The 576,716-nt window shown below is 40.3% G+C and overlaps 4 protein-coding genes and 3 long non-coding RNA genes across 42 annotated transcripts; 4 read left to right on the top strand and 3 right to left on the bottom strand.

Annotated features, from left to right (window-relative positions):
• Positions 1–155,477: 155,477 nt before the first annotated feature.
• On the top strand, positions 155,478–174,400 carry GIMD1 (GIMAP family P-loop NTPase domain containing 1). 3 transcript variants are annotated; one of them, XM_042859963.2, is made up of 4 exons: positions 155,543–155,619; positions 155,786–155,878; positions 158,662–159,074; positions 172,023–174,400. In XM_042859963.2, the coding sequence occupies exons 3-4, from the start codon at positions 158,685–158,687 to the stop codon at positions 172,281–172,283; spliced, it is 651 nt and encodes a 216-aa protein (XP_042715897.2). In that variant the 5' UTR covers positions 155,543–155,619; positions 155,786–155,878; positions 158,662–158,684; the 3' UTR covers positions 172,284–174,400. The 3 variants fall into 3 exon arrangements, with proteins under 3 accessions (XP_008168347.2, XP_042715897.2, XP_042715898.2); XM_008170125.4 differs by lacking the exon at positions 155,786–155,878 and having other exon boundaries at positions 155,478–155,619; XM_042859964.2 differs by lacking the exons at positions 155,543–155,619; positions 155,786–155,878 and adding an exon at positions 156,650–156,733.
• Positions 174,155–233,491, bottom strand: AIMP1 (aminoacyl tRNA synthetase complex interacting multifunctional protein 1). 5 transcript variants are annotated; one of them, XM_065597668.1, is made up of 7 exons: positions 233,473–233,491; positions 200,552–200,685; positions 196,562–196,675; positions 192,399–192,560; positions 189,424–189,635; positions 185,832–186,000; positions 174,155–174,406 (listed from the first exon to the last, which is right to left on the bottom strand). In XM_065597668.1, the coding sequence occupies exons 2-7, from the start codon at positions 200,658–200,660 to the stop codon at positions 174,240–174,242; spliced, it is 933 nt and encodes a 310-aa protein (XP_065453740.1). In that variant the 5' UTR covers positions 200,661–200,685; positions 233,473–233,491; the 3' UTR covers positions 174,155–174,239. The 5 variants fall into 5 exon arrangements, with proteins under 5 accessions (XP_065453740.1, XP_005287951.1, XP_065453741.1 ...); XM_005287894.4 differs by lacking the exon at positions 233,473–233,491 and adding an exon at positions 233,311–233,442; XM_065597669.1 differs by lacking the exon at positions 233,473–233,491 and adding an exon at positions 233,106–233,300.
• Positions 214,587–224,410, top strand: LOC135983916 (uncharacterized). The gene is made up of 3 exons (XR_010601767.1): positions 214,587–214,840; positions 222,341–222,462; positions 223,148–224,410. It is a non-coding gene; the product is annotated as an uncharacterized LOC135983916 (long non-coding RNA).
• A 4-nt stretch (positions 233,492–233,495) lies between the features above and the next one.
• On the top strand, positions 233,496–474,402 carry TBCK (TBC1 domain containing kinase). Of its 27 annotated transcripts, none has more exons than XR_010601746.1 (37): positions 233,638–233,822; positions 245,715–245,943; positions 250,867–250,939; positions 285,022–285,136; positions 286,898–286,971; positions 289,841–289,982; positions 291,006–291,066; positions 292,941–293,002; positions 293,824–293,885; positions 295,333–295,487; positions 296,681–296,819; positions 299,134–299,233; positions 301,850–301,899; positions 302,316–302,445; positions 303,482–303,580; positions 306,327–306,389; positions 307,282–307,408; positions 308,108–308,158; positions 314,833–314,916; positions 321,250–321,335; positions 332,414–332,450; positions 334,707–334,868; positions 353,103–353,278; positions 381,219–381,394; positions 390,447–390,606; positions 415,879–416,278; positions 418,391–418,516; positions 420,523–421,728; positions 422,319–422,384; positions 435,117–437,384; positions 438,039–438,264; positions 438,853–438,966; positions 454,084–454,133; positions 456,165–456,388; positions 459,054–459,157; positions 462,813–462,871; positions 471,328–474,402. XR_010601746.1 is itself a non-coding variant. In XM_065597661.1 (26 exons), the coding sequence occupies exons 2-26, from the start codon at positions 245,751–245,753 to the stop codon at positions 415,987–415,989; spliced, it is 2,682 nt and encodes an 893-aa protein (XP_065453733.1). In that variant the 5' UTR covers positions 233,638–233,822; positions 245,715–245,750; the 3' UTR covers positions 415,990–417,335. The 27 variants fall into 27 exon arrangements, 3 of the variants coding, with proteins under 3 accessions (XP_065453734.1, XP_065453733.1, XP_008168336.2); XR_010601759.1 differs by lacking the exon at positions 471,328–474,402 and adding an exon at positions 241,575–241,648 and having other exon boundaries at positions 295,333–295,481; positions 462,813–463,747; XR_010601754.1 differs by lacking the exon at positions 471,328–474,402 and adding an exon at positions 241,575–241,648 and having other exon boundaries at positions 462,813–463,747.
• On the bottom strand, positions 379,594–388,112 carry LOC135983918 (uncharacterized). The gene is made up of 2 exons (XR_010601768.1): positions 383,376–388,112; positions 379,594–382,176 (listed from the first exon to the last, which is right to left on the bottom strand). It is a non-coding gene; the product is annotated as an uncharacterized LOC135983918 (long non-coding RNA).
• On the bottom strand, positions 463,509–560,846 carry NPNT (nephronectin). 4 transcript variants are annotated; one of them, XM_008170120.4, is made up of 14 exons: positions 560,216–560,846; positions 557,674–557,774; positions 537,698–537,748; positions 513,454–513,546; positions 506,415–506,507; positions 499,812–499,931; positions 498,845–498,964; positions 497,421–497,555; positions 496,352–496,474; positions 488,839–489,297; positions 470,709–470,804; positions 470,312–470,410; positions 466,695–466,951; positions 463,509–465,155 (listed from the first exon to the last, which is right to left on the bottom strand). In XM_008170120.4, the coding sequence occupies exons 1-14, from the start codon at positions 560,287–560,289 to the stop codon at positions 465,060–465,062; spliced, it is 1,917 nt and encodes a 638-aa protein (XP_008168342.2). In that variant the 5' UTR covers positions 560,290–560,846; the 3' UTR covers positions 463,509–465,059. The 4 variants fall into 4 exon arrangements, with proteins under 4 accessions (XP_008168342.2, XP_008168343.2, XP_008168344.2 ...); XM_008170121.4 differs by lacking the exon at positions 537,698–537,748 and having other exon boundaries at positions 560,216–560,841; XM_008170122.4 differs by lacking the exon at positions 506,415–506,507 and having other exon boundaries at positions 560,216–560,839.
• Positions 498,886–575,811, top strand: LOC122174665 (uncharacterized). The gene is made up of 2 exons (XR_006176771.2): positions 498,886–499,019; positions 573,399–575,811. It is a non-coding gene; the product is annotated as an uncharacterized LOC122174665 (long non-coding RNA).
• Positions 575,812–576,716: the final 905 nt, after the last annotated feature.

The following is a 576,716-nucleotide window of genomic DNA, read 5'->3' as shown; positions in this document are numbered from 1 at the left end:
ACTATTGGTTATTTTTGCATTCCTGGTAATTTAAGAAGCAGCAGACTGGGAAATGTGTACTCGCAGGCCTTATAAAACTGCCTTCCTTATTTTGAATAATAGGCATCTATTGTAAAAGCTGTGCTGGTGGAAAAGCCCCTTTCCATCTTTACATACTCTGGCTGGACAGCCCACTGCCCATGAGGCCTACAATGAAAAATGAGCATTTAAAGGGCAGGGGAGGGGTCGATGAGCTACAGAAAATCCCACCACCCAAGTCTCTGGAAAATTTGAATTGGTCCAAAAGTTAGGACCAAAAAAGCTGCTGACACCATATGGTAACATTCTCAGTGAGATTACTGCACTGTGCGCATGTTCTGAGAATGAGTTTCTCTCAGGAGTCTGAGCCAATGCCTGAGCACTGGGCAGACTGAGGCTGGAAGAGATGAGAAAGGAACACAGCGAACTGAAAGAACTTCTGTTATGGGAGTCTCTCCTGATGTAAACTGGTGCAGCTCCAATGACTCTTATACCAAAAGTGATTTTGTGCATGGACCAGTCAAAAGCTGAGGGCCTGATTCTCCTCAGATTTACCCCAGTTTTACAATAGTCTAATATAATTCTACTGACTTCAGTGGGACTACTTCTGATTTACCCAGGTATAACTGAGTGCAGAATCAGACTCCCATGTGTCTATAAATAAACAAACATGGTTTTTTATGTAATACAGTATCTGCCTAATAGCTGCCATTAGTCCGGGAGAACTAAAGAAACTGAGTTTAAAGAAATGCCCCTTCATTTAAGTAACTTGATTCTTCCATAGCAGCCATTTTAGTTTCTCTGATTGTAAAGAAGAAATCATGGTACCCACCTTCATAAAATCAACTCAAATATTAGACAAGCATATTCACTGTGTTCTGAAAGTCCTTTTTTTTTAAATGTTTAAGGTGTAATTAGGAGGCTGAGGAAAAGGCAAAGCCCCCTGTAAAAATACTTTGCTGCCATCTGAGAAGGGATGCTGCTTCCGGAAGGTTAGACTGTAGCCTGTGAGAAATTTTCAGGCTTTGACTTTTTTCTCTATGCATTTTGGGAATCTTCAGTAACAATTTAATTTCATAATGCCATATTGCTATTTTATTAAATCTTCACTGAAGATGCAGTGTTTTCTTCTTCTGACTTATGGCGCCTAAAGTCCCCTCTTACCAATCCATTACCATAGACTGCAATTCTGGAGCAAAGATCTGGTTCTAGTCTGCCATTAAATATGGACTAGATTGTCACAGCTCTTTTACTGAGTTCCATGGGACCAACCGTAAGGTCTTGCTCCCCCTTCATCCCCTGCTTGTGATTAGCCAGGGGGAGGAAAGCAGGGGTACTTGCCAATACTCCCACCTACAAGCAAGTGGACAGGGAGTGGAGGAACCGTGGCTTCATTTCCCCGTCTCGTTTGTCAGACTAGCAGGTAGAGCATACAGCAAAGAGTCAGCTGCTCTACAAAAAGTGAAATGATTTACTCCCCAACCAAAGTAACTGGGGAGGTATTGTGACTGAGTCACAGTCCATTCTCTGGTCTGCTCTTGGAGTAGTGCAAATGCTAATTACCCCTAACTGAACATAGATTGTAAGGTACAGTCTAGCCCTGTGTGACCTTAGTCAAATCAACTATCTGCAAAATGGAAATAATACCAGTATAGTCACACCTCATGGGACTTTTTGAGGATTCATCTCTTCCTGATACCATAGAATTTCAACATCCTTGGAGAGGAGGTGCTGTACAAGTGCAAAGTATTAATTATTGTTTATCCGGCTAAAAGTTTGTCAAGCTACAGGAGGTTTAAATTATTTTGGTGAGAGCTTGTTTTGAGCTTGTCAGGGTCACAATGTGTTATTTCACTGTGTACTTAGTTGCTAAATATACTAGCTGAAATAATCTCAAAAGTATAACTGTGGTGTGTTGAGGACTATGTTGGAATTGAAAGTTATTGCTTAAGAGTGAGGTGCTTTACTAGTCCTGCTTGCAGGCTAGTGGGCTCTGTAGCAAAGTGTGTGATTGGAGTGCATCCGAAAAGAACCAGCTTAAAGCAAAGTGGGGTGAGTCATGGCTCTCTGTTTTAAGGAGCAGCCTGTTTTGTTTCTCTCTGTTTTGGGATTCTTGTGTTCTGAATTCTAAGTAATAGTGTTACTTTGAAACCTTCCAGCTAGATTATTATTTTATATTTTTATCTAATCTCTTTGTGTGCTGTGAAAAACAATAATTACCTGTTTAGAAGGTATGTTAGCTAGCTCCTCACTTCATTCTCACTACTCTTTCATTCATTGGTTCTTTCATTCTTTTCTTCAAATTGTGCATCCATCATAACTAACTATGCAATTAAATATTTCTACATGGGGGTTAAGAAAAACAAGAAACCTAGTTAGGTTGCATGACACTCCAGTTTGAATGCCCTCTAGTGGAATAGTTTCACTGTCAATAGATTAAATCACAAAAACAGACCAGTTTGTTCTACAATCAAAAAAATTATTGCTTCCTGAAAGGATTCTACACAGTCTTGCCAATTGAGTTTATGCTCCCATCCATCCCCAGGAAACCTCTGTTATCCATTGGAGAACCAGGCAGAATCAGGTGTGTGGGTTTGTTTTTGTTTTTTTAAAATGGTGTCTCACAGCAGTCTAACATCTCCCAAAGCTGTTAATTCCTATATGCTCTCTATATACGATAATTAGATATACAAACAGAGGGTAATGATATCTATTTGATAAATTGCAGAGCTATGTGATAGAGTGCAATTTCATGCACTTTTGATTGACTCACACCTCCATTCTGCCCACTTTTTCATATCCATATCCATTCCACACCTCTGAACAGCTTCAATCAGTTGCTATGTTTAATACCCTACCGGAGAACATTTCTCCTCAAAGGTCACAATTTTCTAAATTGACTTTGGGTGTCCAATCTGAGATACAGTAAAAAGGGCCTAGTTTTCAGACAGCGCTGAGAACTCATGCATTGAATATCAGATCTCTCTAAGATGCACAAACTGAATTACCTAAAATTATTTGTCATTTTTCACATTTTTGGCCCAAATGTGAAATTCCCACCTTTAACCCCACTTTAAAAAAAAACTATACTAAAACTATACTGGTTTAAGGCCAATATTCAGTCCTGCACCAGTGACAGAATAGGTCCCAAAATCTTGAAGGCTCAGAAATAGGGACTCTTTGCCACTGCAAAAGGAGATTCCCAAAAGTACATGCAGACACAGCACTTGCTTCTAGCCCTGGTAGGAAGCAAGGTTTCAGATTGTAAAGCTGTGACATGTTTATGTAGATAAAAATTAACTTACATTTTTAAACATGCTAAAATGACTATTAGTTATATTGTATTTCTTTTATTCCTTGAGAAGTCTATAAAGTTGGATTCATGGTAACTAATCTACCTAGAATTACAGATGGGGATATATAAGGACAAAAGTTGCATATAAATATTATAAACTCTTTAAACCATTTCTACAGTACTTTTTCTGTTACCATATCAGGTATTTCTGTTACCATATCAGGTATTAATGACACTTGTTTGAGAGAAACCTTCGATTGGCAAATCCATGAGTTACAATCATATACTATGGTCATTCCACAGTCAAACTGATACAGATATTTATACCACACCATTGTGTGTTTTGACAGATAACTAATACAGATACACTAAGATAGACTGGAAGGAGCATGGTCTACTTTTTTTTTTTAAGCATAAGATTAAAAACAAAATCCCTAAATTTCAGTTATTTAAGTGACACCTACTTGCTGCATGGCCTTGGACAAACCATTTAATCTCCAAATTTCAGCATAGCCATCTGTGAAATGGGCACAGAACTACCTAGTCATCTGCCTCACAGGGGTTGTTGTGAAGATCACATAGTTAAAGATTGCAAAGATGTAAAGTCCTGAGCATTCCTTCAGTGAGAGAAAAATGAAAATCTGAAAAGTGTAACGTTTTTCAAATCAGTGTTTTCTAAAACATACATAAAGAACATAAGAACATAGGATACTGGGCTAGATGGACCTTTGGTCTGACCCAGTACAGCCTTTCTTGTCTACCGACAGTGGCCAATGCCAGGTGCCCCAGAGGGAGTGAACCTAACAGGCAATGATCAAGTGATCTCTCTCCTGCTATCCATCTCCACCCTCAGAGGCTAGGGACACCATTCCTTACCCGTCCTGGCTCATAGCCATTAATGGACTTAACCACCATGAATTTATCCAGTTCTCTTTTAAACTCTGTTATAGTCCTAGCCTTCACAACCTCCTCAGGTAAGGAGTTTCACAAGTTGACTGTGCGCTGCGTGAAGAAGAACTTCCTTTTATTTGTTTTAAACCTGCTGCCTATTAATTTCATTTGATGACTCCTAGTTCTTGTATTATGGGAATAAGTAAATAACTTTTCCTTATCCACTTTCTCCACATCACTCATGATTTTATATACGTCCATCATATCCCCCCTTAGTCTCCTCTTTTCCAAGCTGAAGAGTCTTAGCCTCTTTAATCTCTCCTCATATGGGACCCGTTCCAAACCCTTAATCATTTTAGTTGCCCTTTTCTGAACCTTTTCTAGTGCCAGTATATCTTTTTAAGATGAGGAGACCACATCTGTACTCAGTATTCGAGATGAGGGTGTACCATCGATTTATATAAGGACAATAATATATTCTCAGTCTTATTCTCTATCCCCTTTTTAATGATTCCTAACATCCTGTTTGCTTTTTTGACCGCCTCTGCACACTGCGTGGACATGTCAGAGAACTATCCACGAGGACTCCAAGATCTTTTTCCATACTTGTTGTAGCTAAATTAGCCCCCATTATATTACACATATCATTTTAACAGAAATTGTCTAAAAGAAGAAATAAGATTTTTAGTTTTGTTTTTTGTATTTTGGGAATATTTATTTTTCATTTTGTCTTTAATACAGATTTGGCAAATATATACTCCCTCTAGCATATGACAGGGAAATTATGAATGGCTGGGTCATATAGTATAATTTATAACTCTGTCAATCAGTACCATGGATATTTTACATGTTCGAGTCTATAGCAGCTTTTTATTGACATGAGAAAAAACAAATGCGAAGGTAAAAGGAATAAACAAGACTAAGAATACCAATTGTCCAAATTATTTTCTCATAGAGTGATCTGGAACTAGGTATTTGATTGTTCTTTGGATGCATTCCAGACACACAACCTGCAGGACCATAAACACGTAATGTTTTATGCAGTGTCTACGATGTCCATTGTTTGTTTAAATTAACCGTCTCAATCCTGACAATGTGGTGGCAGAAGTTTGCAAAACTTTGTCATACTGATGCCTCCACCATTTTTTCACTGAACTAAAAATGCACACATGCAAGTAACCATCAACATTTGCACCCACTTGAAAAATGAGTTTAATCCTGTGCATGAATGCTAGTAGATGCATGTGTGTTTTTTCTTAGCTTTTAGTCATTCAAGTCCTATTCAAAGTTATGAACAAGTGGGCCCCAATTCAGCAAATTTCACAATTGGGCATATTATCCCCTCATTCTTACACTGGACTTGATCTTGCACAACTGAAGTCAATGGGAATTATGCCCATGACTGATGGGAGCAAAATCAATCCATTGGCATTCATGAGATCCATATACAGAGATTGTTCTCTGTACAAAACTGTCCATAACTTATGAGTCACATACTGTTCTTGGATATGCATATGCCTCCCATTGACTTCATCAGAGGGCAGAATTTGGCTTTGTTGTTTTTATGTTTAAGACAATAACTTTTTTAAAGAAACTAAAATATTTTGTTAAACTGTAATTTTTTCAATGATCTGAGCTATCAACTTACCCTCTATTAGTCGATACTCAAAACAATTAGATAATTTTAGAAAGGATACATTATATTTTTCATACATAACAAAGTTGAATTCCTGGTAATAGCAAAGCTCAACTCAAAATTAACTACAGAGTCTGACAACAGCGTCCACTTGTCTGTCCAAAAAACTATATTAAAAGAAAGTACAGCACTTGACTTTGCAACTTTAAAAGTTAGGAAATTAAGGTTGTCCATGCAGCACTTTACAACGCACTGTTTATAAATAAATAAAATTGCCTCAAAGAAATACCTGACTCTCACCAATTTCACCTTCTAACTGGAACAATCAACAAGACTGAATTTTTGATTAGTTGTTTCAGTAAAAAGGGGTAATACAAGCTGGTGCTACAACTCCACCTATTATGAATGTAATAGGGAAAGCTGGTAGTGGCCCATATATTTAGGTCAATTAATGTTTTCCATTATCCTGACATCAATCTGCAATCCTTACTCATACAAAAAAGGAAGTCAGTTTGTTGGGGAGAAAGAATGTCAGTCGTGTACTTGAAAATGTAATAAGCTTAAATTTTTCTCCATTGTTTGCAGAAGGCCTTTGAAATTTGGTAGGGAAAAAGCCTGGTGAAATGACTTTTCTTTGTCCCGTGAAATTCCATACAGGTTTGGCTGAGATATAAACTTTTTAAAATTCCCTTTGCTCTTCTGTTGCTAACGTATCAGCAAAATTTTGGCAGCATGTCAAAATAACAACTGAACGTGAAAATTCTAATCTAAGACCAAGCAGCAGACATTGCACAGGGAATCTCAGGAGGATGCAGTCTTTCTGCAATGTATGGGCAGAGATTTGAGTTGACTGACTATTTACAAATTCTGACAGTTGGGGGGGTAGGGGGGACTCATTTTGATTAGTAGCAGCTGTTTATGTGGCATGGCAACTTGTTTTTCAGGTGTCTCTCTTGGGATGACTGTGTTTAAACCCATAGTCATCCCAAGGGACACACCTGAAAAACATGTTCTCATTGTGTTAAATGAATACTTTAAATTAAATCATTTAGTAGCTTAAACATGACACATACCTGGCGTCACTTTCACACACCTGGAGTACAGAGTTAAGTGTTCATGCAAAATTTCTAATAGCATATAAAGGAATCACTGAAGATATCCCGTATTAATATCCTGGGTCAGGCAATATCACCCATTACCATTGAACTTTTTTCTTCAAGCTACAACATCTAGCGAAGGGCTCCAAACTTCTAAACTATGGGACCTGATCCTGAAATCCTTTTTCGTATGAGTCAGAATTGCAGAATGAAGTCAGTTTGTTGGGGAGAAAGAATGTGTCATACACCTGAAAATGTAATAAGTTTAATTTCAAATTCAGTAAACATGAAACATTTCATAGACTTTTCCATATTGTATTTTATAGCTGCACTTCTCATCCCTATTATAAAAACACTCTCGCTCCACAGTTACTATAAGTGTAGACAGTTTAGCAAAACTGCCGGTGTTTGCCAAAAGAGTTACTTCATTTTGGAATTCAGTTCATAGTTTAAAAATTAATATTTACTTTGGCCTGTATTTCGTTTTTGTTTGTATTTTTCCCTGACAATCTAAGTAAAGCTTCTATGGAGTCACCTCAAGACAGCATAAGATGCTGGCTTTAAACGGCAGTGGAAAAAGAGTGTAACATCAGTGATAATTAGGTGTGTCTTGTCAAGAACTTTCAGTTCTTTCTTTATTTATTTTTAGAATCAATTCCAGGGAGCTTCTATAATATGTTTGGATTTATTGCCCCAGCTACAAATTAAAAAGTTAAGTTAAAAAACTGCCCTTTTTTGATTGACCGTTACAAGGGCGACTCCGCTAAGGTGGGTTTTTTTTTTTTTTTTTTTTAATTTCCATGTTGATATATTGGAAATGATTAAGTACTTAATGAGAGTATAAAAACATTATTAATTTGTTTCTAAAATTTTGAAAAATCATCACAAATTATTAGAAATCTGGATATAATTGTGATTCACAAATCAGTATCCTGAATCTAGTAACGTTATTACAGGTTTCATGAGTTCTCCATGTGATTTTTAATTTTTAAAACACTTCAATCATCAATTTGTCAACCTTAAATATGTTATCAGCCTATTAATCCACAAGTGTAATTCATGTAGCATTAAAACTAATGCATTGCTTTTCATGCAAACTATGTTAAAATAGGGTTAAATCATTTTGATATTCTCACACATAAATTCCATTGAATCAATAAAACAGTAGGCAAACCCAAAGACAGGGCTGGAAAGAGGTAGGTGAAACTCTATATTAAGCATGCAATCTATTTGATTAATTGAAATGAGATCTTCTGGTCACATTACTTGTTCTGTAGTCACACAAAGCAAGCATCTGCTTCTGTATCATCAGAAACACAGGAGAAAGTATTTAGGCATTAACCCTTTGATACCTGTGAGGTGGCATTTCCTGCTGAGAGTGTGAATGCATCTCTCATTAACAAGTACAGTAAAAGCTCCTGACCCACTGGCTATGTGAGGGTTAATGTGTTTCTCATGCATATGATTGCTGTCTCAGTTGTGAGATCAGTTATAGTCCCTGGCCAAAGATAACATCTAAAACATAACAGATGCTGGTTACTCCACAGTTGAGGTGGAGTATTTTCTTTCATCCTCACTAGTCAATGATAATGACCCAATCCTCTGTTCACTGGAAATGTCAAGGGTGTGAGCAGGTGATTACAAACTGAAACGAATCGACTGTTTTAATTGTGTTCATGTCTACAGACACCATGATGTTTAGCATTAGTGTCCAAAATACATACATACATACACACACAGAGTAAATCTAAATAAAATGAATGAAATAATCACTTTTATTTCTCAAATGTACAAATAGCAGTGATGTGCAGTATGTACTATACTAATATTTAGAACATCTTAATACTGCTTAGCACTTAACATCTTCAAAGCCATTTAAATCCACTGGTTTAATATCTTTAGGGTCACATGTTCTCAGGCTAAATTAGAGTGCCCAAGTTTTTGTGTATCTAGGGCAAGTAGTTAGATGTTTTGAGGCCTGGTCTACACTTAAAAGTTTTGCCATGGTGGTTCTACAAGCACAAAAGTCCTTTTGCTGGTAGAGCTTATTTTTTTCAGAGATGGTATAAGATATACTAGCAAAAGAACTTGTATAAGCTGCGTCTCCCCTATAGCTATTCTGGCAAAACCTTTCTAGTATAGATAAGGACAGCTATTCACTTTGAATGCTCACATATGTGAAAATCAGAGTTGCGGGTATTGCCTGATCTTTAAATTATGTATTCATTATATTGATTACTTAAGAATCCCTAGTTATCACTTTGAGGTTTGCCAGGTTCTTTCCCCAAGATCAGGCCCAGTATTATTCAAATTATTATATAATTGGGAATCCTGATGTGCACAGTTGCAACTCTCACACTCGAGGATCTTTTATATTTACAAATATAGTTTATTAATACATTTAGCACAGTCAAAAACACCCCAACTCAGTAAGGTAGATCAAGATACTACAGAATATATGTGTGCACATCCATGGACTCACACCATCTCCTGTAGAACAACCTGAAATGTTAGCTATCATCTTCCTCATCACCATCACCTTCCCCATCTTCACCAGTGGCCATCATTCTGGCACCTCCCAAGGACTTCATCTCTCTCTCTACCGCCCCTAGGCTGGGATCCACTTTTATAATATGTTATGCTGACACTGCCATATTTGATGCATATTCAGTAAGGGATTCTTTCCTCTTTCCCTTATTTGTATTTCCTCACTTTACTAATGTTCGAGTTTCTTTTTCCTGTAGGTTAGTATATCAATGATCTCAACTTATTATCATATATGTCCATTCATTATCATGGCCCTTTTGTGGTTAGGCATCACATTTGTTATTTCTGTCCTAACCGGGTCTTTCCAAGGTGTGGTTAAGTTTTTAAAAGGGTATGAACTTAGGAAAGACCGTAGGCCAACCTGCTTTAACACATCCTCTATGTTAAAGGTCACAGCCATACATGGACCTTATGCTTTAGCTCTTCACCATCTATCTAGGTGAAAGGACCAAAACATATGTTTGCTAACTTTGCCTTAGCTACTCACCAGGATGTGGCCTGCAGGTCTTGTGTTACACTAAAATATACTCTAATATAGACCTATAAACCTATTATAATAAAATAATCAAACCCATAAAAAAGATATATAAGCAAGCAGGCTAGCCTTAAATGTATCTCATGTACCTGTTACATACGTCAGTTTGTTGCCAGGACACTTCTGTGGTTGAATTATTTACCTGTGGTCAGAACTTCCTTTAAACTCTATTTTCAGTTCCCCAAATACTTGGGGGTTTTTGTTGAGCCATTTATCTGTTGAAAGAGCATAAGGCTTGAAAACTTGAAACCTATGAAAACTTGCTGAAGCTAATGTTTTACAGGATGCAGCCCTGTAGGTTTCTTGCATCACCGCTGAATAGAAGGCAAAGCAATAAATATAATAAAGGCACACAAGCCCACTGGGCTGCACACGTCATATGCAAAATCTTGGGTAACAAGGAGTTGTGCAGAGCTACATCTCAACAGGACCACTGGACTGCTCCAACCACTAAGATAAAGCATATAGTTCCTCCACAGTGTGCCCACTCTATGGCTCTGCTTCCTCCCTCCTTTTTCCATCCCGTTTTTGGTTTGGATGGGGTAGGTGAGAGGGAGATGGCAGGAGTGAGCATACTACGCTTCCCAGAGCAAGAGATCACTCAGAATCCAGCCCTCAGAGCCTATTGTTGAAAAGCTGTCCCAGAGCATGTAGCAAGGTACTAGTCTGAAAATATGGTTGGTTAACATATGGATCAGATAGTGGTTTAAAGACACTAGTCACATGGGAAGGCAATGAGGAGGGGCTGCACCGCAATATGAAGCTCTGACTCGGGAAGGATTTCTGCAGGGCTCTGAGGCAGGATATGCTGGAGTGGGAGCTCTGCCATTTTTACATGGGGCAGCATCTCTTCCCAAGAAGTGAGACAACTCTGCCTCCCTGCTTCCTTTGGACAGTCTAGCATTGCTTCTGGAACTACTATGCCAGTGCCTGTATTCCCAAGCATAGCTGCTCAGGATGAGGGAGGATCTTTGTTCCAGATGTCCAAGGGTATTTAGGCACTTAAAGATGCAGATAGGCTCCTTAATGGGACTTTCAGAAATGTCTATGCTGTTTAGGCATCTAAGTAAGTATGATTTCAATGGGAACTAGGTGCTGCTTTTGGAAATCTCACTAGGTGTCTCCCTGCAGTGGTGTGTGCCTTTGAAAGACTGGCCCCTTGTGCCCACTCACCCATCTTCTGCACCCATGCAGAACCAGCTGGCCTCTGGCCCTAGGAATGTCAAGATAATTGCTAACAAAGCTCAGGGTACGTTATAGGGATATACTGGGCTTAATTTGTGCCAGGGTTGAGCCTCGGCTTGGCAGTTCATAGCCCCTGCATCTCTGGACTTGCCATGTCAGTTTTTATAAAAGTAAAAAAATTACTTGAGCCCTGGCACACCTTTCATTACAAATTAAGCACTGAATATATACCACATTTTTAAGGCCTGATTCTCCTCTCATTCATACTGGTAAAAACCAGGAGAAATATCATTGAAGTCAATTGAGTTTTATTGGTATAAAACTGATGAAAATGAGAGAAGAATCAATCCTGTCTATGTCCTTTAAAAGATCTTAACTCCTTTCTCTATACGGCAGGCTAGTGTGCATCCCCAAGAATAGACCACATTGCTATAGATAAAAAATAAAAAATTGTCAAGAACCCTAGACCCTGCACAGCAGTTCAGCATGAAATTAATGGGTATATGTTTCTAATTGTGATACACTGGGAAAACACAGTTTTTAGTAGGGCTGTCAAGCGATGAAAAAATATTATGATTAATCACGCAATTAAAAAAATGTATTGTGTGATTAAGATTAATTGCACCGTTAATAATAGAATAGCATTTATTTAAATATTTTTGGATGTTTTCTACATTTTCAAATATTGATTTAAATTACAACATAGAATACAAAGTGAACAGTGCTCACTTTATATTTTTGATTAAAATATTTCCACTGTAAAAAAACAAAATAGTATTTTTCAATTAACCTAATGCAAGTACTGTAGTGCAATCTCTTTGTTGTGAAAGTGCAATTTACAAATGTCGAATTTTTTTTGTTACATAACTGCACTCAAAAACAAAACAATGTAAAATTTTAGAGCCTGCAAATCCACTCAGTCCTATTTCTTATTCAGCCAATCGCTCAGACAAACAAGTTTGTTTACATTTGCAGGAGATAATGCTGCCCGCTTCTTGTTTACAATGTCACCTGAAAGTGAGAACAGGTGTTCTCGTGGCACTGTAGTAGTGGGCATTGCAAGATATTTACATGCCAGATTCACTAAAGTTTCATATGTCCCTCCATGCTTCAACCACCGTTCCAAGGGACATGTGTCCATGCTGATATCAAGCAGAACTGGTCAACAATCCAAAGTAGTGTGGACTGGCGCATGTTCCTTTTCATTATCTGAATCAGATGCCACCAGCAGAAGGTTAATTTTCTTTTTTGGTGGTTGGGTTCTGTAATTTTTGAATTGGAGTGTTGCTCTTTTAAGACTTCTGAAAGCATGCTTGACATCTCTTCCCTCTCAGATTTTGGATGGCACTTCAGATTCTTAAAGTTTGGGTCGAGTGCTGTAGCTAACTTTAGAAATCTCACATTGGTAGCTTCTTTGTGTTTTGTCAAATTTGCAGTGAAATTGTTCTTAAAATGAACATGTGCTGGGTCATCATCTGAGACTGCTATAACATGAAATATATGGCAGAATTCGGGTAAAACAGAGCAGCGGACATACAATTCTCCCCCAAGGAGTTTAGTCACAAATTTAATTAACACATTATTTTTTTAATGAGCATCATCAGCATGGAAGCATGTCCTCTGGAATGGTGGCCAAAGCATGAAGGGGCATACGAATGTTTAGCGTATCTGGCACATAAATACCTTGCAATGCTGGCTACAAAAGTGCCATGCAAATATCTGTTCTCACTTTTCTGGTGACGTAAATAAGAAGAGGGCAGCATTATTTTTTGTGTAAATGTAAACAAACTTGTTTCTCTTAGCGATTGGCTGAACAAGAAGTAGGACTGAGTGGACTTGTAGGTTCTGAAGTTTTACATTGTTTTGTTTTTGAGTGCAGTTATGTAACAAAAAAAATCTACATTTGTAAGTTGCACTTTCATGACAAAGAGATTGCACTACAGTACTTGTATGAGATTAATTGAAAAATACTATTTCTTTTATTTTATAGTGTAAATATTTGTAATAAAAATGTACACTTTTATTTCAATTACAAAACAGAATACAAGATATATGAAAATGTAGAAAAACATCCAACATATTTAATAAATTTCAATTGGTATTCTATTGTTTAAATGTGATTAAAACTGCGATTAATCGCGATCAATTTTTTTCAGTTAATCACGTGAGTTAACGGTGAGTAATCGACAACCCTAGTTTTCAGTAATCACATAGCCCATACTGCTAACCATGCAATATGATCATTCAGTATTCGCTATCTCAGGCCGCAATATACAGTAGAAAAGAGAGCTGCTGAAAGGAGCTGGGAAGTATTTTTGTTGTTTTCTTTTACTATATTTGTCCATATTCCCAGTTCAGAAATATATAAAGAATAAAGTAGCCTCCCACACTTAAATTAAAACGTCTATTGAAAGGCCATATAATTAGGTACAACTTTTTGTGAAGCCCTGGCTGTCTCAGTATTGTGTGCACACAGATCTCAGGTCTTGTACTTCAGCCTTAATTTCTGTTAAAACATGTATCTTGGTCAGCTAACACAAAATAATGAAAGTGTACATACAAATTAAATAATGTTAAAAGACCATTAAGGTTGTACAGTTAAAATCTGAAAACAGCCAAGAAATCCTAAAGTTAAGAAAAGTTAACTACTATGTTATAGAGCTGTATACTTTACTGTTTGTTGTATAATGAACAACAACTTATTAAGCTACATGTTTAGCCAGAGAAAAAGAAACAGAAAATGTTAAGTATTTTACAAACAAAGTAACAAAATTAATATGAGGCCCTTGAGGCAAGGGCCATCCTTTTAAGTGGAAAGCACCTACCACATCATGGGTATGATCATAAGCAAAATAACAACAAGAACAGTGTTTGGAACCTTAACTTTTGCATTCCCTGACTGCCTTCACATTGCATTACCAAAATGTTTTGATTAAAAGCATTGTAATGTAGCTGACGTATTGTAAACATGGACAACTAATTTCTGTAACAAAAAAGGTCAAATATCATTGCATCTAAAATGTAAACAGATGTGCAGCTGCACTTCGGCTCAAATTTGCAGGAAACATTCTCAAGTCACACTCCCTGCAGTAAAGGAACTTACCCTTGCCTACCATATTCACCTCAGTGATGCATGACAAGCGAGCTCAAGGTTTCATGTGGAGGACTTTTAAAATGCTAATGTTTTGTTCAGCACAGGCAATGTCTTTCTCTTTTTTGATATATATATATAATGTAAAAGTATGGCTATCTATGCTTTACAACCAGAGTCCTTTTTCTTCTTCCACTTCTGTTTCAAACATTAACAACTGCAAACAGATTTACTTTCTGTGTAGGATTATAAAGTAGCAGTACAAATCACTTAAGTCAAGATGTACATATAATTCAGTTATACCATATTTCCAGAAGCTCCTTGTTTTCATCCGAAATGAAAGAGCAAAAGTGTACAGCAGTATAGAGAAAGCAGAGCCATCAGTGTTCAGATGACATTTTTGTCTTTTTCATTCAAAGGAGGCCTGCTTTCGTAGACCCAGCCGAGACAATGTATTGTCCTTGTCCTAGTCTCTGACTGAGATAGGGGTTTGGCTAATGCTCAGGTAGGGTGGGGGCAGACACCATGCCAAATGGCAGCAATAATATCACTTGCTTTTATTGAAGGGGTGTTTCTGCCTTTTGCTAATGAAGTTCACAACTTGAGGACTCTTCTGGATTCCCTAGGCGTAGCAATAGCTGGACATGCTTTTATTCAGCTGCATCTGTCAAGAAGCATTTTTCATAGCTATGAACAATGCTGCAGTCATTGTCTATGCCTTCATTACCTTTACAATGGCTTACAGACTCATGCTCTAACCGAGGCTACCCTTGAATATCACAAAAAAATTAGTGTAAAATGTGGCTACCCACTTAGCTTTGCTTTGCAGGTGCATCATTTTTAGGTTTGATTGAAAAATTTCCATTGAAACTGCTTTTCAGCAACAACATTGGGTTTTCAGTTAAATTGCCTTCTTTGCCAAGTGCTTTTTTTTTTTTTTTTTTTTTTTTGGCTAGATCTGCTTTTGTGTGCAGAAAATGTTGATTGGTATTGGGGGGGCGGGGAATTGCGCATCAGAAAACGAAAAAGATGTAGTCCACCTATTAAGCTCAGCCCATGGAGGGGGAACAGGAGCATGAAACACAAAACTACCGCTCGAAGGCACCAATGCAGCATTTCAGAATACGAATATTTCAGTTTTTGGCCAAAATATTTCATTTTTAATTTTTTTTGCCAAAAGTTGAAACTTTCTGTACAATGTAAACTTCATTTTCTGACCAGCTTGAATTATTTTATACCAGTTTTCCATAGACTTCATTATCTGCCAGTATGTTACTGGTTGTAATTCAAGGTTTTGGTTTAAATCTAGAGCCTTAACATTTCACCATTTCTGAAAGAAGGGGCTGCCACTTTTTTCATAGAAATTCAAAATTACTCAGTGGAATTGAATCTGCTAGAAAGGAAGCCTGCTGCATAATTGGTGTTGGTTTTTTTTTTTTTAATATGTTCAAGTTAAATAAAGAGAAAGTTACATGGGAACGGGGAAGTACCAAATGTTATAACCAATAACAAGTAAGAGAGAAGAACTGCCATCTTCTCCAGTGTTTCCCCTTCTCTCTCCAGCCATTATGGTTGGGGAAGGGGAACCTTAAACCAGGAACTGAGTATAAAATCGTGCATTGATGTCTGCCAGTATTTGTAGAGAGCTTCAAACAACTCTGAGAGGTCTGAACTTTTCCATTCATCTCTCTGCAGACTGAGAGGCCTGTTCTCTCCATGTGCATTGTCCTGATCATCAGCATCCATTGGGATGTTTTGCTAACAGTACTCAGAGATGAACAGTGTGGGACCAGAAGCTAGGCTTGCTCAGTGAAGGAGATGATTTCCAGTGATCCACCAAAGCCCAAGCCTATCAGACATCCTGAAAGACTTTTGCCTAAAGCTAGCATCTTGAATGATGGGATTTTATTTATAGGCTAAAGAGGGCCATTGAACTGACTTTCTGGTATTTCTTTGCTTTAATTGTCATTTTACATTATACACACTCCCCCAAATTATGATGTGAGTATTTTTAATAAATCAGAACCATATATAATCAAATTTGGTTGGATATAGTACTTCATTATTTATGGTAGACAGATATGACAGCAAGATCTTGCAGGTTACACCACCTTTTTTTTTTCTTTCTTTCTTGTCCCCCATGTGTCTCGTTCCTGTTTAAAGTGTCAGCTCACCAACAGTTTGGTTTCACTGAAAGCGAAAATGCTAGGCATTCTGATTATGGAAAAAGTTGTCCTTAAAAGGACTGAATATATTGAAAAGTACTCCTTGCTTTTTAAAATATTCTTTCTCCGTTTAAAAGCAAACTTCATCCAAAACCATCTCCATTCCTAAATGAAGACCATTATTGGTGGTCTTCAAAATCTATTTTTGATAGAGCTCTAGGGTGGCAAACATAGTAGTGAACAGACTTCCCTGGTGGTGGTGGTGGTTTTAATAACATATGTTAAAGGTATTATTTCACAAAACACACATTTATTATGCAGTTATCTCAGCTTGCAGGCATATGGCTCTCCAGTCTGTATAAAACAGTACATAACTATAACCCATAGAGACTCCAGGTTTATTTAGGTCCCCTGCCTCTAAGCAAAAATAACAAAATAGCAAATGTGAATAGAAGGTTGCTTAAATGTAATGGTCTTTAAAAAATCCTATAAGCAAGCACAGCACTTGTCTAATTTTAAATTCCATGGCTTATTATCTTTACTGAGATGCTAGTAAAAGCTATTTAAATACATTTTTTTCAACACACTAGTTTCAACCATGCTCTCTAAATAAATCATGCAACCATATAAAAATGTTTAAATGGCCAGATGTCATCTGATTTAGTAAGAAACATCTGGTAAGGAACCTGTCCAGAGAAGGACAATTTTTTTCCCCATCTCTCGGTCTCTCACACACCACCTAGCCTCAGAAACACAGGCCTGCCCCCTAAGGATCTCAACCAGTCCCATATTTGATGTTTCTGTGTTCGGATATGGTATTGTCCTAGCACTTACTTCCATATACACATGTATCTACTTTTCCACTCGGCAAACTATCTTTAGGAGTTGACTGTATTTGTTTTATTCTTTATCTAAACCGTGCTTGGTCAAGGAACCAAAACAAATGTCAAGCTTCTGAAACTCAAGAGGTGTGTGTAGAGGGAAACTTTTTTTTGTAAAGGCCAAATAGAGTTGCACTCTTAAAACTTGCACATAACTTTCCGTTTTCCCATTGTTGAAGCTGCTTCACACACACTGCTTAGTGCTGTTCTTGGGAGAAAAAACGTGCATCAGCATCCGTTGTTGGTTTTCTGTACAGATCATTAACATTTTTCTATAAAAATGAAAATAAAGTTACTCAAATTTGATTTACTTGGAAAGTTGTAGGAAAGTCTGACATCGTTTCCTTGAAAAGGGATTCAACAACTTGAAATTATTACACTGTACATTCATTCTGGATTAAGAAATAAGGCCCAGATCCTATGGTGCTATAAATCAGGGTAACTCCATTGAAGCTGATGGACCTATGCTAATTTACATCAGCTAAGGAAGAAACAACACAAATGATTCCCAGGCACCATCAAAAATGCTGTGGGAAGCCTGTGGAGGAGGGAGGGGGAACTATTGACATTTTGTGAAATAAAACTCTGTGGAAATGCAGTATCATTAGCAGGATAGTGTAAAGATGTCTACACTGATGGAGATATTCTGTTGTCCTGTTATGCTATATTTTGATATGATGATAGAATATAACCACTACTTTGATGCATAATTTGCATAGAGTCCATTTATTTGTATGAAATCTACTGAGTGAGCCAAAGTGGGACAACCACATCTTTTTGAAAGTAAGTCCCTAAGTGTTCAATGGAGTTCTGGCATTTCTCTTCTTTGGTGTGTAACATGGGTGAAATTGTGTTCAAAACTAAATGAACAAACACACTCCCTAGCCAAGAATATCCATTAAGGTATTTAGTTAGTGTAAGAGTGTACTGTTGAACAAGCGCAACCAACTATAATGGCTAATGCTTTCCTGAAATTATTTCCTCCAATTTTTCCACCTTGATTTCTCTTTCCTATTGGGTTTTTCCCAAATGCAGCCCAACCCATTGAGCAGCAGTAAACTGCACATACTTAAGAGACATAATTCTGTCCCTTGGCAGACACTTTGTATCATCTTGCCGCTTATATCTAATCAATTATATATTGGTACTTGCTTTATACCTTGACTGGATAAGCACACAAATACTCATGCATGATGCTTTGAAATGTCATTTTCACACTCATCCCTGTCAGAAACCTCTATTGTATGTGTGTTTACAGACAGCCAACGTGAAATAGGTGTGAGGAGGGCTGAAGAAAACTCACTAATACACTTCAGTTAATATTTATATACTTTTTCTGCTGTAATTTGCCCAGTTCTAGGTCCTGATCCTGCATCAGAATCTGTGAATTCTCTTGTGCAATTTTGTGGAATATGTCTGCACCCTTGTGGAATCATATTTACTTCAATGCAGCACTGGGGCTTTTAGTAGCACAATGTTCTGGATCTCTCATCCATTTGTATAGCCATCTTTGTTGTACACCTGGAGCCAGAGCCTGCAAACACCTGAGCTAGTGTGTGATTTGAAATCAGTGGGAATACTCAGGGAAGAAAGTTACATAAGGTGTTTGCAGCATCAGGGCCTTAGACCATAAATTCCTTTATTTCTTGCACAGTCCTGAGAATTCTGTTGGTAACAAATAAATAATTACCATGAATACCTTTTGAAAAGCAGAGGAAGGAAATGAGCACCCATTTTTTAACCCCTCTTATTTTGTTTGTTTCCTTTAGGCCAGATTGTACCTGGTGCTGCACAAGTAGGGAAGAGTATAGAACAAGGCTCTCGCTCACCTCCTTCAGACCTTTATGCCACTTTTGGAATGTGTCTAACACAAGCACTCTGCTAGTCTTAGTACTGCCACTGTCTTTGTCCTGGCCAAGGACAGGTGGACTGGTGTGACAGGGAATGTACACCTCACTATGCAAAAGGGTGTTGGAGCTCCAGCTTAGAGGAATGCTGTATGAGTTCTCCTGCTGCAGCATAGCTCCTCTTCCACAGCTTCACTATGCGGCTATCAAGCTGCTTAGAGTAATTCAGGAGCTAGAATGCCAACCTCACAGCAGACTGTCAAGGAACAGGGTGCAAACCCCAAACTGGTTCTCTGTTCTGTAATTAGATTTCACCAACCAAGTAACAGGTGAACTCCTAAAGCATGATGACAGCCTTAACATGGAATCAGAGACAGTCCCCTTGGGCACTCCAGTCTATCTTGCCACCCAGGCAAGCCGGCCTTTGTGATAAATGGCCCCTTGCACCAAAAATCACAATATTCAGATTACTCCCAGTCCCAAAGGACCAGTTACTTAGCCCAGGTCAATTGTACTTCAGCTCTCATACCAGAGAAAATACTTGTAGCCAATCCTATAATACTAAGTAAAAGAGATGAGTCATTTACAAGGTTAATGCGTGTAAACATACACAAATGAGATAGTCTTAGATTCCAAAAGGTAATAGTAGCTGCTATAATATGCAAGCTATGTCTGTCCTTAAGGACTAACCTAAGCTAAGCAGCCTGGGGAATCCCTTGCTTATGCTTAGAAATACAGTATTGCTCTTTCCATATTCCAAGCAGCATAGTGATGATTTTTCGTGACAGGAATTTTTATCCCCTTCCCCCAGAGCACAAGCTCATGGGACAAGAATTTGTTTGTGCACCTCTCCAGTTCATGGGTTTGAGGAGAGCAATCAACAAAGTCTTTTGTCCATTGATGTTCTTCAAAGGCTTGTCTGATGTCTATAGGCCTTCCTCTTGTTGGGGAGGAGATGACACACCTCTTGTGATAAACTAGTATTTCACACTTGGTAATGCTTCTCTTATGACTGTGGGGTTTTACAGTTTTAGGCAACACTTTTATAGTTACAGAGCAAACACTTAAAATATTACCTTTATGATATTGGTATCCCCTGTTATAAGTAAGATTAATGCATGCAGCATCCTATACGGATTTTGTTAAGTCTAAACATGGTCTTATAAGTCTACTTTAACAGTACTAACACACAGTGAGTCCCTAGGGCCTTGGCATGAGCTGGCACCTGGTCAGCCAGCATCAAGGTGGCCAGTAGCATGTATCCACCATTTAGCCATATGTTCAGTGATGTACAGCAGTTCTGGTTTTCTTTTCTCAAAAAAATACCCAAAACCAATAAACAAAAAAACTCACCTGTGTATAAGCCTAGAAAACCTGTGTACGAGCTGTGCCGCTGTACAACTTGCAGCATAAACAAACCCTTAGTCTTGCAGGCTTTTGCAACCCAGATTTTCACTGGAATCTGAATTTCATTGCTCATAAACATTTATGGTACCATGAGACTCACCAAAATAAACTGCCATTGTTCCATGGGTGGAACTTCCACTGGAGTCGATGAGAGTCTTGCATGTTGAACGATAGGACGATATTACCCACTGATATTGTCTTTTCAGTCATTGACATTTTGACATCTTCAAAATTATTAGTGGGCTGGCTCCAGCTTATTGGAATATATAAGATAAGTGGGTTTTAAAATAAAAATTATTCAAGATAATAGTGGCTCCGAGGTGAAAAGATTAAGACTGTGTAATGAAAACTATTATTTATAGACATTTCTACTTCACTGATTAACTGCTTTAGGCAAATTGATTAAAATCTCAAATCAATACCAGAATATATGGGAAGTCTTAGCTTGTGCATATATCTATATAATTAAAACAAAACAATTTAAAATCAGTTCATTTTTTATTTTACTTGCCAAGATCTGAATTCAGTCTTCTCAGCTTCTTCTTCAACAGCTGATATCATCTGTGGGGAAAAAAAAAAAAATTTTTTTAAACCTCCCTACACTGCTTTAGGTGCTAATGATGCTATCAGCTTTTAGATGAAAAGCAGAAAATAATGTGCTTACATCTTGGTAGGTAAAAAGCTATTGTGCTCATTTTTCTGATTTTGGGGTCAGACTCACTAAGTATCCTCTGGCCGCTTTGCAACATTCTGAGACTACAAACTAGCTAGAAACCTGGTTTAACTAGCCAGCTAAGAGCGCATGGTTGTTTTGCATTACCAACTTGGCGCAAAGTAGCTGGAGAATGCTGGTGAATCTGGCCCATCACTGTTTTCTATAACCTCATTATGCTATACTTCCATACGATAAATGTGCCAAGGACAAATAATTTTGCAGTTCTAGGCATTTTTATGTAGCTGTGTAGTGAGGATGATTTATTAAAGGATATCATTCAGAGGTTAGATATGATAGAAGAAGTCAGTGTAAGCATCCTCAGATAACACACAGATTTTACAAACCATTGTGACATTAGGCACATGCTCTATCCATGATGGTTCCAATATGGTGGCTTCTCTTGGGCTAATTGTAGTACCAGCCAGATAACTTCCACAGATTCAGTTTTGTTAAAGCTCCTTTGCCAGATAACACCTATTACAAGCCATACCTAATTTAAAGGCTCAAAATAGTGCACTTACCACCCTTTTCGCCTGTTAGACAGTCTGCACCACTGACAAAACAAACTCTGATAAATGATTTGCTATTTGTACTACTGGAGCCCTTTGAAACCTCGGTCATGGACCAGTACCCCATTGTGGTAGGTGCTGTACAAACACAACAAAAAGATAGTCTCTACCCCAAGGCCCTTACAATCTAAACAAAAGCTGTGGTCTTTATAGCAGAAAAGAATGTAGTTGCACAATTCCAAATTCCGCAAGGCCAAAATAGAACCAAAAGTGGAGAAAGAGTTTTGAGGAGAAGGAAGCTCATAGGCATGTTGGGGAAAGGAGATGGAAGAGGGTGTGGAGGTGGGGAAAAAGCGAGCCTTTTGGCAGCTGAGGATGAGGGGTGAGGAATAAGAGGATGGGAAGCGTAGATATTAGCATCCAAATCCTTGGGGGGTCTTCCAAATATGACCTCCAAACATTGAGCTTTATTAGGGTTACCATACGTCCGGATTTTCCTGGACATATCCGGCTTTTGGGGGCTCAAATCCCCGTCTGGGGGGAAATCCCCAAAAGCCGGGCATGTCCGGGAAAATCGGGAGGGAGGGAGGGAGGGCTCGGCCGGGGCCTCTTTGGCTGGGGTTGGCGGTGCGGGGCCGGGCCGGGGTCGCGGGGCCAGGGGCATGGTGCCGGGCCGGGCGCGCGGTGCCGGGCCGGGGTCCAGGGGCGCAGTGCCGGGCCGGGCTGGGTGCGGGGCCGGGCGGGGAGCCGGGGTCGCGGGGCCGGGAGCCGGTCCGGGGTCGCCAGGCCAGGCCGGGAGCCGGGGTTGCGGGGCCGGGAGCCGGGCCGGGGTCGCGGGACCGGGAGCCGGTGGGTGCGCCGGGCCGCCGGGGGCCGGCAGTGCTGGGCGGGCCGGGGGTGGTCGGCCGGGGCCGGCACCCCAGGGCCCGAGCCGACCCAGGCTGGAGCCGCCGGGGGGCCAGCCTGGGCCTCGCCTCCTCCCCCCACACTCCCCCTTACCTGCTTCAGGCTTCCCGCGAATCAAATGTTCGCGGGAAGCAGGGGAGGGGGCGGAGACTTTGGGGCGGGGGCGGAGTTGGGGCGGGGGCGGGGGTGGGGCCGGGGCCCCGTGGAGTGTCCTCCATTTGGAGGCACAAAATATGGTAACCCTAGCTTTATCCATCACTAGTGGACATGCTGTTGCTGCTACTTTGATTCTCCTACTGCCTCTTTTCTGAGGGTCAAGCCCTGCTGCCTTTATTTAGGGAAGCAGTCCTGTTGACTGCAATGGGACCATATCAATGTATAATTCTGTCCTATTCTATATAAGTTCTTATACCATCCTTATCCTTGTGGCAGGTAATCAGATATACTAGTGCATTAATCAATATGACTCACATCTGTCATGTTTGTTCTTTTGTCCTCACCCCAGGGACAGAATGTTTGCAGTATACTCTTGTTTTAGTAGGGTTTGGGGATTTTTTTTACATGCACATAATGCCATGTTTTTATATGAGGTTGAAGAAGTGTGCTTTACACTTAAAGCCTTTAGTTCTCATGGGAGATTGTTCCACAGCATTAGATTGTTCCAAAGGCACAAGCGCATCAAAACTCCTTTTTTGTAGAATGGTGTGGTTGCTTAGTTACAAAAAAATAATAATGTTCAGCAACATAAAGGATATTACCTTCAACCCCTTCTTTCCCTGAATGACATAGACTTGTAGGGGAAATGGCAAGAACTGGTATTACCTTTTTTTTTTTTTTTTTTTTTTTGTGAGTGACCGGTCATAGCCAAAGGCAGCTGAGTATTATGCATGAAGTCACTAAGGGAAATGACTTCACATGTGAGCAAGCTAGTGCTCCAAGATGAAACTGAAGGTTAGACAGGAATATTGCTGATTGCACACAGAGGACTCACTGCACCACTGCAGCTGATCAGCACTTGCTGTTTACACTGGCATGGTGCAGTACAGAGTGACACAGTGGTGGCTGTATGCTCCTTAGCTTTGCCCACAGCAACTGCAGTCACAATGGTGGTGGGAGTATTTGTGCACAATGGCAAACGATTTTGTGTGTTGGTGCATGGTGTGCTACAGGCATGGTAGCATGCTGCAATGGTGCTGGTCACACCTGTCCTCATGTTTATTAGGTAAACTGCACCAACCCCCTTCTTGTCCCTCTCAAGTGCACCTGCTCAGTTGACAGGCCTGGCTTCCTGTACCGCTTGGTGGTACAACCAGACCCAGACTGGATCTCTGGGCTGCAGCCTCCCTGTTCCCAGCAATGTTATTGTGACAGACCCTAGTGAGTTTGGCACCTGTAAGCCTTTTCCTGCAGGAGCCTCAGACAGTGGCTGATTAGTGACTCAAAACAGTTTTTTCATAACAAATCATTATTTATTATTTCACCCAAAGGTACATAGCACACAGAGGGTTAAGACAACAAAGAGTCTTATATGCATATTTCTCTATTACTTATACATTAATCCTTCCTTGCCAGTATTTGTAAATTCCTCTCAGCTCAGCTAACCCTCATCTCTGGATGGGAGGATCAGACTGTCCTGCTTGCAGCACTTTCTGTCCTTATGTGTCTCAGTCTGGGTGTCAGCCTCAATCTTCTTACAACCCTTTCTCCCCCCTCTCCCCTTCTTCTTTAGCCCAGCATCTTTAAGGCTTTAATATTCCCTTTGATCGTGGATTTTTGGTCTGGGAAGAATGTTTCACCAGACTAACTGGAGCCAGGCAGGGGGTATTCCCCCCCAATTAATGGTTTCCCCATTGTTTCCTCTTGGACTCTTCCTATACCGTATCATAGCACTTTATCTTTGCTGTTGTTTCATTTCCTGTCAGCTTCTCTCTTACAGCTTCCTTTGATTTAGCTCTATGCATTCAGGCAAGAGAATATCACATAGGAAACAACATGGGCGTGTGATATTTATAAAAAATAATTACATAACTCCCTCATTCTCCATAACTGCAGTCTGGACAGAGCTAAGCAGCAGAGGTGGTGTAGCGGAGAAATGGTGAGAGTTACACTAATGATATTACTGAAGCCCGAATTCAGGGGACAAATTATTAGATATCTCACTGGAAAGGGATTTAACCTCCTACCAACCCGTTCCACAGAAGCCAAAAGTTATGTCTTTACCTTTGTGGCAATAGATCAACAATCAAAAGCCACAACCCTAGCATAAGTATCTTGATGGGCTGATTGCCTATGGGCTGCTCAGGGGCATGCTTTCAACTTCAGTATTTGAATGAAGGCTGATGTTGTACCACAAGACAGCTGTGATGAATCTACCCAAGAATGAGGGGTTGCTAGCAGTAATAATACCGCTCTAAACTAATGCAGTTCCCTGCTCCTTGCAGGGTGACTGAGTAGCAGCAGACCACACGAAGCGACAAATTTTTAAAGAATGCTTGAGAGTAAACAAAAATGATGCTGGTTCCAGAAAATAAATAGAAAATAATTATTTTTTATTTTATTTCTTTGGTTCGCAATGCTGGAAAAATAAAATAGGCGGTATAGTTTCCTAAACCACAAATGCTTCACCACAGACCATCTTATTTTTTTGTTGGTATCCAAACATAAGAGGCATGGGATATCCCCCTTCATCTCTTTGGGTGGTAAATTGTCATTCAGTCCATGGAGAATAAAAGAAACAGATGCAAAGAAACAAAATTGTGGTCCTTGATTTTACAGGTTGGATGAGGCTCTCCATCCTCATAGTGCTGCTGCTAGCCCCATGAAGCAGCATGTTGTAATGAGGGTGATGGTGTGAGCGTTTAGCTATGGCACTGTGGTTAGCACACATTAACACTTTGAAGGCACACAGGTTGAGTGTATCTGTAGAGACTGATCAGTCAGCTTTGAAGGGATCCTGAGTACAGCAATGTGGCTGGACTCTTCTTGTCAATGTGTTGGCCACCTGTGGGCAGAAGAAATCCTAGACATGTCCAATTCATCTAAAAAACCATAGCTGTGGCTAGAATGAGTTAGACTGCACATAGCCAGAATATGTGGGATAGCAGAACATCACAGGGTAATTCATAATCCATAAAATATGAAAGTTGTCAGAAGGAATAAATGTCCCTTGAAAGGCACTTAATCAAGCCAACCAATGACTAAAACCAGCAATTACTCTGATTTTAGTTGCTTGTGTTTTAAACAGGTCTTCCAAGAGAAATAGTACTACAGCACTATTGTAAGGTAGAGAAGGGTTGGACCACTGCTGTGAAATGGTGTTGGTGAAGTAGTAAACACTTACTCTTGGTTCACTATCATTTTGTGGCCTGAGGTGCTGGTATTGATGATCATTTGCACAACTTCCAGGTATACATAGAAATATTCCGGAATCTCTAAGCAGCATAAATAATATCACAAATATTTATTTATCTAGAAATTTATCCCATGAGTATGTGACACGTTATTCACTTGTCTCCTGCTGAAAACATTTAAATGATCCTATCAAGGAGCTGAAACAATAACATTTGAGGAAGCACAAATTACAAAGAGCAAACAGGTGAACAGTTCACCAACAAACCTGTATTCTCCCAGCCACGTTTATGCTATTTCAAGCTATGAACTTCCTTCTAGGTCTCACCTCTCAGTTGCCTTCTGACTAGAGACTCTCTGTGGCACTACTTCCAGCATCTTGATATTACTCTGGGGGATGCATGTTCCTTTCTTTCCCTGCCCCTACAGCCCCATCTTCTCTCCACCCATGACCCCAGTTAACCTGTCCTAATTTATACCATGTTTATATTTTTATTAAAGTTGGAGATAGTAGTGCTCCGTATAGTTAGGGTTACCTAACACTTTCCATTGTAAGACCCAGTTTTCAGTTACTTATAACTTTAACCATTCAAGCTGAACTTTTCCATGCCAGTATTGCAAAGAGACTTGGGGCCTGATTCTCATCTTATGTACACTCTGTAATTTCAGAGTAACAACAGTTAAGTCAACAGAATGACACGACTATAAGTGTGATCAAAATCAAGCCATCGGATTGTGGTCTTACTAAATATTTTCAGTGGGTTTAAATATTTTAAGCATTTTTAAACTAATGTATTCTTTCTTGTCTCTTTTTAGAACACAGAAAATGTGCAAATAACACCATTACACTACATGTGGACAGTAAACATTTGTTATTTCAGTCAGATAATCTTTTCCCATAGCTAGCAGGAACAATTTCAAATGACAAAGATACAGTTTATTACTTGTAGGGGATCATCTTATCCCTTGAATAATTAACTCAATCCTTTCCTCTTTTCTCTTTTCACTTTGTATAGGCAAATGACTAGTCCATAAATCACTTGGCCAAACAACCTGTTGGACAACTTCCAGGAAGCATTGAGACATCCACCAAAATATCAAAGAGTATAATTATACTTTCATCATGTGTTCCAGCTCATCTGAGAATAGTCAAGAGACATTAAAGAAGACAATCTCATCTGAATCTAATTATTGCTGACATGATGCTCAATATTGCTTATAGAACTCATCATCTTTGATTTGCTTCATTAAACAATGGCCTAATCAGTTCCCACATTTCTCTAAGTATTTCTTGAGAGGGTCATAATTTAACGGTGATGAATTCCATATCTGGGATTTCGTGATGTATTCTGAACCACATTATCATATTAGGTTCTCCTTTAGCAAGCCAAAGTATTGGTATAACTCAAGCAATATCAAGACTTGATAAAGAGAAAGTTTTACTAGTTGTTGAAAAGTGATATTTTGTCTCAGAAAGGAGAGAGCAACCTACTGATACTGCAGGACTCTTCTGTCCTTGTATTATTCTCATTACCAGAGCACCTGAGTATCTCACTGTCTTTGCTGTATTTATCTATTATGTATGCACAGAATGACTAATTGACTTGTCTAAAGTCACACAGGAAATGGTATAGCAGTGAATTAAACCCAGGTCTCCTAAGTCCCAGGTAGGGCCCTAACCACTGAATCATCCTTGCTGCTGATCTCTTCTCAAATTGTAAACTACCAGCTGCTATAACTCTGGGCCATCCATGTTCTGGCTGAAGTTGTGCTGGAAACCACCTTGTTTAATCAATGGAAACCATAGTTGCTAACATGATTTCCCTGAGCATTATGGACAGGTGTTTTTTTCTGAGAACAATGCAGCTCAGACTATGCATACTGTCATACTACCATATTGTCTATAGCACAGTTTGAGAACATAGTCCTTAAAAAAAAAAAGAGAGAGAGAGAGATTTCAGGATTCAGTGTAATATGCGCTATAACTTATGCCCCTTCTTTGCAATCATTACTCTGTGCCAGCTCAGGATTGACCCTGCAGTCTTTAGGAGATTTTTTTTCTTTGCACTCTCCCCCAAAAGTCCGGTTGTGCACATGTCTTTGCCATTATAGTGGTTCCCTTGGCATCTTCTTCCCAGTTTTCTAGGTAGTTTGAAGGAGGTCCCAGCACACACAAGTGGTTCCTGAGCCCCCCAGGTTTTCTTCAATGAATTATTTCTACCATCTTCATGTATGTCTTTTGCCCCACCCCCTTTGCAATCTTTAGGAGGAAAGGAGTTCTTCAGATACACCCTAACTTGCAAGACCTGCTCAGCAGTGATTCAAAAATCTATCCAATCTTGATTCAGACATGGTTTGGTGCATTCAGTTTCTCATGCTCTCTCTTGTGGCCAGATTCTGCTGATTCAATCAGCAGTTGAAAAACTATGGATCCTCACACTTGCTGTGTAGGCCACTGTTCCTGGGGAAATAGCGGTCGTTAGCGATACTCCCATAAAGTGAGATTTACACCTCTGCCAGATGGTCAGTGCAAAGGTTATGTAGCACGTAAGTTGTACTTAGCCTCTCAAAATAGAACTGAAGTATTGCATAGGCCTTGTAATGTCTCTCTACATAGGACCGAATGCCATTCAGCGTGAAGAAAAGCTTAAAATCTGCATTTTTATTACAGGAAAATAAGGAGACTAATAGGATTCCATCTGTTTTATGGAGTCTGTAATGGAAAAACAAGATGCCTTGTGCCAGCCTCCAAGGCACCAGGAAGATCCTTGACAGTTAAGCTGCATCGTATGCTTTAGTGTACCTGCATCGTATGCTTTAGTGTACCTATTTATTTCATATGCTTCATAATCATGAGTTAGTGTTTGGCAAAGTAAAATTATGTCATCACTGCTGAGCCACATCTCTACTGACTGTTCAGCCAGAAACAACAGCTAGAACCTAGTGTCCTTTGAATCCAAATGAGTGTATTTGTCACTTTCCTACTATAAATGTTAGTGGTTAGGCATGACTTTAAATTGTATCAGTATTGTCTGGTAGAAAATAACAATCTTAAAGAAATAAAAGAGCTGTTACAGTAGCTTTCCAGGATCACAGAGTACTGGTAACATATTTTGCTTAATAAGCATGTTGCTGCCAGCTTAAGTTTTCAGGTTTAGGGGGTAGCGCCCCATGTAAAGAACATTGTCATCCTATCTTGAGGTAAGAGGATCGGGGCAGCAAAAGCTGCATCTGAGAGAGAGACAAAATCTCCTGACCAGTTACAGATTGGAAAAAAATATTCCTGTGCTCTGCTGCAATGTAATCAACTAACAACTAATCACCAACAGCTTGCACACTTACGCTACAAATGACAGTCACAGTTTCAGTCAAAGGGAGAGATCACACTTCATTGTATTTTTTGGTTGCTTCCTACAATTTCCACCATCACCTCTGTCTTATTCAGATTGAGCTTTAGCCAGTTATATTTCATCCATCCCCCCAATTCCCCTAGACAGTGAGTTAGGCATTCAACAGCACTGGCTGCATAAGGATACATACAGCACCCTAGAAATTGTCTGCAACAGATCTTAACAATAACTGAACCCAACCCCCTGGAGTGAAAGCCTGGCCCCATTGAAGTCAATGAGAGTTTTGCAATTGACTTCATTGGGGCCAGGATTTCATTCTTGATCCTTTGGGCACACCAGATTGAAAAGCTTCAAGCTCAGTGGAATGTGTTCTGCTTAGACTTATTTAACAGTCAGGAACAATAAAGAAATTGAACCGATAAATATGGAGATGTTTTTGGGCTCCTCCCCACACACTCTGAAAAATGATATACGATTCCTAGTAAAATCTAGGGCCCATCTCTGCTTCTTCTGAAGTCAAAGGTAATTTGGGCACTGACTTCAATAGTAGCAGCCCAGTGCTCTCCAAAAATGGAAAAATAAATGGATTACTTGATGCTTTTTGCAGAACAAGAGATTTTATCCATTGGAGAAACAATTTTCTAGGAGGCAGTTACATGGTTTTGATCTAATGTCAGTTCGATGGCCTGGGTACTGCAAGTCTGCCAAAGAAAGGCAAGATACTGCATAATGCGGCTTCAATAAAGACACTCAGTGGCAGTATAAATCCCTCCAAAAGAAATGATTTGTGATTTTGCAGAAATATACGTGCAAAGGAAATAGAATTGCTTAGCAGCTGCTGTTTGAACTTTTCTCTCTTGTTTATCTTGTAAACCAAAAGGAACAAAGAACATTTCGATTTCTATGGATTCCCCCCCCTCAGAACTGCTAGAATAAAATTTATGTAGCAGTTGCAAAATACACATTGTTGGGATTATTTTTCATATTAAATTCTATTCAATTGTTTCATTTTTCAGAAATACATGACATTCATATTTTATGCTATAATTCAATAGGGGACTAGACTGCTAAATAGAAGACAAAGACATGGAAACAAAATACTCTACCTTCAAATCTGCATAGGAAAGCCAACAAAATGATTCTCACAAGTTCGCCAGTAACTAAAGAGAAATATCCAAAGTACTTTGTGACAGAATGTACCCCAGTATTCCCACCCTACACACCACTGTAATAAATTTTGTACAAACTATGCCTTGTAAAGTATCATTTGAAAACTCATAATTTGCTGATCAGTATCATTCTGACAAAATGTATGGCAACTTTGTATGTGAAGTTATAAGATTCTACTGTATGTTTCAAACTGAGGTTGGCAAGCAGGTCTGTCTAAAAACAAAGGAATGTGTGCTCTGCTCAATTTGCATTTAAGCGGTAAACAGAATTGTCAAACAGAAAGGGAAACAAAGCAAGCTCAAACAGGTGAGGAAAAAGTAGCAGGGACATCCCTCCATATAGACATTTTGTCTCCTGGACATTTTTTCAAGAGGCGGATTGAAACTTTAAAAAGGAGGGACAAACACCCCAAGGCACCCTCTGTCTCTGTGCCAACACATTAACTGCACCTGAAGCAACAAAGGAAGCCTTTGTTGGACTCTGGGAGAAGGGAGCCTAACCTAAAAAGTTTGGTCAACAAGACTGCTGAGAGCATATGGGGGGAGAACTTTGATTTGACTTTAAAATAGTTGTTAGGCACCAGTTGCATTTTATCTTTATTTTTCTTGTAACCATGTCTGACTTTTATGCCTCATTACTTGTACTCACTTAAAATCTCTCTCTTTGTACTTGGTAAACTTGTTTTATCTAATCCAGTGTTTAAATTGAAGTGTCTGGGAAACTCCATTTGGGGTAACAAGTTGTGTGCATATTATTTCTATTAAAGAAATAATGGACTTTATATAATTTGTACTGTCCAGGAGAGTGCTGGGCAGTACAGACACATTTTGGGGAGAAAATCTAAGACTGGAGGTGTATTGGGGTCATCCTGTTGTATAACCAAGGCTAGTGAGGGTCAGAGTGTAACCCAAATGTGGCTGGCAGGCTGCAGTTATACCCAAACACTCAGGGTATGGCTTGCATGCTGGAAGGCTGTTTGTGAGCAACCAGTTCAGAGCTACTTCAGCAAAGCATTGTAAGGCACCCAAGGTTGCAGGGCCAGAGTGGCACAGCTGCTCATTAGTCTGGACTGTACCCTGGTATGTCACATGCTGATATACTGTATATAAAAGTGTTTGATGAAATAATTACACAGACCAGTATGGTGCGCAAGACAGTTTTGGCAACCTGCTGAGAATTGAGTCCAACAGTGCATTCCTAATATTCTGTCCCCTATCCTAATGGAAACTTTTATTATTATTTTTTTTAAATGAACAAGCTGCTAGCAAGATTGTGCAATACCATGGATTCTTTTCTTAGCATCAAAGACTTTTAAAGTAGACCAAGGAAGTCGCTTTCATTAGATTTCAAACCAGGCCACTTATTGTTTAGGTGCCTAAATATGCATTGGTAAGCTTAACTGTAAGTTCCCATTTCACAAATATCTAGGTATATGACCCTTTGCAACCAACCCATACTGTTATTTAATGGTATTTGTGCTTTTAAAATACATTTCATGATTACTCACTAAACTTATTAGGACTAGTAGCCTTAACTCTTTTTGCTTGCTTCATTTTCTGCATGAATATGTGACAAAGTGTTAGCAGGCTGGTTTGATATCTGAAATAATTTTCATAATGTCTACATGATAGCTGATTTCAGTTTCCCGACAAAGGGCAACTTTTCCTATCCAATTCACACTGCAGAGTTTTCTGCACTAGTGTTGTGCACAGAACATCCCTTCATGGCTGTGGACGTTCTCCTCAGAGTATGAAATAGGCAATAGAGATCGAGGGTGCTGACCGCAGAAGAGAATTTTCTGATTAATGAGCAATGTACATAAAACTTTACATTCTACTTCCTACTGGGCACGTATCCAATCCATGTTCTTAGAAATTATCAATTTATGTGGATGTAGAGGGAAAATATATCTCAGAGTTTCCCAATATGGAGCTTAGCCGAATCTTCCTTAATGTCCATTTGTAAGAAATACTGGTGATTAAGAAGTTGGGGAACATCTTGTAAATAGTTTTAGGATCTGGGAGTTGAGACTTACATATTTTTGTGTACTTGTGGCACCGTAGAGACTAACAAATTTATTAGAGCATAAGCTTTCGTGGGCTACAGCCTACTTCATCGGATGCATGCATCCACGAAAGCTTATGCTCTAATAAATTTGTTAGTCTCTAAGGTGCCACAAGTACTCCTGTTCTTTTTGCAGATTCAGACTAACATGGCTGCTACTCTGAAACATATTTTTGTGTGTGTCGCTCAGATTCTACTTTTTCCATTCCAAAGCCCACACACCAGTCAGCAGAGGTCTAAGTGTATACATTTAAATTGTCTGAATTCTATTATGAGAAATAAGAAGCAGGTAGATTTTTCACAACACACATTTTCAAACATCTGTAAATTCTTTTTACACCAACTTTTTTCCCAGATGTGAATTATCCACCTTTCTCAGGAAATAGGAATAGGATGAAATATAATAGGAAAAGGATTCTATAAAGGAATAGGATTTTGGATCTATTATTTGCACAAACGTCTCCTAACCCTTTTGTAACAACTTGTTGTGACCTTTATTTTAAATCAAACAAAACAGTCTAGTTTGGCAGCCAACTAAAACATCTGTATCGAGGACAAAGAAATTAGTCCATGTTCACATGCAAAGATGATTAAAATCAAATTCAGACATCAATAATTGATCCCGGATGTTCTTCAACTTCTTGACCCATAGCTGTCAGTCGTTGCTGCTGTAGTTAGAGAATCAGAGAGTTCTTTCTTGTTGGTTTTTTTCCAAGGTGATTTGGCAAGTACTTTAAAAGCTTTGAAGAGTCAAATCTAGGAATTCATACAATAAATACGATTTCTGTATTCAATCTAAGGCCAGGCCATAACAATTAAAATTATCATTTTTCCAAGGTACTTTAATCAATTGGTCTGAAGCATTAAGATCAGAAAAAGAACAATTGATAGGTTGGAAAGGAAAGCTGTTGGGTTTTTTTGTTTTGGGATATAAGCAAAAACAAAACAAAAAAACCCAAAGATTCCTATGATAGCTTTGAAATACAAGCGATGTCAATGATACACTTGCTATAGGATCACCATATGGTACAGGTGAGAAAGGGTATTCTTTTGTGTAGAGGCAAATGTTTTAAATTTCCCACATTTTTAGCCTTTATTACAGTAAAAGCCTATTCTCACAGTTATAGGGGGAAAATTGGGCTAGAGTCTCAGCTGGTGAAAATCAGCATAGTTCTACTGACTTCCTTTTGTGGTGTATCTGGTCCATTGTTTTATTTATGTACTTTTATAGTGACTAAGAATGTGCCATCCTCTTACTAAAATAATAATAATTAATAAAGAGAAAACACAACAGCTACCTAGTAGCGGAGCGTGATAAACCTATCAGTTGCAAAATGTCCACTTAAAGATTGTAACTGCTTGGCTCTGCCACATTTAAAGGGTCAGCCACCTGAAAGGCATGTTGCGGGGGAAATGATAACCCTGAAGTACAGAGTATTAGAAAAGACCAGGAAATCACCTATGATGCTGCTATCATTACTTTGGTGGTGTTTTCATCCTAATGGCAATTTATATATTGATTTATAAAAGATCAATAAAAAGAAATATAAGGAAAAAAATCAGTGACTAGTAAGAAAAAATACTATCAGTAGGTAGCTAAATAAGAATAATCTAAGAATTTTCAAAACAATATTTCAGAAGTTCAGAATTGTTGCTCTTTTAATTTTTCCACAGATATGAATAGTGCAGGTGTCTCTGTATAAAGAACTACATTAATTTAATATCAAGATTTTTCAGTTAGTCACTCAAAAGTCAGAAAGAGACAAATCAGTTTAAGTTGTAGTATGTGGTGTAAGTATAGTTTACTATATACTTTTCATATAGATAACTGTCGTGAACTCTCTTTGGTATACACAAAATAGTACATAAAACTATAAGTGGAATATATGTCTATCTAAGGTTGTAGGACAACTCAATTATGTTGAATTATTTGAGAATGTAACATGGTCCTATAATTGAGACTCTATAATGATGAACACAAAAGGGTTGAGTTAAGGGAGCACATTCAACTTTAACTTTTGCATATCTTCCCTTCACAGTTTTTTAACATTATATTAATATAGATGCGTGCATTTAATTTCCTAGGGGGAAAGAAGGATAAAATGGACAAACTCAAAAGAAACAGTTTCATTCCTCATGACTTCCAAGAACTGCTGGTTTTCAAAATAAATAAGTAAATCAAATGAAAAAACTGCAAATACAGTTGCAAAGGCCATAGTGAAATTATTTGGCTAGACATCACCTGAACTCTGCCATCCTAGAACAAGACCTTTGGGACTCATCTGCCCTTAAAAGAGGAGGAACTTTTTAACCAGACCCTGAGTCACACTTCACATTATTTAATGTCATCAGTACCATTTAACTCAAGTTATTTCTGTTTAGAAAAAGGTTTTCTTGCTCACAGGACATCTGCTCGCCACACTCAATTTTGCAGCAAAGTGTTATTGTTGAATTGGTGGTTTCACAGTTACTTCTGTGGCAAGTAGACAGGCAAATTCAGATGCAACACACTGTAAATGGTGGTGGGTGTTGCACATCTGTAAGTATTGGTTTTTTATTTTGGAGGCATATGCTTTACTGAATATGGTCACTGGAGCTAGAGATTTTCCAGGAACCCTGACGAAGTCTTTTGGAAAGGGGAGATCAAAGGAGATGCCTTGTATACATCAAGTAGCCACCCTCAATCCAGAATGTATCCGATTGGTAACATCGCATAAGTTCTTGTGAAATTCTACACAAAGCAGAACTGGAACTCAGTCACTGATTTCCTTGCTGTATAACTAAGCAGGAGCATTCAGTTAAAGAGCAAAAGTGGTGAGGGACTATAGTTGCTATTCTCCGGTAATTATTGCTAAGATTTTTGCATACTGTTTCAAAGCATAAACCATAGGGTTTTCCTATTTGTTTTGTTAACCCAGAGGTGGAGGAAAGAAGAGGGCAATGGGGGCTACCACCCCTGCAATGGAAATATTGTGGGGGGTTGATCTGTGTTTCTGCCTCTACAAGCTGTTCCCTTTAAACTGCATGGACTCTGACCTCAGCCTCTGACATATCGCACAAGGAGACTTGTGGCATCTCTGTTAGGCAAGATACAAACCATTTAGGGTTTTATAAATTAAAACCAGCACCTTAAATTTCATCCAGAAGTGAATTGGCAACCAGCGCAGATCTCAGAGCCAAGGTATAACAGGCACCCTGCTGGAAATTATACTATGCAAGTAGACCAGTAGATGAAGTTTCTGCATAGACTTTGAGGGTGTACCCCATTTAGAGCACATTACGGTCTCCGGTGCTGAGGTGACAAGATTATTATATCCGACATTTTCCTCTCTCTTTTTGGGGGTGGGGATGGTTTTGTTAGCTTGTAAATTAATGTCAGCTGGAAGAGGGAAGAATAAAATCTCAGCTAAAGCTCAGCAGCAGGACAAATAGCTATTTCCTTGAGTTTCACTCAGGCTTAGTGAGAGAGGCAGTAGCAGCTAGCAGAGTTTCTGACTCAGCTGCACACACTCTCTCCTGCCCTGTAACCTCCTCTAAGGAGTTTTCAATTGCAGCCGTCTGACTGTGGATATTTCTTTCAAAAATTGCCATATGTCAACCCCATTTGCTAATGTAGAAAACAGGACGGAAGCAAAAACCGATGATCTGGAGTTTGTGGGTTATATCATTGGAGAATTCTTTACAGAAAAAGCTTCAGTTAGCGAGTGACTCTGATAAAAGGTTAAACTTGGGGGCTAATGGTCTCAAGTTGCAGTGGGGGAGGTTTAGGTTGGATATTAGGAAAAACTTTGTCACTAGGAGGCTGGTGAAGCACTGGAATGGGTTCCTTAGGGAGGTGGTGGAATCTCCTTCCCTAGAGGTTTTTAAGGTCAGGCTTGACAAAGCCCTGCTGGGATGATTTAGTTGGGGATTGGTCCTGATTTGAGCAGGGGACTGGACTAGATGACCTCCTGAGGAACCTTCCAACCCTGATATTCTATGATTCTATGAAACTGATGATTTCCCTAAGAAATTGTCATCTACTGTACTTAGAGTGAAGAAAGTTCTACATTGGTCAGGAAAGCAGAAATCTTGAAGAAACATTCTTACTACTCTGCTGACAGGTTGTTTGCTCCAACTACCCCCCTCACAATTTCCTCACGTCAGCTCACCTCACCTGTCTGCCGTCATCCTTCCCACTATCACAGGGGTGGCCAACCTGAGCCTGAGAAGGAGCCAGAATTTACCAATGTACATTGCCAAAGAGCCACAGTAATATGTCAGCAGCCCCCCATCAGCTCCCCCTCCCTGCTCCCAGCACCTCCCGCCCACTGGCAGCCCTACTGATCAGAGCCTCCCTCTCCCTCCCGATCAGTCGTTTTGTGGTGTACAGGAGGATCTGGGGGAGGGGGGAGGAGTGAGGGCATGGCAGGCTCAGGGGAGGAGGCGGGAAGGGGTGGAGTGGGGGCAGGGCCTATGGCAGAGCCAGGGGTTGAGCAGTGAGCACCCCCCGGCACATTGGAAAGTTGGAGCCTGTAGCTGCAGCCCTTGAGTCGGTGCCTATACAAGGAGCTGCATATTAACTTCTGAAGCGCCGCATGTGGCTCTGGAGCCACAGGTTGGCAACCCCTGCACTATCATCTCCCCTTTCTTGCCTCTCCTAACCCCCAAAAACCCTACCCTTGTTTTCCTTTTGGTTAATTTCCTTCTTTTCTTCCCTCTTCCTCTCCCACTCTTTCCCTAGCATGCATTTTATGTTAATAAAATATAAAATATGACAAATATAATCTCACAACAAAAACGGTGTGTATATATACACGATATGCAAAATTGTGGAACTTCCATGATGCTTTCATACCATCCCTCTGCTTGTACTTACTATCCTTTCCCCTCAGCTTGTGCTTGTTTTGTCTATTTAGATTGTAAGCTCTCAGGACTGTACCCTACGTCTGTACAGTGCCTAGCATAGTGGAGCCATGATTTCAGTATGGAGCTCTCTTAAACCCCATTAACGCATATAATAAATGATAGTAGCAGCCATGTTCTTGGAACCTAAGCAGAGATGATGATTAAAGTAGGGTGAAACCATACTCTTTTTATCCTGTTTAAGCAGATAGTGTTTAGGATGCTGAGCCTCTTCTTGGCACTACGAGTGACACCAGAAGTACTTATGTGGCCTCTCATTGTAACAGCAAGGCATATTTAACACAACAACAAAAAATATCAAAATACAGAAATTACTCAATGCACTCTCAACAAGTGATGGCAATAGAATTGCCACCATCTTATACTTCAATTTTTATATTACTGATTGATGTGACTGCTAGGCTTTTTGTTTTCATAATTGTGCACAGAAAAATTCCCCCCACCCTGACTGTCAATAGCATGCCATGGGCACACAAATTAGCAAAGTACTAATAGCCCAGGATAGCAACCAAACACAATATTTTATCAACAGTCAAACATATGCTGGGCAAGCTAAAAGCACTTACTTAATGTTCTAAGGAAAGCCGAAGTATTGTTGAAAGATAGTGTTATTCCTAATGGTATGCCAATGTTTCCTTTTGCCTCAGATAAAGACCATGTGCTGGGCTGTTATGCACCAAACAGGTCGCATTTCTATGCAAGAAAAGTTTGTCCTGTCTCTTCCTGAACATAACATGAGCAATCCAGGGAAGTGGTCACAGAATGGATTCATGAAAGGAAGAATATTTCTCACATCAGGGGGCCATTAGGGCTAATCTTTATCTGGCTTAGTGATAGTTTTTTCTTGATGAAAATAAATACTGAATTTTTTTTAATCCAACAGTACAAAATAGGTTTTAGTGGATTAAGCTATCCCTGCAGTTATACAATAAGAACAAAGTGTTATAGATTCTTTTAAGGATGACTTGTGTGACAATCCTGCAACTGGAATTGTGCGGGCAGATTTTGGATTCCTCAGTTTATGGATGCCCACTTGAAACACCTAAAAGAGTCCTGATTTTCAGAAGTTGGCTGTTCCATACTTTCAGGAAAACAGGCCATCTTAAAGTATGTCAAATTGGGCAAAAATTGAAGCACTGAAAATTACTGGTCACTTTTGAAAATCTTGGGCAATGTGTACTCTTTATCTCTCCCAGCTCCCCACAGTTGGTGCATACAGAAGTTACTTGTACTTGTCTCATATACTTACCACAAAATCACCGATAGCATGTTTTGTTATAGCCAGTCATCACAAATTATGAGACCGCTAAGCCTATTCTTACTTTAAACCAACAAATCATATAATAGGCACAGTGATTTGTCACGGCAAACAAAGTATTTTTTTATGTGCAGGTTATATGGGCAAGATTGCCAAAAAAAAAAACCTGTGGCTACAGGTAATTATGGTATTTTATGACTTTCAAGTACTGCAGATGTGTTTAAAAACAAAGAATACAACCTGTGATGGAGTAGCCCTCTCTCAGGACAATACCATCAATACAATCAAGCCCACTCTACCAGTGATGGAAATCCTGGCTCTCATAAAAACATTTTTGAAGGGCAACATTTTGCCTTAGAATTAGCCCAGATTGCACCCAGCAGCAGGTATGTTAAAATATATATATCCCATTGAATATCATCTAACCTCTGCAATATCTTCATCTCCACAGCCCTCTGTAAATTAAGTAGTATGCACTCTGTACTGAACTATTGTTTTTTCTCACTATTTTTCAGGAATTAAGAATGAGATTCTGTGTTGCACCTATAGAGTTAGCATTACTGTCCTTTTAAACATGAAGGATCATCACAACACAGCATGGAAGTGCAATAAGATGTGGAAAGATCTGGTAAGATGTGGTAAGAGGAATTACCAAAAAGGTAAGACTCTTTTTTTACCCTTTTTAGTACCTAATTGTTTTCAAATTCCTGTCACAATTAATTAGACAAAAAGGAATTACCAAAGAGATTCCTTCTGTCATTTGACAATCTAAATGTTGTGTGTACATGGCTGGTGTTTTGTTAACATTCTACAAGACCCTGTTCTCAATTTCCTCCATTCTTTCATGTAATAATAGTTTTGGTTAAACCTCCGGACACATGGTAAATTGGACAAAATCTTAAGCTCTGCATCTTTAATAGCTTTTCTTGTAAAAATGTCCAATTTGAATATTAGTTCCTTCGCTGTATAAGATATTAGAGGTTCACAAATTAGAAATTTATTAAACTGTTGAGATAAGACTCATAACATTAAAGGTGGGAAAGAGCTATTGGGTCGCCTGCCAATGAAAGATTGTTCCCGACATTCTGCTGTGTACAGCTTTATCTAGTTCAGTTTGAGATGACTCAACTGATGGAGCTTCCATTACTGCTCTTTGGAGATAATTCCATAGCCTAATGGTAGAATATTTTTACTTGACAGCCTACGTTTTTCTTTATTAATATCAACCTATAGCTCCTTAGCATGTGCTGTCCCTCCTTAATGCTTACACCTTTCAAAATTTTGTATTTAAATGTTTTAGACCCTTTTAGGTTATTCAAAAGCATCAAGTTGTGCACATAGCTAGTAGTCTTGGGGCTACCATAATAATTGTTGTTGTTTGTTGATCATTTCTTTTCCCTTCTTCCCCTTCCTACAACTCTCTCGTTCTTCTCCCCTATCCTGGATGCAGAGGTTTCTCATCTCTCTACTTTTCTAACCCCTCCACTTGCTCCAGTGACCCCATCACATCCCTTTACCCTTCTCCCTAATCACCCATCTCTGGCATTCTCCCCTCACAATACAAGCATTCTTTAGTCTCTCCCATCTTAAAAAAAACACTCCTGACCCCACTTGCCTCTCCAACAACTTCCCCATCTCCCTGTCCTCTCTAAGCTCATATAACACACTGTCTACAATCGCTGCCTAGAGTTCCTCTCCTCCAATTCCATCCTGGACCCTCTCTTATCCAGCTTCCTCCTCTTGCACTCCACTGAAAAGGCTCTGACACCATCCACCTCTAATGACCACTTTCTGCCAAAACTTGGCACCAGTACTGCATCCTCATCCACAACTGACACCATCCACCTTGCTCCTCGTCTTAATATCTTGTACTCCCTTGACTTCTGTGGCTCTGTCCTCTGGTTCTCCCCCTCTAATTGCTTCTTCAGAGTGTCCTTGGGGGAGGATACTCCTCACCCTCACCACCACCCCCTCTTCCAGCTTTCTGTGGGAATTCAACAGAACTCTGCTTTGGTCCCCCTTTCTTCTCCCTCTACACCTGGTCTCTAGGTAATCTGCTCCACAAACACAACTGAACTACCATCTCTATGCAGATGCCTCTGAGACCTCTGTGCTCCAGACCTGTCTCCTGTCCAAACTCAAATCTTGCCCTGTCTCGCTGACAACTCCTCATGGATGTCAGTTTAAACTCAACATGGCCAAAACAGAACTCCTAATCTTTCTCCAAAAGTCCTCCCCATCTCCCTCTCTCTCTATAGACAATACCACCATGCTCCCTGTCACTCAGTCCTGTAACCTGGGCATCATCCTTAACTCAGCCCTCTCCCTAGGTCCTTACATCCAGACTATGTCTAAATTTTGCTGATTCTTTCTACATAACATGTCTAAGATATGGCCTTTCCTATCCAGCCACACAGCTAAAACTCTCATCCGTGCTCTCAGTATCTCACATGTCAACTGCTGCAATATCTTCTTTTCTGGCTTTGACAAGTGGCGTGTTATCCCACTCATTCAAAATGCTGCTGCAAAGATCTTTTCCCTAACCCATCATTTTGATCACAGCACCCCTTCCTGAATTGCCTCAAATTGCAAGTTACCTGTCATCACATTCAAGGCCCTTCATGGCCTATCCCCACCTTACAAATCATCTCTTATTCGCTATCAAGATGTTGCCAGCCATCATAGCCTACTTGTTAAATTTTCAGAGAACACAGGAGAGAGTCTCCCTGCTCTAAGTTCCAGTGCCTGGTGCCACAGTGGCTCACAGCAATGAGAGCGAGAATTACAAGTGAAAGTCCTGCGCAGCTCCTGCAGTCATAGGAATGGAACATATGCTTAGTCCAGTTGGCACATAGCATTTGTGATGCAAGGGATCATGTTCAGTGTAGATGGAATTTTCACAGAATTGAGCTGCTAACCTGTAACTAGTGTTCACTGAATAGGTGCAAACCAAGATTTTTTTTTTTTTTTTTGGAGGCTCATAACTTGGCCAAATTTTCATGCAGACAGGAAAAGGGACCTCCCTGCCACCAGGCTGCCAGCCCTGCCAAATTTGAAACCCCAGCTCCAAAGCATAGAAGCGCGAGGCACTCCATGTAAACATCTCTAAAGCTACTTCATTATCCTCCTTCAAACCTGCCTTAAAACGGTTTTTTTTTGCCATGATTCCTACAAAAAACTTGACAACAGTTAGGCTGCTGGCGTTCTAAGACCGGTACCTACCAGGTTGGCCAATATTGTCTCATTGGTTCCTTGTGTTTCCCTATCTGTCTGTCTGTATCCATCTCTTGTCTTGTACTTAGATTATAAACTCTTGTTATTCTGTGTTTGTACAGTGATGAACACAATGGATCCTGGTCCATGGTGCTATCATAATATGAGTTACTAATAATAATACTAATTATATGTTTAGAAAAACTGATCCAGCAAACAGTCAGCACTGCCCCTGCCTATATTCATATTATTGGGAAGCAATACCCAAATGCCATTAGAGGACTCAGCACTGTAAATTCTTACTCAAATGGATGGTCATCCCACTGGTTTCAACAGGAGTATTTGTGGGAGGGTGTGAAGGATTAGGCCCATATTATCTACTTGTCAAACTCTGCCTATTCAAACAGTTTAAACATATAATTGATATTGATAGTGAATGTTCTATTTTGTTAAGAACAATTATTTGATTTAATTTTTTCTTAGATAGAAAAAAAATAAGTGAGGAAAGACAATTGTCATTTTTTTTAAAGTAAAAAATTAATCCAAATGATAGAAACATGGACATGCTGTGAATGAAAGTCTACAGCAGCTGAAATGAGTTAAGTTCCAACCGTGCGAGCTGCACCATGAAAGCAGACCTTTGAGCCCTCACCCAGCCCTTCTGACTCCGGATTGAGATGAGCTGGAAATATGCAGACATTGAAGTGGTAATAGAGTCCTGTGGTTGATACCAAACCATGTCAATCTAAACATAGGATTTTTGTTTTAAAAGCATCTGAGTGAGAAGTAGTGTGGTCCAGTGGCTCAATAACTGCCTTGAGACTTAGGAGACCTGAGTCCAGTTCCTGGTTTTGCTATTGCCCTTCTTTGGGTAAATCATTTAATCTGATGGTATCTCTCTCCCCCTCACTTCTTTTGTTTGTTTACCCTGCTAGCACTTCAGGACAGGGACTGTCTCTTAGAAAAAGTGTCTGTACAAGGCCTAGTGCAATGGATCCCTGATCTCCACTGGGGCGCCTAGGCGCTACTGAAATACACATGCATAACAATATTTGTGATTATGATAACATGTTCTGTAAATCTTTAGAATTTAAATCTTAAGCCAATTTAGAGTGCTTTTATGCATCTTTAATTAAGTACATTTCATTCTGAATTGCATTGGTAACTGAATTCACTGCACTTTAAAAATATATAATACAATTAAAAAATAAGCCCATATTAAATCCTCAATGAAAATCTTTCCTTCCCCACTCTCACCCCAAATAGTCCCACCAGGGAAGGTGCAGACCCAGCAGTTTTAAAATTTCTCATTCTTTTTGTTGCTTCTTACATTCCTACCCCAAATTCACACAGAAAACATACAGAAATGTCCAGCCTTGCATCTCAAAAGCATTATGATCCAGTGACGTTCAAATCCTGCAAAAGGAATGGTCCAAGAATGTAAATGCTATAATATGACAAAATTATAGCCACCAGGAGGAAAACAAAGACATTTATGTACAGCTTGTGAAAACTATTAGTCACTGAGGGGGAGTCCAGGGTATATGTTGGAAGTAAGAGAGTAAAGTCTCTTGGTTAATATTATAATTGCAACTCAAGCATGTACAAACAAGTTTTAATTCCATCCTGAGGAAGTGACTGTGACCCAGATTCACAAACGTACTTAGGTGCTGTGATGGGTATACCAACCTCACACTGGCCCTGAAGAGGTTAAACAGAACTTGTGGCTGCAATCAGCCTTGCCCTGCTACACCTGAAGTAGGTATCAAGTTTGGAGGGAGGGATGAAAAAGGAAAAGCCTAGCTCCCTGGTGGCTGAGGGAGAGGGAGTAAATCTCTTTAGGTAGCTTTCTGGCTGGGGCTAGAGCCTAGTTACAAACTACCCTGCAAATGCTTTGCAGGAAGGATCAACTGGAGACTCCCAAATGTTAGAGCTGCCTTGGGGAAGGTAAACCTGGTGCAGAGCCTTTTTCTTTCTTTTGGTTCCTCAACTAGTTTGGATCCCATTTGTTTGGGTCCTGAAGAGTCAGGTAGGAAAGACATAGAAGAAAGTTTAGCTGCTGGCTGTGTTAGGAAGCAGAAGACCTGCCCAGCTCATTCTCACAAGAAACACCTTAGGTGCCTAAACTGCCTGACTCCAGGAGAGCAGTTCCTGTTTGTGAATCACTGCTAGAGATCGGTGCCTCCCTGCAGCCTGGTCTTAAGCATCTAACTGTGAGAGGGGTGGAGGGCTGGAGCTTGGGACACAAACCCCTTCTCAGCATTTCCCTTTGGCTACCTTAGGTGACTCCCTGCCTAGAATCACATTCTAAGGTGCCCATCTCTCTGTTCATTGTACAGGGAGCCTAAGTGCCTAACTTAGGCATTGTGGATTGCAGCGTATTCATGTGATTGTCTAGATACCTAAAAGTTAGGCATTGTGACACTCAGTGCCTAAGTACATTTGTGAATCTGGGCCTGTGCCCCTTCAGGTCCCATGACATCACTTCAAAAATCATTATAGCTGTTGAAATTTCCTGTCTGTGCACTGAAAAGGAGTAATCTCCGCGAGATCAGGGTTTTGAAACAGTAGGCCCTGTAGGGTGAGCCTAGAGAGTAGAAGGAAACAGTGCTGAGTGTGTTCTGAAATAACAGTTTCATCAGCTCCTGGTGCTTGGGATTTATTTATTTTAGTGTGACCATGGTGAAAAATAGCTCTTGATACTTCGAAGTGCATGGTCAATTACCTTATGTAAGGCCGCAGCTTAGTCACATACTTAACCATAACCACTTTACTGGATGATGATGAATTTAAGAACGTTTAAGTGCTTTACTGAATAGGACCTAAATATGGTTCCAAAATACAAAGAAGGCTTCAAACTGTATTGTTTTTTCTAAGAAACTCAAATAGAGTATAAAAAGAGTGCTCCTCTCTGTAGGAAAATAAATATAAAACTTTGAACCAGACCAGTTACCATGATTATACCCGAAAAGGAGAACCAATAAAGTCCTCTAAGTAGTTTTTATATTGGAGAAGATTCAAATAAGATGGATGCTAAATAAATTTCCAAAGAAGAGATGGAGGAAGAGGAGTGATTTAAAATGACTGGGTTCAGGTGGCATCCAAATGAAAAGGCAAACGTCTCACACAGCACTTTGTCTATGCCAGGAAAAATCAGGTGTGTAATTCACCACCAGTGCAACTCCATTGGTTGTAGCAATAGTGGAAACTGTAGTGTATACAGGGTGAAGGAAGTGGTAAGAACATCTATGTCCTGTCTACAATACAGATTCCATCAGTGTTGCTGCAACAGGGAACAATTACAGATCCAGAATGCCAGATTGTGTGAGATGCATTCACTGTAGAAAGTGTAGTTCTTGGTTAGCCAGGGGAATTCCTAGTTGTTCACTATATTTTTAATGGTTTTTGTTTTCCTTTTTCTTTCTGTGCCTCTAAACCACCTTTTTTTTCTTTACCCCTCTTTCTTTCAGGGTCTGTCTTTCCTCAGAATAATTCATGTGAAGTATGTTTAAAAATATTTGTTTTCTCAACTCTGTATGCTTACCTTTCCCTCCAGTATTTTCCTCAGTGTGTGAGAGATTTGGTATTCTTTAATCGTCCTTCACTCCTTTTACTTAACTGAAGCTTTGAAGAAAGGATCTTATCTAGAGCTCTGATCAAACCAGGAAAAGCAGATTATCTAGGCTCCCTTTTCTTCAGCTTGACCTGTAATCAATGAAGACATCTTCACATAGCACAATTAGCCTCAGACAAGACAAGATGGAGCACAAGATCAGAGCAGGCCATACATACTTCAGCAGGTCTCAACTGGGAGCAGACATCAATTCCCCTATATACAAGTTCAGACAAGGTTATTGTTTGATGTGGAATAGCTAAGGTGTTATGAGGCAGGAAGGCAAGACATCTTCTGCAAAGGAAAAGCATCTTCCAGTGCAGTAGCTGTTATCACTTGGTAGTGGGGGTTTTCCCATCCCATTTTCTGGTTCATCCCTTAGGGTCATGACTCAAGTGAAGGTGACTTACTTTAAACACCCTAATTGACATTATTTCTAAGAACAATGAGGCAGGAAGTTTGGCATACCCATGAAATTTATTAATCCCTGGAGTAACTATTGCCTTTGATGAAGTTATAACAAAGGTGGATTTGGCCCATTGTTTATACTAAGTAAGTCATTAATTTTACAAATGTAAATAAAGAAAAAGGGTTTACTTAAAAAATAAAAACCTGAAAGACTATCTGTGCCCTTCACTTAATACATATTTTACAATCCAGACCTACTCCTTGATAACCAATTAAAATAAAATAACATTGAAGTGTAATACCATATAAAAACAAGTTTTGGAATTGAGGTACAAGAGAGTGGGTGAAGACCTGCATGTTAATGTTTCTGCAGTGGTTGCGTTGGTGTGAAGAAGCTGCCATCAATGCAATATCAGCATACAGAGACCATCCTGTCTTTCTAATTTATAACCAGGTTCAGGTAGGCGTGTATTAGACGTTGGATTGTCCAGTGTGGAGGCTGCATTTATTTCTCATACATTCAGCTACTGACAAGTGGTGTGATGACCTGGGCATGGCTGCTGGTCAGCAGTGCACAGCATTTTTCAACTACACTTTAAGACAGGAAGTAAAGAAAACTGGGCCAGATCCTCCGCTTGTGTAAACTAGCATAACTCCATTGACTTTAATGGAGCAACATCCTGTTACACCAGCGGAGGATCTGGCTCACTGTTTTCAGCTGAACTGCATGTAGAACGTAGGCAGACAGAACATAGTTGACCAAACTGCACACATGGTCCGGGTCATAGTTATTTCTTAGGCTTGCTGCTTCCTACACAAAAGCTCACTACAAAGAAAATACACAAATACTGTAATGTGGTAAAAAAGATTTTAACAGCAGGAGTTTGGGATGCCTAGATTAGTCCCAGTGAGATAAAGCTTATAAGCCTGATGCACCATTTTGTTACTCCAGTTTTATGGTGGTGTGATTCTAGTGAAACTAATGGAAAAGACACTGGCATAAAACTGGAGTAAGAGAATGGTGAAACAAGCTTCCTGTTTGTAGCCCATCAGGTTTGTAAGATATTGAACCTTCCTTCTTCACTGGGAAGACTGAATATTAGCTATCTATGACAGGGTGCCTTTCAGACCAGTGAGGGCCTGAGTCACCTCTACACTGCAGCCGTAGGTGCCTCCCAATGCTTTGCTGTTGTGGGTCCAAACCTCGACTCCTCCCAAAAATCCAAACAACATGCAGGTCACACCCTGGGTGTCTATGTATAGCCATTGCCCTGGTCCAGAAACTCTCACCCCCAGCAGCCTGTCAGTAACACCCCAGCCACACTTTGGATTCCAGCAGCCTTAACTACCTTACGTGCAAGGTGACCCCAACATGTGCCCAGTCCTGAATTTTCCCCCAAAAATATTAGTTCAGATATTTTAGGTCTGTTAAGGGAACAATATACAGCAACTTGTTCCTTTTTAAATGGAGTTACCACAAAGCTCAGTTTAATAACAACACTGGATTAGTTTTGATTAAAGAATAAAATATGTTTATTTAATAAAAGAAGGTAGGGTTTTGAGTGAGTACAAATATAGGTCTTAAAACCAGAAATGGTTACAAGAGAAATAAAGATAAAATGCTTCCTGATACTAAAACTAGGTTTGGTTCAGGGGAAAATTCTTACCACATGCTCCCAACAGCATCACTGACCAATCTTCAGGTCAGGATCCTTCCCAGAGTCAAAGAACTGATTCTTTTGTTATCTAAGGTTCAAGAGAGATGGCTAGGGAGACATAACTTGGCATTTTTGCCCCTACTTTTATAGTTGTTGCCCTTTAAAATGCATTTTCCTGAGACAGAGTGACCCCTAGATAAAGGGGTCTATCCAGCTGAGAGCAAGGAGACATGGAACCTAGTGGGAAAGAGATGTTATGTTGTTTCTTTTCACCTGTGTATGCTGAAATGCAGATATTCTTTGTCTTCTTTGCTCTCTCTGTCTTAGGAATCTGTCTACAGCTTTTATGGAAATGGAGGCTTCCATGACCAGTTCTACCAAACTGGGGCTGCGTGAGTTTGAACATGTGCCTTTAACACCATAGGGAGAGGGGGGCTCATAACCTTACACACAATGTTGCTACATACCCTTCACTATGATGATATTGACCAGTAAGTTATTAATTTTCAAATGATACCTCACAGGGCATATTTTGTACAATGATTATTACAATAGTGTGTAGGGAGTGAATACAGTGGCGCATTCGGTCACACTATCCTAAGAGATTTGTGAGTTCAAAATGAGCTCAGGGAGTGCCTTACCTCTGAAAATCACGGCACTTTTATTTAGGTGCCTGAACATGCATAAAAGGTATCTAACTTTAGACAGACAGGCTTGAAAATGTTTGTCTACATGTTCTAAAAAGAGATGTGAAAGTTCACAAATAGTAGTTTGAAGTAGAGAGACACAAATGGCCAGAGCTGTAGAGAAGAGAAGTTGGATAATGGTGGTGAATTCTAAGTTCATATTATGATAAAATTAATATGTATATGTTAATAGTAAATTATAAGTAAAGAAAGTATCCTAGATATTAACCACTGATTTGACAACACCAAAAAATCATAAAATATTATGTGTAATCTCTCAAAGAATAGCTTTCTAGCTCTGTCTGATATAGAATCGCTTTATTTTGGCAATATGGGGAAACCATAGGGAGTATGCATCCTGCAGCACTGATGAAATTGCTCAGTGTTGTGAAAAACATAAAATTGTTCCTGACATATATAGCACACTAAATAATAAAGACATTACAATTTTATGGTACTCCTAGGATGAATGAAAATCTGTTTTGATAGCAGATTTAATTCTCTCTAGTTATAAAACACAGAGATTTACACAAAATGTTGGGGAGGGGGGAGATTGGTGATATATGCCAGAAGTGTCACATTGTAGTATCGCATTAATTAATATATTATGAAAATATCCTGAGACTTAAAATATGTGGGCAGAAGTATTAATGGCAATAAGATATTCTTGGAAAGGATACCTATGTGACTTCAGAATTATATATTTCATGCTTCAAAATGAAACTACCACATGTAAACAATAAAAGTGAAAAATAAGAGGTCACTTTAAATTTGCCTTGCTAGGCAAGTGCACGTGTTACAGATATTGGGAAGGGGAGGCAGGAAAGTTCTCCTCTCACACTTGTTACAGATATTGAATAAGTGATTGGAAGACAGCTGTTGAGGATCAAGTACTCCTCAACTGCTGTAAAAAATTATAAAGCCGTTTCAGACGTGAAATCCAAGTTGGCATATGCCTCGTGTTAATCTGTCAGACTCCCTATTCCTGACAGCCCTTCTTTAGGTTCAAGCACTCTTGGCCAGTCAGTTCCTGACACTGAGTCGTAACTTTCCAGATTTCAACTGTTCTGGCATTTGTACATAGAAAACAGGAGAAGAGATCCATGGAATTCCCACTGGTGGGTGGGGGGAGCAGAAACATCTGCCAATGCCTGACTGAGGAGCAGTTTTATTGGCTGTATTTTATAGCAACGCGGAGTCCAAATTGGCTCAGCTATGCTCTGACCAAGAGGTGCCCAGAGCACTGCCGTCAAATAGGATGAAAAAGGTGTGCATGATGAAACAGCCAAATAAAGGCATAAATAACACTATAAACGTTCTATAAGCATGTAGCGCTACATTTGGATGAGCCCCTCTGTATGTATGCAAGCAGGTAGGAGGGGGATGAGGAGAATCAGAGGATGCAGGAGCTAGTCACAATGGTAGACGCTGCATTCCCCTAAATGCTTAACTCTATCACTATTGAGTCATGCAGATGCTAGACACCCCATCCCCCTCTTTGCCAGTTAGGTGCATGCTAACCCAAGTCCTGCTGTCACAGTAGTCACACTTGCCTTCTGCTAGTGCGGGGGTCGGGAGGGAGGTGGCACTGTATCTAGTCTCTCCATGAGAGCTGGAGGGTAGCATGGAGTGTTCCGGACCTCCACAGACTGAAAGAGTACTTACACATCAGTATTACAGTCCCTTCCTATGAAGCACCAGTAGCTGAACCGTAGTTATGGTTATATTACAGAGTTCAGTATTAAAAGGAGCTTTTAAATCTCTCTGTAAAAAATCTCATTGAAATGGCAAAAAAACACACTATAAAACTGAGAGCATGGTGGGCCGTATGAAGATGTAAAGGAATGCACAAATCTTTCCCCTTAACAACTTATTTCCATTGTTTTAAGGTTTTGGGTGTGATGAAGTGTGTCTTGAGGATACCTTAACTGCCACTAAACTTAACTTTCATTTGCTAATATATAATGATAGACAAATGACCAATAGTCACAGCAGAAACACAGCAAATATTAAAGAATACAGAAGTATGGTACTAGTGCAGGTAGTTACACTTTCCATTATAGCAGCCTATTTTCAGTTGGTTATCACTTTGACAAACTTAAACTGTTTGGGCTGGAATTTTCCATGGTGGGTTTCTGCCTAAGACTGACGTGGAGAATGTTTCAGCTAAAATGGTTCAGCCCTTTGCAAGAATGAGATTAGAGAAAAATACTGCCCAAGTTAAAAAAAAAAAAAAAAAAAAAAACCTCTTGCACACATTTTGTTGAGAAGCCCTAGTGCTTCTATGCTTTGTAGCTGGGGTTTCAAATTTGGCAGGGCTGGCAGCCTCGTGCCAGGGAGGTTCCTTTTTGCTGTCTGCATGAAAATTTGGCCAAGTTATGAGCCTCCCAAAAAAAAAAAAAATCTTGGTTTGCACATATTCAGTGAACGCTAGTTACAGGTTAGCAGCTCAATTCTGTGAAAATTCCATCTACACTGAACATGATCCCTTGCATCACAAATGCTGTGTGCCAACTGGACTAAGCATATGTTCCATTCCTATGACTGCAGGAGCTGCCCAGGACTTTCACTTGTAATTCTTGCCCTCATTGCTGTGAGCCACGGTGGCACCAGGCACTGGGACTTAGAGCAGGAAGACTCTCTCCTGTGGTCTCAGTGCTCCCTCCGCTGATGCCAAAGCAGTATGGAACAGAAAGCAGCCCGGCTCTAATGCGAAAGAGTAAGGAATAGCACTGGAATGGGTTACCTAGAGAGGTGGTGGAATCTCCTTCCTTAGAGGTTTTTAAGGTCAGGCTTGACAAACCCCTGGCAGGGATGATTTAGTTGGGGATTGGTCCTGCTTTGAGCAGGGGATTGGACTAGATGACCTCCTGAGGTCCCTTCCAACCCTGATATTCTATGATTCTATGATTGAACAGATGAGGAGTGATGGGAGGGGGAAGAGAGCAAGACCAGGTGGATATGGGAGGGAGCAGAGTGGGACAGGAGATCGGGGCTGAGGAGAGATTAGGAACAAAGGGAAAGAAGGGGAGAGAGGTAGGGGTGTGCAGGGAGAATAGGGACAGGCAGGAAGCAGAGGAGTTAGCAGCAGGGGAGAGCGCAGATAAAACAGGTAAAGCAGGCGCAATAGAAATACAAGCTTCCTATACTACCCTATTCAAGTGCCTCAAGCCTGTTGTGAAGGAGCCACCTGTAGATGTGAGGGGATAGTTCAGGTTCCATTCACATTTAGTCTTCAGCCTCTTTGCTAGAATTTATGGTAATATTCCCAATGTGGACTAATTTGCAACTGTCCTTCTTAAAGGTACCCTAATTCTCTCTTCTCAGATCTCTCATTTATCCAGATCTAACTTTGTCTTCTAAATTACAGTATCATACATTCCTTCCAGTTTTAAATAATGGATGATAGGAGATTGTGTGGGGCAATGTGATATGTTATTCAGCAAATATGGTGCAACTATGTATGGAGAGGTTTTATACAGTATTTGTATTAACCCAGTGTTGTCAGTTTGCATAATTTTATCTTCAGTATTAAAATATTTGGATCTCTTCTTAAAGCCTCAGCTTCTGGATTCATGGAATTAAATGAGTCTTTTTTGTTTGTCTTAAAATAAGTTTCTAGCCCTCAATCTTAAAGGCTCAGAAAACAAGAAGGCAAATAAATAATCCAACAGCTATTTATGATGTGTATGACCTTTGGGGGTTTGACTTTTTTTTAATGCCTTGGGTTGGCAAGAGTGATTAAACTATCAAGAAATACAGGAAAAGTAAAACCAACACTGAGAAGTATAGGACATAATGTTACAAAATAGACTATTCACCACCACCAGAATAAATCTGAAAGTGAGAAAAAGAGAAAATACACTTCTGGTCTAGGCAGGCCAGTGCTTTAAGCTGCTCAGCCCTACCACAGGGAGGCTTGAGAATTGAAAGTTGAGAGCAGTACTGCACAGGCAGCTCTGTTGTTTGGCCTGCAGAGCTGGGGTGAGACGTTATGGGGGAGGCATGGCTTGTGCAGCAGGCTGACCTTTCTTTTTCATAGTTTGTCTGGCCCCGGGGCCAGCATCTGCAGCCTTCAGGGACTTGCGTAGCTCAGAAAGCCATGTAAAACTTTTGCTGGATCAGGCATATGGGGAGCGCCCTTTTCCAGCAACATCAGCCCTCTTTAACTGTTCAACTTTTCAACTGTCCACCTGTTAGCACATTTGAAAGGAAGTGCTAACATTATCTAATACATATCACAATGACAGATACATAGAATAAATGTATCCTGGAAAGAATGCATTAAGTGAGTTAGAATAAATAAGGTTTTGCAGTTCATGATGTAGGAAAGTAACCAAATGATTAATAGTCCAATGAAAGATTATCCTCATTTGATATTTCTACAATAGTAAAAAATCTATCCCAGCTGTAATTTGACACAGGGACCTCTAGAGTTTTTAAATCACCTCTGAGTTCATGTACTGTGCATTGTTGTTCGTGTCTAGCTTTTAATAACTTTTTAACTTGATAAATGGATATTATATTGTAGCAATATGACGACTCTTTTAACCTCAAACTGTTTGGGGGTGATTTTGTGTTTAGTAATACAGATACCATAAAATCTGATGGTGAATTTTCTCTACTTCATGAGAAAATAATATAATGTGACAGATTCTCAACTATAAATACTATCGGTCCTGGGGAAGGGTATTGCCCAAGTGGCATAAATATTCCCAAGTACGTACACATTCAATCACTTAAAAAATCTCAAATATTTGTTTTTGTTGTTTACCCAGTTCTGATTCTGGAAGTTACTATCACCTGAACATTTTAAACCCCAAACCTATAAAGTGTTCTATGCTGGCACCCCTACAAAATAGCTCATAGATTAGGGCATTAGTAAGTAAAGACCAGTTTTGCTCCAAGGCCCGTAGCTGTGGAGCTGAGTGATTAATGGACTCACCAAAGTTTAGGTTTCACTTTGTCACTTTTCAGACTAATTGATTTAAGTAATGTTTCTTCTGTCCTATGTTCTTATAATCTTTGGCCAGTGTAGTCTTCTTCCCTTTGTTGCATGTACTGTCAAAAACAAGGGCACCCTGACCAGAGCGGGCACTCTAAAGAGAAGCTTCTCATTTAATGTAATAACTTTCCATATTAAAAAAGGAGGAGGGAAAATAACAGGGATCAGTGAGGGTTCATAGGTCTCTAGGAAATCCAGTCACTTGGGAACAAAAGGGGTAATATTATGGTGCATGGGGCAGGGAGGAGCTAGGGTTTTAACTTTCTTTCATTTTTTCCTCTATACCAGCTCCTATCCCAGCTTGAGACAACTGGTTGGTTGGTTGATTTGTTTTCAGATCCTAAAAGAGATGAAGGGTCTTTTGTGTGTGGTGGATGCTGAGCTCCTGCTGAAATTCTTTCACCACCGGACGCAGAGAAGTCCATTCTATAGGGAGTCCAACCTCTGGAGAGCAGAAATTGACTGATTGCTCTGTCAGTTATCCACAGTGACAGGTCAAATTCCCTTCCTAGTTCATTTATATAATTTCTGATGTATTGATACTATATATAATAACAGAGGTCCTTCCTTACTGTAACCTTGCTCTGGAAGAACCTAGCAAAATATTTGGAAAGCCTAAGTTTGAGATGTACAGGTTTTTGGACATAGTACCTTTAAGGAAGAGTGTTATGGGGCAATTTTAATCTCTTCCTCCCCACCTCCCACTAGAATGTAAAGTTTCAAGGAGGAAAGAACCTCTGGACTAGGTTCTCCTGGGAGCAGGAGTGCTGCACCTGGAGTGAGTGCAGAGAGAATGCCTCATGTCCACTTAGTTATTCAGACAGTCATGTAACCACAGTCCTGGTATGATTTTAGGATGTGATTAGATTTTTTTTGTTTTTTTGGCATGTCATTTTTCTCTTGAGAGATCCCATTGTGTGGGCTACAAATGCAATAAAAACACACAAGGAAATTTTAAAATAACTCAAAGTGGAGTGTTTTAAGTCTTTCTCTGTTAGTCAATCCTCAGTTAGCGAAACTCCACTGACTTTAGTGGAATTACACTGTCTTACACCAGCTGAGGATCTTGCCCCTGGTATTTAATGTATCCATTACAGTTTGTGTGTCATACAAAGGCAAAAAAATCATGCAACTCCTGTACTGGAGATATCCCATTTAATCATGTTTGTTGTCACCACAAGGTTATCTGCCATAATAAATCAGTAAGGCTATCAGTATTTTGTTGCAGGTATTTCAATGACGTGGCAGATGTCAGACCTGCTTTTCATGTTTATACCTAAATTATGCCATGTTCCTAGTAGCTTGTGGCATAGTACAACCTGTAGCACCCAGCAGACAAAGTAGAGGTGTGACATACTGCAAAAGTCAATTTACTGATATGTATTTAACATGCCACAAAATGTTTATTGAATTTTTAGCTATACCGCCTCTTAGTATGTTCTGTCATTTCACAGAAATTGTTCAAATAATTAGGAGACAGTTATACCCCATTGACTCTGACATTTCAAAAAATAATTTCAAATGGATATTTATGTGCAGTATGTATTCCTGAATTTATTCTTGCCGCTGTGTGCTCATTATCTTTTGAAAATTTAGTGTACCTATCTTAAGAAAAAGGTAGTAAAGGAAATGAAACATAAAATTAGTACAATATCTGTTCCAGCATGCTAATTTTTTTATTAAAAAAAATGTGTTTTCAGAACCAATGTCATATACTAACTTTGGAGCTAATCTTGGCATATAAACCTGTATATATAAATTCATATACATCCTAGAACATTATTAATATACATCTCCTCTAGACAGTCTAAGTTGGAAGAAGTTGCTCCATATCAATTATTCCACCTAAAGGCAAGAATGTGCTGTGATCCAGTGAACCAGTCTGTCTGGTTAAATCTAATGACTGCTTCTTTCAATAATCCTTCTGTGCCAGACCACGTGGAAATCCACTTGCCCCAAAGTGGAAATGATACCGATCTGGAATAAATCCTATTTGGGAGCACAGAAGGATCCTGATGATCACTGATTACACATTGTACCCAGATAAAACATATTACACTCTATCCATGTGGCAGGTAGATGAAAAATTGTGCCCTATGTGTGTGAAAATATTTTCATGATGATTTCTTAATGTTTCATTTTTGGTAGTGTTTTGCATGTATTGCAATAACTAAAAAAAAGGAAACTATAGGTGAGGCACAATTAGCAAATAAACCATAGGTATAGAAGTTTACGGTCAGCTGCGTGGGTGCTTTAAATAATAGGAGTCTGATGCACAAAAATGGTAGTAAGAAACAGGTCTTTATATCCAAGCCCCAGTCAGATTATATGGGTTAGATTCCAGTGGCTATTTTTGCACCTTGATGTTAGAAAATTGAGTAGACTTTTTTATCTTAATTCAAACTTTTCAGCTTTCCTTTTGGTTACAAGAAGAACAGGAGTACTTGTGGCACCTTAGAGACTAACAAATTTATTAGAGCATAAGTTTTCGTGGACTACAGCCCACTTCTTCGAATGCATACAGAGTGGAATAAATATTGAGGAGATCTATATACACACATACAGAGAGCATGAACAGGTGGGAGTTGTCTTACCAACTCTGAGAGGCCAATTAAGTAAGAGAAAAAAAACTTTTGAAGTGATAATCAAGATAGCCCAGTACAGACAGTTTGATAACAAGTGTGAGAATACTTACAAGGGGAGATAGATTCAATGTTTGTAATGGCTCAGCCATTCCCAGTCCTTATTCAATCCTGAGTTGATTGTGTCTAGTTTGCATATCAATTCCAGCTCAGCAGTCTCTCGTTGGAGTCTGTTTTTGAAGTTTTTCTGTTGTAATATAGCCACCTGCAGGTCTGTCATTGAATGACCAGACAGGTTAAAGTGTTCTCCCACTGGTTTTTGAGTATTATGATTCCTGATGTCAGATTTGTGTCCATTAATTCTTTTGCGGAGAGACTGTCCGGTCTGGCCAATGTACATGGCAGAGGGGCATTGCTGGCACATATCACATTGGTAGATGTGCAGGTGAACGAGCCCCTGATGGTATGGCTGATGTGATTAGGTCCTATGATGATGTCACTTGAATAGATATGTGGACAGAGTTGGCATCGGGCTTTGTTACAAGGATAGGTTCTACCTTGTAGGTAGATAGGTAGCAACCACACATCACTGAACAAAACCACCGACCAAGGAACCTATCCTTGTGCATCCGAAGAAGTGGGCTGTAGTCCACGAAAGCTTATGCTCTAATAAATTTGTTAGTCTCTAAGGTGCCACAAGTACTCCTGTTCTTTTTGCGGATACAGACTAACATGGCTGCTACTCTGAAACCTTTTGGTTACAGTTATTAGCCAGCTTTTTGAGTTCAGTTTTCTTTTGGATAAGTGAACATGATACTTCATTTTTCTTTTAGTTCAGCAAAGAACCCCTAGCAGTCTGCACACTTTCCTTCCTCAGTCAACTAAACTATCTAGTCAAGTATCAGAGGGGTAGCCGTGTTAGTCTGGATCTGTAAAAAGCGACAGAGTCTTGTGACACCTTATAGACTAACAGACATTTTGGAGCATAAGCATGCATCTGACAAAGTGAGTATTCACCCACGAAAGCTTATGCTCCAAATCGTCTGTTAGTCTATAAGGTGCCACAGGACTCTTTGTCACTTTAAACCATCTAGGTCTCATGAACTGACTCTTTCTTACTGCAATCTATACCAGCACACCCTGGTTGGATAGTCTCTTAGCAGCGACCTTTAATGGACTGAACACAACTGGAGAAAGGAAATTCTATAGACTAATATTTCCGCTAATACCTTCTTCACAAGGCATTTTGCCAAAACCTTAATCTGCAGAATTTCCTTCCTATAGTTTTATTCAGATTTACCCTTGAGTATTTGCAGTGATGGATATAGCTTTTAATGGACTAGCTGTAACTAAGGATGGTCTCAAAGGTAGATAACAAAAAAGTAGAAACAATGTGCAGTCTGTACCTTGAACATCTGTACCAATGTCTTCATAGATTTTCATCATTGTCCTTGTCTGACTGCTTATCTTCCTGAACTATTTCCATGAAACAGCCACTCCTGTTACAGATTTTCCTCTCTTCCATTCTTTTTGAAGGGCTCAGCAGCAGTTAGAATGACAGAATTTCAGTTGAGAGGGAAGTTTTAGAGGGATTGCTCAACATTTTACCAAGTGCAGGAAGAATTTATTTCAGGCCGTTTTTTGGGGAATCACATCAGCAACATTTCAGCTCTGTAAATATGTATGATCTATACGAGAGCAAGGCCATCATTTCATTTTTGAAAAAATAAAAATAGATTTGAACCTTGCCTCTACTGTGTTGTTTGAAATTAACCTTTTTAAAGCATTTTCTCATTTTGCTTGAATCATTTTGAATTTCATCATCTGCTCTCACATTAGTTTTATATTTGTGCAAATGTCATTAATTCCAATGGAATTACTCCTGCTTTACCAATGTAAGTAAGACTGAATCAAGAACAGAGAGGGGTGAGCTCTCTTTATCAATAGTGAAGACTTGTCTTCATTACCATCCATTCTCCCATAAGGTTTCTTTCATAAAGAAAACAGCAGTGAGGAAATATGGTTCTGTGGTTAGAATGCTAACCTAGGCCTTGGGACATCCTAGTTCTAGTCCCTGATCTGCCCCAGGCTTCCTGTCCAACCTCAGGCAAATCACTTCATTCCTCTGTGCCTCAGTTCCCCAGGTATGATATGATGATATCACTTCCTATCCTGACAGGGATGTTGTGAAGATAAATTAATTAAAAATTGTGAGGTGCTCAGATATACAATATACAAATTCCTAGATAGATTTGCAACTGCAGATGAAGTCTGCTTTTTTTCAAAACTTTATACTATGTACAAATTCCTTTTCTTTTTAAGCAAACATTTTAGAAAGCATCTGATATTATACTATGAGTGAGTAGTATGACATTGGAAACTTTGCTAAATGTAGAGGCCCGATCCTACAAGGAGTTGTTTGGAGGTGCTCACTTATAACTGTTCTGTATTCAGTGTGCATTATAAAGTATGTCTATTTCATTGTAAAAACAACAGGGACCAATTAATTGTACTGCCTCTTTTTCAATTAAACATTTGTATTTGCTGTAGAGGGAGATACTGCTTACTGGAAATGAAAAAAGACTGAAGGTGGGAAAAGAGAAGAAAGGAGGAAGTGAAGGAGAAGACTGGTACTCCAGAGGGTGTTCCATGAATATAGATCATACCATATTTCAGCAAACTACTGTATGTTGTTTGACTCCACTAAGTCTTTTGTATGCAACCATTTTGGGCAATCCCAAGGTCTCTGAATCTTTCAGACTACCAAGGACAGTGACTTTTACATGCTTCCCTTGTGGCTTACAAAACTAGCATGGCAGAGATGGTAGAGGACCTTCTGTTTGCCTGCATAGAGGACTGGACTTACAGATTTCGCAACTAGATGTGCTGCCCGAACTGTTTTTCTCACAATGTGTGGACTGCGTATCCAAGTAAAGGGAGATTGAGTTTATGACGTCTCCATTCTATTACTGAAAGAAACCCAGAAGAGAATTGAAAATGTATCACTATTAAACAGCAGAACCTTTAGAGAAAAAAACCCATACAGAATCCATTGACTGGGCCAAGGAATAGAAACATCCCTCTGTAGCTACTGATTTCTACAGTATGCAAGGCAATTAGGGAATGACTTTTTCTGGCAATGAAGAACGGGGCAAGAAGAAAAGAGTTAATGGTAAGTAGTATTTTGTTATCTATGCCGTCAGATAAATTGCTTTACAAGTCTCTGATACCCAATAAAATGAGCTGTAAATGAATGTTATAAATGTTTAGAGCATTTCTTGGTGTAAATGTAAAAGAACCATAAAGCATTGCCACTTAAGAATACTTCTCATGGAAACTTGTGTAGACTGCCTTATAAGCATATTGTCATGGTGCCTGCTAGTGAAAATAAAATAAAAACAAGTGTTTGTGCACCTCTGCAGGTCTTTGATTTCCTAGAAGTAGAAATATAGATAGATCACAAGAAAGCCTGCCCATTTGGTATTTCTGGCTTGCCAAAACCGAGCAGCACTGGAATTCCAGAATCTCCAGACCACAGAGGCTTGGAAAAGCACCAAACCGTCATGGGCTTATGTGAACAGAGTTTGAATCCACTCAAGCCTTTGCACTTCACTAGCCATTAGTTGTGAAGATCTCCATATTTGTAGTTTGTAAGATTTTACATTAGCTGGAAGTTGGCATATGCCTAAGAGCTAATAATTCTGAAATTTGGAAAAGAAACCGCTCTCATATATTACTGATTTTCTATTACAAATATCTCTGTCTTCCCACAGATGGATTTGTGTAGGAAATTAAATTAAAATCAATAAAAAACTAGCCAAAATTAATCCATATCCACTGTGAATAGGTTTTATGCACGGAAACGATCAAAGGTATTTTCAGTGTCTAGTGTTCATCCAGCTATGGGGAAGGCGGCTGCTTTTCTACAGGTTTATCCTATAATGAAAAAGTTCAGAACTATTTGTACTTAATACTTTTATGAAACCCAGTTGATTTGGATGTATTATTTCCTAAATAGCAACTTCCAAGCTTTTGACAATAAATCTTGGTATCCTATCAATGAATTAGATTATACAGTGTGTTGATTTTTCCCAAATTTTGTTAGTTTATCATGATGTAAACTTCAGTGAAAGATCCTGTAGGGCTACCCTCTACACCAGTTGGGCACCACATTGACTGGGAGGTGGAACAGCTTTGCAATGTAGCTTTGTACTCCTCCTCTGTACTGCAAAGCAAGGCTCCATTCTAGCCATCAATAAACTAGGACAGGTATGTGGGATCTGTAGGCTACTAGATTTTCACTGACATGATGCTAGTAGTTCAAATCCATGGTATGTAGATGAAGAGGTGCTGTGTCTGCTATTCCAGCCCAGAAAGGGTAACAGCTACAGAGGCACTACGTGGCAGCCCTGAAGCACACCTGCCCACAGGTTGGTGGGAAGGTCTTTACCCGCCCAACCCTTGCAAAAAGTCAGATCATGTAGCCTGTATGTGGGAGGAAGTGAATTTCACCCATAGGAAGCTTCATGGTAGTAAATTTCTGCCACAACTTTAGAAATGTGTGGTAAAGAGTTCTCCTGAAGCACCCCTAAAATACTTGATTGAAAATGCCAGTACATGGGGATTTGTTGTTTTCAGTTAATTTGGCAGTTGAATCTCTTTTCTTCCTTCAGGAAAAAGGGGGTGATTAGCATATTGGCTGTTCAGTTGACTGAGCCCTTTGTTTAAAAATAAAAATTAATAATAAGCCAAGAAACTCAGATTTATAATGCAACTTTTAGATAGGAGTATTACTAAGCAGTTAGCATTCTAGAGTAGGGATGGATTTATTGCCATGATCTCAATGGCCTCATTTACTTTTTGTATGCAGAAAAAAAAAAAAAGTCAGATGAGGAATTTGACCAAAACATGACAAAATTAAGGACATTTAGCATTAAGTTAGTGACCATCACAGTGAAAACAGAATGCAGTTTTCAGTTACACTGAGAACACAGATTCCCAATGAAAATCAGTATATTGCCAGTTTACTAAGCTTGTACTGAGAAAAAACAAGTGTATGAGAAGTGCATGTCCATGTCTAAAGGTTCACTGTTGATATATAATTCACAATTTTCTAAAGCACCTTAGTGATGTAAGAGCACAAGTCCAATGGAAAGTCAATGGGATTTGGGATCCTAAGTCCCTTAAGTGCTTTTCCAAATTTTTCCCAGTACATTTAAAATCAGTTCCTAAGAGATCTACCTCCTGCTTAGTGTGGGGCCAGCTCTACTGGAGCTCCATTGTGCTCGGTGCTGAGCACTCTAGCCCTGACCTTGCAAAGTGCTTAAATTTAAGCAGTGTGAGTAGTCCCCCTAGACTTCAACGGAAAATCAAGATTGAAAAATTTCTAGGATCTTTGCGATTTTATTGGTCTGTTCTAAGGTTGCTATTGTATAGATAAACATCTGTATTACTCATGAAGTGTTTTAAAAGGTTTTCAGCTTATGACAGGCAGGGTTACTAAACCTGCAGTATTCTACCTCATCGTATATTTCTGTGCAGGGTCATAGAAGTTGCCAGTTTTGAGTAAAAAATCTTTTTATATCTACTACTTCTGTTTTCCTCCAACCCACTTAAGTACTGGTTAAACAACAACACTATGTAAGTTTCTTTAGCTAGCTGTTCACACCTTTTGCTGGGAATAACCCCCTCTCACCCATGCTTCTGAAACTAGAGGTTGGTCGCTGAGTTAGTATCCAAATTAATCCAGTGTGTCTTAAGTACCTTCCCATTGCTTATTTTTTCATCCATTCTATGTTCTGATCTATTAAACAGATTTTAGTCTCAAAACCACACAACCCTTGACCATAACCATTATTAACCATATTCTCCCATTCCTTCCAGCATGCAAGTCATTCAGCTGACCAATGAAGACCGTCTGGATAAGAGAGTCTGAAGATAACTGAGTCACCACTCGTATTCCTGTAAGTACTCTCTGTTGTGCTGTACTTGGGTGTTCCTAATGCAACCTACAGAGACATGTCCATGTCACTGATTTATGTAAAGAGTAGCGTGTACTTCTCGTGGGTGGCAAGGCCACCAATAAAAGGAGGACTATAAAAATGAAAAAACAGGGATCTGGGTCAGAAACGACAACATTTGAAGTCAAGTGTAGGCCTAAATCTAGGTCCAATCCTGCCTTATGTTTAAGTGCTTCCTGTGAGATGCTGAACGCTTCCAACTACCACTAACCTAGCCAAGGGCACTCAGCACCTTTCCAGAGATGCTCATCGCCTTGCAGGATTGGGTCCTCTCAGAAATGTGATCAGCCCAGTTAATATTTGATCTCAGGTAGTCTACAGGGGATTGGACACCTTATCTGCTGTTATGTTATGTAATCACTCTCAGATAGCTGTGTCAATGAGCACTCATACACAATCCAAAACAAGTTAGCAGAACCCAGCAATTTAAGAGCAGGAGGCCATGAGACAACTAATGGCATTTACAGAAATTGCAAATGTAAGTCAGCTAGTACAACAAATGGCATTTATTTAATGAATTATTTTTACAAACAATTAGTCCATAATCTAGACCAGAAACAAGAGCGGGAAAAAGATATATACTCCAACACATCAGCTGCTTTTTCCAGCAGCCTGATTTATAGAACCCAACTGAGTGAGTGAAATTAGTGAGTGGAATTCATTTACTATTGAGCGGTACATTAAATAAATTATAAATTCTAATACAGGCATTAGAACTATTATAAATGGTTAAACAGAATGTAGTGTGAATGTAGAGGCTTGCCTTAGGTCCACAACATTTGTCAGTGTTCTGCTGGTTCCCAATTCTTACTGAACATTTTCCAGGAATGTACTTAGCATGTGACCTTTACGTGGCTGCACAGTTTCCCCAACTGTTTTCATAGCTCATAAAGTGTTTAGGAAGTGTTTATAAAAATTGCTCAAGGAAACTGTGCCACAAAGAACTTGAGCTTCATGGGTCTCAGTGGTGCAGCTTTGATTTAGTTCTCTAAGAAGGGATTTTGTATTGTAAATGCCCTAGTAACATCTGCATACAGCTCCTCCTGGGATAGCACTGAGACACTCAGGTTTAATGTGTGTTATTTGGCTGAGATTCTTCGACATGTGATGGTTGACTTACCTCCCTCATGAAATCACACATGCAAGTGTTTCTCCTCTTCACTTATTGATGGACACTTTCAGTTATCTGACTGTGATGGGAAGAGATTATGTCATAAATACCATAGCAGAATCCACAAAGAATCCTTTGGAATGCAACATATGAATTATCAAACCCAAAGTGTACTCCTGGATCCAAAGTCCCTGACTTATGGTACTTGACCTATTGTCCTGTGAGTAGTCAGATACCTTCTCACGTATGCTCTAGCAGTTTATTTGGAGAGATGTAGCCAGAGGAGTGTTACAAACAAGTTCTCACTATATAGCTCTCCAGAGAATACTTGGATGGAGTAAGAATGATAATGTTTCTAAGAAACAATGGTTAGCTAAACTTAATTAACCAAGCCAAATTTATCACTAGTGTGGAGGAATTCTTTCGCTTGACCACAGAAATAGAATTGATTTTAACTGTACATTAACTTCCAAATTATCATCACCCAAATCAACTGAGATTCAACAAAATTAATATAAAATAACCAAATTTTCACAATATCTTCCCTTGTTTATAACCTCAGAATATTACTTCTATTGTTAGTTTAACTGTAAGTCCTCAAATGCAGGACTGTCCAAATACCAATCCTTTCTAATTTCTGGTACTGATCAGAGGGGCATAGTAACAGAACGGGATAACTCTTCTCCCAGCCTACATTTGGGCTAAATAGTTTAGTCTCCTGTGAGCTGTAATACTTTGGTCTAATATTGGGCTTAGTGTTCAGGTGCTGGTGTTGGCTTGTGGGATGCAGGAGGTCAGACTAGATGATCTGGCAGTCCCTTCTGGTCTTAACCTCTAGAACAGGGATCGGCAACCTTTGGCATGTGGCTCGCCAGAGTAAGCACCTTGGTGGGACGGGACGGTTTGTTTACCTGCCGTGTCCACAGGTTCGGCCGATTGTGACTCCCACTGTTTGCGGTTCGCCGCTCCAGGCCAATGGGGGCTGCGGGAGGTGGCACAGGCCGAGGGATGTGCCGGTCTGAGAACCCCTGAATTACAGGAACCTGATTGTGTGACTTTGTTAATTAAGTACCTATTATGGAGAAAATAATTGAGTCATTATCCAAAAGGAACAAGTATGCGACACTTCTCAGAATTCATTTCATCATGAACACCAGCTGGAACTGCAGTTACTCATTTTCCAGTTGTAGTTTGGTCATTTCCTTTAAATTTGCTGTGATGCTGGCAGGCCAGGTGTCAGCTCATGCCAATGGCCCAGTGCGTCACTGAATACTGACAAATGCACAGCTGGAAACCAGTCTGGCTTACCTGTAGGGTTTGTATAGTTAAAATAGATATTAGTATTATAACAATATATATAGATATTAAAAATGCTTGTTGGATGCTTCATGTATTAATCCTACTTATAATATCTGTATCCCATGGTATAAAGTTATATTGAATGTTTGCATGTAAATCTCTAATTGTGTGATTACCACATTTAATGCATCTTTTCCTGTTTGGTGAAAGTGCTCATCCTGCAAAAGAGGCATCGTGTAGCATCAAAGGACAGGAACCTTATAGACTGCATTCCTACCTCCCTCAAGGAAGGGGAGACTTGTGCATGAACTCATCCCTTCAGCTTGGATTCTGGGCTGAAGGGGATAAAAATCCCTGACAAGGAGAAACTGGGACCTTTATACTGTCTGGACTCTGAGGGGCAAAGATGCCTAAACATAAGCAAGAGATTCCCATGCTGCTTTGCACAGGTCCGCCTTAAAGGATGTATAGAGTTACTTATTATAGCAGCTTATATTACCTTATAAATCTCTGACTGTAACTCATTTGTGTTTCCTGTTTTAACTTTGTAAATAACATTTATTTTTGTAGTTAAAACTAACTAAAGATTTATTACAGGTATTGTTTGGTTTGATGTGAATACAGTTGACCTGCAGTAAGTGACTGGTTCTTTAGCGGTAAGTTGAGTATTGCAATTTTTTTGGTGTAAGTGACCATCTATTTATATAGTCCAGCTTGCCTGGGTGTCAAGATAAACAGTCCCTTGGGCATTCTAGTCTAACTCCATCGTAAGACAGAGTGCTTTAGGAGTTGTGTTCCAGTAACACAAAATGGGCTCCCTTCTGGTTTGAAAAAGGAAGACGGTTAATGGTCTTTGTTATGTCTTTTGGTATTACCAGCATAGGTGGTGGCCAGCTTTCAGGTCAGTTCTCTAAATTTTCCATTCAGGTGGTGGTGGCTTGAGGAAGTGAACTGCTGAAGCTATCCTAGCATTTTTATCCTGTTTTAGGGAGAAAAAATGTGTATTACGTCTCCTTCCAGGATAAGGTTTCTGATGAATCAGTGGAGGAACTGAGCTTACGCTCTTCAGTCAGAAACAATTATGCCTGCGTGTCATCTGGGAGTCATTTTTTTTTTCATGTCAGTTTGAGTTCATTTTTCAATCTTGTATTTCTGGCCGTCTGCAATATGTTTGTATTGTTTAGCCCAATCACTAGTTTATTTCTTTTTTTACTTTCTCACATTATTTCCCCTCCACCCCAGATCAAGGGTATAACCATGGCTGATCTGATAAATATGATATTGTAATATTCTGCCTTCGCTCCTCTCTTTATTAGACGGACCTGCTCAAACGTTTATCATTTCCTGGTTGTGCCACCCTCTAGTGGCTGGCCAAAAGATATATAAAAGCCCTGCTCTTGTGGAGAGCGAGATTTTCCTTAATCTCAAGTGACCGAGATTTGAATTGAGCTAAAGTTTGAGACTTTTCTATTATGTATGCTGACTGTGGGTCAGTGGTCATGCATTATAATACTGTAACATATCCTGAAAATAAACTTCAAAATCTTTAGCCTAACAGACCAGTTCTTGTGCCCCTAAGGAAAGAATGGCCAACACACCCTTATTTATAGTTGCAGCATTGTAAATTTCAAAACAATTTATACTTTGTTGCTGGAGAGAGATTAGGTATAAAAACATGAGAACACCTATTGTTATGAAAGGGGAAAATATTTTTCCCCTCAGAACACTAAAAAGCTATCAGGATCAGTTCAACTCTTTGAATAAATTACTATCATTTCCTTGTAAATGAAGAGCCAGATTTTGTAAAGCTAGTCTCTATTTTCACACCAGTAAACTGCAAATCACAAATAAGTGCAATTGCAGTTTTGTGCCTGCATCTATTTGATATCAAAGTGATGTTAATTTCAGCCACAAAGTACTTGATTCAAGTGGGCAATAAGAAGCTAGAAATACAAGTGACCTTAACTGAGTGCACAAAGGGTTTCAGATGAAAAGAGGCCCAGTTATGTCTGAGCTAAGAATGTGCACCCTGCTATAATACACAAAGCAGAACATGAGAACCTCAGTTAAAACCAGATAATGCCTGGGGTTCAAGGTGTCCTTAGGCCCCAGCACCAGGTACCCATATTGCATAAGGTTGGAGAGGAGAGCAACCACCATGGAACCTATGTCTCACCTCACACATAGACTGGGTGGAACCTTGGCTCTGCTCCTCAATGGAGAACGTACTCCAAACCAGGTGTAGGGTGGGCACAGGGTTCATCCTGTCTGGAGTAGAAAGGCAGCTGGGAGGTAGATTGACAACAGGGCCTTTAATTTCTGCTAGGTGCAAAGCAAAGCTTGCAACACTGACTTCTTTTGTCCTCTACAGTGACAGTACCTTCACTGTCTTCAAGAGATCATCCTTGGTGGAAGCTCAAGTACATTTATTCAGCATCTTTCTTCTAGTGCCACCTCCTTGCTTTCTTCCTGATTCTGCTTCCAGAATGAACTGTGGTGAAAGGAGGTCTTCTCTTTCCTGCTCTCACCTATATTAAAAGGCAGAGTACCTGTCAGTCACTTTGATAATCAACACAATTATTTTGTGTTCAAAAGCACAAATTAGTATTCAAGAATACTGAAAACAAATAAATACCACAGTTTTAAAACAGAATTCATATAAACTATTTTAGCACCTAAGCCTGAAGTTCTTAGTCAGGAACAACGCCCATTAGAATGATAGAGTAAGTGTATCCTTTGCCCATCTTGGGGGGGGAGGGAAAGCTCTCCTCTCTCCCCCCAATCCTCTCGAGTACTGCCTCAAATGTTCAGCACTCTTATTGAGGTTGACCAAATCTCAGTTGACCATTGCCACCTTATAGCTCCTTGTTCATTTCTTTTTATAATCTGACTAAAAATCTTTACTATAATAAAAATACCACTCTCATATTTCAAATGAAGTTCTTTTAAGGTAGGTTCTCTTGTAGGAGTCAGTTTTGCTACTGCTTACTCAAAGTAGTATTGAGCTCCATCAAAACAGTTAACTCTTCAATTCCAGGCCAACATGAGCATTGGGTGGGTAGGAAATATAAATGTATGTATTCAACTAAATGGGGTTAATTCCTTCTTTGCTAAATTAAGCTTAAGTCCTTCAACTATTGCCAAACAGAAATGAGACTGTGGCAGCTAGCACCAGCCATTATTAGATCCGGAGACAATTCGCCAAGGAAAGGATCCAGGAACGTCCTTTTATCTGTGTCCCCTTTAGTCAGAAGCGGGGGTGAGGGAGGCTCCTCATGTCCATACAGGACATGTGCAGGTAACTTTTCTCCTTACTCCACAGGTCAGCTGTCCATTTGCACAAGCATTTCCTCCAATAAAAATGTATCTGTTCAAACATTTAGATAAGTCTGCCTTCCTTAAAATAGGCATTTAACACACAAACTAATAAAGCAAAAGTGGTAATATGCACTTCCTTCTATTGTCTCAAGTTGCAGTGGGGGAGGTCTAGATTGGATATTAGGAAACACTATTTCACTGAGAGGGTAGTGAAGCACTGGAATGGGTTACCTAGGGAGGTGGTAGAATCTTTTTTGGCCCGGCTTGACAAAGTCCTGGCTGGGATGATTTAGTTGCAGTTGGACTAGATGACCTCCTGAGGTCTCTTCCAACCCTAATCTTCTATGAAACTAATGCAGTGATAAAATGAGAGCAACACTCCAATAGCTTTCTTCTAAAGGTATCAGATGTTCAAATCAGGAAAAGTATTTAAAACAAGTAGACCGATTAGGATTTTTATCTATGGACAATCTAATTCACAGAGGAATTCATAAAGTTAGAGGGAACAGTGCATGCTCTACTCTAATCAAAGTTTGTATAAAATGTCAGTGCCACCACCCAGAAAAGAAAAAATTCTGTAAACACAAGAGAAGCTCTGATGAATTCAGGCTACGATCAGTCTATTTAGTATGAAAAGAGGCCAGATTCTGTAGTGTTTCTTCACTCTATTCTTAAGGCTGCCCTGGTCTTCAGCAAACCCTGAATAGGGGAGGCATAAGCCACTTCCCCTCAGCCCCTGTGCTGGCACCAGCACTGAACACCATGCATCTGCCCCTGAGCCTTTTGAAAGAGTGAACATAAAAAAGCATTGTGAAGGGTGTTGCAAGATCGTAACAAGGTAAAGTATGGAGCACATGAATTCAGGAGGGCTGTTATCAAGACTGCTATTTGTACTGACTTCTGCCATCCCATTTGAACTGTCCTGACAACAATAGTTATTCTGGATTTACACGGGTGTAAATGAGAGCAGAATTTAGCCCAAGATGTTTACCGACATTCTTCTGAGTTTATAGAAACATCCATTTTATTCTTCTCAAACTGAAACAATCAGAGCTGCCAAGCTGATGATTTCAACATTCATCTAACCTTGATATGAAACACAACAGTTACTTCTTCCCTAAGGACTATCAAAAGGCTAATAAAGTAACTACCTAGTATTAGCTTGAAGTCCTTGGACAACAGTAAAAAGTGTAACATTTTGGATGAAAACATCCCAGGATTTTATGATTTGAACACATTTAAAAAAAAAAAAGTGACTCAAAAAAGCTATATAATGGGACTTAATATCAATCCTGCCTAAAAAGCATCAGAACAGATACTGAAAGACAAAAAGCAAAATAAATTGCAAGGAGTTTTCCCAAGAATCTATTTCACTGCTGCAACGGATGGTTATTCTGCTACACAAGTGTTCAGTGCTCTCAACAATCTAACAAAATCATACTTATTATGCCTGTTTAATGATTATACAGGAGAATCTATAGGACTCCCTCCACTCTTATACAACACTGACTCTCAGTCCTATTAGCGAGCATGGTTGGATTATGCCCTTGTGTGCTCTCCAGCTCAGGTGGAGCTAGAGATTTGAAAAAGGCACATTGTGCTCCTGATCTCAGTCTACCCATAAGTTCCCAGGATGACAAGCTAGTGCTCCCTCTATGATCACTCGTGTGCGTGTGATTGTATTACAGATGGGTGCAGTTACTGTAGATATAGATCTCCAGCTGCGTTTTAATAAAAGGCCAGATGATTTTTTTTTTAAAGTTGCCAGTCGCCTTAAGAAATAGTGGCCCCAGGAAATAAAAGAAAGTGGTACACCGTTAAACCCTCCCACATTTCAAATTTAGAAGTAATGTAATGGTGGATCTGATCCCATTGAAGATGACTGCATACTACTCACAGATTTTGAGATGGTGGGGGTCTCCTATCACAGAGATCTGTAAGATTTAAAAAAAAATAAAATAAAATAACCACCTTAAAGCAGCCAGTTTTATGTTCAGAACCGAAACCTAACACTATTATCGACAAGTGGCCATTTTGATTTCTTTAAATGAAGTATGCAGGACTGAATGTACTCAGCCTGATATCCTCTCTAATGCTTGAAGTAACTCCCAGAATACAGTGGCCCCATGAACAGAAGGTCCATCTGCAAAAGTTGCCGGCAAACCCTACTCTGCTAGGGGCTCAGAGAGCCAGTTAGGCCATCCCCGAAAGTCAACAGAGAGGGGCATTGCCAGGGGATGCACTCATTCAGGTATTTTGCTTTGTTTTTTCTGTTGAAGCTATGACTCAGTTTAAAACACTGTCCACCCACTCTCCAGGGAAATTCCTGTCTTGGGCAAAACAGCTTTGTGTGAGGATGAATCAAGACGTGTGTCATTACTTCTGTGTGTGTAGTTGTTTTGGTTTGTTCTTTGCATTTGTCACAAACCTAATTAAATAAGCCTTAAAATATGCCTGCCATGATATACAACAGCCCTGCCTTGAATATCACATGCTCTTCGCTGAACCAGAATGGGGAAAAAATTATAACAAAAAATTGGAATGCAGTACTTTCTGTAGGAAATAAAATTCTCTCTCCCTCCCCACACCCTACCCCTTCCTACACTCGTATGGCATGCAAGAAACCATCAGAACAGCTGCTTAGAGTGGTATTGATGGGGAGAAGATGGGTCTCTGAGGAGTTAGAACTTCATATCCAGTTCCTAGAATGTTGCCAGGCTGTAGAACATGCTGTGACATTTCTGTTTGATTCCATGTTTACATAAAATCCTTTTCTTTCTTGCCTTATAATCAATGAAACCTGACCATCAAGAGGAAAATAAAGTCTCGGAGAAACTAGTTTGTTAGGCTTTTTTTTTGGCACGCCAGCTAACCACTCCATTAAGCTTATGAACTGTACTAGTTTATGACACCTTGCTTGCCCCTACTAAAGGTAAAGGATTGAGTAACTACAGTCACCGTTTTGTGTGCTAATGGCAGTTTAGGGCACTGTTTATTTAAAACAATGCTGAGGGAAGTCACTCTTGTAAGAGGAGAAAACAAAACCATCGTTTAACATCCACAAACAACTGAAAATAGTGCTCCTCAAAATGATAAAAACTATACAAGAGATTATGACATGACTTTAATCTTAAACTCCTGTTTTCACATGTTTAGAAGTTTGTGAAAATTCTCCTTAGAATCTAAAATTGTCCATGCTTCATCTCAGTTGAATTATTTAGGAAAGCTTAAGGAAAATCCCAACCAGACATCTTTGAACTGGTCTAGAGTGAGAGGAAAAAATAAAGAAAACCAAATAAATATTGTTTCAGCACTGAAAGAGGGTTTTGTTTTTGTTTTTGTTTTTTTGCTCAACAGTAACTCAGAAGGACTGGACAAATTTCCTTTGCACGTACATAGTCTGTCAGGCTTCTTCCGCAAACAGCTGAAGCACTAGAACACAAAGGCCACGCAAGTATTGTATATATATTTATAATAGTAAAGATTCCCCCTCTTTTTTAGATAATGGCTGACCCATTTTTTGCAAAAACTTTCAAAAAATTCACCCTGAGGCACAAACCACACCTGAATATTTTCAGCTCAAAAGGGTGGCAGTTTGTCAAAGTTATAGCTAACTGAAAAAAAATGCAACCTACTGTATTTACTTAGGCCTTTAGGATTATGTCAGATATCCTTAATAGGTCCAACCAATGCTCGGATATCTGCCAAAATCCAAAACCAATTCACACAGTTGTTGCCCCTCTGTTTAACCTGTTGTATTTACACATATACATCTGGCTGGGATCTCTTCTGTTCCAGCATGGTACACAGGGAGAATTCTCCTTCCAGGAGTAATGGTTGATTCCCAAGGAGCAACTCTGCCTCAATAATTTATTCTCATTAGGGAGATTAAAGCAGAGACAACTCCCTTACTGCTCGCCAGAGCTTCCCCAAAGAAATTGTAATAGAAAACTAACTCCACAGCATTTTCTTCCAAAAATAAAAACATGCTTGCACAATCAGAAAAAGAACTCGCAAGACTAGGGGGAAACAGCATTATTTGAACATAGCACAGGGCACAGTTTAATTCAACAACAAAGTTCACGAAATGGTGAAACACTTGCTTATGCAGCCCTTAGTAGACATGGAAAACCAAGATGTCACTTTTAAGATTGAACTTCCTTTTATATCATCTGATTATTAAACTGAAAATTTCTCTTGTAGCCCTTACAAATAATGACAACTTATTTGCCACACATACCGGTATGTTTATTATGAATAATCAATCACAGATTCTTTCCCCAAATGGGCTGTACACAAGTTTCCCTTAAACTTCTCTCTTTCTCTCTGAGATTGAAGTGATTGGTGGTAGAGCAGTATAGATTCAACAATAACCTTACAAAGATGTACTACCTATAATCATTAAACAGCGTAAATCTAACCAAATAAGAAACCTATGCACCAAATAGGGCCTGGCTAATAAACACATTTCATACTTACACTCGAATAGACGAGCAAAATACAGGGGTGAAACAGTAGTAAGTGGAGAAACTCCGAAGGCCCCAGATCCAGTTGACATCAGTTCAGAGCCGGAGAGAAAGCAAGAAAAGGGAACTAGGCATGGTGTCTTATACCCCACATTATGCAGATATCACAGATGTATATCCATATTTGTTCTAGTACCGAATCATCATAATGCCTGCCCCTATTCCATCTGTGGCATTCTGTGTCCATAATTAACACTTGTGTCAATCTTTTCTCAATCTTTCCCTAATAATTCCTGTGCATGTCAGTGTAGTCTAACTACTTACCTATTGCCTAGCAACCTAACTGCAACCCCCCACCCTCAAACTCCCCTATTACAGAATTTTACAGTGCATTGTCCCTTCTTTGGTCTCTTATTTACCTTCTCTGAATGAAATTTAAAAATTATGACCTTCTGGACTGTACTAGGTTAGCTAAAACCCAGCCTTTAGCATAAACTCCGATAGGCCTCATACTAATACAACAAATCCTTAACATAGCAAGCCTTATAACCCAATTACTTATGTTCACCAACTTGCCCCCGGTGCTTGTTTCAAACTAATAAGCAAAACATCAAGGTCAGTCATAAACCCCTTATAATATCATTATAGTTACCACAAACAACAAATGCAGGGGAAGCAGGGGAAAGGTCAACACTTGTATGATATAAAAGCTCTGATATTGTCTTGCATGTGCTTTTGCCATTTATAAATTTATGTAGACTGGTGAAAGTCATAGAACACTAATAAAATCAACGATGGCCAGCCTATTGGTATATATTGTATTCTAGGCAATCAAATCAATTTAATTTCCTTCTTTCACAAGAAACCCCAAATAGCTAAACACAGCACACAGGAGACAATTACAAAAGGAGCTCAATGACCTCGGAAATACTTGACTTGTGAGCTTGCTTGTTCTATTTAAAACGAAAAATACTACAGAGGTAGTTTGTTTGGTACCTATGAACCTATCTTAAAGGAGCCAATCCAGCAGTTCCTCACTAGCAAAATTCCCATGGATTTTTACGGGAGTTCCATACATGGAATGACTAACGGATTTGGTGCTCAATCCAAAACCCATTGAAATCCTATTTTACCATTTACTTCCATGATTATTTTACAAAGCTTTCCAGTTCAGCTACTGTTATGATTATGCACCTGAATCTTCTCCTTCAAATCCTACCAGACTCATTTCTTTTTAGTAAGGCTTACAAACCTGGCCTCTCCTCCACTAGCCTAGTCCTACTGCCTGACGCCCCAGCTCACCAAAGTGTGTAAGCAGTCCCATTGACTTTGAAGCACCTTGCTGACTCAGGGCCTTATGTTGTTCCCACAAACCATAAATTCAGTTACAACAAAGAAAAAACCTAAAACACCCACTAAACCATGAACTTCTATTGATAAAAGAAAAAAGGAACCCACAAAACATGTATATAACAAAAGCATACCGTAAGAATTTTTTACTGCAAGTCTCATTCTTCTAATACTCTGCCCTGCTTTTCTTTGATACCCCTTAGGAGTCTTTGTCTAGATTCTTGCACCATGACTGACAATGAATATTAATTACTCACGTAAGTAGGCACTGAATTCCGTGGAACTGCTTACATGAAATACTACTACTCAGTGTTAGTAAGGGTGCCAGAATTTAGTCCTTCGATTGTAAAACCTTTGGGGCAGGAACCTGTCTTTTATAATTTCAAGCACCTAACACACCTGTGGGGATGGATGTATAGATAGATAGATCCTCAGATCAGAAGAATATGAAATATTCAATTATATGTGGTTTTGAGTGTCATTTCTAAATGCATTTTCTTTAAAAGAAATCCACAGCAAGCAGAAGCAGTTTACATTTCCTGCTGGCTTTCTTTACAGAATAAAAATAGGAAAGAGAATGACTGAATACATCTGTATTTGGCTATCCCACACTGATGACATTACAAAATAACAGAGAAGCACAATGTCAATGTTTTTTAAAAGCTGCCAGGCATTTTATGCAAGCCAATTGGTGGTCAGAAAGTATAGCAGACTTGCTCAATTAGTGGGGCACCCCAACCCACACCTGTAGCTAGATTCAATATCTATGCATGCTGTATGCTATTGCAGCCCTTCTTTTCTTTTTACCAGGATCTTCCTGGATTTTATACATCATTTCTACTGTGTGAGGCAAACAGGAGATGACTTCCTCTGGCCAACCCGGTAGGAACTGCTAATCTTGTCTCAGCTGGAAGTGACTTTCTGCATACCTTGCAAGCACAGGACCAAATTCTGCTTAGCTTCTCTGGGGCATTCTTGCTAACTTCAGTGGGCTTGCACTGGAGTAACTGAAAACAGAATTTGGCATGAGAGGTCACTGAAGGATCAATTTTATAGCCTACATAATGTACATACTCTATTCTACTTATGTATAAAAAGCTAGGGTTCTTTGGAAACCACGGTTACTAAAAGACGTAAGATTCCCTTCTAACGAACAACAAAGTCCTTGAGTCTTAACATCTCTGTATTGCAGCATATTTCCTTACCTGAACAGTGAATTCCTTTGAATAATATTGAGCTCTGTTGCAGGTGAAATTATACACTCCGGGGATGGCACCATTAAAGTCAACAAGAATTTTGCCATTGACTTCAATTTTACGCCAAGACTATAGCTACTACTAACAGATCCAAAGAACAAGGGACACTATCAACATGAATTTTTTTAATTGAATGATTTTTTTTTTAATCAGTTTTCTGATGGAGCAAGCTTTACGTAGCAATTGTATTTCTTTTATTTATTTTAATTAGAGGATTTTCTTCTTCCCTCAATGTTTAAAAAGGTCTTTGGGCGGATCAGAGAATGCTACCACTGACATAGGCTTTCTTTCATTCCCACTGTCTTTTCTCTCTGTGCACATTCCCATTGACTGCTTCCTTAGTTTCACCATTGCTGCTGCAGTCATCATTAAACACCTTCTTGCAGAGTCTCAGGAAGGGTGTGCACTACTGGCAAAACAATGAAACCTTCTATAGACTAGGTTAAAAAATGAATATTCTACTTTTCTGTTGGTTACTTAATAATAATAATAGCAAAGACAAAATTTCTAAGTGGAATTGTGATTTTCAATTTAATGGTGTCTCTAATTCAGACGGAAGCAAAATGGTGTGTGCTTAGGGATAGTCAAACGTTTTTTGGCCTAATTTGGGATCCACTGTAAAATCATGGATTTGAAACTTCATATTACACTTAGCACACACCTTCAAGGGAGGCGCAGGGAGGAAATATATTCATATAAAATGTATGGAGTCAAATCCTCAGCTGGTATAAATTGTCATAGCTCCATTGAAGTCAGTGGAGGAGATGCCTCATAATGAAAAATGGAACAGAAAGGGAATAAGAGAAAAATAGGAATGAAGAAACAAACACAATAGATGTATTCTGCAAATGTCACCATTAAACGCTTTACCATTTTGCCTTTGCCAGTATATAATGTTAAAGCAACATGCTCTGTGGTATTGATCCTGCAAGGTGTTGAGCAATAAGCAAAGTGTTTAAGTATGTACTTAACTTTATGCATATGAGTAGTCCCCTTGCCTTACTGGATCATGGCCAAAGAGCTCAATAACTTGCAGGGTTGAGCCCCGTATTTATATAAGAAATATTGTGACTACCGTGGGAAAATTAGTTACTTGCAAAGGCATCTGTAAAGATTTTAATGTACTCAGGACACCCAACTGTACATGAATAGGTTTTATGGGGGGAGGCGTCTACTCCTAAAACATTCAACAGATTTTCTCTTAGTTAGAAAAAAGAAAAAGCAACTCAGTCATTACTCAAGGACAAACCCAACAACATAGGTTTGAATTATAGAAGTGGGGAACAGCAGGGGGGGGGAATATTTACTTCATGAGCTGAAAAATTACTTTGAGAGGTTCATAACACCTTGAATTCCACAAGGTTTGCCCATCCCTAGAACCAAAGGAATTTTTTTTAAAGCCCCACATGATAAAATGATTTGTACCCTGGGGAAAATGAGCAAATCCAGGTACCTTGTTTGTTTTAGTCTCATCTTGAGTTCCAGTTACAAAATATCAGAGCTCCAGATTAATGTTTTTAACCACTTCCTTTGTACTGAGAACTATGAAATAGCAAATCCAAATGTTTGAACTGTGACCCTCACTCCCAACCCTCAAAGTTCCTTTGCTGATTCATAAATATAAAATATAACAAAATAAAACCCATTATGTTGGGAACTAAATAGTTTACAAGAATTTTTTTTTAAAAACTTCACAATCTGGTTTCAGGCCCACCCCAGGGTCTGAAGAGAATTAAACTTGGTGATTTAAGCTCAGCCCCATAGAGGAGGTTATTCTGCATCACCAAACCAGAACACCTTATTTTGCAGAATTCGACACTTCTCTGCTGTCTCTCTGAATAAGCAAAATAGAACTTGACATGCATGGAAATTAAATTATCTCCTACCCCTAGAGTTGGTCATCTTCCCAGGTCAGGGTTACATGAATGAGGGACTCACATTTCACTGCTTGCACCAGCACTATGACTAGACAGAGATCCTGTCTTTCTTGACTTTTTGACAAGGCTTTAAAAAAAATATATAGAGAATAACACAGGTTTAAATCAATCCTTAGCTATGGAAGTGTGTTTAAATTGGAAATTTGGTGGTTTTGTTAAAAGAAGAAAACACTGTCACATGGCCCTTCTGAAACATAAGGTTTGCATTGATTCCCATAAACTATAAATAAACATTAGGAAAAACATTATGAAATTTTGGAACACTGCTGGTGGGGCCTGTGAAAGAAGAGACACTGCAAAAGAAAACAAAGACTATTTGTCAGGCATTGCAATCACAAGCAAGCAGAGGACGGATGGTTTTGCAAGCAATCTTATGTTTCACAAATGTTTAAAATGTATGAAAAGCCTAGAGGCACTTTACAAAAAAAAGCAGGGAAACAACCACAGCTATATCATCAGGACCACCATAAAAAATTCTGGGCCCTCAAGAATTTGGAAGTCCAACATAGGCCCCCTTGATTGAATTAATCAGAATTCATGTTTGGTATTAATATATATATTTATAAAATACATATGAGTTCTGTTATATGTAGTTTATTTGTTGGTTTCACTTTTGGATTGCCAAATGCAATCCAGTTGTTGAAAGTGTGTGAATGACAACTTTCTTCCTTGCTGACCAGTAATTTTTGCTTCAGAAACTATTGCTGTGTTTGGTTTCAAATCCCATAGGTACCCTAAGCATATGCTTACCTTTAAAGACATGAGTAGACTTATTAAACTCATGTGCTTAAACCTGGGCACATGTTTAAGAGGCTTGATGATTTGGGGTCTTATGGACTAAGGCACAATAATGATATTACATATATAAAAGCTTTCTTCACTGAATCCTTTGTATATCATTTTAAATTTGACCAGATACAGGTGGCTGCAGCCAATACTGCATCAGGATCTATAGCAAGTGTCATGGTTTCACGCTTCAGAGTTCCCCAGGGAGGTTTAGAACTCCCCTGAGGACTTGCCCTTTGATAAAACTAATCTCTTCAACAAGAAAATGGATGAGTCTTTGCCCTTGTTAAAAGACTTCAGGACAACCCTCACCTTACCGGACATGTATGCTCTGGCCTTGAAGAGGAAGCACCATAAACAGGTATAAAAGTCACGGCGTCTTCCACAGAGTTTCTACCACCAACCACCATACAGACTGCCACACTAGCATCAAAGGGCACAGAGACCAAAGTATGCAGCCTCATGCACTTCAATCTGAATGTCATACACCTGGGAAAGGTTATGTTTGACAGGACACTTGGAAGTTGTGACCTAATAATTATGCCATCCCCGCCTGTTTCTGAAGTCTGTTTTGGTGGCCATCCAGCATTCTGTGCCCACAAGTGGAGACGTATAACAGATATCATCCACTTTGGCTACACCATCAAGTTTCTCTTTCTCCACTGCCTGGGTCTGGCAACAGCATCCCAGGTCTTTATGAAGGTTTTCTTAGTGATGGCAGCACAGATAAGACAAAATGTTTACACCATCTTCCCCTATGTTAAGATTGGCCTTTAACAGGCAAATACCCATCTAGAAGTTCAGTTGGCAACTGGACCTCTTTGCATTCTTGGGAATCTGTGTAAACATGGAAGACTCTATTCTGACTCCCACACAGATCATAGACTTTATAAGAGTGACCTTGAATTCAACCACAGCAAGGCTTACCTCCCTTTGAACAGATTCCATTCCATGAGCAGTCTGATAAATCAAGTCACTCACAAACTCCAAGCTAACGGAGGACAATGGCAAGACCAGACATCCCAACCTGGGCTCTCTTTACCTCATGGGCTGGTATGTGGGCGTGCATTACGCTTTGGCCGTTAATGTTCTGAGGCCAAACAAACTACTCTTAATCACAGCAGGAAACATTCTACTAGAAAGTGTTATCTAGCCAATGGAAGCATTTCCCTATTTGGGTGCAACAGAACCACTTATCATCAGGGTCAGCAGGTATGCCTGATATCTTAAACTACTTCCTCACTCTCAAGATGTCAGGTCTTTCCATTAGCTTGCTGTGGGTCCACTGAGCAGCAATCAATGCATGCCATCCTTCAATAGATAACCATTATATTTTTACTCATTTGGTATCAACCAGATTCCTAAGGGTTTGACTAAGACCTTTCCACCAGTAATGAAGCCAGTGTCACATTGGGACCTCAGTCTCATACTTTCCACATTTACTTGGTCACCGATCTATGAAGGTCACCTTCCTAGTCATCATTACATCAGCCAGAAGGGTGGGTGAGCTGGGGACCCTCATGACCAACCTGCCATATCCTACATTTCATATTAAAAAAAAAAAAAAAAAAAAAAAGGTATCCTTTCACCTCCATCCAAAATTCATCTCAAAAGGTAATTTCAGAGTTCCACATAAATAAATCAATTCATTTACTGGCATTCTTCCCAAAACCTCATGTCTCCAACAAGGAGAGAAGACTTCTTTCTCTCTACGTCAGACAAACATTGGCATTCTGTCTATCCTAAAACTGTTTAGAAAATCACCTTGAGTATTTGTTGCTATAGCAGAGTGAGCACAGGGACAAGCAATATCTGTTCAGAAACTCTCAACATGGACTTCTGACTGTGCTCTTCTTTGCTGACAGTTGGCACAACTCCCTCCCCTGGTTGGACAGTGAGGACCCATTCCACTAGAGCACAATCTTCGAGAAGGACACATGCAGGACATTTGTAAGGTAGCAACCTAGAGTTCCATCCACACTTTCACAAATCATTACACGTTGGTCCAAGTCTCTTCCGCCAAAGCAGTCTTTGAGTCTGTAGTGTTACAGGCATCTATATCACCTGCATCCTCATGCCCGCCCCTCCTTATCTTTCATCTCATTGTCTAACTTCAAATTTTAAAATAATTCTCTCACCCCAGTCCTGCTCTGATTGAAGTCAGAAGGAAAAAACGCCCTTACATTTGGATTGGATTGGATCTTCTGTTCTACAAAACCCCCACATTATTTCTTCAGATTAGCTATCTGGAACCGAATCACATCCTGAAGAGCCTGTGAACCTGAAGAATCTTTCTATTCACTGAAACAAAACAAAACAAAATACAAATTTAAAAAAAAAATTGTTGCTTGCAATAAACTGGTGATCAACCATCTGTTTCTCATGGAAAAAAATAGAACTGTGCATTGAACTGACACACACAAGCAAAATTACTGCGGTCTGGATAGATTGATTACATAGTAGAAAAGTAAAGATACCATAATGAAAAGTCACTTCAGATTGCTCTGTGTCTTCAATTAAGATTTTTGGCTTAAGCAGGTGTAATATGATGGCAAGAAAATCACCTGGCCATTCTTTATACCGAGTTCTTTGCCAGGAAGAGAGCATTACACACTAAAACTTCAGGCTTTTAAGGTCAGTTGCAGGACAGGATGTTGGAACCACATTACAGAAAGTACAAAAAGCCTACTCCATTTCCTTGTTCATCATAAGTGGGTTTTGTGAGCCAAGTGTTTTCTGTGTTTTATAGCCAAGGGCATGCTAGAAACAGGGGGTGAGGGGGAGTATACTGCACTTCTATGGAGTTGACAGCCAAAGTGCAGTAGCCTGATACCAGCGGGACTCTTATTAAGAGGGAGCATGTTTCTCTCAGTTAGGATGTTAATTCTTTATTCTGTCTGTTTTCTGTCAAATAAAACATCCTTAACTCTTTAGTAATAAATTACACTAAAACATGTCCTATGGTACCTAGAGGGATAACCATCTGTATTTAAGCTGAGTGATTTTCTTTGTTCTTGGAAGTACCTAAAAGGTTGTTTGTTATGATTTAAAAAAAGATATCAGACCAGTACTAGAATCTTTGTGCTGCTGTGATTTTTGTCACTTATCTCCTCCTCTCCATCCCATATTCCTCTTCCTTAGCCATCCTAGGTTTTTCTATAGCTCCCCTCGCTATAGAATCTCAGCTGTTTCCCTTCAGCTAACAGGTCGGGTTACTATTTTCCCATTGGGCAAAACAACTAAAGCTTTGCCTTATTGCCTGTAAATTGTCAAGCACCTTTTAATCCGCTCATCCAGTCCTTCGGTATCCAAACTGTTCTTCCAGTTGTGGGGCCCTCACTAAAGTGATATTATTGGGTGTATTTTTGGGAGTGCTTTGCACTGAATCCAGGATGTTTTTAAGTCATCCAAAATGGTATCTTTGGAAATTGGACTCAGTAGGGCAAATTCTGCACTGAAATACATCTTGTGCAACCCTAATAAAGCCAGGTGGTGTGTACAGTGAGCTCAATTTGGAGCAATTTGTTTTGAAATAACTAAAAAGAAAGTTCTCCCATTCTGATCATCCCAGAAGTCTAGTATTTTTTATAGATTTCATGTATGAAATGTCAGACAGCCCTTCTGTGACACTGGGTGTTTCAGGTCAGCTGGGCTTCTTTCACTGGGATGCAAATGGGTTTTGCCTCTCTGATATTATTTCAGCTGGTAAAGGGCATCCAATGAGCTATATCTCCTCCTGATGCTGGAAGACAACTCCCATCTCTTTCCCACAAAATGCACTTATCAGGACTGTTTGCACATACATAGTTTTCTGGACTTGTGGGTGGCATGTCTGGCTCCTGGCTCAGTAACTCCTCCTCCCCTTCTCTGAGCTGGCCATCTCTAATTCTCTACATTTCAGGCATTCAGGTTACCCAAATTTTTGGGATCTTATGGTGCCTTTCTTCTCTATAGCCTTCTAATAGACTCCTTGTTCAGAATTATCAAACCAACATTTTTATTTCAATTTCCCCAGTTGGTGTTTGTGGGTTTCTGTGGAAACTGCTTCTCTTAAGCCCCAAAACAGCAGGTGTGATCCCTAATGCATAAACTAACTTAGTTGGCTTAGTTACTTGCCTAAGCATGTGTACGGAAAATGAACAATTGCAGACTTTTAACTGCCAAGCTATTAAAAATGTGATTGTAGATAGCTCCAGATTAAGCTAAATTTCAATGCTTCAGATTCATTGCCATTTTATAATCCATCCTGCTCCATCAATTTTCTCAACTAGAATATTTGATACCCCAGATAGGTGCCTAGAATATACTAGCGGTGTATGTCACTGTAAATAATCATTTGAGCATAAACAACTTACCTCTTTGGTAAATTTCCTCTCTAGTAGGAAGGAACAATTTTTTTTAAAGTTTATTAGCCCTCCAAAGATTATCATCTGTGCAAAAGTGAAGCTGCTTCATGCAAATGGGATTACTTTTAATATTTCATTTTAACATTCAATGAATGCCTTAAACTGGCATTTTATATGTATTTTTAAAACCAATAAAACCAAAAGTTGTTGTTTTTTCCCCACTAAGATGCTTTTGGGCCATAATACGCCCTCAATTCACTCCTGAGTTTTGACAGTCAGATCCAGGTCTCTTGGGAAAATCTCACTGTTAGGCACTCCCTTATGGAAATTGGGTTTGGGCATCCAGAGGACATATAAGATACTGATGGGTCCTTATTCAGCCAAGCACTTAGGCATGTAAGTAGTCTACGGGGTCAATGGGACTACTTGCATACTTAAAGTGCTTTGAGGGATCAAGGCCATGGTGCCTAAATGCCATTTTCATACAAGTATCCTATGCTTAAATCTTTGAAAATTCAGACCTGTATATGAAAGACTAGAATGGACATCATTTTTCCAAGATTTAAGAGGAGACTGCAGAATTTTGTGGCATTTGGCTTGCACGTCAGTGAAACAACAAGCATGGTCACACATCTGATATTCAGCTGTTTTCTACCACAAGATAATAGTTATATCACACACTATGTGGTGCACCACAACAGAAAATGACGGGTACCCAGAAATCACCTACTACAGGACAGGCCCAACAAGGACAATAACAGAACACCACTGGCCATCACATACAGCCCCCAGCTAAAAACCTCTCCAGCGCATTATCCACGATCTACAACCTATCCTGGAAAATGATCCTTCACTCTCACAGACCTTGGGAGGCAGGCCAGTCCTCGCTTACAGACAACCCCCCAACCTAAAGCAAATACTCACCAGCAACTACACACCACACCACAGAAACACCAACCCAGGAACCAATCCCTGTAGCAAACCTCGTTGCCTACTCTGTCCCCATATCTACTCTGGCGACACCATCAGAGGACCCAACCACATCAGCCACACCATCAAGGGCTCATTCACCTGCACATCCACTAATGTTATATATGCCATCATGTGCCAGCAATGCCCCTCTGCCATGTACATTGGCCAAACCGGACAGTCCCTCCGCAAAAGAATAAATGGACACAAATCGGGCATCAGGAATGGTAACATACATAAGCCAGTAAGTGAACACTTCAATCTCCCTAGTCATTCTATTACAGATTTAAAAGTCACTATCATTGAACAAAAAAACTTCAGAAACAGACTTCAAAGAGAAACAGCAGAACTAAAATTCATTTGCAAATTTAACACCATTAATCTGGGCTTGAACAGGGAGTGGGAGTGGCGGGCTCATTACAGAAGCAGCTTTTCCTCTCCTGGAATTGACACCTCCTCATCTATTATTGGGAGTGGACTACATCCACCCTGATTGAATTGGCCCTGTCAGCACTGGTTCTCCACTTGCGAAGTAACTCCCTGCTCTCCATGTGTCAGTATATAATGCCTGCATCTGTAACTTTCACTCTATGCATCCGAAGAAGTGAGGGTTTTACCCACGAAAGCTTATGCCCAAATAAATCTGTTAGTCTTTAAGGTGCCACCAGACTCCTTGTTGTTTTTAAACAGAAAATGAGGTGTGCCACATGACTTTCATTTGAGCGAGATGCATAAAACATATGACTGCAAGCTATAACCCCCACTGCTTCCTTCAGCAATCTAACCTTCTGGTGACGGTAAACAGGATTTGAAAGAGAGCCGAGAACAGAAGTCATATGATCTTTGGCCTTTGTATGATACAGAATATTTTCACAAAAATATTTTCTGGGATAAGCCATAGTGCAACAGTTTTTTGGATTATCTGGTTCTTGGCCTTCCAACAATAAGATAAATGTGTTTCAGATAACTTTAGTTCCAGTTGGGCTTACAGTCTGTGTTTGGCAGCTAGAACGAGACACCATGAACCAACAACACAAACTTAAATCTGAGTCCAGATATGGGGTTATTATTTGTTTTCACACTGACAATGGGCCAAAGTTTTTTTTTGCTCATTTACTTATAGGAGTCATCCAGTTGAGATCAGTGTGTTGACTCACATGAGTAAAGTGTGCAGGATTTGGCACAATATATTTGAGCAGTGCAGATGTGGAAACCACTCCACTGCCAGAGACAAACAGCAACATCCATACTACAGGCAAGCAAGGATTTGAATTGATTTCTGCTGACCTGTTCATGCACTGAGACCCATCTAGACAATCAGGAGAACTCCCTAGTGGTAGGGTTTATTGAAAGACCATGCTTGATTTCTTCACATTATAATATAGGGAGTGCCATTAAAAATCAATGCTTCCCTGCATCTGTGTCTGAGATACCACAGCATTTCCTTACATAGAACACAGACTATTTCCCCAAGTATCCGTAAATAAGGTGGTATCTCAGCTATCATTGGGTAATAACGCTGGCTAAATACTGACCTTTAAATTGTGACCACTGCATATTCACAGTTGTATTGTAATTTTGGGTATGGTCTTACAATGTTTTAAAAGAAAAATTATGAGACTATTGGACAACTGTACAAAAAATCCTGTGACCAACAGTTTTTAAAAGTAAATTTACTTTGTGCTTGTGCTTCTTTTACATTCATTTTCTAAGGCAAACAGATTTACTGGCAAGAATGTCCATGAAAGCAGTAACATTTAAATGAGTATTAGAGAATAGAAACAGAAAGAAAAAATCTGAATACAGACTGTGATCCTCCTGTTCATGTTGAATAGTGCTTTAATCCACAAATAGTCCGATTGGTGCCAATGGAACTAAATGTGGAGTGTGGTTTGCTATCATTATCTGGCTCTTGATATCTCTGTGACTCACCTCTAAAATGAGGATAATAGTATTTTCTTTCTTCCACCCTTTGTCTGTCCTGCCTGTTTAAACTCTTCAGGGTAGAGACTGTCTCTTACTTTGCATTTGTACATATATTTTGTACAGTGCCCTGATTTCAGCTAGGACCGCTAGTCGCTATTGAAATGCAAGTAGCAGCAACAACAACTGTTGTTGCTTCTATTACTAAAATGTTCTAAATTAATTTAAGTTCTTAAACAGAGGTCAACTACACATTATGGGCAAATGTTCGTGACAAAATAAATTCTCCATTGTTTATAATACCTCTACAAGCCTAATCCTAAACTCCTGTTAGGATTAGATACGAAAACAATTCCCTACTAGTTTTATCCCTTTTCACTTAACAAGCAATGATATTTTATATTGCTTGAAGAATTTGGAGTGAAGAATTTATCTGGTGAATTTTACCTCTTTTTCTGTCAGCAAATTGTCTACAACGTGTTACATCTTTCTCAGATACATTTGTTATTCAAATGTTATGATGAAGAATTCTGTTGAAAAATTCCTGGTCTGTAGATCATTTGTAAGTAGTACATTATAAGTATTTTATGTTTGAACGTCTAGTTTTCAATCAACATTATTATTGCAGACATTTTGTCACCCAGCACCAATTCATAGGTTACATGGTGTTTCTTTGCTTTCTGACTTGATGAGCATAACACTTAGAATAGGGTGACCAGATGTCCTGATTTTATAGGGACAGTCCTGATTTTTGGGTCTTTTTCTTATATAGGCTCCTGTTACCCCACCCCCACCCCCCGTCCCGATTTTTCACACTTGCTATCTGGTCACCCTAACTTAGGGTCAGGTTTATGGTACAAACAGTGACATTTATTAATTCAAAACTCACTTTTCACTCTCTAATATTTGCTAAAATTACATGGTTTATGCTAACAATTCTGCCATGTAATTTTACTACTTGTCCAACTCTATTAAGAACCAAGGTTCGATTTAGCCCTGCTCGTGTTCTAGTTTTTCTGAATGTTTAAATTTTTTTCCCATTGCAGAATATCTATAGCCAAACAGAGGGACTCTCCCATGACTGGAGCTCAGCTACAAACATGTATCATCTCAACAGTGTATTTTTGAGACAAATAGCGCAGGAATAGCTCTGAGTGCTTCAGGAATCCATCTTTGAGAATACTCCTATCAATGCTCACAGGAAGGCAAAAAGAAGGAAAACTTAGGTCTTTCTAGAAATTGCGCATTCTTCAGACATCTCAGAAAGGAGGGACTGAATAACTCCCGGAACTGGAATTGGCGCACACAGATTTTTACAGAGAGGTTTCCAATTTGAATTCATTCTACCCAAGTCATTAATAAACAACTTTGTTATGATCTGACAGCTGCTTGGTAGGCTATAAGAAACAAGCTGGAGTTTCAGTCCAGTTCCACATCACAGTTGCAAAAACCACCACCACAATTGCAGCAAACAGCTTGCGGCTAACAATGGAGTTTGAGGGAATTTGTAGGTGTGAGTCTGGGGGTGAGGGGATTTTTGTCATCTCTTTTTCTCTAGGAGTAGGAACTAGGAAGAGAAGATGATGGTGGCTGCTGTGGCAGCACTAGAATTGACTCAAAGAGGAGAGGAGACAAAGATGGTTGGAAGCAGAAGTTGTGGGACATATATCACCCTTGAGTGAGTATCTGATGGAAGCTACTTATGCAAGAAATGCCTCCTGATAGATCTTCTCCACCATCACCTCTAATGATTAGAGATAAAGCTGAAGACAGTGATGGAGAGGAGAATTGATGATGCAGACAGAACAATCATTGCAGAGACCTGCCAAACAAAAGGACCTGGAATGCAGACTGCCATAAGAGGAGGTGACCCATGGAAGAATGTGACCACAAGGAGAAGGCAGAGGAGACCAGCTAATGGAGGTAAATTAGGAGTTAAGTAACAGGTTTGCTGCCTTGTGGAACAAGGAAGAAAAACAGGCAGAAGATGGGGTGACAAGGAAATAAAAAAGGAAAGCCAGTCATTGCAGTAGAAAGGGAGAGACAATGGAGACATCCAAGGACAGAGCAGGGAGTTGGACTAGATGACCTCCTGAGGTCCCTTCCAACCCTAATATTCTAGGATTCTATGAGAGCCAAAGGGAGGAGGAGGATGTACGTGGGGGACTGTGAGGGAGAATAAGACAGATTCATAATCAACATCAGAAAAGGACAGGTCTATATGATTGGGGACTGCATACTAAAAAGAATTGTATTCTAAGAATCAAGGCCACGTTTGTCTGACTGTCAGATCTTGAAACTCACAGGCCTGCCTGACTAGCTCTGTAGAATGTTCTGTCTGTTAGGGGTCTGTTGATGCCTCCTCATGCTGTGTTCTCATAAGTGGGAAAAATAACTGCCTTCTTCTGAATTAGGTTGGATGTTCAACAAGGATACATTGCTGCCCCAGAACTCTTCAATGCTGCAAGTTGAGCAATTCTCCCAGTCAGCAATTCTAAACATGCTGCGGGCCCATGCTGTGTGGGGCACTCCAATTGAGATTTCCCCTACCTCAGCTCTGTTGTCAATTACATGGGTAGCGTCAAGAAAGAACTTGACGCTTGAACTGAAAAAGCACAATCAGGAATGGGGCACATCATCAAGAACATCTTTGTCAAACCAAATCCTGTTAATTAAAGATTCAAAGCTGAGGGTACATAATGCTTCAGTGGTTATTGTTCTGACATGTGGGACTGAAACATGGCCTCCCGCTGTCAAGATTGAAAAGAAGTTGGACACCACTCAAATGAAGCATCTCTGAGTGAATAAAATGATCAAATGGTACAAATTCTACTCAAGTGGAGACATCCATTTTCTAACTCAACAGGTACCACTCTCAAATGATTGTTCAATGCTTTCTAAGGGGGTATAGTCATCTGATTTGAATGCCTACCAACTTCCCTGCAAGACTCATCTTTGACTTTGACCCATGAAAGAAGGATGGTAAAGAGCCCCCAGATGGCTGAACAGCATCAACAGATACCTGTCCCTCACAGTCATCCTACCCCAGAACACACCAGATCAGGATAGTGCATAATGCATTTGATGTGCTCTACATTGTCCAAGCCAAAAACATGAAAACTAGTCAATATTAAGAATTGACAGGCCTGTCACCAGACCAAATCCAGAGAACAGACGACTGTGCTGTTTGCCTGGAACAAGGATATGAGATGTGGATGGGAGGCTGAAAAGGATCCTGATCAGAGCAGGGGAAAATCCAGTAATTGTGCTGCACGTCAGGACAAATGAGACTGCTATATTTTCACTGAAATGAATCAAAGACACTCAAAGAAGTGGAAACTCGGATGATCTTCAGCAGAATATTTCCAATTCCTAGAGAAGAAGGGCAAAAGCATGACAAGATAATGAAGATTAACAGACGGCTCAAGGATTGGTGCTAGGAAGAAAGTTGGGATGATCAAGCATTGAGAGGCATTCACAGAAAGAAGATTCTTCTTCACTCCACTTGAGTTCCTGGAGTATTATCTATCTGAGATCAAGGCTGGCATGATTAATAAGAGCAGCTTTAAACTAGTAAATGAGGGGAGAAGATTGAGAGATTTGTGTAATCTTCATGCCCGGCTTCAATACACAGGAGGAGGAAAATCTGCTAAATGAAGATAAAGTAAGGGATAAAGAAACACCAGAAGGTAACAGTATGGACAAGGAGAAAGAAAATATAAATATATATTTTACAGTAGTAGTCAGGTAGGTGATACAGTTAGTGAAAGGACTATGACTAAGCCAGCTAGAAAATGGGGTGAAGTCCAAGAAAAACAGCTAATGCTTGTACATGAATGCAAGAAGACTGGGCAATAAAATGGATGAACTGGAATTACTTGTTCAGGAGGTCAAAATGAATATTATAGAGATTACAGAAACATGGTGGAATAGCACTCATAGTTGTAATACAGGAAGGGATTCCCCCTTCCCCAATGTATCTTTTTTTCCTCTCCTTCCTCTGAAGCATCAGAGTTGGCTGCAGTTGGAGATGGGACCCTGGATGGGGAAGCCAGTGCCCTGAAGTGGTACAGAGCATTCTCTCTCTCTCTCTCAGATTATTGGATCTAACTGATTGCCTTATGTGAGGTCAGACAAGAATTTCCCCTCAGGTCATATTGGTAGTGAATTTGGGAGGTTTTTGCATTCCTCTTCAGCTTAGCAGTATGTGAACATTCCTATGATAACCTATATCCAATAGCTCATAACTTTCCAATATGTCCAACTACCTCTAGCTTAATATTTTGAATGTGTGTAAAATCTGAGCAAAAATGGTTTCAGCTTTTTTTTGATGAGAGGAGATAAACTAAAATAATCTTCCTCGGTCATAAAAATATTTAACCTTTTTTGAACAGTTTTAGTGCCAAAAACAAAGAAATTTGACAGAGACACCTTCAGTGAGAAATAATTTTGAGAGTTTGGATGAAAATTATTTTGATTTGAACAATTTATGAGGGCTTGAAAGAGTTCTTTGTACATATGCAATACTCTGGATATGTTTTTTGTTTGTTTGTTTTTTAGAATTCTCTCTCAGTAAGCTTTGCCAAAGAAACATGGCTAGACTACTTGCATGGTTATCATACACACATCCTAAAGACATGCATCCGATGAAGTGGGTATCACCCACGAAAGCTCATGCTCCAATACGTCTGTTAGTCTATAAGGTGCCGCAGGACTCTGGATCTGTAAAAGCAGCAAAGACTAACACGGCTACCTCTCTGATACTTGACATCCTAAAGTATACATGAGTCCTGCCTCAGTCTCTATATAGTAAGGTGCAAAATACTCTGCTTAATACTGTGCAATCTTCTAAGGGGTACATTGAATAAGGCATGATTCTATACACACTGAACCTGTGTCAATGTGCATTGATTTACTCTAGTTTAATAAAGTACAGAGCCATGACATGGCCTCATAAGATCATTGTTTTGCAATGGCATAATGACCACTGTATACCATTTCGGAATCCTTACAGATCCCCTAACTTGTCACAAGAAGGCTTAGAAAGAGTCTTGGGCTATTCCCGAAGGACAAACTAATAACCTAACCTTGAGTAAAACGTGCTGATCTTTGCACTGCACTCAATCTATGGGCTGGTCTACACTGGGGACGGGGGAGGGGTCGATGTAAGATACGCAAACTTCAGATACGCGAATAGTGTAGCTGAAGTCGAAGTATCCTATTCGACTTAGACGGCAGCAAATTGACTGCTGCGGCTCCCCCGTCAATGGTGCTTACTCCTCCTGACTAGGTGGAGTACATCGTGCGTCGATTCAGGGATCGAGTTATCGTGTCTAGATGAGACGCGATAAATCGATCCCCGGGAGATCGATTTCTACCCGCCAATCCGGGCGGGTAGTGAAGATGTGCCCCTTGTTTACATTTGCAGTGTAGGTGTCTGTCTTCTGTCAACAATAAAAGGCTATGCATCACACAAGGCACTAAAACACACACCATTTTTTTAAGTAAATAATTATCCCATGCACCTCAGGGTGTCACAATTAAAGAGACAGATTGGCTGGAATCATAGCTGGAATGTGTAGGAGTGTGATGGGGTTGATAAACCCCACACTGGAGAGATGGGGAGCAGGAACAACTCTGGGCTCAGGAAGCCCTGCCCACTAGGCCTGCTGGGTATGGTCCAGTGGAGAAGGGATTTAGAAGGCATAGGGTGATCACCTTTTCAAAAGGCAAAAGCAGGACATATGCAGGAGACCTGCCCCCTCCTATCCTCTTCCCCTGAGGCCCCCTGGCCAGGCCAGAAGCCAGAGCTGGGCCATCGTAAGAGCCACCAAGGAGCCTGGGCTGTTGTGGGGAGCCTCAGACCCTCCACCTGTCATGGGCGGGGGTCCCCAAGAGCAGTCTCTGACCCATGTCCCCACCCCCGGGACATGCCGCCCAGGGCAGGTGGAAGGTCTGGGGCTCCCCACAGTAGGCCAGGCTCCCTGGTCAGCTCTGACTATTGCCATGTCCGGCTTCTGACCTGGCCAGGGGGAGAGGCCTCAGGGAGGGAGAGGAGGAGCAGGGATGGGGCCTCATGGCAAGGGGGCCCACCTCAACCCCTCCACCCCCCTACTGGGAAGAGGCTGATGCCGCCCTGAGCCTCAGACAGGCGCAAAGCAGCGCTGCAGGGAATTCAGGACAAATGCGGTCCCGGAGTGATTCAGCCCAGGACCAGCTGTCCGACCCAATTCAGAATGGGTGGTCACTAAGAAGGCAGTCTCTTCAGCATAAGAGGGCAGTGGGCAGTCAGAGACAGAGCTGCACTCACTGCAAGAGACTATGCCAGGAGAATATCCCCAGGTTGCACAAAGCCGGGAATCCAGAGCCCGTAGAGGCCCATGGGCTGAGTTGCAAGGGATAACCACATCTCTAGAAGGGACAGAGCAGTAGGAAGAGACCTGGGGAGGGTGTTAGCTAGACCACAAATAGTGGACACCTTCCCTACAGTGCTCACGAGGGCTCCTGGGTTAGAACCCAGTGGAGTGGGAGGATCCAGGTTGGTTCCCCTATCCCTGGGGGGGGGCTAACTTTTTGGCTTGAGGACCGCATCAGGTTTTGTAAATTGTATGGAGAGCCGGTTAGGGGAGGGGGTCGTGGCCCAGCCCCCACCTCCTATCTGTCCCCATCCCCAGGACTCCTGCCCCAATCAACCCCCACACTGTTCCCTGACAGCCCCTCTGGGTGCCCTGCCCCATCCACACACCCCTGCTCCCTGTCCCCTGACTGCCCCCGGACCCCTACCACCACACCCCCGTCCCCTGCCCCCATCCAACCCTCCTCTCATTCCTGACAGCTCCCCGCCCCATCCAACCACCCCTTCTCCCTGTTCCCTGACTGCCCCTGGAACCCCTGCCCCTGACTGCCCCCTGCCACCCCATCCAGCCCCCCTCCTTCCTGACTGCCCCCCGGGACCCCTGCCCCCATGCAACCCCCTGTTCTGCCCCCCAATCCCTATCCACACCCCCTGACCACCACCCTGAACTCCCCTGCCCTCTATCCAACCCCCCCTTCTCCCTGCCCCCTTACCACGCTGCCTGGAGCACTGGTGGCTGGCAGCCCTACAGCCACGACGCCCGGCTGGAGCCGGGCCACACTGCCGCCACCGCCACCACGCAGCTCAGAGCACCGGGTCAGGCCGGGCTCTGCAGCTGCGCTGCCCCAGCAGCTCACAGCCCCACCGCCCAGAGCATTGCGCCGGCGGCGGAGCAAGTGAGCTGAGGCTGCTGGGAAGGGGGGATAGCAAAAAAAGGGGCCAGAGGCTAGCCTCCCGGGCCAGAAGCTTGGGGGCTGGGCAGGATGGTCCCGCAAGCTGGATGTGACCCGCGGGCCATAGTTTGCCCACCCCTGCCCTATTCCCTAGGTAAGGTTGTGTTCAGAGACTAACCACTTGGCAGGGACTTCTGTCCCTGCTTACAAGCAGTCTCTATCAAAGGCAGTTTAGCTTTTGCTATTACACCTTAGACTTTTTCACCTTAATCCTTTTCTCACCCTCCCACTGCTCATATGCATGCACTTACTTAAAATGGCGACATTGCCATCCATTTCATCACATCTGAATGTTGACAAGCTGTTCAGAAAGAAATAATGGAGCCTACAAGCTTTGGAACATTAACATTTATATGTTAATTTCCTTCACAAAAAAACATTTTTTAAATTGTATCAGCTGGAGATCAGCACTTGCATCTGTTATAAATTATCTTGCCAGCTGCACCCAGTGAGTTTAGAATGACTCCAACCCTCTCAAACTCTCATTACAAGTAAAATAAAATTAAAAAAATAATACTTCCTCAGTTTATCTACAGATAATAAAAAAATGCTCATCTTTTTCAATAAGCTGTTTGACTCAGGAGAACCCATATAAACAATGAAAGACAGATGAAGGGGGGGGGGGACAGTTAAAATAATTTGCAGAGGTTTCAGGCAAAATGTTGTATATAGATGAATACAGTGAAGCCCTTTAAAATAAAGGCCTGATCAAGAAGTAACCTAGTTACAAAAATAAGCTTCCATTGTGCAAAAAGGTAAAAGGCAATAAATAGTAAATTGACTTGATAGAAAAATAGATCTTTTAAATAAATACTTTTCAGTGAGCCATATGCAAGTACAGAATTCAATAAAACAACAAAGACTTCATATAACAATGCTACTTGAAAGATTAAGGGCAAAAGGTTTAAATGTGGGGGCCTAAGATTGGGTTTCTGAAGCCAGGATTTTCAAAAACTTAGATTCTAAATACTATCTATAGGTACCTACTTGATTTTCAGAAGTGCTGAGCACCCAGTAGCTCCATCTGAAGATAAAAAGATTTTTCCCTTGCTTCATATAGGCTAAAATACAAAAATTATTTTAAAAAAATCAAAAGTATTGGCTATATAAGAAGGTAGATTCTTAAGGCATTATAAATTTAAACTTCTGAATCTTTCCCAGACCCAACTTAAAGTATATCGTCTGGAAAATTTAGAAACAGAGTAGAACAAATATGGGACTTTACGTGCATCACTATGAGTATGGCGTCTCTGACCTTTAGGCATGCTGCATGTCATTCTAAACTGTTAGCATACCTGGGGTTGCTGACTGCACAATCTGCTAGTTCTCCCTGAGTCTGTGAATATGTTTCTCTAATATTTTTCACAGTGTAATAGGAGACCATGATTTATTGATAATAATCGGCTGTATTGTACCATTCCTTAAAAATTCTAATATTTTTAACACCACTTTTTCTTGAATTGCTCAGTAACATAATGGTTACTACCATTCATCCACAGCAATACATGGGCAAATGTGTGTGGTTATGGAGATGTCAATGACCAAAAAATCCCCCACAAATGTTTCTTTCCTTTTATGAATAAAATCAGATGTGACTATATATCACACGGCTGGTTTACTACACTGGAGAGATGTAGTAATGACTGGAAGATAGCTAATGTAACACCAATATTTAAAAAGGGCTCTAGAGGTGATCCCGGCAATTACAGACCGGTAAGTCTAATGTCAGTACTGGGCAAAAGTCAAAATGGTTTCTGTAGAGGGAAATCATGCCTTACTGATCTATTAGAGTTCTTTGAAGGGGTCAACAAACATGTGGACAAGGGGGATCCAGTGAACATCGTGTACTTAGATTTCCAGAAAGCCTTTGGTGAGGGGCCTCACCAAAGGCTCCTACGTAAATTAAGTTGTCACAGGATAAGAGGGAAGATCCTTTCATGGATTGGTCATTGGTTAAAAGACAGGGAACAAAGGGTAGGAATAAACGATAAATTTTCAGAACGGAGAGGGCTAACAAGTGGTGTTCCCCAAGGGTCAGTCCTAGGACCAATCCTATTCAACTTATTCATAAATGATCTGGAGAAAGGAGTAAACAGTGAGGTGGCAAAGTTTGCAGATGATACTAAACTGCTCAAGATAGTTAAGACCAAAGCAGACTGTGAAGAACTTCAAAAAGATCTCACAAAACTAAATGATTGGGCAACAAAATGGCGAATGAAATTTAATGTGGATAAATGTAAAGTAATGCACATTGGAAAAAATAACCCCAACTATACATACAATATGATGGGGGGGCTAATTTAGCTACAACTAATCCGGAAAGAGATCTTGGAGTCATCGTGGATAGTTCTCTGAAAACATCCACACAGTGTGCAGCGGCAGTCAAAAAAGCAAACAGGATGTTAGGAATCATTTAAAAAGGGATAGAGAATAAGACAGAGAATATCTTATTGCCCTTATATAAATCCATGGTACGCCCACATCTTGAATACTGAATACAGATGTGGTCTTCTCATCTCAAAAAAGATATACTGGCATTAGAAAAGGTTCAGAGAAGGGCAACTAAAATGATTAGGGGTTTGGAACAGGTCTCATATGAGGAGAGATTAAAGAGGCTAGGACTTCTCAGCTTGGAAGAGAGAGACTAAGGGGGAATATGATAGAGGTATATAAAATCATGAGTGGTGTGGAGAAAGTGAATAAGGAAAAGTTATTTACTTGCTCCCATAATATAAGAACTAGGGGCCACCAAATGAAATTAATGGGCAGCAGGTTTAAAACAAATAAAAGGAAGTTCTTCTTCACACAGCGCACAGTCAACCTGTGGAACTCCTTGCCTGAGGAGGTTGTGAAGGCTAGGACTATACCAGGGTTTAAAAAAGAACTAGATAAATTCATGGAGGTTAAGTTCATTAATGGCTACTAGCCAGGATGTGTAAGGAATGGTGTCCCTGGCCTCTGTTTGTCAGAGGATGGAGATGGATGGCAGGAGAGAGATCACTTGATCATTACTTGTTAGGTTCACTCCCTCTGGGGCATCTGGCATTGGACATGTCGGAAGACAGGATACTGGGCTGGATGGACCTTTGGTGTGACCCAGTATGGCCAATCTTACATTCTTATGAGCACTACGCTGCACTGTCAAAACAGTAAACACTACAACTCATATTGCTTATTCTCACAAAGCACTAGGCATAACATCAGTGGAGGCTTATTCCTTGATGAAGTCAATCATAGTTACTTGTATCCTGCCTTGGGAGAATAGGACCATGGAGAAATACTGAAATCTGCTGCCCTCTCATTCACATTCTTTTGTCATATGGTCTAGACTTCTCTGTCAGAACTAGTCCAGAACTATGCCAAAATATAAGAAGGGGATGGAGCCAGGACTGTTTCTCATTTGGACTTGCACACCAATACCAAGTTTGATGGACTGTGTTCACCAACATCACCTCACCATATATGAAGAGATTTATAATGAGCCGCTCCAATGAAGAGATTACCTATTTCTCGCCTTGCCATCTCTATTCGGTCTGGGGAAAAGAAAAAAGGACATACTTAAAAAACATAGTATTTTCCTGCCTTGGAAAGTGACTATGTTAGCTTCATTTTATAGGTAAATAAAGAAATAGCCATCATTTCATTTTGCTTACTGTTCTGGCACTTTAAAGATTTCTCTCCTCTAACTATCTCAACCCTCCATGAATATTTTACAAGCATAAACAACTTGTATGTGAAAGGTAACATTTACATAGTGTTGTCCTAATTGTCACAAACATGGTCTCCTGCATTCCAAATGGCCTTTAAACCTGGCCCAGCAACCACCTCTTATCAACGATAGAAAAATATTGTTTCCTGCCATGAACTATAGTTACTTATAAATAAAATGCAACAATAAAAAATTCAAGGAAAAATGCAGAATTCTGTATAAACCTTCATGACAAAGGGGTCTAATGAGCTGGAAAGTGCAGATGTTTTTCCACTAGGTTTTTACAGTGTTTATTTTGATTTTTTTAAAAATCACATTGTTTTTCAGTTGTAATTTCTGTAAAGCAGATGTGATATTTTGAGTTTATGGATTTTATTTTGATCTTTAGGGCGCAGTCCTCAAGATGTTGACACAAGCAGAAAAAGCCTAATGCAATGAAAATGATTGATTTCCACTGTGCAGGGACCAGATCAATGAAGAAGCCTCAGCGGGATTTTACAGCCTTTCTGTCAGCAAGGTGGCTTCTTTCTCCATTGAGTTTAGTCAGCAGGTCCAGACACTACATGGCCAAATTCCATTAATGGGAGATGCAGTGGGCCACATCAACTACTCATCTACATACCCAGCAGTAACCTCTACAAGCCAGTCACACACATGCTCTGGCATTAATGTATGTGTTGGGGCTGAAAATTTCTTTCCTCAGCCTTGCTGTGTACTTTGGTATGTGGGAGTGTGCATATGCCTCAGTATTAGCCACTAAATACAGGCTTTTCCTGGTATTGGACTGTTTCCTCATGTAATCCTCATTCTGCCCTCTCTTGAGCAGGGCCGACTCCAGCATTTCTGCCGCCCCAAGCAAAAAAAAAAAAAAAAAAAGAGGGAGCGAGGGACCTGCCGCCCCCAAATTGCCGCAGGTGCCGCCCCTCTCCCTTGGCCGCCCCCAAGCACCTGCTTGTTAAGCTGGTGACTGGAGCCGGCCCTGCTCTTGAGACTGTTTTGTTATAATTCATTGCCTACATGTACAACCACTCATTCAGCATCTTCTTTAATGTCTTCTCAGTCTCCTCCCCGACTCTTTATTGGTATTGCTCTAGGTTCAGTTCTTGGGCTTTTTGTCTTCTCTTTACATTTTTTTTCTCAGTAACATTACCTGTTCAACAGGATTATAAAACCAGTGTGGACATCATCCCACAAAAGAAAGGAGGACCAGATTACAGCAGTGTGATCCAACTGCTTTTGTGCATACAAGGAAATCAATCTGTAAAGTCACCTCTCAATTTATTCTTTTTGAATTGACTACTCTAAGCTTTTTCCCTCCATTTAAAATCAATTTAAGAAACTTTTGCTCTACTTTTTATAATAACCTCTGAAATTAAATCTTTTTTCCTATCAGTTTTGTATTTCACATGGTCAGAATGAATCCTCAGTCCCACCACCTCTACCATGTGGTTCTAAAGGAACAGAAGCTGACAGAGATGGTCTTTTGAGGGTAGCAGAAATATGGACCACTCTAATCATGGTATTTAATAGTTAATTCTTCCTCCTGGTATTCATAAACCCACAGGAGAGTTCTGAATGGGAGAAGGATCAAGTTAGCTCCTGTATTGTCTTCTTTAGCTTGACCATTTAAATGGCTAATCTTTCTCTATTACAGTGCTTATAGAGATATCCTGATTCTCCTTAATCTTATGTGAATCAGGAGTAAATCCACTGAACTCAATCAGAGGTACACCAGAGTGTGGGCAATCAGGCCTTGTTACCCTAATGTGGAAGAACTGTTTTTTCCAATTTTGCTTTTTTTACTCATGACATGGATCACATCAGATTATACATCAGGAGTATAGTATATAAAAATGCCAATTCCCAAAAGAAAACAAACAATCAGTATTGGAGAATTCATTGCTTCTTCTTGTAAACTCTGAGTGATCCACATGCAGTTGACAGCTTAAAACAGAAGCAACTAAAATTGGGAGATATAAAATGATTTGAAAAACAGAAAAATGAAGAACTACTTTTTTTGCTTTTCTTCTTTTGACTTTTGGCAGCTTCATCACAGCTGCCACATGTTCTCTGGGCCTGTCACGCCTCACTAAGAGATTCATTATGACTGACATCTCTATGGTGGATCCATAGGCTTTCCTGACTTATAAGAAAAGATTAAAGGAAGTAAATATGCATAGTTTGGCTAAATGGTCTACAAGTATTTGAAGTGTGCAGACAACAAAGAGGAATTGTGCAAACAACAAAGAGGAATTCTTTCTGGTGGTCCAAGGGGTATAGCTAGAACTAATAGGGATGAAATTGAACAAAGGATAACTTAGATGGTCTACCAAGAAATATTTCTTGAGTGTGATGGCTATTGTACTGTAGAATAATCTGCCAGGGAAAGAGATTAAATCTCATATTTTGAGTGAATTATTTAAAACCAAACTGGTAGAGATTTAGATAATATACTATAGGTAAGGCTAAGATTTTGTCATGGATATTTTTAGTAAAAGTCCTGATAAAATGGAAAGGGACTGGGGAGCTACGGGGTGACTGGGAGCTCTGGGGTCCCCACCACCCGTGGGGACTCAGAGCTCCAGGGACCAGCAGCTCCCCGCAGTGGCGGGCGGGGAGCTGCTGGTGTCCCCCTGCCACCGCCATGGTGGCCGAGGAGCTCCGGGGTACCTTCCCCTGCCTGCAGCAGCTGGGAGCTGTGGGGTAACCCTGCTGCCCATGGCAGCTGGGAACTTGGGGGCCTACTGCCTCAGGCGGTGGGGGGGGTACCTCAGCTCCCTGCCGCTGTGGGAGGTGGCAGGACCCTGCAACTCTCAGCCACCAGGGCTGAAGTCACGGAAGTTTTTGGAAGATATGGATTCTCTAACTGCCGCGACCTCCATGACAAAATTGTAGCCTTAACTTTAGGGGAATGATTGACTCCTGGCAAGGATGAACTAGATGAGAACTATGGACTACATCACACCCTTCTGCACAGATCAGTACAGTTTTGTATTGAGATGTGGCATAAATACACCATGGCAGTAACACACAGATTGCTTCTCACCATGCCTTTCAACCATAGAGTATTATACATTTTGAAAGGAATGAGGCCAGAAAACCCATTACTCTAGTACCAAACTGAGGAGTGTCATTGGGGAGCCTGAAGAAAGATGTCCCTCAACCTGCAGCTGGTTTCAGCAAGATGATGCACTGGCTTCTGCAATTCACATTCTGTATTCCCAGGTCTGTCTCTCTGTACCATACACAAACAGGAATGACTTGGCTACACAAGGAATCCAGCTGAATCTTAAGAATCTTTGAGAAGAAGATGCCCCTTGTAACAGCTATTCACTGATCCCTTCTTCCCTCCTGAAGTTGTCCTCTTCCCAGCCCCCTCCCCTCACACTTTAACATGGTTCTCCCCAGACACACATAAGATGCAGGGGAACTCTGATTGTGGCTGACCTCATAGAATGGTATGAGGTGGTGTCCATCCCACCGTTTGTCTGACTTGTCTCTTCTGATTATAAGCTTCTGGGGGCAGGGACTCTCTTACAATGTGTGTGTACAGTGCCTAGCACAATGGAGCTCTGATCTCAGTTCAGGCCTCTAGGTGCAACCATAATATAAATAACAATAATAGTAATGTCTAGTCACATCTCCTTTCCACATGGCATTCGCTCTTTAAATTGCCCCCCGCTGTTCTCTCTGTGCTGCATAATAGAGAGAGCATATGGACCTCTTTTTCTAAAAAGAGAATCCTCAATGATCCTTATTCGTGGCCATAAAATTCAGTGGCTGTTTACTTCTGCATCTCTCAAACTCTGGGCAATGCCCTGTCACAGTCACTGACCTTCAAGCATCCCCAGTGCTTCTCCAGGGGTGCTGAACAATTTTTATAGTGGAGATGCTGATGATGAAAACCATGCATTTGGTGCTGCTTGTTACTGCTTCAAGCCAGGGGGTGCAGAAACCCCCAGTACCCGTAGTTCCTAGGTCTCTGTAAGGAATGTGCATCACTGACATTACACAAACTATACTGAGTCTTTCTCTCCTGTACCTCCAGAACTAGCCTCAGCTGTCTTAGAAAGTCAGTTTTCCTGGTAAATGATTCTCCACATGCCTGCTTGCCTGAAGAGACAGAGAGCTCCCAAAGGGGAAAACAAAGCTGTGAATTAGGTATTTATGTACTCAGGTTACTATATACAAGTGCCAAGAGGAAGAGAAAACATTTCAGATTTCATGAGTAAATGCTGTGAAATGTTTCAAATGAAAGGAACCTGCCATCCAATGCCAGTTTGATGCTGCTCATAAAGAGGAGTCCGTTTAAAAACACTCATTAATCATTCTCAGCATGATAGGGATCTTCAAACACATGATCAGCACAGGACAGATCATAGGGCTCGAATGTCCCAGGAACAGTCATTTGTCTCAGTCTGTTAAATTACAACTTGCTGTTCTATACCATGAGCAAAGAGGATTCTGGGATACTGGATTTTACCTCATCACATATTAAACACAATTCCAGAAACAGGCTAACGTACTGCACATAGAAAAGTTACACAAATGATAATTCATCTATCTGTCTTAGGTCCTTAAGCATCCATCACTAGGGCCTTTCAATGCAGTTTAGAAAATGAACTACTATTCAATTTTAAGAAGTATTAAGAGCGTTGGATTTTCAAAACTGCCCCAAGTGATTTGGACTCCCTCTCAATTTCCATTAATTTTCAAATCCCATAGACAGCTTCAAAATATCTCAAACCAAATATTTCATTGACATTAATAGGACCCACACAGCAAAAACAGAGCAAAGTAACAGTAAACAGATTACAGACACTTAAGTGTAGAATAGGGAGGCATGACACTTCCTCCATGGTTAAGGTTTGCCTGCTTTTCCAGTATAAACCTATTTTTTATTCTCTCTCTCGCTCTCTCTCACACACACACACACACACATTCTTTTTTAAAAAGCTGCTTTCAGGCTGAAATGGTTCACAGGCTTTCAGCTCTGCAGTTGGTTAAATGCTATTCATCAAATAAATTATTCAACAAAATGGTTGTTTCTGGAGTTCAATCAGCTTTACTTAAGCCATCACTTTGGTTACCAATATACTAATACTTTTCTTTATGTCTCTCCAAGCAACTCATCGTGGGTTAATTTGTACGTTTAGGACTTGATCCTGTAAATTGCTGAATACCTTTTGCAATGTGCTCATCATGGTTAGTTCCCACTAAATTCAATGGCCCTCCGGACCACACAGGAGACACCGAACACTTTGCAGGATCAGGCCCCTGAAGCACAGCTCCATGCTGGTAACACCATTATGGGTGTAATTCCAGAAGGAAAGTTGACTCGGGCAGGTAGAAATCTTCCTTGAGCTCTGTGCATTCAGGGGAGATCTAGACACTGCTTCTACACCTTCTCAGGGGAGTGCAGTATACTGCCCATGACAGGAAGGATGGTCCAGTGCCCAGCAATGATAGCTTAGGACTTGACATGCACATTAATTTCCCTACTCTGGCACAGCCTTCCTGTGTGATCTTTGGCAAATCATTTAGTCTTCATGTGCCTCAGTTCCCCATCTGTAAAATGGGGATAAGAGCACTTCCCTACCACACAGGGGTTGTGACATTAAAGATTGTGAGGTGCTCAGATACTGTGGTAATGGGAGCCAAATAAGAGACCCCAGCCAGCTTTATTGGCAGGGCCATGGGTAACAGAAATAAGCAATCAAAATTAAATCCGTGTTCTATAGACAATTATTGTCCCAAAATTATGAACACTCCCAGAACATGGGTACATAATTGCCATTTGTATTCCATTAGGCACCAGTGTTAGGCCTAATCTGTGCTTGGTACATGGAACCTAATAAAACAATGCAGTAACCTGAATTGGTTAAGTTTTTCCTCCTCCCCATCTCTAGCACTTTTAAAAGTTTCACCCAAAGAAGTGACGGGGCAGAGATTGCATCTGCAATGTTAAAGGCTCTTTCCCAATTATGCTTGGGTGACATGAGAGGCAGTATGGTTTAGTGGGATCTCAGATTCAGGAGATCTGGGTTTTATTCCTGATTTGGCCATTGGTTGGCTGTATGAAGGCAATCACATACCTTGAAGTTCTAGGTATCAGCTTCCTCATCAACAAAGTGGTGATAATATTTACTGAAACTTATTTGCTATGAGATTCTTGAAAGATTCTTAAAGCTTTGCATTTCTGATATTGCTATGAAAAAAGGGAAATTTGGGAAATTTGATACTTTTTTCTCAATGTTAAATATTTTGAACCTGATCAAGTAGGACTCTTGAAACCCTTGCAATGTCTCACTTGCTAGTAATAGAACTTTGATTTATCCAAGTTGTATTATGGCTTTTGTTTTCAATAAAAGGCCAAATCTTAAAGTCTTTTCTAAAGGAAAATTTCCATTGAAGTCACCACCACCACCTTTACTGCAGCTGAAGCTAGTGAATAGCCTTAACTGTTACATCACTGAATAATACATCAAAAGCAATAGATGTTATTTGAACCTGAGAATGTCACTTAGAATTAGAAGCTTTTTCATTTTGAGATAACCATCTAGCATTCTAAAAGATATAAAGTAAGAAAACATTAAATAATCTGTTCAATTTTAAAAAAAATCATGTTTGCTCATATTTACCTTATTGGAAAAGGTTTTAAGACCATATGGGAAACAGCTGATTAATTTAGTAGGATATTTTTAATATGGACCATATTAAAGACTTAAGGTCCTTTTCTTAAAGTTTGTATGCACCCACTAAGCCTAAAATAGGGTATTTCCTGTCTATTTAAGTTTAAATCAGAATCAGGAGTCCAATTTTCCACTATTTGCCATTCTGAAATCCTTCCCCAATGACAGTATGGAAGTACAGGGGAAAGGCAAACTATAAAAAGGTTCTCAATATAAAATGGAGAGGAGCCATAGAGGGGGAAAGGGATAGAACAGTTTAATTTACAGAGAGAGATAGAAATGTCAATCTGCTCAGAGTACAGTATGATGAAGCAGAAACTCCTGATTCTGATCTTTTGCCTTGATTCAGACATTACCACTATCTTTGGGCAAGTAATCTAGGCCCAGTTCCTCAAAGGTATTTAGGTGCCTTACTCCCATTAATTTCAATGGGATTTAGACACTTACATACCTTTAAGGATCTGAGCCTTAGATCCGTGCTTAAGTGCTTTGTTGGATTGGAGCCTTAACCTAATGCATCTAAAAGTGCTTTAAAGGTAGGGGCCAGGATTTTCCAAAATGGACGCCTAAAGTTAACCTCCTATATCCAAAGCTACACACCTGTGGCCTGAATTTCAGAAGTGCTGAGCAACCAGCAATTCCCACTCATCACTTCTGAATCAGCTTACTTAAGCAAATACTTTTTTAAAAGGGACTGTTCTAGTCACAAGAAATGCCATTCATCTCCAGAATTACCTCCTTAGTGTTCCCTTGTTTTGTATCACACTAGAAAAATAATCACTGGCTTTTTGGTGCCCAATATTCCAAAAGTTTATATCTTGGGGTACTTGAACTCTGAGGAAAGTGAGAGAGAAACTGAATGCTAACTTAATTTTTTCTGCTGCCTGCTCAGTCACTTATTTGTAAAAAATGGAAAAATCCTGACTCTCTTTCCATGTTGCAATGGGTACAACATGATTGGAACCTTGCACCTCTATACAAATTTACCCAACTGTAAACTCAGAAGGCATGCAGATTTGTACGCAGATGGTGTTCTTTAGCTAATTATTTTAACAAAAGAACAAAACAAGAGTGTGTAATTTGGAATGCTCACTTAAGAGAAAACCTAGTTCAGCAACTTCCTTCTTTCCTTTCATCTTATTTTTTTTTCTTATTTTCCCATCTGCTTTCTCTTCTGTTTCTTTTTTTCCACCTCCTTAAAAATTAAATTGATTTTTTTTAATCTCTTGTTGGTTTAACGGGCATTTAGTCTCACTGTGCCTCTTGAAGGCACATTAATAAAATATATTTATGGTTGGAAAATCTGTTGGTTCTCAATAGTTGAGAAACAGAAGTTGGTTTGTATTTAAGTGGACTGTTTGTTGTGTGTTCAATATAAAGCCAGGTATTCACACCACTAGGTGTCTGTTAGAGATTACAGGCTGTCTCATAAATGCACGTGTTTAGCAGAGATGGGAGAGAAATCCATGACAGAAAGTATGGTCTCCTCTTACCCTGAAGGAACTAAGTCCAGTGGCAAATTCTTTTTAGTTTTTAAATGTCTGTGGTTCCTTGTTATCCTGAATTTGTGAATCTGTGCTTTTTACGCAGAGTGATCATGATTTTAAACAAGACAAGCAAGTTCCAACATAGCAAAAAATAACAAACATTGCTAAGTGACAACTGCAAACAACATGGGCTAATATGGTTCCACCAAATAAGGGAATGTTTATAAAATATCGGCATTACCTAACAGGAAGTGTTTGAAAATGTTAGTCAGCCTGGTTTAAATATAAACATATTCTGATTGTGAATTATCCAACTTCTACTCTGCAAAGTTTCATTTGATCTTTAGGACAAAAATCCTGGTTTAAACAAAGAAACTAATATTCCAAAACATCTTAGGTTAGAATGTGAAAAATTAGACTGTCAGTAGGTCACCTCTCAATATGCTTACAAATCTATTGTATTGTTCCCTAAAATTACATGTAAGTATTGAAGCCCTGATTCAGGGAGGCGACCCTGAGAAGAAGGATGGTCTAGTATTTAGGGCATCAGCCTGTGACTGGAAACCTGGGTTCAATTCCCTGCTCCACCAAGGATTTCCTATGCGACATTGTATCATTTAATCTCTTTGTGCTTCTGTTCTGCAGCTGTAAATGAGGGATAATAGCATTTCACTCACAAGGGTATTGTGACAATAAAGACATTAAAAGACTGAGGTGCTCTGATATTACAATAATGAGGGCCCTCATAAGTATTTTAAATAGATAGGAAAGTATCCCTAGTCATGTATAAATGCTGTTCTGAATAGGGATACTTTCCTTTTCTGAATTAGGAAATAAGAGGAGACTGGACCCTAAAGACCACAATATTTTCTTGTGGAGGAAAAGCTATCAGTTATATAAAAATATTCCAACAGCTTGGCACACCTGTATTGTAGGTCTTCAGTGAATAGCAACAACACACCGCAAAATGTGTTTTCTATTGTGGTTTACAGTGCCAATATTTAGACTAATTTTTCTTGACATTTTCCACTTCATATCATTACTTTTTTCATCAAAACAGAAAAAAGTCATAATAAAATAAATCCCCATGGGAAACATTTTTCCAGTGTGAAGAATTTGTATCAAGAACCTTGGCCAATGTACAACTACAATATAATACAGTATAATGTGATTTTGTCTGTGTTTTCCCATCCACCCTCTCTTTATTCTGCTAAATGCAGTCTTGCTTAATTTTCCTTTACTTTAAAGCACACCCTACATTAATTTGTACCATGGAAGTAAATTACCAACATTTATCTCACAGAGTTCAATATTCTCTTTTGGTCGGACAGATTTTGCTTCATCTGTCAGTCAGCTCCTGTGAGGTTTTATAAGTCACTCACGCTAGTAGAGAATGTAAATCTCTACCATTGTTACCTTATTAAAGTTTGAAGGTTGAGGTTATAACATGAACTAATCAGGGACCACGGGGGGCGGAACCTAACTGAAAAAATGCAATAAACACAAAGAAAAAAACCCAACAATCTTTCCTCTCGGGACTCTTTGGCCTGAGTATGGCCTCCTCTTCACTCCCTGGCTGACAGTTGCAGCCTCTTAATGGAACTGTCAGTCAGGAGATATTTTTAAAGGAAATGGCCCATTAAGAACCTTCCCCAAAGGCCTGACAATCATCTGAGGAAGAATTGTGCTGGGATGTTTTATTGGCACTAACGTCAATGAGGAGTGAGAGACTCCATCTCTAGGGAGGGGGGTGTGCTGAATGTGTGACACATAGTAGTGCTGGTAAGAGATTGGGCCAGGAAATAAAAACCAAGTCACTTAACCAGGATCAATACAAAAAGGTGTGTGTGTGTGTGTGTGTGTGTAATTTCAAAGATTTAAAAAAAAAAATAGCCTACACAGTATACAAGATCTTTGAGTGTCCAAAGAGGGAAGCTACTGTCTAAAATTTATCCCCACGAGTCACCAATAAATCCTGACCATGAACCAACTCTAGGTTTGGGTAGTCAGGAGTTTTGCTAAATCCATCAGGAATCAGGGCCTGCAGAAGAGCCCATCTCCAGGCAATCTAACAAGTGTAGCTGGCCTGTAGTAGGCTTCCTATTGGCATCACCACCTGACTGGAAGGAAGAGTCAGCAGATCAGGTCTTAAGCCCAGCAGCAGCAGTTTTTTGGCTGCTCAAAGCATTTCCCTGTGGCTGTGATAGCTGCTTTTTTCCAGCCTTGGACCCAGCCCTGGGCCCAGCCTTGCCTCGCTCCAGGTAACCCAGCTCTGACCCTGGGCTCCAATTCATGACTTCGGCTCTGACCCTTGGCTCTGAAATCTGGCTTCTGACTTTGGTTCTGACCCTCAGCACTGACTCTTGCTCCAACTACTAGATATGACAGCTCACATCCCAGTCTCTGCATTTTAGGTGCTCAAATGGTTTTGTTCTGCTTTGACTTTCCTTGCAATTCTTGTAGTGCCTATGAGCGCTGTCTTCTGGAAGTCACTGATCGGGATGTCTTGCCCTCCTAATGTTTTCTTGAGCTGCTCATTGAGCACTCCAAGTGCTCCCATAATCACTGAGATCATCTTTGTTCTAGTTTTCAATAATCGTTCCACTTCATGGCAGAATTCCTCATACTTCACTGTCTTCTCTTATTGTTTCTCTTTTATGTTTGTCTGTTGGTATGGCAAAATCAATTAATATTGTCTTGTCTGTCTTCTTTTCTACAACATCTACATCAGGCCTGTTTGCCTGCATCATTCTGACCATGATAATTGCCAGATCCCATAAACTCTTAGCCTCTTCATGCTCTAGAGCACTTTCAATTTGGTAGTTGTAATACTACATGCCTCGTTTAAATCTATACTTGCCAGAGGCTCCAATGCAGACCTCATTATGAACAGACAGATATTCTCTCCCAGCCAGGCTCCTGCAGATGCTGAACATGTGCTCCATGGTCTCTTCCTTTTTGGAACACATTTTTCAGTTCAGGGAGCAGTTCTGTTAGTCAGTTTTGTTTCTAACATAATTAAGCCATAAGGACTGTTCTCGTGCCCTCAGAACGAGGCGGTCTGTTTCTCTCTTTTGAGATATTCTTCTTCAAGCCATGAGTTTGTTAACCTTTAGTCATTAGTGGAGTCTCTCTCTCTCCACCACTGTTCATGCATTGATTTCTATGTAACCTTTCAGAGTCTCTCTTTGACAATTTGCTTTCTGCTTTTTTTCCATGTTGTTTTCTTGGGTTGGGATACACATTCGGTCCACTGCTTGTTGTCATGGGCAGATGATCTTTTACTCTGGATGACTCCTCATGTAATTTTTATATTAAATTCCTCATTATCTATTGCTTCCTCTACAGATAGCATCTTCCTCCAGTATATCATCAGATGTTCATCCTGTCTACACCTTCGCTGATATTCATTATTCTATCCATCACCAAAATCTTTCTTGTTCAGACATCACATTTTTTCTTCTCCTTTTAATTCCATTTGATCACTCTGGCAGTTCTGTACTACTGGTATCACTGATATTTATTATTAATTAAAATATAAAGTTACTACCTCTTTCATATGCTAATGACTTTTTCTGACTCAGTTGGCACTGTTGCACGGGGCAAAGAGATCTTCAGAATACTATACAGCCTGTGCAGCTGTAGTGACGCAGACTCAGATATTTTGTGGGTTCCACATCTACAAAGAAAATTCTAGCTTACATAGGGCCCCTTACTTCTGCTCATCTAGTAAGGAGCAAAATTGTAATTAGAAGGTTAATACCTTAACTGAAATCTAATATAGCATGCAAAACCCCACCTTAAAGAAATGCAATCTTCAGATTGCTTTGGGAATTGTGTATTTTTTCACTTTTTCCAATTTTTATCTATGCAGTTTTAACAGTCTCAAGACAGGGTGTTTTGAATTTTATTTTCTAGGGTAACTTTTCAAATAAAATGGAGAAACAAGAGGTGGAAAAGGGAAACGGTGGAAGAGGGAAAATCCAAAGAAAACGTTCATTGGCAGAGTTAGGAGTGTCACTGGCCAATTGGCAATTGCTCAGATCCTTAGCAAAGTCCACAGTGGTCTAACTAAGAGGCACCAGCAATTTAGAAAACACAAAGATCTACAATCTGGAATAAATACCCACATGAATAGAATCTCTCTTTAGAAGTGCAGACTCTCAGACAGTGAAAGGTTGTCCTGGACACATTCAGTATATAATTTTCAAATGTCCGTTACTTTTCATATTATCGTAGAATAGGAGGACTGGAAGTGACCTCAAGAGGTCATCTAGTCCAGTATTATCTAGACCATCTCTGAGAGATGTTCATCTAACTTGCTCTTAAAAATCTCCGATGATGGAGATTCCACGACCTCCCTGGACAATTTATTCCAATGCTTAACCTCCCTAACAGCTAGGAAGTTTTTTCTAATGTACAACCTAAACCTCCCTTGCTGCAATTTAAGCCCCTTGCTTCTTGTCCTATCCTCAAAGGTTAAGCAGAACAATTTTTCTCCCTCCTCCTCCCTCCTCCATGTACTTGAAGACTATTATGTCCACCCTCAGTCTTCTCTTCTCCAGACTAAACAAACTCTATATTTTCAATCTTCCCTCATATGTCATGTTTTTTAGACCTTTAATCATTTTTGTTGCTCTTCTCTGGACTTTTTCCAATTTTTCCACATCTCTTGGCCATATCCTTCAAGGTGCTGAGTGCCCTTAGCTCCCACTTGTAACTAGAGTGCTCTGAACCTTGAAGGACTGAACTCTCATTGTCTTTCCAGTTTTCTCTCTGTTTTGGTATTGGATGTATGGTACCCCTTAATGAGGGCTATCTACATCATAAATTAAGCTGCATTTTAATTGTAATGTGATTATATACAGCGATAGTACACACACATCTGAAACACTCTGTGCAATACTGGTCATCCTTTGTCAAAGGGAATATTACAGAATTAGAGTCAATGTAGAGAAGAATGATGAAAATTATTAGGGACGCGGGAAAATTCTTGTATGAAGAGAGACTGAAAAGATTAGAACTGTTTACTTTTATCATAACCTCCCCCTCTTACTCATTTCCTATCTAAGGTAATTAAAATGAATATTAGACACAAAATCATGGGGACATTCAATGTAATTGAAAGGTGGCAAATTCAAAACTGATAAAAAGGAAATATCATACATTATTAGACTGGAAAACTCATTGCTACAGGATGTTGTTGACACCAAGAATTTAGCAAGATTCAAAGAGGGCATGGACACCAATAATAGTTAGAGCCATAATTTTTGTCACTGAGGTCATGATGGTCACAGAAATTGTAAATTTGAATAGTCAATGAAATCTTAGAAACGGCTGTAAAGGCACGTTTGATTAGGCCCCAAACCAAATGGCATTTCCACTTCATGCACAGGGTTACACTACCACTTGGGGTTGGCCTGTCTGCCCTTCTATCTCCATCTACAGAAGGGTGAACGGGCCAAACCTGAGTGGGATTGTGACCACATGTGCCAGATTGCAACACCCAAAGTCGGGAGCTTGGTCCATCCCCCTGGGGACAGGAGCCATCACTGTGTGGTGCGATGGATCTCCAACTCTTCGCCCGTGGCCTAACCTTTCAGTATCCCCACTATATTCTTGTATATGTTGATATAGCAACATAGCATTAACTATTTTTAAGGCTAACAAAAATGTTGGGAAAGTTATAAAATCTCATGCTTCAGAATTTAAGAAAAATCTCTAATTATTTGGGATGAGGATGAGATCTTCATGTACGCAGATTATTCTACGTATGCCTGCAGCAGGGATTTTTGCATCTTCCTCTGAAACGTCAGGTGCTGCCCATTGTTCGAGAGAGAATACCAAAGTAAACAGACCATGAGTCTCATGCAGTGTGGCAATTTCTATGTGCTTATGTAGGGGAAAAAAATGTGACAGTTTTCTACAGTTGGAAGTGCTTAGTCATACACATAAGACATAAACGATCAAAGATTTTCCTTGTACTTTGACACACCAAAGAAACAACCAAAACTAAACCCACATCATATTTAAGCAAAGGCCAATAATAGAAAATTTCAGCTCACAGGTATGTTTTTAAGGTATCTGCAACTCAGCAAGTGCAAACAAGAGGTGATAGTAGCAACTTTTATAGTTAAGATTAGAAAACTAAGTGAATAAGTTAAAAATACTAAACAGATAAAATGAAAGAATGCAAGACAACGTATGTGTAAATAACTGGTGCTTTGAACGATAAACAATAGGGATTATCAGAACTTCCTGTTCCTTCCCTTTCAGTAGTAAAGGATTTTAGTCTACACTACGCTCAATAGTATATTATCTAGTCCAGTACAGACCATCTCTACTATTGAGGCTTTAATAACAATTTCCCACAAATTATTCCATTATCTAATTGACCTTACTGTTATACTACTACTTTTTCCTAAAGTCTACTCTATCTTTCCCCTTTGGGAATTTTTCCGTCTGCCAAACAGCACTCATTACTTTGCAGCACTAGTTACAATTTAGCAATCCAAAAAGTGTTCTTCAAAATATTCCATAAGCAGTTGCAAGTTAATGCCAGAATGAAATTAAATATCTATATTTTTCCAAGTATGACTTCATCTTTTCTCTACTAAAATGTCAGTAGTGACTATTTGATTCACTATACTCCAGGTTTGGTTCACTATACTCCCAATGTGAACTTTCCTAGGTTCAGATTATGAACACCATATTCATACTGAATAGTACTTTGACTCTATGAATGGTCCCGCTCAAGTCATTGGATCTATTCTCAGAGTATAGTGCTACCTACCCAAGATGAGTAAAGCTATCTGAAATTGGCCAAAAAGTTTGAGAGATATATGGATGGGTTATGTTTCAGTCCAATATACAAAAAGGAGCCAATTGTGAAAATCAGATTTGGATTCAGATTCACTTTCCTAAAGTTTGGATGTGTTCAGGCCTATCTCAAATTATACACAGAAAAAAAAAATCTATAAAATAACAGATACATTGCAATTGTTTAGGAAGTTTAGGGTCTGAATCAAAGCCTATTTGGGTAAATGGGAAGATTACCAGGGACTTCAGTAGACTTTAGTTCAGTTTTATTAAATTTTACAAAATATTGTATTAAATGATTTTGTTTTATCTTGTAGAATTCTGTGATTTTTGTTTTAAGCCACATACGGCCAGATCCTCACCTAATGTAAATAAGAGTAACTCTATTCATGTCAGTGTTGTTTCAACAGTTTATACCAGATAAGAATCGAGTTCATGACTTCTAAAAGTTTCAGTCACAAGAAATGGCCTGTATTTTGGTATAAGTTCTGTATTTTTGTTAAAATGGGCTTTTTTGAAGTAAGCAGAAAACCATGATATAAAAATTGTGTTTTATCTCTAGGCTTAATGTTTTGTGAAGCCAAGTGACTTAAATGCAGAAAAAAATAACATTTCGGCAATGTACAATCATTCTACATTTAAACTTTAAACTTTGCAAACTTTATCTTTGTTGTACATGGGCCTCATCCTGCTCCCATTTAAGTCAATGGAAAAAACTCTCATACACATCAGTGGTGCAGGATCGGTCCTGTAACTTGTGACTAGACCATTGTCACAGCACATTGCTGTCAAGATCCTTGTGATCCAAGTCCATACAAGCGGGACTTTAAGCATAAAGTGATATATGCAATACTTGGAACAGAACAGCACCTCTACCATGCAACAGCAAAATTCAACATGGAAGTCAAAAGTCCACTGGCCATAAAGAAACGATATCATCAGTGTAAGATGACTACCATTTTTGTGATTACTTCCATGTGACCGCAGCCAACAGAAGTTTGCAGAAATGTGATCTTTCCAGAGTAATGTATAACTGGGGGAGGGCGGAAGAGAAGGTGAATGAAATTTTAAAGATTATCAGCTGATTGCTCTGATCTTTATGCCTCAATTGTCTAGTATTACACTTTTTCAGTAGGATGAGGAAATACAAATACCACTGGTACAAACTGGAAATTGCCAAAGAAGGGGGAGGGATAGCTCAGTGGTTTGAGCATTGGCCTGCTAAACCCAGGGTTGTAAGTTCAATCCTTGAGGGGGCCTCTTAGGGATCTGGGGCAAAATCAGTACATGGTTCTGCTAGTGAAGGCAGGGGGCTGGACTCGACCTTTCAGGGTCCCTTCCAGTTCTATGAGATAGGTATATCTCCATATATTATAAAATGTGAAACTAAAGTTTCCATTAGCCAAACATTGATTGATCATATATGACCCAAATCTGCCTGCATCAGCAGGCTCTGAGATTTAAGCTCTTTGGGACAGAGAATGTTCATTAACAAAGTAAATTGTAACAGTTCACAGATTACTCTGTTTAAATACCTATTCAGCCCATTTCTTTTTCCTACTATAAGGAGACAGATGGAGAATCTGGCAGAGCAAATGGACACATTGCAAGTAGGAGATACACTGGTTGTGTTAAATCAGACTGTGTAGTTGTGATTATATTGCCTTTATTAGCTGGTGGGACTAACCCAGTAATGTCTTCTCCAATACTGAGATGGCTGTGCACAAACTGCTAATAAGTGGAACTCCTGTTCCACTTGGGTTGGATAAAATCATGATTCTTTTTAATACAAGAAGGGAGAGGTTATCGAATATGGGATATTTGAAACAACATTTTTTAGTTTATTTCTTTATTTACTCATAACCTATTCTACTAGGGAATTGTTAAAAATAGGAAACAGTGTTAATTATATTAAAGAAAAGGAATTTGGTTTTTAGTTTTTTAAACAAAGCTTATTAAGAATACTTCTTGGAAAGGAGGACATCAATACTGATCCTTTACAATACCTCTGCTCAGCGTGGCAACCTCATCACATTGCTTGTAAGAAATAAATGTCTGATTAAAATAAAGAAATACCATCACAACAAACTGTGGTCTGTGCTGAACAAATGACGTGCTACCACCAGCAACATTTTAAAAAGTGTACTCAATCACAAAAACAGATTTCACAAAATGTTGGTGATTTACCTGACATAGCATCTGGTGTCATTTTTAGGATAAACTACACTTCCAACTTGCAGAACAACCTGTACAGCATATAACCCTAAAAATTAATTAATAAATAAATAAATAAATAAATAAAATATTTGTTCAGGTATTGAAAGTGCAAATTCATTATAAAATGATAGCTTTGGGTTAGCATCACTGCTGCTTTGAGCTCTGATTCAGCTTCTTCAAACCCAAAACTTTTGTCTTGGTAAAATAACAATTCAATAAAAATCGTGAGTTATGTTGTTAAATGAAAGCCAACTGCCTGATATAGAGGATTTGGTCTGATAATTCCAACAAACGCTTGTAAATTACCTTTTAGAATTAATAAGATTTTTCTATTTGAAGATCCTCAGTTGAAAGGTAATAGTGGGGACACCATCTTTTTTTTTTCCTCAAAAGAAAACAAAATAGCTTTATAGTAATGTTCTTTCTTCTGGCGGTGGATGTTAAGCCATTTATCAAACCACTGAATATGATCTGTTTCTCCTTTGCGAACCTTTCAACACAAGGAACATTGGCAATGCTCCTCCCTATCCCTCGAGAGTGTCATCTGGATTATAACCACACTAAGTGGGATTAAACCACTTGTAAAGAAATGGATCCTTTTTCTTTTTTTTTTTTTAAACCTTAAGATAGCTCATAAAAACATTAAAAGGAACACTTGTGTGTTTCTCAGGCCCCATATTCAGCTTTACAAGTTCTTTTGGAACAAAGCATGACTGGTTTGAATTTTATATTTTCACTATGTTGCAAGAATCCTAGTTATCTGTGGGTATGATCATGTAACGCCCATTGATGAAGGCAATGAGAATTTTGCCTACATAAGGACTGCAGTACTCGAGCCCAAATTTATAGCTATAAATCTACAACCACCAAAAAAACCCTTCAATCAGAGAAGATTAAGAAAGATTCTTAGTTAAAATTAATACATATACAACCCAAACCTCAAAAGGAAGATCAGCGATAAGTAAAGCAGCAAATAAATTTTCTAACTGTAGATTACTTAGGGCTTGGTCCAAGCCTATTGAAGTCAATGGAAAGAGACACACACACACCCCAGTCCCAGCCCCCTGCTCCAGGTTAAGGCCTGAAATAAGTACCACAACTCATCCACACTTTTTATTCACAGTTTAAAGTATATCCATATAGCAGAGGATCCTATTGCCTCTGCACTGGGCCACCCAAGGATTCAATTGTGGCCTTTAGCATCTGCGAGAGATCCCTCTGCAGAAAGCAGGGTGGGGACTAGGGTGACCACATGCATGACCACTCTGCTAGGGACTCTATTGCTGCATCTCATGTGACTAGGATGTGTCACATGAGATAGCAGGTGTGAAAAATCGGGACCGGGGTTGTGGGGATAATAGGCACCTATATAAGACAAAGCCCCGAATATTGGGACTGTCCCTTTACAATCAGGATATCTGGTAACCCTACATGTGACACCAGACCAGCCTAGTTACCAGCCCATTTCCTGGCATCTTTGGCTTTCTCTCCACCTCAGTTGGACTCCTCTCTAGTCCCCAAGAGGCTACAGCATGGCAGATATGATTTAAAAAAAGGGGGGGGGGGGCTAAAAAGAGTCTTTTCCTTCTTGGTCTGCAAGGGGTTTCCCCATCATCTAGCTCATCTCCCTTGTGCCCTCACTCCGGAATTGGAAGCAGACACACCTTGACAGGTTTGGCTTCACCAGCAGCAAGAGAGAGGCAGGCAGGCCCAGTCAGGGTGCTTCGAATGAGAGATGAACTCATGAAGAGGAGCATAAACGGATACTGGAAGGGAAATTATGGGGAGGGCAGCCAATTAATTTGGTAGGGAGGATAGATTTTTGTGATGCAGAAGACAATTGGGGGGGAGGGAGAAATGTCAACTGAAGGAAAAGGTAAAGACCACCACAAAAAAGGACCTTATAGTAACTTCAATAACTTTTTTAGAAAATGTAACTGTTTGCTAACAAAAGCGGGCATAGTAATATCTGTATGTGTGGAAACACGTTTTTATTATTATGTCTATAGCAAATAGCTTTACAAGACTTGGAAATATAACATTTTAATCTTATGCGAATGAAAATTCTCAGGGAACAGCCTGTTTGTTGTGTACATGGCTTGCCCTGCTATACCAATGTATATAAATATAAGGTTCCTCTTAGTTTAACTGTTAGCATTGCAGTAGAGTGATGGTAATTATGTTCTAGTTCAGCTTATATTTTGAACTCATGTTTTCAAATGCTTGTACCCTAGGCTGAAGTTCACCATGCTTGTTTTCGGCCCAAGTAAAATTCTATTTGAGTTACCAAAGCACAAAAAAAGATGCATTTCATGGCTTAATCTGCTCATTCTAACTCCTTCCCCAATCTCTCTATCATCCATTTCAGATTTTGTACAGGTTTTTTAAATCATGCTGTACCCTGCACATACAAGCTCAGCACATATGAAACTAGATTTTAGCAATCATACAAGGATATACTCAGACAAAGGATATGACTATACTGCAACCAGAAAGGGCAAAAGCAGCAAGATCTAGCTAGATCAAAGCTAACTCACTCAACGATAGCAGTGAAGCTGCGGCAGTACAGGCTGTGGCTGCTTGAGAAATTGCCCAGGATGCTGGGAGCACAGGGCTCAGGTTATGCCAGCACCTTTCCTTTTTCTTTGTATTCCCTTGAATCTCATCATATACATTGAAATACTATGGATATCAGCGTTTCACTGTGAAATCACTCACTTTCCCCTCTCTGTTCCTTGTTTAGTAAAACAAAGAAGGAAATTGAATTTTCAGAAGTCAATTAAACGTAAGAATTTAGTGCAAAGAAAACAGGCAGGAAAAATGAAAGTTATCATTCCAATAGCACCATAGTATGTCCCCAGAGCACTTCTGTTAAATAGCATATGCAACAATAGAAAATATATATGCACAAGTGGTCCTAGTTATAGTTACTGTGGGAATCGTAACCAAGACTCAAAGATTTTCAAGAGAATTCAGCACTCTGTAGATCCCATTGTTCTCAATTGGATTTTTCACATCCCTTCATTCTACATTAGGTACCATTTTTCTGTATCCTCTCTGTGCCATCATGCTGTCAATAGCTACCATTACTATGAAAACAGTGTGCTTTCCCACATTCAGAACATCCATAAAACAACCTCTCTATCTGCGACATGCATAGTAAGCTAGTTTGCGCCAATTGAGCCGTCAAGAGTTCTCTGAAGTCAGTTCAGCTGGTTCTCTATCCATAGAGACCAATTGATTGAGACATTTGTAAATTACATTTGGCACGATTCTATGCATACAGCATTTATCTTCCCAGTTGTTGCAATTATGTCCTGGCATTTGATTAAATTTGTAGCTTACTCTTCTATTTTGTTAATCTCTCCCTCTATCATCTTGCAGTCATCTGGTATCTGCAGTTGTCAGATAATTCATCACTTTTCTATTTCTGTGTTACTTTTGGACTTTTCTCCAAAATCATTTCCTCTCTTTTTGAGTATGACATATTGGTTTGCTTTTAATGGGCCACTGAGCTATTTCACATTAACAGACAAAATGGGGACTTGATCAGCAAGAAATAAATCACATATCTAAAGAACCCAGCTTTTGCTTTAAACTGTCTCTTGACTCCTGGCACAGTTTACAGGATCTCTGATCAATTTAAAATATTCGCTGTAAAAGTTTTCAAATTCAAAAGAGTACAAACCCATAAAACAAGTAAAACATTTAATTCCTGATTTTATGTTAAAAATATAGCAAAGTGCTCTTCAGTGATTTAGTATGATTTTAGTTCATCGAGACATAAAGATTAGTTGTGTGTAGAATATTGAAGTCATTGAGGTAACAGTTTTCTCATCCCATCCACCTTATTGATAGTATGGCAGGGAGAATGAATACTATAAACACATAAAATAAACTACAGATACTATTAAAAACTAGATTGCTGGATCCAATCCTTCAGGCCTTATGTAAACAAAGGACGTTAGGCTTCCAAATCTATATTTAGGCACCTAAATCAGTGACCTTGTTTTCAGAAGTGTGATACCCCTAGCAATTGCCATTATAAAATAAATAAATAAATAAATAAATAATTGAGACATTTTTCAAGCAGCTCTGGATTGGAAATGGAAATAGTCTACACACAGGGCCGGCGCTTCCACTAGGCGACCATAGGCGGTCACCTAGCGTGGCAGGATTTGGGGAGCGGCATTTTGCCGCCCTCGGCGGAAATTCGGCGGGGGGTGGGCGGTCCTTCCGCTCCGGGTCTTCAATGGAAATTTGGCAGCGGGTCCTTCACTTGCTCCAGGACCCGTTGCCCAAAAGACGCGGAGCGGAAGGACCCCCCCTGAATGTTCAGAGGAGTAGCGCTGCCACCTAGGGCAGCAAAAACCCTGCCACCGCTCCTATCTACACAGAAGATGAATGCGTTTTTATTCCAGTGAAAATTAGTTTGGATTTGATGGAGTTGAAAATTGCACGTTGCTCTTGCATTTTGTGTTTTTTTCACTAAACTTTCACACCTAAAGCAAAACTTCACTGCACACTGCAGTGCTTGACTAACTAAGCTGCATGGTGAAAAGGGAATGAGGGCTTGCATGGCCAAAAGAGTCTTGTTTCAGCTCGTGCATGAAGAAAGTTTAGGAGTCTGGGCTGCTGCACATGGTCACGGTCTAAGATTCACAAAAATGGAATGGCCCTTGTGGGGCTTGTACACAGGGTTTAGGGAGGGTTGCTGTGCAATTTGGGAGGGAGTAGGAGGGAACCAAGTTCTGATGCATCTCTGTAGCTGGATGGCTCCTAATGTCCATAGGCTCCCACCTAGAGCCTCCAGGATTTTCAGTGGTGTCCAGTCAATTTTTTTTCCAGGCTATGGAATTTACATGTTACTGATGATGGTTTGCATGCCAGCAGAGTTTTGAAGTCCAGGAGAGCGAAGGCTCCAGTCTTTGAAAAGTAAGTTTTTTTCCCATGGAATTTCCTTTTAACACTCAAAAATTAGGAAATGCCCAGTCAAAGTTGCATATGAAGTCTTAACACTGCTAATTGTGTATTTGCATTGTGATTCAATCTTTATCTGATCACACATTTTCTCAAATAAAACAATAGAGGGCACTATTTTTCCTACAAACTTAAATAAAATACATACCTCAGAGAGAAGATTCCCTATCATATCAAAGTCAGAAATTTTCAGGGCATGAGGTGCAGTTTAATGCCCAATTCCCATTAAAAGTCATGGCTTTCAATATCTCCCCCTAAATTGATCATTATGAATCAGTACAAGTTAAAAATATGAAAAGTTATAAAATGCTACGTATTCTTCTAAGGTTATCAAATGGTGTGTAATACTAATACATATAGCATGTGATCAGGTAATTAAAGACTATCATAATGCACATGCACAAGTAGAGCAACCAGATAGCAAGTGTGAAAAATTGGGACGGAGGTGGGGGGAAATAGGTGCCTTCATAAGATACAGCCCTGAATATCGGACTGTCCCTATAAAATCGGGACATCTGGTCACCCTATGCACAAGGGATAATCTCTACTTTGGCATTTTCTAACTTTTGAGTGCTGAACCAGGTTATGTATGTATGCTACCTTATTTATTTACCGTTTCTTTGGCAGCCATCTTTGATCTTTTGCCTCTTCTCACTCAGGAGTGCTTTCAGAAATAGATACGTGGCTGAAATAACTGAATGAATCTCTCAAGTGCTGACTTTTTAAATGTTAGAGCCCAAAGGACCGAAATCAAATTGTAAGCTCTGCTATAAGAAGCAACAGACGGTATCAATCTTTCACTAGAGGCAGGTTCTAACCTTTTAGACTGCAACTGTGGAGCTCTCGCTCTGACATCATGTCTCAACCTTTGTGTTGGTTACTGCACATTGCTGCTTTCAGGATCCTGTCATTCTCTCTCTGAGCCCAATTCTGTTGGTGTAACTCTGTTGAAGTCAGTAGAGCAACACCAGAGGAGAATGTGGCCCTTTGTCTTTAAGAACAGTAGACATAACTCATCAGAACAGGAGCCATATTTCCCTTAACATTTAAAGGCCACATCTACATAGTGGTTAGGTCACAAACACTTATCATTAAGGTGCAGTTATACTCTGGGAAGTGACTAAAAAATGGCATTGAGGAGGTCCATATTTACTGTCTATTGATGATTTCCAGATCCAATTTGCTCATTTATGAAATAAAAGGTATATTTCCTAACTGCCAAGCCCTGCAACTCAACTTGGAATCAAAAATGGAGCTGAGTTCTTTACTTCTCATGTGCCAATGCTGAAGATTCTGCAGTCAAATTCTGTCCTGTCACACCTCTGCAACTCCATTCTTAACCTGGTTACCCAGACGTAATGGAGGACAGAATGTGGCTTTCCAGCTTCTGCTGCTGATGCACAAGCCAGAATAGACTCTAGCTCTTTCTCTCTTAGTAGTGTTAATATACTTTTTGCCACTGAAGTAATCAGTTCTAAGCAGAGTTTAGATAGGCAAACCTGACACTTCACAGAGACCTATGGAATTTTTTTAACTGAGCAGTTTTGAAAACCTGGCCTTAAATACTTAGAAATATTGTCTGCAATTCTTCTGCATTTCCTCTTACAAACTATGAACAGGGATCAATTCCAATTATTTTTAACCAGATGCTCTTATGCACAGAATAATACTGCAAGACCAAGAGCATTTTATGTTGTTCAACTTTAAATTATGATAATTAAACTAAATATAATCAACTGAACAATGAGAACTATGAATCAATTATTAAAATAATAAAAAAGGACCTTATTCAGATCTGCTGTAAAGGTGATCAATGGGAGTTATGTGAGGACAGAATTCCTAAGGGCCAGTTTGGGTACACAATGGTGAGCACTCACAAGCAGCTGGCTTCAATAGTACTCATGTTGACTTCAACTCATGTTCACCAATGTGAGTGACAGAGTCACAATCTGGCTCAACAAGTGTCCACACTCTGCATCCTGGGTTTAGAAATAAACTGTGCATCTTCCTGTTAATTACCTTAATCCCCCATATCTGTATCATTCTTTTAGTAAAATGATGCAAGTCCCAGTCTAAAAAATCTTAAATTGAATTGCACAGCCACACCTATTTAAAATACATTTCCCATTAACCATCATCTGTCTATGTAGTCTGTGTAGCTTTAGGTCTACACCCCAGCTGGTCACCTCTCTCTGTTTTTTGATATTGCATTATTGCCTGTACTTGTATCTGCTTGCCAAATCAACTCCACATCTCTCCAATTAATCTTGCACCTCTAATGGCATGCTGGATATAAAAGTCCTACATGAAAGCAATGAGGCAATCTAGTGAAGTCTGATAATATGTGAGCTATGTTATTCAGAATCAGGATGCATACAGAAATAACCCATATACACTGTTATTTGAAGTAGGGTATGTAGAATGGCATTTCCCCAAAGAGTAAGTGCTTTAATTTTGGGGAAGTATTTTTCATAGCTATCAAAGTGGCTTAATATCTGCTTTAAAAACACACAATAAACAAAATTCAACTTTAACTGTGGAGCCACTGGCACTTTCAGAAAAACTTAGCTTGAGCTTTTAGTTACTTCTGACATCTTTAATTTCCTTAGTTTTTGTCATGACACATAATACATGGTTCTGTTTCTAGCTGTCACACTTTGTTACCATTTAGTGCATACAGTTTTTAATGTCATGTTAATATTGTGATTAGAGCGGAGAAATTTTTTTCTGCAATACAAATGCAGTGATACCAAAACATTTTGCTAAATTCTGTCAGTTTCTCTGCATTGAAAACCCAAAATTAAAAGCCAAAATGTTTTCTTTCAAAATTTTCCAAAATGAAACATTTTGATGTTATCCATTTTGGTTTTGAAAGTTCCTTCAGTTTTATATAAAACATAAAAATGTAAATAAAGCTGCTCAAAATCAAAACAAATGATTTTTTTCTCCTTTAATTTGCCACAATTTTCAAAAAAAAGTGTCAGTTTTGGGTTGATAAAATGAATTTTTATTTGGTATTTGGGAACTGCAAGCAAACAAAAACAAAAAAAATCAGTTATTTCCACAGATTTAGTTGTGATACAAATCAACAAAAGCAAAGGAATTCAAAGGTGTTTCTGGAACTCTAGTGTCAATTCATCCTCCTATTTCTTTGTTGTAACAGATGCTGTACTAAACTTCAAGCACCAGTCTGAGATCTTTGTAACGCATTGGAAGACTGGAGTATAATCTTTAAGCATCTGTTGTGTAAATACTACTGATGGCTGTACCTTGGATGGTGCAGAGTTTTTGCTGAAAACCCTCAAAGTGGTAAACTAAATCTCCAAAAGCTTTATTTAAACCATTTAAGAATTAATCTGATCAAATAGAGGTCTTCCTTTTTCTGGTTTATAGTAATACAAAATATTCTAAGCACTTGGAGACCAAAACTGTAATCTTTACTCAGACAAACCTCCCGAGACTCACATCTGTTCTGACAGCACTGTGTTTGAGACATGTACACTATGAAGTCCGTCATGTAAGTAAACCAGAAGGTACTAACTATAGCATATAGCCTCCAATGCTGTTGACATCTCAAAGCCTTCTTTCCACCTCACCCACTGCTTGTGAGCTTCTTGTCCTCAAAACATGTGCTATTGCATTTTGAATAACCCAGTGTTTAGGTTTAAGGATCCAGGATGATAAAAGGCACAGGTGCCACCCATATCTTCCAATGGATTGCAATCACTGTCAGTTTCTGCATTCTAATTTTAAACAATCTTTTGTTTATCAGCAATAAGGTTTTTCTTTACATTCCTAGTGCTGTTTCTCTGTGTTATTCAAATAAATAACATTTCAGCCACTGTTAAAGTTGCTTTCAACTCTGATTTTTCATTTCCTCTGGTTAGCCCCTATCAGCAGCTGAAGCAACACAAGAGAGCTCATGGCTCTGGAAGACTGTGTGGAAATTAATCTGGGTACTCTTAGTTACCCACATTTGCAGAATCTATTGGAGTTAGCTTAGTTTTCACTTAGTGTTCCCCTGCCCCACATTTGGTCTCCCTTTCCTCTACTGCTGATTCACAGATCAGCAGGCAACCATGAGAGAGTTGCTGCATTTTTTTCATCTTGGGTTGCAGGTTGTGTGTTTAATTGGGTGGATTTATTCTAGTAACAACACAATAGTCTATTTATAAAAAAAATTTACACTGTGCACATCACTATGGTATCTGATAACACAATGTTAAGAGTGCATGTTTGCGGCACATACAGGCAAAGTATGCATGTGTGTGTAACAGTGGTTGCCATTAAAATATTTACTGTTTTGCCTTTGGTCTAGTAATGTTACAGGTGAAATATTTCTAAGTCACATACTGCAGTAATTCTAATAACTTGCGAATAGCAATTGTAAAGATTTTAATGGTGCCTCTGTATAGTGGCATCTGGAGAACCTAACAGGGTGGGAAATTAAACGTCATCTGAACATTCCAGTACTCCACATTGTACAGTGCAATGGTAGTGGGAGGCTTAATTCATTAGCTGCATTGAGATTCTCAGAGGAAAGTTGCAATAAGAAAAGCAAAGGACTCATTCTCTCTGTTCTTCCTTCTCCTTCCCTATAGGTTGTTAAAAAAAAAAAAAAAGTCAAATGTCAACACAACTGTACTGCAAGGTGTATTTGCTAACTCGGTATATGGACAGCCTCTGCCTACTGGTGGCAGCTCACCCTCACTGGATGCTCTATCAGCCTAACTCACTTAAAAGGCAGGAATGATCAGTAGCTTTCCCCCCCAAAAAGGTAGACCAACATAGTGCGTTGTGAAGCCTGGAGATGACAACGGTCATCCTGTTCCTCTGACATAGCACTTGCAAAGTCTAGTCCCCTCTGGCATGGAGAATAGTGTTGGGGGGGGGGGGGGAAGAGGAAGTGAGAAACGGGCCCTCTTTTCTGGTTGGATTTCCTTCAGTCTCGCTGATGGATGTTCTGATGTTTGGACAATTTTTACTGAACTAGATGCAAAAATCAGCTTGGCCATAAAAAGCCAGTGGAGAGAGCTTAAGTCTATTATTGATTGATGAGTACTATTAATACAACCTTGTGTAGGAGAAAGTTGCCCAACACTATGAGGCAGATGGTAGTTTTGTGCTCTGTCTTAAACTGTCCTTTTTGAGGGACAGTTAGTGAGAAAGTTGTCTGGGTTAGGATGTCAGAGACACTTGTCTGGTTCTAGCAGTTTCCTGGCTAGTCCAGGAGAAATCAGATGTAAGTTTTCTTTTTTTTCTAACTAGAAAAGAGATTAATTTCCACATAATGAACATGCAGCAAGCCCTTGGGTGGCTGCTGCTAATTACTGCCTAGCAAGGCTATGAAAATCCAAGGGGAAAATTAATACCAGCCAAAATATTCCATCTATTTTAATAGGTTGCAGAAACAACTTAAGGAATTTGAAAAATCTTTTGGTGCTGATAAATATCTAAATAAATTGTGTTCGTCAAAGATGGTCAAAACTTAACTAATGACCGTGTTCTAGTGGGAGCAGAAAAGCTGAATGGAGGGAGCCCGAGCACTTCAAATGGCCTGATGCTTCATTCCTAAGGAAATATTCTCTTAATATTCATGAATTGTTTTGAAAGACGTATGGGCTGGTGCCAAAAATATTTCAGGTTAGCAGCTATGTAGTTTGTTGTATTTCTCATGTCTTCAAGGCTCATGTTATATTTTAAAAGTGATCTGTGAGCAAGGAAAGGCACAGTGGTTTGTTAGAGTGCCCAAACTTTCCTCCACCTAAGACTGGCCAGGAACTAGAAGAACTCTAATTTGCATAAAATAGAGCAAGTAGAAACCAACCTTATCTTTAAGAGGGAGATAGAGAATGTTTCCATGAACTGCGCCTTTTTTTTTTAAACCCACAACACTGAAATCATATTGGGAAAATATTAAATTAAGTACTTTTTTTTTTAAACTAGAACCAGTGTCAATTTTAATATGTAGGCACAATTTTTAAGGATTTCACACACACACACACACACACACACACACACACGAGAGCATCGTAAGACATGGGAGATAATTGTTCCACTCTAGTCAGCACTGGTGAGGCCTCTGCTGTAGTAATTTATCCAGTTTTGGGCACCACACTTTACAAAAGTTGTGGACTAACTGGACAGAGTACAGCAACAAAAAGGAAGTGGTTTAGAAAACATGAGCTATGAGGAAAGGTTGAAAGAATTGGGCATGTTTAGTCTAGAGAAGAGGAGGCTAAGTGGGGAAAGAGAAAAACAGTTTTCAAATATGTAAAAGGTTATAAAAAGGACAGTAATCAACTGTTCTCCATATTCACAGAGGGTAGGACAGGAAGAAAGTAGCTTCATCTTCAAGCAAGGGAGATTTCTAACTCGAAAGCTAGTTAAACACTAGAACAGGTTACCTAGGGAGGTTGTGGAATCCCCATCATAGTTCTTAAAAACCTACATGTTAGATGGTCTAGGATGGTACCTAATCCTGCCTCAGTATGGGGGCAATGGACTGGATGGCCTCATAAGGTTACTTCCAGCCCTACAATTCTATTATTTCTACGGTCATCCAAGAGAGTATCACCTACATAGGCAGCATGCAATAGGAGCCAGCTAATGCACATCCTAGGTGTCTAACTGCTACACTGAGAGCTCTTCAAGGAAGGAAATGTGTAGTATTCCATTTGTAAAGCAGAACACAAGTAGTGGTATAGAAATGTAGAATACATGACAGTGTGGCTTATACAGATAATGTTGATACGACAAAGTGTTGCCATATTCATGTTTTGTTGGGGGATTTTTTTTTGTTAAAACCTCAGCTCCTGGAGTCATGTGATTATATGAGAATCTGAGCTTTCATTTTATAAAAGGAAGTCAGTCTCTGGCCCTTACATATGTGTGTGCACGCACGCACACAAGAAGTTTAGAAATGAGAATCCTAATTGCTGAAAAAACAGATGGCTAAAAGAACCCATGATGATGTTTTTAAAATCTCATGGTTCTTAGGATAACTTTATTATTTCTGGGACCTGATTCATGATTTTGGGATGCTTGGAGTTGGCAATGTGGTTGAAGAGAGTTTGGTATTATCCCATTATTCACAAGCGGTGAACCACTTATTAATTTATAGAGCCTTCCCAAACAAGTGTCTTTAAAATATGTATACTTCATCACACCATCATGAGTTTTGTTTATACTCCTTTGTTACTTAATTTATGCATATTTTCATATTGTTGTAATACATACAAATAGAAAGACAGTCCCTCCCCCAAGAGTTTACATTCTAAACAAATAAGACAAATGAAGAGTGGAAGAAAGGAAGTATTACTGTCCCTTTTTACGACACTCCTATTGAAACATCCCAGAATTACATTTGTCTTTTTTGCAGAAGTATTACACTATTATTCATATTCAATTTGTGATCCACTATAACTTCCAGCCCCTTTTCTGCAGTACCGCTGCCTATCCAGTTGTTCTCCATTTTGTATTTATGCAATTAATTTTTTTCTTCCTAAGCTCATTACTTTACATTTCTCTTTAATTTATTGATTTCAGACCAATTCTTAAATTTATCAAGACCACTATGAACTCTAATCTTGTCCTCAAGTACTTGCAACCCCTCCCAGCACGGTGGTGTTCACAGATTTTAAGTGTAATCTTTCAAGTCATTAAATAAAATATTACTATTACCAACCCAGAACAAACTCCTACAGAATCCCACTAGACATCCTCAGTTTGACAGCAAACCATTGATAATTACTCTTTAATTATGGTTTTTCAACCACCTTACAGTTGTTTCATCTAGACTATATTTCCTAGTTTTCTAATGAATATATCATGGGGGACTGTGTCAAAAGCCTTATTAAATTCCAGATACATCACATTTACTTCTTTCCCCTATCCATTAGGCTAGTTATTGTGTCAAGGAAATTCGATTAGTTTGGCTATTACTTGTTACCTTATTATCCTGTAGGTTTGAACAAATTCATCGTTCAATAATTTATTCTAGTATATTTCCAGATATCCAGGTTAGGCTGGTGTTAGCGGTCTTTCAAAGTGTTCTAGATAAAGATTATAATAATAGTCACAGATAAGTATGGTTTTACATTGTACTTGATCTTGGGTGATTAGAGTAATTATGCTGATTTTTTGGGAGTAATTAAAACCTAGAAACAACTACCAGTAATTTACAAGAGACACAGTGGTACTGTGTTTTATGTATCTGTGGCTGTACTGGAAAACAGGTCATTTCTATATGCTTAATAACTGGGTTCAGAACACATAAGGCCATTGGCAGTCAAGCTGTCCAATAAGAAATTTGCACTTAAGGTATAACCTCAGCTTTGCTCACCAAAATAAGATCCTCCTGTATGGAGAAAGAGCTCCATGAAGCCATGCTGCAAGTAACCTATATTCTTTATCAGACCCTTCTGTTTCCTCTCATTTAAGGTGAAAAAAAAATTTTAAATTCCCAGTCTTCAGTTTTTGAATATCATTTGCTACAGCTTGCACTTCAAATATTCATAGGAATCACAGTGGGTGAAGGAGCCAATGCCAGGAACAAAAATATGTATTAAAGAGCAAAGTTTGTTTTTATTCTGATCCGTATGATTCAGGACTTAATAGCTCTTTGATTGGCTAAGGTTGTAGTTTCTCATTCTTTACATTTCCCCCTCACAAGCCAGTATTGTTTTGTTTATTATTGTTATCCATTTCTTGTTAGAAAGAATAGACCAAGATGAAATTAAAGAGCTCTTTCTGACATCTCAGGACATCATTAAGTTCCACATTGCATCAGCTAATGGTGCTTCACAATTCGCTTTCAAAAACCTAAGCATTGATCAAGCTAATGCAAATTGAAACTTGCACTAAAAAGAACTCTGAAGGAGGCAAACACAGGAAATTCTTATTGTAGTTTCCAGATCCCAAATGTGATCCAAAGAGAACATGAAAATGAAATGGAAGGAAGAAAAAAAAAACCATTAGTTTTAACAGCAACATCAACCTATAAGCTATAATAGTTCACTCTTCTTCTCCATGCCTATATGGTATAGGAATGGATGTTGTTTTAGGGCCCAATTCTACTGTTGAAAGTCATGAAAAAAAATCCATAGTCTCTCAGATTTGGAAGTTTATTGGTGATATTTTGTTTCTTATACCCCCCGTAAGGAAAGGGAAGTCCAGGTATTGTACACACCTATATCCCAACCAGGATTCTTATTTTATCTTACATAACTATATTCCATTGCAATTGTTTTCTAATTATCTTGTGTTCCTCCAGTTTAATGCTTGGAAGAGAAACTTTTTATTTATTTTACATTAATACAGCAATACTTACCAGATCACTCTTTTTTTTGCAAAATTCCTATTAGATATCCAGTTTTTAATCCCTCTCACTTCTGCTGACGAGCATCTTGATTTTGTCACCAATACTGTTTTATTCTTTTACTGAATGAGTCAGGTGAGGGACTGCTAGAGAGCTTTACATGCAATGCATTGCTATTATAAATTTGTGCTAAATACTAGGGCCCAGATCTTCAAAGGAACTTTGGCATTCCTCCACTCAGTGTTGCAATGCCTAACCCCTCTGAGTATGTCTACACAGCAATTAAACACTTCCAGCTGACCCAAGACAGGTGACTCAGGTTAGTGGGGCTGTAAAATTGCATTGTAGACATTTGCTGCTGACCTGGTGTATGTGGCTGATGAGTCAGAAATAGGTGCCTCCCTCCACTTGGGATCCTGTGCCCTGAACCATGCCCCGAATTAGTCATGCAAGCCAGGTCAGCCATATAAGTAGCCCATGACCTAGCAACCAACACACAATCTCCCCTCCCCACACATGTTCCTCTCATACTCACCCTTCTTTTCTCTGTGCCCTTTTGTGCAGGTGCTCTGCTGCTCCCCAACGTTGATGGCCTGCATCCAATCCCCCTGCCACAGGGTATGACAGGATTTTAGCACACTCAGAGCAAAGCTGTGGTATTAGGGACAGCTGACAAGATAGGTGTTCCCTTGCCTAATTTCAGAATCCTCCTTTGGGGCCTCTGGAAATGTCAACTTGAGCTAAGGCTCTAAGTAGCTGTGGGTGGCATTAGTGCTTAGGCAGCTTTTCAAATGCTGACCAGCAGAAACTTAGGTGCCTAGAGGGTTATGAGGCAGCTGAATGGCAGTTCTGAAAAGATCAGTGATACTTAAATGGTGAAATTGGGATACTAAAGAGGCAGATAAGCCCATATCCTTCAAGGTATTTAGGAACCTAATAGACTAAGATATTTCAGTGGCAGACATTGCTTTTGTGATTAAAAATATTGTAATATTAACATTATCAACAAAAAACACTGCTTAGGCTGTAGCACTGAGATACAGGTTTCAGAGTAGCAGCCGTGTTAGTCTGTATCCGCAAAAAGAACAGGAGTACCTTATGCGCTAATAAATTTGTTAGTCTCTAAGGTGCCACAAGTACTCCTGTTCTTTTCACTGAGATACAATTACTAGTTTGTCTTCTTTGGGCCACTGTACTCTCACCTCATGATTAGCCAGGTGCCACATCCTGCAGTGTTCTCTGTTCTTCCTAGGACATTGTATGTGTGAAGCAGTTTGTCTTATGGCTACCCATACAGCTATACTATCTCTGCCCTATAACTTTTATTCTACTGTTTATTACCCTCAGTTCACAATGCAAGTTATTACATAGGCTGACCAGACATTTATGCATTCACACTGAATAGTTGCTACAGACATCCTTTTATGTCTGACTTCTAGTGGATCACACTGAATGCCAATGGAAGTCTGAAGTGAATGCCTGTACTAACAGGTTAATCGTTACAGCTTTACAGGAAGAGAAAGTGTTAGCATGAAACCAAATGGAAAGCTAAAGAGCTTTTAAATAAGTCTTAACACTTTATGTTTAGATCTTCTCAAAGCTTCCCTAAGCAGAGTCATGACTGGTCAGTAATTGTAGATAGGAGACCTCCCAGGAAAACCTAGTTGCCACAGAAAATGTTAGTAGTGACTCTGTAAGTAGCACTCTTAATAGCTAATACTTTGTTCTTCTACAGTACCGTTTATTCAATAGGCCACAAAATACTTACACAGATTTTAGCTATAACTTCACACAACTCCTCTGAAGTAAGCGATATATGGAGATCGCTTCAATACTGAAATGCAACCATATCTAGGGTGAAACAAGGCAACCTTTTAACTGTACACAGCAACACTACACAACCATTTAGGATAGGAATATGGAATACTGTATCAATTGAAGTTGAATGGATTTTAGGTAGGGAGAATGTACAGCAATTACTTGAGGTGGAATTTTTGTCAGTCAACTACTCTAGCACTTTTTCTTTTCAGAAAAAGACCACAGGTTGTTAGTGTCCACAAATTGTCAGAACCTTGGTTTTACATCTCTTCTGAAAGAAAACACTTCCAGCAGCACAGCATGCTAGAGACTGCAGGGAAAATGCCAGCTGCTGAAACTCCAACATCCCTCCCTACAGCATCCTGTGTGTTCCATGTTAGGTTTCCTGTTGAAGTACTAATCTGGCCTGGCTATGCTTAGTTTGTGAGATCAGACAGGATCCCCGCATGAGGTAGTAGAATTATTGTTAGGAGTTATTTGTAAAGAATGGAGTCTATGCCACAACAGTCAAATCAGTCAGTCCAACAAAAATCAATACTGCCATATTTAAGAGATTATGTGAATGTGAATCATTCATTTAATACAATTACTGTGATGTTTTTACTGGAAAGTAGTTCCATTCCACAAATTCTCGGTGTTATTTCTGGGAAGAGATCTAGAACATCAATGAAACATCAGGTTTTTTTTGTTTATGTCTGGTGTTTCACACCATCAACTTGAGTCTGATCATCCCTGTAAGAATTCACAATTTTTGTCAGAAGTCAAACAAAAGGCATGTAATAAACTGTTTAGTCAAAGACAACAGTCATCTATGGCTTTTGAAAATTCTGTGGCAGTACTAAATTGCTACCTTAAAACATCCATATTTTGTAGAATATGGATCAGCCAAAAACAAGCTACTATCATCAAACTGATTAAATAAGCCCTCCACTCACTACATTTGCTTCCCTTAGATAATTACATATCATTAGGTAATAGACATGAATTTGATGCAAGTGCCTAATAATCAGGGGGCGCTGGAACAATTTATATAGTGGGGGTGCTGAGACTCATTGAACCCATCTATAAACCCTGTATATAATAGAAACCATTTCAAGCCAGGGGACACAGCAGCCCCAAGACCCCTAGTTCCAGCACCTATGCTAATAATACATCCTACTGGCCAACCGTTTTAAGTGTCTTCCCTATACTGGTGCAATCCCCTTGTGTAACTGAGAACAGAAGTGAGCTCTGTAATTCTGAATTAATAACAGCTCTTGTTAATATGTGAGCAAGTATAAAGTCAAGCTCGCTCCCTCAAATCTGTGTTTGGCTGTTCAGGAGAAACAGTGACATTTCTATATGACAATACAATAAGCCGGTAATTCTTTGTATAATATGCTTCCTGTGTGTGCTAAGTCAATATTCAGAATAGAATCACAATAATTTAATTTCCTGAGTTTTGCAAGGTTACAATCTCACAATTAACATTTTGTTAGCATGTTACTTTGTATGGAATTAAAGTGGTTGTCAACCAATGAACAAAACCCTCAGTGAATGTGAGAATAGTTCTTTACTGTAATGTGTGTGACAACCACTGAACAAGTTAAACTGCTCAGATCAATTTTTAAGAAGGTAAGGCCTTGTCTAAGACCACCACCCTCTACTAGAACCAGATGATGCTTCCTTCCACCATGCGGCCTTGGGGAAACTGCAGACAGGAGTCATCCAGAGACTCCAGCTGGTCAGAGCAAAAATAGCCAAAGCAGCGACCTTTGGACATTCAGAGAACTTTGTACGGTTTTGACTGGACTTTCTCTGCCCTGTGCTGATTGGGCCAAGCCTCCCCATATCCCACCCCCAGTCTCTTCACCTCAGCTTCACTTAGGGTCACCAGATGTCCCAATTTTATAGGAACAATCCCGATTTTTGAGTCTTTTTCTTATATAGACTCCTATTATACCCCACCCCCTTCCCGATTTTTCACACTTGCTGTCTGGTCACCCTAGCTTCACTCCACACCTCCCCCTCTTATCCCCTCATCCTTCCCATCCCATCCTATCCAGCTTATACCCTCCTAACTAAATTCACACACACACACACAAAACACCACACACCAAATTCATGGTACTAACATGATGTTTGCTGCCATCACACTATTCATTCTGCTTGCGCGTTCTAACCCTTTCCTCAGCCTATGTCTGTCTAGTCTGTTTAGATTATAAACTCTTCAGGCAGGGAGTGTCTACTACTCTGATTGTAGAATGCCTAGCACAATGGGGCCCCATTCTTGGTTGGCTCTTAGGTACTATTGTAATAAACATGATTAATTGTAGTCTACAAACAAAAGTTGTGCCACTAATTATACCAGTATAGTTAAAGAAAGCAATATAACCTCCCTAGTATGACTGCAGTGCTTTACACCTGTAATGCTTATTCCTGTACAGAAAGAAGAATAATCTATGCAGCCCTAAAGCACCTTTATACCAGCACAACTGAGTAGTTGCACCAGTATAACTATTTTGGTTTGTTTGTTTTTTAAAGTCATACCTAACATACATTATATTGGTACAAAAGCCAGTCACTACATCTACACAGAAGAAAAAGAAACCCTGCAACAGCAAGTCTCAGAGCTCATGTCAATTGACTCGGACTTGCACGGAGAGGCTAAAAAAGAAAAAACACCACACACAGGGTAGACATCTGGGTTTGAGCTGGAGCTCAAGCTCTGAGGCTCTCCCTCCTCATCAGGTTTCAGATCCTAGGCTCCAGCCTGAGCAGAAATGTCTACACAACTATTTTTAACCCCACAGCACAAGCCCACATCAGCTGATCTGGGCTCTGAGACTCACTGCTGTGGTTTTGGTTTTTTTTTTTTTTTCTTTGTAGACAAACCCTGTGTGCTCTGTAGAACAGGCCTAACCACATTCATGTGTTACCTGAAATTTAAACTTCAAGAATTTCAGGATGTTTAGTGGATCACAATGAGTAGGTATTACTTTAAAGGAGCCAACAGAATAACTTACTATAAAGTAAGGGCCTGACAAACACATGGAAAAGAGAAATGCTTTGGTAATTTGCTGTATGCTTACCTCTAACAATCTGTTTAGTTGCCTGTGTGATTCTGAGTCAAATTGTCTTCTAACGTATTCCTAACCCCCATCTGTCTTCTGTTTTTGCACAGGTGTGTGCCAGGCAGCAATCCAGATAGAGGCATTGATTTTGACTAACTGATACCAGCTGATACCAGCTGATTCTTTGCTTCCCATAATTAGTGTGATCCACTGATCCAAAGAGTTTCAATTTCAAACCCTAAGTTGTAGTTCTTCTGCCTTACACCACTATCAAACAACCACCACCTCTCCCTTATAATTAGTGTGATCCTATTCTGAATACTGACTCTTAATAGCTTGGCTAATTCACTCCAAGCTGAAAGTTTGAATACAATTTATTTTACTGAGTAAAAAATTATAATAATTTCAACCCTTTTTAAAACAATATGGGCAAAACAAAATAGATAGTACATCCAGTTCTGAGGCTGTTGTGTCCAGCTCAAAAATAAAAATCAGGTTGGAAATAAAAAAAAATAAATAAATTGCACAATATTTCCTAAAGGCACAAGGAAAACAGAATTTGTCAAGTAAAAGTCAGAGTGTAATCATACAGAATGAAAAATAATATAAGATGCCACATGGAAAAAAAATGCATGATATTTTATTATTTGGAAATCGTATGTGATTAAAGACTGTATTGTAATGCACTTGGTAGAAACCAAAATGTTGCCTATGTAGTAAAACAAAGAATAAAGACTGCTAGTCTAGGCTGTGACATGGAAATGGGCTTAGGATAATGAAAACTAGATCCAGAAAACTGGCAAGATTACTCACCTGTGCCCCCACAGTTTAATGAATCCTGCCTTGCAAAACTTTCCATGCCTCAAAGAATACATTGCGTGTGGGAGTCCTCCAAAAGGAAATTTATGACTGCAGATCAGTAGCATGTGCATCAAGAGCCTTAAACACTGAATATAAATATGTACAAACTGAGATGGATACTCTTGGAATCACATTTAACTGTGAAGCTTTCATTGTTGTATGGGACCAGATCCTCAGCTTCAATGAAATTATACCAATGTGCACCAGCTGAAAATCTGGCCCCATATGTCTTTAGAATAATTTGTGAAATTTCTTTCCAAATCTATATTAACGTTTTCAAAGAAGGGCCTGCAGTAGGCACCACCTAGAATTCAGTCTTCTCTTAAAACTTCGGCTATATGACTATAGCACTGAGTTCTTTTTAGGAAGTCATTTAATTATAACTGGCACTTTATCTGGAGCAGGGTGAAACCTGATAGGTTTAGCACTTAAATGCTTAAATAATAGAGTTTTACAGAAATATCTAAATGTATTGCTACTGGTTTAATCATTCAGATATTATTTTATTTTGACCACTAAAACATTTCCCTGCAAGTGTAAACACCTAGGAGTGTAAATTTAGCTTCAGCATATAGTTTCAATATTTTGGTGGGAGTGGAGGCTATTATTCTCTTGTTTCTTTTGGATTTGACATTCAGTTTATATTTTCATCTTTCTTTCTATGAACAGATTAAATTACTTTGTAAGACCAATGATCTCTGTACTGCATATCCAAACATGTAATTTCCCTATAGTGGAGGTATATTCTCTCATTCATACATGAAATTTCAGTTTAATACTTGGACAATGCAGACTTAATCTCCATAAAATGTGGGGTTCCGACTGATGCCATCATTTTAATGCATTCGTCCTATACCATGTTAAAAACTAGAAAGCACTGTAAATACATTTAAAGTTCTACAGCTTTTCTTCATAAAAGTGTCTTGATAAAACTGGAAATGAGTTCTAACTAAATAAAACTAGGAGTTTTATGCAAGATTGATGATATCATGGCTGGATTAACCGTTTGACTCACAAAGCTTGTGCCTGGAGCTTCTGCATGGTTTGAGTTCCCAAACGCTTAGAGGCCCTACCCAGAGCTGAGCTGAGTTCTCAACACCACTGGCAATACTCTTCATTGCCTATAATGCATAGAGAGACTTGGAGGAGGTAGCCAGAAGTGAATTGTCCATCTCGAGTAGTTTTTACTGTACTTTAATAAAGTACAGTAATCCTGGAAGCAGGAGAGTCCAGGAAATTAAACTTGACTAAAATTAGATTGCACAATCTACTTCTTGGGTCCCACAAAACAATTCCAGATAACAATTTACATTTGCCTTTTGTCTTCTGTCGCGAGTGCCAGCCAATTCCCAATCTATTTCCACTTGCTCTAACATGTTACCCAGCAGTCTCTTATAGGTCTCATTGAAGAAGTGATCTCTATTTTACAGCTTTTTATTTGTATTACTGTAGCACCTAGGAGTTCTAGTCATGGACCAGGACCCCCTTGTACTGTAGGCCCACCAGTTATTGACAGTGGAATTCCCTAGTTATTTCTCATCTGGCATCCTTTAGTTTCATGACTTTGCCCTTTAAAGAAAATGTATAGTTTCCTAAATTAACGTGTGCATGAACAGCTATGTGAAGTTACTGTAGCTAGAATAGGAGGCATGTTTCCTTGCTAATCAATTCTCGCTACCTGCTGTAGCAGCTCTGTTCCTTTAGGTAGCAAGCAAAGAAATGAGTTTCCTCTGAATCCATTTGCCCTCTCTCAATGTACATATTAATGGACTATCAATATAATGATTAAGGATGAGTGAAAATTTTCCATCAACACACATTTTGGGTTGGAAGTTGGGTTTTCAATGACCACACCTAAAGCGGAGGCGGGGGAGGGAGAATGTTGTCTGGGCTTGCTGAGGGAAGGCAGCTGTGCTTTATGGCCCGGGGGGGGGAAGAAAATGAGGTCAGAAACTGCTGCAAAAGGTGAACAGTGGTCAGCTTTGTGGCACTGACTTATCCCCCAGGAATGTGAGGTCTGAAGGCTATAAAGGTGCAAGCCCTGGGCATTGGAAGCTCCTTTTTTCCACACAGCAGGCAACGCAGCACCTGCCCTCCCTTCCCTAGAGGTGGAAAATATCAGGTTGGGTTAGGGCCTGCTGTGGGCACTGCACTAGTTGCTCCTTTCTAAGGGAGACTGGGAAGGAATTTTCCCCACACCATTAGATTGGCTTCAGTGGAGTGAGGTTTTTTCACCTTCCCCACACCAGGTGTCAGGATGGAGCATTTCTGGTGAGGAGAAAAGGTGGTAGGCTATATGTTGCAACTTATTTCGTAAGTGTGGGGCAGATGTCCAGTGCAGGTACTCCATAGGGAAGACATCCAGTGACCTGATAAATGGCCTGATAAAGGACTTAAAAGGAGGTGCTGGTTAAAGGAATAGAATGGGGGAGGGAGGTTGGGGAGTCCTATGATTGGTACGGCAGGGAGCCAACCCAACCCAACTCCCTCTCGCCCATTTGCCTATGAGGGGGGTGGATGGTAAGGTCCAAGCCATAGGTTGGCTGTCGGGACCTGGATGGAAAATGAAGGAGGGCTGGTGGAAGCCCTGGCTTATGATTTGAATAATCATAGAATATCAAGGTTGGAAGGGACTTCAGCAGGTTATATAGTCCAATCCCCTGCTCAAAGCAGGACCAATCCCCAACTAAAACCCCAAATCCCTAAATGACCCCCTCAAGAATTGAACTCACAACCCTGGGTTTAGCAGGCAAATGCTCAAACCATTGAGCTATCCCTCCCCCCATAGAGTTGCCTGCATTGTACACTATATCTGCCAGATAGTCCCAGACCTCCATATAATAAAGTTGCAGCCTGATTAAAATCCATATCAAGTGTCTCCTGTTCTCCTTTCGGTACACCCAGACAATGAAGTGAAGTGTTTTGTGAAAAGGGTCTGCTTCTTGCAGAAAGTTTTGACTTCTGGGGGGAGGGGGGGAGAGAAGTTTTTTGGATTAGACTAAAATGTTGATTTGGAAATGCTGCTGTGGTTCCTCATTGTAATTTAGGTGCATTGTGCCCCCATTCTCCTTTATAGGACAGGCTCCCTGCCTGGAGTACATCGCTCATGGTGCATCATGGTGCAGCTCAGCAAAAGGTGTCTGTGGTGCATACGAGGAGATGTAGGGTGGCCAGCGATCCCTGCCTATAGAGGAAAATAAGGGCATAATGTACCCAAACTACAACCCTCTAAACAACATTTTTGGGGGGAGGGGGAGAGAAGAGAGCAGGGGATTGGGTAAAAATTTCCAGTACTTGATTTTTTCCTGAAAACTCAACAGGGAACAAATGACTGATTTCTGACCCACTCTAATAATAATAATATAATAGATAAACATTGATATTATGATTTCCATGCTGAATGACCTCAAAGTGCTTTTATCAGCTCCTGGCATATAAAAATTATTTCATCCACTAATAAAATGCAGCCATTTCTGAAGTTGGTGGTTGGTATCCAGGCAGACAACTGACAGTAGTGGGGGAGAAAAAAAAAAGTAGTCAGAGACCAGGGCAAACCCTTTCTCATTTCAGAAGTATACTAATTATTGTGCATGTCTAAGAGCTGGTAAAAAGCACTATGTAGCTTTCATATAGGTCCTTATCAGTTTTATTTGTTGTGTAGCTGCCCAAATACGAGAAAGAATCCATACAGTAAGCCTCTGCACTTCCATTGGTTTGATTTTTCAGCTAATTCCCCTTCACCCTACCACATTTTAGCATCTCTGTTATTGTCTGTAGCAGCACTGAGTCTTGGACTAGAAATGCCACCTCAGTCAACAGAGCCCACAATTTGCTGGTTTCCATCACATCATTCTGTCCCATAGTTCAAGGCTCATCGTAAACTGGGTCAGTCTCCATTAAAAACTCAACATTTACCAACTATACAGTAGTGTGAAATACTGCCGTTTCTTTCTATATTTATAACAGGATTTGGCTGTTAACCATTGTATTTTGTGTTCCCTGCATCAAGTATTAATACAAAGAGAAAGAAAGAGTTTGAGGCCCCGCCTCACCCTTGTAGAGATAAAGAGCCACCTGTACATTCCTGCAGGGCTTTCTATGCTGAGCATTGAGGCAGGAACTTTCATATCCAACCACCAAGGTAAAGGATAATCTGTCAGTAATAGCAAAATTAACATCCTCTTACAGATCTCCACCCATTTAAAGTCAAGCCCATCACATTTTGTGGCTGACAGTTCTCTCTGCACTATGATTGTATTTACTTCACTGGCTTAACAATACATCAGAACAGAATGTCCTATAAGAACTCACAGTGAAACTTGGGAACATAAAAATTCAGTGCTATATTGTGCAAAAACTTTTTTGGACAATGAGTCATAGGATAAATATCTGGTATGCTCGTGACTTCTGACTTTCCCCATCTTTTGTTTCTTCTCCTCTAGTGCTTTGATCTTGTATAGAGGAGCAATGGACGCAAATTGCACAGACAATTATTTCAGTTTCACACAAAACACAAATTTTCTATTTTGACAGTTTAACAAGGTTTCTGCGTCATTGAAGAACTATAAAAAGAGGAATTATGATTATCCAGAGAAAAGACGACACATTATCCAGAAGAGTTGTAAAAGATTTGAGAATATTCCCATTCCAGTCTACAAAAGCAATGCTTCTACCAAGCTTGGGAGTATCTCAAGATGTGTGTTATAAAACGGATATGGTCTTCATACAAAGCAACTATAAGTCTGACACTTAAATCAAGGCATTTATAGAGTCATAAAAAAATAAATACTTGGGGGGAAAAAAGTTCAACAGATGAATACTGAAGGGTGTGTATGTGTGGGCGGGGTGGGGGAGGGGGGGTGATTACCGCTTTTCAACATTAATAGTATCACATGAGCAAAGTGGAATAACTTAATATAAAACAGCAATTAATTTTGCTATTAGAAAAAAATGCAAATTGATATTTCTTATAGGCAGAGGAAATTCATATTGTTCACAAATCCTAAAAAAGTGTATTGTTAAATTTTCCACTTATGGAGCAAAGTTTGTTTTGTTCTTGCTTTTATTTTGCTCTTGCAGAATGTCTTCAGTATTCACTAATTTAAGAGTGCCTAGACTATCAAAGACTGCACTAGCAAACTAACATAAAACTCAACAAAACCTAATTAGATTAAGAGAACAAAAATTAAAAAAAAAAAATTTACAGACATTGTAAATACCAATAAATTTAATTTTTTTGCATATATTCCAAAACATATGACTTATACAAATATATCTAGCCTTTAGCTCATGGAGGACCAGAAAACATATGATAAATAGAGAGTAATCTTTCCTTTAAATTTCCTCAAAATTACTACAATTTATTGTTATACTTTCAAGGGCACATTTTCAAACATAACACTGCCTTTCAAAACTTCACATTCAAATCCCACTTTTGAATGCTCAAATTGGATAGATGTGCAAATTCTCACTTTATACATGCAAATACTCATTTGTGCCCACAAACGATGCACACATAAAATTTGCTTGGGCACTTGCTGAGGCCTTGAAAAGGAAGTTTGGCCTTAAACGTATTTAGTTTTTTAATCATTTCATCATGAAACACTTTTTCAGAGACCATAATAATACACACAGTAACTGTATTAAGCTTATCCCTATTGGAAATGTTTTTAAAAGATTTTTACTGTGGACACCTGTGGATTATCAAAATATTGCGAGTTTTCAGAGTAGTGCTAGTACTAATGGAGAAGTAAAGAAACAACGGGGTGACATTTCATGTGCAGCGACCACTATCTGTCAAGGAACTCGGCAAGCAGTCATCTGTAAAGGCACTTGACCAGGACCTTCTCTAATGTATAACCAACAGAAAACCTCTGTAATATGAGTGATCTCCTCAGGTCTCAGGGTATAGTGTCTAAAGTTGTTCCAATACAACTGTATGACCATTTATAACAAAGGATACTTCAGCCTCATCAGCTACATTAATTATAATGGGACATGAGGTAGAGAACAAAGGAGTAACTAGAAAATAGAGAAGGGGGAAGGGAAAGAGAAGGGGCTTGATTTGAAGCCAGAGATGTGCCAGTACTCATCAGTGCTAGCACAGAGGTCTCATTGAGAATAACAAGGCTTGGTTGGTTAACATCCATTGGGACTCTTAAATAAATACATACATGCATGCATAGGAGTATCCCATTCCACTACATCAACTTAAATTAAACCTTGAATTGGGAGAAATGGAAAGATAACTCAGAGAAATAACAAATATTCCTCCATGAGCCTGCAAAAAGACTTACACATCTCTATCTTGTCTGCCCATTCCTAAAATTTATCATCCATCTTTAGTATCATCTTGTATGCAGTGAATCAAAATGAATTAGTTAAGGTACTAGATTATTTGAGGGAATAAGGCATCCCTGTAAAGAATCGTTTGAGATTGTGTTTCCCCATCGATACAAAATACTGTCCTCAAGAAAAGGACAAGAAGGAATAGGCTGCATTTTATCCCTTTAATAAATATTCATTCTCTCTCACTTCAGGCTATTCAAAATAATAAAAGAAATATAATACAACTTTAAATGAGAATTTATATATCACATTCTTTATGGCAGCTGCTTTTATTTCATTTTAAATTAGCAAAGCCTTTATGTTGAGTCTTTGGAACTGACCTTACAGAGCAGCAATACTGTTAGCCCCAAAGCACATGTTTCCTATTTAGCATTTCTAAGGTAACATACCTCATGAGAGTGGGAGAAATGAGACTGCAACTTGCAAGAAAAATAAAAATCCATATGTCTTTTTTGAATGGTGTTAGTCAGTATGGACACTTGCAAATAAGAAGTGAAAGAATATAGTCTTACAAAGAGCTGCACAATATATTCCCCAATGTTTATCTATTCCATTAGCATGCCCTATCAAGCCAGTCTGTGCCATATGGGAGGTTGATTGTATTTTGTGATCTCAATTTGAAATGAAAGGTCTGATTTACCACCATGTTACTTCAGTTTTACACCAGTGTAACTCCAATGATTTGAAAACAGTCAATAGAGCTATGTGGTAGCTAAAGCTGTTGAAGCCAACAGAGTTACTCTGATTTTACACCAGAGGAGCATTTGGCCTCCTGTGTGCGCAAGGAGGGCCACGTTATGATTTCTGTTGGAAGCATAATTTCCAGATCCCAGAATTTTGTGCATGGAAAAGTCATAGCAATCATAATGTTGCTTTAGCATAGTTATTTTCGATTGCTCAATTCAAGATGCTCACATTATGTGCTCATTCTTCAAGGTTAAGCTTCTCACCTTCAAGGCCCTGCACAACTCCTCCTCCCACTAACTTTCTTTCTACACTTGATGTATTAAAGGCCCATTATCCTTTTTCAGATTCATGCCATGCCTAAAACTCCCTCCTCTTTTACAGGTACAATAATATTCCTGCTGAAGTTAGTGGTAAAACTGCCATCAACTCCAAGGGGAGTAGGATCAGGCTCCTTGTACACCAAATGAGCTCTCACTCTTGAATTAAATCACTCCTTTAAAAACACACTTCTTCCACAAAGCCTTTCAATAAAATGAAATAAATAATAATAATAAAATCTCAGTGATTTAAAGGAACTTCAGCTAGCATATCAGAGAGAATGTGTCTGCACTGTGTTGTCTATGTCCAGTTTAGAATGAGGCCAAGAGGAGCCTAACATTTGGCTTTTAAGTGCTTGCAACCCCTTCCAGCTTATTGCCATTTGCAAATTTTATAAGTGTTCCCTCTACTCTATCATCCAAGTCATTAATGTAAACTTTGACTAGTTGTATACCCAAAACAAATCCCTAGAAGGCCCCCCTAGATTCACTGTCAAACTGGGAGGGTGTAAAATTGGTTGAAAAACCATATTCAAAGAGTAGTTATCAGTCAGTTGTGCAACCACCATATAGCAATACATCATGTTTTTAAAATAACTGTGTGTGCTTGGAATCCCTTGAAGAAAAGGACCATGGTGAAATTCACTGCTGTGCAAAGGGTGGGCATAAGGACCGCGTGCCAGTGAGTTCCATTTAATCCAAAGTTAAGGTGTTGTATAGCCAATGTGCTACACCCCTGCACAATGGTTAATTTCACCCTCTATAAATACAATCTGAATTGCTTCTCATAATTCTTTATTTATGTCAATCAATGAATTATGGGCATTTTTGTCTCTTTTCCCCCCCAATAGCCCTATTATCATCATACCAATTGTACAGGATGTGGTCATCAACAAGATACGATCCATGACCAGCCAGCTAATAGAATGGCAGATTATTAGATTTAAATACAGTTTGAAAGAGTGGGTTTATTTATTGCATTTTGGACATTCAGATTTGTATTCATTCTGTCAACATCTATAAAAATGTTCTGCCATGCCATTTGAATTCAGAAAATAAAAAGATGTTCCTTTTAAGCTAATAGGATTCCTTTGGTGTTCCATGAATAAGCATGGACATGTTGGGTCAGAAAAAGCATACATGCCAGTACAATTAAAAAAACTGATATGCTAGCAGTTGTAATATTCTCCAAACACAGACATTCAAAACACCGTGGATTCATTTGCATAGCCTTTCGCCTCCCTACCAATGCCAAGTCCCACGAGGCCAAGAGTTCTTCATAATAGTGAATTATTGGGGGGGAGTGGAATAGAGTGCCAAATATTATGAAAGGAATACTGACTGACTAACAATTTAATAGTGTTATCTACTGCTTCCTGTAAACAGTCAAGCTCCATTCTGCTAATATGGGTCTTATTTTTTCCTTTCATGTAATGAACTCATTAATTTTCAGTGTATATAGGGAGATTCTTTGCTAATCAGTTGGAGACGGAATGGATTTCCTGACGCATTAATGTATAGTATGTCAATCCTATATACTTTGTTTGGATTCCTGGTCCCAATGGTGGGTTAAGTAGCAATTTCCTGGGCCTGGATGTGTTTGAGACACTGATCATTCTTTCACAATGAGGTTATCGCTTGACAGACAGAGTAGAGGCTGTAGTAACTCTACACTTGCACTCTGCAATCGGTGTGCAGTGGTCAGAATCATTACTATTCTCTGCTAGTTACAATGGACTCTACTTACTATACATCTGCTGGAAGATATTTAGCTTTACACAAGAACTCCAAAATAGCCTAGGTGCTGATTTATACTTTAAGGCCTCAATTCAGGACAGCACCTAAGCATCTGCTTAAGTCCATCCTTGTTAAGAACAGCTCTTTAACATATGTTTATTGGAACTTAAGCATGTGTGTTTGAATGCTATCCTAAATGCTATTCCTGAATCAGGGCCTATTTACTCTATGCGACAATGAGAATCAATTAAAAGAACATGTACATTTTAAGTACAAAAATAGGTTGATTTACAAGAAATAGTAGAACAGACAGAACATGGGCACAGCAGAATATAATTTAGGAGGAAGTCATGTGCCAGTATCTAAACTAGGAAGATGACAGATTTTCTTCACAAGCAGTGAAAATATATTGCTTTGATCATTCAGTTATTCAAATTTGAAACAGAAAAGAAAAAACAAAAACAAAAAAATAAACAAAATTTTTTATCTCCTTACAGCTGGATGACAAATTAAAATGAGTCGTGTGAGGTAATGGAAAATGTTGCTTGTAATAAGTTTGTGTTACCACACTACAGTTTTTTTTTTTTTTCTACCAGTACTTCCATTCAGGACAAATAGGGTTTCCTGAGCAACAGCTATGGGTGTGGCTGCAAACATCAGAATGCTAGGTTTTTTCCCCCCTTCAATGAAAAACACCAAAAACATTCTGGGAAAATTTCACTGACAATATGGAGAAAGCACCACTGAAAACATGAGCTGTAGAGAAATCAGTGCAAAAAAAATAAAGTTCTCTACATAATGAATTTGCTCTCATTGCAAAACTAAACTGCATTTGAAAACATTATATATCCACTGATTGTGTGAAATGAGAGGGGAATTATAGTCTTTTGTTGATTTTTCAGCAGTCATCTTTACTATTATTATTAATCATGTTTATTATGGCGACTGACATCTTCCATGGCTTCCAGTTCTGAGTCACATTGCTCCCCCTTACAACAGGAGGGAGACTGCAGCTAGCAAGTGCTTGAGAAGGTACACCAGCCCAAGCTTGCCCTCGTTCAACAACCTTTTTAGTCCACCAGCTACGCAGCTTCCATCACAACCCATTTTGGTCGAGGCTGCCACGCCAGGATATATGACACTGGAGTCCCTGTGGCAGGAAGACTGGTGCTTAACGTCAACCACCAATCAGTTCCTCGCCACAGACTCTAATGCCAGCTGGCCCACCCATCTTCGGCCTGCCATGTTGTCAGTGGGTCTTTCTTAACCGATTCCAGACTGGGCAAGGCCTCTGTGCAGCCAACCAGCACTGTTGGGGTCTACGAGACGATCCAAGCTGCAGCTGTGGCACAGATCAGAGAGTGATACATGTTGTTGAGGACTGCCTGCTAACCAAATTCAGCGATCTCCAAGAATGCCACTTGGCCACTAAGAACACTATTGCTTGCCTCAGCGAATATGCACCCTTGGGGGGGGGGGGGAGAGGCGGTAGTGGATTCACTCAATGGAAAGAAAAGCAAAGGGAAAGGGGCAAAGGGACAGGGCAGAGCAGAAGAAGGTTAAAAAAAAAAATATTACTGCAGTTTTTCCCCGAAAGCCACGTGGCAAGGGGAGGGGTGGCCCTACAAGGGTTCCAGTGTCTTCAGAGTTGGGGATGCTTGGGAAGGAGTAGTCCTGACTAGGCCCCATTTTACTTACTCCCCCGCCCCAGTCCTGCAGTCCCTGCTTTGGCTGCTTGTGCAGTTAGCTTTCCTGTCACATCAGCATGTGGCCTTCCAGCCATGTGACTGTGTAGGGCTGTCTCCTCTATGTCTGGGTTCTGATAAAAGACCTATTAAATATTGTGTGGCAATAATTTATAGCTAAATTTCCAACAGCAATATTAAATTTACATGCACTAAAATGGAATCCACTCATCTCTCCCACAAAAGCCAGTCTGTATTAAACCATGATTTAAACTCATATGGTTTAATGCTTCTTATTGTTCCGTGTGTACATTGGGGATTTAACTAGGTGGATAAAACCCTTAGTTGCCTACATAAGGAAGGGACAAGAACTGAAGAGAAGTTGTGGCTCAGGGCTTTCCACAGGGCTTGTAATTTAACAGAGCTAATGGAAACATGTAATGCACAGAATTACAAAGTCACATACATCAAAGCCAAACTGAAATAAAAAACAAACTTGTGCATTGATTGATTTCTAAATCTTTGGTAAAAACTAATTAGCATGGAATCAAGTCCCTGGGAGGGAAATTGAGGAGGCTTATTATGAGGGGCAGATGACAATTATGTCCAGCTATACCATAATTACAGCATCTCCATAAAAAATTCTATCAGGATGCACTCTAACCTACCCTCTTCGGCTCTATAGAGTTCACTGCGTGTTGGATCAGGCCCTGAGTAAGGCTCTGTAATAATCAGCCCACATTCATCGCCTACTGTACGGGTCAGCCAGAGCGTGGATCATTTGCACAATGATCCCAGACTGGGATCAGAGCTAAAAGCACTGCCCAGCAGCAAATCACACTAGGATGGTGTGTGTCTGGTGAAGGAAAAGGGAAACACACTGTTGTCAACTGTACAAGTCTTTTTAGTTCACTGCCAGCCCTGCAAACTCAACCTGGAATCTGAGAGTCAAGCTAGACTGTTTCCTTCCCCTTTATGAGCAATATGCAAATCTGCAGCAACTTAACTGTAGATACAGCTGACTGGAACTGTAAACATCAGGTGAATGCACACAAAGTGGAAAGAATTCAGCTCCCTCGTTGTGATGTTCTTCCCCTTTAAATGTTTCAGTGCTTTGTATTCACCCAGTGAAGATGCTTGCTTTTGTTTGTCACCAGAACACTAAAGCCACCATAGCAGATAGCTGTGTTTCTACCTCCTTCTCTATAGCAATGTTGGCTTTGCAGGACTAACAAATAAAAAGTTGTAAACGCTTGTTTTTGTCACAGAAGCAAACAGATCTGCCTCCAATGACACACAGAGCCAACCTGTTGAATAAAAAAGTATTATTTTTACATCGTCCTTTTCAGAGTAGAACTATGGATGTGTCTACACAGGGGTAGCTTACTTCAGCTAGTTTGAATCCAACTACCAAGAGTAACAACAGCAGTGAAGACAGCACAATGCAGCTGACAGCACAGCTAGTACAAGGCCACCATGGACCCTAGGCAGGTACTCAGCTCGCTAGCTTGCTCTGAAGCCTGCGCTGTGCAGTCTTCACTGCTGCTATTCCACATGCTAGCTACATTCAAGCTAGCTACATTAGGCTAGTCTATACATAGCTTTTGGTATGGACGTACCCTACATAGTATCTGAAATAACCTTCATATTGCCACCCTGTGCACCTTCTGATGTGTAAACATCAGACTGAGTTGATCTGTCAAACCCTGCATACCTTGGAAGTTTGGTCAGGAACATCTTAAACCCTGTATTCTTTGGTGTTGTGCCTGTGGCTGCATATGTATCCACTGCCGTTTATGCCTCAGCCACTGCTTAGCCTAGCCACAAGACCTATATTGGGTTTGAGATGTCCACAGTCAGTGCAACCTCTGTGGATAGCAAAGTGTTCAAATGGTTATAAAATGTCCTGATATAATGGAAGTATATTTGGAAAGGAAGATCGAGGTTAGCCAGGGGCTGTTGCTGCGCATGTGAAATATAGCAACACTATGATCTAGCAATAATAATGGCAAGGATATTACCTTCCAATTGAGGGTTCCAACATGTTTCACATCCATCAGTTAATCTAATCTCGCCACACACCTGTGAGCTAGGTAAATCTCCGTTATTCAGAGGAGGAAACTCCTACTCAGAGAAATTATGTGTCATCGCAAGATAAAACAGTAAATCTGTGAAAGAGTTAAGAACCCAAGTTTCTGAACTTAGCTATGTGCCTTAACTATAGGAACCATCTTTCCTCTCCTCAGAAACAAGATGATTGCTGTGGGGCTGAAGTGGAAGCTAGTCTCTAATCAAGGAGACAGAAACATAGGGCTGAGCCTGGAAGGGACTATGAGAAGTCATCAAATCCAGCTGCCCCTTGTGCTGTGGCAGGACTGAGTAAGCCTAGGCTATCCCTTTCAGGGGTTTGTTCAACTTGTTTTTAAAAGCTCCACTGATGGCAACTTCACAACCTTCCTCAAAAGCCTATTCCAGAGTAGTACAGTGGTTCTCATGACCACTTGAAAATTGCTGAGGGTCTCAGCAGACCACTTAATGATCTTTCCAAATGCTGTTTGTGCTGTTAACTAACTATTGTAAAGCGCTTTGGATAAAAGCGCTATATATAAAAAAAAAAGCCCACACACAAACTTTTTTTGTTCTACAAATAAAAGCACACAACTCATATTTTAATATCAGTAGTCTTACATTTCTAATGCGATGGATGTGCCCCCCCCACCGCGAGAGCCCCGGTACTCTTTCCCCTGCCACAGCAGCCACAGAGCTGAGGCTGGGAAGGAGGGCCATCTCTCCCCAGCAGATACAGCCCTGGAGCTGGGGAAACTCGCCTCTTTCACTGGCCGCCGCAGCCCTCCCCCACCCCCACCATCCATCCACTAGGTCAATAATCCTATCAAAGAAGGAAATTAAGTTGGTTTGGCATGATCTGTTCTTGACAAATCCATGCTGACAATTCCTTATAACCCTATTGTCCTCCAGGTGCTTACAAATTGATTATTTAATTATTTCCTCCAGTATCTTTCCAGGTATTGAAGTTAGGCTGACTGGGTCTATAATTCCCCAGGTCCTCCTTTTTAAAGATAGCTACCAAGTTTGCCCTTCTCCAGTGTTCTGGGACCTCTCCAGTCCTCCACGAATTCTCAGAGATAATTGCCAGGTGGCTCCAAGATTGCTTCATCTAGTTTCTTAAGCCCCCTAGGATGAATTTCATCAGGCCCTGCTGACTCAAATACAGGTTAAAGAATCTTTAGATAAGATGTTCTTTCTCTATTTTGGTTTCCATTCCTTTGTCCTGGTTGTCAAATATTAACTGTATTGAGTATCTGGTCATCAACCTTTTTAGTGAAGATTAATGCAAAATAGGCATTAAGCACCTCAGATGAGCAAGTATGATCCAGTACAGGGTGTCATTTGACTCATACAGTCTGTACTGAAGATGTGTGGTGCCCAGACACACCGCTACTCAATGAATGTGGGTGTAGGGTGATCAGGGTTGTTCTTAAAAATCTTCATTTTCCTACTTTCCAATTTTTGTTTAGTTTTAAAAGGCACAGATTTAGGAAAGCCAAAGTGTTTATTATATTAGTTTCCCCTTTAAGTTATGATAGGTATTTATAATCTTAATTTCAGCTTCCCCAAATTGTTTGCCATAGATATTTGCATGCCTCAGCATGGAGCAGCAAAGGCAGCATGGAGCAGGTCATGTATGATGACCAGGAAAAAGGGTGCCTGCCCCCTAACCACAGGCAACCATCTCTTTTGATTCAGATTTGAAGGGAACGAGTAACATGTGAAGTGAGTGAAGGTGACTCCAATTTATATGCTACTGGATATTCTGCTCAAGCGAAAATATAGCCCTCAATCTTGAGTTGGCAACTTTTATATTAAAAAGACCAGAGTTTAGAATTTCAGACTTGATTAAGATCCAGTTAAATACCATTTAACTACTTGGTGTTAGCTAAATCTACCCTCATTGAGTGAAATTTACAGTAATGCAGTCCATCAATAGAAATAAATGTTCATGGGCATTAGACTCAAGTGTTGTGGGAGAAGTCCAAATAAAGTCCTGATTCTGCATGTCTCAGTGAACAGGACTACAGTGTACTAATATTTTACATTCATATAACAATTCACATCCTCAAACAAAACACTTGACAAATTAAATGCATACTACAGCTTTCATACTGAGCAGGCAGGATTTAATTGCTAAGTGCCTTGCCTGAAAGTCCACACAGTAAATTATAGGGAAAAATATGACTGGCCGTGGAACTGGCTTTCACTAGAAGTTGTGGAAGCCCCATTTTTGGGGACATTTAAGACTGGACATACCTAGACAAAAAACAATCGTACAATAGAAAAAGCTCTGTGTAAAATGTAATTATATGCTGGCATGAATTGCTGCAAATTTGTCCCTTTTTAAAAAAAATTAGTGCACTTCTCTTCTCCAGAATCTATACTTTTATTTAAAAAAATTAAGTGTCTAGTTCATTAAGTCTTGAAGAAAGCTGTCAAAATGTGAACTAAATATAAACCAACACAATTATATCTGCATGAGTCTGCAGGCAGCTTGAAACAATATCTTTAAGTGTGAACTGTTCATTCCACAATCCAGTTATGCATTAAAAAAATAGAATGCATTATTTTGAAATATGGGCCGCTGTTTAAATACATTGAATTTACTAGGGACATCACTAAATAAGAAAAAGAGTACTGTACTGATTCAGCTGGACTTCCAGAGGTAAAAGTTTGAGGGTGGGTGCCGAATAATTCTGGCATTCCTGCCACATAATTCAGTCTTTGACAGTAGAGAAATACTTTAGTGGTAGGGAGACTAACTCAGATCAGCATGTCTCAGCCAGCGGGTCATGACCTAGATTGGAAACCACCCATTGAAGGGGGGGGGGGAAAGGAGTGAAGTCCCATGGTCACTACTTGTATGTCTACACTGCAACTTGGAGGTGTGATTTTCAGCCCAGCTAGACAGACATACTAACTCTGCTCGAGCTGGCTACCCAAGCCACTACCTGTTCCACAACATCCACATTGCTATTTTTAGTGTGGTGACTCATATCTGTTAGCAGACAAACAAAGGCAGCATGTCATATATGACTAGCAGACAAAAGGTCGTCCTGCAATCAAACCTGTCCACAACAACCTCTCATATGATGCAGGGTTGAAGGGAACAAGTAACATGGGTGAAGGTGGCTCCAATTTACATACTACTGGGTATTCCAGGCTGGGAATCACAACTTGGCTGCAGTGTAGAAAGGAAAGACAACCAGCAGTTTGTTTTCTCTCCCCCTCTCATACCTCTATTGCTACATCTGCTCTGTCCCCATCTAATCCTGAGGCAGCTCCTCAGCTTGCCTGTTCTCTCTGCAAAGTGCACACCTACCCTGAACCTAGCTCCAGCTACTGAGAACTGCTGCTGCAAGCGGCTGGGGAGTTTGCTCTACTGTGTTTTGAAGTAGCACTTACTCTGGATTAAGTGAGTACTAGCAGCCATCCTCCCTAACTCCAACTCAACAGCACCACACTTACCTAGCTGCAAGGCTTATGAGATATTGTGAGTGATTGCCTCTTTTAAACCACACCCAAAAAATCATCCTAAGAACTGTTGGCCCAGATGAATCAGTTGGTCCTTTCCATCTCTAGAATCCACGCTGTAAATTTACAGACCATTCAGACAGGCACTTTTTCGCAAGAGAAACTATGTTCAGGACCATGTCAGAGGTTTATGATGCTTTGATTCATCTCCGATGGTTGATAGATGTGACTAGACTTAGCAAAAGAAAAAAATTCTGCTGCGATGTATGGTTGGTATATTTGTTTTCCTTTCACATTGGTACAGAACTAGAGTGGTGTATATAATCTAATTATAATATGGTATTCTAGAACAAGGAGTAGCAAGAGACTATTTTATCCCTTACTCACTAAAGTGAGACTTGCCTGGATTTCTTATTGTGTAACAAAATTGAATCTATAATTCTTTCTAGATGGAGTACTTGGATGCCATTCTATTTATATAGGACATTGTACAGCTCCCTGGGTTTCTCGTGATTTCAGGGAAGGGTGGGAGCCTACATCTGTGTGTGGTAATCCATCAAATGGCCTCACTTGGTTTCCCATAAGTGAGAGTTCAATTCACATCTTCAGTTATTTATTGTGGCATTATCTTAAAATAATGAGAGTGCATATATGGAATAAAGTTGTAAGGGATGGGAATGTGTGGGAACTGAAAGTAAAAGAGTGGTGGGAGACACCACCCATCTGGAGAGACCATAGGTTACAAAAATATGGAATATCTCATTTATGTAAAAAATTGCATTGCACTGCACACTATTAAGTTACTTGCAAACTGATCAGATGAACCCAAGGATAACAAAACAGCTGATTACAATTCATTTGTCATGTTACTGTAATACAGTAAGTTAATACTATAGATATAAGAATACTGTTTCCAGTTTCTACCTATAGATTTGCTTGTATATTTTTTGCCTAGGATTTTCAAAGGAACCTGAAGGGTTCAGGCACCCAATCCCCACTGATTTCTTCAATGGGATTTGGAGCTGATGTTCCTTAGGCTCTGTTACAGTTACAGGAGTGAACAGCACAGTTTGCCCTTCAGTTCCTCTAGTGTGTACCCTTTAAGTATCACGCCTGGCTCCCTGCACCTCACTCTGGGTGGAACCACATGGTCTAACCATATCTTGGCAGCAGCCTTCTATTTCCTAACCATGTTAACCTGACAGGCCCAACTGTATATAGTACCTATGAGCCCTTTTTTCACCAGGGACCTGCGAGGTGGTTAAAGTGACTCAAAAACAGCTTCTTCAAAACTAAGCATTAAAGTATCCATTCCCCCCGTCCCCCACAAAAATGGTACAAAAGCACAGAATAGAGAGTAAAAACAACAGGTCTATATGCATGGGCCTTACTTACATTTTAATATCTCCTTGCCAGATTGTGTAAGTTCAACTCAGCCCAGCTAAACCTCATCTCTGGCTAGAATAAACAGAAAGTCCTGCTTGCAGCACGCTCTCTCTGCATCTGCCTTGGTAAAACAGCCTTGTTATGTGGGTGAGGGCCAAGAAGTTGCCTTTTCATGGTTATAAACATGGCTATGAGTGAGTGTTTATTTGGATGCTTATCCAGGCCCTTGTTTTACCTTTCCTGAATGCTTCTTTTAACATCCCCTTTTGATGTAACTCCATGGCACCCATCTTTCACACACACACACACACTGTATTTTATTAATACAGTATTTCCATGCTCTTTTGAAAATACTAGCTTTTATTATTTGGATTTCTCTAATAATAAATAGAAGGGTTCAACCATTCAGAGCTCTACATACCCAACAAGTTACAAAACACAAAACTAAAAAATAGTTTACCCCACTGACAGCCAACAGTACTGAACACTCTGAAAAACAGGAAAGACACCTGTGTTGTACAGGAAACACCTTGGCTCATTCTCTGTAAAATTTGTGCTGTAAGAATGACAATCTTGTCGCGGATCTCAGCTTTGAAGCTCCTCTCTAAATGTAACAAGTAAATAGCTGCTCAGAACAGAGATCTCTACCATGGAATGGGAGCGCATAAGGATTTCTAAAGAAACTTACAAAAGCAGTGAGAGTCAGTAACTATTGCCTTTAAAATAAAATAGAGGTTTGCTTTTCAAAGCTTAACAGAGTGTATATTTTCTTTAAAATTATGTAAAAAAAATAAGAATTATTTCTTGTGAAGGTGAGAGATTTACTTGTAGGTTTCTTTTATTTCAGCAGCCCTTTGAAGATTCTGGTAATAATTATCCTGCATTTTAGTACATTTTTGCACCCTTACATCTGATGTTTTATTTGAAGGATCTTTGGAGAAATGGAAGCCCTGCTTACTTTCACAGTACCTGTGAAACAGGCTGATACTGCCACCTTGGGGAAGATTCTTTCCACATAGTTCAAGGATTCTGAGTGTTTGTCATATAAATCGATTTCATGTTTTCCTGGTCATATACCTGCAGGAAGATGACTACTTAAATCTCTCCACCCATGCAGTCATAAGATCTTTCAGATGGCTCCGAGTTCAGTGAGCATTAGGATACATACTGTAAAGAAATGTCTTTTTTGTGGCAAGAAGTAGAGTTACATTTTAGATTAATTTAGCAGCGTTTCTTTTACTTCCACATTGCTGTTTAGTATTGCCGGCAAAATGACCACAAATGGATTGAGATCCTACTCGGTCTTTGACAGGGTGCCCAGACCCTGAATTAGCATGCAAACTCAGCCTTTTCTTATAGCTTAACTTTATTAGGTCTCGTCCACACTGTATTGTTTTCTTGACAAAACAGTGGAGGTGTACACACAGCAATACTCCTCCTGCCGATTTAACTCTCCTGCTATGCCAATATAATAAAACCACCTGGATGAGATGCAGAGTTATATGCGACACAGTGTCAGTATAGACACTGCATTGCTTATGTCACCTTAATTGGCCTCCAAGAGGTGTCCCACAATGCTCATCATGACTGCTCTGGTCACAATTTTGAACTCCACTGCCCTGCAGCCAGGTACACAGGCACATACCCCTCTCCTTTTAAAGCCCTGGGAATTTTTGAAATTCCTCTTCCTGTTTGCTCAGCATGGACAGCCCAAATAGCATCTTCCCAGCTGACCATGGCAGCGCTCTGCAGCAAATACGCTCCTTCCTGGAGTACACCGGAGTTGTTGGATCTGCGGGGAGAGAAGGCTGAGCAGTCGCAGTTCTGCTCCAGCGGTAGGAACTTTGATACCCACAGGCAGATTGCTCAAGGCATGGCGCTCAAGGGGTACAAGAGGGAGACAGCAGTGCAGTGCCAAGATCTAGGAGCTGAGGCAGGCATATCAGAAGGCAAGGGAGGCCAACTCCACCACCAAGAGCCCTGTGGATACTTCAGGGAGCGGGGGCTGCAGGCAGCAGCCATGGAGTGAACCCTAAGGATGAAGGGATGGACAAGAAAGTGGAGTTGGAGGAGAAAGGAGGACAGGCAATAGGACAGTCCAGCGGCGTGGTGAGCCAGGACCTGTTTTTAACTCTGGAGGGGTCTAGCCAGTCCCAGCACTCCAGCTATGGCACGCTGGATGCAGGAGAGGGGCACTCCGGTAAGTATTTGTTGTGCTTCGATACTGCAGGGAGAAATGAAGTAGAGCTCCCCCCCTCCCCAGAGTAGAAGAGGGATAGGAATAACTAATAGTAGCACTGAATGCATCTGCTTCTCATTCCTCTGTGTTGCTAAACAGAGGGGGCCCTGCAGAAAAGTTTTTTGATGCACACCAAGATATCGCAGGAATCCTTCATAGAGATCTCTAGGAAATGATCATGGAGGTACTCTGCAATCCTCTGCTGAAGTTTCCTTGGGAGGGCTGCCTTGTTCCTTCCCCCACGGAAGGGAACTTTGCTGTGCCAATCAGCAATTATATCTGCAGGCACTAAAACAGCACACGGACCCCATCTGCAGCCACATGCATGCAGGAGCTGTGGTTCTCGCTCCTGAGGGTATCAGCTTCTATCACCCCTGCCTGTGGAAAACTGTGCCAGTATTCAGAATAGTGTCCCAAGGCACTCAATGATCCCCCCCGACACTCCCCCGCCTTTTGTCCCATCTTACCCCCTCCCCCTTGTGCCCAATTTACCATGGTTAGGGCTCTTGGCATGCTGTGTGCCTGCCAAGGGAAAGTTTCCCAATAGTGCCTTGGTCTATTGTTTCTTCAGCTTCTGAGTCTGCTCCTGCACACTAGCCAAGCCTGATAAGGAGATGAACCAGAGGAAAACCTGTTCAGGGAGGTGCTGCAATCATTTGATGCTGCTGATAGTGAGCAGACCTTGGAGAGAGGCTATCAATGAAAAGCGGAGAATGGATAGCCAAGGGAGGAAACAGGCAGGAGTTGATGATACAGCTGGTCGAGGAGCAAACAAACATGAAGTCCCTGACTGCGCTGCAGGTGGAACACATTGATGCTCACCTCCCCTTTATGGAAAGAATGAATCTTTATCGGTCTTCAATCCCCAATGGTTGCTGCTGAAATTCTTACACAGTGGCAATCAAAGCATTTGCCGAATACACTTAATGCATACACAGCAATTACTGGGGCCATACTACAGTGCAAGAAAACAATGCCTGGCTCAATGCATTACAGAAAGACATTACTGGGGCTCACTGTCAAAATGCTCCTTCAAAACACTCCCTCATTGGAATAGCACCCCCATTCAGCCCCACTAACAGCCCTGTATCTGGCTGCTCAAAAGCAGCCACCAGCCAATCCACCTCAAGGCTCCACCCCTGCAGAAGCTTTCCTCCCTTACTTTCACACATGTTATTCAGAGCACAGCAGGCTGCTATCACCATGGGAATATTTTCCTCACTGAGGTCTAGCTTGCCAAAAAGGGAGCACTGCAACCCTTTAATCTGCCAAAGGCACATTCAGGGGTCAGTCTGCACCTGCTCAGCTGTTGAAGCACTCCTTGCTGCTGTCAAGGTTTCCAATGTAAGGCTTCATGAGCCACGGGAGTAAGGTGTAGGCTGGGTCTCCAAGCCCATAGAATGATGGGACAAAAGAACTGCATCATGGGATGCTGAGCCTACCCCCATGTAGTTGTGCCGATGGGCACAAATGGTTTAATTACAGCGGCAGAGGATCATCAACATAACTTACATTGACTTAATTTTGTAGTCAAGACATAGACTTAGCAACTCAAAACCAGTAACATCAACCACAGCCTTCGCCTATGTCCATTAACCCATCCTGGAGGAAACAAGCTGCAGGCTGCCACAATGAGTCAGCTGAATGTCTCAGTTTTAGGCAGAGTACTAACTGGATGGGTCACCAGAAGAGCTCTGACCCCACTGTTACCACGATATTGGCTCAATTGGCCAATACTACTAAAAGTATACTGCATGAGCTACAGCCAATACACAAAACTGATATTAGGTACAGAAGTGGTCTGAGGGTGCAATTCAGACCTGAGCTGTTATAGTTAGGCTAGGGTTGAGGCCAAATTAAGGCTAGGGTTTGGTTTTCACAATGCTATAGTCTCATGAACTTAGTGGAGATTGAACCATTCTTTCACTCCTAGGGATGGTCCCTCCATAGCAAGGATGGAGCATATTGGCAGGATGGGGAAGCTTGGTCCCATACTATGACTACTCTGTCTAAATGGAGGGTTTTAAGTTCAGATCCTCAAACATATTTTAGGCACTTAACTCTAATTGATTTTAGTGAGTCAGGTGGCTAAATATCTTAGAGGATCTGGGCCTTAATCTCAGTGCATTTTTATGGATTGAATGGGTTTCAGGTCATTTATTTTAAATCATGCTGTGAAATATTGGTAGGTACTGCAAAATGGAATTTTAATAAGGTCATCATAAAAATAAAAGAAAATGTTTGCTTTGTACACCCATGTATCTCTGGCATTTTATTATGCATGGTTTAAAAATATGGGGAGGTGAAATTATCACTAAAACCCTCCTCACTACTTCCCAAAAAAGAGTTCTAGTTCAAACAGTTGGTACAAATGAAGGTATATTTATGGAAGCCATTTTCAAGTGGTCCCTAGGGAAACCAGAACTCAAAACTGCAGGCAACTAAAAGGAAGTTAATGGGCGATGCTGATTATTGGACAGACTTATCAGGTATAAATGAGGATTTCTCAGTAATAGATTAACTAGAGTATCAGTGCGTATCAGTCTCTGTGTGGTAGACTGCCGTTGTCAGTTTCAAAGTTCAAACTGAAAACCAGCAGAGTCTGAATGAAGTCTTGGTTGAGGAAGACTTAAGGGAAAGTGAGGTAAGTGACACACTGAAACAGACAAGTTATGAATTTAGGAACAGGGGGAAACAAGCAGCAAAAATCAGTGATAAAAAGCAATACTTAATACTGTAGAGAAGCGTATGCAGCCATCTTGCTGTGATTTTCCTATGCTGATCTGCATCCCTGTGCTTGATTTTCAAAGGTTCCGAGCATGTGCAGCTCCCTTTGACTTCAGTTGGTGGTGGGGATGCTTGGCATTTCCGAAAATCCAGCTCATGGTGACAAACAGTCCCAGGTAATAGGGACAGCAGTTGGAAAGTGTTTAAAAATAAACACCTTCCTAAACAGGTTTAATGAATCTGAAGTGGGTAAGGGGAGATTATTAATTCAATCAACTCTCTCAATTTTCTCAGTTCATTTTCAGTGAAGTTAATAAAGTGCCTGTTTTCCTAGGTTTTTCCATAATGATTAAACAGTTATTTCTAAGACATATTAACGAAGGGTGGGGGGAAAGTTCAATTTCTGTACTTCAATAGTTAGAGGATGGATTCACGAGTTTGTTAAGCACTATTGCTACATGTAAGATCTAGTGTCTCCTGTAACATGAGGGCTAGTTAAAATAACCTCTTTATTTAGGCTCTGTTGTACCTGTTAAATGTGCAATGTTGGGTGACGGCCATTCTAAAATTATTCACTGCATATGAATTCTAGGAATATGCACACTAAATATCACAGTCCTTTAAACAATGTTTGTGAAATTTCTAGTGTCACTGCTTACCTAGACCAACCCTTTATTCCCAAATATGGGCATTGTCTTTTTTGATAGGTCTCTGAAATCCTAATTATTTTTAAACTATAAAATTTATGTAAAGTCCATTTGAGACAATCAATGGTCTGGATCCAGGTAGTAAAGGCTCTTAAGATACTACATTATTTTAAATTAATAGGCACTATAAAGAGGAGCTCTCTTTTTAGTGGTTATATTTGTGTATGTATATATTGAAAACAATTAGTTGACGGTCCTCTCTATCACCATCAATCATCACCTTTCCCTTCCCTAGGTCCTACAGTGATTGGTGCTATACAAATCTAAAATGTATCATCCAGTGTGGTTGTAGCAGTGGTGGTACGAGGATATTAGAGAGGCAAGGTGGGTGAGTTAATATCTTTTACTGGAAACTTCTGTTGGAGAGAGACAAGCTTACACAGAGCTTTTCCTCAGATCTGGAAAATGTACTCAGAGGTTAAGTCTACACAGAAACTAGATATCCTCTGAGTACATTTCCTCTGGCTCACAGTGCTCAGTCTGTGGCGCTATTATATAGCTGTGTAGACTTCCGGGCTCCACAGCCCAAGACAACTGGCCTGTGCCAGCCATGGGTTTCTCTTTGCTGTGTAGACATGCTCAGAGTGTCACAGGTGGAACACATTGTTTACCATAAGTACAGTAACTCCTCACTTTAAGTTGTCCCTGTTAACATTGTTTCGTTATTAGGTTGCTGATCTATTAGAACATACTTGTTTAAAGTCACGCAATGTTCTGTTATAAGGTTGTTTGGCTCACCCCGCTCTGCCTGCCCGGCATTCTGGTCGGGGGCTTACCCCACTCCGCCTGCCCAGCATTCCAGCCGGGGAGTGGGCAAGCCCTCGACCCCGCTCCCAGGCAGGAGCGCCAGGCAGGCGGAGCGAGTCAAGTCTCCATGCCCCAACCCCGCTATGCACTTGCCTCAATCAAGCTTCACAATCATCATTTGTGAGTACAGTATTAAATTGTTTAAAAAACTTATACTGCATATGTATATGATGTCTTTTGTCTAGTGAAAAAAAATTCCCTGGAACCTAACCTCCCCTATTTACATTAATTCTTATGGGAAAATTGATTTTGCTTAACATGGTTTCATTTAAATTGGGTTTTTCAGGAACATAATTACAAAGGTTAACTGAGGAGTTACTGTAGTTAATACATATTTCAAGGGACCATTCAAGATGAAGTAGCCTGTTAACATGAAAAACTTCAACCATCACTACCCATACATTAAAAACTCTCTGGAACATACTGACACCAGCAAAGGGGAAAAAAGAAAAACAAAAAACAAAAAAAAAACCCACAAACCACACACACCAAAAGCTTGTCTCTCTCACCAACAGAAGTTGGTCCAATAAAAGATATTACCTTACCTACTTTGCCTCACTAAACTGGATTACACAAATTTCTAGAGTTACAACCTGAAGAGTCTGGAATGTTGGCAGATGTTGCTATGCCAGCATCACCTTGGAAACGGGTAGAGGGCACCTATTCTGGAGGTGTTTGTTCTGGAACAGGAACTTCTGAATCGCCCTCTATTGACAGCTTTGGGACAACATTGACCTGTGGTACCGCTCAAGTGGGCAACTCTAAACAGCTGTTTGACAGAGGGGAGACCAATTTCTGGGCTCTGTCTTCACCTTAGAGGATGGCTGCTGGAACAGCATCTGAGCTACCCATATGGTGGAGGACAGGCTCCCCAAGCTGTTCCCCATGTTTTGTGGGTTTTGAGCTGCTTCGTCATGCCATCAGATTTCTAGGGCTAGATTAAGGCTTAACTCACAAAACACAGTCATTTGGGAGCTACAGAACTTACTCCTCTCCCTTCTGTTCTCTCCCTGTCACCTTCTCATCTGTAGGGGCTCTCCCACCCCCTCCCCCATTGTTCTCTCCTTAGCTGGATTGTTTCCCCTACATTGGTCAGTTATCCTCCTTAGTTTCTCTCAACTCCCTCCTGGTTCTTCCTGATTCTGAAATCTCCTGATATGGGAGATCTGCTGATGTGGGACAATTGCTATGGCACCTCAAATTGGGGTTCCCTATTTGTGGATAGCAAGGGTGGACAGTGGATACAGAGGAATGCTCCTTGGGGTCAGCCACAGATACTTCTCTGATGGGCAGTGTGCAGAGTCAAGTGCCAAAGTGCTTCAGTCAGAGCAGGTCAAAGTGCTGCAAGATGCAGTTCTTATGGTTTAGTGGTTATTTCTGAAAGTTGCTTAGGTATCACCCAGCTAAAACAGCTGTTAATATTTGTTCTGGATTTGCTGAAACAGGTGTGTGGACAGAGGCAGATACAATGTGCGACACCGACGAGATGACCATCAATCTTCTCTTGGTTGGAAGGACCCAAAGTGGCAAAAGTGCTGCTGGGAATAGCCTTCTGGGCAGCTTTGACTTTGACAGCCATCTATCCCCAAGCTCCGTGACCACATGCTGCCGTCTCGGATGCAGCTGCCGCATCTCAGGCTTCACACGCCGAAATAGCCATGAGCTAGCCCTGCGGGTTCACGTGATGGACACACCAGGGTATCCTCACAGCAGCCTGAGCAAAGAAGAGGTGCAGCAAGCGATGAGGGCAGCTCTGGCTCAGCACTTTGGAGATGAGGGCCTTCACCTAGCACTCTTGGTCCTGAGAGCTGACGTGCCTCTTTGTGAGGAAGAAAGTCACACGATTCAGCTAGTCCAGGTAAAAAATCCTGTACATACTGGCAACTCTATTTTCAGAAGTAGGAACCCTCAAACGGTATCAGCTGAAGGAGACAGGTAGGTGCAGTTTACACACCCACCTCTCCCTCCCACAGTCCAAGCGTGTTCTAGCTAAAACTCAGTGGCATTTCTGTGCTGCAGACAAACTTTTCATGTTAAATTTGATGGAAGAAAGTTAAACACAGAACAGGTGGCCAAGTATTATTCAGGGTTATCAATTATAGGAGAGCAGAAAGGAGCCTGTGAGTCTGGTTTACCCATTAAGAATGTTTTTCTCCCCCCTCCTGCCCCCATAATAGGATTTACATGTATTGCCTTTTGAGGTTTATCATCAAGGACCCAGACCTGTTGAGAAGAAATGCTACTTTAATCATTTGCAGATAGAAGCTAAAACGAACTATGTTAAACACAGAGTGAATTAAGAGGTTTTGAATTGCACAAAACCCAGAGGAACATTAAAAAAAAAAAAAAAACACCACCACCACCTTTCCACCAGAACCTTAACTCCGCCCCCTAAAACACATATGCATTTTCCAAGAATTGTACTTGGTGAATGTTAAGTATTTAAATGTTTATATAATAATTTTTGCTAAAACAAGAGGAACGTTTGATCAAAGCCACTGCTATTATAGTAAGACAGTAGAACCTCAGAGTTATGAACACCAGAGTTACAAACTGACCGGTCAATCACATACCTCATTTGGAACCAGAAGTATGCAATCAAGCAGCAGCAACAAAAAAGCAATACAGTACCATGTTAAGCATAAACTATTAAAAATAAAGGGAAAGTTATAAAAAAAATCTGACAAGGTAAGGAAACTTGGGTTTTGGTTTAAAGTAAAATGTTTAAAAGCAGCATTTTCCTTCTGCATAGTAAAGTTTCAAAGCTGTATTAAGTCAATGTTCAGTTGTAAATGTTTCAAACAAACAACCATGTTCAGAGTTATGAACATTTCAGAGTTATGAATAATCTCTATTCCCGAGATGTTCATAACTCTGAGGTTCTACTGTACTACTATTCTGCTTTTTTATAGCAGTTGTCATTGGATCAGTTCAAAGCACTTTACAAATAAAAAATTTTGTCAAAACTCCCCTGTGAAGTAGAGGTTATTCCCATTTATCAGATATTATCTCCATCTGTGGTTTCCTTAAGTGAATTGCCCATGGCCACATAGGTACCTTTAAGTATAGCTCAGATCATCTACCTCTCGTATAATACCAATAGTGTTCAAAGCTAAGCAGGGAGTAATATACTTTACATTTCTTTAGCAACTTTCTTGTGGTGGGGATTCACTATAATAAATGAGTGTTTCAATCTCCCTCTCCTTGTGCTAGGGTGGAGACTCCTCCCACAGCCTTAGCGGGTAGCTGGAATTCACCCAAAAATTGCTCTGACACTTAGCAACAATAACAAAAACGGTCACTCACCTTCTCATAACTGTTGTTCTTTGAGATGTGTTGTTCGTGTCCATTCCAAACAGGTGCATGCATGGCAGCTGGAAAACTTTTCCCCTAGCAGCATCCATCGGGTTGGCCTGGGCACGCCCTGGAGTCACACCTTCATGGCTCTCAATATAGTGCCCTGCCGACCCACCACCCTCGCAGTTCCTTCTTGCCAGCTACTCTGACAGAGGAGTGGGAGGGTGTGGTGTTCATGTCCATTCCAATACCCATCTCAAAGAACAGTTACAAGAAGGGGAGTAACCGTTGTTTCTTCTTCGAGTGCTTGTTCATGTCAACTCCAAATCAGGCGACTCACAACCCCAAGTTCAGGAGGCAGGGTCTGAGTCATCCACTGATTGGAAGAGCAGTGCTCTTCCAAAGGCCGCATCATCTCTGGCCTGCGGGGCGATTGCATAGTGCAAGATGAAAGTGTGTATGGAGCAGCAAGGATGTCAACCATAGTGTCAGCATCCTCTACCACCTCCTCTGCCTGGATCCCCAAGTTCTGGGCCACCCATCGCAGCAGCTGTTGTAGGACCCTGTTGTCCTCCAGGGCCGGGGCTATCGATGTCCCCGCCATGGTCTGATCTGGGGAGAATGAGGAGGAAAGCCCTGGCAATGGGCCCTGCTCACTCCCCTCAGCACCCAGGGGGGTCACATGGTACCTGGTATTGCTGCGCCGCCACATCAGCAGCCTGCAGTGCCGGGACCACCATAACCAAGATTGTTGGTATTGAGGTCGCCGATGCCAGTGCCACAGGTGAAGGGAAGACTGTCAGTGGCACTGCTGCTGGTGGTGCCAGTGGAGAGATGAAGGACATGGATCTGGACCTTGACCACTGGTTCTGTCCTTGATGATATGCCCAGGGTGTCCAGAAGGGCCAGAGTCGGGAGTTGCCGGGCTTTCAGTCACGCCAGGACTTGGACCTTCTGTTCCTGGTCCTATTGGAGAGGTAGGATTCCGACTCCGAGGTCTCGGAGAAGGAGTGGTGTTCTGTGGTGCCAGCGAGCAGTGCCAGGAACTGGGAGGGACCAGTGCGGCTCCCCCACATGGGTGGACTGTGCCGGGGAACGGTGCGCTGGAGATGAAGATCGGCACGCCATTATAGCCGGCTTGCCCCTTGACGGAATCGGGGGCTGAGCAGTCACGGTCGACTTGTCTTGCCTCTGTGGGGAGGACAGCGCCATGAGGCGCACAAGGTCCTGAGCTGCCTCGAACGCCTCTGGCATAGAGGGGAGCTGGAGCTCTCCGCCATGTCAATCCAGAGTGTGGTGAGGGTTCAGACTTGACTGGACCCCTGAAGAGGTAGGAGTTAATGAGACACGGGGAAGCAGAGGGGCCGAGGTCACATAGCCCAGTTTGGGTCTCCCTGACGCAGGCTCCTTGGGCTTGGAAGGGGGAAAGCAACCTCTCGCTGGCCTTTTCTTTTTCTGGGGCATCAGGGACTGAGACCAGTGCCTCAGAGAAGATTATGTACGGGTGGAGCTGTGGTGGTGCAGCGACTCCTTGGGGTCCTTTGGTGTGTGCTGAAGCACTGAGCACTGATGAGGAGGTGCTGGGTTCTGCCGACCCTGGGTCGGATTGTGGCTGGAGTGCTGCCTTCATGAGAAGCATCTTGAGCCTTTGCTCCCAGTCTTTTAAGGTCCTAGGGCAAAAGCCTTTGCAAATTCTGTACCTCTCCTTCTGGTGGCTCTCCCCGAGACACCACAGACAGGAAGAGTGCGGGTTGCTCTTAGAAATAAATTTTCCACAGTCCTCTCAGAGTTTGAACCCTGGGGACCAGGGCATACCCTGGTGCTGGGGGGAACGTTGGTGGGGGACCCCCAAAAGGAAACTTATGACCTAACTACTAATACTAAACTAACACTAGTAAACTGAGAACTATAAACACGAAGAGCAGACACTGCCTAAACGTGCTTGCAAAGCAAGAGCAATAGGTTGTTCCAGCTAGCCGTCACTGGCAGTAAGAAGGAACTGAGGGGGTGGCGGGTCGACAGGGCTCTATATTGAGCACCATGAAGGCGCGACTCCAGGGGGCGCCCAGGCCGATCTGACGGATGCTGCTAAGTGAAAAGTGTTCTGGCTGCCATGCACGTACCTGATTGGAATAGACATGAACCACCACTCGAAGAACCTCCTATTTTATCAGTGACAGTCACCTTAATCAGCAACATATCATCCCAGAGTCCCTCAGTCAATGATCAAGGGAATCATTTATCATTGAACTCTGGCTGATCCCTATGGACAGTATGACGCAAACTTATGGTTTGACTCAGAATCCTGGTTCCTCTAGCAGTTGCTGGATCTCAGGCTGTGCCACACTACCAGATGCACAGTGCAGCACACATCTGTCACTGTGCTGGCTGCTGCTGGTGTTGGTGCTGCTTCTTGCCAGGAGGGCTTGCAACACGGCAGGATTTCCTGCATTCTCTCTATTCAACTAGTTTCTCCTGCATACTCATTGACTCCGCCAATCAGAGCCACAGGAGCAGATTTTCACAGCACTATTGCTGATTTGGGGCTGGGGTTGACTGTCCCACACACCAACACAGTGGGCTTCAACTTCAAAATGCTCTCATTTTTTAAAATGAGAGCAACAAGGCACAGAATGACTGCCTCAAAAATATATACATCACACAAGATGACCTTGGCAGACTTGGGGCAAGAATTCAAAACACTTGGTTCTCAATTCCATGCTTTAATCTAAATCTAATTTAATTTAATTTAAAATAGACCACATTGGTTTCACAATAGAAAACTGTTACTGTAGTCAAAGCAAATATATGGTGACTAATTCCAGCTCAGGCAGGACTAACTTTTTTGGGGCGGGTAAATCCCTGCTAAAAGCTAAATTCTTTTCTGTTCCTCACAGACAATTGAAAATTATGTTTTTCTAGGGGGCAAGTAGTTTTGGTGGTGTTTTGGGGGACGTACTGGGGGTGGGAGAGGCTGTGGAGAGAGAAGAAATTCCTTTCCCTTGAACTTTTCCATTGGAAATTTCTCAAATACTTCTCATATGAATGAGCTTCTTTGAAAAAGTCAGCCAGCAGGGGGAATGTTGATTATCCTTTTCATAGTGTCTATACTAAGCACTATAGGGATGAACTTTCTAAAGAGCTACATAATGTTACTCTGACCTAGTAGAGAAAAATCAAGCTTCCATTACCAGGTGCTTTTGGGAGAAGGCCCACAGGCAAGGAAAAGGAGAAAATAATCAGAATTCTTTGTCTTAGCCTTTCCATATGTTATTGGCCAACTTTCTCTGTTGGAAAAGAGATGAAAGATGTTATGAAATAAGCAAATGGGAGATGATCCTGTCTCTCCCCCACCCCCATTTGAATGGAAACCTACTACTTTTGTTTCATGTTTCTGTTATAATTATGGTTCACAGTTGATATAATGGTTGCCTATTTATTTCTAAAAGCCCAGATGTTATGATATCATCAATCAACTAGGGCAGGGCAGGGCAGGGCAGCTAGCTGGATCTTGGAAAAGTATGTATATTCTGAACAATAATGTTTATACTTTAACTAACTGTTCTAAAAGGACATTGGAACTATGAAAACCTTTTAGCAATCAGCAACAATTCTTGATAAGTCACAATAATCCTCTCCATATTAGGGGTAGCATATCGATAAGCCACCTAGAATATATTTACACCTTTCTGGATTTTCATTTATTGGTGTGGTCTTGTGAATTGAGCACAGGACACGGGGCGAGAAATCCCCAAATTCTAGTATTGACTTCAATGCTCACTTGCCTGACCCTGAGCAAACCACTTAACTAACAAAATTAATAGGCAGCTGCTTTAAAACAAACAGAAGGAAGTACTTGTTCACACAATGCACAGTCAACCTGTAGAACTCATTGCCAGTGGATGTTGTGAAGGCTAGAAGTATCAATTGGTTCAGAAAAGAATTATATAACCTAATGGAGGACAGGTCCATCAATGGCTACTAGTCAAGATGGTCAGGCATGCAACCCAATGCTTTGGGTGTCCCTAAACTTCCAACTGCCAAAAGCTGGGACTAGATGACAAGGGATGGATCACTCAATAATAGCCCTGTTCTGTTCATTCTCACTCAAACATCTGGCACCAGCCACTGTCGGAAGATAGGATAGTGGGCTAAATGCATAGGCACTGACTCCGTGGGTGCTCCAGGGCTGGAACACACACACGGGGGGGCGGGGGGGGGGGAGAGAATAAAATGGTGGGTGCTGAGCATCCCCCCTCCCTATCAAAACCTCCCCCTCCCCCCAGTGCACCGGTGAGCCCCCTGGATCAGCACCATCTCCTCCCTCCCCATACCTCCCACCCACCATGAAAAGCTGTTTCACTGCATACAGGAGGCTGTGAGGGAGGGGGAAGGAACGAGGATGTGGCATGCACAGGGGAGGGGGCAGAACTGGGCGGGAAGAGGTGGGGTAGGGTGTGGAGCACAGGCAGGAATAGATAGGGCAGGGGTGCAGCCTTGGGGGCAGGGGTGGAGTGGGAGCAGGGCATGATTCAGAGCCAGGAGTCGAGCACCCCCGGCACTTTTGAAATTCGGTGCCTATGGCTAAATGGATCATTGGTCTGACCCTGTTCTTACATTCTTAACCTCCGTAATTCTCTCCCCCACCCCACCCTTTGTAAAACTGGAATGATGCTTATCCACACATTGCCCCAGGTGGAGTGAGGATTCAGGAGTTAATATTTTAAAGTGCTTTGAAAATGCAAAGCACAAGTATATTTCCCTCCATCTCATAGCACAAACATGTTCAGCATGCTATAAATTTTATGCAAAAATGCATTAAGTAACTAATTTGGGAGATTTTCCTCACAATTTATATTTTACATGTAAGAAATGGCAAAACTGACCCATCACGATCAACAGGAAGATGAACAGCCCTAGTACAAGTACAGCAGAATATAAAGGAGGTCACGTTTCAGTAGTTGGACCTACACATAGGCAGCACGTAATGGAGGGCAGGGGAAACTAAGCTTCCCCTCACACTGTGGGGGGGGGTGGGTGGGGGAGAGAAGAAAGAGAGAAGGGGACACATGGGAGATTTGGGGCTCCCTCAAAAGTCTCCCCCTGCCACAGCCCCAGGGTTGGAGGAGCTCTTGCTTAGGGTTGCCAACTTTCTACTTGCACAAAACTGAATACCCTTAACCAAGGCCCCACATGACCACTTCTAAGCCCCCCCCCTCACTTCAGCTCCATCCCCAGTCACTCTCTCTCTCCCACCTTCACTCACTTTCACTGGGCTGGGGTGTGGCAGGGGTGAGGGTCTGAGAGGGAGTTGTGTGCGAAAGAGGGCTAGCCTCCCCAATAGGAAGCTTCAGCCACTACCTATGGATCTACACATTTCTTTTATTTAGGTATTATATTTCCTCTTACCAGAGTAAAGGCCATATGATTGATTACTACTGAAGTAGGAGTGGCACATAGTCACACATACAGCTGCAGTTATTGAAATATAAAAGTCTACTGCTTTAGTCACATTAGTGATGTTCATATATGTTCACAAGACTATATATATATATAAAAAAACCCTTACACTCCCTAGTCCCCCCCATAGCAGAAGAAAGTTGATTTCTGTCCCTCTCCCCTGTCCTTTAGTCAATAGCAGGTGTATATTTGCTTATTCTAAGAGAGAGAGAGGACAGTAAAGCATTTTCCTTAGTTGCTAATAATTATCCAGTTAATAGTTATAGCATAGAGCAATTAATATAATTGCCAGAACTGCACATTAGTGTTGTACCTATGACATTTTTATTTTAAAACATGATTTAAAAAAATTAATTTGAAAGGCAAAAAACTTTGCTCTCTACTACAGCATGCTCCTGCAGCTACCCAATGTACCCTACTACCTAGCCCATTTGCACAGTCTCTTATTCACAATATACAGTCTGCCTCATACCTTTAATCTTTAGATTCCAAGCATTGGGGAGGAGAACTCCGCTATCTAGCAGAAGCTTTCAATCCAGCTTTATTTACCACATCAAACTCCTTCTCTAGGCTCCCTCTCCTTACTGCCTGGTCTTACCAACTTGATATCTTCCCCTTGTTGAGCTAATTACCTCATTAGCACCACCATTGCCCCCAGCTGGCAACAATCCCCACTGTTACTGGTTAATTGATTCCAATTAAGCTCATAATCTTATATGCAATTACCTAAGAGACCAGGGTACTCGATCTTGCACTGTCATACATGCCTTTGTCTGGAATTTGTGCTCCTCACCACAGTATCTCATCATTTAGATCAGCGGTCCCCAAACTTTTCACAGCCCCTCTCTCTGCCGAGCTGGGAGCCCTGCTGGGAGGCAGGGCCGGCTCCAGGCACCAGCTTGCCAAGCAGGTGCTTGGGGCAGCCTCTCAGGAGAGGGGCAGCACGTCCAGCTATTCGGCGGCAATTCGGCAGAGGGTCCCGCTGGGAGCAAAGGACCTCCTGTCGAATTGCCGCCGCAGATTGCGATCGCGGCTTTTTTTTTTTTTTTTTTTTTTTTTTGCGTGCTTGGGGTGGCAAAAATCCTGGAGCCGGTCCTGCTGGGAGGGCACAGATAAGGTAAGGGGGGCCAAAGCTGCGGCTACAGCTGGGGGCAGGTCTGGGGCCGGGAACTGAGCTGCGGCCAAGGACTGAGGCCGAGAGCGGAAGATGTGGTCCGGGGCCAAGAGTGCGGCAGAGCTGGAAGCAGAGCGGGCTGGGTGGTGCCCTCCCCCCCCGGGGGATATGCCCTACAGTTTGGGACCGCTGATTTAGATTATAATTGGAATGGCTTGAAGCTACGTTGATAGTAGTTACCCAACAGCTGCCCAGTCACCTACATCAAAAACTATAGCTCAGTCCAAGTTGCCTGTAGAAAGGTAACCACATCCAGGTTAACATTTATAAGTTCTGGTTCAAGATGTAGAATAGAACAGTGGCTTCCAACATTTGTTAATTTACGGATCCCTAAATAATTTCAAATGGAGGCATGGACCCTTTTCAAATCTACTGTCTGTATACATAGTTGAATTCTGTTCAGTCACTTTTCAGTTTAAGCCTTTCCCAAACCCCTTAGACATAGTCCTGGGACCACAGGTTGAGAACCACTGGAATAGAGGGTCTGGTCTATTGTTTTTCCCAGCTCCTCCCACTTCTGATATTTTTCCTGCAGTCTCCCACCCCTAACTGGTTTCAGTTATGTTCATTATCTTACCTTACGACGTGGCTTAGAAGAAATAACTGGGAGTTAAGGTTTATAGGTTGCAATTTAGGTTCAGACCTGGGTATTGCAGAGACTGCTCTGTAGATTGTCCTTTCTGGGCAACTGATGAATATAGGGCGTCTATATTCAAATTACATCTGACAGCTGCCTTCAAAACAGTTGCCTGTAAATTGGTGTTGGTTTGCCTATGATCATAGGCTCTTGCTGAACATTTCCAGGTGTATTGGAGCAATTGCTCATCAGCACCAAGAGCTGTCATTCATTATACTTTTCAGACATCCATCTTGTTTATCCAGATGCTCAATGAGTGCATAAGACAATGGGAAGGGTTAATAAGGTATGGTCTGAGGTGTAAATTTACTTTAAAAATACAGTATTTGAAATTCATTAATTTTACATTCACATTTCATGTTACCTGTTTTCTGCATACATAATATATCAAAATCCATAAAGTGAATAGTCCAACTGGACTGAAAAGGAATCAGCTCTAAAAAGAGGGAGCGTAGCTGACACAATCAAGTATTTCATACTGACCTAAGATTTTGTACTGCCCCTCCATTTCCCTCCCAACCCAGGCTGTAAGAACCTCCCAGGAAAATTAGATTGGCATTGCATGATCCCTAGGAGATTTCATGAAGTCTTTTGCTCTTTTCCTTTCTCAGGATATAGGAAACTGTTTTCAACAGGTTTTATTTTGCAAGATGGGAGTGGCAACTGTTGTAAATGGTGTTATGGCTGTGGTGGAAAAGCTTTTATCAGAGAGAAAGTTTCTGCAATATGATCTAAAAGGTATCAGTCTCTGGATTAGCTTCAATGCTCCTGAATGCTGAAGAGATATGATGAAATAACTGGCTCTGTGGATATGGGGAAAGCGGTAGACATGATGCATCTTAACTTTAGCAAAGCTTTTGATACAGTTTCCCTCACCATTCATGCCAGCAAGTTAAAAAAAAGGATAGATTGGATAAATGGACTATAAGGTGGATAGAAAGCTGGCTAGATCATTGGGCACAACGGGTAGTGATCAACAGCTCGATGTCTAGTTGGCAGTGGATATCAAGTGGCATGCCCCAGGGTGAGACCTGGGGGCAGTTTTGTTCAACATCTTCATTAATAATCTGGATGATGGGATGGATTGCACCCTCAGCAAGTTTGTGAATGACACTAAGATGGGGGGAGCGGTAGATACGCTGGAGGATACTGATAGGGTCCAGAGTGACCTAGACAAATTGGAGGGTTGGGCCAAAAGAAACCTTATGAGGTTCAGCAAGGACAAGTGCAGAGTCCTGCACTTAGGATGGAAGAATCCCATGCACAGCTATAGGCTGGTGACCGACTGGCTAAGCAGCATTTCTGCAGAAAAGGAGCTGGGGATTACAGTGGATGAGAAGCTGGATATAAATCAGCAGTGTGCTCTTGTTGCCAAGAAGGCTAATGGCATATTGGGCTGCATTAGTAGGAGTGTTGCCAGCAGATCAAGGGAAGTGATTATTCCCCTCTATTTGGCACTGGTGAAGCAACTGGAGTATTGCATCCAGTTTTGGGCCCCCAGTTATAGAAAGGATGCGGACAAATTGGAGTCCAACAGAGGGCAACAAAAATTATTAGTGGGCTGTGGCATATAACTTACGAGGAGAGGTTGAGGGAACTGGGCTTATTTAGTCTGTAGAAGAGTGGGGGAGATTTGATAGCAGCCTTCAAGTACGTGAAGGGGGAATTCCAAAGAGGATGGAGCTCGGCTGTTCTTAGTGGTGGCAGATGACAGAACAAGAAACAATGATCTTGAGTTGTAGCGGGGGAGGTCTAGGTTGGATATTAGGAAAAACTATTTTACTAGGAGGGTGGTGAAGCACTGGAATGGGTTACCTAGGGAGGTGGTGGAATCTCCATCTTTAGGGCTTTGTCAAGCTGGACCTTAGAAACCTCTGGCTGGGATGATTTAGTTGGGGTTGGTTCTGCTTTGAGCAGGGGGTTGGACTAGATGATTTCCTGAGGTCTCTTCCAACCCTAATCTTTCGATTCTAATGCTCTTTCCACAGGCAGATTCCCAAACATTACTTATAATCAACTCTTCTGTGTCTTGTTCTGGGCTTTGCAGTACTTTGTCCCAGAAGAACAGAACTAATTTGACTATCATAAATGGTGATGTGGTCTCTAGCTGTAGATGGTACTTGACACTGTTAATCATACATAAAAGGTACATATTTAAGAAACGTGGGGTAGATAGGAAAGATGTATACAAGAAAGACCTTTATATTTCTAATGACACTAAGAATTCAGACCTCACTGATATTTTGAAACTAAATTGACTAATCAACCTAATTATTACAGCACTTTAATCTGATTTAAAACTGGTAACTTTCAGTATTTACACAATATTAGAACACTTAATACAATTTGGCTGATATAATTCATGTTCTGCATATACCTAAATACTCCCTATTGAATAGGATATTCTTCATTTTGTGCCAATATATCGTACATTGTTGCTGTGTGAAGTTAAACCACCCACGAATATCACATCACCTTGAGAAGTGGCTGCATTTCCATGGTGGGTGAAGAAATTCTTCTATATCAACTGTGTATAACACTGAGTTCCTTTAAGGCACTAATACCAAGATCCAGAGTGATAGTTCTTCTCTGAAGATGTACATACCAATCCCACTTCAAGAACAGGCTGGGTTCTCAAACATATCTTCAAGGAGCAATACTGCATGATGTGGAAGTGTTTTCTATCTCTAATTTCTAAGTTAACCTAAGCTATTAAGTTACTTTATAAAAGCCTATTGGAACATTCAGATTTGGATTTTTAAGAATAAAAACTGTATTAATCTTACCTGTTTCATGATCACAGACTATTTTTAAAATACTAAATAATTAGAGTTCTCAAAATATAAGAAATTAAAGACTGGATTCTGTAAAGCATTGGGCCTTAAATCTTTTAGATTTAAGCTCTTACAGCAGAAATTGATACCTGGGTTCTATGGAAAAATAATGGTGGACTAGAATTCCTTATGTTCTCTCAATTTTGGCTATACATCATATTTTTTTCTTATCTGCAAGCATAGCCCCCAGAGTTTGTACAGAGCACCACGGAGATCAACAGGACTCTGCAATGGCAAAAAGATGTTGATGCAAGATACAGCCTTGCACATCCCCAGTTACAGACACTTTTGCTTAAATTGCGTTTTAGTATCAGATGCTTTTGAAATAAAAATCCAAATGAATAATGTATGCTACAAGCATAAATTTGCTCTTGCATCACCCATTCTGCTTACTTGTTTGAAAGAATATTGTCAAGAGATTTTTTTCAAATTGTCCTTTATTTACTAGTAACTCCTGGAAGATTAAAACTGAATAGTGTTTTCCTTGTAGCGTCACCCATGTTAGCATGCATACAGTAAAAAGGTTGCTAACAGGTGCAGGAGGGGGAGGGACATTTTCTTTTCTTTGATGAAAGAGCAATGAAGCAGCAGAAGCATACAAAGAATTATACTGACACGCTGAACAGATAAGAAAATAAAGGCGTCACACTTTGAGACTGATTCTTGTGTGTACTTTCAAACAAAATGTGCACTGTAAATACAATTTACTGTAAAACAATGCAAGGCAAACCAACAAAAAAGGAATCTTGAAATTAATTTTATAGGCAACAAGCTTTAAAGGCTTACATAAAAACAGACCCAACTGAGCTTCAATTAAAGAGGGAACATAAGCATCAGTTAGCAGCCCTACCAGGGAAACTTGTTTTTTCTCCCCTCATCCATGACTATACATAAAAAAAATAGGAACGCTCTATTTACAGATATCCGAGTCCATCATGCCATATTAACAGTTCTCAACTGTATTTTTAGTATTGCTTGGCATCAGATTATGTTTTCACAAACACAGTATGAATGTCTTACATAATTAACTTTCATATCTTAGTAGGAAAAGATCACTATTCCTGTATTTCAGAAGCCTTTGTGGGACCAAGAGATGAAGTTATTTTGTTCTTTTGGATGGAGTGGGATGCAAATTCCATATGAGAGCTTTATACAATCTGCTTTATAGTGACCAGAAAGAAGTCTCTTGACCACCTATCAATTATAAATGGTATTAACACCTTTGAGGGTCAAGGAATCATAGCCATTTTCTTGCAATTCAAACTGTATGACCTGGCTTTCTGCCAGAAAGAGAACGCTTATTGGTCTGTCAATACATATATACACACACAATCTATTCTGGTGTATGAGGAGGGAGATGGGAACAAGAAATGATAACTATTTGAGATTTGTTTATCATTACAGGAACTTCTGGGTCCCACATGGAAAAACTTCACTGCAATCCTATTTACGCATGCAGACAAGGTAGAAGAGGCAGGATTAACTGGAGACGAATACTTGCATATTGCCTCTGATACCCTGTTAAACCTTTTGAGCTCAATACAACAGAGATATATTTTTGTAGACAACCAGGCAAACACACTCCAACAGGAAAGAAAAACAATCTTAAGAAAAATCATGGAATTTATAAGACAAAATAGTTACCAGGTGCTTCTAGTTAAATAAATTGATGGTGACAAACACAAATTACCTCTCAGGTACTCATTTACTGACAGCCATCTTCTTTTCTACTTTGGGATAAAATGACATGCAGAGATGAGGACTCTAGAAGTCAGCACTAAATGCTTGGGGTATTCATGCCCAAATCAACATTTGCATTTAACGTATCATAAAATAGATGAAAACTGTTTAGACTACAAAATTAGCTACCATAAACATGTATAGTATTCCTATCACCCTACTATCTAACAGCCATTATCACACCAGATCAGATTCAGGTTGAATTCTGGACAGTGTCCTTATTACTGTGTTTACTGATATTACACCACAGATCATCATGTTTTATATTGTAGCTCATGAAGAGCAGATTACTGAGTAGAAAATAAGAATATGTATGTTCTAAACCATTGTAGTGTTGCTGTGCATTATTGAATAGCTACTACATCCTGCCTGAATTGACTGTCCTTCAGATTCTTATTTTTTTGCACTTGATTCTACAGTCTTTACTAAGATAGAAGCACATAGTTTGCAAAGACCTTTCAGATCTTACAGTCTGAAAGTCTCATACTGTAATCTATTTTTCCCACCTTACTTCATAATGAAACCTAATTTGCACAGTTTTAACTTCTTAAAGAATATCAGACCTCCTTGGCTGAGTAGATTATAAGGCAGTTTAAATAGCTCCCATGTTTTGAAGATTATTCAGAGTATTTGGAAGAACTAATTATTGTTGCTAGTTCCCAGATGTATGCAAAATTAGTACTGTGGGGGTATATATACAAAGCACATCTAAAAACATTTGTATTCATCTTTCCTTTGTGCCTGTCTCTTAATTTTATATTATTGTCATTTTGTTGTTTTCCCAGCTTAATGGATGATGTTCAAAATCTGGAAAATTTAAAGACTGAGAAATTTATTTTATTATTTCAGTGGTTAGACAATAGATGGACAGTAAATGAAACACAAACACTTGGAAGTATATTTAAACAGTTATTGGGGGTTTGAAAAGGTTAGTTGTGAATTGACATAGTGCTGCCATTGCCAGCTCATGACTTTATATTAATTGTGGCTACTTCCTTTTAACATGTGATGCAGTAAAATAGCTTATTTTAGAGTGTAAAAATTAAATTAGCTGTTCCTGTCTCAGTAAAGTATGTGATTCTGTATACAATGTATGTCTGAAGAAATTTCATGTAGGAGTTAATACAAAAATGGATTCACTTGATTTTTGTTTCATGCAGCAGTGCAGTATTAAAATTGAATTAAATTAATTTTGTTGGTCAGAATCTATTCTTCAGTGATGATTTACGGGTATGATCCACCACATTCACTTCGGTTAAATTAGAAGTCTCTGCTTAGGAGCAGCCCAAAACTACACGGGCAGAGGACTATGACATATCATGAGTTCCACCTATCCACTGTCAGACCACTAACTCTACACTACCTGAATACCTGGCATTAGAGACCTTTATCCATGAGGGCCCCTGCTTCCTGAGTAACTCCGTGGGTTGCAGTGGTTCTCAAGCTATTTATCATTGTGAGCCGCAACCAATACTACTTGTATGGCCCTGAGGATGTCACATGGGCCGCAGCTCAGTGCTGATTGGGCCGCAGGTTGAGAACCACTGGTTTAGAGTGTAGAGTACTTCTCCATCCCTTTCTAAACTAAGCCCAAATATCCTCAGGATCTGCACCCCTTATTCCATTGAAAAAGGCTCAAACATTTAATCTACCTAGTTAATAACTGTGCACATTATTTAATTAGTCTAATCTGCAAAGTGAACAAGGTAAATGAGTGTATTTTGAAAATGTCAGTCACACATTCATACATTTGGAGAAGAAGAGAAAAGAAAAATAAATCAGTCATGCCTTGGGGGGAGGGGTATATATATTCATGTCTTTATTGTGCTTGCACTGCTTTCCATTTAAGCCTCTGAACAGTTTCTCAGTAATTGGCTTTATTTATTTGATTCCACTGCTTGCCATGGTCTGAGCCCTGCAGACCCCCTTCCCCTTCACTTCAAATGGAACTCCTTTGTATGTAGCAATGCATTGGTCATTAGTATGAAGGTCAGGTTGAATCTGCTCCCAGATCTTCTTCTTGGGATTAAGTTCCTTCTCAGGTTCTCCTGTTTAAATAAATAAATAAAAAACAAGTAGCAGACATGAAACAAAAGGAAGAGTATGGGCTGTATGTACATGTGAGAGAGTGTAGTAACATTTTCCTTTGAGAATTTGTTCCAAGTGATACTGGCTGCCAAAAAATTGTCACTTTATCAAGCCTCAGAGTGAAAATTGTCAAGATCATAAATCTTAATTGTATTTTTTGGGTTGGGTACTTTCTGATCCTTACTTGATAGTACTGTAGGTCCCTAGAGAAGAAAATTTTACATAGCTAGCTATAATACATAATCACAAGGAGGTAACATTGTGTTAGCATTGGGATTACAAAGGAAAAATGGGGAAAAAGTTTTTATTTAATGATTTTGAGATATGTCAGAAACACAAAGTAAATATTGAACATAGGAACATATTGTCCAGGCAGGCTTAGGCTCATCTACAGCACTGGGCAGTGAAGTTTTATATGTTTGTTTTAGACAGTGTAGGCATATGAAATCTGTGCTGAGTAAATGTGAAAGGCGCCCAGCCAATCGACAACTCTGGAGGGTGAGAGAAAGATGGTCCTGTAATTAGAGTGCTACCCTGGGACTTGAGAGACCCATGTTCAATTCACTTCTCTGCTACAGACTTCCTGTGTGTCCTTGGACAAGTCACATCTTTATGCCTCCTCTCTTTTCCCCATCTGTAAAATGGGGAAACAGTACTCTCACATAGGTGTTGTGAGGATAAATAATTAAAGATTGTTTGATAAAGGGGGCCATGGAAGTACCTAACTAGCTTTTTTCACCTACTTTTGTGGAAATGCTGCAAACAGCTAAAGGATGAATAGTGGAACAAAAAAAATAAATGTTATACCTGTTCCAAAATATTCCTCCTGTTTGCATTTCTTGCCTGTCCATTTAAAAAATGACAAGGAAACCAAAAAATTAACCTGAATAAATTCCTCTGTTGCCAGTTTAAAAACGATTTATACTGAATGAACTGCTGCGTGCCAACATCATCTTTCATGATATAAATAAAGCATGACAATCAATTCGTTGTATCATTTATTTTCCTTTGCAAAGACCAAATGGATTTCAGATCTCCTAAAGTAAAACAAGACTCCGTCATTTAGCCACAATGCCTTGGGGTGTTTTTAACCCTTTTTATGAGATTCATGTTAGCAGACTAAAGAGCACAAGGGAAATTATAAACATTTCCACTGGGTTAGGGCCCAGTTTAATAATAAATAGCCTCCAGGGGAATTAATGCCATTTCACTGTCAATATTTCAACTTGCTAAGAGTCTCAATTCAGCCCAATTATTGCACATACAATTAAAATGTTATGTTTCAAAAATCACAGCACATATATACTTTATGGGGAAAAAATTATATCCCCAAAAGGTAGCACAATAGCTAGTGTGCTTGGAAGCAACATGACTCATCAACAAGCTGTGCTCTCCTTAAGGGGAAACTCCTATGTTCTCTGTGGTAGCATACTTTAGTGATAAGCATTTTCATGTTCTCATTCCATCCCTTCTACTCAGTCCTTGCCAGCCCAGGAAGAACACCTTAGTGTGGGAGGTGGGGAATCAGGCTCTTGAGAAAGACTTCAACAAATTCAGTCAGGAAGATGTCCTAAGCAATGAGGTTCTCTTCCTTGACTGGTTAACCAAGAGGTCTATTCTTAACATTAGCCAATAACAGCTACATACTACTTAGTTGTGATGGTGAGATAAAGGCAAACACAATTATCTTGCACGTGAAATAAGGTTCTTACTGGCTTATATGAGGAACAGTCATTAAGCAAGAGAAGAATAAAAGAGGGCCCCAAAATGCATAAGGAAGGGAAAAAACAAGCTATTGTCCTCAAATGGATGAGTGGACAGCTGCCATTCCAACTCTGCCAGCTAATTTTTGTCATTTAGACACTTCAGAAAACTGGGTGCACAGCTTGTGTACCCTTGCTGATAGTTCTAAAGAAAAGTTACTTCAGCCTGGCTCTGACTCTGTAATTTCCATAGCCTTTCCTCCCCCCCCCCCCCCCCCAAATGGGCTTCCACTGCAGGCCAACTTCTCTGTTGAATAGGTTGGCCTGTGACAATGCCAAGATTCAATGCACCAGTAAGAAATTATTTCTCACAAATGGAGCACTTAATTACATCAATGTCTTAACACTTGCAGAACTAATTGTATGCTTAAAAAAAAAAAATCTAGTTCACAAAAAGTCATTCCTTTATACCAAAATGGATATATACCAACTAACAGTTATTAAGCAGAATAGCTACTAAACAATTGTACTGTTCAGAAGGTGAAATCTACCTTGTTGCCCCCTCCCCAAATATTACGAAAAGCAAATGAATTTTTCAAGGATAAACTAAAATCTGACTTTTATTACACAAACACTTTCTGGATCTTATTAAGGGTATCTTTGGAATCCCAAGTTGAGCTCTCGTGGGATCTGTGGTGAGCTTGTATTAGATTAGCACAGGCACCACTTTTAAACATTACCAGAGCCTCTCCCGTACTCTGCCGCTTTGTATCCCTTTCTCTCATAAGACAAATAATCCTCTGAAAGGATATCTAAAAATAAAATGGAGTAAAATTATGGTCACAATGATTTTCCCACCCTCTTCTCATGGATGTGAAACATGCTGAATCTGCCAAAGAACCAAATGAAATGTATCAAACTGTACAAGTACTATCAAAGTATTAAAAACCTAAGATAAAAATAATAATGCCACCTAGTGCTCTTTAGAAAGCAGTCTGTATCATTACCCCCAATTTATGCAGAGATAGGGAAACTGAGGTACATAAAATGAATTTAACTTGCCCAAGATCACCCAGCAGCGAGTGGCAGAGCCGGGAACAAAATCAAGGGCTTCTGATTGCCAGTTGAGTGTTCTGTTTACTAGGCAACACTACCACAAAAGAGAAGCCAGTTGACTATGAACTGTAATTGTGCTGGATAGATCTTTCCATCCCACCACAGTTTAGTGATTTGCATTAGAATCTATCTTAGGATTTTATAATGCTGCCATCATCACAGCACCTAGGTACAAAGAAGGTAAGGAAAATGTGATTCAGTACCTCGAAGCAATTTAACAGAAATATACATTAGTTTACCACTGGGGGAAAAAAAATGTAGGACTGAAGATAGAGCTTAACAGCTGGTGTTAGTTTCTTATCACTGGGAGAGGTAACTGAGCAAAAAGTGGAAAGCATCCATATACCAAAGTTTTGATTAAAGGAAGTTGTTTATACAGACTATCCACTGCACAGCAGGTTTAGAATAATCTGAATTTCTCTTGTAACTGGTTAACCATCAATTGAAACATGAACCATTTTTAGACCAAAATTAGTATTTTAACCATAAATCTCAAGTGACAAATTTGTGGTTGCTGCAGCATTTCTCCATCCCTTTTTTTAAAGCTTCTATTGTACTGTTACAGAGAAGGGAGGATTTTACTGCAAATTGTGTAACTATTAAAAATGACTGTGTCTGTGAAGTGGGGTGGAGGAGAAGGGAGTGTCTGTATGTGTGTGGAATCATTTGCTATGACCTTCATCAAGCAGGTGATTTCACTAAAGTAGAATGTAAACTTTATGAAGTTCTTAATATGAAAAAGACCCCTTTCAAAGTTGCAATTTCTTGTGGTTTTGAGTATGAAAGGTGTAAGACTTCTTTCTCATTTTTGTGAAGTAAAATTTAATTACAGTTGTTAATAGCAACTGCATAGCCCAATGTCCCTTAGGAAGATATTCTCTAAAAATACAGAAAGGGAGGAATTTGAGGAAATTCTCCAGTTTCTGCAGAGGAAAAAAAATTGTAAGTTGTAAACGTTAAATCGGAAATGGCTAATGTTCATGACAACTAAAATGAACATGGAAAGTTACCCAGTGCCCTCCCAAAAAACTCCCCTTCACCATATGCAGTATCAGTCTGTTATTTTTAAACATGAGTCCACTCTGCTTGACTTGGGACAGCTGGGTCTGCTTTGGGGTTGCTTTTCTGTTGTTGCCGCTGCTGCTACACAAGCTTTCAGTCTTCAAATTAAAATCAGACCCAGCTGTCCTTTCTATTTTAATTTCAGTGACTCAAACTGAATGTTCGTGGTTTAAATTACTCACTTAAAATCTATTGGTGTTTAAAATTATTATTACTAGTCTTGGAAATTAAACTGAATTTGAAATAAATAACGTGACTTTCATATTCCTGATACTGCTATTGTTGAACTGCTTGGTTAGCTTTGCTTTTAAGAAAGCAGCAACTAAGCCAACCTTGAGATTTTGGTATACAAAAGCCAAGTAGGAGACACATCTCCCATTAATTTTAATGGGAACTGAGTTTAAATCTTCTAGTCAGCTTTTGAATATCTCAATATACATTTATTTCCAAAATCAAGATATTTCATTTAAAAAACGGTTGAGGTTTGAAAAAAGAGTACAAGAAAATCTGCAAAATCACTTAATTGCTTGGACATAAATTAGGAGATAAATTATATAAACTTGGGGTTTTTGTTTTTTTTTTAATCTGAGTGACTAACAATTGGCAACCTCAGGGCCGCACAAGAATATAGTATTCTATAGTATTGCAACTTTTTTTAATGGAAGGGGCCCACGAAATTGCTTTGCCCCAGGCCCCTGAATCCTCTGGGCAGCCCTGGGCAACCTTCACATTTTAGGTTATAAAGACAGTCTTTAAAATTTAGGTTCAGCACATACATTATGTGTAAATTACAGTTTTGAACAGATGCTAATTATTGCCATTAGACAATGAATTTAAAACAGCAAAGAATTCAGTGCTGATTTTATCAATAATGCAAGATGACACTGGGTTAGGGAACCTTCTTAAAAGTAGTGAAATCCATCAGGAATTAATTGATGTCTGAAACAGCCACACATGTACAAGCAACTATCACGTTGATAAAGACAAAGCAATCAACTGCTGAATAATCCCCAGCACTCATTTAGAATGATCAAAGATTGAACACTGCATAAGAATAACCAAACACAATGTAAGCAATTTTCTAATGACCAGTGAGTGCAGTGGTTCTCAACCACACGTATGTGTACTCCTAGGGATACGCAGAGGTCTTCCAGGGGGTACATCAACTCATCTAGATATTTGCCTAGTTTTATAAACAGGCTACATAAAAAGCACTAGCGAAGTCAGTATAAACTAAAATTTCATATGACTTGTTTATACTGTTCATATACTATGCACTGAAATGTAAGTACAATATTTATATTCCAATTGATTTATTTTATAATTATATGGTAAACATGAGAAAGTAAGCAATTTTTCAGTAATAGTGTGCTGTGACACTTTTGTATTTTTATGCCTGATTTTGTAAGCAAGTAGTTTTTAAGTGAAGTGAAACTTGGGTATGCAAGACAAATCAGACTCCTGTAATGGGTACAGTACTCTGGAAAGGTTGAGAGCCACTGGACTAGAGGACTCAAAGGACCAGCCCTTCACTGCTTGAGAAATTAAAATCTAGTAATGGTTGAACCTGATTGAATTTTTTAGCACAGGGATCGGCAACGTTTGGCACGCGGCACGCCAGGATAAGCCCCCTGGTGGGCTGGGCTGGTTTGTTTACCTGCCACATCCGCAGGTTCAGCCTATCGCGGCTCCCACTGGCCGCGGTTTGCCGTTCCAGGCCAAAGGGGGCTGCGGGAAGCGGCGGCCAGCACATCCCGCGCCGCTCCCGCAGCCCCCATTAGCCTAGAGCGGCGAACAGCGGCCAGTGGGAGCTGCGATCGGTAAACAAACCAGCCCGACCCGCCAGGGGGCTTACCCTGGCGGGCCGCATGCCAAAGGTTGCCGATCCCTGTTTTAGCACAAAAGAGGCAGTTAAAACTGTATACACAAATATATGACAGTCTGAATAATTAGCCTCCAACATCTGGTAATTTGTTTAGCCACTGCTAACAATGTGACCCAAAAGTTAGGACAGTGCCTCAGTCAATGGGCCATTAGAAACAACTCTGATAAGACTGTTCACCAGTCATCAGGGTTCTGGCAGATTAAAACTTTGGTGGCTAAAGACAATGGGGAGAAAAGCTGGTATGATAATGTCAGGCTCTCAGGCCTGGTCTACATTACAGAGTTAAGTCAATGTAAGGCTGCTTACGTCGACCTAACTAACATCTACACTAAAACGTAGCTCCCACCTATGTAACTCACCCACTACACCGACTTAATAACTTCACTTCTGCAAGGGGCGAAGTGATTAGGTGGATGTAGTTAGGCCGACACAGCGTCAGTATAGACACCATGCTGCTTACATCGATTGTTGCTGCCTTTCAGAAGCCATCCTACATTGTCCCACACTGACAGTTGAATCAGAGCAAGCGCTCCTGGGGAGGATGTATACTGACAACACAAGGAGTGTAGTGTGAACATGCAAAAGCGATTTAATTACTGTGGTGGCTGTATGTTGACATAACTTAGGTCGACTTAATTTTGTAGTGCAGACTTGCCCTCACTGAATCAGACTTACCTAATGATTCAGATCAAACCTTTCATCATGGTAGGCAGGATCAGTAATAAAGTAACTTGCCCTGCAGAAGGCTGGGGATAATGTACATGCCTGTCTTTGTGCGTTTCACAGGTATTTTTTTTACTGTGATTAAATCAGCACTCTCTCCCCTGTCCTACTTCCTCATCCCTAAAAATGAATCTAGTGAAATGTACTAAATTACATCTGTTTTGCATTTAAATTTTATATGAAGTCTTGCAAGTTATTTACTCTTAAACAATAAAACGAACCTTCCACGCTATATATTATTTACACTTAGGCTTGGAAGGATTAGACTTTTTAATGATAAATGTCAATTTCACAATACACACAAACTGAGGAAAAATATTTCCATTGATGATATTTGAAATTTATAGGTAGGCAAAGCAAGAAAAATGCTGCTTGAGAACTTGAATTTGATTTGAGGACACAGACTTTGTTGACATGATATGTAGACAATTTATGTTTTAATGGTTATAAAGCTTAAACTTTTTAAATCTTAACATATGCTGTCATTAAATAATTATTGTCTGACCCCTCCCCCCCCTTACAGTCTGATCCCACAATCTCCCACAACTGTGAAAATTTAAATGGACAAAATCTGAAAGCTTAAAAACACCATTTTGCAAAACTGAAAATTTAAAATAAATAAAAATAGAAAAAAGCTTAAAAATAAACATTGATAATATCCATCAAAATTTTAGTCTATTTATACTGTATGAATGCATGATTCCTTTCATCTTGTGTGCTGCTTTATACCAATTACCTTATTGCGATTTATAAATACACTTGATTCCTGCCAAAAACTGACTGTCATGTAGAAGTGTTTCCTTCACAACTATCATAAGAATATCTTTTATATCAAGTTGGCTTGCTCTAGCCTTTCCTCATATTTATTTATCTGTTTTGTATGTTTTCATATGTAATGATTGGTTCTATTCTAGAATGTCTATTTTGTATTGTTAAGAATGAATGGTGTTATCCTCAAAAACAGTTATTGGCTTTGTCTTGTAGCTACCATTTTTTCTGAACATTTTTTTTCCCCCCTCATTGGTGCTTTAGGGAGTAGTTGCCATATTCTTTAGCTAAAATGTATATCTCCAGAAGTCAATTTTTTTTTTTAAATAAAATGGTTGTAAAAAATCTTCATTTGGCATTATCAAAGCTCCCCAGATGTCTCTGGCTTCCTATCAGAAGGAATTAGTTGTAAAGCATACCAAACGCTCTATAATAGACTGCAGGCCATAGGTTTAATTCTAACGTACAACTTTCATACTACATTTAATTTATAATTCAGCTTTTGTGAAACAGAATGGTCAATGGAATATCAATATGCACCAACCACCTGGGAACAATTTTATAACAAAGGCGGACATAGCTGATTCTCACTAGGAAAAGACTTTTGGAAATCTAATGATGGATTGAAGGTTTCCTTAAAAGTAATTCTAACTGTTTTGCTACAGAAGTGCCCCATTAGGCAGGTGGCTTGGTGTGAACGAACAGACAGGATGCAATGTAACAGAGCTCCATAGCTCTGTGATCATTTTCCTCATTTTCAAATGTCAGTTCTGATAAATCATTTTTGATTTACGAGTTTGGACTCGACATAAAATATTACATGACAAAGAGCAAGTCAAGGCTGACCCCTCAAAGCTGTCAGCAGGATTACCACAAGCATAAGGGAATTTGAATTTTTTTGGAAACAATGGGTAATAAAGATAATGCAGCTAATGCAGGAGTCAACCCAAGGGAGACACTTCACCCACCTGATTTAAAAAAATAAAATCACTACTTTAGTAGCTTTAGCAAGAAGCCACAACATGGGACAATTCCAGGTTAAATGTTTACTGTTTTGATCACTGTTCTTAAGAGATAGCTAACAGTCTAATACACAGCTCACAAAGGACATTGGTAGGATCACATTCTCACTAAGGTTAATCTGTAGGAGGGGCAGTTTAGAAAGATATGATTTTAAAATCTCTTTAAAGTTAGAGATAGGCTCCAAGGTAGCCCATGGAAGAAATTACCAGCCATAACATCCATGTATTTCCAACTACAATTCTGATTCATAGTATGTGAACCAGTATTTCTATAATTTAACATTGGGGATGGAAAACATTTACATGCATAGGACTTGGGTGGATTAAGAATGGGGAAAAAAGGTCACATGAATCACACTTCTGTGTGCCCCAGAAATTTTTACTTTTGTATTTTGGTTCAATCTACCATTCTTTTACCAAACAAATGTTGATGATAGCGAAGGACAAAAAAAACTGTTGCAGGATGTAAGGCCAATGAAGGGGCACCATTTACAACTGGGTTGGCAGGGTTCTTCTAACTTTCCGCCTCCCTAGCCCTTACTACCTTTGTAGACACATGGCTTCCTATCAGAAGGAAGCTGTTGTAAAACATATAAAGCTTTCTATCATAGGCTGCAGGCCCGAGGTTTAGAACTATCACATCACATTTAATTTATAATACAGCTTTCCAGAAAGAGACTATGTCAATAGAATATCAATATGCATGAACACCCGATTTTTGGGTTTGGACTCAGCATAAAATATACTTAAGAGAAAGAGCAAGTCAAGGCTGACCCTCATGATGCGGTCACTACGATTTTCACACTAGCAAAGCTTATTCTGCAGCTTGTGCTACCCACTGCATGTCCATTAGAACTGATAGCATAAGGGAGTTTGAACATTTTTTGGAAGCGATGAGTAATAAAGAACACATATATGTTTTCTATTCACAACAATGTGTTTCTCACAGCAGCTTTTTTTTTTTTGTAAAGACAGATAATTTCAGTGTGTTGCACACTTCAAGTCTGCCTATTAAATAGATTGGCATAATTAAATAGCACATTTTCCAATAAAATGAATCAGCAGAGTGCCAGCTACACCACACTGGGAAAATGTCAAAGCAAGAGGTATCCAAGATCTGAAAAAAAGAATGTGACTTAAGATGTTTCATCTGAGGGATTTCCTTGGTTTCACAAAATAACTGGCTGCTTATTTTGTTGATAAAATAAAAAGTGATTAATATATGGCAACTTTGTTTTCTTTCCAGTTTTGGCATTTACTAATGAGTTAATTTGGTTTAAAGTTATGAAGTATTTTTCATGGTACGTAAGCGTGCATCTCTCTTATGATATATTTGTAACGACTAGCTCTGTTTATATTTTGAGACTGCTATGTAACCATTTTCTTTAGAAATTCTTCACCCTTCAAACACAAAACACTTGAACAGCAGATTTGGGGTGCAGCTGATCAATACTATAAGGTAAAGGAAACAGTGAAGACAAAAGTCATTTTTATTATTGGAGATTTCTGGACTTTAATTCACACTGTAGGTAATCTACAGTGCATGTGATATATTTTAAGCAATAAAATGGTATATTTTAAATATATAAAACTAAAAGAAAAAATGCTGCAATACTTATTTCCTCTTTAAACAGGATATTATTTTTAATACATTCTGAATTACAGCAATAAAGCACAGCAGCTAAGTCTTAATGCATTTCATCTATTTGAAAAGCACTAGTGCAGAGACTTGGCTTCCTTAGTGATATGCCATCCAAAATATTTTTTGTAAGTACCAGAAGATTACATTAAGAAGTATGTATATAAAAGGTATGCTGTGGAGATAAGTATTCAAGAAGCAGAGTGTCCTGCCTTTTAAGTAGTGTGTCAAGTATGGCACTGCTGAAAAGTGCCAGAGACATGATAGCTTACATAAAAAAAAAAAAAAAAAAAAAAAAGGCTGCTATGTGCATGGGAGATAAAACACAGTATTTCCCACACACAGCAACCCAATTTTAAGCAACAGTTATTGTAGGAAGGAATCAGACAGTATTGACACACACACACTTCTATCTGGATGATCGTTTTCAGAAGATGACAACTTGTGCTTGACAGTGGATGGCTCTGGGAATCGATAATTAACTGTGGAGCTCATCACTGCCAGTCTGGGATTCAGCTGAACCCATGACATAACCATGCAAGGTTATTACAGGGGGCTTGCGAGCTGTTAGCCTCCATCCCAAACCCCGCTTTGCCTCCCGCATTTATAATGGTGTTAAATATATTAAAAAGCGTTTTTAATTTATAAGGGGGGGGTGGCATTCAGAGGCTTGCTATGTGAAAGGGGTCACCAGTACAAAAGTTTGAGAACCACTGACATAGAGGTTATAAGCTCCACCACCACAAACAATAAATTGGCATTTTGGTTGATAGAGTCAAGAGAGGCCCAGAAAAGAAGTGGAAACGGACTATCCCTCTCATCTTCAGGTGGTGGGTCTGACAGAATTGTGATGAGACATCTGGGTGGAGAAACATTCAGTACCACTACTTGTGTGATTTTTATCTGTGAGCAACTAGAAGATAATAACTACACCATACTGGGCTGTCAGTACAGAAATAGAGGTTTCCCAGAAAACATTGTGCATATATTTATGAGGTGAAGGATGCAGAATTGGGAGTCAGGAAACCTTGGTTCTATTACTAAGTCTGGTGCTGACCTATTATGTGACCTTGGGCAAGTCACTTAGCCTGTCTATGCCTCCACGCTTCCATTTGCAAAATGAAAATATTGAAAATGACCACATTCATAAAGAGAGCTATTGATGAAAATGCACTACGTGTTAGGTATGACAGCTATTATTTCTCCCACAATCCCCAATTTTTGGCTTTCAGTTAGATATTTTAATCCTTCTTTATGCTACGTATTCACAGAATACTAGCGTATTCTTATAAAAATATGAATTCTTCACATAAATATTACAAATGTCTGTAATTTAAATTAGAAATTTAACTCAATTTATAATACTTGTTGTATAATCAGCTCCAACTGAGAGATCACTAGGACACTGATATGCAAGTTCCTGGCTATGCATTTTTCCCCATTTCCCCAATAATACTTATTGCTTACCAGGAAAAACTTCAAAAGTGATTCTTTCTCCAGGAACAGCCCCACTGGGGGGATCAAGGATCTCCACCTTCTCTGGTGAGCTGGCACACATCACCATTGCTTGAGATACCACTCCCCTCATCTTTGCAGGCTTCAGGTTACAGAGTAATACTACCATCCGGTTCTGCATCTGCACAAAAAAGAATAGACATTCATTAAAAAAAAAAAAAATTGTAAGGAAATTGAGTTAGGGTTTTGGGAGTTATTATATTATAGAAAAAAAGAGGATTATGAGGGAGAAAGCTTAATACATGTAATATGCATGTACACAGTAGGCTGCATATTGCTTGTGTACATGTAACTATGCTAACAACAACAACAACAATATACCAGAAATAATTACCATTCTTTAATCCTTTTTAGGCTATTAGTCATTAAAAGCCAGGAAACAGCCAATTAAGGATGAAATGTTCCAGGCTGTCCTCCAGCATCTAAACACAACAAGGTACAATAAGAAAGTCTCTAAGGTTGAGCCTTGATGTGCCAAAATATTAGATAATACATATTTTACTCGTTTGATATGCTTTTGTTGTTTTGGGTCACAACTTTAGGCCATCTTTAGTACAGTGCTCTTAGCAGAGGAATTTCCTTTAAAAAAAAAAAAAAAAAAAAAAAAAAACCGAACAAAAACTACTACAAATTAAAGTTAGTATATAAAAAAGAAAAAATGTATAACAAAAATGTTTAGGTGGTTTAAATTTCAGGATGCAGATTACAGCTGTGCCATACATTCCTATTCAGCCCAAATACCAAAGACAATAGAAATTTTTTGAGCAAATGAAAATGGCAGGATGTACTGCACACAGCAATTTGCTCATTTAAAACAACAAACCCTTGTGTTTTTCTGAACTAATAAATAATAATGAGAATAAGCACTGCAACCAGACCCCATTAGAGAATATTTTGCCCCCCCAAAATGTTTTAAGTTGAATAAAACTGAAGCAGAACATTTTTAAATAAAACCAAAATGTCTTCAAATTTGCCCTATCCCACAAACAATTGTTCTCAGGTTGAGATCTTTGTATATTAACCCATAACTTTTTAAAGCAACAGCACGTGACTACTTTTGAATTTAATAAAAATTTACACATGTGTAACATTCTGAATATTTAGACAGAAAATTTAAAAAAAAGCAATTTTTCTTAGCATAAAGATACAAATCTCTGAAAACAAGAAGGAATAATGGAAAACATACAATTTAAATATATTCTTGATATTCTATATCTACTGGGTACATACAGTACATTAGTTGTATATTTTAAGCCATTGAAAGTAAATCCCCCAAAACATATGAAGATGTAAATGTCAGTGGTTCTATTTTGTTTTAAATTTCTGAAATGCAAATATCTGAGATAGCCTGGTGCTGAATGCTACATAAATCGAGATAGACAGATGTACAGAATAAAAGGGACATTGCAATAGTTTTGTGATCTTTATTCATACTTGGTTTTGACTGATTACAAAAACAATCCTGGAATAGACAGTATAGCTTTAGCACTGAAGGTGACAGTTCAGAAACAAATGGAAATATGTTGTGGATGTGTATAGCCACATTTAGATTGAAACAAAATGGAAATGGGAAGGGTTTTGAATTACCTTCTTCATACACCCTCTCAGTGGCTGTGGTGGGTGATCAGAGAGCTTTAATATTATTTATATTCTGAAGAGTTCATGAATAATGTTTCTAGGTACAACGGTACAGGTTAGAATAGGATGTATGCACTTGTAAACTTTAAATATCCAGATGGTTTTCTTCCATTAATGTTTCCAGTAAAGTCAAACTAGTATCCTTTTCTGACTGGCTAAGTCTCTACTTTTCCAAATGTTTCTCATTATATTATTTTCTTATATTGAACCACATGTGATGATGATTCAGAGGAAACTTTAAAGAATGGGCATGAAGACATTAACAAAACTAAACATTTTCTGGATACACACAAGAAGATGATTGTTTTATGTGCCTCTCATTCCAGTAAACACAGGGGTAGGCAACCTATGGCACGCGTGCTGAAGGCGGCACGCAAGCTGATTTTCAGTGGCATTCACACTGCCTGGGTCCTGGCCACCAGTCAGGGGCGGCTCTGCATTTTAATTTAATTTTAAATGAAGCTTCTTAAACATTTTGAAACCTTATTTACTTTACATACGACAATAGTTTAGTTATATATTATAGACATAGAAAGAGACCTTCTAAAAAGGTTAAAATGTATTACTGGCACGCGAAACCTTAAATTGGAGTGAATAAATGAAGACTCGGCACACCATTTCTGAAAGGCTGCCGACCCCTGAGTTAACATCTCAGGGCTTCAAGATGCCTAACACACATTTTTTAAACATGTACCTGTGTGTTGTTTATGCAGCTTACACTTAAATGAAACATGGAATGTTACAGGTATGACAGAAGAACTTGGAAAATATCTTTGTATAGACTTTTAAAAAACACATTACTTCTTCACTACAACATCAGAAACCGTATTTGAAAGGGAGCATTACCATTATATTTGCTTTTACAGTACTTAAAGGAATATTTTAAAGTTATTTAAAGTGTTTGCTAGATGTTTCCAGTTCCAATATAAAAAGTGAGTTTTGGAAAAAGATCCAATTATTTTAAATGTCAGTGTGTCTGGTATATAGTTTAGATGGCCCAAAACAAAACCTCAGATCCAAATACCCAGGAAATCTTTGAAGATGGGAAATTGGTGACCAATATCTCTATACCAGACAAATCCAGAATCTGGGATTCAAACTATCCCTCTACAATACCTCAAGGTTAAAAAAAGTTCAGATTTGGACACAGGTTTTAAATCTTGGACCTCTCCCTAGTAGGAACTGTATGATAATAATTAAGCAGCTTTAGATCCAAAGACTAAAATAAACAGCAGTATATGACCAAAAGCCTATGTGATCATATAAAAACATCTGAAAAACCAAAAAGGTCAGCATTTTTCTAATAAAACTGCTTATAAACACACAAATTATTTTATGGAGCAAAATAAGACATATGAGACTAGAAATTTTAATCTCATTAACACATTTGTATTTAGGATAAATATGCATTTTAAACACTGATATGATAATTTAAACAAAATAAGGAATAAAAATAAGGGAAAAATATGGAAAACATTAAAAATAATCATCACAGATTCATAAAAGTTAGAATTGGAAGGGATCCATCAATCCTGAACCATTTACTTATGGCATTATGTGCCCATCTATATTATTCCCCTACACTAGCCGCTTGAATGAAATATCAAAATTTCCTTTCAAACATTTTCAATGAGACTGACGTCTTTTAAAAGCGAGAAAGTTTGTAACAGCAAGAGTACTTACAGCTGCACAAGTACAGCTTCTCATCTAGTTTAAAATCTGCCCTTCCATTGTTAAAATATTATTTTAAATAAACAAAATAAAGATTAAGGCTGCTGTGGAAGAACATGTCTTTCCTATGAACCAGGAGTCACTTTAACAGAATTAGCATTAGCCAGGATTCTTTGGGACTAAGACAGTATACATTACGCAGCCAAATACTGTATGAAAGTAATTTCATTTGTACCTGTTCTAGAGGAACATGCTTTACTAAGCCACTGACAACAGTTCTTGGGTTTGCTTCTCCAACATCCACCTCCTCGACATATAGAGAATCCGCATCAGGGTGATTTTTTGCAGTGATGATACAACCGACACGAAGGTCCAGACGAGAAACATCCATAGGTCTGGATTCATCACTCCCAGCTGCTGGCAGCTGCTTCCTCTCCCTCTTCTCTCCTGTAGTAGTGAGTTTAATTAGATGCAGTAATAACTCCCTAAAATGTATACATATATACCAACTTGTATGGACAAGAGAAACTACAATTTCAGTGCGAGGTATATCATCAGTTCATTTAGTATCACCTCTAGATACCTGTGTTCTGAAAGAAGAAAACAAAGGAAAGACGTAACTTCCTACCTGCACCCATTATTTCAAATCATGTCATTCTTAGACCTAAACTACAATCACTGGTTACTATTTCCCATAAAGATTAAAACTTAACATTACAAACAAAACGACTGTATATTTTATTTTTTAAGTTAAAAGTCATCTGGATTTTAACTGTGGCTATTTTGTATGAAAACACAGTGTTATGTATGATCTGCAAGTAGTCATAGCAGCAGCAGCAAACTTAGTACTGGTAATTCACCAGCAAAACGGAAACCAAGTACGATACCTAATAAAAAAAGTGATGCAAGAGCCCTATAGTCTTCTTGGCCTTAAAAAAATAAATGAAGCCTCCAAGAATGTTGCATATTGATAAAATAAATTGATTTTCTCTTGCACCAATACAAAGATATTTTAATCACTTCTCATCAAATTATTGCTGGAAAGCTGGTTTAAGGTATTGCATCTTAAAAAAAAATCTGAATTGCTGACCTGTCCAAATGTTTGCCATATGCAGAAGGAAGAATCAATACATGTGTTTGACAGGAAATTATCAAAAAGGCATCTTAGGTTTCAATTGATTCATAGCTGTTACTCATATTGATTTAAGAATTGGCTCATATTAGGACTCATACAGATATTCTTCTCTTTTTTAAATTAACAGCTCACATTTTGTAAACTCTCAGGGCTGTAATAAATGTGTTTGTACATAAGAACACGTCTGCTGGTTTGAAGATGAGACGTTCACATTTGGTTTACTGAATTACAATCCATGGGAGTAGCATCTTAATTAAGACATGTGTATTCCAGATGCTAGAATTTTCATCTAAAGAAGCTGGATCTTTCTAACATTTCTACCATGATATGTAAAGTCAAAAGATGAAACATCATCTTCAGGAAGGAAAAAAAGGGACAACGAAGCACCTCTCTTTTCACTTGTAATTTAAGTAAATAACTTTCTATACGTTTCTGTTCATAAAATGTTCCAGTACAGGACTGTGCCTGTGCAAAGTGGCAACTTTCAAAGATAACATAGAAAATTCTTTATTAACCCTGTAACCACTAGATCCCACTAAAAGATGCTCTAAATTATGCATCACTTTATTGCTTTAGAGATGCCATCTGGTCTCTACTTCAAACTTTATGAATCCCAATGATATCCTAGTCTGTGTCAAAAGTCTTACATACTGAAGACAAGGAAAATGATTATACCCACCTACAGAACCAAATGCAGTTTCGGTCCCTTTACTGCCATAGGGATGTCAAAATTCTGAAGATGGGCCAGAAATAAATCCATGTCCATCAACGGTGAATTGTACTATTCATAAATTGACCCTTCCTAATCATGCATTGAATTGCCAAACAGACCTTTGTGGAAATGTAATCAGTATTTTATAATTATATTTATTCCTCTTTCTCAAATTATTCTCTTCATTAAATACTCTTACAGGAAGGTTACTAGAGGCAGCTAATAAATATCAAATGGAGTCAAATATATTCGGGTAAAATATTTAAAGTCCCAACACGCAGTGTTAATTTCTACAAATGTTATTTGCCTAGCTGATTTCACTGTACTCCCCCATACCCAAACAATAATACCACTAGTGTTGATATGGATGGATTTAAATAGGTTGCTGAAGCTCAATGGTTGAGAGTGTTTTCCGAAAAGAAGCAGAAGAAACAGTCAAACTACATTGGGTTCTACCCTTTAGTGCTATATTACATTACTACTTCTTACTGAGTACCATATATACTTGTTCACAAGCAGAATATTTTTGGTAAAAAAATGACGCATCAAAGAGTGGGGGTCGGCTTATAAACGGATCTTCATCAAAATTTGATGATTTTAAACTCTGTGGAATCACTGAATTGAATATCTAATACATTGTCATTTTGTTTACCTGGAGCATCTGCAGGCATGGAGCCCCTCGGCTCCACTTCCCGCAGCTCCCTTTGGCTGGGAACGGTGAACTGCAGCCACAGGGCGCTGAGGGGCTCCATGTCTGCATATGCTCCAAGTAAACAAAACGTCCCACCAGCGGCTTACCCTGACAAGCTGGGAACCAAAGTTTGCCAACCCCTGAAATATAGGGTCGGCTTATGAAAGGGTCATACAGTTTTTGTTATTTTTACCTAACCATCTTGGGGGGGTCAATTTATAAACGAACAGGCTAATGAACGAGTAAATACGGTAATTTCTCTAAGCTAGTTCATGGGCTGTTGCTTGCATTGTATAAATGGTAGAAACAAAATTGAACAATAAACCTCAGAGCTGAGAGTTATTTAATTTCATGTGCTGTGGCAGACTCCACCTCAACATTTCAGTATTTTATTTATTATTTTGAAAGGGGAGACAACCTACACTTCAGCCAAACTGACACAAATCTGCCCAATATCCAACTTAAAATTTAAGTGCCCCAAACCTATTTGATTAAACTTTTTCATTAGTTGTAAATACTTCCTTTCTCCAGGAGTTTAAGAGTTAATGTGTATGGATTTTCCTACTGTAGCTCTACTGATTGCTCTTTTCTATCCTCTCCAATAAAAATGTAAACAGCAAGTCTGCAAATTAACTGTTGTAGATGCCTAACAGATTTGAAAAATGGAAATACCTTTTTTTTCTGCTTTCTCCTTTTTTTTCTTTTCTTCACTTCCACCTTTAATTTGGTCTTTGGGACCAGAAGGAGAGGATGTGACAGGTGTAGGCTGTGGTAAGTCTTCCGAAAATGAAGCTGCTGAAATGGTTCCACTGGATGGAATTGGGATATGTTTCACTAAAATTAAAATGATGGAAGTTAAAATGCTATTTAATTTTCTTAAAACTGTAATTGAAATCAAGGCATTTTACCAGAAATATAAAGAAAATGTAAAGTAAAGCAACATAGGAAATTAGTGTTTCAGAAAAAATAAAATAAAAATTATTTCAAATATCCAGCTATGTCACTTTACTAAAAAGACCTCACACACCATACAAGCCTACAACAAAATTTATTCTGATTAAATAACTGTATTATTGTTTTTATATTTGGAAACCTAATATTTTTCCTCAAAGAAAATGGATAACTTTAAAAATACACAAAAATAGAAACAAAGCAAGAGAGGTGCTTTCATCAGTGTTATGCCTGCCTGTTTCTTCCCTCCCCCATTCCCGTTTCATCTGAGGTTTAAGTATATTCTTAAAAGCAAAACACAACTTTGTGTAAACACATACTCACTCAAAGAGAAAATGAGAAGGCCACGGCAAAAATTTATGCCTATGCTCAACTTTATGTATGTGACTACTTCCATTAGCTTTAGTGAGGCTACTCATGTGCATAAAATTAAGCCCAAATGTAAATCTTTAGAGAATCGAGGCTTAAATCACCAGGAGACAAAAATAATTTGAAAAGTAGTTATAGCAGAATTATAATTTTTAAATGGTGTTATGAAGAATATACAAGTTGTAGGAGGCAAAATATAATGGAGACTTTTGCAATCATAGGGGTATCTTGGTTTTTTGTTTTGCTAAAATGATACATGATTGATTGAGATTGCAAAACCACTTTTTTACATACAGAAAAAATGTGAACCCCAAAACCATTTTTGAGGTGGGGGAGAAGTGGAGGGATAAAGACATGATCTTGGGGTTTAAGTGAGCACAGGATTGGGAGCCTGAGAGAGAATTGAAACAATGATTGTTTCAGTCAATAAAATATAAGTCGTTTTGGGGCATCAAAAACATTTCTCCACAGATATGTGGTAAGTACCAACGTGACAATTTAAGACATTCCCAAACGTCATATGGAGACTAACGTGTCCCATCCTCTCCATGTCTGTTTTTTATAAGGTAATTTCTTAGGCAAGAGCTGTCTTTATTTTCTGTCTTGTACAGCACTGGCTGAACTGTGCTTAATAAATAATATATTCGGTAAGTCATATTTTTAATCACATACATTTGTTATAACACTTTGAGGAAAAAGACTAGACGTTTCTATGTACGAAGAGCGCCCAGTGACAGAGGGCTGGAAGAAGAATCTTCTAACAAGCCCCAAAAGATGTTTGCTGGAGACAAAGGAGAGAGTCTGTGAGAAGAAGAAAAAGTTAACTGGGGAGACAGAAAAAATGAAAGAAGATTACATGTAATGTGATATGTAAAGTTACTGTTACCAAATTTTGGCCTTTGCAACTAAGACAAATTGGGCTTCCATGAAATTTTGTTGATTGCCTGTGACCTGTTGCTAACTTTTACTAAAAATACCATGACAGAATCTTAACTTTACTTTTAAGTTATTCTCAGATTGGTTACTTGCAATATTTATTTGGTTGGCAAAGTGAAATATGCTGACAGCCCACAAATTAAAGCAGCTTCCCATCACAGGACCACTACAATCTGTAAGCCTGTTATCCAGACAGTGCAACAGGGCTACTTCATCCTACAAAAATCAATAGTAAATGAGATGTTCTTTTCACAAGTAACAGCAGATAGTCCTGTAAATACTCACTGCACATTCGATAAAAAGGTAATGGCATGAATAGTTCCTGTGCTTTCAAGATGAAAGGAAAGGGTTAAATTTCCCTTGGTCTTTACTTGGAGAAGACATCACAAGCCATTCTGTTGATCACTTCCTTAGATTCATAGACTTTAAGCCAAGAGAGACCATTAGAACATCTAGTCAGATCTCCTGTATATCACAGGAAATTTCACCCAATTACCCATGTACTGAGCCCAATAACTTGTGTTTGGCTAAAGCATAAACTTTAAAAAAGGCATCCAAGTCTTGATCTGAAGACATCAAGAGATGGAGAATTCACCACTTCCCCTGGTATTAGTGCCAGTAGTTAATCATCCACACTTAAAAATGTGTGCCTTATTTTTTTAAATATGTCTGGCTTAAACTTCCAGATATTGGGTCTTGTTATGCCTTCCTCTGTAAAGAGAAAGAGTCCTTTAGTACTCAGTATTTTATCCCCATGAAGGCTCTTATGCAATGTAATCAAGTCATCTCTCAATCTTCTTTTCAATAAAATGAACAGATTGATCTCTTTAAGTCTTTCACTGCAAGGCCTTTTTTCCAGACCTCAAATCATTTTTGTGGCTCTTGTCTGCACTAGCTCCAATTTTTCAACATACAGTTCTGGTGTCCACATTTTGAAAAGCATGTAGTATTCCAATATTGGTCTCACCAATGTCGTATACAGATGTAAAATCATCACCTTAGTCTAACCCACTACTCCCTGTTTATAGATTCAAGCCTAGCATAAATACCCTTGAATTCTTTACCACCTGGATCCCATATCAGCTTTTCCATTATTTTGCTTTGGACTGTTGTCAGGCTAAGTAGCCTACAGTTACAGTTAAACTTGCCCTTTGGTCACCAGTACAGGAAAGGCTTCTTGTTCCTCTCATTCTTAAAAGATACATCATTCCACATGCTGATTTATATGTTCCTTGTAGTGTGAATACATAATAGACTCATAAAACATGTTCTTCTGTTCAGTAGAAAAAGGTCTTACATTTAGTTCTGTTCTCCATCCACATAAATTGCTTAAATGAAGAAGTAAAGTCTATCCAAAACATTTGTCAAACAGGATATTAATTCTCTATCCTTTTTTTATATTACAATTACAACCTGGAAACTTTGTATACATAGAGGCTTGTCCCTCATGTGTAATAGGGATATTTTTCTGTAAAATATTTCTGTGAAATATCAGTAGACACCTCTTACCCATACCTGCCTATCCCACATCTGAAAAGAATACTGAGGTGAACTATTGCAGGTTCTCGGCCATTGGAAAAGAAACAGACTAATGGATAGTCTAGCATATTAAAGGAATTAAGTCATGTGAAAGGAGGAGTGCATTTATGAAGTGGTGGTTCTTTTGAAGACTGCACATGCTGATTTAACAGTGGAACAAGTCAGTAATGGGAAGCAGTAAAATCATGCTTTACTGGATAGTGTCTTATCTGGTTTCCAGTACTAGCACTGTGAAACTAAAAATGTTTTGTTTGTTTGTTTTTTGACATATTCCTCAAGAACATTTCTTTGCAGAAAATGAAACACTCATGCTGGATTTGGAGAACTGCAGCTTCCTCTTTTTGTTCCTTTTCTCTCAAAGTAAAATTTCATAAGGGTGAGGACTATATCAGCCCCGGACTTAAAAAGATAGATCCAGACTGGGACAATAACAGAGGAGGAATGGTGGTACAGCAAAGTCTTTGTTGTTAAGCCATGGGGCTGAAACTCAGAAAAGCTACGTTCTAATCTCAGTTCCGTCACAAAATCCTTGGACAACCTTGGTAAGTCATTTAGGGGCAGCTTTTCCAGAGTGCTCAGTACCCTCAACTGTGGCTAGATCTTCAAAGGAGCTCAGTGCCAGATGAGGTTCCTAAACGAGGTACACAGAGTTTCAAAAGCATTCGTTACCCAACATCTTCCAGTGTATTGTAAGAGCACCCAGAAACCTCAGTCAAATTTAGGTCCCTATCATGCCAGGCGCTGTACAGACATATAGAAAGACATGGTCCCAACCAAGAGTAAACTTTTCATATTTTCATAATTGTCACTTATGCAACTTACAAGAGAACTCATATACTTTAAGTTACAGAGGTGGTTAACCACCAAGAGGTATGGCATTCCAAAGTTTCACCGAAACAGCCAAAAAAGATGCCATGGATGTGACAACAGGGATATGAATCAGGAAGGATTAAACAAGTGATCAAAACAGCAGTCAAAGATGGTGACAGGATCTAAGACCACACATGTGAAGATATAGTTCTCCTTCCTTTCTCTCTCACCTCCATTCCGAATTTCTGCCTGAATCAGCTCCTGTTTCAGTCCCTCAATTTCTTTCTTCAGTTTAGCATTTTCTACACGAAGCTTCTTCTCTTCTCGGAGAGATGCCTGCAGAACTAGAGTTGACACAATTTACATTAGAAACTACAGGCTCCAGTCATTACACATCCATTTGCTAAGTGCTGAATGTCACTTATCTGAAAAAAATTAGTTAAATTAAAAGCAAATAAAGGGAATATTTTTAAAATATTTAAAAATCATCATTAGAAAAGATCTCATACATTTTATTATAGTTACTGACTTTTTATTAATGAACACGGACAGTGGTTTCTCAAATATCGACTTTCATGCCTTCCTCGTGGACTTGCATCTAAATCATAATCAAGCTACTTTTTGTTCCCCTCTCAAATTCCTACAGTGGCACCAATCTGAATCTATAACTTTGTAATCAACTATATGAGGTTCAACAAAATTCTCTTTCTGTATGCATAACCTATATTTGTAAACACCCAGATTTCTGTCCTGATATACAATAAAAAAACCCCACTGAAGTTGGCAGACTAACTATAGAATGTACAATAAGGTTACACTGCCGTGAAAGTAAGGACAGTCTTATTTAGGCAATGGAAAAAAGATTTTATTCCCAGTGCGCTCACAGGCATTCGGGTGACCTTCAGCAAGTCACTCAACTCTGTGCCTCCATCTCTCCATTCTGAAATGGTAATGCTGAGAGGCTTATTCTATTATTCTTAATAATTGTGAGGCATTCAAGATATTACATAAATTAGCATAACAAAAGATAATAAATAAATGCAAATGGACTTGATTCACAGATTAAATTAGGCACTAACATTTAATAATACTTTCTATTTTGTTGAATGGTCGATCTGGGGTAGCCTTGGGATTAAATTTGAGAGTGAATGGTATTTGATTCATTCTTTGTATTTTAAAATGTACCTTGTAACTTTGTTTAACTAACTGAAACAATGCTGATATGGTTATAAATTGTTTTGAGGGGAAAAGGCTGGCAATAATGGCTGAACATTTTAATCTTTAGAGCCCCCTTGATTTTGACTAAAGGAAAAAGCTGGGGGTATAAGAAAGATGACAAAATGTTTCAGTGTAAGATGTGGTGGCATTCCCTTTGGGCTATGCAGAATGTGTGTTGACAAGTGTGATCATTTTAAATTTATAGGCAAAACATTTAGATTACATGCCAAGAGGAACTCTTTAGGCATTTAGAAGGTGTAAGGTCCACATGCATTCATTAAAAATGTTAGCAATCTTCAGTCTATATTCTAAGCTATAATCCAACTATTAAAAATGTGGCAAACACAATATTTCTATTTGGATTGTGGTAGGGCCAAAAGGCCCCAATCAGGATTGGGATCCTGCAAAAATATAGTAAGGAAAAGAAGACTAGAGTAAGCATAACAAACAAGGAAACAATGAGGACATGGTAACAGTAAGTTCATGCAATTAAATTATTCAGAATGTACAGTGTAAGTATTTGATATTTTCTTTTGGGGTTATTGCATTTTTTCCCTACAACCGATCAATCATTATGAATTGTTGTCTGAATTTTGGTAGGTGTCATAGCAGAAGTGAGGAGGATTCTGAAGAGGACAACTAACAAAACAGGCCAGGGAGGCATCCCACACAAAAGGAGTGATAGAAAAAAACATGAACAATATTTTAAGGGTTTTGACTGCCCATTTTTCTCTTTGCTTACAGAGTGGAGACTGGGGGGTGGGGGTTTGGGGGAGAGGAGGAGGGAAGGGAAGAGGACGATGCAATAAGAGACAAGAGTGAATAATTAAACAGACCAAGAAACTTGAACTTAATGCAGTACAGCAGGGAGCCAGTGGAGAGATTCAAAGCAAATGGGGAGGTGACACTGTCAGAGACATGAGTAAGGAAGATGAATTAAGCAGCTGTATTTTGTATGGACTGGAAATAGTATGTGTGAGGGTTGGTGAAGTGGTTATGATAATCAAGATGTGAACTGATAAGAACTTGGAAAAAGTTTTAGTGGCATGGATTTTTGAATTGAAGTGTGCTAGAGGAAAAAGAGGCAGGATTTAACATGGTCTGACCGCAGTACATAGAAGAGGAAAGAAGTCAAAGACAACCCTCACTTTATGGACATGAGTGCTAGGGAGAATTATGCTATTGTCCAGAATGACAGAGAATGGAAGAATAGGCAGGACTTGGGAGGAAAGATAAGAAGTTGAGTTTTGGGCAGGTTACATTTCAGCTGATGGTGAGGCATTCAGGAAGAAATGTCAGTTGATCTCCCAAAGCAGAAATTGTGGAAATTTCATATACAGGATTACAACAGACTAACTTAAACCAATGTGCTGCAATAATGCGTATGCACACATATCTAATTTTTTTTGGTTAACAAAACAGAGTGATGAATGAATGTAAGAGAGAAGGCGGATTCCCATCTATGGAGTGATATTTCTTCTATGATAAGTACCATGACAGTGTACAATGAACTATGAAGGGCAGCACTGAAGTTGATATATCTTAAAAATGTATTTAAAAAAATTATGGAGGCACGTATTAAGACTTTGCTTTGTAAAGATGGCAAGGCAAAAGAGGTCTCTTTGGCCCTCTGATTCTGACTAGACACTAAGTTTTGTGAAAGCTTTACGAGATGAACAAGACTATTTCATTATCAGTAGGATAGAAATAAATTTTTGAGAGCTGTCAAGTGTTCGCTAAATTGAACAAGGCATGAATGAAAATAATGGTTTGGCTCATAAGCAGAAGATGATTATGCAAGACTAATAAACGCGGTTTCCAAATACAGCGTAGAAAGAAGAGAAATGGGGAAAAAAAACGATTAAGAATAAAGTTTAAAAATAGTAGAGCTCAGGGGGGAGGGATAGCTCAGTGGTTTGAGCATTGGCCTGCTAAACCCAGGGTTGTGAGTTCAATCCTTGAGGGGGCCATTTAAGCATCTGGGGCAAAAATCTGTCTGGGGATTGGTCCTGCTTTGAGCAGGGGGTTGGACTAAATGACCTCCTGAGGTCCCTTCCAATCCTGATATTATGTGATTCTATGATATTCATGATAGAGCACCTTCATCCTTCGAAATGTATCGCACTGTTGAGAATGAAAAGCCGTGTAGTAACTATGATTGACTCAAAAATGGAAATGGAGTTGTTTCATGAAAGTACACAGAATATATGGCTAAATATTACACTACTGAGGACACATACCCAGATCATAAAAATCCTGGTTTCTGGAAACAAGCTGGGGCATACATTTACATATATGGAGTGTTTTGTATTCCGTTGTCAGAAAGTGGTGTAACATTTACATCAAAGAGTCAGGCAAAGAATTTGCTGACAGCTTCAGATAATCCTATACAGCAGGGGTGGGCAAACTTTTTGGCCTGAGGGCCACATCTGGGTGAGGAAGTTGAATGTAGGGCTGGAGCAGGGTGTTGGGGTGCAGGAGGGAGTGTCGTGTGTGGGAGAGGGTGCAGTGTGCAGGAAGGGGCTCAGGGCAAGGGGTTGGGGCAGAGGAGGGGTGCAGAATGTACTAGGTGGCTCAGGGAAGGGGGTTGGGATGCAGGAGGGGGTGCACAGTGTGGGAGGGGGCTCAGAGCGATGGTGCAGGGAGGGGGCTCAGGGCAGGGGGTTGGGGTGCAGGAGTGGGTGCAAGGTGCAGCAGGGGGCTCAGGGCAGGGAGTTGGGGTGCAGGAGTGGGTGCAAGGTGCAGCAGGGGGCTCAGGGCAGGGAGTTAGGGTGCAGGAGGGGTGAGGCATGCGGCAGGGGTGCAGGGTGTGGCAGTGGGCTCAGGGCAGGGAGTTGGCATGCAGGAGGGGTTCAGACTCTGGCCCAGCACCGCTTACCTGGAGCGGCTCCAGGGTGGCAGCGGTGCGCACCGGGGCCAGGACAGGCTCCCTGTATATAATATTATAGTATAATATTAACCATCTGATTAGTAAATTTGCTTTAAGACATTGACTTTCTTACTAGCTTTCTCCTTTAGAAGAGCAACTTGCTGTTTGAGATATTCAATGACTTGATCCGCCTCTGCACCCTTTTGCTCCAGTCTGTTCAATACTGCATTATTGGCTGCCATCTTTACCAAGGAACGGGCTAAAAACCTGAAACAGGAAAGCGAGAATAATGTGAACATTGCCTTAATGTAATTAACTGTACATTTTTATGCCACATGAATCAGCACTAAAATCAACTGCTGATGCAGTAGGAACATTTGTTAAATGAGCAAGCTGGGCTCCCTCCCGCTAAATGAAAACCCAAACAAACAAAAAGCAATGTTAACCAAATTCTGATGTTTGCCAGCTGCATTTAAGTCTTTTGGAAGAAAAGCCACCCTACTCCAACCAGCCATCTGTAGAAAACATGTTCCCGCTGCCCAGCAAAGCACCAACCCCCCCTACCTTCCCAGAATGAAAGGCAGATCCAGAGACAGACAATGAATAAATGAGCAATGGGGAACAAATTAAAAACAAAGAGGGGAAAAGATAAGGGAAATAAGTTTAGACTGAAGGACAACATGTCTCATATTTGTATCTGAAACATTTATGAAATTATCAACCAAAAAAAGAGTAAGAATGCATAAGAACAGCCAAACTTGGTTGGACCAATGGTCTTCTGACAGTGGCCAGTGCCAGATCCTTCAGAGGGACTGAACAGACAGGGGAATGTAGAGTGATCCGTCTCCTGTTGTCCAGTTCCAGCTTCTGGCAGTTGGAGGGACACACAGAGCATCTTGACCATCTTGGCTAATAGGCATGGATGGATCTGTCTTCCATGAACTTATCTAACTCTTTTTTGAACCCAGTTTTACGTCACAACATCCAATAAGTTGACTGCATTGTGTGAAGGAGTTAGTTACGTTTGTTTTAAACCTGCTGCCTATTAATTGGGTGACCTCTAGTTTTTAGGTCATATGAAGGGGGAAAATAACACTTCCCTATTCACTCTCTCCACACATTCATGGATTTATGGACTTCTATTATATTCCATTAGTTGTCTCTTTTATAAGCTTAAAAAGACAGACTGTTCATGTCTTCTCAGATGGAAATTGTTCCATACCCTTAATCATTTTTTTGCTTTTCTCTGTACCCTTTCCAGTTTTAATACACCTTTTTTGAGATAGGATGACCAGAACTGCATTCAGTATTCAAGGTGTGGGCATAGCATGGATTTATATAGCGGCATTATATTTTCTGTCATACTATCTATCCCTTTTTCCTAATGGTTCCTAACACTGTTAGCTTTTTGACTGCCGCTGTGTCACAGACCCAAGGACTCCCTCCCTCAGGAGGTCCCATGGGGAGGCAAATTAGCATTGTATGTTGCTAATGCAGTTGCAAACATCGCAAGGCATTTTAGGGGAGGGTCAAAGGTGTGAGTATGGAGTGAAAGATTCCTTTGCAGGTTGCAAGAGGCCAAAGGGGGAAGGAGGAAGAGAGCAGAGAATGGGTTAATTCGACACTTCAGTGAGCTCCATCTGAAGATAAAACGCTGGCCTGGTCCAAGGCCATGGGCTCGACAAAAAAGTTTACAGCTGTATTCACATCTTACCCAGCCCTGGTCAGTCGTAAAAAAAGGAGAGCTGAAGCTGAGCAGGGCTGCAGAGATTGCAAAACGAGTGAGAGGGTGACGGCCAACGGGGGGTGGGGTGGGGGGAAGGAACGACACAAAGTCTCTGAAGCCGGTGTGTTTTGGGAAAGCTGAGGAGGCCACAGCGAGCCGGTTTGGACTGGTAAAAAGAGCACCAGGAACAGAGAGCCCTGAACAAAAACGCCCCCAAAGAACCCGGGACTTAAAAACCCTCCTGAGAGCCAAAGCGAGCCGGAGATCACAGCAGACCCTGGACAACCCGTGCACGGGACAAGAACTCCCATCCACCCCTCCTCCTCTTCTTCTTACGTTACACCCAGGCTTGGCCAGCCTTGGGTCATGCGTGTATGAGTATGAAAGTGGGTTAGGGCTGGGGTACTAATGGTTTCTTGCTTCCTTTGAGTGACGCGGGAGCAGTCCCATCACTCACTGCTGTTATTTTATTAATAAAGCTTTAAAACGTAGACACTTGGTGTGCTCCGTCATCTCCTCTCCTAAAAATCCTGTGGCCTCAGCCTGATCGCCTGATGCCACAGGCAGACTGGTAACATAAATCTGTCACAGCTGCACATTGAGCATGTTTCCAAAGAACTATCCACAATGACTCCAAGATCTCTTTCTTGAGTGGTAACAGCTAATTAGACGCCATCATTTTGTATATGTAGTTGGGATTATTTTTTCCATTGTGCATTACTTTGCACTTATCAACACACTGAATTTCATCTGCCATTTTGTTGCCCCCAGTTTAGTAACTCTTTGCAACTCTTCAGCTTTTGGTCACCTTTGGATTTACCTATCTTGTATCATCTGCAAATTTTACCACATCACTGTTCACCTCCTTTTCAAGATCATTTATGATTATGTTGAACAGCACAGGTTCCAGTACAGATCCTTGGGGACCCCACTATTTACCACTTTCCAGTGTGAAAACTGAATATTTATTCCTACCCTTTGTGTCTAATCTTTTAATTAATCAATTACTGATCCAGGAGAGAACCTTCCCTCTTATCCCATGACTCCTCAGTTTGCATAAGAGCCTTTGGTGAGGTACTGCGTCAAAGGCTTTCTGAAAGGCCAACTAACTATATCATGGGTCATCCTTGTCCACATGCTTGCTGATATCCTCAAAGAATTTTAATAGATTGGTGAGGCATGATTTCCCTTTACAAAAGCCGTGTTGACCCTTCCCCAACATATTGTGTTTATCTATGTGTCTGATAATTTTGTTCTTTATTATAGTTTCAACTAATTTGCATGGCACTGAAGTTAGTCTTACTAGCCTGTAATTGCCAGGATCACCCCTGGAGGCCTTTGGAAAAAAAAAAATCAGAATTACATTCAGCTACTCTCCAGTCATCTAGTACAGAGGCTGATTTAAGCAATAGGTTACGTACTACAGTCAGTAGTTCTGAAATTTCGTATTTGAGTTCCTTCAGAATCCTTGGGACAATACCTTCTAGTCCTGGTGACTTATTACTATTTAATTTACCAATTTATTCCATAATGTCCTCTATTGACACTTCAATCTGGGACAGTTCTTCAGATTTGTCATGTAAAAAGAAGGTCTCAGTTGTGAGGTGAGGCTCCCCTCCCTGCCCCAATCCTCTGCAGTGAAGACTGATGCAAAGAATTCATTTAGCTGTTCACCTTCTTTAGCATCCAGTGCCCTCTTACAAATTCTAAATCCTCCACATAAGTCAAGGAGTTAGAAGGCAGAGGATATATTACATATTTATGGTTATCCATAAACATTAATAGAGAAAATCACTGTTTTGTTTCTCTTAAGGGCAATTCTCAACCCTAACTACACCGTAAAAGGAGGAACCAAATTCCCCCCATATTGATATTTTCTCTCTTTGCTGTTATGCACATCTAAATCTAGTCACCTCTACCTCATCTTTCAGGATCCTCAAGATAATTCCTTCCAAACACAGTACAGAGGATCTGTGAGCCCCTGCTCTGCCTCACTGAGAGCCTTCACTTGGTAAATCCAACGGGGTTTAGTCCTTTCCCTTCTCCTGTTCAATGTTTATGTCTAACAATTAAGCGAGAATAGATGCTACTCAAATGTCAGCTATATATTGGTGACAAACAGCAATATAATCACTCTCCTCTGCAGCAGCCTATGCTTTTCCTATCTACCTGGAAAAAATAAGCACTTCCATGAATTACAGCTAGCTGAACTATAATGAAAGAAATAAGCAGATGATACTGGTGGACAGGGAGAAGTACTCTGAAGATCTCCCAAGACAAAAGAGAGCTCCACCAGCTAAAGGAATCTATCCATCAATCCCACAGGTGTGAAATCTTGGATTCTATGCCTAGACTCCTAGGTTGTAGCAGTGCCCAGAATACCTTTATCATTTCAAATGGCAAGATAACTGAGCCTGCTTCTCTCGGACAATGATTCTGCCACAATAATCTACATCTATTTCTTTGAAAATGAACAACTATAATGCTCTCTATCTGGGGTTGAGAACAGAATCCACACTGCAAGGGTACTTTAAGAATGGAGTTACAATTTAAACTCTGATTCTCCTGCCTGTTTAACAGTAGTGAATTAAATGTCATTTAAAAATGTTGGCAGACATGAATTTCCTTTACATTTTACAAGGCATAAATGTTGAGACAGCATTAAAAGGTAACATCTTAACCTAAATTTATACAAGGTGGCTAGCTAAACTTTAGTGATCCTTGAGAAATATGTAAACTATAATTCTCTCGAGGGAGTGTAATACTAACAGCATAAGCTTAGCCAACAACAATAAAACGCTACTAAAACTTCAAAGTGAATAGAACTAGTACATTTTATAGTTATTAACCAAGTTGGCTAATGAACTGAGGATCGGGAAATGAAGTTACATGATTACACCAGATAGACTTTTCCCACTTGTCAAATAAATTTCCAGAGATCTAATATTATAACAAAGGAGAAACAGGTATTTGAGATATTGTTACCAAGAGCCAATAGAATGAAATGAACTGTAGTACTGGCAATGTAAGAACTTGCCAATATGGAGAGATAAGAAGTTATACATAAAAAACAGAGTTTCTTATAGGTAAAACTTTGTTTAAAATTGTGTACTTAGCGTAAAATATAAAACACTAAAAGCATTAACTGAAGGCTAATAAAATTGTGGTTTAATGTTATGACAATCAATAGCTGGGATTTGTATATTCATGTTTTCCCATCACTTGCTTTTCTGCCCATGTAATTTTTGGATAATATGCTAAGACTATACGAAGAGGAGAAAAAAACTGAATACTGTAACTTGGTAGAAGACAGGGCCTAAAGGAAAACATATCTTCTGACCTTCAACTGAGTCCAAGTTCCAGAAAGTCACTCAGAAAAATCAAGTCATTGGGATTTAAGAAAACTACATTTGAAAGGCTGCTATCCCTTCTTTTATATAAAATGTCGACAGAAAACATGAAAAACATGCTTTGAAGACAGCAGGATTCTCTAATATTACTAAATGATATATTCAGATTACATGAGTTATACACAGAGTTCTATTCAGTGTCAGGAATCAAGGCCTGCAGCTGAACTGCGGACCAGGTATTAGACCTGGAGCTGACCACACTGATTGACCAGACCCCCCATTGGCTGAAAGGCACCACCTACTCCTGGGGGAATTCTGTGCCACTGTCCTGGAGCAGAATTTATGTCCCCTGCAGATTTCTTTGCTTTCCCACAGAAAAATGACTTTCTGATGGGGAAGCAAAGGGAAGCCACAAGAGCGGTCATGCAAACCTCCCCAGTAGTATGTTTCGGGTGCCCAGGACAACCGACACAGAGTTAAATCACTGTGGGACAGGGGACGGGACTGGGGAGGACCCTGCTGGTGGCTCCTACCCTGCACCAGGCTCAGCCCCTAGTTCCGGCTGGGCTGAGGAGGACAGGACTTCCTCTTCCCCTGAATGGCATCTGGGGCCATGTCAGACCCACCACCAGATTCCTCCCCTGGCCGTAAGAAGCTCTGAAAACTACCCTGCCCCGCCCCCCCCCAGCCCTTCCTGCACCCATCACTCTTCAGCTGCAGGGGGAGGGATCACTGTTCAGGGAGCTGCTCCCACATCCGCCCAACTCCCATGCATCCAGACTCCCTTATACCCAGACTCTCCCGCCAAGCCTCACCCCCCCACACAAACACAAAGAACCCCCACAATGAGCCCCACTCCCCATACACCTGGACCACCCCAACGAGCCACCTGCAGCTGGATCCCCACCCTACCGAGCCCCAGCTAGCAGCACTTGGATCCCCATCCCACTGAGCTCCACTCCCCCCAGCATCTGGACTCCACCCCCACTGAGCACCCCACACCCAGTTCCCCCTTCTGAGCTCTATCCCTCAACACCCAGACACCCCCCACCCCCCCGCTGAGCCCCAACCACCTTCACTTGGACCCCTGCAGAGTCCCATTACCGTTGCACCCAGAACCCTCCAACAAGCCCCTGTGCATCCAGATCCCTCCCACACCCGGATCCCCCACTGAGCCACCCACCCCCAGATTGCACCACACAGAACCCTCTCAACCCGAACCTGTATCTCCCCACACTAAGCCCCTCTACACTTGGATCCTGCCTTGCTGAGCCTGCCTGCCCAAACCTGGTACACCTGGCATGGAGTGGCAGGGCCCTGGGTGTTTCTGGGGCAGGCCCGGTCCTTTTGCTGTGTCAGAGTTGGGTGCAGCAACACCGCTTAGTCCGTGTCCCGAGGAGGGGGGCGGGGAGCTGTACAGTGATCTCCCACCTTTGTGAAGCCAGTGGCCTGTGCTCCCCAGTGCCATACTGGAGCCTCTACATTTATTGACAAATAAACTTAGCTGAGTTTTAAAATATTGTGTGGAGAATTTTAATTTTTTTGGCGCAGAATGCCATCAGGAATCACCAGGCCTGCTCTTAAGCCCAGCATCAGCACCAGGCAAAGGGCTGCTCAACATTTATGTCTGCCTTGCTACCAGTCCTGCTTGGTTTCTAACTCTGGCTCTGACAACTAGACCTGACTGTCCCAGGCCTGAAACAGAGCAGTGCAAAGAAATATGCAAGTCTTTACAGTTAGAAAAGTGATCAAGTATGTTTTCTTGATATCTTTTGTCCTGCTTAAATAATTTTGTTGAAGGATTTTCCATTTACAAACTTTATTATGAAGTTTACTCCATTCAAGTTTTAAGGTTGTGAAGATGTATCTTTTGATAAACCCAGTGTTAAAATCACCGTTAAACCTAAATGAATCCTTGCTACGTAAGATTAATGCCTTGTAAGTAAAAGAAGCATAAGGAGATCTACAAATTAACACTTGGACTTCAGACTCATCCTACATTAACAGTAATCAGAAGAACACAAGAACCTGTATTCAAACAAAGGTTCTTGAAAACAGCTATATCACAGAGTTATTAGGCATGTATTTAAATCCCAGTGGGAAGAAATAGTTGTTAGGTCCTAATTTTTTTTTAGTTCTTTTATAATGGATAGTTGAAACTGAGAGCACGAGTTCCTAACCGTATCCATATGGTTCTACTTGTAATTTGAAATGGAACAGGTCAGATAAGCAAAAAGTTATTTTTAGACTGCAACATATCCTAGAAGCAAATAATTCAAATCTATGTTTGTTAAAATATATAAAGCATTTATTTAAATTTATATGGTTGTTGGAAATTTATTTGGTTGTTGAATTCCACCTTAATTCCTCCATTTGACTCAAATGGATATCATTCTCTAAAGACATTTATTACATGTCTGCTTACCTATAGGTGTTTGCATTTCCATAGCGACAGAAGTAGCCTGTGAAGCGATATGGTTCAATGCTACAGTCCAGACGCAAGCCAAATGTTCACGGCCTTGAAAAGGAGTTTGGATTGGGTACACAAATTGTATATCATTTTAAGATTCAAGGTGCTATGTAAATAAGTGTAAGAGTATCCTTATTGGCTGAATTAATTTTCATTAAAAACTACAGATGTCAAACTTTAACTGGGTTGACAACTGGAAGTAATAAGCAGTTTACTCTCCGTGGAAAATGTCACTTATTGATAGAACATAGAAATAAGAGAACCCAAGAGGTCTTGGAATTAATGTTATAGTCAATAGTCTTTATCAAGATTAAGTTAACAGGATTATTATCAATCTATTCAGCAGAAGGAAAATAAGAAGCATGGAAGAAAATACATTAAAGATCCCTTCCTACCTAGAAGTATCTCCTTCTGCTCTAGTTTTTTTTAAAACGAAACAGGTAAATTTTACAGCCAAATTCATTCCTGGTGTAACTCCAGTGTCTTGGGAGGGAAAAACTTCATTTGGAATTTGTGTCTGTAGAAAAAACTCTGGGGCAACTTTATTACTAAATGGAGTATTTTGAACTAGAAGATGCCAAATGAGAGAAAGGAAATCGGATGACTAATCTGAGCAGAGAAAAAAAACTATACTTTAAGTGTATCCAGTGAAGCAGACATTAAAGTCATCTGATTAACTAAAGTTCTTCAGTTAAACGTCTAGTATTCTATCAAATCATTTATATATCAGAGATCTAGAATTGGCTGAAACACTTGTTTTCATTACATGAAGAATGATTGACAGTGCCTGCATAAGACATGTATGTCTTGTAGGTATAATAAAATGCTATACTGATATCCAGAAGCTGCTGGATATTTTGATACCGTTAGAAAACTGATTTAGAGTCAGATGCTAATTCAGTTCTATAAAGACGAGTTTATCTTAAAAAAATTAGAAAAACTAAATCTAAGATTATTCATGTGAAAAATCAAAGATAACTCTGCTTACACACTAATTGAAGAGGGCTAGTAAAGACTTTCACCACTTTCTTACCTGCATTTCTTTCAGTATCATAGGCTTAACTCCAGGGGAAGCACGATTAAGCATTGCCAAAATATAGATGATATAGAATGCAAATGCAAGGTCCAAATGAGAGAAATTTCCAATTTTTGAAAAACTACGGAAGGCAAATAATAAAAAGATCTGGAGGTCTTTACTCCTTTATTTCCTATACGCAGATTTTCTTGACTACTTCTTTTTTAAATAGTTGCCTATATTCTTTAGCAAAAGGTACTATCTCCTGAATGCTTTGGCAGTCCCATATGTCATAAGCAAAGAGAAGGGCTTATTTTATTTACTGGTTTATAAAAGAGAAGAAAATTAGGAAGGGCCCCAAACAAGACAAAATTAAAATAGATATTCCATAAGAAAATAATACTTTGCATTTACACAGAAGGCACTATCAGAAAATTTCAATATGCCTACTAACGTCCTTAAACCAGAACTGACATATAACTCAATAGTTCTGACTTTAAAAAAGGGGAAGAAAAAAAAAAGGGTAAAAAGGAAAACACAATCAAGAAGATGACTCTGTTGTTATAATTCCTTGCTTTAAAAATGTTTTTAAAATGCTTTTCTCCCTTTTTAAAGTGTTGCCAGTTACAAATGTCTTTTGCCATAGTGAAGAGCTAATGCTAAGGTTTTAAAATTGAGAAATAATAAACTGTTTTTGGAACCTATCCACAATCCTGAGATGCATTCAATTAAACTGTTTTTGGGAGAGAGATCATTTCATCAAGAAACAGGCTTTAGAAGCCAACTGGTTTCTCAAAACTTTAAAAAAAACAAACAAACAAAAAGAACACAAAACTTGAATTTCCAATACTGTACGTTTTTTCAAATTTTCCGAGGACTGCTTAGTTCATATAATCAAATATAAACTACAAAAGTAGCATTACTTATTCCACATGACTGTAGGATCATTTCCCATACATAAATATGTTTCTTTTTGTATATTTGCACCGAAGTCTATTCCAATGACTTTACTTTTCTTTTCAGCTGGGTATGGGAAGTACCAAACAAATCCCATCAATTAATAGACAATGTCCCCACCTTCTCTTCCTACAGAACTGTCTCTCCAACCTTTCTACTTATTTCAATACAAATCATAACCTCTTGTGTTTGTCAGCCTGAAGCTTTGCTAAGAGCAAGATTTTTAGATTAATATTTGTTCTCAGAAATCCTTCATTATTACTGCTGCCCCTCTCTGTCTCACACACTTCTCCACAATAAAAGAATCAGGTTGGCACGGTGACTTAGCACACAGATACCATCAGTTAGTGCTTCAACCATATACTTTCAGTGCTCTCATTCTGAGTCAATAGACACAGAAATAAAGTGTCTACATCTATTTTGTTCTAGCCATGGTGAGATTCAAAGTTGTCATGGGGCAGCCAATCCTGTTCACAATCAATAGCCATGTACAAACACTGAATAGACAGCAACCACAAGAGGGATGGTGATTACTACAAAATATATTGCTCCTAGTGCATGCCACTTTCATGGACAGGTAACTCAATAGGCCTAGGATCAGACTAAGAACTATTAGCAGAGAAAAATACAGGCCATACAATAAATTATCATTTTTAGTTTTCCATTTAAAACACTCCATGGATATCCACTGAGTGCATTAAAAGTTGTTATTACAGCACTGTTTCATTACAGACATGGGACTAATTACATTCTGCAGGTAACTCATTGAGAAGAGCATGAGGAAGACAAAATTCCTTCAACACAAATACTAATATAATCACTAATTTAAAATACAGGGAAACCTATAAAACTACTTATATATGGATAATCACGTTTTCTGTCTTTAATTTGTTGTAACAAATAGCTCTCAAACAGTTTCAGATGTCAATATTTTTTCCCCATGAGGGCTTTTTCAACTCTTCATTTTGGCCAAGTTGCACAGTGATGCACTGTTTTACTCTAAGTATTTTAAATTGCTGCATTATCACCAACAATATCATTTTGCTTCTAAAAAGAATATTTTGTTCAAATAAGAGGAAGGAAGGGAACAGCTTTTATTAGGATGGTCGTTCTTCCTATACTCAAGGCTTCTTAGCAGACAAACTTACAGAAGACCATATATATTATAATAAAACATGCCAGCTATTTTCCAGACTCTGCTGCCCTTTACTCTGGAACATGCATGATCTGACAAGCTACTTACTGAACCAAATGTAAGACACGCACATCACCCTGTACTATGGAAAAGGAGGGAAAAAAATGACAAAAATAGAAGAAAGGGTGGGGGAAAGAAAATACTTGTTTTTGACAAAACTACTACTTTCTAAACCATCAGTCCGGTACAAGCAGCTGAATAGGTGGCTAGCACTTGTCCCAACTTCTGTTATGTCAGGGAATGATGATTCATCTTTTGAAATACTTCAAATACGTCGTCTTTAAGGTCTTTTCCTCCTAATTAACAGTTGATGAGATGATTAGTTAGGATCTGATCCTGCAGCCAGTGAGAACTGAACAGCTTCAGGCAGCACTAACCAATGACTAGACTAGCGCTATTATTCATGACCACATTTAGATTTTAAGCCAAAAAGACAATGTGTAATAATATTGAGATACTGAAATTTTTATTTGAAATAAATCATTACTTAGTCTCATTGTGACACCCAGTCTCTGAGTGAGAGTAAGAGTGGCATTGTTAAAGTGAGAGCACAATATTCACAAGCTATCAACTTCTGTGTAGTCAATTATCGGGGGTAGCCGTGTTAGTCTGTACCCACAAAAACAACGAGGAGTCCGGTGGCACCTTAAAGACTAACAGATTTATTTGGGCATAAAAGTTTTCATGGGTAAAAAACCCACTTCTTCAAATAAATCTGTTAGTCTTTAAGGTGCCACCGGACTCCTCGCTGTTTTTGTGTAATCAATGTTCAAACAGCAATAACAAAGAGGGTTAAGGAATGAATTATTAAACAACTATACTTGTACACTTCTCCCACAGGTTAAACTCACATCTTTTGCAATATGAGAGTCACAGTAATTGATTTATAAATTTCCAAATTGTTAATACAACCCAAGAAAGTGTCAGGCCTGAAGAATGACTTCTCCTGATTATCAGGCTGTACCCCAGCTGCAGAACTTGGCTTTCCTAGTCCTAAGAGCCTTGCCCTCCCTATTTCTTAAAGCTGGAAACATTAAAAAACAAACCAACCAACCTCCTCACAAGAAACATCACACAAATAAAGGTGCTTTTCTAGGAACTGTTCAGAATTCACACTAAAGAATGAAGAGTTGACTCCAAAAACTAAGACAGGTTGAAAGTGGCTATAAGGCATTCTAATGTCATTTTATGAGAAGGTCTTCAACACCTAACTTTATGTTTTTACTAATTATTAGTAGCTTTCACCCATTCTATCCCTCCCCCCCCCCGCTCTTTTTCTGCTTATTCTAGAAACCTGATTATCAATGGATCATTTTATCTCTCACAGACCGCAATGGGAACAGCTCTTCTAAGCATCAGGACACCAGCCCCAGAATAATCCTGCTAGATTATCCTTGTCCCTTTCTTTATCTATAAAGTAGGTTTCAGGCTTTAAGTTGCATGACGTAACTTAAAAAAAGGTAAACAAATGCTTTTGTAACACTAAATGCATACAGTAATATTTAGCTAACTGAAGAAATATATGACAAGTCATCCTTGTTTATATAGTCTGTCTGCCACTTCTGGAAAAGTTTTATTTTAGAATATAATTTACTTTGACAGAAGTCTATTCTCCTTCCCAGACACATACTCCTTTGTTTCTCTTAACTGACCCTTTTTCTCACAGAAGTAAACTCCCTTCATCTGGAAAGGTGAAATATGTAGTGTCCTGACATTAAATGATTGAACGTCACCCCCCAACAGCCACTATATTCTCTCACATTAGGGAAAATACGTCAAACATTTTAAATAACAAAAAAGCAAAAAATAGAATCTGGGCTCAATGTTCACATGATAAGTATTAGCTTGATACCAACCTAAAATGAGTTTGAAAACAGACTCTAAAATTATTACTGGTTGTCAGGAACCATCAACAACTTATGTTTTTCTTAGTTTGATTCCCCCCCCCCTAAAATTTTTGACTCGGCAATATTGATTACCCATATAATTCAATCAAATATCATATTCCAGCATGTAGAAATAAATCTCTCTGAAAGGAGAGCTTTCCCAACAAGTTCTAAAGAGGAGACCTGCAACTACAGGGCAAGCCAAGCCAAACCATTAGCTAACAATATCAGAGAAATCACAGAATGAGTTTATATGCAGTACCGTATAGATATATGAATAAATTTTAAAGCCTTATCATGGGCTTAACATGAATGAAAAGTTTCCTTTGAAACTTCTATACAGCAGACATTAAAAACTGAACATCTACCACCTGCAGTAGACAAAATTACTACAAATATTGTGGTATTTCCCATTTTAAGTGTAGGGATTATATGCAAATACTTCAGTGTAGTAATCATTCATAGTTTAATTCCACCTACCATCTGAATAATACTTTAGTCGGTGTACTACGTGGCTCAGATGAAAGGCAGAATATGGCAACCTTCCACACTTCTAGGAGGTTGGTCCAAATACAAGCCAGATTAGTAATGTGTGACCAAAAGCTTCCACTGCCTCACTGCTGTTTGTTGATCTCAGTCCAATTCCCAGTGCACATTTGTCCACCTCACAAAAACCATGACCATAATTTGCACCCTTTTTAGTCTCCTCAGCAGATGTGCCAAGGACTACATAGGGCACTGAGACTTGCGGAAAGCCTACATTACAACATTAAATTGATCTAAATTATATCGACACACAGCACCACAGTAATTGAATCGGTTTTACATGTCCACGCTAGGCTCCTTGTGTCAGCAGTGCACTTCGTCACCAAGAGCGCTTGCACTGATTTAACTGCCCGTGTGGGGCATTATGGGAGTTTCTGAAAGACAGTTACAGTGAGTGTAAGCAACACAGCATCTACACTGACACTGCATCCAACTAACTACATCGACTTGTGTGGAGAAAGTAAATAAGGAACTGTTATTTACTACACCTCTCGTGGAGATGGAGTTATTAAGTCAGGGTAGTGGGCGAGTTATACTGGTGGGAGCAATATTTTAGTGTAGACCAGTGGTCTCCAACCTTTTTATGCCCAAGATCACTTTTTGAAGTTAAGGGCAACCCAGGATCTACCCTGCACCTTCCCCGAGGCCCTGCCCCACTCACTCCATCTCCCCCGTCCCCAGGGGCTCTGGGCTGGGGCAGGGGTTTGGGGGTACAGGAGGGGTTATGGGGTGCTAGCTCTCGGAGGGGTCAGGGCTGGGGTTGGGATGTGGGCTCCCAGCGGGCAGCACTTACTGTGGGCGGCTCCTGGCTGGCAGCACAGCAAGGTTAAGGCAGGCTTCCTGCCTGCCCCGGCCCTACACTGCTCCCGGAAGGGGCCAACGCGCCCCTGTGAAGGGGGGGCAGGGGCACTGCCCGCTCAGATCCCATTGGCTACAGTTCCCTGTTCCTGGCCAATGGGAGCTGCGGGGGCTGTGCTTGCAGGCAGGAGCAATGCAACAAGACCCCTTCCCCTCCACTCCCCCGGGGCCACGCTGGACACTTCCTGGAGTGGTGTGGAGCCGAGGCAAGCAGAGAGCCTGCCTCAGGGGAAGCCCTGCTGCTCCGCCAGAGATCGTGATCGACCAGTTGGTGACCACTGGCGTAGACACGTACAAAGTTATGTCTAGACACGATAAATCGATCCCGGAAGTGCTCGCCATCGACGCCGGTACTCCAGCTCGGCGAGAGGAGCACGTGGCATCAACGGGGGAGCCTGCCTGCCGCGTCTGGACCTGCGGTAAGTTCGAACTAAGGTACTTTGACTTCAGCTACATTATTAACGTAGCTGAAGTTGCGTACCTTAGTTCGAAGTGGGGGGTTAGTGTGGACCAGGCCTTAGAGTTAAAACTTTTTTCTTTATTTCTTGGTCCTTTAAAGCTGGTTTCCATACATAAAATAAGTCTTTGGGAAGAAAAGGCTGCCATGTAAAATTGAGGGTCAAGGATTTTTAAAAAATACAGGTGCCTAAAAGCAGGCTGATTTTTCCAAAGTGGTGAGCTTCCAATAGTTCTCACTGAAGTATGAAATATGAATTTCAGAATATTCCGAAGTGCCTAAACAACATAGGAGCCTAAATCCCATTTTTAGAAGTGATTTATGCCTTTGAAAAATTCCCCCTAAATCTCATTGAAAGTCAATAGAATTTAGGAGGCTACATTACTTTTGAAAATCTTGGTTACTATTTATTTCTCATATTCATTTCTAACTGTGTGTATTCCTGATTTTAAGAGGTCCTACACCTCTTAATTATATACACACACATTTTAACATTGAGAAATCTAACCCTCAAAAGCAAGGGGATCCACTGCAGCCAGTTGCGCCTGCAAGGTCACTGTGCTCCAGTATGATTCACTCCAACAGGAGAGCAGAAAGTGTTTGCACTGCTATCATCTGTTTGGGGATCCTACTGTGGAAAGGCAACTTTAAGCTATGGCTAGGGCTTTTGTAGGAGACCCACTGCCCAGGAAATGTGCTGAACCAGTGTACTTCTGGCCAGGCTTGTCATAGCCTCTCCTCTGTTGCCTACTTTGGGGATGTGGTGGCTGCCTCTGGATGCCCAGTATAGAAATAGCATCTCAGGGCTGAATATAGTCCAGGAAATGTAGCTTTCATGTCTCATTACATCTCAAGAAAACCCCACTGGGTTTTTTCTTGGGCAAGAGATGGGGGGAAAACAACTATGAAAAAGTTGGGATCAAACTTGTATAACCAAATCAAAAGTTGGAGTCCCTAGCCAATTCTCTCGTTCTTGACAGAATGAAAACAAGGAGTAAGTGAATTTTATATACAAACCATCGTTTCTTCTTGTGAGAAGCCATTGGTCACACTCCTACAGAATAAGTACAGATGAGAACTAGAGAGTTTTATTTACTGAAGTTGTTTCTGAATTTAATGAAGTTGTTTCTGTATTTTCATGTATACAGAAAGGGTTTTTCTGTTGTATTATGTACATAGTGCGATTTCTGTTTTAAAATACACTGTTTCTTGAATATACATAGTCCATATTTTTATAGTAGACTGTAAAATAAACATATTTGTTTTTCATAACCTTATTCTACAGAAATTAAACAGGGAGACATTTAATGTGATCATCTGCAAATCTACAACTACAAAATTAAAGTGATCAAAGAGAATTGACTTAGCTATGAAACCTTACACAAACAAGAGTTTGATTACAGAATAATTAATGTTAAAATACCTTCTCTAAACCCTCTAAAACTGTATAAGTTTCCTTTTGGGTCTGCAGGAGCTCTCAATGATAACTATTTTATATTTAAAACATTTAAAAATTCTTTCCAGCAGGTAGGCAACATTTCAAAGACAACCCCCACTTACCTATAAAGAGCTGAATTAGAGATGCAGAAAGGAAGTGTCATTAAAGCATTAAATATAGCTTCAGTAACACAATGATGTCTTTACACTTAATTCAAAAGGTGTATGTTTCAACTAGATCGTACAATACTCCTAGCAAGTTGAAATCTCATCACAAGAGTCATCCTGTGTACTATAATTTTTGGTACCAGTTGCTGGCATTTTTTACTCTTAAATATTAAACACAAATACAGATTTCCAAATTTCTTGACTTTTTAAATTCCCCAAACTAAAATCTGTCAATAAGAAAAATACATTAAGCTGATAATTCAAGGTAAAAAGCAAAAGTAGTTCTTAACCACTGTGGTAAGCCAAATGCAAGGAGCTAAAAATAACCATGATCAGTTCATGAAAGCATGCAGCAAATAATACGCAGCAGTAGAACACCACATCTAAAATGAACAAGTACAACATCAAGACTCAATGTCACTTCCATTATATACTAAAATAACTAATTTGGATGTTTTTCTACATAAAAATCAGTTTATTAAGAACTGTGTGAAATTTAATTGAAAGCAAAAACATCTGTCCAAAAATAATGGCAATAAACATTTTAAAGAGCAGCAATGAGTCTCACTTATAAAAAAAATAATCAATTTTAAATATATGACTTGCAGTTTTATTGTCCCATTCGTAAAATAATTAAAAAATTAAACACTCTGCTTCCCCTTTTCACTAACTTGTCCAAGTAAAATTCAATTTCTCAAATGTTAAACCAGTTCAATATTTTAAAGCAAAACAGAGGGAAAAAAAGTGATCTTCTACATTACCTAATGAAGAACAAATTATTTATTCAGTTTGGGAATGGAGAACCTACACTAGTTTCTAAGTCACACTGATTGCTAATGTGGGCTGCCAGCAACTGGTCCTTGTCAGTCATTTGTAGTCACACTTCACTTCAACAGCATACTACAGTGGTATTTGCAATCTCATATTTTTGGAAGGATACATCAGCTTCAAAACCAGTCTTTTGTAAGAATGTCATCTGCAGGATTAAATCCAAATTTTGTAATGTTTTTGCCTAAAAAGTACATTATCTAAAAATGAATATGTCCACATATAAACTGACTACAGTGCTTCTTGGATCAGTGATTGCTATGGTCCTCAGGCAAAAACAAACAAAAAGCAACCACAAAAAATTCCTCCCCTTAGAAAATCCATCCTGAAATATTTTGTATTTCAGAGATATTTTACATGTTCTCTTTTTCATTCAGATTCCCTGTACACTTTTATAAAAGTTTTTCAGTTTCTTGGGATGGAAACTATTGGTTTCCAGCAGGAAGAGAAAAACAACAGAATTCAGAAGCTGTGACTGTACAAAAGCAACATATCTGTTTGTGAATGTGGTGGATTAAGTATAGATATAAGGATGTTTGAAAACAAAATGCCTGTTTTCATATGGATTGGGTGTAAATAAAAAGCTATGTTGTGGCATGGACATTTCAGAACTATACTGGTTTGAATACAAGACGATTAATGATAGCAAGCTGTCTCTTTACTACACAAAGAACACTCCCCTCTTTTCTATAGTGTGTTACTTAAACTTTCTTTCAGTGAAACTGATATATGCAAGGCAGAGATCAGATACTCAAATTTTTCTGTATTATTTATTATGCCAGAAAGACTTTGTAGTTTTTATTTAGGAGGGGAACTGTTAATACAACAGTTTTAATGAAAATTAACCGATATTGGTACTTTCATTATCTGTTTTTATTTTTAAATTTTTCTCCTTAAAATGTTTGCAACACAAACATTTGACCTTTTGCTAGTACTGATGAGCCAAACAAGGAATGGATGAGAAACAAAAGCGATATTGACTGGCCTATTTAAACTGTCCAAACTGAGTGAAATACACAAATTCCATTATGAAAACAAAGAATATTTTTAAATGTCAGGTTTTATTAGTAATGTTAGAACATTTATCTTTAAAAACATGCTATTTAAGCTTTGCAATGTCCTTCTAAATTGTTCTGTTCCAGTCTTAATTTTTTGGTTGATATGTTCAGAATGACTAGAAGTGACTGATCAGGAACATGTCTTAAAGTGGCCCATCCAAACTACATATTACCACTCCACTATCACATGCCGCATAAACCGGGATTCCACAGCCTGGCCACTCCAGCTGACCCAGAGCTGGCTGAAGCTGCCAGCATCCCTAGCAGTAGAGGCTTGGCTCAGTTTTCTTGGTTCCTGTCCTTAGATGGGTTTCAGACCTGCAAAACTTCTAAATTTTGTAGAAGTAGGGCTGAAGAGTGGACCTCCACTCCTGTAAAACTTAGAAGGGCTGCAATAGACAAGTAACACACTTATAACCACGGGAAACACAGATTTTTGGTTAATCATGGTTCACCTGCACATGAAACATACCACTTAAGTGTAACCTATTAAATCAAACAGTAACCAAATAAAAATTGAAAGCCTTCAATAAAAACTGAATATCTAAAAGAGGGAAGATGCAATTAAAGTTTTAATCATTAAGACAATGGCAAAAGGCAGGCAAATCTTCCCTCACAGGCAAACAGAGGAAGTAAAAAAAATAATATTCCAAACTGCAACAAAGATTACACATATAAAACAACCTTTTCAAGAGTCTGCTTTTAATTTTTGTAATACTCCTGCACACATTACACCATCAAAACATCTGTTAAATGTTTGTAATGTTAGTTGCAAAAAACTGTTACAATTTGATATCATTTCCCCCCATTAAATTAATATTACAGACATTCAATGGATGCCTTAATGAAAAGTCTTCATGTGTGTAAGTCCAAGGAGAACTAAACCAAGAATTTCACTCCACTAACTTCTAAAGATCTGATCCTGTAAACACATACTGCCTGGCTGCAAAAGGGACTATGCAGTATATCCAATAGCAAATGTTTGCAGGATTGGGCCCTAAGGAATTTTATTATTTATTCTGCGGAAGGTGGGCCATCTTAGCTGAATTATTAGCACTTTGTCTGTTAACTACGGGACAGCTACATCTGCTGGAAAACATGAATACATAATCAGAGGAAACAGCAGCATAGTATAAAATAAATCAGCATCTTTTACATCCATTGCACATCAAAAGTTTCTTCTGTTTTGAGTGAGAGTGAGCGTGAGAGAAGGCATTTGGAGGCAAGTGCTTTGAACTAACTCTTTTAAACTGAGCTGATTTCAAATTGACAGGCTTCCTTTACGTGTAGTTTGGGCAGAGCATACGTAAATGTATGTACAAAGGGAAACATTCTCGCCTTAGCCACTGGAGATGGACAGGATGGATGAATGCCATGAACTAGTAATATCTGTCAAAAAGAAAGCAACTTTTTTGAGGACAGTCATTACCTCTTGCACTTTTCATCTGAGAACCCCAAAATGTTTGACAAAAGTAAGTTTAATATCACTGTCCCCTTGCATGAGATCAGACAGCAGGCTAATAGAAGAGCAAGGGATAAACCAGTTCACCAGACTCCCAGTTCACTGCCATTCCCCTCGGTCTATGTTGATTCCCATACTAGCAGCTATAAGACCATTTCAGCCAGAAGTTTTCAAACCTTTTTACAGTAAGCTGAGCAGGGACATGAATTTATGGCCTTCAACTCAAGAGCAGCTGTTGTTAAAAGGAACTATGTTCAGCTATGTGCAAAGAAGTACATTCTTGCTGAACTAGCAATCCCTTGCTGTCTAAGCCAATTGAGATTGCTGGAATGATCCACTCACTTATCTTCTGAGTCTGAAATAAGATGCCACAACAAAGCTATGCACTAAACTGTAATGGAGAAACACTCTGGAATAGAAACTAAACCCAACAGCCAAGGCGTGCTTCTGAGAAGAGGGTCCTGAACTAAAAGACAAAGCTGTAAAAACATCAATTCATGCTCAATCAAGGTTATGTCAGGAAAGCTCCTGGAGAGAAGGAAATGGAAAGAAAAGCCTTCTGTAATCGGAAATTTATGCCAAGAAAACTGTACCAAATATGCTCACAAAGTCTACAGGCTCAATAATTTTTTCAAGATCATCAGTATGTTTTATGCATTGTTGGCACCTTTCACAGTTCCACCCGCCTCAAATTCTTCTCATCTAATTGGGATATATATGCAAAAACACACCAGAGAGTCACTTGTGACATAGATCCAATTTTCTTTAACACAAAGACAAATAATTTCCAATTTGCTAGCTAGTTGAACAAGAAGAACTTTTGTTTGCAAATGTACTTTTCCCACTTGTTTTTATTTAAATGGAAACAAACAGGTTATTATAGAAACATCAGTTTTGACTCCACAATTAAGGCTGCACGTAGACATCCAATATAAGTCCTATTTTCAACCTCCCTCTAAACTTTCGACTGCAGCAACTGATCAACTTGCAAACTGTTATACTATAAAATGGGGTAGAAGAAAAATATTTTTACAGATTGAGAGTTTATCATTAAAAAAAATTAAATGCTAGGTTATCAAGAATGACCTCTGTTTCAAAATTATTCTTGGACTCATATGATTTATCAGCCCTCATGCTCTCTGCACAGAAAAAATTACCTAACTCCAAATTTCAGAAACATTTTTATACAATGAACCATAGACGATTTTCTTTAGAAACTGTAAGCAACAAACATTATTAAACTTGTCTTAGACTGAATAAAAATGTTTTGCACTGAAATATATCAAGTCTCTGCCCCTCCCATCTGATTAATCTGTGTCTTGATCCTGACCTGTTTTGGTGGTTATTTTATTTACAATTTTTAATATATTTAAAATATTAACACTGGAATTTTCTAAGTGAGTTATTTACCCAAGCCAGTGTCTTTCACACAGGAAAACAATCAACACTTCAATCTTCCTGGACATTCTATAACAGATTTAAAAGTAGCCATATTTGAACAAAAAAACTTCAGAAACAGACTTCAATAGCACTTACAACAAATTTCTAATATCCATTTCAAAAGTGATCAGACAATATTTGCCCTCATCTGATTACAAAGTACAAAGCAGCAAACAAAAGACAAATACTTAAGATGGAGAAAATATTTGTCTTTACCTTCTATTTAAAGGAGTAAATTGGGGGGACAAACTCCCAAGTTAGTGCAAAACTGTTCTTCACTAAAAAAAAAAAATCAGGGGCAAAGTGCATTAGTAAAACCATGACTCAGTATATTAGACTGGGACACTGATGAACGTCTCTCTGAGAGACGGAGAAAGAATGTTTTTCTGCACGCATATTTCTTCTAAAAGCCAATCCCCAATACAGATCCTTATCCTGTCCCTTTACCCCCGGACAAACAGTAGATGAGTAACTTTTTTTTTTTTAAACTATGAGTACTTCCAATAATGTTACTGGAGAAAGCAACACACACATTCTGGTTTCCTCTGAAGAAACCAGCTGTTATCTTTATGGCACTTGAATTCTTAGCATGAATTAAGTCAGGAGATGTTACTTGTCCTCATTCAGAGACACTGCAAGAAGTGCCCAGACAATCTTTGGGAAGCACACAATCAGATTAATTCAGATTTACCCAATCTACTAATCAATGTTTTTTTCAGCTAATCACTGTGACTAGTTTGTTATATTCTACGTGGATAGGAAATCAAATATAGGGCTGTCTGGCCATCCTTGGCTTTTGCAGTCAAAAGGGTTGATCTCCCTCTTGGGGAGTTTGAGCATGCGTTTGGAAGATGATATCCATGGTCATCTGGATCCCAGAAACCCATTATCTGTCATTCCGAACATAACCATTATCGGCTGCTTTTAGCAAGTAGTGTGGCTGTACTGCCATTATCACTGTGCCTTGTTTAGAGGGGGAAAGTCAATGATTACCACACACAGAAGCCTAACCTAATGCTATAGTTATGCCAATTTTGCCCAGCTTCAGCCCCTTTCCTCTCCTTTTCAGGAAGCAATGACTATTCACAGGTTCAGATGCCCTTTACACCAATGGCATTCAAGATAATTTCCAGCCTGGGTTCTGGCCTTGCTCTGGAGTGGCGACTGGATGATGAAAGATATACAACTCTTGTAAGACTTTATATATCTTGCCTCTTCAAACCTGCAAATTCAGTAGTGGCCCTGAAGGAATACTGGCAGATGGATAGGCCAGAATGACCTTTTCCATATCCCTGAGAAAATTGAAGTCCTGAACACCCATGTCCATCTACAACGTAAGAGGCTCCCTCTTATGTTATGTCCTTATTTTAAGGTTTCAGCCATGCTCTTTCAATTGAAAGCCCCATGGGCCAGACATGGTACCAAAGTTTTGATGTCTCTCCCCCGACTCCCTCCATTACACAATTTGTACAGGACACACCTTTATGGATTCTGTGACTACTTCATAACACAAGCTGTTATGTGACTGCTACTACATCTCAGGTCAGCAAGCAATTATGCTTTGCTGTCAGCCCTACGGTATAGAACTTTCTTCCTTTTGTCATTGATCTTAATAAATTTCTCCCCACTTTTAAAAAGCATTTTAAAATATGTTTCTACAAGTCTTTTTTGGTGTGACCAATATGTGGAGTCAGTCACATATTACCATCCCTCCAAAAGTGTTCCTCTACAATATCCCTCTTTCTTATTTATTTGAATTTTAAGGTGATGGTTTTAATTAGGTTATTATATTTTAAAATGTTATGCTGCACAGTATTCAGCGTGCCTCATTTGGGAGGATACTTTATAAATAAAATTTGTATTATTGCCATTTTAGAAAGTTTTCCATCCAAGTATTGAACATGAAAGGGAGAACAAGGGAGAGAAGAAAGGGAGAATCAACTACATGATTTGGAAAATATGATCTACCACCATGATGCTGGAAAAACAGAAAGTGAACTCATTCAGAAGCAACATCTTTGCTAATTTTATGGAAGTGAGAAATTACATGTATAGCCAGTGCTATACTACATGTATAGAAATTACATGTATAGCCGGTGCTAATGACACAGATAATTCTGCAGCTCTGACCAAATAGATAACACCTGGATTGAATTGTATTTGTATAATCCTTTCATTGAGACAGCATCTACTTGGTATAATGCTTTGCAGAAACTGAGTGAGACATGAAAACAATTTAAACTGCTAGGTATGGAAAAGTTTACCATTGTAGCACAACATGCTGGCTGAAATTCAGTTTTTATGGAGGTGTAATGTATTAATAAATAACCGTGTTCACTAATAATGTGTTACGTGAAAGGTTGCTGTTTTCCCTCCTCAATATTTCCCAAGTCAGCCTGTTTTGTTATTTAAACACTTCTTTTAGTCTTAGTGCAAACCGTCTTGTCAGGGGAGATATGGAAGCAAGGGTGGTAGGGCCCCGCAGCTTTTATTCCTCTTTCCTACATCTTTGGAATTGCAGAATTGAATGGGGCTAACAATTTAGAAGAGCTTGTTGTGTATACCTGAGATATCCAACTACTTCCAAAGACTGAAAATAACAGTCCATACATAGCCTCATTTAAGATGCTTAAGACAGGTTTTGAAAAACTGCTGTACAAGAAACTGACTAGCCATATTGGGAGGCTAAACATATTTGCCAGATATATATGTGAGTGTGTACTTATTTTTTGTATACAATATAATGTTGGAAAGTGGTTCTATTAGTGAGGCCTGCGGGCAATGCCCTGGTGAGAAGCTCAGTTCTGCCCCACTACTATTTACAGAGGGCAGTAAGGGGAAGAATGTTAGGATCTATACATTGGGGGCTGTGTCGAGACTCTGCTTGGTGCTCCATCTTTTATGTTGGCCTCTGGTTGGATAGTTTCTGATAAGTTTAAAATTCCCTTCTTCCCATCCCCTCTTGCTGGAAGAGGGATATATTTAAATTTCTCCCCCATCCTTAAGAACTTCCTGGTTACTGCTGGGATGAGATGAGGCGGCTGTAGATTCATAGAATTTAAACCCAGAAGAGACTATTAAATTGTTTTCTCAGACATACCGTATATCACAGAACATACTATTTCACCCACTTACCCCAGCATTGAATCCAACAACTTATGTTTGGCTAAAGCATAACTTCTAGAAAAGCATCCAGTCTTGATTTGAAGACAGCAAGAGATGGAGAATCCACCACCTCCTTTAGTAGTTTGTTCAAGTGATTAACCACCCTCCCTGTTAAAAATTTGTGCCTTATTTCTAAATTTAAATATATACAGCTTTAGTTTCCAGCCACTGGTTCTAGTTATGCTTTTCTCTGCTACCTTAAAGAACACTTTAGTACTTAGTATTTTCTCCCCAGGAAGGCATTTTCGCACTGTAATCAAGTCACCTCTCAAATATTTTCATATACTAAACAGATTGAGCTCTTTAAATCTCTCACTGTGACGAATTTTCTCCAGCCATTGAAGTATTTCAGCATCAGTCTAACCAATGCTGTACATCTACTCCTCCTCACTACTTCCATGTTTACGTGTCTAAGAAGCATACTAGCTCTTTTCACCACAGCAATGTATTGGGAGCTCACATTCAGTTTCTCAGAGTAGCAGCCGTGTTAGTCTGTATCCGCAAAAAGAAGAACAGGAGTACTTGTGGCACCTTAGAGACTAACAAATTTATTAGAGCATAAGCTTTCGTGGACTACAGCCCACTTCTTCGGATGCATATAGAATGGAACATATATTGAGGAGATATATATACACACATACAGAGAGCATAAACAGGTGGGAGTTGTCTTACCAACTCTGAGAGGCCAATTAATTAAGAGAAAAAAAACACTTTTGAAGTGATAATCAAGATAGCCCAGTACAGACAGTTTGATAAGAAGTGTGAGCATGCTTACAAGGGGAGATAGATTCAATGTTTGTAATGGCTCAGCCATTCCCAGTCCTTATTCAAACCGGAGTTGATTGTGTCTAGTTTGCATATCAAATCCAGCTCAGCAGTCTCTCGTTGGAGTCTGTTTTTGAAGTTTTTCTGTTGTAATATAGCCACCCGCAGGTCTGTCACTGAATGACCAGACAGGTTAAAGTGTTCTCCCACTGGTTTTTGAGTATTTTGATTCCTGATGTCAGATTTGTGTCCATTAATTCTTTTGCGTAGAGACTGTCCGGTTTGGCCAATGTACATGGCAGAGGGGCATTGCTGGCACATGATGGCATATATCCCATTGGTAGATGTGCAGGTGAACGAGCCCCTGATGGTATGGCTGATGTGATTAGGTCCTATGATGATGTCACTTGAATAGATATGTGGACAGAGTTGGCATCGGGGTTTGTTACAAGGATAGGTTCCTGGGTTAGTGGTTTTGTTCAGTGATGTGTGGTTGCTGGTGAGTATTTGCTTTAGGTTGGGGGGTTGTCTGTAAGCGAGGACAGGTCTGTCTCCCAAGATCTGTGAGAGTAAAGGATCATCTTTCAGGATAGGTTGTAGATCTCTGATGATGCGCTGGAGAGGTTTTAGTTGGGGGCTGAAGGTGACAGCTAGTGGAGTTCTGTTACCATCAGGGGCTCGTTCACCTGCACATCTACCAATGTGATATATGCCATCATGTGCCAGCAATGCCCCTCTGCCATGTACATTGGCCAAACCGGACAGTCTCTACGCAAAAGAATTAATGGACACAAATCTGACATCAGGAATCAAAATACTCAAAAACCAGTGGGAGAACACTTTAACCTGTCTGGTCATTCAGTGACAGACCTGCGGGTGGCTATATTACAACAGAAAAACTTCAAAAACAGACTCCAACGAGAGACTGCTGAGCTGGAATTGATATGCAAACTAGACACAATCAACTCCGGTTTGAATAAGGACTGGGAATGGCTGAGCCATTACAAACATTGAATCTATCTCCCCTTGTAAGCATGCTCACACTTCTTATCAAACTGTCTGTACTGGGCTATCTTGATTATCACTTCAAAAGTTTTTTTTTCTCTTAATGAATTGGCCTCTCAGAGTTGGTAAGACAACTCCCACCTGTTTATGCTCTCTGTATGTGTGTGTATATATATTTCCTCAATATATGTTCCATTCTATATGCATCCGAAGAAGTGGGCTGTAGTCCACGAAAGCTTATGCTCTAATAAATTTGTTAGTCTCTAAGGTGCCACAAGTACTCCTGTTCTTCTTTATTCAGTTTCTTGTCCACTGTGACCCCTACATCCTGTTCAAAGTTACTGCTTTCCAGGATACCGATCTTTCTCTTCCTGTCTTTGTCTCTGACGACTTCCAGTCCCCTGCTTTAAACACCCTTCCTCTCCGGACCAAGTTAACGGTTAACCTCTTCCTTCCTGAATTTTGCCTTGTAACCTCTCCCATTTCTCATTAACTGCTATCACACTTAACCTCCTGTTGCTATTATTCCTTTTAGTGACTACTAAAGCAAAATAAGAGCTTGCTACAGTGCTGAAGTGCTTAGTGAAGATGTTACCTACACTGATGGGACAGCTTCTCCCATCGGCATATGTACTCCACCTCCCTAAGAAGCGGTAGCTATGTCGACAAGAGAAACCCTCCCATCGACATAGCGCTGTCTACACCGGGAGCTCAGTCAATATAACTGTGTCACTCCGAGGTGTGGATTTTCCATAACCCTGAGCAACGTAGCTATACCAATGTAAGTCTATAGGATTTCAGTCCTCTGCTTTCTTTTCCGATGAAATATGGAAGCTACACTTCTCCTTTGCCATTTTCTTGCTTTTAATATACATTAAAAACTTTTTTTCTTGTTCTCTTTTACATCTTTTGCTTACAGTATCTCATTTTAGGTTTTACTCCCATTTCATGCTTCCATCCAGTAATTACAAACTGAACAATTTTCACTAACATATCTTGCTGTTTCGGAGCTGGTAACCTTCCTCCTACGCTAAAGTTAAAGTTTTTAAAAATCCTGTGGTAATCCTGGACATACATGAACACTCTGCTGTTTAAAGTTCAACACGTATTTTATTTGAAGCATTACAACCTAAATCATCTCAACATGGCTCTGGCAGAAACATGACACTTTAGTCCATCACCTGCTTTTTACATTTGAATTCCAGATCAAGGCTGCAACTGGCTCATTATCAACAGCAGACTAACATATAATGCAGTGCTAATCCCTGGCAATAAAGACTTGTAGGTAATGTAAGATACAGAAAAGAGCACTTTAAAGATTGTCTGGATACTGCTGGCAAAGCAAAATGGAAAGTAGTAACACTTTTGGTAAATCGAAAAGTCCATAAAATAGAGAAAACATGCACAGGTGTATTGGAAGAAAATCAATAGAGACATTCTTTTGAAACAAATGAGATGACTAAAATAATAAAATGTATCAATATCCCACTGGTCAGATATTGCAATATATAATTAAACCATAAACAATAATCAGAGCATATAAGACAACTACAAGCCTGAGACATTCGAAGCAATGCCATGGCAAGAAATCCAGAATCCCTTACTATCCACAGATGATGGGAATAGGAAGGGAGATTTCCACCTGAGGGTCCATCCTTTATAATACTCTTTGTCTAGTAGGTCTCTGATAAACCTAAACTCCATCTCCCTCCCTGCCTCCCCACAACTGCTGTGTCTTTTCTCTATACCCAGAGCCTCCTGGCTACTGAAATAGGTACAGGTCTTCATGCTTCTCTTCCCCCAGGTACTCCCCACTGCTGTGAAGAAACGGGATCCCAATAGTATGGCCTTCCCCCTCTATTCATGGCTGCTGTGATGGGTGAACAAATCTCCATTCCTCATCCCCATAACTCAGCATCTGGCTCTGCTGCTCAGAGCTTCCTCAAAGTGCAGTAGCCCAACATGAAATTGACAAGATTTTTGATGCTTTCCATTAGTCTAACATCAGACTAACAGCAAAGAAACTGGTGACTATCTCATTAATTTCACTCCATTACTGACTGGCACAGGAGCAGAAGCCCTAGATCTGTCTGCAGATTAGGGAGAAAACAATGCATCAGTTAATCCACGCGTGTGAGATGCGGTATCTATGTCAACAGGAGAAGCTCTACACCCGTGTTAGGTTAGTATAACTACATCACTAAGGGGATGGATTTATAACTACATCGCTCAGGGGTGTGAAATTGATGTACGTTTGTAGCTGTAGTGGCTCCAATCTCTGTCAGGTAAAATACATAGCAATAACATCAACTAACTAAATAGACTTAAGAAGTCATACAGCTTTTGGAAGAAAAACTATTATGGAGAACATCTGCTAACTTACAAAAATGGACAGACCCTTTATGTCTGGTCCTTTTCCATCCTACAGATTTCTCATCTAATAAAAGATGTCAAATCATAGACTATCACTGTTCAGTCAGATGTTAAAATTATAGTTATAATCATGTCAAATCACCTCAATTAAGGCTCCTATTTTTCCAAGTTTAATTGTTTTCTTGTCCATTTTATGTCCAAATTTATTTCCAGCTCAAATTTTATGATCTGTAACATTGAATCTTGAAATAAAGAATATAAGCAACTATAGAGAAGTCAGAAAAGACTCCAATATTTCCAGCGGCTTCTCTTGCTATTTTCATATATGCAAGACATCTTTATTTTCCTTCTTGAAAAAGCAAAATATTTCATTTCTAATCTGTCCTTCTAAACTCATATCCTGGTCTCAGCATTAGGAGTGAAAATTTGTGTTCCCATTTTATCCTGAATATTTTTTAAAATAGCTTTTACAGAAGGTACTACTAAATGTAAAATAGGGAATAAGCAAAAAAGTTCTTTTCCATGTCTATGAAATATAGCTAGTATGTTGTTTCCTAGCATAGGAACATTTATTCTTTATCAACACATATCAATGTCTGATGCGCAAGACAATTCAAGATCCATGGGGCCCTATTATTCTCTCAAAAGAAAAAAAAATTCCCAATGAAGTAAAGGTAGTAAGACAAAAAGGAAACAATTGAGCCTCTGTTGATTTGCTCTAAGATTTTCATTACTAATTTTCTGAATTACATCTGTTAAAATTAAACGTGTAGCTCCACTCACTCATTCAGAAATGGAGCATTTTATGCTACCAGCCCCTTCACTGGAGTTATACAATATTCCACCTAATATTTTGCTAACAAATTCAAAAGTGTATTTTTAAATCACTTTAAAAAGGCTGCATAACCTTATTACATTTCAATTAAAATACCACCCCCCTCTAAGTTTTTAAAGGAAATCTTGCCATTACCCAACCAATGAAGCATATGACATCTTCAAGTCCTGTATTTCTATATGGAATTAAAGTAATGGAAAGTACTGATACCGTTGGTGGGGATGGATAGAATAGTTACCATAGATATGAAAAATAACTATATATTGAATTAAGATTAGACAGGTCTCTGGAGACATTGGATATAACAGCCGAAGAAGAAAGATTAGCCACATCATGCTTTACTGACTAATGGTTGCCTGATTATACATAAATTGCATCACCTATGAACCTAGGTCTACACTACCGCGCGGGGTCGATCTAAGATATGCAACTTCAAGTACATGAATAGCATAGCTGAAGTCGATGTACTTAGATCCACTTACCGCGGTGTCTTCACTGTGGTAAATTGACAGCTGACGCTCTCCTGTCGACTCCACTTGCACTTCTCGTTCTGGTGGAGCACCGGAGTCTACAGGAGAGTACTCAGTGGTCAATTTATTGCGTCTAGTATAGATCGACCCCCGCTGGATCGATTGCTGCCCGCCGTTCCGGCGGGTAGTATAAACAAGCCCTTTGATTCCTAATGGAGGCTCTGGTAATTCTTTCTTCATAATTTCCAACCTCCTCAAAGCATAATGAAAATTCTGTGTACTGAACTGTGCCAAAAAAACAAGATTAGAAGTGAGAGTAAAGAGCAATAAAACAGAAAATCTGATTATTGGCCATGACCAGGAAGACAGTGAAACGAAATTCTTACAAGGTCATGTTGGAGGGAGAGGGAAAGGTGATCTTGGCAGGTCACAGCAAGGCAGTTGTCATTCTCTACTGAGTATTATAAAACAGGTAGTTTGCCTATAGCAGACACTTAGTAACTTCCCTAATTGGAACCCTGTTTATAAAACTTTCCCATGGTTCATAAAGCTCTCCAAACATAAGAAGCATGGTATAACTGTCAATTAAGGATAATATAATTGTATACTTATGCCCTGTCTTACATCCAAAATATATAAACCACTGAAATGTAACTATCCTTTCAATTAAGGACAGCAGCCAGCAGGTGGAGAACATCAAGAGTGCATAACAAAGACAAGATGATATTTCTGACCAAAGGCACTGGGGATTATTCAAAGTTTTATTAAAAGCATTCATGATATCTGACCATTCATGAAGAACAGAGAGAAATTGGTTTTTATGTTCTCCACTGAAAGAGCCACACACAGTAAACTGCATGGGATGTGGAATGAATCTGAAGGGCCAAAATCCAGGAATGCGTATGTAAGATCTTAACTACAGTTTCTGTTAAGAACTTTTCATATAGGCCCAGAGTCCACAGCTTGGTCTGGGGCATGAGGGCTAGCTAACAAAGAACAATACATGGCTAAGAGAAACCTGGGGGAGACAGACAACTTTGCGTGTTTCAAGTTGATGAGCAGAGTCAGCAGGACTCCAGATGGTGAGCCGTAATTGGGTGTCCTTATCGCAAGTTATACACACACAAAGCACTGAGAAGGGACCCCAAATTAACTCCCTGGTGCAGGAAGGAGATAGTGATACAATATCCCTCAGATGCCAGACAGAGTTCAGGGAGAGGCTTAACATGATTGACACAAGTCATCACACTCTCCCCTCACAACAGATGTATGCCAATCCCAGGCCACAGAAATACAAGGGTAAAACTATAAACCATTGTTATTGTTAAATATTAATTACTGCTTCTTTGCTTTTAATCTACAGGAATATACCTGTTGGTCAACCGGAAGAGCTGCTACCTCATTTCCCCTGGAGCCCAAAATTAGGATTTAACCTATATATTTTAATAGGAATAGTTTCAGGGTAATTACCTGTGTGTTAGCAATATGTTAATTTAAGGCATGGGCAGAGCCATTATGTAATCTTTTAAACCATTAGCTTATTGTGCTTATCTTGTCTTGCTGCTAGAACCTATCCAGGGGCTTGGGACCTCCCACCCCGTCGCTTCTCTCCGCCCTCTGAGCACCCTATATAATCTATTGTAATCAATTATTTTGCAGTGTCTCTGAACCTAATAAGCAAAGTGACACTCCGCCAGCGCTGTGCGTAATAAACCCTTGTGCTTGACTCTACATGGTGTCCATTTCTGTTCCTTCAGAATCCCAACAACACTACTGCAAAATAAGTATTTTACAAACAGGAAAAAATGAGACATAGCTATATTAATTGACTTGCCTAAAGTATGCCCAGTGACAGAGCTAGGAACAGAACCTTAACATCTGACTCTCAGTAAACCATAGTCCCATATCACTTATGTAATCCACAATATACTCTAAGATTTAAATGTGTGTAGGTATTCATATTTTAAATCTTTTCAAATGTCTCTACTGAGGGTGAGTTTAAGGAGCTGTTATGCTACTTCATTCATTCATATTTGTACTATATGAAGCAAAAGAGTGCAAGTGTATAAAATCATAGTTGTAGTCAGAAAAGTTTGTATACAAAATGATGCCTTTGGAGTCAGCAGATCTGTTCTCTGTCTGCATTCTAAATGACAAGGCCCCATGTATTTTGTGGCTATACTCATCCTTTGCCACAGAATTGTCTTCCAGAATTTAAGCTTTCATTTACAAAATAATGCCTCTAATGCAAAAAGAACCTTAAAACTATAACCCAAGCGTTAATCAAAACAGTACTGACTTCCTGAGCCTGCAGACAGTCTGAAACAGTAACTCAGAGGAGCATTAACTGTCATTTGATAGATTTAAGACTAACGGAAGTATTGGGAGCATACGCTTTCGTGGGTAAGAACCTCACTTCTTCAGATGCAAGACATCTTCTTCTTGCATCTGAAGAAGTGAGGTTCTTACCCACGAAAGCGTATGCTCCCAATACTTCTGTTAGTCTGAAAGGTGCCACTGTTGCTTTTTTACAGATTCAGACTAACACGGCTACCCCTCTGATACTTGATAGATTGTTAGCCCTGAAATGTGAAGTTTAATAACATAAACCGTGAGCGTTTAACTATTTCACTACTCATCGTTTAACCTTAAACATACACCTAACGTGTTTATCTCTATAGTTCTCACACAGCCCCAGCTGCTTAAAGCGTCAAAGTCTACAGCTTCCCCAGATAACTCCCATTATGTCGCTGGGCACTGGTGGTACAAAGACATTCTGCTGATCACTGAGTAGCGTGAAACAAACACCACAGCAACACGGGGGCTGCCCTAACGGCGACCGACTTTCACGCTTCATCCGGAGCCTGCGTTGTCTGACGAAAGGGAAGCTGCTGCGGAGCCTGCACGGCAGCACCCAGCTCCCTGCGGCAGGAGGCAGGGCAGACTAGGCGCCGCCTGCCCCGCGAGCACCAGGCTCTGCCAGCAACAATGCCCGCAGCACGCGCCTGCTGCCGTTCCGGGCGGGCCAGCGCAGCGGGGAGGGAGCCGGAGCCCAGGCCCTCTGGCGCAGCATCGGCTGAGCGGAGCGCTCCTAACCGACAGCGCAGCCACCGAGAAAGCGGCCTGCAGGGCCCGGATCACCGGGCAAGGCCAGAGCCTGTCACAAGGCGCAGGGCCGGGCTCGGTAACTACTGGCCCCACGATGCCCACAGTGCAGTCACCTCCGAGGGCAGAGCCGGCCACTACCCTCGCGAAACTGCTCCGGGGGGGGGGGGGGGAAATGTGCGCGGCCCAGGGCGGGGCTGAGCCCGGCTCGCGGCTCCGCGCGCACATACGGGAGGGGGGAAAAGGAACAACGGCGGTCCCGTCGCGTTCTGCCCCGCGCATCAGCACAAGAGAATACGGCCCGACACGAGAAAAACTCACATGAACCGGGGGAAGCCGGAGCCGAGGTCACCGCCTCCGCCGCAGCGCCCAGATTAGGCGCGAGAGAAAGGACCCTTCAGGGCTGCCCTGAAGAACGCCTGCTATTGAAATAGATTGTGCAACCGTAGCTCCCCTAATGAACCATTTACACAAGTTACATACCCTCCGCAAAGAGCCCGCGTCTGTACCCTGAATTCGCACGGGGAGAACCTCACTTTACAAATAATTACAGTTGTTAGGCATCAGCGGTGTTACCCTCTTTCCCGGCAACAGAACACGGGGTCCTTTTCCTAGCGCCGGCGCTTAGTGATGAGGTAAGAGACGCGCGGGGGGGCCAATCAGTTCTGCGGCACCTGTTCGCGCACAGGGGGTGGGCTCTCGCGCTCGGGAGGCGGCGGCGTCCTCGTAAAGGGTCGGGGAGTTTCGGAGGCACACAGCAATGTTTGGAGTAGCAACGGCGGCGCGAGGGCCCCTGTAGGTGGCTCGTGCCTCACGCCCAGCAGCTGTAGCAGGTACCCACCCTTGTGCCCTGCTGCTCCCCGCGCGCCGTACTCCCCGGGGAGGAGGGTCCTTGCAACTACTGCCTTGCTGGGCCCCGCGCGCCGTAACCCTGGGTGGTGTCTTTGCAGCCAGACTCTCATGCGCCCTGTACGCAATATTCTAGTGCCTCTTCACCTAAGCTGTCCACCTTCTGATCCCTTTTTTCCCTTTCCCCAATTAAAATGAATAAAATTATGTTCCTTGGAGAAAGAAAAGCCCATCGTCTTCCTGAGAGCCAGTGCAGGATTCTTCCTTGCAAGATATTGCTGTTTCAGTGCTTTTCAGACTGATGCCTTTAGAGCACTTCTGTATGGCCCCCAAACTGCGAATCTTATCAGTCTTTCAAGAAGTGATTCTTTTTGCTAATTGCTTCAAGGACTGAGAACTCCACCTGCTAGAGGTGAGGGGGAAACCATCGGGTGAGTGTGGAGGCCAATGCATTAATTTTTGCAAAACTAACAAAAAGAAGTTTCCGATCATTATCATTAGGAAGATATTATCACTTCATGGTAAGAAGTTTAAGTGTGTGGTGAGCTGCTTTCCTGAGTCTGCAGATAGAGAGCTACAGAGACTCTATTGCTCTTGGTAGCTTTGCCAAGTAGGCGCAGAGTAAATTTACGTCTCTCTGTCACTTTCTCTTCTGCTTTTCAAAACCCTAGGAAGCATAGTGAAACCGATAAGAGTCAAGTCAATTAATGACAGGTTTCAGAGTAACAGCCGTGTTAGTCTGTATCCGCAAAAAGAAGAACAGGAGTACTTGTGGCACCTTAGAGACTAACAAATTTATTAGAGCATAAGCTTTCGTGGACTACAGCATCCGAAGAAGTGGGCTGTAGTCCACGAAAGCTTATGCTCTAATAAATTTGTTAGTCTCTAAGGTGCCACAAGTAAGTCAATTAATGCGGTTGCATGGTAATCTTTGAGCAAGGGCCGAGATGGAATCCAACTATTTATGGGTGAGGACCCCAAAATGACAGCATGGAGTAGAGGATAGTTTGGGGAGTAGCAGAGTAGTGGATTCTTAGCTGCCAAGGAGGATGAAAGGGCAGAGCGCTTCTTCCTTCCAGCAGTCTATAATAAGGGGAGAGGCATAAAATTTATCACCCAACAGTTACCTAAACAAAGATAGAGCCGCCCCATCAGGGTCTTGGGAAAACAATATTTCCATCGCCCATTTTCTCGGGGTGAGACTACCTTCTCACAATGTGTTGCCTTTGGCTCTTCTGCTGGGCCTACTCTCAAATTTCCTATCTGCTGCTGGCTAGTAGGTAACGGATAAGTGTATCAGGTCCTCGCTCAGTCTGAGACTTGCAAGCTTTCCAGCAGCAGTTCAACAAACTAATTAAAATAAATCTTCACCCTGGGAAGCTGCTTCATGTCTTTTATTCCCTGAATATTTGCGGATGATGTTTAAATTGAAGGGGTAGCAAATATACAGGACAACAGAACTTTTTAAGTGCAAAGTAACCTGGAGATAGTAAAGCATGCCTTGCTGCAATGAGAGTGCCAATTTTGAGCCATGAACCCAGGAGAGAAGAAACAAATATTGTGCATTCAGAATTGAGGGAAGTGATCAAGCAGCTGCATCCAACATATTAAAATTAGATTATTTTTATGTTGTTTTCTTAATAGTGTCCAAATATTACTTTTCTTTTAACAAAATGCCATAGTTGTAACTAAGGAATTGGGACCATGGGTGTCCACAAGAGGATCTTGATGATCTGAAATATGAAAATGTTTGATTTAAAAACAAAACAAAAAACCTCAATCTTCTAGTAGTCTGTTTTAGTTTTAACCTTTATAGAAGAAGGGGCTTTAATTACTTCTTTTAGAAGACTATCTCACTTTCTTCCATGCCTGGATTTTGTTATTAGAAAGAGTGAGGCTAACATGTACATACAGCAAACATATAACAATTTCCGATTAATCTTTTCCCACTTTCGCTTCCTCCTCCCAATAAGTGATGGTGTCTGCATAGTTTCTTGCTTTCACTGTTTTACAAGTTGCATTGTTCTATAATGAAAATAATGGGCACCCTGGGATGTGAATGGGCAGTAGACATGAACATGTTTAGCTCTTCTGTATGATATAAATAAGCCTCTTTCTCAATTCTTTTTCAGTCTGAGCTGAGACCTAGTTGTTGGATTGTCCTCAAGGACTCACCAAATACACAGTCTTTTTACATAATTTTTTCTTTAATGAACAAACCACATCTGAGATTTGTCAACAATTATTTTTGCAAAATCTAATGCACAAAAATTAGAATTGGGGGGAAAAACAAAATTGGAAGTAAAATCAAGAGGAATTCTTGAAAATTACAGGCAGGTGTCTTACTTATTGTAGAGTGAATATAACTGAAATGTGAAATAAACAAAGTACGACTACAGTATTTAAGTGGAGGACTTATAAGATTTATGTCTGCTAAACTTAATGAATTATACAATAAATCTATTACTATCATTGTACAATAAGTTTGACAAATCCAGTATATTTCTGTAAAACTGATTCCACTTTTCTTTTTTCTTAAATCCACCTAAAATATTAAAATATGTAGGTGCTTATATTTGGTTCCTCAACTAGTTTGGATAGCGGTTTTGTACTTGTAGAAGGATTGCTTCTCATTTCAAAGATCATCTGGATAGCCAAGGAACTTTTTAAAAGAGGAAGTAAGCATATTTAAGCATACTTAAATGCTATCACATTTTCATTCTCAAGAAAAATCTTTACAGTGGGAAGTTCTTGGTCAGAATCTCACACTTAATTACATTCAGATTTCTGAAACTTTTGGTAAAAGCGTTTTAATGGAAACAATACTGCTTCACTAAAGTTTACATTGTGTAATTCCATTTAAGTATATCTAACCAGTTTACAAAGAGGTAGAAAAATGTCAAGGTAGTAATTTAAGTGTTTGTATGATACATTTGACCACCAGAGCCCAATTCACTGCCTTTTATGTCCAAAGAGGCTCTTCTGTATCTCTGGTACTTTTAGTACGTTATTGAAACTGAGTTTTGTCCAGCCTGTTAACTATTTTGCATATTTTTATTATGAATACCAATTTTAAATGAGTGGTTCCCAAACTGAGGGTTATGGAGTGCTTGCTCATGGTCATTGATAGCTGATTGATCACATGGTCTGGTTTTCCTTTTTTACTTCCAGCTGCTACATTTTAATAAAGACAGCTAAAAATGCTTTTTTTCTTAATCTTGCTTTTTCTAAACTAGCAGTTGCTGTAGTGGCAGTGGGAATGTTAAGGGATTGGGAACAGAACAGAGGATGGTTCATGAAACAATTTCTATTAGGATATGGATTTGGTTAAAATAATCAACTACATTAGATACATTGTTTAGTTTCTCCTATTTTTTTTAATTATTACTTTAAAGGCAGGATTGTTTTAGTCTATTTTAATTCTGGAAAACTGCATGATTTAAATAAGAAACAAAGTACCTATATTTGCAAAATTTATAAACTTATATTTATATTTCCTTTTTCTATAATTAGAGGTGGACATTCTAGTTCTAATACCTACTACATTTGCTGAGGAAGACCTATTCATTCATGGTTTGTGCACTGAGAGGACTTTCCAGTGTAGGGCTTGAACCTGCAAACATTTATTGCCAGCTCTAATAATCACTAAATGGGACTACCCATGGTAGCGTGTGCTCTACCTGGTAATAAGTATTTGCAGGATTTGGCATTAAAAGAAAAAGGTACAGTGAGACCCATTAGTAGTGTTCACCTCACATATGAACTTCTTAAAAATATTAGGGTTGTAATAGGCTATTACTGGTGTTGGTTAGTGTTTGTGGGTCCTATAATGGAAGTGGGATTTTAAGATTTATTTGAATGGAAATCATGGAATTGGGAGTATGTTCTAGGTATGGGATGCAACATGATTCACTTCTGAGACTAAAGTTTCTGTGCAAGAAACTTTCTTAGCGGGTGTGTTAGCCTATCATGCCTCTTTTCTACCTCAGATACTTAGCATATCATACCTGGAAGCAACTACATGGTCCTGCCATGCGGGCAGGGGACTGGACTCGATGACCTCTCGAGGTCCCTTCCAGTCCTAGAATCTATGAATCTATGAATCTACTTAATTTTTTGCCATTTTGAAAATGCCAAGGTACAAATATAGTCCTCTTCCTCCCCCCTCCCCCCCACTACAGTTGTTTATTTAAAGTTTTATTCATGTCTAGTTGTATTGCAAAAAAAATTGATGCTTTGCTTATCATAATTGGTTCTTATAACTTATAGAATTGTTATATTTCTCCGTAGAAAAAAGGCTTTGTGTACAATCAAAACCAAACAAGCATGTGTGTCTATGGGGTGAATGGGTTGGTTTATATGTTAAGTTTCCAGTTCTGCAAGCACTTAGCACTGTTTAACTGTAAGTGTAAGACTGTGTGTAAGCGTAAGACTGTGTGGGTAAGTATTTGCAGAATCAGGGCCTTAATTTATAGAAGACATACACTTAAGTGTTGATATTGTGACTTGCTCCAAACAGGCAGACCCCTGCACTTTCACCTCTTTGAAGTCAGTGAGGTGCTAATGTCTATCTGTGGAGGATCAGGGCCAAATAAATGTACGCTTAACTGAAGAAATACAAAAAAAGTATATCTTGAAAAAAAAATCAGTTTTGGGTAATAGAAGAAAGCATTACTATAAAAACCTTAGTCTATGCTGTTTCTCATTTATTTTCTTAAGATAGCAACTACATAATGGCACAGAATATCTATCAGATTACTTCTGAACTTAGTATTTTTAATGCATTCATTGGTAGCAGAACAAATGCTTAATTCTGTCATATGTTTGTAGATTATATTTGCTGTGTACAACAACCTTGTTTAAAATTTAAACCAAAATGGCCAAATATCGTCTAATTTTTGTTGTTGCAAATCAGGATTTTCAAAATATGAAGAAACGTCAAATCTGAAACTTTAGTAAGAAGTTCCATTTCTTTTGTCAAACATCAAATTTCAGTGTGTAAAGTTAGGCAGTATTAGCTTAAATACAGCACACATTACCTAAACATTAAATATACAGCCCATATATTTGTTATATTTACACTCTAGTCAGTTATTTCTACATTCAGTGTATGTTTATTTTGATTTTTTGTTTTAGCTCAGAGGGAGAGTGATTCACAAAAGGAAGCTGAGAAGCCCATGCTATGGACAAGGTGGCATTCCTTCAGTAAAGAGTTACTCTTGACTGGCATATTTTTTAGTATTACATGCTTTATTTTTCTTGGATAACTTTCTCAGTGACAAAATGGCCTTAGTGAAATGCTACAGGGCAATATTAAGCTAGAATGGGAAAAAAACTAACTAGTATTCAGATTCCTCAGTACTTTCTAAACAATTTTATTTTACTAAGTGTGTTGTTTCATGTCACTCTTGAGATGATGGAAAACTATGACTGGCATGTAGGGAACACCGGGGACTGGGCTGCTGGGTGCAAGAGACTGGCAAAGTCATCACACACATTGGAACTCGGCTTCTGACTCCCACATGTATCTCATCAGAATAATCCACTGAGCCTGCCTGGCTGGGCTCGTATTCCTATTTTATAGCTTCTCCTTACCTGAGCTCTGATGGCTCAGTTCTCAAATTTTGAATATTTATGACTCCACCTACCAGGGGAATTTGCTCATGGAAAAATACTGATCCACCCAGTGACTGGCAGCCCTTAACTTCTGGATGGTTTTGGACACTTCAGGTAAATAGTCTTACTATGTCTTATTGCATGTGTACACAGACAGAGATATAAACACAATTAATTAATTTCTCAGCGACCTCCCTCTGTCTCTACACAAATAAAATTCTGCAGTGCAAAAGGCATGTGGATTGTTTTTGATTTTTTCGGGGGTGGGGGTGGGAGTTACGTAAAAAGTGAGAAATAGCAGTGTGTGCAGCCAGAAAGGAGCAGTGCTGATGTCAAAGCAGAACACTGGGAAGAAGGGACCACAATCTTCAGAGTACCTGGGAACTGGACAAAAAAACCCCGCTATGGCTGCAGATTGTAAAAAAGACCCTATTTGGGAATATTTTCAAGAAATTCCTGAACCGCTAGATAAAAAAGGAACACATGCCAAATGTAAACAGTGCACAAAGAGATGCAAGGTCTGGCTGTCCGAATGAAACAGCATTATAAAAAATGCTCTTCAGAGGGCAGTGATTTTGAAGATGATTATGTGGACATGCCTGTATAGTCTGGATCAACTAATTAGTAAATTTATTTCTGCACCGTTCTTATGGACTGCCTACCATATTTTATTATGCTAGTAAATGATGATTTCGATTATTGTCATATATTTGTGTTTTGGGTGGATTACTTATGAATTTCAGAATGTTTTCAAAATATAATTGGTATGTTACTTTGTTATGGGAGTATTTATCAGTTATGTTTTTACTATTACTGCTGCACTTCTGAAGTCGACCTATTTTATTTTATTGATAAACATCCTAGGTGAAGATTTCGTGTTAAAAGTAAAGTTTTATTGGGAAGTTATGAATTTTAATGTTTAATTTTTTTTCAAACTGTGCTAGAGATAAGGGTTTAAATAGATTTACATAATCCTTATTCGTTAATTTCCTTTTAAAACTGGTACAAACAGCTGCAGTAGGAGGAATTGATTATTTACAATCTCACTTTTTTTTAAAGCTGTGAACTCAGTAGCACTTAGTGAATGAGTGACTTTTTTTTAGGGCTGTCAAGCGATTAAAAAAATTAATCGTGTGTTTAATCGCGCTCCTGTTAAACAATAATAGAATACCATTTATTTAAATATTTTTGGATATTTTCTACATTTTCAAATATATTGATTTCAATTACAACACAGAATGCAAAGTGTACAGTGCCCACTTTATATTTATTTTTGATTATAAATATTTGTACTGTAAAAAACAAAAGAAATGGTATTTTTCAATTCACTAATACAAGTACTGTAGTGCAATCTCTTTATCATGAAAGTTGAACTTACAAATGTAGAAATACATACAAAAAAACCTGCATTCAAAAGTAAAACAGTGTACAACTTTAGAGCCTACAAGTCCATTCAGTCCTACTTCAGCCAATCGCTCAGACAAACAAGTTTGGTTACAATTTGCAGGAGATGCTGCTGCCTGCTACTTGCTTACAATGTCACCTGAAAGTGAGAACAGGTGTTCGCATGGCACTATTGTAGCTGGCATCACGAGATATTTATGTGCCGGATGTGCTAACGATTCATATGTCCCTTCATACTTCAACCACCATTCCAGAAGACATGCATCCATGCTGATGATGGGTTCTTCTTGATAACGATCTAAAGCAGAGCGGACCGCATGTTCATTTTCATTATGTGAATCAGATGCCACCAGCAGAAGGCTAATTTTCTTTTTTGGTGGTTCGGGTTCTGTAGTTTCCACATCAGAGTGTTGCTGTTTTAAGACTTCTGAAAGCATACTCCACACCTCATCCCACTCAGATTTTGGATGGCCCTTCAGATTCTTAACCCTTGGGTAGAGTGCTATAGCTATTTTTAGAAATTCCACATTGCGTTTTGTCAAATCTGCAGTGACAGTGTTCTTAAAATGGACATGTGCTGGGTCATCATCCAAGACTGTTATAACATGAAATATATGGCAGAATGCAGGTAAAACAGAACAAGAGACATGCAGTTCTCCCCCAAGGAGTTCAGTCACAAATTTAATTAATACTTTTTTTTTTTTTTTTTTTACAAGCATCATCTGCATGGAAACGTCCTCTGGAATGGTGGCTGAATCATGAAGGGGCATGCGAATGTTTAGCATATCTGGTATGTAAATACCTTGCAACGCCAGCTACAAAAGTGCCATGCGACCTCCTATTTTCACTGTTGGGTGAAATAAATAAGAAGCAGGCAGCCTTATCTCCCATAAATGTAAACAAGCTTGTTTGTCTTAGCGATTGGCTGAACAAGAATTAGGACTGAGTGGACTTGTAGGCTCTGAAGTTATACATCGTTGTGTTTTTGAGTGCAGTTATGTAAAAAAAATCTACATTTGTAAGTTGCACTTTCATGATAGAGATTGCACTAGAGTACTTGAGGCGAATTGAAAAATACTATTTATTGGTTTATCATTTTTACAATGCAAATATACCAAAATATCCAAAAATATTTAATCAATTTCAAAATGTCAATTGGTATTCTGTTGTTTAACACTGCGATTAATTGTGATTGATTTATTTAATTGCAATTAAAGTTTTTGAGTTAAACGTGTGAGTTAACTGCAATTAATCGACAGCCCTCCCTTTTTTTTTACTATTTTCTTTAAGCATAAGAGTTTTAACATAAGAGGTTGTGAATCTCCATCTGCAGTGTCTATAGCTTCAGTGTCATCTGTAGGTACAGTAGAACCTCAAAGTTACGAACATCAGAGTTACAAAATAACCAGTCAACCACATAGCTCATTTGGAACCGGAAGTACACAACCGGGGGGGAGGGATAGCTCAGTGGTTTGAGCATTGGCTTGCTAAACCCAGGGTGAGAGTTCAATCCTTGAGGGGGCCACTAAGGGATCTGGGGCAAAATCAGTACTTGGTCCTGCTAGTGAAGGTAGGGGGCTGGACTCGATGACCTTTCAAGGTCTCTTCCAGTTCTAGGAGATAGGATATCTCCATATATTATTGAGGGATAGCTCAGTGGTTTGAGCCTTGACCTGCTAAACTCAGGGTTGTAAATTCAATCCTTGAGGGAGCCATTTAAGGATCTGGGGCAAAAATCTGTCTGGGGATTGGTCCTGCTTTGAGCAGGGGGTTGGACTAGTTGACCTCCTGAGGTCCCTTCCAACCCTGGTATTCTATGAACCAGCTAGTAGCAGAGACCAAAGGAAAAAAAAGCAATTACAGTACAGTATTGTTAAACATAAACTACTAAAAAAATACAGGGAAAGCAGCATTTTTCTTCTGTATAGTAAAATTTCAAAGCTATATTAAATCAATGTTCAGTTGTAAACTTTTGAAAGAACAATCATAATGTATTGTTCAGAGTTACGAACATGTCAGAGTTACAAATGTTCCCGAGAAGTTCGTAACTCTGAGGTTCTACTGTACCACCAGCAGTGCTGCAACTAAACATATGTCAGACAATAAATGACCCGTGTTTGTGTTTAAAAAACCAAAAAGCTTCATCATCCAGTAAAACCACCGATCATAATCAGGACCAGCAAATTCCAGCAAACCTCCATAGATGAAAAGATTGTTCAGTTTGTTTATGCAACAGATTCTTCCTTTTGTCTTTTCAGAACAAACAATTCAGTGACATAGTTCAGTCATTATGACCAAGCTACTCTCCACGTAGCAAACCAGACATTGCTAGAAAGTTGCTGGATATGTGTATGAGAAGCAAATTGAACAGTGTGCAAAAAATACTGATGGGAAATTTGTTAATCTGCTCCATCGATCAAGACTCAGTGTACACAATGACCTAGTATTATGTGCTTCTGTGACAACAGAAGATGGGGTTGTTTATCTCTCAGAAACAATTGATACATCAGGAAAGGCCTATATAGAAGAATATTTAAAACTGAACTAAAATTCAGGTGTCAAGTGTGCAGTTTTCTCACAGATAATGCTGCAAATGTAGTAAAGATGAGAAGAAATCTAGAAAAAAAGAATGAAAGGAACCTGATACTTATAACCTACAGGTGCAGTGTTCATTTGATGCATCTTTTAGACAAAGACTTAAGTATAACTTAACAATAAAGGACAATATTGCTGAAATTATTTCTACAACAACCACTTTGTTTCATTTTCTCTGAAGAGAGCAGGAGGATCCAAATTAATTCTTCCCCGAGATGTGCGATGGAATTCAGTGTTTTGAGCTATTTATTAAGAGCAGGCCTATTCAGATGATACTTTGTGAACAAAACTGTGACAAAATTGATGGAACTATCACAAGCAAAGTAGATAACATGGGACTAAAGAGAAATGTAAAGATACGCTGAATATACTGAAACATATTTCCATAGCCTTGGACAAACTGCAGAAAAATTGCTGCTGTATTGCTGATGCTGCTGAAATTTGGAAAGAACTTAGAGACATGGAAGAAATACCCAACAACAAACTTAAATTGCAGGCAGTAAAGAAGCAGATTTTCTTGCACACACAAGCACATGCTGTCTCTTTCCCACACACTGGCAACAGGGACAGTCATGTCTAATGATTGCCTATGCTGCCAGGCTTCACGGCCAAAACTGATTGGGCAAATGGGTTAAGCAAAGTCATACACTCTGCTACATCAGATTCTGATACTTGGTCCTTCACTTCAAGACATTAGCATGCCAGCTAAAGAGGCATCATGTGCCACTTTTGGGAGAATGTGTGACCTAACCTGTCATACATGTGTTTATTGCGGGGGGTGGGGGGAGAGAAGGGTAGTTTTTTGTTTTTGTTTTATTCTTGGATTGCACAGCTGTTATATAGTTTTCAAAAAAAGTGCTAGTGAAATTTTAACTTTAAATTAATTGAAATGCCATATAATGCTTGCCCCAGACTAGGGAACTTGCTTCCCCAAGAGATAAGAATGATGATGGAACTCACCACTTACGGAACTAAAAACAAAACTCATTTTTAATCAGTTTTTCCAATAACTTTTTCACATACAGACACCTCACTGCCATTCTTACACATGAACATAAACAAGCAAATTAGACGAAGGTTTCTAACCATCAGAGGAGTGAATTTCTGGAACAGCTTTCCAAGGGGAGTAGTGGGGGCAAAAGACACATCTGGCTTCAAGACTAAGCTTGATAAGTTTATGGCGGGGATGGTATGATGGGATAGCCTAATTTTGGCAATTAATTGATCTTTGACTGTTAGCAGGTAAATATGCCCAATGGTCTGTGATGGGATGTTAGATGGGGTGGGATCTGAGTTACTACAGAGAATTCTTTCCTGGGTGCTGGCTGGTGAGTCTTGCTCACATGTTCAGGGTTTAACTGATCGCCATATTTGGGGTCAGGAAGGAATTTTCCTCCAGGGCAGATTGGCAGAGGCCCTGGAGGTTTTTCGCCTTCCTCTGCAGCGTTGAGCACGGGTCACTTGCTGGAGAATTCTCTGCACCTTGAGGTCTTTAAACCACGATTTGAGGACTTCAGTAACTCAGGCATAGGTTAGAGATTTGTTACAGGAATGGGTGGGTGAGATTCTGTGGTCTGCGTTGTGCAGGAGGTCAGACTAGATGATCATTATGGTCCCTTCTGACCTTAAAGTTTATGAGTCTATGAGTAAACAAAACCTACCAACTAATCAAGCTGTTTCTCCTACTTGGCTGGGAAAGAAGTAGGAGGGGAAGAGAAACTGTTATTTTCTATTTTTGAATACTTATGAGATGTTGATATACTCCACTGATGAACGGTTATATGAGATACTAAAGATACCTCAACAAATGGTGTTGAATTTTGAGAAACTTAACGTATGGTCTGCTAGTATGCGATGTGGTTTTAGGAATATATTTTTTTCATTCCATTTAAAATCCATCCTTAACTGTCAAGATAATGCAGACTGTTTTATTTTAAGACTGCTTAGCTTCTTTTGTTGGTTGCTTTATTTAACTTGATATTAACAGTCTTCACTATAAATCTAAAGTTTATTTTAATCCCTGAACATTGCTTAACACTTTCTAGCTGCCCCATTACTTTTGTAATGCAACAGCGCTGCATAATTGTGATACTGATGCACAAGTGTATATTTTTTTTGTTTTACTAAGGATTATGCTTCAGTGGCTTTATTACTTTTAATCTATTCTATCTAATATTTTGGCAATATTAATCATTTGTTAATCACAAAACCCTTTTTGCCATACTTAGAAATTCACCTAAAATCTTTCATTTTCTTTTCAGGAGTGTGCATTGCTTGGAAGGATTAAAGGGGAAAAAATGTTTTCCTTGAAGGATGCTGTGATGGGTGCCTCCACTTTCTTTGCTTCAGCTCTGCCACACGATGTCTGTGGAAGCAATGGTCTTCCTCTGACGCCAAACTCCATTAAAATTTTGGGCCGTTTTCAAATCCTTAAGACAATCACCCATCCCAGACTTTGTCAGTATGTGGACATTTCTAGAGGAAAGCATGGTGAGTGTTTTCTTTCCTAGGGAAATTGCATTTTTATGCGAGAAGGTATTTTACAGTAAAGATTTTGTTGATGCGTGAAGGTAGCTGTTCCAGTAAAAATTTTTCCTTTGTTGCTGTCAAGGCTGTATCCCCACTTTGAACTTTAGGGTACAATGTGGGGGCCTGCATGAAGACTTCTAAGCTTAACTACCAGCTTAGCTCTGGTCCGCTGCCACCATCTCAAGCTAATTCCTTTCCCTGGGAAGCCTTGAGAAACCTTTCACCAATTCCCTGGTGAATACAGATCCAACCCCCTTGGATCTAAAAAACAAGGAAAAATCAATCCGGTTCTTAAAAAGAAGGCTTTTAATTAAAGAAAAAGGTAAAAATCATCTCTGTAAAATCAGTATGGAAAATAACTTTACAGGGTAATCAAACTTAAAGAGCTCAGAGGACTCCCCTCTAGTCTTAGGTTCAAAGTACAGCAAACCAAGATAAACTCTCTAGTAAAAGATACATTTACAAGTTGAGAAAACAAAGTAAAACTAAGACGCCTTGCCTGGCTATTTACTTACAAGTTTGAAATAGGAGAGACTTGTTTAGAAAGATGTGGAGAACCTGGATTGATGTCTGGTCCCTCTCAGTCCCAAGAGCGAACGAACTCCCAAACAAAGAGCACAAACAAAAGCCTTCCCCCCTCCCCAAGATTTGAAAGTATCTTGTCCCCTTATTGGTCCTTTAGGTCAGATGCCAGCCAGGTTACCTGAGCTTCTTAACCCTTTACAAGAAAAGGATTTTGGAGTCTCTGGCCAGGAGGGATTTTATAGTACTGTACACAGGACAGCTGTTACACCCTTCCCTTTATAGTTATGACAGTTGCTTACATTAGAGAAATTGTGCGAGTTTTGTTTTCAAGACAGCAGTGTGCCTCTACCTGGACTGACTCTGTAGCAGTCTTATTGCTCTATCATTACACATAACAAAAGCAGATGTAAGAGATATAAGATGGGTGAGGTAATATCTTTCATTGGACCAGCGTCTGTTGGTGAAAGAGACAAGTGTCACTCTCAGTACCTTTCCCAGACCTGAAGAAGAGCTCTGTGTATCTCGAAAGATTGTCTCTTTCACCAACAGACGTTGGTCCAGTAAAAAGATATTATCTCACTCACCTTATTTCTTTACTGTAGCCATGTCAGTCCCAGAATATTAATGCTCCATAAAAGCAGATATAGGTGGTTTGGCTGAAGGTCTCTGTAATCCAGTTATCCGCATAACATGGGGTGATAACTTTTAGGTATTTCCTTTTTTTTCCCCAGCAAGTTCTCATCTCTCTTTTCTTTCCCTGTCTCTCGCCCCCCCCCCAATCAAAAAAATTTTTTTCATTGAAATCTGCAGATTTTTCCATTCACTTGCCTTGTGGGTTTCTGAAATTCATCAATTTGTCTCAATTTTTTCACATTTTAATTTCTTTAGCCTTTCTTTTAACCTTTAACCTTTGAAAGAAATATGTTCTACAGAAGGAGATCCCAGCAATTCCCTCCCAATCTTTTATTATGTCTTGAATCTTAAAAAGGAGTGTGAATTTTGTAAGGTAAATTGGCTTTAAAGTAGAAACTAGGGCTGTCAAGAGATTAAAAAAATTAATAGTGATTAATCGCACTGTTAAAAATAATAGAGTACCATTTACATATTTTTTGACTTTTTTCTACATTTTCAAATATATCGATTTCAGTTACAACAGAGAACACAAAGTGTACAGTGCTCACATTATATTTATTTCTGATTAAAATATGTGCACTGTAAAAAACAAAAGAAATAGTATTTTCAGTTCACCTAATACAAGTACTGTAGTGCAATTTCTTTATCATGAAAGTTGAACTTACACATGTAGAATTATGTACAAAAAAATAACTGCACTTAAAAACAAAATAATGTAAAACTTTAGAGCCTACACCTCCACTCAGTCCTATTTCTTGTTCAGTCAATCGCACAGACAAACAAGTTTGGTTACAATTTATAAGAGATAATGCTGCCTGCTTCTTGTTTAAGTGTCACCTGAAAGTGAGAACAGGTGTTCGTATGGCACTATTGTACCCAGTGTCGCAAGATATTTATATGCCACCTGCATTAAAGATTCATATGTCCCTTCATGCTTCAACCACCATTCCAGAGGACATGCGTCCATGCTGATGACTGGTTCTGTTTGATAATGATCCAAAGCAGAGCGGACCAACGCATGTTCACTTTCATCATCTGAGTCAAATGTCACCAGCAGAAGGTTGATTTTCTTTTTTGGTGGTTCCGCATCTAAGTGTTGCTCTTTTAAAACTTCCAAAAGCATACGCCTCGTCCTTCTCAGATTTTGGATGGCACTTCAGATTCTTAAACCTTGGGTCGGATGCTGTAGCTATTTTTAGAAATTTCAGATTGGTACCTTCTTTGCGTTTTATCAAATCTGCTGTGAAAGTTTTCTTAAAAAGAACATGTGCTGGGTCATCATCCAAGACTGCTATAATATGAAATATATGGCAGAATGCAGGTAAAACAGAACAGGAGACATACAATTCTCCCCCAAGGAATTCAGTCACAAATTTAATTAACACATTATTTTTTTTAATGAGCATCATCAGCATGGAAGCATGTCCTCTGCAATGGTGGCTGAAGCATGAAGGGGCATAGAAATGTTTAGCATGTCTGGCACGTAAATACCTTGCGACACCGGCTACAAAAGTGCCACGCAAACACCTGTTCTCACTTTCAGGTGACATTGTAAATAAGCAGGCAGCCTTATCTCCTGTAAATGTAAACAAACTTGTTTGTCTTAGCAATAGGCTGAACAAGGAGTAGGACTGCGTGGACTTGTAGGCTCCAAAGTTTTACATTGTTTTGTTGAGTGCAGTTATGTAATAAAAAAAATAAAATTCTACACTTGTAAGTTGCACTTTCACTATAAAGAGATTGTACTACAGTACTTGTATGAGGTGTATTGAAAAATACTATTTATTTTGACATTTTTACAGTGCCAATATTTGTAATAAAAAATAACAATATAAAGTGAGCAGTGTCTACTTTGTATACTGTGTTGTAATTGAAATAAATATATTTGAAAATGTAGAAAAACATCCAAAACTATTTAAATAAATGGTATTCTGTTATTGTTTAACAGTGTGATTAATCGTGTGATTAAGTTTTTTTAATCGTTTGACAGTCCTTTTAAAAACTATTAACTATCAAGGCAGAAACAATGGATGTATTATGCTTGTGCTCTCAGTGATAACTCTATTATAACTATTTAAGGTAATACTTCCAAATAAACTAACACTTTCCTACTAAAATATGGCAACTAGGCAGACACTAATTTTTATATAATATGCCTGGCAGGGGCAGAGCATTCCTCTCGTTTAAAAATAGCAAGATCAATGTTCGGTGAATTTTGATATGTTCTTGGAAAGTATTTTTGTTTTTGAAACTGTTTCATATTACAGAAAGCTATCAGAAAAGTATGTTGTAGTGAAAATTAAACATGGAGGCCTCTCTAATACAGGTAGTCTTCACTATTCACAAAAATGTTTCTTTAGTAACAACTGAAAAGGTGACGGTTTCTTGGTGTTTTGAATTTATCTGGTTTCAGAGTAGCAGTCATGTTAGACTGTATCTGCAAAAAGAACAGAAGTACTTGTGGCACCTTAGAGACTAACACATTTATTTGAGCATAAGCTTTCGTGGGCTACAGCCCACTTCATCAGATGCATAGAATAGAAATTATAGTAAGAACATATATATGAAAAGGTGGAAGTTGCCATACCAACTCTAAGAGGCTAATTAATTAAGATGAGCTATTATCAGCAGGAGAAAAAAAAACTTTTGTAGTGATAATCAAGATGGCCCATTTCAGACAGTTGACAAAAAGGTGTGAGGATACTTAACATGGGGAAATAGATTCAATTTGTGTAATGACCCAGCCACTCCCAGTCTCTATTCAAGCCCAAATTTAATGGTATCAAATTAATACCAAATTAATGGTATCACCCACTATTTCACATTTGGAGACAACATATACCTTCAAGTCAGCGGCACTGCTATGGGTACCCCGATGGCCCCACGGTATGCCAACATTTTTATGGCTGACTTAGAACAATACTTCCATAGCTCTCGTTTTCTAACGCCCCTACTCTACTTGCGCTCCATTATTGACATCTTCATCATCTGGACCCATGGAAAAGAAGCCCTTGAGGAATTCCACCATAATTTCAACAATTTCCATCCCGCCGTCAACCTCAGCCTAGACCAATCCACATAAGCAGTCCATTTCTTGGACACTACTGTGCTAAACGATGGTCACATAAACATCACCCTATACCAGAAACTTACTGACTGCTATACTTACCTACATGCCTCCAGCTTCCATCCAGGGGACACCACACGATCCATTGTCTACAGCCAAGCTCTAAGATACAACCGCATTTTCTCCAATCCCTCAGACAGAGACAAACACCTACAAGATCTCGATCAAGCATTCTTAAAACTTCAGTATCCACCTGGGGAAGTGAAGAAACAGATTGACAGAGCCAGAAGAGTACCCAGAAGTCACCTAGTACAGGACAGGCCCAACAAAGAAAATAACAGAACGCCACTAGCCGTCACCTTCAGCCCCCAACTAAAACCTCTCCAGCACGTCATCCGAGATCTACAGCCTATCCTGAAAGATTATCCCTCACTCTCACAGAACTTGGGAGACAGACCAGTCCTCACTTACAGACAGCCCCCCAACCTGACGCAAATACATTTTGAAGGATGTATAATGCGGCTATATTCAGTATATGCCAAGATATTTACCGTTCTCTACAATAAGTAGGCATTCTCTTTGTCACTAGCTTATGAAATGTTGAGATAATGCTGTGTGTCCAGATTCTAAAATTGCTATTGGTATATTCTTTTAATCAGAGAGGCTGGTGGTGACTGCTGAACACTGTGAAAAGAGTCTGGAAGATTTGCTGCGAGAGAGGAAACCTGTGAGGTACAGTATCAGGGAAAACATAGGGAGAGAACACAGTAACCAAAAGCTTTAGATACTTCGTCATTTAAAGCGCAGACACAAATATTCTTTAACAAAACAAACAAAGTACTTTTATGGATCCATATGAATTTAATGCTTATATTGGCTAATATTTAACCTTTAAAGCACTGTCTTCCAGACTGCAAGACTTAACACTTGCTTAGGAGGCTTTGTGTATATTTCTTCAGACTCTAAAAGGTGAAGAATTTTAAAGAGAAATGTTTAAAATTAAGAAATACTTTTCTGCACACTAAACCTTGTTTTTATTTTAATAAGTGCTCTATTTTGGAATAGAGTGAAAGTTAAGAGAAGCGATTAGCATTTACATAAAAATCAAAATGTAAAAACAGTGTTTACAAAGATTTGGCAGTTGAGGTTCACAGTTCTGACACAAATGCAAAAATTTTCACAATACATTTCTACACAAGTAATACAAATGTAGGTGTGTGAGTTTTTGCATACAACACAGTTCTAATGTGAAGTTCTCCATCAAGTTTGGTCTTTACAGATACTACAGTAATGCATTCTATGGTCACTACTGTGACTCTTATTGCAACTTTAAAGTTGTAATTACTGTAAGGAGAGAAATATTATCGTTAGTGGTTTCAGAAGGGCATATGTGACTTAGCACATAAATCTGTCTTTATCTGTATATGTAGAAGGTTTATACACAACACGAAGAAGACCATGTTAGTAGCTCCCTAACAATTTCCTCTCTGTTTATTATGTGAGTTAAGTAGTTTCTGTGGGCACTGTGTCCATATTATATTTCCATAATAATTCACACTAAGGTTGCACAGTTAACCATGCTGTTCTGTATCTGTGACAGTAAAGAATGAACATGCCATCCTAACTTTTCCCTTTGTGCATACCAATAAGTATTACAATACAGTATTTACATATTAAATACTAATTCTCAACTATATTATAGAGTTTTTGGTACTTTGTAAGGTAACATAACGTGATATCTAAAGATAACCCAATATCTGAAGACTGCATTTTAAGGAGCAAAGTTAAAGGTTGAATGCAGAACCTTAACTTTCATGCTTTCGTACCTGTATATATGCTGTGTATTCATATGGGGCCTGATCCAATGCCCATCAAAGTCAATAGGAAACTTTCCATTAACTTTGGTGGGCTTTGGAGCAGTCCCTTTCATACTCCTATGAAGCTTTAGAAATAATTAAAGTAGGAGAAACCCCCCCTCTTACCTTGCTCTACTATACTACTTTCTCATGGTCCTCCCAAAAATGTATGTTTTAGTGTGGGATGTGAGGGAGCACAGATTGACTACTGCCTCTTGGCTAGTTTTGAGAAAAGTCCACTTAAAATAAAATAGCTATTTGTTTTGGATTAAATAATAAGATGCCTGTACAAAGGCGTAAGTGCCCTGGCAGTTAATTTTACAATAACCCCAGCAACAATAAAACAGTTGTTCAAACAACCCTCAAAAAAAAAAATTCCTGTTTTCCCTCCTTTTAGGGAAATAGCCTCAATCTTCTCTAAAAGTCTTCTTAATTAAATAATATATTTTGCAGTAGTGGCTCCTGGCTCATTTGCTTGTGCAATGCATTTTTCAAGCCCCCTGACTACTGTTCATTTTTATAGCACTTGAAGATGTCTTAGGGAATTTCAAAAATGATGTACTAACTTTGTTCAGTTGTTATGGTTTGTCTTCACAGCAAGCAAAGTTATTCATTCTCGGTAATGACTAACTGCATTAGTATTCAGAATTTCTGCCATTTTTGCTGTGGCTCTGTCCTGAAAGTGGGAGAAGTTTGCGTGGTGGTGTGTTTTTTTGGTTTTTTTTTTTGAGTGGGGAGGAAATATGATGTTGAGGTTTGGATTTTTTTTCCATTTAACACAAAAATTCTGAAAAGCTTCTACTGAGAGGTTAAAATAAATCTGAGTTTAGGTATTGAAACTTATTTCCAAACAGGAATTTTTAAAGAAATAATGAGCATATGAAATGGAAAGTAATTCCTGTATCCTCAGTATAGTAGGTGCTACTGCTGCAGTTGATAGCATATGTAATAGAAGCTAAAAGATAAGTTATGCTTCTCTGCAAGCAATGTTTCCAGTGAGACTAACACAAATATTTCCCCTTTACTTGTCTTTTGTGAGACCCATCAATAGCCAGAAATAATTTGGACAGGAGCAATTCCCAGTTATTTGATCTGTCTGTCTGTTAGTTTTGTAGAGACCTGTTTGGCTTTTTCCACATATTCTGATTGAATTAGTCTATGATAGCAGAGCAGGTTTAATACCCAGAGCTGATGTGTATGGTATTGTAATTAATTTAATAAACTGTTTATGGAATGGAGAAGCTGCTCTTATGGTTTCTAGATTAGTTTTTCCCATGCTTGCCAGAAACTAAGTCCTTTGCACCTGTACCACAGGTTGATGTAAAGTCAGCAGGAAATCTTCTATTAGGTTAGTGTTGAAATTCAAGACGTACCATTGTGGACTGTCCAGCTTTCCATACATATTGCAAAACAACAGGCTGTCCAGCTGTCTGGTAGTTATTTGCAGTTAGTTATCTAAAGTCATGCATCACTTATGGCACACACTACTTGCAGTCTGTTTTATGTTTTTTTTCTTTTAAAAGTGAACAAGAGCATCCTTCATGTTTAAAGTTAACTATCCTCAAAGTTTGACCAGGATCTCTTACCTATGGGTGGGTTCATCAGAATTAAGTTTTTTGGACTCCTGGCCTCTGCTCTGCTGTGGGATAAGCACAATGTGGTAACTACTTGTACTGGGAAATGGGAGTATGGAGCCACCGCTGCTGGCCCTGGGGCTGGCCACACTGCTGGACTCATTCAGTTGTCTCCATTTCACACAGAAAAAGTTATTTCCAGAACCTGGAGTATTCGAAATTTAATTCCCATTTTAAATGAGAGTTTAAATGATGCAGGGCTGCCTGCAAAGTGCTGATACTTACCACCACTGCATAATGGCTCAGACCAGACTCCCTCAGGAGATAGAGACAAAACTATTCCTTCCATGCTCGCTATTTCCTGGGAGACAAATTAAAACCATCTCAGTGATGTTAGTCATGGGGAACAGTGCAGGCAGTGCTAGGAATTGATGCATTCACAAAATAACAATATTAAATTGCATTTATGACAACATTTCCGTAGGATGTGGGCAGCATGGCTACACAGGCCCTTGAGGCACTAGAAAAAGCCAGTCAAATGTTTGCACACGTGTGTGTGTGTGTGTGTGTGTGCGTGCGTACACACACACACACACACACACACACGTTAGGTTCCAGATTCCTCCTAATGAAACAGAGCCAAACTTCCGAGAACTTCCTTCCTACCACATATGAGCAAATGCCTCACATCTTGCGACTTTCAGAATCCCTTTAGCAGAAGAGGAGAATAAATGAATAACTTCCAACAGTGGATTGAGGTGTGAGTGGGGTTAGGAGATGAATCCTGTGCAAGTGGTCAAGAGTCCTCATGGCTAACCAGTGATGGATTCTCCACCACTGACACTTTTTAAATCAAAATTGGATGTTTATGTAAAAGACATGCTCTAGGAATTATTTTGGGGAAGTTCTATGGTCTGTGTTATACAAGAAGTCAGACTGGGTGATCACAATGGTCCCTTTTGGCTTTGGAATCTAGGAATAAACTGATCTCCAAATTTGTGGATGGGAAAGAGTTTCCCTGGGGCACATTGGCAGGAACGTGGCAATATTGTCACCTTTTGAAGCACAGAGTTGGGATTGCATATTAGGCTCCCATGCTTTTATCCTATAGCACTGCAGAACACTGATTGGCTTTGTTCCATCCTGTCTGTCTTTTCTATATTCTCTGCTTTGTCATATGTCTCGGGAGCCTGCTGTATTTTAAATACCACAACAGTTGTTCATCTCTACAAAACAACAATATTAATTCACCAGTATTGTTAACTGCTGAGTCATGAACTAGCCTATTCCAGACTGTTGATTAGCCTTTACCTGGTGTTGCAGAAGGTTGGCCTCCATAGCAATGACTGGAACTCTGGAGATGGGAGTTCAGTTCCTGGCTCAGCCACAGACGCAGTGTGTGCTTAGATCAGTCACTTTCTCTTTCTGGCCTCAGTTCCCCATCTGTAAAATGGGGATGATAATCCTTTCTTCCATTCTTTGTCTTTTCTGTTTGAATCCGTTCTGCAGCATGGGTTGTCTTTTACTATGTGGGTATACAATGGGGCTTCCAGGGATTGTTGTAACATAAATAACAATACGAAAGCTTGATAGAACTTTCACTTATAATTGGAGCTACAAATGAGTATCTTAACTAGTATGAGTGTCCTAACTTCTGTTTAGCTCAAACACTCAGGTTACCTTTCCTAGACCTGAAGAAGAGCTTTGTGAAGCTCAAACTTGCCCCTTCCAACAACAGTATTTGGTCCAATAAAAGATATTACCTCATCCATCTTGCCTCTCTTCTAAACATCTGTAAAATGGGTTATTAGTCCAACTCATACTCTCTCTGAAAATCTAATTAAAATAACCCTTATTTGTGTGATAATAGTCCAGGTCCCTCCACTCTGAGGAGAGGAGGTGAAAAACTGAAAGATCATGCTGCATGGTGGGAGTAGAGACGGGAGAGAGTGCCACCTTCACACATTTGGGAACTCTTAGAATTTCCCTGCCGCTGCTTTGGAGTGGCCAGGCTTATTGGAATTTTTGGGGTGGAGCCAGGTGCAGGAAGGTTTGGAGTTAGACCATTTTCTCTCTTGTATTCTCCCTTGTTTACCATGGAAATATTCATATGGATAGTTCACCTGGAATTAATGCTGTCTGAAGCAGCATTAATTCCTGTGAGTTCTCTTCCTGGCTGCTGTGATGAAGTCACATGGGATTCTGGTAAGAGCAGCACAGCTCCATTTGAAACTGTAGTGCCTTAGGGAAGGTAAGCAATAGCAATGGTGCTAGTAACAGGCATTGATCTGGGAGTCTCTGATGACTTTCTTATCCTGGAGCATTTGGGCAGCCATGTCTCCTTTTTATGCCACACCAATTCTGTCCTCTTGAGAGGACATGTACAAGTAGATTATTCTATGTAACCCCTTCAGTTTCTAGTGACAGTGTCCATGGGAAGGCATGATCTAGATAATAGTTTCTTGTTCACCTAATCATAGTAACTTGAAGTGTAGTTTTCCTCACTGTAGCTTTAATTTTCTTAACAGTTCCCTCAGCCTCTCCTCATAAGTCATATGCTCCAGCCCCCTAATCATTTTTGTTGCCCTCCGCTGGACTCTTTTCAATTTTTCCACATCCTTCTTGCAGCGTGGGGCCTAAACTGGACACAGTACTCCAGATGAGGCCTCACCAATGCCGAATAGAGGGGAATGATCACGTCCCTTGATATGCTGGCAATGCCCCTACTTATACAGCCTAAAATGCCATTAGCCTTCTTGGCAATAACAAGAAGAACAACAAGAAGCTGGATATGTTGACTCATATCCAACTTCTCATCCACTGTAACCCCTAGGTCCTTTTCTGCAGAACTGCTGCCTAGCCACTCAGTCCTTAGTCTGTAGCAGTGCATGGGATTCTTCCGTCCTAAGTGCAGAGATTAGGCCCCGAAAACTTGGCCCTAAGCATCTAGTGAATTGCCTGTAACGATGCCTGTGTATGAAAGGGTTCTTGTGAATATGCTTCTCAGATATCTTCAAAATGATCTAAATGAAAAATCTGAAGTGGGAATGATAAAATTCCAAAGTCCATCAAGTTCAGTAAGATCCGTTCTCACTATTGTTTAAAGCTTTATTATGTTTGTAAAGTTACTGCCTGCTTTCACCACTTTGATACCCAGAGATGACAAGTTAAGATATTAAAAGATGGGAAATTAAAAAAAAATTAAGCTATTTTAGAACTATTTCTTTGGGATCATTTTTCCAGACAATATTAAAGAAACTTTAAGCAACACTTCATTGCTGTTATAATATGAGTTGTGTATTTTTCCTTGCGTGTCATGCTTGAAGTGGTTTTATTTTTCATTCTTTGATGAAGTTGATCTGCACTTGTATTCTTAATAATAAAAATGCCAACAAATGTAGCATTCAGACATTTAGCAGACTTCTGGCACCTCCTATAGTATTTTTGGATTGCTCTTAAATTTGTGACTAGGGCGGTCTACGCATATTTCTTTCTTTAATACAAAATAGTTTTCATATGTTTTGAAAGTTATGGTTTAGAAAAACTACCAGCGAACCATCAGAGATACAGAGGTATAGTATGTTGTACATGGACTCTTTGATAGGAAGCAGGCTATGTCTGCAGCTGCTCACTAGCTTGGTGGAAAATATGATCTGAGTGTCTCGGATGAGTAAGTTTTATTTGCCTTTATGAAACTATTGTCTACTCACTGGATTAGATTTCTTCATTCTATTCTGAAAAGAATGCAGTTCTTGGAGTGAAATTACAGTATGAAAGGTACTGTAGCGAAAAAAAACTTCCATATAGCTATGGATTTAAAAAAACCTAGACTTACAGATGGGTGCAAGTCTTCTAAAGCCTGAACCTTTCCTATGGTTTGAGTTCAAAAGCTGCACATGACAAGGACATCAAGGGGTGCATCTACTCTGCTTTGAATCAAGACAGTGGGCTCAAACTTTCCATGAGAAACTCATGTGCTATAATGAAGGTATACTGAACAAGGGTAGATGATGAAGTAGTAAAATGCACTAGCATTAATAGACAGAATCTTTTAAAAAGTAGTTTCTCTCTTGCCATGTATAAGATACTATACTTCGGGGGCATTTACTATCTTCTGAGTTTTCCTTTTAATTTTCTGCCAGAGGTTTATTTCCAAAACAAAATGTATTTTAGTGAAAACATAATGTAAGAATAACATTAGTCAAGATTGTTTATTCATTATCTAAAGCTAATTTTCTTAATATAGAAATCAAACACTTTTGTAAATAAAGAAATTGGAGTTGGAGCTAGATTGTAAAATATAATCAACTGTAGCATTCCTTCTATACAATAGATATATTTTGCATTTGTTCTTTTATGTGAACAGTTACGAATGTTCAGGATGTTAAACAACGACAACAAAAAATAGTTTATGTGAGGTATTGAATACGTGAGGTATTGAATACATGCCCAATCCTGTCTCATTGAAGTCAATGATGTTTTACCATTTTCTACAATGGGTGCAGTAACAAGCTGTGAGTATGTGTGCGCGCATATACAATATGCCATGTAAGTTACACTTTTCTTACATTCTAAACATGTCCTATGTGTGAACTATAGGGTTTCTCTACACAGACTTATATTCAGGGTATAGTTTTTCTTTCCTCACATGATAGAGGAACTAATACAAATATACTGTTTTTCTTCCACCAAGACATACTACAGTTGTATTTTTGACTTTAAAAAAAGGTCATGGTATGTCTACCTTATCTCTCTAATGTAAAATAATAGTAGGCCTGGGTAGCGCACGTTGCTGAATTCCTGCTTTCATTCTATTTTACCCTGTCCCCGTTACAGCTCCTCATAACTTTTTCTAACAAATTCCTTTTGTGCTGAAACTGTCAATACCCAATTTTTGGGAAAGAAAAGTTGATCAAAATCAGTGGGACAAGTTTTCATTCATTCAAATGGTGGAGGAAGGAAAATATACTTTACGCTCCAGTGAGAAATTTTGAGCGGACAGAGTTTTAAACCAAACCTTCTCCAAAAATCCTAGCAGAGCAGCGCAGCGCCATCCTTCTAAGGGGAGGTATCTTGGTCCTGTTGACACATTTCTGCCACAGACTTTTTGTAAGGGTTACATAGAATCCCATTTAGTATAAGTGCGCGTATTATCCCCAGCAAACGACCAGACCGGACAAATAATCTACCAATGAACATCTGATTTGTGAGTGTTCAAATCTTACTGGTTTACATGAGCTACAGATGTCACAGAAAGCTGTTAGTGTTTTTCATCTTGATTCGTTGAGCTAATGGGTAATATAAATTTCGGATCTCAACTTGAGATCACAAGAAGTGGTTAGTTTTCAATGCTTGTCATTTTTTTTTCCTGTATAGGTTATCTAGCGTGAGGAACTGACCAATCCATTAAACTTAACATGTTGTGTATGTTTTACCTTTGTTTCTGTTTTCTTGAGCAAGTGGCAAGTTGATGATTAGTATTAACTTGCAAGCTGTGGTATCTCCTGAGAAGTGAGATCACAAAACATTACACACCATCAAATTTAGCATCACTCAGTAACTTAATGGACACACATTTTAAAATGTGTCCTCTGATAACTTGAAATTTAACTCTGCCACCACTCTTTTATTTGACTCAGGAACCTGCTTTTGCTATTGTCTTGCTGTTTAAAATTAAATGTGAATAGGTGCACATACATTCCGTTCTCTCACCTCCCTCTAGAAGTGGCCCCAGGGTTTTAAGATTTTAAGTAAAGGGGGCAGTATATCAGTCACCTTCTGCCTCGTCTGTCTGTGCTTTCTGCAGTGTAGCCCCTCATATTGGGAACAGCCTCTCAATTAATGCATATCTAGCCTTCTCCCTCTAACCCCACCCAAAAAAAACCTTCTGAAAACCCATACCGGAGGGAACAGGAGCAGTATGATGGCCTCAGATTACACCTCTAGCCCGATACAATGCTGTCCTCGGGAGCCAAAAAATCTTACCGCGTTATAGGTGAAACCACGTTATATTGAACTTGCTTTGATCCGCCAGAGCGCACAGCCCCGCCCCCCCGGAGCGCTGCTTTACCGTGTTATATCCGAATTCGTGTTATATTGGGTCGCGTTATATCGGGGTAGAGGTGTACTACTTTTGGTCACTGAATTTGTACCCATCCATGACTTCTAATTGTAAATACTTATAGGGAAGTCCTGAACCCATGTGAGTTTACATCAGCTCAGATCTTAAGTCTTCTGTGAATCTCAAAATAGGTCTGTCCCAGTTCTTCTGTAACACATTTTAATTCCCAAAAGTGTTTCTCATGGTATTTCTCCCAGTTCTTTACATATGTTTCTAAAATAGTATTCTGAATGGAGCCCTGAACTGACAAATTAGGGATGAATTTATTTGGATATGTTAGCATACCCATGAGCCTCTCTAATGGTTTCTTGATTTGTGATCTTTTCATTTGTACAATTGCCTCCGCTTTTCTTGGGTGCAGTCAAACTCCTTAGTCACTGTGTATCTGTTTGTATTTTTGGCAAAACACTGGGATCTATATCAATATGATGTATTCTTTAACACATCTTGTCTATTAAACACACCTTATTAAATTCTTTAAGGATACCTTTTAAATCTGAATCAGTAGGTAAGTTATTATGCCACCACTTGATCACCTGCACTTGCAGTCTGTTCTTCAACCAAAGCACATGGGACTTCCTGTTCCACTAGTTCAAACTACTGAGTAGCATCTGTCATGCCTGCATGCCATTTCACATGGGTTCAATTTTGAGCCTGCCAGGTGCACCAAGCTTAGTTTTTAATCTTAATGTTGGGTGGTCAGTGACATTAAAAGAACATTAAGGTTATAAAGCCAAGTTCTCAAAAATTAGGAAATGACAGAGAATTAAGGTTGTGCATTTACCTTTTTTTATTCAAGGTTATACTTGTCTTTTTTATTTTATTTGGTTTTAGCTGCCTTTATTACAATAAAAAATAAAAATCATTCTCTTCTAACGCCTTTGGTCTACAGTGAGTCCACCAGGCCTGTTCTTTATGAACTGGCACTGCTTCACATAATCACAGAAACCAGAGATAGACAACATCTAGTTGATTTTTCCATCTCCCTGCTAATGCAGTATTGTTTTAACATATGATTGATAGGAGATATTGTTTTCAGTGCTATCAGTTTAACTCCCAAAAAGAACACTGCCGTAAATGCAATAAGACCATTTTATTTTTAAATTGGTGACGATTTTTTTTTTTTAAGAAACATTTTAATTAGTGAGCTTTTTAGTTGGGACTCTGCTGACTGCTTAAGGACAAAAGGTGGAAATAAAGTGTGTGTGTGTGTGTGTTTCCTGTGCTGAAATTAGAGGGGGGAAGTTTTCAACATGATTAGAGTTAAACCAAGCTCCTTTCACATCACTCATAGTTTCCTTTGTCATCTTTGCTCACCATCTATCAAAAAGACTTTTATTTTAAGCAAATGTAACTCACTTCTCTCTGTTCTCCTCTTCCTACTTGATCCTTCAGTTAGATGATACTAAACTAGATTCCTAAATATTATTAATATAAAAAAGTAATAAATGCAGGATTTAACCACAGAATTGAACAAAAGAAATTGGACAGTGAAGGAAAAAGTTCTGTTCTTTTCTTTATCCTCCCACACTTCCTGGTGCACAGGGGTCCACCAGTTTCTGCTATTCCTGTCAGTCTTGTGCTCATCTGTTCAGGCTTCTGAGTGTCATGTTGAGGAATATGGCTTTTCTCTATTTTGTGTAATGTTTCTTTAGTTCACCCTCTTTTTCATCCTTCTGGGTTGTGTTCTTATTATCAGGTGCTGTGAAAGCCATGTTGGTGGCATCCTTAAGTCATGCCCTAAATATGACCTCCATACTCTTCTTACCATATTTGATAGTTTAGATTGATTTGCTCTTCTTAGAAATTCTAACATTGCAAGAAACACTTTGCAATCGACTCTGAAGCGCTTCCAAAGGCATTTACATTAGAATGAGGGTCACCAAATGAAATTAATAGGCAACATGTTTAAAACAAACAAAAGGAAGTATTTCTTCACACAGTGCACAGTCAACCAGTGGCACTCTTTGCCGGAGGATATTGTGAAGGCCAAGACTATAACAGGGTTCAAAAAAGAACTAGAGAAATTAATGGAGGAGAGGTTCATCAATGGCTATTAGCCAGGATGGGCAGGGATGGTGTCCCTGGTCTCTGTTTGTTTGCCAGAAGCTGGGAATGAGTGGCAGGGAATGGATCATTTGATGATTACCTGTTCTGTTCATTCGCTCTGGAGCACCTGGCATGGGCCACTGCTGGAAGACAGGATTCTGGGCTAGGTGGATCTTTGGTCTGGCACAGTATGGCTGTTCTTAGGAGTTGATTTTATCAATCTCTGTTGATTTCTGACTCTGCTTCATAAAGGAGGACGGATTTTATGCCAGTGTTAAAAATTGTCTTTGTCAGTGCCAGACTATATTTATTTTTCTAAATCTTTTCAAGTTTATGAACGTTATTTGCTGCTTTTGATATTTGTTGCTTGACTTCTAGCATGGATAACATCTAGCATGACATCATTGCCTATTTCACTCCATAGATAGGCAAAAGGACTTTTTCTTCATTTATTCTAATGGTTCCTTTTGGGACAGTGATAGCCATATGTTTTGTTTTTGCCTTGTTGATGAGTAAACCAACTTGTTTTGCTGGGTTTGTCAAAAGCTGTTTCTTTTCTTCCTTTAAGTGATGTATTGAACTAAGCAGGACAATGAGGTCATCCAATTGTGTGTTTGTTTTTTTTATTTGTCCATAAAATTCCTGTGTTGACTACTGGAGTTACTTTCCTCATAATGTAGTCCATGACCAATGCAGACAACAGTAGAGACATACCCTTGCCTTACTCCAGCTGTCATTGCAAACCATTGGCCGAAGTGGTGTTGTCTACTACTGCACATTTGGCATTATCGTGTAAATCCTTGATTTTTCTAATTATGTTTGCTGGTATTCCATAATACGCCATAATTCTCCAAGGACTGTTGTGCATTTCTTACTTCACTACAAAATACTTTGAATAAAAGTAAAGTAAATACTGAAAACTGGTCAAATAAATTAGTTCTTAATAATTTATTCCAGGAGGGGCGAAAATAAGCATTTTCCTTGTGTGACAGCCCCATTAGTCTGTGCTGTGCCTTTAGATTAATTTGTTCCCACACCTCTATATATTCTCCATTCTTTAAAGATACTGTTGGCATAATTTTCTCACTCTTTAGTCTTGTGGTGCCACTTAGAGTTGAGTGAAAGTTATGGGAGCTTCCAAGTTTGTTTTGCATTTTGTTGGTTTTCTTTTGTATGTTTATTTGTTGTGTGTTTTGGACCATTCAAGGCACTTGCAGTTTTTCTTGTTTCCTTTGACATTAGTTCATTATCTATTGCTGTCATAATAAGTACTGTGTCCTTGTGGTTGTTTGATCTTATTTCTCACTTCTACGATGATATGGCTAGCCTGTGTTTGATTCTGGAGCAAGGAGTCAGTTTTGTTTCTCAGTGCAAAACGACCTGGTTCAAAGTTAAGGAAGCTTCTTAGAGCTTTGCTCCTTTCTTGGAGGTGGAAGGGGGGGAATGATGTCTCTTGGTCAAGCTTTGATAGTTTTATTCTCTTTCACCATTTATTGAATTGGGGAGGAAACTTATCTTCTTTTAAGAAAAACAAAACAAAATCTCCAGATTTATGCTGAAAGTATTGTGAAAATCCTCTGGGAACTTCAAAGAAGCAAAATTACAAATAAGTAATTTTCCCTTTCCCGGTTCCTCAATATATAAAGTTTGGATATATATATGTAGAGTGGCCAAAACAATTTTAATGATCTTGAAATTCAGTTAGGTGCTTAAATGCTGAGCTAGTAACCCTAATTTTATGTGTCTGAATGTAAATATTGGGTTCCTCATATTGAGGAATGAGTTAAGAACATTTTTCCTTCAGCATAATAAAGCGTGGCTTATATTTGGTTGTTTGGAGAAAGTGAAAGATGAGGGGATATACTGGATAGTGTAATGCTTAGTTAGTCTGTGAGTAATTTGGCTTCCAGGCATGATTTAACTTCATAAATGTGGATTATGATGAAAATATGAAGGGCATGCATGTCAATCTTTTTTTCTGGATGACTGAAATCCTATATAATGACTGTCTGCTAGTGGTAATTTTCATAGTTTCCAAAAGAAACTATTCTGGCTTTAAAAAAAGGTAAGTAAAAAATCTACATCCTATAGCTGTTTGCATAAGTACCTGATACAATTGCAAATGATATGCTTTGATCTGTATCAGAGGGGTAGCCGTGTTAGTCTGGATCTGTAAAAAGCAACAAAGAGTCCTGTGGCACCTTATAGACTAACAGACATATTGGAGCATAAGCTTTTGTGCATGCGTCTGACGAAGTGGGTATTTGATGCTTTGATCTGTGATCTTTGGAGATCTACAGGATTAACTTTTAATTCAAATGAGTGGTATAGGCATGCTCTTTTTTGTATCAGGTGATGGGTATTTGATGCCTTTATATGGAAAATTTCCCTCAAATCCATGAGCAGACAACTCTATCATGGTCTTATAGTCTAAACTATATGCTCTAATTCACAAAGCCTCTCTGCTGCATCTACCTTTTTAACTTGGTCAAAAGATGCTAAACAATTAAAGTTAGCCCCAGCCATTCTCAACTATTTCATTAAAGGAGCTGTTCAAAAGCAGTCAAAAGCTGTTTTTATAATGGCAAAAAATGCACAGAGTTAGATTACCATTTTGTCCTTTAAACTTAACTTGCTTTTATGTTATTGCTTCACTAGTAATACAATGTTAAGTGGTTTAAACAGATTTAGAATATAGTTGATATTCTCTAGTAGATTTATTTAATTTATAATGATTGATTTTGAAAAAAAAAACTTCATACCTAGAAATGGTATATTTGGTAGTTTCTTTCGATAGGTTTATTTCTTCCTTAGGATGTTATTTCATTATTGCCACTTCCCTATTCAGGGTTGGCAGTTTTTATAGCCTTCCTCCAAAACTCATCACTGCACACCTGGCTTTCTCTCTAAGGTTCACTGTCTTCTATCCACGATCATTGCAAGGGCCATCTTACCAATATAACCCTCAGGTCTCCACTGGACATGTCCATACCAACATAGCATATCCTTCCTCAACGTGTCTTCAACTGGGGCAACCCGCATTAGGTCCCTCACAGCCTCATTTTTTTTTTCCTAATTCAGTGTATAACAACCATTTGACCATCTCAACATCTTCATTTCTGTTGAAGACAGCATATTGATTTCTTTTCTGGTGGCTGGCCAAATCTGTCTATACAGATGGGTTGACTTACAGTTTTATACACTCTACTTTTTAACTTTATTAGCATCTTTTTGTCACAGAGAACTGGGGTCAGCTCCTGCCATTTGCACTAAGCAGCTTTGGTATAATGCCAGACATCACTCATGAACACACCATTGATTGCAGCCATTGATCCTAGGTATTTAAATTCTTTCACTCTTCTAGATCTGTAATATCCTTTTATGGTGATTTTTCTTCCCTCAGTTATCATAGCCTCAGTCTTACCAATGTTCGCTCTAAGTCCCACGGGTACAGAACTGTATTGCCACTGTTCAAAGCTGGTTTGTAGGGTCTCTCAGTCTTCTGCACATATCACTAAATCTTTTAATAGGCAGCAGGTTGAAAACAAACAAAAGGAAATATTTTTTCACACAGTGCACAGTCAACATGTGGAACTCCTTGCCAGAGGATGTTGTGAAGGCCAAGACTATAACAGGGTTCAAAAAAAGAACTAGATAAATTAATGAAGGAGAGGTCCTTCAATGGCTATTAGCCAGGATGGGCAGGGATGGTGTCCCTAGCCTCTGTTTGCCAGAAGCTGGGAATGAGTGACAGGGAATGGATCACTTGATTACCTGTTCTGTTCATTCGCTCTGGGGCACCTGTCTTCTGACAGTGGCCAGTGTGAGGACACTGGGCTAGATGGCTCTTTTGGTCTGACCCAGTATGGCCATTTTTATGTTCTTAAAGCTGTGCTAATAAGGTATCAGTCTAAATATAAACTCTCCAGAGATCCATGCCCTGTTAACAAAGCCATCAAATAAATACTGTGCCCAGCAAATACAATATGGCATTAAATTCAAGTCTCATTGCCACAGACTGCAGAGTCCTACTGGAAGTTCTATATTCCTTTGCAAATGAAGCATATGAAACATGCTGCCAGACTACAGTATTCAAAATTTTACTTCATTGTTGGTCACATACTATAAAGGATCTCACTATGGCCCCAATCCTGTCTTTAGAGTTCCTTAGGAATAACTACATCCATCATTACATCTCTAAGGCCTAGTTCCTTCTTGTTCATTCCTCACTTTAAGAAAAAAATAATATCCATATACCCTTTTTCTTTATACTTGCATCAAATTAAGCTTGAATGGTATAGTAGTTGTGAAGGCAGTAGGGATTTGAAAGAGAAATTATTGGAATAAGTTTAAACTCAAAATTATATTCAGCTATAAAATGTGTTACATTAAAACAAGACTTCCAGTGCATAACCCTGCCGGCCTTCTATGACAGCACTCTTTCATTTACTTATGGCTTTTCCTTTGATTAAATAAATATAATCCTTCTGGCTTTGGTATAAAGAGAGAAGCTGTGCTAAATTAGCCATGGCACAGTAAAACAGATTTGGTGATTTTTGTCTCGAAGAGGCTGCAGCAAAGGCTGCAACTGGTAACTGTATGCAATAATTTTTCTCTCCCTACCCCCTCTCTCAAGGAAAAAAAAAAAAGAGGTGGCTGTAGGGAAGCAAGAAAAATAGTGATGGAATTAATCAGCAATTTCCTGACAGGAAATCTTTTTGAAAAGTAATAACTTTGGTTGGCTAATACAAGTAATACTAAGGTTTGCTGTTTTAACAGTTTCACAGCTGAATAAGCATATGGTCTCCTCTAGGTAGCATCTTAGTTCTAAAATGTAATATTTAAAACTTTTGAGTGGTTTTTGGGTATTCATTCAGCTGAAGAGTAACCAAGGACAGATAGGTGTGTTTTTTTTATCATTATGGTTTCTGATAACTTTCCTTATTGGTTCACTGTGGCAAACCTGTCTTCATGCTGAGCAGTTACTACTATTCCTGTTCCTTGATGCAGACTTCAGCCAATATTTTATACCATCGTTTGAGCTCAACCATTCATTTGAGGAGAGAGGGAAGGAAGCTGTACCACTTTTTTAACTTGTAACAAAAAATATTGTGATGGTTGTAGGTGACTGGATCATGTTTTATTGCCTTAATTGAGAAATAACATAATAAACCACACTCGATGCTGACACAAGGTATTAGCCAAGCTTGTAGGTAGTGTAAATGTAAGGTATTTCTCCCAATTATAGTTCTCCTCATACCTGGAAGAATGTAGTCGTTTGTGATAATCCTATATGGATGTTTCACCTATTATACATTATATATCAGCTTTACAATGTTGTAAGACTTGACATCCGGTGTGTACTTAATACTCTTGAAGTTTCATCATCAGTGTTGAAATAGGAATAATAGACCAAAACCTCTTCCGTTACATGGATGTGACTTTGGTTGATCTCAGTGAGATTTGCACCCATGTAACTAAGTGCAAGATTTTGGCCCAGAGGGAACTCCTCCTGGGACCCGGACTCTTCCTTCTTTTTCCCTACCCCCTTCTTAAATTCAGCGATCTTGACTTTTTTTCACTGCCTTCTCAAAATGAACTTAATATGCAGAGATGTGAGAGTACCAGCAAAAGTCATCCTCTTCCATATGTAACTTTGGGTCAATCAGAACAGCAGTGAAAATGTCCAAATGCTATGGGTACTTCAGAATCCTGGACCCTTTTATGAAACTGCATAAAAGTCACAAGGACACACTAATTCCAAAGCATGATCTCTATTTTTGTACATATGCAAAATAGTGTCAAAAGAAGGTGAAGATTGCTTATTTTTCATCTTTACTGCTTCTTATAATTGCCTTTGTCTCCTTGCCCCCAAACTTTACCGTTCAAACAGCCAGAAAAAAACCCCCAAAACAAACAAAAAAAACCCCGAATGTCTCAACATTTCATTTGTATCAGCTTAGTCTTTATCTCCTACATTGAGAGCTTTGGGGTTCATATGGGCCATGGGACTTATTTCTACCTTGACTCTCTTTTCTCAATGGTCCTAATATAATGATGCCATTCTTTTCTTGATGGTGAACTTTGTTCTCCTGGTAATGGGGGCATAGTGTGGTGGAGCTCTTGTCAGCAAAATGGGAATAGGCAGTTTTGCACATATTTGGGCTGTGTATTCCGAATACAATACATCAAAACTTCTTATAAACTTGTCATTCCACTTTGGTTTCTGCTGATCTTTTAATTGTTTGGGATTGTTTATTCTTTATGATCTCACTAATGGCTTGAGATGGAATTGCAGATACTTTGTGCACTCTGGAATGCCCAGTATTCCTTTAAGTAATACTTTACTGTATAGTCTGCAGCATTGCCGACTCTTGCAACCTTATTGTGAGTCTCATGATATTTGGTGCTTTTGAAAAGCTTCTAGAGTTATTTGATCATGTGAGAATCTCTGCTTTTATTTTATTTTGTTAGTTTCTAGACCTCTTGGTTGTGGAGAAAAGCTTGAAAATGTGAACCCTAAAAGCCTTGAAACCCAAAGGAGTTTGTTTCTTGCTTAACAACCATAAGATTTTTCATGATTTTGGGGGCCTGATTGATTATTTTTGAATACTTGTGATTGGCAATAGTGATTCTGTTGCTTTGTATGCCAACAGTTCAAAATTATGTGAATGTATTTTTTCACTCATAAGACTTATGATATAAAATCAAAAGCCTTGTTTATTTTTCTAAGACCCCCAAATTAAGTTAATTTAGGCTTAATCTGGGCCAGTTCTTCTTTTAAATGCTTAAATAGGATTTAGGTGTCTAATACACTGCTCTACAGCCAAAATGCTTCTGAAATAAATGTAGTCAAACCTTACGAATTCTAGGTCACTGAGAACGAAAATGATGCTTAAAATTGTTGATTGGCGCTAGTTTTCAAGATATGCTATTGGGTCAGTATATACGACCCTTGACTTGGGAATGGCGGAGGATAAGTGAGTTATACAGGGAAGGGATCTCAATTTAAACCAGAAATGACTAAAATACATCTTTGACTGTATCTATGAATAAATCTATGGCTGGGTTTGGACAGTACTTGCTTTTTAGGCAAAACAATGAATGATGCAATCTGAAGCTGGTCTTGCGTCATACATGTTATGAATTGCATCATGTTATTCCTAGAAGTCATGGATGATGCAATCATAAAGAAGCTTACATCACTCTGCTGAACAAATTGCCCTATATCAGCTCTAGAAATCATACAGTGTCGTGCTCTCTTATTTGTCAGTGTTTGATTTTGCAAAGGGACACATTTCTGTTTAGCCAAAGTGAGCAGAGATGCCTCGTACTTGTGTGAACAGTGCAGATAACTTCTATGTTTGAGGTGAAGTGACTTTTGCATCACAAAAGCGCCGTATAACCACTATTGTTAAGAAAGCCTATCACCTTTATTTTGGCTGCAAAATAGGAGATCAGGACAAGAGGTGGGCCCCACACATATGCTGCAACACTTGTGCAACAAATCTTCGCCAGTGGTTGAACAGGAAAAGGAAATCTATGCCTTTTGCAATGCCAAGAATTTGGAGAGAGCCAACAGATCATACCAGCAATTGTTACTACTGCATGGTGCCTCCAGTTGGGAAAGGTGTGTCAAAGAAGAAAAAGTGGACTGTGCATTATCCAAACATTACATCAGCTATACGCCCAGTACCTCACGGAGAAGGACTGCCAGTTCCTGATGCACCAGAATCATTCTCACTTGAGTCAGATGAGGAAGAGGAAGAGGATGAAACTTCTGGTCCTGAACCATCAATGTCACAGGACCCACATTTTCTCCCATCCTCCTCCTCTGAACCACACCTCATAACACAAGGTGAACTGAATGACCTTGTCAGGGATTTGGAACTACCCAAGAGTAAGGCAGAGCTGTTGGGCTCCAGACTACAGCAGTGGAATCTCCTGGCAGGTGATGTTAGGGTTTCCATTTTCCGTGACCGTCAAAAGGATCTTGTCCCATTCTTCTTCATGGAAGGTGATCTTGTAGCCTGCAACATCATCGATGGTGTGATGGCAGCCCTCAACATCGTTCACGATCCAGATGAGTGGAGACTGTTCGTTGATTCATCGAAGACGAGTCTTAAAGCTGTTTTACTGCATAATGGCAATGTTTTGACATCTATTCCAGTTGGTCATGCAGTCCATATGAAGGAAACCTATGATAACATGAAACAACTTTTGAGGTGCATAAACTATGACCAACATCATTGGCAGCTTTGTGGCGATTTGAAGGTTGTTGCTCTCTTCGTTGGTCTGCAGACTGGATACACAAAGTACTGCTGTTTTCTCTGCGAATGGGATAGTCGTGCAAGAGATTCCCACTACATCAAGAAAGATTGGCCACTCCGACAGTCATTGGAGCCTGGGAGGAAAAGTGTTCAGCATCCACCACTTGTTGAATCAAGGAAGATTTTGTTAGCACCCTTACAAATCAAGCTTGGTCTGATGAAGAACTTTGTCAAGGCCATTGACAAAACATAAGCAGCTTTCAAGTACCTCCGTGGAAAATTTCCAAGGTTAAGTGAAGCTAAGATAAAGGAAGGTGTCTTTGTTGGTCCTCAGATTCGTGAACTTCTTCGAGATGATGCATTTGACCATGCACTGCGTGGCGAGGAAAAGACAGCATGGAAAGCCTTCCAGTTAGTGGCAATAAATTTTCTCGGAAACAGCAAGGCAGACAACTACAGGTTGTTGGTGGAAAACCTCCTCAAGGCATACAAAAGCCTTGGTTGCAACATGTCACTAAAGATACATTTTTTGCACTCTCCTCTAGATTTTTTTCCACCGAACTGCGGAGCAGTGAGCAACGAGCACGGCGAGCGATTTCACCAGGACATTGCAACAATGGAGAAACGCTATCAGGGCAAATGGAGCCCATCAATGCTTGCAGACTATTGCTGGACAGTGACAAGAGATGCTCCATTTAATGAATACAAGAGACAAGCCAAGAAGCGCCGAGTAGACACTGAATAGGACTAAACTATGTACATAATAGTTTTTTGCCTTTTGTTTCATAATAAATTTTATTTATATAACCCTTTTGCTGATTTTTAAAGTGTTACATAAACAGGACAGGTGAAATATTATCATGTAAAGCAACCATAAACACATGAAAAGACCTAGGTTTACAATTTATGATTAAAACTCTACTATCTACACAATATACATAGACATAAAATGTAAAAACTTAAATATCTTAGAAACAGTAGCCAATCAGTTGTTTTAATTGTCATATTTGAATTCAGCACATCAAAATACATAATAAATAGCACATTTTATCTCTAAAGCAGACGACTTCTCAAAAATTGTAGACCAGTGATATTAGGCACTGAAGTTTGAAACTGTGGCAATAGCACGTTATTTTGATAATTGTACTTTTAAGAGCAGGGCTAATATTTATAAAATAACTGAAAATGATTATGACTTGTGACTTTCTCCCTGATGTCATTTGTCAATTTTGTCTTCTGCTGACTTTTTGAAAACTGATCTACAGTCCGAAAGCCCACTAGTGCCACTGGGATTTCTAGGTGCAGATTGGACTTAATTTTCAAATGTATATGTAATTTTAGCATTGAGGAAAAATGAGAGATTAATAGGTGCAGGCAGGCATTGTACAGGCTTCCCTCCCCACAGAACCTGAGGATTGTCCTTCAAAACCTCTGCTATCCCAGTACTAACCTCTCATAAGACTGCTAATTGTACCAAGTTGTGTGGTGGTTTTGTTTTGTGGGCAGATGCCCACTAGGGACTACAAGGGAGATCACAAGTCTTATTTTTACTTATGACCTCAGTTGGAATTCAAAATTCTGAGCTTTATAAGTAAATGACTAGTGCATTACAGCACAGTGTGCCTCATAGCCTTCACACTGGTGAATTGGTCTAGTTGTCAGGGCCAGGACAGACTACAGATGAGACTCCTCAGAGTCTGGGAATCTGTGTGGCGCTTAATTTTTCCGATAAAGTTTTATTTTGAAACAAGAATATCCTTAACCACAGTCGCCCTGGTAAACTTATCCTGGCGATTGAAAGTATTAAGGAGAATTGCTGTGTTTGCTTGTGGGTTATAATCAAATCATGATGGAGACCATGCCAACAACATTAACTCTAAAGTGCGCAGACCTAGGAGATGTACTTATATTTTGATTTAGTTAAAGCCCACAATAAAATAACCTCTACAATGGGGTGAAACCCTGACCCTCTTTGATGTTAGTTCTGCTCTTCTGTCACTAGTTTGCTCTCTTTGGAGGGGCGGAGTGCAGGAGGATGTGAGAGGTCTGTATGGTTCTTGTTTCCGTTAATGAAATGGTGTCCATGTGAAGCGTGAGGTATGTTAATAATCCTACTTAAATTTAGCTTGTTATTGTATGTTCAGGTGTCATTACATGGCTTTTTAGTGAGAAATTTTATTTTAATGTTTTCTCCCTATTGTCACCTTCATGTCACATCCTGTCATATTAGTAATTTTTTTACCTGTGAATGCATAGACCAGCATCTGGTTTTAAGAGAGGTCTGTTCTTACCTATTTTTTCCATCTGGTGATCATTTTGGCCTGAAAGCTTGTCTGTTGCATCATATTTGTTGGTCCAATAAAAAATATCTTATTATTTTACCTTGTACATCTGGGCTGACTCAGACTACGGTGTAGGCGAAGTGGTTTGTCCCTGGTCAGTCGGTGGCAGAGTCAGCATCAGAAACTGGGAACATGGATCACAGGTATTTTTGCTCTAAGCACTAAACCACATGGCTTTGCAGATGTCATTAGGATAATTCTTTATAAGGTGTATCTGTTGTTTTCCAAAGGACTTTATTCATTCACTTCCTCTTTTTATAGGATGAATGCTATAGACCTTAAAGAAACTCAAGGTGTTAAGCTTTAAAACTTCTGCTTTATAAGCAGTCAGGCCCATTAAATCATTCATAATGACAATGCACTGAAAAAGAAAAATAGCACATCTATTAAAACATCCTTAAGTACAGTACGCCATGTATTGGAAACAACTTTTCCTTTTTTAATGATACCTTTGTTCATTTTCCTCATGATTTACATTAGCACTGGAATAATACTGAAGGGTAGGTCTGCCTGCTGAATGCTTCACAGCCTGTGATGTGATTTCACTCATATAGACACTTAAACATTGCCTTCAAAGTCATCCTTATGCTTTTGAAAAGTGTAATAAAACCCAGCAGTATTTTGAATCACACGTGGTGTGTGCCAGATGAAGATGTGGTACACCAAATACCCTTACACATAAGTTAAAGGCTTCCTGAGGAGTTTTATAATAAACTTAATAATTTTTGTATTCTATTCTGTCTGCTACATTCCCTTCCAGTTCATATAATTGATAGTACCTTTCCCAACTAAATTAGCTATGCTTACCATCACAATCTCAGTGCAGCTTTTTTAATCAAATACATAATAAAGTGCTAAATAAAGGCATTCCCACATGCATCAAAATCGTGTTGTTCTATGTAGAGTTTTTTGTAATTTATTTACCCAGGAAGACTCGCGTCAAATGCACATCTGGTTTTCAACCAGGTCCTGCTTTTTATCCAATTTTCCAGCTGGGTTGATGAAGACATAAGGAGGTCAAATGACTTCCTCAAGGTCACATAATGATTCAGCATCTCAGCTGGGATTAGAACCAGGCTGCTGTAACCATTGGACCACACAAACTATGTATTCTAAACTCCTCTACGGGGGGTGAACAAGTTAGTAGTCTATCTGCGTGGTATTCTGTAAGCTAACTGCAAACTTCCCTTCCTATTGCTTGTAGTTTTGCATGTGCTACAGTAATGTCACATTAAGGATTTATTCATATTACAACAGTCACAGACTCGTCCAGTCCTGTTCTCAGAGAAGATTCTAGTCTGTTGTGATCAGATCCCATGTGTTGCTACTGTAGTTAATGTCACTGTTCCTGCTCCAGGTCACTCAGGCACCCTCCCTAGGTGCAGACCCTGTGGAACCCTGCAATTCTGCCACCTAGACCCTGGAACCAGTGTCTCAATCCTCCCAATCCCCAGAGTTTCATAGGCAGGTTTCTTCTATGTTCCTTTTACGTTCCTTCCTTTTATGCCTGACTTAGAACAACACTTCCTTAGCTCTTGACCCCTAGTGCCCCTACTCTACTTGCGCTACATTGATGATATCTTCATCATCTGGACCCATGGGAAGGAGGCCCTTGAGGAATTCCACCAGGATTTCAACAATTTCTGCCTCACCATCAACCTCAGCCTGGACCAGTCCACACAAGAGATCCACTTCCTGGACACTACAGTGCAAATAAGCGATGGTCACACAAACACCACCCTGTACCGGAAACCTACTGACCGCTATACTTACCTGTATGCCTCCAGCTTTCATCCAGACCACATCACACGATCTATTGTCTACAGCCAAGCCCTAAGGTACAACCACATTTGTCTCAGACAGAGACAGACACCTACAGGATCTCTATCAAGCATTCTTAAAACTTCAGTACCCACCTGCGGAAGTGAAGAAACAGATTGACAGAGCTAGAAGGGTACCCAGAAGTCACCTAGTACAGGACAGGCCCAACAAAGAAAGTAACACAATGCCACTAGCCCTCACCTACATCCCTCAATGAAAACCTCTCCTGCGCATTATCAAGGATCTACAACCTGAAGGACGATCCCTCATTCTCACAGACCTTGGGAGACAGACCAGTCCTCGCTTACAGACAGCCTCCCAAACTGAAACAAATACTCACCAGCAACTACACACCACACAACAGAAACACTAACCCAGGAACCAATCCCTGCAACAAACCACATTGCCAACTCTATCCACATATCTATTCAAGAAATACCATCATAGGAGCTAACCACATCAGCCACACCATCAGGGGCTCGTTCACCTGCACATCTACCAATGTGATATATGCCATCACATGCCAGCAATGCCCCTCTTCCATGTACATTGGCCAAACCGGACAGTCTCTACGCAAAAGAATAAATGGACACAAATCAGACATCAAGAATTGTAACATTCAAAAACCAGTAGGAGAGCACTTCAATCTCCCTGGACGCTCAATAACAGATTTAAAAGCAGTAGTTCTTCAACAAAAAACTTCAAAAACAGACTCCAACGAGAAACTGCAGAATTGGAATTAGTTTGCAAATTTGACACCATCAAATTAGGCCTGAATAAAGACTAGGAGTGGCTGGGTCACTACAAAAAATAATTTCCTCTCTGTTGATATTCATCTCTTCTTGCCAACTTTTGGAAATGGGCCACATCCACCCTAATTGAATTGGCCTCATTAGCACTCACTCACTTACCCACTCGGTAAGGCAACACCCATCTTTTCATGTGCTTTGTATTTATACCTGCCTACTGTATTTTCCACTCCGTGCATCTGATGAAGTGGGTTATAGCCCACAAAAGCTTATGCCCAAATAAATTTGTTAGTCTCTAAGGTGCCACAAGGACTCCTTGTTTTTGCGGGTACAGACTAACACAGCTACCCCTCTGAAACCTGTCCTCCTTCTGCGTCTCTTGTTTCAGGTGATGAAATGGTTTCCTTTGGCTTGGAGAAACACACCTTTAAAATCAATCTCTGTGTTTGTCAAGCAGAGAAAGCTGCAGCTCCCCCATCTATGTAAGTGGATCAGAGAGAGTTTCAGCTCCCTTCTCCTAAATGAAGTTTTGGTAAAGAGTCCATTCAAAGGAAAGGCCCAGCTGGCTAAAACCCATTGTTCAAGCCTGTGAGAGCCAGTTAATGCTAATAGCCCTTGATTGCTTTTTCACCACTTTCCAGACAGCTTCCTCAGACTTGCATCTGAAGAAGTGAGCTTATGCTCCCAATACTTCTGTTAGTCTTAAAAGTGCCACAGGACCCTTTGTTGCTTCCTCACTATGTGTCAAGTTCCTGCAACAAAATGGATGATCTAATCCTCAGTGACTGTTATGCTTACAAATAGCATTAATAAAACCATATGTTGTTCATAACTGGACACAGTTATTACCCAAACTGTCACAACAGTCATGACATTGTAACTAGTGAAAGACAGTCATCGTAACCAATTTACAAATAACATGATTTGGTTTGTGTCAACACATCATGTTTTCTGCTGTTTCAACCTTGTATTTGCAGCCACGAGTACTAGACTGCTTCAGTGTGTGTCTGTCAGTGCATTCTGACTAGCTATACCATAGTGCACTAGCCACTGCCAAAGAATATAGATGTGGGTTTTTTTCCAACCAACTCCTAATCCCACTAGGATTATGACAACAGATGTGGCTGTTCTGCAGCATCCAGTATTCATCTATCTTGACAATGGTGTGAATGCTTTGTCTAGGAAAAGGAAGTGCTGCTGAGAATCTTAAACTGGCCTGTGTCTTCTGGTTATTACTGCCCAAAAATCATTGTAGCCCAGCTTGTATGCTGGGGCATCACGTAAGTGTGGGAGCAGACAGCTATGATAGGACTGAAAAAGAAAGGAGGTATATTTTTCAGTTAATGCTCTGAATATGCTTTTGCTTTTGCTAAGTGGTACAATGTACAAGTTTCATATTCAGGCTGCCATTAACTTTCTTTTTAATTGTGCTTGTGTGAACCTACAACCTGCTTATTATCATTCGGGCTTGCAAAAATATTTTCTTTATCTTCCTTTGGCTCTTTATTTTCTTATGTCATTTTCTTTTCAACAACTTCATAGGTCTATCTCTTGAATCCAAGTATCTCAGAACTCCAGTTGTGTGATCACTAGTCCTTGTGGTCTAAGAATTCATAATACATATATTGAGGAATTTTTATTTCAGCCTCTGAGCCATCTATGGTGCTGCCGCCAGCTGTCAAATGTATTTTGAAAAATCCCTTTTCCCACTCCTGGGCAAAGCAATTGTTTTCTTTGTTCAAAAACAGTGGTATTTAAAATAACTTCCTGGAGGCTAGAACAATGGAATGTCACACAATAAAATGGACAGTGTTGGTAATATCAAATTACTGTTGTGAAACTGAATAGTAAAAAATAAATTGTAATAATAATAGCTGACACTTGTACAATATCTTCCTGTAGAAAATAGCTTCAGATAATAGCTAAAGTAATAGGTCATCCTCTCTATAGTCAATTGCCAGAGACATGGAGGACTCAGAATAATGAGTGACCTCTTATAAGGGGTGATTGCTATTAGTTCACACAGGAGTTACTTTCTGCTCTAGCTTAGGGAAAGCAGATGTTGACATGCTGGTCTTTAGGAGAGCCTTTTTTTTTTCTTTTGAAGATGCCTGAAAATGCAGAAAAATTAAAAAGGCCCTTGCTAACATCTTTCTAAAATGGACAGATGCACAATGTTGTTTGTCCTGAAATGTAGAAGGTCAGCTGTCCAGCCCAAGATCCTAACCACGTGTTCAATCTGTAACATCTTCTTCTCTTTTTCCAAGGGGGCAGGCTTCTTGCTAAGATTGATAAGACCTATAGGAAAAGGTAAGCACTCTGTGTCTGCCGCTTCTCATTCTAGTTTTTACTTCAATTTCAGTATTATTATTATTTTTTTTTTATCCTGACACAGCAGAGCTTAGAACTGTGCCTTGGTTCATTCCAAAGAAAAATGTTAGCCTAGATATTAATCAAGCAGTATCTCTGCCTCAACCCAAAATGGTGACAAAAGAAGAATCTTGAATGTGGTCTGTACTCTTAAATGTTATCTGGGAAGGACAAATACTCTGAGAAATGGATTACTTCATCATTTCCTTTGGAGTAGCACAAAAAGGCAAACCACTTCCAAAGCAACTGTTGCTTTTGGTTCAGCATACTTCCAGGAAAGGTTCTCTTATCTCCACTCTGTTTAAAAACCCATCAGATCAGAGGTCAGGCTGACTCCTGGGTAAAAATGGAAATGGCCTCTCTAAATCTATAATTCCATCCATTCGTTTTCTAATCACGAGTGTGGACACATTAATCATTAGGTGTAGTTTTTGGCTGATAAATTCTGAAGGTTGTAATATAGTATTCATCATTTTTTATTTGTCTTAAAAATTCTTCTTTCCCCACTCTAATTCAGCTTATTTATATTGCTTTTAAGAGCTTGCTAGTATGGATTTTTGGAGCTACTTGCTCAAGAATGGGAATTTTTTTCCTCCTTCTAAAAAGGATTTCTGAGAGAGCAGCTCCAGTAATCCCTGTACTCATTCTGCTGATGTTCTGTACCGCTGATGTTACCCAGTTCAGTTTTCTTTATTTTTTGCTGTACTGTTTCATGGTAGGCCAGGGTGTTCAGTAATATCATACTTGTCTCTCTTGTAGTGCGATGCCCAAGTGAAAAAAAGTTTTAAGGCATTCCAAAGACACTTTAGTTGTAGTTTATGTATTGACAATTTATCTAGATTGGTATTAACATCTGTAATGGCCTTCTAAGCAAGAACAATACTTTGGATGAATTCTGAAATATTATTTTTACATGGTTATAGAAGATGGTAAATTCAGAAGCCTCTAAGTGACTTAATATCACTAATCCCATTGAAAGTCTCTTCCTTGCCCCCTTAGGAAAGTGAAACCATGGGTGACCGTCACCGGACACCCTATCACAGGGTGTTTAAGGGCCTACATATCTTGATTTATACATCTTCCATCCCCCTTGCTAGTCCTTTATATATCCTCCCACACGTGCATACACACTTTAAGTCTTACAGCAGTTCTCAAACTATGGGGGTGGGCATCCCAGGGGAGCCACGGTAATGTGTTAAGGAAGGCAGGAGCTATGTGTAGGCTTTTGGGGGTTTTTTGTAAAGAGCTCTGGTTGTCAGTCCCATGTGACTGGGGCTTGTGCAGAAGGGCTGAGAACACCTGGGAGGCAGGGATAAAGGAGACAACCGGAACTCCACCATTCCAGGGCCAACAGCCGGAGCCCCATCAACTGGGCTCGGGCTCTCTTCTCCTCCCCTCCCCACCCCCCAATCCCTCACCGGGAGGGGGTTCAGGCTCTCCTTTCTCTCCTCTCCCCCCCTTCACTCATCTCCAGGTGGCGGGGCTCTGGCTGTCAACCCCAGGGTTGCAGCAGCAGCACAGATGTAAGGGTGGCAATGGGGCATTAAGTCTGCTATGAAAAGCAATATTGATGAATATCACTTTTCACATTGCCACCCTTATGTCTGTGCTGCTGCTGACACGGCGCTGCTTTCAGAGCTGGGTGGCAGTATATGTACTTTGGCAGTATATGTACTTTATGTACATAAATGACTACAGACACAAAGCAGGGGGGCCCAATCAAATATATTTGAGAACCTCTGCTTTTAAGAGATACTGTTCTAGATCTTCATACTATGGTACTTCTTATTTCTTACCTGCTTTGATGAGCAATGAAGTGGTTGATGATATTAAAGTATCTCACTTGCTAAGTGAGCATCCATTAAAATGCATGGGGCAGTTTACACCATGGAGCTATTGTTTCAAACTCTCTGCAAATTTGGGCACACCTCTCTTTATAAATGACACTTGTTTCCTGTTTTGAAGCTTTCTCTATGTCTGTAATAGCTAAAGACTTTAGAACGGTGGTACTCTGGATAAGTCAGAGATTTGTCAGGCCCTTCTCCATCCTGAGAAACACTGATGTAGCCTAAGTCATCTTATTCACTTGGAGCAAGTAAGTAAATGCTTACTAAGGAATCATATGTGACTAAAACCCATTGCCATGGAAGGGGTAATGCAAGGTCAGTGGGATCTCCAGGTGGCAGTGTAAGTTGGGAGGGTGCAGCATGTGCACCCCCACAATGCTGGGACAGTTCCATTAGCACCTGTAGAGACTTGGAAGGACCCAAACCATTCTGAGGAGGCTAGACACATTGCTAGCCTGAAGCAGTTCTCTTGGGGAGCACAAGGACTGCTGTTGTGCCTGGCCCTATGTCGATGCATAAAGTGCCTCTTCTACCCATTTCTCACTCATTTGCAATCATTTAAGTTTGCATACGATTGTCAGGCTAATAGCAGTTAAACTCAAATCATAGTGCTAATAACCACAAGCAATACTTTTTCCTAAAGAAAGGCATCAGATATACACAGCATTAAAGTTTTGGCAATAGGGTATTTGTTTACTTATGGAAGATGTGCAGACTCTGTTTCTCAGTGACCATTGCACTGAGATGCTATGGTGATAGCTACTGGGAACCAGTGGAATTTGAATTGATTTTTTTTTTCACCATTTAAAGGTTGATCAATATGAAAAGCAAATATGCTCGTATTTTTACACATACATTTTTAATCCATTTTGTCAGTCAATGAAACTGCCGACATCAGGATGACAAACCTTCTCTTTTATGTTTAAAAAAAACAAGGAGTCCGGTGGCACCTTAAAGACTAACAGATTTATTTGGGCATAAATTTTTGTGGGTAAAAACCCCACTTCTTCAGATGCATGGAGTTTATGGATGTTTATCCATGCACCAGAAGAAGTGGGTTTTTTACCCACGAAACCTTATGCCCAAATAAATCTGTTAGTCTTTAAGGTGCCACCGGGACTCCTCGTTATTTTTGTGGCTACAGACTAACACGGCTACCCCTCTGATACTTTTATGTTTAATCATTCTGGAACTGGTATTTAATGACAGAAAAATCTAAAGATATTTTCAGGCATTGTTGGAGTAGTTTTGTGGCCACGTTTTTACCCATTCTGTGTGGTCACTCAAGAATGATAGGTGTGCAGCTGAGGCCCTCTAGTGTAACAATTGAGCATTGCTTTACTCAGGCAGATATCCATTTAAGAAATTTATTGCAAATACAGTAATTCTAAGGCCCTTCCGTTCAGAGGACCACTTTGTCCTACAGTGTGTCTGATGACCTGTTAAGAGAGACAAGGCAGGTGAGGTAATATTTTTTTTATTGGAACCAACTTCTGTTCGTGAGAGAGACAAGCTTTTGAGTTCTTCTTGACATCTGGGTGACTTATTCTGAATGGCACAGCTAAATACAAGATGGAACAGATTGTTTAGCATACATAGTTAATACATTTTTCAAGGGACCATTCAAGGTAAAGTGGTTAGTTAACACCCCCCCAGTTGGAGGAAGGAAAGGAAGAAATGGGGAGCTGCTGGTGGAGGGGACGGGGGTTCTGTTAGTGGGTTTATATACAGTGTTGTAATAAGCCATAAATCCAGTGTCTATTCAGTCCATGATTTTTAGTGTCTAGCAAAGTTATGAATTTAAGCTCCCAGGCTCATCTTTTAAAAGTGTTGTGCAGGTTTCCTTTGAGGATGAGGACTGATAGATTGGATATAGAGAGAGCACTTTGTGAAAAGTGTTCATGCACAGGTAATATGGTGTTTTTGTCTTTTATCATTTTCCTGTGTGATTTCATTTGAGAGCGTAGTGATTGTCAGGTTTCACCCATGTAGTTGCTGTTGGGGTATTTAGTGCACAGTTTGAGGTAAACCACATGTTTTTATAGGCATGGGTTGGAGCCATTGATCTTGAAAGGTGTGTTGTGTGGGGTGTCAATAATTGTAGCTGTGGAGATATGGCTGTAGGTTTTGCATCTGTTGTTCTGGCAGGGTCTGGTGCTGCTTTGAGTTGGTGTGTCCTGGGCTATGGGGAGCTTGTTTCTGATGATGAGCTTGAAGAGGTTGGGGGTTGTTTGAAGGCCAGAAGAGGGAGTTCAGGAAAGCTTTCTTTCAGGGTGGGGTCTCCATCGAGTATAGGTTGTCATTGTTTGATGATGCCCTGTATGGGTTCCAGTGTGGGGCAGTAGGTGACAACTAGGGGTAGGCGGGTGAAGGGGGGTGTTTATTCCTTGTATTGAAGCAGGTTCTCTCAGGATATTTGGGTGGCCTGTTCCATGGTGCGATCTACTTCTCTGTGGATCGTCCTTGTTTGGTAAAGGTGGTTTTGAATGTGTTACAGTGTACATCCTGGACTTTCTCCTCGGAGCATATTCTGTGGTATCCAAGTGCCTGGCTGAAGATAATAGATTTCTTGGGTAGTTGTTCATTGCTAAAGCAGATCGTGGTGTCCAGGAAGTTGATGCTGGTATGAGAGTGTTCCAGAGAGAGTTTAATGGATGCGTGGTGGTGGTTGAAGTTGTGGTGAAAATCGATGAAGGAGTTTGTCATCAGTCCAGAGGATGAAAATATCTGTGTAGCTCAGGTACATGGTGTATTTGTCCTCTTTGTAAGATAGATTGCCTTGCACACCATATCCCTACCAGACTGTGAAATCTTCTACCTGACTGTGAAATCTTCTACCTGCTACTTTGTTCTCAATGTTTTGCTTGACAAATCACTGGTCATCCAAAGACCCCTTTTCTAATGACAATATAAACATTTTCAAGCTCTGTTAGAATGAAAGAAGTTTTTTAGTAGCTTTTATTATGCATTTTATTGTGAGAACCTAGGAACAACTAGCATACTGAAAATGTGAAGAAACTACTTTTTCAACGAGCAACTACATAATGCTAAGTTTTAGTACAGTCATATTTGTTGTGTTTGTCCCAGGAATGACTAGGATGGACCTGGTATCCTTACATTGATCAAGCTCATCGCCCTTGGTGTTCAGGTAGTAGCATTGTTTACAGGACTGCATTGGTGGATTTGCTCCCTTGTACCATTATTAAAAATAAATTATTCAAAATAAAAATTAAAAATTGAGGGAATTTGGAAGACTTTTGCATGCGGGTCTTGCCCTCTAAATTTAAGAGCCTAACTCTGATGGTGTCTCTTTATAAAAAAGTGTCTGCACCATTATTAAAGGCTTCATAAATTTAAAATTCCTGTCACACCCAGTAAAGGTAAACGTTTATGCTGGAACTACCTGGGAGACAGAGAATATTCATACATAAAGGAATTTAAATAGCAAGTGCTTTTCTGTTTCCGTTGTTACTAATGAAGATGTCTTTAACAAACCACAGTGTTTTTTTACCCTGTCTGCAATGAAATTATAAGTTTTTATTTATGATGTCCATCTGTTGCTGTAGAACTGCTATGTGACTTCACTGGTTTAAAACTCTTACCAGCAACATCTAAGTGTGTAGCTTAAACAAGAGGCTCACCTTGACAATCCACCAGCTTGGGACATGCTGGTTTTTGGTTTTTTGTTCTTTTTTAGATCAGGGACGGGCCCTGAAATATGGATGGATGTTTGTTTTCATCTAAAGTTTAGAAAGTTTGAGTTGCCAAACAGTGTGCGAATTTATTCAAAATAAAAATAAAGAAATTAAATTGAGGGAATCTGGAAGACTTTTGCATCTGAGTCTTGCCCTCTAAATTTAAGGACCTAACTCTGATGGTGTCTCTTTATAAACAAGTATCTGTGCAGAGGGCTAGCCAAGAGGAATCTGTTTATCATTCTGATGTTTCTCATGGTTCTTGACCAGACAGCTGTGGAGAGAGAGAGAGAGAGAGTGTGTGTGTGTGTGTGTGTGTGTGTGTGTGTGTGTGTGTGTGTGTGTGTGTGTGTGAGAGAGAGAGAGAGAGAGAGTCTTTTTTTACTGCAGGGGACGCAATAAGAGTCTATTAAAGCTGTCACAGTAAAGGGTAACTTTCTTGGGGTGCATGCACATGTTGGAGTGACTTCTACTTTAAGTTTCACCATTATATCCATGGAGAAACATTGCACAAAACAAGGATCAGTTTTAATGCAGTTATTTTTATTTTTTAAAGGTGAGGTGAGTGTGCTACATACTGTTTTATAGGCACGTAAACTATGCCGTATCCTGCAGATTCCTGACAAGTTCAGCACCGTAGTGTACGGGTGTGGAGAACATATGTTCAAATTAAATCTGTCCAGGGAGGCTGGCAGCAGCACTAGTCTATTCTGTTGCAAGTGAGATTAGTGTGCTAGTTCATTTTTAGTTCCTTGTGGGATAATAATGTATATTGCACAGAATTCAGTAGAGTTTATCATTGATGTCAGCCTCTCCTTAAGGGGATATTGATGACTAAGGCAAGATGGAGCATTTTGTACCTTGAATATTGAGGATTTATAAATGGCACTTGATATATGAGGTACAGACTACAGTATTCGGTATTGATCCCTTATAACCTTTCTGGAACTGGAGTACTCTAGTTATCTGCATCTCCAGTAACTGCAGTGATTGCTTTGTTTTTTCCTGCCCTCTGTGCTACCAGCTTAGAAAATGTGCTGTCTCTCACTCCAGTTGGAGGAGCTAATACTGTTACTGAAGGAGTAACTTTTTTTTATTCCCATCTTGTCAGGCTAACCACTTTGATACACCTAGTGTACCGCCTCCACCGAACCTGGGGTAATTCCCTCTCCCAGCCACCTGAATTTATTTCATTGGTGCATTTTGGAGGTAAATTCTGAAGTAGAGCTAGTAATACCATGTAGGAGGAACTGTCTCTGGCCAAGGGCAAGTATATGAAGGGGTGATTAGCAGTTCACGGGAGTGGGGGTGCAGAGTGCACAGCATTCAGAACAAATCCTTCAGTCTGAGCATTAAGTATATGAGACTCAAAAGATTAAGGAAATAATCTAGCTGCAAATAGAATATGGGAATGAGCTGCAAGATGGAGTAATTAGCTGACCTTCTGGATGCTGCTACATACCTGTCTTCTCCTGGCATTATCTCTTTGTTTCTCCTCTCCCTCCCCCCAATATAATTACCCTAGCTCAGACACGATCCCACTGTTCTACACCTACTTTATCCCAGTAAGCTTGCTTTGCATCTCTTGCTTGTGTTCCTCACCCTAGCTGATCAGCTGATTACCTTCCCCTCCTACCTCTACCCTCACTAATGCTTGTGATATACTCTAGAAAGTTCCGAGTACTAGTTTTATAGTGACTGGACAACCTCTGGTGAAGCATTAATGCTGTTGCTAGATGGGAAAAATAAACTGTCTGAGGAAATCTGGTGACATCAACTAAACTACAACTGGGAAGCAGCAAACAAACATAGCTGAACAATATGAAAAAATATATTTTGGTTTTGCTTATTTAAACTTTGCCTAAGGTTGGGAAAGAGCTTTGCAAGCTCTTTATGAAGCCTAAACTTTGCAAGTCTGGAGGAGGGTGGAGAAACAATTGCCCCCCTCAACCTGATGCACAAAAATTTCACAAAAACTTCATCAGTAGATGAGAAGGAATAGCTCAATTAGAGTACCAGTGTAACAAAAGGAAATCAAATCATCAGTATCCATAACTTACATACTTGTTTGCAAATTTTTAAAAAAGGAAATGGGTACAGTATGTTGTTCTACTTTTCAGCTTTTCAAGGATTTTACGCATAGCATTTGAGGTATTGCAGGGTTTGCAATATATGAACAAACATGGAATGGTCCACCGAGCACTCTCCCCTCACAATATCCTCCTGGATCGAGAGGTAAGGCTATTGGAATATTCTCTTAAGCAATCAAAGTGAGTGACACATTGTACATTTTGGCGCCTGGCCAGTGAGAAATGGCTTTGGGATCCTTCTGGATGAAATATTTTTTTATAATAGGGACATTTTTACAGTCAAAACAAGAAGTGTTCTCAAAATGTGTAGAATTTCAGATGTGTTTACAGTTTAGTCCCTTTTCCATGGCTCCCAGACCAGGTTTTTTACCCTTTGTCTCTTTTTTTAAGGAAGTTGTACTATTATGACTTTTTTTTGTATTGGCATTCATAGACCACCTTGACTACTGCTGTAGGATAATTTAACCCTTAAGCATAGTTGTGGATAATGCTGCGTATATCTCATCTCTCTCTCTCACACACACACGGTGGAAAAGAGTTTAGTATTTGCTTTTTAAATGGTGGTGTATTTTTGTTTCATAATCTGAGTGGATCAATGCAGTCCCAAATTCTGATCGTTCTCTCCCATCTGTCACAGATTTTCTAGTTTGCAGAAAGGAATATAGATGCCATGTACAAAAAGCAAGAAAAACATAATGGATGTAGTCAGAGCAGTCACATCAGTGCATTGAAACTAAGGAGCCTAATTGTGCTTTACTTTTTTTAAACTCCTCTTTAAAGGAGCCAAATAGTACTACCAATATCTCTCATCTCAAATCCTACCTTTGCAATGAAGTGGGAAAGGGAACAGGCAGAAACACTGTTGTTCTGTTTCCTTGCTTTGGGTAAATGACATGTATTTCAATTTGATGAAAACTGAGTTCATAGAAAATGAAATCCTGAGGAACAAAAGTATTCAGGATTTTAAGATGGTATTAAAGACTTAAAATAGATGACAGGAAGCTGGAGAGAGCAGTTACATGGACTTTTAAAGGGTTGATTCTCTCTCCCTCCCCCCTTAAATTGCTTAAAAACCTGATGGGTTGTAGTCTTCACTCAGACATCAAACCCATTTTGGTGCAGCCTGACATGTGACCATGGTAAAATGAGAGTTTGTATGTCAGGCTTGGGCCTGCAGTTATTTCTTTATAATGAAATAACCCGGGAAAACTTGGCTTTTTATATTGGGAGTGTTAACGTAACCTTCTCTAAAGCAGCACAGATGTCACTGCTCTGACTTCAGAGAGGAAACAACTGTGGTAATGTATAGGGGTAATATGCAGCAAATGTTCTTTTAACATCATTATGGATAGGAGATGAATGAAAAGGAATGAGTTAGTGCTGGAGAGAAGGTTGGTAATGAAAGTTAGGTATGGAATTGATGGGAAGGGAGGAAGGAGAGGACTGAGTAAATGAAGTGATAAATGGAATGAGGGAGAAGAGAAGAAAGAATGCATTCCAATTTTTAAACCTGAGTGGAAGTAGGTGGGGTGGGGGGGAAATATGTTTTGGATGCAAGAAGAAAAAAATGAAGTAACATTGCTTTTGACTGCACAGAAAGTAAGGAAACTTGGCTTAATATTCTCTTATGTGGTGTTCATTTTATTTTCCAGTATGCTGCCCACACGAGTAAACACTCTCATTAATTTCCAGTAAAGTTTTGTCTGCATATAGAAATCAGGACCTGAGAAGCTGGGTTTCATCTTTTTAAAATACACTTGGGACAAACAGAAAATTTCAGTCTCCAGCTCTTTCTGACACTTCTCAGATTGCTAGCACAATTTAAAAGAATTTATATATTTTTAATTCTTTCTGTGGCCTATGTAATATGTAGAGTTTCATTGCTGATATATTTTTTCTTTTACAGGGACATATTAAATTGGCTAAGTTTGGACTATACCACATGACAGCTCATGGTGTTGATGTTGATTTTCCTATAGGGTAAGGATACATACATGCAATATAGACCTCTTAGGCATTGTATATTTGATAATAAATTGTTGGGAGCACACACTGAAATGTATGAAAGCCTGCAAGGAAAGATTAAACATTAGTTAAAGGGAAATATGCCTGTAGAACTTTTTTTAATCTGTAACTCTGTGCGCTTTGTATTTTTGGGTGAGTGAATAAATAATTAGTTTGGAAGAAAATGTTTTTGAGTCACTTTAACCACCTCAGTCGTCCTTGGATCCTGGAGTCTGAGGTGCTAAACGTGGCTGGGCCTGTCGCATTAACATGGTTGGGAACCAGGAGGTTGCATCCCGGAGATCCAAACTAGGAGGGGTTTGACCACAGGGTTCTATCCACTGAGAGGTGCAGGAAACCATGTCTGTCAGCTGAGGGGATACTCTCTGGAGGGACTAAAAGGAGTTAAGGTGCAGTTCTCCTTGTAACCATGACACCTAATAAGAGTCAAAGAGGAAATGGGAACATATATAGACAACAAGAATATCCAGAATTATAATTAATACAAATACAGAGTTTTGGCTTAACCTAACAACTAATTATTGGAGGTTAGATTTATTTTTGTGGAGACAGATTATACCACATATACCTTCTGTGGGATTCTTACACACCTTCCTCTGAAACATCTGTTGCTGGCCACTTTCAGACACAGTGGTCCTCTGGTCGCATCCACTGTGGCAGTTGTTATATTCCTTTGTAGAAGTTGTTAACGTGACATCTGCTTTCAACTCCCAGATAGTATAATTATGAGCTTGGTATGCAGGCCAGACACAGGAGATGGGTAGAAAATGAATAACAAAACTTTTACAAAGTCACAGTACACCAAGAAATGCAAATACATAAAACAGAATGAAAGTAAATAACCCTTATAAACATCCATTCAAGTTATAGCTGAATGCAACATGCTTACATTTATTCATTTGGAGTGTCCAACCTGAGATGCCTGATGGGATCAGATTGGGGTGTCTAACTGTAATAGAAACAATGCAGGTAACTATAATTAAGGATTTTTTTTCACCCATAGTTTCATCATTTTTTTTCAAACACAGAGTAAAAAAAAAAAAAGTGAATTAACAATACAATTTTAAACTTTAGCCTTTGAGAGTAACTCTGATGGCAAGGCAAATCTCACATAAATTCACCCCCATTTATCCAAATACTTTAACCGTAAACCAGTTGGTCAGCTTAAATAAACCACAATTTCTAGTTCTAAAAGTGTCCTTAGATATTAAGATTTAAGTTACTTTTAACTTGCTAAAATTTATGTTTTAATCATATGCAAATTTATTTTGGTTCATTTTTATTTTTTTGCATGTTACTTGATCACTTCATTTTCTTCGATAATGTTTCATGTATTGATGTGCCCATGTGTGAGAGAAAGAGAGCTTGGTATTGTCTACTATTAGTTCTCCTTCCCTAATAAGTAGTGGTCCTCTGCTTTTCTTTGTCTTTCTCTTGCTCCTAATATATGTATATAACTTCTTTTATGCACCTTGGTATCCGTAAAAAGAACAGGAGTACTTGTGGCACCTTAGAGACTAACAAATTTATTAGAGCATAAGCTTTCGTGGACTACAGCCCACTTCTTCGGTATGCATCCGAAGAAGTGGGCTGTAGTCCACGAAAGCTTATGCTCTAATAAATTTGTTAGTCTCTAAGGTGCCACAAGTACTCCTGTTCTTTTTACGGATACAGACTAACACGGCTGCTACTCTGAAACCTGTTGGTATGTGTAATTCATTTTATGTCTTAGCTTTTCTGATTTTGTCCCCACATACTAGCCCTATTCTTTTGGACTGATCTTTAGCAATTTGTCTGTTGTCCTCTGCCTTCAGATTTGCAACCAATTCCTCTTTGTGTGAGGAGGACTGCCCCCTTGGTTGCTTCTTCCACGTTCTGAAACAAGAAATGGTCCCCAAAACATTCCAAGAACCTATTGTTTCAAAATCTTTTGTAGTTCCCTGTAAGTGAGAGAATGGTTTCTTCAACTTCTGAATTATATTGGTTCTCAAAGTTTTACAGTCTCATTCTCTGTTGCCCCCTTGCTTTTTTTCCTGTGTCCTTATTAGTAACTTCCTCTATATGTATCTCTTTTTGTACATATGAAAGATGTACAATTGTTTCATTTCAGTATCTTTCTGGCTCCTGTAGTCAGGCTTCTTGTGATGCTTTGTAATCTTTGGGACATTTTTTAACTAACAACGGCCCTTTGGCTTCTGAAGCTTCGAACATCAACAGCTATGGTCTCTCTACCCCAAAAAGTTGACTTCTCAGTTTTAAGTATTGTACCATCTATTGCTGATTCATACTGAACAAGCTTTAAATGGGAAAAAAAAATTAAGATGAGTTGTTGAGGCCATTGTTGTTTTTTATTTTTTGGTTTATTTTCCATCTGTTGCTAAACTAACTTAAAAGTTGTCTGATGGCTATGAACTAAATATTGGGAATGATATAATTGTTGACATTATGAAGAAATCAACAAGGAAGAACACATACTGAAAAAGCACTTGTAATATTAGGTTAAATACAAGCATATGGTAAAGTTTAATGAACATTTTCTCTGTTGTGTAAGACACTTAAAAAAAAAATCTTGCCACCATTCACTCCTGCTCACAAAAAACACTTGTATAAAGAAAAAAATTGATTTTTCATATACTCGATATTACAGTGGTGCTCTGTCTGCACAGTTTGACCTACTATGCTTTCGGGGCATTCTAAGTTGCTGTGCACTTTTAGTGAGTTTGCTTTTATCCAATTTTTTTTTTCAGTACAAGAACTTATTTTTACTAGTGTAGTTGACAATGTCTTAATGTACAAATTCTTACCTCTTGTTGCATTGTTATAGGTACCCATCATACCTGGCACCTGAAGTAATTGCACAGGGATTTGTCAAACCTAGTGATCACACTCAGTGTGAGAAGCTGCTGCCCTCTGGCCCTAAATCAGATGTGTGGTCTCTTGGTATTATTTTATTTGAGCTTTGTGTGGTATGTTACTGAGTAATTCTTGTGTGTTTGATTATATGACACTCAGTGAAGAATTTTGTGTACACGTGTTTTCACTTAGTACCTATGTCAACTCAAGAAAAGCTGTTTTGCACGTAATGGTTAAATTAACAATAACTATTCAGTGGATACTAATGATACTTACTATTGGAGCATAACACTGGGAAAACTCATCCTGTCACCAAAGAATTGAGTTCCTGTGTGGTGTCAAGATGTTGCCTGTTGGCTCCATGACTTCAGATAAATTCCAGCAACTTAGTTTTCACTAGCTATACATGATAAATTGGACTTCTTTATCACAAAGATCATAATGTTCTATTATTCAGACAGTAAAAATGTTTGTCTTTAATCTTATTTCATTAAACAGAATTTAAGTTATCTGAATTGTATGGTCAGGGCAGTGGAATTCAATGGTTAGAACAAGCCATTGGAAATCAGGAATCTTAGCTTCGGTTTCCTGCTTTGCTAGACTTGCTCTGTGACCTCAGACAAGTTATTTAACCTCTTTGAATGGCTTCCTCATCTGTAAAATGAGAATAACATTGGTTGAAAGCCACTATATAAGAGCAAACTATGACTATTTGTCATAGACATTAAAAACTAAATCTTAATTATAGTTGTTCATAGTGATGTGAAAGATTACACAACATTTCCATGGTAATGTGTGTGTTTTTAAAATCCTATTCTTTTTTAGTTAAAAAAAAAAATCAGATACATTAAGAAAGCTCATTAGGAGTACATCCCTGAATTTACTTCCAGTTTTAAAAAGCAACCCCCAAAAGGTAAACAAACAAACATAAATAAATCTTATGGTCATGATAGTGGAATGGTAGATTTGCTATAGTTAAGGTTGAGAGTTGCTTACTGTCTAACAGATAACTTTTCTAAGAGCTCTAAAACCTACAGCTGACCCTGACTTTCTTTATATATACTTAGGGTTGCACAGGGCATGTACATGTGACAGATTGACATTTAATTGTTGACATAATTTTCTATTCCATTCAGGGTAGAAAACTGTTCCAGAGCTTGGATATAGCTGAAAAACTAAAACTTCTGCTTACATTAGGTGAGTGACCTAAATGTAACTACAGGGTTCAATGCCGGTCTTCTAAGTTCCCAAATAAATCTATAATCGGGCAATAAGTAAACTCAGGATGCACGTGCCTAAGACAAATTAATTTTGGAGATGCAATTTTGGAAAGATAATGGGCATCTAGCAGCTTCACTTGAGCTGGTATAGGGGAGCAGCAGCAACTGTGTGCCAGATATGCACAGCGAAGGAGCATTGTGCTTGTAGTGTGTTGAATGGTGGGGTAGAGGAGGAGTTGCTGAGAGGAGCCAGTTCTGATGGTTATTTATTATTTGGTATAAACAAGTCAAGAACACAGTCTCTGTGCCAAAGATATTAGTATGCAAGCCACTAAACAGATAAAGGGTTGGATGGAAGGATAACTGTTCAGGCAATGACAAGCATGTCTTGCTAGTTCTAGATTCTTTTAGTTATAGTCGTCTTTTTTTTAATTTGTCGACCGTGCTATAGACACGGAGGTGTAGGTGTGATTTGAATGAGATGAGGCTAGTAGAAAGACTTAACAGTTTTTAAAATGCCATTCAAGCTTCTTTAAAAAGAAAGACCTACAGCAAAGTGGGAGTGCTGCGACAGACTGACCTGGGAACTATCAAGTGTGAGGGTCCTCAAATTGAGACCTGAGGGGACATGTTAAATTGGTCTAAAGCTGTCTGCAGTACCTGTAAAGTTAACTACTGTTAACACAAATTTTTCTTCAGCAAATTTTCTTTCTAAATCTCTCACTATTTTGAATAGTTATTTGATCACAAAATAAAACCCGTGGAAGCTGTCACTGTTTCAGAATGTACCTGTATTCCTCCTCGCCATGGTCCACTCCAGGAGTGTCTAGTCAGGTCTCTAGCCTTTACCTGTCTTTGAGCCGGATTTTAAGACAGCCCAGGTTCCTGCCTTACACTGTGATATCCCCAGCAAGTCAATTTGCTTAAAGGCCAGCACCTGTGCTTTGCTTTCTCCCTGAGGATTATGAACAACATATTGTGGGCAGTGACAAGTTACCACACAGCTCTTTCTAAATAAGCACATTTATTCTTAAGGTGAAAGTATTAGGAAGAAAGCATAATAAAAAACAATAAACAGACTTAAACACACACTAAATACGTCAGGAGCCACCTGGCAGTTTTAATGAACTCTAGGAGGTCAAAGCCTGTCCAATCCTTCCTCAAGGATCCGGGCCCCCATCGGGCAGCAGGTCCTGTTGGTTTGTAGGATCAGAAAGAAGGCCCTGAGTCAGTTTAAACACAGCCTTTTTATGCCAAAAGCCTGTTGGTTTCTGGAAAACCCAATCTGAACCAGTATATGCAAGCCTCCCCAGGATGTGGTTTCTCTCTGGAGGTGTTTACAGCCTAAGTGATTCACCTTAACCACCCTACCACACACATACTGTCTATTGTTCCCAGAAGATTTGTGGTAAACCTCCCACAGTGGTCCATAAACTTAATATGATATGGTCCCCAAAGATATTTCATGGGATTCCTATTTTTAAAGGAAAAAAACCTAGAAATTGTAAAGCTCTCAGATGCTATTGTGATGTCACCATAAAGCCAATGAGGAGTCCATTGGCACCTTAAAGACTAACAGATTTATTTGGGCATAAGCTTTTGTGGGTAAAAAACCTGCTTCTTCAGATGCTTATGCCCAAATAAATCTGTTAGTCTTTAAGGTGCCACCGGACTCCTCGTTGTTTTTGTGGATACAGACTAACATGGCTACCCCTCTGATACTTGACATAAAGCCAATCAGTCAAATAAATACTTTAAGAAATTGGGGGTGGGGGGACTTTCTTTGTGTCTTTTTAAACAGTACCACTTTCTTATTATAATCTTTGTTCTTCCTACTGTTCTATTTTGTAGGCTGTGTGGATGACATTGTAACCGTATTAGCTGAAGAACATGGTTGTCTGGACATTATTAAGGTTGGTGAATTAGTCCACTCATCAGTGTTTTCTTAACTGAAATTACTTGTTTTGTATGTTTTATTGGATTCATTCTTTTTTCTTCTTTGCTGAAGTGAATTCAGTCCAAAAGATTTGTAACTTACTTGATTACTTTGATTTCCATAGTATTTTTTACTGTAGTGATATTTTAGACTTTAGATGCTGAAATGCATAGGGCCATCAGTATTCAGAAGGCCTCCATCCTTTCCCAAAATTACTGACAATCCAAATAAAATGTAGACAATACTTTTCAGACTTTCATGATACACTAGTAGAAGACCCAGTCTTCAAGTGTTGCAGATTTTTAAAATCTGTTTTTGGTGTTGTAATGACGAGTGAGCTAATCTGTGATGCTGTAATAATTCTATTAGTATATAATTACACAGCTGAGTCCAGATTTTCAAAAGCAACTAGTGATTGTGGTTGGCTCAATTTTTGGGGGGCCAGGCTGAGAAACTACAAAGGGGTGGAATGATTTTTTCAGGGGCGAGAATGCCTCATGTTTTAAGGCTTCTCAAATGGGACATCCAAAACCACTAGTCAGTTTTGAAAATCTTGGCTTTAATATGTTAATTCTGACTTCTAGAACATTTTGTCCAAACTAAAAACTATACTCATGACAGAGTAGCCGTAACATTTTAGACCCTGATCCAGCTCAATCCTTAAGTATATATGTAGTCCCATTGACTTCAGTAAAACTACTTATGTACTTAAAGTTTAATGTATGCTTATGTGGCTGGCTGGATCAGTGTAGTAGTAATCAATTGTTGATAATATTTTTTTCACCTTTTATGTTCCAGGACCTTCCTGAAAATGCCATAGCTCTGCTGAAGAAATTCCTTACATTTCAACCTTCCAAAAGGTAAGTATTCAATCCAGATTTACAGTAAATTGAATAATTCTGCTGGGCCTAAAGCAATTAACTAGATGAAGCTGAACTGCATTCAGTATTAATATTGACATGTTACATAAAAGTGCATCCATGTATGCTCCTCCATATAGTAATGCATCAATTTATTACTTTTGTACTACTTTCCATCATCATTTTAACATTTCTTTTATATGTATTGCAAAAATATCTTGTGAGTAAAAAGTGGAAGCATGCTGTTTAAACCAGAATTATAGCATGCTAGATTAAACCAGAATTATAGCACCTGTTGCTGTAATTTTTCCCAAACAGGCTTGTGTTTTCCAGCCCATGACTAAACAGAACAGTACCAAAAATGACCATCCAATAGAGCTGTTTACCATATATGATTGTTTCTTTTTAAATTCCAAGAAAAAATATTTGGAATAATTGCATTGCAGGATGAAGCACTATGGGTAATTAATCAGAACTGAGACTAATCAACTCTGTTTGGGGAAAAGGGGAAATGTGCACATTTATGATGCTTGATGTCTAAAAATGAGTTATTTGAATCAGATCTCCTGATTATTTTTATTTTAATAAATAGTAAAAGACCAGCTTTATTCTTAAAAAAAGCAAGATTGAATCTTGGTGTTTGGAAGTAAACTATTTAGTCACTTTTAAGTTGACAGGTTTTACTGATTCCCTCTTTGGAAATTCGAGGTGTTTATTGTAGCTGTACCATAACCAACATGATTGGTATTACTTCAAAACACATTCTTGCGTGCTGTTGCTTGATGTGTTGTAGAATTCTTGGTCTCAGGATATTAGAGAGAAGAGGTGGGTGAGGAAATATTTTTAATGGGCCAACTTTTGTTGGTGAGAGAGACAAACGTTCGAGTTTACACAGAGCTCTTCTTCAGGTGACTTGAAAAAGAGCTCCATGTAAACTTGAAAGCTTGTGTGTCTCACCAACAGAAATTGGTCCAGTAAATGATACTATCTCACCCACATTGTTTCTAATGCACTGGCATGAGTGACCTCTCTTTTAAAAAAACACTTTAAGTACAGCATAGAGCTACTCACTAACTAAAGGTGAAAAAAGGCTCATTTATGACCAAAAGAATGCTGGATTGTCTCATTGTGTTAATGAGTTTATATCTTCAGTAAAGACAGAAGAGCCTAAATTGGGTTGAGAATAAGAATGTTTCTACATAGATAGGCTGTATGATGTAGAATATACAGAATTATTGTAAATAAAATTGCTCACAGTGAACTGATTGCCATATGAAGCTTTGCATTTTGATTTGATTAACAAGAACATTTCTTTGGTGATATGAGAGTCCACGATCTTACCACATTTGATTTTTTTTTTTATATTAGCTTGATTTTTTTTTAAAAGGGCTTTACGTTTTTTTTCCTTACTGTTCTTTTTTGCACTTTTTAAAATGTTTTACTCAAGGCCAACTCCAGACCAGTTACTGTGTGACAATGTGTTCAGTGAAGTGGCCTCTGTATACCCACCCTTCCACAAACCTGCCAGTCTGTTCTCCTCCTCTCTGAGATGTGCTAATTTAACTCTTCCAGAGGACATCACTCAGCTGTGTAAAGGTAAAAGTGAGTAGCAGGGACGGGATGCGGCAGAGAGAAAAGGGAAATAAATAAAATGTTGCCTGGAGAGGACAGAACATGAAGGAATTGACTTTTTTTTTTCTGTTTACAGATTGCTAAAGTATTAATATTACATTCTTGTAGCAAGATCTTATTGTTTCCTAATGGTTAGTGAGTAGTATTAAGGACTTATGTGTCTGTGGGGGCAATAGAGGACGGAGGGAGGGTATCTCTGATCTGTGTTCTTTGTTCACTTTATGCATTATCCTCTGTAATAGTCACCCATTCATTGTCCTTGATCTGCAGTTTTTATGATGGTTTTTCAGCATAGTTCTGAGGTTTAGGTGCTGATTTTTTTTTTCCATATTACTATGTGGTCATTTGCAGACGGGCTCCTTGGACATATCGTGTGAGGGTTGGCTGTAGCTCCATTATTAAAATTTACATAGGCAGCCGGGTATTGGAAGTATTGGAAATCATAGGCTGTTGTCAGTTGTTATAAAGCACAATCTGTGTGGGAGAGGCTACATTTATAAAAGTCTATACTAAAACTTTGCACTTACCTGATAGTATGTTCAAAAGAGATGGGATTTTCTTTTACCCTTGTTTGAAATCCCCACTTGAGTGAATGGGCTGCCATTATCCTTTCCGATAAGCTCAGAAGTTTCTTATTATTTTGGATATTCTTGTTCGTTAACATTGTGAAGCTAAAGTTACAATTGTTAAAATTAAAGCTGAAGCCAGTACCAGCATGTGTGCTGCATGTGATGTTTCGGTAAATTGAGGCTTTTAAACGTGAATTACTGGTTTTATCGTTGCTGTTTTACTCTTAGCTCTTTGTATTGTGGAAGAGAAATACATTTTGAATTATGGGTAAAATAAGCAAAGAAACACACTTTCACTTAGTGTACTTATCTGATTTGCTCAGTTTTCTGGCACCAAATCAAACGGCAGACATTCTTTCACTTTTTTTTCTGAATGCAAGACAACCCTATAGTGTGTCCAGCTGCCTTTTTCTTCCCATGAGCCTTGCTTTAGATATTGCAAAGGGAAGATCACTTTTCTTCTAACTCTGCAGTAAGCCATATGACCTTTCAAATCTAATAATCTCTTTCTAACTAAGATGTGTTTAGAATGATTGTGAAAAACATGAACTGCTTAAAAGCTGTAATTCATTTTAATTTGGCTTCTGTTAATAGATGAAGACTGTGATTATCTAGCAGAAAGATCGATTGAGGAGGTATATTATCTCTGGTGTTTGGCTGGAGGAGACTTGGAGAAAGAACTTGTTAACAAGGAAATCATTCGATCAAAACCACCCATCTGCACGCTCCCCAAGTAAGGAAAGGAAAACACTTTTGGGGATGGAAACAGGAGGAAAGGGGTGGACAGAGAAGTGTAATTACTCCCCCTCTTCCCCCCCCCAAAAAAAGTTTGGTCTTTTTAGAAGTTCCAAATTCTTAGTTTCAGAGAGCAATTTGAAAACAACATCCTGAGTAATAGTAAAAGCCTCAATACTTCCACATATAAGCTACTATCATTCACTGTTATCCCACTTGATTTTACACCACCCACCCACACTTAATATTGCCTCTGAAAAATTTGCAATAGTGTATGGAAGGTTCAAAATACAAATTATCAACAGGCTGTAAGATTCCATTTCTTAATCAAATGATCCATTTTCAGTATACCATAGCACTAAATGATGCTACCTTACTCAGTACAAAAAGCTGCATATTTAGTTACTATGCAATTTAATAAATTAAAATAAAAACTTGCCAGTTCTGTTTACATTTAATAGACCTACAATCCCATACAGTCAACACATTTCAGCAGAGATGAATCATTTTTTTCTTTTCATAAAAATTATATTCTACTGTACAGGATTTATGGAATTGTGACATAACTTAATGTACCCTGGACTTATATCCTTGTTGAAATCTTTACAATATGTTTAGGCTCTGGTCCTACAATGTGATATAAGTAGGTGGAGCCCTGTGCTCATGCAGATCAGATTGCAGGATTGGGTATTTAAGTAATATGTAAAATCAGCTGTGTATCTCCAACAGCAGATTTATTTTTGCAGAGCAAAATAAGATGACAAAGTTAAGGTTTGGTTGGTGGCATGAGATGGGTGAAGTTTTAGTGAGTGCAAAGTAATAAGTACAAAATAACAGATTAGAAAAAATAATCCCAACTATACATACAAAGTATTTCTTCACACAATGCACAGTTGCAAGAGGATGTTGTGAAGGCCAAAAGTATAACTGGGTTAAAAAAAGAATTAGATAAGTTCCTGGAAGATAGGTCTACCAATGGCTATTAGCCAAGATGGTCAGGGACACAACCCCATGCTCTGGGTGTCCCTAAACCTCTAACTGCCAGAAACTGAGACTGGATGATGGGATGGATCACTCGAGATCACCCTGGTCTGTTCATTCCCTCTGAAGCATCTTGCACTGGCCATTGTCAGAAGACCAGATACTGGGCTAGATGGACCATTGGTCTGACCCAATATGGCTGTTCTTATGAGTGATTATATGACAGCAGATAACTGACTCAACTCTTTATCTGTTAATTTTCAGAGTTTCGGGGGGTGGGTGGGAGGGGCGGAGAGTGTGTTTAAGCAGTAGAATTTTTGTGATGAAAATCATTTTGTGTGTTAGTTGGCCTCCATTAAAACACACTTCCATTGTTTCGTTTTTAGTCACTTTTTTAAATGACTTTCTGTATTATTTGGATTGTAATCTCTCTCTCACACACACACACTCTCTCTCTCTCACTCACACATTTCTGCTTCTGAGTTTAATTAGTCCCATTAATATCTATACTGAAGATGAAATATTTCTTCATTCAGTGGACAGATCCTAATTTCATCTCATTAGTGAGGAGCAAATAGAGAATCTGGTATTATAGATTCATAATTTCCAAGGCCAGAAGGGACCATTGTGATCTGGTCTGACCTACGTCCTGTATAACAAAGAGGGGAAAAAAACTACGTGGCCAAGTGCTCCCAGGATTTGAACCCATGACTTCTGGTGTAGAAGGTGTGAGCCTTACACCTGTGCCCATAGCCTGCCTAGACCCAGGTGAACTTAGTTTCTTGAAAATCAGCTCAGCACAGTATGTTCTAAAATACTCATTCTGTTGGATCACCCTCATTTGGATGTATCCATAGTTGTGAAGAATTACCCTGCTACAGCCACACAGATAAACACCTTACGAGATCCTTTTGAATGACAGAGATATTTATTTCCCCCGTCCCTCACAATGCAAGAAGCTGGTGTATTGCCCTCTGTTAATCCTGGTCTGTGCCAGGATGAGGAACAAAAGGGAATGTTAATCTCATTCCGTTCTGCTTTGAAGGAGCTGTAAATGGTATTCTGATATGTGTTCAGTATCTAGAAAACGTGAGAAATACGATTTTTTTCATTCAGAATTATTTAAATATTACTAGCTTTTTGCACACTGCTTTTGAACGCAGTTCAATGTAGTCAGGAGTACGGTACAGTATAATTCTAGGAGTTAGTGTTTTATTTTTGTTGTTAAACAGCTGATGGATGTAAAATTTTGCTCTTTTTTTTTTTTTTAGTATGCGATATTATGTCCTTTAAAATAACCAGGAATTGGTGTTTTGTCTTTCTCTTTAAAGCTTTTTGTTTGAAGATGGTGAGAGCTTTGGGCAAGGACGAGATAGAAGTTCCCTCCTAGATGACACAACTGTGATACTGTCACTGTGTCAGCTCAGAAATGTAAGCAAAATGCATTCCCAGATGCCTAGAGAGACGAGGTGGGGAAGGTATTTTTTGGACCAGCTTCTGTTGGTGAGAGAAACAAGCTTTCAAGCTTATAGAGTTTTTCTGCAGGGCTGGGAAACGTACTCAGAGTGTCACAGCTTCATACATTTTACTATTTTACTAAATACATTTAGCTGTGACATTCTGTATACATTTCCCAGACCTGAAGAAGTGCACTGTGTATGCCAAAAGCTTCTCTCTTTCACCAACAGAAGTTGGTCCCGTAAAAGATATTACCTCATCCATGTTGTCTCTCTATTATCCTGAAACCGACGCAGCTAAAACAATACTTCATACCTTCTTAGCTGCTTGTAACTCAATTGCAGAAACAATTTATATTTTAAGGAATGTAAGAGAACAAGTGCTGCTGTTCTTTCAAAATACCATTTCAGGCAGTCTTTCCTGGACACTTGCCTGCTCTGGATCCAATAGAAAATTCCTTGGCCAAAGTTAATTAGATTCTGAATTACATATAAAATAAAAAAGGAGAAATTACTGAACTGGGTTTTTTTGTTTTGTTTGTGATACTCAGTTCATTATGTTGCATTAGCTCTATTTTTACTAGGTAATTGTGACATCCAGTGGTGGCTTAAGTTTAATAATAAAGAATGAGTGTTATCTATTTTTGCTTCAGATGGAACATCTTTCAGAAATTTCATTTCTGTCTAAAGAACAGGAGTACTTGTGGCACCTTAGAGACTGGTTTATTAGAGACTAAATTTATTAAATTTGTTAGTCTCTAAGGTGCCACAAGTACTCCTGTTCTGATTTCTGTCTAAGGCTGGGTCTACACTACCCGCCTGAATCGACGGGTAGAAATCGACCCCAACGGGACGCGACAATCGATCCCCGAATCGACGCTCTTACTCCACCAGTGGAGGTGGGAGTAAGCGCCGTCGACGGGAAGCAGCAGAGGTCGATTTTGCCGTCGTCCTCACAGCGGGGTAAGTCGGCTGCGATACGTCGAATTCAGCTACGCTGTTCACGTAGCTGCATTTGCGTATCTTAAATCGACTCCCCCCTGTAGTGTAGATGTAGCCTAAGATCAGCTGACTTTACTAAATGACATGTTTACTATGGTTGCTGAGTTTCACATGGTTTAACCTCAGTCTTTGGAAACTTGAAACGAATCTGCAGCTGGTTAGGCAACTGGTTTTAAGAGATCACTCAAAGATTCCCTCAAAATTACTGAATATAGTTCTGTTTCACCTCCATTAGTAAACCACATTGATTAAACAATAACTAATCAAATTATTGTTAGGGTGCTTTGGGTGATTGCTGATTCCAGGTTTTACCATATTTCTTACTGAAATATTATTTTTTCTCATTGTCAGTTTACGTGTTCGTTCACATGCGGTTTTTATTGTAGAGTTCTATGTTAATGCTGCGCAATTGGTATTTTGTATTTAAAGCAAAAAATAGTATCCGGTATTAGTTTGGGGGAAGATGCCATACAAAAATTAAATGGATGTTACAAATGGATAGCTCAGAATTTTGGTCCATTTTGGCCTGAAGCCCTTTAATTTCTAGAGTGTTACAGGAAATGAAGCATGAGGTAATCAAGTCTGTGCACTCCACATAAAAACATGCTGATGAAGCAACAAAACTGCACTATTTTACATTAATACATGAAAACTGACCAAAGAAATGTTTTATTAAAACATGCAGCAACTACATTGGGGTGAGTTTTTGGCACATAAAATCAAATATCCATGCCTAAAGGTACAAATGCAGTAGTGGATAAATATAGAGAGCTTTCATTTTTGAGAGGATACTAGCTTGAATCTTGCTAATCTCTTAGCCAAACTTGCAGTGTTAGTTGAAAGATTTATCTTTATCTTTTGGAATCTTCCAAACACAGCTCATGGAACAGAGCACAATGATTGTAATCAAAAAAGGATCAGTGATGAATGAACTGAGAGTCTGAACTGCTCTGTCAATCCCCAGGGGAGATGGCACTATACCCTCAAGTTAAAGATTGAACTGCATAACAGAACACTGCAGGGAAGATGGCATTAAACTTAAAGCACATCGCACTGAAGATGTCTATAAACTTCAGGCTTTAAATCCAGTCTCACCTGCCTGTCACCTTTCCCAAGAACGTCTCTATTACTGTCCATCTCTCAGATGTCAATACTAAAAATGATTAATTAGCATAATTTTATTTATTATGTAACAAGCAGTACCAAAATCTGTTGTTGGTTTGTAGCTACCTGAATCAAAAGTTTTTGTCAAAAAAAAACAAAACAGCCATTTAACAGTGTTAAACATTCCCGCATACTAATAGGTTATGTGAACAGGATTAATTTTCAGATTTGCTCAAAGTGTAAACAGAATAGCTTCCATTGATTTTTTTTAAGAGTCGTCATATTAAATTTTGCATACTACTTATCATTTAAGGGTGGACATTCGTTCTTTATCAGAACTAAATTAATATTTAGGCAAATATTAGTACAAACCGTTAAAACTGACTGGTTATAAGTTAATACTTTTCGTATTCCTCTAACTGTACCCATTAAGGTACTGAGAAGCATTTTGATGTTAAATACTTTTTTTTAATCTTAATTTCAGAGACTGAAAGATGTTGGTGGGGAAGCATTTTATCCATTGCTTGAGGATGAGTAAGTATATATAATAGCATTCATTATTTTTGAGTGGTGGTTTGTATTATAGTGGAACATTGCACAACTGGACCAAGGTTTTCACAAAGAGAAATCTAGTGTTCACCTCCTATATCCTATTTAGACTCCTGAAGTCAATAGGAGCTGCTGTCTGCTCAGCACTTTAGAAAATAGGTCTGCTTATTTAGGTATCTAAATGTGAACTGAGAAGCTTAACTTTACCTGGTCTTGCAAATCTGGGCTTTGGTAATTAATGTATAGCACTGAGGGCACAAATGCTGATTTTGAAATTTTGATCTTCTTTCAAAATTGTTTTCTAACTTAACACCACTTTCCAGTATAGATTCTTCTTTTTACATCTAGTTGCATTTATTGTTATTTAGCCAGTCTTCACTGCCTTTCTCACTCTATTCCAGGCAGTCAAATTTACCCCATTCAAACAGTAATAATGAGCTATCTGCAGCGGCCAATCTTCCTCTGATCATCCGAGAGAGGGACACAGAGTACCAGCTACACAGAATTGTTCTGTTTGACAGGCTACTGAAGGTATGGAGTTTTAACAGTACTGCAGTAATCTCAGTTATCCATTAATTGAATGGATTAATTGATTCAGTTAATTAATTAGAGATTTCTAATGAACTAAGCAATTGCAAGTGCAAGCAGAGAAGTGAGAGAGTAAGGAGAGAGGAATATAGAAGAGAACTAGGTGCAGAAGTGAATCCAAGAGAAGAGGGAAAATAGGAGTTAGGAGAAACTGCAAAAAGAAGAGGCAATTATAGAAATCCCTACAATAAGAAAGGCCTTAAAAATATAAATAGAAATACAATCTGAGTCATTACTGTTAACACAGTTGCATATGAGAGAGGACACTGAAGCATCTCATATATTTTCTAACAGCAGTGGGCAGTGCACACTGCTACCGAATTAAATGTGAGTGGTGTAGCCTCAGATAGGACAGTAACACTTTTGCATTGCGCATTCTGGACTGAACACTCTTCTTGCACATTCAAACGGTACTAGTCTGTACTGGGATATCACTGTGGAGGGAGAGAGGTTTATTCTTATGGCATGGTATTTTGAATTTTCTCAGCAATATGATTGTACACACTTTCATGTGGCACGTGTGTGTAAGAATACACATAAATACTCGTAAGATAAGTGATGGGTTCATTCCGATTTTTTTTTATACATTGTAATAAGTATTGCACTAACTCTGAGACTTTTTTAAAAAGTCAGGTATGTATACTATGAAAAAAAATACTTAATGCAGAAGACATTAGAAACTGCAGACATTACTTGTATTTAAACCTTTCAAATGTAACAAAACGTGAAAGGCACTTTCTTTCCTGTAAAAAGGATGTTGGACTGGATTATCTGAAGCAATAAAAGTAAATGCTTAATCCTTGTCTTTTAGAGATGAATGCATCTCTTTTAGATTGTAAAATTTATATACATTAATTAAGTGTAAGCAGATTTACTGTGTTTGACTCCAGTGGTGGAGAAATTTTTCCTAAAGGAAGGATCTTGTTGGTTTCAAGAAAGTAGTGTGTTTTGTTTTGTTTTATTTATTTATTTATTGCAGGCTTATCCATACAAAAAAAATCAAGTCTGGAAGGAAGCCAGAGTTGACATACCTCCACTTTTGAGAGGTTTAACCTGGGCTGCCCTGCTGGGGGTTGAGGTAAGAGTAAGAGAGAGGATGATTCACACTAATTACAGATACTAGGGAGGGATGAAGATTGGATAGGTACATTTTGTACTATTTGGAACAATGAAGTGAGAATAATATTTGAAACTATGTGAATAAATACAATGTTGGGGCAATTTTTGCTTCACTTCATGATTTCCGTTCTATAAAGCCAAGGAATGTTGAACTTGCCTGGGTTTCAGTTCATTTTTCACTTTTCCAAAAAAGATAAGTGCCTAGGCATCCTTGGCAATATTTAAAAATGCCACTGCAATTTAACAACAATATATTATTATTATTATTATTATTATTATAACTCCAACAAATACACTTAGCAATCCCCTCCCCAATCAAGGGCTAGAAAAAAATCTCCTTTCCATCCCACTATGATCTTCCAGGGTGCAATTCAGACCAATGAAGGGTTGTCACTATTTGCTGTGCAACCTGGGGTGCCTTCAATGCTTCTCTGCTGTAGCTCCCAATGTAGGCTATTCACAAACAGCATGCAGGTCATATCCTGAGTGTCTAGGTATATCCATAGTCCTGGTCCAGCAGCTCTGATCCCAGCAGCCTGTCAGCAAACACCAGCCACAGTCTAGCTTCTAGCAGCCTTGGTTACTACTTGCAGGGTGACCCACCGTACTCCCAGGCCTGGATTTTCCCCAAAAAACATGTGTTTTGCACTGTGCAAACCTCTTCTGGACAGTCCAGGTATATTAGGTCCGTTGCTCTTTTAAGGTAAGATAAGATCCCATGGGAAGCAAGCTTAAGGGGAAAAACAGTTCAAGAGAGTTGGCAGTTTTTCAAAGAGAGATTATTAAGTGCACAAAAACAAACTATCCCACTGTGTAGGAAAGATAGGAAGTATGGCAAGGGACCACGCTTGCTTAACCAGGAGATCTTTAATGATCTGAAACTGAAAAAAGAGTCCTACAAAAACTGGAAAATAGGTCAAATTACAAAGGGTGAATATAAACAAATAACACAGATATGTAGGGACAAAATTAGAAAGGCACAAAATGAGATTAAACCAGCTAGTGATATAAAGGGTAACAAGAAAACATTCTACAAAGACATTAGAAGCAAGAGGAAGACCAAGGGTAGGGTAGGTCTGTTATTCAGTGGGGGTTGGGAGGGGGAACAATAACACACAATGTGGAAATGGCAGAAGTGCTAAATGACTTTTTTTGTTTGTTTTCACCAAAAAGTTTGGTAGCAATTGAACATCTAACTTAATGACAGTGAAAATGAGGTAGACTCAGAGGCTAAAATAGGGAAAGAACAAGTTAGAAATTACCTAGACAAATTAGATATCTTCAAGTCACCAGGACCTGATGAAATACATCCTAGAATACTCAAGGAGCTGAGAGAGGAGATATCTGAACCATTAGCAGTTATCTTTGAAAAGTCATGGAAGACAGGATAGATTCTGAAAAGGGAAGTATAGTGCCAATCTATAAAAAGTGGAATGAGGACAACCTGGGGAATTACACACCCGTAACTTCTTAAATTCAGTACCCCGAAAGATAATGGCGCAAATAATTAAGCAATCAATTTGCAAACACCTAGATGATAATAAGGTGATAAGTAACAGTCAGCATGGATTTGTCATGAACAAATTGTGTCAAACCAACCTGATAGCTTTCTTTGACAGTGTAACAAGCCTTGTGGATGGGGGGGAGGGAGTGGTAGATGAGATCTATCGTGACTTTAGTAATGCTTTTGATATTGTCTCGCATGACTGTCTCATAAATAAACAAGGGAAATTCAGCCTTGATGCAACTACTATAAGGTGAGTGCATAACTGGATGGAAAACCATTCCCAGAGAGTAATCAGTGGTTAACAATCAAGCTGGAAGGGCATATTGAGTGGGGTCCTGCATGGATCAGTTCTGGGTCCAGTTCTATTCAATATCTTCATCAGTGATTTAGAGAATGGCATAGAGAGTACATTTATAAAGTTTGCAGACGATACCAAGCTGGGAGGGTTGCAAATGCTTTGGCATTTAGGATTAAAATTTTAAATGATCTGGGCAAACTGAAGAAATGGTCTGAAGTAAATAAGATGAAATTCAGTAAGGACAAATGCAAAGTACTCCACTTCGGAAGGAACAATCAGCAAACATCATTCTGGGGTGTATTAGTAGGAGTGTTGTAAGCAAGACACGAGAAGTAATTCTGCTGTAGTCTGCACTGATTAGGCCTCAACTGGAGTATTGTGTCCAGTTCTGGGTGTCACATTTCAGGAAACATATGGACAAATTGGAGAAAGTCCAGAGAAGAGCAACAAAAATGATTAAAAGTGTAGAAAACATGATGTATGAGAGAATATTGGAAAAAATAGGTTTGTTTAGTCTGGAGAAGAAAAGACTGAGGGGGTGGTCATGATAACAGTTTTCCAGTACATAAAAGGTTGTTACAAGGAGGAGGGAGAAAACTTGTTCTCTTTAACCTCTGAGGATAGGACAAAAAACATGGGAGATTTAGGTTGGACATTAGCAAAAACTTCCTAATTGTCAGGGTGGTTAAGCACTGGAATAAATTGCCTTGGGAAGTTGTGGAATCTCCATCTTTGGATGACAAACACCTGTTTGGTATGGTCTAGATAATACTTAGTCCTGCTGTGAGTGCAGGGGTCTGGACTAGAAGACCTTTAGAGGTCCCTTGTAGTCCTAATTTCTATGATTCTGTATATTCTAAGGGCTTTTTGTTTATTTAACGTGTTCTTCTTACACTTTAGGGTGCCATTCAAACAAAATATGATGCCATTGATAAGGACACTCCAATTCCTACAGATAGACAAGTAAGATTCCTTTTTAGTTTCAAGTACTGTCACTTAAGATAATGCCAAAGGTTTTTTCCTCCTATTAACTGTAAGTCAACTGTTTTACTGCAGCTGATGCTGTTGATTGTTATTTAATGTTAATGTTTTTTCTCCCAGTTTTGTAATATGCCTGTTCTGCACAAAGCAAATTGGAGGACCACCAAAACCAAACAATAGTAACACAAATTTAACAAATACATACAATGAAATCTTGTATTTGAATCAAAAACAATATTTTGAAACAACCAAAGGTAAAGATGTCATAAACAACCTAGCAAATATTAAAAAAAAAAAAGTCCCTTTCCCCTCAACACTTATTATGCACCTTGGAATTAGATTCTGAAAGACACACATCATCCCCAAATCCCATCAGCTTCAACTGATGCTGAAGGCATGCAGTACTTGGCAGAAATGGGTTCCTGTTTAGTTAGGTTCTCCAAGAAGTCCTGTCAAATAGTAAATGGCTAACATCCTACCAAATGGCTTTTCAACTAGCCCAAGAATTTTTTTCATCAAATTGGGCCTTTTATTACAATAAAGAACTAAGTGACATTAGGATCCTGAGAGATGCAATTTGAGAGTTGAGCTAGAAATCAGTACAACAAAAAATGCCCTTTTTTATTTTTGAGGGGAGGGGGTTGTATTTCAAAAGAATTCTTTTGTATTTTTAATCTGTGTGTGCAACTCATGGAATGCTCCCTTTTCCCCCAGTTCTGTTTTTGAAGGTGAGGAAGAAAATGGATTATGTTTATGTTGGTGGTCTGACCTAAATGCCTTGGCTGCATTCCAGTTCTTTCAATGTTGTGGGATTTCTGTGGTGCCACCTCTAATATCCCTGTTCTCTTTATTTTTATGTTTGTCTGTATTGCAGATTGAGGTTGATATTCCTCGCTGTCATCAGTACGATGAGCTGCTGTCATCGCCAGAGGGTCATGCAAAGTTTAGACGGGTATTGAAGGCCTGGGTAGTTTCCCATCCTGATCTTGTGTACTGGCAAGGTGCGTTCAACATGTTAATAAGTTTAACCATTCAGTTGGAAATTTGTACAAAAGGGAAGATTTACTTTAAAATATATAGACACTTCCTAAGTAGATCAAAACCAAACACACACGTTTCTTTTCTCTGCTGTTTCTTTTTTCTTGTTCAGGAGAATTTAAACTTGGATTCAGTTGTTCATTTACAGCTGTCAATGTAGAAATGTCTGGAGAATATATCTGTGGATTACTGAAAATTTAGTGTTCTTATACTTTCCATTCTATTTATAATGCAAATTTGCCCCAATTGTGTTTTATAAAAATTGATCTTTCGTCTTGCATTTTAGCATTCCTTAAACTTCATCCACTTTGTTTTTAAAATGTTCTGTTGGCTAATGATACTTAGTGCAAAGTTAACACTGCACTAAACAGTTATTAAGTTAGATTTTTTGGGGAGTAACTTGCTGGAGCATTCCTGAAAAATGTGACAAGGCTGGAAAAAGTCCAAATAATCTACTTAGTGCTGTACTTCCAGGTTTTAAAATATTTTTATTTGCCTGCAGTTTTCATAATGTACTATACGGAGAAAAAATAAGGGTAACATTACAGGTGTCTTAATCCATCTTAAATATGTAAGTCTCTCTGATGAATGTATTTATCTTATGTGTTATGATAGTGAAAGAGCAGCTTTTCATAGTTTCTTTGCATTTTTTCTTCCCTCAGGTCTTGATTCACTTTGTGCACCATTTCTGTACTTGAATTTTAACAATGAAGGTGAGTACCTTCTCTATAGAATAAAACCATATCTCCATCCACCTCATGTGCCCACGCATACAGTATGTACACACGTGCTATGTATACCACATTATATATCACAAACAGGTATAAACAAGATTTCAGTGAGTTTTAACTACAAGGGAAGTTTGAAACTTCAATTCTATTACTAAAATCGTTCAGAACAAATGGTCTGTCACCCAGTGCTAAATTTTCTTGAAGGATTTATTTTTAAATTAATTTTACTAAAAACTAATTACCAGATTCACTTGCGGATACTGAGAACGTTTATTCTTCTTCGAGTGGTTGCAGATGTGTATTCCACCCAAGTGTGTGCACGGCCAGTGCACCAAAGTCAGAGAACTTTGTCTAGCAGTACTCAAAGGGCTGCCTCTTGTGCCTTCTGGTTCCTTAGTCCTCCCCTGGTTATTTAAGATTGGTGCTACTCAGTTCCCTTTCATGCCCCACGTTTGAGTCGGAGCATTCTGTGTGGAATTTACCTTACCTTTCTTTCTGTCCAGTATTTCTGGAATTTTCTGTACATAGTTAGTTAGCAGCTTAGTAGTACCACCTTAGGTTTTTCGTTAGTAGTAGTAGTAGTTAGCAGCAGTCTTTAGCCTGGTGGGATACCCTCACCAGGTTTTAAACATTGCCCATCATGTGTGCTTACTGTGCCTGGGAGAGGGACACATTAATGCAAGTCGTTTAAATAAGAGAATGCAAGTGGTGAGGGGCTTGTTAACACCTCGTGGAGCAGGCCATGAGACCCGCTTCAGCACTGGTCACTTTGTCCAGTCCCACAGAACCCTTCGGAGCCAACCTAAGACGTTGCTCCAGGCTTGAGGTCACTTTTCCCCTAATACAGGGATCGGCAACCTTTGGCACTCGGCCCACCAGGGTAAGCCCCCTGGCGGGCCGGGCCGGTTTGTTTACCTGCTGCGTCTGCAGGTTCGGCCGATCGCAGCTCTCACTGGCTGTGGTTCGCCATTCCATTGGCATACCAGGTGGCATCAGACTTGCTCTGTCTCTCTGTTCCTGTTTCCCCAATAATCCAGGAGCATTCACCTGCCATGGCTGCCACTGCTTTTTCTGCTGTGTCCTCGGTGCCGTCTGGTTTGGTCACAGAATTGTGTCTCATTCATCAGCAACGTGTTCTACAACACATAAATCTCGGTGCAGACTTGGGGTCAGCCTCCTTTTTGGCACTCATTGTCTGCACGGCTGGACCCATATCTTGGCACCAACACTGTTTTGGGATTGGTACCAGCCTCTGCTCCAGCACTATTGTTTGCTCTGGTACTGAGTGGAAGTGTGATGCTTCTTTCAGTACCGAAGGCATCAACTGCTCATCCATCCTCAATATCAATGCTATCTCTATAATAGTTTTTGGACCAGGCTGGTCATTTGCTTGCCCCGGTAGGGGTGGTTCATCTGTTACCATTGTCTGACTTCAAGCGCATATCGAGATCAAGTTCAGAGTCATCTTCTTCCTCTCCCTCACCTTGCAAGCAATGCTCTTGGAAGTCCTTAAGACAATCCTCAGATCACTATTGGTACTAAGATCTGCACCTTTCTTGCAGCTGGGGTAGACACTCCTGGTCTAGTACCTAGTGACTACCAATGTCTTACCCTTATTCCCATTGGCCTTCTTTGAATTTTTGGGACATTCCTCAGTCTGCAAGATCCCCTTCTTCGACCCATTCTGGGGCAAGGTCACCAATCCTGGCTGCAGTCTGTCTTCCTTAGCCACCTCTATTTCAGACAGTCTGAGGTCATTCCTCCTGAGCTGTTCCAGCCTGATCCTATCATACAGGAACAAAGTTCTCCCTCAGGAACCTCCATGCATCCTGCTCCCTTCTTCTTTCTCACCGCTTGACTCCATGGTACTGGACTCTTCTCCTCCTGTCCCTGAAGATGTCATGCCAGGACCTCTTGAAGCCTATGGCTTCTGCCTTGTGTATTCAGGCTGAGTTTGTGCAGGGGAATACGCATAAATTGCTAGATATTTTCGAGTCCTTAACTCCAGGGAAGATGGCTCTACTGATATGAAGCTTGGAATATCCCACCTACCACAAAGCATTCTGAGAAATAGTATTACGTTCCTATGAAGGGCTTTGAGTGTTTGTATTCCCATCCATTCCCAAACTCTCTCATTGTGACAGCAGTGAACAACAGATTACAGCTGGGGAGATGCAAGTCCCCGCCTAAGGACAAAGAGTCTAAGAGGTTGGACTTGATGGGGAGAAAAAATTACTCTACTTCATCATTACAGATCAGCAGGCGCCGTTATCTAAATATGACTTCGTCCATCGGGATACTATGTCCAAATTTGCACATGTTAATGAAATTCTCCAAGGAAGAGTTTAATGCATTTATTGCAGGGGGCCACCTGGTGGCCAAAATGTTGTTGCATTTGGCTCTGATCATGTCAGACTCTTTCTCCAGTTGTATCCATCAGGCCGGTTCTACCGCCCTCTGGTGGGAGCGCTGCTGGCCACGCACCCTGTCAGTTTCTTATTGCGGTTTATCTCCGACAGAGGGGTAGAAGGATGGGTTGTGAAATTGACATGAGCAACACACCTCCAAGAACAACAGTTACAAAATGTTAGTAACCATTTTTTCATAACAGCATCCTGGAATGTCAAGCCATTTACAGAGTGTGCAGGGTATTTCAAGTGCAGAGCAAAGCCAGAGTGATTCATATACTCGCCAGCAGCACCACCATGATACATTATGTGAACAAGAAGGGAGTAGCTCACTTAGGCAGCTTTGTTCGGAGGTGATAAAGTTCTGGCAGTTCTGTGTCAAAGAGAATATCATTCCCAACAGCCATTCATTTACTAGGGTCCCAGAATTACTTGGCCGATTGTCTTGGCAGGATTTTGTCCCAGAATCACCAGTAGTCTCTGAAGAGTAGTATGCTGAGGTCTGTCTTTGGATAATGGGACATTCTTGCTCTTGACCTGTTTGCAACAAAGGACAACAAGAAGTGCCAACAATTTTGCTTTTGAGTGGGTCTCAGCCAACACATTTAATCTGAATTGGGGATATGCTCTGATGTTTGCTTCTCCCCCAATCCCAGTCATTCCTCAGGTCATCCTCAAGCTGAAGGTGGATCATGCCAGACTGATTCTTTTGGTGTTTCAGCCTCTGGTCCAAAGGAAATCTGTTATCTTGAGCTCCATGAAGCAGGGCCAATGAACTCTGAGAGAGAAGATTTGCAAAAGATTACAGGATGACAAAGAGAGGGGTAGAGAACCCTTAAGTTATCCTTCACTTGAAGAGACCAGGAAAACCGCGCCTTAGGCTCTGTGGGCATCCTAGCTAAGAGCTAGTCAGACATTGCTGGAAAAGGAAGATTGTTAAGGAAGTGACCTTGAACAAAGACTGTACTTGTTAAGCTAGTTATTTTGTTTGTTTGTAACCTTTTCTATCTTTATCCCTTATATTTGAACTCACTTAAAATCTTTCTTTTTGATTGAATAAACCTGTTTTACTTTTTATCTAAACCAAACCAGTGCTTTGATTGACTTAAAGTGGTTGTCATCTCCAGTCAAGCAGCTGTTGGTCTCTTTAAAGGAGCAGCGAACTTAAAATCTGCTGTGTATGGACAGTGATAGGGCAGTGCATTGCAGCGACATCTCTGAGGAACTCAGGCGCTGGAACTGACTCTTACCTACTGGGCAAGGTTGGGGCTGGGAGAGCTCTGGGAAGTTTGCTGGCAAGGCAAAGGAGGAGGTGTGCCAGGGAGTTGGCACAGTTTAGCTACAGCAAAGCTCCTACCACTTCCTGAGGCTGAGAGGAGTAACTGTGTCTCACAGCTCTGGGTATCTCCAGCCGCTTGTCACGCTCATCTTTTTGTTTCCTTTGTGGATTAAATGAAGGGTCAAGTGGTCTCCTTGCAAACAATTTCCAGATGGATAACATCCTATATTACAGTGGCTTATGGGACAGTTCAGAATTGGCCTCCACAGAGGTTAAGACGGGGGTGGGAAAACTTTAACCTGAGGGCCACATCTGATTGTGGAAATTGTATGGCGGGTCATGAATGCTCATGAAATTGGGGGTTAGGGGTTTTTTTTGGGGGGAGGACTCCAGTTGGGCGTGTGGGCTCTGGGGTGGAGCCAGAAATGAGTTCAGGGTGCAGGAGGTTGGGGTGCAGGGGGTGTGTGGCTCAAGGTGGGGGTGCGGGCTCTGAGTGGGGCTGGAGATGAGGGGTTGGGGGGGGTGCACGAGGGTGCTCCGGGCTGGGACCGAGGGATTTGGAGGGTGGGAGAAGGGGGATCAGGGCTGGGGCAGAGGGTTGGGGTGTGGGAGGGGATCAGGGGTGCAGGCGCTTACCTCAAGCAGCTCCTGGAAGCAGCAGCATGTCCCCGCTCTGGCTCCTATGCAGAGGCGCGCCCAGGCAGCTCTGTGCGCTGCCCCGTCCTCAAGCGCTGCCCCTGCAGCTCCCATTGACCACGGTTCCCAGCCAATGGGAGCTGTGGAGGCAGTGCTTGGAGTGGGGGCAGCATGTGGAGCCGCCTGTCTGCCCCTACGTGTAGGAGCCAGAGGGGGGATATGCTGCTGCTTCCAGGAGCCGCATGGAGCCACAGCACGCGCGGAGCAGTGAAAGCCTGGACCCTGGTCCCCAGTGGGCGCTTGAGAACAGGATTAAAATGTCTGAAGGGCTGGATGCGGCCCTCGGGCCATAGTTTGCCCACCCTTGGCTTAAGAACTCATTTGACAAGGGCCCATGCTACATCAACTGCATTTCATAGTGACTTTTTGATATTTTACATTTGTAGACTTGGTTTTCCATACATACTTTTACCAAGCATTATCCTACTACAACTGCATCTAGATCAGATGTAAATTTTGGGAAGGCAGTTATTAGTTCACTTAACTCCGAGCCCCACCTCCTTCTGATACTGCTCCTGAGTCATCTGAGTGGAATACATGTTTGCAACAACTCGAAGAAGAAAACACCTACCTGTCTGGTAACTGTTCTTCGAAATGCAGGTGCAGGCATGTATTCCATGGCCCTTCTTTCCTCCCCTCTGAATCAGTTTCAACTCTGATGTTCTGTGAGGAGGAACTGAGGGGGTTTGGGGCTTAGCCCTTAATTAGCCAGGAGAGGGCGGGGAGAAGGGTCCAGAAGGTGTGAGCACCATTCCTATGGTACTACGAGGCAAAGTTCACTGACTTTGGTGCACTGCGTGCGCATACGCCTAAGTGGAATACATGTCTGCGCCCATATCTTGAACAACAGTTACTGTACAGGTAAGTAACTGTCTTTTCTGTACTGAAAGACACAGTGCTGAAATTTTGGGGACAATACACTATTTCCTTCAGGTAACAAAGTGGTTGAATCCCTACTTTAGGTACAAAATTTGTTTTTACCTATAGTCCTGCCAACAGCACTTCTGTAATATACATATATACATTCCTCTTTTTCTGTGAATGTTCTGTAGTGGAGCCTGGTTTCTACTCTCTTGATTCTAGCTTTCCTTAGCTCAAGTAAGATCCTACATGAAAACCAGATAGCTTAGTCTCAGTTCAGGCAAAACAAAGATTTGTTGGGAGAGAGGAATTGAGAGGGATTGTGACTGCTCCATCCATTGACAGGATATATATACCCTTTGTCTTGGTGGTTCAAAATCTTGATGGGCTTAGTGGACCATCCCAGCCCCTGGATTCTTATGTCACTGCAGGATTCCAAAGCTATCTCTCTCATATTCTGCTAGTTTAGAAGTTGTAACCTTTCCTGTCATTTGCAGACAGCAGTACAATATAGTCATTTCTTTGCCATTGATAGGACATAAGAAACCAATCAAGAGCAACTTATCAGTGCATAGTAAAAATAAACAGTTTAGGATTGGTAGTAAAGATTTATTGTAGCAGTTGTTTGTGTTCTTGTAAGGCTAGAGGCCACAACCTAGATCACAATCCCATTTTGCTAGATGCTGTATGTACTAGAGAGAGCGAGGGAGACCAAATCACACAGGGCAGATGTTAGTCACATCACTTATTGTGCTTTCGGAAGGCACTCAGGTACTATGGTGGTGAGGGTGGAATAAGAATTTCTATACAATAGAAACAGTCTAACAATCAAAATTATAATTAGAAGAGGTAGAAAAAATGTGAGTCACTAAGATGAAGTGTCTTGTCCAGTGTCAAGAAGTCTGTGGCAGACTGTGTAATTGAATTCTGATCTCTTGAGTTTCAGTTCTGTGCCATAGCCACAAGATTATCCTTCATTCCTAAAGAATTCTTTAAAAAAATTCCATTGCAACTACAAGCAGACCTTAGGTAGACAGATGTGGTCACTCAAGTTTTGGAACTTGAACATGGTTAATGCCTATATTACAATAATTGATATGGGAACACTACTGATCTGAAAGTCCCAAATTTTTGTACTTCACCTCAAAACCAATACATGGTAAAACTGAATTTATTTGGATTGTTCATTGCATAATCAGTAGCAATATCATATTTCTTGAGTAGCTTTAAAATATTTTTTTAAAGGAAAAGTGTTGTTTTTCATGCATTTTATACTGTTAGTTACTATGTGTGCAGACTGATAACAAATCAGGTATAAATACTTCTTTAGTAATGAATGTTTTCCAGTGTGAAGATGTTTCTTGTACACTCTACCTTCCTACCTAATGTTGCTTGTCCTAATTCTCTTTTAGCTCTTGCCTATGCCTGCATGTCTGCTTTTATTCCCAAGTACCTGTATAACTTCTTTTTGAAGGATAATTCTCATGTCATTCAAGGTAGGTTGGTGTTTGTTTCCCTTTTCCTCTAATAAGAGAGTTTATGGAGTAGTTATTTATGCTGTGTTTTTCCGTAAATTTGTTTTTTCTTCATTGGCTTTTTAATTGACAGAAGTAGAAGCATAACCTTTCAGCATTATAGAAATGCCTACTTATACCTTCAAGTAGCTTATTAGAAGACCAGGGTAGTAAGTGAAGGAGCAATGGCAAAACCAAAACAAAAATAAGTAGGGAAGCGTGTGAAGATTAAAAATTAACCAACAAACAGAAGCAGAAGCAGCAGCAGCAAAAAAAATGCTTGCTGCTCTCTGAAGCAGTTTTAAGCAGGAACCAATCAATGTAATGAAATCAGAATCCTAAAAAGGACTCCCTCTGCACTTTCTGTCATGGTGGTCTATCATTGAGGCAATCCAAAGCCACTTTATTGCAGACTGCCAGTCCGCTTCAGAGCAGAAGGCGAGAGGAGCAGCAGATACCAGTGTGTTTAGAGAATACATTTACTTTAGTAGAGGGTCAAGAGTCTGAGGGGAGTGCCCTATGCTTACAGTTAAAGTGCTACGGTGGCACAGCTGCAGTGCCTCAGGGAAGACACTTGCTACGATGGTAGGGATCATCCCCTCACTGTAGGTAATCCACCTTCCTGAAAGGTGGTGGCCCGGGTATATGGAAGAATTCTTCTGTTGACTGAGTCCTGTCTACTCCAGAGGTTATGTTGGCTTAACTATGGCTGTAGCTACACTAGAGAGCTTCCAGCGGCACAGCTGCATCTATTGTCAATCTAGTATAGTCACTCTACACTGACAGGAGAGAGCTCTCCTGTCAGCTTAATTACTCCAGTGCCCATGAGCGGTGGTAGCTATGTCGGCGGGAGAAGCTCTCCTGCCAGCATAGCGTCATGCACACTGGCACTTAAATTGGCATACGTTAATAAATGGCTAATTCACACCACTGAATGATGTAACTTATGTCGACTTAAGCTGTAGTGTAGCCATGGCCTATATCTGTCAGGGTTGTAAATTTTTCACACTCCTGAGAGAACTAGCTATGTGAATGTAACTTTTCAACATAGATCAGTTGTATGACTGAGCTGAGGACAAGTCTTCCGGAGCCCTAAGGTAACTGCTTCATAGTTCCTGGTTGTTATTTCTTGGCCTCAATAGCCCTATAAGTAAATAGGTGGAGGGGTGGGCTGTCAGTTCCTTTTAACATGGAGACAAAGTGGAGAAGAAATTTGGGAGGATTAAGAAGCTTCCCAGAGAAGATTTGCTGAAGCCATCCTATCTGAATAACAAATTTAAAAACAGGATCTTTACTTCAATCCACACTCTGATGTCCTTCTTGTCATCCTTTTCCCCATCACTAGCCCTTAAATGCCCACTTGACAGCAATTCTAACATACACTCTGATGTCCTTCTTGTCATCCTTTTCCCCATCACTAGCCCTTAAATGCCCACTTGACAGCAATTCTAACATACTGTTCATAAGATTCATGAGTCAGAAGTGTGTCTTAATAGCTTGGTTAGGGCATTTTCTCTGTTGACGTAACAATGTTTTTTGTCTTGGGAGTCAAGTTGGCAGTTGTATGAAAAGGAACAGAACATTATTTTGCAGAAACTTTAGTTTGAGCATACAGGAAAATACTTTTGAAATCTCTCTTGCTTTTTTTTTTTTTTTTTGAGCAGAGGGGGGAGAGAGATGGAAAATTAATGCTAAAAAGGTAGATGTTGTCAAACATGATACATAGCTTCACTTTTTCTCATTGGTTACTACGATTTGTACCTGTTTAACAAATAATAGATCTTGCTGAAATGCACCACATGCACTTATAATCCACAAATAAATAAAGTATTACAATACTTTCCCTGTATGTCTTCTACTGAGGAACAGCATTTATTTTCTCCCTTCATCTCCAAAAAGACATGGGAAAGTTCTTAGAAGGTCAACAAAAATGATTGGACATTAAGATTGGGATAGACAGTAATATGAGGAGAGACTAAAAGATTAGGACTGCATAGTTTGGAATGGAGATAAGTGAGAGGGGATGTGTGATCAGGACACATGAAATAATGAATGGCATGTAGAAGGCCAGTCAGGAGATATTCTGTTTGCACTCTATCATAATATAAAGGCAAAGGGGCACTTCATGAAACTAAAGAAGCATATTTTTAAAGAATAAAATCAACTGTTATTTTATACAATAAATAATTTGTCTGTGGAATTAACTGGTTTAGGCCTTTTTAAGGCCAGTAGCTTAGTGAGATTTTTTTTTTTAAAGTTTGAGATAGTGATATGTAGAAGAATATCATTTGTAGTGTTGCTAACTAGGATATAATGAGAGTTCTTGATCTTCATGTGTCCAGGCCTGAAAAATTTAACAGATGGGGATAGAAACATGGTTTGATATTGCATAAGTAAATGTATTATGTGGTCTTTTCATCTTGCACTGCAGCATCTGGTCTGGGGATATTGGACTAGCTGGACTGATGACTGTGGGTTCTGATTTGTTAGTTTCTAGCTGGTGGTATTCAATGTCAACAAATTAATACAGTTTTAAAGGAAGGTTTTGTGATGGTTTGTTTAGTTTGGTGTGCTGAGCTCTTTCCTATTCCCTGGAGACACTGTGAGGAACATGGCAGGATGGCTCATGTCTGATTACATCACTGCAATTTTAGCACCTCACCCCTTAATGGAATAAAAATCTTTCCCAGTGCAGAAAGATGCAGCATATCTAATTTCTGAGCCTGCCCTAAGCAGTTAAAGCACAGTTTATGTCAGATTTATCAGATGCATTTCCCCATATGAAGTAAGATGTAAGAGCAATTAAAGGTTTATAGCTATAGAATATCAAATTATGCCAAAGATTCATAACATAAAATTCCAGCCAACAGTGTTTGTCAGGACCTAAATGATAGGTTTTCATGAAGGAGTGTGTGTCTTCAGTAGACCCTTCATTAATCATGTAATCCCACACAATAATTATATTTTATGAGTCTGGCTGTACAAATAAAAATGATATTTAACGAACTATAGTATATCTGTGCAGAACCACCAGAGGCACAAATTTCATGTTTAAAAGGAAATGTTCTTGAGGGAAGTTAATTGTGAATCTGTTTTCATCAGCACACATCTGAATGTATGTGATTACTGGCTTTATATGGCTTGGTCTGCATTACCAGCTTATGTCAGTATAACTATGTTATCCATACCCCTGAGTGACATTATTATACCAACCTAACCCCTGGTGTAGACAGAGCTATGTCGACAGGGAGAAGCTCGCCCGTCAACATAGGTAGTGTCTTCACTAAGCGATACAGCAGTACAGAGGGTGCAGCTGTGCTACTGCAGTGCTGTAAGTGTAGAAAAGCCCTGTACCTTACCCATGGTTGCTGAGTATTTTATTAATGCAAATGTGTGAGTACTGTGAATGTGGGGAAAGCTAAATTAAGCGTGGCTTGTCCAACCAGTTTATTTGGATAATACATGCATACAATGAGACTGGGGGCTTGTCTTCACTGCAGTATTAGCTCAAGATATAACTTGTGTTGCCCCTAACATGACTCCTGTTCATGCATAAAAATCTCTAGCTCAAGTTAAGTGGTACTTTAAACTTTAGCTAGCTGTTCTGTCAGAATATGAAAGTTAAAATTTGAGTGATGCTGACGCTAGTAATGCAGTGAGGATGCAGCTATGCTGTCTTAGTTTTCACTTCTTAAAAATGTGTGATTTTTATGGTCAGATAACAAACACGTGATTGTTATCTTGTTGCAAAATCCTAAGTGGAGACAGGGGACTTGTGCCCAGGGCTACAAAGTCCAGATCCACGCCCTGATTGTAGGAGCTCTGGGCGCATGGGACCCTCACAACGAGCTGGTGCTGAGAGCGTGCAGTCTGTCGACACTACGCCCGGCTCACGAGACAGCTCATGGTGTCTGACACCATCAGGTGGTCCAGAGACATCTACACGGAACACATCACAGGACACCGTCAGTACCAGGTTGAGTAAGCGAGAATGTCGGTCAGGGAAATAACCCACTTCCTTCCTTCCCTGACGAACCAAGGGATGCACCCCACCCATGTACTTATTCACTACACCAATACTGACTTGGACTTTAAATACATTCTATGGGTGGCGTACCTGAGACCACTTATCCACTGATGTTTTAAAAAACTCCCGCACCCCAGTCTGGGTCTATGCTGGTTATGTACTATTTATGTATCCTGTGAACCTTGTAACGCATACCTGTAATCCCTCATAACTCAAGCCTGACCCCAGATGTACAGTACCTTCCCCCTTAACTTGTGTAAATTTGATTTTAAACATTAGCTTTAATAAAAATATTCATGGCGAGGTAGATCGGCGAGGTCAGCATTATGCCTCCATCCCTCCCACCCCCACACCCGACCTGTGATTAACCTCATGTAGTTTACTTCACAGTAAAACTGAAGTGCCTTATAGTCACTATGTTTTACAGTGGGATAGCTGATGTGCATTAGTTATCCTCGGGTAAAACACACCTTTTTTGGTCAGTGAAATCAAGCCCTATATTGCTAATCCAATCATTCTGTGCTGCTGATCCATTGTGCAGATCAAGGGTTGATTTGCAGTATGAGAACTCTCATTGGGACTAGGCTAACTCAGGGTGTTGACTGAATGAAGATAACTCAAGATAAAAGACAAGCCCTGATACCAGTATTTGTAAATGGAATGCTTGCAAATTAAGGAGGGAGCAGTTTGGGGACTTCCTAAGGCACTGTAGCAGCACTTACTGACCATTCACTTAAGAAGCTATTATTAAAGGGTGTCTGGCTATGACTCCTTGGCATGAAGATGCTGCCTTATAAGAGCCTTTGATGGAGGGACCTGGAAATCTCTGCCATTGGGGCAGGGTTATGCAGTGTCAGGCAGCAGCACTGTTTGGAAATTTGAGAACTTTGTGGAAGGGAAAGGGAAATGCAACCTGTCATGAAATTGCAAGGATAAAGTCTCTTGATTCTGATTCTAAGGCCTTGGCTACACTTACCCGCTAGTTCGACGGCTGGAAATCGAACTTCTGGGTTCGACTTATCACGTCTAGTCTGGACGCGATAAGTCGAACCCGGAAGTGCTCGCCGTCGACTGCGGTACTCCAGCTCGGCGAGAGGAGTACCGCGGAGTCGACGGGGGAGCCTGCCTGCCGAGTGTGGACCAAGGTAAGTTCGAACTAAGGTACTTCGACTTCAGCTACGTTATTCACGTAGCTGAAGTTGCGTACCTTAGTTCAAATTAGGGGGGTAGTGTAGACCAAGCCTAAGAAAGGCTCGACTTGCAGAAAGGCAAATGAAATTGTGTGTAAAGGGGAGGAAGTGGAGAGAATGATTAAGGCAATTGGGTTAAACTGTCCCTTTCAGCCTGATGTGTAGAACTGGAGATGCATTATTAAATCTGTCCTGTAATAATTCTTTTCCCTCCCCAGAAAGGAAAATAAAGAAGATAGGTGTTAATAAAGGGAGGAGTGGCTTAACACTTCAATCCACATAATGATGTACACAAGTTCACTTAGTAGCAAATACGTTTAGCATGGTGATATCTTTGTAGTTTTCAGTGCAAGTCAGTTCCTGGCAATTACTGGAAGAACCTGGTTCTAATTTACTTTAATCAGTGTGATATGCCCAAGGGCTACTTCATATTCATGATGAAATATTTGCTATTTTTTAATTGTGTAATTTGCAAGTGTGTTACTTGCTGAGCACCAACCAAGTATTCCATTTGTTTTAGCTGTATCTGAGTAGAAAAGGAAGTATGGAAAGCCGTAAGGGCTTATCTACATGTACAGTGTTGCACCGTTGTAGCGCTTAGTGAAGATGCTTCTTTACACTGATGGGAGAACGTCTCCTGTTGGCGTAGATACTCCATCTCCTCAAGGGATGGTAGCTATGTTGACAGGAGAAGCTGGTCCTGTCTACATAGGCCTGTCTACACTGGGGGTTAGGTCGGTATAACTATATCACTCAGGGGTATGGATTTTCCATACCCCTGAGCGACATAGTTATACCAGCATAAGTTCCTAGTGTTAGACCAAGCGTAAGTGTAGAGGAGATAGAAGCTGTGTACTGTTGAAAATGCACATGGTATAAACAGGGAGAGGAGAAAAAACTTAAAATGGCTTTTTAAAAACGTATTTAATCCTAATGGATAATATAATAGTTAAAATGGTGTTGTATGTATAAAGAAAAGTGCAAGCTTCATAATTAATACTGTTCCAGGTACATGTATTCCTTGTGTGTGAGTTAAGTGTGCAGTTGTGTGTTGTTCTCTTTTTTTGGCAATGATCTTAAACATTGTTGTCATTTCAGAATACCTGACAGTGTTCTCCCAGATGATTGCATTCCATGACCCAGAGCTGAGTAACCATCTCAATGAAATTGGCTTTATTCCAGATGTAAGTGCTAAGGGTTCTTGTAAATGCTGTATAATGAAGCTAAAGAGGAGAAAAAAAGGAAGAGAGGGTAATTCTAATAGGGTGTTTCTAAATTGTTGCTGACACAATGAAAGTTGCATATGGAAGAACTTTACCTCTGACACTGGAAGTTTGATGTGGACGCAGTGGCAAAATGAGGACAGCGACATGCATATAATTAAGTGTCAGGCTGCAACTTTTATTAAATTGAGGCACACTACCTGCCATCACCCATAATCTCTTGTACTAGGCATTTATTTAGCTCAAGTGGGCGGGGGGGGAGAGAGCTACAGGACTCCTTACCATACAACCCATAACACGAGGTAGGTTGTCCTCACCCTACCCCCCAGAGGGGAACAGAGGGTACAGCAGGGTGGGGACCTCAGCCACTGAAGACCACAAGGTCTCACCTGTCACATGAGCCCAAAGCTCACCACCAAAATCCCAGGAGTTTCACCTCCTGGGAACTGTTCATTTTATTCTCCTAACTTCACTGGAAACTGGCCACAAGTTTCAGCAAAAAAACAACTTCACCCCAGTACCTCAGTTAGGTATTAAGTGAGTTCCTACTTCACCACTGTGGCTTTCAGGTGTTGCGAGGAAGGCAAAAACGACATGGTCCTCTGCCAGTTGTCCCATGGGAGAAAAAATTCCTTCATAATCCCCTGAACAGGCAGTGGGATAGTCCCACAGCATCTGTCAGGCCAGGTTCCCATTCCTAGTTTGGATGGGTAGAATGGTCCGCTTGAACTGAGACAGAAGATGCTCCATATGGTTCCTGCCTTGAGCCAAATCCTGCGAGCAGGGGAGTGCTGGCCAATCAGCATGCTTCTCCCCCTGGCCAGTGGGTGCTGGAGACTCCCAGGGTAGGAGCTATTTATTGTCCCTTGGCGAGTGTCTCCCTCCCTTGCTACTGGGACTGCTCCCCTTTCACCTCTGGCCCCTACCCATTGATTCTGGTGAGTGGCATTTCTCGAAGGGCGTATGATTAAGGCTAAGATTTTGTCATGGATATTTTTAGTAAAAGTCACGAACAGGTCATGGACAATATAGACAAATTCACAGAAGCCCGTGACCAGTCCCTGACTTTTACTAAAGTTATCCATGATACAATGGGAAGGGCCTGGCCAGATGCTGAGTGGCTGGGGGGCTCAGAGCTGCAGGGTCCCCCTGCCGCCCTAATGGGGGGGAACTGCGGGAATCCACCCCACCCCGGTGGCAAAGGAGCAGCCAGTGTCCCCTGCTGCGGTGGCAGTGCTGCCGCTGGGGTAGCCCCCTGCCTGCGGTGGCTAGGAGCTTGGGGGACGTTGCCTCAGGCGGCGGGGGTACCTCACGACTTCCGCGACCTCCATGACAAAGCCTTACTTATGATGAGATAGTTAAACTTTTTGTTGTTGGTTCAACTTCATTCTTAAAAGAAAAATATCAATTTTTCTTGGCATGGAAGATGCAATCACAGTGCTTACAATCAGTTAGTGAATGAGTGTATGAAGAAGTGATAAAATACACTGTCTACTGCAAATTAAAAACAAAGTTTGATTTTTATTTTTAATGTCAGGGTCAATAATGTAAAAAGTATTGACTTGGAAAAAAAACATGAATATTTAGTGACAATATAATGTTTTTAGTCCATGAAACAACTGAAAACAGAATAAAAAAATTGTGCAAGTTAATTAAATACAAACTTACTACTTACTTTTTAATGCATGATGTCAGCTCTTGCAAATTAGTGAGTAGATGTATGTCAGTGAACCTTCTGGAAATGTATTAAATTGAAGTGTCTGACCCAGAAACTTTATTCGCATAGGGAAAGTAGTCTCTTCAGATGGGAAAATGTGAAAATTCTAACTGCACAATAGCAAAAAAAAAAAATAGGGGAATGTATTCATTAAAAAGAAGAACTAGGTGTTCTTGATATTATAGCACCTTGTCACAGCTGCCACCATACTTCGCAAATATTCTCCCCTTTGTCCGGAGTGCCATGCAGTTTTGAGTAGTCTAGAATGCTGAAGAGTCATTTGAATAAAATGCCTGTCCACAAAATTTAGTTACGTTTCATTCAGATTTATAATTTGAATGTTTTCAGTAATGAATTTAGCTAACTTCTGTCACAGACTAAGGCTTGGGTCTACACTTAGGTTGACATAGCTAAACTGGTCAGAGGTGTGAAAAAAATCACCCCCCGATCGACTTAATAATGTTCACCTAGTCCCCACTGTAGACACAGCTATACTGGAATGGAAAAACGTTTCCATTCCAGGGAGGTGGTTTTCCTACACCAATGGAAAAACCATTTCCATCAAACCAGGCCACGTCAACATTATAGGGTTATGCCTGCATTGCTATGGTGACATAGTCTCTGTATTGTAGACATACCTTAAGCCTGTACTGAGGTGACACATTGAAGACAGTAAAAAGAAGCATTGTTAACTGATATGGGCAGCACTTTTTAAAAGTCTGGTCAGGTTATAAATAGAACAGTTATTAAAAATATGTGGCAAGCTTTATGACAGTACATTCTAATAACACTGCTCTACAGCCAAAATGCTTCTGAAATAAATGTAGTCAAACTTTACTAATTCTGGGTCACTGAGAACGAAAATGATGCTTAAAATTGTTGATTGGCTCTAGTTTTCAAGATATGCTATTGGGTCAGTATATACGACCCTTGACTTGGGAATGGCGGAGGATAAGTGAGTTATAAAGGGAAGGGATCTCAATTTAAACCAGAAATGACTAAAATACATCTTTGACTGGATCTATGAATAAATCTATGACTGGGTTTGGACAGTACTTGCTTTTTAGGCAAAACAATGAATGATGCAATCTGAAGCTGGTATTGCGTCATACATGATATGAATTGCATCGTGTTATTCCTAGAAGTCATGGATGATGCAATCATAACGAAGCTTACATCTGCTGAACAAATTGCCCTATATCAGCTCTAGAAATCATACAGTGTCGTGCTCTTATGTGTGGTGTTTGATTTTGCAAAGGGACACATTTCTGTTTAGCCAAAGTGAGCAGAGATGCCCCGTACTTGTGTGAACAGTGCAGATAACTTCTGCTATGTTTGTGGTGAAGTGACTTTTGCATCACAAAAGCGCAGTATAACCACTATGGTTAAGAAAGCCTATCACCTTTATTTTGGCTGCAAAATTGGAGATCAGGACAAGAGGTGCGCCCACACATATGCTGCAACACTTGTGCAACAAATCTTCGCCAGTGGTTGAACAGGAAAAGGAAATCTATGCCTTTTGCAGTGCCAATGATTTGGAGAGAGCCAACAGATCATATCAGCAATTGTTACTTCTGCATGGTGCCTCCAGTTGGGACAGGTGTGTCAAAGAAGAAAAAGTGGACTGTGCATTATCCAAACATTCCATCAGCTAGATGCCCAGTACCCCACGGAGAAGGACTGCCTGTTCCTGATGCACCAGAATCATTCTCACTTGAGTCAGACGAGGAAGAGGATGAAACTTCTGGTCCTGAATCATCAATGTCCCAGGACCCACATTTTCTCCCATCCTCTTCCTCTGAACCACACCTCATAACACAAGGTGAACTGAATGACCTTGTCAGGGATTTGGAACTACCCAAGAGTAAGGCAGAGCTGTTGGGCTCCAGACTACAGCAGTGGAATCTCCTGACAGGTGATGTTAGGATTTCCATGTTCCGTGACTGTTAAAAGGATCTTGTCCCATTCTTCTTCATGGAATGTGATCTTGTAGCTTGCAACAACATCAATGGTGTGATGGCAGCCCTCAACATCGTTCACGATCCAGATGAGTGGAGACTGTTAATTGATTCATCGAAGATGAGTCTTAAAGCTGTTTTACTGCATAATGGCAATGTTTTGCCATCAATTCCAGTTGGTCATGCAGTCCATATGAAGGAAACCTATGACAACATGAAACAACTTTTGAGGTGCATAAACTATGACCAACATCATTGGCAGCTTTGTGGCGATTTGAAGGTTGTTGCTCTCTTGCTTGGTCTGCAGACTGGATACACGAAGTACTGCTGTTTTCTCTGCGAATGGGATAGTCGTGCAAGAGATTCCCACTACATCAAGAAAGATTGGCCACTCCGACAGTCATTGGAGCCTGGGAGGAAAAGTGTTCAGCATCCACCACTTGTTGAATCAAGGAAGATTTTGTTAGCACCCTTACAAATCAAGCTTGGTCTGATGAAGAACTTTGTCAAGGCCATTGACAAAACACAGGTTTCAGAGTAGCAGCCGTGTTAGTCTGTATCCGCAAAAAGAACAGGAGTACTTGTGGCACCTTAGAGACTAACAAATTTATTAAAGCATAAGCTTTCGTGGACTACAGCCCACTTCTTCGGATGCATATAGAGTGGAATAAATATTGAGGAGATATGTGTATTTATTCCACTCTATATGCATCCGAAGAAGTGGGCTGTAGTCCACGAAAGCTTATGCTCTAATAAATTTGTTAGTCTCTAAGGTGCCACAAGTACTCCTGTTCTTTTGACAAAACACAAGCAGCTTTCAAGTACCTCCATGGAAAATTTCCAAGGTTAAGTGAAGCTAAGATAAAGGAAGGTGTCTTTGTTGGTCCTCAGATTCGTGAACTTCTTCGAGATGATGCATTTGACCATGCACTGCGTGGCAAGGAAAAGACAGCACGGAAAGCCTTCCAGTTAGTGGCAATAAATTTTCTCGGAAACAACAAGGCAGACAACTACAGGTTGTTGGTGGAAAACCTCCTCAAGGCATACAAAAGCCTTGGTTGCAACATGTCACTAAAGTTACATTTTTTGCACTCTCCTCTAGATTTTTTTCCACCGAGCTGCGGAGCAGTGAGCGACGAGCACGGCGAGCAATTTCACTAGGACATTGCAACAATGGAGAAACGCTATCAGGGCAAATGGAGCCCATCAATGCTTGCAGACTATTGCTGGACAGTGACAAGAGATGCTCCATTTAATGAATACAAGAGACAAGCCAAGAAGCGCCGAGTAGACACTGAATAGGACTAAACTATGTACATAATAGTTTTTAGCCTTTTGTTTCATAATAAATTTTATTTATATAACCCTTTTGCTGATTTTTAAAGTGTTACATAAACAGGACAGGTGGGAAATATTATCATGTAAAGCAACCATAAACACATGAAAAGACCTAGGTTTACAATTTATGATTAAAACTCTACTATCTACAAATATACATAGACATAAAATGTAAAAACTTAAATATCTTAGAAACAGTAGCCAATCAGTTTTTTTAATTGTCATATTCGAATTCAGCACATCAAAATACATAATAAATAGCACATTTTATCTCTAAAGAAGACCACTTCTCAAAAATTGTAGACCAGTGTAATCAGTGTGGGTGGGGAGAAAGGAGGGAATCATCACCGTGGAAGAGGGGAATACAGATTCAGTGGGAAGAGGGGAAATATAGGGTGTTTGGTTCAGGAATATATTTTCTGAACAGTCATGATTATCATTTTATGAAGAAACTATGTTCCTTCAAAAATGTTACAGTTAAATCAGTGCTTTTACAGAAATTGCCTGCTGTTACAGGGCCAAATTTGCAAAACTGAATTTTTCATACACTACTTCTGTATGAATTTGTGTATACTCATGAAGTGATCAGGAGTTTCATATTTAAAATATACTTATGCCTGTAATTATCAAGTTTGTGGCCACAAATGAAGCTTTTGCCAGGAAAGCATAAATTAAGTCTATTGTACATTTTTTTTTCTTTTTGGTTACAGTGTTTCAGGGAGATAAACAGGATTGTTTATAAATGAGACAGGATATAGCGACACTTAAAAACTAACTTAGTACGTCCAGTCAGCTGAAGAGACTAGCCAATGTAGTAGGTTACACACGAATGGATAAAACTTACTCCGGTGTAGAAAAGACCTTACTAGCCCATATGCATCGCTTCAAGCTAGTGTCAAGGAGGGGAAGAAATCAGAGTTTTATGTAGATGAAATGCACAGGACTTTGAAAAAGCAAAATGCAAGCTCCAAACATAGGGCTGGGGCACAGGGCTGCAGCATAGCCATGCAAACATACTGTGTCCATTAATTCAGCATGTGAATTAGAATAGCAACATAGAATATGTATGTTCCCTGACCCATCCTTTTGCCTATCCCTATCATTGCCATCCACACCATCCTGCATGGACCCACTACAGAAACCCATCCACAGAGCTCCTCAGACAATGACTCCAATCGTGGGCCACTTGCGGGCCCTCAGACAAATTGTAGATGAGATATGAATAATTAAACAACATTTATTTGTATTATGGTAGTAGCCAGGAGTCCCAATCACTATCAAGACTGAGGCCTGTTCCAGAGATCTGAAAGCCTAAGAAAGATGACAAATGAAGGGAGTAGAATAGAGAATCCAAAATATATACCAATTATGATGTACAACTATACATTTTTTAAAAAAAGTATTTGCATCATACAAATAAATGTATTGGCAATCCCTGACTTTTCTAAAGCCTAGCTGCTAAGAGGAGTCATTCTTTCTAAATCACCTGTCACATCAAAATATTTCTTTTCCCTGTTCTGCCTTTTAGATTAGTAAGAGAGAGGGGTGTTTTTGCACCTGTAACAAGACAGCCCAGATCCATCAAGGTGAAGGATATGCACTTCAGTAATGAGATCTGAACCAGAGTTTCGTGCTTGAGTACTAATCCTATCAAAGTAAACCCTGATTAATCTTTCATCATTGAAAAGCAGGCTCCTGCTGCAGGAAGAATTGTGTTTCCTGGCACCCTTCCATTTACTTTGGGTCATGTAGCTCTCAGAATATTGAATGCTGCTGAAGCTTGAATAGTTGTGAATATTGTTAGCTGGTGTGGTGCCTGGATTAAATATATTGCTGTGGCTATGTGATTTACATGTCAATGGAGATATCCGTAAGGTGAATTTCACAGGGTTTTTTTATTTTTCACTGTTTTGTAGTATGAACTTATATAATGTTTTATAACATCTGTTCTGTATTTTGCTAATAATTCTAACATCAAAATCCGTCCATTTTTAAGGGAAGAGAAACAAGGAAATGAGCCACGTTATTAGAAGGAAAACTCTATCCATAAATTATTCTGAATAGCTTTCAGCTGCAAATAATGGAAGCTAGACACAGTTGTCAGCTGGCCATTAACAGAGATGACAAGGTCTGGCTGCAGTTACTTAATATCATCTTGGTAATGCTGCTGTCATAGACAGACACCTGAAATTGGATTCAGTGATATGCAGGAGGTGTCTGTAATAAGGGTTTATCTAACTAGAGTTAAAAGAACACCGTTGCCAATGTATTTTTCGTTCTTTTTATTTTCCAGTTTGTTTATAATTACCCTTGGAAGCCTGAATTAAACTGTTCTTACTGAAATATACTATTCTCTCTTGCAAGCACACACTTGTTCAGTCATGAGTGTATGATGGCTGGTTTTTAATTTTCATTTAATAGGAAAGCAATTGTTTTTTAATTTACATATTTGGGATGAGAGATGGGGATGGATGGAATTGGGTTTAATCCTTTACATTTATCTTGCTTATGGGTACTCTATCCCCAGTCCTTCAAACACTTATGCATGTGCTTAACTTTAAGCATATGAATAGTTCATTTAAGCACTTACACTGTGCTTCAGAAATTAAAATTAAGTATGTGCATAAGTGTTTAGAGTTTCAGGGCCTTCATTACCAGTATCTGGATAGGGCACTGAAATAGGAGGCATGAAATTTGAGTTTTAGTCCTGCCATTCTGCCACAATATTGCTGGATAACCTGTGGCAAGTAATTTTAATTCTCTGTGCTTGGCTTCCACTTTGTCACAAGAAGTCAATGAGGCCAAAACTTATCAAGATTCATAAATGGACTCAACATTTATATGGCTATCAGGAATATGCAGGGTTGTCACAATTATAAAAACTTTGGAAGGGACATTAAAACTGATGCTTCAGGATTTAAGCCAGTCTCTAACTATATCATTTAGGAGGAGACCTAATGTGAGAGGCAGACTATCTCACATTTGTCCCCTTTAGGATTCTTATGCTTTCTGAAGCATCTGGAATAGCCTTTGTAAGAGACAGGGTACAGAGAGTCGATGGACCTTGGGTCTGATCTAGTATGGCAATTCATAAGTTCCTGTAAGTATTTGGTTTTTGAGGAAAAATGTTTAAATTTATCAAAGTTATGAGTGTTTGAAAATCGCACTAAATATGTGTTGTACATATGTTTATTCAGTTTGTAAATTTGGCATTTACTTAAAGAAATGTATATCACATGTTGGCAGTTACAGTAATTAAGTTTTCTCTTTTAAGAATTGCCTTGCCAATTAATAAAAATACTGAACCAAACTTGTCTTCAGACTTGGATTGTTTTGTAGATGATGATGATGATCCTGTAATATATTTTACTCCTAAGTTGTGATAGATACTCACAACCTTAACTCTATCTTAACAATGTTTTTTTTCTGGGAATTTCCTTCTCAAAATGGATACCTAATGTGTAAATCTACTTTTTGTAAAATCTCAGAAAACTCATTGTGCATTCAAATGATAATTGCATTAATTTTGGGGAGGATAGGCTGTATTCTTCATAGATTTTTTTTTTAAGTGGTTGTATCGCTGCTTTTATATGTACAACTAAACTCAACCTTATCTAGTAAACATTGATAATTATGGGACTGCAACTCATGATCTCAGGCTGTTTCTCAGAGAAATGTACTTTTACGTTGTAATGAAAGTATATATTTTGATTCATTGTTTTTACTAATTCTCTTTTGATGTGGAAGTTCAGCTGATCTTTTTTTTCATGTGACTTAGTGTCTATGAAGTTCAAATATTGCTCTTATTGAGTACTGTGTAAATTTTCTTTAAAATATTGAGCAGTACTCATTTGAAGGGAAGATGCAGGGAGACCCACCAGCCCGCAAATCCATTGCAGTTTGAGCTCCAGTGGAAAAAGGTTGAAAATCACTGCGGTGAAAGTTTTATCCAGAGTCCTAGCACACAGTTATTCTTCCCTGATGTTGCTAGGGGGCAGTATTTACTAAGAATATCTTTATTTTGAGTATATTGGTTTGACTATGTAAATATGGCAGCATATTTGTTTTAAATTGATGTTTGTGAGGCAAGTACTTTAAATCACATACATGTTGTTCTCCTTTTGGATCTTCATTTCCACTTTTGACCTGCTACAGTGGAATAATAAGACATGAAGGAGGGATACTGAACAATGCAGTAGTTCTCTCTTGTTTGCAATAAAAACATTGGAGATAAATGATCATAATATTTTTATACTTACCTCTACCCCTTCTTGTTGTAGCATTATATTTTAGAAAATAACAAGGATAATTTCCCCTTCAACTCCTATTGTAATTTCCCTAATAACTACCTGTTACTTTAAGATTGTCTGGCCTAATTTTTTGACATGTTGGGTAGTGGTCAGGATTGGTGGATGATGTTTGTAGCCAGGTCTGTGTTTTAGGGATAAAGTTTTTGACTATTTGTCATATTTACAGCATGTTAGTGTTTTCTGTTATGCCCAATAGTTTTGTATATTTCTTATGTGTGTTGAAAAAATGTGTACACAGCTTAAGCTATAGGTGTTTGTATTTACATTTGTGTCTGTGTGTAATTTTGAATGTATGAAAGTCTACTTGGCTAATACAAATTTTTTTTTAAATCAAATCATGAGGCTGAACTGATCTACTTCCAGTTCTCAATGAAATAATTTATGAACAGGGGGGACTCAGGTATTTTGCTGCAATCATTTTCTATCTCAAAAGCAAAAAGTGTGGCTACATGGGGATAAAAATCTGCGGCTGGCCTGCGCTAGCTGACTTGGACTCATGTGGCTTGGGCAGCGGGGCTGAATAATTGCTGTGTGGATATTCAGACTCAGGCTGGAGCCCAACCTCTGGGACTCTGTGAGGGTGGAGAGTCCCAGAGTTCAGGCTGCAGCCCAATCATGAATATCTACACAACCGTTTTCAGTCCACAGCCCAAGCCCCGCAACCCAGGTCAGCCGCGTCCATGCCACGGAGCTTTAATCTCTATGTAGATATACCTGAAGAGATATAATGCACATTCTTGCGTGTGAACAAATTATTACAAACGTGATAGCAGGGCACAATCACTGTTGCAGGCTTTTCAGATGGTAGTGGGGAATATGAAGTTGTTGATGGGATGTACAAAAATACATGTGTGGAAGTAGATTGTGCTGGTGTATCACATCAACAATGGTAGAAGAATTTTTACCATCAGAAACCAATCCTTCCTGGCTTGCAGTGACTTTCTGTGCAACTTCAGCTTAGTATCCACATAGATTTTTGCCTTTAATTTTGTAAGTATTTTCTTTAAAATTAAGAAATGCTTGAAGTGGCATAAGCATCTAAACTGGCCCAGTTACTGAAGGGGGCATACCTTTTTAACTGCCTTTCATATTTACAGTGCCATACATGCATAATGTAAACTGTTTGAAAGCCTTTACAGTAGCATAAAGTTTTTACAGCCCAGAAATCCCTTAAGGGCAGCATAAATGCTTAAGCTGCCTCATAGCAGAATAAGTGCCCGTGCCACCTCAAATCCTTCATAAACCTAATCCTGACATAAACTAAATGCTGCATGGAACAATTTCCTGTTGTTCATAACTTCATTATCTAAACTATTTTGTTTTTCATACTTGGCTATGTACTCTTCAATGAAGATTCATTGAATGCCAATTTTCAGATGTCCAAGATCAGTCATTTTTGAGTTATCTGTATGTGTAAGTGGGATGGGAATTGTGACCGTTTAATAAAACAAGGGTTTGGTTTTTTAATTTTCATGGAACTTAAAAGTGGATGAAATGATTCTGCCCAGCCTTTTGTAAACAAACAAAAACCTCTTTAAGCAAAGGAAAATTCAGCCCCAAACATAAATGTAACTTACAGATAACTTCATGTGAAAATGGTCTCATCACTGAAGCTTGAAATGCTATACAGCTTTAAATGTAGTAGAAAAATCAACCTTGACATGGCCTTCAGCTCATAACAAAATGTGTTTTTTATCCCTTCTCTTCCTCTTGTAGCTGTATGCTATTCCTTGGTTTCTCACTATGTTTACACGTGAGTATATATTTTTTCCTTTGGTTAAATATAAACACTGTATATTTAACTTCTCCCATTTTCCCATAGAATATACATTTCAGTTTAAAAGGGAAGAATATAGAGCCTTCACTTCTAGTTCAAATTTACCCCAGGTTAACTGGAGTCCATAGGGACTTTAGTTTTGTACCCTGAAAACCAGTCTTTTCAGTTCCATGCATCTATGAGAAAACCGGCTTCTTCCAGCTTTAGAGGAAAAAAACCCTCCCATTTCAGAGATCTCAGTTACGTGTTCAGACTTCCCGTAGTTGTAATTTGACGGACCTATCCTCCATTAACTTATTTAATTATTTTTTGAACCAAGTTATACATCCCATTATCCATGGCAATGAATTCCACTGCATTATGTCAAGAAGTACTGCCTTATGTTTGTTTTAAAGCTGCTGCCTACTAATTTAATCAGGTGATCCCTAGTTTTGTGTTATGTGAAGAGGTAACACTTACCTATTCACTTTCTTCATACTGTTCCTGATTTTATAGATCTCTGTTGTGTCATACTCTATATCAGGGGTGGGCAAACTTTTTGGCCCGAGGGCCACATCTGGGTATGGAAATCGTATGGCAGGCCACTAATGCTCACAAAATTAAGGGTTAGGGTCCAGGGGGGTGGTGTGAGTTCCAGCTGGGGGGCACGGGCTCTGGGGTGGGGCTGGGGATGAGGGGTTGGACGTGCAGGAGGCTGCTCCACGCTTGGGACCAAGGGGTTCTGAAGGTGGAAGGGGCATCAGGGCTGGGGCAGGAGGTTGGGGCGCGGGAGGGGGTCAGGGGTGCAGGCGCCGGGCAGTGCTTACCTCAAGCAGCTCCCAGAAGCAGCAGCATGTCTCCCTTCCGGCTCCTATGCAGAGGTATGGCCAGGTGGCTCTGCATGCTGCCTGCGTGGCCAGTGGGAGCTGTGGAGGCAGTGCTTGGGGCAGGGGCAGTGTGCGGAGCTCCCTGTCTGCCCCTATGCATAGGAGCCAGAGGGGGGGACATGCTGCTGCTTCTGGGAGCTGCACAGAGCGGGGTAAGCCCCAGACCCCACTCCCTAGCGGGAGCTCAAGGGCAGGATTAAAATGGGCCGTAGTTTGCCCACCCCGCTCTAAATAGATTCCATGACAACTGGTACTTTTTCTTATTCCTGAAACCAGGGATCAGTACTGAAAGAGGAAGCCCTTAGCGAGAGAGAAAATCTTCATATATAATTTGTCACATTTTTAAAAAAAATAGAGCCAATTTTTTGAAGTGAGAAAATGATACCGACTTTGTTGTGTTAAAGGCCAGCATATGCAAATACACCGTAATTGTATAAACCAATACTTTACTATTACACAGATCTGTTACTACTCTACCATGATTTTATGTTGTTCATTGGACAAAAGGAGTATTGTATCTGGGTAAGGTTAAATGATGGAGATGATTCTGTATGAAGATAATGCATTATTTCAATTGTAAAGTAGGAATAATCTAATATACTTCCTCCTCCCCTCTGAGATACGTTTTCCAATTTCATATCAGATGGTATTGAGTTACTTAAAAAAATAATTGATCAGTTTTCCTATTAGGAAAAGAATGTGAGTTTTATATACTGATGAAATATCAAAGAGTTAAAGATTGCCTGTGAAATAAAGCAGTGTTGTCTATTGACTACTATTGGTCCATTCAGTTAAACCTTTTGTGAGCATAGCAGTTCCACCCATTTTTCCTCTAATCACAAATAGTTGTTAATAAAATTATTTAAGCATGTTGGATAGGATAAAGTTATCCAGAGTATTTTATGCACAGATTGCCATTAGTCCTTTTTTCCTGAAAGAAAAGGTTCAGAATGTCTTCAAAGGAGAAAAATCCCTTCTGAAAGCTCAGTCAGCTAAGAAGTATTGCATACATTTGTTTTTCACTCTTTCCTTTCTCCCAACCTCCAGTAGTATACTCATGCATAATTACAGATTGTTCCAAAAGAGAGAGAAATATCACTAAAGTGTGCTCTTAGGAGCAGAAAAGAAAATAATCCACAGAAGTAGATATTTAATATTGAAACGAAGTGTTGATTGCCATAGAGAGTAATAAATCCACATATGAAAACAAATCTGTAGCTAAACAAGTTTAGTCTTGTTTGTTCCCAAATTAAAAAGCAGTAACCTTGAGGCAACAATAAAACTTATAGAAGGTTAGTCATGTATATTTTTAAAGCTTAACATTGTTTGTTATAATTAATATTTTGTTGCCTGTGCCATCTTGCAGATGTCTTTCCACTGCACAAGATTTTTCATCTGTGGGATACATTACTGCTTGGCAATTCTTCCTTCCCATTCTGTATTGGAGTGGCTATTCTGCAGCAACTGCGGGACCGGCTTCTGGCTAATGGATTCAATGAATGCATTTTGCTCTTTTCAGATTTACCAGGTATATAAATGGCAATTTTTTTTTTCTTTTCTGGTGTCCTATTTTTAAGCATTCTGTTGAATGTATGTATGTTTATGTCAAATCTTTTATAGGTTTGGAAAATTAGGCTTTTGTGAACCTATGATAGAGTGTTGGGGGCCTGGACCACAGCCCACTGAAGTCAAGAAAGTCTCCATTGTCTTCAGTGGTGCTTGGGTAAGGTCCATTATCAGGGTTCAAGTAAAGCCTGGAGAACTCAGTCAAGTTTAGAATAATTTAAAATAATTAATTAATTGAAAAATTTGAATCACTGGTTGACATACCACAAACAGGAAGTGGTGCAGTTAGTCAAATTTATACTTAATGAATTATGCATTTAGCTTTGCTCCGTATGGTATTACTGTGGTTATCCCATTATATAATGTTAGCTCTGTCTTTCCCTCCTTCAGGAGTACATTTCTTGCTACAGAAGCAGTCACTAGAGCAGAAATACAAAAAATAGTTTAAAGGCCAATAAAGAAGCATGTTTAAAGCAGTCTGCACTTGAAATTCAAAACTTATAAGAGACTGTTTACATAGAAGTGCAGGCTACTTCAGGTTCCTTTAGCCACTGGTCAGCAGCTCTGCCCTCTTATTCAATGGATACTGATGTGACTTAGCTCAGTACAAACAACTTGTGTCTCTTGAAAATATAACAGTCCAGCATGAGGCTTCAACCTTACTTCTGAGCAAAAACTTTATTGGTGAATAAAAAAACTTGTGAATTGAATAAACTTAAATAGACTGGAAGTTGCATTTCCATGTGCCTGTGTTTAATCAACATTTAGATAGCACTTAGAACACGTAAAACACTACTCTGCATAATTATACATTGTTATTTCTTTGGCACAGCAATTTGCTTTAATAGCATCATCCCAATTTTCAAGAACTATGTTCAGTGGTAAAAGAAAAAACAAACCTTTTTTGGTCCATCAAGACACACACAAGCTAAAACTAAATAATCTTGTCTCCATAATCAGTCATTTCTAGACTCCCCGCCTTCCTGGTATATATTTTATCGTTGATTCTCTATTAATTTTGTCTCATATACCCCAGTCCTATAAACACACAAATGCTTAAAACTTTACTACTGTGAGTAAATGAAATAAGCGGGACTACTCACAGTATTAAGATTAAGTAAATTCATAGGTATTTACAGGATCAGGGCTTTAAGATACTAAACTTCTCAAAACAGGGAGCTGCAGGCTTAAATAAAAATTGTGGGTTTTTTTAAAGAAACAAGAACAAAATCAGATTTTATATAAACCTTAATTGAATTTGATATCCTGTCCCATATTGTATTTTAATTTTCTTCTGCATTCTTGATCAATTCAAATGCCTTTCTTAAAGTTTAAGAATATCCTTTGAAGTTCTGGAAGGTCTGGGCCAGTTCAAAGGATCTCCTTCTCCCATTCTATAGCTGTTTGGCTAAATGCTTTGGCTAGAGCTCAGTTCAAAAATATTTTAATTACTTTCTTGCCCAGGTCATTTCTCCTGATTTATTTCCCTGAGTGTATCTTAATTATATATTTCAATTAATCTTAAACCAAATACAGTGTTTTTATGTTCTTATAGTTCTACTGTACATTGTAGTAGCATTGTGTATGAATAAGAAGTTATTAGTTTTCATAGTACTGTAGACTTGAAATATGCTTATGACTCTTTTTATGATCACCATTTTCAAATTATGGAGTATTGTAAGGATTTTTGAAGATTTAAAGTACTATATACTGAAATATTGTCTAATCTTATGGTTTATGACCCTGAAATTATTTAGGATTATTGTGATTTATTTTTGTGGTGCAAGATTTCCAGAAACCATAAATATGTCATGTTCAAAGCACTTTCAAAACTTTACTAATTTTATAATAAAATATTCTTACGTCAAGTAAGAACGCTGTCCACGACACCTTGTGTTAGAACACATTAAATATAGACTACACCAGGAATTACTACTTGGCTTTCTATTCAGAGAAATAAGGAGTCACCAATGTACATATACTGAAAAAAGAGAGAGACTATATGAAACATCTGAACCTGTTTTTGAAGATTGAAAATACATATTTAGAACCATAATATGTGAAGAGCTCCATTAATAGTAACTGTTGCTGAAAACCCGGGGTGCTACAAAGGTGCCTATAAGAGTGCTTCTGACATTTCTTAATGACCTGCATCACAGAATGGGGTACATTCAACAAATATCTTTACAGCTCTTTTGTTTACACAGTCTTAGAGAGCTGCTTTTTTATGAAAACATGCCTATGTGCATGTCTGTAATAGAATACAACTTCAACTTCAGCCATGTCTGCCCATATTTAATTTTGCCTCAAGCTGCCATGAACGTCCATGAGCCTAGTCATAGTTCACTGACTGCCAATATGGGAATGTTAATAAATCTTAATTATGACATAACCTTGCTAAATGCAGTGTATCACATTGTACCAATCTACTTGTTAACAGAGTTTTATTATTAATTTTTCTGATGTTACTAGAGGAATCAAATTGCAGTAGCATGATAATATGTCAGGTAAGCTCTGAGAAGCATTTTAAAAGGAGATATAGGTGATAACAAACGCAGGTTGAATGAGTTGGGGATTTTTGTACCATAGAAAATATTGTAGGTAATAAAACAGTATAGCTTAGAGTTCTGAAGTGAATTCAAAACGCAACCCAAATTGGCTTCTGAAAGAAAAACAGTATGATAATCATAAAGTAAGACAGTATCAGCATTATTTGGAAATAAAATACACCATTAGTGTAGCTAAAAATTTAAATAATCAGTATCTTCTCTTAACATATAATGATTATGGTTATATGTCTGACTTTCCGACATAAATCTTATTTTTGGTTTAAAGGACTAGCCTGATTATGCTCTTAGTCACCTGTATGCCCCAAGCAGGTATTCATTATTTTGATTGAAATAACCCTTATGCCGTGGCTGAATTTTTTCTGAGACTAATTCATACACAACTTTCACCTAAAACTGTGTCACTCCGAGAAGAAGATTACACTGTTGAAAACATCTGCAATAATTTCAATCTAAAATCAGTGGTTACTCAGCAGCCTAAAATTCCTGTGGTTTTAAACTTGCCGCACTCCTGAATGGCTTATGAGGCTGCCAATGAAAATGACTTGCCTTCCAGTCTAAGTCTATTTTATTGCTCCTCAAAGTTGTAAGATTTTAGTGTTTTAACATTTTCTTGTTTATAATTTAAATAAAAGCTCACTGAGTTCTCAAAATCTGTATATTAATAACAAAGGGTCACATATTCTATCCAGTGCATTGGTAATCATAGAATCATGGGGCTAGAAGGGACCTCAAGAGTCATCTAGTCTAACCCCCCAAGAGTAGAAGCCACCTTCCCCAGGCCACTGAGTAATAAGGCAGTTTCCACAGCTGTTTGGGAAAGTTAACAATGTCAGTAAAAGGAGGGGCATATGTAATGCCATCTTCTGTGTGAGACGAGATCCCTGGGGTGCAACCTGGAGCTGGGGTTCCGCTGTGCCCTCTTAACTCTCCAGCCTGACTCTCCACAGTCTCTTGCCGTGCTTTGCTAGTGACAAGCAGCAAACCCCTCCACGTGCTGTTATCACTCAGTACAACAGCATGTGGAGCCCCATGCCCTGCTAAATTGCATGAATGCTCCCTGAACCACTCATGAATCATGCAGTAAAAGACACCAGCAAATCATAGAATCATAGAATATCAGGGTTGGAAGGGACCTCAGGAGGTCATCTAGTCCAACCCCCTGCTCAAAGCAGGACCAGTCCTCAACTAAATCTTCCAAGCTCCCAACCTTGCACCCCAGAACTGTACCATCTTGCCCTGGTCAGAAGCCTGACCAGTGTATATTCATTTCAGCAGATCATGACCTTTCATATGATTATCTTACATGGCATATTTCATATGAAATATCATACCCATATATAAATGATGGATATGGGCATTACAAGGCGATACTTTGAGGCACAGCGTGTCACTATATGATACTTGAAAATTATCTGAAAACTTTTTACAAAGGCAATGACTTTCTTGATGTGTTGGCTGTGTATTGTTTCCTATGATGGACAGTGCTTGGTATTTTCTGGGAGATCTATTTATAACCGAATTTAAAAATCTGCCAAGAATAATTTAGGGGACAGAATATTCATCCAAAGTTATCAAATCATTTTATGCAATTTAGATCATACAGCTTCAAAGTAAAGTTAACCTCTATGAGCAGAGAGAGAAACAGGCTAATTAAAAATACTTTAATTTTGGAAACACACCACCAGTAAATCACATTTTAGGGTTTGATTTTTTTTATTTGGTAATCCATCTTTGTAAATGCATTAAGTGTTTATTTCTAACAGTCATTTGAAATTGACTCTCTTTGAAGGGAGTGTTCCCCCGTAAAGGTTTTAAAAAAGTCTGATTTCATCCTTCTATATTTTCTTCTAAAAATGACTATTGCTCTTTTGCTTGTCTGTAAGCTTTCAGTTCTTACAGCTGTTAAGCTGTTTATATCACATTACTCAAATAATACCTATAGTAAACCATTAAGACGCCACAGCACTGAGAGAGCCTGTATTGTGTAATATCACAGTTTGTTAAAGATTTGAATCCTGCATCTGACAGCATTATACTCTAAGCTAAACTATCTGAACACTGATCTTACTAATGGAACCCATAACATTACAATGTTTACCTCAAGACAAGAAAAAATTGAAATGTTGGAAATAGCCCCCACACAGATATTTGGCCTTATTGTAAGCATAGGTGCTAGCCATATTCATGATTAGGACAGTACATCTTTGTTGTCAAAATACATTTCATTGGCCCATCCATTTCTCCCAGAATTCCTTGTCTTGTAACCAACAAGAAGCATCCCAAGCTCATTGTTATCCATCCCCTTTTCCTATACTTGCACGCATGCATGTCTAGCATTTTGGGCAGACCTGTCTCCTACAGTTTCTGACAACTCTGTCAGCTTATCAGAGTTTCTTTCTCATTCTCTAATTTTCCATGCCTATAATTGTAGGTGGAACACAAACTAGATATGAATATGCTGCTTAGTTCAAGGTGGACTTTTATTTTCTGAGCAAGTTAATCATGTTATTGATAAGACTTGTAATTAACATTAGTATTACAATTTATAGGAGCAGCAAATTTGTGGCCATTCAATAGCCACTTCACATTCTTGGGTAATCTATGCAGTTTTAGTGTAACACTAATTTCCTCATATGTTAGTAATTTGTGTTACAAGTTTCTGACAAGATACAGATTTTTTTCCCCTGAAACTATCTATAATGAGGTGCTAGTACTATGTATCCTGATTGGAATATCTAGTTTTAAAGGGACAAGGCTGGTACAATATATATAAAATTAGATTAACTTACCGTAGTTTAAGTTTATGGGAATGTTTATGCACGTTATGTTGTCTTTCTGTCTACTCCAATGTTTGCTTTCAGTAAGAACATACAAATATGCAAAAGTCCTCTTCTCTTTTTGCGACTGTAGTGTAACACAGGTCCCCGGGTTTCTTATTTATTTCAGTAATGTAAGCGCCAGAAAAACATCAATTGACCAAAAAGCAAGGCCAGCCTTTCAGCTGCAAACTCTTTGTTTTGTTTGTAGAATGTGAGAATTTGAGATTTAGGATAATTCAATTCCAGCACATCTGATGGTGTGTATGCACAAGGAGACAGAGATAAGGTTGTACAGATAAACACAGCTTTGGCATTTGTCCACTTTAGAGTGCTTAACTGTGAACCCTTAACATAGGTGTGATGGATTTGGAGTTGCCTGTAATTTATTACTACTGTATCTTGACCAAGTTACTATTTTTTACTGTATTTGCCTATATTGGGTAATGTCATTAGCAGACACAAGGCCTAAAACTGAAGGGGGTGCACTCAGAGACTGAGGAAGGGGTCAAAGGTTCAGCTAGTCCTGAATCCTGACAATAGGTTATTCCTCCAGAAACTGAGTTATTCGAATATTAAAAATTGGTTGTAGTTAAAGCTGCTAACTGTTGTTCAAAAATTGAGATGCAAGTGGTGGGCGTGTTTATAAAGCAATTTATGAAGATTCATCACTGATAAATAATGGTATTTGTGAAACAGAAGCCATGCATATCTGCCAATAATTCTTTTTTTATGACTTGATGGCAGAAATGGGGTGAGGAGCTGGCTTTGGTACAGGAGCAGAGCGATTTGTTAGTGCACACCTGCTCACTAAGGATGTTCTGTAGTGTCAAAGCCTGCAAGATTGATGTAAGTTTACCTGAAGCTGCAACTCCTTTAATTATTCACATTTTCCACTTGTAGCTACATGATGTTCATGCAGCTCTATTTATAGCTTTCACTATGATGGGATTAAAAAGCAAAGGAAAAACACTAAAGAAACATCCATTCTTTTATTTTTATTTGTGCTTCTTTACTGTGTAGTTATTACTGGCAGAAAAAAATCACATGTATACTCTTTCCTAAAAGACAGCTCTAGCTAAAAGGTATATTCATTTTTAAAATAGGTTGCTAGACAGTAAACAAGGAAAAAGTCATTACACAGCTAGAGCCTTCTTTAAAACAGCTCTTGTTGAGCAAGTTACATCTCTCCTGTTTTGATAATAGCGCTGTATTTTCTGTATAGCAAAAGGAAGAATATATGAATGGAATTTATCAACTGGGGATCCGGAGCGCCCTGGGTGGGCCACGAGCAGGTTTCAGGGGGTCTGCCAAAATAAACCGGAGAGCAGGGCCAGCATTAGACTCGCTGGGGCCCAGGGCATTTGCTCTGCCACTTAGCTTCACAGGGCCTCCTATGGCGTGGGGCCCTGGGCAATTGCTCTGCTTTGCTGCCCCCTAATGCCGGCCCGGGCTTTTAAACTACTGAAAAACAGTTGTTATGGCACAGGTGGGCTATGGAATTTTTATAGCATGTTGTGGGGGGAAGGAAGGGGCTCAGAAAGGAAAAGGTTGAGAACCCCTAGGATACGTGACATCGATTTATTAGGGCTAAGGAACAAAACATACACAGCCAACAAAACATGGATAGTGAAAGCTGTCAAACCTATCGGTAGCCCTAGGCATGGGTAGAGACCAGAAAAGTTCTTGTTACTTTGATTTCAGTTAATTTTGCTGAAAAGTAGGTGATTAGGCAACAAAAACATTTCAGAAAAGTCTTCCTTCCCCTTACTCCTCCCCCTCCATTTTCTGTTTCATTAAATTTTTAGGCGCATTGATCCTGGTTCAGTACCTTACTGAACTGATTTTTTAAAAGCGTTTGCAATCTATTCTTATTCTGTTGTAATCATGGGAGTTGTGCCAATAGTGTAGGTCCATAATATGTTCATTATTTAAATTTTCATTACTCTGAATGTTTGTTGGTTTATTACATAAATATACGAAGTCATATGTTTTTCTCCTGAATGAGACTTTAGTACTGTATTTCTATATTGAGAAGAGTCTCAGAATGATCTCACTGTGAAAGTAACATAGGAGTTACAGTGAATCCTGTCAGGAAGATGAAATTGACAGTGTCACCAGTGCTGTGTATTATTACACAAATAGAACAGAAATTACTGACATGATTTTAACCTCAACAGCTGTAACTAAATGAGATTAAGTACATGGGGAAAGTGCTATGTGTAACCTGAAAAGCACATGCTTTGAGTTTTCTCTGAGAAACTAGGTTGAGTGTTTCCAGAAAGTAGTGTATAGGAAGCACATTTAACTCACATTGTGATATGTCTTTTTTCCTTCTAAATATGTGTTTGGGCTCAGGCAGCTGTAGTGTTAAGGTGTTAAAATTCCTTGCTGGAATTTATATATCTATACTTCACTGCAATTTTGTGTGTTTGTCATGGATAAAGAGAGTGTGTCTATTGTCACAAAAAATTAACAATAATATTGAAGTGGGAGCAGCACAGCAGTGTGAGAAGCAGCCTGTGACTCTAGGCTAAACAAAGGATTGAAAAACAAGGTCTTCTGCATTCTATTCTAAATTCTAATACCAATTCCCTCCTAAGTCACGTAACCTGTCTGCTTTGCTTTTCCAGTCTGTGAAACTGAAGCCTCTACTCAAAGAAATGACCAAACTCTCTCCTCCCTAAAACCTCATGAGACTATTCAGTTTCTCCTCTCCCCAATGTATACCTTTCATATCGTGTTCTGCAGGTCCCCAAATCATTGATATGCTTGCTAGTAACCAGCCCCAACAGTATCCTTGCAGAAAATGGTTTTCCTGGGATGAAGAAGTGTAAAAATCCCAGTAGCCACTATGGGCTCAGTCAACTTTGTTGAAATGAAGTTGTGGAGAAACTGACTATTGGGCAGATCATTAGTGAAAAGGTTCCAGGAGAGATCATACCATTCCACCAAATGTTAAGAAGCCTACAGAGGGCCAGGTGGAACCTAGAAATAGAGGTGATGGAACACTTACCCAACGGAGTTGGCTTCTTATGTTTCTGGGCCTGTTGTAATTTTTGAGAGACAGAAATAATCAATTTTTGCTTATTTCATCACTGCTCAACCTTTTTTGCAGAGTGCTGTGCTAAGTGATTGCAAGGGCCTCAGAACATGGTTTGGTATTAATTTATAGTAATTTGTAGTGTCTAGGCACAATAGAAAACACTAAAGCAAAGCAGCAGCCTTACCCTGTTCTGTCTGCAAGAAAAAAGGTCAGTTCTCTAACTTGATGTGTTTTCTTTTACATCACGCCATATCAGGCCTAAGTAATACATGGAACTAGAGAATTTTTGGAATCCTTATCCAAGTGACCTGGAGCCTCCTGTCAGCATCTGAGTCCTGTTCTAGCTCTCATTCACTCAATGAACAGCACTAATTCTGAGGTTTCCTTACGATTTCAAGCTTATCTAAGATGTCCTTGATTAATTTGCAAAGTGATGTAAACAAAATATCTAGAAAGTCTCTGACTAAATATGTTTACAGATGGGCACTGTTCATTACTTCTGTGGGTTTATGGTAGCCATTCATTCATGTTATTGCAAATTAAATATTGGCATGGGTGGGGGTATAGCTTGTTCAGGAAGGACAGGCAGGATAAAAAGGGAGGCGGTGTTGCATTATACAGCAACAATATACACTTATTCTGAGGCCCAGAGGGTAAGAGGCAGACCAATTGAAAGTCTCTGGGTAAAGATAAAAGGGGTAAAAATGGGGGAGACATCATGGTATGGGTCTACTATAGACTGCCAAATCAGGAAGAGAAGGTGGAGGAGGCATTTCTAGACCAAATAACAGAAATATCCAAACACAGGACCTTGAAGTAATGGGGGATTTTAAATACCAAAACATATTTTGGAAAAATAATCTGGCAAAACACACTATTTCCAAAAAGTGCTTGGAATGTATTGGAGCAACTTTTTGTTTCAGAAAGTGGAGGAAGTAAACAGGGGAGCAGCTATTTTAGACTTGATTCTGAGCAATAGGGAAAAATTGGTTGTGACTCTGAAAATGGAAGGCAATTTGGGTGAAAATGATCATGAAATAATAGATTTCATAATTCTAAGGAAAAAAAGAGAGAACAGTAGAATAAGGACAATGGACTTCAAAAAAGCCAGACTTTAACAGACTCAAAGAACTGGTAGATAAGGTCCCATGGGAAGAAAATCTTAGGGATAAGGAGTTCAGGAAAGTTGGCAGTTTCTCAAGGAGACAATAATAAAGGCACAACTACAAAATATCCTGATGCAAAGGAAAGAAAGGAACAGTAGTAAGAGGCCAATATGGCTCCATCAGGAACTCTTTAATGACCTGACAATCAAAATGGAATCTGACAAGAAGTGGAAACATGAACAAATTGCTAAGGATCTGCACAAAAGAATTGCAGAAGCATGTAGAGACAAAATCAGAAAGGCTAAGGCACAAAGTGAGTTACACTTAGCAAGGGACATAAAAGGCAATAAAAAGCGGCCCTTTAAATACATTGGGAGCAAGAGAAAGATTAAGGAAAGTGTAAGGCCTCCACTTAACAGAGAAGGAAGCTAATAAATGTAGACATCAAGAAAGTTGAGGTGTTTAATGCATATTTCACTTCAGGCTTCGCTACAAAGGTTAATGTTGCTTAGATACTCAACGCAATATTACCCATAAGGGGGAAGGATTGCAAGCCAAAATAGGAAAAGAACAGGTTAAAGAATATTTAGATAAGTTAGATGTATTCAAGTCGGCAGGGCCTTTTAAAAGTCATCCTAAGGTATATGAGGAACTAGATGAAATAATCTCAGAACCCATTAGCAATTACTTTGAGAACTCATGGAGAAGAGGTGAGGAGACTGGAGAAGGGCAAACATAGTACCTATCTTTAAAAAGAGAAACAAAGAGGACACTGGGAATTACAGACCGGTCAGCTAACTTTTGAAACCTGGAAAGATACTGGAACAAATTGTTAAACAATCAGTTTGTAAGCACCTGAAAGATAATAGGGTTGTAAGGAATAGCCAACATGGATTTGTCAAGAACAAATTGTATGAAACCAACCTAATTTCCTTCTTTGATAGTGTTCCTGGCATAGTGGATAGGGAGGGACCAGTAGATGTGATATATCATGATTTTTAATAAGGCTTTTGATTCAGTCCTACATGACTTTTTCATAAACTAACCAGGAAAATTTGGTTTAGATTAAATTACTATAAAGTGGGTGCAGAGCTGGTTGAAAGACTGTACTCCGAGTAGTTATCAATGATTCATTATCAAACTGGGAAGGTGTATTTAGTGGGATCCTTCAGGGGGTCAGTCCTGGTTCCAATATTTCAGTTAATTCCATATTTTAATTAATGACTCGGATAATACTGCTGAAAAAGATCTGGGGGCTATTGTAGATCACAAACTGAATATGAGTCAACATTGTAATGCAGTTGCATAAAAAGCAAGCCATTATTTTGGGGTATGTTAATAGGACACGGGAGGTAATTATCCTACTTTACTTAGCACTGGTCAGGCCTCAGCTGGAGTACTTTGTCCAATTCTGGGTGCCACACTTTAGGAAAGATGTGGACAAATTGGGGAGAGGAGAGCAACAAAATGGATAAAAGGTTTAGAAAACCTGATCTGTGAGGAAAGGTTAAAAAAAGTGGGCATGTTTAGTCTTGAGAAAAGAAAATTTAGGGGACACCAGAAAACAGTATTCAAATAGTTTATAAAGAGGATGGTAATCAAGTGTTTTCCAGGTGCACCGAAGATAGGACAAAAAGCAATGGGCTTAATCTGCAACAAGGGAGATTTAGGTTAGGTATTTGGCTTTCTAACTACACCTCTACCCTGATATAACGCGACCCGATATAACACACATTTGGATATAATGCGGTAAAGCAGTGTCCCGGGGGCAGAGGGGGCGGGGCTGCGCGCTCCGATGGATCAAAGCAAGTTCGATATAACGTGGTTTCACCTATAATGCGGTAAGATTTTTTTGGCTCCCGAGGACAGCGTTCTATCGTTGTTTCTGGGTTCAACTAATCATCTATTCACATTAAAAAAAAAAAAAGCAATTCCTATTCTCCTGATGCTGTAGACAGAAAGACTGACTGCTCCTTAAGGGAAAAAAATATTACTCTCCCCTCACAACAATCCAGAACTAAGCATTCTATATGCAGCTAAGAATCTGAGTATATCTTTAAACTCAGATCCCGTCCTCACCTACCAGCCAGAGTGAGAGATTTAAAAAACAAACAAACAAACAAACAAAAAAAGGAGCAAGTCTGGTGACAACTTGCATCCATGATGCATGAGCATTATGTCATTATGCCAGTCCGTGAGAGAGGAAGAGCAAATTACCATTAACAAAGCAGTGGAGACAGACAACTACACAAAATGTTCACAAATGCAGAAAGTAAACTTAAAAAAAGAAGACATTGTTTTTCTCTGGCCTTTCAGTTACAGTCCTCAAGCATTATTGGCAATAATAATGAGTAAAGAAATATCAGACAGAAATGTGATTTTGTTTTAAATTGATTGTGTCCCTTTCATCATGGTACCTTAGAATTTTTGTATGGCATATATAGGTAGCTTGTAATCTTTTATCTCTGTGCTGTCATCTCTATAGAAAGGTCACAAGATCAAGCTGTCTGACCTGTTCAACTCCTTTGCTTGCAGCATAGTGGTGTCCTTGGCCACATAAGTGTTAGGTGTTTGTGGGTGTGCGGGGGGGATGGGGGCAGGACAGTAATATAATGCTTGTGAGAGAGAGGTCAAACCACAATCTTAACCTTAGCTTTTCTCCAAAATAAGTAGATGCAATTGATCTTGTCCACATTTCTTCTTGACATCTGTGTTCTCTTCCCAAAGGAAAAAGTTTCTGAGATGGATTAAATTGTGCACAAAGATCTATTCAGTATAATTCTTCACTAAATAAATACCATTTATGACAGGATTTGCTTCAGTAATCGTTTGTTCAGCACGCTTTTTCTGTGAACAGTTAAAAACAAAAAACAAAAAAACCTTTCAAGTGCAGTTGTCCCAGGCATGTTCCTTTAAGTTGGTGCTTTGTATTTTTTGACATCCACTCAAAATGCAGACAGTTGGGGATTTAGAAAGGTTGCTGTATTGTACTGAATCTCAGATATTCCATAAAGTCCATGTTGCATTACTGATATCAGTTATTTTTCACAAGCTTTTAAGACTTCAGTTTGTGAATAGAATATAGGAGTTACATTAATGACAGGATTTTGAGTTAGAGCAGCAATGCATGTCATCCATGCCTTCCAGACTTTACCTTTAGAGAGATTAATGATTGGCTTTGTTAGAAAATATAGCAGCTAATTTGCCAGTGTTTACTTAAAAGATTTGTTTATCCAGCTCATTAAACCTTCAGGAAATAAATGTATTAACTAGATATATTTAATGGTACACAGTAGCCTTAGCAACTTTCCAGCCTAAAGAGGAGTGACTAGGGGAGAAAGTTTGAGGTATATTTTAATTTTGCTCCAAAAATATGACAATTAATATTTTGATTAGTGAAAGAAAATTCTTACATCCTTAAATCTGTTAGTCTTGAAGGTGCCACCAGACTTCTCGTTGTTTTTTTGCTTCCTGATAAAGGAGAAAAGCCATCCATCTTCTTTATGACAGAATGCCCTAAATGTGCTCTGCTCTTTCTGTGATAACATTCATTAAAGACATATTCATAAAAACTAGCCATGTCCATATCACCCATTCGTCACACTGAGACGACATCTCACTTCAGATTGATTGTGTTGACAGAGGAAGGAGGCAGTAGTTGTGCCTGGAGAGGAGAATTCAGTATATAAGGTTCAAAAGGGGAACAAAATAGTAAAATAAGGTTCAGGAAAATAAGTACAATATTTTTGTGGGCTTAGTATTTTTTTAATGTATAGCAAAAAGCCCTTTGTGTGTGTTAAATCATTTATATTTGGAAGTGGGAATGACATTAGACATATAATGTTAGCAGCACACAAAAAGTTCTGTCTCTTTTAATGACCAAATTATTTTCATGTAAAACACTAGTAAATTTAGGAGACAAAGTTTTTAATGTAGAATAGTGGCTTACCTAGTCTGTGCAATTGAGTTTTTTACTAGAAGGTTGCTGCGTTTTTATAAAAAATTAAAATGTAGGGAGGAGAGCACCATTATTCAGGGCCAAGATTTCCAAAAGTGACTGGTGATTTTTTGGGTGCCTCAATTTTTAGATGCCCATCTTTTGAGACTTCTTCTAAGGGCTCAGTTTTCAGAGAGTGGGTGTTTTGCACTTTCTGATAAACAGGCTCCCTTAAGATGTCTCCAGACAGACACCAAATATGGAGGCAACCAAAATCACTTGTCACTTTTGAAAATCTCAGCCCAAATGTCAAATATTTTCATGCAGGATTAAAATTCCTCACAATGGAATGTTGTCAAGTTTACAAACAGTTTTCATTAACTGCATTAGCAATCATTTTTTAAACAAAAAACACACATTTGAAATTACACCAGTCCTACAAAACACAACCCCAATACACTTCTGTGAGCATGCATGTTCAAGTAGTAGTCATGAACCTGCACACCGCTCTCTTCTTTACTGCCTCTCTAGCTCTGCCCTCCCTATGCATCTCTGATCACTTCTTGGGAAGTGTCACTGCCTTGAATTTTACAACAGCTCTGCTCTCAGAAGGACATAGGTCCTTTAAAATTACAACATATGTGTGTCTGCTAGCACCAAGCTGTCAGACATAGTTGGGAAGTGCTCTCTGTGTGTCCGCTCATGTGCTCATGATCCAGAACTCAGTTGCTAATGTATATCACATTTTTGGCATGCCAGCCTTAGCAGTAAATTTTTCATATGGAGTGGTGTGAATGTGGAGAATGGTGTAAATATTCCTTTGCAGTAATATTTTGTTTTAGAACTAAGTGGGAACAATTTTACTATCTCTGGAGCACCAATCATTTAGCATCTTCATTCATATTTTGACTTCCATAGTGATGAACTGTATATTTATGCATAATGTAAAAGTATTAAAATGGGAGGCCAGTATCTAAAAGAGAAATCAAAAGCCTTTCAGAAACATCAAATATTGGAAAAGGAGTGGAGAAGGGAATATCCAGGTCTGAATCAGTATAATTCCAAGCTCTTGTTGTGTAAGTGCAAAAAACAGAACACAACAGAACAAACAAACAAAACTGTACTTAACTGGAAAGGTTGTGAAGCTTATATGTATAGTGACTGAAAAAAAACTATGGTTAACCTGTAAGGACAACAAAATGCAAAGCAGAGGATAAATAAGGTTTGAAGGGAGGTTCATGGCGGGAGGGATAGCTCAGTGGCTAGAGCATTGGCCTCCTAAACCCAGGGTTGAGTTCAATTCTTGATGGGGCCACTTAGAGGGGAGGGCAAAATCAGTACTTGGAGCAGAATTCTGTTAAGAGTAAAATAAAAAGCAGGCAGCATTATGTACCTTAAATGTAAACAAACTTGTTTGTCTTAGCGCTTGGCTGAACAAGAAGTAGGACTGAGTGGACTTGTAGGTGCTAAAGTTTTACATTGTTTTGTTTTTTTGAGTGCAGTTATGTAACAGATCTACATTTGTAAGTGGCACTTTCACGATAAAGAGATTGCACTGTAGTACTTGTATGAGGTGAATTGAAAAATGCTATTTCTTTTGTTTATCATTTTACAGTGCATATATTTGTAATAAAAATAATATAAAGTGAGCACTGCACTTTGTATTCTGTGTTGTAATTGAAATCAATATATTTGAAAATGTAGAAAAACAGTCAAAAATATGTAATAAATTTCAATTAGTATTCTATTGTTTAACAGTGAAATTAATAGCGATTAATTTTTTTAATCGCGATTAATTTTTTTGAGTTAATGGCCTGAGTTAACTGCGATTAATCGACAGTCCTAAATATTTTTTTTTAAATTTAAAGTGTTATGACAGTGTTGTCATTATTATTACTTAAGTAATGCAGGATAATAATAGGAACATAGGAATTGCTATACTGGATCAGATCAATGGTCCATATAGTCCAGTACCCTGTGGCCAGTATCAAATGCTTAATTGGAAGGTGTGAGAAACCCTGTGGTTGGCAATGATGGAATAACTTGCCAATAAGAGAAGTTTCTTCCTAACATCTGTAAACTAATAGTTGGCTTATACCCTCCCTGAACTATGAGAGTAAATATTCCTTAGAACTGTTGTTTAAAGCTTTTCTAATACAACTGTGAATATATAAAAGTTAAGTTACAAATACTTGATAACTAATACCCTGCATTCCATTTATAATCCTGGATTTTCATTGAAATTACATTACAGAACACCAGACGGGGGGGGGGGGAGGGTAGAATGTCATTTTAAATTGCTCAGACTTTCACACATGAAAGTCATACAGTTTTGCTAATCATTGTCCTGGACCTAGCTGGGTACTTTGTGAAGTGCTTGGTTCTGATTGCCCTGACATTTTATTAATTGTTTGCTAAATGTGCCACTTTGGCACAGGAAAAAAGTGAGCACATAACGATCTTCCTAGCAGATTCCCTTACTGTCATTTATAAGGCTTTACATCACTCTGGGAATGTAGAGGCCTTAAAACTTTTACAGATTTTTATGCTCCTGGGGGAATTGACTGAGAATGGGAACAGTTAACTAACAATTGAATAATTAATAATGTTACTATGCAGAGAGGTTGCTACATTTCTGCCTCAGAAAATCAGATCAATTAACCTAGATAATTCCTCTCCTTCCTTGACTTTTTTGTTTTAACAGGGACAAGTGTAGACTGTGTAGTATGTGTAGACTGTATGTCCTCCCACAATTCTCTGTTTTACTTGGAGGTGGAGGTGCTCAGATGCCTTTTTAAACTTGCGAAGGCATCCTACTTTTATCTCCCTTCACACACAAGTATTGCTGAAATTTTCCTAGCAGTTGTGAAAAATATGCCAAGAATCCCAGTTGCAGGGGATATAATTCATGATAGAATTAGGCTGGAACTGTCTCCCTACAGAAAAATAAGAAGTTGTAAACATGTCAGAATTTAGTTGAAGTTCTCATCTCCATACAAATAAACTGAGCCTTTTAAAATGTGAGCAAATCTGTGTAATATCAATAGGCCTTGGAACCTATATTCTGAGCCATAGAATTGGTGCAGTTTTGCAAACTTTGCTTAAATCAGAAGGCCTGCATTAGTTTTGCCACTTCCTCAGATTTTCCTGGAAAATATTAGTAAACAGAAACTTTTTTACCAAGTCACCTGTAAAATGAAAAATTAGTAATTACATGGACTAATAATACATCATATAAAAGAGCACATCTCGTTGTCAAAGAACTTGACATACAAGTTGAGAAGTACGATCCTGCATGAATACCCTTGTTGGAAGTAGGGAGGCTGTGATTTTATCCATGGCCACAGCAGGATGCTTGCTAGAGCTGTCATTAGAACTCAGGAGTTCTTAGCTCCCAACCTGTGCTCATTAAGCCCCTCAGTCAAGAAAGCATTTAAGCACAGTGACTTTAAGGGGACTTAAGCGTGTGCTTAAATGTTAAGTGCTTTTCCCGAAAAAGGATGACTTCTTGAATAGACCAAGTCTTTCTTTTTAAACATCAAAGAAATTGAAGTAAGTAGTCCTGTCTAAGTGAAATATTCTACCTTATGTTCCACCCTAAACTTGGTAGGGTCGTAATGAATTGCTATCCGTCCCAGAGAGATCTAGAACTGATACATCCAGTGCTGGTTGTATTTATGTCATGTCTTGTGCGCTGTCATAAGATGCAGGTTAGGGTAATTCTACACACTCGTGTATTTGTCCCATTTATGAGACTGAAGGTCAGGTGAAACAAATCAACTTGTCCTTTTGCTATGCTCAAGAAACCATGTATTCTTATTAACTGCTTTGGTCATAATTGCAACACCCTTGCTTTCAAAACATACATAGCCCTGATGTTATCACTTCTGAAATAATGTTTGTCATAGGATCACTTTTGGTTACACATTTCTTCATTCTGCTTTGATAATTTGCAACTGGTGATGGGAATGTTTTAAAATATAAAATAAGCTAAGTTCAGTAATGTCATGTCATTTACTTCAGCCAGCATGCTGTCCTCTGAGCTGCAGCCATTTTTGGATTGAATTCAAAGTAAGACTAAGACAAATCCATTTTGTGTGCAGTCAAGCACGAAATAATGTTGAGATTTCCTGTTTTCCAGTAGACAGATTAGCATATAGTTTTTTCAAAAATACCAGGCAACACAAAGTTCAAATTCAGTAACTTTGTTTCACTGGACTCTTTCAATCTGGGAAGTAATAGCTTTTAGCAACTGTAACCATGACACAGATGGCATTGATTTTTGGACCAGCTGAAAGTTCATGCATCATGTAAATAGATGTTACTTGACTTGCTTTCCATTGTGTATCTACATTTAAGAGCGTTTTGGTTTACAGTATGCCAACAATTTTACTGAAATACCTTTACTGTATAAGTAATTAAATTCATCTATTAAAATAACCCTATAGCTTCAGTTGGTTATGGTATTTTTTTGCTTCCTGTCTTAAACAGTTGTATAATGTAACTTTGCTGCCACTTTACATTCCCGAGGTGGCTGCATTTCAGTGGTGGATAAAATGAATCCCTATATAATTTGTCTGTAAAGTCTCTTGGATGTCTCTTGAATTAACTAAATGGTTACTAAAAATTGAAGATATTTTTTCAACCATAGTTTCACTGGTCTAACTGATTTTGATAACTTTCACATCTGGGTTTTTGCTTGTTTTTCAATCATTGGTCAGAAATCGACATTGAACGTTGCGTCCGTGAGTCAGTCAACCTTTTTTGCTGGACCCCTAAGAGTGCGACATACAGGCAACATGCACAGCCTCCAAAGCAAGCCAGTGACTGCAACGGCTCAAGAAGTTCAATGTCCTGCTTCACAGCAGATTATCAGGATGCACCTAAAAGTGACCTGGTGAGTGTTTTAGGATTATGCTTTCCTGTCTGTTATAGAAAAAGATGTAGTGTTAAGGGTAATGCTACAAAAACGTTATTAAGAAAATCACATCTCTGTTATTATATTGTAATTCAGGTTTGGCTTCTTTTAGTGCAATACTTTATTATTATTCATTACTAAACATGTATATTGTTGGCTCCTAAAGACCTCAAATAGGTTGGGGAGTCATTGTGTACACACATAATAAGTGACAGTCCCTGCCCCTAAGAATTTGTGGTCTAAAACACAGACTCTTTAAATTTACAGTAATGTTTTAAAATGCCTTAGATCTTTCTAAAATAGGTTTTCTGGAAAAGGTGTGTTATGAAGGTCTTATGTTCATCATACAAGACGGGCAATATTACAACTTGTGAGTTAGTGAAACTAGAAATGAGTTGCACTGATTATCCTAATCAACTGACAATAATGCTTTTATACCTTTGCTATGTGATTTTTCCCACCCCAATCGTGGCTTTTAGTTTCAAAGTCCTCACGTACCTGCTGCCTATATTTCTATGTACTTCATGTCCTACATAATGAGTAAGACCTCGTGACCTTCCCTACAAGGCAACCAAATGTAATTCCAGCACATTTTACAAATATGATAATGCAGAAGTTGCACAATTTCACTTCAAGCAGAGTTAGGAGTAGAGTCTGAGGTCTCCAATACAGAAGACCTAAGTCTCTTCTACACAGCCTGCTCTTGTGCCAGATCTGTGGGGCTGGCTGTCCTGCCTGCAACCACTGTTCCAAACACCTGGAACTGTTGAAGGTTGAGGGGTGTGTTTTGTTTTGAGGAACAGTTTATTGCAGTGAATGAAAGAACAGTTCCTTGAGGGAGGCAGTGCCTTCGTCCCCACCTGTATATGTTGAACCTTCTGATTTTTGCTCTGGTTTTGATATCAGTGTGATCTTTTAATTTTTGTTTCAATTCCATTTTGATCCTAAAGCTGCTGTAAGGAATGTGCCAGTAAAATTATTTTATCTTGTGCCAGGACCACCTCCTACCCCATCTCCACTCTTTTGGCTCCGTAAAGCATTTTATTTCCATAACTGTGTATTATCAAGGGCCTGGCTGCAGGACTATGAGCAAGCTCTTGCTACTGAAGAAGAATAGTGAAGGGAGTAAAGTTTCCTTGAGAGGGTCAGGAAAATTTGCACTAATGCAAGAAAGGCTGTGGTCACTTCTGATTGCTTTTTCCATCTGGCATGTCACATTACAGTTGTTGTTCAAATCTTGTAAGTGAGCAGATCTTGGGTAATAGTATGTGAATGAGTCCCTGTGTTTTCTGTTACCAATGACATTTTTTCACAACAAATAGATCTGTACTCTGTAGCAATTTTGCTTGGCAAAAATAATTTCCAGATGTCCCCTTGTAGCTTCTTTTACTCTAGCCTAATAGTTATTTCATTGTCAAATAGGCTACCTTAGATTAAGGACATTGGGGTATTTTAAACTTTCCTTTCTCAGCAAATGCTCAAATCTCCTGTTGAGTTTTGCAAAAGATTTTAAAATAATTTGTATGTGTGTCCCATCTTGAATCCGAATGTTTGCAGAGCTGGCATTGCAATGGCAAGAGAGATGCTTACACAAAGTGCATTATTATTCAGTAAATTATGTTAGGCCATTAGAATTGCTTCCATCTGTTCCTTCTTAACCATTCAGAAATCAAGGCAATGAAGTGTGTGGCTTAAATGTACCTTGCTATGGCAAATAGGCTTTTCACCCTCCTTATCCTCTGACAAGCACAAATATTTCAATATTTTTGTTTTACATTGTAATGCAAAAATTAAGGATGGGACTTCTGTAATCTCTTTACAAAAGTGAAAAGCAAAATATAAAATTAAAGAGGAGCTACACATTGGCTTAGCCCTTGTGGACTATAATCTTTCACAGTAATATCTTAACTTAAAAACAGACGCTCCAGCTGCTTATTTCTCATTATAGTTATTAAGGCTACAGTTGGGATTAGGATACAAATACCAGTAGGCTTACAGTTTCTTCAAGCTGTTTTTTCCCTAGGCCTGGCAGCACTACTTTAAAAGACAACATTTCTGAATTTTGTTCAGTCCTCTACTCTGAGATGGAAGAGTGCTTAGCATATCATAGTCGTGGGACCTGCTTCAAGTTGAAGAATTCATCCCCTGCTCAGGTCATGAAGTATTTGGCTGTGGAGTCACATCAGTGTGTTTTGGGCACTTGCTTGTAATATATATGAGCTCCTCAGTATGGTATCTCTTTATTTCTGAAATATCAAGATGGCCGTGTTAGTGGTCCTCACTTGAGCTAGCAGGATTTTAAAGACAGGGACTTTATCCATTTAACTTCAATATTTTATGTTCCATTAAGGTAAAAGGGTGCTGAGAAACATGGAAAAATTAACTTCCAGGAGGAGTTATTTCACGTTATAAGACATCTACCTTTTACTCAAACTGAAACTCCAAGAAGAAACATGATGGCACTGTACTTCAACAGAACTGAACAATTTAGAAAAACTGCTGATTTATAGATAAGCTTACAGCTGAAACAGAGGAAAGAATTCACTAGGGTTCTGTTTCCAAATGGATATGTAATTGTGTCAGGGAGATGTACAAGGCCAAGGGACCTTCTGACACAGCATGTGCTCTTCCAGATCAGTTATAATATCCTGGACTGAATAGTCTTGAAGACATTCAAGGCCCAACAGTCTTAAAACACTACATACTCAAATGTCCAGGACTCAGTAATGTGCAAATAAGCTGTGTCCCCTTTCCCTATTCTGCTAGACACAATCTCTTTTTTGCTCTCTGTTCAGTAACCACAACTGGTTGCTTCCCAAGAATAAAGGATGTAGAGACTGGCACCTCCAAAGGAAATGTTGTCCTAACAGTCCTTTTCTCTTTTCTGAGATGGCAATGATCTGACACCTTTTATTTTTGAGAAGGTTTTATTTTGAATTTTTTCACTTCAAGTGTCTGCTGTTCACTGGCAGAGCTATATTTTCATGCAGGGCTTTGTCCAGTATGTTTATCCATACTGTACATAGTTATGATCATTTCAGTATTTTCACATCAGTGTAATTGTTATAATAAAAATGTTCCTGTAGCACATCTGTTTCCAATCTGAGGAGGTGCAGCCACCTTCCCCTTTCCTTATGGATAGATGCGGGTGGGGGATGTCTTGAAACTTATGGAAGAGTGTCCTGACAATTTTTTTTTGGCCTGTCTTAGGAAAGGAGACTGTAAGTGATTGGCTTGTTTAGTCTAGCAAAAAGAAGGCTGCGAGGAGATATGATTGTTCTCTTTTAATGCATTAGGGAGGGTAAATACCAGGAAAGATGAAGGACAAATGGATATAAACTGGCCATGAACAATTTTCTAACCTTCAGTGGGGTGAAGTTCTGGAACAGTCTCCCAATAGCTGGTGTGAGGGCAAAATACATAATTTAGTTTTGAGAGAGAGTGGGAAAATTTACGAGTTTGCTTGTATGACGAGGTTGCCTGTGATAATAGAGGGCAGAGGTCAACAACCGTGGAAGCTCACTTCTCGTTTGTCTTAAAAGCTCATGCTTCAGAACTTCAGCTGGCCACCTGCAGGAGTCAGGAAGGGATTCCCTGCTCCAATAAATTCTGTTTATCTCCTTCTGAAGCATTAGGGATGGCCATGGCTGGAGATGAGACAGTATATGAGAGGGGCTCTGAGCTGGTACTGAGTATTCTTTCTCAGGCACTTGTCTGGCTGGTTCTTGCTCACGTGCTCAGGAACTAATTGATGGCTCTATGGGGGTCAGGAAGGAATTTCCCTGCACATCAGATTTGCAATGAGCTTGGGAGTTTTTCGCCTTCCCCTGCAGTGTATGTATGATTGTATGTCACTTGCCAGGATGATCTGGGTATATCTCACTTAATCACTGGTGTTGAAAGCCTTAACAACTCACCCTTTTGGACGTCTAACTTCAATATCGGCATTCTAGCCCTCCAACAAAACCTGTTTTCTGGTCACTGTTACATTTGCGAGGCGAGTGTCAGGGGTGGCAATGTCCTCCATGCATGTTCCACAATGATGAAGTGGTGCTGAGAACTCCCCAATCATTTCTTCCCAAAGTTAACTCTTCTTTCCATGCCTCTCAGGAGATTATTCTTCCCTCATTCTGTCCCAGGCCACAGCATCCGACCGAGAAGCTGTGACACAACTTGGGCATCGGAGGAGCACTGAAGAATTGCACTAAACATACAGAATCCACGAGAAGGTCAGGCACACTGTTTGTCTCCTTTCATCCAAAGTGTCAAGGGCTCGGAGCTTCCAAGCTATCCATTGCTATGTGGCTCAGACTATGCATCATGGGGGCCTATCAGGTATCAAGCATCCCTGTTCCAGAAGAAATCAAGGCACATTCCACGAGATCTGTAGAAACCTCATGGGATTAAGAAGCAAGTGCTTCCGCACTGAGATATGCAGAGCACCCATGGGCATTGACTAACACCTGTATCAGACACTATAAAGTGGAGTTCCTGTATTTTGCAGAGACGTTCTTTGACAGGAAGGTGCTACAGGTGGTGGTGGCCCAGTATTGCCTTTTGACAAACCTTAGTGGGCGGGATTCCTTTTCTAGCTCATTCTATTTACTTTTTCCTTATCCCTCTCTACTTCTGTTTCACTGCTTGCTACTTCCCAGACATAACAGAGCTGTGGCAGACGCTGGGCTGCAGAATGGAAAAATTTTTACCAGATAATTTTCTTTTTGCTAGCAGCATCTCCCACAATTCTACCTAGCCTGGATGGCTCTGTAGCCAAGGGGTCAGCTTTTTATTTGGACAGTTACTATGCAGACAATTCCCTGCTGTACATAGTTAATAAGTTGGCATTTGATGATGATGTAAATATATTTCTACAAGTTTCACCCGGTTTTGGAATGACTCATCTGGTGACAAAGGAGACATGGCCAGCACACACTGTGCTGTGCTGCAGCTTTGATTGCTTCTGGAAACTACAGTGTGTTGGGGAGCAGCCCAGAAATAACAGAATTGTGGGAGATGCTGATAGCAGAATGGAAATTATTGCGTAAGGAATTTTCCATTCTCTGTTTTACAGCCGGGGGAAGCTGAGGCATAAAGCTTGTAACTTGCTCAAGGCCACAGAGAACACTATTGTTAGGGTCATGACCGGATATTGGGACTACTTGATTCCTCATCCAGTGCTTAAACCACTGAACCACATTTGTTGTTGAATTATTATTTGTATTATCGTAGCATCTAGCATACATTATTTGTATTACCCAGACATTGACCAGAACTCTCTTCTGCTAGGTGTTGTACAAACACAGAACAAAAAGGGTCCCGGCTCCAGAGAGCTTACAATCGAAGTATAAGATAAGAGACAACAGATGGATACAGACACACCTGAGAATACAAGAAAACAGTGAGTCATTGTTAGTCAGCGTGATAGGCAGTAATCAAAGCACACTTGCAGTCTCTCTGTTGTCAAGCTTGTTATAGGCATCATGACAAAGCAGAGCGTTGAGGGATTTTAAGGAGATGATGAGGTAGCTTTCTGGATAGTTACAGGAGTTCTCCCCGAGCGTGATGGGCAGTGGGGAAAAGCCAGAAGGTGCTTGTTTGAAAATGTAACAAGTGGAAGATGGAGGCTGGCATCATTGGCCAATTGAAGGCAGTAGTTGGCCTCTCAGTGGTGAATGAGAGATGATAGGTAAGGTAGAGATAGGTGAGCATTGAAGAGCCTTGAAATTGAAGCCAAGTTGTGTGTGTTTGATGCAAAAGAGAAGGGGAAGCCAGTGGAGGGATGTGAATAGGTTATAAAACCAAGGAGACCCGAAAGTAAGAGAAGAGTAGGCATGCATGAAATAGTCGGGTAAGACATTTTTCTTAACCTCAAGAAAAGTTCCACCGTCTGAGCCAAAATACTGGCCTTATCAGAAAAACCTTTTTGATGTTGCTCCACAATTCCTTTCACACCCCTAAAGGATTCTGGATTATACTAGATTTATATTGGAACTCCCTTATTTTTATATAATTCTTTTCATGCCATAAGCTGTATTTCCCCTGTAGACCAAAGCCAGCAGTAGATTCATCCAATCCACCAGTGCCAAGGAGTTAAGCAAATGTTTATGGTATGTAACACAAAAGAAAAAAAAATTGTAGTTTCAGCTGCTTTCCCTTTTGTTGTTTTTATTTTTCCTTCTCCCTCTTAACACATGATGTATTTTATGTGGAGTGCTTCAGTATGATGGCTGCATCCCTTCTGAAACTGAAGAGAAATCAGGCTTTCCAGGTACTACGGCAGCATACTAGTTTAGTTAGAATTTACAGGTAAAGACTTATGAATATACTCGGTTGTTTTAATGATTACGAGGATATGAATAACGTGGGCAATTGTACTATGAGGGAGCTATTCAATATGAAGGTGTAGTCTATAAACATGTTCATTTTTATGCACTGTACTTTTTTTTGGCAGACTTCCAGTCATGCATATGTGAAAGTCAGTGTATCTAGTGATCATAAGAGGCACCTGGGGAGTTTAGATTCCTAAAACCAATGTAGTCTATGTCACCGGCCAGCAGGAGTTATGTTAGTCTTCAAATAAAGTTTCTAAAAGGTCTTTGAGTTCTTTAGATTGTTCTCTTAATCCTAGGGCCGTCTTTCCTTCGACTTCCTCACCCACCTCTCGTAATAAGGTCGGTGCCAGGGAAAATTTGCTGCCATTGCCTGTAATGGGGCCAGATTCTAATCTTCAGTGTACAGCACAATCAGTAGTGGATTTCAGAAAATCCAGTGTACTTACTTCCAAATCTAGCTCTTACAAGCAAATTTTTCAAGACCCCTCCTAACTGTCTTCCCACTCCCTGAAACAAGCACACTACTTCTGTAGTATGCTTGTTTCTCCACTAACGTGGTCTCCAGTTTCAGATGGGTTACATTTATCTTTTGAGGTTGGATGTTTAGGAGTGGGAACAGATGGAAAATGGTGGCCTTGATGGAAAAACCATCGACTTTACGATGAGGGTATTTTTACGACTTTTTAAAATTTCAGTGTTTAATTCTAAACACTGGCTGTCTCCTCATGTATTTGTATTTTTCTTTAAGCTGCTTGACTTTGTCTCTTGAGTGCTTTTTATTGACTATCCAAATATTTGCACAGTATATATCAGAATGTTACAGTACTTGGGTTACAAATAAAATTAAAAGTGTTTGCCCCTGGGTAAGTATTTTTCTCCCCAAACTATCAGCTGGTAAAATTAAACCTGTTTTTACCCTTAGCATTACTTAACTTTCTTCTTCTTACTGACATTTAATTGCAGCTGCATTAAAAGCCTCAGAAACCTACCTCCTCCTTAGACTTCCCAAATATGTAGCTTAATCTTTTACTCTTTCAGCCATAAAACATGTCTCTACTGAGATATAATCTCAAGAAGGAAAGAGAAATGTGTCCCGCTTCAATAGGATGCAATGCGGCCTCAGATGGAGTATCTACCATGCTGACTTTCAGCTTAGCTACAGCTTAGCCTTTTAGTGTTAGTGTAGTTTAGTTATTTTATTAGTTTGATAGGTCTTTTATTTGACTTTTTCCCATTCATTGTTGTCATTGCTGTCGTATCCCCAGGCTTGAAGAGCTGCCACTTGCAAGGAGTTCGTTTCAGTTAGTGATGGACATTCCAGGTGCCTCCATTGTTTGAAAGAGACTCACATACCTAATAGTATAACAGATGCACATCTTTTAAAAGCAGATCTAGAAAAAACAGGGAAATCAAATTTAGACTCCTCATGAGGGAGCAAACAAATTTGAGCTGTTGAAAAGAGTGTTTTAACTGGTGAATTAGGCATGTCATAATGACACATCAGAGGCCAGCAAACACTTAAACTTATTGGGAGCTCGCTGATAAGCTTTATAAAGTTTTCACAATATCTGATCAGTACAGTGCTCCAGTGCGCCTACTAGACAAGTGCCCGTGTAAAGTAAGGAGAAACATAGAGCATAAGAGGGCTTCTCCTGCTGTTTTTACAGCTGCTCCTTTAGCAGGCCCAAAATACCAGGTTTCTCTTCCTGAAGACCGTAGAAGTACTAGGTTTTCTCTACTGCTGACTGTCAAAGAAGTCCAAGAATACAATCTGCTGCCAGGTCCTACAGACCTCTTAACTGTAGGAGGGTAGCGTTTTTTTTTTTAATGATAACTGAGATTTTAGTCTTCTTCCAACATTTGCAGTAATCCTTAGTGTTTGTAGTAGTTGGTAACTGACTCACTGTAGGTGAACCTAGAAAATAGCCTAATTTCTGTGAAATTTAAATCAATCACTAGAAACTGAGAGCTGTAAGATCCCTACCAAGATGCAGTTTGAACATCTACACATCAGAAATGGTTGATTATTTGTAGTAGTAGATTTTTTAAAATGTGTATTTTTACGCGCGTGTGTGCGTGTGCGCACACACACAGCGTGAGTGCTTTCAAAATTATACAGTCTGATCTCTTTTAACCACAAGTAAGAAAGAAAGTTATGACAGCCTTGTTAAATGCTGTGTTGTGCTGATTGATTATACTAAAACTGCTTTAAAAGAGTACCTTCTAGTATAAGTTTGTGAGGAAAAACCCATTAAGGAATATAATAACCACATGAGCTACAAGGCAAAAATGAGCTCAACCTAGTTTGAAGCAGCCAATCCTTCATTCTCAAAGCAAACTTTAAAACTACTGACCAAAGACATGGAGGTGAAATTCTGGCCCCTTTGAAATCAGTAGCAGTTTTTCCATTGAGTATTTTGGGGCCAGGATTTCACCCAAGATGTCTGGTCATAGCCATGAGTTTTAAGCAGGAAAAACAATCTACTAAATTGCTAAATGAACCAGGGATATTCAGTAACAAAGGTACAGATATCTGCCACTTCAGCTACATTAATAATTCCAGTGGGTGATAGCAGTAGTAAGCTCTTATCCTGTATGTAGCTCAGTCATTAGATGGATTCCAGCACATTTAGCCACCTTGTTACACACTCTTGTTAGGGGGAAAAGCTTGGGACGCTCATGTGACAGATATGGCAATTTTCCCTAATATCTTACTGTATTGCATTTATATATCATTGCGGGCCAGAGACTGTATGTAATTCCATGAGGGGAGGTGACTTCAGTCCTTCAGAAACTAAAAACATTGGGAGGTGATTAGGAAAATTTGCTCAGCTGTAACACCTCCAGCAAGGTATCACTATCTGCAGTCTTGCATATAGTGGTTCAAATTAAACTCTCCAGGGAGCAACAGACAAAGAAAGGCCTTTTAGATAAATAGCTGGAGTATAAACTTACTCAGGCCCTTCTTTCTAATCCAGTAAACAAACAGGACCTTCTGTCCAAGGTAGGGTCCCAGTCTTTAGGAAAGGTTTGGAAAGACTGACACCTGCTAGAGACAGAGGTTGGAGTTGGGGTGACCTCTGTAACGCTTTTTAGCATGCATGTGGGATCTTTTATTGTTTTAAATATGTTTTCTCTTTAATGCTTTCATTTTAAGAATAAATGTACTTGCTTAGAATCATAGAATATCAGGGTTGGAAGGGACCTCAGGAGGTCATGTAGTCCAACCTCCTGCTCAAAGCAGGACCAATCTCCAGACAGATTTTTACCCCAGTTCCTTAAATGGCCCCCTCAAGGATTGAACTCACAAACCTGGTTTAGCAGGCCAATGCTCAAACCACTGAGCTAAGAGCTGTGTGGCAACTTATACCTGTGGGCAATTATGCTGTTTACAGTCTCTGAAGGGGGAGAGCAAAATTCAGACTCTGGCGTGTTCAAGCAGTCTGGCTTGCTGGGAATAACACACTGTGAGCCTAGGAAAACCCCAGTCAGGAAGGAGAGAGATGCAGGTCTCCACCCAAGAGAGGTAATGGCTGGAAGCCAGAAGCCTAAAAATGGATGATGCCCTTCCTGGACCACAGAGTGGGAGTACAGATGCAGTTGCCCTGAACTGTGACAGCTTGTCCCAAGCAGCTAAGGACTTCACAAATTCAAATCCCAGTATGGGATTGCTAGTGGGGATTGCACCTAGGATTTTTGGCACAAAAATCACCAGTCACTGGTGGTCTGTGGAGCACTTGATTGTGATCTGCAGAGAATTGTCTGGTTGCATTGTGCTGGCTCTTCTTCTTTGTTTCTAGCTGCTAAACTTAATTAAAACAAGCTAAATATACATAAATGCTTTTCTGGTATCAGTTTTCCAAGTAATCAATTGCTGTTTGCACAGAGATGATATGTGGCCACAAATAGGATAGGAGGGGGTGATTTAGAAGACAGTGTCTTTTAAGATGTGGTCCACATTATAAACAAGCTTGGAAACTTGGCCTAACCTTCAGTGTAACTGCTGTGTGATTTTTCTTAAGACATTTTATTAAGTCTATTTTTTGTGGCTTTTGTGACGACAGTTGTGGGCTTATTGGGATGCATGTCTATGGGACCATAGTCATGCATGCTGATGTATAGTGCTGCTAAGTCTGTGTCTGATTCATAACAGGATATATAATAGTTGAAATGCAGATGATATTGAGTTTCAAATTGACATTGCAGTCTCTGGAGATTTGAAGCTTAAATTAACCAAAGGAAGCATGGCAGTCCTTTGTGTTCTACCCAATTTTTAAAAATATGAATGTAATGATTATGGTTTAGGATTTTTTTCTTGCAGAAGATAAGGCTTTAAAATCAATAGCCAAAGAAAATAAAACAAGAAATATACTAAGTTATTAAATAACAGCCACATAATTAGGGCTGTCGATTAATCACAGTTAACTCATGCGATTAACTCAAAAACATTAATTGTGATTAATCGCAGTTTTAATCACACTGTTAAACAGTAGAATACCAGTTGAAGTGTATTGCATGCTTTTGATGTTTTTCTACATTTTTAAATATATTGATTTCAATTACAACACAGTATACAAAGTTGACAGTTCTCACTTTATATTATTTTTATTACAAATATTTGCACTGTAAAAATGGCAAACAAAAGAAATAGTATTTTTCAGTTCACCTCATAGTATTGTAATGCAATCTCTTTATCGTGTAAATGCAACTTACAAATATAGATTTTTTTTTGTTACATAACTGCACTCACAACCAAAACAATGTAAAACTTTAGAACCTACAAGTCCACTCAGTCCTACTTCTTGTTCAGCCAATCGCCAAGGCAAACAAGTTTGTTTACAGTTACGGGAGATAATGCTGCCAGCTTCTTATTTACAATGTCACCTGATAATGAGAACAGGCGTTTGCATGGCACTATTGTAGCCAGCATTGCAAGGTATTTACTTGCCAGATATGCTAAACGTTCGTATGCCCCTTCATGCTTCGGCCACTGTTCCAGAGGACATGCATCCATGATGATAACAGGTTCTGCTCGATAACCATCCAAAGCAGTACGGACCGCCGCATGTTTATTTTCATCATCTGAGTCAGATGCCGCCAGCAGAAAGGTTGATTTTCTTTCTTGGTGGTTCTGGTTCTGTAGCTCCCGAACCAGAGTGTTGCTCTTTTAAGACTTCTGGAAATATGCTCTGCACCTCATCCCTCTCAGATTTTGGGAGGCACTTCAGATTCTAAAACCTTGAGTCGAGTGATGTAGCTACCTTTAGAAATCTTGCATTGTTTAATAGTACGATTAATCGTGCAATTAATCTTTTTAATCGCTTGACAGCCCTATTGGTAATCTAAAATCTCTAAAGAATGTTATGGTTGGTTATCAAATTGTAATCTAACTAGAGTTTATTTTAATTGAATGTAAACTGATTTGTAACAATCTGCTTTGTTTCCACCTTCATAGGTATAATTACAAGAGCATGTTGTGATAATCTAGAGATTTAGATCAGACAGATTCCTATTTAGATGATGATTAAGAATTGAAAACATATTTTGTCCTGATTTGCAGTTTGTGAGAGTCCTTAGAGTATGATTAGCCTGCAAAAGTATGCAGTGTATTACTGCAGAGTCAAAGTATTCTGTAAGTGTCTGTGCCTTAGGCTCAGGTTCTGTATCCATTAATTGTCCAAGCAGTTCTTCTTCACACAACTTTTCAATTATCTCCACATTTGAGTTTAAAGCTGTGTGTATTCTAGACACTGAACCCTTCTGACCTCCCTCAGTTAGAATTCCATGACTGATTTACAAACAAGTTTTATAGACTTGAATCTGCAAATATAAAAACAAAAAAGCAAGTATATCTATGGTTCCAGTGAAGCTAGTTAGATGCAACTTCCTCTGATGAACATTTATCCTGCTAAGAATCCTCTAAGTCTTGTGTGTAGCATTAAAATCAGATGATCTAGAGGAAGAAACTCACCTTTCCCTCCTTTTTTTAGGAATGCTAATTTTTTTTCTTCTGTTTTGGAGACTGTTGTTTAAAAATGGATTTTGATCTTCTGTAGCTCTAGAGATCAAAAAATCTTGATCTTTTAAAAAGTAGAGAGTATTTACAGTAAAAACAATGCAAATGGTAATTAGTATAATGGAGAATAAAAATATGGGACCTAATCTTTCTCTCTTCCCATGCCTGGGACTCATTGAAGGAAGTAGTTGTATGCTGGAGAAATGAAGGATCAGGCTTGTAATAATACATTAAACATGATGCAGCGCAGCCAAGAAATGTTGATGGCAAATATTGAAAGGACTAAAATAAAAATATTCATCATGGTTGAGCAATATGGGTTATTTCATTCTCCAAGCTTCCTGAGTTATTTGGTCATAGCTGGTTACCACAGCGATGACAGTCTCTGACCCACATGCAGCGCAAGAAAATATAGTTTCAGGATGTTAGAAAAGCTTTCCAGAATCCAAAAAGTCTCTCTGGCCAATAAAGTGCATGCCCCTCCACACTGAATTTTAATTATGGTCACAGGCATAGTTTAGCTTCTGGGCTCTGCTAAATGACGGGCAATTTTTGCCACCTATCTTGGTTAATGCTCATTTGACTAGCTGATAATTACTGGATGATCTGTTTCCCAGCTGGTTCCCAAATGCTAGACTAATTATCTTGGCTCCCCTCTTGGTGATATGACACCGCGTGAATGGCATTGCACGTCACTGCAGAAGTTTTAGCTGGGTTGGTAGAAGGAAGGGAGTCTCCTTTCTGCTTTCTTGACCAAGCAAGTAGTAGGTTTGTCTTAAATAAAAGTCATTCTGTGGGATATCTTGGACTGGACCTGCCAGTTAGAGTGAATTGTTTCTCTATGGCATCTTCTAATGCTATAACTCTCTGAAGATGTCCAAACGGTTTTGTATGCCTCTTATCTATCCTTTATTTTTTCAGCAATAAATTCTACTTGTTTCTCTTAGAACTGAGAATGTTCATCATTAAAGCCTGAGACACATTAAGAAGAAAAATAATTAGAGGTTCTTGTCTTGAAATCAAATAGTGTTAGCTGTGTAATCCTTTCACTAATAGATGTTGGACACGTTCTCCATTCTGACATATTATTTAATTACAAAATGAATTTTTTTAAAGTGCATTACTTTTGATAGTGCAGTGGTTCACAAACTTTTGTACTGGTGACCCCTTTCACATAACAAGCCTCTGAGGGCGGCCCGCCTTATAAATTAAAAACACTTTTAAATATATTTAGCACCATTATAAATCCTGAGGCAAAGCGGGATTTGGGGTGGAGGCTGACAGCTTGTGACCCCCCATGTAATAACTTCACAACCCCCTGAGGGGTCCCGACCCCCAGTTTGAGAACCCCTGTGATAGCGACTTACTAAATAATTGTTCAGTGCTTTATGCACTACAATTTATAACTTTATTTCATGTTACCCTCCATCCACAGGTATTGTACAACAAACTATGAAACACTGAAAATAGTGTGGGGTTTTTTCTCTGACATTTGTTTTAAAAGAACAGTTAGAAATGTATCATGAAAATATGTCCATGGGAACCAACAGATAGCATACTTGTGTAAGCCTGTTGGAAGTGCCAGATTCAGAACTGGATGCATAGTTGTTTAAGGAAGACAAGTCTCTCACATTTGAGCATTAACCCTGGCTATTTTTGTGAGAGACATCACTACTAGAAATAAATCTTTTGGCAGCTAATATGTATGTGTGGCGCAGTTTCCTGCGTATGACAGTTTTATTTCCTATTTGATTAAAGAGGCCATATTTTTATCATAAAAATAGTAGTCTGTGTCTACAAAAGGAAAATGAAAAGAGCACCACAGTGCCTATTAGGTTTCGTTTTAGTTCAGAAATAATTCACTGAGTAAATCCACTGGGTGTGCTAAAAATATGCTTTAAGATTAGAATTGGTTATAGAATTTGCCTTCAGTTTTGCTCTGCTTCTGGTAAGCCAAGTTTGATTCCAAAACCAGATCTGGTCCATTTGTTGTTACTCTCTGTTGTATAGCATAGTAAAATATTGGAGATTAACAGAAACATTTTTTTCTCTGTAAGGTGACATGAGAAAATGGCTTTCAAAGTCCTAATAACTGTATAAAACAAACATACACACCCCTTCCCCACATCCTCAAATCATCCTGGAATAATTTTCTCGTATGCAGCATATCATCACTAGATTTTTGGGGTCATTTTAGTGAAGACCTAGATCCCTGTGCTAGATATAGCAAGTGTGGTAAAGACAAAATAAAGGAATGGTGGAGCTAATAGTTGAAGTTGTGTAATATGTGGGATATTATGTATAATATAATAAATAAATTAAACCACCCTACATTAAAAGAACAATAAGGTTTCATTTCTCCCATCCCCCCCAATGGCTGTTTGACTTGATGTTCCTCTTTTCCCAGGCTCCATGTCTCAGTTCCTGTGCCTCCTGCAACCTCCCTGTCTCCTTGTCTCAGTTCCATCCTCCTCCTATCCCAGTCCTCCCCTCATCCAACCTCAACTCCAGGTCCCATTTCCAGAATCCTGTGGCTCCTTGTCGCGCACATGTCTCCTCACCCCTCTCTGTATTTGAGTCAGGCTTTTTCTGCCTTCTCCTGCTTGGTGTCTAAGTGCCAGCAGGAGGAGCGTTGAGAGCATGGAAGATAGTCTCCTAGCTCTCTCTTCCTTTGCTTGATGCCACAGCTAGACTTGTGCAGCCAAGAGCAGAAATTGCAAGGAAAGTCCTGCTCAGCCCCTGTACCCCCAGGATTGGGCATGCTCAGTGCAGATGGAATCTTCAGAGAATTTAACTGTCAATCTCTAACCAGTCTCTGCTGAACACATGGCAACTGAGATTTTCAGGGGCTTATAACTTGTAAAATCTGCCAAATTTAGGCAGATTTTCATAGGGATGGTAAAAGGCATATCCTCCAACAGCAGGCAGTGGTGCTAGAACTATGGGTACTGGGGGCTGCCGCAACCCCTGGCTTGAAGTGGTAATAACAAACACTAAATATATGGTTTCCATTATCAGCACCCCTCACTATGAAAATTGTTCCAGCACCCCTGAGACCAGGGCAACCCACCTGCCAAATTTCAACTCCCTGCTCAAATGCATGAAGGCATTAGAGCTTCTCAACAAAACGGTTCTAAAAATTTTTTATCATGGGCAAGGCAATGTATTTCTCTCCTAACCTCATTGTAAGAGACCCCTGAGCATGTTTTTCTGAAATTAAAAAAAAATCAGGCAGACATCCAGCATGGAAAACTTTGTCCTGAATGGTGAAGTTTGACTAAGTTATAAGTAAATGAAAACAGTGTCTTATAATGGAAAGTGTTGGACAGTCTTAACTCTTGAGGCTTTACTAGCGCCATATACAAACATGAGGTTGTGGGATATACGTTTCTATTACCCTAGCTTGGGGATTACTGTATTACAAGTAATCCCATGATTGGGCCAATACAATTTCTTCTGTAGCAACCCATAGCAAACTGACAGGGACAACACAGAAAAGTCTCTTAACCAAACGTGGAGTTTTAATTTGTAGTGTTTTAAAAAATCTTTTTCTGAATATGAGAAACAATACTTCCCATGTTAAAAGGGATCACCCCTTTTATCTTTTTAAACCTCTAATGAGCACTCTTTAATGATTGAATTGTTACTCTTGAATTGTTACAGTTGTTACATTATTGCATGTGGTAATAGAGAGAGCGTGCACTGCATACCATGCTAGATGGGAGTGAATCACTAGATTACTCTGGTTCCAGCATAGAAGCTCTTTATAAAAATCAGGTTAAGAAAAATCTACTGGGTCAACCAGATCCTTCTCCTGCCATAGCAGGAGGGGTCCTTATGCTATATTGTAATTTAAATAAATTTAAAATGTCTTAGACAAATGGGACTTCCATTGCTTCCTTAAGGCTAAATAGATTTTCAGGATATTCACCCTAAATTATTTTAATCAATTTCATCCTGTCGCTCCTAGTTACAAGCCCCTTTTATCAATTCAGTTGTTCCTGAGTTTTCACACCCTTCAAATACTTGTCACAGCTACCTTCTCTCCCCCATTTACTCCCCAGATGTTTAGCCAAGTTGTACGTAATCAGTTAATATTTTTGTGTAAGTCAGTCCCTTCAGTCATTTTCATCATTACCGCTTTCTCCGTTTTTCCCCTTCCAACTTTATAGGAGTTCAGGTTTTTATAGTAATTGTCCTAAACTCTTTAGTATAACCATTTGGTTATAACTACTGGAGAGTTTTATAGCAGTTAGTTTATAAGGGATCAAAACACTCTAATATGCTTTAGCAACAAACTAACTCAATATAATTGGCAGGGTCTCCAGACTGGTGAATCTGGATTATCAAATAAATAAATACATTTCTTCCCTACCTACAACTTCAATTTTTCTAACTACAGCTGACCACTACTCTGGAATCAACAGATTTGACTAACAATCCTCTAATAATAAAAAGGATGTTTTAATCAATACTGCATAATATCCAAAGACAGTATGGGAAGAAGGAAACCCATCCAAACTGTAGTGCTTGAGAGCCAAGGTAAGGTTGGATTGATATACCACACCAGTGCCAATCTCTTGTAACTGTGTACCAGTGATAGAAATAAGCCATGGCATTATTAATGATGTTGAATATACAGGTCCTTAATTGATACTTTGTCTTTAGGTGGCTGAACTATCCATGATTTAACCTGCTTTGGTTTTGGTTGAAATTATTTTGATCATATTTACTATGCCTTAAAATTTTGTGATGATTAAAAAAGCAGTGCTGTGAAAGTAACACTATTTCTGCATCAATCTTCTCCCTATTTTAGCCAACAGTAATACCACTGGTGTTTTAAGCACCCTATCAATTAGACTTCCACAAGCAGAGCTAGATGACAAGGGACTTAAAACACCAGTAGCAACCAAAGCATGTCTGTTATAGAGGTCCTAATATTGAAGCATCTAAACTGGTGTTAAGAATGGTAGGCAGTTTTTACAAAATTTCCGTGGTGTAGACGGGGTCTCTCTTGTTGCATTCATGTCCTTTTAATACACTAGCAATATACTATTATTGCTGTGAACATTCTAGAGTAAGTCAAGGTGTGAAAAAGGAAGCTGTATTTTCTCATCTCCATCTCATTGGGTAACATTATGAACTAAAGTTCTGTACTTCGGATGATGATGTAAGTGGAAGAAAGAACACGGCTTGGTTTTCAGATTCCAGGCTGAGCTTGCAATGAACATAGTCAGAAAAATCTTGGTTGGGGCCCTAATCATGCAAATACTTATGCACATGCTTAACTTTGTACATGCCTGTAATCCCATTGACATTAATCAAACTATTCATGTGTGTAAAAGTTTATAGGATTAAGACCCTGATTTGTAAATTGAGAAAATATATCAAAGTCACAAAGAGGATAAATGTGGAGCACAGATATCATTTTGAGTACCTTTGCTGATTATAACCATATTTTTAAACTTTGAGAATCCTGCAGATGAAATATGGATCCTAAATACTTTACTGAAAAATATTTAAATTTGTCACTGCTAATGTAGTACACAAACAGTGTACTGTTGTCTGTCAGCATGCCCTCGTAGCAGCTAACAGACTTTCCAAAGCTCTGCTGATGGTGCTCATGCTTATCCATAAAATAGAAGGGACTCTACTAGAACCCCAGAAAAAATCAATATCTGCCAAATGGAATTGGTTCTAATTGGAGGGGGGAATTTTTTTATGTTCATGTTAATACAGTTTTGTTAAGTGGGGTATAAAACAACAATTTAAAACTACTTAACAAAACAAGTTTTCTTCCATGAACATTTCTTTCCTAAAGCTAAGTAACATAACTTGCTAATAAGTCTAATTACTTATAATTTCCAAAGGAAACAGTATTCAGCAAATATAAGAAATTAGTCACTGTTCGAAAGTGCAAGAGGAAGTTGTCACTTCATTCCAGTTTCTTCACTTGCACGGTTTACCTTTGAGTTGATTTACATTAATACCTGTGCTTTGTGTGTTTAAGACACAGCTAGACTGCAGCTAAGCTTTATAATTTCAAATGGTTTCCCACAGTGGTAGGGAGAGGTATTTAACCTTTTACTGAGCCAGCAGTAAATGAGACTTTGCAGCATGCCCACCCAGCAGCATATAGTGGAGAATTTTCCTTTCTGCTGTGCAAAATCAGCTTAATCATCCAATTATGTTATTCCAGGGAGACAGAGGTGGATTTGCTTAGTAACCAGCAGTTCTGGCAAAACGACAGAGTTCATTTATGCTTTGTATATTGTGAAAAAGTGTGTGTGGTGTTTACCACATTATAAGATCTGTGCATTCTTGATTGAATATGAAAGAATAACACGAAAGTGTCTTTCTATGTCTCATCTTTAACAATTTACTTTTTCTCCTTGTCCCTTCTGCCAGACATCCTTTTCTTGCTTTTCTGATTTAACTTACCACCCCTTCCCTAATGTCATTAATAGTGGATTTAAGCATGAATGTCTTCAGCAGTGGCATGATGGTAAAGCACTTTTCACTTTTGAGGCTATCAGTATGTAATATTAATAGTACTTTGTTTATAAACAAAAAGGACAATATTAATAAGGGCCCTCTACCCCTTGCAGAAGTTCTTAGAAGACTGTACCTGCCTAATTATAGAGACTACACATTTTGAATCAGTTTGAATAATATTGAGTAGCAACATCCAATTAGTTGTTGGAGAGAGTTTAGAATGTGTAAAACTCTTTTTGGGATAGAGGCAAAATCTATAAAGCTACCACCTTTTCATCCTTAAGACTGACCTCACCTGTGATGTATACAGAAAACTGCTATCTGATAATATCTAGATAAGTTGACAGGAATTCAGCTGGCTCTGGGCCCAGTCGCCTAGCAACCCAGTATACTTGGCTGGCCCTAATAAGCCCTTGCTAAATGACTGTGCTCCCTGATCAGGGGAAAAAGGGCCAACAGATCATTTGAGCACTGCAGCAACGGCTGTACAGTAGCTGCTCAATGCATTCACACCTGCAGCTGTGCCAGACCAGCTTCCTGCACCATCCCTTGTTCCAACTCCTGCCTGCTCACGCTCCTAGTTCCTACCTTCCTCAGAACTCCTGACTCCATCCATTGACTTGTCTCCTGACCATGCCTTCGGTTCTGCCATTTGGTTTTGCTAGGCCAGACTCCTGACCACTAGGTCGCACCGCTTCTACTCAGTTATGTGACAGTGGTGAATTGTGATTGTGATTGGCATTTTGCTGTGTATATAGCTAGTCTGTGCTTTTTTTTCTTTCTCCTCCCCCCTCCACCCCATCCTCCCTCTCCCCTGTCTCCTTATTATTTCACCCACCTGTTAGGTCTTGTCTGTTTAGACTGTGAACTCTCCAGAGAAGGGGCTGTCATGTACAATGTGTTTGTACAGCACCTAGTACAGTGGGGCCCTAACTTGTTTGAAGCCTGTTACATTTAGGTGTAAAGCATTATGCATGGTAAGAGAGCCTTCTTTGGTTTTGTATATGTTAAATGAGAGGGGGCCAACTGGTATGGTCAGTGACATCTTTGTAGTAAGAGTCATCATTGGTCTGCAGCAGTCTTTTCCAGTTTACAATATATTTGTAGTTGCTTGTAGTCTTCTGCTTTCTTGTTTCCTGGGTGAAATAATAAGTAATTATCAGATCAAGCTCTAGGAAATCTACTTGGCTAAAAACATGTTATAAGCTTATCTCAACTTTAAAAGTCATTGTCTCTCATTTCTGAACATAGACACATACCATAGGTAGGACACAGATAAATAGATCGTGTAGAATGCCACCTTCAGCAGAACACGCGGTTCCTAAGGCATTTGAAATTTTGCAAAAAATCATACTTGGTCCTTTGCTTACATTGAAATTGATTTAATTCAGGGGTTCTCAAACTTCATTGCCTCATGACCCCCTTCTAACAACAAAAATTACTACACAACCCTGGGAGGAGAGGAGCAAAGCCTGAGCCCTGCTGCCTTGGGGGTGTGGGGGGGGGGGGGGGGCAAAGCCAAAGCCTATAACCTGAGCCTCACCATCCAGAGCTGAAGCCCTCAGGCTTCCGGCCCCGGGCAGTGGGGCTTCGGCCCTGGACCACAGCAAGTCTAACCCCAGCCCTGGCGACCCCATTAAAAAGGGTCGCGACCCACTTTGAAGCCCTGACCCACAGGTTGAGAACCGCTGATTTAATTCAATGCTGAAATACTTCTGTTTAAAAAAGACTTTTTTTTTAATGTGATAAGGAATGCCAAGTGCATTTAAAAACAAAAAGCAAAAAAACCTGCAGCCCACCTTAAGCCATTCTGTCTCCTGGACCAAAACTCAGCTAAATGCAAGAGCTATTATCAGATGGAACTGCTAAGTGCAGGTCCAGCAGAATCAGAAACACTTAATTTCTTTTCCATAAAGGTGTATCTGCATGTGAAAGCCAGGATGAAATGCCAATCCGAAATTACAGCTTAATGGAAAATGAGATGGAAGCTCTGATTGTGTGGCCTACCAGTACTAGAAATCTTTCTGAAGCTCAGCTTCTAATTTCAGAATATTTATGTAGCTTTAATTCCTAATATTAAAAACATTAAAATTCCTAATGCCTCCTTTGTATTAAGAGCAGTAAATGCATATAGCTTAGTAATTCCCAGTCCTGTTTAAAAGTTAATGGGGTGAGAAGAACAAGTGCTCTAATTTAAAGGATTTAGGGGGTAGTCAAGGAAACACATGGGATGAGAGTAGACTTCTAATGCCAGCTCATATAAATCTTTTTTCTAAATTGTGCTGTCGGTTAAGCAACCTTCCCTGGTGAACAACTTCTTATAGCTAAGCTTTCTAAAATAAGATTCCGCACTGACGTTAGGATACGGGAAAATAAAAGTTCAGGAATTTTACTACAGTGTAACTAGGAGCAGATTTGAAAGCACTTTTAAAGAAAAGGGCAGGAGAAACAGTGACTTGCAAGTGTTTCCCAGCTCAGGCAGTAAGGTCACTACCAAGAACAATGAGTGGAACGCTGTTGTAAAAGCTCTCTCTCTCTAACTACTGTCTTTCATTTTTCTGAGCAACGGTGTTTGATTCATCCCTATATTTTGATTGCAGTTTTCTGTCTGCTACTTTTGACCTTTAAACCCATCTTTTTAAATAACTATAAACCACAACTGTGTGTGTCCGCATGTGAGGCTTTTTAATGCATACCCTGATATTGCTCACAGACTACGGATCCTTAATTTTACTTTCCATTATTGAGAAAAAAAGTTTTTCAATGAATTTTTCTCTGTATACAGTATGGAAAACCCTAAATAGGTCATATCAGAAGGATAACAGAAGAGAGTAAGTTATAAATGCCTCCTCCTATTTTTTCTCCTAGGTGTCCTGGTCAATTGGACCTCTTCTTTTTTTACACCTGTCAGCCAATGAGCCTTACTGCCTTTAGAGCTGCCATTTGTAGCCTAGTGGCTTCTTTCAGCTCTCACTTTCTATTTTTTTTTTTAAGTAGGCATTGATTCAGCAAGTACATGATTTAACTTTAAGTATGTAAGTAGTCCCAAGGACCTCCATGGGACTATTTGCAGCTTAACATTAGATAAATGCTTAAGTACCTGGCGGAATCAGGCTCTTAATTGGGAGCTGTTTTATATTCACGGCTTGGTGGGTTTTTTAAATGAATTTAAAATGGACAGTGGCCACAAATGCTGCTGAGAGGACAAGTAATCCTTTTGGAGGCTTATTTTCAAATGGCCTCTCTCTCTCTCCTCCCCCCCCCCCCCCCTCAGCTGGAAACTGGTGCCTAGCTATGCCACCACCAAAAGGCCTAAGCAAGGGATGAGGCCAATCACTGGGTACAGTTAAGAATTCTGTCCAAAAGTCCAGCTGTCCGCTTAAGCTAAAAGTGGCTATAGCAGAGCTCTTAATCTTCCTCAAAGACCTCCACTACACCTTCTTTCTCAATCACTGTGGACAGCACCACCATCCTGCCTGTCACTCTGGCCCATAATGTGGGCATCATCTTCGACTCAGGTATCCAAGTCCTCATATCCAGGCTATGTCTAAATCTTGAAGATTCTTTCTGCATCACATAGGGTTTGTCTAAACCGCAAATTAGCGCATGGCAAATCTACAGTACTCCAGCATGTGTGCACTAACTGTCCATGTGGATCTTGCTGCTGCGCCCTGAAAGTTCCCCAGTATGATTTGCATACTGCTGTTTCAAACTTTAGGGCACAGTAGCAGAATCTACATGGACAGTTAGCGTGCAGCATGTAAGTGCACTGCAGATTTACACCACAGCTTGCCTCATACTGATGCTTCGTTTAGACATGCCCTTAAATTATAAGCACTTTGGAGCAGGAACCGTCTTTTTGTTCTATTTGTACAGAGCCGAGCGTGTGGATCTTGGCCCCTGAGTAGGGCTGGTAGGCATTATGGCAATACAAATAAATGATGATAATAAACAGGTGGAGCTCTAGCTAATACCAAATATCACTGCTGTCACAGCAGATTGTGGAAGACGTGAAACTATATTTAGTGTGCAGAAAAGTGTATAAAGATTTTACAAGCTCTCCTGAAACCACTGAATATGTACTGAGCACAGCTCAGTCATGCTTCCACTGCTGCTACCCATGCTACTGTGGCTACATTGCTATTTATACTCCTGGTAGCTCAATGAGTGCTAGCACAAGTATGTGTATGTGAGCAGGGATATTGCATCCCTAGCTCATAGTGTAGGCATAGTCTTACTTATGGAGCACTTGTTTCCTATTTACCCGTTGGGGATAATGTAGAATTTTGATGATTATGACTTCTATTATACAAGCATAGGAAATACCAGATTTAAGGTTGCCTGTTCAACCTTAATTCTTACCCTGTGTGCATCAGTCCTGTGCACTGAATTAGGCAGGTATCCTGGGGGGGAGAGGGGGGAAAGTATGTAGTCATATAATTAAAAACTGTCCTAATGCAAAGGTACATGGTGGCTGAATTAAGGTTACAATACTCTTTTACTCTTGAGAATTCTGTTGTACTTAAATTAACAGTATATTATCTAGAAACTCAGGGGTGTCTTTTTGTCATAAATTGTCCTTTATTATTTTCACTGGGGTAAAAAAATTCTGCATGCTGAGTATATCTCATAACAGAGACCACAGATTTCTAAGTTATTGTGTTCTGAAGACTATAACAGACCGACCAGAAAAACCAGTTTGGTAAGTTAGCATATTCTTTTTAGTCCAGTAGATGCTGTCTATAGTTATGAATACCTTTTGATTGCCTGATCATAGCAAAGGTAAGTGTAACTGTACATAGGCTGGCTAAGGTCTGTTTTCGGAGGTATGCTGTACCACACCACTACAACATCCCTTTGTTGTATAGCTTCATTTTGCCTTTACTGTTTCTCCAGCACATTAATGTAATTCTTTTCCTAGTTAGTAGCAAAACTGTAGAGAAGATAATAAACTATATTTTGAGTGGGAAATTAATAATACGGTAGAACCTCAGAGTTACAGACACCTCTGGAATGGAGGTTGTCCATAACTCTGAAATGTTCGTAAATCCGAACAAAGCGCAGTTTGGGCTCCAGCAGCTGACACTCCAGGCCAGGCTCCAGCTTTGCTCCCTCCTCAGCGCTGGCAGCTTCCTTGCAGGCAGCTTCTTTCGGACTGAGTTTGTACCTTGTCCCCTTCCCAGCTGGGGGGAGGGGATAAAAACAGCGCGTCCCCCTCTTGACCGGAGGGGGGGAGGTAAAAAACGTGCATCCTTCTCCCGGCCGGTGGGGTGGGTGTGTGAAAACAGCACAGACCCCAGCGTTGCTCCTGCTCTGCCGACTCCAGCTGCCTTGGGCTGGCAGCCCCAATGTCATCACCTCCTAGCTGTAAGTAGCTGCCCCATACGTAGGGACATGCAGCCCAGATGTGCCTACTTTTAAGATGCAATACAGGCACAGTACAGTACAGTATTTGCTTTTTCTTTCTTTCTTTGGTCCCCACTGCTCCCTAATTGGTTACTTCCGGTTTCACATGGTGTCCGGTTGTAACTCTGGTGTTCGTATCTTTGAGGTTCTGCTGAATCAATATAAGCTAGCACATGTTTACAGCACACCGCTGAAGCAAGGGTTAGTGCTAGCAGTAATTACTTGAGTTAATTAATACCAGACCTGATCACTCATTTTTCATTGCACTGTTGTTGTTTGGTGGGGGGGGGGGGGGGTTTGCTGGAAAATGTTGATTCATCAGAACTGAAACTGTTTGCAAAACAGTTAATTGGTTTTGACAAATCTGACTTGAAATTTTGGGGGGTAATAAGCTTAATTTTTCTGAATTTAATTTTTCTGAGTTTTTATTTTGAAGTTTATTAAATTTAGACTTAAAGCTTAAAAAAAGGAAGAAGATCAAAACCAAAATGAAATGTTTAGAAATTGTTTTGATTGACTCAGAGCAAATTTTTTTTCAGATTTTTGATTTGCAAAAATTGTCAAGATTTTGACTTTTCATCCTAATTTGAGACGGGAAAATGTTTTGATATCTTGAAAATGTTCATGGGACAGGAAAACAGTCTTCTCCTCAGCTCTATTTAATACTCTGATTAAAGTGTCTCAGTGTCTCCTGATTGCTAACACGCCTGTTCTCTTATGTATATGTTTCCTCATTGATAAGTACAAATTGCAAAGCAAATGATAAGCTAGGTACTGAATCAGTATCAACATACCCATACGTATATACAAGAGATTAGATGGCAAAGATAATTCCATGAACTATGGTTCTGTTTTTCGCTAAGCATAAAATTCAGCCCCCGATACTCTTAGAATAATCCTGCTCTTAAACAGCACTTTATATATTTAACTCTTAAAATCAATGCAGTAACGTTCACCAGTAATGTAGGGACCATTTTTAGATTTTTAATTTTTCTATTTTGTATTTTACATCTGGGCTGTATTTACTGTTTGATGTGCATATAATGTCCAGTAATGTTAATGAGAGTAATATCTGCATTGGGGAGAAGTGGCCCCAGCACCTTTGTTGTGTATGGAAGAATTGCAAAGCACACATTTGGATTTTCTAAACAAAATAGCTACCTTTTAATTAACACAGAAAAAGTATTCCACCAGTAACAGTCACCAAAGCAGTAGTCTAAACAGCTTCCAGAAGATGCTCACTCTAGCAGTTCCCAGCTATCCTGCACATATTTGTCTCCAGACAAGCTGGAATAATTCACTGGCAACAGCTGAACACTCAGAAGTTATAAAATTTCACCTATATTTGACCTCAAACACAGTAGGAGCACAACAGTTGCATAGGGACAAATTCAGCCCTGGTGTAAGCAAGAAAAGCTCCATTGGAGTCACATACAGCAGGGCTACATTTTGGCACAGTGGAGCTGAATTTAGCCTTTGTGCATACGTGACTGACTTCATTAACTCTTTACTGCTAGGTTAAAATATTATGGAAATCAGATGCCTGTAAATGCCATTACTAGGCAATGAGGCAAGCGGACAAAGTGGTGATAGGTACATGCTACTTCTGCAGACTACAGTAAAACACAACGCAATGGTGCATTGAAGCCTCTGAACCACATGTCCTGTGCTGGATTTTCTAAATGTAGAAAAAATTGTTTGCTTTGGTATGGGTGCTTTGAAAAGTTAAAGCTGGTAACATTTGAAGCTGAAGTATTGAGACTTCCCCATAGAGATCCATTAGCTGCTGACGCAAAATTGCTGTGAGGTTACTGGTGAAAATGATCTAACTCACTTTGGCTCAGTCCTGTTTAGAGATAACATGGGTGGTGTAATGCATTCTACTATTTTAAGTCCTTGGGTATTTTACCATTTCTCATGAGATCAGCTGGGATTTTCAACAGTCTCTAGATTTAAACACCAGGGTGTTGGTAACTGGACATTCTCAATGAGTTTTCACGACTGGAATTCAATTCCCTGCATCACTCTTACAGAGCTTGAGTTTGCTGGCCTTTTGAGCATGCTGCAAAGTATATCTGTTTGTCATGGCTTTTTTTTTTATGGAATGCATTGGATTTGGTAGAAGTGATTCTTCTACAATGAGGAGCTGTTTTAAAGTTAACTTCTTAAAAATTCAGCCATTTCACAATTATAAATAAGCACTATGGTTGGAAAAGCTCTACCACACTTTGTGGCCCACCTTTCTGCATTTTGTGACCATCTCATTGAAATTCCCTGTACATAAACTCTACTGTAATTTAGTGGTTTTGTATTCATCAGCAATTATCAATATATACTGTTCACAAAATATATTTGTGAATAAGATGCACTGATTCACTTTGATGGTGTTCATTATGCATTATTTTGTTCTTTTTTGTGAGGCTTAATTACATGTGTTTTTTCACAATAACAACAAAAAGCAAAAGCACCACAGATTCTAGTGCTTCTGAATATTTGTGAGCGCATTCACAATGGAAAGGCTGTTGGGCAAATAATAGAGTATTTCTGTGGCACCACAATAAATTAGCTGAGTGTTCCCAAATAATTTTTATAAAGCTTAGCTCATCCAGAAACAATACCAAGTGACTTAGGTGACCAAAAATATGATTCAATGGAGGAATAATAAATAGTGAAAGGGCACAGGGAGAGATTCTGTGCTGCACTTCATAGATGCAGGACAGAACTCACAGATCAGGGGAGGTTACGGTTGCTCTAAGTCATCTTTGCATCCTCTTGATCCTGAGCTACTCTTGGGACTGGAGTAGCCTCTGTCATAATTTAGACAGCTCCATGGAACAGTCTAAATTATGGTGGGTTTCCCAGTTGACCTATGGGCCCTACTGCTGCCCAAAATCTCCTCCCCACTCACTTCACATTCATCCCATTCCTGACATGTCCTCTACATGAGGGCTTTCAAGGGGATCCTCGAAGGACAACTTGTGGCTGTCTACATCAGTTCTTGAACTAGGGAAGTCCTCCTCTGGAGAGATCCAAGGCTTTTAGGGCCCTTTTACCTTGCCTAAAGTGGCTGGAGTGAAGGAGGATCTTATCGGTAGTGAACACTTCATGAACCAAGAACAGGCTAAAATTTGTTTTCACTAGCTATTCCTCAAACAATTACAAATGACATGTTCATAAAAATCTATTTATGGATAATTTTCAAACAGAAAATAAAGCTAAGTTTTTCAGATAAACTATCCACAATGAATAATTTGAAAAGTTCTAGATGCAGTGCTATATGGCTTATCTCAAACTTTTCTGTAGTTACAAGAAAGGAATGTTTCTCTGCAAAACTTCACTTTTATATTTAGGATGATCATATGAAGCAGAAGTTGCAATGAATGCTGGATAATGCCTAAACAGTTAAGTGAGAAACTAGGTAGGTGAGGTTATATCTTTTATTGGAGCAGCTTTCATTAATGAAAGAGACAAGCTTTTGAACTTGTACAGAGATTTTCTTCAGGTCTGTGTAAACTCGAAAGCTCATCTCTTTCACCAACAGAAGTTGGAGCAATAAAAGATATTAACCTCACCTACTCTGTCTCTCTAACAATCAGGGGCCAACAGCTACAATAACACTGCAAATAAATAGTTACATCATTTTAAAGATTTTATTTTTCTCTCTTTAAAGTCTAGGGACTCTATCCAGTTGAATGACCTGAAGGCGGAAGTGTCGCCACGGATTTCAGCAGAAGATCTGATTGACTTGTGTGAGCTGACGGGACCTAGTCACTTCAAAACGCCTACAAAGAAAACCAAATCTAGCAAGCCAAAACTGCTTGTAGTTGACATCCGTAATAGCGAAGAGTATCCTTCATATTGGCCGATTCACCACTACTCCTGCCTATTTTAATTGAGCATGATAAATAATGTAAATAGCGCTACAGATATGCAGCAGAGAGTCTTAAGATAGGGTTGATAGTGGAAACTTTCTCTGTGGAAAAGAGGGCAAAGAAGTTTCCCTATAAGTTAGTCTCTCTCTTGCTCCTCAGGCTGTGGGCTGGATCCTCAATCCTAATGAGATCACTTTGTGCCACTGGAGCAGCACACAGTGACGTTAAAGCTGCCAGCAGCACCTGAGGATTCGCCTGACATGATGGAATCTTGGACTGGAGTAAAGCTGACATAGCTGGTTTTACGCCAGTAGCTCTCTGCTCCACTCCTTCTCCTCCACTGGTGCAATGGGTGCCTCAGAAGAGGGGATGAGCTTTTGGGGGCTAGAGGGAAAGCGGAAGGGTTGGTATATGATGTGTTCTGCCAATCCCCACCTAGAAAAAAATTCCTAAGGAGAGTATTGTAATTGGCATGACTTAAAGTAGCCCCGTGGCTGCTCTAACTTATGCAGGGAGGCTTGTTCAGCTACCCAGCTGACTCACGATCAGGGAAGGCATAAAGGCAGCCTACAGCCACCTTTTTCTCAGTGTAGCTGCGGATTGTATCCAATATATTTTTCATTACATTCTTCAAACATGGCTTTTAATTTAACATATACAACTTCGAGGATTTTTTCGTTTGGCTTCTTTATTTTTATTTTTTTTCAGTTATGTGATTCTTTCAGCAAGGAGCATATCTCTGTCAGCAGTCTCCATCTAAAAGTGGGATAGATCACAACACATTGTTAGGTGAGTCTCTTAATGTCCTAGGCAGCATTTTAAAGTATAGTTATTTATTTGTAATTACTTATTTACCACTTTATAAAAAGTTCCTTTCATAACAGTAAAGCTGGTGCAGATTATTGCTTTTGAAGGATATGTACCTAATTTTTCTAGGTAACAGGCTGTAATGGCTACTTAAAGGTCAGGTCCCAAGTTCCTGCTTCTGTACACCAGCAAACAGATCACAGTAACGTGGCTTGTCACAAAATGTTAGTGCAAATTTTATTGCAGTTTAGACATCCACAGAATTAATACATATTGCAAGTATATATTCTGTACTATGCAAAATGTACCATGCTGTATGCATCTGAGAAAAGAGCTGTGAATTCTAAACTATAGAATATCTATATAAGCTTTTTTTTAAGACAGTATGGTGTCCTAGAAGAGTAGGATTGCTAGAAAGTGTCCCATGTTTATTTTTCTTTAAACAAAGTTTCCATTCAGTAATGGATCAGTATTAACTATTTAGGGTTCATATGTGACTTGGATGATTTTTACACTGAGCTAACATAGGTATCAAATGTCTTAATCTTTTAAAATCTTTGTTACTGGCTTTTTCAGGAGTTTACAGCTTGATAAATCCTTTCTTTTAAGGGGAATGGTAAACTTAGGAAGAAGCAGTGATTAAAGTATTTTCCTCAATGTTTAATATTTGACACTGTTTACTGCAAAACAGAGCATGGTAGAATTGGGAGACTATTCCAAATCGTAACTGGAAAGATGCCAAAACTTGAACGCTCAACATGATCTGCTGTCTAGATAAAATAAAGAGGATCAAAGCATGGAAGTGTAATTTTTTCCTTGTGTTTATTAATTTCATGCATCAGTTGAGTTTCAAGTTAGTCACAGGCTCGGGTATCTGAATCATTTGACTCATCATTGTCTGGACTTCAGTGACTTTTTCCCCTCACAGAATTAAGGTTAATTTTTAAGCTATATTCATAGTAAGGGTCAAAGTAGGAAAGACTTTTAATTTGGTCCTCTTTTCTATCTACCATGTTATTTAGAAGGCCAGCAGAAACTTGAGCTATTATACAGGAAATAGACTCTTTATCATAAAGAATGTAGCTATTATTCTCATAATAAATCCTCATCAGAATTTCACTAAGTAGTTCTCTTGTTAGCAGGCTCACCATTCCAAGATCCTGGACTGTCTTTCTGGTCAGTCTGAGGCATATTAATGGGTGGTTCAGTGTGGGAAGCTACGGTTATTCATGCTGTACCTATTTTGTGGATAAATAGCAGACATCAGTCTCCAGGGTTGTAAGAAGTGAGGAGTCTCCTTGCGAAAAGTGAGCTTGTACTGGTAATAAAATAATCCATTGAGTTAGTTGACCTGTTATCTGGGAATGTCCCAATATCTCCCAGAGAATATACTATACATAAGAAGTTGACAACTGTCAGATATTCTGAACATGTAGGTGAAATCCTAAGAAGAATGCATCACCTATGTTGTTGTATATCCACTCAGGGATGGGAGGTACTCAGCCTTCTAACATTTTCATCTCAATGCAAAAAAGTCTGTATAGTATCACTGTATTTCCTGTTACATATATTACCTATCTTCAGAAAAATACTATACTGCTTTGTGAGTTTTATAAGAGAATATCTCAATATGCACAATTATAAGAGAATCATTTTGTAATTTATTTTCATATTTCACTCATATTCATTCATTTCACCCTTTCGTACACAACTTTATTGTTTTACAAGAAAGAGAGAGCAGAATATCTTTTAATGTGATTTGGTGGGAAACAGAGGACTTTCAACAGGTTTCTTGTTCATGACATTTTTAAACGGTGTCCAGCATAACTTCACTATAAGGCTGTCCTTGGATACTAAGGAATTGCTGTATTGTAATGAAGTACATATTGCGAGCATAAGATCTAGTGACCCCTTTCTTCCAAGATTATTTTACCAAGAGAAAACTTTGTAATGAAAAGGTAATGTACTCCCGAGCATTTTCTATTGCAGTAGAAAGCCAGCAGTTCTGTCGTAGCCTCATTTCATTCAACATGTTAGCAGAAATACTGGCAGTGTTCCATTCCTTTTATGAAGGTCCTAGCTAAGTACTTTATGGTCTTTCAGTCTTTCACAAAATCTCTGCCTTTGTAATCAGCTAAGGACTGGAATGGTTAAGATGGTCACTTAAGATTAGAAAGAATACAAACCACAAGAAAAAACAGTCTGCATAGTTAGATACCAATGTCATTACTCTAAGTAAATGTATTTTATTCTATTTAAAGGTTAGGTCAGTTGTTGCATTGAGCAGCTTAGCATACTCAATATGGGCAAAGTCATGTTCTATCTAAAAGAACTGTCCTATTTTTAAACTTTTATCTTACTTAGTACTATTTACAATGGAGCTGTGAATAAGAACTGTTTGTACAGTTTGTGGTAGGGGCGAGATTCTTCCTTCCAATTAGACATGAATAAACGACAGTAATTAGTGGTATTGGGTTCTCGCTCTTATTAATCTTTCAAAAGTTTTTTTGGTTATGCTTTCCCATCATGCAACAGCGATAGTCATCAAACTGGAACTGTTCACACTAATCACATTTAAGAATGGCATGCTAGTATTAATCTTAAAAGATTAACTCTTAGCTCCTTCCAATGCGACTTCTTGTAATTTAAGCCTGCAGTCTACTAGCCCTCTACGAGTACTGCCATAAATAGTGACTAATCTCCATACTTGGAACTGGTATGCTTTTGAAGCAAATTCTACTTTTACTTCCCTGCTCCCCCAAACCTACTCCTGTACCTTAGGGAAAAAAAGATGTCTGTCATGCTCACATGCACAGTCATTTCTGATCATTTTATTCAAACTAGTGGAAGAATGGCCCAGTGTTGTGATTTTTCTCTTAATTGGTACCCAAAAGATTTCACACAGGTTTTCATGTTCATTAATTGTTCATAAAATCTTATTAGACTATCGTACCTTGGGAGCAGGACATTTAGGTCTGGATGTATAAAAGGAGTTTGTTGTTGTGACTTTGGAGCAGGAGGACTGGATTATGGGTGTCCTACATCCTGGGTGAAAGCTCTAACCACCAGGCTATAAAGTCATTGCTGGGTTTCGCTCTCTGGACCAAATAACTCTTGGATTATTTATCCAAAGTGGAAGAGCTTTAAGAGAAGAGATTGAGAGAGAGACATCAGAACACAGCATGATGTTGGCCTTCATGATGGAAGATGATGCTGATGACAGTATTATGGCTTATGAGTACTGTACAGTTGTGGCTAAACAGACCGATGCGCAAGTGGCAGTCCTTTCCACATGAAGTGCATAGCTTGATGCTGAGGCACTGCTGAATCTGCCACTGTTTACAACTTGGCCTCTGTGCCTCAAGATCCATACGACAGTTTACCTCGTATAGGGTAACCCCGTCATTGACTACTGTTTGCCAGTGTGGTCTGTCAGTTGCTGATGACTCACAGCTGTTAGTCTCAATGTCGCACTGTTTCAAGTTATGCTTCAGTGTGTCTTTTGCAGCATTTCTTTTGGCCACCTCCTATGTGATTGCCCACTCTCCGTTTGCCATATAACAACTGCTTTGACTTTCTGGTGTCGTCCATCCTCAGCACATGACCAGCCCAGCATAACTGTGTTGTGATAAGCCTGGCTTCAATCCCTGTGGAGTAACTACATTCTAGAACTTCATTATTGGTAACTTTATCCTGCCATTTGATGCAGAATCTGGAATGCAGATATTGTAAATGGAACTTATCTAGAAACTTAATATGATCCCTGTAGCGGGTCCAGGTCTCACACCCATACAATAAGTTGGACAGCACAACTGATTTATAGACTTGGTTTGAAGTTTAATACCATGTTGTCACCAAACTCTTCCTGATAGTCAGCCAAATGATCACCTGGTTTTGTTGATATGATTGGTCAGTTCCTTGTCTATACTAACATAAATCTACAATATACTACCATGATAGTAAAAGTCTATAACAACATTTAGCAGTGTTTCTGATGGTGACTTTTGGTTTCATGTGGAGTTTCCCTGGTGCAGGTTGTTACATGGCCTCTGTCTTTTTCAGAATATCAGTCTGTATCTTTCTGCAGATTTTGCAGATCCATTCATATTCAATTGTGTCTTGTCTAGAGCACAGTCATTGACACACAGCAGCTCATGAACAACTGCCCGAAGGCCTTCGTGGAACATCGCAGCCTGTTCCAGAGAATTGGAAACATATCCTGATACCAGTATTCAGGGCTCTTGTAGCATAATCAAGCATTGCTGTATAGAAGATATTAAACAAGAGTGGACCAATTATGCAGCCTGCTTAAAACCTTTAGTGATAGGAAATGGGTCAGACAGAACACCATCTACACAGACTTTTCCGAGCATTCCATCATGAAATAGCCTCAGAATGTTGGTGAATTTTTCTGGACAACCAAACTTATGTAATAATTGCCAAACCCACATCTATTGACGGTGTCAGATACTTTAGCCAGTTCAATAAAGACAGTGTAAAGGTCAGGTTGCTGTTCTCTGCATTTCTCCTCCATCTCATGGGCTACAAATAGCTTGTCTTCCATTCCTTCTGTGGGCCTAAAATCACATTGCAACCTTAGTAACACGCATTTAGTGATTTTGCATAGCAGACAATCAAAGAGTGTTCTAGTCAGAATCTTTCCAGTGATGGAGAGTAATGAGATACCGTGATAATTGCCATTGTCAAACTTTTCACCTTTCTTCTGTATATGGTGACAAAGTAGAGTCTTTGAAGTCTTACAGTAAATCTTAATTGCTCCATATATTGAGAAATAGTCCATGTAGTCACCTCAGCAGGATCTCGCCGCCATATTTGAATATTTCTGTAGGAATGCCATCAGATTTGGGAGCTCTGTAGTTCTTCATGGTACTGATAGCAGGGCTGACTTAGTCAAGGGATGGGGCTGCATCCATGTTGTCATTAAAAGGTGGCTGATCCATTGCTCTTATTGGTGCATCGTCCGTGATGTTGGACAGTGTGTTCAAAAGATCACTGAAATGCTTGCGCCACCTCTGGAGGATTTCTCCTTTATCAGACATCAGTGTTAGGCCATCTGCTCTCTTCAAAGAGACTGTAATGCTGTATTGGACCATATACATCGGTCGAAGCGGCATAGAAGTCTTTGGGCTCCCGAGGGTCAGCATAGCCCTGGATTTCATCTGCCTTGGCATTCCATCATTGATCTTGCATGTTTCTGAGCTGAGATTGGATATCACGACACAGATTCCTATATGTTAAAACTGTGCCTACAGGGATACAAAAATGTGATTATCCATCACATGTTTTTTAGTGAGTAGCTGTTGAATTATTGCATCATTCTCATCAAACCGATCTCGATGACATTTTGCTCATCAAGGTGACGAGAGCGGCTTGATATATGGTATTGCATAATGTTGCCCACTCACTGTATGTTAGCACTAGAACATCCCATAGCCCAATAGTTAAGGCATTCATTTACCTGAGAGGTAGAAGATCCTAATTGAAATCCCTTCTCCTCCTCAGATGAAGTGTGGACTTGAACCAGGTTTCTCCCACATCCCAGATGAGTAGCCTAATCACTGGACTAAACGTTTTATGTGGGAGGTTCTTCTTTTTCTCCCCAGCTGTTTTTCACGAACTCACCTGAGAGGACTGATCTGGCAGGCATGCTCAGATTGTACACCTCTATCCCGATATAACGCGGTCCTCGGGAGCCAAAAAATCTTACCGCATTATAGGTGAAAACGCGTTCTATCCAGAGGTGAAAGTAAGCCGGTACGCCGTGCTGGACTGGACTGACTTCCCCAGCGGTGATTTAAAGGGCCCAGGGCTCCAGCCGCTGTGGGGAGCCCCGGGCCTTTTAAATCACTGCCGGAGCTCTGGCAATGGGGCTCGGGCGGTGCTTTAAAGGGCCTGAGGCTCCCCACAGCGGCCAGAGCCTCTGGCCCTTTAAATCCCTGCCTGAGCCCGGCTGCCGGAGCCCCAGCGCTCTGGCAGCCAGGCTCGGGCGGGGATTTAAAGGGCCCGGAGCTCCCCTTTAAATCTGTTCTACAATGGTTAAATTGTATCTCCTTTCTTTAATTACAACTCCAACACCCTATCCAATGCCCCCATCCCCTGACTGCCCCGCCCCCAGAATATCCGAACCATTCACCCCCACCCTGCTCCCTGTCCCCTGACTGCCCCCTGAGGCCCTCTGCCCCTTATCCAAACCCTTGGCCCGGCACCCTTAACACGCCGCTCAGAGCAGCGTGTTGGAGCCAGACACGCTGACCCGCCAGAGCGCACAGCCCCACCCCGCCCCCCAGAGTGCTGCTTTACCACGTTATATCCGAATTTGTGTTCTATCGGGTCGTGTTATATTGGGGTAGAGGTGTACCTACCATATCAGGCAACTTAGATGGCTGAACACCTGTCTTCCCGTGGTTTGTGAATCACTCTGGGGCTTAGGTGGATGATAGGTGTCTGGAGACCCAGAGAGGAAGCAGTTCACATATCCTGCAGAGACAGGAACATACGTGGCTAGGGAACTTGTACTACAAAAACTTAGGTGCCAACTGAGTGTAAGCACCTGCGAGCTTCAGCAGAAGTTTTGTGCATCATAGTGGTGCCAGAACTGGGACTTAGGGCCTTAGCTCCTTTTATGCATCCAGACTTTACCTAACAACTTCTAGGAGTTGTTGGCTTTTACATATTAACCCTTTCATAGGTGTCCCATACGATACACAGAATTTCTTGATTTTAATAAGGCTGTAAATAAGAAATTGTCTAGCACCTTTTGTCTAATAACCTATAAGAACTTTAAAATATTAAATTACACTCTCAAAACCTCTGTGAAGTAGGCAAGTAATATCCCAATTTTAAAGATGTGGAAACTGAAGTAAACAGAGTAAATGCTTCTCATTGAGTCAGTAGTGGAGCCAAGAATAGAACCCCAATCATCTGATTCCCAGTTCAGTGTATTAACCCCAGAATAGTCCTACATTTCACTGGAACTTCTTGCAGTGCTTAAGTTTCTGTTGAAACTAAGAGATGCAGATGCTTGTGAAAATTTTAAGAATAAGCAAATAATAAATTAAACTCTTTCAAACTTCAGTTTGGAGTTCAATTTCAGTTTGGGAAATGTTCTTCCATTTTTAGTTAGCTGAGATTTTGTTCATACTTCATATCTTAGCGTTTAAATTAGGGCAATTTCAGAATGGTAGGACTAACGTAAAACAATGCAGAAATGTGTAGATTTTTGAGAGATGCTCAACAATCCATTTGAGATTGGTTTGGGGTTCTATTTCTGTGCACTTCAGTTTCTCTGAGAGAGAAACATATCACTGCATTGATATAATTGCATGCTATGGATAAAACCTGTTTTAAAAGGAATTAGTAAAAAACAAAATGGGACTCCTGAGTTGGTTTTATGAAAAAGCGATTTCCAGCACCGTATCAAAACTGACACTCACACACATGAACTTCACAAGGAGCAATTGCTGACACTTTAATTTGTGGTAGAAGCTTTGAGTTCATAGTACTTGATATCTAAAGGGTGTAGTGAGGGCAAAGTAGTTATTTTGGAAGCGTTTCATGGCTGTTTAAGGGTAAGTTAAACCTTTACAAGGCTCCATGCTGATAAAACAGACAGAATGATGTGTCCCTGAGCATAAATCTCTGCTTCCTCCTGTGAAACTAAGTACTCATTGACCACTGCAGAATTCGAAATGATTCCATCCGTCACTTTTTAAACAGCAAATAAATCTTCATGCTATTAGTTTTCCTGTGATGTGGCAGCTGTTGTTTTCAATATGGGTAAACAATAAATGAGGTTCTTGATATATACTAATCCAGTAAGAACAAATTAGCCTGTGTCACATCAGCCAGGGGGGAGGAGGCGGGAGGTGCTTATACATTAGACAGTTTGTTTCATTTACATATATGATTGGTATTAGAAATGAAGAGAAAAAAATACCAAAAAAAGTTCATCTTTTACAGGTATGAGTTAAAACTATATCATCCAAATTCTGTGCTAAAATTTAAAGTCACATTGACTTCAATGGGAGTGGTGCGTAAATACAAATCTGAGATCTGGGTTCACTCTTGTTTGTTTGTTTGTTTGTTTGTATTGTGGTAGCACTTAGAGACCCCAGCCCCACTGAGCTACGTGCTGTTCAGCAGGTGTGGGTGTATCCAGTTTCTTTTTTCATGTTTCCCTTAACTGTGTTGCCCGTCAGCTTTAATCGTGGCCACATTTCAGGCAGCATCAACATTCCATTTGGCTCAGCATTCACCACGGAAGGAGAGCTCGTCCAGTGCCCTGCTACTGCCACGCTCCAGAGCTTCAAAGGAAGAGTTGTTGTGATTGTAGGACATGTGGTGAAGAACACGGCTTCTGTAAGTTGGTAGCTATAACATATACTAACTCTAAATACATTTATGGAGGATAAGTCCATCAGTGGCTACTAACCAAGGTGGGCAGGGATGGTGTCCCTAGCCTCTGTTTGCCGGAGTCTGGGAGTGGGCGGCAGGGGATGGATCACTTGATGATTACCTGTTCTGTTCATTCCCTCTGGGGCACCTGGCATTGGCCACTGTTGGAAGACAGGACACTGAGCTAGATGGACCTTTGGTCTGACCCAGTATGTCCTTTCTTAAATAATGTCCAGGGCCTGAATGTTAAATTTTCAGGCACCAAAAAATAAATATCCCTGTCTGTTACTTGGCAAATTGATGCCAAACACAAGTATTGGGAAGCCCTGATTTGTGTAGGGTGGTTTGGTGGGTTTTTTTTGCCTCTTTCCAGTTAAAGAGAAAAGGATTTGTATTTCTTTTAAACATTCAGTGTCTGGAAAATGTCAGTGTTTGATGAAAAGGGATTGCTAAAAAAGAGGTAATTATCTCACAGCTTTAAAAAGTGCATTTTCAAAATGGCCAGTTTCTGAATTTGCAATAGAGAGAGCTAGTTTTGTGAAATAGCTTGGTCTTCTTGCCATCTCTGTAGAATTATAAAATGGAACATCCATGAAAAGGGGGAATAGAATCATAGAATCATAGAATCATAGATTATAGGACTGGAAGGGACCTCGAGAGGTCATCGAGTCCAGTCCCCTGCCCGCATGACAGGACCAAATACTGTCTAGACCATCCCTGATAGACATTTATCTAACCTACTCTTAAATATCTCCAGAGACGGAGATTCCACAACCTCCCTAGGCAATTTATTCCAGTGTTTAACCACCCTGACAGTTAGGAACTTTTTCCTAACGTCCAACCTAGACCTCCCTTGCTGCAGTTTAAACCCATTGTTTCTGGTTCTATCCTTAGAGGCTAAGGTGAACAAGTTGTCTCCCTCCTCCTCATGACACCCTTTTAGATACCTGTAAACTGCTATCATGTCCCCTCTCAGTCTTCTCTTCTCCAAACTAAACAAACCCAGTTCTTTCAGCCTTCCTTCATAGGTCATGTTCTCAAGACCTTTAATCATTCTTGTTGCTCTTCTTTGGACCCTTTCCAATTTCTCCACATCTTTTTTAAAATGCGGCGCCCAGAACTGGACACACTACTCCAGCTGAGGCCTAACCAGAGCAGAGTAGAGCGGAAGAATGACTTCTCGTGTCTTGCTCACAACACACCTGTTAATGCATCCCAGAATCATGTTTGCTTTTTTTGCAACAGCATCACACTGTTGACTCATATTTAGCTTGTGGTCCACTATAACCCCTAGATCCCTTTCTGCCGTACTCCTTCCTAGACAGTCTTTTCCCATTCTGTATGTGTGAAATTGATTTTTCCTTCCTAAGTGGAGCACTTTGCATTTGTCTTTGTTAAACTTCATCCTGTTTAACTCAGACCATTTCTCCAATTTGTCCAGATCATTTTGAATTATGACCCTGTCCTCCAAAGTAGTTGCAATCCCTCCCAGTTTGGTATCATCCGCAAACTTAATAAGCGTACTTTCTATGCCAATATCTAAGTCGTTGATGAAGATATTGAACAGAGCCGGTCCCAAAACAGACCCCTGCGGAACCCCACTCGTTACGCCTTTCCAGCAGGATTGGGAACCATTAATAACAACTCTCTGAGTACGGTTATCCAGCCAGTTATGCACCCACCTTATAGTAGCCCCATCTAATTTGTATTTGCCTAGTTTATCGATAAGAATATCATGCGAGACCGTATCAAATGCCTTACTAAAGTCTAGGTATACCACATCCACCGCTTCACCCTTATCCACAAGGCTCGTTATTCTATCAAAGAAAGCTATCAGATTGGTTTGACATGATTTGTTCTTCACAAATCCATGCTGGCTGTTCCCTATCACCTTACCACCTTCCAAGTGTTTGCAGATGATTTCCTTAATTACTTGCTCCATTATCTTCCCTGGCACAGAAGTTAAACTAACTGGTCTGTAGTTACCTGGTTTGTTTTTATTTCCCTTTTTATAGATGGGCACTATATTTGCCCTTTTCCAGTCTTCTGGAATCTCTCCCGTCTCCCATGACTTTCCAAAGATAATAGCTAGAGGCTCAGATACCTCCTCTATTAGCTCCTTGAGTATTCTAGGATGCATTTCATCAGGCCCGGGTGACTTGCAGGCATCTAACTTTTCTAAGTGATTTTTAACTTGTTCTTTTTTTATTTTATCCGCTAAACCTACCCCCTTCCCATTAGCATTCACTATGTTAGGCATTGCTTCAGACTTCTCGGTGAAGACCGAAACAAAGAAGTCATTAACCATCTCTGCCATTTCCAAGTTTCCTGTTACTGTTTCTCCCTCTTCACTAAGCAGTGGGCCTACCCTGTCTTTGGTCTTCCTCTTGCTTCTAATGTATTGATAAAAAGTCTTCTTGTTTCCTTTTATTCCCGTAGCTAGTTTGAGCTCATTTTGGGCCTTTGCCTTTCTAATCTTGCCCCTGCATTCCTGTGTTGTTTGCCTATATTCCTCCTTTGTAATCTGTCCTAGTTTCCATTTTTTATATGACTCCTTTTTATTTTTTAGATCGTGCAAGATCTCATGGTTAAGCCAAGGTGGTCTTTTGCCACATTTTTTATCTTTCCTAACCAGCGGAATAGCTTGCTTTTGGGCCCTTAATAGTGTCCCTTTGAAAAACTGCCAACTCTCCTCAGTTGTTTTTCCCCTCAGTCTTGATTCCCATGGGACCTTACCTATCAGCTCTCTGAGCTTCCCAAAATCTGCCTTCCTGAAATCCATTGTCTCTATTTTGCTGTTCTCCCTTCTACCCTTCGTTAGAATTGCAAACTCTATGATTTCATGATCACTTTCACCCAGGCTGCCTTCTACTTTCACATTCTCAACGAGTTCCTCCCTATTTGTTAAAATCAAGTCTAGAACAGCTTCCCCCCTAGTAGCTTTTTCAACCTTCTGAAATAAAAAGTTGTCTCCAATGCAGTCCAAGAATTTGTTGGATAGTCTGTGCCCCGCTGTGTTATTTTCCCAACATATATCCGGATAGTTGAAGTCCCCCATCACCACCAAATCTTGGGCTTTGGATGATTTTGTTAGTTGCTTGAAAAAAGCCTCATCCACCTCTTCCCCCTGGTTAGGTGGCCTGTAGTAGACTCCTAGCATGACATCTCCCTTGTTTTTTGCCCCTTTAAGCCTAACCCAGAGACTCTCAACACTTTCGTCTCCTATGTCCATCTCTACCTCAGTCCAAGTGTGTACATTTTTAATATATAAGGCAACACCTCCTCCCTTTTTCCCCTGTCTATCCTTCCTGAGCAAGCTGTACCCATCCACACCAACATTCCAATCATGTGTATTATCCCACCAAGTTTCAGTGATGCCAACAATGTCATAGTTGTATTTATTTATTAGCACTTCCAGTTCTTCCTGCTTATTCCCCATACTTCTCGCATTTGTATATAGGCATCTAAGATACTGGTTTGGTCTTTCCTCCCAGTTTTGTCCTGACTCTCCTTTCTCTCTGCCAATATAGCCCACACTCCCTCTTGTTTCCGACCCATCTCCCCGGTCTCCATATTCCCCACTTACCTGTGGGCTTTGCTCACCTGTCCCCGTCAAACCTAGTTTAAAGCCCTCCTCACTAGGTTAGCCAGTCTGTGGCCGAATAGGGTCTTTCCTCTCCTCGAAAGGTGAACGCCATCTCTGCCTAGCAGTCCTTCCTCAAATAGCATCCCGTGGTCTAGGAAGCCAAAGCCCTCCTGGCGACACCATCTTCGCAGCCAGGCATTCACCTCCATGATGCATCTGTCTCTGCCCGGGCCCCTACCTTTGACAGGAAGAATTGAAGAGAATACCACCTGCGCTCCAAACTCCTTCACCCGTACTCCCAGAGCCCTGTAGTCACTCTTGATCCTCTCAGTGTCACACCGCGCAGTATCATTTGTGCCCACATGGATGAGTAGCATGGGGTAGTAGTCAGAGGGCTGGATAATCCTCGACAATGCCTCCGTAACGTCTCTGATACGGGCCCCCGGCAGGCAGCATACCTCCCGAGATGAAATGTCAGGGCGACAGATGGGCGCCTCCGTCCCCCTCAGCAGAGAGTCTCCGACCACCACTACCCTACGTTTCCTATTCGCAGTGGTGGCAGCAGACTCTCCAGCCTTAGGGGTACGAGGCTTCTCCTCCTTTACTGTAGGGAGTGATTCCTTCTTTCCTGTATCAAGAAGAGCATAACGGTTACCTATAACCACGGCAGGAGGGTTCGGAGCAAGGGTGGAGCGCTGCCTGCTGCCAGAAGTAACCAGCTGCCAGTGTCCACCCTGAGCCATCTCCTCCTCCACCAGTGGTGTATCAGCAGTCCTGTGTACTGGGACAGCTACCTCAGCTGTCTCCACATGGACACTGTCGAGGAATTGCTCGTGGATACGGATGCTCCTCAACCTAGCCACCTCCTCCTGTAGCTCTCCCACCTGCTGCCTGAGAGATTCCACCAGCAGGCACCTCTCACATTGGATGGTCCCCCCAGCCTGGATATCAGTAAATGGAAATTGCAAGTTACAGTCTTTGCAAAACCACACCAGGATCTGGGTAGAGGCATCCATGCTTAGGCACTCTGTCTGGCTACAGGCACAGGTGGAGGAGACAGTAGCAGTGCTGGCACAGGTGTTGCGGGTCTTCCTAACCATCGTAAGCCTCCCTATGTCAAACTCCCGTCTGCAGCCCCCTGTCAGCTGAAAGGGTTGTTTAAGCAAAAAGTTATGAATGTAGTTGCTTTATAGGTATTAAGGGGAATCAAGAGAAAAACAGATGGAACCAGCAAGGGACCCTTGCCCCCTTCCTGCTCCCTTGTGAAACTCCCTTGTGAAACTCCCTTGTGAAACCCCCTGTTCGCAAAACTCCCTGGTCGCTTGTGCGCTGCTTTATAAAGCCCTGGCCTGTATGAATGCCCCGCCCACTGCTGAAGGCTCAGCCACTTACCAGAGGCTTCTAGCTTTCAAACCTTCCAACTGCCAGCCACAGCACACGGTCCTTCAAACAACCAAAACAAACAAACAGACTGACAAACACAAGCTCAGCACACAGCAAGTAACCCTCAAACACAAACAAACACACACTACAGACAGTCACTTACCCCAAAAGGATGCTGTATTGCTCCTCCTTCACCTGGAGAACTCCCTTGTGAAACTCCCTGTTAGCAGCCCCTGTTCGCAAAGCGAACGGTTTCAAGTCTAAAGAAAATGAAAAATTATACCCAGCTAGGAAGAATACTGGCACTTACTGATCAGGCTTTCAATATTCTGGGCATCCTTGGGTCAGTCTGCCCCAAGCACTAAGGAGAAAAAGGCACATCCCTTTAAATATGCTGCTGTCGCTGACAGTGGTGAAGTGTCTCTGTTCTTCTTTGAGTGCTTGCTCATATGGATTCCAGTTAGGTGTCGGAGAATTTTTACCCTAGCAACACCTGGTGGGTCAGCTGTGGAGCCCCCTGGAGTGGCGCCTTCATGGTGCTCGATATATACCACAGCCGACCTGCGCCCCCTCAGTTCCTTCTTACCACCCGTGACGGTCATTGGAACTGTGGAGTCCTGCTTTGCTGTTCTCCACTCTCCCTAGCATATGCCTAATAGTTAATTGTTGATAGTTATAGTTGTTTGATAGTTATAGTTGGTTTACTTAGTGTTAGTGGGGTTGGGGGGTCTTTCCCCTCCTCCCCAATTCTTCTCTTGGGCTCATGCCAAGGCTCCGGGGTTCAAGCCCTGCAGTTCCTGCTCTAAGCCCATGCCAACGGGCGACCCCCATGACTCTTGCCTGAAGTGTCTGGGGGAGTCTCATCATGCAGAGAAGTGCAGGATCTGCAAAGGGTTTCGACCCAGACTAAGAAGGAGTGGGACTTTTGTTTAAAGCTGCTCCTCGTGGAGGCAGCTCTTAGCCCTCAGTCTCCTGCGGCGCGCCAAGATCTGGCACTGCTCCCCAGCACCGCAACCGACATCATCGTCCCAGCACTGCTCCCATTCTCCTGACCAGAAGCGACACCGGAAAAGGATGGCCCACCTCCACAGAGACCAGCCTCCCTGGAACTGCCCATGGAGATGCATCCCACAGGGGAGGCATCTAGGGGCACAGCCCATGGCTTCAGCACCGTTGACTCCGGCCCCGAGGGGAGAGCCGTTGAGTCTGGTACCCCTGGACTCCCCGACACGCAGCGTGGTTGAGGTCCAGTTGCTGTCTACCCCGGATACTTTTGCAGCTGCAAGGGATCTTATTGCCATGATGGCATCGACATCCCCTCAGCTACATGCCAAGGCACCGGTGCCTGTACGTGCGGCACTGTCCCAGGGCAAGCTGGCCCTAATCCACCCATCGGCACCATCAGTCAAGCTGCGGCAGCGATCCCGTTCTCATCATCGTTCCTGCTCCCTCCACCACTCGCAGTCCCGGCGCCGGTTGTACTTGCGGCACCGCTCCGACTCCCGTCGCCAGTCCCGGTACTGCTCTGCCCACCGGTCGTCGTTGAGGAGCAGATCCCGGACCTGACGCCGCTCTTGACGCTGGTGATCATCTGGGCCCAGATCCAGGTGCCGTTCCAGGTCCCGGCGCCGCTCCCCAGCATCGCGGCACCATTCCCCATCACCTCGTCGACATGACCCAGCGCAGATCTGCTCGGCTCCACTGTGGCCCTCACGTTCTGCTTCTTGTTCTTCGGTCACATTTCTCAAACCGTCGCCATTTGGATCATAGCCGTCTAGAGTCAGGGGCTGGGCCTTGGCAGGCGCAGGAGCAGGGTCCCGTTCAAAGGTCCATTCTGGCCGTTCTGGATGCCCTGGGCATACCACCAGGCCCAGGGTGCTCCATCTGGGGCTTCTCGATCAGCCCCGTCTGAGCCACAAGTGCCAGAGGCTACCATCAGTCAGCCCACCCTGGTGGGCATGGAGACTGTGGCGGTTTCTCTCCCTGCTACAGGATCTTCTCCAACACCGATTCCTAGTCCGGGCCCTGAGGTCGCTGGCACAGGATAGCCGGCCCCGGCTCTGCAAGGCGACGAGGCGGTGGCAGGCACTACAGTCTTGGGTCCCCCTCCAATAGACCTCCGTGCCCACCAGGACCTCCTGCACAGGGTGGCATGGAATATGAACCTGCAGGTGGAGGAGGTGATAGAGGTGGAGGACCCTGTGGTGGATATTCTGTCTGCGGAAGCTCCATCAAGGGTGGCCCTACCCCTTATTCGGACCATCCAAACCACCACCAGGACAATCTGGCAGGCACCTGCGTCCATCCCCCCGACTGCTAATGGAGTGGAGCAGAAAATACTTTGTCCCCTCGAAGGGGTATGATTATCTGTTCAACCACCCACAGCCCTGTTCTCTGTGAACGAACAAAAAAGAACGGCATGGCCAGCAGGCCCCAGCGCCCAAATCAAAGGATGCCAAGCACCTTGATTTGTTTGGGCGCAAAGTTTATTCCTCAGGGGGACTTCAGCTCAGGATCGCTAATCAGCAGGCGCTCCTGAGTCGTTACAATTTTAACTCCTGGAACTCCATGCTGAAGTTTAAGGAGTTAGTACCTCCAGAGTCCGGAGAAGAGTTTGGGGCTTTGGCGGAAGAGGGCAAAACAGTGGCACGGACCTCCTTGCAGGCCTCGCTGTATGCTGCGGACTCCGCCGCACGTACTTTGTCCTCAGGGATCGCGATGAGGTGTATCTCCTGGCTGCAAGCCTCCGACTTGCTACCGGAACTTCAGCAAACACTGCAGGACCTCCCCTTTGATGGAGAGGGCATGTTTTCGGAAAAGACCGATTCAAGGCTACAAAGCCTTAAGGACTCAAGGGCAATAATGAAGTCCCTGGGCATGCACACACCGGCTACCCAGCGGAAATCCGTCAAACCCCAGCAGCCGCAACAACGCTCCTATCCTCCTCCTCGGCTGAGTCAGGATTTCTATAAGAGGCGGGGGCGTAATGGCAGGAGGAAGCCCTCCGACCCCCAGTCTGAGCAAGGCCAGGGTCCGTCCAAGTCTTTGTCGGGCTCAAAACAGGCCTTTTGAAAGGATGCCCGAGGACGGTGTACCGGACTTTGTTCAGGATCCTACCCCACCTTTCTTGAATTGTTTATCCCATTTCCACTGTGCTTGGTCTCACATAATCACAGACTGCTGAGTCCTCTGCACGGCGGAAGTGGGATACTTTCTCCAATTTTCTTCCTCCCTGTCCCTCTTCAGAGACCCTTCTCACGAGCAACTCCTTATTCAGGAGGTTCAGATGCTCCTCGCCATGGGGGTGATCGAGGAGGTTCTGAGGGAGCTAAGGGGCAGTAGGTTTTACTCTCAATACTTCCTAATCCCCAAGGCAAAGGGTGGGCTTTGGCCCATTCTGGACCTGCGTGGACTCAACAAGTTCATGGTAAAGTTGAAGTTCCGCGTGGTCTTCTTGGGCACCATTATACCTTCCCTGGATCCTGGAGACTGGTACGCAACCCTCAACATGAAGAACACGTATTTCCACATAGCGATTCATCTGGCACACAGACGCTTCCTCCGCTTTGTGGTCAACCACGAAAACTATCAGTTCACGGCCCTTCTCTTCGGTTTCTCCACAATCCCCCGAGTGTTCACCAAATGTATGGCGGTCGTGGCGGCCTTCCTTTGTCGACGGCGGGAGCAGGTATACCCTTACCTCGACGACTGGCTTATCCGGGGACGCAACAGGTGCAGTCCCACCTCTGCTTCGTCACGGACACGTTTGGTCGGTTAGGCCTCCTTCTCAACGTGGCAAAGTTGACACTAGAACCGACCCAGAGAATAGAATTCATTGGGGCAGTTCTGGACTCCGTGCTGGCACGAGCCCTCCTCCCGGACACTCATTTCCAGGCTATAGTGGGCCTTGTCCGGAGCCTTCAGAGCTTCCCAACCTTGTCGGCAACGTGTCTTCTCAGCCACATGGCTTTCTGCACAGACATGACCAGGCATGCCAGACTTCGACTCCGCCCGTTACAAGCCTGGCTAGCATCAGTGTATCGCCCAGGTTGAGACAGCCTGAACTCGATGGTCACTGTCCCGGAGCAGATCCTGGCCTCCCTCCGCTGGTGGTAAATCCCTGGATGGTATGTGAAAGAGTCCCTTTTCGCAGGCCACAGCCCTCCTTGTCCCTGGTCACGGATGCGTCAGCCCTGGGATGGTGGAGGTGCCCACCTCAGGGACACTCAGACACAGGGCCTATGGCCCCCGTCCGTGCTCTCCCTTCATATCAATGTCTGGGAGCTGATGGCGGTGCGCCTTGCCTGTCAAGCCTTCCAGGAGTGGCTGCAGGGTCATTGTGTGGCGGTCCTTCCACTCCCATGAGTGGTCGCTTCGACCAGATGTCATCCACCCCATCTTCCGAAGGTGGGGATTTCCCCAGATCGGCCTGTTTGCCTCCCTCAGCAATCGGAAATGCCCGGCTTTCTGCTCCCTCCAAGGCCACTCCCCGGGCTCTCTCACAGATGCCTTCCTGCTCCTGTGAATGAGTCGACTATTTTACGCCTTTCCCCCGTTCCCCCTTGTGCACAAGGTCCTGCTCAAAGTGCGCAGGGACAGGGCGCGAGTGATTCTGGTGGCTCCAGCACGGCCCAGACAGCATTTGTACACCATGCTATTGGCGCTCTCTGTGGACGCTCTAGTCCCATTGCCTCTTCTTCCAGACCTGATTACTCAGGATCACGGTCGCCTCTGCCATCCCGACCTATGATCTCTCCACCTCACAGCATGGATGCTGTGTGGCTAAACCCTTCAGAACTTCTCTGTTCAGAATCTGTACAGCAAGTACTGATGGGCAGCAGGAAGCCCTCCATTCAGGCCACATATACGGCTAAGTGGTTTTCGTGCTGGTGCACTCAGCACAACACGCCCCCTCTCCAGGCGTCTGTGCCTCTCATTTTGGAGTATCTCCTGGACCTAAAACAGCAGGGCCTGGTGGCATCCTCTGTCAGAGTTCACCTTGCGGCCATCTCAGCTTTTCACCCGGGTGCAAATGGCTGCTCTGTCTTCACCAATCCCATGGTTGGCAGGTTCAACAGCCAGGTTCAACAGCCAGTCCCCACATGGGACCTTAACCTGGTCCTCTCCAGACTTATGGGGCCCCCCTTTGAGCTGCTGGCCACCTGCTCCCTTCTCTACTTCTCCTTGTCACTATCACGTCGGTATGGCGTGTCTCCGAGCTCAGAGCCCTTACCTCTGAACTACCTTACACGATCTTCCATAAAGATAAGGTGCAGCTTCGGCCTCACCCGGCCTTTCTTACCAAGGTGGTATCGGCCTTCCGTATCAGCCAGGACATTTTTCTCCCATTTTTTAATCCAAAATCACATGCCAGTCGCCAGAAATAGCGGCTGCACTCCCTCGATGTCCGTAGGGCCCTTGCCTTCTACAGTACATTGAGCGTACGAAGCCGTTCAGGAAGACGACCCAGCTCTTCGTTGCAGTGGTGTACTGGATGAAAGGCCGCCCAGTCTCCTCTCAGCAGATCTCTTCATGGATCGCGTCCTGCATCTGCGTTCTCTATGATCTGGCCGGTGTACTGACCCCGCCCCTCCCTGCTCACTCCACAAGGACCCAGGCCTCGTCAGTGGCTTTTCTGGCCCAGGTGCCGATCCAAGAGATCTGCAGAGTGCAGCGTGGTCCTCGGTACACGCTTTTGCTTCACACTACGCCATCGTCTGGCACGCCAGAGATGATGCGGCATTTGGTAGAGCAGTCCTACAATCCACGGTGCTTCACTCTGACCCCATTGCCTCGGTAAGGCTTGGGAGTCACCTAATTGGAATCGATATGAGCAAGCACTTGAAGAAGAAAAAACGGTTGCTCACCTTTGTAACTGTTGTTTTTCGGGATGTGTTGCTCATATCCATTCCAAACCCGCCCACCTTCCCCTCTGTTGGAGTAGCTGGCAAGAAGGAACTGAGGAGGCGCTGGGTTGGCTGGGTATATATCAAGCGCCACTTCAGGGGGCTCCACAGCCGACCCACCGGGTGGTGCTAGGGTAAAAATTCTTCGACAGCCGTGCATGCAGATGAGCAACACATCTCGAAGAACATCAGTTACAAAGGTAACCATTTTTTTTAAGCATGGGGAGGCAGTCATCAGACTTGCCTCTTTATTTCTGTGGCTGGACATTAATGACTTTACAAGCCAATGAGGAGTGGAAGTGCTTCTCTTGACATTTTTCTTCTGAAGGGAAATTAAATTGGAAACTTTCCTTTTGTTAGTAAAGGTCTTTGACAAATTATCTTACCTCTCAAAATTCCTTTCTGGGAAACAGTATAACTTAGTTTCATCAAAATCTCTAAGTCTGTGCCCTCAAAAAGGACATGAGTTAAAGACCTGATAGGGAAGATTAGAATGCTGTGAACTACCAGTGACTCTTCATATGGCTAATAGCAACAGAATGCATCTGTTTTTTGGATTTGTTTGAAGCACTTCACTATATCCCTAAAGGAGGGGGAATATAAATAGAAATGTCCGTGTTGGTCACTTACAAAATAAATTCAGTGATAAATATCTATTCACTTGGATGATACCAAACAGAGGTAATATGTGGGCTGACTATGCAGCAGATCTAGAATAGTCTCAGATCGTTAAGTATCTTGGCATGTGCAGTTATGTGCATTAGAACTGAGTAAGTCTATGATAAATATTTCAATGTGAAAATCAATTTAAATAATCACAATAGCTCACTAAATGGCTGAATACATAAATCCTTCCCCAGAGGAACAAGTGCAAAATGCATAAAATGTTAAATGCCAAGTGGAGATGATTTAATGGATGTTTTAAGTATTTGATGGTGGGTTACGCAGCAGCTTTCAACAATTACATTTTAAACCACTAAACATCATCATTTATCTTAATAAGAGCTTTACCATTCAACGACTTCCTGGGAAAAGGGGACAGGGAAGAAAAAATGCCCTGGTGTATCAATGATGAGTCTCATTATTGAAGACATCCCACACATTTGTAAATCAGTTCTCAGCAGTTGTCTTGAAGGATCATTTTTGGAAACACTTTATTTGAAACATAAAGCAACATGGGTACTAATTAAACAATAGAGCAAAGAAAAAAGCTGAGCAAACTACCAATGGGAGTTGTCTTAAGTAAAGACTGAGTAAAGACTTAAGGATTTGGCCTCTCCATCAGTCATCTGTCTGAAGGGTCCTGTACTTCCCTTTTTGCATGATGTGATGCCACTTTGTATACTACCCAGCGTCACCTTGGCCTTCTTGCTGCCATATCAGATTTCAAACTCAAGTTTTTATTTATTGTCCACTCTGCCCTAGGCAGGACTTGAAAAATTTACCCCACCCCTACTAGACTGAGAACTAAACCCACTAACCAGCATGAAAGGTACCTGTGCTACCCCATCCCCAAAGACATGCGCTCTGCAATCTAAGGAAACACAGTATCTGTAACATTGTCAATAATCTATTTAATATATTTTGAAAAATGTAACTTTGTTCATATTGGTTTTGTTTTATGATTCTTGATAACCTTACTGCTTCCCACTGAGTTCTTAATAGCAACAGAGAAACTGACCAAAGAAAAGGATTTTCATAAAATACTTGCACTGACCAATATTTTTGCCCCACAAATCAATCAAGTACTGGAACCTCACTTGTAGAGACTCATTAAAACTATCTCTATTAGCTCTTTATGGCTGGTATATGTATCAGATTGCCTCTGCTCAGAAGGTTCATAAATCCATAGCATGTGTTTCTGCATCTCTCTATAAAAACATGGTAATACCAACTTCATTCTATACAAATGTTTGAAGATGTATTTCACCACGTTGAAATTGGGGGCATGGGACTGGACTTGTCCAAAATAGTAGCTATTATTTTGTTGTTTAACTAGCTCATTATTCCATGTTCAAATCACTAATATGAAAAACAGCAAATAAAAGTGTAAAACCAAACAAAATTTGAATGAAAAGTTGTAATAAGCTCTTAATTTTTAAGTGTCAAGTGGCAAACTAGTCCAAGTAAAAAATGAATTGGCCACTAATGGTTTAATCCTTTGATGTGAGCACCTACAGTTTTTGTTAGTGCCTAATCCAAAAAAGGGTCTAAAATGATCAGGTAGTTTAGATGTATTGATTAAATATATACAGGACAGAAGGAATGGATATGAAAAATGCTGCTGAACAATGTGACTGAATAACTGTAATTAGAAAGTGGAAGATCTCATTTTAATTTTGCATTAATATCTTGCTTTATATCAGTACAATGCATCCAAAGTTGACTGTCTCTGAATAGATTTCTTCCTTTTCTATTTGCATCCTTTGTTCTTGGTTTAGCTTCCCCATGATGAAACACTTAGACTGGCTTTAGAAAGTGCTTTCTTTCCATATAGACAAAAACATTGCTTTCAGCAGGAGAAGCAGGAACACAGCAATGGTAAAGAAACTAGTTCTGTTTTGGCTTCATTTAAACACTTCCGTAGGCCAGAATTAAGCCATGCTAAATCCTGCTTGTCAATAACCCCTTAATTTAACTCACCCTAAAGATTAAACGAATAGGTTGGCTGATGTATGAGAGCCTGACTGAATGTGCTATTAGCATGGAGAGAAATTGAGGTTGGAGCTGAGTGTAGTTTAATGCAATGCACTGAGTTCTGGCCCCCTGGAATGTTTGTGGCCTTGAGGATGGCTGTAATTTGATGTCAGTTTTGCAACTTCTGGGTGAATACTGAGCCTTCCTTACTGGCCAAATAATGGCCTATATCTGGGAACAGCAGGAAACCACTAAAAAAAAAAGGGTGATGGGAGAGAGTTAAACAGTCTGAATTGAGACTGAGCAAACAACCTTTAAATGACTGAAATGACAATGCCTTACACTCTCATGCTAATTAATGTCCTAAACATCCCCTCCCTACATTTGTACATGGGAAATGGACTCTTAAATTCCAGCATGGATACTGGATAACTGAAGTGGAGCGTATAATGGTTAAGCTGATATTTGGATATGCACAACAGCAGCTCTTGCTTAATTTATGGCTGATGGAATTTCAATGCATATTTAAATCATTGATCAAAGTTTGAGAGTCAGTGAGCTAAAGATGGATCAGTGGTGTTAGTCACAGAAATGTGGCGAGGGGCTAGTTTTGTGGGAAGGCGTGCACCATTTATTTACCCAAAAATATCAATTCTGATGCATTACCTGTGGGGGGGGTATTTATTTTTAACGAAGTCCTGCTTTTATCTGTGTTACAGCCGGGTTGACTGTAGTTAGAAGAGATCAAGTGACTTAACCAATGTCAGAGAGTGAGTTAGTGGCTTAGCCTTAATGGTGACATACACTACTACCTGGGCTGGTGTTCTTGGAGAAAGTTTACCATTTTCCTGACTTGCCCAGATTATTTAATGCATTTCTTATTTTTAGTTAAATGTTTAATTGGAAAAAATGTTTTCAGACCATTTTTGCCCTGATAGTAATACTATAGATTATACTAGCCTAGCCCTGTAATCTTCAATCACCAGCTGATCATTTCTCAGCAGTGAAGCAATCTCTTTAACAAGAAGGCAGATTTAGTATAGTAACGTTCTTAATCTGTTGCTGATAATAATTAGACCTTACCTTTTTCTTACTGTGGGAAAATATTGTTGGATAGAACGATGGGAATAGTGTAGGATCTCACTATGGCTGGTGAGTCATGGTGTTTGAACTTTTGATTGTTAAATTGATTATTTTGACCTGGTAAAGTCATTGCTTTATTATTAATCCATTATGTAGATCATTTTTTAAATTCCTCTTGCAAGCTGTTGTACCATAATACTGTAATAATTCTCATCAGTCAGGAGTAGCTATGAGATAAGATCTATGAATTATCTCCAAAGCAAAGACAAGTAATCTGGGTTTTGTATAGGTCTTCTTGCCTCTTTACAAAGCACAAAGAAAGATTTAAGTTCAACCTCTCTTTAGCATGACCTATTCCTGGCCCAAGAAAATGTCTTTTACCTTATGAAAATGACATATTGTCTGAGTCTGCATGGTGAAGCTTTCACATGGGAACCTTTCCTTTTGCTTTAAAAAAAAAAGTGAGGTGGGGAAGAAATAGGTAGCAACTGAAAGCAGATTATTTTATGGCATTGAGAGACAATTATCAGAGTGCATTTTTGCTGGCTACATTCTTTATATGACTGAAGACTGAGTGTTGCATAGTACTGTTCGATAATTGCTTGCCACACTTCCGAAAATCAACAAAGTTTAAAACATAAGCATCTAGCTGTTACATTTAAATTTTAAAATAATTATTTTTAAATAATTAAATCACATTTAAATCGATGTTCAAGTCAGCAGGTAAGGTAGTCAGTATATAATTACTGATGTTAATGAATGTTCTTATTCCTAATTATCTTAGTACTGCATTAAAGACGTTGCATTGTGTGTTTAAAGTATTGAATTCCGTACTGAAAAGTTTGATGGTTTTGATTATATGGAGGCTGGGGATTTTCAAAGGAACCTAAGGGTGTTAAGTGCCCAACTTCCACTGAATTGCAATGGGATTTTGATGCCTAACTCCTTTACGCTCTCTTGAAAACCCCAGCCAAAGAGGCTAGTTTCTGCAGGGTAAAGGTTGGTGCTACTTTCCTGTTTATAAACCCATATTTTGATACATGAACACCCTACTAACTTAATTAAAAAACAAACAGAAATCCCTGAACTTTCACATGGGTAAAATATTAACCAAAGGTCCTATTCTTTTTTTAAACACTGAGAGCCAGATTTACAAGTGTATTTATGTGCCTTAATATGCAAGTAAGCACCTACCTGGATTTACAAAAGTGCCTAAGCATCTTAGGGTATGTCTACACTTTGAGCTGGAGATGTCAGTTCCAGCTTGAAGAGACATATCTGCGCTAGCTCTGATCCTATTAGCTTGCTAAATGTAGAATGTAGCCGGGCACCGTGAGTGATAGGGGAGGGACTAGCTGCCCTGAGGGCATATCTATTCAAGAGACTAGGTACACACTCAAGATGGCTGGCCCCTCATGTCATTTGCACCACCTCTGGTTTTAGCTGTCTCCTCGAGTTGGAGGTGTAAATTCTAGCTCAATGTGTAGACATACCCGTCGGCACCTATCTGCATATTGCAGCACCTAAATACCCTTGTAAATCTGGCCGTGGGGCAAATACATAATAAAATGTGCATGGTCCTAGTCCAAACATGATAAAAGTCCATATGATTCCCAGTGGACATTTTATGAAGTTGAGAAAAAGAGAGCTGCTGTCATCACTAGTCTACCCTTCCAAACGCCACAGGATCACAGGAGAGTGATAAGCCAGGAGGTCATCCTGAGTTGTTATCTAACCCCTACAACTGTCCTTAATTACTTTGTACTTACAGTTTGCAGTACTACACAGACATTATTTAGTTAGGCCTTACATTGCCCCTAGTAAGTAGGTTAAAAAAATAAAGTTAAAAAAGAAACAGATTCAGGAGAAGTTTCATGCTGTTCCTTTGCCAGCTCATAAATCAAAAGCAGCCCATCCCAGAAACCCCAAATGTGTATTATTTTGTTATCTTTGATGAGGTTAATTCCTCTGACAGTTATTAGAAAGTTTGGGTTATTTAAGGAGGAGTTTGATCTGTCTGTCTGTTTTATTACACTTAGATGTTTCTGGTTCTAGGAGGCACTAATGGGGAGTTGTGGAGCCCTGACCTTTACCTTCCCAGAAATTCCCATGAATTCTGGGGGAAACACTGACATGAGGGGAGAGCTTGGTGCTTCACCTCCCCCGAGCCCTATTTGAAGGCATGAAAGATGGATGGGGCTGAGCCAGTAGTTTGATCTGGAGATGCCATGCTCTAAGGGTTCCTTCAGAGATGTCAACCTTGCAGGTTGTTTTGGAACTGGGAAGCTCCATTTGGGCCTTGCCTTCCACTATCCATATGATACAGAAAAAGGAGATTTGAGTTACTACATGATCTCTGGGCAGGACCTTTAAGCCCTGGATGGGCTGTCTCTGAGCAATTTTTAAACAAATAAAGCAATTCTTAGACAAAAAAAGAAAATAGCTGAAGTTAAAATTATACCAATATACGTCTGACTTTTGGGCTGAACTAAACTTCTTGGAAATCCTGGATGACTAAGGGCCTTTTAAAATAAATAAATAAATAAATAACACCCACCCACTTTATCATCAATTGATAATTTTCTGTTGAATCCTAAAATGGTATTTTCCCCCATTATTGTTTCATAGCCCACTCAGCCATATTGATGTGGGGAGTTAGATTTCACAGAAGTGCTTTGGTTGGTACAAATTAGCTGTGTTATAAGAACAGTCTCAGGAATTAGGTTACTTTTCACTTTCAGCTGTTCTCAGGAATGTTTGTGTTTGCTATTGCATTTTCACATTCCTAAATTGAAGATTCAATGCTTAGGGCAGCGCCATTCTCTTTCATGTACGTTGGTGCTCATATAACCTCATCTGATTCCAGATAATAGCTGTCCATCTATGTAGATGAATGGGATACTTTAAAATTCTTGTGTGTAACACCTTTCACTTATCACTTTGTAGCTAAAGTTATGGAATGGAAAGTGTACCTTCTTCAGTATGCAAATAATTCTTCCTTGATCTTGTTAGAACAATAAGTGCATTTTTAACATACTGTGTGTTTACAGCTAAAGTTGTACCTTAACTCCTTCCCTTTCTTCCTTTTCAGTATATGGTGCTGTTTTAATAGTTATCAAGTAACAGTGCCTAGCTAATTGTTTTCTTTTAATGTGTCCATCACCTGAATCTCAGAGTGCAATGGCATTTATCTGGAGTATCTTGACAGCAATAGGTCAAAGCAAACTGCAGAACTTAATGTGCGGAGCAGGATTCACATGGCCAGTTCGTGCGTGGTAAGCTGGTGTGCACTCTGTCTTGAAATCACTAAGTATCCAGGTAGACAAGCCCTTAGTATTAGAAGTAGTTGAACTAAAAATACCTTCTCTGAATCAGTGGGATTCAGTGTCTGCCTAATTTCTTTGCTTAGTTCATGTCTACTCTCCTTTACTAGAATCAAGGGCAACCTACTGGTTCTGTTTTACAGTAAAACAGCCTGCAGTCCCCCAGCTGAAGTTTTTGTAATGTATGTTTACAAAGCAATAGAAAGAAATGAACATTTGAGGAATCTTGTAACAATCTACAGGTAGTACAAAGTTTGGATGAGAGAGATCTCTAATGTGAGTATCTCATTGCCTTCTGATTCTTTGTATGGCTTTGCTTCCTTGTACTGGTTATTGGTCACAGCATTCTTTCACTTAGTATTCTGGTACAGTATGCTATTCCTCCTTCCTTCCCCACGCACTCTTTAATTTTCCCTTGCCTCAGGAATCTCTGTGAAAGCGAGAAATATAAACATCATTACCCTGATGGCCAGGCTGCAGAGAGTTGGGAACTGACTGCAATCCATTATGGCTCAAACTGCATTCTGTCACAGAAATATTCACTATATACATTCTGAAATCATGATGCATCTAGTGTAATACAACTGGTACCCTTGAAAGCTGTGTGGTTTTACTGCTTTGAGTAGTCTGGTATAAACACAGTTTGATAAATGATCCATAGGGGCATCTAAGGTTCCCAGTTAAACCATGGAGATCATTATGGCTCCTGATACATGATGGTACTTAAATGATGGAAAGAAGGGTCAAACCTACTGTGTATATTTGTATGTAGAGCTGCTGAAATATGGCACCCAACACTAGGTTAAAATGAATTTGCTTCAACAATGCTTATGCCTCTTTTTGAGTATTTGAGTAAAGGAGTTTTATTCACAAGAATGCTTAAATATTAAATATTTGCAGGCTCAGTAGTTCACATTGAAAAGGGCATATTTTATGTGGAATTAATTGGTGCTTAACCCAGAAAAGGGGCAGGGTTCCCAAATCCGTCCCCAGAAACCTGGGATGATAGTGGTTAAACAAGCCATTCAAAGATCTCCATGCACCCTCCACACACTCAAATATTTGCTGTGAACGTGACATGAGGAAATTAAATTTAACTCTGCATGCAACTAGTAAATTTCATAGTGCCCTAACATTTTTGGAACAATGTCTTGAGCAAAGCCTATGTGACCCAGAAAAGAGAGAGAGATTCAATTTTTCTGGTATTTCTTAGTATTCCCTAATCCTATTTATCTGCTGCCTCTCTTTGAGATACTTAAAGCCCTCTTCGTGAAGTTACACTTCTCCAATCGAGGAATGAAAACAATGCCATTCAACTTTTGTTGTTCAATGATGTGGAAGTAGAGCAAAGCCTGACAGGGATTGGAAGGGGATTTCAATGCAAACAGTCTCTTCTGTGAGCAAGAGTCAGGATAGCTGTAACCCTAATAATGCGAGACTTGTAGAAGCGAGAATTGAGATAATAAAGTATCTGACTTTGCTGCACCCAACCAAAAGAATGAGAACTCTGTTTTTCTCTGACAATGACAAATAAACACAACTCTAATTTTGAATATTAACTAGTGAATTCTTGCAAATAACTGTTTTATCTGTCCATAATATATAAAAAATGTAAATCTGAGTAATTGATACATTTGAGGAAACCATGATCTGTTTGTGAAGATTGAGATTTATAAGAAGGGGGGCGGGGACACAAGAATTGTACGTGTTACAAGGATCATTGGAATGGAGATTTGAATAATGCTTGCACAATTTATTAATATTCCAAGAAGCCTTTTAAAATAAGTTTTACACGTTATTCCAAACTAAGCATCCCCAATTTTTGGCTTCTGTGCTCACTGTACTCTGTAAATCAGGTCACTTTTATTTAGTTGCAAAATAAACTGTTTAGGTGCCTAACTTTAGGCCCCTAGTTTGATAGTTTGTCCAAGTATTTGAAAAAGAAAATATGAGCCCATACACAATGATTAATGTGGTAGAATAACACAATGGTCTGAGGACATGGGGGAGACTAATTTTTAGTATTCTGAAATTAGAGTTTCTGCTGCTGACACCATAGAAGAATCTATCGGTGGCTCAGAAGGTCACACTACTTCATAGTATTTGTATGTCAGGAATTTTACTCTTTTTAGACTGTTAATTCTTATTCAGTGTTTGACCAACATTAATTTTCTCTTTGTGTTGTTTATTTTCTCATGTATTTAAAGTTTTACTACGTGATATTTGTACATAACTGTTAGGTTGTGAAAAAGGCTTGAAGTTGATGTAAATATTTGAAATAACCTTCCTCCCCTTTCCCTCAAGCAGTACACATGCCAGAAATAACCCTTTCACCTTTTTTGATAATGCAAGCTGCATACAGTGTACCTTGGCAGGATAAGATTCCAGGTGGCATTAGAACATTTTTCTGTACAATTCAATCTCCAGTCTTATAATGAATGTGGTGTGGGATGCACAAGCTCCTTTTCTTTTCTCTCTGGCTGACTTGCCTGTCCTCAAGAAGCAGGTACCAATGCATACAAGAAGAGAAATATAAAAAGTTAATATTTTAATTAGGGAGACTGAAGGAAGTTTTAGAAAAAGCCAACAAAACACTTCTAAATATAATCGAATGCTGAATCCTACAGCTGTTTCCCCTTTCAGGACACAACATACAAATAACAGAACATGAAATTGGCAGTGTCCTCTCTCCCCCCTCAGTAATCAGATCAGGTTGTTGTTAAATTAGGATCAAACCGTGGCACACTCCAGCTCTGCAGCATGAAGCCATCTGATGCTGTGCAGCACAAATGTTCCCCAGGGCTGCAGAGTTCTCTTGGTGTGCTGGGATTAGGAATTAGAGAGGGAGCTTGTATGGCAGCCAGGTAGCTTCCTCATAGTAATGTCTGTGCCCCTCTCCTCCAGTTGTCACCCACAACGTTGAGGGTGCTGGGGATGACATCAAGGGAAGACAGTACATCTCCAGTCTCCCAGAAGAAGAGGATGGGTTCTCTCTGACTGCTGGAGATTAAATGAGATAGGTTGTACAGCACCTAAAGCAAGCTCCTGGTTGACCACTCTATAATGGTATAGTCTGGCAGAGCAAGCACTTCCCTTTATGCTTATCAGGAGTTGAAAAACACATGCACGGTCATTCAAAATTCTGTGTGTGTATGTGTGTGTTTTACTTTAAATACTAGTTAAGGATTATGGTCCCTGCTCTCCCCTGTGGCAGTACTGGAAGAGTTACTACTGTCCTAGAGTTGCAATAACCTCCACAGGCAAAACATGAAATAATGGGGACAAGGGACCACAGAGAGCAGTTAGGGTGTGGGAATGTCACTGTCTAAGCCCCCAACCTGAAAGATTCTGTACCTTGCTCTGGCAGACGGAATACAAAGCCTCTCTATCACCTTTCTACACTGGGAACAACTGTCCTCCGTTGGTTGACTTATGAGGAGCTTGATTACATGCAGGTAGGAGTCTAATACATGTATTACTCCTGTCTGACTGAGCTATGGTTTAGGCTTTGACCAGGGTGTCCTTTTTCTGGCCAGACCTACTATCAGCTGACATTATACACATGACAGTGAGGTGGTTGACGGGATCTAGCTCAGGGGTCGGCAACCTTTCAGAAGTGGTGTGCCAAGTCTTCATTTATTCACTCGAATTTAAAGTTTCGCGTGTAGGAATACACTTTAATGTTTTTAGAAGGTCTCTGTCTATAATATATAACTAAACTATTGTTGTATGTAAAGTAAAGAAGGTTTTTAAAATGTTTAAGAAGCTTAATTTAAAATTTAATTAAAATGCAGATCTTATCAGTTTAGTGTGATCCTTGCCCTTGCTTTTCCTTGCTGAGTTTTCCAATGTCTGGCACATATTTGGATAGTGTAAGCTGCACACAGGCTTCTGAGAGATCAGTTGTTAACCGGCTCCGAGAGGGATAGAGGACAGATTTCATGTGTGAAAATACCTGTTCATACAGGTATGTGGATCCAAATGCTGAAAGCATTGCAAATGGAATTTTCTTCAAACAGTTAAATTTCACTGGCAGGGACGTCCAGCAGATCACAGTAGAGGGCCCATGATCTCTCTCGGTAGCTTTAAGTGCACTCCGCAAATCTCCAATGTTTGATGCCCACAATTCTGAGCTTTTTAATGGAATAAGCTACATTTCGAAATCTTCAACACCCATCCACTTAAATACAGACAAATCTAAGTCACTTTCATTGAACTTTTCAGGTTTAATTAGAAAAGTAAGTATTGGGCCAAATCGCTAGAAATCTTGAAATCTGTCAGAAAATTCTGATTCCAGTTCTTGCATGTACGTTCCAATCTCATCGACACTGACAGTGCAACGTGTTGCTAGCTCTTTTATGTGTTAGAAGTAGCAGAAAGTTGAAGTTCGAATATCCCAAGAAAAAACTGCTAGTTTTACAACAAATGCCATCCAGATTTCATAAAGATCCAGAACCATTTGCCCTGTACCCTGGAGTCAGAGGTTGAGTTTGTTTAGGTGAGCGGTGATGTCAGTTAGAAACATGAGCTTACACAGCTGTTTGTCATCATCCAGTTTGGGGTAGTTTTGTCCTTTTTCCGATAAAAAGGCCTTGATTGCATCAAAACAGTTTACAAAGTGCACCAAAACCTTGCCACGACTTAGCCACCAAATGTTGCTGTGAAGTGAAATGAACAGACATCTAACTTTGCTTTCTTAGGAGCTGACATTTTGTCAAATGTACCACTCAACTTACAGTGGGGAAAAAAATCTCAACAGACGGCATGCACAACATCAAACGCAAATGTGCTGTTCCACATGACGTGATAGTGATGTAGGTAGCAAATCAGGACTTAAAAATATCCCAGTACAGTGCTGCTGGAACAATTTTTAAGGTGGGGGTGCTGAGCTGCAGTGGGCCACAGCTGGGGATGGCTGCAGAGCCCCAGGCCGGGGGCCAGGACCCCAGGTTGGCAGCAGAGCACCTGGGACCGGTGGCCAGGACTCAGGCAATGTGAGTGCCACTCAGAATCATCTCGAGTGCCGCCTTTGGCACTGTGCCATAGGTTGCTGACCCCTGATCTAGCTGCTTCAGTTTATGATCGTGATGATATTGTCCTAGGTGTTTGTCCCTGGTGGTCTTTGATAAGTCCTGTTAATGGATTTCTTTGAGTTTCCTGATGAATGGTCTCTACAGTTCTCCCAAATGCTTCCTGTGACCCCTTCAGCCTCTCCCCCAGAACAAGCTCATACTCTCTTACTTAATTTTTCATTAGAATCAGTGCCTGCTCCTCAAAGTCCTGTCACTCTTTACTTGCAAGAGCTCTTACTCTGCCACTTTGTCCCCATCTCTCTGTTAGTTTTCCTGTCCTGCCTCTCTCCTAACTATTTGGATACTTGCTTCTCCTCGCTCTACAATATCACTCCTCTCCTCAGACCACCCAGCTAGCAGACTCTCTTTCTCTGATGGTCTCCCCACTCCAACTGCTGTTTCTCAGTTGTCACAGGCCTCTCCAGTCTGATTGCCGTGGGGCTCCCTCAGCACACCAGCAGGATTGAAATGGGCCATTTGTCAAATATGCAACGAAAGCTCATTTCTAACTATACCCTGATTACTGGGGCATGGCAAAAGTACTGTGTAGCACAAGATGTATGATGTACAAACCCTAACTGAGAAGCAATTATGTGTGCTAAATCCCTATTTATAGTTTAAAATTTAAAATATTAATAGACACTGTATGTAGCTTTTAAAGAGTTATTAATGCGTAAAATGCGATAGATATATGATGTAGGTATGATGAGGTATAGATATGGCATGAGATAAATATATGTCATTAAGAACGTATGGTAATTTTTCCAGCATATTGTTGATGAATATAGCACAGTACTTCTTTTTTTTAAAAAGAAACACATTCATATATCATCCATATACGTGTTTGTGTGTAGTTAGTGACTGTAAAGGTAGCGGGGGAGTCTGAATATGCCTCAGTAATAGTTCAATGCATATCGCAAGCAGCTCTGGTTCAGAGAGCTTTTCATGGATGCATGGTATTTATTCCTCTGTTGCAAGCTGGCATCACTTGGCAGTTACATATCCCATCTTGCTTAATAGCCTGTAATTTTTTTTTTTTAATCCTTTGAATCTTCCATTGACTGACAGAAGCCAATGAGGAAGGAGAAAGACACACCAATGTAACTTACCTTTGGTCTTCCCTAGGGTAGTACCTCCATGAGACATGACCCTGGGAATTCCCTGACTGTGATCAGCTGTGACCCCTTATATTGTCTGAACAAGTCTTCAGTGATCACAGATCATGTGCTGAATTCTCACTCCCTATTCAAGTCTAACCTGAATCACTTGGAAAGAAATGCAGTAACTTTGTTTGACATACAGATGTATAAAAATGAAATACGTGCATATTTAAAATGCCTTTACAGCAAGGATGTCATAAAACTCATTACAAGGTGAAAATTCTAGCTGGGGAAGAAGTTTAATACTTTGCTACTATTAATTGTTGTTGTTTGTCGCCCTTAAAGGAAATGCCCCTGTCTTTCTGTTTTAGGATTGAGCAGGTAATGCTGAACCACATCATCTTAAGTCTTGGTAGCTATTGTAGTGTCATGGTCATTTAAATGGGAAGTAGACAAAAAAATTCTTCCAGCCACGGTTTACTGTGCCAAACTCAGTTCACGTGGTGGCACTTGAATGGAAGCTATTGCCCTGTTGGAGTTGGTAATTTAGTTGGCTGCACAGAAGTAATTCTTAGTACTTTATACTTCCTGTGAGTTGTGCAAATGGATAGTAATTGATGATAAATCAGGAAGGAAACAAACATTGTACAGACTTTTTAAATTGTGGGGGTGGGAGATGGCTGTGTGTTTTCCAAACAACATTTGGTTGGGAAATTGAATGTCAAGGTAAAGCACTGATTGTAATGACAGATGCTGGGAATTGGATGGCTATGGAGAATTTTATCTCCTCTTTTACACCACTAGAAGATGGTCCCTCTGGATCAGATGCTAAGGAATCCTAATAGCAATGGGTGAGGAAACTGGATCTGCAGATGCCAGTACAATACATCATCTGTAAAGAGAATTCAGAGCTACCAGTGTGACACTTTTCACGACCACCAAATTCAATGCAATGCATACAAACAAATCATTATGGGCTGCTATGCCATAGTAGTTAGTAGGAAAGCAATTCTGTTGTGGGGTTCACAGATGAATGCAGATATTATATGGGGATATTATTAAGGTTATCCTCTGTTTCACTTTGCTTTCTTAGCTCAGAAAAAGGAGTACAATACACAATATACTAACGATGTGTATCTGTTTCAGTTTGCAGCTCATCTAGTGCAAATCAGATATCCAAGAGTCTGCATTCTGGATGGCGGCATAAACAAGATCAAGCCAACTGGTCTTCTGACAGTTCCTTCTCCACAGATATAAGCAACTACAAATTTTGAGAGAATTTAAAGTTAAAGGGTTCTGTCGACTGTGTGTGAGCATCATAAACCGTAAGGGCATTATGACATCTGCGGTATACAGAAATCCAAATGATCAGTGTCTTTCCATGGGATCTGGAGTGAAGGAGCTTTGATTTTATCATTTGACATGGAACTTCAGTTGGACTGGATGAAAAATGTGAAGCTTTAAATCTTGCAAGGGACTTCCTTCAGCAGCAATGAAATCTGCATCAAGCATTGTCAGGTTCCAGTATAAAAGAAGTGTAGCTAAGGTAAATATTTAGGGTCTATACATATTTCAGCAAACAGGAGAAACCATTGCCAGAGAGATCACAGTTGCATTAAATAGATTATTTTTGAGAAATATTTTAGAGCGTGAACATTGAAAGTAATAGGCTGAAATTGTATCACACACATCTTACTACAAATAACATTTTCCCCTATCAAATCTTTAAAGAATAAATGCTGCATTTAGTGATCCACTTTTGTTCTGGGCAGCTGTTTTTTAATCTGGACAGGAAATGAAAATAAATAAATCCCAAACTGGAAATCAATGTTCAGAGTGCTGCTGAATATATCCAAATATATACCTTCTTTCAGAGAATTGTTCATTCAGCTTTCATTTACTCTGTTATTTCTGTAGCTTTTCATAATTTGTGCAAATATTTTCCCGAAACATGAGAAATTTTAAAATATGTAGAAAAATACGCTTCTGACTGTACTTTGGGAAGTGACAAAAGATTAATTTGCCAAAAAATAATAGTGGTCCATATTTGAAACATTTATAAAGGAAAAAAAGCAGTTCTGTTTTTTCACACCATAGGACTCCCCAACCTTTCATAGAAATGTACATTCTAATTGAGGGTGGAAAAGGTGTATTGGGTGATCTACTTTATTCCACCTGCCAATGTAGTCACTTTTTGAAGGACCACTTCTTGAGTCTGAACTTTAAAATTGACACACTGAGACAGTAATAATATCTCTAAAATATAATATATGACAGTGCTGCAATTGAGTGAAAGCAAGTACCACAAGTGGGATGAGATGGTTTTGGGTAAAGAGAGTTTGGAAATGACTTTTTTTGCAATCAGAAGCCAAGAGTGTCGAAAACAGAGATAGGAGCAGGAAATGGGGTCTGTCTGCTGCCAAGGAGCTAAAGGGGAGGGTGACTTTATTTTTTGTTACGTTGTTTTGGCTTTATTTGTGTGAAGCTCACTTTTTTGGCTATGGTGAAAAATACTTGAATTCTATACCTCACAATTCTAGCTTAACCCCAGGTTAGCCCCAGCTTTGCTATGGTTCCAAAAATTCATTTTTCTAAGTAAATTTTTTTTAAAAAAACTCTAAAAATATACGATAATCTATATCTTCCTGTACATCACTGATAAAAGTATAATATTTTTAATCCAAAAAGATGCGATGCAGGCTGCAGGCGCCCTAAATCAATGGCATTAAAATAAATGTATTGTGCTCTAATGACCTGAGATCAAGAGCCAGTGAGGGAGAGCTGATGTTTAAAGGGAAAAACCTTTGAGATGGTACTAAGAATATTCCTTTAACTTTAAAATTAGAAAACTTTCTTATGCATTCTTCTGGGTATTATCTGCTTTTAAAATGTGGTTGTAGATATTAAAGTAGCTTGTAAAATAAAAAGCATTAAAGATTTGTTAGTGTGAGCAGATGGGAGTTTGTCATTTGAGTTGACACAATGTTCCTTTTTTTTAGAGTGGTCCATGAAATATAAAGGTTTACAATAAAAGTACAGTGTTAGTATACAAGGACTTACTCTGGAGAAAGTGACTAAAACTAGTGCTTGCCCTAGTTTGGGAATTCATGTGATGATTTAGTTTTAACTTTGCAAATAGAGCATTGCAGCAGCTCAGTATATTTACATTTTTCTTTCCTTATGTCATAAAAGATTAATTTCCAATATTAAGCCATTTGAAGAAAGGCTAAACACAGACCATGTGGTCTTCTGTAGATCGCCGACAAGATTATCTCATAACTCCTTACACTGAAACTGTGGAAGATCAGCATCATAGAGGGAGCTGTTCCACCAGAGCATTGGATCTGGACTGCTCAACGTGCAGGTTTTATTCTGAAGTTGATTCAGAGGCCGCATTTGTGGCACACCATTAGCAATTCTTGATACCACCAAATGACTGTGATCTTAGTAGCCCTACATACTGCATTATTCTTCATACTGGAAATATATGTCAAGAAAAAAAATTATTCTGATACTCTTTGTCTGAGGAGTGCTCTAACTTATGGTAGAGACTACACAATGGCAGTGCTTTATATATGTGACAAGGTGGTGGCGCATTGTCTGGTCCCACGTGAACAAGGAGTTGACCACAACTCAGTGTCTCCCTCCATTTATACAGGTGCTCAGAAGGATGGGTGGCAAAGGGGAGAGAATGCCTTTTGGAAGGTAGGGCTCCACGACTAGTATCATCTAGGACTCATTTGAACCTTAAGCCCTAGGAAGTTTTCCCTGTTTCTTTTTCCAGGTACGTTAACTTAAGTTTTAGAACAAGAAAGCAAATTACTTTTTGAGGAAATAGCTCACAGCCCCTGTGTTTTCTTCTGTTGACTCATTCAACTAGTTTACGATCTTTGAAATGTAAAACATTTATTGACAATTTTCTACGTTAAAAATGAGATCAAGTTGAATTAACTAATAATTACAACCTCTGTAATCTCTTCTATACAGGGCAAGTTTTTGAAAAGAGGCTCAATTAAGGGGTGGTGTTGGGTGATAGTTTGCGTTGCAAGTTCTTGTTTATGATAAATCTTTACGTGGACAGGAGTCACAAAAAAAGAAACGTGCAAGACCAGAAAATGCACAGAATCATTGAGCAACATCTCTAATTACAGTGAAGCAATTAGAAATGTGTTATGCCATTTACATTAACTCTTGCATAACTTAAACCGGACCAGATTGAGTTGCTAATGTGTAGCACTACTTATTAATTTGTTATTGACATTTTAAAAGAATGAATAGAGGGAATGAGGATATAGAAAACTTCAGACTTTTAAAGAAAAGAATTGCACCTCATTTCTTGACTCCACTTTTACTGGTGTGTCTCAGATATGTTTTTTTTTTACAACTAAAAGGTACCATCACGCACAATGGGTCTTGTCAGTCTGAAAACTCTGCATGAAAATCTTTGTGTGTCTGGATTCTGTTGCTATGCCAGTTCCAACACTCAGTGACAATTTGATTTTATCTTTTCCTCTTAGATGTGTGAGATTCTTGCAATTGTTTGGTAACTTGTTCTCGGTACAAAATTCTGTTTTTATGCTATCTAGTTTAAAGGAGAAAAGTAGACCTGTGTTTTGGTCATTGATATTCTCACACTACCTCTATTCCACCAGTTCCAGCACTGCTGGGAAGTCCTGCTGTTGGCATGGAGGTATGCCAGACTGCCAGGATGTCCAATGAAAGCATAGAAAGAAGACATCAGCTATGCCCTTCTTCTAGCAAACCCATTCCCCCTTGGCCTTTACAGGCCATTATATAATCGTTGTTCTGCCAGTACATTCTCCGCAGCCCCAGTACCCAGCCCAGCACCATCCTCTGATATTTTCATTATGTTCTTCTTCCAAAGGTTTTTCTGGCACCCAAAGGTATTTGTGAAGTGAGTTTTTTGGGCAAAGGCAGTTAGTTCTCACATCCTTGATCTCCATCCTGCCTTTATGCTTGGCAGGGCCCTTCCTTTCTGGCTATAACTTTGTCCCTTCCTCAACCTCATTCCTCTGATTCCAGAGCAAGTTCTCCATGGTCCTGTCAAATGTTGCCAATTCAGGGTGGTCCCTACTCATCTAAGGAGTTGCCAAAAATGACTATTATGTGCCACTCGCCTCAAGGCAGATGCAGGCCAGGTTCCAATCAATCCTTTTCCCCCCGGACTACACCTTGAGTTGGTGGGAGGCTTGCATGCTCCGATGACCCTGAGAGCTGTGCTGGAGGGAGCAGAATTCCTGGAAGGGCCATCCAAATCAGACAGGTCAAAGAGTAGGAGCCAGTTTAAAGGCAGTCCACCAGTCCTCCTGGTAAGGAGTTTTGACTCAGGCTAACAACCTTTGCAAAAATACTTTCTGGTATGGAAACAATGCAGAGAGAAGACCAGTCTGTCACAGATTTGACAATGCAGGCATTGATAGTGGAGAACCACAGTCTGTTAGACGAAAGACAAGATAATACCGGCCAACCAGCAATCCAGCTGAAACGATGATGATGATGGAAAATGAAAGTTGCAGGGAACTTAATCTGAAATGGCATTAAGGTTAAGACAAGAATTGGGTGTTGGAATGTTAGATCGCTTTGCAGCACAGGTAGACTGATACAAGTTATCAGAGAAATGAAAATTTGGCCTAAGTGTACTTTGAGTAAGAGGAGGTAAACTGGATAAGACCTGCATCTGACGAAGTGGGTATTCACCCTCGAAAGCTTATGCTCCAATACATCTGTTAGTCTTAAAGGTGCCACAGAACTCTCTGTTGCTTTTTACAGATCCAGACTAACATGGCTACCCCTCTGATACTGGATAAGACAAATTATTGTCAGAAGGTGTGATTGTTTTATATGCTGGAAGAGAGGATGATGCACACCGGGAATATGTAGGCTTATTATTGAGCAGGAAAGCTACTAAAGCACTGAAAGAATGGAAACCTGTAAACTCAAGAATAACGACTACTCACTTTGTGACGAACATAGTATGTGCCAATAAACAACAGAAAAGAATGGTTCAAAGACCGTTTTTATTGATTGCAGAGCCTCCTTTACCAGATCCGTTAATATGTCATTGTCTCATGGAAGATCAAAATGCACAGGTTGGTGGTGTTAATATTGATATGAATACATTATGGGCAGATGTGGCATTCCCAAGACAGATGACAATGGTGAATGTTTTGTTGAACTCTGCATCCTAAGCTATCTTTGCATTGGGATTACACTTTTCCACACAAGGAAAGCCATAAACTGACATGGATATCAAATGATGCTTCGCCTAGAAACAATGTTGTGTATTATTTTTAATAGGATGAAAATTTCTGTTGACAAAGTACTATGAGAGGAATAGGCTGGATTTCGAGCCAGAAGGTTGTGTTCAGACCAGATTTTCGCATTTGAGAAGACTCATTGAGCGAGATTTAAAATTCCAGCAGAAGATAATTTCCTTGATTTCACAAAATCATTTGATAGTGTCCACACAGAAGCCCTCTGGAAGATCCTGAGACACTAAGGAATTCCAGCAAGGATTGTTAATTTGGTAAAAGCTTTCTATGCCAAGTCTGTGTGCTGCATCAGGACAGAGAGCAGAGACCCACAATGGTTTAAGATTGTTACTGGCATAACGCAATCTTCTTCTACCTTGTAATGAGAAAAGTGACTGTGGCTGCTGAGGATACTGATGTTTTGTTTGAGCAAGAGAAAAGATGCAAGATTTAGATTTTGCAGATTATATAGTTGTATATGGGTTGTATATGTGTCTGGATGTGGGCTTGAATGGCAGAGTCAACCACCCAAATCTCCTTCATGTGAGAACTGGTGACACAAGAAGGATGCTCTTTGGGGCATCTGTTAGCTGGAATTTAAAGCCATGGAGTATACATTGAAGGAGTTGATCCCTTCCCAGGAAAACAGAACTTCATCAACCAGACGGCTGTACCTTACATTGTCATAGAGTGAGACACACTGAGCTCCTGTCTTCGATCAGAGGTGATCAGGATTCTTGGCCTAAACAATAGATATTATATGTAGTCTCCAGAAATGCAGACTATAACATACAACAAAGGCATGCCATTATATTTGGTCTACATTTGCAACCTGGGTATAAGCCCTAATGAAGCTTCTTCAGTCAGAGAATGTTTATATTTTCTGTTACCTGGTTTTCACAAAGGCATGAGTTCATATGTTGGTATCAGGAGCTATGAGAATCACTATGGCCTTGTTATCCCCACATTTCTAAATATATTTCCCTATCAAAAGGATTAGACAGGCCTACCACTTTCCTGTATGAAGTTGGAAACTTAATTTGCTCTTGTAAGCCTTGTCCCAACACCTTTTGAGTCACCATACTGTGTTTCCATACTACTTTTCCCTGGGTACACCCTGCACAGATCCACTAAGAGTGCTTAATGAACTGTTGTCTCTTCCAGAAGATTATTTCTATCCAGGAGGAACCAACTCCTTTTAATCTGTGAAGACAGATTTGACATCAGGCTTGTGTGTTTGGCTAGAAAAAACATATTTTCCTTAACTGATCCCACCTTTCTAATGCCAGCATCATCATCCTTTTTGATTTGCAGCTTGTGAAGCAAATTGATGTCAGAGATGACTATCTGTTTTTGGAAGAAGTCTATATAGTCTCCCAGGTAAGTGTTAGGCTATTAATTTTGTGGTGAACAATGCCCTAAGTGATATCACTGTAATATCAGTAGGACAACTAAATCTGTAGTCTATTCATTATCTTAACAAACCCATTTAGTACCATCATAATCACATTACTGAACAAAAGTTAATATTGCAGGGGGACGTCCCAGCTGTCAGTGTGAAATAATCCAACATCTATTATGCACAGTTTAAAAAATATGACTGGCAAAGTGCAGGGATCTGTTTACAGTGATTACACTGTATTTTTGGTGTCATGCACTGGATGAGTTTAGATTAGACGTAATATATTGCTTGCAAAGCTTTTGGCCTCCTTCCAAAACCTGTTCAATCATACTGTAAATCACTATGATGGGTTTTGTTCTAAATCAACCTGTTGTGCTCTCTTGGTGTTATTACTACAGGATGATCTCAGACAGTACACACTTGTAATTCAGCTATTTTATTTCTAGATTAAAATTTTATTGTACACTTTAGCAGCCATATTCCATGATGCACTGATACATAACGATGCCCAGGACACAGTAACCTGTCTGAGGGAACAGATAAAGTACATAAACACATGGATTTATGCAGTAATCATTATGTTAAATGAGATGAGCATAGCCAGACATTAGAGAGCCAGCTTCAAAGTGATTACATTATGAATTACTGACTACAACAGTCTTGAACTGAAGGGGGCCAAAAATCTTTTTTTTTTTTTTTTTGCCAGATATGGTATCTAGCACAACATACTCTTAAAAAGAAGTCTTCATGGTTTTAGTTCTGGTGAACTAAAGGTGCCAGTTTGATGGCTCAGGGGAATAAAGTCTTAGAACAGAAGTCTTAGAAGTCTACAGAACAGTCCCTAGAGGGCTTCAGGCACTGTGGAAGGCATAATTTGTTTTTTGGAAGGTCCAGTGTTTAGGGTGCTAGCTTGGCTGTTGGGAGGCCTGTACTCAATTCCCTTCTATAGACTTCCTGTGTGACCTTAGGCAAGTCACTTAATCTCTCTGTGCCTCAGTTCCCCATCTGTAAAATTAGATTAATAGCACTGCTCTATCTCTCAAGGGTTCTGTGAGGAGAAATACATTAAAGATTGTGGTACACTCAGATACTATAGTGATGGGAACCATATAGATACATAAGATAAGGTAAATACTTTGTTCTTTGGAACAAGTGAGTCCTTTGCTTTTCTAACATATCAAGCAGTCAGAAGCATGTGACAACCTGACTCCACCACCCCAATGTAGGGAAAATGGACCTGGAGCTATGGAACAGAGCAGAGAGAAGCTTGAAGTACAGGGAGGACCTCATCCAGCTGGGCCACGGGATATGTCCTGGACTCTAAAGAAAAGAGTCTGGTGGGGCTACAGGTTCCCCTCCTCACCCCCAAATCTTAAAATGACTCCTAAATGTCCTGGGGGTAGGAGCCCATAAACAGCCCCCCTCCCTCCCAATTGAGCAGGAGGATGCGGGCAGCAAACATTTCTCCTTGCTCTAGAGGATTGGGACCCTGCAGGGGAGGAATCAGAGAATTCCCTAGAGGGCTTCAGGCACTGTGGAAGGCCAACAAAGAGAAAAAAGAGGAAAAAGAATGGGGGGGGCAAGGAGGAATGTGCTCTCTGACTCTTCCTTCTCCCCCTCCTCTGCAGAGGAAGGAGAACTATTGGGCTTCGTATCTGAGCAGGCTCAGGGGAAGACACAACATAGATTCTCCCCTCGTCCCCGCCCACACAGTTTGAGGCCATGTACAGAAAGGTTGTATCTACCGTACAGATCCAGCTCAACAGGCTTCAGAGAGCAAGCCTCAATGCAAGTTTATACCCTCAGAATCCTCTCCTAAGACTTCAATTCCCTGGAATTTCCTTTGAGAATGTGATCATGGAGGGGTGGGACAAGCCTGACGAAGGCAAATATATCAGTAAAAATCTCCTCCGGTCTACAGGCGCCAAAGGAGACTCTTGTTGAGGTCCCAAAGGTCACTGCTGCAGTTGCATCCCTAGCAAGTGATATGGTTATCCCCTCAGAAGGGGAATTCTTCCCTATGGACCAGACAGGAAAGTGGAGGCCACTCTCATAAAAAGTCTTCAAGGCCTTTTTGCCTACCTTGAGCGTGTGTCTCACAGCAACATGCTTTGCTAGAGCATGTCTCCTAGCTGGAGGATCTCAGGGTACTAAGGGACAGAGATCACACCAATTTCAGCCCTACTCTTAAAAAAAAAATCTCCATAGCAACAGTGTTTATAGCCAAAACTTCACTAAATACAATGAAGTTTTCAGCCAGTGCCATGGCATCCACATGCAGTTCAACCCTTGGAAGGTGGATTCCCATTCTAAACAGGTTGTGTGCTCAGCAAAATGTACAGGCTCGATTCTCTTTGGACCAAAGCTAGAAGAAGTGGTGGTGGAAAATTCAGCGATATACAAGCAGTTCCTCCTGTCCTTGTTAAGTGCCCTCAGGAAAGAATACAAGCCGATGTTCAGACAGAGATGCTCCTTTCCCCTCTCTACCGTGCAGAAGTACCAGTGAAGGGAAAGCAGATTCTCTACAGGTAAGCCCCGAAATCAAGGTTTGGGGGGGAAAGCCCAGAGGTGGCCCCGCAGCTTCCAAGACCACCTGATCATTGTCATAAGGTGTGCCTACTCCCAGAGCTGAAGCTAGGAGGCAGAATTTCCCACTTCACAGAGCGGAGGTATGCATCCACAATGGACACATGGGTGGAGGACACAGTGAGCCAAGAGTACTCCCTCAAACTTGAGGGCTCCACCTTATCCTTTCTTCATCAAGTCACTCATTTCCAACCGCCCTGAAAAATGTGAGCCAACCCAGAACAAGATTTTTCATCTTCTGGATAGAGGAGTATTAGAAAGCCTGCCTTCAGAAGAAACATTCTTAGGGTTTTACTCCATCTTCTTTATGGTGCAGAAGCTTGAGGTGGGGGAGTTAGAGCCATCCTTGACCTAAGAGGCTCAGCAGCTGCTGACAAGGACACAGTTCCAAATAAAAGAACAGGAGTACTTGTGGCACCTTAGAGACTAACAAATTTATTAGAGCATAAGCTTTCGTGGGCTACAGCCCACTTCTTCGGATGCATATAGAATGGAACATATATTGAGGAGATATATATACACACCTACAGAGAGCATGAACAGGTGGGAACAACTCTCAGAGTTGGTAAGACAACTCCCACCTGTTCATGCTCTCTGTAGGTGTGTATATATATCTCCTCAATATATGTTCCATTCTATATGCATCCGAAGAAGTGGGCTGTAGCCCACGAAAGCTTATGCTCTAATAAATTTGTTAGTCTCTAAGGTGCCACAAGTACTCCTGTTCTTTTTGCAGATACAGACTAACACGGCTGCTACTCTGAAAAAAATAAGTTTCAAATGGTAACCATGGCCTCGACAGTGCCTTGTTATTTCAAGGAAACTTCCTGACATTAGTGGATTGTAAGGTCATGTCACTGCAGACTCCTGAGATTCCTTTATGGCAGGAAGCATTATCAGTACCAAAATTTGCCTTTTTGGACTGTGTTCGGTCACCAGGGACTTTACAAAAGTAAGGTAGTGATCATAGCCAGGCTCAAGGCACAGGGTACACCCTGTCTCGACAACATCCTGATAAGAGCCCCATCCCAAGCCACAGCTAAGACTCTGGACCTCCTGAAAACAAATGGCTTTGTCTTCAACATTAAAAAAGAGCTCCCTGATTCCTTCAACCATCATCTCTCACCTAGGAGTGGACATACATAGAAAAATCTATCCGTCACTTGAAAGGTTCTAGAAGATACAGGATCTTGTCACCTGTGGAAGTCATACTAGAGCACAGTGTCTTCAGCTTTTTGGCCTTCTGGTATCATGTATAGGAATCACTCAATTGTGAAGATCGCACAACAAGTACCTTCAATCCTTTCTCCTGGAATCCCTCCCCAGAACTCATGAAAGACCCAAGTGCAAGTCCCAATCCAGGCACTCAGCTCCCTCAACCTTTCTAGACTTGTACCCCTTTCACGAGTCTGATTTGTCTTGCGTACCCCAAGTTTCACCTCACTTAAAGACTACTTCCTTACAATATCCGACATAAAAATACAAAAGTGTCACCGCCCACTATTACTGAAAAATTGCTTACTATCTCATTTGTCTATATGAAATTTTAGTTTGCACTGACTTCATTAGTGCTTTTTATCTAGCCTATTGTAAAACTAGGCAAATATCTAGATAAGTTGATGTACCCCCAGGGTACGCATACCCCGGTAGAGAACCATTGCATGAGAATATCCACAAAGGCCTGCTCCTATGCCTTCCAGATCCTCTTGTCCTCACTACCCATACGAGGCTGGAGAGCTAGGATGCTCATCTGGGTTTTCAAACTACCCAGGGAACCTGAAATCTAGAGGAAGCATAAATCTTTTGAAACTGAGAGCAGTCAAGCTAGTAACTTTTTCAGTACGGTGAACTTAAAGATTCTCGAAAAAGTTTGTACACCCTTGTACGAAAGTTCTGGATCTCTCTGAAGGGAAATCACATCCCAATTCAGGCAGACAACACAACTACAGTAACGTACATAAACAACCAAGGAGGGACAAGGAGCCCAAATCTACATGTAGAAGCGATGAAAATAATGAAATGGCAGAGCAGTCTCTCCTATCTCTCAGCGCAATGCACATAAAAGGGGAATTGTAGCAGAAGGTGAACCAGCTCAGCAGGTGCAAGCTCAACAATCTGGAGTAATGCCTGAATCAGGAGGTCTTCAGTCTGCTATCGAGGACATTTGTTCTTTCAGCCAATTTTGTTTGCAAGCCGCAAGAATACAAAGAAGCCAAGGTACTTCTCCAGGGAGATAGATTCCGACTCCATGGCCCACATGGCCCCCCTACTTCGTGTTCCCACCTTGCCTTCCCTGGGGAAAGTGATTCAGAAAATAAGATGGGAGCAGGAGGCGGTCATATTGATAACTCCCTATTGGGCAAAGAGACCTGGTTTTCCGACCTGATAGACCTGACAGTAGTCTCCACTACAGTTACCATGGAGACCAGATATCATCTTGCAAGGGCAGTTTCTCCATCTAGATCCAGACCAGTGTCAGCTGACAGCCTGGTTATTGAAAGGAAAGCTTAAGCAAAGCCGGGTCTGTCTTCCAACATAATCAAGAATTTGCTAGCTTCCAGGAGAGACATGACTTTAAAGGCATATTCTGTAAGGAACCAAGGCATAGGCATTCTTGCCTAGCGGTCACAGTTGGGCTGAGGTCTGCCCATCAGTGACGGGAGTCACTGGGCAGGAGTTGGAGGAATCGCAAGGCCAGGTCCTGTAAAGAAGAATCAGGCCGGGATCAGAGACCAGAGATCACAGGCAGTACCAGTTTAGAATTTGAGAGGCAGGAACTGGAGTCGTAGTCAGGCTGGAGTCAGAGACTAGAGATCAGGAGACGAGGTGAAGTCTGGTGTTGCAGCAGGCCAAAGTCTGTGTGGTTGCTCAGACAACTTCCTGGAGCAACCTCTGGGGTTAAGTAGAGGCATTTGGCCAATCAGAGGGCCATAGCATACTGTCATTCTGGGTCACATGGGTGGTATTTCCTGCAGCACCTACTCTCCATGTGGCTCCCTGGCTGTGCCTTTGCATGGCTTCCAGCGGGCACCGTTGGAATATTAGCCAGCCCAGGCTCTGTAGATTAGGTTCTAGTCCCCAGGTCCTTACATACTTTTGCATCAGGTCCAGGTTCAGTGTCTGGTGCCAAGGGCATGATATGGACTCCAAGAATCCAGGGTTTGCAGTCCTTTTGGACTTTCTACTGGAAGGCATAGACAAGGGCCTTCAATCCAGCACCATAGCGTCAAGTTTCTGCTCTCAGCAGCATCCTTTCCATGGTGTCTGTAATTTGTGCAATAGAATCTCCAAATCTCCACCTTCCTATGAGCTGCCAGATTGGCTCAATGGGATCTACCACTAGTTTTGAAGGATCTAATAGATTATCCCTTCTAGCCACTCACTTCAGTGACTGCCTTTTACCTGTTCATAAAAACTTGTTTTCTGGTCGCTATGACGTCTGCTAAATGGGTATCCGAGCTGGTGGCATTGTCTATGCAAGAACTCATTGTGTGTTTCACAAGATGGTGGTACTGAGAACTCTTTTCTTCCTAAAGTAAATTCTCCCTTCCATACTTACTAAGAAATCATCCTCCATTCATTCTGTTCGAAGCTTCAACATCTGACAAAGAAGTGGCAAATCTTGGATGTCATGAGAACGCTGACAATCTACATCAAGCACACAGAATCCATGAGGAGGTCAGGATGCCCTGTTCATGTCCTTCCAGTCTAAATGTCCAGGATTCAGAGTTTCTGAGTCATCCATCACTAGATGGATTGGGCTCTGTATTGTTGAGGCCTACAAGGCATGAGAAAACCCTGCTCTGGAGGTTTTCAAGGCACACTCAAGTTCTCTAGCTGACTCGTGCAGAGCAGCCACTTGGTTTTCAGCCAGCATCTTCATCAAACACTACTAGGTTGGCTTTCTATCAAAAGCAGAGGCCTTCTTTGGTAGGAAGGTACTATAGGTGATCACCCAAAAAGGATGTTGCCATTTGAGAAATTCTTACAAAGGGTGTGGGGGGGTCCCTTTTATCTATCTTATTTCTGGATTTATTACCTTAGGCTTGGTCTACACTAAACCCCCAAATCGAACTAAGGTACGCAACTTCAGCTACGTGAATAACGTAGCTGAAGTCGACGTACCTTAGTTCGAACTTACTGCGGTCCAGACCCGGCAGGCAGGCTCCCCCGTCGACTCCGCGTACTCCTCGCGGTGAGCAGGATTACCGGAGTCGACGGGGAGCACTTCTGAGTTCGATTTATCGCGTCCAGACAAGACGCGATAAATCGAACCCAGAAGTTCGATTGCCTGCCGCCGAACCAGCGCGTAAGTATAGACAAGCCCTTAGATTCCAAATCTCTGTTCACTGCTCACTACTTCTCAGCTGTCTCTGTTGTGGAGACGCTGGATGCAGAATGGAAGTTTTCTCCACTATTCTCCTTTCCGCTAGCAGTGACTCGATTCTACCCATGCTGGATGGCATTATGCCAAAGGGTCAGATATTTTATTTGTGTTGGATCATAAAGATGCAGGCCATATGCCAATTATTATACATAGTTGTAGTGTTCCCATTGACGTTACTGATATTCTTCTGAGAGTTTTACACCGTTGGGGAATGACTCAGCTGGCAGCAAGAAGGAACAGAGATGCAGTGCACACAGTATTGCATCTTTGGACCGCCTCTGTGAGCTGCAGTGTGGAGAGGAGCAGCCCAGATGTCTCAGAATTGTGGGAGACGCTGGCAGCAGAAAGCAGATTGTTGGTAAGAAATCTTCCAGGTTTCAGAAGTCTGGAACAAGAGGGGGAATATCTGGTAAACTTAGATTTGCATTTCTTGAGTGTTCAGAGTTACAAACTTTTTCGAGACTCTTTTAAGTTCACAGTACTGAAAAAGTTACCATTTGTGTCAACCTTCTTATTATTCATCCAGAGGTCAGTTATGTATTCAAATGCCCATAATCTCTAGCTAGGTTTGCTCAGACAGCAAAGAATAAACATTTAGTCATCAGTCTGAAGGATTATCATCATCATTATTATTGATTGTTAGGTTTCAGCTCAAAAGATTACACAAACTCATATACAGAAGCCTCACTTCACAGTTGAAATACAGCCACCTCTAAGATGAAACGTGGCACAACACCGTAAAAAGTTTAGGACCAAATGTGAATAATACTGTATCTAAATGAAGCTTCGGAAGCCATTTAGGTAGGCAGAATATTTGTAATTACAAGGGCTGGAATTTGGTCGACACTAGTGTTTACATCCCTGCTCTTAACATAAGTGCCACTGGATTGTAGATGACTACAAGTTAAAGCACCTCCAGTAGTCCAGTGCTTTAACAGCAAACCTTAAGCAAGGGCCAGCATTAGCTCAGAGGGAAGAGTGGCACCCACTGAATCCAGAGGTTGCAAAGCTGCATCTTGAATGAGGGAGCAATCACCCCAGCTCCTACCCACTCTCCAGGTGCCACGGTAGCTACTCCTGCCCCTCCAGGTCTTGCTCTCACCTCCACCCTCCATAATTGCCACAATTATTGTCTGCCAATTAGCAAAGGTAGTCCTTGCCCCCTCTCGCTGCTGGATTGAGATCTGACCAGAATCTGTTGGGCTCTCAGCTCCCAATCAGCCAATGGAGAGACAGTAACTGGAGCTAGGTGGCATTGGGTGGAGTTGGAGGGGAAGCAAAGCTGAGCGAGGGGTGTTTCTAGATGCAGGGGCAGAAACATAGATCATTCCTCCCCAGCCCTGTAGATTCCACCACCCCGACTGAGTCCCTATCACAGGATGTTAATTAGAAAAAAAAGACCTGAATTTTCATTCACACAAACATATTCCAAAACATATTTGTGATGAAGAAACTGGAGAGGTTAGATTAATAGATTTTTAAGGCTAGAAGTGACTAGTAATTGTCTAGTCTAACCTCCTGCATAACACAGGCCATCAGACTCTGTGAATTAATTCCTGCCTCAAGTCCAACTTATGTGCTTGAACTAGAGCATAGCTTTAGAAAAATTCCCATCTTGATTAAAAAATTTCTGGTCAGGGAGAACCTACCTTAATATTTAGTAAATTGTTCCAAGGGTTAATTACCCTTTTAATTAAAATGTGAACCTTATTTCTAGACTGAATTAGTCTAACTTCAGCTTCCAACCATTGAATCTTGCTATGCCTTTGTTTGCTAGATTGAAGAGCCCTCTATTTTTGTTCCCCAAGTAAGTACCAATAAACCGTGATCAAGTCAACCCGTAACCTTCTTTTTGTTCATCTAAACAGATTGAGCTCCTTCAGTATATCATTTTTAAGGCATGTTTTCCAATCCTTTAATCATTCTCATTGCTTTTCTTTGAACCCTCTCCAATGGTGAAGTTTGGAGTTGTAGATGTCTACTTGCTAAATCCTTCAGTCATCTTTATGGTGCATATATGAAAAACTGTATGTAGCTCTTGCTACAGTTAAGCAATAATGAAATATGGTGCAGTTTGCATTGATTAAAATACTGGCAGTGATGTCAAATATTGATTTAGATTAGCACATGCTGTAAAATAAATACAAAACTTTACATTCTAGCTCTCCTGTAATAAAATCAGATCATAGCTTTGCCAATAACCATCTACAAGGCAGAAATTGTCTTTGTACATTTTTAAAAAACTTTGTCCTTTTGTTCTATTTTCCTTCCAATATCTTTTTTGGGACTTCAAAGTAGCCTTGTGGTTTGCATTGTAGGAAAGTGATGTGTGGAAGATGAGAAGCAGACCTGAATGTTTTCAAAGTTTGCATGGCTCCTGTATATCATGCTCTTAAAGAGCAACTGTGGTTTGTCATAGCTTGTCCACATTGGGATCAGAACTGTGCTAGCTCTGAGCTTCTTGAAACACAGGAGAGGGCTAGCAGAGTTCTCTCATGGCATCCCTAACCAGAGTACACTGTATTTTTTGTCTCAGAATTGTGTCGGAACCATGTTCAAAAACACACTACATACTATATAGGAGGCTAGCCTATAGCATTGTTTTACTATCATGGTTTTCCTTAATACATAAATAACATGGCCTCAGAAATTGTGCTAGAGCCCTGCTAGCAACAATCTCATTTAAATATGTTTCTAGCCAATATGGTTTGACTCCAGTTCTCTGGCTAGTGAGGCTGGCTGGAAAACAAGATTTCTGTTTCATGAAAAATTTTGAGGTTTCAGAATTTGTTTTTGTTCTGTGGTGGAATGAAAATGAGACCTTTTGAAAGTTTTCATGAAAAAACGAGAGAGAGAGAGGGAGACACCCCCTCCAGACTATTCAATAGCCTGGTGGTTAGGGTACTCACTTTTCTAGCCCAATTAATATTTAATAATTTATATAAAGAGGAACTGCTCCGAAAGGAAAGAGAGAGAAACTGACTCTGTATCCCAGTTGTTAGGGCACTTGCTTGGGATGTCAGAGACCCAAGTTCAAGTCTATGCTCTGAATCAGACAGCAGGGACTTGAACCTGGGTTTCCTATAGTCTAGGTGTGTGTCCTAACCAGGCTATTGGCTATTGTGGGGTGGGTGTTTCTCTGGTTTTGACCAAAAATTCTATCCTGGACCAGAGAATTATTTTGACAAACTGGCATTTTCTGATGAAAGACTGCCTCAGTTTCCCATCTATAAAATGGGGATAATAGTACTTCCTTTCTCTCCCTTTGTAAGCTCATTTGGGGAAAAGAGATGCATACCAGGTATATGTACAGGACCTAGCACAAGGTTGCCCTTATCTCAACTGGGGTCTGTAGGTGGTACTATGATACCAATAACTAATAAGTGGGAAGCTACATATTTTTGGTGCATATCTGTTTTCCCCTCCTCACCTTTATGTCGATATCAACATCAGGAGTCGGTGTAGAGCAAATCTTGTATTTTACCAGAGATGTACCAGAACCAAAACTTAGGATCTGAATGCCTTGTAAACTTTGGGAAAGTTGAGATCTGTATCCAAACTTTGAGAATTGGATTTATTTCTCTGGTACTTATTGTTTAAACAAAATAGTATGTGACATGTTGCAGTTATTATAGTTGTAGATGCTATTCTGGTTTTCTTAGCTTCCCTACTCTCATGTTATTATACAAAATGAATGCGCTTGAACAGCAGAGCTGGGATCCCTGCTCATTCTCCAGGTATTCCCAACATGTTCCATCCATCAGCTGTCTGAAGACAGGTTTTTGTCCTTAATATTTATTCACCTGGCATTATCACAGCAAGCTGACTCCAAAGTGAGTCATGGTTACATCTCTTTTCAGGCATCTCTGTAAGGGGAATTTTATCTTGCTTCTGGGGTAAATACATAATTCTGGCACCACTGAACACAAAAGTAGCAGAAGAAAGATTTATCATCCTGTGTAATTGTTATTACTTAAAATAACAAACGTATAACTATCTGGGGCTTCAGGAACACATTCTTTTAGTGTTCGCAAGGTATTTGAGAAGTTTTAGATTTCCAGCCATTACATTGCATAATTTGATCTGCCCCCAGCCCTGTTCACCACTCTAAATACCTCTCCCTCTTAATCCTCTAAAGCTTTAATGATCCCATTATGTTTCTGGCACTTTAGAATTCTACTTCAAGCAAAGTTGTTTCTGCAATCCCAGTTCATTGAATGAAAATGGGAGTTGAATGTTCATGTTGGAACTTATTGACTCTGAGCGCTACAGATTTTTACAGCAGAACCAGTTAAAATTCTACAGTTGTAACTCTGCATTGATTAAGGTACTATTATGGATCCTGTTGTAAATGTAGGAAGATACCATAGTTTCTGCAGGTATTTGGAGCAGGGAATATTGAGATTTTAGTAGCCGTTACTGTAATATAGCTAACAAATAGTTTTCTTGAAAAGAAGGTTAAGAACTTTCAAGTCAAATGGAGGGTATTGTGAGGAGTTGCACCCCGTACCAGTCAAGGGTGTTGTGTCTCTAGAAATTCCTCCACAGCAGTGTTTTAGATTTACCCATAATGCTTTGCACTTATCTAGTGCTTTTTCATCAATGAATTTCAAAGTGCTTTACAGAGGCAGATAAGTGTTATCCACATTTCACACACATGGGGAAACTGAGCCATAGAGAGCTGAAGTGACTTGGTAACACAGCTAAGTCAGTGGCAGAGATGGGAGTAGAGCCCAACTCTTGTAATAAGCCTGAGTTCTAACTATTCTAACACTGTCTCCTTCATCTACACAGGTCATTCTCATTTCTCTTGACCACCTTGCATTGCTTCCTCACAGCTAGTCTGCACTGCAAGTGTATACGCTACTAAAAACTTGCCACAGATTTCCTCTACTGACCCCTTAAATAATCCAATGTCTGCCCAGCGCTCCCCTACCTTTTCACTCTGATTTTACTGCAGTTCCTGGCACCTTCCTCTCTCCTCTTTCACACGCTTAGAGTCCCCTTCCCATGTGCTCTCCTTCCCTGAAAATGTGTGGTTTTGAGGGGGTTTTTTTAATGTGTCTTTTGAGCTGTCTCCTCCTCTGAGTAATTCATTTCTTATTAGCACATGCCTGGAGCCAATGACATTAGGATTAGTAGTGAGATGAGACAGCTGTTGTACAAGGGGTGGGTGGGATGGAGAGAGGTGGAAAATTCCATTCTGAAAGGCAGTACTTTCATAATGAGTCGTCAAGAGGAGTCTCCCAATGATGGATGGAGAACTGTGGGGGTGGTGGGAGGCAGTTGAAGGCAGCAAGGAGTTATTCGCTCATTATTTCTTCCTGACAAGATAGAATAATTGACACTGATGTCTGTGCTTCAGACTTGGCTCATCACTTATTATAGGGACACAGCCCACCCTCGTGGACTGGGGTGTCTCAAGAGTTATTCGATTCCTAAGACAGCAGCGTGTGCTGTCACCTCCCATTCCAGCAGGGATGGGTTTGCCTTTATTTTTTTTCTAATAAGCAAGGAATTAAAAGTTAAAGTGCCCACATTTTATGTGCTGTACATAAAAGTTTTGCATTAAACAGTCTCAGTTGCATAGTAATAGAAACATGAGGGCAATAGGAATTTATTAAGCTTGCCCTTAACTTGTGCATTTCCTGACTTTCTGATATTTATATTGTGATGAATGTTAATGTTGCATTTATATATATTTCTTGTGTTTTATTTCTTTGGATGTCCTCTTCAGAGAAGAGGAAAGAAAATCTCAACCCTTGTCTTCTAAATCCTGACTCTTCCGTCTCTATTCAGGACCACACACAGAGAGACTCTCTCTCTCTCCCTCCCCCTCCACTCCCATCCATGTATCCAGAACTGAGCCTTGACCTAGTCAGAGTTCCAGCAGTGAAGGTCTCAAACTTTGTTCTGTGTGCGTGTGCACCTCAGACACTCAGCAAACTTTGGGGGGGGGGAGGGGAGGGGAAGGAGGGAGCTCAAGCAAACAGGAGCTCAAGCAAACAGTCTCTCACTGCATTCAGAGAGAGAAGGGCCTGGCTGCAGGGAGCTTAATCTAGTGCCTAGAGTGGAGCAGGGCTGGGGAAAGGCCAAGGGAGTCAGGGAGCTCCAGCCTAGGAAAGCCCCAGCCCCTAGGATAAGGCCTACAGGGCACTTGGGTTGCAGGAGGCAACCCACGGGTAGGCAAGGCAGAGGCAGCAGGTCCAAACCCCCCTTGTCTGTGATGAGTGGCTGATACACTGCAGTCTTCCCCAGTGAATGGGGGCTAAGTGGTGACTGGCAGTAGCCAAGACTGAGGCGAGGTGGGGATAGGGGTTTGGGGGTTCCCCGGGGAGGGAAGATCCCGAGACTGAGGGGTGTACTGCCAGGGGGCAGCATCCTAGATAACGGGGCACCTGAGTCCTGGGAGGGACACAGGGCCAGCGGTAAGGTAGATCACCCGCCTGCAGAGGGCGCTCCAACGGCTGGAGAGCTAATTCCCGAGACGACCAGCAGGAGGCGCCGCAGGGGTGAGTCCCACATCGCTACAGTAACACAATAGGGTCCTGATCTCTCATTGTGGCCTCCAGTTGCTACTGTAATATAAATAACATTTTTTAATTAATTCAAAATTACAGTTTACAAAGGAACCTAATTAGTAAGTTTTAAGTAGTTGAAAAAAATTAGAGGCAAAGGAGAGAGAATTTAGAATATGTCAGATCAGAAATACATATCTGCTGTAGCTGTATTGTACTGTGGCTGAATTTTAAAAGGGAGTTGATCATTTTGACCAGTAATGAAGTATGTAACAAGCAACATGATACAGGTGAGGAGAATCTAATATAGTACTTCAGTAAATAAACTGACTGCCCCAGTGATCGGGAAGGAATAATGTTTCTTGCTTGCATTTTTAGCTTGGAGCATGCTTGTTGTTTTCATTGCATGGAGGACTTTGCCTTACTCTGAATTTTTAAGTATTTGGCCACTTTTAGAGGCAGAATGAAAGAAAATGGATTTGTGACCTGATCCAGTGTATCAAAGTCCTCTGTACCTATATCTTATAGGTTCATATGACTCCAACCTACATTGTCCACCTTTTCATTTGATGTAGTAGTGTATTGTCCTACTGTTCAGCCCAGTCCTTGATTTAAGATCCATTCATACAGTGTACAGCCTCAGCTTCTCAAGCAACTTTGTGTCCTGAAAACAAAACAAGTACCAGGGATCCTCCAACTAACTACTGGCTATGTTTTTAAAGGACCAGAATTGCAGGCTCCAGCAATGTTACCACTTCTGTTCTTCTCATAACAAGTCCAGAGTAACATTAGGAGACTAGCTAATACAATAATAATAAAATACCAGTGCAGCTGGGAATATGTCAGCAGAAAGGACATCACTAAGTGCCAGATTTTTCAAAAGAGCTCAGCAGTTTGAATAAAGCACTTTTTGAAGATCTGACTCTTATTTAGATGCCTAAATGGGCCTCAAGATCTTTTGAAAATCTGGCCCCAATAGTGATTGCTGAGCACATGAAAATCTGCCTCAAAGGGCTCAGAATTTTTAGGGTGCCAGTTGTAAATGGTTTCAATGGGAAATGCTAGCAGTGCAGTCACTCCAATCAATAATCATTACTAACCTGTTGCTTCCCTAGTATTTTGCAGCTCTAGTTGTCTGTATGTTCTGCCTGCAAAATAAAGTGAATCTGGTCCCTGAATGAACCATTCAGTGCTGAAAGATGACCTTGCTGTAGTCTCAAAGCAGGTAAAAAGAGGTCCCCTAATGCATTTACCTTGCTAGTAGCCTTTTAGGATATCTGAAAAATCCTCTGAGGGTTTGTGCTCCTTCAGACTTCACTCTCAAGGTAACGCTTTTAAGAATAATGGAGTTTAATACATTCTAATGCTAGAGACTTGAAATTAACTTTACACATTTTGGCCCTGATTCAGCATGTGCTAATCACGTGAGTAATCCCAAGGATGATGGCAAGTTGAAGTCAATGGAGCTATACGTACGCTAAAAGTAGGTGTGTGTGTTTAAATAACTTGCAGCATCAGGGCCTTTATCTTGTTCTGTCTGCAGTGACTTGAAGACAAACTACAGCAGTGGCTCTCAAACTTTTTCCTGGTGACCCCTTTCACATAGCAAGCCTCTGAGTGCGACCCCCCCTTATAAATTAAAAACACTTTTTATATATTTAACACCATTATAAATGCTGAAAGCAAAGTGGGGTTTGGGTTGGAGGTTAACAGCTCGTGACCCCCTGAAGGGTCCCAACCCCCAGTTTGAGAACCCCTGAACTAAAGCAAAAGAAGATCAAAAACCCAACTTGTGTTTGAGCCTGCCAAAGGAGCTGAGATATTCCTTTCTATCTCTCACTTTTATTATTTTCACTAGCTTTTGATCAGGCTACAGAGCAGCAGTTGCCACCACTGTCCTCTTTTTTGGAAAGTAAAACAAAAACAAAAGCCCACCCACCAACCCTGTGCGTCAGCAGAAGCAATGTCATTAAAACAGCAAAAAACATTGCAAGCAATGTGAGCATGTGCACACATTTCCTGGAATCTCTCATGATCAAATTACCCATTGCACTTGTGTGTAGTTAGTGTCAGAGAGAGAAGGGGTCCTTCATGACTGTTTGCTGAGTTGCAGTTTACAGTTATGTAATATTTTGTTTCAGGAGAGAGGTCGATGGGAGGCAGTGCTGAGGATGTCTCTACTCTTGGTGAAAACCACAAGGGAAAAGAATCTCATTAAATCTTGGCCAGGGGACGATATGCAGCCTGAACACTCTATGTACACACAGCACATTCCCCATCATACAATACAGCGTCTAATTGCTGAATGCTTCTAGGCTGATGTTGAAAGCCTGCCAAGCTGCCAATCACAATCTAAAGTGTAAAACAGTAAGTAACCTTTATCCAGTCTAGTTCAGCACAAGAGCCGCTGAAAAGCTATTCGTATGTTCAAGCAAAGCTACTGGTAGAGAGAGGCTCAGTGGGTTTGAGTCATCTAGAGCTCTCACAAAACGTAGATTTAAATCCTGACTGATCATCCTGTGGTTAGATTCTGACTTTCTTTGCGTGCTCTAATACTTTTCAGAAGTGTTGTGTTTGTCACCCCTCCCCGAATCCAAATTTTGACTGGCTTGATTCTGGTAGAATTTTGAGAGGAAGTAATGGGAACTGTTAGCTGTAACTTTTATGTTTATAAGCGAGCTTACTGGAGTTCACACACAATAATATGCCTATAATTTAAGTTCCCCTTTTTGCAGAAAACCACAGAATTTCCAGAAACAATGGGATTTCTCATTTATAGCTGCATATATTGTAGCTTTGTGTTTACTCCCCAGAACTAACCATAATCCTTATTATACAGTGAAATGCAAGCAGAAAACAATATCTGTACAAAAGGTAGCTTTTTGAGCTTATTTTTTTAAGTGTGTATGACAAGTAAGGTGAAATAATTTGCCTTTTCATCATTGATTATTTTAGGCTTGGAAAGCCCCTGTCAGTGAAGAAGAGTCAGTATGGCAGAAGATTGGAATATTGAGCCTAATACAGATCTGTCAGTCTATCATCACTGGAAGAAAGAATATCATTTGAGTGGTGAGTCCTCACACTCTTTCCTCAGCGGCCTTTCCATCTCACCACAATAACTCTTGGTTTTCTGCACATGCACACACTTTGTTTTTTAATTCCCTTTCCCTGACATGTCTCTGTCTGTCCTTAGATTGTAAGCTCCTGGGGCCAGGGCCTTCCCTTCTTGAATGTCTGGAAAGCGCCTAGTACATTCGGGTGCTACTGCAAACAATGAAAAAATAATAATGTAAGCCATGTATTGACATGTACAAGCCCAGTCACATGAGTGGGCCTTAAGTGATGAGTTCACGCTGTCATTTTGAACTCAAACTGCTGCCTGAGCAGGAGGAGAGCAGGAAACTGAATTGCAAACTCATGGTGTTTCCCTCCACTCATTTTTCCCTGCCTTGGGAGTTGAGGTTTTCCTTCCCCTCCAAATGGATTGCAAACCTCTTAATCTGTCATGTTGCAACATCCTTTGAGAGCCCGGATATTTATGCCAGAGGCTCGGTATTTCAGTGCTACTCCCCAGGCTCCACCTTCCCCATCCACCTATGGCAGTAAAGCTCCATATGGAGTGATGATGTCGCAGTCTCCCTAGCAGCAGCTATCCGTAACTCACCCCCCTCAGAGGCTTCATGTGTGTGGAGGGGCAGCCCATAAAAATTAAGTTTGACACGGTCAGTATTAATTCCCACACAGGCTTGGCGGAGGAGACTTCCACAGCAAATTACATCCCCTGACTCCTTCCATTTTCTTCCCATCTGTGCCTCATAACACAGGTGCACGCGTGCACACATAGACCAAACTAGGTGGAGAGTGAGCACAGGGCTTCTGTTCCTGCTGCTTTTAGTCTTCCCTAAGTGAATGAACATCACTTTTGGAATCCAGTTCTGGTGCAAATAGTCATGTTTTTCAATGCATCCTTTTCTGTCTAAGATTATGCCTTCATGTTCATTATTTCAACAAACATTCCTGCTACTAAACCCATGTACATGAATATTCATGGATAGTGAACACACATTGTGCCTGAACATAGGCAAAGCACATTCAATTTTTTATTTCAACAAATATTTTGACTGTTTTAATATATTTGCCCAGCTCTAGCTTTAGCTGGACATTCAGACATCAGGTCTTCAGCTGGGGCAAATAAGCATAAGTTCCCCTGAAGTCAATAGAACTATGCCAATTTAACTAGCTGAGAATAGCAGTAAACACTGTCAGTTGCACAACTGAAGACTTGTCTTGAACAGTAGATCCCAAATCAATGGATATGGTCAGTACTTGCCTTTATTTTGGTAGGTCTTTCTTAGAGAAAGAGTTTTGTTGGTGGGACACAATTTCTGGCCATCCTGATTGCACATCTGTCCAAGCTCAGCTAACACAGACAGCGCCGTTAAAGCTTTACACTTCACTTTTTTGACTGGGGGCTTAGCAAGAGGATGGGTTTTAGTCTGTCTCTCAAGAATTCAAGCCATTTCGCAGGTTAATATGTGACCTGTTTTACAAGCTGTCTGCCATCTACAGCCATGCAGCCTTAATGTTCCATCTTTCCTGCAGGAAGGGAGTGTCTTTATAGCTCAATGTTATTCACTCCCCTTAATACAAGTGGAATTTTGAAGGCTTTGGGATTCTGAATTCTAATGGGAAACCCAACTTTAAAAAAAAAATAGAACTTTAAAAATTGTAATGAAGAGAAAATATCTTTGACAGAAAATAACTTATTTCCAGCTGTCTTTTCAAACACCTCCACTTCATTCTACAAAACAGGACCTGATTCTGCAATGCAGGGAGCACAGGCAGAACCCTGGCCCAAGCAAAGCTCCACTGAAGTCACTGAGACGCTGCACATGTTCATGTGTTGCCCCACACAGGGCCAGGGCCTGAGGTTTCTCTTTCCTTTTGTCTTCTTTTTAATGTTCCCTTTTTATTTATTTATTCATCCCTGTTTCTCTCCTCTGTCCTTTTCTTCCATGCCCCCCTGTCTCCCAGGTGCAGGAGAGTAGAGCAACAAGAGTGTGGCAGGAAAGAGTAGCTAGGCAAGTGCGAGGGACCAAACCTCATGGGGTCTTAGTGAACTTGCGGGAAAACTCCTTTCATTGTACAGCATAGGACACTAAGACTGTCCTTCCAAAGGGAGCAAACCTGGGAATCCAGGATGTCTGGTTACGAGATCTAGAGAGCGGTTGGCTTGAACGTGTGACTAGCAACCCTCTGATTAATGGAAAGCAAGAATGGTTATGAATGGAGAAATATCGGTGATGCTAACAAATGGGCTGTGCACAGAATTTTGTGTGTGGATTGTCTCTTAGGCTGGAATTCATGCATGTATTGTGTATATGGCAGCAGCTCTGTTTTGATTAGAACAAGTGTGGGAGAAGTCCTTTGTACTTGCAGACTGGGTTTATTAATGTGTGATGATTTATATGATAGAGGCAGGCGCCATGTTCACTGTAAAACTGTTCTCCAGAGAAACCTGAGATCGCATGGTAAATAAATGGTTTCTGGGCAGATTAATTATACTGAATTACACTTAATTAGAAGGAATGCTTTACTGCAGCTTAATCCAAAGATCCCTGGGCCTGCAGAATCCCAACTGGGCCTCTTTACTCTCCACAAGAACTGCAAGTGCAGTTTAAAATTACAATCAAATACATTTCTGCTGACAGAATTTGGCCATTAGTATTGTCAGTATCCACAAAACCAGATTTGGCTTTTAGAAACAAAGCTAGACTCTGCTGCTATCTGAATTTTCCTTTTCAGTCTCCAATCCTCTCTTTATGAACTTCAGGGTGATTAAAATACAGCAGTGGTTCTCAAACCTCTTCAGAGGGCGGGCCACCTCTCATGAGGAAGGCTTTCTCAAAGACAGCCAGCTCTCCCAGTCACACTGGCTTCTTTTCAGTCACACTGGCTTCTTCTTTTCCCCTCTTCTCCCATCATCTTTGTCCTCAGTTTCCCACCCACACAAAATTAATTCCCCTTCCCTTTTGCTCACTGATCTTGTTTCCAACAAATTCAGTCACATCCCCTCACACCCAGACAAATAAGATCATTTTCTTGCCCACAGTCAAAATCAGTTCTCCTCAACCCCTTCCTATATTCCATTTCTCCTCTAAGCTGCTTGGCTGCTGCCTGAGGCATCTTACAGGGCTCAGCCTCCTCCTCCCCTCTGCCTCCTTCAGCAACCTTTTTCTGAGCTGGGAACCAAATGGAGCTACAGCCAATCTTTCTCCCCCAATCTCCTATGCCATTCATGGCTCCAGGGCTTTGTCCCCAATCTCAACTTCATCCTCTTTCTGCCCATCCCTTCAGAGTCATTGGGTAAGTCTGCTTCCCCTGATGTAACTCTTACCCCTATACTCGCTCCTCTGGTAGCTGCCTCCAGTAGCAGTGGCGTCTTCAACTTCTTCCTCTGGTGGAAATGGTTCTCTCCTGAGGTGATATCTCCATGTAGTGGAGGTGGCTCCTGTTGTTGGTTCTCAGTGGCAAATCTGAGCCTTTTCTAGATATTCCCACTGGAAGCAGCACACCCATGCCATGGTGACTCCGGCAAAGGCTCCATCAGTTCTCAGTACCAGCTCCCATATGTTGGCAACTCCCTTTCCTCCTGTTAGAAAAAGTTGAATCCTGCAAAGCCAAATAAAGAGTTTGGGCAGCCTTCAAACCATACAATACAAAATGTTTCATACAATAAAAAAAATATAGAAATTGTACTCCTTTTCCTAAGTGCCAAGTAGTTTAAAGTGACAATAAGAATCCTATGATGTATTTGTTTAAATATGGAAAACATATGGAAGTAATTTAACATGTACACAAAGAACAAAACAAGAGGTAACATATTAATGTCAAAAGTGATGCAAGGCAATTTTGTTGACCGGCAACCAGTGACGAGTTTAAGTAAGCCTGAAATGTATCCATTCTAACTGTACTACACTAGTATAATGTTTGTTTCAGAAAATATTAATTTGTGCACATCATCCATGATGACCTGAGTTTTATACAGAACAGGTGAACAGGGTTTATTCCCCTAATTCTCAGCCATAATAATAGATTGAGATGCACATCTGAGCTACCTGATGGAGCTAATGGGCCAGATCCCCAGGACCAGCCATTTAGTGCTTGGTGCATTGTAGATTCATATCTAATTTGCTGTACACTATTGCCTAAAGATCTCTTCCAACATGGTTGCTTCCCAGGTTTCTCCCACCCAACTATGTTGGGTTTTTTTATTATTTTTCCCCAGATGAATTACCTTTCATTTTTAGAAGTTGCACCTAATTATTTCCTGCCCAGGTTTCTAATCTCTTTAGGCACTGCTGTAGTATTATTCCCGAGTCTTGATTGGTATCTGCATCTCCTTCCAATTTAATTTCATCTGCAGATTTCAATATTGTGTTAGACACTCCCTGTTATATAGATCATTGATAATAGTCTTTCCTTTTTTAAAGTTTTTTTGTTTTTCTTCCATCTTCCAATACATCCCTAATTGGCCACAACTTTTCAAATATAATTATTTCTGACCAGTAGCACTATTCTTCCACCTCTTCTTCTTTTCTTATATATCTCTATTTACATTTCAGCTATGAGAATCATCCCACCATCTCCATTATATGCACTGGATAATATCAGTCCACTAGTAAGGCTACTTTCTCATGTAGCTTGCATTTGTGTAAAGACATTTTAGCTTTTCCTTCCTGATGTTTCAAGAACCAGTTCCATCTTCTGCTTTATTTGTATGTTGGAAATACATACCAGATCTTTTGAGTTAGGCAAAAGTTTCCTTTTTCTTTATATACGCCGTTTAAAGGCCACTTAACAAGTCCTGCCATCTTTAAACCTAGGTGGTGAGTGCCTCTTCTATTTCAGTGGAGACATCTAATCCAAACCGCTTTTCAAAACAGAAGTTGTTCTGATGCTGTATGTATGGACTCTTCTTTACCAAAGCACCACGCAGCTGGTCTTCAGTGATCATTCCTCTCCTTTCTTTTCTTGCACAAGAAGCACTTCCCTCTTCACTTCTCTTCCCAGATCCCTCAGGTGAAGCAGTGTCACAGCAAGTCTGTCTTTCTTGGTGTCAGTTGTTCCCACATGGACTATATGACATTCCTGGTATACGTTAGACAGCACCCTTATTGCAGTATTTTTAGAATCATCACTCAACATTACTTTTATTCCCAGTGACTCCCTTTCACAATGTTCTTCTGATTGTTGACGGTCAATCTTTTCCTTATTTGAATAGCCACAGAGTAAGAATGCTAGATCAGCCTTGTTCTTTATGATCCACTTATTCTGAAACACCTAATAAAGATCCAGAACCAGGCCTTTTAATTTCCTTCAAATATCTGTAATTAGCCAGGGCCCTGGTTAATGTCTGTCTCAATCTTGTCCAGTGACAACATGGTCAGTACAGGGAGAGGCTAGAGAGAGAGAAATGTAATGAGGAAAGATGATCCAGTGATTAAGGTGATAACTTGGGACTCAGAAGACCTGGGTCTCCAAGTTCTGGTTCATTTCCCTGCTCCACTACAGACTTCCTATTTTACCATAAGTAATTTAATTTCTCTGCCTCAGTTCCAAAATAAGGATAATAGCACTTCGCTACCTCACAGGAGTGTTGTGAGGATAAATACATTAAAGATTGTGAAGTGCTCTGATATTGCAGTAATGTGGGCCATATAAGTTCTCTAAGAATCTAGAACATGGATTGTGCTCAGAGAATATTCTGACATGAGAACAGCACTCTTGGCAGCCATGTAGCTGCAAAGAGTCTTAAACCTGAAATGACCTGAATAAAGGACGTGAAATAGAAAGAGAGGGAGCTGCTGTGGAAGCGTGACTCAGAACAAGAGTGGGCAAAACTGATGACCTCAACCAGTTAAGCTCACTCCACATTCTAATGATTTGCTTGGGAAAGTGACCCACTGACCTTTGGCACATGCTGCTGCCAGGAGTGATGAGGTGAATCATTTGGACCCAAATGTCGAACACTAGAATGAAGGGCTTGTGTTTGGTTATTTTTTTTGTAACTCTGCTGCTGCCTTAAATTTATACCAGCATGAGGGGGTGAGTAAAACTATTTATTTTTTTCAATTGAAAAAATCCCTTGAAATCAAACTGGCCACTAGACAAGACATAGCAGCTGGATAATAATCTCCAGCATCAGCTGCATCATCTTGGTCAAAATCTTCAAGTTTGAACGGATGTTGGAGATGTGACAATGAGCCCCACTGTTCAGGTTATCTCTTGGTTTTTCATTAATTAATATAAAAATGTCTGTCATGTTAGTTTTATTTGTTTATTCTGCATGGCTGCTTGTTCATTGTTAGGGCTTGATTTTCTGTCACTGTTTTGATATGCTGCTGCTGTGATTAACTCTGCTATTGTTTCCTTTTGGTTTGGTGCCCTAAACTATTGTTTTTAAGAGTTCTGGCGGTATGTTATGAAGTTGCTTGGATGCAGCAAGCAGTGTATATTCTAGGTACAGTAAGTAGGATGCTGTTTGCCATTTGATACTATGACTTTTGTGCAGTGGTATTTGAGTTGATTGTGTTGCTTTAGTTTAGGCATTAATAAGGCATGCCAGCACCTCTTTCTGTGCTGTCAGCTGAGATGTTTAGCATGTTGTTGTTGCTGTGTGCGCTGTGAGGTTACTTTTCCTCAAGGAGTGCTGGGGAGGGGGGCTCCAGTAGACAATACACACTATTTGAATTTCCAGGAATGTGAGAGACACCATATCTCAATGGGTAAGGTACTGGATTCACACTCAGGAGACATGGGGTCTCTTCCTGGCTCTGCACTAACCTGCTATGTGATGTGGGCAAGTCACATCACAGTCCCTTTCACACTGTGTCTGTCTCGTCTATTTAGACTGTAAGCTCTCTGCAGCGGGGATTGTCTCTTACTGTGTGTTTGTACAGAGCTTAATGCAGTGGAACCCGATCTCCACTGGGATTTCTAGCCACTATTGTAATTCAAATAACTCAACATTTACGTTTGTTTATTATTTAATATTCATTTTTTGAAATAGTTATTGAGTTTCCACCTCCAGTTTATTTGCTCTCTCTTGTCCAGTGAGTTATTCCGTTGCATTCAGTCTTGTGGTAAATTGGTAGGACTGTAATGACTTCTGCAGATGGGGATGATTGCTGTCATGTTCCAATATCAGTGGCAGGTTATCAACATTCACACTTCTATTTAGAGTCCATTTGGTAGGATGCTGCAGATAAGCTAGCTAAAGATGGTTATTTGCTCCTCTGTCTGAAACTAAAAGTTGATCTGTAAGATACAGTATATCCAAAATATAATCCCCGTAGTTACACTCATCATGGCTGTAGAGGCCCTGAAAGATAGTTTAGGGGGATATCAATCCAATGTAATAGGTGGTCCTAGTTGAGTACCCTGCCCATGTTTGTTTGTTTATCTGCTTTTTGTCATAATCCAAGATTGTGAGCTCTCTGCAGAAGGGACTGTCTTTATTTTACTTGTGTGTTTAACACCCAGCGCACTGGGGCTCTGACCCCTGATTGGGACCTATAAATAATCATAACTAAACCTAATATGTGTTCTGGGTTTTTTATCTCCTTCCTCTCAAGCATCAGGGATGGCCACAGATGGAGATAGGACACTGAAAGGGGTGGGCCAGGGCTCTGAGACAGCATTGAGCATTTTCTTTCTGACTGCCTGGCTGGCTGGTTCTTGCTGACATGTTTAAGGTCTAACTGATCGCTGTATGTACAGTCGGGAAGGAATTTTCCCCCAGGTCAGAATGTCAGTAACAATAGAAGATTTTTCACCTTCCTCTGCGTGTGTGGTTCCAGGTCACTTGCGAGGACCATCGGGGGGATATTTCACTTAATCATTTCCCTGCCTTTGCAGGGACCTTGGACGTTCATACACCTCAGTCCCTCCTATTCTCTGCCTGTAGCACATAGCAGTTTAGTCTTCTGGGGACTGCAATACTTCGGTCTAATTTCAGTTGTTGAGTTTAAGGTGCGTGTTTGTGCTCTGGGTGGTATTGGTGGCCTGTGATATACAGGAAGTCAAAAGGGTGGTCTTTTCTGGCTGCAAACTCAGACCAGTATTGCTCACATAGAGTCAATCCATTATTGGCTCAAAAGATGTAATGATCAAACGTAGAAAAATTAGGAATCCAAGAATAGCCCAGTGTTAGTAATCCACAAACTATGGAAGGGTTGCATAATACAGTCCATAATGACATGGTGCCTGCCCACTTGATGAACTATCAGTCTACAGTATAACTTCTGTAAGAAAGGAGAAGTTGAGGAATGAGGAGAGCCAGATGCTGAACAGAGCAAAAGTATGAGATACATATTTTATCTATATAGTGTGTTACAGGTATCCCATTGTGACTAGGACTAATGGCCAGTGACTTATTTAAATTACAGGGAGGTGAAAAAGAATATCCCTGTATAGTTAAGCAATAATACACGGCTGATATGTTTGAAAAGGGGTCAGTATCAGGACCACACTGTTACAGCTCTTTAACCTCTGACAGTCTACCAGAGGCAAAAGTAAATGAGGGGAATCATGCTGTACAAACTGGCCACCTTCCCAGATTTCCCTCTTCCAGCTTTCCTGTTTTTAAATGTTAATTACATTTGATTTTTCAAAAAGAGAGGCTACTATATACATCATTCGCGCACTGACCAACCAAGAACAATGTTCTCTCTCTTTTTATCCCAGTGTAGTGCTGAAGGACTGCTCTTTCAGTGAATGGCCAGGCACTCTGATGGCAAGTAGAGAGAATGTTAAAAGCTCTTTGGATATAAAAGAATTACCCCTGACCTTCTGATTTCCCAAATTTGGGGATGACTGATTTATTCAGCTTTTGCTTTAATAAGGTGTTAGGGTGGGAAAGTGATAAGCTGATTTCCACTGTAGTTCTGCCAGTGCTTCCTGATGGAAAAAGACACCACCCCTGATGTTAAGAGCATTTGTGTAAACAAAGCACTTTGGGAGGCATAATGTAGCCAGGTTATAAGAGTAAATCTAATGGAGTTTAATTTGGTTGGGAGATGAGATGCAATAATCTTATTAAAAGCAGAAAACCTTCCTATGTGAGAGAGATTACTCCACATTAGGAAACACCTTTAATCTTTTGATGTATGTTGTAAAGAAGAGAGAGACAGTCAGTCCCAAGAACAACAAAAACATCAGATTTGTCAAGATGTTGGAGTATTTCTAGTTTTCTTTGAGGACAGTGTATTGCTACTTTGTTAAACACGTATTGTTTTCTGTTTTGTCTGCTTTCTCATGAGAAGCAAACTGCCAAGGAGGTCCACTCTTCTACGCTTATGAAATCTTTTCCCTGCAGGATCAAACTTCCTTATTAAATGTATTCAGAAGTCTTAATTACTGCAAAACGAAAAGTATTGAAGCTCTTTTATAACTGAGAGATAACGTAGACTCCTAACTGAGGAGCTCTCTGAATGTTGGCTAAATAGGCTTTCCAGAAGACCTCATAATTATAAGATTGATGACTTCTATGCACTCTTTAACCATCTCTGTGATGTAAGAGTTGCAACATGATGCCCTTGCAGTGCATAGCATTTTGTACTTGTCTTCCAGAGGTGGTATTTAGTGGTTAGAGTAGAGAAATGGAACCAAGACCCATGGGTTCAGCTCTGACATTGACTTGCTGTGTGATCGGGAAGTGGAATCTAGCAGAACATTGCATGCTTCATAAATTTAGGAGGTGTAATGAGAGTCAAAACATAAATTTTCTTGGAAAATGTTCTAAAAAGCATATTATATATCATCATTTTTGATAGGGTGACTAATATTTGTCCTTTGGGCAAATTATTCCATAATTGTTCAGTGTGGGGTTTCTTGGTATGGTCCATTGTTGGAGACAGGATATTGAATTAGTTGAACTAACTGGTCTGCTCCAGCACAGTAATTCCTATGCAAGACTTCAATAAGACACTATGGGCCAGATCCCCAGCTGGTGTAAATCAGTATATCTCTGTTTAAGTCAATAGAGATATGTCAATTTATATGAGCTGAGGATCTAGTCCAATGTGCATAAAATCCACATAATCTATTCATGTTTTTCTTGCATATATGAAATTTCTGCTTTGTGTTAGAGATTATTTTGCCTGTATGACTTGGTTCACTTGGGAATTGTGAACCCTTAGGTGAGTAATAGAGACATCTTGAGGAATGCGTAGCTTATTGAATTATAAACAAAATAAACAGGATTCCAGAGGACAGATTCCACTCTTGCCAAGTGAATCATGTGACAGTCATGTATCAATAACATATTCAGCTTGTTTTCTGTATATCAGGTCCAAATTCATGCTAAAAACTGTAAAACCCCCAAAAATGTCGGTTTGGAGAAAGGATTAGATATTTGAAATGGCTCAGAGTGGTACTGTCTTAAGTGTCCAATAAATCAGTTTTATACAAAATTCTTGTAATTCTCTGGGGAGGAGGGAGAAAATTATGGAAATGAATAATTTCCTCTGTCTCTAGCTCCTGGAACTTTAGCGGTTAATGAGGTCCCTTTCAGAGGAGGTTAGTATGAGAGTCTTTGTTCAGCTGAAGGTGTGATTCTCCAGGGCCAGCTTAAGCACACAGAGGTCCTGTCCCACCCCCCGCTGACCAGTTCAGTTGCCCTCTTTCCACTTTCAGCGCATAATCAGTCTGTTTCCCACAACCTATACTTACAAATTAAATCTGTAAGGGGAAGCAGAGGCAGGGATGGGTGAATAGGTAAGAAGAGGGGTTTCAGAGGTAGGGACATAAATTGGGATGTGACTGAGGCCCCGAATTAGCAAGATATTAATAATGTTCCTGGGTAACTCTACATTCTGTGCACTTAGGTCCCGATACCTCACTGCCCTGGACTTTACATAGTTTTTACATCAGTGCAACATGGATGTCAAATGCTACCATTTTGGTTAAACCATGTTTCGCACTCACTTTGCACTGGGGTAAATGATTGCTCAAGGGGCAGGGCAATAATGAATCAGGCCCTTAGTTTTGAAAATATTCAAAATATTGAGGGAGAAAAACATGTCACTGTTTTACAACCCATTTACAGTGGCTGCCATTGAAAAGTCAGCAGTTATCACATAGCCTATAACTATAATTTATTATTATTAATCATTTTAGATTGTGCCTATGGCCCCAAATCAAGGATCGGGGCTCCTTTATGCTAGTTGCTGTACAAAAAAAAAGTAATAATAAAGCAGTCTCTGTTCTAGAGAGGTAACCACTGTCCTTGCACCTCCTATTACAATGCTTTGCCTTTAAATAGCTCTATTCATCAGAGGATGACAAAGCACACTACAAATAACTAATGAAACCTCAAAACACCTTGGGGGGAGGCACACAGCAGCATCTGCAATGGGCAGCTTCCAGCTCGGACAAATTTAGCACAGTATCTGCTGCTGTTACCAGAGTGCTGAGTGACATTTTAGAACTGTGTGCCTGCCAACTGCAAGAGCTCTAGTTCAGGTCCTGACTGCATGCAGACTCCAGTCACCATACAGTGAGACTCAGCTAACTGAATTAAGCCTGCTCCAGTACCGTGTCTTTTTGTCTACTACAAATTGGCAGTCAACCCATCATATTCCAAAGATGGGTTTCCAAAACACAGGCAGTTGTTGACTCAGCTCCTTCCTGTTCCACACCTCTGCACTTTCCTGATTTTGGACCAGCTGTTCACTGGTCCAGACCCCAACATAAACTTGAGAATATATATATATATATACTTACACATATACATATATGTGTATGTATGTATAACTTGTGCCCAGCTGGTGATGGCACCAATGGAGCACCAATACTGGGAATAACAGTGGCAGAAACCTAATGTTCCTTGGTGAGTTGTAGGAGGCAGAGTTATTGGTGGCCACAAAGTCATGCAGGGAAGGCTTTTAACCTAGTGCTGCTATTAAATTTTTAAAAAATCATAGTCTGATATCTGCTTTTATTCTCCAGTGACAACCTTAGCAACTCGCTCCCATCTGTGATTATAATGGTGTCTAGAATTCAACATTCAGTTTCTGGACACCTCAAAACCAGGAAGTTGTCATTAAATAGAAGGGAATTACCAAGAAAAGCAATAAAAATGGTTAAGGGGCAGAAGGGATTAATTAAAGAGGAAAGATTAAAAGAACTAAATGCTCATGCATGGCCCGTGATGATTACGGTGTGATATGAACCATATAAAGGTATCTTGGATGGTTTCAAGGAAAGGAGTAATTTGAAATTAACCAAAACAAACAAACTTAATGTCAACAAAAACTTCCTAAAAGAGAGATCTGTTAGAGTGCTTATATATACACTATATTCAGTAGTGCCAGAAGCCCAATTAGGAGCAGGGCCCTGAAGTGTCTGTGAAGGGAGGTGGTGTAAGCTCTATTATCTGTGTCCTTTTAAAGTGTATTAGAGAAAGCAGCATAGAATTTATAGTTTGGAGCAGACTCACTGAAAGAGGAATAGACAAGATGATCTAGTAGGTCTTTGCAGTCTCTAATTTCTATGATTCTGGGTTAGAACCGGGCAAAACATTTATGGACAGTCATGTTAAATTTATTTATGGTTCATTTCACATGATTTCAAACCTCCAGAAATTTGAGAAGACTGAACACTTTTTTTTCCCCCCTTATATTTATATAATGAACTGTGAGAAAACTTGGCAAGCTGCCTGTGAAATTTGAAAACCATGCTGCTGGAGAAAGTGGTATTCCTATTCCCTGCGCATACACCAAAACAAATTCCCCAAAATATATGAGCTAAAGGGAGACCGCAGAGCTGGGACTTTGGAGGTCCTGCATTCTGATTCCACTGTCACTGCTGAATGGCCTTAATAATATTTTGCACATATGCAGCACTTCACAGAGATGATTTAGTTACATATTTAGCTAAATTTATAAATAGGTAAATTGACTTAGTTACTGATCCCCATATGACTGCATCATTTTGTAGATGGGGCTGTGATATTGGAAGTGGGCTTCCTACATAGATCTGTGCAATTTGTTCTCTGTTGAGTTTCAGCATGGTCACAGGCTCAGCTAAGTCAGTTAATAAAAGCTCAGTTAAGGTTGTTGGCCTACGGTGCACAATTTTTCCTGCAGTCAGAGTTCAAGCAGAGGAGTCAGAAAGAGAAATAAAGGTAAGGTCACAGAAATTAAAGAAAAAAATCTGTATCTTAATCTTTTGGGATTTCATTAAGGTCAAGTTGCTTTGTTCAGTTTGGTCCTCACTCCATGTTGCTATCAAATGCACTGATTTGTTTCAATGGTTTTTATATTAAAAAAAATCCAAATAAATCTAAATATTTCAGTTTGACATTTTCTAAATTCAATATTTTGATTTTTTATTGAAAGTACTATTCACTCTTTTCACTTTGAATTGTATTTCTGTTTTTAACTAATAATAATAAATAATAATAATAAACCCCTCAAATGAAAAAAATGTTTTGGATCGAAAGAAATATATAGTTTGACCCCAAATGAAATTTTCAACTTTTTAGTTTCACTGAAAAACCTGAAATATTTTCATTTTAGGTTGACCTGAAACAATTTTTGTTGTTGTTTTAATCACCACACTGAAAAAATCAGTTATTTGCCCAGCTCTAATGGCAGAGGGCTATAACATGGGATTAAGCGGAGAGTGGATCTGTAATTGCTTGGGCCAGGTAACTGAGAGAGGCACCTTCTCCCACCCCCACCCAGTGCCTCACTGGCATGACAACCCTGCCCCGTTCCCAGCTTTGTTTTTTCCTTTAAAGAGAAGAAGGGAAGCTGGGAGTGGAGGGAGGAGGTATGAACAGGAAGAGTGAGCAAAGGTGTAGAGTGATTGGACCTGAGAATGTTGATCAAAGGCCATAATAGTGAGAAATAATTGCTCTGATGTGTTGTGCCCAAATGTACAGCCTGAGCTAATAGAATTAAACTGACTACAAATAAAAGATAGGCAGGGTCCAGTCCTACTCCCATCGAATTTTAATGAGAATTTGAGCAGTGAAATCAATGGAGGTGGGTTCTTGCACTAATATTTGGGATATGTTTAATCTGATGGTCATTAGGCAATTTACATAAAGATTGTTACACCTTCTAAATAAGAGCCTAAGTGTAGAGAGAGAAGAAAATATATGGAAATATCCCAAATCAGTTAAGCAATAACTTGCAAAGACCTACTTATATTTCGTCAATGCAGGCTCTCATGCAATGGCATCTCGGTCGAGATCCTAATCATTCCATCTTTTCTGAATAAATTAGAGCAGATTATTTACATTGCATGTGTTAAAATAATTTCAATTAATCATGGCCTATAAATATCCAGACTAATTGAATCCGTTTATTTTTTATTATGAAACACTGAGCCCCTCACACACAAATCACAACAGAGGACACACCAGCATTATAGGACTCGTTTCATTCCAAAAGAGGTGTCACCTTATTCTATATAACCTTTATATTCAAGGCATAGGGAGAAACAGACAGTATTTGGGACATTCCTTACAGCTCTTCCTGTAACTGCTTGCGGAAAATTAAACTTACTATTTTTCTGAAAAGAAAAATGCCCAAAAATATGTAAACATAATTGTGTCTGAACTGTGTTAAAATATGTTCAGGAAGATGGGATGGTATTATGGCTAATGTGCTGGACTGGAACTGAGCAGATCTGCATTCTGTTCCTAGCTCTGCCAAAAACTTCCTGTGTGACCTTGGGCAAGTCACTTAATCTCCTTGTGCCTCGGTTCCCTATCTGTAAAAACTTGTTTTCTTCCACTCTTTGTAGCTGCCTTAACTAACTTAATTATTGTGTTTTGCCTGTGAGCACAGAAAAATACCGGTTATCCTCACAGAGAGATCTGTATTTTAACACTGGTAAAACATAAGTTTCCTAACATACATGGACTTAATTTTTTTCATTAAAACTTGCCAGCACAGTCACAAAAATCTACTCACATGTTCTTTACTATGTTGAGGGATGATCATTTTTAGAATTACTGATATTTCACTCACCTTGGAAACTTTAAAAGGCTATTGTAACAAGTTTTTATGCTGTTCTCACAGGCAAGAAGTACATTGTTTTAACATAATTGGGCCATAACCATATTTTATCACCGATGTGTAAACATGGATTTTATTTTTATTTTTGTAGTACACAAAGGGTCTAAGATGCAACAGACAACTTCCAAACGGTGCCGTCAGGTGAGACTTGTTCCTGTACACCATGTATCTCTTTGTACACAGTTGATTGGTCTTTTTGAAGCAGAAAGATGGCCCTGATCCTGATCTGAGCTGCTGTTGCATGCTTCCCCCAGCCCTGCCCAGAGAAAACAAACACCATATAAAGGATACAGAGAGAAGAGCTGGTGTTTGACAGCTGGCTAATTTTCTTGGCTTTGGGCATAGGCGGCATAATAATAGCTAAGTGTGTTTGATAGACTGCCCTGCTCTTTCACTGCTATTCGGAAAATACCTTGGGAATTATTAAACAAACAAAGGGAAAAAAAACCCTTAGCATTCCATGCACGAAGGGTGTGACTGCTGAAGTAGGAAAAAAAATCCTGACATCTCAGTTCCTTGTGTCAGATAATTCCTGTTTGCCTAACAGCTATCTCAGAGGTAAATTGGTCCCTAGTGCCAGAAAAAACACTCATGGGTTCCTGTGGGTTCTGAGGCAGGGAAATGTTGTTATTCTTAGGGCAGGGTCCTGAAAACACTATCGGGCACAGTGCTTATTATTGGGCTGAGTCCAGGTGGGAGATTGGGCCCTTAACTTTAAAATATGCAGTTGAGGACAAAGAATTTAATTAGTCCCTCAGAGCAGTTTATCTCTAAGACTTCAAAAAGCTCAAAACAGCCAGTACGTACAAAACTGTAAGGACCTGACCTGAAGGCAATAGCCTGCATACCAAGACCTGAATCTGAGCAGCCTTCTGGCCCCCCTTTACACTGCTCTAACAGCAAAAAGGGCAGGACACCAGCTAGATCTCTCCACTGTGGAAGCCCCCTTCCCCTGTAAGGAATGACCTTGAGCTGCCCTCCCACACAGCCCTCAAACAGGGGTGTGCCCAAGCGATGAGTGAAAGGTGGTGTGTGGAATATGCCGCACTGCAGCTATTCCAGACTTTCAGATGGCAACTTTGGGAGCGTTGCAGACAACTGTAAATTAAAGGCAAGGCTAGTTTGTGTCAGAGGTTTATGCTAGCAGCCCTATAAGCAGGGGCGGGTCTATGTATTTTGCCACCCCAAGCACGGCAGTGAGATGGCTTTCGGTGGCATGCCTGCGGGAGGTCCCCTGGTAACGCGGATCCGGCGGCATGCCTGTGGGAGGTCCGCCGGTCCCGCGCCTTCGGAGTACCCACTGCCAAAACCGCAGGACTGGCAGACCTCCCGCAGGCATGCCGCTGAAGGCAGCCTGACTGCCGACCTCACAGTGACCGGCAGGCCGCCCTTCGCAGCTTGCTGCCCCAGTCACGCGCTTGGTGTGCTGGTGCCTGGAGCCGCCCCTGCCTATAATTTAGAATGTAGCATAAATTCCCCTTTTTCCCCCATATGCTGCAGCCAATTGAGCTTGGTTGCATCTCAGAATCAGGACTCAAGACAATAGGTGCTCAGGAAATAATAATAATAACTGATATTCTGTACCAGTGAAATCAATAAAAAAACTTCAGTTGGCTTCATTGGAACCAGTCACAGATGAGCACATTCAAGACAAGACTTTATATAGTCACATTATTTATAATAATTGTCATCTGCTGTAGAACATGGCATTTTGAAATATTCCGTGTTAGGAAATTTTGTATTAACATCAGCAACTGCTTACTGTACATTAAAAGGACACTGTCAACTTTGACATCTACTCTTTTTTTTTTTTAATGAGTTACAAGTACTTTCAGACATAACACCTGTTCTCTAATTCCCTGCTAACTTTTGTGATTTTCCTATTTAAAAAAACAAAACAAAAATCTTCTCCCTTGTTGCTATGTGAAAGACCCACACGAACAGGGGAAAGTGACATACGAGGTGAGAATAAACATTGCAATACACAAAGTAAACTGACAAAAAAAGAAAAAATATATTCCCACTTCTAATCTCTTTCAGCTAAAGTAATCTTCAGTGTAGCTTGTAATAACTGGAGGTAACACAGTTTCACACAGAGGCATGGTTTAAAAGTTCATGGTGTCCTTTTAACCACTTTATGAAAATTATTATTTGTATTATTGTATCACCTAGGAGCCCCAGTCATGGACTAGGATCCCACTGTGCTAGGTGCTGTACAAACATAGAACAAAAACAGGGTCCTGCCCCAACAATCGAACTGTACAACAAGCAACAGCAGATGGATACAGACAGATGGAGTGCAAAGAAACAATCCAACAATATTGGTCAGCAAGGCAATGGTATCCGCACCGGGGCAGCCAAACCATTGTCAAACTTTTTGTGGGCATCACACCAAGGTGAGTTTAAGGAGGGATTTGAAGAAGGATAATGAGCTGGCTTTGCAGATGTTTATGGGGAGTTCCTCCTGAGCGTGAGGGGCAGCATTAGAGAAAGCTTGGAAGTATTTGTTTGAAAATTTAACAAGTAGCCAATGGAGGCTAGTATCATTTGTGGGAGTAGACAATTTGATTGAATGAGAAATGGTACGCAGGGTTCTGTAAAGGGCCTTGAAAGTGAATACAAACAGCTTCGTTTGTGACAGAAAATGGGGCACAGTGGAGGATGCAATGAAAGGGATGATATGGCCATAATCGCGGGCTAGTAGAATGATCTTTGCAGCAGCATTCTGAATGGATATGAGCAGGGCAAGACTGCATTTGTCAAGACCAGAGAGAAAGATATCAGGATGTGAGATGATGAGAGCTGGGACAAGAGTTTGGATGGATAAAAAAGGCCGCAACTCTAGAGATGTGGTGCAGAAAGAATCTGCAGACATAGCCTGGATGTGAGGCCTTAAGGAAAGGTCTGTGTCGAAGATAATGCCCAGGTTATGAACTAGAGTGACAGGCAGGATAATGGGGGTGTCCACAGTGATCAAGAAGGGAGGTAATGAAGAGGGTTTGGGAGCAAGTTTGAGCTCTCTTTTAGCCATGTTGAGGAGATCTCAGAAAGACAGGCTGAGATTTTAGTTTGGACAGAAGGAGACAGGTCTGGAGAAGAGAGGTTCATCTGTGAATCATCCTCATGGAGATGGTAGTTGAATTTTGTGTTTTGTGGATGAGAATACCCAGAGGTAAGATGTAGAGGGAGAAGAGAAGAGGACCAAAAAGAGAGCCCTGAGAAACCTCCACAAAGGAGTGGGGTGAGGAAAATCTTCTGAAGGACACCTTGAAGGAGCAATTAGGAAGGCTGCTATCAAGAGTGAGAGGGGATTTGTTAGCAGCCTTCAACTACCTGAACAGGGGGTTCCAAAGAGGATGGAGCTAGGCTGTTTTCAGTGGTGGCAGATGACAGAACAAGGAGCAATGGTCTCCAGTTGCAGTGTGGGAGGTCTAGGTTGGATATCAGGAAAAACTATTTCACTAGGAGGGTGGTGAAGCACTGGAATGGGTTACCTAGGGAGGTGGTGGAATCTCCATCCTTAGAGGTTTTTAAGGCCCGGCTTGACAAAGCCTTGGCTGGGATGATTTACTTGGTGTTGGTCCTGCTTTGAGCAGGGGATTGGACTAGATGACCTCCTGAGGTCTCTTCCAACCCTAATATTCTATGAAGAGAACTAGGAGAGGACAGAGTCCCAAAGCCAAGATACGCCTAGTTGGCTATAGAAAGGACTGTTTTAAATATAAGGCTGGCCAGTACAGAACATCGCAAGTGTATAATGAAAACCTGACAGGAAAAGGGGGAACACCAAGCTGAAAGGGCAAATCTTGGAACTACAAAGCTCAGCCCCACAATTTTTGTTTAGATGTGGCAGTTAAACAACACTAATGAGAGTCTTGATGTTGAATGCATAATCCGCTCTGTGAAATGAATGGGAATAAGGGAGACTGGCTCAAACATAATAGCTATTATACCAAGATTAGGGCATAGGGGATCTCAAAATAAACTACCTAATTGGTCTCAATTGGAGAAATTGACTGGGGAATATGCATCTTTCCAAAAACTGGGTTTGAAAATAGGAGTTTTGGAATTCAAGCAAAAGGTCTAGGTACTAGAGACAGTGGATGGGGTAGGCTAGTACTCGGAGGTGGTACTGAGAATTATGTGTCTCAAGTGCTTGGCTGACTGGTTTTTGCTCACGTGCTCAGATTGCCAAATGTGTAGGCTTGGAAGAATTAAATGTTTATTGGCAAAGGTCAGTAAACAAAAATTTCACCATATGCACACAGCCCAAGAAAAAGTATTTCCATTGATGATCACTGAAATTTACAGATGGGTAAAGTAAGAAAAGTGCTGCTTGAGAAGTTACTAGAGTTTGATTTAAGGATTTTTACTTTGTGTGATGTTGACAATTCTGTGTTAATGGTTATAAAGTTTTAACCTTTCGTATCTCAACATGTCATTGTCTGAGACACACACCCATAATGTCCCACAACTTTGATAATTTAAATAGATTAGAAATAAAAAACCATAAAACCCATAATTTTGCATATTAATTTTAAATTGATAAAAATTGAAAAAATGCTTAAAATAAACATCATAGTATCAAAATTATTAAAAATTATTTGAATTCTTCCAAGCCTATGTACGTTGGGGTCAAGAAGAAATTTTCCCTCAGATCAGAATGACAACAACCTTTGTTGGGTTTTGCTTTCCTCTGCAGCATGGGGCCATGGGTTGCCTGCCAGGATCATGTTGGTAGATCTTGCTTAATCAATTCCCTGCCATTGCAGGGACCTCAGGCTTTGGGACCCTTCTATTCTCTGCTTCTGGCACATGAGAGTTGTAATATTTTGGTCCAGTTTCAGTTGTCGGGGTTTACATGCTGGCTGGTGCTGGTGGTCCTCTCTGGCCTTACACTCTATGGATGAGCTACTAATTTGTGTGGATTTCATTATGGCTAATATCTGTAATAAATGCCAAGAATTATGTCTTACAAATTCAGTCTGTGGAAATTTCCTTTAAAAATATGTCCCAGGTGATACAAATGACTTTTAGGCAAAATCTATTTTGATACCCCAGGTCTCGGAGGGGAATCGTAGCTGTTGAAGCTGGGATTCACAAGACAGGGACTGAGGTGCTGCATTGGAACAGGAGCACTGGAACCTGGGTCTCTCACCGCCCAGGTGAGTGCTGTAAGTGGTGGGAGATAGTCATATTCCCTCTCTCTGGGCCAGTGCTTAAACAACACCTATTGGATGTAGTGATAGCCAGGGGAATATGTAGATTGTGAATCCCCCTGGGACTTAGATGTGAATTGGGTGAAGAAGTGCTTAGTGTTGTCAGGATTTAGGCAAGACTTCAGTGTGCACATGCCAGCTGCTGAAATTTAGGCACCTTGGGGTGCTTTAGAAGAGAAACATAGGGACATCAGGTGCCTGCAGGGTTAGGTGGCAGCTGAGCAGGGGTGTTGTGAATGCCAGGGGCATATAAATTGGCAGTTACGCACCCAAGTCCTCCTTGTGAGCCCCACTCTAAAGCTTTTAAGGATCTGAAGCAAGAACAGGGAATGTTTATTTGCTGAATGTTTCTGACAAGCAGCAAATAGTAAAAAGTGGAACTATGGTTGCAAAAAGTGAACCAGTGGAACTAGTAAATGCTGATTATAGAAGGAAACTGTAAGGGGAAAAGGAAATCCGTGTGAATCCTCTACAGAATGTGACTTAGAGTTCAAAAAGACCCTTGTGACTGCTCCTGGTTTAGCTTAACTGTATTTTGAAGCCCTTTTTATATTGGACACAAGTGCTAGTGCTTATGGGGGGAGAGGGAGAGACAGTGTTAACATAAGGACTATCTGAGAAGATATTGGGGAGAAGGAACAATGAGAGCATGATCTCCTCATAACTGAAACAAGCCACAGGGCTCTAAGCTTTGGCTAACCACTTAGGTCAAAGGGGTAACTCTTACAGAAATGGAAATTGTATGTGGTCCATTACAGATCACTTAAGTGACCATGGAAGTGAAGGGTAAGATTATTAAGCAAATCTAACTTTTCACTGCTAATATTTTCATTGTGGATGTGGAGCTGCTACCAAGAATATTGATCTGCTGTAGTAATCTTATGAACACTATATGGGACCCGGTCAGTGAGGTGAAGTTACTATATATTGGATAATGACTTTCCCAAATCAATGCATTAATCTAGCTTAATAGGGAGCTGTTGGTAAAACAGGTAGGAAAGCAACACAATGGATCTAGATAGTGGGAGATCCTACCTCTTAATCATAGGGGAGTGCAGTGGGTTGTGAGTTTGCCACCAAGCCCCTAGAGGATTTTGGAGTGCCTATAGGGGCTTAGACCTACCTACATCTCCATGTGGAAGATGGATTAACACCTGGTAAAACAGATGTACTTATAGTCTGTTTTTAAGACCTATTTTTGTGAAAGCCTTTTGTTCTAAATACTTTGCTTTAAGACAAGGTAATATATTAGACCAACTTAGTGAAAGAGACAAGCTTTTGAGCTACACAGAGCTCTTCTTTGGGGCTATTTGGTTACTGGATACACACTGTCTTTGCTCCCAGAGGGAAGAGAATTGCAGGTATTGAACACAAGTTAGATTTACTGAGGCAATCACGGCTGCAATAGAGGGAGCTACAGCCCAGTGGGAAAATAGCATGATTCCATCCCAGATGCTGACCTGAGGCCCGAGAAGGGGGTAGAGGTGCAGTTAGACTGTAACGGTGATAGTAACAGTGCAATGGCGTTATCTCCCCACAGACTCCATGAAATATATATTCAGAGGACTACAACAGCATGAAGCAGTGTTACACACAGTGAGAGAGAGTTCTTATGCACTTTGTAAAGCTGCACCTCCTTGCAGTAACAGCAGCTGTTCTGGGGTATGGTCTATACATGGTACACCCAGAATTTATTCCAAACCTTGACCCGGACTGAATTGCATGATCCATAGCCATTTTAGTTTGTCATGCAGACTTCTAACATGTTTGTTTTCCTCTTGCAACTTTTCAGTCTACCCATGTGCAAATTTAAAGAAACCCAAACCTCGGTGGATTTTGACTGTTTATGGTCTGGAAAGACTGCAGTGAAAAGCCTTGTGATTACAGTACACAGGCGTACAACAATGGGTAATGGCAAATGTGATTTAATTAGCAAGGGAGTTTTATAGTAACCTGGTGTCTGGTTTTCTTGCCTACAGAAATAATAAATGGAGATTTCTGCTACATATGGTTTTGGTGAAAGCCATGTGGCTCTCGGTTAACTAAAATTCCCCTCAGACATCTGAGAAACACACAAGGAAGATTTGGAACAGTTTGTGTTCAAGTGTAGGGACATTAAGTGATGAAATTAATCAATGGCAAACATTTCCAAAATGAAAGTCTGTTACATCCTAGTTACTTTAGAAGCTCCAAGGTCAACTTCATCAGCTTGGCACCATACAGCCTAAAGTATTTAGTCTGATGCCCCATGTAAGTTATGATTCATACCTGATGTAAAATTGTTAAAAATTAATTTGTAAGAATTATAGGATTCCTGTTGTCCTGATTTGTAGAGGCATTGATTGGAAGTTGCAAGTACTTAACAACTCTTTAAACATAGTGTCAACTCGAAAACAGTTTACTCTATCAGCTAGTGGCTTGAAGCCAATAGGAGTCTTTTCATTGACTTCAGTGGGGTTTGGATGGGGCCAAGACCATTATCATACAAAAGCATTGTTGTTAGGGGGAACAAGTGGCAGATAGCTACTGGAGGAGTTGATGTTTGCGTGATAAGATGCAAAGGTGGATGGAAAAACTACTGTTGTGTTTTCTCCCTTTGAGAGAACACGGAATCTGGGGTAGATTCTGCTGGTGAAAGCCCTCTTCTGTGTGTGGCTGTAAGGTTTTGTCTTAGAGCTAAATTGAGTCAATCAGCTGTCCAGCATGCCATGGTTTGTTATCACAATCTTCAGACCCTTTGTCTAGACTCATCTCTTAAGGAACCTGACTATGAAAACCCCAGGGAGGCTTTGCTTTCAAAAATCCCATCCAAATTGTTTGAAGTGTGGCAATCAGCGCTGGCCCACCTTCCCTCCTATTAAAGCTTTACCAATAGCTTCAAACTCTGCACTGGGAACAGACTTAGGCCAACTCAAAGTTTTTTGAAAATCCCACTTATTGCATTTTGATGCGAGTGGAAATTAAAAACAAAACCAGGGAGCTATCACTTCAGTTGTACTCAGTGCCTATAAGATACTCTTTATTTTCAGTCAGTTTGGGAGGAAAGTTAACATTTCTTCAAAAACTTAAATTATAAGCCAGTTAAAATGATATACAGTACGTTTGATAACTGTTTCCATTAGAGTTTAGCACAATATCTTCTTGTTGACACTTCGAATGGATTTTTCAGGAGGATTTTCTTTAGAACCAGCTATGCAGTTGTTGAACAATAAAGGAAATGGGTAGCTATAAACAAGGTCTTAAGGTTCTGTTCAGATCTCACATAGTCATCTGCACACCTGAAATTGTGCCTGGAATGTATGGAAAATGGTAGTCTCTGCTAGTTACATCCCCAATTAATGAACTCCATGTGGGCAGACCCTTCTGTCCTTGCTAACTCCCACTCACATTGGTGACTCTCTGCATGGATTCAGGGTGTGAGCTTGCATAGAGCTCATTGCAAGATCAGGAACTTTGGCAGGAGGACTGAGAATCATGCAAAAAGGGGAAAAGATGACCCAACAAAGTTAAATGTTGTCTCCTCTACCAAAATTGAAGTGGACCGAAGAAGCTCACAGTCTTAAATACTTAAATACTTTTTTTTTTTTTAAACCTTTTGCAGGGGGCTGGTGACAATTCAATCGACTCCATCAATCAAATCAGACAGAGTAATCACTAGAGGTGAGTGATGAACTATCGAGGGGCTGTTTGGAAGGTGAGCCATTACATGCTGTACACCAACAAAGTGAAAATGTAGCTGTTTATAGTATTAATTTTGCCTCTTGCTGTAATGTTCACTTATTTAAATGTAAGGATTTGTTTAACTCATTCAAGCATAGACAGTGGCATAATATTGTTGTATACTGCAATACTGATGAAAGGTCCATTCACTACTTCCGAAATTAATCAAAATCCAGAGATCCCAACTTCTATTGGTACATGCCTGTACATATGCATGTTGAATGGGCAGAAATAATGCACTGACCTGTAATATACCATCTGCACTAACAAAACTTCCATATGCCCAGTCCTAATTGCAGAATGATTAAAACCTGAGTGGGTCTTTCTTCTGTGGATGGAATAGATCCCTATTCTAGCCATTTTACCAGGACCTCGAAGGGCTGTAATATGATTTGGTAAAACAGTTAAAACGTATCTTAGTACAAAGTATATTTTAATCCTTTTAGGATGAGCTACTAAATCCAAAACCATGGTAGATTTATTGGGACATATCTCGTCTTAGCGAGAGTTTGAAATAAGGCCTTTGACATCTTGCAATGTCATCCGTATGGACAGAGTGTGCAAGACTAGACACAGGTTTTTGTTGAAACCAGAAATAACTTTTATAAGATCATACATAATTATACATTGCGCTTACATTAGTAATTTACATTTAATTATTTTAAAAGGTCATAAGGCCTTTTGTCTTCTTCCCCTTTTTGAAATTTTAAGGTTGTCTCCCTAGAACAACAATCTATTAAGTTTGCTTCTAACTTTCTTAAATATAAAGATAAGTTTGTCAAATTTAAAACTGATCTCAATGCTGATAGTAAAGCTTTTTCATTTAAAAAAGGCTAGACAAGCCAAGTGGAGAAATTCAACATTTCTCCATGGAGCTGTACATTTATCACATCCAAAATGGATGACTAAAAGAAAAAGCCCAATATTCTGACAAATACTAATTCCCTCTAGAACGAACATTTTAGCTCTAAATGTTGTAGTTTTCTGAGCAGTCGGGCAAGGACCTTGTACAGGTGCAAGATTCAATGGTCAGTTATATTTCAATGCATTAGAACTGACTCACTTGTGCTGCTTAGATGGGTTGTAACAATTACTATCAGCACAGACTGTGGCCCATCCTATTGATTGTCAATTGCAAAAGCACCTCCTTGGCAGTGCTCAGCATCCTACACTCCCAGAGAGATCAATGGGAGTTGATAGTAGGCAGCATCTTGCTAATCAGCTAGTGTAAACTAACTTAGGCCTTTGGCAACCCATTGAGTTACACACCAGTGTACACCAGCTGAGGATCTGGCCCTTTGTTTTCAGTCATAACCTCATGAAAAATATCACACTAGTATTTAGGGCCAAAAGATAGAAAATGTCAGGACACTGCTGATTTATCAGTGGTCACCAGCAGAGGGTCAAAAAACACACTGAGCTCACATACTGTATTTTAGCTTGAAAGCACAGCTGCCATTTACCTTGCAACTGGAATCTGTAAATATAAGAAACAAATACATTAGTAACCACACACATTTACACAACACAGTACTAGCAATATTAAGGGATGCAGCACCTACTCTACATAACTGCCTTTTGTTAATATAGATACATCAGAATAAATGCTATTTGATATGTAACACACCCTTCTTTAAAAGTCAATGGCAGTAAAATAGCCAAAGTTCAGGTCCAGGCCTCAGTTAACTTCAAATTATGAAGTCAGACAAATCGCACAGCATATCCTTATCAGTGTAATGGTAGCACTATAGCAAAACACAGAACAACAGTTAATACTACTGCTGTGAGCTGGAGATCTCTTCTGATGACATTTAGCCACAGTTGGCTCTCCCACTCCCTCCCTGCCCATTTAATATGAGCATCTTTCAGGCATGGTACAAGGTACTTTGTGTGTAATAAAGGTATGTGGACAAGGAATAATACTAAAAACACCCAATATTGGCTTGAACTTTGCATTCTTACAGACAATTGGCATTATTTTAAGTAGAGTTTCACTAGGATTTGTACAAAAGTGGGCTAACGAGGTGATCACTGTCCATATTTTCCACTTTGGCCCACCGTTTTGATAGGAATAGGATTGAAGGGAAAGAGAAATTGTATATATTCTTTGCCAGTCTAGTGGGTGATGCTAATGTTCTTCAGAGCAGCGGCCTTTCCTCAAGCTCACATCATCTAATCCAATGTCCCCGGTTCTGCCTTTCCCTTTTTCACCTTTGAAAATAACCTGGGGAAGGAAATAAGACACAGTCAGATGTAAACTTAAAAAAAAGACAAGAATGGCTACCTGTTCTGAAGGGCCTCAGGGAACTTAGAGACATATCCCTGGATGTTGGTATTTGTAATGGATAAAACACGTTCAGTGATCTCTAGAAGTGTGCTTACTCTGCTGATGGAAGCAGAGTTCAGCTTTCAGGGAGGACTCTGTCTCCAAGAGTGGTGAACTTCTCTTTAGATATATTTAAATCATTCCTCCCAGTAATCACTTTATCCATTGCTCTAAAGAGCCATCGTATTTTTTGTAGTATTTTGAAAAGATTTTCCTTTCCACATCCACATTGCAAATTGATCAATTTGAACACTGAATGTATTGTAAGCTGGATCGAGAAATATTATCCCCTATATAACATGCTCCAAGCTTCTGGGGAAATGTGCTAATCTAAACTTTGACTTCCTACAACATAATGCTGCATATCTGCGTTTTAAACTGAGAACTAAAAATACACCTAGTTTGAATGAGGGAGAAACTCAACAGATTTAAAGTAGGATGAAGAAGAGAATATAAGGTGAGAGGACCATGGCAGAATAATATGCTGTAGAATGATCCCTAAAGCCAAACGGGTACTAAACTCTAGCTGAGCCCATTTTATATTTATTTTAATCCAGCCACAATCACCTGCACTGCTGCGATAAAAATCGAAGACTAAACTGTTCTAACATGAGCAAATGTTATTTTGTCCATGGTCTGAAAATTAATCAAACATTCCAGCAAGATTCTCTCATTAGATAGGAGAACCTACATGCTCCCTAAAAACAAACCAACCCCAACAGGATATGTACACAGTGACCCTGTCAAAACTAGAGTTTAGATAAATTCATGTAGGATTTTGCTTTATTACTGATGTAGAAAAAAGTCAATACAAAGGCAAGATCTACTATCAATTCTGTAAAATAATGTTTACATTCCCTTTAGGCTTTTCGGATTAATGAGGGAAGTTAGAGCAAAAAGAGTGTGTGGGTGGGTGGGTGGGTGGGCTTAATTTTTCAGAAACAACAAATAGTTTGATGCCCACTGGAGGCACCTTAAACAGACCTGATTTTTCAAAAAGTGTTGGAGAGCCTATAGGTGTCTCAAGATGGGCATCCAAAAACTGGGGTACTGAAAATCATAGCTGATGTTTTAAAATATCAGCTATCTCACAAATGCATCTTGTTCTTTTATATTTGTTTTTTCTGTGATAGAGGGGCTGTTTGCTGAGTTATGGTGTGGCCTTATTCCGAGAGCCTATAGACTATTTTTAAAAGACTAAGGAGCAGGTGTTTATAAATCCATCTCTAGGCGCTGTCCTCCTTGTTCACAAGTTCTAGTGACCTCCTATATTTGTTTACCAATATAAAATACTCTGCCTGACTGAAAACTAGTTAGTATTTTTACATACAACGGAGGAAAAACATGTCCACTGTCAGGCATGAATTAGTAAAAAAACATGGGCTATTCAGCCTCCTATACTAAAACACTGAAAACTGTATAGACAGCTATACTTACACTTTTGATGCCTGAGTCTTGCAAAGTTATTTGTGTTTGTCTCCAGCCCTGGCCACCATTTCTTCCCCAAACTGCAGGTCCATGAGCACCATTTTTTCTTAAAAACACTTGGAGTAGACCAGAATGTAGTCCAGATACCTTATGCCTAAAGGACAGACACAAGTCCCCTGAATGAGCTAACTGGCCAAGTGGCAAGACCAGACGTGCTACTTTTCCCTCTTTGCCTTTGGGTTCAGAGATAGTCACATACTGTCCACCTGCAAAAGAAAAGGCAGCTCTTTTTAAATGGTTCCAAGCATGGTCAGTACCTTACACGTACTTAATGTGCCATCAATCTTGAAAATTCCTGTGTCTTGGGGATTTCAAACGCCAGGATTTCTTAGAAATCACTGTTGTAAATGTGCTGCATTAGCTGTGGTAGAGGAGATTTAAATTTCCGTTACAAGTCATTGACTCTTCGATAACACTGCTACATAGGAAACTTCACTCAAAAGCTTTAACAATAAACTAAGCCTCTATTATTCTAGATAGCAGTTATGAAATGACAAGATTTAAGCACTCAGTAAAATTTTTGAAAATTCCCATTTGTCCAGAATGTACAAGTATTAATAAGTCCCATTTTCAGAGGTGACTTAGGCATTTAGTAACCTAAGTCTCATTGCACTCTCCAGTGTGTCTTATGTTGGATTGTTACTGTACATGTGAACATCATTCAAAAACCCATTAATATCCCCATCCCTTTAGGGAGAGATACCTGCATATAAATATACTGCAATAAAGGAAAACCAGAGGAACTCATGGCAACATTTATAAAAGCCAAAATCAAACATGTAAGCCCAATAAATTCTTCTAGTGATCCTTTTTATGTAGGCTGCTAAAACTGTGATAAATGAGACTTTAGGTCTTCTAAAAATCCCATAACCATACCAAGAGGATTTTAAAAAAAAACTTTGAACTCATTAAAGCTAGAGCAGCGTTTCGAAGTTGGAATGAGACCCAACTCATTTTTTGCAAATCTGAGCTGACCAGAAAAAAAATTACAAAACAATAATATCCAACTGAGAACTCCACGTTCTAACCATAAAACAAACAGTTTTGATATCACAGCAGAATGTCAAAAATCAAAATTCACTTTAAAGGTCTTAGTATTAATTACGTTATAAAGGTTCCATGAAATCTGAGCTGTTGAAGTCAGTGAGCCTGAAAATACTTTTTCCATATTGTAGATGTACAGAATTTACTTAATTATAATAGTTTAACCTTTTACTCTGAAGTTTAGTCGCAGTTTTAGTCGAACTAGATTTGAATATTTCTTGTTCAGTTTGATCGTTAATGTTGCATAAATGTTTGTTCTAAGCAAAGCTATGATGATTTTCTTTAAAATCATCTCTTTGCAAGAAAATATGAATGTGATTTTTAACAAAATAATGTGCCAAGACAAAGCAAACAATAGAATTTAAAAGAAAAAAGTCCATAATCTCGGCCTTCACTTCAGCAAAGCATTTAAGCATATGTTTAAAGTTAAGCATCTGCCTGAATTCCATTGACTTCCATGAGACAATTACATGCTTAAATGCATTGCTGAGTTGGCTATGCTTTGTCTACACATCGTTTTTGGAACAGTACAACTAAATTGGTAGAAAAAAAAATTCAGTTAGTTCAGTATGACCCTCTAGCATGGACAAAGTTATACCAGGATAAAGGTGCTTGTTATTCTAGTACAAACACCTTTAAACCAGTAGAACTGCATCCACTCTAGAGAGTTGCACAGATTATCTAAATCAGTAGGAAAACATTTAATTAACTTCATAGTGTGTGTGTGTAGACCAGCCCTACAAGAAAAGACCTTCACTTGTTTTCTACATACAAGGTAAACCTAAAGAAATAGCATAGCACCTTTATCAGAAGCTGCATTTTAAACCACTTAAAAAAACAACTAAACATCAGGGCTTTGAAAGCCAAGAAACAATTGGCCAGCTGCAAAGAATAAATCTGTGAAATGATTGGGGTTTTGTTTGGTTGGTTTTAACAATTTGTAAGTAACTGGTAAAAAACAGAAAAAAATATATATAAGAGTTCCAGCCAGCTAGCCAAGTGATATTTTTGAAACTACTGCTTTTCAAAACAATCCTGGAGTAAACAAAATTCATGCACTTTATAAGTGAGTACACCTAATCAAAAACTCATTGTAGGCCACACTTGGTTCCAGGACACAAGCATCTTAAAAGTTATCTGTATGTAATGCTAAATTATGTCTTTTCTGAGCCTGAGTCACATGAGAAAGGAGTGGTGCTTAGAGGCACCATACCAATACAGGTGGAGGGGAGGGGAGGGGAGGAGAGTGTGTGGAGATCATGCTTCTTACTACACCCGTTGAACAGGTTTAATCAGTACTGCCCCCAGTGCAGCCACCCTGGTGTACAAGGATGATGGCCCTGACCTGACTCCATCAGATAAGGATGCCTCTATTGCAGTGCTGAAGGAAAGGACTTCCTCCATCCTCCCACCCACATTGGGGCTATGATTTAACTCACAGTATTTTACAACCAGGGAATGCATTTCCTTTCAGTGTCTACAATCTGGTCACATGAGGCATTCTTTCTATGATGTAATCCCATAGGGTCTAATGGAGAACTAAAGAAGTGTGTCTAATCTCCGTCCCTTTGGTGAGAGGGCTGAAGGGGACTGCATGGCCAGGACTGTATGTTTAAAACAGAACTTCACCATATAGCTCTCAGTATTATGTGGAGCAGATTTGGCAGCTAAAACTGACTTGCGTCCAGCCTTGTTTTTTTTCCTAAACTCAGTGTATTTTTTTTGTAGAGAGAGCAGATTCTCTGAGGTGTATCAGTATGAGTGGTTCACCGCCCTCAGTGAATACCAGCTTGGATCCAGAAAGAGCCTGTGATTTGTGGCATGGTTCATTAGTGCCCTTTTTTGTTCCATTCAACTCAGTATTCCAAGGTCCCTTTGTGCTACCCGAGATGTACGCTGTAAATTTTGAAAAATCTACCCTCCTTCCCTTATTACAAAAGTATGTACACAGGAAAACTGTTTTAGTAAAATTTCATATTGGATTTCTGTAAACTACGCTCTGACTTGGGAATGTTAAGGTAGAAACAGAACTTAATTTTTGCTCTACTGTTAAATACAATTTCCAGCTTTGCCCACAATTTTAGTATTACCATACAAATAATTATGTTGGCATGGCAATTTAAAAAATCTCCTCATATCCTTGAACTATAGATTTTACTTCAAATAGGAATAAATAAATTGGGCCACATTCCAAGTTCTATTCTTATCTTCCTTAATTGAATAGGAAAAACAGTGTTCCTTCATAGGCATTCCTATCTAGAAGATATAGGCTAACAAAGAGCCAGTTCCCCAGTTGAGGTACAGTGGTGTAGTTCCATTAAATTTTGTCATCAACGTTGAAGTAGCAAAACCCGCACTACATTTAATGGAAGCAGGTCCTAAAACCATTGAGTTGTAGGCCATTTCTTAAGCTACTGTCAATTAGCAAAGTGTTGAGAATCTCCTCCTGCTCAGATTAAATATAATGGGAGCAGGCTTGGGTTCTTAAATTAAACAGGTGTGACTGGACAAAGTTATTGTACCTGATGGATCTCTAAGTGGTTCCCAGTGCAAATCATCATCTTTATCTTTGATCCATCCACACAGACCACTATCGAAGTTACAGCTGTGCACCAGGATACCTGCAAAGAACAGACCAGAAAGACACATAAGAACAGTCCTTGAGCCTTAGGGCTGGTGGACCACTCACCAACTTTCTGACTGGATTTACAAGCCATACAAAAAGAAGCTACAGCAATATTAACAAGTACTAGGCAAATAACAGTATCACTTAATATATTCTTTAGAGCACAAACCTGTGTTAATAAAACCCACATTTGTAAAGGAAGAATGAGACCAATTAGTTGAAGGGACACAGTTAAAACAAACATAGTATGAAACCAGCATAACTGTATCCTGAATAGTAAACTTGATAAGTACCTGGATCGTCATTTGCTTCATCCTCATCTGCACTAATCCCTTTTTCAATTTCAAATATTTCAAACAGATTATTGCTCACTCCAGGCTGTCGTGGTACTGGAAGAGAAAGTAATTTTTAAAGAAATGAATGAGGTAGATAAAAATAGTCAATGACCTACTTACTTATCTTTAATAAAAGCCCGAGAGAAAGCCTCAGGCTTATGCTCTTCTTGATGAATTCAATATATTTAATTACATTTCACATGAAGATTCATAAACTTCCCGCCTCAGTGATTTATGCTGGAACATTTGTCTCTGTAAAGGGTGATTCAAAAAATTCTGAAGGCTCTGCAAACGAAGGGCGTTTAAAAAAAGTTCTCCGCAAATACATTTTCAAATAAATAAAACAGTCAAATGTGTTCTCTGCTAAAGCCTCATCTGCCTTAAATCAGCATCTCAGAGGATCTGGATTACTAACTTTCACTGACAGTAATGGGAATCTGATGTCACACATTAGAGAATCTGCAATACCCCATGCACCTGACCAGCACACAATTAGACATAGAACCATCACACTATAAAAGATTAGAATAAAACTTGATAATTCCTAAATGATTATCAGGATTATATTTTGGAATAGGTGATACGGTTTACAATACTGCTGCCTGACGGTCAAACAGTAATCTGAAGAGAGAATTGAGCATGCAAAGGAGAAAATGCAAGGTCTGAGGTTTGTTTTAAACTTATTTCAGTTGAGTAATAGTCCACCAAAAAATCCAGGCTTCTGCCTCTGTGCTTTTTATCCTCCTTTGGCACTGTTGGTTACATTTATTCTATGCAAAAACCTAGCTTAATGTAGCAAAATAATAGAACCCAGGTCTTCTGTTTACCAGAACTTTACTTAATACATGTGTTGAGTACTGCTCAAGAGAGACACATTGAGGGACACTGGACAAATAAGTGACATAGCAGCTTGCTCCCAGTCCCTCTCCCCCACTTCTGCTGCCTACACCCCCTCCCACCCATTACCCAGTCCCATCCTTAGCCTCCTCTCCTCCTTTTCCCCAGACCGCACATCATTCCGTTCCAATGCAGGAGACATGGCGTTTCCAAAGGACTGTGGATTTGAGGTCACAGCCTCTTGCTTTGGTGCTTCCCAGTCCTGAGAGCTAAGCACTGTGTGCACGTGGGAGAAGAGGGATGAACCCCTCTGAACACAGTGCCGCTGCTTTGCTGTGTGATCTTAGACAAGTCACTTATCCCCTCCACACTTTATTTTGTCTACCCCATAAGGATGTTGCAAGCCCTCCCTAAAGAATATTAAGTGCCAAACTAAGTTCTTTGGGGGCAGGGACTGTCTAGTCTGTGTTTGTACAGTATCTGTCATGGGGCACTGGTCTCCGCTCTACTGCAATACAAATTATAATCACAGGCCTCCCAAGTGCCACACATTTCTCTTTAATGTCACACTTGCCTCCGTTTTCTCACACACTGTGAAGCAGCATGAGCCAGAATGTCTCCTGGTCTCATCCTCAGGCACAAGAGAGAAGGGGGGATAGACAAGAAGCTCCTTTGCTGCACATGCACTGTTCTCTCTACTTCCTTCCTAAGAACTTCCAGCACAGCTGGAGCAGGCGAGAGACTGGAGGTCCAGCCTGCACACCTGGCAAGACACACACAATGGTCCGGTAACAGATGTCACTACAGTGTGAATTGTGGGAACTGGGGATATCAGTTCCTGTATTCCCCATTGCTTCTCTCATTTTATGCACATCTCAACCCCTGCCATACTCATTGCCTTCACTACACCCTTTTCCTAGCTCCTCCAGTTACCTGACTCTCCGCTGCTCTGGAGCCAAATGCCTCATTGACTTCCCCTGGCATGAAGGACTCAAAAATGGCTAGAAGTATTTTTCTGAAACTTTCCCAAAAATATCTGGGGGCAGAGAGCACTGATAATTTCAGCCCAAAAGAGATGTGTGAGAGAAAGTTATGAGCAGTTTAAAAGGGGAGTTTAGAATGGAAGCTGGAATTCAACCATAATCATAGCTGTCACTATAATACAGGCCCTGTGCCCTAGTTGCTGCACTCAGCTGTATAACAACTACACAGAAAGGAAAGGGCTCCTTGAAATTAGAAAGGCTCTTGAGGGATTCATATTTGCAGAATATGGAATGGCTGCTTATACTGCCACTTAAATACACTGACCTTGAAATTCCAGACTAGTTGCCGGGACCCTTACTATACTAAAGGTTCTCAGTGCTGCCTTGACTCAAGATATTCTGTAGCATTCTTCTAACCACATCTGTGTGCCAAATTTTAGTTTTCCAGATACAGTACACAAATGTTGTGTCTGAAAGACAGCTGTAAGCTGTAGCTAAATCGATTATTGCACTTGTTACAGCTGTCTTGAAAATTCCTCTTCCAGCCACACATCTAGCACATCATTAATGACAGTAGTAATGCATTTCAGACTTATCCTCAGATATTACAGCTCCCTGTGGTGCTTAGAATATTTATGGTTTGATTTAATTATTCACGCCATCAAAACATAAAATAAGAACTAGAAGCATGCTTGCAATTCAGTTTTAAAATAAATTCTAACATACCAATAGGCTTTTTAGATGACTGAAAATAAAGATGAATTTAGTGATTTAAGATTCTGACCAGAAATGAATATGGTTATTTCTATTAAATCACACCCAAACTGAGGAAGAACACGCTTTTTAGCCAGAGTCTTTTTTGCACTGGAAGCAATGTGTAAATAACACTGTTGAATGTGTACTCTAACTTGTCAAATCCAGGGAACTGGAAAACACTCAGTAATATAAACAGAATCTTAAATCAGGATCAAATAGATTTTATAATATATGGTTACAACTTTTGGAATTTTAACAAAATAAACTGGTAATGTTAAGAGCTTGACCAAACACAAATACGTGCTTTAAAAGGTAACAAATTACATGTTATGAAGAAGATATTTTTAATCCTTGTATGGAACATACATATATGTTAATAATCAAGAAAGCTCCCCCCAGACCAGGACACACCAACTCAAAGGGGCACTAGACCTTGCCAAAAAAACAGACATAAAACCTGCAGACATATCACCACCATTACGATGATTGATCACAATACACCTTTCAAGATCCATAGGTTCTACACATACTGATCACAGGTGATGTACCTCATCTAGTGCACTAAATGGCCTAATAAGAACTGTGTGGGTGAAACGAGACAATCACTACACTCTTGAGTGAACTCTCACAGAAAAATGATAAAAGAGAAAAACATCATATTGCTTGTGGGCAAATACTTTTCACAAAACGAGCATGCCAGCTCTGACCTCTCAGTCCTCATCTTCAAAGGAAACCTGCACAACACCTTCAAAAGATGACCCTGGGAGCATAAATTCATAATTGTGTTAGACACCAAAAAGCATGAACTCAATAAAGACACTGGATTTATGGCTCATTACAAATACCTAGAACCCACTAACCCACATTTCTCCTATGACTGCAGAAGTGTTAACTGCCCACTTCACCCCGAATGGTCCCTTGCAACATGTTAACTCCTTATGATAATCAATCTGTTCCACCTCGTATTTAGCTGTGACACTCACAGTACCTTTCCCAGGTCTGCGGAAGAGCTCTGCGTAAGCTCTAAAGCTTGTCTCTCTCACCAACAGAAGTTGGTCCAATAAAAGATGTTACCTCACCCACCTTGTCTATTAATCAAACAAAAGGTTTGAAGGGAAAAAAAAAAGAATCTGCAGTAAACTGAATATTTTCCCTCATATTTCGGTCAGCTTTAAGAACAGCTATTTTTCTTATTATTTTCTTCCATTGTAAACTCTTTAGCATTAGGAATGTCTTTGTCCATTTGTAAAGTACTGTAGGTCATGTTCTTATACTCTCACTTGTGTTGAATAACACCTACACCACAAATAGTCCCAATGACTTCAGTGTGACCCTGTTTGCAGAGCAAAGTATAGTGTAAGTAAGAGTATTAGAATTTGGCCTTTTTATTTATAGGGCAATACATCATTTTTAATAATAGTTTTGCTATTTTGTTTTTAACATCTGTTTTGCTTATACATTCATTTTCTTTAGCGTTAACATTACAAAAAAGCCCATATAAAAGCTCTGCATATCCTAAAAATAGTTCATATTTATGCTATTGCATGGTTAGTGTAAGTCTAATATACAAATGGAGATAATCATTAACCTCAGCAAGCCAACAAACCAAAGAGGAAAAGCTCCAGAAAAGACTCTGAGCCCCAGGCGTACACAAGAACCTACTCCTTCCCCAAAACCCTATCAAACAAATGGCATTTGCAGCATGCCCATGTTATTGAGTACAGGCTATTTCAGACCAAGGAAGGGAGCAAGTTTCAGAGTCCTGGGGCCCTCACTGAGAATGCCCTGCTCTTCTTTTATAATGAGGGTGATCCAGCTTGAACACCTCTTCCTACTGGAGCTATGGCAGTAAGACGCTGGGAAAGAGACTGTCTTTCAGATAGGCAAGTTTAGCAGTAATGCCTACACAAAAGATTTAAGATCAATTTCAGCTAGGTGCTTAAGCACATGCCTAACTTGAAGCATGTGACTAGTCTGATGGATTTTTGTTGAAATTCTTAAAAATCCTTAATGGGAAATTGACTGCCAAATGATATTAAAAATTCTAATCGCTACACAGGGCATTACAAACAGAAGTGAAGCAGTTTGAAAGATACCACAGAAATGTTTTTAAATGAAATAAAACAGAATCAGTAACTATCAAAGAGGGAGTATTCTGAAAATCCACTGGCAAAGTAGTATAGAACTAGAGTTGGATGAATAGTGAAAAATAAGTGTTCAAGAAAATGCAATTGAATAAAAACTGCAAGTTTGCTTTCACATCCAGAGATCCATTTTATGTGCTATTCACACTGAGGAGCTGGTGCCTGGCTTGGGAGTTCATTGGGCTTCACACCAGTGGATGGAGCAGCACTGACACCTTATAAGAGAAATTTTCCATGAGAGTTTCCATATGAGGAGAGATTAAAAAAGACTGGGACTTTTCAGCTTGAAAAAGAGCTGACTAAGGGGGAATATAATAGAGGTCTATAAAATTATGAATGGTGTGGAGCAAGTGAATAAAGAAGTGGTATTTATCCCCTTACATACACATGAAGCAGGGTTCACACAATAAATTAATAGGCAGCAGGTTTAAAACAACCATAAGGAAGTACTTCACAAAGTGCACAGTAAACTTGTGGAACTATTACCAGGGGGATGTTGTGAAGGCCAAAGTATAACTGGGTTCAAAAAAGAATTAGATAAATTCACACAGAGTAGGTCCATCAATGGCTATTAGCCAAGATGGTCAGGGACACAACCCCAGCCTTTGATTGCCAAAAGCTGAGAGTGGACGACAGAGGATGGATCACTCGATAAATTGCCCTGTTCTGTTCACTCTTCCTGAAGCATCTGGCACCGTCCATTTTCGGAAGACAGGATATTGGACTAAATGGACCATTTTATCTGACCCAGTATGTTCTTATGACCCTGCCAGCTTTCCTCTACTAGCCAGAATCCAAGGGAAACTGAATGGCTCTGTAATTTCCCTCTCCTTTCCTAGCACTCTATAAAGAGATGTATGGTGGAGAGGGATTTGGGAACACAAGCAAATTGCCTATAAACTTCTAGATCTTATGCACCCGCTGATTGTTGGTTACAATTATAGACTCATAGACTTTAAGGTCAGAAGGGACCATTATGATCATCTGGTCTGACCCCCTGCATGCTGCAGGCCACAAAACCGTCCCTACCCTTTCCTTGACTCTGCTGATGAAGTCCCCAAATCCTGTGTCTTAGTGACCCTCCTGCTAGAGATCCCTGCCCCATGCTGCGGAGGAAGGCGAAAAACCTCCAGGGCTTCAGCCAATCTACCCTGGAGGAAAATTCCTTCCCGACCCCAAATATGGCGATCAGTAAGACCCCGAGCATGTAGGCAAGAGTTTCCAGCCTGACCCTTGTTAGCCATTATACTGTTTACCTACCATTGCTTGGTATTCCTCAGCTAATATGTTTTACCATTAAACCATTCCCTCCATAAACTTGTCTAACTTAATCTTAAAACCAGACAGGTCCCTCGCCCCCACCGTTTCCCTCGGAAGGCCGTTCCAATATTTCACCCCTCTGACGGTCAGAAACCTTAGTCTAATTTCAAGCCTAAACTTCCCCACGGCCAGTTTATATCCATTTGTTCTCGTGTCCACATTAGTACTAAGCTGGAATAATTCCTCTCCCTCCCTTGTATTTATTCCTCTGATATATTTAAAGAGAGCAATCATATCCCCCCTCAACCTTCGTTTTGTCAGACTAAACAACCCGAGCTCCTCCAGTCTCCTTTCATACGACAGGTTTTCCATTCCTCTGATCATCCTAGTGGCCCTTCTCTGCACCCGTTCCAATTTAAGTTCATCTTTTTTAAACATGGGAGACCAGAACTGCACACAGTACTCCAAATGAGGTCTCACCAGCGCCTTATACAACGGAAGTAGCACCTCCTTATCCCTACTAGATATACCTCGCCTAATGCATCCCAAGACCGCATTGGCTTTTTTCACCGCCACGTCACATTGTCGACTCATAGTCATCCTGCGGTCTACAAGAACCCCTAGGTCCGTCTCCTCTTCCGTTACTTCTAACCAATGCGTCCCCAGCTTGTAGCTAAAATTGTTATTAGTCATCCCTAAATGCATCACCTTACACTTTTCACTATTAAATTTCATCCTATTTCTGATACTCCAATTCACAAGCTCATTCAAGTCTCCCTGCAATTGCGATGGGTCAGGTCAGGGAAACGGTCTCCTTTCAGATACATTTATTATCTTGTTCTTATTCTCTTCCCTGAGCTTGCCCCATCAGCCAATATGATGCAGTGTCACTTCACCCCCATGCTATCAGTACCCAGGACCAGTATTGGTGAACTCCCTGTCCTATTTTAATCTACTATAACCATTTAACATAACGAAGTTCACCCTGTTAGCATTATCTTTTGCAGCTTTTCTTCCACACATTGTAACCCCTCCTCCCTAGGGTGACCAGATCACCCAAGACAAATATCGGGACGCGGGGGGGGAGGGGGGCGTGGCCAAAAAAAAACAAAAAACCTTCCTCCGCAAGTGCTGGAGGGAGGCCCAGGAGACTCAGGGGAAGCGCGGGGCCGGGGTGAGTAACAGTCCGGCCTGGCCCCGAGCAGGCAGGACTCAGTTGGGAGGTAGGGAGAGGAGGGGGGCGACCCGCGGGGCCAGGCGGCGCCTGTTCTCCCCCCCGGGTAGCGGGACTCGGGAGCAGCCGCTGCTGCAGCTCCCACTGCCGCGGGGGCAGGAAGCGGCCATGGCGCTCCGCGGCTGCAGCTCTGGCGCCTCCGAACCCCCCGAGCCGGGGCCTGCTGCGGGGACCCAGCAGCGCGTACGCAGGGCCCAGCCCCTGGCCAGGCGCATCTGGGCTGCTGCTCAGCTGGTGCTATCCCGCGGCGGCCCCAGAGTGGGGGCAGCAGGCCCCAGCCCCCCCGTCCCGCAGGGGAACGAACGGGGCTGGGCGGCCGATGCCTCCATCCCGGGGCCGCCACGGGATAGCACCAGCTGGGCAGCAGCCCAGACGCGACTGGCCAGGGGCTGGGCCCAGCGTACGCGCTGCTGGGTCCCTGCAGCAGGCCCCGGCTCGGGGGGTTCGGAGGCGCCACAGCCAGGGAGTGCCATGGCCGCTTCCTCCCCCGCGGCAGTGGGAGCTGCAGCAGCGGCTGCTCCCGAGTCCCGCTGCCCGGGGGGGAGAGCAGCAGCCGCCGCCTGGCCCCGCGGGCCGCCCCCCTCCTCGCCCTACGGCCAGGCCGGACTGTTACTCACCCCGGCCCCGCGCTTCCTCTGAGTCTCCCGGGCCTCCCTCCAGCGCTTGCGGAGGGAGGGGGAATGGTGAGCCCGGGGAAGAGGCGGGGATTCGGGGAGGGAGCCAATCGGGGGAGGAGGGGGCGGAGTCGCGAGCACTTCCGGGCTCTAGGCTCGGGGCATTTCCTTGTTTGTCCAGTGTCCCGACCGCATGTCGGTCGGGACGCGGGACAAACAAGGAAATATCGGGACAGTCCCGATAAAATCGGGATGTCTGGTCACCCTACTCCTCCCCGAACTCAGGGCAGGAGTTTAGGGAGACTGGCCAGCAGTGCATGGCAGTATGACTCTGCAATAGCCATACTCCCCATTCCCTCCCATGGGAACGGGGAGTATTTTGGCCCCATTCTGATGTCCCTGAGAGCTGTAGGACATTCTGGCAGATCTTTGTACCTCCAGAGGTTAGGAGGGTCATGCCCGCTGCCTGCTACATGGAGACCCTTATCATTTTGCCCACCCCACTTGCAGAATGAATTGCAGGAAATCTCACATGGGAGATGATAGTTTCCTGGCCCTTACTCAGATTTTCTAGCTTTACAGAACAAAGTGGTCCCCAAGTCACTAAACGAAATTCCACTTCCCGTCCCTGTTTACCATATAGACATGAACATTCAAGTATAGCAAGTTTAATATAACTATGTATAATTTAGGGCCCCCACACAAAGATTTCTCCAAACTTCTTCCAAAAGACCCCTCCTAATGTTAATTTCACAAACTTTGAGAATGCTTTAAAAATGTCCCTTTCAGTGCTGGATTCTAATGAAAGGAATGTGCACTCATATCCAGCAAACAAGGGAGCTACCATATAAGACACAGGAGTCTTAACATGGTCCATATGTACTCTTCTTTCCTAAGACGGCTAAGTATGCTGAGTGGAGATCCGTGGGAGAAAGAATTTGGCACAATTATTTCTTGTGAGCTTTCCAAGCCTTTCGTGTGTACTTTACTTAGCGTATCAGTGTAGTTTTCACTTTACTTCAACTGCTTGATAAGATTGTTAAATATAAACTTGACTTCTTCTTAGAAGATTCCATGAACTATATACACTGCATGGTATTTCTCAAGGAGGCTGTGTAGTAGAACTACATAGGTGGGTGAGCCAGTACACTAATTCTACAGCATTCCTCAAGTTATTGAGTAAAGTTCTTCATAAAGGGATGGGAGAGGGGAGAGATTTTTTACCAGCTACATAAGACCAATTCTCACGCTGCCTTTTAATCTTGAAAAAGTCTTGTTACTTCTTTCATCTGTTCGCCAATGGCTAAATTTGGGAAGCTGAGGTATGGTGAGTATATTTTGGGGTTAGTCATGGTTATGGCCCTCAGTTTTTTGACGATTCCAATAACAAAAAATAAATTGAGAACTGAAGCATAGCTTCATATTGTTATTAATAATTCTAAAATAATAACAAAAATAATAATATAATGCAGTTTAAATGTAGCTGATTCCACACTGGAGCAATTATGCATGCAATTCCCACTTGTCAATAAATGTAATTAAGAAATAGATAAGAAAGTTCCATTCTTAAAGCAAATTAAACTTGGTTAAACTCTTATTCAAAAAATAAAAAAAAAATAAAAAGAGGAACAGTTCCGTGGTCTCCAGTGCTCACATATATTAGAAATAGCTAAAAGAAAACTAAACAGTCAGGGGCTAGGTCATGACCCTCGGTCCCTGAACCATCTCGAGAGTGCCTTCCTATTTTGCCCCAGGCAGGAGAGGAGATTAGTGTGTCTGGAGTTGAGGGGGGGAAGAGGGAGAGAGGCAGAGGTTAGACTGGGGAAAATGTACATCATCTTACCCCACCACAAGCCACCTACCTGCCCATGGTATGTTGCCTAAAATTCTGCAACCTGGGGCCACATTAACTTTTGCTTAGGGAACCCCTTCCCCCCCTTTTATGGAGAGTTTCCAATGGCAGCTACTGATAGGTCGTAACTGAAGGGCAGCTGTATTGCATATTAGCAAGGATCTGGGGGACATAGAGTTTCTTCATGGACAGCTTTGTGCTTCTGGAAGGTTTCTTGAGAGCTTGGAAGGTCTGCAGGCTTTTGGGTGGAGAGAGGAACATGATGATTTTGGGAAAACTCTTGCATTCTCTCCTGTCCTCGTGTACCACTATACATAGAGAGGGCAACATGGCCCTAATCCAAGTAGAGCCCAATTCTGTATTCTTCAGGCAGGTTTAATGCCCACTAACTTCTTTAACCTAACCCTTGTTACTTATATTGAAGTGCATTTTTTATAAATGTAGAATTGTTCAAGACATCCTATTAAATCTCTTTAAAAATTGAACTGCTTTTCTTTCAGCAAACAGATCTAGAAGATGAACAATGGTTATACAATCAGTATGAGACACAGACAGACCATCATAAACAGCAAGCACAAGCTTGAAAGAATCAGGTGTGAGCACAAAATTGCATGGAAGAATGTTGGAAGTATGTGATTTACCCTTTACGTAAAGGATTCAGGCTCTCACATTCTTTACCTTTAGCACTGTCTCATTTTGATAGATTCAAGGATTACACAACCATACTTGCTGTGCCTTCTAAGGTAGGGGTGGGCAAACTTTTTGGCCTGAGGGCCACATCTGGGTATGGCAATTGTATGGTGGGCCATGAATACTCACAAAATTGGGGGTTGAGGTGCGGGAGCAGGTGAGGGCTCTGGTGAGGGGCCAGAAATGAGGAGTTCAGGATACAGGAGGGGGCTCCAGGCTGCGGCAGGGGTTTGGGGTGCGGGTGGGGGGGGGTGAGGACTCCAGCTGGCAGTGCAGGCTCTGGGGTGCAAGAGGGTGGGACCGAGGGGTTCGGTAGGTGGGAGGGGGATCAGGGATGGGGCAGGGGGTTGGGGTGCTCGAGGGGGTCAGGGGCACAGGCTCTGGGCGGCGCTTACCTCAAGCGGCTCCCAGAAGCAACGGCATGTCCCCCTCTGGCTCCTACATGGAGGTGTGGCCAGGTGACTCTGTGCCCTTCCCCCATCCGCAGGTGCCACCGCTGCAGCTCCCATCAGCCACGGTTCCCAGCCAATCGGAGCTGCACGGGTGGCGCTTGGGGCGGGAGTAGTGTGTGGAGACCCCTGGCTGCCTCTACACATAGGAACCGGAGGGGGGACATGCTGCTGGTTCTGGGAGCCGTGCGGAGTGGGGCAAGCCCTGGACCCTGCTCCCTGGCAGGAGGTCGAGGGCCGGATTAAAAGGGCCAGATGTGGCCCATATTTCTAAGGCCCTGTTCTAAGGCCTTTTCAGTCTTAAGAAGAGCGACCCCAAAAATTCATGAACATAAAACAAGCTTTTTTATAAAAATGGGAATTGAACATCCAAATCTTTTAGGTGGCTTTGAAAATCTCAACCTTAAAGACCAATAAATTCTGCTCATTAAGAGCCTTATCCAAAGTCCATTTTAGTCAATGGAAAGATGCCTACATACTTCAATGGGCTCTGGATCACATCCTGAATAGTTGAATATTAACCCCATGCTACATTCCAGCAAGTTTTCATTCACGCTGTGTCAATATCAGGAGAAGATTACCCTTGCTGCTAGATTCCATTGCCTCATCTGACTAAGTGGTTCAGAAGACAAGAATAGTAAGTCCATGAACAAAACCCAAACTATTGTCTGTTTTGTTTCAGACAGTGAGACGGTCCTTTAAGTCCTTTTTTTAGTCCAATAGTAAATACTGGTAAAAGAGTAAAATACCAAAGTAATCTAAAACCTTTCCAAAAAACAACCCCGTTATCTAAATGTCAGTCTAACCTACACCAGTTGGTGTCATCATTAAGCAGACTAGTGAAAATTACAGTGGTCCGAATGACAGTGCTAAGCAGCAGATTCAGGGACATTCTGCAATGGATATTTCAGTGGTTCTCAAACTTTTGTACTGGTAACCCTACACAACAACCCTCTGGGTGTGACCCCTCCTTATAAAATTAAAAACACATTTTTATATATTTAACATCATTATAAATGATGGAGGCAAAGCGGGGTTTGGGGTGGAGGCTGACAGCTCGCGACCCCCTGAGGGGTCCCGACCCCCAGTTTGAGAACCCCTGACCTTGTGTATGGGACAGGAAGCCAGAGAAGCAGAGACGTTGCTGAAACTATATTTAGGAAAAATAAATAAATAAAAAACCCCGAGATGTGTGTTTGTTTTCTACAAGAACATTACCAGGCATATTGTCTTTGTTGAAGCACCATGAATTCATTGCTGGATACAGTCAAATGGTGCTAAGGCATCACTCCCCTTCACTATGTGCCCCATATCCTGCCACCTACTGAAGCCCCTTCCTCCCATCCAAGTATTATATACCAAAAATGTCACCCACCTATTGGTGGTGGTCAACTGAGCGCCCAGAAAGGCCCAACATTTGCAACACTAAGCTATCATTCAGCTGCAGCACTAACTGTTGGAAACAACAAGACATTATACTGAAGAAGTTCCTCCCTCAAGCCCTTGATGTATTGCATGCACAGCTAGAAAGCCAAGTCACAATCTCCCTCTATCAGCAATAGCTACCCACCCCAGGGTATAAACCAGCCTGAAGGTCCAAATTTGATAGCAGCTTTTAAATTGTAGACAAAGGCAGAACAGGATTGGACAATTGGCCAATATGCCCAGTACTGCCCCCTAATCTATACCACAAAGTACCACATCTCACCATTTCCCCTTTTTTATGACTGTCCCACCGCAGTATTATTGCGAGCCCTCAGCCATGTACTGAGGGGGAACTAGTCTAGCAAAGCCAGCACAGTTCCTGGAAATAGTTTACCATGCTCAGTTCACTCCTGCATCACCGTCAGCGAGGAGGCTGACCTTAGTAGCATCCACTAAATCATCTCCTTCCAGGTGTACAATGATGGTTGCAACATGTCTGCATTGCTGCTGTCAGGTCAGTGGAGCAGGGCATGATCTTTTTCATGCCCCCTCAGGTCCCATGCATCCCTCAGGGGACGACAGGGACCTCAGTGCAATTCACACTTCCCTGTTGACATCTAGCAGCGAGCCAACCACAAAAGGAACAGCTTCTGTTGCCAGACATGGGTATCAATCGCTGTCATCCCTAGGACTTAAGCATATGGGTGCTGGCCAAGGTGAATCATGGGCGGCAGACCAGAAAATCTGCTGGAGTGTTAGAATCAGGCTTAGCGGGAAATTTTAGGATGTTTATAAGTCTCTGAAAGTTCAATAAACCATATCAAATGGAATTAGCAATGACGAGAAACTATAAAGAGCTTATCTGACCATAACTTTTTAGTTAACTTCTCAGCTGATGTTGGGGTTTTGATTGACTGATTAATTTTTCAGTCTAGAAATAGATTCAGATTTTGATCCACTTTCGTAATGTTGCTTCTCCTTTTGGACAAGAAGGAAATAAATGTCAATATCCTAAACATTACACAGCTGTCTCATGCACTCATGTCTCAAAATTCTGGGCAGCTTTGAACCTCTATCTAATCTATGGCATTTCTAACACACCTGTTATCATAATATCTAAGCTCCATGAAACAATTAAAAAATGCATACGCTAAAGGGAAGTATTTGCACAGTCTCTTCCTTGCTCCCAGTATTATGTATGGATTTTTGTTTGACTGTTTCTACATCTTGTCTTGCCTTATCTACCTTCCCACTCCCCCTCCCATTTGTTCAACTGCGAGTGAGTCTTGGAGAGATGTCACTACCAGGGTGGGCCACTTAAAGAAGGGAATGTTGTATTTGAATATGGTCAGGCAGTGTCTGGTCTGATCTGGTGACACAGAGGATTCCACCTGGGTGTGTAACCCAGGGGCAGCTACCTATTTGGGAGTATACTTAGAATGTGGTTAACTGATTGTAACACTTTCTTTTAGGTAACCCCACTACACTGCTCAGTCTGCTCCACTTTGGGGTATGAGCCCACAACAAAATCACAGGAAGGGAAACGGAAGCAAGATGCAGGGGATAAGGAGCAGACGGGTTCAGAAAAGGAGGGGGAGGAACAACTTGATCTTGACTTTAAACTTGGCCTTTGCATTACAAAGGAAGGTGGGAACAAAGCTCTAAAGCAGGGGTCGGCAACGCTCGGCACACGGCTCGCCAGGGTAAGCACCCTGGCGGGCCGGGCCAGTTTATTTACCTGCTGACGCGGCAGGTTCAGCCGATCGCGGCCCCCACTGGCTGCGGTTTGCCGTCCCGGGCCAATGGGGGCGGTGAGAAGCCGCGGCCAGCACATCGCTCGCCGTGTGCCGAACGTTGCCGACCCCTGCTCTAAAGCTACCCAGTAATTTACAGCACCAGCCAGGGGTGGGAGCAGAGCTGGGTAGAGCTAGTTAAGTCAGGAAGGCTGGCAGCTCCTTTGTGCTATGTATAATGCTTCAGTGAAGCCTCTGGTAATCCCTCACCAAACAGCTACTCTTGCTGTTTCTCTGACATTCTAACAATACATACATACTGGTACTGTACCCTTAGGAAAAATCCTGATGTCCAACAGGCACCTTACTCCTGTGGAAGGGAGCTCCAGTGCTGACCTGACTAATCCTAAGAATGATGAGGCTGGTGCAATGGGGCGACGTGATGCACTGAGGCCCAGAAAAGGGTGGAGAGCCTATTCATACAAATAGAACATTGAAAGGGGATAGGAGGGATTTCAACTTTAGGAGGGACAGGGAGAGAATTCAGGGCTGGCAGGGAGGATGGTTTTCACCAACTGTAATTTTTGCACTAAATAGACAAAAAACGTCTCTTTACGGTAGGAATCTAACATCTACATAGGAACCATGAATGCAGCCATTGTATACGTTTTCAATCTGGATCAATATTGGGGAACATAAACAAAGCAAGCCAGTATAGTGAAAATACATGAGAATTGCCATCTTTTCTGAATGAGCTAAGTGAGGGAATATAACAGCTTCCTTCCTATATGCTACCCACTATTCCCTCCTTAATACAAGGACATTGTTCCTTATCCACACCTGAAAGCTCTCTGTGGCAGTAGGGCCTGAGAGGCCAACAGGCGTGGCTTTCTCTATGCTACATAGTGCTGAGTACACGGATAGTGCTCACTGAATAACAAACAACAAAAACGGAGCTGTGATGGGAACTGTTTTGCAACCGTGACTGCAGGTTTCACTTCCAGAGTGAACATTATAATATGCTCACTTACTAAGTGCCTTGAGACGGGGGCTGTGTGTTTGCTGTGTGAGGTAGGGGACAGTGCCCACCACATTCTGGGTGCTATCAAAATACAAATAATTTTAAAAATAAATGACAACGTAGCAGGCCTGCTGCAGGTTACCCCAGGAGTGCCCTACAATTTGTCAACATCTAGAGCATGAAAGGAATCTTGAATCTTGCTCACGCCTTTGATTTTATGTACATCAAATACATCTTTAATATGGAATGAAGAGAAGGGATAACAGATTAAAAAGCACATATCTATGGATCTGATATGGAGGGTGGCTGAGTACCAATATGGCCTATTAAAGTCAATGACAGTAGCAGGTGCACAGCATGTCTCCGAATCAGGCTGATTTGTGTACTGAAGTGTATTGAAGGATAAATAACTGGTCTCAGGCTATATATACATTTCACAAACTACTAATGGCTACTCCTGAGCACTCGTAAACAAAAACATGATACACACGCTGCAGATAATCTCTTTTCCTTAGGTTCCTTGCAACTACAATAATTTAAGATCACATTGAAAAAGCAAACTTAAAAACAGCTCATACCTTCCAGAATTCAAATCTCTATATCCTGATCTCTACATAAATGAAAGCACGCTTCCCAAAACAGAAAAATCCTATAGAATTTGTAGAGAAAGATATATTTTATAGGTTGTTTTAAACTGACCTATACAATTTAGTAGAAAATTATCTTTCTGCTATAAAATTCTATAGGATGGTTCAAAAAACCTGTAGATGGGAGATCACTGCTGAATTCTATAGATTTTTAGAGCAATTTCTACAGAATCCTATTCCATTTTTGTAGAAACCAAATGATTTCATCCCTATTAAATTCGATATGCCTTTTCAATAAGGTTGACAGAACTGTAACCTTGTAGGATCTATCAGAGGAATTGTCATTTAGTTTCTCAACGCTGCAAGCTACCTGAAGGGACTTTTTCCCATTACAGAACACTCATTATCTTTACAAAACCCCAAACATGTCATGAACAAAGGACAATATTACCACTCCAGGCACACAGAGCACAGAGGAAATTAGGAGTGACAGATACAGCTTTATATAACATTACTTTTAACATTTTAAAGATGTTTCCTCCTTGCTACCTGCAGCTTGTACCAGCCTAAACGTGTCTCTCTGCTAGTCATAACTAGGCTGAGAAGTTACCTAACTATAGACTTTGCTCTTGTGGGTGATCAGGATCAGTCATCAGAAATACAAAGAATATTTTAGTAATATAGGATCATAGCAATTAGAGATGGAAAGGACCTATTAGAACATTGACTTTCTAGGTCCATCACCTTACTGAATATTAAATTGACATTATCCTTTACCTAGAAAAAAGGCTGAGAAAGTGTGCAAAGAATATTTTACGACAACAGCTTTAGGCTGGTATCAGCTGAGTATTACAGTAGCATATTAATTTAAAAAGCATTACTTTCCAGTTTTAGAAACTACTTAAGGTCTTGATTCTCCTCTCAGTCTCACCAGTTTATGCCAGTGCAATTCTGCTGATCTCCAAGTAGTTACTTCTGATTTACACTGGTGTAAGTGGGAAGAGACTCAAGCCCTTAGACAGATAGTTGGAAATTAGAGAGAAAATAAAATAGAGATGCCAGACCATATTAAGAAATTCAGTGATTCTGTGACAATTCAAGAATGCTGATAAATACTAATGGGTGAAATCATGGTGCAAAAAGCCAGCATAAGGCTCTTGCACCACTTACATCTCACATAAGCCCTATTTTGAACACTTTGGGACTACTCATCTGAATAAAGTTACTCACATGCTTAAATGTTTGCAGGATCAGGCCCTTAGAAAGTAAACAAGTTCCTTCAATATAAATAAAATATAACAAATTATTGCTGTCTAAAATACATTTGAGGATGTAAAAGTATATTTTTACAAAAACATTTATATTTAAGATTCAGTTTCTTAGACTGAACAAGTTATAGTGATTGTTTAAAAATTACCCTTGAAAAACAGTTTTAATCTTCTTTAATTCTTTCTAGTTCATTTTTTTCTCCCCCACAAAATAGTCAAACTGCCTGCAGCAGATAAAATATTACCAGAAAAACAAATCCTTTATTTAAAGGATGAAATATTTCACTGCGTAATCATAAAGAACACACCCCTAGAAGCTACTGTACAGAAACCAAAATCACAAACAAAAAAACTCCACAAGTGCCTGTCCACCTGCTCTGAGACAGCAAATGTTTTCCTCCTATATTGCTTCAGAAGCTTTATTGGCTGAAGAAAAGAGCTGATCTAACACACACTCCCAATCTCTATAATTAACTGCAGCCACAGTGCTAAAGATGAATTAGGGTGTTGAGTATTTCTTGGCAGGCATGTCTAACTACACGCACCAGCAATGTCATTTGTGGTATGTAGTAAAGCTTACACAAAAATACTGCAATATCTTTCAGGGAAGCTCTCAAAATGACACTTCTACATTCTAAGAGCATCTTCAGTATCATGAGCTGATTTTTGTAGGCACATTCCATAAAACAAGCCTCAGTATTATTTTTAATGTGTTTTAGTTATGGGTTAGCAGTAAATATGAAAGAGACTACTACATGAATCCACACAACACACACAAAGCCTTACTGGTTCATACATTACGTGCTATTTCTTTCACATTCATGCAGCTGAAAGAATGCCCTATGTTACAGTCACTCAACACCTCAACTTTTAAACCTATTGTCCAAAATATTCAGAAGAACAATGGACCTCAACAATGCAAGGCCAGGGGACTGAACTGAAAGCCTGTTAACCCCTGAATGCTAAAGTGGGCGGTTATCTCTATGGCCACATAGATTTAATATGGCCCATATTTCAATAGGATAACAACATACTTTATATTCAGAGGCATGCAATGTCCAATGGCAACGGTCCATAGGGCACTGAAGTGGTAAAGGCTATCACAATGTCACCATTTGCAATTTCATATCCTACATGCCATCTATGAAAATTTTCTGAAGACAATAGAATGCAATACTTCCTTTCACCTGCAATTTACACATGCTATTAATGAAAGAACATATAGGTGTACTTACTAAACACATCCCCTCGTGGTTTCTGAGGTTCTATTTGTATTCTGTTGTCAACTGTAAATCCTTGGGGAGAGGTAGTTTCAGTGGGAACAAGAGAAGAGTCTTTAGTTGTTAACTGTGGGGTTCTTGCTGTTGGTGCAGGTTTTGATGTTGTAGGTTGTGGAGGTGTTGGAGGCCTTGTTGCTGGCTTCAGTGGTGGTCTTGTTGTCATCGGTTTTGGTACAAACCTAGTAGTTGGCTTGGGTGTAGGCCATATTGTTGGTTTTGGTGTAGGTTGTACTGTTGGCTTGGCTGCAGGCCTTACTGTAATAATAGCTGGTATATGTGGTGGTCTCAGGGGCTGTCTTGTACCTCCAATGTCAGGAATCCTATTGGTCATACCGCTGCTGCCCTTCGGAAGTGTAGTATTGCCCTTGAATATATTATTTGGACGAGATGGTTCAATCATAACTTTAGGAATAGCTGCAAAGAGAGTGAAAATGGGAGAACACTTGGTATTTGAGTTTCTCTCCACACAAACTAAAATGTTATAATATCGCAGGAATATACATAGAGTATTTGTTGAAATTAGTTCCTTTTGTTTAGTTTTCCACTCAATCCCCCCCCCAGATTTTAGTATTAATACCTCTATATTATCACCTGCATTTATAAAGTGTCTCGCATCATGGTATCTTGAGAGCAAGTTATGTGGTTAAAATGATTAAGGACAACCCATTACCAAAACAGGAGCCTATACTCAGTCCCCTGCAGCCCCAAAATGGATAACTTTAAGGGACAGAAACAGCAAAACCTAGCCAGGAGGGGCAGTTAGTGAAAAGCCTGGTCAGAAAGATGCATCTTATGTTGAGCTCTAAAAGTGACCAGACTTGCACGCTCTCATAAGCAATCTGTCCAGCCAAGCAGGAGTGAATTCCAGAGGCTAGTTATGACAACTGAGTGTTCTGCCTCTGCAAACACCTCCCTTAGGATGATAGCTGAAGTATTCTACAGTTGAATGTAGGGGGTCATGACCAACAGAGTCCCAATTATCTTGAAGACTCTCTCTCAAACATACTCACACCATTCTGCCCCACTCAGAAGGTGGGGCAAACACATTCTACACTAGATTCCAAGAAGCTTTCAAAGGTAGTCTCAGGTGCCACATGTTGTAGTCTAGGACCTGGTTTACACAGAAAGTTGCATTGGTGTAACTAAACTACAAAGTTTAACTGATTTAATAAAACTGGTGTAAAAACCCTAGGTAGACACACCTAACTGATTTACATCCAGTTTATATTGGTGTAATTCGCATTAGTAAATTCAGAGGTGCAAGCTAAACCAAAGTAAGAGTGTCTAAACTCAGGAGTTTGCTCTGAATTAACTAAAATTGTTGTGGGGGAGGGGGGGGTTAAATTATTTTTGTTAAACTGGTGCAGCTATTGTGTGTAGAAGAGGTCTAGATTTGAGTTAATAAAAGAGAAAAGTCCACATCTAAGAAGAAAGGGTTCAATCTCTTGTCCAGCCCCAAAAAAGTGTTTCTGGCCAATTTTGCTACCTTGGAGATTTGGAGTAGAGAGGAGTCTAGTAAGACCAAGATTTGACCATGGGCGGACAGAGACTGGAGGAATAGTTACTGGCTTTGCCAGTTCTTCAAAACGCTTCTTCCTGCCAATCAGCATCAATTCTGTTTTATACAGCTTGAATCTAAGCCACTTTCATCCAGATCCCCCATCTGCCAAACGCTGGGAGGAGCAAGAAGATGGTGTCATCTTGGCTGTGCTGACCAGATGTCCCATTTTTAAAGGCACAGTCCCATATTTAAGCCCTCCTGCAGGTGTCCCGATTTTTTCTTAAAAATAGGCAAATTATCCCGTATTTTCTGTCCCCCCTCCCCAATCAGTACTGGCAGGTCTAATCCTGCTGCTAGCCAGATCCCTATTCACCAGCCGCCCTCCCACCAGCGGGAAATAGGGGGATCCAGTGGCCAACGATGGGGGTGGGTGTGCAAAGCTGGTGGTGGGGCGAAGACACAATGTGTGGGGCTACTGCCCCCACCCTGCTGGGTCAGCGCAGCCCATGCTGCGTGCCAGCTTTCTGCCAGTAGGACCCTGCCCCCTGTCCTGTTTCTGGCCAGCACTGCCTGCACGCTGCAGTGGCTGTTGAGTGTGGGCAGGCCCCAGGCAGCGGCCAGTTACATGTCACCTCTGCTGCCCACCCATCAGTCCTTTACGTGCTCCACCTCTCAATGTCCTCTCCCTGCTTTGCCCCTTCACCCCTCCCCCAGACCAGCTGCTCCTCCATATCCCCACCGGCAGGGCGCATCCCGCTTCCAATGCTGGGCGGACAGCCAGTCCCTGGTCAGAGTGCTCAGCGCACCAACAGCCTGGCCTGCAGGCTCCTTCCAGGCTGGCCAGGAGGAGCCAAGCCCTGCATGTACCAAAGTCCTGCACAGAACTGGCACAGGGAAGCCTCTACGCCCCTCAGCTAAGCTCTGGAGTGGCAGGGGAAGCGATTTCCAGCCTGTTCACATCCTGAACTTGCAGGCTCCACAGCAGCCCCTGGGGCAGGGCCTTAGCACCCTCTTCACTCCCTACCCCTCCGCCCTGGGTCCTGCACCCAGGGAGTTGGGGCTGCTCCATCCCCTAGGCACCCTCCCCTGCTTAGCCACCTCTCTGTCTAGATTCGTTGAAGCCCCTGCAGTCAGGTTCCCTAGGCCGTGGTGCACAATTCATCCTTAGGGCTTAACCCCTTCCTGCCTGCGCTGTAGCCAGGGGACAGGAGGCAGCTGGGTTATATCGGTGGCCAGCAGCAGCCTGGAGATGTTAGCTGCCTTTCAATACTGTGTAGGCAGGAAGGGACAATCTGCTTCCAGTCACAGGCGAGGGGAGGAGGGGGCAGGGAAGAGAAGAGATAAGTTCTGCAAAGACACTGACCACGTCACCCCTTCCCCCCTCATCCTCCCCTGCAGCTGGAAGCAGCTCCTGTCCCTTCCCTTCCACACAGTGCTGAAAGACTGCTGCTGGCCACATTCTGGTGTGAACCCTGGCAGAAATCTGGGGAGGGGAGGGCATGTGATCCCCCCCCCGCCCATCTCGTGTGGGAGAGGTGTACGGGAGTCTGGGGAGGTGGGGTAAGGGATGTGTGTGTCACCCCTCCCTGTGTGAACCCTAAAGCCTTAAAGATAAGAAGGCAAATAAAAAGAATCCAACTGCGCAATATTTCTTTTTAACGAGGGCTCAGTCAGCTTGATGTTAATTTGAATGTTGTACTGCATAGTTCTGATCAATTGCCGCTGAACTCGCTTGAATATGAGTAATTTTACCAGGTGTCCCGTATTCAGCATAGGGAAATATGGTCACTCCAACCTTGGCCCCAAAAAAGGAGACTTAGAGCCATCTAGTCTCACTATTATGTAGAGTGCCATGTACCTAATAATGGCACCATATTGTCTCACAGTTTGCCCCAGAATCTTCATGCAGAAAGAGTGACAAAATTTAACTTGGTTGGTCTCCAAAAGTGAGAGTTCCTATGTGACTGGGAAGAAAGAGCCATGAGTATTATAATTGTCATGTATGCTTTACTATCTTATTATTTATTATATTACATACCACTCAATGGCCGTAATGAAAGTTGGGGTCCCATAGTGCTGGGAATTGTGGAAACACCAAGAGAGACAGTCTCTTGCCCAACGTAACCCTCTGAGATGTCTGAGAGAACCATTTCAAAGGCATTCCATAGATTCATAGATTCTAGGACTGGAAGGGATCTCGAGAGGTCATCAAGTCCAGTCCCCTGCCCTCATGGCAGGACCAAATACTGTCTAGACCATCCCGGATAGACATTTATCTAACCTACTCTTAAATATCTCCAGAGATGGAGATTCCACAACCTCCCTAGGCAATTTATTCCAGTGTTTAACCACCCTGACAGTTAGGAACTTTTTCCTAATGTCCAACCTAAACCTCCCTTGCTGCAGTTTAAGCCCATTGCTTCTTGTTCTATCCTTAGAGGCTAAGGTGAACAAGTTTTCTCCCTCCTCCTTATGACACCCTTTTAGATACCTGAAAACTGCTATCATGTCCCCCTCTCAGTCTTCTCTTTTCCAAACTAAACAAACCCAATTCTTTCAGCCTTCCTTCGTAGGTCATGTTCTCAAGACCTTTAATCATTCTTGTTGCTCTTCTCTGGACCTTCTCCAATTTCTCCACATCTTTCTTGAAATGCAGTTCCCAGAACTGGACACAATACTCCAGTTGACGCCTAACCAGCGCAGAGTAGAGCGGAAGAATGACTTCTTGTGTCTTGCTCACAACACACCTGTTAATGCATCCCAGAATCATGTTTGCTTTTTTTGCAACAGCATCACACTGTTGACTCATATTTAGCTTGTGGTCCACTATAACCCTAGATCCCTTTCTGCCGTACTCCTTCCTGGACAGTCTCTTCCCATTCTGTATGTGTGAAACTGATTGTTCCTTCCTAAGTGGAGCACTTTGCATTTGTCTTTGTTAAACTTCATCCTGTTTACCTCAGACCATTTCTCCAATTTGTCCAGATCATTTTGAATTATGACCTTGTCCTCCAAAGCAGTTGCAATCCCTCCCAGTTTGGTATCATCTGCGAACTTAATGAGCGTACTTTCTATGCCAATATCTAAGTCGTTGATGAAGATATTGAACAGAGCCGGTCCCAAAACAGACCCCTGCGGAACCCCACTTGTTATACCTTTCCAGCAGGATTGGGAACCATTAATAACAACTCTCTGAGTACGGTTATCCAGCCAGTTATGCACCCATCTTATAGTAGCCCCATCTAAATTGTATTTGCCTAGCTTATTGATAAGAATATCATGCGAGACCGTATCAAATGCCTTACTAAAGTCTAGGTATACCACATCCACAGCTTCTCCTTATCCACAAGACTCATTATCCTATCAAAGAAAGCTATCAGATTGGTTTGACACGATTTGTTCTTTACAAATCCATGCTGGCTATTCCCTATCACCTTACCACCTTCCAAGTGTTTGCAGATGATTTCCTTAATTACTTGCTCCATTATCTTCCCTGGCACAGAAGTTGAATTAACTGGTCTGTAGTTTCCTGGGTTGTTTTTATTTCCCTTTTTATAGATGGGCACTATATTTGCCCTTTTCCAGTCTTCTGGAATCTCTCCCGTCTCCCATGATTTTCCAAAGATAATAGCTAGAGGCTCAGATACCTCCTCTATTAGCTCCTTGAGTATTCTAGGATGCATTTCATCAGGCCCTGGTGACTTGCAGTCATCTAACTTTTCTAAGTGATTTTTAACTTGTTCTTTTTTTATTTTATCTTCTAAACCTACCTCCTTCCCATTAGCATTCATTATGTTCGGCATTCCTTCAGACTTCTCGGTGAAGACCGAAACAAAGAAGTCATTAACCATCTCTGCCATTTCCAAGTTTCCTGTTACTGTTTCTCCCTCTTCACTGAGCAGTGGGCCTACCCTGTCCTTGGTCTTCCTCTTGCTTCTAATGTATTGATAAAAAGGTTTTTTTTAATTAAATTAAATTAAATTAAATTAATGGAGATATCCTATCTCCTAGAACTGGAAGGGACCTTGAAAGGTCATCAAGTCCAGCCCCCTGCCTTCACTAGCAGGACCAAGTACTGATTTTGCCCCAGATCCCTAAGTGGCCCCCTCAAGGATTGAACTCACAACCCTGGGTTTAGCAGGCCAATGCTCAAACCACTGAGCTATCCCGCCCCCCCAAAAGATTTGAAAATCTTTCAAATTTTCTTGTTTCCCCTTTATTCCTGTAGCTAGTTTGAGCTCATTTTGTGCCTTTGCCTTTCTAATCTTGCCCCTGCATTCCTGTGTTGTTTGCCTATATTCATTCTTTGTAATCTGTCCTAGTTTCCATTTTTTATGACTCCTTTTTATTTTTTAGATCATGCAAGATCTCATGGTTAAGCCAAGGTGGTCTTTATCACATTTTTTTATCTTTCCTACCCAGCGGAATAGCTTGTTTTTTGCCCTTTAATGGTGTCCCTTTGAAAAACTGCCAACTCTCCTCAGTTGTTTTTCCCCTCAGTCTTGATTCCCATGAGACCTTACTTATCAGCTCTCTGAGCTTCCCAAAATCCGCCTTCCTGAAATCCGTTGTCTCTATTTTGCTGTACCCTTCTACCCTTCCTTAGAATTGCAAACTCTATGATTTCATGATCACTTTCACCCAAGCTGCCCTCTACTTTCAAATTCTCAACGAGTTCCTCCCTATTTGTTAAAATCAAGTCTAGAACAGCTTCCCCCCAGTAGCTTTTTCAACCTTCTGAAATAAAAAGTTGTCTGCAATGCAGTCCAAGAATTTATAGGATAGTCTGTGCCCCGCTGTGTTATTTTCCCAACATATATTTGGATAGTTGAAGTCCCCCATCACTACCAAATCTTGGGCTTTGGATGATTTTGTTAGTTGTTTAAAAAAAGCCTCATCCACCTCTTCCACCTGGTTAGTTGGCCTGTAGTAGACTCCTAGCATGACATCACCCTTGTTTTTAACCCCTTTTAGCCTAACCCAGAGACTCTCAACACTTCCGTCTCCTATGTCCGTCTCCATCTCAGTCCAAGTGTGTACATTTTTAATATATAAGGCAACCCCTCCTCCCTTTTTCCCCGTCTATCCTTCCTGAGCAAGCTGTACCCATCCACACCAATATTCCAATCATGTGTATTATCCCACCAAGTTTCAGTGATGCCAACAATGTCAGTTTTATTTATTTATTAGCACTTCCAGTTCTTCCTGCTTATTACCCATACTTCTTGCATTTGTATATAGGCATCTAAAATACTGGTTTGATCTTGCCTCCCAGTTTTGCCCTGACCCTCCTTTCTCTCTGCCATTATAGCCCATGCTCCTTCTTGTTTCCGTCCACCCTTAGTAGAGTCAAACCCCATCTGATTATCTACAGTATTGTAAGCTGTTGAAAGATTTAGTAATATCAGCAAGGACATCTGTTGATTGCCCTGAACACCCAGGTCTCCAGTGAATCTTAATTTATTTTAGCAGATCTTTCAAAGTCTTACATGTTTGCCACCTGACAGTCATCAAGAGTATGTGTAAATCACACAAACTGCAAATCTTATCCTTCTTTAGCACTGGTTTTGCAATCTGACAGTGAGTATGTCCATTTGTTATTCACCATTTTCATGCCTGATTTCACATAAAGAAATAGCAAATTGGCCAGAAATAGCTCTATCCATTAATAAAGTCCCCCAAATACTAAAAGGCTAAAATCTCCCCTAGCTACTTAAATATCTTTTAAAATCCAGTAGCATGCAACAAACAATGATAATTTAGCCCACAGTTAAGTTAAGCACTTAAGCATTGGGGTCTGTCTGAGCTACAAGACTGGCACGAAACTCACAGAGTGCATACAACAGACAGAGAAAGAGTAAGATGTAGTATATGATCAGGCCTTACCCACTTACTACACACTAGCATTTGCTCAGAGCAAGAACATGACACCCCTCCAGCCCCCCAAAAAAGGAGCACATTACATACGCAGGCAGTTTATTCCATCGCTTCTGTATCCTTCTTTACATTTACACTTGTAGGTTCCTTGGGTATTGTAACATCGTGAAAAGCTGCCACACTGATACTGGCCAATTGAGCATTCATCTATATCTGTGACAGAAAATCACATAAAAGTCATTCACATGGGAGAAGGAACGTGCCTCCCGCACCAAAAAAAAACAACAACAAACAGATATCATTTAAAAATATTCTTAATTTTTAAAATTCAACAACATTGTATCACCAGTGAAACTAGGAGAATTTTATCCTAATCTTTTTCATAGATTTTAAGGCGAGATGAGATTATAATGATCACCTATATAACACAGGCATATAACTTGCATCACCACGTTTAATATTTTGCTGTGGCAACAGATAGTTTCTACAAGTAAATTTTATAATTTCTATAACCACTTTTTAAAGGTGACCTGTGAGGGTGGGAAATAATTGAGCTAGTGATTTATAAGGCCCTGATCCAACATAGCACGTAAGCCTACTCTACATCTGTGTTTTAACCACTATTACACCAGGGTGGAAACGGTTTACAATATCTTATATTATTTCACTCTACTAGTGCCACAAACAAGGTCCCCATACCTGCAGGTGCTCTGTGCAGGGACTTCCCATTGAAGTAACTGGGAGCATGGCCACAATTGAAGCAACACAACTTAATCTCCAACATCACTTTTCCTTAATATGATCATCACCAGCTGAAGCACTGAGAAAAATTAGTGAAGTTCACTAAAGCCCCAGACCAGCAACTGCCTGCAAGAAGCCCTAGTGAAATCTATGCTGAGCCACTTCCAAGATCAGGGCTTAAAATGTATATTTTTTTCATTTCCATATTCAATGTAATTCTATTTCATAATACACACAAAATTAATATAGGATAAACTAAAGCAATCTGTTTTCAGCCTCTCAACCCATAATAAGGTGATTAATACAGTCTCTATAAGCCAGCTAATATAGCAATAAAATAAACCTTGGATTAGTATTACAGGAAACATACATGTGCTATATGCATGCAAGACTCACTGAAATAAGTGGATTTTATTACCGTGGCATTGGTATTTGCCTCCAATGTACATCAGGTCGAAGCCTTTATGACATTTGCAGATGTAGCTTCCAAAAGTATTAACGCATTTCCTAAATCTGGGACAGACAACTCTCCCAGTCGCACATTCATCAACGTCTGTAAACACAAATTAATTGTATTTTTAATAATATAGCTAAGATATGATCTACCTCAAATTGATTTCAACTCTCAAAAACTGAATGGTCAAAAATCTTTTTAAAAACTTCCTTTTTGCCCCAGTCTGGTAGCCTTATAACAATGCTTGGGCACTACCATATCGAAGACCTGAACTCAGTTTTTGGTTGTGCTCCCTCTATATCCCCCATCTCCTGTGCCAATACAGAAAGCACAGCAAGAAAGAGATGGACATTGTGCTCAGATTGGTGGGAGTTAAGTTTAGAAATTACCAAGAGTAGCCTTACTTTACATTGACTATTCTGATTGATTTATATTAGCTGGCTCAAGGTTGTAGAGAGAGAATCCCAGAAATGCTGACAGCTTTTGAAGGGTGTAGTGATCAGTTTTCCTTGGACAGAAAAATGGTTACTCAAACACTGGGCATCAAGGATGATAGTGTAAAGCAGAAACAAACTAGGGACATGCCCCAAACAGATACGTCAAACATCCAAATAAGTACTTAATTTCTCAAGCACTGGGTGCCTTTAATTAGTGGGCTGTAAACTATAAATAATACATTGAATTGCAGGTAAGTAGAATAAACAAACATATTTGAAAAATCATTCAGACACAAAATGTTTTGAAACATAGTCCTCCTTGAACAGGTGTGTATATATTTTGTTCTATACTATACTAGTATAGTAAACTTCAAGATACACATGGCTATCATCGTAACTACACCACCACATATGTGGAGAAGCTGTCCTTCCTTGATGTCTTGACATCCTACTGGCTACAAATAGGAGCTTTATACTACTGAAGAGGGAAGATTCCCAGATTCCCTGTGGAATGCACAGCACTTGCTTCTACCTCTGGAAGGGCTCAAAATATTGGTCCTTAAATCCATGACATGTTTATGTTTAGAAAAGCTGGTTCAAGTTATTTATAAAGGTCTTATTGCTCCCTCTGAGTCCTGCACAGTTTAGCTATGGCACCTGATTTTACAGGCAAAGGGATATGAAAATATAGTCCCAATAATTTTTTTAACTCTCTAAAGTTTGCTGAAAGTATTATTTCTGTAACACGTGATAGACACAGAATACATGACTGGCACTGGTTTGAGAATACCTGAGTAGCGTGGCTATCCAAACTCATGCCAATAAAATCTTTACAACACACCTTACTATCATGTATTCCCTATATATGTGATAAATTCATTGAAACTGTGTTTTGGTTCAAGAAGAAAACATCCTGAGGAAAGCAGTGAAATCAGTAACCAAGACTCTTACCTATGCAGGTTCTACCGTCAGGCCCTAGCTGCAAGCCTGGAGAAGGACAGTGGCAGTGTACCTCTCCTTTCACGACATCACAGCCGTACTGACAGTTTGCCATTGAACAAGAAAGAGCATCTAGGGAGAAACAGTTGCACATTTAGACCAAATATAAGGACTCGGCATCATACAGGTAAGTCGCTGAAATCTTTGGAGCATTAAGGTCCAGTCCAGCTACCATGAAAGTCAGTGGAAAGACTCCTGCTGACTCTAATAGGAGTTGGGTTAAGCCCTTCAAAAGCAAACATATATGCTGTAAATTTGTGCTCCTCATTTCACAGATTGTATTTATAAGAGACATTCCGTCACAGAGTACAGGTTTTAGCTAGCTGTATTGTGGCACACAATTACCATTCTGAAAATAAACCCCAACATGTACTAAAAACCCTTCATGGATGGACTCGTTTAAAAATGCCAACTCCTGACTGCAGTGACACTGGTTTAACATCTTTAATTAAAGGTCATTGTCTCTCTCTCCTTCTCTGTTCATATACTCAAAATATCTACTTTTATGGGAGTAAGAAGGAACCTGATCTCTAGTAAGATCACAGGACAGTGGTACACTGTGGAGCCAGCAGGCATCTGTTGCTTTAACAATTTTACATTTATGTGGCCATAATATAACAGCATTGCACATGTCTTGCTGCTGAGAACACAGCAAGTGTCTATCCCCATAGGCAGATCAACAGTGATTTACACAGCTGAAGAACAATTTGGAAAAATGGGTAATACAACTAATAAAATCAAATTATTTATTCTTGTTTGGCTGAGTCTAATTTTACCAGATTGATGCACAATTTTCAGAACGAGGAGGCTTTTGCCTTGGGACTCATCCTTGTCCAGTAGATATTTACTGAGCACCTCAAGGGATTAAAAAACATTAACTGGAGTTTGAAAAAAAGAAAGCTAAGGAGTCTTGACGTACTAGAACATGATCCATCTGGCATAAGCATGTATCCATTCAGACAATAGCATTTGTAGCTACCGTAGGTATTCATGCATCGATGTTTGCATGGCCGAGGCTTTAATCCACACTCGTTTAGATCTGAAATTAATAGGGAGAGGAGAGAACAAGCAAACAAATTACACACACACAAAATGAGCATTTGAAGTTCTTCTAGTACTTTAAAAGTTGGGAAAAGATGGGGGAAGGGATGAGTCTTTCATATCCAGCCCAGCTCAACTATGATCAGATTTGGCTACCTGAGCACTGTTTGGTACCCTGAGTGAAGTAAATAATGTTGTTCAGTTCATTTACAAGTTAATCCACTCCCCTTTTTGTCCACATTACAAATTCCACTCAGAAATGGCACTAACTGGTGGTATTAGCATTAATTGGCAGTAACAGGAATTTCACCGGAGACGACATTGACCGAATGTGTATGGAGGCTGAACTACCATCTCACTTCTAGAGGTATTCCCTTTAGATTGCTTGAGGAACATTAGTGGGGCAGCATGGGAAAGCTGGCATTGCCATTGTTATAACAGTCTGGGGGAGAAATTTGGCACTTCATTATCTAGACCTGTCAGTCCAATACATTTTCTGAGTACTGTAAAAGTAAAATGGAAAAGGCTGGGTGGGGAGGAAGAAGCTAGGTATGTTTTTACCTAACTATTGAAGAAGGTATTTGGCATTGCTAATGTATGTGTTAAAGATTACCTGTGATTTTGGATTTCAGGTTTAAACTGGACTACACAAGGAACTAATGAATTACACATTATGAAAATGTTCAACCTACGATTGTAGCTTTAGCAAACAAAAAAATTGTAATGGAAAATAAATACTGAGCTATGAATGCCCACAAAATTCAAATTCAGTAAGAAAGCACGGATATGTTGGAGGTATGAGAGGGAGTACTGACTTAGTACAGAACTAATAGTGCACGGCCCACAATTTACATCTTAAAAGAATAAAAATAAAAAACCCTGTTATTCATAAACCCACTTACAAATCTAGTTGGTAAATTATTATGTAATTACAGGTTGAAATTGTGGCTTGTTACTGACCTGTAAATCTCTCTGATTTAAAGTACTGGACATTATGGGCCAGATCCTCAGTTAATGTGAAACGGTACAGTTCTGTTGAAGTCAATGTAGCTATGCTGCTGTATACCAGCTAAGCACTTGGTTACTCAGAATAGTCAGGTTGTTCATTGTCTTACTTAACCACACAATTTCACTTAAAACTTGTTAATTTATCGGAAGCAAAGTCCTAATGAAGACAAGGTTTACTTATCTGAGTAAGTATTGTAGGGTTAAGACCAATTTTGTTTCTGCTTAGAGTGGGTTGGCTACATAGGTAAGGTAAAAGTGTCTTTCTGGAATACATTTGGAAAGTGCAATCTTTGACAAATATTGGGAGAATAAATCTTAGGTTTGCCAGTGCTTAAAGGGGATGTGGATGAGGTAGACTGAAGTTTCAGGATCTTCATAAAATGGTGGATGAGGAGTAGTTGCATATTGCCTGTGGACTGCATGTTAAGGGCAGGAGACAAGATGTTGAGTCTTTGCTCCAAATCAGGAAGGTGGTTGGGAAGGATTGTGAAGAATCTGCTTTAGCTTAGCTACTTGGGGGTGCTAATTGTTTCTTTTTCTGGCACTTCTGCCAAAAGCAAAAAATATCAGAGTAAATTACATAGGAGATGGGTAAATATTTTACTGCTTCTTGTCTCTGGCTATGGGGATCATGATCTTGAGGTAAGAAGTCTAGCTATTGGTAGTCTGAGTAGATGGGATAGTGAAAGGGAATGATAATGAAAGGTCTATCAATGGCTATTAGCCAGGATGGGCAGGAATGGTGTCCCTAGCCTCTGTTTGCCAGAAGCTGGGAATGAGCGACAGGGGATGGATCACTTGATGATTCCCTGTTCTGTTCATTCCCGCTGGGGCACCTGGCACTGGCCCCTGTCAGAAGACAGGATACTGGGCTAGATGGACATTTGGACTAACCCAGTAGGGCCATTCTTATGTTATAATTGAATGGAAGAAGAACTTTGTGATTTTTTTTTTCCTAAAAAAGAAAACCACAGTGAAGCCTGAGGTGAAACAGTGCACTAAAACACCTATGGCTGGCCTATGTCAGCTGACTCAGGCTCAGGGGTTCAGGCTGCAGGCTATAAAATTGCCATGTAGACATTCAGGCTTGGGCTGGAGCCGGGGCTCTGGGACCCTCCCCCGTCACAGGGTTCCAGAGCCTGGGCTCCAGCCTGAACCCAAACATCTGCATAGCAATTTTATAGCCCTGCAGCCTAAGTGAGCTGACACAGGCCAATCATGGTGTTTTAGTGCAGTGTAGACATACAAATAAGAGGCACTGAGGGTATATGTATTTATATTGTAAACTCATACCTTCTTCAGGATTTGTTTGCACCAAGCACACGAAATACTAAATGATTATAAAAATAATATGACAAGTTCAGGGGTTTTTCACTATAAGTGGAAATAGGCTAAGGAAGGGAAGTATTAACACTAGACTTATAAGGGAAAATTTTCAAAAGTGCCTATGTGATTTAGGAGTGTAAGTCCTATTGAAAGTCCTTGGATTTAAGCTCCTAAGTCAACTAAGCATTTATGAAAATTTTATCCATAATGAAAAGTGTCTTTAAATCTTAATTATGGAGTCACTACCATTGAGCCATACTTTAATGATGTAACAACTGATTAATAAACTGAGTTTAAAATACATTGTTCTGCATAAATTGTAGATTACATTATGGCTCTTAAAATAAGTGGACTTCTCCACAGGGCTTTGAATATCCTGCCACCTGGTATAAAATATTTTTAGTACAGAATTGAAGGCCACGATGCTGAAGGATGGCCAGTTATCAGTAACACATTCTAAGAATAACCAGAATATATAAAGTAGATGCTGGAAAGTATATTAAGATACCATTCCACGTGTGCCTTATTTTTGTTTGGTTTCAGCCAAAACATACTTTGCTTATTTCTATTAACTTCACTAAGGCTGGGTCTACACTACCCGCCTGAATCAGCGGGTTAAAATCGACCTCTCGGGGATCGATTTATCGATCCCCGAATCGACACTCTTACTCCACCAGCGGAGGTGGGAGTAAGCGCCGTCGACGGGAAGCCGCAGAGGTCGATTTTGCCACCGTCCTCACAGCGGGGTAAGTCCGCTGCAATACGTCGAATTCAGCTACGCTATTCACGTAGCTGAATTTGCGTATCTTAAATCGACTCCCCCCTGTAGTGTAGATGTAGCCTAAGGGCTTGTCTGCATTTAAAAGGCTGCAGCTGTGTAGCTGCACTGATGCAGCTGTAGCATTTCAGTGAAGACATTACCTATGCCGACGGGAGGACTTCTCCTGTTGGCATAGTTACCCCACCTCCCCCTGAGGCAGTAGCTATGGCTACGGGAGAAGCCATCCCATTGACATAGCTCTGTCTACACTTTAAGTTGCTATAACCATTCGTATAACCATGTCACTCAGGGGTGTGGATTTTCTACATCCCTGAGCAACGCAGTTATACCAACGTAAGTTGCTACTGTAGACCAAGCCTTAATTCCACTTCTGCGTGTGAATGAAAGCAGTCCCAGGATTGGTTTTTGAATACAGCATGTTTATCAAGATCTAAATGGAAGCAAATACTTGGAAGATGCCTGGTCTTTAAACAAAGGCACAGATTTGTTTCAGTGGTAGCATGGCTGACATCCTAATGGTTCAACATCAAGGGAGAGCCAAAATAAGACCCTTCGTACAGCTCCATTAGATTTAAAAATGTTTTTCCCCTCTGCCTTTGCACTTTGCTATTGAGAGATAGTTTGTTGTTAATCCTTTAGTCTGAACTTTAGTCATGCTACAAAATCTCCCACTATTACATGGGAAGGAAAGTATTTGTCATCACCTTGATTACCTAACTGCAAAGCCAGTGCTTTCAAAATAGGCTAAAATGTTACAATGTGCTGCTCTGTGGGCTTACTAACAGATCTACTGTCCAATTGTATTTTCCCAGGTGTCGCATTTTCAACCCCTCTTTGCCAACACTACTATAGCTTCTTTCCCAATTTCAGTGAAGAAAGGTATATACTCTGTACACACACCATCTAATATTCAATTTCTTAGGTGAACGGTCACTGGGAGGTTTATTTGGTTCTTCAGAAAATCTTTTATTAACACAATGATGGTTCTCTTCATATAGCTCCACACTCAGACTATGTTCAACAGCATGTCCTTCTTAAAAGTTTATAGATATTTTGCATATGGGCAAGAGGAAAAATGGATCAGCCAGTATGCCTATGTATTGCATCCTTGTTCTCAGCTCAGAAACATTCCCGCTATTAGAGTTCTCCATCATCTTCAGATGCTTTATATTTTTGTTGTTTACATACGGTCATGTTATTCTTAAAACAGGTTCAGGCTAATGTTAGCAGTTAAAGGGTCATGTATAGCAACACACTGAATATACTGCAAACATATGGTGGTTTTAAGAAAGGTCAGGTTACTTATCTAGAGGTATCAATTTGGCATTTCAAACAATATCTGTAATGATAGCTCACTTAGAATAAATACTCCTTCATCAAAAGGGAAAAAAAAGGGAAAACAGCAGAATTTTCCTCTAAAAGATTGAAAGGTAAAAGGTTTTAAAATCAGAATGTTCCATAAATAATACTCGTAGGAAATCACTCCTCCTTTTGTTCCTTAAGAAACTTATAATGGAATTAAAAATACAAGGTGCATTAACATCAAATGAGGCGTTTAACAAGTCCCATTATGCTGCTGACTAAGACCTTCATTCATTATTCCAAACTAGACAATTTTACCATTAAACCACATAAATTCAAGTGCTGTAATTATACAGTCAATACAAAAATAGCATTCTGAGCTGCAAGTAATATACTGAAAAGTGCTAAATGTAAAAGCAGGTTGGGTATTGGAGGAGCTTGTGAAAGCAGGTCCAGAACATAAGCGCAGGCTGCTGAGCATAAATATTACATTTCAAAAGGAGAGAGTTGAAAAATGTAAATACAGTGGAAGGACAACTGGTGCTGTATGGTAAATCTGTGTGTGACTTGTTTAACTAGTGTAGGCAGGGCCGGTGGAAGGAAGATTCGCGCCCTAGGCGAAACTTGCACCTTGCGCGCCCCCCCCCCCCCAGCCCTGCAGCAGCTCCCCGCCCCCCCTCCACCCTGAGGCACCTCCCCGCGGCAGCTCCTCCCTGGCCCAGGGAGCCGTGCGGCAGCTCCTCCGCACCCTGAGGCTCCCCCCCGTGGCAACTCCCCACCCCCCGGCCCGGGGATCCATGCGGCAGCGCTGACCCAGGGGTTCCCCTGGGCTGCCGGCGGCGCGCTGACCCGAGGGAACCCCTGGGCTGCCTGCCGGTGGCTCAGACTCCCTCTCCCTCCCAGCGCAGCGGCCACTGTAAAAAAAAAAAAAATTGGGAGCACCGCTTTTTGGCACCCCCAAATCTTGGCACCCTAGGCAACCACCTAGTTGGCCTAAATGGTAGCACCAGCCCTGAGTGTAGGGGCACTGCTCTGAGGCATCATCTTGGATAAAGACTGATTTTCTGTATACAGGCATGTTTCTTTCCCCAAGATTATGCTGTACACTCTACTTAGTTTTCTTTAATTAGCCCCTTCACCTAGTTCAAACAAAGGCCTAGCATTCTTTTGTATAACATTCAAACTTTTCTTTCTACTTTTTAACTTGGACCATGCAACACGGAGGTCAAAAATTCACTATTGAATTTACTAGGATTAAGCTAGAAAAGGAAGCCACAGACCAGAAACAAAATAACATATTCAAGCCTTCATCACCTATACTTAAAAAAATAGATCAGTTTTCATTTTCAGTACATCATCAGTTTCACTTAAGAGAAAGAGAGAGAGCAGATTTGCACACCCTCAGACATGGTCGATTCAATCACACCATTTGTCTAATAGACAATACAATAATAGCCAAACTATGAAGTTAACAATGGTCTTTCTCTGAAACAAAGCTGGAAAATAAATCATACTGTTATCTTCACTTGAACCCGATAAACAATTTCCATTGCTCTTGGTTTACACCTGATCTACACTTAAAAGTTTTAACCCCGAGCACCATAGCTGTGCCAGTCTAACTCTCTGTGTATGGAGCTATGTCGACGAAAGAATGATTATGTTTGGGGACGTAGGATTCCTACATTGATAGAAAAACTCTTTCCATAAGTGTAGGTTGTGTCACACTAAGGAGTTATAGTAGCATAGCTACAGTGACCTAGCTATGCCGGTATAGAAAGGAATTTAGAAAAAGCAGTGCACATCCTGAAAGAACAAAGCAGAAAAGAGACAACAATAGGAAGTTAAAAGGATTATCAAAGTCTTTTCAGAATACAGGCATACAGCAATAACAGCATCAAAGAAGTGTAACTGCATATTTGCTTTGCATGCCAATGATACTGCAGGCCTGGCTTTCACATGGCAGCCATTAATTCATCATACTTCAGTACATTTGCAAGAACTTTTTATCGTATGAAGCCATGCAGGTGGAAGGAGCACACCACCTGAAATAAAGGACTTTCTCACCCCTTGAAGGCACATTTGTTGCATGATGATCCAGGGGGCGAAATAGAGGTGGTTCACTGTGCCGATCAGTTGGGCTTGTATACAGGTGCTCAGCTTCACCAAGGGGGAAAAGGCATAATAATAGTCAAAAGGCCAAATCCCTGTAATGATGTATTACTTTATTTTGTCAAAAACCATCAATGCAGACTCTACCAACTGCATTAAAAAAAAAAAAAAGAGACGTACATTATGTTTGTAAGCTGGTCCTGGAACAATAGCATTCAGAAAACCAGTTGTGGAACACATGCTAGTATATTTATTTATTTTTTATAGAAAATCATCCTTTGTCTACTGTAATACATCACCTTTCACAGAAAACACTGCAAACATTTTATATTGCTAACACAAATCTGTGAGGCTTTAATTACTTATGCTACATATCAATTCACTAAGTAGCAAATACATAACACGTCTTAGGCCAGGGAAACAGCTACCACTATAGAGCTAGTTGCAAATTTTTGAAGACTACGTTTTGCAAAAAATGCTGGTCATTTTACAACTAGCTTACAAAGCGGGTAAACTTTTTTAAAACTTTCAGCATTCCTTTTTTAACTATCTCCAGCTACCATCTATCTCAAACGCTGACCCAAACTGCAAAATGAGGTTGAAAAACCAAAACTGAAGTGTGAAGGTCACAAATTAAGATTTTTACACAATGGGGAGCACTCTGTTACTGCTAGTACAAGGGTATTGCAATTTAGCTACCAACTCAATTTAACTTCCTAACATACACTCATACAAAGGTGCCAGGCAACTGTAATTTAGTGCTGATGAACTAAAGCAGGAGTTAAAGGTTATACTCCAATGCTCCTGGGAAGAGTGATTGACTTTCAGATGTAACCAGTCAGTTGAAGTTCAGCATCTCATTATGAGAAACCAGGTGATCCTTTACTTGGTTCACAAGAGGTAAGAGGGTTCTGAATAGATTAAATATAATGTCTAATAACAGCAGTAACACCTTGTATTCATATAGTTACTTTCATCCAGACAAATCCAAAAGTGGTTTATACCCTGGAGATATATATATTTTCCCTGGAGATGAGTGCCTCAGACCATCTATGCCAGCAACAATACACAATAATACTTTTATTGTAGGACGGGAATTGACACACCATCAATGGAAACACAAGGGGAATTGTTTTATTCAGGCAGAACGCTGTCACTCAAATTGCAATCTGATTAGGACACTGTGTTAAAGATCCTAATCTTGTGATTTGAAAAATGCTGTGAACAGAACTTCAGTTTACAATTCAACCAGAAGACATCGAGTAGGATTTTCTTAAGTGCCTAAGTGATTTAGGAGGACAATGGGACTTGTGCTTTTAAGTTACTTAGGCACTTTTGACAACCCTACGCCTCATTTCCAGTAACAGTGTGTCGCTGGAACACTGGCTCAATACTGACTAAGAGACAAGAGGGCCACCCTCCAAGCCATCTGCCATACTTCATCTAGCACCCTGGGTTTCTGGGAGGTTTCTCAGGTCCAAAGCTGTTTTAGCTCAGGACATCAGAGCCTGAGGTGGTCTGTGTACCATACATATGATACTGTAAAGCTAATATATGTTACTGTGCATCTAAAACTGTACTGAGCACTCTAGGTAAAGCTCTAAAGTGACCAAGACAGCATACTCAGAATAGTAAAATCACAGCATGCCATCCTTATGAGTGTTGGACCAGAGTGAAAAGTAAAGAAGACACTAAAGAGGGGAAATAAGAGCAGAAATAAGGGGCGGGAGAACAACACACAGCATTTATAAATTTAATTTATATAGCACAGAAATAAATGTTCTGTGCTATATAAATCACTCTGCATTTTTGGAGATCAGTTACACCAATGGAAGATTCTTAAAACTTCAGCTATAGTAATTTAGCAAGAAGGGAATAACATTGTTTTCAGCTTTTAATTATGAATTGTGTGGGGTGTTCTAGGTAGTTTTGGGTTAACAACACTGCAGGAGAGAATATTTCAATTAAAAACATGTCCATTAAATTTTTTAAGTAAAATAAAAACTATTTCATTATCAAAACTTAAGCTTGGTACCTAAATTCCCTCACTACCTCTGTAAAGGGCCAGGTGCTACACCTTATGGACCTGATTCAGTAAAGCACATAAATATGTGCTTAACTTTAAGGAGTTTGTGACAGAAAACACTCCTGTATTCACACCCTGTACACTGTTCTAATAATCTTCATACAAAGTATGCCTTGTAAGATGTCATTTGAAAACTCATAATTTGCTGGTCAGTATTGTCCTGGTAAAATATGTAGGGCAACATTGTATGTGAAATTATAAGATTTCCCTGTATGATGTCAGGTCTGTGTCCTGAACAAAGGAATTTGTGCTCTGCCCATTTTGTATTTAAGCAGTAAACAGAGTCAACAAGCGTAAAGGGAAGAAAAAGGAAATTCAGACAGGTGCAAAACCCAGAAGGGAATATCCTTCCACATAGATTCTTTGGCTCTTCGTTCTCAACTAGAAATATTTTTCAAGCAGGGGACTGAAACTATTAAAAGGAGGGACAAACAACCCACGCACCCCTATCTCTTTCTCTCTGTCCATCACATTCACTGCACCTGAAAAGACAAAGCAATGGTTGGACTCTGGGGAAAAGGTCTTGACCTGAAAGTTTGGTCAGTAATCTGCTATGGTGACACACTTTGCTTGAATCTAATATAGTTCATTAAGTTAGGCACCAGTAAGCATGTTATCTTTATTTTTCATGTAACCATTTCTGACTTTAATGTCTTATTACTTGTACTCACTTAAAATCTTTCTTTGTAGTTAATAAACCTTTTTTATTGTTTTATTTAATCAACTGTGTTCAAGATGAAGTGTCTGAGTAACTCCATTTAGGGCAACAAGTTGTGTGCATATTATTCCCTTAAAGGAATAATGGACTCAGTATATTGCACTGTCCACGAGAGGGTTGAGCAGTAAGGACATACGTTTCTGGGGGGAAATCTGAGATTGGGAGTGCATTGGGGTAACCCTGTGGTGGTTTTTAAGGCTGATGAGAGCCAAGGTGTGGCTGGCTGGTTGGCTGCAGCAGACACACAGACATAGCTGCGAGTGTGTTCATGCTGGAGACGGTTTGTCAGCAGCAAGGCATTTTAAAGGATACCCCTGGTTACAGGACAGGGGTGAGACAGCTTCTCATCAGTCTGGATTGTACCCTGTATGTCACAGTGGTGCTAAATCCTATTAACTTCAATTCAATTTACTCACATACTTAAATGCTTTCCTGAACTGAGGCCTTTACCTGTGAATTTTATTTATTTATTTATTTTAAAATGGAGATACCCCATCTCCTAGAACTGGAAGGGACCTTGAAAGGTCATCGAGTCCAGCCCCCTGCCGTCACTAGCAGGACCAAGTACTGATTTTGCCCCAGATCCCTAAGTGGCCCCCTCAAGGATTGAACTCACAACCCTGGATTTAGCAGGCCAATGCCCCCCAGGAGTGTCAACTGAAATCACACAATGACTGCAGGACTTTAGAGAGATGGCCTCAAAATTTGGAAATTATAGATATTTAAAACATCTTAAAAATAGGGCAAGTTAGGTTGGAGAGAGAGAGTTCTATTCTACTTTTAATAGGTGTTGTCTAAATTGCTTCTCCTGCTTCAAAACACTAGTGATGCCAGTGACTCTGCATATTCAGATCACAGCATCAGAATAGTGTGGACGTAGTCTTGTAGACATCAAGGAAACACTTTAATTGGATTATATATTTAATAAGTTTATGTTAATGGATTTAATAAGTAGCTTTGAAGCAGCTTGACTCAGCCCTGATAGAGTGAAATAACCTTGCATCCAGTATCCCTGAGGTGGCAACAGTTCAGTAAACGTTTATTTTGTTTATGAAGCCTTGTCCATTTTGAGGAAGCATAAGCATGGGGTGTATGGGTGGGAAATACTTTTGTATTTTTGTATTTTTGTAAGTCAAAGCACAATGTTATGACCAGGAAGACAACAGGTGACAACAGTCAAGAGGCCACTGAAGAGTTTCGTCTGTTCACCTAAATACAAAGGGGTGAAATCATCTTGATAGAGTTTTCACCTCATCGTATTCCCTCAATGTTGCTCATTGTGGAAAAGCACAAACTTGTGGATGTAACTAAGAAACAGTACCCTAAACGGAGAACCCCAAAAGTGGACCAAGATTCATACTGACATCACCTAATCAGAATTGGACAATGCAGATCCCCTGATTCAGTCAGAAGGTCACAACAGGAAGTCCAGTGGGACAATACTAGCATGCGTTTCACCCATAAAAGACCAGGTAAACAAGGAAAAAGTGTGCTATTCTTGAGATTACCACAACACCGCTACTATGTCTTATATTCATACTTTCCCTTCCAAGGAAAACAGAGACAAAGACATTGTTGACTAGCCAGCTAACCTAAGAATGATGTCCGCTAGCATGATGGTACCTGAGCCAGAAGTCATTGCCTGTTCCCCAAACTGCAGTTTCTAACTGACTCTGAAGCTTCAAAGACGTATAAGCTAAAGAGTACACACTTAAGGCACATCTTCACTGGCAACAGCGCTTTAACGTGGCTTGTTTAGTCACAGCACAGTGCTGAGAAAGAGCTCTCCCAGCACTCTAAAAAAACCCACCTCCACGAGGGGAATAGCTACCAGTGCTGGGAGTGTGGTTCCCAGCACTGGTGCACTGTCTACACTAGCACTTTAAAGCGCTGAAACTTGCAGCGCTCAGGGGAGTGTTTTTTCACACCCCTGAGCGAGAAAGTTGCAGCGCTGTAAAGTGCCAGTGTCGACAAGCCCTTATTTTTCTATGTAACCTTATTATTTCTGTCTCCTTAACAGGACATTTGAACATATGTGCGGGATGCCTGCCAGGAAAAAAATACTGTCCTAGTCTTTTTAGGTAGAGGTGTGTGTGTGGGGCTGTGACATTTTGTACCTCGGGGGAGCACTCTGCAGCCCCCATATTCCTCATTTATATAGGATTGTGATCTTGCATATAAAGCCGGCCCTGTGAGGTATGAGGGGAAAGGTTATGATCTGCTGAAAGTCATTTTTCTATCCATATATGTATATAATTAATGCATATGAAGTTATGAGAATTGTGTTGTATGGTTGTCACTAAAACACGCTGGCAGTTGGGGAATCAGCCAGATATTAGCCCCCCAGAGACAACAGCAAGGAAAGTTACCAATGCCCAGGTGGGGTGTCAAACAACCCACCTACAGCCATTGTCCAGCAAGGGAGCTACAATGCAATGACTCACCTGCATGAGGCCACGCCAGGGGAATTGTTCAACCTTGCCTGGGGACTCAGCAGTGCCCACGAGACATGCCTGGACTTGTGTTCTGTTTTATACAATAAGTCCCATGTGTTTGTAGAACACAGGGGCCCCATGCTTGGCCTTTTTCCTGCCCCCACCTATGCTGCAAGCAACAAAGACACTGAGAAGAAGACTGAAGACCCCAACAGAGGAGACTGGCTCAGATTTAAGGGACAAAATCTGTATATTAAGGACTGCAATATCCAGTGGGGTGAGAAAAACTGCTTAGTCTAGTTGTTGCCCTGTCTAATAGGGTTGAGAGTTTAGACTGCGTGCTTATATTTTATTTCCTTTGTTAACTGACCCTGACTTTTTGCCTAACATTTATAGTCACTTAAAAGCTATCTTTTGTAGTCAATAAATTTGTTTAACTGTTTATCTTTACCAGGGGGCTTGCCTGTAGTGTGTGGTAAATCTGCTCAGGTTTTGCAAAGGCTGGTGTAGATCCACTTTCCATCGATGAACCAATTAATACATTTGCACTGCTCATCTTGAGCAGTGCAAGATGCTAATTCCTGAAGTACCATGCTGGGAGCTGGGGGGATTTGTCTGGTTCCTTTCTCTGTATGATTAATGAGCGGCTCTGGGAGCATTCATGCAATCTAGCGGGTATGGGGCTCCACATGCAGCTGTGCTGAGAGATAACAGCACCTGCAGGGGTTTGCTGCTGGTCACTAGCAAGGCATTGTGAGAGACAGCCCAGGCTGGAGAGAGTTCAGGGCGGCACAGTGGTCCCGCAGTCTCAGACTGCACCCCAGGGATCCTGTCACAGAGGCCATTAGGGTGATCAGATAGCAAGTGTGAAAAATCAGGACAGGGCGTGGGGAGTAATAGGTGCCTATATAAGAAAAAGCCCCCAAAAAATCAGGATTGTCCCTATAAAATCGGGACATCTGGTCACCCTAGAGGCCATTAATAATAATAGCATATGTGTTTTAACCCATAGCGTATGGTACCATTGGGTATTGATTAACCTTGGTTGGAAGCAAATCTCATCCTAGATTTCTAGGAGTTATTTGGGATACATAAAGATTTAATCCTTAACCTAGTCTTTCCACAAGGGAAAGTATAAACTGCTACATAAATGCATAGGGGTAGAAAGATTAAAAAAGTAATTTAATCATGTGTGTTGTGTCAGCTTTGTGATTTGATTATTGGTTGTGCCAATGCAATAACTTGGCCAGTTCTTCTTCTTAAATTGTTCTCTTAGTAGTTAATCAGTTTAACTTTGTATTATTGTTAACTTCTTGATTTGACTATTTACATTATAATATCAATATTAATCATATTGTTTACAACTTTAAAGAAATTATCTAACTTTGCACTAACACACCAAATTGGTTTTCTCTGATCAACTGGTGATGAGGTATAAAGCAGCCTAAATTAAAGGGACTTTAATTAAATACCCATAGACCACTGGATTCAAGTGCTAAGAAAACCCTTATCATTACATGTTACATCTGTAAAAGACCTAGGAGATGAAGTCCATTATTCTGCAAGTGCAGGATATATAGTACATTCCCTTTATGAATACTATATAGGTATACTCAGTTAATTGTTTATAAATAAGCAGAAATTGAAGTGTCTATGCATAACATTATTTAATATTTTAGGATAAAAATTATTCTGTAGTCTCTTGTGCAGGCTTTTTTTTTAATTATTATTTAATTGAAAGATTTGCTTTCTTACCTTGGTTGCAGGTTTTTCCAGTATACCCTGGGAGACATTTGCATTTGTTTGGTCCAATACATTCACCATGTTTGCATCTAGGCTGACATATAGCTGCAAATAAAACAACATATATTATTGTTCTGATCTAATCAACAATAATATATTACTTTAATGAAAGCAGCACAAATACTACTAATACTTAGCCCTTGTACATCACTTCCCATTTAACACTACAGTGCACACAAAGGATATTTTCAACAATAAAAACAAACACACATCAGGAGACTGATTGATAATGAGCATTATGTTCAGGGGTTATGGGATAAAATGTTCAATTTTTTGGATATTCCAGATTATGTAGTATCTGACCAGCAAATGGACTCATGGCCTTCCTGATGTACTTTGTGATGCACGCCATTCAGTTTGTTATTAGAATATGCCCGAACTGAACAGGAAGTTGGAGTGTCAACATCAATTAGTTATCAGTTCAGTAACAGACAAGCAACAGTGCAGTTCCAAGTGTCCACAGATTTTTTCCCCCCTCTGAGTTGTTTAGACAGTGGTGTTTCTTTATCCTGACACTCAAAAAAAGGCTCTATGTCACCATGACTTTCCCTATTCAGAGGAGAATTGAATGAGGCTCCCTCCAGAGTTTGTTGGCCAGAAGGATACAGGATGGTCTTTTACAGAGGTGATTTGTCTCTCGGGTCATTGCTTCCAGAAGGTGGATCCGTGAAGGGAAGGATCACTGGTGCAATCCCAAGTGCTTTACTCATGTGAGTAATCTTTACATACACAAGTTCCATTTAGTTCAATGATACTACTTGGCTAAGCAGCTGTAGCAGAACCAGGCCCAAGCTTGTAATCTGTCATTCAGATATCTCTTGTGCACTGCCACTATTACAGCAAGCTGGCACAATTTAAATATTTAAACAGTATTTTGAAAGACCTTGTTAGACACCAAAAAAAACCAAAGGGGGGGTGGGGCGTTGTTCACTGTATCTCCTTACAGCTCATTAAAAGCAGCACTATTGCTGCTGCACATAAGCCTGATTGTTAAACTTGAGCTTTGAACACATTCAAATTAATGATGAGTGCACTAAAGGGGAGCAAATTGGGGGTGGGGGATGGAACACTGGGACAGCCACTGGAACAAGAAGTCACTGGGACCAGCAGGAGACTGGGAACTGTGAGGGATGGGGGTAAAACTGAGAAAAGAATTAGAGTGGGTGGAGCAGAGATTAAGATGAGGGCAGACCAGAGGAGCCAGGGACAGAAGGAATAGGGCTTGGGGTGAACGGGAGCAGATGGGTTTGTAACCAGAGAGAACACTCCCCACAGAACTCAGAATAGAACCCAGGATTCCCAGTCTCAGCATTCTGCTACAATCAGCAAATAGCAGTGCAACCCACTGGCAAAGTGTGAGCTTCATCTCCCGTTTGTGGCTGGCCCACATACAGATAGACAACCTATTAATGTTATCCGTCACTCTGTTAGTTCAAGTGGCAGAGGTCCATATGATGGATCTAAAAGGTTCCAACCCTGCTGATGAATCATGTGGATATCAATGTGATTCCACATGATGGCATTTCTGTTTTTTCAGTTTGCTTTTTAAAAAAAACCTAGGAAATTCCATACAAAACTCCTTAAAAGAACATTAAGATTGTAAAGACAAGTGCTGAAAAGTCAGGAAATGCCACAATTAAGCATGAGCAACCTTAATAAAGCCCACTGGTGTATATGCATTGTGATACAATCTTTAATTACACAACTTCATGCTGTTTTATCCACATGATTTCTGCCTCATTCGTGTACAGGATGGACAGTGCTCAGCGAATGAATCAGAATTGTGTAGTGAATGAGGCTATTGTCTGTACTTCACTTTCCCATATGTTGCAGAAGTAGGAAGGTGATTAGTGAACAAGGCAGGGGATTGCGTAAAGAGAAATGAGGATCTCATCGTTAAGGCAACCGAATGCCACCCTGGAGAACTGGATTCTATCTCTGCCTCTGCCACAAAGTTCCTGTGTGATGCTAGAAAAGTCATTTAAACCAAACATCTCACAAATGGCCATTAAGTCTGTGTTCCTCATTTTCCAGGTGCCCAATTTAAGACCCTGAGGTCAGATTTGCAGAAACGCTGAGCACTGAAGTTAACAGGAACTGTGTTTTCAACATATAATGCGCTATAAAATGCTAAGTTTTCTGAAAAATCAGGCTATAAGCATCTCAGATTGTGGTTCCAAAATTATCGTACACTTTCAACATAAATGTCTGTGACTCAGTTATCCATCTGTAAAATGGTAATAATGATCCAACCTTACTTCACGAGGGTGATGTAAAGATGAATTCATTAGTGTTTGTGAAGTACTCACATACTGTGATGACAAGCTACACTGAGAAGTCCGTGTGGAAGTTAATAATTCTGTATTCAGTGAAGGATTAGGATGGTTTACAGTAAATAAGGAAATGAAATACTAAAATGAAATATTGAACAGATGCTTATTGAGTAAAAAGCATCTAATCCTGTGCAATGACTAAGTAGGGGTGCAATGGAAAAATAGTATGCAATCATGTAATTAAAGTTTGTATCATAATGCATATATATATATATGCGCGCGCGCGCACACACACACACACCCACCCACCAGGGAGCTGAAGTAAGAGCTTTTGAGAGCTTGACTTTGCAACCTTACTGATGTTCTTTTCATGTATTTTTGTATGCAATTACATGCACACATCTATACACATGTGCACATTTTGTTTCAAGAGAAAGGAAATTTCGCAAAGTTTTAGTCACTCAAAATTTTAAAATATTATTCTGAATGTTGGACGACAGTCAAACAGCACAGAACACCAGTGAGAGGGTACTGTGCAAAGGTGGTTTAAAGCTCACCTTTGCACTTCTGTGAAGCACATTTCCCCAGTGTTTAAACCAGCCTTTAATAGGTCACAGGGCCCAAAAAGACCACTGAGAATTGGTCAGCCACGCTGCCTTTTTCCTTTAACACCCCAGCAGGGAAGGTGTATGCTATTTTAAAAAATGCTATACACCAAAGGGTCACTGTTACACTGAGATGATGATATTCCTGGGATGATGATGCCAGATTTGTAACCAGATTGTACTGTCAGTCCAGTGCAAAGCAGCTGCATGACACCAGAGAACCCAGACCCAGTATGTTTACAGCCATTATTAAGCATGAATATAAAACATTAAATAACCTCTCAGCTATTTAAACCTAGCAGCAATAACCCTAAATGACAGTTTCATAGCATTAGTGTACAAATTTTAGAAGGTGAGGAAGGGAGAGTGGTTAATTTACAATTATACCTTTATTTAAAAAAATATATTTTGCCACAGTGGGTGATGTGAACTTTATGGATTTTCTTAAACACTGAGTATTTTTCATATTCCTCAATGCATATTTGTTCTAGAGAGAGTTAGTCTGCATGAGGAGAGCTCAGGGCAGAATGCATGTACATGAGGTTCCTTTTAAGGCCCAATTTCTGCCCTCTGATACATACCAGGTTACTGAGGCTTTCAGGATAATTTATGCAAAGGAGATAATTAAAATCAGTTCTCTCATTATATGTATTACCCTATGTGCAATTCTGCCTTTAGTGAAGGCACCCAGGGAAAAACTTCATGTGCCTACAAGGGGATGTGGATCGCTGTAGATGGGAATCACAGAAAACAGGAATCAAGCAAGCGGCTCCTATTTTATCCTCTGTAACTAAAAACATAGTCACAGTAAATTTTCCAAGTACACCTCTACCCCGATATAATGCAACCCAATGTAACACGGGTTCTCATATAGTGCGGTAACCCCGGGGCTCCGGCGGCGCTTTAAAGGGCCCGGGGCTCCGGCTGCTGCGGGTAGCCCCGGGCCCTTTAAATCACCACTGGAGCCCTGCTGCTGCTACCCCCGGGGCTCCAGCAGCGGGGCTCAGGCGGCGATTAAAGGGCCCGGGCTCCCCGCAGCAGCTGGAGCCCAGGGCTCTTTAAATCACCACTGGAGCCCTGCGGCTGCTACCCCGATATAAAGGGATTTTTGGCTCCCAAGGACCGCATTATATCGGGGTAGAGGTGTATATTAATCTGCCAAAGGAATGTATAGCTTGGCACCTCCTCAAGGAGAGGGATAAGAGAATGAAGAAAACGCTGGATGGATCTCCAGAAGTAGTTTCTTCCAAATTCATCCCTCTGTGAGTGGATGGTAAGATTCCCAGCCACAGGAGAAGTGGGATTTCAACTTTACAAACTAGTTGTGGGGCGAGGAAGCATTTCATATTATCAATATACAATACTAGCTCAGTTGTTGTGTAAATGAATGTATTTAATTTGTTGATTTCAAAGTAACTACTTTTGGAGTAAGTTGCTACTTGTTGTGAGCAAAGGAATCAATAAGTGGCCACTAGTTTATAGTCAGTCTGGGTCCCCACGAGCACCACCACCTCTTTCTTCAAACCTATCTTGAGTGGGAAATTTCATTTAAAAAATAAAACTTGAAGTGGGCTAAAAAGCAAGTGTGTAGAATGACTCTTTGTTACTGCATACATCTCAGTCATTTCCATTTAGATCACTTACAAATACAAGTGTTTAATACTGCCAACCCTGCTGAAACAGTAATAATTGCAGAACATGAAGTTATGTTCTGTTTGGTTCTTGCATCATCAACAATCTTGCCAGCTAAATTCTGATTCCACAGATGGAGAGTAAATATGGAACACCAAGAGATCACTATTACATCGACATTTTTCTGAACCTAACCATGCTTTAATTAAAACAAATGTGAAACAACACTAATAAAAATGCACAAGTAATTAAAAAACTGCAACAGCAAAGCAATGATACTATGGAAAGAAACAGGGAAAAAATAGGTCTATGAATTTATTTTTACTGTCACAGGATCCACTTCATGCGAATATGATTATTTTTAGATTGCTAAGAATCATTACAACTCTGGAAAACATTTTACAGCTCAAACAATTCAAAGAGGAGCCTGCGCCAAGCATTTTTTTGTTATAATGTCTTTTTTATTATCAAAACACACTGCCTTTAACTCCTTAAAAAGTGAAATCTGTTCCCTTACTGAAAGTACTTATTCCAGTGCCATGATATTTTGGTGAATATTTATTATGTACTGACAAGTTTAGCACTGTACAAGACACAAAATGCAGACAGTGCCTGCCCTGACGAGTTTGCAGTCTGAGCAAAATGGACACAAAGTAGACAAGAAACCAGAGGATGGTATAACTGGGATGTTATATTTTTATAATTTATTGATTCCATATGTTTCAATTGATTTTGTAGAATATTAATGCCATTTAGAATTTGCCAAGTAATGAACTAGAGTCAGTTGTTATTTTAATAACCCCAACAGTAACTTGCATTATAAAGTTGAACATATTAAAGACCTTAGTTAATAGAAATTTGTAACACAGACCCCACAAATCTAACTTTCTAGCTTCCACCCTAGACCAAGCTATTGAACAGAAAAAAATATTTAGTATTAGCTCTCTCAGAGACAATGCAAACAAATCTCTGACCAGCCAAAGATCTTTCCCATTTCATAGACTAAGTTCAGAAGGGACCATTGTGATCATCTAGTCTGAACCCCTGCACATCGCAGGCCACAGAACTTCATCCACCCACTCCTGTAATAAACCCCTGACCTCTAGCTGAGTTACTGAAGTCCTCTAATCATGGTTTAAAAACTTCAAGTTACAGAGAATTTAACATTTAGACCTGCAAGTGACCTGTGCCCCATGCTACAGAGGAAGGCAACCTCCCGCACCCCCAGGGTCTCAGCTAATCTGACCTGGGGGGAAATTCATTCCCAACCACAAATATGGCAATCAGTTAGATGACCCAGAGCACAGGGGTAAGACCCACAAGGCAGATACCTGGGGAAGAATTCTCTTTAGTAACTCAGAGCCCTCCCCATCTAGTGTCGTGTCTCTGGCCATTGGGGATTTTTGCTACTGGCAGCTGCTGATGGGCCACATGCTATCGTACGCAGTCCCATCATAGCATCCCCTCCATAAACTTATCAAGCTCGGTCTTGAAGACAGTTAGGTTTTTGAGCCCACTGCTCCCCTTGGAAGGCTGTTTCACAACTTCACTCCTCTAATGATTGGAAACCATCTAATTTCAAGCCTAAACTTGTTAATGACCAGTTTATATCCATTTGTTCTTGTGTCCACATTGGTGAGTAACTTAAATAACTCCTCTCCCTCTCGTATTTATCCCTCTGATGTATTTATAGAGGGCAATCATATCTCCCCTCATCCTTCTTTTGGTTAGACTAAACAAGCCACGCTCTTTGAGTCTCCTCTCATAAGGCAGGTTCTCCATTCCTCGAATCATCTTAGCAGCCTTTCTTTGCACCTGTTCCAGTTTGAATTAATCTTTCTTAAACATGCGAGACCAGAACTGCACACAGTAATCCAGAGGAGGTCTCATCAGTGCCTTGTGTAATGGTACTAACACTTCCCTGTCTCTACTGGAAACACCTTGCCTGATGCATCCTAGGACTGCAATAGCCTTTTTCACGGCAGCACCACATTGACGGCTCATAGTCATCCTGTGATCAACCAATAACCCCAGGTCTTTCTCCTCCTCTGTAGCTTCTAACTGATAAGTCCTCAGCTCATAGCAAAAATTCTTGTTGCTAATCCCTAAAGGCATAACCTTGCACTATTAAATATCATCCCATTTCTATTCCTCCAGTTTACAAGGTCATCATGACCTCCTTGTATGATATTCTGGTCCTCTTCTGTATTGACAATACCTCCCAACTTTGTGTCATCTGCAAATTTTATTAGAACACACTCACTTTTTGTGCCAAGATCAGTAATAAAAATGTTAAATAAGACTGGTACCAAGACCGATGTCTGAGGAACTCCACTGATGACCTCCCACCAGCCTGAAGGTTCACCTTTCAGTATGACCTATTGTAGTCGTATCAAATGCCTTACTGAAATCCAGGTAGACTAGATCTACTGCATTTCCTTTGTCTAAAAAATCAGTTATATTCTCAAAGCGGGAGATCAGGTTGGTCTGGTATGATCTACCTTTTGTAAAACTGTGTTGTATTTTATCCAAATTACCGTTCACCTCTATGTCCTTAACTACTTTCTCTTTCAAAATTTGTTCCAAGACTTTCCATACAATTGAGGTAAAATTAACAGTCCTGTAGTTTTCTGGATAATTTTTTCCCCTTTCTTAAAAATAGGAATTATGTTAGCAATTCTCCAGTGATAGGGTAGGAGCCCCGAGTTTACAGATTCATTGAAAATCCTTGCTATTGGGCCTGCTATTTCTTGTGCCAGTTCCTTTAATATTCTTGGATGGAGATTATCCGGGCACCCGATTTAGTCCCATTAAACTGTTTGGTTTGACTTCCACTTCAGCTGTGGTAATTTCCACCTCCATATCCTCACTGCCATTAGCCACCCTGCCACTACATAAGAACGGCCATTCTGGGTTAGACCAAAGGTCATCTAGTCCAGTATCCTGTCTTCCAACAGTGGCCAATGTCAGGTGCCCCAGAGGGAATGAACAGAACAGGTAATCATCAAGTGATCCTATTCCCAGCTTCTGGCAAACAGAGGTTAGGGACACCAACCCTGACCATTCTGGCTAATAGCCTTTGATGAACTTATCCTCCATGAACTTATCTAGTTCTCCCTGTTATAGTCTTGGCCTTCACAATATTCTCTGGCAAGGAGTTCCACAGGTTGACTGTGCATTGTGTGAAAAAATACTTCCTTTTGTTTGCTTTAAACCTGCTGCCTATTAATTTCATTTGGTGACCCCTAGTTCTTGTGTTATGAGAGGAATAAACAGCACTTCCTTAGCCCTGGTCTACACTGGGAGGGGGGGAAGGATCGATCTAAGTTATGCAACTTCAGCTACGTGAATAAGGTAGCTGAAGTCGACATACTTAGATCTACTCACCGCGGTGAGTTGACTGCTGACACTCCCCAGTCAACTCTGCCTACTCCTCTCAGCCTGGTGGAGTACAGGAGTCAATGGGAGAGCGCTTGGGGGTCGATTTATCACGTCTAGACTAGACGCAATAAATCGACCACCACTGGATCGATCACTGCCTGCTGATCTGGCAGGTAATATAGACATACCCTTATTTACTTTCTCCACACCAGTCATGATTTTATAGACCTCTATCATATCCCCCCTTAGTCGTCTCTTTCCAAGCCGAAAAGTCCAAGTCTTATTAATCTCTCCTCATATGGCAGCCGTTCCATACCCCTAATCATTTTTGTTTCCCTTTTCTGACCTTTTTCCAATTCCAGTGCATCTTTTTCAGATGAGGCGACCACATCTGCATGCAGTATTCAAGATGTGGGCATACCATGGATTTATATAGAGGCAATATGATATTTTCTGTCTTATTACCTATCCCTTTATGAACAATTCCCAACATTCTGTTCACTTTTTTGACTGACTGCTGCACATTGAGTTGATGTTTTCAGAGAATTAACCACAATGACTCCAAGATCTCTTTCTTGAGTGGCAACAGCTAATTTAGACCCCATCATTTTATATGTATAGTTGGGATTATGTTTTTCAAAGTGCATTACTTTGAATTTAATCTACTATTTTGTTACCCAGTTTTGTGAAATCCTTTTGTAGCTCTTCGCAGTCTGCTTGGGACTTAACTATCTTGAGTAGTTTTGTACCTTCTGCAAATTTGGCCACTTCTCTGTTTACCCCTTTTTCCAGATCATTTATGAATACTGTATGTTGAATAGGACTGGTCCCAGTACAGACCTGTGGGGGACACCATTATTTACCTCTCTCCATTCTGAAAACTGACCATTTATTCCTATCCTTTGTTTCCTATCTTTTAACCAGTTACCAATCCATGAGAGGACCTTCCCACTTATCCCATGATAGCTTAACTCTGCTTAAGAGCCTTTGGTGAGGGACCTTGTCAAATGCTTTCTGAAAATCTAAACACACTATATCCATTGGATCCCCCTTGTCCACATGCTTGTTGACCTCCTCAAAGAATTCTAGTAGATTGGTGAGGCATGATTTCCCTTTAAAAAACCATGTTGACTTTCCCCTCAATAAATTATGTTCATCTATGTGTCTGACAGTTTTGTTCTTTACTATAGTTTTAACCAGTTTGCCCAGTACCGCAGTCAGGCTTACCACCCTGTAACTGCCGGGGTCACCTCTGGAGCCCTTTTTAAAAATTGGCATCACATTAGCTATCCTCCAGTCATTTGGTACAGAAGCAGATTTAAATTATAGGTTACAGACTACAGTTAGTAGTTCTGCAATTTCACATTTGAGTTCCGTCAGAACTCTCTGGTGAATACCATCTGGTCCTGGTGACTTATTACTGTTTAGTTTATCAATTTGTTCCAAAATCTCCTCTAACGACACCTCAATCTGGGACAGTTCCTCAGATTTGTCACCTAAAAAGACTAGCTCAGGTTTGGGAATCTCCCTCACATCCTCAGCCGTGAAGACCGATGCAAAGGATTCATTTAGTTTCTCTACAATGGCCTTATTGTCCTTATGCTCCTTTAGCATCTTGATCATCCAGTGGCCCCACTGTTTTTTTAGCAGGCTTCCTGCTTCTGATGTACTTTAAAAAAATTGCTATTACTTTTTGAGTCTTTGGCAAGTTGTTCTTCAAAATCTCTTTTGGCCTTCCTAATTATATTTTTACACTTCCTTTTTCAGAGTTTATGCGCCTTTCTATTTTTCTCACTAGGATTTAACTTCCACTTTTTAAAGGATGCCTTTTTTCTCTCACTGCTTCTTTTAATTTGGTGTTTAGCCACGGTGGCACTTTTTTGGTTCTCTTACTATGTTTTTTAATTTGGGGTATAATTAAGTTGAGCTTCTATTATTGGGTCTTTAAAAAGTTTCCATGAAGCTTGCAGGGATTTCACTTTTGGCACTGTACCTTTTAATTTCTGTTTCACTAACTTCCTCATTTTTGTGTAGTCCCCCCTTCTGAAATTAAATGCTACAGTGTTGCGCTGCTGTGGTGTTTTCCCTGCCACAGGGATGTTAAATTTAATTATATTATGGTCACTATTACCAAGCGGTCCAGCTATATTCACCTCTTGAACCTGATCCTGTGCTTCACTTAGGACTAAATCAAGAATTGCCAATCTTTTTGTGGGTTCCAGGACTAGCTGCTCCAAGAACCAGTCATTTAAGGTGTCAAGAAACTTTATCTCTGCATTCCATCCTGACGGGACATGTACCCACTCAATATGGGGATAGTTGAAATCCCCCATTATGATTGAGTTTTTTTTATTTTTATCGCCTCTCTAGTCTCCCTGAGCATTTCACAGTCACTATCATCATCCTGGTCAGGTGGTTGGTAATAAATCCCTATGGCTATATTCTTATTAATAGAGCATGAAATTACTATCTATAGAGATTCTATGGTACAATTTGGTTTATTTAAGGTTTTTACTTCATTTGATTCTACTCTTTCACATATAGTGCCACTCCCCCACCAGCACAACCTGTTCTGTCCTTTTGATATATTTTGTACCCTGGTATTACTGTGTCTCATTGATTATCCTCATTCCACCAAGTTTCTGTAGTGCTTATTATAGCAATATTCTCATTTGATATGAGGCACTCTAGTTCACCCACCTTATTTAGACTTCTAGCATTTATATATAAGCACTTTAAAAACTTGTCACTTTTCAGCTGTCTGTCATTACATGATGTAATTGAATGGGCCTCTTTTTCCCCAGTTCCTAATAAATCTAAACGCCTGCTCCCTACACCCTTGTCTCAGCCACGCATTGAGACCCTGTAGTTCTGCCTGTCTAACTGGCCCTGCGCGTCGAACTGGAAGCATTTCAGAGAAGGCTACCATGGAGGTCTTGGACTTCAGTCACTATACCTAAGCTCCTCATTAGCCTCATTAAAAACTGAGGCAAAGTATTTGTTTAGGTGTTGGGCCATGCCTAGATTATCCTCATCCTCAGTGCTTAGTGGTCCCACTTCTTCTTTCCTTGTTTTCTTCTTATTTATATGGCTATAGAACCTTCCCTACACATTTTTTCTCCTTGCTTGGGATGCAGGCTTCAGATAGCTTCTGCAGCTTCGACTTAAAGTAATTTCAAGCCTCCTCCGCATTCAGATTCTTGAGTTCTTTGGTCCAGTCCACTTCCCTAATTAATTCCCTTAATTTATTAAAGTTAGCTCTTTTGAAATCAAGGACCCTTGTAACAGATCTATTTTTGTTCATCCTTCCATTTAGTTTAAATTGAATTAACTCATAAATAATGCTACATTTTAGTCAAGGGGTAATTTTAGTAAAAGTCATGGACAGTAAACAAAAATTCACGACCTATGACCTTGTCCATGACTTATACTATATACACCCCTGACTAAATCTTCGGGGGGAAGGAGGGGAGAGTGGCCCGTGGGCGCCATGGGTGCTGGGCAGGGGCAGGCAGTGTGTGGGGCCCGGGACACCCACTGGTGCTGGGCGGGAGCAGCGCTGCGTGGCCCAGGACCCCTGCTGGTGCTAGGGAGGGATTGGCGGGACTGGCAGGTTCCCCATCTGGCTCTGTGCCTCCCCGGAAGCAACATCCCCGTCCCTCTGTTCCTAGGCAAAGGTGTGGCCAGTGACCTCTGTGCTCTGGCTCCGCACAGAGCGCCGGCTCCGCAGCTCCCGTTTGCCAGGAACTGCAGCCAATGGGAGCAGCGGGGGGGGAGGGCCCAGAAGCAGAGCCAGCACGCAGAGCCCCCTGGCCACGCCTCCGCCTAGGAGCCAAGGGATGTTGCCACTTCTGGGGAGCCCTCCCCCCGCCCCAGAGGTAAGCGCTGCCCAGAGCCTTCACTCCCTCCTGTGCCCCAACCCCCAGCTCTGAGTCACCTCCCACAACCAAACTCCTGCTGGGAGAGGGGGGCAGGGTGGCCCAAGACTGCCCAGCAACGGCTGGCCCAGAGGCTGCCCAAGCTGCTCAGTGGCCCCCAGGCCAGCTGCACCGGCCACTGCAGAAGTCATGGAGGTCCCAGAAAGTCATGGAATCCATGACTTCCATGACAAACTCACAGCCCTACTCATGATCACTCGAACCAAGGTTGTCCTCTGCAACCAGTGCTTCTATGAGGTTCTCACTACTCATCAATACCAATTCTAAAATGGCATCACCTCTTGTTGGTTTAGCAACTACTTGGTGAAGAAATCTGTCAGCTATCACATCCAGGAAAATCTGGGCCCTACTGTTATTAGTAGCACTTAGGAAGTTAAAGTCTCCTATAATCACACAATTCCCAGTAGTATTTATTTCATTAAAAACATTAAAGAAGTCTCTCTCTGTATCCAGATCAGACCCTGGTGGTCTGTAACACTCCCCAAGCACTATATCGGGGGAACCTCTACTAGCTTTCTTCCCTGAAGTGATTTTGGTCCAAACAGACTCTGTCTTATCCATTCCATCACTTCTAATTTCTTTACAGTCTATCATATAATTTATATACAATGCTACTCAACCACCTTTGCTTTTATTTCTGTCTTTCATTAACAGCTCATACCCTTCAATACCTATACTCCAGTCATGACTACTATTCCACCATGTTTCCGTTATCCCTATAATATCTGGTTTCACTTCCTACACTAGTAGTTCTAGCTCCTCCATTTTGTTACCCAGGCTCCTTGCATTGGTGTATAAACATCTTAACTGCTGCTGCTTGGCTTCACCCACATTCGTGCCCACGTGGATACAGTCATTCTACTGCGAGTATCACCTATCATCTGATTGGTATCAACACAATCCTTCCTCTTAATTTCCATTCTCCTACCTACTGTGGTTCCTTTCTTCTTTGCTGTAATCTTTCTTTCTTGATTTTCCTCCCTCACAATGTGAAAATCAGGCATGGAGATTACATGAGACTCTCACAATGGTCTCCTCCGAGTTTCTATTTAAAGCTCCTTTAATCAGTTGTGCCAACCTCCATCCCACAAGTCTATTTCCCTCCCTACTCAGGTGGAGTCCATCCCCTGAGAACTGTCCTCTGTCCATGAATGTCTCCCATTCCAAACATCCCAAAGCCCTCCTTATAGCACCACTGCTGAGCCATCTGTTGATCATCATAATCTTGTCTCTCCTTTGTTCTCCTCCTCCAAGGACAGGCAGAATATCACTGCAGAACACCTGAGCCTCCATTTCCTTCAACGTCTTCCCCGGCTTGGCAGAGTCTCCCTTGATATGTTCCAGCGAGAATCTAGCTGTGTGTCATTTGTTCCCACACGAAGGACAATCAATGGATTCTTTCCTGCTCCCATTAGGATCTTCTTCAGCCTAAGGTCCAAAGCCTGTATCTTAGCTCCTGGCAGACAGCACACTCTTCTGTTCTCCAGGGCAGCTCTGTCTGTTCTTCTTAATAGGGAGTCCCCAATCACGTAGACCTGCCTTTTCCTGGTGGTGATGTGATTTTCATCCTCTTTTATTCTCCCTTGGAATCTTCTGCAAGTCACCCTGTATCCTCCTGGGGCTCTGAACTCTGGGTATCTCCATCTGCTTTTCTCTTCTTATAGGACTAATAGATCTTCTCTTCTTCCTTGCCCTCCCCCTCCTTCAGTTACAGCCTGCTGTGCCCATTCTTCATTTTCCACCTCAGCAAACCTGTTCCTGAGCTCTATTTCTCCTTCACCAGCTGATCTTTTCCTCTGCCTGGTTCTTGCAGTCACATGCTACCATTGACCACTTTCCTCACTCAGCAGTCTCCCCTCCGAGTTCTTCAGTCCAGCTTGCATCTGCAGGTCTTGACTTTTCCCTTCAGCCTCCTCTTGCCTTTGCTCCATAATCTGAGTTTCAAAGAGTGTTCAAGCAACCATAATTTCCACCTGCATCTTCAAGCCTCGGATCTTCTCTATCAAGCTACACTTCATACAGACAAAGCTCTTTTCAGGTACCCACTCTAGGATCACGTACATCCCACAGCTTCCACATCTGGTCATCTTCATTGTCTCTTCCGTGGCTTTGGTCACTATCACTGCTGCCTCTGTACCTGTCATTAGCCTTCCCGCCTAAACTCCTGTCAAGAGGTGGGGGGGGGGGCAAACAACCTAAAAAACAAAGACCCAAACACACACCAAAACAAAATAAGACCACTGCACCCCCACTCCAAACTCTGCTTACAAACTCCCTTGTTCACAGCTCTGTTTACTGCACCTTTGCCACTGGCAGACAGTTTGTTTGCCTTTATAGGCCCACCCTATATCAGGGAAGACCTGCCCTCAATCAGGACTCTGCTTCTCTCACAGCACACTGCCCGCTATCAGCTTCTACAAACTGAACAAGGGGGAAAAAAAACCACACACACACAAACCAGAAAAAACACACAACACCCACAAAAAAAATCACTCACTGCCCCTAAGGACCAGGGACTTGTTCCTCTCTTCTCCTCCAACAGAACGCCCACTCAATCACCCCTGTTTACAGCTCTGTTTGCTGCACCTGTGCCACTGATCAAAAGATCACAGAATTTGCAGTTTACACAATTGCACCCACTAAAGCAATTTAGGGTGGAAAGAGATTGTTCTACCTGCATCCATAAATCACAAGCAATGCTTGTACTCTACCACCTGGAAACTGGTTTGGTTTAAAATGGAACAAAACAAAACAAAAACAAACACCCACCATTATCTGGCCCATGACGTTTCTTCTCCATTCCAGAGAGAGCAAGATCAACATTCTTTCAATTTAAGATTGGTTTTTGATACAGAACATTACACTTAATGGCTTTCTCTGGCAGATTGGTAACTGACTTGCTGCCAAATCTGTCCCAAAGAGCATGTGAGTAGCAATGTATTTTTTAGTTGCCACTTTATTTGAAAGGCATAGGGGTCACTGTTGGTAAAATTCAAGATGTTTTCCTCCAAAGAGTATCCAAAAGAATACAGTTATAGAAATTAGATTGTTCTGTAGTCTAGGATAGGGTGACCAGATAGGAAGTGTGAAAAATCCGGACACCTTTTTTCGGGGGCTGCGTGGGGTATAGTTGCCTATAATAAGACAAAGCCCCTAATATTGGGACGTCTGGTCACCCTAGTCTAGGTCAACATCTTTCAATTAAATAGCTTTTTTCCTGTTTAAAAATGCTTATTGTTGTGATGATGTTGAAACATGTACACCAAATGAGAGAGAGAGAAGATCATACCATCCGTGAACCAGCAAACCTTAAAGGAAGCATGATACATTCCTAAAGTGAATTCTCTAAAATTCCCAAGGGAATTATCTGCCTAGCCAATTTTTGTTTAAAGTGGTGCCTTACTTAGAGAACTGATGGAAAGTATGTTTTGATTAAAGAGTAGTTGAGGCCTCACGGAAAAATAAAAAATATTCTACTGAGAAACAATTCTGCTGGCATCACATATTTATTCTCATTTTGGTTCCCTTTTTTTTTTTTTTAAAATTAACAAGGACACTTACATGAAAACAGGATCTTTGTTGCTTTAGAGTTCTACTTTCTAGTTGCTCACCATAACCATCTGTTTGTGATATCACAATCACTTCGTGCCAGTAACAAAGGGTGACGGTGATGATGAAGCAAAGGGGCCTGTGGGACCAATCTTCCTCCCATTAGAATCAATGGGAAAAGTGACTTTAACGGGAGCAGAATTGAGTCAGTGCCTTCAGCTGAGCAATATGAGTGGACCACTGCTAAGCAACCAAGATCCCATTTTAATGTAAATTTTAATAAATAAAAGAAAGAGACTTAAAGAGATATATGATATACTGATATAGTATCAACAGAGAATCTGCAAACAGGTTTTACATTAGATTTCAATGGATCTTGAAAGAAGATTCATACATTGAAGAAGGATATTTCTAGATAACATATCTTTTAAAAATATTAAGCACTATGGCCATATCCTTAGCTGGTGTAAGTTGTCAGACCTCCATTATTGGATCTCTGACAATTTACACCAGCTCAGGATATGGCCCACCAGGATGACTCAAAGGAATTCAGTAGAGATACACTCCTCTAAGTGAGAGATAAATCAGGCTTTTATCTTTGTTAAAACTCAAACATGAAAATGTTCACATATTTTAGTGAAGGAATATTTGATTCTTAGTATTTGTCTACACTGGGGCACTCATGAAAGTTAATTCAATTGAATTTTTAAAGTGGATTAGTTCAGTGGTTCTCAACCAGGGTACATCAACTCATCTAGCTATTTGCCTAGTTTTACAACAGGGTACATAAAAAGCACTAGCGAAGTCAGTAAAAGCTAAAATTTCATACAGACAATGACTTCTTCATACTGATCTATATACTATACACTGAAACGTAAGTACAATATTTACCGTATATTCCAAATGATTTATTTTATTATTATATAGTAAAAATGAAAAGGTAAGCAATTTCAGTAATAGTACCCTGTGACATTTTGGCATTTTTATGTCTGATTTTGTAAGCAAGTAATTTTTAAGTGAGGTGAAATTTGGGCGTACGCAAGTCTCCCAAAAGAGTACAGTAGCCTGGAAAGATTGAGAGCCACTGGATTAGTTAGCCTGCATTCTGAAGTGAATTAAAATAAACGGAATTAAGGCCACTTTAATTCTGGATGAGAAAGCCAACATTGGGGATTAATGCAATTTAACTAATCTACTTTAAATTCACACCCTAAGTTTATTTGGATGAACTTTACTAATTATCCCTGTGTAGACAAGACCTTACAGAAGAGGTCCTGTAACTTTATCATCCAATGCTGCCGTTTTCATGTGGTTGTTTGCTTTGATCCTGCTTGAGAGGAAAGAAAGGTGAGGTAATATCTTTTACTGGAACAATTTCTGTTGGTGAAAGAGACAAGTTTTCAAGCTCCACAGAGCTCTTCTTCAGATCGGAAAGGTAATCAGAGTGATTACTTTTCACAGAAGTAGGTCCAATAAAAGACATTACCTCATCCACCTTGAGTCTCTCATATCCTGGGACCAACACAGCTACAACATTGCAAACAATAACAATGGAAGATATTGATCTTGCCAGTCAACCAAGCAGACGATATGGCTCTGGAATGTGGTCATAGCATAGAAAACAGAAGGCATATACTATGTCATTACACTTAAATGAAAAAAACCACTGCCAAAATATTTATTTGTAAGATGAAAGTCAGACAAATATGGAATGTAGGTTCTGTTATTAAATCAAATCCGCTTGTCACTGCTAAAAACCCAAAACTGATACATTCATGCTCAAGACAAACTAAGTATGATGTGATGATGCATTATTTCACATATGAAACAAGTGTCTGGAAATCCATATTTGACATTAAACACTATGCATGAAGAACTCTGTTTATGTTAAGCCACATACAGTTGTGCTTGGTAGCTGAAATTCAATATGATGTTTTGATTAAGAATGTGAACACACAAAAGTAAAGGTTTCAGAGTAGCAGCCGTATTAGTCTGTATCCGCATAAAAGTAAAGATTTCAGAGGAAGTCTCACAGCAGCTGTAACTCAGCCATGCTGTGCATACAGTCTATAGCATACAGTTTCCACGACTATTCAACACATATTTCTGCATAAGGCAAGGAGAAATGGTGGACCTTGCAGCACGACCTGAAGGCTGACAAATTCAGGCTGTTACAGAGGGAGAAAGTGAATTCCAAAGGGCCACCGCCTTCACAAGCTGCCATATGGAATCATAACAATGTTTTACAATCACCTTTGTGTTGAATGAGGGAGGCAACCTAGGGACAGAGGATGTGGAAAAAGCTAATGTACTCAATGATTTTTTTGCCTCTGTCTTCACGAACAAGGTCAGCTCCAAGACTGCTGCACTGGGCAGCACAATATGGGGAGAAGGTGACCAGCCCTCTGTGGAGAAAGAAGTGGTTCGGGACTATTTAGAAAAACTGGACGTGCACAAGTCCATGGGGCCGGATGCGCTGCATCCGAGGGTGCTAAAGGAGTTGGCGGATGAGATTGCAGAGCCATTGGCCATTATTTTTGAAAACTTACGGCGATCGGGGGAGGTCCCGGATGACTGGAAAAAAGCTAATGTAGTGCCCATCTTTAAAAAAGGGAAGGAGGAGGATCCGGGGAACTACAGGCCAGTCAGCCTCACCTCAGTCCCTGGAAAAATCATGGAGCAGGTCCTCAAGGAATCAATTATGAAACACTTAGAGGAGAGGAAAGTGATCAGGAACAGTCAGCATGTATTCACGAAGGGGAAGTCGTGCCTGACTAACCTAATTGCCTTCTATGATGAGATAACTGGCTCTGTGGATGAGGGGAAAGCAGTGGATGTGTTATTCCTTGACTTTAGCAAAGCTTTTGATACGGTCTCCCACAGTATTCTTGCCAGCAAGTTAAAGTAGTATGGGCTGGATGAATGGCCTGTAAGGTGGATAGAAAGCTGGCTAGATCGTCGGGCTCAACGGGTAGTGATCAATGGCTCCATGTCTAGTTGGCAGCCGGTTTCAAGCGGAGTGCCCCAAGGGTCGGTCTTGGGACCGGTTTTATTTAATATCTTTATTAATGATCTGGAAGATAGTGTGGACTGCACTCTCAGCAAGTTTGCAGATGACACTAAACTAGGAGGCGTGGTAGATACACTAGAGGGTATGGATCGGATACAGAGGGACCTAGACAAATTAGAGGATTGGGCCAAAAAACCTGATGAGGTTCAACAAGGACAAGTGCAGAGTCCTGCACTTAGGACGGAAGAATCCCATGCACTGCTACAGACTAGGGACCGAATGGCTAGGTAGCAGTTCTGCAGAAAAGGACCTAGGGGTCACAGTGGACGAGAAGCTGGATATGAGTCAACAGTGTGCTCTTGTTGCCAAGAAGGCTAACGGCATTTTGGGCTGTATAAGTAGGGGCATTGCCAGTAGATCGAGGAACGTGATCGTTCCCCTTTATTCGACATTGGTGAGGCCTCATCTGGAGTACTGTGTCCAGTTTTGGGCCCCACACTACAAGAAGGATGTGGAAAAATTGGAAAGAGTCCAGCGGAGGGCAACAAAAATGATTAGGGGTCTGGAGCACATGACTTCTGAGGAGAGGCTGAGGGAACTGGGATTGTTTAGTCTCCAGAAGAGAAGAATGAGGGGGGATTTGATAGCAGCCTTCAACTACCTGAAGGGGGGTTCCAAAGAGGATGGAGCTCGGCTGTTCTCAGTGGTGGCAGATGACAGAACAAGGAGCAATGGTCTCAAGTTGCAGTGGGGGAGGTCTAGGTTGGATATTAGGAAACACTATTTCACTAGGAGGGTGGTGAAGCACTGGAATGCGTTACCTAGAGAGGTGGTGGAGTCTCCTTCCTTGGAGGTTTTTAAGGCCCAGCTTGACAAAGCCCTGACTGGGATGATTTAGTTGGGAATTGGTCCTGCTTTGAGCAGGGGGTTGAACTAGATGACCTCCTGAGGTCCCTTCCAACCCTGATATTCTATGATTCTATGAAAAACAGTATGAGAAATTTAAGTCCAAAGAGTAATTTTGTTCCATAAAGTCAAAAGCATCTACAAAATACAGTTTTATAATGTAGGCTGATTCCTTAATAGGATTTCTATTTTGTAGCTGTTACTACTACTACTATAAATTTCAATATCAATTGCTTCCCCCAAAATTCCTTCTCTGCAGGTTTCAAAACTGACATCACAACAGGTAGTAAAGTGGATTTGAAAGTACACCTCTACCCCGATATAAGGCTGTCCTCGGGAGCCAAAAAAATCTTACTGCGTTATAAGTGAAACCACGTTATATCGAACTTGCTTTGATCCGCCGGAGTGTGCAGCCCCGCCCGCCCCAGAGCGCTGCTTTATAGCGTTATATCCGAATTCAGGTTATATTGGGTCGCCTTATATTGGGGTAGAGGTATACAAGCAAGGATATATTATTTGCACACATTTGGTAAGAAACTTTAATCATCTCTGTTTTGAGCTTTATTCATTGAACCTGTTTGCACTTGGCTGAAAAAAATCTTGGACAGCTAAAAAATCAATCCATTTTGCAGTGAAAATAAGCCCATCAGTGATTGACTAGCCAGATACTACAGTTGAAAATAGGCATGGCAATAACTGTCCTTTTAAACTTGACCAAAGATCCATGTATAAATGTTTGTTTAAAATGTCAACAGGTTCTCATCGTGATTTCACAAAATCCTTGTGGAACAAGAGTTCACATGACTATTCTCGAATAGGCTCAGGCAAACCAGTTGTTTTTACAGTCACAAAGAATTAGCTTCTAAACTAGCCTCCAAGAGAGAGTACTCCTGAGAGAATTCTGTGCCAAAGAATTAAAAATTCTGCACACAACATTTTAAAATTCTGCATATTTTATTTGTCAGTAAATAAATGTGGAAGCTCCAGCATGGCAGTGGGGAGCACAGGCCACTGGCTGCATGGAGGTGGGAGATCAACCTGCAGCCTCCCCTCCCCACCTCACCCCTTGGAACACGGACTCAGAAGTGAGGCTGCACCCGACCCTGACACAGTACAAGGACCAGGCCTGCCCCAGAAACACCCCAGGGCCCTGGGCCTCCATGCCATGCTCACCAAGATAGCGAGAGGGATAGTCTCACATGGATGCCAAGCCCTGGCCCCTGATCCAAGTGTAGAGCAGGCAGACTCAGCCCAACAGGATCCAAATGTGGAAGGGCTTAATGTGGGGGAATCCCGGTGTGGGGTGAGAAAGTTCTGTGGGGGGCATTCTGGGTGCAGGTGGCTTGGTGTGGGGTCCAGGTGCAGGAGGAATCTGGATGAACCAGGGCTCGTTGTGGGGTTCCAGGTGCAGGGGAATGACACCCTGCAGCGAGGCCTAGGGGAAGGTGTTGGGGCTCGGCGGGGGGGGGGAGAGGGGGTCTGAGTGTGGAGGGATGGGGTTCAGCCAGGGATTTGGGGGCTCAGCAAGGGGGCCAGTGCTGAAAGAGTGGGGCTTGGTTGGGGAGGGTCCAGGTGCTCACAGGGGTGGGAGTCCACGTGTGAAGGGCTCATCGGGGTGGTCCAGGTGCAGGGCAGATGGGGCTCACCAGAGTGAGGGTTCGAGTTTTGGGGGCTCAGTGGGGAGTTATCCAGATGCAGGGGTGGGGGTCCGGATGCAGGGGGAGCGAGGCTTAATAGAGGAGGGAGGCCTGGGTGCAGGGGGTTTTGCATGCAGGGGAGAGGGGCTCAGCCACGGTCCAGATGCACCAGGAGTGAGGCTCGTGGTGGGTCGGGGTCCAGAGGGTCTCCGGATGCAGGTGAGGCTTGGCAGGGTGGGGGTTCTGGTGCAGAGTGCTCGGGGGGGGGATTCTCTGTATGGGGAGATCCAGCTGCACGGGGGTTGGGTAGACGGGGGAGCAGCTCCCCATACAGTGAGCTCTTCCCCCATTGCTGAGGAGCGATAAGGGCAGGAAGTGAGGGGAGGTGGAGCTTCCTGCAGCCAGGGGAGGTTTCTAGGTGTGGGTCTAATCTGGCCCCAGCCGCAACCACTCCCTGCAGAGGAAGAAGACCCATCCTCCCCTGCCCAGCCAGGACTAGCAGTCGAGCCCACTGCAGGGTAGGAAGCACCGGCCACAGTGTCCCCAGCCCACCCCAACCCACGGTGATTTACCTCTCCAATAGCTCCTCCAAGTGCCTGAAACAACACACCCACACTGCCGGGGAGGTGCGTGTGACTGCTCTTGTGGCTTCCTTTTGCTTTCCCATCAGAAAGTCATTTTTCTGTGGGTAAGCAAAGAAATTGCAGAGGGGTAAGAGATTAATTCTGCGCACATGCAGTCGTGCAGAATTCCCCCAGGAGTAGGAGATGGATATTGTGACAGACAATAGAAATTCTAGATTTTTCTACTAAAGGTGTCCCCAAGCATCCTGGGATCTTTTAAAAATGTCTCTAGCTACTTCTTTTTGAATTCATCCTTGAATATCTCTTCTATGCAGAATATACTCAATCTATATTACTCTTCACTGTTTTTCTCCTTTTCTCGGTTTGTCTCTCTTGGCTTGTGATCTTCTTGTTCTGTAGAACTTCCTTCATATATTATATCCACAAGATATTATATCCACATTGCCACCTGCTCTCTGCCTCCTCAATTTAAATCTGAACTTCACCTCAAATCTTCAGAACTCAGATGTTCAACTTGACCTTGAACTCACTTGTTTTCTACCTTTCCCAGATCACCTACATTGGAAACAAACTGTCTTGACCATTCTTCTGCCAAAACTGCTCTGCTTTCATCTGTTGTTCCTAAGTAATATAAACTCCTTCTTTATGGTCCCCCTAAAACGCAATTTTTTGAAATTCAATTTGTACAAATGCAGCTGCTCATGTATGTACCTGCCTGGAGATAGTAACATCACTCAGTCTCAGATACCTGTATTGAATGCCTGTTCACTTCAGAATACAGAACAAAATCTCTCTCCTAATCTTTAAATCCCCCACATACTTTCCAATGCTTCCATTGAATCTCCTTCTCCTGCCCATTCCCTCATTCCCCCAATGCCAAACTTCTACATTGAGGGAAACAAACCTGTTCACATACAGGAATCTTGAAACAGGATCCCTGTTACGCTGTGACCAACTGACTATTCCGTCTGGTTAATGACTCCTTATCTCTCTCTAGAAACAACCAATGTCTTCTCCCTGAAGCTTGGAAACTATGCCCCATCACCTTCCTAGCATATTTACAGGTACAAATAACAGTACATTATTTTCACACACACACAGTAAAACTTTAGCAATCTACTTTATCCACATCAATTTTGACCTAGTTAATCTACCTTATAAAATGGACCAGATCAGCTTTTTCAATGCCGTTTTACTGCCCAAATGTATATAAAATAATGTCTAACCTACTATACAATAGATTGGATTATAAAAATATGTTTTACCCAAGGAATACATTTACAATATACTATAACCATAACATACAGTACAGAATTATGTTATTTTCTAAAGAACAGAATTAGAAGTACAAACGTACAATTTCTAGGCAGTACTGGAATTACAATGGCACCTGTGGCGCCATGGAGCTGGGCCCATGCTCAGAAGGGGCCCCGACCTGCTCCACTTGCACTGCGCCCCGAGACCCCGCCAGCCCACTGGCTCTCCCCTGCCCACCACTTGCTCCTCTCAGCCAGCCAAGGGCTCCTCTCCGCCCCCTGGCCCCACCCGCCAGCTCCTTAATATGTATTATGTAAAATATTACATATATATGCATGCTTTTTCTAAAGACTCATTTAAAACATCTTTCAAAAACCATTTACACTTACCTATAGCATTCAGGAGGCACAATGTCAACATTAAAGTTAAGCGTAAGTCTCTAAATGTTCGATGCACAACTACTACATTTGTACAAGTAAATCAGGACTATTCAGTTTGCACATACACATGTGGCAATTGCACATCAACATAATATATGGCGAACAATGAGACTATCTGAGGTAATAAACTCTATGTTTGATTATAGCTATTTGCAGGGTCCTACAATGCACATGTACATTCACACTCCAATCCCTGTTCAGCAAAGCACTTAGGCATATACTTAACTTTAAGCACATGCTAATGTCCCCACTGAAATCAATGGGACTTAAGCATATGGTTAAAGTTAAGTATGTGCTTAAATGTTTTCCTTAGAAACCAAGTGAAAATTTCCCCCCGAAAAAGTAATAATCGTTTATTTAATTTTGGGGCAAATTTTCCAGTTTACATGTTAAGTGGCTTTAGTCACTTCACAACAATATTTTATAAGAGTGCTCTTTACCGACACAAATGTTTGTTTTGAAACATTTGTTACCTGAATTTTTCACAGATTCAATAATCATTGAATTTTAAATTCCTGATAAAGGTAGGTTAGTGTGAGTACCATCATGTTTGGTTACACTAGAGAACTGGGATCTGATTCTGATCTGATTTACACAAATTTAACACCCATTGGCTTCAGTGAAGTTACTCCTTATTCACAGTGACGTAGGTGAGAGCAGAATCAGGCCTCTTGAATTCATCAGATTGTAAATGTGGCATTGAAAGTACATTAGATTTCCAGACAGGAAAAACATTGCTTGGACCTTGAACAAAAGCCCATGATTATTTAAATACTAAATTTACATCTGTCATTAGATTTGTGGTTAAAACAGTCATCTCTCTATAAATTTCCTCCCACCCCCTCAAAATAAATAAAAATAAATAAATTTTAAAATATCTATTAAAAAGCTTCTTTATACTTCTCATGTAAACTTCTGATTTTGAGACCATGCCACTAAGACATAGGCTTGCCAAAATTATTTCAAGAAATATGTTCAGCTAACCTTTGGGCTGGCACCTTATTCTGGCTATTCTCTGCCTTAAGACGTAGAAAGCTGCAAAACAAATGTCCAAAAAAAGAAATTCCAGCTTTTTTTTTTTTTTTTCCTGTAAGGAAGATGGACTTGGCTTGGGTTTTTATCAACTTGCTACATTCCTGGAGACTTACACACATTTAACAGTCAAAGCTTCTCTGAAATAAAAAAAAATTCTGGAACATATTTAAAAATAGAATCACCTTTCTATTTTGTTATGAGATTTAATAAATACATTATGTGATATAAAAGTGATTACAATTAATGATGTTATGCTATTCTTATTCAGTCAGTCAATGAGCTTGGCAAAGAATAATAGCCACTTCACCCAGCTGTAAAAATTATCTTATTTCAGGGTTCAAGTTCAGTGTTTTCAATAATACAACATAATCACGGTTTTATTAAAGAGACAGTATCCGGTCATTTAAATATACAAGCTCGTTTAGATTTTCCCATATAGCCAACATAAAGAGTTAGCATCTGGATACTAACTTTTGTGTAATTCAAATAATGTGCACTTTACATATCGGAACAGCTGTCACCAATAAAGATGCTGGCATATAAAGTGCTGGTCATCTTTACAGTGTTTCAGTTTTGATTGTCCATCTGAATTAAAGCTAATACTTAGCAACCTTTTCTACTCTTACTAACATATGTAATCAAATAACCTAAAACAAAATAAAAAGCAAACACCAGATTTGTGTTTCCCAGTTCAAATATTTGCAAATAAAATGGACTGTCAGTTACATTAAGTAGCACTGACTGGGACCTTATGTGATCTTACTAGAAAAGCCTGAAACTTACAGTTCTTGGTTGTCTAGCGTCACAGGATGTGATTCTGATTTCACTTACACTAGTTACATCGGTGTAAAACAGGAGAGAAAAAGAAGAAGAACTCCCCAAAGTTCTGTTCCAAAGCCCATTGAAGTCAGTGGAAGGATTTCCATCAACTTTGGAACAGGCCCTCAGCGTAACATTTAAGTGCTACAAAAGAAAAATCTAAATAGCCAAACCACATTACTGAAAAAAAAGTAGATTACAAAATTCTTGTATTTGAAGGGTGGAATGGATGCAATCTGAGAGGGGAGGATACTGTTTCTTTAACACCATTTAAAATATTTTCTGATATTTTAAAACATGCTTTTGAACTGAAAAATGTAATTGAATAAAAATAGCAAAACCACAGTATTGTTTTACATAGCATTATTAAAGCAGTAGTGCAGTTCTGTATACAAATGTCTATTCTTTTTTAGAATATTTAAAGATGCACAAAAAACTTCTGTTCCTTTACATAAAATAGATATGTCTAAAACAGATATATATCAATATATTACATATGTGCAAATCTAGCCAATTATACTGGATTAAATTAGGCCCCAATCCTGCAGTCATTGAAGTCAATGGCAAAAATCCTATAGATTTTAATGGGCCCTCTAGGAAACAGCCAATCTGTCTCAACTCAGTATTTCCAAGGCTCATTAGCGACACAAAGCATGGTTTTGCTTTTAGTTGAGATTAGTGCATCTTAGACCATACAGAATTGCATTTCCATTTAAAGCATTGTTATGCCCAGAAAATAGGAATCCTAAACAATGAGGTCTATTCTCCCATCAATCCATGAAGGGATTTATATGGTAACTCCCATCAATGCTAATGAGAGCTACAAAAAAAAACCTCCATGCAGGCATCAATGAGAGTATAAACCCTGTGTTTGCAGTTCTCTTTAAAATGTTTATCAATATATTTTACACCATTTAGAAAAATATTTTATCTCAAAGACAGGAGCAGCAGCATCTACCATATAGTTTCTTCACAGCTATTGTGAGAAAGCAGCATCATGCAAAATTTCCAGCAAAGCACTTGGTTACATCTGCATTTCTAGCACCCTCTGTGTATACTTGTGAAAGCCCCACTCCTTGGTGTCGGTAATATAAAAGCTCTGGGATAGTGCATTTTCTATGTTTGGCTAAAACTACCAAACCAATTCTGCATTACTGAGACTGGTTTGTGTAATCTTATACAGTACTTTTACCAATGGGATGAATATTGAATTGTTTAATTCCTTTGACTGCCCTGCACCTATGCCATTAAAACATAATCACAATTACTTCAGTGGAAGATGGTAGGAAATTTGATCATTGGCCTATTTTTGTTAAGATCTCTTTATAAGATCCTCAGTTACCTCAATGGTGGAAGATGACAGATAGATGTTATTTTAAGTACACCCATTGTTACTAAAGACTTCTCAGGACATCTCACATAGACTTTGCTATTGCTAAGGAGAGTTCCATTGTTGGATGGCTGATGGTAATAACTTATATCATTTTATTTTTTTTAATAATCTACTGTAGGAATTTCAGTTAAACACTTCCTACTGATATGCCACTTCTACCTTTCTGTCCAATGGCATTATGTATTTGAAGACAAATGGCCAAATCCTCAGGTGGTATAAATTGGTATAGCTCCATCGACCTCAATGGAGCTGTACCAGTTCATATGAGCTGAGGAGCTGACAGAATAGCTACCACCAATTTATTTCAGCTGAGGATTTAGCCTTCATATTTGCACATATTTGAATGTAGGAAGAAGATTTCTTCTTACCACTGTCCCTAGCAAAGGAGTTGTCCAATCTGCATTCAAAATGAAACTTCAAATTGCTTTTTATAGCTATTCTTTCAAAAGATTTACATTTTGATTTCTATTTTATCTTAATAAAGTCTTTCATTCTCAAAACCTTATTTACTAAAACAAGTTTATATCTTGGCTGTTGTACTTCAGCTACAATTTCAGACAATTTAAAATGGAAGACAAATGTTCTCTGGGGAACGCACAGCATGAATGTTTAGTGTAGCTTAACTATGTAAAACTGGCATACAATTGAGCTGCAAATAGGCATGCAGGCAAGTCCAAAGCAGGTGCATCTTACATAAGAAATACATGGACATCCAGTCTTGTATGGCCACTGAAAGAACCACAGAAACATTTGTGATCTAAATAGAATCTTGGTTCTTGTTTAGCAACATAGACGTGAATAATTCAGTCAAATGGACCAATAAGTCAAAGAATAACTGTTCCGATGAGCAACTCAGATTATTGCTTAGATAATGTAATGGGGAGTGGGGGGAATCCTCAAACAAGCCACACTGAATTGTTGGCAGGTATAGAACTGCCATTCTCCTGCTGAAAAATCAAGAGAGTTTCCATGGGCCATATCATTTCTATTATAAGGCACTGCGTTGAAACAATATCTTTTTCCATCCTGTACCTTAGCTATCTGTTTGCTAAACCCCAGAATAATCCTCTTCAGTATACAGTAATGTTGGATCCATTGTTTATACATGTCATCTAGCTGGTTAACGTATTTCTCAGCCTGGCTGAGCCAGATCCTCAGCTAGTGTAAATCAGCACAGCTTCACAGACTTCTGGCCCAACAGAGACATTTGCAAGTTTAGGCCTGGATTGCCCTCTCGTATAGAAATATCCAGGGGAGGCAACCCTGGTGAGAAGACAACTACCATCATAGGATATTCTCTGAACCATTCCATCAGGGGAGGGCAGTTTCTCCCAACCAAGGACTGCCCTCAAGCGCTGTGGATATCCTAGAATATACAGAGGCCAGGGCTGGTCATAAAGAGGCTCATCACCAGCTCTGGGACTCTCAGTGCCCCGTTAGCCCACTAGCAGTGAAGCTCCATTGGAGATAGGCTGCCAGGATTCCCTTGAGCTGCTGTTGCCTCTGGAATCTCCATCTGCCCAGGAATTTCCCATCATAGATATGGAGGCTGAACAATTCAAGCAGTCTGAGGCTGCATTAACTTTCCTCTAGCTTTTCTGCTGGTGTCTGAGGGGGGGGGGGGGGTGTGAGTGAGTGAGTGAGAGAAAGAGAAATGGATGGGATGATGCATGCCCAAATCTTTCCTATTTTGGCTCATCCCATAGCCAGCTGCACATTTCAGACCCATGGAGGCGGCCTTGGGAATGGACAGCAAATCCATCGCAAAGCTGGTTACAAAACAGGAGTTTTCCACATAGAAGGTCCCCTTTGCACTACTACAACTGGGGGAACCATTGAACCCTAGCTGATTCATCATTTAGTTCTCTTAAGCTAATCAAGTGACAGGCTTGTCTTTTATGTAACAGTTATTCATACATGCTTTTAAAGTGCATTCACTGCATGCAGGCACATAGGTACAAAGGCATACAATTTAATTAGAAAAAAAGAGTACAGTGGGTATCTATGCTGTAATCAAAATACTCTGGAGGAGGAAGGAGGTGAGAAAAACACCACATGAGCTGGGCTTTAATTTTGTGCAGCACCTGGATACCACAGCAATAGGCATTATGTAAAAACCCAAGAGAGCTTCATATTTTTAAGCATCCATATCTTGCACTTGCTGCAGACACAATACTACCACATAAGTGAGGGTTGCACAACTGAGAATTTATGAAGTAATTTCAGTTTTGGAATTTAAAGATGCAAAAAGCAAACTAAAGCTGAAATGGACCAATCACTGTGTACATGGACCAATCACTGTGTACACTCACAGGCCCACGGAAATCAAGGGAGCACCAAACAACTGCAAGGATCTGCCTGTGCAGGGCAATTTGCAGGATCAGGGCCTCAATACCTGAACGTCTCCATTTTTATTAATACATAAAAATAAACTACCAATTAAAATATTATATTGGTTTTAAAAGTTTCAGTCACTTCAAAGTTAGCCCTTGTATGCCAGGTTTAATCCACAAGCCAAATCTCCACATCAGACCTATAAATCCCAGAAACACTGTTTGATCCTTCACTGTATTAAATAAGAATGGCTATGGTATAGGGTCAGTCTTTTTAAAAGTCTCTAAAATTAGGCTCCTAAATCCCACTGGGTCAATTTTCTGAGTGCTGAGCACATACAAGTCTCGTTATAGTCATCTGGAGCTGCAGGTGTTCAGTGCCTTTGAAAATCTTGCTATTTTTATTTAGGAACCTCAATATGGACTTAGATAGCTAACTTAAATTTGCGCTGGTGTTCACAAATTGATTCTGGGAAAACATCAGATGCATAATCCAAAATGCTTGGGAGCTCTTTCAATTATTTCAGCTGTTGTAGCATCCCCTAAAAAATGTGCCAGTTTTGGGAGGAGGATTTGGAAGTATCATCATAATGTTCAGCGTACGTCTTCATCTCCTTTCTAACAATGAGACAGGTTATTTTTACTGACATGGTACAGATGTGAGGGGCTCAACTTAGTGGTGATGTTCAAGGCATTGCAAATTCACTTACAGTGAAGTAGACGAATGTACACTTGCTTATCAATGCGTAACAATCTAAGTTAGTGCAATTTACAAACTGAGGCACTAGAAGGTGAAAAAAGATGTAAATTAAAGCAAGAACCAACTTCTTCCCCCAACTGTTTATTATTCTTCATACTCTCCTGTCTTATGGCTACAAGTTACCCCACCTTGCATTCTCTGACACTAATTTAGCCCCAGTAGGCTAAATTCAGAGGTGATGAGTGTGGGAGGTATAAGTTACATCTTGTTAAGTAGGTGTGAGTCTATGTTAGTCTAGAGAAGTAAGGAAATCTAAGCCATTGTAGGAGGAGTATTAACTGGTAAAATATGCACATTAGACAGGTCATAAGAAGGTGTAAGTTACCTAGGGTGACCAGAAGTCCCGTTTTTAAAGGGACAGTCCCATATTTAAGCTCTCCTGCAGGTGTCCTGATTTTTTCTTAAAAACAGGCACATTGTCCCATATTTTCTGTCTCCCACCCTCCCCATCAGCACTGGTGGGTCCTGTTGCTGGGCAGATCCCTGCTTGCTAGCCGCCTCTATACTCCTCAGCTAAGTTCTGGAGTGGCAGGGGAATGGAGGGGAAGTGATTTCCAGCCTGTTCAAGACCCAAACTTGCAGGCTCCACAGCAGCCCCTCCACTCCCTACTCCTCCGCCCTAGGTCCTGCCCCCAGGGAGTGTGGGGCTACTCTGTCCCCTAGGCATGCTCCCCTGCTGCCACCTCTCTGGCCGGGTTTGCTGAAGCCCCTGCAGTCAGATTCCCTGGGCCTGGTGCACATGCTTCCTTACGGCTTAACCCCTTCCTGCCGACCCCGTAGCTGGGGGCACAGGAGGTGGCTTGGTTATGACAGTGGCCAGCAGCAGCCTGGAGGTGTTAGCTGCCTTTCAACACGGTGTGGGCAGGAATGGACAAGCTGCTTACAGTCACAGGCAAGGGGGGGGGGGGAGAAAGAGAAGAGGGGGTTACTCAGCTTATGTAATAACTGACATTCTTTGAGATGAGTGTCCCTGTGGGTGCTCCATCCAGGTCAAGGTGCGTCCCTGCAAAATTTCAAACAGAAATTTTCACAGCAGTTCCCAAACGGGGCTGCGCATGCACGGTGCCTGCCTTGCACGCTGTCAGTACTTGAACAGCACGTGCACAGCCCGCACTCCTCAGTTCCTTCTCTACAATGAAACCTGCTCCAAAATCTGAAGTAGAGGGGAGGAGGGTGGGTATTGGAGCACCCACAGGGACACTCATCTCGAAGAACGTCAGTTACTGCACAAGGTAAGTAACCTCCTCTTCTCCTTCAAGAGGTGTCCCTGTGGGTGCTCCACTCCAGGTGACTGAAAAGCAGTGTCTCTTAGAATGGTCCAGACTTCAAATCTGGTAAGAAAGCTGTTGATAAAACAGCATGACCTAGTTGGGTGTCCAATGATGGACTCTGCGTGAGAGTATAATGTTTAGCAAACATAAGGTCTGAAGCCCAGGTGGCCACCTTGCATATGCCGGAAAGCGGGACGTTGCAGAAAAATGCTATGGAAGTGAATACGAATCTAGTAGAGTGTGCCTTGATTGCCGCAGGAGGTTGGACTCATTTCAATTGGTAACACAGACGTATGCAGTCTGATATCCATTTGGATAGTGTCTGGGTGGAGATCACTTTGCCCTGAGATCATTGAGTGATAGCTATAAAGAGCCTAAGGATCTGTCTAAATAGCTTCGTTCTATCAAGATGGAAGGATAACACTCTACGAACGTCAAGCGTGTGCAAATGCATTAGCATGTGGTTTTGGGAAGAATGTTGGTAGGTGAATAGGTTTGTTTAGGTGAAAGGATGAATGCATCTTAGGAAGGAATTTAGGATGTGTACGAAGTGTAACTTTGTCTCTGAAGAAGGGAGTATATGGAGGTTCGGCCATCAGCACTCCAAGTTCCCACACACATCTGGCGGATGTAAGTGCTACTAAGAAAGCAGTTTTCATGGATAGTGTAAAAGGGAGCAGGTAGCCAAGGGCTCAAAGGGTTTATCAAAGCTGTAAGGGCCAGGTGTAGGTCCCATGGCTCTGCCAGTGGTCTTACGTCTGGGTAGAGCGTTTTGACACCTTTGAGGAATCTTTTGGTAACAGGATGGGCAAAAAAACAGTAGTGTTATATACCTTGTGGTGGAATGTTGTGATTGCCTCTAGGTGAACCTTTACTGAGCTAAGAGAAAGCCCAGCTACTTTGAGTTCTAGAAGGTAGTCTAGAATCAGTGGAAGAGGGGCGGAAGCCGGAAGGGTGTGTCTGAAGTGGTGAACCTTTTCCATTTCTGCAGATAGGTAGTGCGCATGGACTGTATCCTGTTGTGTAATAAAACTGCTCAGACTTGTATTGAGCATGCTAGTCCCTCATTAGAGAGCCATTGAGTAGCCATGCTTTGAGGTGGAGCATCGCTATGTTGGGGTGATATAACTGGCCCGTGTCATGATATTAGGTTGGGGAGTGGAGGAAGCGAGATCGGGGGACGGACGGACATCCTTGTTAGAAAGGGGTACCACGGTTGCCTGGGCCACGTTGGAGCTATTAGAATGACCTGGGACTTGTCTGCCCTTATTTTCTGTACCACTCTGTTCAGCAGAGGTATTGGTGGGAATGCATACAGCAGAGTGTCAGGCCAAGTGATCATGAATGCATATCCCAGAGAATTCTCTCCCAGACTTGTTCTGGAACAGAATGTTGGACATTTCTTGTGGATTGCAGTTGTGAAGAGATACAGTGGGGGATAGCTCCAGCTCTGGAAAATGTCATGTAGAATGGTGTCGTTCAGCTCCCACTCGTGATGGAGGGGGAAGGATCAACTGAGCTCATCTGCCATAGTGTTCTGAGAACCTGGGAGGTGTGAGGCTGAGATGTGAATATTGTGTTGGAGGCACCAGTTCCAAAATTTTATAGCCTTGGTTGCACAGGGAGTGGGATTGAGCTCCCCCTTGTCTGTTTATGGAAAACATACATGATATGTCAATGGTCATGACTCTGATCTTGTGTTTCTTGATGAGGAAAGAAATTGGACGCAGGCATTGTGGACAGCTCGGAGCTCTAGCAGGTTAATATGAAGCATGGTTTCTGTAGAAGACCAGAGGCCCTGAGTCGTGACATGGTCCATGTGTGCTCCCCAGCCGGTGAGGGATGCATCTGTCATGATGATAATGGAGGGAGGATCCTGCAGAAAGGGAACCCCAAAAAACAGGTATGAGCGAATCTTTGACTTTTGAGGGCATAGTTAGCAGTCTGCTTAGTCTGTGCACGTTGAGGTTTGTAGACTGGCTAGCCAGCTCTGTAGGCATCGAATGTACAGGCATGACAACAAACGTGCATGCGGCCATGTGGCCTAAAAGTTGTAGGCAGTCTCGAGCGGTGACCTGTGGGCTGCTCTGTACCCTCATGAGGAGGTTGCTCAGTGTGTGAAATCTGTCCTTTGGAAGTGATGCAAGACCTGTGGTGGAATCGAGGTGGGCTCCTATGCAGTCTAGTTGCTGGGTAGGATGTAAAGTAGATTTGTTTATGTTTATTTGCAGGCCAAGGCTGTGAAAGCAATGTACGGTTGTGTAGGTCACTCAAATGGCTTCCAACCATGTTTGAGACTTCAGGAGACAGTCATCCACGTAAGGAAAAATAATGATTCCCTTTTTTCTGAGGTGTGCCATTACAACAGCTAGAATTTTGGAAAAATCTCAGGGAGCAGTTGAAAGGCCAAAGGGCAAAACCCTGTACTGGTAATGATCCACGCCCAACACAAATCTGAGAAAGCATCTGTGGGCATGGTGTATCACTCTCACTCATGCCCGTCACCCCAGTCGGGGTATGGGCCGCCAACCACAGATCTCCAGAGTCCTTTATCCTGGGCCATTTGCTCTAGCTGGTTCCAGGTATAGCCCATTTTTATGCTATCAGCCTGAAGGTCGCGTCGCCAGGTGTTTCTTGGACGGCCTCTTTTCTGCTTGCCTTGGGGGTTCCACCGCAATGCCTGTCTAGTGATGTTGGTTGGCTGCTTGCGTAGTGTGTGTCCTATCCAACCCCACCTTCTCCTTCTAATTTCTTCCTCTGCTGGAAGTTGATGGGTCCTCTCCAAGAGGTAGATGTTGCTGATGGTGTCTGGCCAGCGGATCTGGAGAATCCTTCTAAGGCAACTATTTATGAAGGTCTGGATCTTCCTGGTGGTTGTTTTAATTATCCTCCAGGTTTCAGCTCCATACAATAAGACTGATTTCACGTTGGAATTGAACAGTCTAATCTTTGTTGCCAAAGACAGCTCTCTAGAGCTCCAGATGTTCTTGAGCTTTAAGAAAGCTGCTCTTGCCTTACCAATCCTTGCTTTGATGTCTGCGTCTGTGCCACCCTGTTGGTCGATGATACTGCCTAGGTAGGTGAAGGACTGCACTTCTTCCAGAGGGATTCCATTCAGTGTGACTGGGTCATTACTGATGGAGTTAATCTTGAGGATCTTGGTCTTGTCCTTGTGGATGTTGAGGCCAACCTGTGATGACATGGCTGCCACTATGTTGGTCTTCTCTTGCATCTGCTGTTTGCAATGCGAAAGGAGTGCAAGGTCATCGGCAAAATCCAGGTCATCAAGCTGGGTCCACAACGTCACCTGGATTCCGTTCCTACGCTCATAAGTGGATGTCTTCATAATCCAATCAATGACAAGGAGAAAGAGAAATGGTGACAACAAGCATCCTTGTCTGACTCCGGTTCGCACCTGGAAGCTGTTTGTAAGCTGCCCTCCATGTATCACTCTACAGTGTATGCCATCATATAAGTTCTTAATCAGGTTGACCACCTTTGCTGGGATGCCATAGTGCCGAAGGAGCTTCCAGAGAGTCTCTCGATCCACGCTATCGAATGCTTTCTCATAGTCAACAAAGTTGATGTACAATGAGGAGTTCCACTCCATAGACTGCTCGACTATGATGCGGAGCGTTGCTATCTGGTCCGTGCATGATCTATTTTGCCGGAAACCTGCTTGCTCATCTCGTAGGTGTGGGTCGACGGCATCCTTCATTCTCTCTAAGAGGACTCGGTTGAAGACCTTCCCTGGCACCGACAGAAGTGTGATTCCTCTGTAGTTGGCACAATTGCTGAGGTCTCCTTTCTTGGGGATTTTAATAAGATATCCCTCTTTCCAGTCTGCTAGAATCACTTCTTCTTCCCATATCTTCTCAAAGAGGGGGTACAGCATTTCCACTGAAACATCCAGATCTACTTTCAGGGCCTCTGCTGGAATATCGTCAGGTCCAGCCACCTTCCTATTCTTCATCATAGTGATGGCTTTTCTGATCTCATCTCTGGTTGGTCTATCACAATTGATTGGAAGGTCTTTGCTGGCTGGGTCAATGTCTGGTGGATTTAATGGTGCTGGTCTATTCAGGAGTTTCTCAAAGTGCTCCACCCATCTATTCATCTGTTGTTCTATTTCTGTTATAGACTTTCCCTGCTTGTCTTTGACGGGACGCTCTGGTTTGCTGAACTTTCCAAACAGTCGCTTGGTGGTCATACAGCTGTTTCATATTACCGTTGTATGCTGCCTGCTCCGCTTCTGCTGCCAGTCCATCCACATAATCTCTCTTATCCTTCCTAATATTCCTCTTCACTACTCTATGGGCTTCAGCATACTCTTTTTGCGCTTTAGCCTTTGCTGCTCTAGGGCATGGTGTATAGTAACGTGAAAATACGCATCTTGCAGGTTGAGGGCTGAAAACCAATCTCCTTGCTCCAACGCCGAAATGACTGTTGACAGTGTAACCATCCTGAGTTTTTGTTTCTTGACTAACCTGTTTAGTTGTTGAAGATTGAGAATAGGTCGCCATCCCCCCACTTTTCTTTTCGGTGAAGAAATAGCGGGAATACAATCTTTTCCCTCGGTGTTGAGTGGGTACCTGCTCCACTGCTCCTAGTTGTAGAAGATGGTGCACCTCTTGATGGAGCAAGTGTTCATGAGAAGGGTCCCTGAAGAGGGATGGGGAGGGAGGGTGGGTGGGAGGCATGGAGAGGAAGGGGTTGATATAGCCCAACTGGATGATTTCTAGGACCCATTTGCTCATAGTGATAGCTTCCCAGTTGGTGAGGAATGGGAGCAGATGGTGTCCAAAAGGACGGATGGTTGCAGTAGGCGCTGGGGAGTTTGTGGGAGGTCTTCTATACCCTTGACCAAGGCTTCAAATCTGCTTGTTCGGTGGAGGGGGTTGAGACGCTGTGGATGGTGGGAAGCGTCATTGTTAGGTTCTTCGTTTTTGCTGCAAATAGTTTCTTGCCATCAAAAGGAAGACCTTCAATAGTGCTCTGTATCTCCCATGGGAAGGAGAAGGAACCGAACCATGAGGCCCGCCGCATGACAATGGCTGTGCATCTGGCAGCCATGTCAGCACCATCAAGGGCAGCCTGAAGAGCCATATGGGATATCGTCTGTCCCTCAGAGACCACGGCTTTAAATTATCGCCACTTGTCCTCAGGAATGTCATTAATAAATTCCATGAATTTAGCGTAGTTCCTGTGGTCATACTTTGCTAATAGAGTCACATAGTTCACCACCCTAAATTGTAAGGTGGAAGATGAATACACTTTGCAGCCAAATAAGTCCATCCTCTTGCTATCCTTATCAGATGGGGTAGACCAGAAATATTGCTGTTTTATTTTCCTGGTTGGCCGCCTCAACCAGCAACGAATTGGGCAACAGGTGTGTAAAGAGAAACATGGAACCTTTGGAACAGATGTAATATTTGCGGTCCACTCTCCTGCAGGTTGGAGGTATAGTGGTCGGGGTCTGCAATACGGTTTTAGCTGGTTCCATGATGGTCCCATTGATCAGAAATGCTATTTTGAAAGAGGTGACAGGTTGTAAAATTTTGGTAAGCTCATGTTGGTGTTCAGACACTTCCTCAAGAGTGATCTTGAGCTCATCGGCAACTCTTTTAAACAAGTCCTGAAAGTGTGTGAAATCGTCAGCTGTTGTTGGTGGCGGAGGCATAAGAGCCTCCTTAGGCGAGACAGATGAGTGTTTATTAGTTGGAGTTTATTAGTCAGGTACAATGTTCTCCGCTTGCTGAGCTCGGCATCATTGTCTGTGGTTGGGGAGGAGATCTAAGATCCTCTCTGCGTGAGGTAGGACAAGTGCGATAATGTTTCTTATAAGATTCCCAGGGATTCCAGCATGGCCATTGGCCAGGGAAGGGTACGGGTGGTCCCATCCGAGGGTGGTTCCATCCATGGGTGGCCATACCAGGGTGGGAATTCCTGGTATATGAGGAGTGGGATCTAAGATGTCCCTGAGTCACAGGTGTCTTAACAGAGGAAGAATAGTGTGGAGACAAAAATGTCATCCACATCCTCCTCCTCCTCACTCGAGAGGTGTGAAGGGGCAGGGGCGAGTTGTAAGGTGCCGACGGTCCCGGTGAGAGGTCAGTGCCTAGTAGAGGAGTCTCTGGGGTGGGAAGAAATACCCAGGTCTCTATGGTGGAGAAACTGGGGTGGTGCGGCAGCTAACAGTGCTGAATGGTGATTCACTATAGGCATGTGAGCTGTGTATTGAGACGGTGCCGATGCAGGACGCACAGTCTGTACCGGCAGCAATCTGTGCTAAGCCGATGTAGCTGCCTGAGGCAATATCTGCACCGTATGCACCACATTCTGAGCTGGTGCCAATGGTATAGGTGCTATAGACCCAGGGGACGGGGGGGGTCACGCGCGGAGTCGGCGTTGAGAAGTATGTCACAGGGAGCACGGGTGCAGCAGCAGTAGTTTGTGGCATCAGTGCCGTCACACTAGTCGGTACCGGTTTTTTGTCGGTAACCGACGGTGCCACATTGGAGGCGGGCAACTCAAAGCCTTGAGCCTCGGCACTGGAGCGTGTGGCCGCTGACATGCAGTTGGTGCTGGAGGTGCCTGAAGAAGTGTATGTGCTGAACCGTGGAGCGGCCAGCACTGACATAGCCAAAGTCGTCAGCCACTGCTTAGAAGATGTGTGCCCCCTGAGAGGGGAGAAAACCAGTCATTTCTTTGCCTTTTTTTATCTTTGAGGATTTCGGCGCTTAATTCTGTCGGGAGGAAGACTGCTGGCCCGGGTCCAATGCGGGTCTGAGGGACTTTTCCAGCCTCAGGTCACTGTCCTTGCGGGTCCGCGCTTTAAGTTTAAAATAGTGTACGCATTTTTGGGGTACATGGGATTCCCCCAAACATCGTACGCACTGAAAATGGCCATCAGGAATGGGGATGGCGTCTCTGCATGTTATGCATCTCTTGAGGCCGGACAACCAGGTAGATTGGGAGTCACTAACTCTGAGGTAAAGAATTTTTTTTTTTTTAAATAGGAGGTAAGTAATAGTTTGTTACGTATTTAGATAAGTTTTAGTTAATTAACTACTAGAACTTATCTAAATAAAGGCTATGAAGAGTGAAACTAGTGGGACTGCTAAACTCTGTCTCTGGACAGGGACGGTAGAGAAAGAACTGAGGAGTCCGGACCGTGCATGTGACAGCGTGCAAGGCAGGCACCACATGTGCGTGGCCCGTATGGGAACTGCTGCGAAAATCTCCGATTGAAGGCGCAGGGACACACCTTGACCTGGAGTGGAGCACCCACAGGGACAACACTTGAAGGAGAAGAGATAAGCTCTGCAAAGACACAGGCCAGGTCATCCCTTCCCCCTCATCCTCCCCTGCGGCTGGAAGCAGCTCCCGTCCTTTCCCTCCCACATAGTGCCGAAATGCTCCTGCTGGCCACATTCTGGTGTGAACCATGGCAGAAATCTGGGGAGGGGAGGGGACGGGAGGGGAAGGGAGGGCATGTGACCCTGCACGCACCCTGCCCCCTTCCCCCCCCCCAAGTGTTGCCTTGGGAAGACATGGTGTCAGGTACGGGAGAGGCGGGTCTGTCCCGGGGACCAGCCAGGCATGGAGGGCAGAGAGCGCCAGGCAGGGATGGTCAGTTCAGTCAGTCACCCCTCCCCATCTGGAGGGGGAGGGTCGGGTCGTGTATGTCACCCTTCCCTGTGTGAACCCTAAAGCCTTAAAGATAAGAAGCCAAATAAAAAGAATCCAACTACTCAGTATTTCTTTTTAATGGAGGCTCAGTCAGCTTGATGTTAATTTGACCGTTGTACCGCATAGTTCTGATTGATTGCTGTTGAACTCGCTTGAATAGGAGTAATTTTACCAGGTGCCCTGTATCCAGCATAAGGAAATATGGTCACCCTAAAGTTACCCCAATTTTAACTCCCTCTAGACTTCCTTCTCACTTCTGAGTCTGGTCTGTGGTTAGTTTATTTTTAATTCTGACTCAGTACTTTTTGTCTTTGCATAAATGAGATTTGTTCCACCTAATAGTGGGCTGAGAAGTGGCAAAGAAAGCACATGGTTAGTAGAAGAAGCCCTGTGCATATTGAGAGCCCTGCTCATAGAGAGAGATTCTGCTCTCACTGGGAGTTGTATTTTACCATAATGGGAGCAGGTGATTTCCCGCTGTACAGTAAAAAGTCTGAAAGTTCCCAGCAAGGCCTCGATTGCCTTTTTCTATGCCAGCTTGATCTCTCATATTGAACACCACCACCCATAGCTGGGGGCAGATTTGCAATTTAGCTGCCTGCACCAGAAAGGTTCACTTTCATTTAGTTTAACCTCCCATCATGAGCTACAGGACAGAATTTTCAAAAGGACTCAGCATCCATAATCAGCCAGATTTCCTCCCCATCCCGCACAAGAATTCGGCTCCCATTTAAGCACCAAAAGGAATAGTCAGTTTTTCAAAAGAGCTCAGCATGTTGGAAGTCATTTGGCCATAAGTATCTCAATGGGAGCTGCTAGGTGCTGAGCTCTTTTGAAAATGTGGCCCCAGGTGTGGGCATGGAGCACTGAAAAATCCATCTTTGAGCTCTTTTGAAAAGCTAGTTGAGAGTGAAGAAGATTAAATGATGGGTTTGGAGTTTTATGTTTTTAAAAATATGGCAGAAGAGAGAGAAGGGGGAGGGATTTTTGCCCCCATTTTAGTCTACAAAATATTTTAAAGGGAATCTGGAAAAAAAAAGTTCTTACAGTCACTATGAATGATGTCATCCCTATTCAATTCCAAAATCCAAACAGAAAAAATATGAAAGATTTATGTAGCGGGGATTAGTATAGATGAGCTTGCTGCAACAGAGCCGCCCCTTATAATATAATGCCACCCAAATAATGACATCAGAACTGCAGCCAGTCAATGTTTCTAAGCTTTTAACATCATTCAAAAACAGAATCAGTAGCAAAAGGGGAAGGGTGTACCATCCAGTAATGAAAGCAATAAGTAGCATCATGTGAACAGACAGCAGAGAGAGACCATGACATCAGAAAGGGTGGGTTTAGCTATGCAACTGTTTTCTTTGTACTACATCTGTAAATATTGAAAACTGGTGGTCTGTAGGAACTGCTGCCATTTTGTCAGGCATAGTTGATGTGGCATTTTACAGAGACAATACTAACTATGTATTATCTCATGAACACTTAGCTTTTGTTCTTCCTTGTTTTGTTATTTTCCTTAATCTAAAATAAAATGCTAATACAAAATTTAGACTGGAATAATATGGTTACTTGTGTGTATGAAAACAATAGAACCATTTTCCCCGTAGTTCATGAAATACACATGTAGGAAGCATCGGACTCCTTTTGTTTCTATGATTGAATTCTAAAAGCATTAGGATCAGATGCCTCCTTGCAGTTAAATAAGTAATGATAATAATAATTTTGTAGCCTTGACATACTTTCCCATTAACTCTGTTGGAAGCAGTGATATCAGGAATAAAATACCAAATATTCCACAGAGTTTGAAACAGAAGATATGTGAAAAAATGGGATTTTGTTTGCTATTCTGAAAATTTCATAAGTAGACTTGAAAGCATGCCCACAAAGTCACTTAGACATGTCAATTAATAAATAAGTAAAGGGAGGCCCATCAATAATTATTAACTTCCTTTTAAAAAAGAAGTCCCTAGAACAGGGGTCGGCAACCTTTTAGAAGAGAACATAAGAACATAAGAAAGGCCGTACCGGGTCAGACCAAAGGTCCATCTAGCCCAGTATCCTGTCTACCGACAGTGGCCAATGCCAGGTGCCCCAGAGGGAGTGAACCTAACAGGCAATGATCAAGTGATCTCTCTCCTGCCATCCATCTCCATCCTCTGACAGACAGAGGCTAGGGACACCATTCCTTACCCGTCCTGGCTAATAGTGGACTTAACCACCATGAATTTATCCAGTTCTCTTTTAAACTCTGTTATAGTCCTAGCCTTCACAACCTTCTCAGGTAAGGAGTTCCACAAGTTGACTGTGCACTGCGTGAAGAAGAACTTCCTTTTATTTGTTTTAAACCTGCTGCCTATTAATTTCATTTGATGACCCCTAGTTCTTGTATTATGGGAATAAGTAAATAACTTTTCCTTATCCACTTTCTTCACATCACTCATGATTTTATATACCTCTATCATATCCCCCCTTAGTCTCCTCTTTTCCAAGCTGAAGAGTCCTAGCCTCTTTATGGGACCCGTTCCAAACCCCTAATCATTTTAGTTGCCCTTTTCTGAACCTTGTCTAGTGCCAGTATATCTTTTTTGAGATGAGGAGACCACATCTGTACGCAGTATTCGAGATGAGGGCGTACCATCGATTTATATAAGGGCAATAATATATTCTCAGTTTTATTCTCTATCCCCTTTTTAATGATTCCAAACATCCTGTTTGCTTTTTTGACCGCCTCTGCACACTGCGTGGACATTTTCAGAGAACTATCCACGATGACTCCAAGATCTTTTTCCTGACTTGTTGTAGCTAAATTAGCCCCCATCATATTGTATGTATAGTTGGGGTTATTTTTTCCAATGTGCATTGAAGTGGTGTGCCAAGTCTTCATTTATTCACTCTAATTCACGTGCCAGTAATACATTTTAACATTTTTAGATGGTCTCTTTCTATAAGTCTATAATATTTAACCAAACTATTGTTGTATGTAAAGTAAATAAGGTTTTTAAAATGTTTAAGAAGCTTGTAACAGGGTGCTGGCTAGGAGAAACAAGCCAGGCCCCTGTTAGCCCTGTTCCAGAGGAAAAAGGGTTAGTTGGGCTGGCTGAGGGGCCACACCCTGATTACCAGAGGGGATCCACCTGCAGGCCTGGGGAGCCAGCCTGCCCTATAAAGCTGGCTAAGAGACAGGAAGCGGGGGGAAGACAGGAAAGGGAGGAGCGTGGGCTCTAGATCCCTGCTGGCTGGGAAGCTAGTAGTCTCCAAGAGTGTTGGTCTCTGTAAATACTTGTAAATAGTAGGTGGTGGGAACGGACACAAACAATAAAAGGACACGGGTGCTGCACCTCCGTTGGTCTCTGGGCGTTTTTGGGGCCTAGGCCAGCGAGGACCAGGTTACAAAACTTCATTTAAAATTAAATTAAAATGCAGAGCCCCCCAGACCGGTGGCCAGGACCCAGGCAGTGAGTGCCACTGAAAATCAGCTCGCGTGCCGCCTTCTGCACACGTGCCATAAGTTGCCTACCCCTGCCCTAAAATAATTTCAGACTTAACTCTGTGCCTGAATCAAATCTAAGCAGTATGATTTTGAAAGATATATAATGTCAGATTTTCATGGACAATTTATGGGTTAACTAAAAACAGCTGCTGTGACTAAATAAGAAATATTATGAAAATATGATTTAGAGATGGAATAGTCTTCTATTTTCTTTTAGAAATTGTTAATTGTGTCTTTGAAACATATTCAGAACACTACCATAATTCCAAAACATGGACCATACACACTTAAAGAGAATACAGACCACAAGGAAAAGGGGGAGAAATCTTTAAAGTTTATGTGATGTCTTCCATGCTGCCAAGAGACAGAATGAGGGACTCTTTCACCCTCCCATTTCATAGCTGCTAATTGCTTTATGACAGCAACACTGTAACTTTCAAGACAGTATCACATTTTACTCCTAGAACTGTAGGGACAGTTTCATGCCAACTATACACAAAGCTGAAAGAATTAAGCTCATCACTTTTTGCTATGGGGCAATAAAAATTCACTTTCCTTACTTAGTTATGTATTTTGTACCATTATCACCATGAGCCATTCACTTCCTGAAACTATAATACAGGATGTACATCAAAGCAGAATTGGCAGTGGTGGGGAATTGAAGGTCAAATATGAAATACAGATTGGTTTCAATCTGAATGTTGCCACCGTGATGAGCTGAGCTCATTATCACAACAAAAGTGAGAACTTAGCTGGTGAAGGGGAAATCAGGAGAACTAAATACTATTTAAATATAGTAAAATTCACTTATACCTTGCTGCTTAGAGTATTTGTAGTATGACACACATGCTCTCTGTTTAATTTTAATTTGTATATTTGTGTTATAAAAGATGGCCATAGATTCTATTACCTCTGGGTGCAATCCTTCCCTTTACAAATGTTTATATCAGGGAAATGACTATTTCTCTTACAAACTGCAGTTCTAAAATCCAAAGGATTGATGATGTGAGCCCATAGGTGCTAAATAGAATTCCATGCTTGTTATATTCCAACAGCACTTTACATCTATTTTTAATTAGTCACCTTTTTATTATCCATTAAATGCTGGATTGCATTAACCTTCTCCCTTTATAAGGGGTAACTATTATTGTTATTTACAGATTTGACCAAAACCTTTGCTTAGAGACTAGATTGGGATCTCCACTGCCACTTTCTTTCACCTGCTGCTTTACTTTCACAGCACTGCAAAATGAGCAGTAATCAATGTTCACCTCTTAGCTCTGCTTGTATATTGTTTAGCAGAAATTCATCTAATTTTGCAAGCTGGATCAAAATGCAAAAGTTTCCAAAAGTCTGATCCTGCAAATACCTACGGGAAACTACTCACGAGTTAAGTATATATTAAGTGTTTTCAGGACAAAAACCTATAAATGTAACTGAGATCTCCTTCTCCCACCCTGGAAAAAATCAGCACTTTTGTATTGCTCTGGTTACCAGTGTAATGCTATTTTCAAAATTGACTTAATGAAGTCTTATTTATATGATTATCAATAGTTATAACAAGGATTATAACAATGCAAAAATTCAGATATGTCTCTATTAATATGTGATCTATTAAAAGGACACTGTCAGGTTGATTTAAACCCAGAGATTGGGTTATAAAAGAAGGCTTTAACCTAACACCAATAAGGAACATTTCCAAGATGTTTTTGTTCAAATTCCAGCAATAGGTTGTTTGTTTTCCCTGGGATGTAAATATTTCCTCCCTGCAGTTTTTGCAAACCAAAACACTGCAGCCCTTTGTTAGGGCATGAGAGCCAGAAAGTAAAATTGATGAGAAACAAAAGAGAAACTGACTAGTCCATTTTCATTGCCTAAACAAAATTTAATGCAAAAATACACCAACCAACAGTATTAACAGCAAAAGAGTAAATTAGGTTCAATATTTCTTTCAGCTTTAATTATCTATGGTGCTATTAATAACACAAATTGGTTCTTAAAATATATGTTTTTTTAACCTGACCGTGTCCCTTTAAATATGCCCCATTTATGTCAGAAACCCTGCAATTGTGTGTGTATGTGAATATGTGAAAGCTATTAATAGGTGTGTACAAGCCCCTTCTAAGTGGCTAAAAGCCCCAGCAGTGATGATACTCACGTTGGCATTGCCCCCATGACTGACGGGCCCAGCCCCAGCAGCAATCAATTCTACTTCCAAACCGACACAATCCCATAGAGGAGACTATTTGTCTGGGCCACCTGCACAAGATAGTTTAAAAAAAACAAACAAGGAAAAAAAAAAAACCACCCTTATCTACAATTCATAAATCTTTTCTAAAGAAAATCCATGTTACTTTTTAAAGTAAGTATCTTTCTGGTTAACATAGCTGCTTTAATATTAGCGCGTAGGGTGAAAAGATTTTCTGTCCAAGTGTAGAACTCGGACAGTGGGGAGGGGGGGGGAGAGGAGGGAGGGTGGTGTTAACAGACGAGACATTTTAAAACCAGAAATAGCAGCGTCTAATATACTATGTAGCATGCTCACTGCTGCCACTCACAGGATGGTCATAAGCAATATCAGATATCTGAATTTTACAAAATTTATAAGTAATAAACTGTCATCAACAGTGTTTCAACTTTGATTTCACAAATCTGAACTAATGGCCAAGTTTGAAACCTGTCCTAGATATCAGAAATTAAGACAAGTTTCTGTCTTGCAAACAGGCAATAATGGGAAAAGGGAAGTTTAATTATTTTTTTGCCTCGTCCCTATGAAATGAATTAGGTTACATTTGGAGTCTTAAACATTCAGAAAGCAACGTCATAAAATTAATACATTTTAATAACAATGTAAAAAAAAAGAAAAACAGTATTTGAATAAATTATAAAAATAAATATTTGGTATGTACATGTTAATTGATTTCCATGTACAGTAAAACATAGTTAGTGTTTTCATTTGAAAACCTATTCAGTCTTTCATTATACATGAACTACTCCCTGATTTGTGTTTAAATATTTCACTACATTTGACACAGTTTAACAATACTGATTACACACATTCCTTCACCTCAACACTCATTTTCACATTTCATTTATCTAGATTCATGTTTAAACTTGAGTTGCAATTTTTTTTCAATACAGTACATTGTTTAAATGCCTCTTGGCACTACTTTTGGTTTGTATGTTATAGGAAGCATTTAAAAAAAAATCTTGCAGTATATGTCCATAAGCACTTGATGATGTAACAAAAATTATATACAAGAACACCACTTAATTTATAGGCACATATACATACAAAGTGTGTGTGTGTGTACACGTACACACACACACGCTTTGTATAAATAAATAAAATGTGTATAATTTAGATGCCATGAAAGACAGCCTACCAAGCCTCAGACCTTTTTAAACTGCTTTATGCCAGGTGATGTGCAAGAGGGTGTGTTACTTCTCACTAGCCTCAGCTAGTTCACCTCTGTCTACAAAGTCTTGAGAAGCAAGAAACCAATTCAGTCTTCATTTCAAGACCACAGTAAGCTTTATGACAGCCAGGTGTGCTTTTTTTTTTTTTTTTTTTTTTTTTGGCTTGGGGAGTGGGGAAGAAGAGTGGAGAAGAGAGAATGTAGAGAGGGTTCCACTGGAGGCTAAAACCTCAAGGCTTCACTTGTTTTTGACCCTAGTTTGAACTCCACTCTCCAAAAGTGAGAATGCTTTGCATCAGTCAGACCGTCTACATACATTTTTAATGACCCTCTAAAGGATCAAATCATCCAGGACTTGTTGTGATAAATTACACATAGATAATACACAGGTTGGAATTTTCAGCTGTACTGATGTAGCCTGTAGGAGTATCAGCTGCATAATAAAGTTATAAGAACTCTGGAGTTGTTCAAACCTGTCATAGCATGCATATCTCTTTACATCTGAGATATGTTCATATAAGACACTAATATTATATGTATAGCTTTTCAGAATTATTTTAACACTAATATATGAGTGTGAAAGGGCGGGAGAGACTCGTGAAGGTTAAATCTGGGGTGGACACACAATTTTTTAGTGGTGGAAAGAAAAACAAGATGTAAATCTCATCCCTCCACCACACATGTAAAAAGAGTTTATTCAGTTCTTCACTTTTGTCTATCATAGATTTATCTTTAGAAAAAATAAAATCATGCCATTAGGTAAGTCAAACTTTCAAAAGAGGACAATGAATTGCAGCTGTTCAATCATTTGCTAAACTGAAGGTACAAACAATGAGACTAACTTGTTTATGACCTGACAACCACTGTTGAGTTTGCCTTAGTTCTTTTTCTTAGCTTCCCACCACGAGGGGAAAAAATAGGTTTGGATCTCTCCACTGAAAACTTATGACTATGTTTAGATGCAAACTGTTCAGGACTGGCTCTGCCAGAGTCTCGGAGAGCTGAATGGCTAGTCTCTTGGGTTTCACAGGTGTGTCTATCAACTCCACTGCACAACTCAGATCCCCGCAGTTCAAGTGCCTGCAAGGCGTCAGCCCTGTACCTTTCTCTCTCCCCCCACGAGCCTGAGAGCAGGGGGTGCAGGTGCTTTTCGTTACATTTTGTTATAACCAAAACCTCCAGGGAAACCTCCCCACAGACCTGCCTCCCCTGGGAGACCCCTGGGAGCACCGGCCAGAGTAGTGCTGGCGAGGGGGGTCTCTCCCCGAAGGCGCGCCTTACCTTCCGTCAAACTCCGCCGCAGCCTCCAGGTGAAGCCAGGCCACCGCGAGTAACCTCAGGAAGAATAAATCCATGTTTGGAGGGAGCACAAAAGTCTCGGGGCTGCTGCTCGAGCGGCGGCGTGAGGAGGGATGCCGGGCAGCACAGCTGCTCGCCGCTCCTCTCTCAGGCACTCGCAGCGCCGCCCTCCGCCCCGCCGCGCTGAAAGCTGAACTGCGGGGGCCTCCGGCTGTTGCTAATCCCGGCTGCTGTGGGAGCCGCCCGGCCGCGGCAGCAGGTCTCCGGCAGCCGCGAGCCCCTCGCGCTCCCTCCCGGCGGTGCAGGCGGCGAGGCAGCGCCGCCGGCAGCCTGCAGGGGCGCAGTCGGGCCGGCCGGGGACGCGAAGGGAGCGGAGGGGCGTCTAGCCCAAACCCCGAGCTCCAGCGAGCCCCTGCGCTCGGCCTTGCTCGGGGAGTGAGAGAGGCACTCTGCAGCCTGCGGGGGTAGCACTGGGCACCCGGGGCCAAGCACGGTGTCGGCGCGCCATGATCCGTAACAGCCCCTGCTGGGCAAAAGGGCTCCTCCCTAGCACGTTGCTTCTTCAATGCACCTGGCAGCGATCAAAGCCACGCCAAAGCTTCTGTACAAATGTCTCCTTACCAAACGGCGCTACCAAACACCTGCGGCTGCAGCGTTTCGTTTAACTTCCCACCAGGGGCTGCAGCAGCCCCCCGGACAGCCCAGAATTGGATGGGTTTAAAGCCACCGCCCCCTCCATTTTCCATGGGCTTTGCTGCACCTCCTAGAAGCGCCTCACAGAATCTCAGCCCGACCCATTGAGGCAGGATGAATTTTTTTTTTTTAAGTATAAGGAAGGTTGATTTTGCAAGGTGCTAAGCAGGTACTGAATGCCCTCAATCAATACTTTGTACTGCAGCCCAAGCCTTGTTTATTTTACTCGTGGGAGAAGTTACATTGATTTCCAGAGGGTTATTCATGTTTCTACCCTGGTGGTAGTTCCATGGTGCCAGAGGGGCACAGTTTTCAACCACAAGCCTCAGCCCAGAATTTTAGTTGAGTTGCTATCCTGAGCTTAAGACACTGAGCTCCTTGAAAATAATGAATGATCTTGAATTTTGACTCAATAGTCTAAGGGAAACCAGTGTAGAGAGCAGAGGACAGGTTTGATGTGCTCCCAGTAGCCAGTATTGCTGTACCAGCTGGAATTTTCTAAGGGCTTTGCATCCGGGTATAATGCATGGCTTTTATCCAGGCCAGAGAGATGGCAAAGGTGTGTACAACTGAGGTCACTAGTAATAATTTTTAAAATGCAAACTGTAATTTTAAAATATTCATTATCAAAGACATGCCACAGTGCCAAGTGCTGGTTATGGTACATTTCAGTCTTTCCGAATACCTAGCAAAAATATATTAGTGAACAATTTCTTTTTAATGACTCCTGCAGACACCTGTTTATTGACGTTGGTAGAAAGCATACACTTGTAAGTACACAGACTGATGTTTGGCACAGTATAGTTATACAGATTACACAAGTATGTATTCTGTGTATACAGTTAAGTACAGTAGTTGACACTAATAATACAGTGCAGTGTTAAACAATTGATGTTATTATGAGTAATGCATGTAGTTGTTATTAGAAGTTGGGTCAATTAAGAGACCTATGTAAACAATGGAGACTATGGGTCCTTTCAGACGGAATTTGTACCATTTTTCATTTGTGCATATGGGACTTGTTCCCATTGAAGTTAATGGCAAAACTCTCATTTACTTCAGTGGGAGCAGGATTGGACCCATGATCCCTCAATATTACTATGATGGGTGCAGTAAAAGTACTTGGATAAAATTATTCTTAAATACAAGTTAATATGAGGTCATAGATACTGTTTTCTAAGAGATCCCTTTATGGACCTAGCCATTCACAGTGGAAAAAGTAATTTATGGAAGATTTCCTGTAAATAGGCTGAGTGTGTTTTTATTGTAGTATTAACAAGTAAAAATTCAAGTGGTTGGACAGATACATAATTATATTAATTATCTGTGACAGTAGAAAATGGGGGTCAAATTTACCTCCACTGGTACTGGGAGCTGCCAATTACACTGCACAGCACCAGCCATGGACACTGCTCCAGGAGGAATTTAGCCTTGGGATCCAGAGAAATCCTGCTGGTGGGATGTGCTGAATCAGCCTCTTCCAGTAACTTCTATCCAGCTTCCTTAAAGTGTTTTACAAACATTAATGAATTAAGCCTAATACCCAGGTGATTAAGGTACTACTGTATCGGGGGTAGCCGTGTTAGTCTGTATCCACAAAAACAACATGGAGTCCGGTGGCACCTTAAAGACTAACAGATTTATTTGGGCGGAAGAGGTGAGGTTTTTTACCCACGAAAGTTTATGCCCAAATAAATCTGTTAGTCTTTAAGGTGCCACCAGACTCCTTGTTGTTTTTAAGGTACTACTATTATTCTCCCCCTAGTGTATATAAAGAGAAATTGAGGCACAGAGAGATTAAGTGACTTGCTCCCAAGATCACATAAGAAGTTTGCCACAGAGCTGGGAACACAACCTACATCTCATACCTTCCAACTCCATACTTTAATCACAAATCCATCCTTCCTCCCCATATGCACTTGAACCCTATCCAGTTGACACAAAATGACCACAGGTGCCAGAGTACCCCAAACACCTAATCACACTCAGGCATATGTGTAAAACGTATTTCATATTCATTTCTAGGCAATGATGTGAAAATTTTCTCAATTGTTCTTACTATAATACTTGTGACATACATAGATCCCTATGAAGTTGAGCAGAGGCAAAGAATCAAAGTCCAAGTTGTCTGTATAACTGTCCCGCTATTCCATGTGCCTTTTAGTTTTAATTCCACAGTTTTGCTTCACAACTAAACTAATAGTTACTATATATAAAATTAATATATGTAACTATTACCCCACCCACATGACTATCAGACATGATAGCACCAAATTAAAAGTTACCATCTCTACTTAGAAATTTTCTCTGTTATAAGAAATAAACGTACAAAAAGTTGACAGTGCCACAATTATTTCATCCGAAACTACTTGCAATAGACTCTTTAAAAGTAGACTTTTATATTTAATTAAAGTTTCTTTAAAGACTACTCTGTCATTAGAGATAATTCTGCAGCCGTCTCCTGGATTCCATTACAATACTGAGCGTTTTCTCTCCCTATTTAAATAAATTATAGCTTTCAATTAAGAAATGGGGCCTACAGAAAGACACACTGTTTCAGTCCACAGCTATCTTATTGTGCGTTTCTTTTATAAAATTTTCTAACTGGATTCTTGTCAACTTTGTCCCAAAGGTATTTTGTATGTGGGACCAAAATGATAATCCCAAAAAGGGATTTGCAAGTCCTCTACAACAGGGTCTATCTGAGCTCTTCCTGGTGCCAGTCACTGAAGTCTAGAAAAAACATGATTATCCACTGATGCTATTTGAGAAGAAGGGATCCAGAGAACCCTCTGCATTGTGAACCTTTTGAACAAAGGACAGGCAAGCCCTCTGAATAATGAGGGTAGACACCATTGAACACAGTGCTTCCCACAACCCATCACCAATATCTCTGTCTTCTCCAGACTGAGTTTCAGCCAGCTTGCTCTCATCCAAGTCCTTAGCTCAGCCAAGCATTGGGAAAGCAGACACACCACAACATCTGGGTTCAATGAAATCAATGTAGAGCTAAGTATCTTAAGGAGCATGGTTTAGTCATGCTTCTGTAACAAGGTTTTCTACATAATCGTGGAGTCCTGTTGTTCCCATAATGTAATGAGTCTAGTATGGCTCTTATAAGCCTTCAGGTTATCGGTTATTGAAATTCCTCATATAGGTCTCAATGCCTCATTTTACACATTGCATCTATACCAGATACTTCTTTTATTTTAATTTTAATAAAATTAAATTAAAAAATGCCAAGATATGCATCATCCATGGAGTGATGGCACTGCAGCCCAAACCATCTCATTATCACCCTCCAGTGGGTGACAGACTGGAACCCTGGTACAAGGGAGCCATCAAGGCTAATGAGTAATTGTCCAACACTGCGCCCCCTCCACCTCCCCAGTGATTTATCAGTAAAGTGAGAACAGAGGCGTACATACCAAATCCCTGAACATCAACACTGCACTCTCTTGCCTGGTAATGCATAATCCAGTAAGGGCCCATAGATGGGTAAAGAAAAACCCCAAAACTTTATGTTCAACTATATGAAAAGCTACTGATAGATCCTTAAAAAACCCATCATGGATACCCATCGACTATCCATCACTAGAAGATTTGTTTGTTTTGTTTTGTTTGTTTTTTTAATAAAAACAAAGCCCAATAGCAAGTCTTTTTATCGTACCCAAGCTACCTGGCAGACTGTTAGGGATCAAGAAACCACGAGAACCTCAAAAGAAGCCAAACTTGCAGCACCATAACTCCTTCTCAGTAACCTTAACTAAAACAATAAGGGGACAATAACTGGTGAGATCTCCAACATGAAGACATGTTCTTGAGCATGGTCCTAATGGCAACTCATTTGAAGGGAGATGGCAGGCTGCCCAAATGTTATCTCAGCCAACAATGGCCCTAATACCAGCCATCCCACACTGTTTGACTTTAATAAGCCATTAGAGGCATGAGTCCAGCTCACAAGTCAGAGCTCCTTGAGCTTCTCAAGAATCTTAGAAAGCAAAACTGACCAAAACAACCAGAAAGGCATTATATCTGTTCCCTGGACAAAAGCACCCAGTGAATCCAATCTTTATCATCCATTAAATATATATAAATTCTTTGCAGCAAGAAATACTTGACTAATTGCAGGCATAGACAAATGTAAAATGATTTACAGAACCATGCTATATGATAGCATAAGCTATAGTATGGTCCTTCTAAATTATTTTCTAATACGTTTATGCCTTGTTTAAATTGGTCATGGAAATGGCATTCGTATCTTTCTAGCAACAAACTTGGTTAAAACACCTAGAGAGACACCTACAGAACGTCATATTTTTGTGTGACCTAGGACTTAGTTCAGTCTTTAATCTGATTCTTTGGGGTGTTTTCAGGCTGGACATGGGCTGCTATGAGTTCTGGCAAAGAGATAATGCTGCATCTGAAGATATTTGTAAAACTTTGGAACCTTATTTTCTATTCTGTTTCATTCACTTTAAAGTGATATAACTCCATTGGCCCCAGTGGAGATACACGAGTGTAAAGTCAGTGCCACAAAAGTAGAAAATCAGGCCCCTGTTGTTGACAGTTTCCTCTGGAGCTACCGAGTCAAGTGAGTTTAGGCTAGCATTCCAAAAAAGTTGGTCTAATTATATTAAATTGCCTGTTTCTATATAGCTTTGGTATTGTGTAGAAAACCCAAGTTAAACTCTGGGATGTCAAAGATGCTTAGCAGGCAAGAAAGAGCAATGTTGGTGTTCATTTTCCTGTTTGTGAGTTTCCAGATATTTATGGGATTAATGACCAATTCCTTTGTTTAGATCTGTTTTAATTTTTGGAAATTCTTTAAAGGATACTGAATTCAATTATATAGTTTGGGCAGCTGATAACTTCCATTTGCCATAGAGTTCTTTCAGATAGAATTTATCGTGTTTTAAAAAAAATGTATGTATGGCACCTATATATGACCATGATGGGTGCAATAAAATGCCTAACCTATGGGAAAAAAAGATGTTTGAGATAGGCAATCCAGTAGGTATTTTAGCTGTTGTCTGATAGTACTTTGATCCTAATTCCTTTAATTGTGACAGTCTGGCAGGATCCTGGGGTAAATGTAATGGGCCAGATGCTCAGATGTTATAAATTAGAATAGCTCCATTGAAGTCAAATTTACACCAACTGACAAGCGGAATGCATGATTTTAGGACATAAAGCAAGGATATTTTAGACAAGTATATTCCAATATATTTCATATAAAGTTATTTGATCAGTTTGCTTTTGGATTAAAGTTGAAAAGCATGTCAGTAATAGCACAACCTTTTGTGAGTTTTACATAATACTGTGCACCTCAAGATTTTGTTTGCTGTTTTCATTAGCAAGGATTTTAAGGAACTTTAAAATGTTCATATAATCCATGTCTCTAGAATATATTAAGAGAGACACTAGGCTGGCATAGATTTAAGGTGGGTTTAAGTGCTCAGCACAAACGGAAATGATGCAGTTGTAGGGTTATCTGCAGCTTTGGATATGAAGCTACCACTCCCTGCCAATTCTCTTTTAGTCTATTAAAACAATATAGTGTGATACAATTTTATTTTATATTCAGCTTTTTTTATGAAAAATGTGCCTCCAAAATTTTTTATAGAATTATTGTAAATATCACACGTAATTGGAAAACAGAAAGAGAGAAAAGTAAGAGGTGTAGGCTAGGGTGAAAGATATGCTTTAAAATGAGATTTGAGAGGAGATGGAAAAGTTGGGGACTGATTCAATAGTAACATGCTTAAAGTTAGGCACGTATTCAGGGCTGGCGCAACCTATTAGGTGACCTAGGCGGTCGCCTAGGGCACTAACATTTTGGGGGTGGTGACCGGATCTTTGGCTGCCCCGGTCGTTGCAGCAAAAAAGCTGGCAGTGCTCCTGCATGTATTAAGTGCCTTGGCTGAATTGGGGCTCTGAGGTAGAGCAACAGAGGATATCTTTCACCAACATGGAATTCTGGGGAGGGATGAGGAGATGCCTGGGAGTAGACAACAAGGTGTTGGTGCTGGTGGTAAGGTGGGGAGTGAGAAGAGCAGAAAGGGAAGGGCTGTGAGAAAAGCTGGAACAAGTCCATGGAATATTCTAAAAACCAAAAAAGGTAGTTTGCAGATGGCACTAAAATTGGAGAGGTGCAGATAAAAGGGAAGTTCAGATTGTAGTGTCCTGGATAGAGCAGTAGGGATACCAGGTAGCATGAGGAGGTTTGGAATTAACTAATATAAAATACTACATAAAGGGAGAGGAGCTAGAGAGCACTGACACATAATAGGGGGAAATAGCCAAGCTGCTGCCACTTGTCACATTTAATTGACAGAGGGTCCTGTGGCACCTTTAAGACTAACAGAAGTATTGGAGCATAAGCTTTCGTGGTTAAAAACCTCACTTCTTGCATGACTTGCATCTGAAGAAGTGAGGTTTTTACCCACAAAAGCTTATGCTCCAATACTTCTGTTAGTCTTAAAGGTGCCACAGGACCCTCTGTTGCTTTTTACAGATTCAGACTAACACTGCTACCCCTCTGATACTTGACATTTAATTGAGTTTCTTTTCTCTTTAATACTAATACTTTTGAATGTAACCATACAGGATAGCTATAGAAAAGGAGGGTGTGGCATTAGGATGGAAAGATGGAAGGGGAAAAGTGCCCATGAAAAGATCTCCCTCTACCTTAGAAAGTGTTCTGCAATATGAAAAAGTTTGAGAACCACTGTCCAGACAGCTCACAAAATATGTTGCAGAAATCTGAATAGGGAAGATAGTGCAAATTGGAAAAAAGGACCTTTAACTTTACAAAGATGTCAGCTCCTGAAGGCACTGGGAAACAGTCCAAACAATGAGGTGTCATTTTACTGTGGAGAAAGTAAAGAAGGAAGTGTTATTTACTCCTTCTCATAACACAAGAACGAGGGGGCACCAAATGAAATTAATAGGCATCAGGTTTAAAACAAACAAAAGGCAGTATTTCTTCACACAACGCACATCAACCTGTGGAACTCTTTGCCAGAGGATATTGTGAAGGCCAAGACTGTAACAGGATTAAAAAAAGAACCAGATAAATTAATGGAAGATAAGTCCATCACTGGCGTCCCTAGCCTCTGTTTGCCAGAATCTGGAATGAGCAACAGGGGATGGATCACTTGATGGTTACCTGTTCATTCCCTCTGGGGCACCTGGCATTGGCCACTGTCAGAAGACAGGATACTGGGCTAGATGGATCTTTGGTCTGACCCAATATGGCCGTTCTTATGTTCTCTTAGAGTTTAGCTAGAGGATGTTGTTGCTCCTCAGGAGGCTAGAATGACAGACTTGTGAAATTCCCAGTTTCTGCTTCTAAAAAGGCTAACGGTAGTGAAATTATAGGGAGAATACAAATAGATTTTTAAAGAAGAAAATGAAGAATAAGGCTAAAGATCAGCGAAAAACTATTTATATAGCATCAGAGGTGCACCTTGTGTTGTAAAAGAGGAAAACTATGCTAATAATTGGATTCCCCCCCCAAAAATTATGATCTTGCGCCCCAATACTGCAAACATTTAGCATGTACCTAACTTTTCTCACATGAGCAATCCCATGGCTAGCCCGTGACAGCTGACTCAGGCTTGCAGGACTTGGGCGATAGTGCTGTTTAATTGTGTAGATGTTCAGGCTCGGGCTGCAGCCCGGGCTCTAGGACCCTGTGAGGTGGGCGGTTACCAGAGCTCAGGCTGCAGCCCAAGCCTGAACCTCTGCATCATAATTAAACAGTCCCTTAGCTTGAGCCCTGTGAGCCTGAGTCAGCAGGCATGGGCCAGCCACAGGTGTCTAACTGCAGAGTAGACATACCCACAGTGTTCTATTGAATTGCTGAAAAGCTCCAGGTAGCAGGTGGGTTTTCAGACATTTTGCAGCACCCACTGAGGGGATCCAGTTGCTTTCCACTCCCTTTTGCACTATAACAGCAGCACAAAGCAGGGGCAGGAGAGGTGGGGGGAAAAGGGGCCTCAGGCCACTAATTTATCCTATTTGCTGCTTATTGCTATTTACTTTCATTCAGCTTCGTGGAGGTCAAGTTCAGCTTTGATTTTCTTGGTTTTATCCATTTGTTACAACAGCTACCTAATCATGCTTGTCAGTCATCCTTAGGGAGAGTAAAAGCCACCTTTTCTGGATGGGTCGAGCCTGAGGGCACAGAGAATAAATTTTACAATCTGGAAGATCACTAAAACAAAGGAGCATTTTCCACTTTTTTACAATGAAAGGAATTACCTGCACTCACATGAAAAGTAGACAATGTTTACAGAAAAATTACATTACTTCACAAAAGCTATGAATTTTGGAGGGGTTGGCCACTCAGAAATTAGGTATTAATGAGGACAACTAAATAGATTTTAAAATAGCTTTAAAGGAAGTTATTAAATAGCTCACAAAAACTAGTCATTGGTCACAAAATTGGGTGACTGGGCAACAAAATGGCAGATGAAATTCAATATGGATAAATGCAAAGTAATGCACATTGGAAAATATAATCCCAATTATACATACAAAATGATGAGGTCTAAAATTAGCTGTTACACTCAAGAAAGAGATCTTGGAGTCATCTTGGATAGTTCTCTGAAAACATCCACTCAATGGGCAGCAGCAGGCAAAAAAAAAAAAAGCTAACAGAATGCTGGGAACCAGTAGAAAGGATAGATAGAAAGACAGAAAATATCATCTATAAATCCATGGTACACCCATGCGGTGGGCAGTTCTGGTCACCTCATCTCAAAAAAGATGTATTAGAATTGGAAAAAGTACAGAGAAGAGCAAAAAATGATTAGAGGTAGGAAACAACTTCCATATGGAGGGAGAGAGAGAGGAAAAAAAAGACGGACTATTCAGCTTAGAAAGGAGACAACTAAGGGGAGGATATGATAGAAATCTATAAAATCATGAATGGGGTGAGGAACATGAATAGGGAAGTATTATTTCCTCTGGGTCACCCAATGAAATTAATAGGCAGCAGGTTTAAAATTAAGAAAGTACTTCTTCACAAAACACACAGTCAACTCTTTGCCAAGGGATGTTGTGAAGGACAAAAGTATAAGTGGATTTAAAAAAAGAATTAGATAAGTTCATGGAGGACAGGTTCACCAATGGCTAGGAGCCAAGATGGTCAGGGACACCACCCCTTGTTATGGTCGTCTCTAAACTTCTGACTGCCAGAAACTAGGACTGGATGACAAGGGATGGATCGCTCAATAATTACCCAGTTGTGTTCATTCTCTCTGAAGCACCTGGCATTGGCCACTGTTGGAAGACCAAATACTGGGCTAGATAGACCATTGGTCGACCTAGTATGGCCATTCTTATGTTCTTAGCTTTGGTACTGCTCTTTTCTGCATTTCTCTGGCTCTTCCATTGCCCATTTTTATAACAGTTATTTCATATTTCATGAAAACTGTAGTGGTGGTGTTCTGTGCCTGAACATTTAAACCAAATCTCTGTATGTAACAGTCAAAGAATTAGTTCAATACCCAAATGCAAAAAATAGGAAGTCTTGATTTGCATCCAATACCTCAGGTAATTTATCCTGAAATCCTATCATCCCTATATGTAAAGGCTGTGTATATCAAAACAGCCAGAAAATCTACTTGCAAGCTTCCCCCCAGCCAAGGTAAAGAGAAGCTTCTGTTCAGATTACTTAATGACAGAATTCAATGTCAGCAACCAGAGGGTCATATTCAGGGAAAATGTGCCTTTTTAAAAAAATGTTGTTTAACTTTTTATATTCAGATATAGATACTACATACTCTGTAATCCCTTTCTGGGCAACAACAGAGCTGTAGACCATTCTATTATAAAGTCTGCTCATCTGATGACACTGTTGCTCTAATGGTAGCCTGTAGACTCCTCTGCACCAAAATGACTGTATATTCAAGAGTTATGTTGGGACTCAGACCACTGTTCGCACTGCAGGCCCCAAAGGCCATAGTGCTGCATTGTCGAGAGATACAGACCATTGGAACAGGCACTAAAATATGGCTCAATCTGTAAGCCAGTTCATGGTCAATGTTTAGGGATATGATTGAGATCCTGGGACACTGTTACATGAGCAGAGCATAATCTTGTGGTTTTAGGGCCTAACCCAACACTCAATGAAGTCTACAGATGACTTCACAGAGATCAGAATCAATATCTTCTATTTTCTGTGAGATCACTATAGGTTAACTGTCAATAATAATAACAACAACAATAATACTTACAGCAGTATTTACATAGCGCTTTTAGTTGAGGATCACAAGCATATTGCAAGCACTTACGTTTCACAACATCTTTATGAAGTATGAATTAACTAAGGAACAAAAAAGCTAAAAAAATTCTCAGAAACAGAGGAAGTCAGTGGCAGAGAGAGACAGAAACAGAATCTAGGAGTCTTGAATAGAACTGATTGTGAACTTTACTAGATGTTTGTCCATCAGAAAATGTCAATTTGTTGAAAGTGAAACTTCACAGGAACATACCAGGTTCAACAGAAGTTTCATTGAGAGGTTGCTCGCCTCTAGGATGGAATTTCTGGTCAGAACAAGACAGAGACACACCAACCAATAGCCTGGTGATTAGAGGCTGTGAGAAACCCAAGTTCAGTACCTGCTCTGCCTGATTTGAAGCAGGGACTTGAACCCAAGTCACTCATCCCAGGTGAGTGCCATAACTACTAGGCTATAAAATGTTGTGGGATGGGAGTTTCACTCACTCTCGTGTTTCATCAAAAAAACTTCCAAAAGTCTCAGTTTCATCCCGAAGCAAAAATGGGGGGAAATTTCCAAATACTCAAAAATATTCATGGGATGGGAAAACTGTTTCATGGCCAGCTCTAGTCAACACTTAGTCTCTTGCTTTAACTGCCAACCAATAGTTCCTCATAAGATCATACATGAGAAGAATGTGTAATATGTTCAGGCAATTATGGCATGTGTGTGACCATATCCAGCCTCTGAACTATTATTTGTTCAGTGCTCACAACATACAGAATTCTGTGCAGTCCTCTGTGGCTGCATGCACACAATTCAGAATTTGAAGCCACTTATTAAGCCATTTCTTTTTGTGAATATATTAAATCTGTGCTCCACAATCAGCCTATTGGTTTCTGGGTTGATTTTAAGATGTTGGTTTTGATCTACAAAGTCCCATATGGCCTGAGACCTACTTATCTAACAGACTGCCTCTCTCTCCGACATACTGTTGCAGTATGGAGTTTAGTAGAGGAGCCTAAATTGGAAATCTAGTGGCATAAAAGAGAAGGAATTATTCATTAGGTTACTGAGCCTTTGGAACTTGTTTCTACCCTTAGTCTACAACAGCTTGAATTAGTTAGCCTGCTACAAGGAACAGCTTTTTTGCCTCGCCCATAATGACATGGGTATTGAATAGGACTGGGCAATGCAGGGATGAGAGTCTGGTTGGGATTTTGTAGAAAGGTTAATTATTATTTGCTGGGTTGTTTTATCTGATATTGTAGTAATTGGCAACTCTCTTTATTTATACACGTACTTTTAAAAAATTGCCAAAAGTGCCCCGTTGGAGGGATGCTCTTTTGCTGCAGAGTAGGAAAATTCACAACACAATATGCACAGACCTAAAATGGGTATTTGCATATATACACAGGCAGTTGGACATCACAATATGTGTACACATATTATAGGTATTTGTACATATTAGCTGGGAGCATGCTAAAAATAATGTGCACAGTTGCGTGCAGCTATTATAACTACTGGCCACTAGCTGAAGACACATAATGTTCTTTTAGAGCAGTTTTTGTTGAATGAATCTTTTAAAAAATTTTAAAAATTTCAGAATTATTACCAGTCTGCTACACTATCATAGCTTCCATCCTACTATAATGACATATATTATAGTTCATGAACTATAACAATTGGAGTATGAAAGCGAATATCCATCCATAAATAGAATCTACAATTTATGCTGAGGTACATGGGGAAAAAATGTTAGCTGTTCAAAAATGACAGTACATCAACAGGAAGCAGCACAGCTTAAAAAAAAAAAGATCCGTTACTGTAGGCTCCAATTAGAGGGGCATTTACAAAGAAAGGAGCACAGGAATTGCCACAATGGATCAGACAATGATCCATCTAGTCCAGTAACTCCAACAGTGGCCAGCACTGGTGCCCCACTTCATAGATATATCCCTCAATCTTTGTAATAGACTGTTGTGAAATAGCCAACCACTTCCAGTATGAGCATGAAGCATGAAGACTTATATCCCTCCTAATTCTGTTAGCCTGTCTATTGTAACAGTGGATGTTCTATATCCTTGAAAAGGACTATTCCTTCTTAAAAATCCTGTCAAGAATTCAGCCCCAGTGATATCTTGTGGCAGTGAGTTCCACAGACTAATTCTGCATTTTATTAAAAAACATGTGTTTACTATATACAATTCTTTTATACTTTACCTTTTTCTTCTTTTTAGGTCCTCAGGCTCATGAGTTCACTCCATATGATGCCACAGTATGCACTATGTTGGTGATGTTACCACAGAACATCTTTTGGGGATATTTTCTTTGTAAATCTATAAGACGATCCATTGGATATAAGCTGTTAAAATGCATATACATAATTTTATTTAATAATCTTTAATGTGCCATTGCATCTGCATGCATCACAGACTGAATACAACCAGGTCTTAAATAAATCTAGTTATAAAACTGCATAAGCAGCCCTTCTCACTGTTCCAAATCCAACAGCCATAAATAACCCACTACTGATCCATAGTCCAGCAAATGCCAGAAGAAAAGGCTATGTTTTTAAACACACACTGAAAATCAGTAAAGCTGAGCTTTGCTAGAGAGTGTTCCTCTCAAACAACTTCCCTCCCTCCCACGTCCAATCCATACACAAGAAGCACCTCACCTCATGTGATCTCAGCTGTCTGGAGGCATAAAGGTCATGCAGTACATTTGTAAGATGTTCTTCAATGGAAAAGCAGTTGCTTTCTGGCTTTCTTCATAATCCATAAATATGGCATTTTAATACCAGACTCCTCCACATTTATCACTTAACCATGAAAATCCATCCATTTCCTTCTTGCTTAAACACATTTCATATTAAGACCTCATTTCTTAGCCATAACATGTTCACCCAAGGCCTGGGGAAGCTTTAGAGCCCATCAATGCCTCTCTTTCAGTGTACAGAAGAGTCGCTATTGTGTGACACATTCGCTAATTCCTTCCTCCAAGGGACTGAGTGTGCTCCCTGTGGGGAACGTAAGCCTGGATTGGGTTTTCCACATAGTGAATCACAGTACTGCCATTGGGGAGGGATTTATTGTCCCATCACTTCTCTCAAGTCACCCCTGGAGAGTTCATGTAATGCTTTTGCAATTTTCTGCGACATATATTTTACACGTTCCTATTGGCATGTTTTGTCCTAGTTGTTTCTTGAGTCTTTCACATACTGTAATGTAGTGTTTCTGTGTTAATTTTTATTAGCCTAAGGATGTCTATTATGAGATGTTTCCATTTCAGCTTTACTGATATAACTTGGAATTTGGAGTGTATCATCATTATGGATTGTGACTTCCTGTACATGACCCAGCGTAAGATTGGTATCAGTTCATGATAGGCTATGAGACACTGACGAGAACAACATAACGAGAATAACATCCTCTTCTCTTTCTAAAATGTGTCTTCTCTAAGCCTTCTAGTAAAATCCTAATTATAGTCTGAAAAGAATATACACAAATAGCAACAACCAAATACTTTAAAAAGTGTTACAAATTTTGATTGCTAAGTAACAATGACTTGCTAAAATAAAATACAGTGTCCTAGAAGTACATTGATGTGTAATCCTTAACTAAAGCAGGCTTTTAATACTTAGAAAAACTGTTAACAATTAAAAAAATATTCATGGCATGAGATTTGGGTTAGAAAACAAGTATTGTGAGAAGAAAAGAAAAAAAAACTCTACCATCATCAGTATTCAAAAGGACACCACCATTTAGCAGATGAAATTACAACCTATGTAGTTTGGTGGGAATTTTAACATGAACTAGATATGTTGACGCATTACAGTAAACAGACAGACAGTCAAAAAGCTTTTCTGAAATTAGACTTAAGTTACAGCAAGTGTGATATACATAGCTAGGAAGCGGAAATGCCTTTTTTTATTCACTGTATCCTAAGGCTTTTATGTCTATGAGACTTTAATTTGTCATCAGTTTTATCTCAGTTTCATAGCTACGTGTATCACTGCCTGATTATCTAAATTGTTTTAGTGCCCAAACAAAAAGCCTGATAGGATAGATTGTCCAATTATACTGTGTAACTGAAAGTGGACAAAGAAGGCATTTTTAGTATCAGAAGAGGATAACTGGCACCAAAACTGGTAACCTTGGCGCATCAACCAAGGTGGTAATGAGGAGCTAACCATGCTCTGAGCGGACAAATGCACTGAAAAGAGGGTGTGATAAACACAACAGTAGGCATAACCAGCGGCGACAGGGGCAGCATTAAGTTATTTCTGTGCTCTCAGACCACTTGTTGCCAGATAATCATGATGAACTAGAGCTGGCAGAGGAAGTGTGCATACATAGCTGATCAACATGACAAACAAATGACACTGTCTTGTCTTGCAGTATTTTACAATCCCAGACATCAACACAGAAAAAGTGAGCTGAAGCTGGGCTCTGTACGCTGCGCATGTGTGTTCTTGAATTGGTAGATATGATGGTTATTTTATGAGATTTCTATGGAAGATCTGATTAAACAGAATTGCAATGCAATCTAATATATGTAGGACCCTAGCTTATTTTATGATATGACCCTAGATTATTTTATGATCAATCTGTGAAATGCTTTTCCATTGTTAATACATTATTGACTTTCCACTGTGTGTCTGTGTCTTATTTGCTTTGGCCAAACTCTGTACACAGTTGCTGGCTGTGTTCTCCATGTTGTCATTATGTTACACATTAGCCTTGGTGCTTGTGTGAGCTATGACCCATGTTGCTTGGGTGTCTGCTCCATTCTGGTATCACATACTTTTTACCAAATTCACCCATCTGTGACAGTGCTGAGAGCTTGTTCTGGGTTCATACCTTTTTGTCCAGTTTCGCTGCATTCCAGAGCCATTTTCCTCTGCTGTTTTACTGTTAGTCTTGGCAACCTATTTGTTTAAGGGGAGAGGGTTTCTGGGTGATGCCGTTTAGTCAAGACACCTTGCAACAATTTACACACCCTTTTAGCTCCTTATTGGAAATGCTGTGTTCTTTGTAACCCTTTGTTAATTTAACATCTCGTTTGTTTAAAGTCAAAGGGTTGAATTATGGTCCCATTAAAGTCAATGGGAGTTTTGCCATTGACTTCAATGCAGCCAGGATTTCACCCATTGTGTATACTGAATAGTACTGTTCTAACTCTTAAAACCAGAGAGAGGAATGACACTGACAGTTTATCCCTGTGATATTGGCAGGGAAGCTGCTAAAGCCATATGGGGAGCGTACTGGACAGGGGAAGGATAGAAGATGCCATCTACTGGAAGCGGGAATGTATGGTAGGAGTATTGGAGGTTAATGGCTCAGGGCCTGTGATTGATAAACAAGACTGAGTTTTGGTAAACTTTCCACTCTGGTGCCTGGCTTACCTTTCTGAAGAATATTGAACAACAGCTAGAAACTTATTTTTATTAAGTTAGTTACTGGAATGACCTCTAATTAATATTATTGGTATTCATTATTTGTATTAGTAGCACCTAAGGACCCCATAGCAAGCATCAGGCCACATTGAAGTAG

This window comes from Chrysemys picta, chromosome 5, assembly GCF_011386835.1.
Source record: "Chrysemys picta bellii isolate R12L10 chromosome 5, ASM1138683v2, whole genome shotgun sequence".
Taxonomy (NCBI): domain Eukaryota; kingdom Metazoa; phylum Chordata; order Testudines; family Emydidae; genus Chrysemys; species Chrysemys picta.
The sequence above is the reverse complement of the archived record's forward strand: the minus strand, read 5'-3'. Positions and strand labels throughout refer to the sequence as shown.

Coding starts and splice junctions, on each gene's coding strand:
- AIMP1 (XM_065597667.1), bottom strand. Junction 196,676..200,551: donor TCTTCTAAAGGAGAAAGCTA/GTAAGAAAGTCA, acceptor TGTCAACTCTAG/TTCTGCAGGCATCTCTCCGA. Junction 189,636..192,398: donor GGAGAAAGCAGAAAAAAAAG/GTATTTCCATTT, acceptor TCACTACTACAG/GAGAGAAGAGGGAGAGGAAG.
- NPNT (XM_008170120.4), bottom strand. CDS start 560,289: ATGGATTTATTCTTCCTGAGGTTACTCGCGGTGGCCTGGCTTCACCTG. Junction 557,775..560,215: donor GCGGCGGAGTTTGACGGAAG/GTAAGGCGCGCC, acceptor TATCTTGTGCAG/GTGGCCCAGACAAATAGTCT. Junction 470,411..470,708: donor TGAAGCAAATGACGATCCAG/GTACTTATCAAG, acceptor TGTTCTTTGCAG/GTATCCTGGTGCACAGCTGT.
- TBCK (XM_008170114.4), top strand. CDS start 245,751: ATGTTTTCCTTGAAGGATGCTGTGATGGGTGCCTCCACTTTCTTTGCT. Junction 286,972..289,840: donor GATGTTGATTTTCCTATAGG/GTAAGGATACAT, acceptor GCATTGTTATAG/GTACCCATCATACCTGGCAC. Junction 303,581..306,326: donor CTGCCCTGCTGGGGGTTGAG/GTAAGAGTAAGA, acceptor CTTACACTTTAG/GGTGCCATTCAAACAAAATA.
- GIMD1 (XM_008170125.4), top strand. CDS start 158,685: ATGTGCGACACCGACGAGATGACCATCAATCTTCTCTTGGTTGGAAGG. Junction 159,075..172,022: donor ACACGATTCAGCTAGTCCAG/GTAAAAAATCCT, acceptor TTATCATTACAG/GAACTTCTGGGTCCCACATG.